The sequence below is a fragment of the Pelecanus crispus genome, chromosome 11, assembly GCF_030463565.1.
Source record: "Pelecanus crispus isolate bPelCri1 chromosome 11, bPelCri1.pri, whole genome shotgun sequence".
NCBI lineage: Eukaryota > Metazoa > Chordata > Aves > Pelecaniformes > Pelecanidae > Pelecanus > Pelecanus crispus.
The window spans coordinates 28,859,018-29,435,733 of record NC_134653.1 but is presented as its reverse complement, the minus strand read 5'-3'; the positions used below and the strand labels follow the sequence as shown (position 1 = coordinate 29,435,733).

Below are 576,716 nucleotides of genomic sequence, written 5' to 3'. Positions count from 1 at the left end.
GCTCCTGAAACAGGAAGACATTGTAAAATTAAAATCTGGTCCCCCACTTTGCCTTCTCCAAAACTAACGGATGATATTCTAAGTATTACCCTTTACGATGGAAAAAACAGGCATTAAGATGGCAAGTGATGGACAGGCAGCCTATGCATTGCAGAGTGTAATGGCACACAGCAACGCTGCTGCACAGATAAGCCATTTAGGTGAGTCACTGCGGACTTTTGTATGCAATTTCCTTAGATGAACATGCAGCTTTTAGCTGTATGCTTCCCACATTCTTCCCAGATAAGTTTCCTCTGCACTCTTTGGACCTCCTTATCAGCCACATGATCCGCCAGGTCTTACTTGCAGGATGTGAGCCAGACTGCCTGCTGATTCCCTTCTCGGAGAAGGCATGACCCTGCCTGAGGGACGCAAAGCAGAGCGGTCAGCCACACATGGTGGGAGCGCACCAAATCTGCTCCAAGGGTGGCAGCTCTGAAGGTGCATTTCCATAGCTTGCATTTCCATAGTGTCACGCTGGCAAAGAAAGGCGAGCGCTGGGGAAAGACTGGCTCGGCAAGGTTGAGAAGAAGGCTCTCCTCCACCAGCCTTTCAGCTACAGAGGTCGCGGGCTTGCAAGGGTCAGCAACCCCTCTTAATATTCACCAAAGTAGCAACAACAAAGGCAAGCTGGGGAAAGGGAAGCGTTCCTGTGGAGTCCCATCTTCACTCTGGATACCACTCTACAATGAAGTTATTTCAAACCGCCCATAGGTTAAGCTACAGCTTTCATCCCAATAGCAAAGTTCCCGCTGAGCTCTGCCTGCAAAGGCACATCAAGCAGAGACACTCAGATGACATCTAACCTCACCCAGCTCACTACAGCAGCCACCTTTCTCAGCCAGGCTGGTACTTTAGATAACAGAAGAGAGTGTGTCAAATGTGTAACATTTAATAAGACCAGAAGAAGGTCAGCAGCCCTGTCTGAGCAGCGCTTTAAAAGCTGCTATCTGATATAAATGTTATCTTGGATATCAGCAGTGCTTGGTAAATAAAAAGACAAGTTCCACCTTCCAAAGCAAATTACATGAATGATGCTTGGCTTTGATGATGATTCCTAGGAGGCAACTCTCTATTATTTCCCCTTCATACACCTGGGCATTAACCAGAAAGCCCAGGTCACTTATTGCTTTCTCATTCAAACAATCTGGATTATGTCTCCCTGAAATCATTACCACATTGTGACAGCAGCTGGGAAGCCCAGTGAAAGCGCTTCTCTCTGCTGTTGTACAGCTGCCAGGAGCACGCCTGCAAGCCGAGTAACAGAGCTGCCCGGCCACAGCCACAAGCAGCGCGTTAGGACGCAGTGGCAAACACAGTGCCTGACTATCCCAGCAAAATGATCGAATTCTCTCTCTCGGATTTGTTATTTGTGTGATGTCTGAAACTATTCCAGGTCTTGACACCATGTAACACCTGCACTTTAAAGCCTGGGTGTGAACAAACCTATAGAGAACTGGCACCCAAGAGTATTCCCTTCCCAAACCATGTTTCTCTAGAACCAAAGATGTGGCTGTCACTACAACAGGTCACCTACCTGTTTTCTTCCCTTGGGTTTCCATCGTGCATCGAGCACTGGCGAGAAGGACTTGGCCAGCCCTCCACAGCCCCAGTCCATGCCAGAACTGACGGAGGGTGGCGGAGGGGGCAGTGTTCCTGCCCCCGCATCCTCTGCTCCACCGTGCCTCACGTCACCCACGTGAGCACTGCGTTAGCAGCAAGGTCTGGTCAGCAGCAAGCGTTTCGTATCACCCTCGTGCCTTGCTGAGGCAGGCAGAGCTGTGAGAGCACATCAGGAGTTAAGCTTTTTCTTACAAAATGTGTAAAGATGTGGTCTGCACACTTGGTGAGCTGCAGCATTTGTGGGCCAATACATTTTGCTGCATATTTCTGAAATTATTTGTCAGAAAAGAACGTCAATGACATAGAAAATGAGTTGCAGATGTAACCTTTTCAAGCATCAATAATAACTTAAGACATTTGAAACTAAATCTTAACTCACAAGTGACTACATCATACAGGGTAGTTTCTGAGGCAAGGGCTAGCAGATCAGATGCAGAACTGTAACAGATCCCAGCAATGGTGCCCCCCTCCAGCTCTCCCACTTAGCAAAGAACAATTAGATTCTTGCATTTGCCAAAGCTGCTTCCCTTCCTGGGACCTTTATTCCTGATTCCCAGGCTGCTCCTGGACCCAGTAGGCACTCTCGGGTGGGGAAAGAGGCTTCCAGACCAGGTCCAATAGCCAAGTTCCACAATGTGCTGAAATTAGGATGGCCAGAGTGCTTTCTCTGAGGTCCAACATAAAGGCAAAGGCCCTTTGCAAGAAAGACGTTTTAACACTTCCTCATTCATCCCCCCCAGCTGCCACAGCGGCCAGTCCACACCCCAAACTCCTTGGGCTATGCAAGTATTGCTTCTTCAGGCACACGAAGGATGAGGACCCCCCACTAGAATGCACAGATGTGCACGCTTGCAGCAGTGCTACAGGCAGCAAAGGACATCAGTGTGTTTCAGTGTGTGTGGCAGCGTCCTCAGGTCTGTGCACTCGTGGCATGGGCACATCCGCAGCCTGCAGGAGCTTTCCTGCTGGCTCAAAGTCCGATGGAACCATCACCACTATGGGTCTCCTGACATGGCCAGATAGCCAGTGCTGCCACCACACTGGTATTTCTGTAATGAATATCACCACTGTGTTCTCAGAGGCACATGCTTAAGGAATTTAACTACTTTAATACAATGGGCTCAAATTGCCAAAGAATGTTTGTGCATCAGTGTGAAATCAGAAATTCGGGGAGGGGGTGCTTTATCAGTCAAAGGCCAACATCAGGGGGCTGACAGAGCAGACAGTGGGAAGCTGGATTGCATTTGATACGCATCAGCCCATCAAACACAAACAGCCTTTAAAGTGCTGAAAGGCCGAGCCAGCCCCGTTACGGGCTGTAACGGCCCTGCCGGGGTCCGACCGGGAACGCTCCCTCTGAGTTGTGCTGGACTTGCGTGGGTCTCCTGGCCTGATCTTCGCACCATAAATCACAGAAAAAGGGATACTTCTTAACAGCTCAAATTAAGATAAAATGCCTTCCTTGTCAGGCCGGCAGCTACCTGTGCCGTCCCCTGGCCACGTGTGACTTCCAAGCTGCCAGGCCCCGGCCGTGGAGGGCGCGGGATGCCCTCCCCGGGGATGCGCCGGCCACGCGGATGGCAGACCTGCTGCAGCCACGTGTGGATGGACCGGCGAGCTGGGAAGCAGCGCCCGGGCGGACCACCCACCCAGCCAGGCCAGCAAGTGGGCCAGTTACCATCAGTTAATGACTGCTCAACAACAGCCTGCTCAGGATGGAGAACAACACCCCAGTCCATGCCACGGGCTGCCAGCACCAGCACACACTGCCGGTCCACGAGGGAGGCCAACCCAAAACTGAGATCCTGCTGAGATGAGCAGACATCAGCCAGGCGTGGTCGGGGCTGGGGGTCCATGCAGCTGTCCCCATCACGAGCGTCGGGCTCGGCGGGGCTCGGCAGTCCCGGGGCTGGCTGGGGAGCGGCAAGCACGGTCCCGCTGCCTCACAACCACCCCTCTGCAGTCCTGCTGGAGGGTTACCAGTGTCTGAAAAGAGCTGAACTTAAATTATTCCGGGGGAAAATAAAACGCTTGCCTTCAGATTAATCCCCAGACCTCCACCCTGAAAAGACCCTTTCTGCAGCCCCCCGCTGCCGAGCCCAGCCCCGGCACCTGGGCCCTGTCCCTCCAGCACAGGCTGCCCTCGGGGCTTTTCTAAGGGGCTCTGCAGCCCTCTGCGGAGCATGAACACAGCCAAAGGGAATGAATAACATAGCCCCAACATGTAAAAAATAGGCTTTACTTACAAAGCAAAGTCTCAAATAATAAGTGAGGGAAAAGGAAGGGGGCAAAGATGCCTGAGTGACCCCTCCAAACCATCTCCAGCGCAGCACAGCGTCACTCAGCTGAGCAGGGTGCACGGCAAATAATACCCACTCTGCCGTCACCCCCGCCCCGGCACCAAGACCCCACGCACCAGGGAATGCAGGGGAACAGATGGATTTTCCATGGGAAGGAGCTGCGACTGCTCCTTCCAGTCAAACATGTCAGCCCCGCAGAGCCATGTGTGCAAAACATTAAACCCCCTCCCTTTGCTAGGACAGCAGTGCCACCGGGAGAGGGCTTTTGGGGATATTCAGAAGGAAATGCCCCTTAGCTTGGCACAAGGCAAACAGGCAGTGATTCACAGGTACCCAGAGCCGGAGCCTGAGCCCACCATTTCTACATACCCAAACCACCATTTTTTTTCCTCTTCCAGGTGCTTCTTGTCAATGAGATGGAGCAATGGTAAAATATTAAATTGCATTGAAGCAGCAGTAATCTCTCAACACAATGGGCTGCCTGCACTAGGGCTTGTAAGCAAGAGCCTTGATAAGGTGTATTAAGCTTACAAGGCAAACACGTTTAGGAGGTTATTCACACACAGCGCAAGCCACTGGGGTTATTTCAGGCCGAAACCCATGCAGAGCGTTGTGCTAGACGCAGGGAGATCTCAGAGCTGAGGGTATCAGCCGTTAATTAGGGAAACTGGCAATTCCTAATCTTACCACATAAAGAATAAGGAACCTTGAGGGTCCATGAATTGAGATTGTTTGATTTAATTACAAATATAACACAGATCTCTCTACCTTTATTAACCTTGGAAATTTAAGCAGTTTAAAACAGACTGAAAAGCAGCCGCTGCCGCATTTGCTCACAGTGCTGCTGGGAGAGGAGGCCACAGCAGACATGGTATTTGCCATTAAGGGATTTCAGGCTTAAATTGTCGACCATTTCCCCAGTATCGCCACAGAGCTGCAGGCAGAGCAGATGAGGAGCACAGCACAAAGCCTGAGGGTCTACCAGGCACATGCAGGGGCACGGGCACTGCCGCAAGCCAAATCCAGTGTCTCCCAGCCCTGCCATGACACAGGGGGAGCCAAGATCTCCCTGACCCAAAATGCTCACACCACCCACACAGCCTTGCCACCCTGCTGGTCCTCCCCACAATTAGGCTGGCTTCTCTGGAGCTGCAGGAATGGCTCTCGTATGCCCATGAGCAGGGCAGGGAGCTTGCAGGAAAGGATGGCTCATTCCTCGCTCTTTTCCCTAGGAAGGTTCAACCATGTACGTGCATGGTGTTTCCTTGCAGTTACAAGAGGAGATGCCATGCCGATGGGGCCAGGAGCACAGTCAGGTCTGGACCACCTTCAGTTCATCTAGAAGAGAGGAATTATTTTCCATGGAAATCATAGAATCATAGAATCATAGATTAACAGAATGCTTTTGTTAGCAGCAACGGGAAATACTTTGAAATTGTATCTCATATGTAAATGAAATTGCACACCAAAAAGCAGCATTAGAAGAAGGCTATGTCTGCAAAGTCAGAAGGCAGGAGTTGCCAGCACTGATGCTGCCTCCAGCCTTCAGCGCCGCAGAGCCCTCGTGCCGCAGTGCTGTCTCCAGCAGCTGGCAGGACCTGCGAGCGGCCGTCGCCCGCAGGAGGGGTGCGCAACAAAGCGCGGCTGGTTCGGTGTGCAGGTATGCCAGGGTCCCATGCAGAATACCTTGGTTTATTCCCAAAGGACAGGATTCACTTCACCTGGGCATGAGGTGCTCTGTGAGAGGCTTGGAGTGTACCACCAGGCACGTGGGAGCTGGGCAGTCTTGTGCAACAGCAGCCTGAGAAAGGCACAGCATTATTACTGGCAGGCAGCAGGAACCTGAGACAAACTCATGATTTTTCTGGGTTTCATCCCAAAACACATTTCTTTGGGCTGAGTGATACTCTGAGTTGCTGGGCAGACTGAGACTTGGGAGCACAAGCCACAGAATTCAGACCATTTAGAAATGCAAATATTCTAATCAACAACCCAGAAGACCTTCCTAGTAGGGGAGGGAGGCATTTTTGGGGATAGGTCTCCACAAAAGCAAAATATATCCCTAGTAGGCGAAAGCCTACTAGCCTTTCCTCAGAAAGGAAAAGAACAAATAAGATTTCAAAGCTTAAAACATTGCAAGAGGTGCAACATGCACCGCAGACATAGTGCATTGCGTCCCAGCCCCTCTCTCCAACACCGGTGTGCTGCAGCGTGGTGCAGCTGGCCGGGATGCTGGCCGTAGCCAGGTGGCCACTCTCAGGGTGCCTTTGAGGCACAGCAGGTGCCAAGAGGGGTGCTGGGGGCACAGGGGTGCAGGGCTGGCCTGTGTGTGGGGGCGAACAGCCCAGCTCACCTCGTGCCCCACAGCGACAGCCATGAAGGGACACAGCTCTTCCGTACAAATGCATTGGATAGATGCATGCCAGGAAGAGCAGTTACTCAAGCAAAAGGGTACTCCCGGTGCAGGAACAAATGGACATGAGCTTGCCCAAGCACTCCTAGGCGGGGAGCAGGATTGCCGGCAGCAGCAAGGAGGGGACCTGAGCGTCCTCCAGCAGGAGCAGGGACACCAGCCTGGCTCACCGCGTTGCGCTTGCGGGCGACACCAAAGCCTGCGCGGGCAGGGTGCAGCGCAGGGACCGGCGAGCCCCGCCAGCCCTCCGCCACGCGGACACGCAGCGTTGGCCCTGCACCCTCACAACTCGGAGTCTGCTGGAGGTTAAATGGCCTGTTGCAAATGAATGAAGGAAGGAACGAATGGACTCCGCTTTGCGGCCCAGAGCGGCGCGTGGATGCTAAGCGGCACAAAAGGGACGTGTCGGCGCTGTGGCAGCCCTGGCCGGCGGTGCCGGGCCGCGCGCCTGGTGCCGTGCACAGGTTATCACAGAAGTCCCACACGTGTTCACGCCTCTAAGCGTCCCCGCACGCCACATAATAACCACGCCGAGCATGTCCAGCGTTGTTGTTTTAGCCATACTGTAGAGGCGCCTATTTACTTGGGAATCATATGTTTTCTGCCCTGGTCCTCACTGTATTCAGAACAGTTACTTAGCCTCAATAAGCCCCTTGTTAAAGCCTTTTCCCTTCTGTAATCTCATCAAACTAACCAAAAGGAGTTTGTTCTGAAATAGAGTCCCATTTTGTAACCTGGCTTCCTATAGGAGATCTCCCCATGCGCACTCGGCCCCTCCGCCACAAAAGGGGTCTGCTTGTCCTAGCGCGCTAACAAAACACTGCCGTCTGTTTGGGTTAGCCAGCAGGGGGTTAATGAAAAGCCCGGCCCTGGGGACTCCCACCTTATCTGCAATCATGAATTTATTGAAGAATGTGTTAATGTGCTGGATTTTATTCATCAGGGGTCAGGGCTTTTCAAATTCTTCCTCCCAGCTCCCCCTCTTTCCATCCCTCCCCAGCCAGCTCACAATGCTGTTTAAACAAAGGACTCCCAACACAAAGAGCAAATTTACACAGTAAAGTTTTCTTGCAAGCCCAGAGCAGAGTCTGGAAGAATTCCAGCTTTATAAAGAGAAAGGGGGGGGGGGGGGGGGGGGGGGGGGGAGGGGGAAGGGAGAGAGGGGCATTTTGAAGAGGATAAAAGGAAATTGAGAAAAGTTCCCACCTCCTGAAGCTCAGCACTGAATATTCTCTGCCAGTTAACCCTGATGCATTACAAACCCTTGAGGATGTTTCACCAGGACATGAGCCCTCGTTAACACCAAACTTTTCAGCCTCCTTCGAGAAGGAGGCTGAAATTAATGTTTTAACATCAAATTTAGGGTGACATTTCAACAGCTTCTTTGTCTGTGGATTAATAACATTAGACCCTAAAAGGCCACAGCGAACATTAACCAGGGCTCACAGTTCTGCTATGTGCCACTTTCACAGGTGGTGATATAAGCAAGATATAACAGGAAATAATGAGGCTAAGCGATGGCTTACCGGCCTTGCAGTGACTACGCGTCCGAGGCCAAGTGAGAACGTGAAGGAGCCTCTGTTCCCACATCCCGCATCCCACCCATGCGCCACGCACCGTCCCAGGACCGGAGGCCACCGGGTCCTGCGGGGAGCTGCCCTGCACGCCCACCCGCCGGGGCTCTGCAGATGCACAAACCCACCTCTGTCTGCAAGGGCTGGAAGAAAGGTGGTATCATTCCAAGGCAGCCCGTACGGCCGGCGGGCTCTTTTCCCCTTCCGTCACTTCGAACATTATCCCCACGCTACAGCTGGGGAGAAAGGGTTGTTTGGTTGGTTGTTTTTATTTTTTTTAACTGAAAGGTTAAGACCCTCCCCACTGTTCTGTCAATTTTAGCTGTGCTGGTCAGAGCTCTGGGAATTAGAGAACAGGGAGCAGTCCTGCACTAATTAACCAAAGATGACCTAACTGATTTTCCTCAGGTCTTGTCACCTCCGCTTTCTGCACTATCATTAATAAGCTCTGGCAACATCTCAGAAAGACAGACAGCTCAGAGCGGACGTCACCTCTATCTCCACCTCTGCCCAGCAGGCACAATGTTACAGAGTTTACCCAAGGAAAGCGTTTTCAGACACCGAGTAACTAGGGCAATAAAAGGAGCAGCGCTGCGTTACGCAGGCTGGGGGGCAGGTTCTGGGGAGCTGCCCCACAGCAGCCGCTCTCGCTGCCCAGCACCGAGGGGGCTCCAGCTACGGCCACTCTGCAGGAAGCTCCATCCCTTCCAGACAAGCTCCAGAGCCACAGGTGACAAGAGGAGAAGGAGAAATGCTGCAACGGAGAGGGCACACCGAGGCGAGCAGGACAGCCCAGAGAATCCCAAGACAGTGTTTGGGCAAAGTGGCCGAGACTGAAGCTGCACCGAACGTCTCAAATACCCAGCAGCTGAGAGGGTCCTAATGGTCTCAACGCACGGGGTCACCATCCTGCAAGCATCTCTGGGGATGGGCTGGAGAGGGGTCGGGAGCCGTCAGTGGGAATGAGGAACACCAGAAGCTCCCTGCTACCAAACCGGGCACCGGTCCCACGGGGGAGCTGGAGGCTGCACGGGGAGAGGGGATGGTCTCATCTTCTGTGGGTTTCCACTGCAAAGAAGGAACTGCACAGCTGCCAGGAACGCTGCTTGTATTTCTCTCTCAGGATCAAAAAGAAGTCCAAACTCAAAAAAACACCAGTGCTGAAAAAGTAATTTCAATAATTTCAATGGTTTTGAGCTGAAAGTTGGGGAAAAACATGCACGCTACTTACACAGCACGGAGAAAAAAGCTGTGAGAATAGAAGATTTACTTCTCAGAAGGGTTGCATACAGAAAAAAAGTAAGCAAATTATTTATTTTTAAAGCTCGAGTTACAAAGTATCTAACATATAATTACCAGATTCAATGAGAAAGAAGGTTTCAAAACAAAACAGCTTTTTATAGCCAAAGTTAACAAATTTCCGTCTGCTACCTCTATACCTAGCCAACATAAGGAGAAGTGAGCTTACATCTTTAAAGCAGATTACACCTGCATACATTGTTTTGTCCCTTCAAGAATATTAGAAGCATGGTTTGAAAATTAAGCAAAGCCTTCTCCCTCAACTGACTTGAAACAGCTCTCAAAACAGTTTCATTTTTCCATTTGTGCTTTAAAAACATAGAGGGATCGGATGGAATATAATGCCTTGGTACTTTATGTTTTGACGCATTACATATGAGTTACTAGCTACCTAATTCAGCATACAGAAATGCTGCTGCGGTGCGGGCACAGCTCGCTGGCTGTGCGGGAGACGCGGGGGCTCACCCGCTTACGTTGCACACCAGAAAGCGCAGCGCAGCGCTGCGCTGCAAGCGCTCTACGGCCTCCTGCACCTCAGCGCATGCTGAACAAATGGGAGAAAACAGGTGAGGCTGAGCACTGCTTCTGTGTTTCCTGCGAGTATGAAAGATATAGAAGGTTGTTTCTTCAGTTCAAAGACGACATGTTTGAACATTGCCTGGGCTATTGCGCATTACTTTTTTTGCTTTGGAAAATACCATACGACACTTCTCCTGAAGGACTGCTTGGAAAACTCGCAGGAATGTGAAAGGATTAAGAGTTTGAAATTTGAATAACAGAGATTAAGGGACTTATAAGAATCTTGGTAAGAGCTCTAGCCTGTTTACTTTTTACTCACAGAATCCAGCTCAAAATCTTGCAAGAAGAAGTGCTGTGGAAGATCCAGCACTCCGGCTTACAGTAAGGCCAGGAGGAACCTCCTCTTGTACCAGGGATCCGCCGAACCTGGGGAGGAGCCCCCTCAAAATTCAGCTGCTGCTCCTGGGGAGGTTTCTCTTTCCTCATTGAGCCCTGTTTACTAGACGGTGTAGCTTGGCAAACCTCATGGATTTGCTGTCTGTGATACCAGAGGAGAAATGACTTTTGTAGCTAAAAAGACGTTTCTGATTGCTCCAGTTAGCTCCAACCTTCGTGATCTCCGTGTCCGTCACCGTCTGAACCAGGAGCGAGGGGCTGGATCTGGCTGCGGGGCCGCACCGCGAGCTCCCGGGGACCTGCGGCGCCAGGCTGCCGGAGCAGAGGGTCACCTTACTGCAGGCAGAGAGGAGTCTGCGCAGCCCGGGAGTGCCGGACCAAACTGCATCCCCACACCTTCCTGTAGTCCTCCGGCTCTGCGCGACAGCCCTATCAGCGAGGGAAGGCAGCTGTTAGTGAGGATTTCCCCAGATCACGGGCAAAATTTGTACCGATCATCGCAAGGCCCAGGGTTTACCTGTATGTGAATAGTATCGTGTCACTTCTCCACATCTTAGGGGAACAAGGACTTACTACAAAAATTAACAAACATGGTATGAAATATACAATAGCCACCATTAACATCATATTTATTGTTATTTAGTTGCTCAGTAAAACATATACAGATATGTACAATATGCATGAATACAGAAGACTGCACTTTACATATTTAAAAAAAAGAAAGAAAAATAACACTCAATTTCATGAGCTATTGTCACAGTCTTCCAACCAAGCATTTAAGAAATGAATTTAACAAGAATAAAAAAAAAAAAAAGAAAGAAAAAAGATTACAGGATTGCCTAACACACAGCAGAGTCAAGTTTTCATATTTTACATGTGCAATAACATTTTTCAGAAGAGTTTGCTATGCAGTACGGATTACCAGTGTTTGGAGGTTTTTTTTTTTTCTCTTTTCCATGAACCAAATTTAGTACAAAGAAATAACATCCTTTTGCTTAAGGCTGTTTTAAAGCTGTAATATTCTTGGGTAGTGAATAGTGATAAAGTTATAACTGCCGGAAATCACAGCCTGCAGTTTCATCAGTCAGAATCTATGAGCGGATGGACTCAAACCAACAATTTTAATAGAGAATTTCTAAGACAAAATTAGACTATTTCCTCCATTAGCCTTAAGCAATAAAGGAGAAACAATTCTATAAAAATGGGTTATGCTCTTACACACCATCCATTGAACAGCTGTGAATCTAGTAGTTGAGAAAACCTTACACTGCAGCTTAACAAAAATAATCAAAATTTACCAGGTTTGTCTCTGTCCGCGTTTCCCCACCCCCCCCCCCCACCTCCTCCCGCCCTCCCGCGTTTCGCTGACCTGTGCTCACCGTACCCCTTCCCTCCGCACGAAAGGCGTGAACGTTTTGCCTTACTGTTGGTGCCTGGAAGCCTCACAGCGATTCCTGGTTTGGGAAGGCCAGCCAGCCTCAGAATGACCACGTAGACATACAGTATCTGAAACAGTTCCCTAGATGACCCAGATGACATAGTTCTGATGTTCGTTCCCTTCCACCCTAACCACATAATGAAATCCTTACCTAATTTGATGAAAGTCACCATAACTAAATAAAAATGAGTTCTAAACCCTCTCTCACCGATGCTCTAACAACCAAGCTAGAATAGCAGAGAACTAGTAACCCTAGGAAAAAGTGATCCGGAGAAAGTTCGCAAGAGTATTTAATGAATAAGGCCTATTCTTTCCTTTTTTTTGGCACAGAGATATTTTATCACTCCTCCCAGTTTAAATGCAAGAGGGATTTTGCTCAGTTCGCTACTACATTTTAACTTGAAGACTAAGCGCAGAGTTTCTTTTAACAAATACCACAGGAGTCAGCGAGCTGGGTCAGGAGGTCAGTGACGTCCAGGCTCCCCGCTACCCAGCACCTGGGGCACGGCGCTGCGTGGGAGAACCGAAAACGCCCGGCAAGGCAGGGAGAAGTCTCCGAAACAAATGCAAAGCCGCATTTTAGCTGTTCTTCACAATACAAAGCAAAGATTGTGCACATCTTACTGGCATGTTTACCACAGGTCTTTGACTTCTTGGTACAACGTCCCCCCTGTCTGGAAGACCTGCAGGACAAGCAGCTGTGAGTTTACATTATTCTGGCTTTATCCAGTCATTTGGGGAACACGTAGCTCATAAAATTTCACCCTCTGTTGCACCGGCTCATCCTCCGAAGGAAGCGAGCCTCGAGCCGTACGGCTCAGCAAGGAGGGCTGCGAGCAGAGGAGGTCAGACCTCAGGTACAGCTCGGCTCCGTCACTGATGTGCCTTTGACCCAGCTCGGGTTGACGCTGTCTGTGCCTCAGTTTCCCTCTCCACAAAAGAGTGCAACTTACCTCTTGCACAACAGGCTTTTGCCTATAGCTCTCAAATATGCTTCAGTCAGAAGTACTGTTATTCAGAAAATTAAATCATTTCAATTCTTACCATGTAGGGCTATGCTGATATTTTGTATACGTTAGAAAAAATAATCAGTGCATTCAGTGTCAAATTAATGGAGAAAATGAGTACAATGAAAATTACTGCAGGCAACACAAGCTTTGTGACAAAGCTCTAGCCTTCTGCATGTGCTGTCAGTACCAAATACACCAGGGTATGAGCATGAAGTGATGCCTGTCCTGGTCAGTCATATGTACCATTTCTGTTCTGATCTTTGGCAAAAAGCAAAGAAACCATAAAAGCACAGGTCAGTCCTGGCGTTGCCAACAGCTGCCCCGGGTAGAGCTCGCAACGTCTCCTTTTGCTCAGCTGATAACGTCACTTAAATTAAGCAAGATCGAATGGATAGGAGGTTAGCAAAACGATTGCACATGACCGTATTATTCAGCGAAACTGGACAATAAGGCCCAGAAGAGAGTCAACCACTGTTTTTAACTCCTCACTATCTAAAAAAACCCATCCTCCCACTGCATCCACCTCACGGGCCCAGCAGTGCCAGCCATGCGGGAGCAGAGCCAGCAGCGGCCGCGTGCCACAGCTCCTGCACTTCCACGCTGTACAGCTCGGCAGCTGAAGGCACGTCCCCTGGCTTCACTATAGCCTGTCCTCCTCCTTTCACAGGATTTAAAACCATTGGGTTTTAAGGAATTGCTTCCACTTTGTATTTCTATGAGCAAGTGAAAAAGTAAGTCCCAAGTGGATGAGAACAGCTTCCAGGAAAGAAGCACAAGCTGCAGAGAGCAAACCAGAAGAAAAGGGTGGGTGAGACCAACTGAGTCACTGAATTTCTACTTAAAGGAGGATTTCTCTTTAAAAGCCATCTGAAATGTTTGATGCAGCGTTCACTGAAAGGTCTCTTCCTGGTAGCACAGGGTGTGCATCCCTGACCTCAGGAAGCCTGAAAAACCTGTTCTCTTGAATGCAGCAGGAAAAACTAAAAACAAAGAAGTAAGCCATCAGGGCTGCACTGCACTCTGGTACAGGAATGCCACCAGACCATGAACTCTTCCTAAATTTTCAGCTGTAAGCGCTGACACGTGGTATCATATGTCTAGGCATGTGTTTCGCTGGGGTTACTCCAAGACCCACCCAGCTGGAAGGGGTAGGGGCTGCCAGGACAGGGTGGGAGCTGCGGACCGAACCCACCACGGCAGCGCTCGCCCTCGCTCCGCTCCGGCAGGCACCGAACCCCCCTCAGCTCAGCAGACCCCAAGCGCTTTGCTAGACAGGATTTAAAGTTCAACACTTCTTTGGGTGAACTGGGACTTAAGAAATCACAGGCAAAGAGGCATCTTCCAGAGTGGGGGCTGACAATTATTATTATTCTACCAGGAGATATTTTACTGGGGATGGTGATATTTTATTGCAGGTACAGGGGAGAGCTCTGAGCTTTCGGTGGCACACACACCTACAGAAGGTACTGAACATCCCAGCCTTTTGTTCCAAACCAAGCGGGCGTTGAGGCAGCTCCACAGCCAATTGCTCCAGGATGGGCAAAAATCCTCATCCTCGTGGCAGCTCCAGCTTCAATAAGAAGTAAAATAATATTGAAAATCAAGGTTCAAAACTATCCAAATTTATCCAAAGTCAAGTCACTGACCAGACCCATAAGAGGAAATCAATCCATGCATGGTTAATAAGAGCACATTCAAGTAACATTTCCAAACACTGTGAGTCTCTCTGAAGCCACATATGACCGAGAGTGAGGATTTTAGACCACCCCGTGCCACCGGCATTTTAGGCAGAATTTCCTCTCCATTGCTGTCTACTGAGAACATTACTTCAAAATAATTAAAGGCCCAGCACAATCATCGAAGATAAAATACAAAGCAGTCTTCAAACTCCATCCCTTGAGGAGGAACACATTTTGTGAATTCTTGACAGAAGTAATAAATAACCCTAGAGAGGCCGACCTTTATTTCACAGCTAAAAACTAAATCTCCAGTGATGTTATTAAGCTTCAGGGAGCAGAGGAAAGCGAGCTGGCCTGAGCAGGGTGGGACGGCTCACACTCCTGTGCTCGGAGAACACACAAATAATGGACAGCGTTACGTAAAACCACGGGAGCGTCAGATCAGCGCGTCGGTCGTGTTTTTATCTGGTTTGCTTCCAACTTTCTTCTCGAATGAGTATTATCTATCACGAGCAGGAAAGTATGGTTTTCCTTTTATTGTGTGCGTCCAGTAACACTGTTCTTCAACGCGTGGCAAAAACGGGGCCTCGACTGAGCTCGGTGGGGGGGCCTAACGCGGGGTCTCCCTGCCCTGGCAGATTAGGAAACGCTGACCTTGGGCATACAGCCTCCCGCATCCCCCCGCTTGGGCCGCCCCCCGACCGCTGCCACCGCACGGGGACGGCCGCGGCGGGAGCCGGGGTGCCCCGCAGACAAGCGCACGGGACGCTGGACCCTGCTTCCCATCGACAGCGTCTTTCTCCAGCTAAAAATGGGTGAAAAATGGGCAGGGTGCGGCAGTGCTGCCTGGCAGAGCTTTGGGGACAGCGGCCGCAGCTGGCGATGGAGCCAGCCCCAGCCGCGCCGGGGGCCCCGGCTCCTGCGCCGGGACGGCGTGCCGTGGCACAGGCCGCGCAGGAGGCACGCGGTGGCGCGGGGGGATTTTCGTCTCCAGCGGTTCTAAAGTGGGAACTGTGGGAGCATCACCAGGACCAGGAGGCTGCGGCCACGCTGGGGAGCACCCCCCGCTCCTCCTCGCAAGCGGAGAGGGAGCCTGGGCGCTCGGTGGAGGAGATAATGGCTCTGAATTATTAAGCAAACTTCCTGTTAGACTTATTTAGAAAAACGCCTCTATACCTTCCCCGGCTGTGTCTGAACCGGCCCGTTCATGACAGAGCTCCGTCTCTGGGCTTCACCAAGGCAAATACAGGAACGAGTGTCCTCGCCTCGCAGGGGGAGGCGGAGAGCAAACAAGGCTGAACGTTATTAATAACAGAACATAATTTTCTCAGGAAAGGACAGGCTCGTTGCCCGAATTTTCAACAGAGCATTAACTGTTTGGTTTGTATGTGACTAGCAAAAGCTGGGTGTCAATATAATATATAATATAATGATGACCATTTCACTTTAACCGGCGTTTATTCCTGAACTGCTGTTCTTCAGGATCACCATTGTAATAAGCACTGAACAAAGCAAAACAAAAAAAGAAAAACAAAGCAAATGAGGAAGAAGAGGAGGAGGAGGAGGAGGATCTTTGTCTTATTATGACATATGTGACTTGGACATACGCTGAGATGAAAAAGGAAAAGGCCTCATCTATAAATGTATGCCAAGGTTACAGAATAATGGGAAAAAGTGGTCTAGCAGGAAAATCTTAAGCAAAAGTGTGCTAACTGCAGAAGGGTTAACACTGGTAACATACTGTGGCAGAAGATTAAAAAAAAGTTGAGGTTTACTTTAAATTAACCCTTTCCAGTCCATATGCCACTAAGCAGGTACCAACCTAGAAAAATAGTCCACCTAGCAGTAGCGGCCCTTTGAAATTAAAAAGAGAAAAAAAATAATTTCTTTTGTTCAAGTCAGGGCGGCCACAAAAGTCCCAAATCTGTTGGAGATGTCCGAGTGCAGGGACCTCCACGTCGGCACCGCAGTCCGGCCCTTCGCCTCGCCCACGTCGTCCGTGCAGTGAACCGAGAGGCACTGCAGGTGGCTGCCGGTCTGCGCCGTGGCCGAGGTCTTGCTCGGGGGAAGGTCGTGGGCTGGAAAGGGTTCACAGAGAGAGCGTTAGGAGAACCGCGCAATGCAACCCCATCAACTCACACAACCGGCAGCACGCGGCGAGCGTCTCCGCACCCGCCTCTGCCCTGCCGGTCCACGCCCCGGCTCCTGCACCCATGGCATCCCCCGGCTCGGGGACGCGGCGTCACCGCCGCTGGCACAGCTCCCTCTTCCCACCCCGCAGCAAGCTTCTCCAGCGGATTTTTCACCGTGCCAGAGAAACACCAAAAATATTCTTTCACATGCACTTGTTTTAAAGTAAGCCATCAATACGTCTGAATGTTGGGGATGTATGCACGACTGATGACGTGTCTCCTGGACTGTAGCACAACTGGGAGTTTTCACACCCTGTGCACCCTCCGCTATTTGAAATCGATACTGAAACTTCCCCAAGCAGGAAACCAGCCCCGAACCCTCCGTGTCCTCCAGGTCATTCCCATCATCGGTCTCTTAAGGGCACAGGTCTCCCTGTTCACCTCTTTTCATGGAGCACCACGATAACATTTTTCTTATAATTTCTTCATTTTAGGACTTTGTATGATCTTTAGCCACCCTTAGTTTCCATTAACCATAGAAATTCAAGAGTTTAACTGAAACATCCTAAACGATGTCCTGGGCCTTTTTCCTCTGGATTTCACAGTTAATACGAAGAGTAGCTAGAATCGTTCCTTCCAAAGTATGTACTTTGTACTCGTGACTCTTTCCCACTGTCACTCCATTATTTTTCCCTGCTTCCATTCTTAATAGTTTCAAGTAATCTTCTCTGTTGCAAATCTATTTTTCTCATCCTCAAAATTTGCCTTGGTGCACATGCCCTCTCCCTGCCCGGCACAGCCAGGGACATTGTTCTTTCATCACTTTCTTCCTCCTGGAAATCACTCACTGCTTTAGTTCTTCTCCACTGCTCATAGTCAAATCACCAAAAAAAGCCCAAAGACAAACCCTCCCGAACTTCAGCCCTTCACATCATCTTTCTCATGTTCCACAAAGCCGAGAAGTCCGGGTTTACCACACTTCATGGGGCAAGTTCTATTTCTTTCATTTAACCAGCTGCTACACCACATAAAAAAACCAGGAACTGAACAGCTTGTTACACGATCACAGTGATATTAAAAAATAATCTTAAACTAGTCTGGAAGTCCCTGGTTTAAACTGGAAAATGCTTTTAATCCTTGATTATAGCATGTCAGAGATGCTCATATTCAAAACAGTATCATAACACCATACAGAAAAACTAATTAGAACCTGGGGACACGATGCTATAAACGATGGGAGAAGGAACACAGCTCCGGAGCAGTGCTGCTGCCTGCTCAGCCACGCGCTGCATTAGTGCAACCATGTGCAAAATCAACACAAAGCTCTGTTACACACCTCAGCCTAGCCCAGCTGCGCTCTGGATTTGCATTTCTGCAGGATACCATCACTCACTGCTCGAATAAAGAATCCAACATCAGCAGGTCAAAGATGCTCACATTCTCTAAACTCCAAAGTGGATTACAGTCCCCTGTAGTTGGCGTTGCGTCTTTTTGTCAGTTTTGATAAATAAGCAGTACCGAGGAGCAGAGCTCAAGCACAGAGCAGAGTTCGCCGCACAATACCCAAATGCAGCGTTTTAGCAGGCAGAGACGGCATTAGCACAGCCTGCCTTTGCTCCAACACAGGGAATCTTTACTCTTCTTTCCTGCCACCCCTGAGCCCCATCACACCGCAGACGCTCTCCCTCCCCTGCACAGTCTGCGCCTGCTTCTGAAGAGTAACAAGTATTTTTATCTCCTTGGGGGAGTGTTTCCACCTCAGCCCTTAGCACGAGGGGCACATCTGTGCTGCGGAGCTGGTCCGCTGGCAGCACTCTGCGGGCACGGCAGCCCTGCGCGGGGCAGGGAACAGCACGGGCTGCGCCACCGACACACGGCCAGCAGCTGCGGTAGCGCGGGCCACTGAATCCCAAGCTGACATTACGGTGCCACGTCGGGAAAATCGCAGGGGGAAAAAAAAAGACTCTCTAAACAAACGCTGTTTGATGAAGTGTTCAATTTAAGCTTACTATCCTGAATGTAAATATACCTGAATAACTTTTTATTTATCAAATGTTTAAAACTCAAATGGGATTGTGCAGAGAATTGAGAAAGGGAAACATTTTTCTTATTTATATTTGTTCATGTCCCTTACAATGCGCACAGTACCCAATATTTTTTATTCTTAGGTCTCCCTGAACGTACAGGACATGCTGGTCTCGGTACAGGAAAAGCCAGCGCCTTGAGATTAGTCTTTGTGACAGCAGCTTTCTTCCTCTGCCGCAGAGAAAGAGGAAAGAGTCCCACTGCTGAACTGCTGTCACGAGGGGCCCAGGGATCTCGGCAGTGTTTCTGCAAGGAGCATTTACTGCAGGGCTCCAGGAGACCGGCCTCTCGGCTGAGGACACAGACAGAAGAGGCAGAGACAGCACGTTCCCAGAGCAGAACCCAGCACCCGGCTGCGCGTGCCCGGGCGCCAGCCGGGATCAGAGCCGGAGCTCCGCTGCGCCGGCACAGGCAGAGACGCCTGCATCGGCCACGCAGACACCACCGACACCCAGAACGGATCAGGTCCTCAGCGAACAATTAACTGAGGAAGTTCATATGCCACGAGCATCTAAAGAATAAAAAATTATTTGGTTGTAAATCAGCAAATTATTTCTAAAATGTTTGCTGTGGATAAAATTTATAAGCAAACTACTAATAAAGGAATCAATGCAAAATCTATGCCACAGTGATGAACAGGATTCGTTGGCCTCAGAGGAAAACCCAAGTTAATGAGGTGAGCAGGACCTGATCCTAAGTTTGCGAAGTTAACGCTGATTACCACTGTCCACATGATGCCTAACTCAACACCACTGTGTGAGAGCTCAAGCTCTCTTGGTCTCTTGATGAAGAGCACAGAAAATGACGCATTCAAATCCAAACCAAAACCAGGATGAGAGCTTGCAGTAAGGCTTGCATTGGCAAAAGCGTTCTCAAAGCCAAACTGGAAGGAAATATTCAAGGCAATTTACTTTTTTCCAATATTTCTGTCTTGACAAAGCTATGATGCTTTTCTGAAAAAAAACTTTGTATTAAAAAATTAAAGTTGTGCTGAACCACCTGATAAGAATTATTTTCTTAAGCACAAGATACTGCCTGATGCTTGTCCAAAACAGTAATACTCTCCCAGCAGACCCGTTTCACCAGCCTTCCTCGCTGTCTCTCTGCCTCCTTCAAACCAGCAGTGCCCCAGCACCTGCCTTCTGAGTGCACACGGTCCTGAGGGGTACTGTTAGTAGAGACGGATGGGACTCAGCAGGTTAAAATTAGTCAGGTAATGCAAGATGGTGTCATCATGTCATTGCCTCGCAGTTGCCAAGTTTCAGATAAATCACTGTCAGTCATGAAGTACACCTAATTGAAAGCAAGGAATTTTCAAACAAATTATCTTTAAACTGCACAGCTGCCTCTATTAGCAACTACTGCAAGAAATTTGTGTTATTAATAAAAGCAATACCCTTCTAATAAGAGCCATCCTCCATACCCAAGGTCTCAAGATGGTCTGGGTGGAGACTTCCTCTGCAAACCAAAGGACGTGACACAACAGAACCTGGGACAGACGCAAGTAAAACCACCCGGTTTGCAGGATAGCGCATGCCGCTTGAAAACAGCAAACACTGAAGTAGAGATAAGAGATAAAACATCATACGTAAGCACATGACGTGTTCACATGGAAGGCATGAAACTTAAAGCAATGAAGTGACCAAAGACCAAAAGGAGTCTGGAAACGGCTCAACCATAATGGTGTCCTCACTCCAAAGAGCTGCGATTAGTGCACGTCCTGGCCGTGGCAGCCTCCGCGACTCCTGTATGCGATGGCGGGTGTTTAGCCAGGGAGGACAGTCACCTACAGAGCAAAAGCCACCAAGCTGCCTGTGACCGCAGCAGGGTTCCTCCAGCCGGCGCACCCAGCACCCGCCCCTCGGCGGCAGCACCGTCTCACGCACCGCAACCGGGTGAGGTCGTGGTGGGCGCAAAAGCCAGTTACTGCACGGATCAAGCTTAAATTTCTAGCACTGGAAACTATTTCTTCCTTTTACTTTGATTATAATGGCCCATCCTACCATTATCCTGTCCAGAGCAGCAACCCATGCTCTGTATTTCAGAGGAAGATAAAGACGAGGAAAACCCACCACTGTGTATCCCAGCCAACTGTGCAAAATGGCTCACAGCAGAGAAAATTCCTGCAATAATCGCTGAATGCCCTGGAAGTTAACGTGAGGTTTGATTAATATTATTAGCTCAGCTTGCACAGAGGCACTTCCAAGAGCCAGCCATAACATCTGGAAGAGCTGGGTGGCTATGGCAAAGAAATATTTGCAAGCATTCATTGGAACATGAAAGTGAATTAAGTTCGGCCATTTTCACAGCCCTTACATGCTTGCGTTCAACCAATATTCCAGCAAGTTTGCTTATTGCAGTTCAAACTGTACGTTTTAGGTCAATACTTCAAAGTATTCTCTGAAGAGTTCGCTAACATTCACCAGTTACAACAACATACAAAAGCAATGGTAAGAGTTGTATCAAGCAGTTGGGACAGAAACGCCAGGCTGCTCCCCTTTACAGAGGCAGATGGATACACAGCCAGCTTCATATTCCCAAAAGACTAAAAAAGCTTTTTTTTTTTTTTTTTTTGAATGACATTAAAGTTTGCTTTTAGGTAAAAGCTATATATTAAGCTTTTGAATAGGCTTTACCCACACGAACACATTGCAATCCTTAAGTCCCAAACAAACAAGCTAACAGAAAAGCACAGCTCGTGAAAGACTCACCCAGCCTTTCTCCCATGCCCGGAACCGTATCCTCTGCTCTGACCTTGCGCATTTAGGAAGCTGCTCTTTCGTTCTGCTCTACTTTGCAAAGGCATGCATGCCTTCAGAAAATAAAAGGTTGCTGTTTGTTTGTTTACACAGCATTAATGGCAGCATGGTAACATAGGAGCCTCACCACCGTTGGTAGCCCGCAGCTGGGACACAGGGTGAAGACAAGGAGTTCTGCTCCACCAAAAAATTCAATACACACACCACAGACTGCTTTTTCACCTCAGCCCAGGAAAAACACATTTCTCTCCAGTGAGATTAGATTCTGACACTCTCCTCACTCCTGGAGACACCATGTATGCACACTTTCATTCTCTCCAGCTTCCTTCTCACTCCCTTTTTCCTTAGCCCATGTTAAGCTTCTATGTAAAGCCTCTTCCCTCACGTAGCATCTTCATATGCATTCTTTAAAAATAAACATGTTCTCTTAACTGTGATGACCCCACCAAACACTACCCAAACCCAGACGTGTCCCAATTTTTAGGTAAGCTAATCCCATTAAAAATGAGTTCACCTGCAATGCTAGAACACATTACATGTATCGTCTTGTGAGAGAGGAGATTAATTGAGGGAGGGATGGTGTGTAGTCAAGGCAACAGTGGATGCTACACAGAAGCACCAGGAGTTTATGCTGCTCTTCAGGTGCTGCTCGTGTCATTCCTCTCATTTTTGCCAAAACCAACAACAACAACAAAAGGAACAGGAGGCAGAGACAAGCAGGAGCAAGAGCGCAGTCACAGTCTGGTTGGGGTCTGGTTGGGAATGGGCTCCACTCCACATTTCAGTGTTCCTGTGAGATTGAAGTGACAAACAGGAGGTGAAGATCCCTGGAACGGCTCCTTGCCCCAGGGCTCGTCCCTTACACTTCCTCACCGGCTCTGACAAAGCCTCAGCCGCCCGCGCTGCCCAGGGTCCGGCCGCCCGGCACAGCACGGCCCCGCTGCCGCCCTCGATGGCCAGCCGAGCGTGAAGCCCCTGGATTGCTACTGATCTTGTTAAGGCTAAATCAGAGGATTTGGCCAAAAACACTGTATTCCCTGATCAGAGATCGGTTTCCCCTCTACCATCTGATAACCACTCTTAAAGGATGCATTAATAGGCTTCTGTTCACTCTGCGCCCGTTAAGCAGAGGCCGAGCTACCGTAAGAGGAAATAGATTTGAGTAATGATCTCTTATGAGGCAGCAAACCTACATATAGTGTTTAAAATTATTCCCTTAGGACAAGATGTTTTTCACCAAATCTCCCACATGACAGTTTGACATATTGGTTCAGGCACATAGCTCTCCATTTGTACACAGTACAGAATCATCTTTTTCAGTTTTCAAGACAATTAAGGTCTGAAAACATCTCATGTTTCCCTGCACACTGTACCTAGTCTCCACAGATTAATTTACTCCTAAAATTGTATTTTTAAACACAACTAGTTCATTTGTGTTGATAAACAAATGAACCATCTCCTCCCTCACTGCTGTAGCACTGACAAAATCCTGGACAGAGGCATCTTCTTGACCCGGGAGTACAAGTGAGCATGTTTTGCATTCGCTTATAAACACAAACGTGGCACCTGCCACCTGCTTTACTCCGTAAACTTCCACCACTTTCAGTTTTCTTCACCTCTGGCAACCTGTACCCCGCTTTGGACTGGATCCGTCTCTTCTATTTGAAATGCCTTGGGGTAAAGGCTGTCTCTGGCTTTGGACTCTGCAGCACCAAGCACTCTGCTGGCGCTCAATAAGAAGCCCCATCTGCTCCATTACTGAAACCTTCCTCTTAGTCTGATTTTGCTCCTTCGTTTATTTGGTGTAACCTGTGCAATTTTTAAAGCCCATAAGATGCTTGAAGGTGCTACCCTCCCCAGTATGAACAAAATTAAAGGAAGTCACCAGTGTTTGTGGTTAAGATGAACAGCTGCTGCCAAGGACTCGTAACGACCTGCACAGTCAAAACGGGGACCAGGTGATTCCCCTCTTTGCTGACCAGGAGCGCTATGCAGAGATACCCCAACTCAGGGTACGGCCACATCTCACTCATTAACATTTCAAGAAGTCATTTGGCTTGATCAGTCCATAGATTTATTGCCAAGACCCATCCAGCTGAGCTGCACTGTGAAAGCCTTTCTCACAAAGAAGGGAAGGCTCTTTAGTCAAAAACACATGTACAGCGCTGAGCACTGTCCCACACCACTAATATATCCCACAAACCAGGATTACATCATTCGACTTTGCTGCATACAGACAAGACACCGCTCACCTGAAGGCAAGGCAAGGCAAGGCACGGCCGTGCCCACTCGCTCGGGCTGGGAACACAGCCCATTTACCCTTAACATTGAGTGGTGCCCACCCCTCCATCAGCCCATCAGGTCTGGCAACATCCTCTGATCCTCAGAGCCTCTTCCTCCACAGACAGCTTGATTAATTGGAGGTGCTTGCGACTCTAAAGGGAGCATGTATCAGCCCATGCTGAAAAGATGTTTATTTTGCTTTCAGTGGTCTCAGAGCTGGCATGGAGCTCCATCAGTGCTTGCCGCTTGCACAGAATTTAGATAACAGGAGACACAGAGTGCTTGCTGTGAATACATATTTTTCTTTTTTCTCCCTTGGCCTCTTTTCATGCTCCTGTTTTCACCAGGAGCAACAGAAGGATGCATGTACCACGACAGGGAGGGTGCCCAAACCCACGGCAGCATTAAGGGTTTGTTGTTACGGCTGTAGGGTTACAGTCAGACTGCAGTGTCCTACCCTACAGCTCCAGCACCAAGCCAGGGCGGATGTCACTTGAGGACAAACTCAGCCTGTTAGACACATGCCAGTGTCTGAAGAAACTGGTGAAAACACCGTTAAGTAGGAAAAATGCTAACCCTATCAGTGGAAAAGGTGGCAGTCATCTTACACGTAGCGTGACCTTGAAGACACAGAATGAACAATGTGTGGATAAGGAGAACGATATTGCTGTTTGAAAAAACGTGTTCACCCTGCCAGGAGGAGACAACAAAGGGGGAACACACAGTTCCCCACTTTGCTGCCGACTGCCCAGCAGGAGAACAACGCGTGTCTATGGCTTTACAGGAAAGCGTGAAACTGCCTACACCTATTTAGTTCTCTGGAAGCTACTGTTAAATTACTGCTTTCCAACTCTACGACTCCTGAGAAGAAACGTAAGCCCTGTGTCCAAGGGGGAAGCCAGAAGCTCCATACCTTGCAGCAGCACCAGCTCCTGTGCCCTGCTAGACGGCCAAGGGGAAAACGGACTGTTTTTAACTCATATCCTTCCTCTCTTTTGGCTACCTCCAGTTCCTCTTTTTGGTTTAACACATCAACTCTCAGGCTGCCTTTACTAAAATACACAAACCACAGAGGGAAGTTCTGCCTACCCCCCTTGCGAAGAGGCTGATGTCAGGGTTTTGGTTCTCACATAATAAAAGACCATTCTTGCAAACCAGGTCCCATCACAATTACAGCACTGCAGTGCTGCTTTCTGCTAGCCTGGTCCTGCCTTCCCCCGCACAGTCAAACCATGGCTTGTGTGTAACAGCCACTGAAAGCTGAGCTACTGATGGCCAAACTTTCAACCATGGTCTAAGCCAACCCAACCCAACTGCACGGCTCTGAACCACTGGTTGGGCTACCCAATGCCAACACCAACACTGTGCTCTCCTAAGCTCTGCACAGTATGAGAAGCTACAACCCTGCCCAAGTGAGGAAAACTGGCTTTAAAAATCAAACCAAACCAACTGCCACCAACAGTCAAACCATTTCTGGATGCTTCCAAGAGAAAACAAATGGGAGTCCACCAACTGCAACCCATGCCAGCACAGCCAACTCAATGCTCCCAACATTCACACGCTGCCATCCAGGACCAGTGAATCCTCTGGGAGGTCTGAGTTATTTTTCAGGGCCTGTCCTCCCTCTGCAAAAAACCGAGCACTTCTGCTCATCTCAGAAAGGAGTTAACTGCCTAAATGCAGCCTGCTGGCTCCATGAGGTTTACACTCGGAACTGGCATTGGGACAAATGGCTTCTCCTAACCCTCCCTCCAAGGGACTGCAGCTGCCTCAACCACGTCCCTACCTCTGCATCCAGCACGTAGCATGAAAAGGAGAACTCCACAGTAGGAGTGAATATTGGCTGACTGATTCCATGTTTTCTCTGCTGTTGGCGTACATCGCTCACTTGTACTAACTAAATGCTTTGAGCGTATTTTCACCAAGGGTAACAACCCACACATCCGTGATGAGTAAGGAAATGCTGTTTTTTGCACCCAATACTTTCAAATTTATTTCATATGCACGCAGCTTTACGCACAACTCCAACCCATGTGAAATCCATCTCTCGACAGCCAGAATGCACAAGCAAATAAAAGGTTTTTCCTAAAATCCAAAGTGGAATTTTCTGCCTGCACAGAAGTCATATGAAATTGTTCAATATGCCCTCATTTAACTAAAACCAGGTCCTGGACGCTGTCTAGTATTATTTCAGGACAGGCCAAAATTGAAAAAAGACGCTACTTAAATGTTCTGCATTAAATTGCCACCTTGACATTTAACAAGGAGCTAAGCCGATTAACGGTGACTAATGCCTGCCATTTCCCTGCGCGGGATCACCTCACAGACCTGCCCTCTCCCATGGGCACCACACAAGTGGCTACCACTGGTCCACGCTCCCGAGAGCTCGCTGTCAGCCTCCAACAGTGTCAGCCTGCCTTTAGACAGTGTCCTGGGCTACCAGGTTTTACCGATCCCCAAGTTGTTTCTTCCCATTATGACAGAACCTTTTAATGCGTGTTAAATACTGAAAAATGGCTCGAGCTGGCCTGAGCTTTGCTCTGCCGCTGCACCATCACCACCAGCTTGACTCTTCACCAGGGGATGGTGCCCAAAAGAGCAATATTTACTTGAGCCGTTGATTCAATCTATAACCTATCATATCATCTTAGGAAGTTTTGCTGCCACTCATTCTTCTTGAGGACACACAGGTCAAAAGTACCAGTATCACCTTCAACCTAATGTGAGTTTCAATGCGCAGAGCAAGCCGCCAAAAATAGCACAAAAATGCCCACTCACACTGGCAAGGGAAGTGGGCGTATTAATGGAGTTTGTAAAGGCAATGAATAGATGGTGATTATGCACAGAGCGCAACAAGAGGAGGAAACATGTAAATTCCAGCTTTCTCTCATCAGATTTGTGCAAGAGCTTCTACATAATTGCTGGGGAAAAAATAGAAGCGACAACAATAAGTAGGATATTTAAGCTCTGCATATTATACATGGAAATCTCTATTTTCCTTAAATGAAGTGAAAACAGAATGAAAGAAGAAGATTCCCTTCAAAGAACTTTGTTTGTGGTTGCTTAGTTTCAGGAATGAGTACTTGTTAGCCAAGTGTGAAAAAGGGAATTTGTCTCTGAAATATTATCAGCCTCTTGTGAGGCGACGGCTTGGATACAGCTGGCCAAAGACTTTTATGTGTTTAGTTGCCTTGTTCCCAAAGAAATCAAGAGGAGCTATACCCTCATGTCCCAAAGACAGATCTGCATCCAGCTTGACTGCCAGGGCCAGGGCATCCTCTGGCTGCCCATCCCTCAGTCCCTCCCATCTCCTCCCCAGTTCTGCCTGCAGCTCCTGGAGGTGCCTCTGCCCGATCTATAACTCACAATTACGAGAGACCATAATACAAAACTGCCACAGGCAAAGTCAATCTCTCCCAGGGGCCTCACACATCTGAGGCTCTTGCACACCAAGAAATGGTGGTCGTGTACATTAATGCTCTGGGTTAAACCACAAGAGTTCAAGGATATTCGTGAAAATACAACTGGAGTTTACCAAAGGCTATCAGTAAGTGAGAAGAAACAGCAGCCAGGATCTTTAGCTCTTTTATCTCATTCATTTATTTATAGCACTACTTTGAAATACATCCCATTCCTCTTTAGGATACCTCCGACTGAAGTTTGGTGTCTCCGAAGTAGCGGCTGATATGAGCAGACCTTGGGAAACAGCCTCCCTAAAATCAAAAGGAGCTCAAACAATTTCACCACTCACAGAGTAAGAGAAAAGCAAGAGCAGAGACCCCAGAACAAAGCTGGGTCTCACCAAGGCATCTGCAGAGATGCGGTTCAGAGGTGGACACTCCTCGGCCCACTCTGTGCTGAGGAACACAAGAAGGCAGAGGTGTGACACTCCAGAAACAATGGTTTTCAAATCACGGTTTGCAAATTCCTAGTAATTCATGGACAATTTCTAAAGAGTCAACAAAAAGTAATGTAAAAAAGCAGAATTGTTCAGGAAGCCTGAGTTTGTTAAAGAAGGGTCAAAATCTCTGCTGGAAAACATTTAAGTGTTTGCAAATCAGACTGGTATCTGATGCTATCAACCCAAAATGCACTTTCTGGGTAAATTCTTGCTAGGCCTTTTCTGCTATAGAAAAATCCCAAATTCTGGTATACCCAAAATTTTACCTTGGCTACAAAAAGAGATGGAAAAGTTGTTGTCATATAATGGATTTGGCGCATTCAGAAACATCCCGTAAAGCAGCAGAAAGGTGTGGTGATTCAGCTGGGGGTCATAAATCTAATGAAGGACCAACGTTTGCTTGAACAGCATGTTTTAAAATTAAATCCATCTGAAGGAAAAGCAAAATAATCATCAGATAGAAGAAATACACAACCATGTAAAGGAGAAATGGCAGCAAAGGAATTTCACCTTACAAAATAAAAAAAAAAAAACCACACAAAGAAACCTGGCTTTCTTCGGTATGTCTGTAAGTGCCACTATTAGGATGAGAAAAATATAAGCTCATCTTTTTCTTCCAATTGTCACATCACTGTGGAGAGTCTTCACGAAATTCTCAGAATAGCAACGAATCAGGAGCAAACAGCTGTTCAAGCAAGAAAGTCACGGGTAGACAGACTTGCACGGCTTCAACAAAAAATTAACTCTAAAGTTTCACAGGCCAGTAAATCAACAAAATGGGCCAGCACAACACAGGATGGACAGTCTCATTTTCAAACCCAAAGCTGAAATATGGGCCCATGTTCCCTTTCCAGCCATATGCTCACGTGATTTATGACCCACAACAATTTCAATATCCCTGGAAAATGAAAAAATGGCAGACAATTAGCCCACCCCGCTACGCTGGCAGTTGCGTGGGCTCTGCCCTGCGGCACTCGGGGAGGGGACGCCCAGGAGCGCCAGCAGGGAGAGGGCACGGGGCTGAGCACCGAAGGACCGAAGTGCCGGCACACGGGAGCACAGCGCGTCCCTGGGGATCTCACTGCAGTGGGAACTCTGCACGGAGCCGCCCACAGGAGACGGGAGATCATTCCTGTCCCATATGCAACTACAGCTGTTTATGACAACTGCTATTAACCTGGTTTAGATTCGGTCAGTGCAGAAGCACAGACCATCCTACTAGAAGGGGAGGTCCCTTTGATCGCCCAGCTCCTAGGAGAAAGGTCTCCAGAGGCGGCGATGCTCTCCCCTGCCGCACCAATTTCCGTGAGCCAAGCTAATAGGGAGTGGTGGAGGAAGGTAAGTTTAAAGCAAATACTGCACGTATGCAGCGCTAAGCAAGAGGAGCACAGAGCGCACAGAGCAAGCAGGGAGTTCCTCGCCTCCCCCGGAGCCCTGGCCCCGCGGGGCGCAGCACGAGGCAGTGAACTCGTCCCCTGGCCCCGACGGGCTCTCGATGTGGTGGCAGGGCACAAACGGCCTCATCCTTTCGGACACAGACAACACTGTTCCTTAACTCACATAATTTACAACAGAGAAACGTGCTGTGGTACACTCATCACGCCTATGCAAAGCGGTTATATAGCACAGAATAGTGTTGTGGGGATGAGCTGGTTAGGCAACAGCTAACTAACCTTCCCATGCTTGTGGTCTGCAAGACCTTTAAAGCTTACGGATGCGTCCATAAAATCAGAAACAAAGCAGCGAGACTGAGACCCCTCTGTGAAAGGACTTTGCAAACACAACCCTGACACTCATGGGGGTGACTGCCACCTTGCACCCCCCACCCATCCTGCCCCTGCAGAGAGGCCCATTAGCTCAATGCCTGCAAGTTCCACACAAACACCTCGCTACCGAAATAAAGCCAAATACGAAGAAAGTACTACACGACAGCGTAAGGACTGTCTTGTAATCTCCACCTGCAACTGTCCCAAGCAGGGCACTGTTTGATCTTTGAGCTCTGTCAAACCAGGCAAGGCTTGGCTCTTCAGCACCCGCTCCACTACCGTAACACAAATGCGAAGAAGGCACCACACGAACAAAATCCTCCACCCTACCACTGAGTCACACATTTCATTTGCACAGGCGGGGCGAGATGCAGGTAGTACAGCTTGAGTCGTACAACCAAAACACGCACTGAACCCCAGCTCTCACTTTGCCATGAGCCAGGGCTGCTGCACATGTAAACCACCGCACTACACATCGTAAAGCCTGTGAGATACCGAGTCAATTGGCCCAACATCAAAACTGGTTATTCTGAAGGCAAGGGCATTCAGACTGGTCTTCAAGTATCTTCTGAGTGGCAAACCCCAAGTCATGCTTCTACTCAAAAGCATGCCTCCAAACAGCAGCATCGTGCCCTTCGCGGATGAATGCTGTGTTTACTGGAAAACATGCGGAGGAATACAGGTATCCACAATAGCATTGCAACAAATTATGCTGTCCTCCGTCCTTCTCAGAGGTTTGGATCCACGCATCCTCATCATCCAGCTGCCCAGCTGCCAAGGCAGATGAAATGTTGGGCCTGCTGGGCTTAGATAAGAGGGCAAGCGAAATGACAGCAGGAGCACCCCTCACCAATGGGACTGCAAGGATATATGCATGAACCTCTGAACTACTGAACTCGGTGTCTTAACGTACCCACCTTGCCTCCAGTCCTCCAGGTCGTCTCGTGCAGAAGGCAGCTGTGCTGAAAGAGTTAATCTCGCCTGGAACAAACGTATCTCCAGTTTCTCAGAAAGTCAAAGGCTGCAGGAGCTGGGCTGCCTGCTCCCTGCCTGCAGTCTGACCCCTGACATTTCCACTCTGCTTCTCCCTGGCATGGAAAACTTAACCGTACACAAACAAACAGGTTGGGAGGACAGATAAATGGAAGACGGAGGAGAAAGGGAAGATTTCTCAGATTTCTTGTAATAGCCCTGATTGAATAATAGCAGCCACCACCAGACGTGGGTGAGGGGCTGGCGTTTATCCGTAAACCCTGAAGTCTACAGCAAGACATCTCTGTTTAATTAATCCTGAAAGGGTCCCTTCCCCCTTCTACATCCCAGGGAGGTTTTGAGGATCCGCAAGTTTAAAGACACAGCGAGTCCTTTTTAGCTCTTTTCCTTACAAATCACAAGGGCAGAAAGTGCATGTTTAAAACCACAGCCAGGATTTACAAACTGTACAGCAAAGACTTCCATCACGTGAAACCACACCAGCAAACCCAAATGAGAGGGTATCTTTGATTCGGTTGTACTTAACCCTCTGAAGCAATATAACCATCAAGTAATGAGTTTTTACAACAACCTGCTGGAAGCGTGCACACACGTAATCATAACCAGATACAGGTCTGCAGATTTTACCTGGGCTTGGGGTCTGCTGCCATTCTTACAGAATATCTATTTTCCAAGGGATACATCTGCTCAGTGCTTGACACAGTTCTACCATCCCCCATTTTCATCCAGTTTTCCCATTACCCTGGTGGCATTGACATCACTCAGTGATGGAAGAGATTGCACATACACACGGAGCAAGACAATTGCAAACATTCTTGCCCCTCGGCTTTCACTTCGCTCAGGGAGGCCTGGGAGGACCTTCCAAGGCACCTTCCATTTCTGAAGGCCCCCTGCCCTCTGATCCAAGGTGAACATTGTACTAGTGCAGAGCACCACAATTTAAGCCATCAGCCATGAATTGCCACAATGCTGGCATGTCCCTCCACACCTCAGCAGCAGTGGGAGAGGAGCTCTGCTTCCAGGGCGCCTTCATCCCATCGCTGCACTGAGAGCCACAACGTGCCAAGGAGCACCCATCACTTCAGAGAGGTGGTGGAGTCACCATCCCTGGAAGTGTTCAAAAAATGGGTAGATGTGGCACTCTGGAACATGGTTTAGAGGGCACAGTGGTGTTGGGTTGATGGTTGGACTGATGATCTTAGAGGTCCTTTCCAACCTTAATGATTCCTAGTTTTTACTTTCATTAAAAAATAATCCATCCAACAAGCCAGCAAACAGGAAACTATTACTCTTCCCTTAATTGGTTTAGTGGTGGACTTGGCAGTGTTAGGTTAATGGTTGGACTGGATGATCTTAAAGGTTCCTTCCAACCTAAACGATTCTATGATTCTATCACAGCAGCAATGGAAACTCTTGTCCCTGTGTAGTGGACACACCACTGGTACAGGTCATATAAACCAGAAAACAGTTTCTGATGGGAGTGGCCTTGGTGAGTGCTTGCCAAGGGTTTGAACGAGTCCTTAACAGACAGCAGGGTAGGGAGGGTCTGGCAGCAGAACGCTCGGTCGCCAAGGTCAGACAGCCACCTTAAAAACCAGCACCCAACCAAACGCCCCACCTTCACCCAGCAAGGAGGGCGTGCTGGCAGCCGTGCCTCCTCCGCTCCCACACAGCCAGCTCCTCACCCAGGAGCTGGCCGGGAGCAGGGATGCTGAGCAGCGGAGCCGGCCGACGGAACGGCATCACTAGCACAGCACCAGCCTACTCTTTGTTCCACGTGGGTTTTAATTTTCACATGTATTTTTTAAAAGTTGGCCATGAGAGTTCCTCCTTTCCTCTCTTCCTTTTCCTCAGTAACCATAAAAATGAGTGTTAATGCTTATTTAATCACTTATCTCCCCCCATTTTCTTTTCCAACATTACTTTTCTAAAGCCTTCCCAGCTTCAGAGAATAGCGACACGCAAAATGGAAAAATCAAGTTTTCCACATTCTTTTTTTGGTAAAAGAATAAGCATTATTTAATTTTCCAAACTCCCTTTTCCATTCTCTTTTTTTTTTTTTTTTCAAAAACTTGTCTAAAGCTGAATAAACTGGCGGTAGAATTACAGAGGTTTATTCTTTTTGTGTGGTGTAAGTTGCAAAAACAGCAAATGAAAAAGTGGAAGAAAATCTCTGAAATACCATTTCTGGTGCAATCAAAAACAAAAAGGAGAGGGCGGGAAAAGGGAAATTTTGAAAGTCTTAAGTTCAAATTGTAAGAGAAAGCTCTATTTGACATCAGATTTATAAAATTCCGAGGAAAATAAAAAGTCAAACCCAGTTATTTTCTTGAAGATCTATATTCTTAAATACCTGTTTTCAACAGTCTCTTTTTTAAAGAAGTACTGGGATGGGGGATCAACTGCGATGAACTGAAAAATGTCTCTATCTACCCAAAAAAAAATCATTATGCAATGACAAGAGACAATCCAGTATATAATCAAAGACAGAATCCTGACATGTTCAAAGAGAAAATTATTGTAACAGCAGTGACTTTGAAGATGAGAAGGGTTTTTTTTTGATGGAAACAATGGCCTTCAAGATTCTTCTGTAGCAGCCAATGCTTAAATGCACAACTGAGTATGCAGTGTGCCTGCCAGGTACACTTAGCACCAACAGAAAAAAAAAAAAAAAAATTAAAAGATAATAGTGACGTGTAAGAAATTCATACCTAGAGTGGAATCAAGCAGCACCCTTTGAATGGTTAACCATTCACACAGGGTAGCAAACACTTCTAATGACAGGCACTCCGGTCCTAGCACATGAAACAGCCAACATAGAAGTCTGAGAACCGCCCACAGTTTGGCTAGTTGTATTGCATCTTCCTTCTCAGACACCAACTTTTCAATTTCCTAACAATAAAACGTCTGCACGAGACCTAGGCACCCAGGTTTAGTAGCACCTTTTCGCCAGAAGAGCAAGGGAAGAGCCAGTTCTGCACGGCGATGTGTCCTGCCTGGCAGGTGACAGTCAAGACCTCTGTATCTGCCTGCGGTTTTGCCCTGCAGGGGCCTCAGCGTTCATCAGGATTGCAGAGCGCTTCTGAGGAGTAACAAAATATAGCACTCAGTGTAACGCTATACACTACACTGCACATTTTTAAGTACCACAACTGAGAAAGCAGACTGTAACTATTCAGAAATGTTTGCCTTCCAGAGCTACTTTGAGCAATCATTTTTCTGGGCCTTTTTTTTTTTTATTATTATTTCATTTTACACAAAAACTCAAGAGCCAATGTCCCATTAATACAAAACTTGCAAGTTACAAAGAACTACACTGAAATATTTACATTTTCAACATTTGCTTGCAGGGAATTGCACATTTGGCTGTAAAAGTCATGATTTGCAATCTTCGCTGAGCTACTGTGATTCACAAAAAGTGAATCACAAAAGGGAAATTTTGTGACTGAATAAATAGCTATTATGTAACCCATCTAATGAGGAGTATAGTATTTTTCTGTCCTTTGACTGGAAGACTATCAGAAGAAGACTGTAAGTAGTCAAAGCCTCACTGACTATAAATACCCCTTTCAAAAACAGAATTTGGATTAAGCTCAGTGTTAGTTCAGAGTAAGAGTGAGAAAGAAAACAAACGGATGCCAAGTCTCTTAAGGAAGGTATCAACCCAAATGGAGAGTCACAAATGTATACGAAGCGGTAACTATTTGCTGAGGGAGCTCGAGAACACATTTTGACTAATGAATCGGCAGGACTTTGTGATCCATTTCCCTGGAATCTGCAAATAGGTGGGAGGGGGAATCCACTGAAGCCGTTTGTTTCCTTGCAAACGCTGTGCAGGAAACAGCGACGGGGCAGCGACGTGCCCAGCGCGTGCCCATCCTCCAGCGGCACCGAGCCGGCAGCCGCGGACAGCAGGCTGCCGGCACCTGCCGAGCACTGTCCCTGCCCGCAGCACACACGCAGCTCCTGCCTAGCGAGTCTGAAAAAGTCGCGTGGTTTCGAACGGGTCGCTGCTGTCCTCCCAAAAGGAAAAAGTCTGTCAGAACACGAGCTGCCTCCGCCCCGGCCCGAACCTCCCTGCCCTGCCTGCGCCACGCGCGCGCCTTCTGGTTGTCCGGGCACTAAATCACCCGGGTGACAAGTGTGTAAGGTGACTTTCAAGAGTGTTTACTTGGCAGTTCTTCCCCTACTTTCCAAACAAACACACCTGGACTACCACAAACACCGTCTCCTCCCGCATTTGAGCGTGCTCACACAATTCAAGGCAGCAGCAATGCGTTCACTGACTGCAGTTCGGCCGTCGTGCAGGAGCTGACCCTTCAAACACAGGCAGGGAAGCAACATCTGGGTAAAAAAAGCCATTAAAACCACCATGCAGGACGCCTGCAACAGCCCCGCTGGATTTTGGTTTCAACTAAGGTGTCCAAAAAATACATTGTCAGACAGTATTACAGAGAAGAGCTCCAGAGTGCTTTTACAGGCATCAGAACTGCTCTGAGAAAATAAGGCCTTACATTTTTCCCGTGTTTCATATTTTGGGGGATATCCCAAGCACAGAGTCCCTTGAAGAGTAATTTGTCACAAAAATGATGCAAAAAGTTGCTCAGTGTTACTGCCAAAGTAATTTTTATTTTGAACGTGGAGACTTTGAGTTGTGTCAACTCCTCTCCGTGTCTCCATCGTTACAACTACTGCTGTTATGTGGGAACCATTTTAGTAACACTATGAAACACCAAACCATTTATTTAATAAAAGCATTTTCCCCACTGCAACTCAGCAGTGAATAGCTGCTTAAAGCAGGAATCTTTCTATTAGGCCTATTCCTACGGCACAGTTTTGTTCTCATTGTTATATTAAACCCCTTTTATTAAAATGAAACCGTTAAAAAGCATGAATATGTGCTTTGGTTTTCTGCTGCCTGAGACTGGTTGTTTATGAGCACGGCACGCAGGCTGGAAAGGCTGCGATAACCCCAGTACGCTCGCCTGACTCCCGAATGCCTGCGCCCCGGGAAGGACCGGCATCGCTCACTGCTACCGGAGCCGCTCCTGCTCATCGGGGAGAGGCTGCCAGGAGGAAGCAAAAACACCTCTGCTCCCACATGCACGAGGTGACGATGCGTGGCTGCATGGAGCCAGCGCCAGCCACGCACCAGGACCTGTTGGAGATACGATTGCTCCAAAAGGAAAACAGCAAGGAGGCACCAACACTGCAGACGGACAGAAGTCACGTCACCAAAGTTAGGTCCAGCTGTGCACTGTGTCCCACGGCGACTAAGCACCCCAGGGACACGCGGCTCTCGTCCCCAGTCCCACACCACCAGCCAAAAGCACCACGGGACATGTCCCGCTGCTTGGCTTGGTGCCCGGGCGGCGGCAGCGCTCCTCCCGGTGCCACGGGCAGCGCTCCTCCCGGTGCCGCCGGCAGCGTTCCTCCCGGTGCCGCCGGCAGCGTTCCCCCCGGTGCCGCCGGCAGCGCTCGTCCCGGTGCCACGGGCCGTGCCGCGCACCGGAGAGCCGCCCCGAGCGGGTCCTCCACGGCGTCCCCTACAAACCAAGTCTTCCAGGGGGCTCCTCCGCTTCGGTTTCACCGCCACCACAGAGGATGCCTTCTTCGTTTTTTAATTAGGCATTTATTCACCTTCTAGAGAAAAGGGACATATTAAAAATAACGTCTGTGTGTTTTCGCAAGCAGCTGTGTGGTGCTGCCAGGTCTCGCCACGTTCAGGCTCACCACCGCTGCTCCCGGTGCGCAACAACGAACCCGCGCCGGGCTGACGCAGGCAGAAGCCATGACGTGGCTGCATAACCCTGGGCTTGGCTGTTCTCCCTTTTGCAGTATTTCTGGCAAAAATGCCCTGCTAAGCGACATATTTGTGCCTCCGTTGCGTGGCGGCCGCAGGCCGAGTAGCAGAGCCAGTAAGAGCACAGCTGGCGCGCGCACCATGTTACCACCCCATCAGGAAGCACAAATCCAGATGTGAAACCAGACGGGTAAGAAGTGCCCCGTGACGTACACCCTGCGAAGGGACGGAGAGTCAAACTGTGACACTGACCTTTGAACCCAACACCTATTTTCCATAAAGTGCCCAGATAGCCCACAGTAGTCGTGCCAGTGAGATTTAACTAAAGTGGGGGGAAGCACTGAGGATAAAGACAGATCGATTTTGCTCTAAAATTTTAAATGAAACACTCCTGTTTTGGAAAGAATTTCATTAAGGTGAAAATATAATATAGAAGTAACCATTTAGGAAGAATGTGCTATTAATTCTTAGCAGTGTATGTGGAAGGGAAAATTGCATTTTTATCTAAATGGTTTTTTCTGCATAACCCATTTACAGTATTCTTTTACAGCTCAGTAATGGGAACTTTTCACATTTCTATTTGGGCCCGACCACTGTGGAAGGCAAGAGCAGCCTTCAGGAACGTTTCAAATGTAACCCCTTAAAAGAGATTCCAAGAGAAGCTCCACAAAAAGGAGGAGAAAGGCAAGTACAGCACATCTTAAAAGATGGTAGGAAAAGGAAAGGAAAAAACCCTCCATCTTAAAAGACGTAAGCCAAATTTTTGAGGGGGGAGAGGAAAAAGGATGCCGTTTAGGTTTTTTTTTTTTTTCCCCTAAGGGACAAGAAATGGTTTGGTCTTCCCCCTCTTCTTCCTCGCATGAAGCAGAAACAGCTCCTCTTCAACGTAGTACCAAGTCCGAAATGCATACAAAGAGCAAAATGGTGCCGTGTTACCACTTTGAAAAACTGCAGAGGGATATTCTGAGCTGCAACAGTTACTATTACATACAGTGAAAAAAAATGTAGGCTATGAAAAACTATTTTTATCATCATAAACAAATGCTCATTTCTCACTACAGATAGTTTCATACCATTTGAAACTGAATATAATCTAAACAATAATTTCAAACAATTGACACTATGATCCAAGTTTGCCTGATATATTGCCATCAGGCAATAAGAATAAAGTCAACTACAAGCAAAAGCAGGCTCGGAACTGACTGAACCGTGTCTTACCAGGTTTGCTTAATCTAGGACAAATAAAGGCAAACATACAATTCAAAGCTTTTAAAATTCCAAATTTTACCATCAAATATCTCAAACTCAAGTAAACACAAACCAAAATAGTATACTGGCCTTGTGTTTAATAAACAAATCAACTGATTCTCCAAATAACGCAGCAGGGCTCACAGAAGAAGTTAAAGTAGTGTATTTTCTAAGCATTGCTCATTTGACATTCTTCACCTCTTTTTTTTTTTTCCTGTGTTGGCTTTTATTAGCTTACTTCTGAAAATTAGTATAACAAAAAATTTTATCTTTCACAACAGATGTTCAAAAGTGCAGCAGTTATGGAAATACAATTGGACAATGAATAGTTTTTATTCCCCTTACCTAGCCATACTCCTCACTGCAAAGCAGTAATTACAGGAATCTACTTCTGTTTTAAGCTTTACAGTAAGCTCTTTCCAAATTTAAGGCCAGCAACCAACCCTTCATTATGCTTAATAGGTAGACATAAAAACGTAATTGTATCACAGTCTCTCCAACTGCATGTTTCTCCAGCTCCTGAAGCTCACACTTGTCTGATGCAAGGAAGAGATTTTTTAATCTATTCTTATCTGTAACTGAAATATTTCAGCGTCATTGGCATAAACCACTCTAAAAAGAGCTACACAAAATACAGGAGCATTTGGGAAATTATCTGGAGTAAAACTTCATTGCTTTGTTAAAAACCCCACATTTCCAAAGCGGCATTTGTCAGCCCGTAGCAGCCAGGCTCCCAGGCCACACCAGCAGCCAGGCGTTCGGCCGCGCCTCCGGGAGCCCTGGCAGAGCCCGGACCACGGCAACCTCCCCTGGGAAGCCAGAGCCCCCAGGAGCCCTACGGCTCCAAGCAGCAAATTCGTTTCTGCAACTCCCATGAGCACCTCAGCTAAAGCAAGTAAAATCAGGACGCAGTATACTAAGCTGATTCATCTACAGGACAAATCACTTTATCATGTAATACATAATACGACTTTGCACACACGAAGTTTAAAAGTGAAGATAAGTAAATAACCGAAGCTACCCCCAACCTCCCCGTAGCTTTTCCTGCGACAACTGCCCCGGTACCCCAGCGCAGTTTCAGAGCCATCTCAATTCATACCCATTTTGCAGGCAGTACAACCAATTAACAGATGATGGTATGAAACTTCCCATTGATGGCGAATAATAATAATAAAAAAGAACCAGAATGAAGAAATCTTTTGCTGTTCTCTCTTTTTTTGGTGATCTGCCTATCTCAAAATAGCTAGTATGAGATTTTAATTATCCTTGAAACAGTCCTATTTTTGCCTCTGCCTCTAGAAAGGCGGCGTGGTAGAAAGAGCACAGGGAGCTGGGATGCTAGCTGTTTCTCCCAGCATAAAAAGAACAGCATGTGACTATATTTAGAGGTAGAGAAGGGAACTACAGCACCCAAAAAAAAAAAAAAAAAACCCCAAACTGATTTTATCTTCACAAAAGCACTTGTGTTTTTGGTTTGTTTAAATCAAGAATGTGTTGCAAGTGTTTGACCCTATATCCAGCAACAATAAAATCTGTTCCATCATAAAATGCCAGCTGCTTTGCACTTTGAATAATACTATTTTTAAAGTGTTTCAGAATTATTGTCTCATAGATTGTGGTAATTTTTATTACGATTTCTGGGGAATTCCTTCTCTTTTTTTTTTGTAGAATACAAACAATAGGCACATTCATTTTTTTCTTCCTTATAAAACTGTATTTGGGCTGAAATTTGGGCTACTCTTCAGACCAGGCAAAAAAACTTTTTCAGCCTAACATTTTGGCACTAGTAAAAATGAAGAAAATAAGTGAGTCAGATCAAAAATACCTGTAACATTAGATGCAAAAATTTACCTGACTGCCTTACATGCCTAAGGGATACCCTGTTCCTAGCAATATTACATCAGTACTGTTCTCGGTTTCAGTCATACCGGAGTGCTGTGATGTACCGGAGAGCTCGAACCTCGAGGTCAGGTCCTGGTGGGGGAGGATCCTCCTCTCCCCTCGCCCGGAGCAGAGGAGAAGCCCACCCGTGGTGATGCTCCCATCCCCAGGCGGCCGGAGGAGGTGAAAACCCACCTCGCATCAAACTACTTCCACATCATTTTGGCTTCTTTTCCTGTTGCTCCGACTGAGAAATTAATTTAGGAATTCACTTGCACACTGGATCAGAAGTGCCGTAACTGGGGTTTTTTTTGTTTTTCCAGGAGAGGAGAAACGCTGCACTGGGGAGGGCAGTACGGCTGCACTATCCCCACCAAACGCACTGGAGGAAAAAGTAATCGATGCAGAAATGAGATTACCGAGCGGGACAAGATGCTCTCAGCTCTTCCTTCACCCCTTCCATGCACTGCCTACATATACTCCCTAACCACCGCAGCCAGACCCCCGTCGCACCATGCACCCTCCCACCGTTTGGTCCCGGCGTGCCAGCCTTCTTTGGGCACCCAAGTGCCCAGATTCATCGCCAGGGTCCCTCCGGCTCTGCCAGCACGGGACCCCACGTGTGCCCCACCAGCATCCTCTGCCACGTGCAGCACTACAGTTGTTCGGCCACGCGGCTGCCGGTTTACCGGGGACTAGCGAGAGCCCCCTGCTCCGGAAGGTCGCCAGTCCCCGGTAAACCAGCAGCTGCGTGGCCAAACGACGTCCGGTTTGTCTCATTTGGACTGTAAATCTTTAGCAGTGGGAACATCTTCCAGGTTTCTAAAGCACCGTGTCTCTTCATGGTGCAATAAATATGATCTTAAAAAATGAAAATAATAATAGAGTAGGATCTGGATATGGACTCCACTGTGATCTAAATCAAACATAAACCCAAGTATCCATAAGTGCAATGGTAATGACTTGACCGACTGTGCCATCTAGCCAGGAGACAGGAACACTCAGGCAGATGCTCCCTCTCCGCCTGTTTTCACCCGACAGACAATCGGAACATCACCCCCAGCACTGGATGGGAGGGAACGCTCAGTCCCGGTCCCCGGGGACCCAGCCCTGCTTGCAATGCATTTGCATCTGTGTCTCTTAGACATCCTTCAACTACAGCATCCCCTGCTTCCCATGACTTCTCTTACCCACGACCAAAAGGCTTTAAAATGTCATTATAGAGGAATATTATACCCACCCACCCCCCCCCCAAAAAAAATTAGTAGAAGATTTTTCTAGGAAAGAGATCCTAAAATTCTGACCGGGTAATAACCCCAGTCCAGCCTTCATTTCCTATGTTAATAGATCAATTTACATCTTTCTAGCAAAATGGTTTCAGGCTACATTTAAAAAAAAAAAAAAAAAAAAAAAGTCATGCCTTTCTTAAACTGCATTTTGGGAGAGGATTAAGAGGAGGAAGGAAGGATATGACTGTTTCCAGGGGTTTTTTAGTGTATTTGCTTCACACGACGAATTAATATTCTCAATTTTAAATCAGAAGTATATTCTTAATTAGGGTATGAAATGTTTTAAAATTTTCTTCACTTTACAAACGGGTGCTTTTTCAATTAACTGTGCTTCCTCAGCCTCAGGATGATCTTTCTATTAGCAATACAAATGCTTTCTAATATTTTGTGAATACTAATTCATAAAATTAATTAAATGCAGACTTAACTCTGAAAACGTGTATTTTACCACAAAAAAATGCTGTCTCCCAACTACTGACTGATTACAGGCTTTTCTGTGATCAAGAGTATCAAGTCCTAAAGGCCCAGCGGTAAGAATTGAAGGTACGAGAGTTAAAGAAAAAAAAGCAGCAACTCAGTTTCCCCATCTCGTTTTTTCTAAACGCTCCAAGCAGAGGGGAAAAGGAAAAAAGAAAAGATGAATATCCAAAAGTCCAAGCAAACTGGCCATTAGAGCGAGGCTGCAGTGCCATCCCTAACACAACACTCCAGTAGAGAACTAGTGTAGCCCTTCAGAGTGCACACATATGTTGTTTGTGTTTAAACTCAAAAAATCTGTATTTATTTTAACGTAAAAAAAAATCTATCAAAGCAGCACTTAAATGTAACCAGATTTCCGCTTACCAAACCAAAAAAAGCTTCTTTAGACAAATCTTAAAAGCTAGTAAAAATTTAGATGGCGCAGTGTCATGCACTGCGTTTTTACGTTAAAATACTAAACAGACACAAATAGATTTCCTAGAATTGAAAACAAACAGACATAAATCGAACAACTAAAGATGCCCAGCAAAGTTAAAACATGCAGACGAGAAACAGCTCATGCTCAGGAGCTTCCCGTGACTGATACATACGTGCATTTTGGGGAGTGAAATCATAAGATGCAATAAAACAGTTATTGTCTAACAGGAGCAAGACAAAACTTGGAAAAACTTTATTTTAAACAATTGCCAGCATGGATCAGTCCTGATCCTATGGGAAAGGGATGCACTCCAGGTTTGAGTCAGGTGTCTCGAAAGGGCACAAGCCCAGAACACACGGCTGCTGAACACTAATGCTCTCATGACAACGCCTGTACCGCTACAAAAAATAACTCAAGTACGGAGGAGAAGACTAGTAGAAAAAACAGTAACCACAATATTTTTTGCATCAGTATATCGATAAAAAGTGCAACACTAACAGAGTACATTTCTGGATCATCAAGTCTTACAACTTATCACATCAACCAAGGAAAATGCATTCCCTGCATACACAGGCTTTTGTCATTTGCCAGGAGATGAGCAGAACATGAAGACTTAGAAGAGAGGGTGTTGGGGGGGAGATGAGGAGAAGGGGTGCTGAGGAGAAGAGTAGCGAAGCACTATCATCTAAGATGTTCTCTTTGAAGTATTAAGAAAGTCAGCTTGTAAAAATTAATGGATTAGACCTCCAGCTGTTCAATTCTCAGCTTTAAATTTAAAAGGTATTTCACTTTGGAGCATTGGCACATAATCCATAAAATATATTTAAATTTGTAAAAAAAAAAAATCTTTGTATTAAAAAGGTCACTAATAATCCGTAATATTTAACTGCACCAATACAAAAGTGTTTTGCAAAGGAAAAGCAGCTAACTACAAAGAATATCAGTATTTTTACATGTTAGTCATATTATCACTATGTGCAAACTGGGTCTATCTACACAATATCAAAAATCCAGATTCACATTTTAAAAGTTGAGAAATCTAACCAAGATCAGGAAGTGAGGGCGGACCGTGAATTTCCTAGAAGATTCCACAGCTTCACCTATTTAATTTCCATAGGGTTCCCTGCCCTGCGTCCCTTACCCAAGAACGATGCTGAGGAAACGCTCAAGTAAGCCATGTTCCAAATACACCTCATTAACGGAAGCGCTCTCTTTTAAAAACGCCTCTCAAATAAATTGAACAAGAATAAGTCTGTATTTAAAAAAAGCCCCAACACATCAATCTGAAAAATCTCCTGCAAACTAGAAGCATGTATTTACAGGTGCAAACTTTGTTCTTTTCAAGGGCTTAGATTTTTCAATGGAAAAACCAGAACAGTTTGTCAGAAAGCCGGCTGCTGGCTGGAGCCGCGGCCACAATGGACGGGCAGGTACCCGGCGCCTGATGCACGTTATCCATGCTGCCTGCATACGAAGCACTCCAGCCCGAAACGCATTGAAGACGATGTATTTTACACTAGTGACAAAACAGGGAAGGATCCCTCTAACCGCAATTTGACGGGTCTCTTTCGATATTCTCAGTGTGCTCTAGGAATTACATAATTAAACTGTTTATGATATTTCAGTAAATTCAGCATTAAAAAAGTATGCGTTAGGCCACCTGAAGATGCATTTTAGAGCCGGCTTTACACTTTCTATGGATACTCTACTCGTATTTAATAGAAATACACAAGAAACCACAGACTAAAAAATGTACAGTAATTTGTCTAGTACTAAAATTTTATATGCCCACATAAAGACATTTTGCTGTACCAAAACCTCTCCCTGGTACAGAACATTGCAGAAGCTGGGAGTCAGCTGTTACAAATAAAAGCAGCCTATACACTTTAAGGTTAGACTTTTGTTTAATGCCTTATCCTTTGCTCTATACAAGTACCAACAACCTGTATCTGTAGGTACTGCCAATTAGTAACTTTTTTTAGCAAAAAATTATTTGCAGTTTTATGGCAGAGCATTCCACTAGGTCATGGGTAAAAAAACCAGGTATTGCACATTAAAAATTAAGAGCAGACATGGTGTAATACATCACAGAACAGAATAAATCTATGCTCTCATCTAAGCTCATATATAAATCTTAAGTCTAATTCATTTCCTTTTACATCATATGTAAAGATCTGAAGCACATTCACACACCAATTTCAAGAAATATATCCCCCAAAGTCTGTCTCATGCACTTTCCCACACTAACCACGAAGAAAACAACCCAGTTAAAACCAACCTCACAACTAAACATGCCGTTATAAAATAACAGACTTTGGTAAAAGAAAGCATCATGACGCAAACCAAGTTTGTGATCTGCAATAATTCAAATACAGCTAGACCGTCCACTAAAATCAGCAGAACAGGTAAATGTGAAGACCAAAAATTAATAGACAGAGAGGTGGATGGATGTAAAGGCAAACAGAGTGGTTACGGTAGTTACTGAAATGACAATGAATTCACACACTTTCTGCATTAAATAACTTAGTGCATTACAGCAGCAATAGCAAATAATACTGAAAACTCTGACCCTTGCCTTCTCTAATATTTGCCATAAAGGTCTACAAGCACACTGCTGCAGAATGTTTATAAAACAAAGGAAAACATTTCTAAACAGGACCATTTTCTAGTAGAAAATATTAAAAATGATAGTCGGTCCAAGTAAACAAATGACTATTACTGTCATTCAGATGAAGCCAAGCCAAGCAGGGGCAACCTCTCAGGTTTTTTTTTTTTAACAGGTCAGAAGAGTTTAAAAGATCATATTAACCCCAAATCTAATGCACACTGAACTCTCTCCTGCGATATGCAATGGGAGTATTCTTTCCTCATAAATCTGCATGCTAATCCAGATCATTCATTAAAGATGTGTATTCCATATCTGCGGAGTATATCACGTAACTTCTTGGCAAAGGTAATAGTATTTTCTCCCCAACTGTTAAAATTCCTTGTGTAAGTTTAAATAGCCCTTTCAAGCAAACAAAGCAGCATCGTGAATCACAGATCCATCGCTGCGAAGTGCGCTGAGCTTCGTCAGTGAACTCATTTCCAACAACCCTTACCACAGTGCAAGCCCGTTCCAAATCACATATTGCTTTCGACGATATTTAAGTGTTAGAAATACCTCACAAGAGGTCTGACAAACCCAGTCTCAGTAAACAAACCCAGTCCCTTGGTAAAGCCTCTCAATGAATTTAGCAGTATTTAAAATAAAAGCACGCAGCAGAACACACCAGGAAGAGAAAGGAACAAAGGCTCCTAGCCGCACCTGGACCAAATTTGACCTTTGTTAATGTATTTGGTGTTAATTTACCAACATTACATACTGCTTTGAGAGTTTTGGCCTGCTGGCTCGTTCAAACGATAGGTTCGGTGTTACAATGAAATATTAACAAAAACTCAAAGATGAAAACTAATGGTGCTGCACTGCACGTGCCCGTCAGCTCGGACAGACGAGCCCAACGGCCACCAAGGAACTGAATATATTCTCATTTTTTCCAATCAACACCTGCATGGTTCTAGGTTACGTATTGATGTCTTCACCTGACATCTGCAGTATGGGACCTTCACAATTTCAATTAAAAACTAAAAACGAAAGCCCACCAGAACTTAATTACTGGGTTTCTGGAAAACACTAATCAACATGTCACCGAAGGGGAAATTGTTCTGGTTCAGTCAAACCAGGCAAAGCAAAACCCCATTAAACTGGCCCCGGGATTTTAAGTGCATTTGATGTGGTTATTCTTTGTTAGCTAGAGCTGCAGCGTTGCAAGTCAACACGACCCCTCTAGACTCAGTATTATTATATCTCACTCCCAGCTCTAGCTGCATGGCAGAGGAAAACATGAAATTCTAGAAAGCATTTTGGGGGGAAAAACGCAAACTATCACCCACTTCACGTAAAACATGCTAGTACAAGAACTGACGCATCAGAGACAACTCCTTACGGAAAATCACATTTCAGCGAAGAGAGATGTGCTGCCAGCATTAGTAATGTTAAATTCAGAAACAAAATGTGAACTCATGCACAGAACTCGCTAAAGGCTATCACTACATGATGTAGGTGTGTACATGGTACACGGGCACCTACAGCACAGGTGTCTGAAATAACGTTATCTGCTCCCATCTCCCTTTAAAACTCACAGCTCACACAGATTGCTAGATATGAGCAAATCATTTTAATGCCATTATGAGAAAAAAGAGAAGAGCTATAAGGAACCTGACCAGCCTTTAAAACAACTCAAACAAGTTGTTTCCCCCAGTAATGCAGGCATGAACGGAGTATTTGAACAGTTCCCAATTCTGCTGCGTTGCGGGGAGCCCGTCCGTTCCAAAGCTGCCCCTCCACGGCCGGCAGCGAAGCCGGAGCCTGGCACGCTCGCTCCGCACCGTGGGAGGAGAGCAGCAGGAAGGCGGACACCAAAACCAGTGCTCCACAGAGGGGGAACGTGCCCACCGACACCCGCCGTCCCTTCCTCCGCCCTGCCCGGAGCCGGCGGAGCAGCCGGTGCAGATTGCGGCCGTGCCACAATAGGAATAAATCACCGAACGCTTTCCCTCCCATCACGGCAGGTGTAATTGAGAAGCCCACCAACAATGCCTGTGTGTCGGTGAGGGAACTTGGGTCTAACGACTAATCTCACCCTTAATAATATTCCCCATTACTACGAAATGGTGAACGCTCCCCCAGCGCAGTATGGAGCACGTTTAGGAACTGCTTGAAATTTGGAGGAGCGCTGCCTGAAGACTGCGCATTCACCCTGCACGCACACACTGGGGAACTGCTGGAACAAATACCACGGACGCAAATCCCAGTCGACTAAAAAAGGTTTAAAATGTCCATCGCTAGATAAATAAAGCCTTTTCTTAAACACAGTTTCAAACACTCGGGGGTATGGCAATGTAAAGTTAAATTATTTCTATTAGCCGAGGAGAACCGTCTGTTTTGTCTCACCTATTGTATCTTTATCACTTCCAACAACAGTTAAAGTAAATTCTCCGTCTACATGAATTTCCTCCTCCGAAGCAGCAGCTCGTTCAAATCCTTCAAGTGACTGAAGTGTGAAACAAAATGAGTGCCTCTATGCATTGTTGTAAAACTGGTTTGCTATTTTACGCGAAGCCTCTGAAATACTAAAACATATCCTTATACAGGAACACTGATTAAATGGTTTTCCTTCCAAGTGATGAACTGTTTTAACACCAACACTGTGGTTATCGCGACCGGAAAGCAATTACTTATTTCACTAGATGTTACTAAGAACAGCGGTGATCAAAGTGAACGTAGGAGTGCTGTTAAAGACGTTAAAGAAAGCATCGCTCCGTATGACACACATACACGAAACACACGTAATTTTAAGCCAAATTACACTTTTAATAAATGAGCTGTTCAGGATTAAATCACTGCTCAGGATTTCTTTTTTAATCCATGAAATTAAGATCTATGGAATAAGTTACTCTTCTAAAATCTATTTCTAAATACAGCATGGTGTGTACATCTGCATATCTGTATGCATGTCTGCGTGTGAGTGCACACACAACGGGCGGGTGCGTGTGTGTGTTGTGAGAGAACGTATATATGTGTTCGAGTCTGCCAAGGTAGAAGTGACAGGAACTGTGATTTGTGCTAACTAGCTATTGATCCAGTCAGATCTAGATGTTGTGTACAAGAAACAATAAAAGAGAAGGGGCCAGGAAGGATGCTGTGTGCAACTCCATTTAAAAATGGAAAAGAAGGGCCCCAAACAAACCAATTTATGTCCTTGCCTGGGTGAAGCATGGAGAATGCTGATGGGCTTCCTAGAGTCTGCTGTGCATGCTAAACACTCCCGCTTGAAATGAGAGTCTCCTGCGCTGGGCATTAAACATGAACAAAGAGACAAACCGTGGGGGCTAGGATTCACGCTTCAGAAAGCCAAAGCTGGAAAGCCAACCAGAACTGGGGGTAGGAAATTGCCCAGTTTTCAAACCAGCTCCCTTTTGATTTTTCCAACACCTTTCTTAGCGAAATTACTCAACGCAGAGGACTGTAAAAAGTCAGTCTGTACAACCAGATGTAATGAAAACAATTTCGAACTACACTAGCAGTACCAAAACATCAACTTTCCTAGGCACACAAATAATGAGTTTATATTGCATAAATTACGCACGTGTACTTACAGCACATCAAAAAATTGCCTGCGTGCATTCATAGAGCAGGTACATGCACGTGCATCTATTGTAATATTCACACACACAGTCAGGCGGCTTGGAAAATACGGCTTTGATAAGATAAAATAGAAACCAATTGAATCTATAATCATCTTTAACTTAAACAGCTTTTATAATAGAGGGCTTTCCATTAAAATATTTTTTTCCTGAGCCTGGGGAATTATGATGCCCTCTGGACATGGGGAAAGATCAAAAATGACAACTAATGTCGAAATTAAACATCTGTCAACTAAGCAAGTTTTATACCAGCAGAGCCAGAGCCTTATTTTAAATTGCCTTTCTATTAAAGGGGAAAAAAAAAAATGTTAAGAGCCTTTCAGTTCAGTATCGCGCTGCTAGTAGGCTCTTAATCCAAGCAGGGAAATACCTGGAATCGGAGGGGCAGCACCACTAACAAATTCCTATTTTCACGGTTTAGGAGGATCTCTGTAACAGTTTGGGGGAAACGGCTGGAAGGCTCAGCCAGCACGGGGCTCTGCGGGAGCCCCCTCCTCAGCACCCCACGCCCGGCAGGGCTCTGGGGGGAGCCCCCTCCTCGGCACCCCACGCCTGCAGCCCCCCTCCACGGCACCCCAGGCCCCGGAGCACGGCTGGGGCTCTGCCGGGAGCCCCTCTGCTGCTAACCCCCGGGAGCCCCGCGCCAGCCCAGGCTGCCCCAGCCCTCGGCCGCCGCTCCCCAGGAGGTACCATGGGGATGGGGGAGGTACCATGGGGATGGGGCTGGTGGCCGTCACCCGCGGCCGGCCGGGCAGCGGGTGCTTCGTCCCTGACGCTGGCCACCCCAGCAGAGCCACCTCGCACCCCGCAGCCCCAGCCCGGAGCGGGAAGGCAGCCGGCACCCACCGCGGTCCCCACCAAGGGTGGAGCGGGTCTGGGGCTAACGTGCGCCCGCTGTTCCGGGGCCGGAGCTCTGCCACCTCCCCTTCCCCGAGCAGCCCCCCGTCCCCCCGTGGGCCGGCACCCGCGCGGGACAACCGATACCTTCTTTGCTGGGATTCGTGGGCTTGGGCTTCTCCCAGGGCGCCATGGGTTTGTCCTCCTCCTGCCCCTCCATCAGGGCCTTCTCACCGGGCAGGTACCAGGTGGAGTTGTGCTCCGCCATCAGGGAGTCCAGGTCGATGGTGCTCATGGCGCCCTTGACGCCCTCTGAGCAGCAGCTGCCCAGGTCGCTGTCCCCGTTCTGCCCCGCGCACTCCCCCTTCTTGCTCTTCAGCCCCAAGGGTTGGTCTTCCGAGATGCTGAACTGCTGCCGCTGGAGCTGGATCTGCGCCTGCAGGATCTCCAGGGGGTGGATCTCGTCCTGGGCCGAGGTGCTCGTGGGGGTCCGCACTTGCTCCATGCCCGGCGTGCCGGGGTGGGCACCTGCTGTGGTGCTGAGCCCGTAGCTGTCGGGGGTCGAGGTAGACGTGCTGAGGAGGCCTAGGGCCAGGGGCTTTTGTCCATTGAGAAGTGCGTGCTCCCCGCGGGGCAGCTTGGGCGAGCCGCCCAGCAGCGGGCTGCGGGTGGGCTTGGAAGCGGCATTGTCGGAGCTGGAGGAAACCTCGTCCTCGTTGCCGTAGCTGGTGCTGACCTCGTCGGGGAAGTCCACGTGCGGGGAGCTGCTGTCCGACTTGGTGACGCTCTGGATGCCGCTGTCCAGGGAGGACATCAGGTCAGGCTGCTCCCCCAGCAGCAGCTCGCCACCCTTGCCCCAGGAGGGCGAGGTCAGGGGCTTGTCGTGGGGGGTACCCCCGCCGCGCTCCGTGCCCGCAGCCCCCGGCGGGCCCCCTGCCGCCGCCGGCACCGCCGGCTGCCCCGGGCTGACACCAGCCCCGCTGCCCTCCGCGGCCGAGAACTTCTCGAAGAAGGTGCCGGGGCTGACGTGCCCGCTGTCCCGTTTCCGGCGGCCCCGCCCCCGCCCGCCGCCCGCCTTCCCCTCACCGCCGGCCGCCGGCTCCAGCGCGTAGCCGGGCGAGAGGCTGCTCTCGGCGGGCAGCAGCGGGGCAGTGCCCGCCGCCTTGCCCGCGCCGCCCCCGCCCGCCGGCGGCCCCGCCGGGAAGTAGTCTGGGGCGGCCGGCGGCGGCGGGTCAGGCTCCGCCTGGCTGAGCTTGCGCTTGGCCTCCGCCGGGCTCTTCTTGTTGAAGGTGACGTTGAGGTTGGGGGCGCCCAGGCTGGCGATCATGTTCTGGCAGGCGGTGGAGAGGGCGGCCAGGCAGCTCTGCCCGAAGACGTTGTCCTTGCTGGCCGGCTTGCTGAAGGAGCCCAGCGAGAGGGCGCCCAGCTTGCTGGCGGCGGGCCGCGGCGGCGGCGGCGGGGGGAACTCGGGCGGGGGCGGCGGGTAGGCTCCCGGCGAGGCGCTGAGGGCAGGTGCGGCCCCGTGGGCCGCCGGCTGCCGCGCCGCCGCCGCGAAGGGGAAGCCGGGCTGGGCGGCGAAGTCGGCGGGGCCGCGGCGCTCAGCAGGGGCGCTGGGCAGCGCCACGCCGCCGCCCGGCGACTGCAGCTGCGAGAGGCCGCCCATGGCGGGCGCGAAGGGCGGGTGGACGCCGGGCGAGGGCAGGGCCTGCGCCGGCCCCTCGCCCGCCATCCGCAGCGGCTCCTGCAGCCCCAGCCCGCCGGCGCCCGGCCGGAAGAGCACGGCGGCACCGCCCGGCTGCAGGCCCAGCTCATGGGGGGCCGCCTCGGCCGGCAGCCCCGGTGCCGCCATGCGCCGCGGCAGCAGCTCCCCGGGCGGCGGCGGCCCCGCGAACCAGGCGCCGTCGGGGGCCAGGTGCGGCGCCGGGGCGTCAAAGCCACGGCCGCCGCTGCCGGCCTCCCGCTCGAAGGCGGGTGGCGGCAGGCCGCCGGGCGGGCCCACCTCGCCGTGGTGCCCCAGCTGCTGCAGGCTGGGCGGCCGCAGGCGCTGCTGGCTGCGGGAGGCCATCTGCTTCATCACCAGGGCCGCGTTCTGGCGCTGCGCCAGCGCCGGGTGCTCGGGGCCGCCATGCGGCAGCGGCCCCCCAAAGGCCTCGGGCGCCGGCGGGGTGAACTCGCCCGGCAGGCCGGGGTAGGCCGTCGGGGAGAGGTGGCTCTCCATGGCGGGGCCGTGCATGCCGCTGCCCCAGGAGGCGCAGCGCTCGACGCCGGGGTTGCCGGGGAAGTCGAACCGCGGCCTCTTGGCGACGCTCACGTAGGGGGCATCGAAGTGCTGCAGTCTTTGATTTGGTGGCTGTTGCGGAGGAGGGTGCTGCATATTAAACACGGGGTCGGTGTAGGGATGCATATTCCTGTTCTCCAGTCTGTGAATAGGGTATTCAAACTGTGCATGCTGGTTCTGCATTATGGGCCCATTGTCCTGCAGGTTGGGGTTGGGAGCGTTGGCTTCTGTTTGCTGTTGCCTAGGGATGGCTGGCGGGCAGGAGTTCTGTCTGGCCAGCAAGCCCGGCGGCTGCTGCGGCGGCTGCGGCGGCTGCTGCTGCTGCATCAGCGGGTGCCTGGCGCTGGCCCCCGGCTCCAGGCTGGCGGGCATCTTCCGCGCCCCCCCGAAGCGCTCGAAGAAGACGCCGTGCTGCTGCGGCGGGTGCGCCTTGGCCACGGCCATGCCCGGCGCCCGGGGCAGGGCGGGCGCCCCCGCGAAGCTGCCGCCCGCCGGCACCTGCCGCCCGCCGCCGTAGTGCGGCAGCTGCCCCTCGGGCTCCGACGGGGAGAAGACGGGCAGCTCGAAGTGGCCGGCGGGGCCGTCGCCGGGGTAATTGTATTCCAGCGAGTCCACGCCGCCCTGCGCGGGGAGCCGCCGCTGCTCCAGGCCGTGGGGCTCGGAGGAGCCGGCCGCCGGCAGCCCGTGGAAGGAGGCGGCGCGGTTGGGGGACTGGTCGAGGGGCAGGCAGGGCGCCGGCACGGCGTGGCTGGAGGCGCCGGCGCTGTGGTGCTGGAAGTCGGGCAGGTTCCCGGGGCGCTGCTGTCCGAAGCCCTCGCCGCCCTGGCTCTCGGCCATGTGCTCGTAGCCGTCGGCGAACGCCGTCTGCCCGCCCAGCGCGCCGCTGTAGCCCAGGAGCCGGCCGCCGTGCACGCAGGAGGCGCCGGGGTCGGGCCCGAAGTTGCCGCCGAAGTGCGGGGGGTGCTGGTGGGGGTGGTGGGCGCCGCCGTGGCCGCCGTGCGGCTGCTGCCCGCCGAAGAAGCCGTGCACCGGCGGCTGCATGCCGCCGCCGTGCAGCTCGGCGGGGCCGCGGCCCGGGAAGCCGTAGGCGTCCCCGGCCAGGCTCATGTTCATGCCCAGGAGGGGCGGCTCGCCCAGCGCGCCCAGGGCCGGGTCCACCGCCGCCGCCGCCGGGCCGCCGCCGGGGAAGGCCGGCGCCTTGAAGTGCGCGCTCATGCTCAGTCCGGGCTGGCCGAAGCCCCGCTCCGCCTGCCCGCCGCTCCGGCTGCTGCTCTGCGGCTCGAACTGCTCCAGCCCGAACATCCTGCGCGGCTCCTCAGAAGGGCATGGCCGCTCCGCGCCGCGCCGCTCCGCTGTCCCGCTCCCCGCCGCGCCGGCCGCCGCTCGGCCGCCCCGCTCACATCCTGCCGCGCCGCCGCGCCGCTGGCACCGGCCGCCCGCCCGCGCTCACCCCGGCGGCGGCTCGCCGCTCGCTGCCGCCCGGCGCCGGCCGCGCTGCGCTGCCCGAGAGCCGACGGGGCGGCGCGCCGCCGCTCATAGGCTCCGGCGCCCGGGAGCTGCGCGCCGCATCGCCGGCCCGCCGTGCGCTGCCCGCGGCTCGCAGGGCTCCGGCGGCGGCGGCGGCGGCGGCGGGGCCGGGGCGGGCGCTGCGTGCGGGCGCTGGGAGGGCTGCGCCGCGCTCCCCTGCGCGCTCCCTCGCTCTCACCCGGCGCTGGCGGAGCAGCAACAAGTTTTGCATTTCAGCGATGAATTTCAGCCATCGGGGCTGCGCCAATGAGCGCCGCGCGGCCCGGGGCGGGGCTCGCCGTTAAGGTGGCTCCGCCGCGCCGCCCGGCCCCGCGCCCCGCCCGCCCCGCGGCGCGGCTCGGCTGGGCTCGGCTCGGCTGGGCTCGGTTCGCCCCGGCCCGCTGCCCGCCGCTCCCCGTGGCCGGCGGCGCCGCTGCTCCCGCGGAGCGCGGGCGGCCGAGGAGCCGCGCGGAGCCCCGAGGTGCGGGCGGCGGCGTCCCGGAGCGGGGCGGGCACCGGGGCTGGAGCCGAGCGGCGGGACCTGGGGCCGCGCCGCCCGCCGGGCACGGCCAGCGCCGCGCTCGCAGCCCCCCGGGACTGCCCGCCCGGGCGAAACCCGCCCGGCGCTCGCGGGCTGGCAGAAGGCTCCCGGCGGCCCCGGCAGCGCCCGCGGACCCGGAGCCGGTGGGCGAGCGGCGCGCCCCGTCGGGGCCGGCGGCCGGAGGCGCGCAGGGGAGCGGGCGGCCCAGAGCCCCGCTGGCGCCCGGGCGTTAGCGGGAGCGGCGGTGTCGGAGCCCGGCCTCCCCGCAGGGACACGCATCCATCGGGCCCGGGGGGTTAAAAGCAGCCGGCAGGGTAAGGCGCTTCAGGTGTTCACGGCTCGCACATGTCGATAGTTTAAAAAAAAAAAAAAAAAAAAAAAAGAAAATTACTCCCACCAAAAAAAAAAAAAAAAGAGATCTATAAATAAGCGGCCGAGAAGTATTTGTATATGGCAGGAGAGTTTTAAGGGGATTTTTTTCTGCAGGATCAGGATGCTGCGCTGTGATTAAATATTGATTTTGTGTAATTAGTTTTCATGTGAACTATCCTCCTTGCTGATGGCTTGGAGATTTCAGAACTAGAGAAGAAATGGAATTGGACATGGAAATTATTACTTAGCAAAGTGACAAGGGGGGGGGGGGGGGCGCAGGGCCCGGGGCAGAAAACGAAGCGCGCGCGGCCCGACAGCGGCACAAAGCGATGAAGGGAAAAGGCTCCCTCGCTCCGGGAGCGCCGGCCGCGGAGGGAGGGAGGCAGGGAGCCGCCGGGCCCTGCGCCCGTGTCCCCGCAGAGCGGCAGCGGCCCGGCCCCGCGGCCCCGCAACCCGCCCGCGGCTGCGGGGCAGGGACGGCCCCGGGGCTCCCGCCGCCGCGCGCCCCCTCTGCGCCTGCGTGCGCGCCGTCGGAGCCGGCTCTTCCGAACGGGCACAGCGCCCCCTGGCGCCCCTCCCGCCCGCCCCGCCTCAGCGCGGCCCGGCCGCACCCCCGGGCCGCCCCGACGGCGGGCAGCCGCGCCCAGCCCCCGCCGCGGAAGGACGGGGCCGGCTCCCGGAGGCCGGCGGGCTCCGCGGAGGCGCCGGGACCGGCTGCTCGGTGCCGTCCCGGGGCACCGGCGCCGCGGCTCCCCGCCGCGGTGACCCTCCCCGGTCCCTCCTGCCGCGTTCAGGCGGCCTCGGGCGAGCGGCCCACCGCCCCGGGGTACCGCCCCGTCCTCCGGCCGGCCCGCCCTTCGCCCGGGGCGGCTCTGGGGGAGCCGGGGCTGCCGGGTCAGCCCCGCCGCGCGGAACCGCCCCAGCTCGGGACAGCCCCCTCGGGGCCCCCGTCCCCTCCGGGCGCTGCCTCAGCGGGCGCAGGACGGCTCCAGACCCCGGGGCAAGCGCCTCGCCCTCGGGGCTGCGCCCATCTGGGCGGGACAGCGGTTCACGTGATTAACACCTCGAGGGGTCCCTGCTTCGGCAGCGGGGCTCGGCCCCTGTCACCCCAGAGCCACCGCAGGCTCGCTGGAGAGGGAAACCCTGATGGTTCCCCTGCCCATGGCCTGTCCCGGCTCCCCCAGAACTGCTCTTTCCACACTCAAAACAACTTCTGTTGACTTTCACGGGAGCCAGACCGCATCCCAACGGAGAAACCGGTTCCTGAACTGCACGTGGTCCGGGACACACGCCTGGCATTTCCTGCAGGCCAACCCTGCTAACGCCGGGTTGGGCGAGGGGCTGCTCGCAGCGCAGAAAGCGTGGTGTATCCGCGCCCCACGCTGGCCCCGGCGTGCGGGCTCCGCGGGCAGCCAGGTGGGCACGTGCTGGACACAAATCTCACACCATTTCCTGAACATGGGAAGAGGAGGATGCTTTCGTCAAGGAGACTCATCTATTAGTATTAGCATGGGAGCAATTTCTCTGTCACCTAACGGAATTTTTTGAAGTTTGTACCCATAGGAGTGGCATTAACATGCTTTGGCTTTTGCTCCCAAGGACATGTTTTAAAAACAGTAAGAGCAGCAGGTCTGCCGAGTGCCGGGTTGTGGCTACCAAGGGCAAGGCTGCAGGGACATGAAGGTGCTGCACGGAGAGGTGGTACCCCGGCTCGAACGCACGTGCAGGTGTGGCACGCACTCAGCTCTTCACTTTAACTTGTTATTGCCTTGAAATGGTAATGACGGGTTGTGTAAACTAGCATTCACTTATTATCCAGTATTTTTCTGTCCAAGATAGTATCCAATTTAAAAACTGGATTATTTAAAAAAAAAAAAAAAAAGAAAAAAGCTGGATTAATTTTAAGAGTGCAAATCAAAACAGTAAGTGCGACAGAACAAGTAAGAGCATTGTAAACCAAAACAGTATTGGCATTTTAATGCCAGTCCTGCGAGCACAGAATCGCACAATAGGGCTGAGGCTCTCTGGCTGGTGAGTCTTTAACATGGGCAAGGAACATGGTCAGTCTTGCTGGGACAGATCCACGAGTGAAGCATCCACCCCGGAGAATTAACACCGCTTTCATCTCAGCTAGAATCCATTTACTGTTGGTGTGTCCACTCTAGGGTGGCATAAAAAGATACTTCCCATGTAAGATACCACATGCCAGCTGGACAATATATCTGTCAGGACTATTATTGGAGATAATTACTTACTGTTGTAATCATGGTGGGTTTCATTTGTAGTTGACCCATTTTATCACGGCTTTATTGTTGTGTTTATAGACAGGTACTTCTCTGGGGAAATGGCCTGTTCCCTCTGCACCACAGATACGATGAAAGTTGTATCAAATGTGGCGTTGAAGAAAGTTACTTGCTCCTGTAAGGTGGTTGGATTTCTGCTATGAAGAATTACTTTTGCTGTTGTGAAAGGACCTCAGACCTCTCTGAAATTGCATCTCTTTTCTGAAGCAGGGAGTTGTGCCTTTCACAGATACCTCCTGTAATGTTGGCTTCCACAGAAGAGACCAAATGCTTCAGAAAAGACAGATTTTTACTGATTTAGAAGATTCACCTTGCATTTCCTGGAAGATTCAGAATCCATTTGTTCCTCCAGCAGAGCAAGCACTGTCTCTCTGGAAAAGCAGAACGATGCTGGGAGGGAGAATATAAGTAGAGGGATGGAGACTTCCTTGGTCTGTGGGCTGACCATCTCAAATGCTTCTGGGCAAGCGTTAATCCTCCTCTCCCCTCTTTCTGGTCTGTGCCCACCAGCAGGAGCTGCAGGTGTCCCTGCCAGGGCCAGTGCCAAGGCTTGCCGCTGTATTCTGCAAGCAGCAGCTAACCGCTCGCTCCTTCCCCGGACTGCTTCACCAGGCGGCTTTTCTGCTCTTCCACTGCTGGCCTAGGCATCACTGTCTTCCAGGAACAAATTTTAAGACTGAAAGTTTCAGCACGGTAACTTGCTGGCAGCACTGCACAGATCCAGCTGCAGCTTGGGAGTAGTATATAACTGGCCGATGGCAAATATGGAAATAATATCAGCCTAAATATTTTGACAGTAAAGACAGGGAGTTGATTGAAATGGTAAGGTCCTATACTAGCTGCAGCATTCTACAGGCTCGTGGTATAAACATTCAGTATTTGTTAAATGTCAAAAGGCAGCTTAACCCTGTTTCTAACTTGGAATGTGTTCTGGGCTAAACATGCCTGGGGCTGCCAACCTGCCGTGCCCCTCCCGGCTTTCCGGTGTGGTGCTGGGGTGCGTTAGTGGGAGGGTGCCACTGGACTGTGACCAGCGCAGTCGGGAGCACCTTGGTCACAAAAGGTCCCAGTCGCCCTGCCAAGTAGAAGGAAGCCTCTCTCAAATTGTACTGAGTAGTGAAAAGTATATTTTACAAAACATATTTTTACTTTCAGTCTTTGGGGTTTGGTCATCTTGGGGGAAGCAGGGAAAGGCATTATTTAAATAGTTGTAGCTGCAGGGGATTATTTTCTAAATTAACAATAGTAATTGCTCCTGCCAAATCTAAAGTTGAGGGGATTCATTTATTTCGACTCTCAAGACAATAGCACAATTTTGGGTTTCATATTGCAAGCTCTGAAAACCAAATGGTGGGGCTGATATTTAAAAAAAAAAAATAATTCAAACAACATCAATTCATCAGACTTGAATTCAGCTCTTTCCACTGTGCCCGTTTAACTTGCACTGAGAAAAGTTGCTGCTCAGCAAAAAAAAAAATTCCTTTTTAACAAAATGAATGCATCATACATAAAACATCACGAACCATACAATTAGTAAGCAAATGTAAGAGTTCAGCTCAGTTCATAATTATTCAGCAAACCTATTCAAGAATGATTTTTTTCTCCCTGCAGCAATCAACTGTGTGGGCTCATTACCACTGAGAATCTAATGAAGAAACCACCACATAAACTGTACAAAACAAGCCCATATGCTAGAAAAACTTTAGCCCAGCTAGCCATTAGCAAGAAGTCTTTTAAACCCTTCCATCGAGCAAAACCACATCTTACTTTTCTGTGGTGTTTATACCCCCAGCTCTATAAAGATGCCATTTCATTAATATGTCAGGCTTCAGGTATATAAATTTTAGCTACTAAATAACCTCTACAGTGTTTGGTAGTGCAGCCATCTGGAACAATACAAAAAAGCATTTGGTTGCCACTACACGTCGCGTACCAGCCAAAGTGATGAGTCCTGTCTTTAGAGCACGGGCTCCCGACAGTTACTTTGCAAAAAAGCTGATAGGTTTTTCTTGGCAGTGATTTCTGCTCCTAGCAGGGATATTCAATGAAAGGAATTTGAATATTTTGAAGGACAGGTCTCTAAGTCCGGTGGCTGACATTATCGGGAAGGTTTTCAACATTTCTGCCTGGAACAGTTTGGGAAACTATTGCATCTTCTCCCTCTGAAAATTATAGTGAACACGGCAACTGGACCGACTCAGAAGGCAAATATGTGAAATCATTAGATGAGCTTGACAGTGCAGCGAATGCAGGGCAGGATCACAAGGGAAGGTATTCCTCCAGAGGAGACGATGTTTATTTGTGTGTACCTGCTTTAGTTCCCGAGAACGGTAAGGCATTTTGGGTACAGAAGTACTCTTTCCCTGCAAGAGCGCAGATCCCTGGGCCCCACGTGGCATGGGCTGTGCCCACAGCGGCCCGACCAGCTGTGGGCAGAGCGCTGCATCGCACAGGGGTCTGGCGGGCTCCTGGGGGTTTGCTCCAGGGACGATCACACCGCTGGCCTCCCCAGCCAGGCGGCACTGAGGATCGCGCTGAAAGGTGGCATGGGCATGTAAAGATGTCCAGGGATCCAACCTTCTTTGTCGCTTCTTGTCCTTCCCTACTTGAATGTCTGGAGGCGACTATTCCATAATTGAGATTAAAGACAATTTCATCTGTAAAACCTGATTTGCATTCAGCATCTGAAAAGTTCACCTTACCAGTGTAAATATTTCGTGCTTAGTTTTGCCAACAATGTTGTTTTCTGAAAAGTTTGAACCAAATTCCTTCAGACACTTGACTGCTTCCCATTTTAAAAACATGCATAACTGAATAATAAGATTTAAGGGACTAAAACTGTTCCAGTCATTGCCCGCAGAGATCGGCAGCGATTTCAGAACTCAGCCTTTCACAAGGATCTTCCAGTTTGTTTCTTCTGCAAGGTTGGTTGGCTGGTTTAGTTTCTTTACATCTCTGCAAACTTAAGCTGTATATTTTTCCTGTTTGGTTTTTCAGGTACCTCAGTATGGATCATCATATTTTCACAATATTGGTATGTTTTTCCATTGCTACAAACAGCTTTTTTGCCTCAATTAAGTGTATCGGGTCCCATTTATGTCAGTTAGGTGAAAGCCTGTAGAGCATATGGGGCACATGTTGAGCACATTTAAATTTTTCTAATTTAGATCCCTAAAAAACAGGATAGTGCTAAAATAATATAACATTGAGATTGTACAGTTAGTAAAAACACTAGGAAATGCTAAAGCAAAATTTTCCCATCTGTGATAATTGTACTCTGGTATACCTCTTGGGCTTCCCCCCCCACACACTTCAAATTCACATCTCACACACCATGGGGTTACACATTTGAGGGGTGGGGGGGGTGAGGGGGGAGAAAAAAGAAATTAGTTCATATATACAGCACAAAAGAATTAGTTTGGCTGCAGGAACAGTAAAAGTTTTGTATTTCCTAAAATAACTCAGTGAAATATAAATAAAAAAATAGTACCTCTCTATATGGATAATCAGTATTTAACTCTCCTCGGTATTTTATGATGGAGTTTGTATGTTTGACTTTGTTCCATTGTTTTCTTAAACTTGAACCAGGTGGGTATTTATGTAAGCTTGGTGGAGCAGGAACAATCTTTGAGCATCTGGAAAGTCTAACTCACTGTGGGTGATGCCCAAACCACCAGCAAACTACTAAAGTTAATTAATTTTTCATCATCTTATAAATTGAACTGTTGTGAAAGGAGAGAAGCAGAGGCTATTTTGTAAAGTCCTGATGGCTTAATTTTCCCTAAGCGTTAGCTTCACGAGAGTGTTCACCTTAGTGCTTCCTTTTTACATCCTGAAAGCCATGGCATTTCATACACTGCGTTTGCAAGTCCTTCCCTTCTGTCACTTGCAAGACAGTGTCCTTTTGCCCAGGCAGAGCCGGACTGCGCTGGGGGAGCTGCGGGGGATGCTGGTTTAGATGTTGCTGCTTTGCAGGAACTCACCCAGCGTGGACCAGATTGGGCTCTCCTGGAGAACCTTCCTCAGGGCCATGTGTCTGAGCATCCCCCGCTTTTCACTGTCATCTCATGCTCGCTGAACGCTGCCGGTACATTCCCACTGCCAGCCCTCTGGGGTCTTTGGTAACACTCTTGTTCCTAGTGCTCCCTGCGTAAGGGTCCTGACCTCCCGGTCGCAGCTGAAGAGCAAGCTGCACATCCTGCGGGCGAGAGGAACACTTGAGAACGCGGTGCCCAGAATTTAAAGCTACCAGGCAAATAAAGATACTCCTGTATTTATTATTTATCATATTACTTCACAAGATTTTACAGAACGGCTCACATTTCTCAGCCATTGGCGAACTTTGGCTCATAGTCCTGATTCGTCCAGTTTAAAATAAAAGTGCCTCTGCGCACACGAACTGGTGAAGAGCCACCCCAAAGGCAGCGAGCGCTTGGTCCAGAGCGGAGGGGATCCGGTGCTGCCGGGAGGAGCCCATGCACCCCCAGCCAGGGATCCCAGCTCCACCTGGGCCTTCACACGGAGCTGGATTTCATCCGCGCTACGTAAGGCGTTATTTGCTTTTTCGACAGGAATCACTCAGGCACACTAACGACTGGTACACGCAGCAGCCCTGGCTACCCCTGCAAACACTCGCAGCAGCAAAACCCCCCCTGGCTCCCTGCCACAGGCACAAAGGGTTAAAAATCTCCTGCCATCCATAACCATCGCTTCTCCCAGATCACATGGCCCCTCAGCATCTCGGTACAAAAGGCCTGATTTAATCCCAGTTGCAGACGACTCACATTGTACTCGCAGACTTCTAGCGATGTCAGGCTATCGGGTTTCCAACTAATATCCAAGGCGCAGCCCAAGCATAGGGCAGGAACAAAGACTTCTTTGTTACTGAAAAAAAAAAAAAATCCCCTGAAGATATTAGCAGTGCAGTAGAGTTCAAACTGTTAAATGATTCAAATATTATTTAATGAATACATTTGAAATGAGGTCTCACAACCCAGAACACTTTTTAGATCATCATTTACAAAGAGCCCGCCTCTTCGTTTACTTCTTTATGAAGTCGTTGCTTTCAGGTTTTAATTATAGCCATTTTGCTTCCAGGCTTTTTCAGGGACTTCACTTGTCGGCGCAGCTCGGTTCTTTTTATGATACGGTTTAGCTGGTGACTACTGGATCTTTCAGAAGTCCTTATAATCACGTTCCCTTAATTTACTTGGACCACATTTCTGTGGCCGTGAAAAACAAGGGAGACGGAGAGCCCATTGCAGAAGCAGCAACAGCATTAGGTACTGTTCTAGAAGGTGCTAAAACCAAGCTTTTTAAATTAGGAAATTTGTTAAACTAGTGTATCAAGATTTTAACTGGGATTGGAGAAGCACTGCAAAGTTCAAATTCAACAAATACTTTGAATTTCTTGTTCAAGTCTTGGATATGCAATTCTAAAACAAAAAGCCATACAATTTTAGAGAGAAAACTTAAAGAAACAAGGTAGATGGGGTTCTAGAAAGAAACATGTCTCCAACCCGAGGAAATAAAGTTTTAAAACTAAATTTGAGTTTCCTGTGCTTATAGCAATGAGAAATCCACGTCTGGTCTGAAGCATGGAAGGCAGCTATCTGACCTAAACGGTAACACTAGTACATCTAGGACTGTGCAGGTGCATGCTGAGATTTGCATTTTGAAAAAATACAGCATATCTAGGAAAAATGGCGGAAAAGAGCAACAAAGCAGAATAAGTACAAGAACAAATGTCAAGACAAGTAGAAGAACAAGTACCAGAAAATAAGGTATAGGGCAATAGCTAAACTACTTGCAGATTCTGTCAGCAGAGTGCATTGCAAAGCAAAATGCAAAACACATACCCTTACACCAGCAAACCATTCTTGTCTCTATTGCCTGGGGGGGTTGTATGCATTAAAATAGCCACTTCGGGTGCATCTCTATGGAGGAAAGGGGAGGAACATCAGAACCATAACCCACTATTCAAACACAGGCAGCGTAAGTGATACAAGACCCTGCGTGTACTTGAACTATCAGAATTTCACTCAAGTCAAATTAAGAGTCCAGCCTGCCCTCATGTCGGCAATGCCTCGGGTGGAAGTAATTGAAAATATGCCCTCCAAAAGCTGGTTTTGACATATTGTTATTTTAAATTACTGCAAGTGCCAGAACTTTGTTCTCAATATGGTTTGCACATTGAATTCTGCCCGCAGCAGGTAACAAGAAGGAGAGGAGGCTATCAGGGGTAACAGTGGATAAAATATCCCCAGGGGCTAAATGTCCCGGTGACAGGCATGGCAGTCATTGTCCTCTGGATAATCTCTGTTCCATTTCCCACTCTCCTCAGAGCTTAGAGACACCCTCTTTTCCTCATGTAAAGGGACGCTTTCCTTACTTTGGCAAGTTCCTTTAAAATTGTTCATTTCCAGCCTAAGTGTGAATAAGGATGAGTCAAACCTTGCAGGGCAACACTATGGTCTTGACAATTAGTTGCTGTTGATTAAAATTCATGTTCCATACAAATTCAAGCCAGTAGAAAGTCTTTCATAAAAAGAGTTACAAAACTACAAAGAGAATGTTTTTCTGATGTCTCTATTGAGACATAATTCAATAGAGAAGATTCTATTGAATTGCATGTACTGAATAAAAAAAAAAAAAAAAAAATCACAGCTACAGCCCCAAGTTTCAGACTTTCCCATAAAATCACAACCCTCACTTGCCCAGCAGCACTAAGCCTGGGCTGTCTTTGCAGAAAGCCATTCATTTTCTCCAGCCACCATGATCTCCGAACAACCCTAATTGAAGAATCTTAAAAAAAAAAAAAACCAACTATGTCAGATTGATGTAAAAATGCTAATAGCAGCCACTGAAATTTTTGCAGTGATCAACAAAAGGGTAGCCACCCCTACCACTATGTTTTATCGTTGTTTATTGAAAAACTTTGTGAAAATAAAAATGTGAAAATGGAAGAAGTCTTTCAAGTACTACTAGTATAGTTCCTAAGAAAAAAGACCCTTGGGAAAAACATTACTGCTACAAAATGTGACCATATAGAAAGTGAGAGATTTCTACATCAGAAGAAACAAAGATAAGCCATAAAATTATCCATAGCCTCTCCATAGATCATTTTATCCCAGCCACCAAATCAATAGGTTCTTCCCCCCACCCCGCCACGTGAGTCATCCATAACTAAGCGGTGCATCTTGGTAGGCATCCCGGTACCCGCTGGGAGGCTGTAAAGACAGAACCAGGCTCTTCCCAGCGGTGCCGGCGGGCACAGGCTGCAGCAAGGGAGATCCAGACGGGCACAAGGGCAGAGCCCTCACCAGGAAGGCTGTCAGCCACGGGACGGCACCTGGCAGAGCCACGGGATCCCTGGCCTCAGGGAGACGTCCTCCATCCACAGTGGGACACGGCGCTGGACGACCTGATCCCACTTGGAAGCTGGTCCTGCTTGGAGCAGGGCTGGACTCCTCGGCTGCCGCCTGAAGCATTCAGTGTGTCTGTAAAAGCTTCATAAGCTGCCAAAATATTGGCTCCTCTTTCAACTGAGAAAATAACGACTTGGTTGAGCTGGGGTTGTTTGTCTGTGTGGCCACCGGCATTTCAAAACCATCAAAACATCCAAATTTGTCCGATAGCTGTTTGCTGCTGCGCAGCTGAAAATGGGATGATCCTTTATTCACTTGACACTCCATGCAAAGACGACCCCAGGATGTCAGGGCTGGCATACGAATACTGTAAAAAGGAACAGGATGGCTTGAACTTCTGCAATGCATCATCGTTTGCTAAAGCTAATGTTAACTTTGGGAGACACCATTATCTACAAATTAATGGAAAGTGAAAATAAATGTCTGCTTTAGCTAATTGCCCAACACAAATACTGCATAATAGAGCAAAAGGCGCTATAGATAAGGCTTTATTTGAATTTGAAGACTGCATAACAAACGCTCAGTTATTTTTCCTCATCTAGCAGAAGTTGCAGAATTACAGCCCATATTTCATTTTGTCAGCCCTGACTATTTGGAAATGCTGGAGTCTCTCCCCACGAGATACTTGTTCCTAAAACCTACATCTGAAAGGGTTTTTAAATGTTTTCTAGCAATTAGAAATGTATTATGTGCAGTGAGCTAGTATTTCCTGGTTACAATTTAAATGCTTTCGAGATAAGAAGATGCTCTAATTGACTGAATACTATTTATATTTCTTTCTATTGTGCTAAAAGTTTATGATGCAGTCTCAAAATTGGAACAGCCTGACTTCTGCACGCTCTGACTTCTGATACAAACACACGCAGAGAGGGAAGGTTAGGACAAAAAAACTAATGACAGATGCTGTATTCATAAATGTAACTTAGCTAAAAACACATGAAGGCAAGTCAGAAAAATGGCGAGTACCTTCACTGAGTGGGATGTGTGCATATACACCCCCCCCCCTTATTTTCATAATTCTGTATCAGCAAACACATTTCACCCAATTTTACCATTTTCTTAAAAAAAAAAAAAAAAAGGCAAGTTTACTTTTTCAGAAAAGAATGTTAATGCCAATGCAAATTTGGAAAAAACAGATAATGCTTGTTTATTTGTATGAAATATACTGAATCCTGAGACACTCAAAAGTATCTGTCATATATGAGCATTTCAGCAGTCATATTAGGAAATTTTCTAATGCTTACCTTTAAATCTTACTTCTTTCAGTTGCTGGAAACTCATGTTCATTCCTACCTCAAATGGAGCAACACAAACAATATTTTTTACATAAACAGAATAGCATAAATTGCAAAAAATATTGTAAATATTGATTCTGCTACAAAGAGCTTCAAATTAAAGACTATTTACTGGTATAAGGTTTCAGGAATCAAATTTTCAAAAAGAAAGGATGTATTGGGAAGGGTGCATTGAAATGCAGTGACAAAATGAATACATGCTGTAAAAGCTCCTGGGAGTGACCCAGTACCCAAGGTGCTTCAGCTGGGGCTCTGGCTTTTCTTTTACTTCCTCGGGTATATCTGTATTTATTTTAACACACAAGCAATTAGCAAACATTCCACCCTAATTAATGTTGGCTACAGATCCTTTTCAAGGAAGCTGGCAAATTATCTGATGTGAGGAAAAGGCTTTACTGATGGGTTTATAGTGATCTGGGGGTGTTCTGATTTTCTTCTACCCCCTATTCCAGCTGTAATCTGTTAGTAATTTGTAATAGGGGCTGGGGAGGGGGATATTTACTGCAGCAACCATGGGACCAAGATTGAAGTTTAAATTGTGTGTATGGGTGATATAAAATAAACATTTTTTTCCTTTTAACGTGTTGTTCTACTAAAGGCTGATTGAGATTATGTTGACTCTGTGAGTATTTCGCATTGTAGAGATTCTGACTCTTGCAGCAAATGTAGCAAGAACAAAATACCCCTGTCACCACTAACATCTGAGGTATTTCTCTTTCACTGTAGCAAGTTTTACCAGATAGCAAAGGAAATGGCAAACTGGCGTGGCTCTGCAGCTGTAGCACTGCCGTTAGTGGTGTGGTTACAAAATCAAGAAGCGAGTGGACCTCAGTGGTCTTCTGCTCCACGAGGAAGACAGAAAGGGGGTGTTGCATCTGCAAAATAGAGAACACGTTAGAACTTTTTTAAAAGGAAATACTTTTGAAAAGCTTGTGAACATTGCGAACTAAGTTTATAAAATATATTACTGTGTAGCCTTTTTCTTAAGGAGCTTTGTCCTAACGAAAATACAGAGGGGTGGTGACACCGAACAGTGGCGAAGGGCAAACAAGCCCGAAAGCAACAGGCTTCACTCTCCAATGCTGCGCCTGAACCCAACAGGGCACAGGCAGCCGGTGGCTGCTGCGGAACTGCCCGTGAGCACTTTTGGCAGCCTCTGTCCAAGCTTTTTTCTCCTCCAAGCAGTCACTGTAGGAAGGAGGCACTCGCAGTTTTCCAGCTCCCAGCTTAGCCTTTGCTCGGGGCAGTTACCGACGCGCTTCCTAACCCCGTCACCCGTGCCCGCTTAAGGAGCTCTGCGCATCGTAACCTAGAAAACAGCTAAACCCTCCGTATTTCAGTGAAATGCATTAATATTCATACACCACAGATTTGACAGGGAAGAGCAAATAAAAGCCATTAGGACCTTGCCCACCAATACGCAATTGAAAAAACCCACAGGTTTAACACCACCAGGCTCTTCCACGTATGTCCCGGGTCCAAATCCTCCCACGCCTTTGCAGAGGTGAACAGCAGCCACACACAGAGAGGTGCTTTTCACCAGCGTAACCGACATGGGCATTTAATGTTTAGTGTTCAATCAGTTCCGACCAAGCAATTATGATTTAGAGATACAAAGAAATGTCAACTGCTTTAACCACAAATAAGCCACATGTTCTTCCTCTCCGCCAAAAATACAATGAGAGCAGCTGAGCGCAGGAGGTGCAGGAGGGAAAGCCTCACGGGGCTGGCAGCGGCACCCACGCACACCTGCATCTGCCTCCAGGCAGGGCAGAGCCGCGGGGACCTGGGCCCAGGGCTCCAGCCACATGCAACATTTCCAACCTGCTGCAAACCTGCGGGCTCTGCACTGCGCACCCCTGCCCGCCCCAGCCTCCCCCGCAGCCCAGGGGCTCTGCAGAGCCTCTGCGCCTGTGGTGGCCAGGACATGCAAAATGATATTTTTACAGTCTGGTCAGAAGGGAAGCAAAAAAGAGAGAGAGAGAGAGAGAGGCTCCTCCCAAAAAAGAGAGAGAGAGAGAGAGAGGCTCCTCCAGAGCGCGCTGAGGGCTCAGGAAAGCACAGATGTCTGTAAGAAACACAGGTCCCTGCGCAGCAGAGGCGACCCTGCAGCGCGGAAGGGCCGCACAGGATCTCAGCAGCGCTCATTCGTTCAGCAGGCTGGAACAGAAGCAAGGTACTGAAATCAGTTAAACAGTGATGGCAAACAAAAGGAACTGAGGCCGGAGGAGCTTGGCATCAGCTAAGGAGCCATTCCGGCTGTTGGTGGTGCAATGGAGCCTGGCTGGTAGCCACGGGCACCACACACCCACCTGGTGCTGAGACCTCTCCCCAAGCACACCTACGCCAACACCAGCCTTTCTTCTAACATCACAACTGTCAAGTAAGGATGACAGTATCAAAATTTAACACACGGTGGTCAGTGTCACTTAAGACTGGTTTGGATTGTACCTGCATCCTTCGGGCACAGGTGGCTGCAACTCGTCCCGCGCGTGCCTTCAGCCCGCGATGCCGGTTCACGTGGCAGATGATGGAGCTCTCTGCACGCTTCCTGACACACGCAAGGCTTTATTCCCACGGATCCTCTGTAGCAGCTCATTCTGCAGGAACCCATCCACCCGCCGACACGCCCAGCGCAGCACCTCTGGGGCTGCAGCCCCCCAAGGGCACTAAACCGCCAAGGGGCCTCCCACTCTGCTCCGTGGTGCCAGCTCAGCCCTGCGTGCCTGTTCCCCGGCAGGGTGGACCTGCAGACCTCAGGCTTTAGTCAGCACCCGGTATCCTGCCTCGATTAACCCTGAGCAAAATCCACTCCTCCTTTAACGCCTTCTCGCCCCAGGAGAGCGCGGAGAGCTGGTGTGCTGTGTCACAGCCAACACCTGCAGAGCTAGGCGCCGCGGCAAACAGGTTGCAAGCTTCTTGTAAGTTACAAAGCCATTTTATTCTTCCTGACAAGCCTAATCATACTATTTCAATATTTAAAGTGAAGCACTTACTTAGTCCAGCTCTTTGAGGACAGGTCACGATGTTAAAATCCATCTGTCAGGCACGGTTAAAAACAAAGCAGGAATAAGGCCTTAAGGCAATGCTGCTCAGCAGCTCTGGGGTTCAAAGGATGCAAAGCAAAGAGGTGGAAGCTGTCATACATCACCACCAGATCCAAATTGGTTTATCTGCCCCTTCAAGACGCTGTGACCATCCCGAGGCGCGTCGGTGCCAGCCTGCTGCCGGTCACAAGTTCAGGTGCTGCAAACACGAAGGTTTTGAATGACAGGAGCAATATTAATCCTCTGCTTTTGCTGGTGGATGGTGGCAGGTAATAGCAGTGCGCCGAGGTGTTAAAAACTACAAATCCAGCAACAACATAGAAAGCAGAAGTTGCACGTGGCGAGGTAATGTTTTAGACCGGTATCACCCACAGCTGCAGGAGCAGCCCCGAGTCAGGAACAGGGCTGGCTGTGCTGCTGGCAGAACTTTCACCTCCGCCTGCGAACAGCCCATCACCTTCTCTGACCATCATCCCTGTCGTTTACTGAATACAGACAAGTTTTTAAATATCTCAGTCCCAAGCCGTTGATCGCAAGTGCCGACCCCGGACCCACACCGCCACCACATCAAAGCTGACAGCTAACAGCTCGTTATTTTCTGCCGGAAAGCTCGTTTGCTGAAGCTACCAACATGGGACACAAATGGTTTTAGCACAGTTCACCAATATTTCAGGCAACCACACAAACCTCTCTTGGGAAGCTGTTCCAGTCCCATTTGGGGGGACAGGGGCAGGATTTGGTCTTTCAGTCTTGCAAAACTGTTCTGGAGCAGGATTTTGCCCTGTAAGCACAACAGGAACCGAATTCATTTCAATTTTTAGAAGTGCTATGGAAATGCAACACAAAATCCTTTACAGCTATTTTTTTCCCCTCATACTGAGTGTTTCACATGGCCTGTGAGTCCAGCCAGAACAACTACATTTCGGCAGGTGGTTAAATAATCCTCCTTAAATCAGCGGAGAGGTTTCTACCATCGCAGCAAACTGTAACAGCCGGGCCAGGTCCCTCTGCAGTTCCAGCATTCCCTGCGCTCGTGCTCCCACACCGGCCCATGCCCACACGCAGAAACCTCCTCCCGTCTCCCTTGTCTATTGTGTATCTCTCAGATGTGTTTATTTATACACTTTTGTGTGGTCTGGTGTCCTAAGAGAAACAAACGTGTTGCACTGCTATAAATAGATGCCTTGTTAAGTTATATTTAGTCCTTTTAGGATGTTTCCATGTTTTTCCTTGTAGCCAAAATTAACACAAAGTGAAGGGACAGTTTTAAAAACATTTACAGTTGCTCAAAGACTCTGTTGCTGGTTCAGGAGACTGAAGAAAGGTGCTCTAACACAAACAGGTAGGGAGACAAAGAAACAAGAGCTCTAATACCTGCCCTCAGCTCTCAGGGGTTTTGCTACATCAAAAAAAAAAAATCAGGGGGTTGCATCCTCCAGAGGATTTCCTTGCCTCGTACAGGAAAATCTTTGGGTTTTCCTCTGAAACACAAATTCACAGTACCTGGGAGAAAGCTTTATAAAATAAATTTTAAAGGGGGACTCACTGACACAGCAACCTGGCAGTTGTCACCCGCTGCTGGCACACCTCCCGAGGGCTCGCAGGCCCTCTCCCCTCTGCAGCCTCTAAGCAGCAGAAGCCTCCTTCGCCATGGACAAAGCGGCCAGTCTCCCCGTACAGCCTAAATGCTCTGCCTGGGTTCAGCCACGAAGGCCCTAGGAAGGCCCTGGGAAGGCACCAGTCCTGGTGCTGGTGCCCAGGGCTCGGCTCGCGCCCGGTTCCCGGCGGCGGTTCCCAAGGGGCCGAGCAGGCAGGTACGATTTTCTCCGTGTAAATACGCTTTCTGCGCTACCCCTCGATTCCTCAGGCAAACGCAGGCTCAAACGTCTGCGCTGCCCTGTGATTGTGGGCTGAACTGTCCCACGCGGACGGGCCCCGAGAGGGCAGGGGACAAGCGGGGCTGCACGAAGTGCCAGCGTGCTGCTAGGTGCGGGATTCGGGAAGGGGCAGCCGGGTCTGGCTCCCCTGGGACCCCGCAGGCAGGTGCAGTCGGAAGGCGGCGGCTCATTTGGAGCTATTTTCTCCTCAAGTTTAATTAAACGTTGGGGGGTTTTCTTTCTTGCTTAGAATTCATCAGCTTGCTGTTTCACACCCGCATCCCTGTCCCTCCCGTGTCTGTTTTTCAGCGCAGTGCCAGGTCAGGGTCAAGGCCCAGAGCTGTAAGCAAAGATAGTGTGTAGCTAGTGGTTTTGCAAGGGCACATTAAAAATAACATCAGCCATTTCTGCCAGAGCACTTGTTTACACTGAGGACTGGCCTCGCCTCGCTGAAGTGACGTTCACAGGGGCTCAGTGTTCACTTTGAGTAAGAATTGGATGAGAACATTAACTCGGTTCCCTTGCTCTACAGTTGCTTTAGTAGTTATTGCAGGCAGGAAGCATCAGCATCGGACCAAAAGGAACAGGCTGCCCAGAGAGGTGGTGGAGTCACCATCCCTGGAAGTGTTCAAAAAACGGGCAGATGTGGCACTTCGGGACATGGTTTAGTCTAGTCTACCCTTGATTGGTTTAGTGTGGACTTGGTAGTGTAGGTTAATGGTTGGACTGGATGATCTTAAAGGTCTTTTCCAACCTAAACAATTCTATGATTCTATGAAAAGCATCTACCACCATCCGCGCAAGAGCTGGATGCCAGTGGCTCCCCCTGTGCAAACTGTGCCTGACCTCGGATCCTGCCGAGTAAATGTGGTGGCCGAAGGAAGAGACGGCGTCACCTCATTTCACTGCAGGAGACACAGCAGCTGCCAGCAAGAGCAAGGGTGTCACCTGCCTTTCTGCCTTGTGTTTGGGTTTTTTGGTTTGTTTTTTGTTTGTTTGTTGTTGGCTGGTTTTCATTTTTGGTTGTTTTTTTTTTTTTAAAAAAAAAGAAGCTAAAACCAGGAAGAAATGACACTGCTCCCAAGTAACCTGGCACTAAGCCCCACTGGTCTTCACAGAGACCAGAGCAGACTCAGTCCCGTAGAGAGATCACCTCTGCGCCCCCGGCACCTCCGTACGAAAGGGAAGCAGGCTGTGAAGCCTGCCCCATTTATTCACAGAAATGGCAGAAGAGTCGTTCCACAGAGTGAAGAGGAAGAACAACTATACTTTACGCACGGGTGCTCACCTCTGGAAATGCAGATTTAGCAGTGATGGACACGGTGAAAGGGCTGATGCCAGAGGCAGGAATCCCGGAACAGTGGGAACGGCTGAGGACCCGACCGTGCTCGTCCTGGCCAGCGGTGTGCGACACAGAGGAGCAAGAGCACTTCCCAGTACATGATGTAGCTCCCAAATATGGCTGAATCAACTGAGTGTTGGGAAATTCGTAGTAAGTTGTCTTATCAGAGACATTTCCAGACTGCTCAGAGAGCACTTAGAGAGGCGTTAGGGTGGAAAAACCCAACACACATGAAATCCCCAAACACATATCTCAGCAGATTTTTTCCTGACATTTCCCAGTCCACACATTAAAGCAAAAGACAGAAAACATTCCCCTTTCTTTTCAACGATTAAAAAAATCCTCCAGGAAGAAAACAAATTCCTTACAAGTCCCTTTTAGACCACACTTATGTGCAGCCAAGTGATAGATTTAAAAGGTTACTGCTAGAATATGGTTCACAGCAGTCTATTGCAGTGAATAAATATCACGTTTACATATCCATTATAACAAAACTATGTTGCTCTTCCATTATTTCATGTTGGTTTGCCATCTGGAAGCTGAACAAGCTGTGTAGTAAAAAAAAGAATTCAATTTTGCATTTACCAAAAGGAGCCATACAAGTTTCGATTTATAGCGGGCGATTACACAACCTTAGCAGGCAGAAATCTGCCCGCAGAGAGTCAGAGCTGTGCCCACACGGGAGGGCAGTTAACACAGCTACGAGGGCTCAGCTGCGCCAAACAGCCTCTTGGAGAAGCGATTTCACACAGTAGCATCGGTCCCGAGACCAGCCTGAAAACACGTTTGTGGGAAACTTCTCGCTTACCCTAAGAGGGCTGCACGCAGAGCCAAATACAGACCAGTGGCACTGCTCAGTTTGTATCGCGTCAGGCGTTGTATCGTACGTTCAGAAACACCCTGAGGAAGCAGCGTTTCCTTGCTCCATGCCTTCCACCAAGAAAACACCTGTGCAGACAATGCTGCCCATCGCCATGTGTCTCCCCCCCAAAAAAAAGGCACCCTGGAGGCAGCGGTCGGGGCGTCACCAAGCCCAGACCAGGCAGGGCCTTCCAGGCTGGGGCTCGGTGCCAAACCCGCTCTCCGAGAGCGGGGCAGCCCCGCACGCAGCCACCCTCCCTCTGCCCCCTCAGCAGAAGGCAGCCCCCCACCGGTGGGGCCACTGCCCAGGCCTCCCTCCCGCTCCCCCCGCCGCCCTCGGTACCGCCACCAACACCCCCCTTTCCAGGTTCCTGCTCCCCGGATGCTGAGTAGCGGCTGTGAATTGCCCAGGTGCCCAGATCGAGGGGTTCCCCACGCGCCCTCTCCTGCCTCGGCACCACCCTCAGGGAGCTTTAGCTAGTGCCGGCTGCGGGTTTCCAACGCCAGACCGGGCACGGAGGGGCGTGCATCTTCCTATTTGATATGCAGCCCTTTGACTTTTGTTCAGGTAAAATGAGCATCTTTCCTGCTGACAGACTCACTCTGCTGAAAGCAGAAAAAATAGTCGGTCTGAACTGTTTTCTTGCTGTAGCTGCTGCTCTTCCCCAGAGCCAGCCTCCAGCTGCTGAGGTGCCAGCCTGCTTCCCGCACGGACCGAGCCTTAGCGCGAGACCCTCTGCCCCTCACGCCCACTGCTGCGGAGAAATGCTGTGTCTCTGTGGTACCTCCCTGGACTAAAGCATCGCTGGAAATCACTTCCAGCACCCCAGAACATATGCCGACTGTGCATCCCAGCGCTCAGGGGCGACAGCAGCTCCTGCTCCAGCTGCCCCTGCTGTGCTCTGCACCCCTCGGCCGTTCTCCAGCCACGCAGCAGCCTCTGCGGTCAGGGGCAAACCCTGAGCGTACCCGGTCAGCAGGGACAGGCAGCGAACCCGGTGCCAGCTACCGCGTCAGCAACAGCCCGTGTGTGACAAGGGCTAAGAAGAGGGGAAAAAAATACAGGAGTAAAGCCTTGTGGCAGACAATTCCAAGCAGTAATGCAGACACCCGTTTGTTAAGCCTTCATCAGGAAATGCTGAACACTGGGACCTGAGAGGAAAAACTGCGAAGATGCCTTGCAATAAGCAGCCATTACTCTCAAAGTCTTTCTGTAATTTATAAGAATATTTTTCCTGCCACAATTCTGATCACCTCTTCCTCGCTCCAGCAGTTAGGTTATTTTCAAATACCCGAAATAAAGACTGGGTCGTTACTGCGATGCTCCATTATAGGAAAACTGAAGCCAGGGAGGGGAGGCCAGCCCCAGCTTCCAACGAGGCACTGAAAGGCAAGCTTTTGTCCAGTATGTACCAAGCACAAAGTCTCTTCGTGTTCCACTCACAGCAGCTCTTGCAGCACTTACTGGGGCCTGACTGGGGAGCAGAGGACCCCACGCTACCTAACAAGGACCATGTATTTTAAAAAACTTTTAAAAATCACAAATGCTTTCTGAAATCCAGCAGCTTCAGCAGCCCATGGTCCATTTCTAGATTTCTCATCCCCATAGGACAATGGTTTTAATCAGCATTAGTGAGCTCCTGCTCCTCATCTTGATGCCAGCTAACTTACCAGGAGACACATCTGATGAGTGACACAGCCAGGAAAGGGCAGCGCTGCTGGGCAGAAACACAAACTCCTCCACAAGCCCCTCTTGAGTCCAGCAGCTGCCTCTGCCGCCTCCGCTGCCCTCCCCACACAGGCCTGGAAGCCACCGGTCTGCGAAGCAAAGGCAGCTGCCAACCCCTTCGCAGTGCTGGCCAGGCAGGGGGGAGCAACGAGGACAGAGGATGGGACCAGCTGGGGAGGGAAGCCACCGCCCTCATCAGCACCCCCGGCACCGCACGCTGCTCGCGAGACACCCACCTTCCGCAACCTCCTTCTCCTGTCCAGACTCCACCTCTGGTGCTCCGAGCGGCTTCACCTCTCCCAGTCTAGTACATCTCTCTATTCTTCTGGGGACCACCGCAAGTGCTCCGCTACTTGAAAGGAGCCATGCTTTTGGAAATCAGCCTCTGCACTGGGCAAGGTGACTTCTGCACCTCCGTTCCCTAACGCCAACTCGGCAGCGCTGCAGCCTCCTCCTCCACCAGCCCGTCCTCTCTGCGCAGCATGGTGACCCTTGCCTTGCATAGGCAAGATACAGAATTAGTAGCAGCTGTAAAACGTCAAGACAGCCACAGACCAGAGAGCCAATGTAGACCAAGGGCATCAAATGCAAGTATCTGCAAAATTGTCAGCCTGCCACGTTAAGGTAGGCAGTCATAATACACAAGAAAAGCAAAACATCTTCTCCCTACTCTAGATAGCGCCAAGGTTCCAGCTAAGTATGTGTTGCTCAGCTTGAAGTCCTAAAACAAAACAAAAATCCAAACAAGCCCTGCCCTCCCCCCGATCGCTACTAACATTCAAACACAGGTTTGAGCTCACCACCACTGGGGTGCATCCTTAGAGGACTTCCAACCTTCTCGTACAGCTCAATAAAACTAAATGCCAGCTCATTAGCAAACTGCAAACACTAACACCTAAGACAAGAGACAGAGCATTTTATGATCAAATTTATTTAATTAAATTTCATTGACTGTTTTACTGTAGGTCACACCAGAGACTGCCAAAGAAAACTAAACATTGTACATTCACTACAAGATTCTCTCAAATTTTCACAACTAGTCCAAAAACATGAAAGTTGTAGGGTCCCTTTCCCTCAGTTTGCGTTATGACTCACATTAATGACAGTGGGACTTGTATTCCAGCACTGAAGAGAGAACTGAGCCCTTGGGTTCCCAGGTGTGCAGCAGCCCTTCTGGCTGTAAACGCTTTTAAAATCATGTATATGTGTGTGTGTGTGTGTGCATGTCTCTACGTATATTTACAAAACCAACCTCCTGATGGTACAGAGGGCAAGTAACCGCTTAACTGCTAATTCAGAAAGGAAAAAAAAAAAAAGAAGTTTGCAGCACAGAGGGTAGGAGGGTGCATATACACAGGAGAGAGATACAAATGCCCACGGCCGGCAGACGCGTCAGTGCCTGGCACTCACAGCAGACAGGCACCCTGGCAGGGCAAGTCGTACGGCAGACCTGGCCCACCCTGGAAGTTTAGGAAATTTTTGTCACTGCCTGTAATGGAAATCAGATCACTCCTTTCGTTAGCAAAGTAGGTCCAAAATTATTCCAAAATACTTGGATGTATGTGAGATTATGAAGATGGAAGCTTAAGCAAGGCTTGCCCCACCGAGGTTTCTGGGGATGCTGGGAGGAAACCAGGCATTAATAGAACTTTATCTAACTAGTGTTTTTAAAATAATTTGTTTCTGATCTAGCAAGAATTTTGATAATATATATCTATGATATGCTCTGAATATTTCCTTAAAAAATGCTGAAGACATTTTCCCTATTTGAGAGTTATCTACAGAAGGTCTTTATTATACTGTCTTTTCTTTTCCATGTCTACTCCTAACAAGTATCAGAGAAATATGGCAGATGCTACAATTTAAACTTTCATCATATCTGAAAGTATACATCTTTTTTAAAGTGTATTTTCAACATGAAAAGAGCTAAAATCACAATTATATTCCATTGCGTAATGTGTGTGAAATCAAGACCATTTGCATAGCTTCCAAAGTGAAACTCTGGAAAACAGCGATTTCATTAACAGGAAGTATTACTTCAGGGAAGGGCTATCATCCCCCTTCACTTTCACTGCAGGGCCTAAAATATATTTGAAATATCCTACAAGTATTGTCAGTATCTTTGTCTAAAAAGCCAGCTTCTGGAAAATTTCAAGTTGCAATTATTTTATAAATCACAAGCCATTTTTCCTTAATCTTGCCAATTTTAATGAAGAAAAAACATTAGCATTTCAATGTACAAAAGTCCAATAAAACATGATTTTTTTTCTTTTAAGTCAGTGAATGGGTAAAGTTTGGGTCAAACTTATTCAACAGTAAAATTCTCCCAATTTCCACTAATAAAAATTTTTTTCTGATTTGACTATAGGATAATGACAATGCAGAAATAAATAGCTATAAATACATTCATTGTTCCTATTCCAAAAATAATCACATAGGGAAGACACAAAACTGAAATTAACTTATTTGAATCCGTTTCTTTACAATGAGATATGGGCAAGTTATAGCAGAGTGACTCAAGACAGGAGGAAAAAAAGAAAAAAACAAAACCACAAGTAGGGAATAAATTGGTCCAGTATTGACATTCATGAAACATACCAGTTAGCATAATTCTGCAGTTAATTCGTCCTTTAAATGACACTACTCAATTGATTTTTATTTGCTTCAGGTATACGTAATGAAAGCAGTTTCCTTTGAATCTTTGCTGAGGACAGGTCTAGTACCTTGGAGACACTGTAACAACCCTCTTCAGTATGCATGTGCGTATATATAATTATATACAAATAATCATGCATCCACACACACATTTGTATATCAACACTGCATGTGACGGTTAAATCCATCATCATTCATCATTGGCAGCACTTGTTCCTCTGACTTGGCCTTGATTACGTAACTGTGGAGAAAGAAAATATACAATTAAGCATTGATAGTTTCCTCAAACTGTAAGTTCCAAATAAGCAGTTCTATTAATCTCCAAGAAAAATAGGGCCGGGCAGTCAAAACATCACCAGGACTGAGCAAATCATACCACAGCAATGCAAGACTTGTTAGGGAATCTCAATTTGGATGCTGTCCTCACTGGTGGACAGCAGCTCCCATCTCTGAGGAGCCTCACACTAATCAGCGGGATTCTAAAACTGCTTTGGCCAGGGATCCCATCTGCAGTATTAAAACAGTCACAGCGGGAAACACCAGCATTGAAGTACTGGACACAAATACTCAAACGCTTGCAACTCTTGGACAACCTGTTTCCCACAGTAACAGTTTTAACACAATTTAGTATTTGTAAATATCTGCATGGAATTGCATTTCAAGAACTTAACATGCTTTGAAGATGACAGTCCACAGTTTCCCTAAGTTATGCGGACTAAGTCCACTTACCACTTTGCTACCGAGCGTGTAGCAAAATGATGCTCATTGACTTTTCTGATTTGTGCCCAAAAGACTACTTGCAGGCTTCAGTGCTCAGTGCCAGCACAGTGATGACAACAGGTCACACACTTTGGGTTCTCTACTAGGCAAGCACAAAGAACCAGGTTATGTGGCCAACGCCTCAGGCATTCTGCCACCAGACCGAGCACCTGCCCAGCCTATTACCGTGCCCGTCTGTGGAGGTCTCTTATGTACCCTGGACACCAAGGGTCATCTCCAACTGTTGATCACCACAAGGTTATCAAACAGGAGGGAGGTAAGGCCCAAAAATGTTATCTGGATATACGTCCATTTAGATGATTACTGCCAGCAATTCCCATCCATCAGAACATTAACCACTTTTCTCCTTTTCCATCCAGCAGTTGACTTACACAGCTTGATTTGCCTCAGAACCTACAGAGAATTCCTCTAGACGTCAGCAGCCAAAGTGCCTCGAACGGAACCCTTCTTACGCATCTAAATGTAAAATAAAACTGTGAGCTACCACACAAAGAACCTATCGCGCTGTTGGTTAGTAAGAGAGAAGTAATGATCTACATGACGAGGACTACTTTTCCCTGGCCTGGACCAGAACCAGCCTCAGCTACAGCTGCGGTTTTTTGGAGAGGGGGTGTACAGAGTTTTGGTGGGGAAGCCTGGGAACTGTACAGCAGCTGTAAATGATGCTTCAGCATGGAGCCACACTCGAAATACCCAATGTGGCATTTCTACCCTCGCAAAGACATCAGGTAGGTCGGTCACAGTGCTTTGGCAGGGTCAGATGCTTTTCTATTATGCACTGATTAGCTGATGCATATTTAATGAAGCACAGGTGCTCCTCATCTCCAGGAGTCAGATACATAAACCACTAAGTGAAAGAAAGAAAAACAGTGAGAAAAGGATGGGCTGGGATAGAGCAGCTCTGGAGGGACATTGATGAGGATTCAAGAGAGTAACAAAAAAGTAACAAAAGCAGAGATCCTGACTATAAAAGTTGACTTAAGATGAGGAACAGGACCAACAAAAGAACTGATACGTGCACAGAATCCGAAGAGAAAGATTAGCTCAAACCAGGATGAAGAAAGGGTGTTAATGAGAAAGGGAATAACAACAGAAAGCAACGTATGTAAGCAAATGTAATGCTGCCAATATTATTAGGCTTGCTTTCTGCAGTTGTTTGTTTTTAAGCATCACAGAACTGCATAGTGCAACACTGTCAAAAAAGCCGACTACTTTTGTGCAGGGATGGAAGCATGAAGATATTCTTGTCATATTAAGCACCTTATCACTAAGCACTCACTTCCCAGTGGTCCTGGCCATAAACAAATGTTTTGTGGTATACTTGGGATTTAATGAAAGTTACTGTTTAGCACAATGGATGAAGGAGTTGAATATGAAACATAAAACCAATTATTTGGGATAAAATTAGCATTTATATGTTATTTGGCAGCGACATTTTTGCCTTTAGGTTATTCTCCAGTAATGCACTTCACCACAAAAACCTTGAAATTGCATCATTTACAGATGTTTGTAGATATCCCTATTAGAACAGTTAAGGAAGAAAAAAATATTTAACAGTAGGTCCCTGCTCCTCTCACTGACTTTTTCAACAAGTGATACAAGTTCCTGATGCTAATGTCTTGCACAACAAACTATTTGAAATGAACTATTTGCTTTCCTTTGCAAAACAAGAAAATAGTAAATAAATATGTTTGATATTTAAGAACAAGGATAAATGTTACACCCAGAAACACATGATCTGTTTTTTGCTTAAGGTAAGAACTAAAAAGTAGCAAATATTTTGCAAAAAGTATTTTTAAAAAGTTACTTACCAGTGAGAAATGTGAAACAGAACTTTCTCTACAAGACAAACATCCACAGTCCACAGAGACACAAAAGGGAAATTTTCTCATGCACACAGATGTGTCAAGTGCTGCTTACTCTCTCCAACACATGCCTTGCATGCACTCCTCACACTGCCACTATCCTTTCTCAGAGAAACTTGATGAAGTCCGTTTCATTCCAAATAAAGAACTATGGGTGTGCAAAAGAGAACCCTTCTGACAAAAATCAGTTACAGAGAGGAAAGCGGTTACTCTTCCTCCTTCACAGACACCTAGGAATAAGTGGCTCTAGGAATAGGTTCTGGCATAAAGTAGAATTTAAGAAGAAATCCACGTGATTTGAGAGAACATCTACCATAATCAAAAATACCCAAATGCCAATGAGAGAGCACAATGTTTGCAAAAGTGAATGAACATCATTCTCTTCCAAAGCATATGCAGGGAACTGCCAAAGCAGACAATCCCTTCAGCGTATCTGAAAAGGAAGTTTGGGTTTACCAGCTCAGCACATCTACCTATTAACACACAGAACAGTGAAGAAACACTTCTTCCAAATTCAGAAAACATCTCTACACAATGCAAGATGGCTCCACACAGTTCATGAAGTCCAAACATGGAGAGCATAACAAGTAGGGATGGAGGAGTTGCAGCTAGTTTTGACACTAAAAGACGTGTTGGGCACAAACCACAAAACGCACTTCAGAACCACTGTCAACAGTAGGTCTAAAGCACCAGGCAATCTGTTTAAAGATGTCTGGCAGCTGAAATGAGTTAAATCATGCAAAAAAGCAAGTTATAACTGAAGACGCATTGTGTCTTGAAAGAACCAAGACAATGGAAAGAAAGTGACAAGCTGAATGGGTTTGGGGCATAAAGCAATTGACAAAACTGGAAGGAAGTAGAACTGCAAATCCAAAGACTGGAAGAATTTAAAAAACCAGCAGGAGTTAAAATGGGAAAGGTTCATGCCAAAAGTCATGCTCTGAAAAGACACTACACAAGAAGGCTTCCTGCCTAGCCTGTGATGTTCCTCTACCTCTTAAAAGAGCAGAGAAAGTGCCCTATGGATGAGTTTCCTCCTAGACATCAGTTCAAAGACAGATCAGGCTGTATGTATTTGGTCCTCACAGCTACTAAAGCATGAAAATTGACACCACCTCAAGCCTGTTAATTTTACTGACTTCCTTTTTGCAAGTAAAATTCTCAGTTTTGGTGTGCTAATCAGGATGAGTGGAACAGCTGTCATGTGACATATTCAAGCTTGCTTGAAGACATGTTTGAAGAGAAAAAGTAATCAGACCTAATGAAGATCAGAAACGAAACAAAGCAAGACACATGACGGCAAAGCAAGATGACAGCTCTGAATTCTAACTGACAAGTGGTAAAAAGGCACTGATGGGACTTTGTGCAATGGGTATGGTACCATAAATAAAGAGGTGGTCAGGGCAGACATTCTGGATTTCATGACATCAGAAATATTTACCTCACAGCCACTTCCTGCTTGACACAACACAGTATGCAGAAGCTTGAAGTGCATGGGTCTGCACAGGAGAATCACTAAAGGGGCTGTAATGTTCATCACCGATTGCCCAAACACACACGAGGGGATGGACACAACGTAACTTGCGTCAATTCCCAAACAGATAAGTAGTATAGCTACAGGTCGACAGCACACAAACATCAACCTTAAAAGCATCCTTACCGCTTCCAGCTCCTTTTGGGTTTCATCCTCCATTCTCCTAATGTCTTCCATAGTCAGATCAATCCACTTGTCAATCCAACAGAACAACTGGCGATGAAAGTTGGTAAATATCCTTTTTTCTTGCTTTAAGAAGATAAACAAACATTAGGTAATAGGCCTACATTTTGCCAAAGACTGGTGAAGTGATTGCAGCTGTTCAATATGAAAAGCTATAATTCTTTAGGTGTATGCCATTTCACATTGCTACAAGTTCAGCTCCCTCACATTCCTTGATCCAATTTAAAGTCATCTCATTTCTTACATGCTTTAACATGGAAAAAATTAACAAATTTCACTATCAAAAAAAGTTTCAATAAAGTTCAGCAATTCACGTTACTTGAAAATGCTGAAGAATCCTTTTAAAATCTGTTCTAACTCCAAGATAGCACTAGACAGAACAAATGTAGCATCACAACAGCTAGAATATTTAGCATGAACTGTGTAAAAATCTACGACAGAACTGTCACAGGTTCTGTGCTCACTATTAAAAACCAAGACTGACCAATTCCTAAAGCCAGAATGAAGCAAAAAGGGAAGTACTTCTGACTCCAAAGATGGCATGCTTGCAATTTGTACCAAATCAGCATCCCAGTAATATCTGATGTACAAACACCTTGAGGGTATAAATATTCAAGCTAAGGATTCCACTGCTCTTTCATTCAAGTACACATATCTGTGTTCTGAATCGATCACAGTAAGAATATTTTCACTGTACCTCTTCTACTTAAATTGGTAGGTTTCACATTTCAAAATACCTTTCAGCCCCAAAACCCCACTGTGTTATGCTGAAGAACTGCAACTTGCCAGCTCAAGTCCATCTCTAGCACCGTGGAATCTCAACTTTTATGATGGCGACTTGGATGATGAAAGATGCATCATATAAACCGTTCAATTTCCAAAATTACCAGTGTTGCTTCCGACTGCTCTGATAAAAGTAGTCATGTATATACAACGCAGAAATCTGTTTTACTACTAAAACTCAGACTTCTGCATGTATTCAGTTACCCAGGCTGCCACCTAAAGTTCACGACTTGTTCATCTGCTCCCAGGTTCTGCATGGCTCAGGCTGCTGACCGTCCTCAAAAACAATGCTGATCAAATCTAACATAACGTTTTTGACAACTAGCAGACAAAGATAACTTCCTCTAAAGAATCAGCTTCAGGTAAAGCATGGGTAAAAAAAAAAGTCGTCCCATCTTCAAATACTCCTCATTAGACCACAGAATCAGTCTTGGCTCTTCTGCTCAGCTTACTCCCTAACAGTGTTCAGTTTGAAATGTGTGATGGGCAACTCCTTCCCAAAACCACCACCACACTAAAGACAGTCTCCAATGTCTCCTTACCCTTACTTTGTACTGTGGCCATCACAAACTACCTCTCCATCTCATTTTCAATTACTATTGTTTGAAGCTTTTCTCTTTTGCTATCATATTTATTGAAATTCATAACCATTGAATGCAGTTAGCTGTGTGGTCCACTCAGAGCTAAGAGGCCTGGTTACCACAAGGAAAAAAGTCTGCTGTTGGTTGTCTGTGAGGAAGCACCATGCCCAATTGCTACTGGAATATCATGTTTTGGTTAACTCACTGATACAGCACATTTTTTCTGGATTAGAGAAAACTGGCACGATGGTCTAGATTAAACACTTTGCCTACACATAAGTTTACATTCTAAATATTTAGTCATACTTTTAAAAATATTTTACAATTCATATTCCGAAGATACAGCAGTAACGAAATAAGATGGAAACATAATTTGACAAAACACCACAACTGCCAACTAAATCCTAGTGCACTGGATTCTACCTGTGTCATACCTGGTTTTGCAAGCATTCAATAATAAGAAATAAACAGAAATTGTTTGGCTGTAAGCAAAGGGAAACTTCATCACTGTTTCTCCTCAAAAAATCCCATGTCAACACAGAACCACCCTCCCTACCTACCTGCCCACCTCCAACCCCACCTCCCCAGCAGCATCCCAGCAAGGGAGAAGCACTTACCTTTTGTATAAAGTTTTCAACTTTGTTCTGCAGTCCCCACCATTTAAATTTGATAGTCACCAACTTGTAAGCACACATTTTAGGACACTCTTCATCAGTTGCTACCTCTTTCTGTTTATGGATAATGGGAAGGAATTTTTAATTTTTTAAAAATTTACTTCAGTCTAATTAATTTAATATAATCATTAGAAAGCATAATTCTAAGTATTAGAGTATAATTATAAATTGTATTACTAATTTATAGTAAATTATTTTAAAATATTTTATTATAATTAGATATAATTCCAAATATTAAGATTTAAATAATAATACTTAGAATTCTAAGTATTAGTAAATACTTAGCACTGTACTCTGAACATAGGGTAACAGGAATTAACAATCAGGTTAAATCTGTACGAATTCCATCCATGCTGCAAACATATACTATAAATCTTAGTCTTAACATGGATTTAATTTTCATGATTTCCACTGTAATATACTTTCTGACATTTTGAAAGGACAATGAAGCTTGATTACAATAGCTAGCACCAAATTATTTTTTACTTTTGGGTCTATTGCGCAAAGGCAATTATAATCGGAGTTGCTCAGTACAATGGTGGAGAACGCATGCAACTAGAAACGATTCAGATAAAAAAAAGCACATCACCACCCCTCAAGTTTGCTTCTCACAAAAGCATAAAACTTAAGCTTACTGCAGTTCTGCTCTGCCTATACAGACACTGGCATGCTCTCCCCCCTTCCTCACATCCCCCTCCTGCAGACAATGCCAGAAGGGTACGTCCTTACCCAGGTGTAGAGGTAGTTTCTAGTTGTGTGGCATAATTTACACAGTCATTTTCACATAATGAATTGCAGACTACCTGACTGCTACTACGAGAAAAATAGGGAGAGAACTTCTTTATCATCAATGGCAACAGGTGGCTGTAAGACCAACTAGAGCTCCACTTCAAAGACTGCTTGGAAGCAGCTCTAGCTCAAGGACTTCGTGCAAAAGAAGGATCCCCAGAAGAATTAACTGAGGGAAATTCCCGACACACCCACCACCGTTTCCTATAATTCCTAGGTCTCTGTTATAGTTCCTACATCCAAACAATTTTGAAGTACCTGTAACATCACACACAGTGATTTTCCTACAACTCATGCAGTCAGATTTATGTAATACAAGAGACCACATCATGTTTTTAGTTTAAGAAAGCATGTTAGGTTACTCCAAGCCTTGTAAAAGAGGAAGAAAGAAAAAAAAAAAAAAAACCAAACCAAAAAAGGAAGCTGATAGTCTCTTAAAAAAACCAAGACAAAACAAAAAAACACCTCTGTGTGCTTGGTTTGAATAACAAGCAATTACTATAAGAAGTCCAAAGAGTTTGTCACAGACATAAAGAATAAAAATCTGAAGTAAAAATACTTTAAGCTACATTTCTTTTAACCATGAAATGGACAACTCCTGTTGGTCATGCACACAGTAAAAAGACTTACTGCGAGATATATCTAACATATAAAAATTTTGGTGAATAATCACATTTATTTAACTGAATTTTTATCACAAATACTCGTCAGAGAGCACTTAAATGAAAACCAATTATCCTCAGAAGACTGGTGTTCTATTCAGGAGCAAAAAACAAAGTGCTGCTGTTGTTTGGTGTTCCCAAACAGCACAAGTCTATGTCCAGGCATTAGTAAAAGGATAGAACTAAATGGAACATACAAATTCAGTGCTGCCAGTTCCAGGCATTCAAAGTTCTCCTCCTCATTTTATAGCTGTTTTTTAAAAACAAACCCATAACTCCCCACTTTCTTTGGGTCACACAGGCCCGAACAGGCCATTCCTACATCAGCCTCCTGCTTCCTTCCTGAGGAGGAAAGAACAACAAAAGTCTAAGGCAGGACGCACATTTTCAGCACAGTTTACAAAAATAATCCCTGCGACAATTTTACCCTGCTAGCAAGAACACTTAGCCCAGGTAGAAAGAGTATTACAATAATGCAAATTTGAATACATGCCTCCCCTCATCATCATCTCCAAACACACAATATACTAATTTTTCCATGAGAACAGTTCACCAGTGGCTGAACATGAGCCAGCAGTGTGCCCAGGTGGCCAAGAAGGCCAACAGCATCCCGGCCTGTATCAGGAATAGTGTGGCCAGCAGGAGCAGGGAGGTGATTGTTCCCCTGTACTCAGTGCTGGTGAGGCCGGTTTTGGGCCCCTCAATACAAGAAAGACATTGAGGTGCTGGAGCGTGTTCAGAGAAGGGCAACAAGGCTGGTGAAGGGTCTGGAGCACAGGCCTTATGAGGAGCGGCTGAGGGAACTGGGGTTGTTTAGCCTGGAGAAGAGGAGGCTGAGGGGAGACCTTATCGCTCTCTACAACTACCTGAAAGGAGGTTGTAGTGAGGTGGGTGTTGGTCTCTTCTCCCATGTAGTTAGCGATAGGACGAGAGGAAATGGGCTCAAGCTGAGCCAGGGGAGGTTTAGGCTGGAAATTAGGAGAAATTTCTTCACGGAAAGGGTAGTCAAGCATTGGACCAGGCTGCCCAGAGAGGTGGTGGAGTCACCATCCCTGGAAGTGTTCAAAAAGTGGGTAGATGTGGCACTTTGGGACATGGTTTAGTCTAGTCTACCCTTGATTGGTTTAGTGTGGATTTGGTAGTGTAGGTTAATGGTTGGACTGGATGATCTTAAAGGTCTTTTCCAACCTAAACGATTCTATTCTATGATTCTATTCCAGCTACTGCTTGGGCCCAGGACAAACCTGCAAATCAGACCAAAGGTCTACCTGGCTCAGTATTTTGACAGCCACCAATGGCAGAAACCTATGTAAAAATATAAAACCCAAGGAAGAAAATATTGATAATTCACTTAGCAACTCTACCCATCTGCACCCACTTATAAGCTCAGAAACTTTCTGAAGCAGAACTTATTTTCTGTCTTTGGACACAAAAAGAGAAGCATTAAGGCTGTGTAGATATGTAGATTGCAAAATCACAGCACTGCTGAGGTCGGAAGGAACCTTCTCTGATGACCGGGTTGCAGGAGTCCTGCTCAAGAAGGGTCACCTACAGCAGGTTACCAGGACTGTGTCCAGTCAGGTTTTGAGTATCTCCATTGGAGGGAGACTCCACAGCCTCTCCGGGCAACCTGCTCCATCGTTTGACCACCCTCTCAGTAAAATGGAATTCCACGTTATTTTTGTGTCTGTACAATTGGACTGTCGCAGGATGAACTTTCATCATGTTGAAAAGACAACATTAGGAACAGCTATGGCAGCCCCAAGTAGGCCAGTGGTATACATCGACTGCACCCTCAGCTCTCACTAAGACAAACTGAAGTATGTCGAGCACCCAAGAGGTAGCTTCGCAAGCTTTTCTTCCAGCTTAATAGCAGTGAAGTGTCAGCTTCAGTAGCCCACTGAAGGTCTAGTGAAACTTTCAATGGTCCTGTTATGGCTCCCTGTGTTGCTATATTGTTTCCCATCCTTCCACAAAAAAACTGGTTCCCTATTTTTCTCCCCTAGGTTAACTGCCACGCAGCATTAAAACCACTGTACCAGCACGTACAGAAGTAAAAGAGTGAATGGTCAGTGCTGCATCCTCATTCCACAGTGGGACAAGAGATACCTTAAGTCCTCGAATTCAGGCTGCTTCAATTTATGATCTCAGGCCAGCTGAGAATGAGTGTGGTACTATGTAGTGGGAAATGGGGACACTGCTTTGTCAGACATGGTGGTCAGTTACTTAAGACACAGGTCAAGCTTCTGATAGCAGAAGGGTGGTGTATCTTCTGCCTACTTTCTGCTTGCACAATCACGTTTTAGGATAGGAAATTAGAGACCAAGAGCTTGCTGGTCCAATGCATCCTACTCTAATATCTGAGGCTTACCTTGCCGCTTTGCAAAAACTAGTGGTAAAATAACAATGGTGACATCTAAACTAATGAACTAGAAGAAAATTGACACCTCTCAGAGCAAGTCTTTCACACTGTATTTGGGCAGAAACATTCATGCTGTATTTAGAACATTTTTGGGTAATGAAAGACTGAATGCTTTTGTAAGAAAATTTAAGAAACTGGGGCATGATTTGCAATATATTTAAAAAACCCTCAGCATTTACTTAAGCATAATTCATCACAGCACACACTAAACATAAGAAGTAAAATTATGCTACTGTCAATGAAACAGTTCATTCACAGCAATGACAAAAGTGAAAAACTATATTCTAATTGGTAACTAGGGGCCTATTCCTGACAAATTGCCTGTATATTCATTCTAGTATACAGCAGTTAGCTTCTCAGTTTCTGTGAGGATATCTGGTGTAGCAGCTATAGCATATTTCCTTCTGGGATGGGCATATATACATGAAATTTGATGGCTGTCTGCGGAAGGACGTGCATTGTGACTGGGGCAGGGATGTGTTGACAAGTTTTGCGTTGCTGTTCAGGTTCATTTCTGAATTTGAGTCAAGCAAGGTTCTAGAGGAAATGGAAGAGGACCTCAGGCAACAGACTGTATGAAACGTTTCAAGAAAGGATCATCTTTATGTATGCAGCAACTGTTTAGGCTAAATTGTTAAGAAAAGTATACAGGCATTACAAAGGTATATATGGGTGACATACATATTCTGACACTGACATATTTTGCACCAGTACTTATGCTGCCTACTAAGGAGTCAGTTCTCAAGCACAAATTTCCTGTAGTTGAATATGTAAGCAGAGCAAATTCATTCTGGATGTGACTAAGTGCTCAGCTTTCACACTGCAGTCATATTGACAGCCACATCAGAGTAACTCAATAAAGTGTTCATGCAGAAAGGTAACACTAATATTGAAGAGCTTTCACAGAATGTAATGTCTCACACTAAAACGGACTTATCCAGAAAGGACATCATGGAAGTCTAGCACACTAAATTTTGGTCAGATTTGAGGGTTGAGGAGGAGATGATGTCAAGCAAGCAGTCTGCATAATGAACTTCAAACAAAATTTCCAGTACACAGGCTTGAGTAACTGCAGACCTGGTAAAAGGTCAGATGGCTTTACCTTGAAATAAAGGTTTGGTCAAGTCATCTTCCTGGGGTTACACAACGACTGTACTTATGAGAAAATTGGTAAATGACCAAAGAACGTGGAGAATTGATTTCCCAAACCAACTCAGATTGCATACGCCAGACTGAAAATTTCAAGAGCATGGTAGATGCATCTGTGCACGCATGCACACACACATGCACAAATGCAAACAGGGTGTATTATGTCACTGAGGGAAGATATTTAGGATGAAATACTGGAGGTTTTCGTGTGCATTTTGTATACACTCCACACAAGTGAAAAATACCTAGATATTCAATATGGCAAGGTGAAGACAGGCTTAGGTTTAGTTGCTACTATCTTCTGCTAGCTTTTTGGTAATTCTAAATAAAACATACACATGTACTATCTTTTACCTTGGTCCAAGAAACACACAGTTATAACCATTCAAACATAAGGAAGTTTCCAACTAATTTTTTGCATTTTAAGTCACCTCCAGTGGCTACCATGGCAGGCTGATGACTTCCATGGAATTCATCATAGTGTACATTCAGATGTCAATCTTGAGCAAGGATAATGTTCATCCAACTTAATTTGCATAGCTTTGCTTTTAGTAGTGATATTAAACAAGTAGCAGACAGTACCTTTGCTTACTGACACATTTGGAATTTTAACTGAATACAAAAATGGAAAATAGTATTGAATTTCTGCCCTCTGTTTTAAGACTAACATTGCTAGTGCTAGTCTCTAAGGAAGTATGAACTATTTTTTTCTGCTGGTAAAGACTTCAAAAGGTTGCAACTTCAGTTCTTAGTACCTTCCAATTTGGCCCCAAAGGTCCTCTCTTCGTCTTAACCGACTGGAATAACGCAGGGTCTTCATCAGCTTTGTAGTCCTATAATATAAAAAAAAAAAACCCCGAGAGTCAGAAAAAAACCCACCAGATTCAGTATCCCACTGTATTAAGCTTCTGTTCAAGACTACCAAATTGATTCTCCTGAGTGGTCTGGAGCAGGATGGGTGGAGTTAGTCTGACTTAACTTTGTGTTGAATACTCCATCATACCCGCTCATTCACTGCATATCAACAAGTGGTGCTCATTATCTGTTTATACTACAATAGCACACCAGGGCTGCCTTCTAGGTCAGAATTTTCTTGTGCTACGCACTATGTGACATAAGCACTATCCTATTGGTTTTGTAAACTTCTGAGGGGAAGAGAAAGCAATAATATAGAAACTAGTGTGCTAACATCATCCAAGCTGCAACATATATCCACTCCTGAGAATGCAGAACAGAAAGGGAAGAAGGCAAAAGTGAACTAACTTGCAAAATTAGAAACTGCATAATCTCAATCTGTGACACACATCATCAGGCTAAGCAGAGAGGGCACAAGGCAGCAGTCTGAGTGGCACTGCTTTACAACAGACATGACTGGTGACAAAGTCATATACAGTGGGGGGAAAAAGCAAATATCAATAGAGTTGAAAGATGGCAAATGCTTCCACCATATGGATTTACTTAATTTTATAGATGAGGGGTATGAAAATGGTTATTAGATGAAGATGCTACTTTGGAAATTAGGAAAGGGTTAAAAACTCTGACCTCAGTAACTGAGAACATGTAAGGTTTACACAATGTATGAAAAACATCAGCCTAAGAATACCATTACACCCATGGGGCCAAGGACAACTGTAAAAGTTTAAGTTACTTTAAAGCAGAACAAATGCTTGGTGGGTGCTACAGAAAAGCCCAAGAAAGTTTAGCAGAGTTTAAGGTCTCATTTTTAAAACCAGATTTTAATAAGGACAAAATTTGCAGAACACAGAGTGAAAGAAATACCACCAAAAAGCAGCTTACCGACATTCCCCCCGCCCCCACTCCTGCATCAGGGAGCTGTCACAAGGGATCGCATTTGTAAACTGCTTCTAAGAGAAATTAAAACTAAGCCTTCGCTTTTCTAATGCATCCCCCTATATTCAAAATTAAATACTAGCAGCAGCAAGATACACGTACATTTAAAAACTGCCTCTCTGAATATTAAAACTGAAATATTGATGTTTCTTCTGAGGCATACTGAAATCATCTAACTACATCGCCGCTGCATAAGCGGTACGTTTTGGAGAACTGGTTTCCCTAGACAACTGAGTTACAAAGTTTTTGTAGACAAAGGCATGAACACAAGCACATGTAAAATAAACCCGAACACTACAACATTATAGAGCAGGAATTGTCACATGGAGTTACACAGGAGACCACTCTAGTCTAATATTCTGTCTTAGTGGCCAGTAACAGACGCTTCATGGAAGGATGCAAATAACCCAAGACAGAGCTGTCAATCCAAGCAGCGAACAGTCTGGCCTTCCCTATTCTGTGGGGTTTTCTTCTGGAAAGGATATAAACTCTTCCATTATAGAGAATCATATAACTGGGTATTCCTCTCCACTTTTATTCTTGGCCTCAGTTGCACCCTGTGGTAATTAGCGACTAATGAATTATGAACTGTGCAAAAGTATTTCCCTCTCCCGTTGTTCTGAAGGGATTTCATATTTATTCTCCATATTTATTCACTAGGAAAATCCCAAACGAACCTGGGAAAAACAATCCACATGAAAGAATTCCAGCCAACTTTCCTCAGCCCTCCCCAAACAGCTCCATATCCCTATTTTTCATGTTTAACTCGTGTAACTTGAATTCAACAGATGGTACTCGCGCATATACAACTGAGGAGCTGTTACATGAATTCATGGTTTCACCTGCAGAAGTACTGAGCATCATGTGTAACATGCCAGTTTTCAAATCTAGATTCTTCCATTAGCATGGAGGAACAAAGGCTACTTCTAGACTGAAATTCCAAATCCACAGAGCAAGCCTATACAAATTAGTTATTAATGCTTTCATAAGAATTTTGACATTTACAATGCACTTTTTGCAAGCCAGATGGAACTGCAAAACCCAGGAGGTCCTCTCAGAGGAATATGACTTCACCTACAGAAAATCAGCTGTTATTCTCTGATACTTTCTTCTCCCCAATTTTTTCACATTGTTCCCAGCTCTTTTAATGTACCTACCTATACTATGTATTAAAACAGGCCGAAGAAACCTTTTAATAGATATTTTTCCCCAGCCATTCTATAATTAATGTATCTAGAAAGCATTAATAGGTATTCAGATAAACTTCCATATTACGCATTCAATATATATACTTAAGAATTGAGCAACTATTTCCTAGAAACATTTAAGTGAGTTAAAAGACATTCAATCACGTTGCTCATCAATATGCTTTACAACTTCCACGAAATAGTATTTTCCTCTCTTTCTCCCTCTAAACTGAAACAATATGTTTATTTAAAGAACCCAAATAATAGCTAGCTAACTTTAGCAGGGTGCTCCAACAGGTGCTAAAATAATATTGTATCTACCTCATGGGGACAATTTGAGGAATCAGCATAAGCACTGTACATTAACATTTAAATTCAGCAAAGCTTAAATGTAAGTCCACTCAAATTATTATAATTGCAGAAAGACTAACAGCAATATTTGTCATCCGAATTTTAGTAAAAAAACACTTATGATTTTACTGGAATAAGGCACATGTCTTTTTTACAGACATCAAGAGCAGCAAATATATGCCTTCATGTATGATAGCTTCAGCATACAGTCAGTATACAGCCCCAACTCTCAATTACTGCTGCCTGTGAGCAATGGCACTGAGCAAGACAGCCTGCTGGCTTTGTTCGCAGTCTGTTTCCTCCAGGAAACCAATGGGGGAGGCGAGCAGAGGGCACACAATTTACAGTGCTTGCCACCAGCTGTAGACTTCTCATCTCGTTAGTTATTTCCAAATACCATGGGCGAAGACAGCTGCAACCTACTCAAATCCTCAGGTCCTGCATATTCTGGAGGCTGAATGCGATACACATTTCCCACCCCCCCGCCAATCCTTTACAAGTAAATCACCTTTAAGAAATATACGTGAATACTACAGAAGAATATTTTTATAGAAATATACTTAATGTTTTAAATTACTGATTATGACTGCCTTTTAACAATTTCACTCAAACACTGGATGGAAGACACTGAGAAAAGGATCAAGCTATAGGAATGGATAGACAATTTTCCAATCAATGTTTTGTTCTAGATAACTAATTCCTGGCACAAGTATTGCTGCCATTTTTGGGTAGCAATGTGTGAAACAGAATCACAAAATACAAGGGCTTCCATATTTTAGTGCCAGTTTTGTAAATAAAACCAGGTACTGCATTAGAGACAGCCCTGAATTGCTTAGTTTGATTGTCTGAATATCCTACCAAGGTAGAGCTCACATGCTCATACTGTAGTGGTGTAGGGCATATGGATATCCATACCATATACTTCATTTGCACTAGCGATACCCAGAGGATGCTGCCTGGCCTGCTGTCCCAGCTGTACGCACAGTCTCGCAGCATTGTATGACAACATCGTATTTAGGATGTTCTCATAGTTAAAGTGTATCTCTGTGCTTTCTTTAGAGGGAAAAAGAAGAAAGTGCAGTAATTATCATGAGACTGTTGTCATGCTTCTGTGGATCGCTACAGAGTGCAACAGACCAAACCTAAAAGCAGCAGGACAATATCAAGATGAGCCCAACATATGTAATATACTGGGATATTAGGAAACTAGGAGAGAACATAACACAAAATATCTTATGACACTAAAATTCTGTGGTACATCTGTATTTTGAATATTACATTAATTTTTGGTACTCTTTTCTCTAGAATACATGAAAAGTGGAAGAGATACAGAAGACAGCAAGAATGATTAATTATGGAATCAATTCCATTCAAGTAACAAAGTAGACCATGAATCTTCATCCTAGAAAAGACGTGACTGAGAGGGATAAAATACAGAAATCTGTAAAACCAGAGAGGGAATACGTGTAGCTACGGGCTGGAGCTAGTAGAAGCTGAAAACAACAGCCAGATAAAATTGTCAGCAATCCAAAACAAAAATCTGAAATGACTTTCAAAACAAATACAGGCAGAATACTGCCAACTCCATCAGTGGTCAATAATGATCAAGAAAGAAAGAAGATACGGGCATCTTTTAGATGGGAGTGATTTTCTGAAAATCTTTTGCTGAAGGAAAACTAATTCCCTTATGAAAAGCAGTGCTTATGTGTTTGTGCTGCAACAGTGACATGCTTCTAGGCAGTAAAACTTTTTTTCCAAACTGTTCACTAGAAGGACAAATAAGATGCAGTTCTGACTCCTTACTAGAGCTACAGTAGTGCATCCTCACAAGAGTAGGATGTAATTTGTTTCTTTACAATGGCACACTCTGCAGAGATTTCACTACATAACTGTCAAAGAGAAAGATTACAGCAGACCACACAGCTTATCAGCACTGGATTTACCATGGAAAGCCCCAATATAGAGAATGCAGCGAACCACTTCATTTCAACGACAACCATCTCAAATTAAGTGCAACCTGTATCATTAAAACAGAAAAATAAAACACAATTTATTAGTCAATGCTGTATTTTCAGAAAGGCAGTACAGGGAATTAGACTATTGTGAACAATCTGGGCTGCAATAACATGTGGAGGCACCAAAATGCATAAAAAGATAAAAAGCAGAACACCTCTTCCCTAAGTGGAAAGATAATAATAATAATAATAATAATTGCAGAAATGGTGAATTTGTAATATTATTTATGGTTATACTGTTTATATTTCATTATTTAGATACTTATTATTTTACATGATATATTTATTATTGAGATATTGTAATTGTAATGTTTCTATTATTTGTCATGCCTTCTCATTCCAATTAGACAACACTGCCTACCTAGCCCTTCCTACACCTGTTGCACTTGGGAAGCAGGCGGAGTAAGCAGCAGAGTGGAGGTCTTCACCTTCCTCAACATCCAGTGTTGATCACTACTGGAAAAAGCACACTGTCCTGGCCCAATCTGAAAAGGCCAATGCCAGTCAGAAAAATCCACAGAAGACTGGATGAATCACTCTGCATAAGATTATGAAGTGCACGTATTTTGACTAGGTGACGTTACTTGTAACTAGACTGTACCTTTGTACTAGCTTATAAGAGCCAGGACAAAATCAGGTTCAAAGAACAAAACCCCTTCACCCTGAACTTGTTCTCAAAGCAGCTGCCATCACTCTTTACAGTCCTGTAGTATCCAGTAAATGGCACAGACAGGAAGAATCAACATACTCTGAGAAGCTTACACAGGACTAATACATGCCTCACAGCAACAGCAAGATAGCCAGGGTTAAACACACACCAAAGATTAAAAGCCTCAACTCACTACAAGTTGCCATAAGGCACTGCCAAAAATCTGCCAAAAAACAGTTCCAAGCATGCATATAAATATAGAAATTTAACTGATCTACTTCCCTTTGTAAGCACTACAATGTGAAATCTACATGAAATATTGATTAAAGAACCCCAAAACTTAAGAAGTCAGCATCCTTGCTTGAAGAAAGCTAAACAAACTTCAGAAAACAAGGCCTCTTCTCCACCAGAAAGATAGCTTTCACATTCAATATAATACAGAAATATAAATGGTCTTGCCACATGATTAAAGTGAAATATACTTGGCGATTTCTACATTTGCATTGCAACCTCCTTCCTGAAAAAATAAAATAAAAAAAGAAACAAAGCAAAAATATCAACAAATGTGACTATTTCCAAGTAAACAGATGCTTCATCCAAAATCCTCCAAAACTTTAATATTAAAAATCGCATTCACTAACAAAACTTGTGGTATCTCATACCATTAAGTACTTCATACTTATATATTATGGTATATACCATACAAGCTTATAGAAACACACTGTAGGATGCAAATTTTCAAATACACAACAATCAGAAAACTTGCTAAGGTAAGAACTTTGCTTACATGTGCAATCCTTGTTTTGGCATTTTGGCATTTAAACTCACCTACCTATGCAACTTTCATTTGCCTATTTTATGTTGTGGAATTATTTGACTGGATACCATAAGGACACCCAAGTCCATATGATACGATGTTATGTGCCATCCTATCTCTCCCTGCACAAGGACATAGGTAAAAAGCAACTGTGCTCTTGCATATAGGACCACATATAAGCACAGCTGGAAACACTGGGAAAAAAATGTTATCTACAAGTAAAATGTAGGAGGGAAAACAAAAATTCAAAGAAAATAGATGAGTCATGGTAAAGTTTTCTATGCTAGAGACCACATACAGAAGCTTTGAACCAACACCTTTCAGGACTCAGTTAACCTAAATCCTGTTAAGGACAGAAAAAAAACCCTGTCTCGATTAAAGTCTAGATGGACAAGAGAGCATTGTAGGAACTCTTCTCAATACACAAACCCTACCAGCATGCATGGAAGAAGACTGGACTAGAGCCAAAGTACAAATAAACAACAGTTCTTTGCACAGTTTAAGGAAAATATCTCTGCAGCAAGAGCTTAACTCCTGACAGCAACAAGTCCTTCTTAGGAAGAAAAACAGGCGGCTGTTGGAACAAATATTACAGCTAAAAAACCCCGAAGCCCTCTTGAAAGCTTGACAGGCAAAACATCGTTATGCAGCAGTGTAACGATATAGAGGAGCTAAAAACCATTTCAAAGAAATACACAAATATCATTTCACAGGCAGTTTCTGCTCAAAATCTCAATATAATATGCATGAATGCAACGCACTATTATAAAAAAATTATTTAGAGAGACTGTGAACCACATACAATAAAGTAATAATGGCAACAAACCCAGAATCCAGGTGCCTCTCTACAATTCTCATTCTCATTTACAAGACCAGCTAAAAGTAATAACAGTACTGCTGATAGCTCATAGTTCACTCTACGAAGTAGTATAAAACTTGAAAGCATATATACAGGACAGAATGATTTTAAGAAAACTTTCAGAACCTAACATAAAAATGATACAAGTCTGACAACTTATCTGCAAATTCATGAAAAAAGCTTCCTGAACACAGAGTGGCATAAGACTAACTAGGCAGGGTGGACACAATTTCTGGCTTTTCAACTCAATATTGCATTACTTTTTTTAAACAGGAGAACATACATACTATCAGTGTTATCTAGCAGAAAATGCACATAAAGTTGACTGTGTAAGGAGATGTATAATAGCACTTTTCTCCAATATAATCCATAGCTCTGTGAATACTCGTTCACAGCACAATAAAAGATTAAAATCAGGTTGATCAAAGTATGTCATATTCCCAACTCACTGCATGATTTCCAAGTCTCATAACTGAAACAATCACCAGCACTACTGTACACTTAACTGATATGCAAGAAAAGCATTCGCGTATTTTGGGTAGGTTTAGCTAAATGGCTTTTAGTAACAAGTGTCTTGCAGTCATTCCGAACTCCTGAAGAGTCCTGTAACTACAGGGCAGCTATCAAGTGAACTATTCCCTGAAATCACCTTTGAAAGAATGCCAAGGTTCAAACGAAAAAAAATTAGCCTTGTTAAATTAGCACAGATGTACACTGCAGTGTTGTGCTATGTACTAGAAGTTAAAGGTCTCGTAAGACAGTCTGGAAGATACGAACATTTATAAGCACCCAGGACAGTACTGAAAAAACCTTAGGGGAGAGAAAACAGAAAGAGGGGAGGAAAACACTAGTAAGCTACAAATAAGTCCTATTTATACATACATAGGTTGTTCCATGGGATGTGCAGTTTAAGATGCATACTTAAAACAGCAAGCCACGGGCACTACTGAAGGAATTAAGCAAAATTCAAAGTGTGTACAAGATATTCTACTTTCTAAACCAGTAAATAACATCCCAATATGAAGAAAGGCTGTTTCTGTAAGCAGGCTGAAGTTTGGGAGAAAGTAACAGGGCCATCTAACAATCACCTGGGCAAACACTTAATTCTTTGCATCTTTATTCTAAAGAAGTACTGATGGAGGTTGAATAGTTTATCTATTCAAACTCAGTAATTCAGACAAGCCTTTTTCTATAAATAAAAACATCCAAGGCAAAGCAGAAAACACACTTTGGGACAAAAAGTCAGGTCTGTAGCTGTGAGTCTGTTTTCCGCATATCTCTGGATACTGGCACCTCAAAGAGCCCTGGTCACCAGGGACATATCCATAGGGTCACTTTCAGGGGGTGCTCTGAGCACCAGACACTGTCATTTTTGATGCCTGAATCCTGATCACTAATGTATTTTTAAACAAGTCAAGGACGTTACAGGATCCACAATCCCCTGGATCTCTTAAGTACTGTAAGTCACTGGGCTTTCCTCGGCAGCCTAATAAAAAGACTGACTACTCCATACCCATAGTCACTGTAGCATTCTTCAATACCCAGTAATTTTGCAGGCCAGACTATAAACACCTAAGGCAATTTGACAGCGGAGCTTCACAAGACTTGAGGAAAAAACTGCTGAATAAAGATATGACCACATGATCCAAAGTCATCTAGTTATCATCCACCAGCTGAGCACCAGTAGCGGTCCACACACCCACACACCTGCCTCACCTGGGCACCAAAATGAAACAGTTCCACTGAAGTGCAACAAAAAAAAACAGTTTAAGTCAATAGGGCTTTCTCATGCTTCTTCAAAAAGAAGTGTTCTTGATTTTTTTAAAGACACTAAGAGGTATATTCTGATCCTTTTGCTAATACACAGAATCAACTTTATGACCTAGATAAGACGTTCCAAGACTGTTACCAATAAAATGTATGATGATACTAAGCTTCTGGACTAATAATATGGACCTTTTAATTTACCATGTGATGGGCATCTAAGTCCAAAATGGGAGAGAACCACCTATCAGAAGAACAGCTCTTTCATTCAAGAATTTTTTAACACACTTTTACAGGCCACAAAAAAAAAAAAAAAAGCATTTCCTATATTCCATTCTATTTCTTCAAACTGTAGAACAAGGGATAGTACTTACTGCATAGCACACAGAAATCCTGTATCTCTAGTACTTAATGCATGTGTTAAGTAATTTGACTGATCAGTATAAAATAGTATTTTTAGAGCTTTGTTTCAAGTAATATAATGAAGATTCACTATGATCTAGAACAAGACTTAATTTCTTCATTGTACAAAAATAGCTATAAACCTGATTTCAATTTCTTTGTTTGCACTCCACTCTACTTTCTTACAAATTGTTTCCAAAAATGTAGCCTCTTCTGATGTTAATTGAATGTTCACTTCTGCTTACTCTTTAAAAAGTTTTACTCTCCTGGGAAGTGATTTTTATATACAAATCATATAAAGCTACATAGATTGTATGCTGGAGATGATTAAGAGAGGGCAGGGTTAAATTTATATCTAAAGAAAACCACAGATGTTGGTCAAATTATTTCTATACATACTTAAATGAGCATGAGTTAGCATATGCATGCCATTAGTATCTTAAAGAAATTTACTGGTTTTATATTTATGCTGATTGTAGTTCTGAAACTAAAGTAACTGCCACACTACAATAGGTTGGACAAAGTTCATTCACTGAACACAAGAATAGATCTTGAATATATGAAAACTTTAATCAAATTTGCTGGATCTTATAAATGTAGTTCCATTCTTTCAGCCATACTGTTATCCAAGATAGTACATTTGGGTTGCTTATCCAGACAAAACTATGACTGAGAAAATAAATGTACAAATAAAACTTTTCCTTCAGCAACACTGACTATTCTTTTCCCTAAAAAAATTAGCCAAATTAGCCAAAACCAAAAAGCCTACCCAGCCACTTAGAACGGTAATTCCCAAACAAGCAGTATTGTAACATTAAAAAAAAAAGCCATACAATGCACACGATTTCAGAAACTACCCGACAGAGCGCACCAGTAACTGCTCTAATACCACTGAACAAAGACGAAGAAACTGTAGGACAAGAACCTCTGGACAAATTGAATACATGGAAAACAGCTAATGCTTTCATAGGGGACATTTACTTTCCAAAACCAGCAGCTTTCTCTGGAAGCATAAAGGAAGCATGCAGATCAAAGGCAATTTAGTAACTATGATGTAGCTGAACTTTGAAAAAAAATTTCCTCAAGTTCTATTCCCTAAACTTCATAAAGATATTAGCATAAGTGGAAAATCTTTCTCATGGAGTCATAAGCAGTAAAGAGAGAGAGAGAAAACAAAGGCCAGAAACTGCAAATTTTCCTAACAGGAAAGACTACAAGTATGGATCCCAGAGAATTTGTGCTAAGTAATCCTTAACTGTCTAGGAAACAGGGCAAACAAGTGGAGTGGAAAGGGTGTCAGCCTACAGATAACTCAGAGTTACCAAAGTTTGCATAAAAGTTTGAGTACAAAGTCAGTCTTTGTTTAATAAAGTCAGGACTTTGCAAAACTCAATTTCTGGGAGATGAAATGGAAATGAAAATTTGAATCACACGGTGAAAATTAGTCCCAGGTATTCCTACACAATGACGGGCTATACTGTGAGTTTGAATTTGAAAATATTTGTTCAAAATATTTGCTAAAAAAAGTAAATGGTTTTAGAAGTTACTAAAAAAAGGAAGAGAATGCAGAAACATCAGAAGAGACTTAAGACTTTGGATTAAACCACTCTGCACTCAGTTTTGATACTCTGTAGGTCAAATACACAAAAGAAAAAAGAAAAAGAATAGAAAAGGAAAAAAAAAGAATATAATGTACTGAAAATAATTCCCGGGACTTCCACATATGAAATGGCTTCTACACGAAGATGGACTTAAAGGACCCTCAGCTTGCAAAGATATGCTGAAGAGGAGGTGGGGGGGGGGGGGGGGGGGGGGGGGAGAAAAAGAAAATATGATCAGAATATGTAAGATAAATTGTGCAGAAAATATAAATAGGGACACACCCCCCCCATTAATTATCAGTCTGGCAAAAGGAAGTATTTTTTCTCCATACCATCTAACACTCTACAGAATTCATGATGCCATAAAGGTCAAAAGCATAAATGGGTTAAAAAATGGATTAGATGTGCACATGGGCATGTAAGTGGCTAATAAACGCAACAGGCCAGATATAACCACTGGCTCTGGAAGTCCTTTAAATACAGATTGATCTTTCAGAGATATGCATCTCCCAGCTTCCAGTATTCTATACTTTCCCAAGTTTCTCAGCCTTCCACAAGTATCTGCTACTGGCCACTAACAGGATACTGGGTTACATAGATTTTTGTCCTGAGCCAAAATATAACTTCTCTTAGCGTACCACCATCTGTCAGTCTTCAGTACAAAGGAAAGTGGCAATATCAAAGGCAGGCCATGTAATCTAATAGTGCAAGAGGGCATACAGCATAAGCAGTGCTGTTCACTAAGAGTACTTCAAACAGAATAACTACTTAAGTTCAACACACAGTAATAAGCACAACCCTTTGTTTACACATACTGTGATCAAGCAAGCTGACAGATGACAGCATTGTAGTTGTCTGCCACAATTCCAGGCATGGAATAGAAAATGCACAACACACATTTACCTGCCAGTTCAGCTCTAAGGTCATATGGAACGTCTGAAAGAACAAGGGGCAGCAAAATGATTCCTTGCTGCATTAAAATAGGCAAGACACATTTAATTTGTTTACAGGGAGGTTCTCCAAACAATGTATTTTCACACATGTAAATCTACAGATCATCTGTTAAGCATCAGCTAAGCAACAGTGCAGGTTATACACCTATGTTGGTAATGCAAACGGAAATTTCTGAAGCAGAAACCTTTCCCCTTCGCACATCACAGCGTTTCCCCTCCTTCCTCTACTTCCCTGCAAAGAAGTCCTCTCCCCACAACACAGGATATCCACGTATTTATTTTCAGAAAATAACAATTAAATAGTATAAAGAACATCAACTTGCACAAAACCAAGACAACCAGATTTACTGCGTAAACACAAATGGGTAAGTGTCGATATTAGTGCATACCATTTGCCTATTATCCAAAAATAAATGATTAGACATACACATACACAGTCCAGCTGTTACAACTGAACAAACTAGGCAACAATCCCAGTAGATAAAGATGTGTAGAAAGCAACAGCAGTAATAACAAGGAAGTAAGATAGGCACATAAATAAGTATGGTGAAGCTGCCCTCTAAAGTTGCGTAAACCAGCATCTAAAATCAACATATCATACCTTCTTCTTCAGATCAATCATAACTGATATGAAAAATTGGACATGAGCTAGCAACATACACTCGCAGCTCAGAAAGCCAATTGCATCCTGGGTGACATCAAAAGAAGCATGGCCAGCAGGTCAAGGGAGGTGATTCTCTTCCTCTGCTCTGGTGAGACCCCACCTGGAGCACTGCATCCAGCCCTGGGGTCCCCAGCACAAGAGAGACAAGGACCTGTTAGAGAGGGTCCAGAGGACAGCCATGAAAGTGATCTGAGGGCTAGAACACCTCTGCTGTGCACAAAGGCTGAGAGACTTGAGTTGTTCAGCCTGGAGACGTGAGGGCTCTGGGGAGACCTCAGTGCAGCCTTTCAATATTTACAGAAAGCTTACAGGAAAGACGGAGAAAGACTTTTTACCAGGGCCTGTAGGGACAGGACAAGAGGTGACAGTTTTAAACTGACAGAAGGTAGATTTAGATTAGATATAAGGAAGAAATTTTTTACAATGAGGGTGGTGAGGCACTGGAACAGGTTGCCCAGAGAAGGGGTGGATGTCCCCTCCCTGGAAGTGTTCCAGGTCAGGTTGGACGGGGCTTTGAGCAATCTGGTCTAGTGAAATATGTCCCTGCCCATGGCAGGGGGGATGGACTAGATGATCTTTGAAGGTCCCTTCCAATCCACACATACGACTGCGAGCTGGTTAACAAAAAATTGACAATAGATGGGAAAAGAACGGTAACGACAACAAATATTAAGCGTTGTCCTGTCAGCAAAATCTCGACATGGCATATAAAGCTTAACTAGAAATCCCTTCATGTATTTATTTCATACAACCACATTCAGGCTACCGCTGTCTTTTCTGCGCAAAGTGCTATTGAAAAGGCAAGTTGAAAGTGTGCATGCCCAGCACTAAACTTTGCCACACTCACTTCTTCATCTAGCCGCCTACTTCCATCGCATGTGTAAGCAAGCTAACACAGACTTCACACAATCCTGGTAAAGACACTCCTTCCAAATTTATACCTATGCTCTGCATACAAATTCACTGAGTAACTAACTATGTGGTCTTAATAATAAATTCTGTCCTTCTAAATTTTTGCTTCTTATATCAAGATATTAAGCTTCAAATTCTTGGGGAAAAGACCACAGGCTCCTATGGATAGACTTCTGGGTATATACAGGACATTTACGGTTGCCGAAGCAATCACTAAAGATGAAACTGAAAAAGTAATCGCACAGTTTTCAGAAGAGATGAGCAGTTCATGTCTTGAGAACTACTCTAATGAACAAAGTTTAAAAACAAGAAAAAGCAGGTCTAGATTTCAATGGCAAAACCTGATTGACCCGCTTGAGATTGCCCAGAATGAAGGATGTGTGGAGGGACAGAACTTAATTTAAAGAATTTGTAACCAAAAAGTAGCAGCAGAAGCACAGGAGTAGCTTGGTGGAGACACTGTGCTCTGTCATGCAGGACAGCTGGGACGGATTCTTGCACTTGGGCTCACACACAAATGCTTGCTTGACTGAATCAATTACTTTATTTACAGTTAAAAGCAAAAACCACACCTGTGCCAAAAGTCTGTTGCCCTTCATGTCTTAGTTGTGCAATTAGAAGTCAAATTCAGTAGACTGAAGTTGTCAATGCATTTACTAAGCGTGGAACTTTGGAATGAATGATTCTATTCAAGACAATTTTCATTTATCTGTTGGGTAAAATCCATACTATTTTAGTTTATTCACAATTAACACAAAGCATCAATGGAATTAGCTGCATGCTACATCCATATGCCAATAGCAGAGCATTTACTTACTCCTGGTTCTACTTGAGTTCTATCTGCAATGTCAATATGGACAACTTCAACACTCTTCCATGTGTTTGGATCTAAATTGTGCACCTGCAAAAAGAGAAAAAGGAATGATTTCCAGGCTGTCACCTTGCACAGTGGTGCACCTTATGCAGTACATATGCGTGCCCTGGGCTTTTTTCTGGGCTTCATACAGGCAGTGTTCTCAAAACCTATCCTTTCTTCCTCTGCCTTTCTAAAAGGGAATAATCTTCACAGGTACAGTTTAATTCACTCACTAACCAATTTTAAACCAGCACAAAGCCTTCACTTCTTGTGCATTCAGGAAACCTGGATTTAAGATTAAGCTGTATTCTTCTGTCACATTCGTTAGCGCTAATGAAATCAAGCTCTAATTACAAACATTACCCATTCAGTAATCTGCATGAGCTTTTTGATCTAGAAAGAAGCTGCACAAATTCTAAGTGCAAATTTGGCAGGTTTCAATAACCTGACTAAATCTAGTAGGTTCCCAAAATCATAGGGTTGCCTTTAATATGGACCAGATGAAGTGTGTGTGGTATGAAGGTATATAAAGGTCTGAAGATGTAATCAGCTCCACACCTGTAGTCTGTTAGGCATACCTAAACTTACAATTATAGCAAGCACAGCTGTCCAAAAAATACTATTCTTCTCTGTAGCTCATCCAAGCACTGAAAACATACTGACAACTATTCCTTTGTGGATGGTTTATAAGTATGTTTGTCACTACAGATTAAAAAAAATCTCCAGAAGGGACCTGTGAACTGAATCAGCTGTTCTAGGGAGGGAAACGAGTATTGCCAGCCTGGAAAATTTACAGAAGCAGCTTCAATACATAACTCTACAGAAGTGTACACAGGTAAAGGCCAATAGCCTTGTGAAACCTGTTTTCAAACAAACTTGTCAGCCTAAGTAGCACTAGCATGTCTAAGGTAAAAGAACATGAAATTAAGAGAACTTACTGAAAACCTATTTAAATATTTGGGTGAGAATCAAGCATCTGCACTGACCTCAACATAAAAAATAAAACCCTTTTCTTGTTCTTGCATCTTGTTAGGTCAGACAGCTTGGCCACCTTAGAAGGATTTCAGTAATGTTTTTCTTGTTTTACGTTAATCACTGGTAGGGCTTTGACTTTATGCAGTAATTATCCACCAAGTATAGAATACTTCATCTGGATGACTATGTGTTGAAAATATTGCTAATGCTTGGTATCCAAATCCCAACTCACGTTCTCTGATGTCCCCAAATCTGGTTTATGCCAGGTCTCAATTTTTATGAAGAAGTCATCTTTCATGTATTCATTCTGTAAGAATTAAAATCAAAAAGCATGAGTCTGATTATAGTTCTCTGCTTAAATTTTAGATAAATGGTATTTACATATAAGTTACTACTAAGCCTTGACTAGCAACACATTCTATTTAAATTATAAAAGAAACAGCCCCCTTACCTACACACAGAAATAGGCACAATGAGATAACTAGTATCTAAATCTTAAGTATCAGCTACAGCAGTAAGTACTAAATTAAAACCAGCCATGTTTGAGAAATCCAACTCTAACTTTGTGCATACAAATAGAAATAATATTGTCATTTACCATCTTTCTTCCTCAACCCTAAAATTCTTTACCTCTATGTTCAAGTAATTTTCAAATTATTAATACTGCAGCTAAGACAAAACAACTAAAATACATTTGCATGAAATTTTTGAAAAGTGAGACTATTCTGATAGGCAGGGGTAATAGCCAATAAACATTAGATGTTCCTGTATAGCACAATTATGACCATAAAGGTCCACCTACCACTAAATTGGATGTCTAAAGACTATCACAGAATACTTCTCATTTCAGAAGTAAGAAAGCATACACCAGAGCGCACACATATCATGATGAGTCAAGCTAAACAGTTCACAAATTCATTTGTTACTCCTTATGTCGCATCCTCCTAGTGACAATCTAACTCAAGTTTGCAAGTGAGCAGATAAAGCAATTAACATTAAACTTGTAAGTTTCCTGAAACAGGTCACCAAAATATATACATGGGGCAATAGAGTCTTAATGATCTTTCCCACACATCTTAAAATAAAAACCAAAAACCCCCAAGCCCCCAGCTATGGTGATCCACTTAGATTCCCAGTTAACCCATTTTAACTGAGGCAGGATTTCACTTTACAGAAACAGGATTTCAGACACTTAGAGATGGATTTTATTTCATTGCTCTTCCTGCATTCAAGAGTGTAGAAACCTCTGATTTGGCTTCTTTTTTTTTTCCTTCTTTTTTAGCATTGTCTTACCAGGACAGATATTATGCAGCTGTCATGGTAAGTAGAGGCATAAAAGAAGATTTAAAAAATGAAAGCATTTCTCTGACAAATTACAGTTCTTCCTAACTATAGCCAAGTGCAGACAAATAAAGTAACAAGGAACTCTATGCCAGGAACCCTGGCAAGGCATATATAAAAGGCTGGAGCTAGCCTGTAGTCAGAATCAATTGTAGCAGTAATAACAGATAAAATATATTTTAAAAAAATGCAACATAGGACTGATAGTAATTCAAGTACTCACTGTCACAACTGGTCATTGGAAACACATGGAATGAAAAGGAAACAGAAAGCGTTATTAGATACAATCGTTTCTGAAAAGTCTCATATATAATGATTGCTTCACAGTATAGAAAATATTCAAAATTAGTCTAACAGCATTTGTGTACATCAAGTCAGCAGAGTTCAGCAGACTTTGACTTGTTAGCCTTAACCTTAAAAGTTCATTGTAAGATACTTCAAACTATTCCAACAGAAACAGAAAAGAAATAGAGCCTACTCTTAGAACTTAAGCAATTAAAAGTATTAAAATAAAGCAGTCACCTTGTTCTAACAGACTATAAAGAATTAAATTCTTTTCAAACAGGCTCTGCTCCAGACCTTAAGAGAATTACCTCTTCAGTCTTATTCTAGGGACACTGGATGCTAAGACTGTAGGAACCAGTAAACTCATCCACTGAGTTTGCTCTTCAGAAGCAGCTCTCTTTTTCAGAAGAGATCTCACAAACACAACATTAAAATTTGAAATATATTTTCCACTTGATGGCACCCTCTTTTCTCCTAAACCATTTAAGACCATCCGTTTACTGAACACCGACAGCAAAACACACAGCAGAAAACCTACTTGTTCTACAGTAGGGATACGCGTTCCAAGCCTTCTCGTGGAACACTAGGGAGCCTTCTGGAGCAATCATCCTTACAAACCCAGGAACTTTACTGTGAAAAACAAACATTGACACCATTTTTAAAATTTTTGCCAGCTGAAATTCCTCATCGATTTCTTCCACTAATAAGAACGGCACATTCTACCTAAACACTTTAAAGGTTATGACGTACAAGTTATCTACAGATAAATATGCAGGAACTCCAACAATGTTACTGATCACAAAATAATTATGAAAAAAAATGGGGAAGGTAATAATAAGATAATTGAGAGTGAGCTAGAAATAATTTTGGAAGCGCTATGATCACGATGAAAGCTGTACTTTCTTTTCTCTTCAAGAACAGCAAAGACAACTGTTCAGGGAGGGCACTGCCCAAGAGATCTCACTTCCAAACTCTCTAGGAAAGCGGCAGGTTCATCAGTAAGCAAGCCTGTAACGTGGCTGGCCTGCAGCTTGGATGGAAGGTCATTCAACTATTTCAACCATGCCTGAAGAGGAAAACTGCAACCAACTGCAAATGTATTCAGTTCTTCAACTTTTAAGATCTTTTTTCCCCAATTATAAACATTTGCAATACTAATCCTCTCGACAACATATTACAAATTCTAACAACATGTCTGCCTTTATGGTGTTGCAGCCCTCTGGAGTAACATCAACTGTTAATCCCTAGAGGTTCAGACCACATTTGGGTCAGTTTTCCAAATAATCCAGGTTTTACCCACTCTGTAATGCATGTAACTTCTGAAAATATTCTTTACCTTACTCATTCTCTCTCAGAGCGGCATTACCCTACCACACCACAAGACTTGTGTGATGTCTTTTAGAGTGTTTTTTAAAGAGCATTCAGGCAGTAAGAACTCCTTCTTAAATACCAGATCATATAAAAACATTCTTCCTTTATAATGCAATAACCATTCTCCTTTTCTCTGTCCTTCTATATCAAAATTCCTGTCCTTTGGGCTATCCTACAAAGCATCTGTGATACCAACCCATCGTTTTGGCTATATACCAAGAATTCAAATTACTTCTACTTAAAGATGCATTTGCCTATTCACAGATCGGACATTTTGCACAGTTCTCCATTACTCTATTCCACATATGTAAAATCCACTGTATTTCACAAGTTTTCCCACCACCAAAGCATTCATGCACAATTCAGTAAATTAAAGAGTGGTAGAAAAACACAAGTACCCCAGAACAGTAAACAATGGAAGGCTGCCCTCACTTTTAAACATTTCCCACCCGACACCAAGTGACCATAATATGCATCAATGCTTTCCTCACCTCTTTAAATGATAGATTTTGTGAGTATATTGTCCCTTCTCGCCATCTTTTTCATAAGGCTCATTTTTTAAGACTTGAATTCCTTCACCACCTCCTGTTTCATTTTTGCTAGCTTCTGCCACAGAATAAAGTTGCCCAACTTGATACTGAAAAGTTAAGTAAAATTTCAATATTAAAGTTAGCCAAAACTTTTAACACATAAAACATTTAGCTGTTTCCAATGAAAATTTGGTAGTAAAAACAAAAATATCAGGAAAGTAAAATACACCATATAAAAAATATTTAGTAAAATATGACAATCTGCTGGCAAAATTTATCTGTAGTTCACAAGCACCAGCTCTATACTCAGCCTGTTTCACATTAATGCAACACTTTGCTATAGCATACCCAATACGTTATTCTTCAATTTTCTCATCCCAAAAGCAAAATATATATGTTGTTCTTAATTGTGTAAAAGAAATACAGTTTTTAGTTTACCAGATTTTGAAATGACTGATTTCCAGCCCTGAGCCTCCCAAATTCATACTTCTAACCAACTAGATACTGCCCTCACAGGACCCATAAAATGCAAACTGGAGAAGAAAGCAAGCGTAACATTTTCCCTCAGAAGTACGTTTAGCCATCCCATTGTGACTTTCATCTAAATGTATCTCAGTGCCATTTAAATTGCTGGCTTCAACTCTTGGAACAGGATTCCTACCTTTGCCTTCAGGAAAAGGCTTGGAGTCAATGCCTTGATCAGCAGGAAAATTCTGCTGCAGTGCAGAATTGCACAACTTTCTTTTCTTGCCTGTAAGCCATGGAGTGGCTTCAACCAAAGGTTCTTTGCCTGCAGGCATTTGCCTCCTTTGAAATTCACTGATATGCAAGAGGTTAACTCTGCTCGACTGGTGGCTTACACCGGTGGTAACTTACCTGTGGCAGACTGGTGGGCACACAGCACAGGAAACATTTGGATCCAGATTAGTGAGATTTAAAAAAGACACTAACATCTTCCCACCCATCACCCCAAAACAAAAGCAGGTAGGATGAGGACATACCTCTTGCACTGAGCAAGGTAAAACCACTCGGCTGAAAGAGGAAAAGAGCAAATTCAACAAAATGAATAATTAGGCTTCATCTGCAGATAACAGATATAAACTGTAACAAAGACATTGAAGAAGGAAGCGTCAAAATGAGTTAATTCAAGTTTTCCTTTGCTCTGTGACAGTAAGGCTGCATAGATATAATGCACCAATCCCAAGTAAAATTCAATGACAGATATGTTACAAAAGGGAAAAAAAAAAGAGTTAAGAACATTAGAAGCTGCAGAGAAGAGCCAGGAAATCTAGGATCTACTTCCAGCTCTGCCATAACTTTGTACTGTGCTGAATTTGTTTAAACTTTGAGGCGTGAGCTTTTTCCATGCGTTACACAATAAGCAGTCCTGTCTTTACAATTTAAAAGGAGGACAAACACGCAGGCCCTCAGAGCCTACAAATGAATTTTGGCAATTACAGCAGTTATGAATCATTTAAAAGCAACCACAACTCATCCCATTTACGTGGCAGGAGCAAGCGCGTTTTAGGCAAACAGTTTAGTTCTAACACAAGAATACACTGTACAGTTAACAGCAACGTCAGGGGATGCAGAAGTTGATTTTTCACAGCAACAGTACACTGCACAGTCTTTTTCAGCTTCACCTTACATAATAAAATGGACAAAGAGGATGCAAATCATTATCATCGCAAAACAACATCATAGAACAACTGCATTGTTCCTAGGGCTTTTAAGCGATGTTACCTCCTTTACTGAAAATGTTATGACCATTAAGATTCAATGCAACACAATCCTCCTGAAAGCGTGAATATAAATTAAACCTGTCCACTGTTCTGGAGAGGAAGAAAGTTATAGTTAGTTGATTCAACTCTTGCTACTCCCTGCTGCATCCACGCTTTGTGAACAGTGAGTTTGATATGGTTTTGCTTAGGTACTACTACGAAAATCACTTCAACAGCTTGAGCACCCTGCACGGCAGAAAATGCAGCAACCTTCAGAAGACAAAAATGATCATCCCCATGGATCAAATTCAGTCTTGCGATTTCCATGCAACTTCTTCTTTATCCCTTACTAGATAAAGATATTTTCTGTTTTAGTTTAGTATGTGCCTGACTGAAATAGTTTTATTTAGACTGTGAAACCTTCTGAGAGAAACTGAGAAAAACATAATCAGCCTCAAATGTTGACTAAGCGTCAGGCTGAAAGCAGAGCTTGCCACACAGAATGGCCAAATGGCAGTCAAAATAAAATTCCCATAAGGAGCCCTATTACATCTCATTTTACCTGATAAAAAAATCCTTGTTTTTAAAGCTGGCTAGCAAGACCAATAGAGACAGAAGACACCTGTCTTCGCATTAGCAGATGCTGACTCAGTGCTTAAGGAGGACACATTTGTGGCTTGCAAGGCAGTATAGGAGATTTTTGGACAGCTTCAGCTTTAGTCTTTAACAGGATAATAAGTAAAACAGGAGTATAATCAGGAAAACACGGCAAACATACAGGTACAACGAAAGGTGAGGAATTAAAGAAAGCAACTGTAAGGAACAGGTTTTTTGAACTTAAGAATGGTGGCAGACAAACAATGCAATAATTCTAAAGAGCTGAGTAGCAAAGAAACCCAATGAGAACTTATAAATAAGTACACAACCTGCCATTATCTTGCAGGAAATGCAAGAAAGACAGACAGCTTCTGTAGGAGAAGGTGCAAACTCTCGCTAAAATGCAAGAGCAGGACACTTGGTTCTGCATGCCTTGCTGCGGGATATAGCACTGGTACCTCAGTCCTGTCCATTTGCACCTACTGTCTGAAGTTTAGGTAAATCTTTGAAGTATCCTTGGGAACCTGTTTGGAACCTAACAAACATGTTTGCTACTATCTATTGTTTTGAACCTACACATCACCTTCACTACCACAGCAGAAGCTACATACTACTAGACTTCAAGATAATTTAAAGCCAAAGGTGGGCGGGGAGAACAAACCAGCTGGTGGTTTGCTGGCATAAGATCTTAGAGGAAAGATGTACCCAACAACATGGAGTTCCTGGCACCACCAGAAAAGGTAACTGCAGAGCAATGAAGGACACTGACACTGCTCCAGGACTGTTACCGCTGCTGCTTGAGCTCCTTTTTAAGCAGAATGGGGTCCCGATTCAAAAGCACCCAAGATACAGCACTCCCTGCAACATCTGCCAGCTTTGCAGGGACACATGGACATCACCGCCCTGGTGAAACATTAGCCCCAAGGGAATGAGTTTGAGAAACTCATTGTGCGGGGACACAACTCGCTTCCTGCAGGGCAGGGATTACCGGTCAGGATCACCCCGACTGCAAACACACACTTGGGCGTGTGTGAAGTCGATGGTATATTAGCTTGTGTCAAGCAGTCACTTAATGCTAAAAGCACAGGACGCGGAAGCGGTGGAAAGGGCAGAGAAGCACACAGCAGACCCGCGCTTCGGGCCGGCACCGCTCCAGGCCCCGGGCCGAGCCGCTCCGTAAGCCCCGCGGCAGGAAGGCGGCGGCAGCGTCCCGGCCCGGATGGGTGCGGCGTCCCGGGGCGCGCCCGGCGCCCCCGCTCGGCCGCCAGACACCGCACTCGCTTGAGGCCCCGCGCCGGGGCCCACCCGCAAGAAGGAAACGGCCGAGGCCCCGCGACTGGGCCGAGGCGGCGGACCGGGCGCTACCGGCGCCCCACGCAGCGGAGCCGAAGGAGGCCCAGCGAGGCGCGGGCCGGAGCGGGCCCTGCCCCACCCGGCGGCGCCCGCGCGACCGGGCCCGGCAGGGAGGGGCGCGGGAGGCGCCCGCTGTGCTAAGCCGAGCCGGGCCGAGGCCCGGAGCCGCCGCCGCCAGCACTCGCCCCCCGCCACTGCCACCGCCGCCGACTCACAATTCCTTGATCAGCACCATCTTCCCCTCACAGGCCCGCACTGCGCACGCGCGACCGGCACCGCCTGCCCATGCTGCACTGCGCGCTTCCGGGGGAGGTCACGCCCCCACCGGCCGGCGCGCCCAATCCCGCCGTGCCGTGCGTCCCCGCGCCCGCTCCTGACCCGAGAGCACCCTGGCCCGCTGTGCAGCGCGCCTGCGCCGGCCGCCACCAATCCGAGGGCGCACAGCTCCCGCGAGCGTCCCATCTCACCCGCAGGCAGCCAATCAGGGCACGCCGCCAGCCCTGCTCCGTTGCCGGTACCACCCTCTCCGAGCGGGGCGGGGCCGGTGACCCCCCGCGCAGCCCCGCCGCGGCAGGGGCGCCCCGACCGGGCCGGTGTCCGCGGCGGCGCGGCCGGCGGGAGGGGCCCCTCGCTCGGAGGAGCGGGGCCGCGGCACCTGCCGGGCGCCCCCTCCCTGAGGGAGCCGAGGAGCGGAGCTGTGCCGGCTGGGCGCTGCCGGGCCGCCGGTGTACGGGTTGGAGCGGCTTAACGAGGTGCCAGGCCGCTGGGAACGCTCTTCGGCCTCCCGCGGCCCAGACACAAATGAAGCTGGTTACTGAGTCCCGGTTTGGTCATGCTTAACAAACTTGGCCTCTCGCACCAGCCAGAGGAAGCCGTTACACACGGCTCCAGCAAACCTTAAAAATGGCTCGCTGTGGCAAAAAACCATTGCAAGGAATTTGGAAAGCAAGTGAGCGTCATTGCGTTTGCTGTTTTGCCCAAGTAGAATCTAACTGAAGGAAACTGCTGTTCCAGTGAAATTACTCCTAGCAAAGCAGTCCAGCATATGGGAAATGAGAATTTGAAGTGTTTAGTCATTTAATTTCTTTTCCCCAGTGGAAACACTGCCAAACAGTGAGAGCAGAGGACAGCTACACATACCATACGTGCTGCCCAGCCCCTGTACGTCCCTGTTCACATACACAGCGCTGTGTGCATCTCTTCCATTTTTAACACCATTGCTGACCCGATGACACCACGGGCTACACTTACACTGCCAGCGCTCTCGTTCTTTGGTTGCCTGGCACCTCCTCTGCCAATAATGCTCCCAGATTTTTTTTTCTTTTTTTTGGGGGGAGGAAGCTAGAATTTCCTTACACAATGCGTTTCAGGCAAAATCCTTTTCTTGTGGATTGCTGTTACAATTGCTGTTACCTCTGGACTGTCCCTGTGTCACCACACAAATGAAAACAATAAATCAGTAACAGAATTGCTAGTGCCTTCACGAAGGGAAGGACACTTTCACTGTTTCATTAAAGGGTGTAACACAAGGAGCCATGATTACTGTGTCCAATGCTGCCCTCTTGTGAGAAAATTTCTTTTATCCTTCATCACTTTCACAGGTAACAAGGACACCAGAAATTAATCAAAGAACTGACATACGTACAATGAAGAACAAGACTCGGCCGTTACTGGGCTCAGACCCACCTGCACCCTCTGGTCCCACAGACCTGCTGGTGACATTAGACCATCAGCTTTCATTAAAAACAAATGAAAAGAGCCTACAAGTTTTAGACCTCAGAGGCACTGAAAGAAGGCTGAAATCAGCCCCAAGAGCAGAATACCCAGTGAAGCTCCTCAAGCCTGTAAAGAACCCGAAACAGTAGTCCTTGAGGAGAGCTATTGCCTTCGTATGTCGGGGGGGTGCTGGTGCCAAGTCCCTCTACATTGGGCAGCTGACACTACTCAACTTACGACAGTGTGTGTCAGGAGATGAGTTTTACTGAGGTACCTGGCTGGGGGGCAGAAGGGTGGGACACACTTTCACTATAGGGTGAAAGAGCATCAAATCTCCCAGCTCCCTTTTTATCCGACACATTTTTGTTAATACAACAATCAAACAGCAGAGTGAGGGCAAGAGAAAAAATGGGGGGGGGGGGGGGGGGCGGTGGTGGGGAGAGAGCTAACTAAACCTTTACTCTAGGCATTTAATCCAAAAAGGGAAATATGCAGAGCTTCCATGAGTTCAAATAGGGATTTCTCTAGTAGCAACAAGTCTTTATGTAGGAGTCTCTCGGGTACTACGGAGACATGCAGGACTGAATTCCAGAGTGAAAACAGGAAAATGAAGGAGACAGAGGACAACACAGGTGCCAGTGAGTGATGAAGATAAACCAGCTGGAAGTTTTTATAAATATACATGAATGGTGAAGCTTAGAGACCTGGAATGAGGAGCAAATGATAAAAACTGGTTATAGCTTTGCTGTTCAGAGCTGGACCACAGCAGAATTTAAGAGAACCCAGGACTATGTCTTGCAGAGAGCCCTTATCTCTGGAATGAGAACCCAGCCCTGCTTACTCTCCAAGCCATTGCTAAACCACTGGGATATAGCTGGCTCTTCAACACAGGGCATAGAAAGGACAACATGGGTCAAGTTTCCCCACGTTCCTTCTGTATGTTGTATCTGGCTTTATCGTTGTTTCCATAGTGATTGAAGCTTATCCTGTGGCAAAACGATGCCCTAAGAACAAAGCAGCTGGGTAAAAGTATTTCCATTTCAGGGTGCTCAAAAATCATAATTCAGGTAAAACTACAGGATTTATTTAAAATAATGCATTCTAAATAGATTTATTTGCTTTCTAGTTTCTGAGCATTAGCTGTCTTTTTTTTTCAGACTTTTCTTCATAGCTATGCAGACTAGGTACTTTTGCTTTACAGCTGTTTGAAATGCTCACACAAATGTAAGACTAGGTAAACTGGAAAGAAAAAAAAAAAAAACCACACCAACAAAACCACCTAAACCAAAAACCAACCCACAACTTTTCAAGATCTGACAAAGGGGAGGGTGAAACTTTGCAGTTTGGCACTGCGGAAGCAAAATTATTCCTCCTCAAAAAATGGACATGTGTCTGGCTGTGGAACAGTTCATTGTGTTTACACTTGCAGAGATTTTCACTGTTAATAATGCTGCCCTATTGCTCACAAGAGAAAGGTGTCATTTTAAATGGACATTTGTGTCAGCTCCCAACCCATAGGAAGCTTAAATGCACAATTTTAATTTATGGGTAGCTACTGCATTTTAATTCTTCTGGCGGGTAATTGTTGGTGTCCAAAACTGGCTAAGGCAGATTTTTGCACCTTGTTGAACTGTGGTCTCCTGTGAGCATCAGTCTCAGCGCAATGCCCATGTTCCCACATTTCTGAATTGCATCCTTTTCCCCAGAAGTGACTCTGACCCTACCTCCAGGCTTACCCTTGCCTACCCTTTCCCTTGAGAAGCCATCTTCCCCAAGTTCCACTTGCCAGTAGCTAGAACTAATGATGATTTACACATCAAGTCCACGAGAATAAAGGAGAGCAGAAATTCAGATAGGAAAATTAAATGTTGCCAAACGACCCTCCCACAGATAAATGGCTTTAAAGAAAATCCTCAGTAGGCTCTGCCTAGGAAAACATATTTTCATTCAAGTCTCTGGCAATGTGAAAGACGGATGCTATGGAAACTGCCGCCCAGACTTATGCCTGCACTGGCTTAGTCTACAAGGCAAAGAAATCATAAAGGGCTGTGCCAGGGCACAGTGGTGGGGTTTTAAGTGTCTGCTTCCCGAAGTTCTCAAGCATTCAGTATTTTCCTTTATTTGGTTTTTCAAAATCCTGGCTGAGTGCAGTCCCCTGCTGCTGCTCTTTCCCCATATGGACAACATTTGCCTTTTGTTTACTCAGCCAGCTGCAATGTGTGCTCTCCCCAAAACCCTTATTCTCTTTGTTTATATCTAGATTATACCACACACGATACTATCATCTGAGTAGCTGCATCCTGCTGATTCCAGACCCCGCATACAGACAAACTGCTTCAGACCAGCCATACAGTTTCACCATGGTCTCTGCTCGTGGAGGGGATGCTGCCCCAGGAAGCTGTTCTTCATGGGAGTCATAGAATCATAGAATGCTTTGGGTTGGAAGGGACCTTTAGTGATCATCTAGCCCAACCCCCCTGCAGTGAGCAGGGACAGCTTTAACCAGATCCGGTTGCTCAGAGCCCCATCCACCCTGACCTTGAATGTTGCTAGGGATGGGGCCTCCACTACCTCTCTGGGCAACCTGTTCCAGTGCTTCACCACCCTCATTGTAAAAAATTTCTTTCTTATGTCCAGTCTAAATCTACCCTCCTTTAGTTTAAAACCATTACTCCTTGTCCTGTCACAACAGGCCTTGCTAAAAAGATTGTCCCCATCCTTCCTATAGGCCCCCTTTAAGTACTGGCAGGCCGCAATAAGGTCTCACTGCAGCCTTCTCTTCTCCAGGCTGAACAAGCCCAACTCTCTCAGCCTGTCCTCGTAGGAGAGGTGCTCCAGCCCTCGGATCATTTTGGTGGCCCTCCTCTGGACCCGCTCCAACAGTTCCACATCCTTCTTGTGCGGAGTCCTCCAGCCTATGTTTGCCCTGCATAGGGAACTAACATAGTTGCACACTGGTGGCTCCTGGCTTTTGTCAGAGGTTGAGCCTGCCGAGATGTCCTGCTGCCTGAACACAGGTTTGCGTGCATGTGAAGTGGGATGGTGGCATCAAAACACGAGTGCACTCTTTCAGGAACTCTGCAAAGGGACCTGCTGGAGGCATACTGGGCCACGGTCCATCACACCATGAGCTGGGTCCCTGGGCAGGTCTGTGCTATCCCTAACTTCGTGTCTGTGTAGAGTTGTTAGGAGACTGCTCTAGGTCTGTGCGTGACTTTAAGGGACCTCGGGAACATGCCTGCTTCTGAAGTTCCTTTGACCCTCTTCTGGTCTCCAGCACTGTACCATAGTGCAGGCTTTGCTCTTGCTCTGGCACCTTCCCACCGATGGCAGCAGAACAATTAGCTGCATGCGGCTGGCGGGGTGAGAAGGCAGAAGCTGCAGCACTGTACTGCCAATGCAGGAGATGTCACTGGTTCTCCAAAACAAAACTTCTCCCTTCCTTCGAGTTCCCAGGCCCTATTCCTCCTTCTGTGACAGAAGAGGGATTTGTAACCACAGCAAACATTTCCATATAATGAACTGAAAATGAGAACAGGTTTTAATATTTAAACACTCTTTTATGCTCAAAGTTGTGTACTTTAGCACACAGGCTGTATTGCCGTGTGATTGAAGAACAGCGTAGGTGAGGTCAGTATAACCCAGCTCTTAACACTTCCAAGTAACTGGAGTTCTCCCATCTGATCTGCCAGCTCCTGTGCAGAGTGGGTGCCCACAGGCCTAACCCTAAGAGCTGGCCTTTTTCCCCTTGCACCTCAGGGTATCTTTTAGGTATACCTGCATGTTCTGGCCACATGCAGGAGTAGCAATGCATATGCTCTGCCACCAGCTCTCTCTCAGCCACAAAGCACTGGAAGTCTGAGGACTATCCAAGAGAAGAAAAGATGTTTGTGATAGATACTTCTTAAAGATTGCTGCCAGCCATTGGAAAACAAATGTCCCTCTCCAAGGGCTTCTCAGAGGAGGATGTGGGAGACACTTGCTGAGGAGAATGCAATCCTTTGTATACCTTCTGGTTTGTAAAAGTGGCAATTGCTGCAGTTCCCTGTGGAATGGCTTTCTTGGAGTCCACTGAAATACCAGCCACAGTCATTTACCAATAAAACCCCATGCAAATGATGTCATCATGTAATAGAAGAAGGGCTGGTACTCTTTCTGACAGGAATAAAAAAGTAAGTTCTTCTCTTTCGAGAGTACATAAAAAAATAATGAGAAAGCAAGGCCATCTGGGGAAAGTAACAGGACAGAACTAGAGCTGGAGTGTTTGCAGAAGTCCACGACTCAGTGAGAAGCAAAGGCTGCCTCCAGCCGGGAGCTGAGATCAGCAGGGCTGCATGGCGCACTCTGTGCATCTGGCACAAGGATGACGAAAGGGCATATGCAGGTATACGCTACTGGTAGTGTACGTCAATCCATGGTATAAATGTGTGTATCACTCACAAAATGCTCCAGCCTGTACTTGACATATATTTTCATATTAAGTATTCAATACAAAAATGTTCAAGGTCAGGCTTTAAGACAATTCCTCTCTTGTTTTTGCAGTGCTGAACTGATTTCTTCCCACACTTGCTGTTCTAGAAGTATGTCTCTGAAAGGAACAGGGCTTTCTTGCATCTCTGCGAGACAGTGGCAGTATCTTAGTAACAATGACAGGAGAAGCTAAGGCATCCACACCAGCTGCCTACTGATTTACACTGGATGTATCACCAGGTTGTAGGTAATCATAGGAGCATGACTAAGCTGAGGCAGCCACCTATAAAACCTTTGGTGGGGGGCTGCACCATCCATGCCTTCTAATACAGCTACTTTAGATGCATGCTAGGAAAGGTCCCTTACAAAAGAGCTAACGCCAGGAAGACTGCAGTGATTTACGTGGTTCAGATCACCTCATTCTCAGCAGATCAAAGATTTGGAGGGTAGAGACTGTAGGCCAGTAAGAGCCTGCTGTGTCATGACTGAGGATATGGTTTGCGTGCTCTGTCAACATGGCCAGAGGCTGCATTTACACAACTGGGAGACAGGCGTCAATGGAAACTTCCAAGACCATAAAAAAAGCCAAATTCTGTTTAGTTTCATCTGGTCACCAACACCTCCCCTAAGTACAAGGGCACCTTTCACATGGCGGCAGAAGGAAGACTTAAGTCGGCAAGTTCCAACTGGCATCGGTATGGGGAAAATACATCATACCTTCAGCACTTGGTTCTTCCACAGTGGAGGGATAGGACCGGGCGATCCTTGAAGCTCCTTCCAACCCTATGTGTCCTTTTGCTGCCAACTATGCCAAGACAGACAGTGAGCAAATACTGATGCTCCCACCACCTGCTAGGAAAGGGAAAAGCAATTTCCAATCATCATTTGCAACAGGAACACTACATTCTGCCACAAAAAGAGAGGAAGTTCTCAATGACCCCTCACTTCCACAGGGGAAGCCGAGGACAGCTGCCGCACGTTAGTCATACTTCGCCACAGAACGCAGATTTATGCTTGACTTCTTTGCTTCTCGGAAGCAGGCTAGAGGAACAGACTAGCAACCAGCTGGGTGTCAGGACAGAGAGCAGTGTGCTAACAAATTCTTTCCCAACATCATCCTAGACCAAGAGACTGAAGTACTGAGAGAACTCATGCTTTAATAGACACTGAAATCACAAAGAAGGAAGGCCAAATGCCTTAGCAATTTCAATAAAAATATGAAAATCTTTTTACATGGTAAATTTCATAATATAAAAAGTTTAATGCTGTCTGGAAACAGAGTTTTAATTTACAAAGGAAGTTCATATAGGCCAAACATGGCTAACACTGCATACAAGGAGAGCAAGTGCTAAAGGCTGCTGCTTGGAAGAGTCTTTGCTGACAGTCCTCTCTGAGTTACGATCTTCAATGCTCTTTTGAAGGAGTTCTGCAACCGAGGGGCCAAGTTTTCCACACACATGTGCAGCCTTTCTGGACAGCGTGGCAATGCAATGAACCCGAAACTGCTCAAATCCATTATTACCATCTAGCCTGAAACGACCAGTGTTTCTTAACAGATTCACAGGTATTTCTGTGCACCTGGATCTATTCTGCAACTTGAAAGAGATGTTCACAGAATGAGTTTGACCTAATGAAAAGAAATATGGCCTAGAGTGATATACGTGGGTGTAGGACCCCTTCAATGTTTTTTCCTTGTTTAAGTAAGGTATGATTAAAGAGAAGGAAAATCAGTACCAGGCCAGAGTACAGGCTAACCAACAAAATCAAATTAAACTGGATTTTGATCAGAGACATTGTTTACTGTTCCCATTTAGTTGGAACTAAAGACAGTCAATAAAAGATCTGTAATCTCACACAGTAAAATGTACTGGGCAAAACCAAACTAAAATACATTCTATGGCCTTGGGGAATGGTTGCATGTGGCAGGTTTAATGTGAAAGTGGATAATACCTAATTCTTATTGCTCACTGTATTAAGCAGTGTTGTCACTTGTACCATGCACAAATACAACAACGACAAATGCATTTAAACTCCACAGAAGGAATTCTAATATCAAACGGAGAACATGTTATTTTCATTTCCTGAATTTCTCCACTTACTGGGCAAACCTGATAAAACTCTTTTTTCCTCACAAAGGGGTTGTTTCTCATTCAGGGAGTGGAGGAGTGAGGCACAAGGTGTGTGAAGTGTCTCCCAGCCATGAGCAAGCATGCATCTTCACGGCTCTCATTAAGCCAATGGAAGTGCCCTGTGTCAAGTCAATGGAAACACATTTCCCAAAGGACTTCTTGTAGTGACACTTACCTTCCATATTTATACAACACCAATTTCCCAAATACTGAACTTCCTCTACATCTGAACCCTTCCCTGTTTCTAATGCTCCCCCCGCCCCTTAAAAAAACAACAGAAGAACCACCCCCCCGCCCCGATTTAGCTCTTTCTGAAAACTTCAAGCCAGTATGAAACCTACTGGCAGCATGAAAATGGGTTGTACCAAAATGGCAATATATAATTTCTACAGATTAAAAGATCCTTTAGTTATGGAAGTAAACTACAAGTAAAGAGGCTTATTTCTGGCATGTTATGCAGCACTACAGGGAGTATTTGCTGTTGCTATAAACAAAAAGCTGCCCACTTCCATCCTGGATGTTCCTGGGATGTCGTTTTAAAACAGTTATGCTGGTTAGAAACAGATTAGGTCACAGGAAGTCTCTCAGCAGTCTTGTGACCACATGCATGATCAGCAACATAACCGTCTACATGTTGGGTAGACGCTGTACTGACTCATTTTGGCCCACTATTCTGATTTTTCCTGCCAAATGACAAGAAGATGATATCTAGCACCAAACCATCACAGAAAGATGTAATATACAGACAAATAACCTGCATCACATAAGTTGAACAGATTTACTCAACTGCTTTGCTACATTGCATAATATGAGTAGATGAGTAACTACTTTTTTTGTCTTTCTGCACTGAAACTTTTGTGATCATCCATACCTTGTTAGCTGACTGTAACACAGCCCTATATTCTTTGCCTTTAGTGCTTGTGTTAATTTCTTGCGATGCAGAAAGGAAAACATTCTCCCGAAACCAGCAGATTCTAGACTATACTCAAAGCAGGCATTTGATATATGCACCATGAGTAAGCTGTGCCTAAGTAATTTTATATTCTGGTATCAGAATTGAATCCTCTGTCCTGCTATCATGCTTTTCCTCCAAGATCCCTAAGAAAATCACAAATGATCAGATCCATATTTTCAAGAAGAGCATCCAGACCTGATAAGTGCAACAATTATCTGCATCAGCAATATGCCCCTAATACGTTTACAGAGCTGACTGCACTCACCATTCAGGTAGTCAGTTGCAAGACTGGAAGTTGACTTAAGATCCAGCTAAAACTCAGAGCCTAATTAATTAAGCCTCACAACACCTCTGTGAGGTAGGTAGGTAAGTATTACTATCCCCATTTAGATAGAAAGGGAAGACGAGGCACAGAGAGGTGAAGTGATTAGCCTTCAGTCACTCAGCAAATTTTGGGAGTGCAGAATAGAAACCAAAAGCCTCGATGATCCAGTGCTCCGACTTCATAGCACACGGCCTGTGAAATACTTTGCTTGGATCTAAGTGTGCAGTGTGGCTGAGTTAATGCTACCACATGCCCACAGTTTTCAGTGCATGTAAATTATCATTTTGATTCTGATTACATCACTGCATTCAATAGCCGCTTAAAAGAAATAATCTCCAACTTGATCCATAACACCTAAATACCATCTAGCCTAGGAAAGCTTACTTTACACATCACCCCTGGGGTGCTCTTGGTTCTCTTTTCTCCGCAGATCAGAGGGCGCACAGGTTCTGCGTATAGCCACTCTGCTTGCTGCCTCATGCACATACTCTGTTGCACTGACATCTACTTAGGCTGGTATACTTGCTCCAAAAGAAACTTTCTTCCACAGCAGGGGAAAGCTTTGCAGACCTGCCCGTGATGAGCTATATGGAATGATTCAGCAGGATCAGTGAAGGATTTATCTGGTCAAGTGATTTCTAAATCACATAAACTGATGTCACATTCCTGCCTACTGTGGAACTGTAAAATAATGTTCTGAGCTTCAGTGTCTGTAACCCTCTTCTGTGCACACTTAGCAAACAGAAGACATCTGTGCTGCGCAAATACTTGCCAAGATGAAAATTTCACCATCGTAATGCTGTGTGCCAGAAAGATCAGAGCATTCCATAAAACCAGATCTTGTCTCTCTGACACACACTCACTACCTCATGCTGAGGCTCACCTTGCTCGTTATACCCCAAACATTCTTTTTGAGCAGACCACCTAGCAGAATATCACCTGAAAGGTTTCCCTCCAGAAAAGAGTTACCCGAGACGCAGGTTTTAGAATGGGGCACCTCTGTCCTCTTGTCTTTGTTTCACCAGCCTCTAAATGATGCGAGAGAACTGCCAGTACCATGCTGCTACAGAGTTTTATTGCCAGCAATTTCTTGTGTTTGGCTAACTTGGCAGAGATATCTAGAGGTATGTTATCTTGTCCTCTCTGTCAGCCTTTGAAAGCAAGCAAATAAATGGCTTGTACTTCTCCAGGCAGAAACTTGTGCATGCTTTCTTTGTGGTATACATAAAAGTTCTGCCTCCTCTCACTTCCCTCTCCAATCCCTGATATGTATAATTTCTGTATAAAAAGCCAGCTGTAAAACCTCCTGTTAGATTAAGAAATACAAGTAGGTGCCTTAGAAGCTAGTATTTTATGAACAGTCAACTAGATTCATTGGACCTGTTGCTGCAAATACTGAACACTACATAGAACCTGTTATCAAGTGAGTCTGGCCAAGGTCCTGATAAGGGAAACTAAAACCCATCTGTGTAAGGCCCGTGTTTCTACGCAGCGACAGACAGGGCCAATCTGTCACATTCCTGTGCATTGCCAACTGTGGGTATGACCACGGCTTCTTAGATAATGGTTCTGTATTGATAAAGGCAAGTGGGCAGAAGCAAATACTTTTACAAGTTTGGAAATCATCAGCTGGTACTCAAGACATTTCAACATTTGGAGGAAGGAAAAAATCTTCCTGGTGACAAAAATTTATAACCGTTCCCAGATGGCAGCCTCAAGGGGCGTGCGGTTCCTGGAGTGCTGCTGGAAGGTGGAGAATGAGTTGATGTCACTGCATTTGTAGTTTCAGGGCGCCTATGTCCATTTGGAGGGTTCTTTTGTGGAGAAGCAAGGTGTTGTTCAATAGACAGGTCCTTTAGTTCCAGCTTATCTGCACTTTCTTCTTTGTTGTGCCGTGGAGATAAATTGAGCAAGCTGAGGACATCTTTCTTAGAAGTCATTGTTCCAGGAGCTCCTCGGAGAATCTTTATTGGGCCAGTGGAGTGATGGGGAGTGCTTTGCCAGAACATCTTTAAGTTGTGAATTGCTTGCACTTTTTCATCAATGGCAGCCATTTTTAATTTGTCTATGTCTGGGGCATCAGCTGGACTTGAGCGAGCAGAACCAGCTGAGGAGTAAGAAAGAGCAGGAGATGGAGTGCTGCCACCAGGAGACTGATGCCCTGAGCTTGGAGAGATATTTCTGGGTGATTTAGAAATATGAGCACTGTAGGGAGAGCTGGGGTACTTGAGTTTAAAGTGAGGCTGCTCAGTTAAGGACCCATGTGAATCACAACTTGGAGATGGCTGCCCACTGTACTGGCCGGTGCCTTCTTTGTTTGACATCTCTGATGTCGTAGGGCTATTATAGCCAGAACTCACTTTCTGAAGGGATGAACTCCTTGTTGGAGGCTTTGGTTTAATTGCAAGAGGTGAAGACTGATTCTTCTGACTAGAGCTGATTGGCCGGCTGAATGCACTAGTCTCTGAAGATCTGAATGCAGACACACCTGCTGGGGTAGAAGCCCCATCATCTGAATTGTTGCTCTTGCTAATTTGGCTGCTGCTTCTCTGAAGACGTTCAACAGCAATGAGGTGACTCTGAGTTTCCTCCAGAATTTTTTGGGCCAACTCTTGTGGATCAAGCTTTGGATTACTGTCCTCCTGGGATTTGACAGTGCTGTCCGTCTCAGTGCTAGACTGGTCAGATTCCCCAGTATCAGAACTTGCAAGTTTCCCAACTTTCTGGAAAGGTGAATTTGGACTGGGAATAAGAGTCATTTTAACAGGAGAATTTGGGGTACTTACGCTCCCTTTGGAGTTGACAGACTCTTTAATGCCTCCACTCTGACCAGTTTTGAGCTGTTTGTGATCAGGGGAAAATCTTGGTTTTATGTTTTCCTGGTAACTGGCCAAAGGCTCATTGCTGATTATAGAAAAACCTTCATACTCTTCCTCATCTTTGCTGGCTACAGTGCTGGTTTGTGGTGACAACTGGCTCTGTACTGCAGACCTATGCGGATAGATGTTCTTAGGCCTCTCGTAGTCCTGGCGTCCTCTGTGTCCCAAACCATCTGGCATGCTCTCTGGCTTGGAAACAAAACTCATGGAAGAAGCAATGGAGCTCAGGCTATACACAGAAATGGCATCTGATGCGATGCTGTCCGGACAAGTAGGAGAGAATGGAGGGTTTTGATACTGGGGTACAGGGTTGGAAATAGACTGAGCAGAAGCCAGTGACTCTAGTGATGAGGAACTGTCCAGGCTAAGGCGCTTAGGCAGCTCTGTAGAATCTAAAAAAGAAAAGAGAAAAAAAAAAAAGTGCAAACATGCCCCTAGATAAACAGTAAAATCAAGTAAAACCAAGTAATGTTCCTAGAATTAAGAGAAAAGGCTACAAAACATGCATTCAGACTCTATGCTACTTCAAAAAAACCCAACTACTACTAAGGTGAGAAAAAAAATTGTGCAAGGCCCAGGAAACGCACAGGCAAGAACCTCAGTCCAGGAATCCCAGATGAAACTTGTCAATTCATTATCATTTTATATCTCAAAACCAAGGGTGAGTTATACATCCGCCAGTTGTTGGACTCTATTCCCAACTTTTGCCTCAGCCCAGTGCTTGTTTCCCATATAAAAATAACATATGTTGCACCTGTTGTATGATGTGTGGTCTCTATTACACATGTGTGATGATGTATGTATGAACTCTGCAAAAGGTAAGAGCGTGAGAGATTTCAACAGAAGCCATTCTGATCAAATCATCAGATGATACAGGAGCAAAAACTACTGTAAGTAGCTTTACCAAAAAGTGCCAGCAAGGATTGCAGAGCAAAGTGCATGGTCCTCCTATTAGCTTGTTTCCCAGTTTTCAGAATCACCTCCTCTTGGCCGACTTCACAAAGGTCAAAACCTGTAGCAGAATATGGAGCAGAAAATCACACCTCATAGAAAGATCCAATGTCTTAAACAAGTGTGATCTCATTTAGAACACAAACAGAACAAAAAGATAGGAGATCCTGCAGTGTCCTGGAATGGTGACTCTTCACCTACAATGTACAGTTTGTTGGTTTGTTTTTACCACTATTTAGCACGTCTTCTCCAGCAGGTGTTGGGAGCTTTATGGAGTATGAACACATACACATAGACAAATCACTCCTGTCCAAACTGACAGACAAAATGCACTAGTCAGTACTTTTTTAGTTGTGAATTATTTGGAATTGTCAGGGAATGATGCACCGAACACATCTGAGGGGACAGTGTCCCACATGCCCCTACCATTCATCATTAATCCAAAGTTTTCTCACAGAAATGGGTCTGAAGAAGAGCACAGACCTTGGAATTTAGCAAATGAGGGCTGGGCTGCAGGAGGCATGAATGTGTGTGAGAAACGATGCCTGCCTTTTACCAGCTCCTCAAGCAGTCGTCTTGGATGTTTCTTTTTGCAGTGTTGCCTCTTCCCTGCAATGCTCTTTTACTAACTCTAAGCAAGGCCCAAGCCGTAACAAGATCTAGTCTGATACAGTTCTCATCTGTCTTTTCTGCAGGATGTAGACCCTGCAACATACTACATGTCCTAACCTTGCCCAGTGCACAGGTTTCCCTGCCAAAGGAATGATTGCTTCGCTTCAGGTAGAAGGCCAGAAGCAAACTCAAAAGTATGTACTATGAACAAGAGGAGAACAGGATCCTGAAATAAAAACTGGGATTAAACCAACCTGACAGCACCAAACTCCTGTCCACCCTGAAATCCATGTTCTGCCAACTCAGGAGATGTTTTGGTGTGTGAGAGAAAAATGCACCTTACCACCGGCCAAACAGCGAGCAAAACAGCTCTGTCCATGTGAACTGGCAGAGACATACTGAGCAGTCAGGGATCACCTCCAGAGATGCAAAGACCAAACACCACCCAGACAGACAAATCTAAAGGTGTGAGTCTTGTCACTACTTCAAGCCACCATATGAGACACTAGCAGTAGTTTTAGGAAGACAATGGAAAGAAGCATTTTCCTACCTAGAGCTGCCAGAAACTCATGACAGCCAGGTAGCCTCCAGAGTTGGACACTGATGGAAACCTGGATTGGTGCAGAGGAGAAATCTTGCTCCTTCTCGCCTGCCTGAAGTTGAACCAGGACTTGATGCAGCTGAAGATAACAATACAAACATTAGCCATTGCTTACAACTCACATCGCTGCTTTTCCGACAGTCACAGCTAAGGAAATGCACTGCAAACATCCCCTTCCCTGTACACCTGTATATTCAGCTGCTGCTCCTGAACAGAACAGTGAGATGAAAAGGTCTGGACCGTCCAGGGACAGCAACAATGGACAAACTTGAACAGCAAGGACAGGTAGGGACAGAACAGGGGTGAGGGTTGGGAGTTGTGGCCAGTGAAAATTGAGCAAGAAGGAAGCACAGCAGGAAAATCTGTGAAGTGAAAGAAAAGGAAAGAGATACTTTGGGGCTGCTCACAGAAATACACTAAAGCCCATTCCATGACTGAGCCATACTTCTTATGCAAATCCCAAGAAACTCATTCTCAGCATTTAACTGGGCAGAAGAAGTCATATGAAACCATGGAAGACTTTCCTAATACCTCCATGGCCTCCAGGAAAGAAGTTTCTCAACTGTGCCCAAGGGACAGGAGTAGAAAAGTAGAGAAAAGTGTATTTATGAAGATCTGACACAAATTAAGGTGCCAGGATCCCATGTAATTCAAAAACATACCCAGGGCAGGAAGGATGGAAAGTCATTTACCAGGGTCCAGATAACCTCAGGACCACCCATCTCTTACAACCCACAAAAGCTTACACAGTCTTTTTTCCACAGTAGCACTATGGAGCAAATTCCAGGCCTGAAAGTGGCTTGAAGACACTACTCTGCAGCGCAGGGAAATGGGTCTGCAGTGACCAAGGCATTTTATCCTGCACAGCAGCATCATTCCCCAGTGCATGTAATACTCACCATTCCCACCATATTTTTAACAGCCTTCGGGCAGCAGATAACAAGAAAGGAAAAGAGAGGAGAAAAGAAAGAAAGAACACAGGTTATTCTGTGCTACAAAACGCCTGTGATAGGGAACCCTGCAGTGACACATCCACATGCAAACCAGCAGCCTGACTGGAAGATGCTCTATCCAGAGAAAGAAGGGAGCAATGGAAATGGCTTGAGCTGTGGACCAGGAGTCCAAGAGCGTGGGAACAGGCAGCTGCAATCTGGGAGTGCCCAGCTCATTACAATCAACTCAGACACTTAGCAGGCAGATACTCAAGCCAATCCACATTCTGGCAGAAGGCTGAACATAGAACAAGCCCTTCTCTTGTTTTCCCTGGGATACATTATTGGCACTTAATGCAGTCAACAATCCCTAACTTTTCCTTGCACATGTGGTACTACTGAAGTTCTCTCTTTTGTGGTTCCTGCCTTCTGTTTTGCACTAAAAATAAGCATTTACTATCCAGAGCAAAAGATCAGGCTCCCTGTCTTGCTGCTTCACTAACGCCAAGAGCACCTGCTCCCTTATGATGCCTGTCACCCATACGGTAAAGACAGTAAGCAACACCCACTGCCTCAACTCTCAGTCATTACGCTCAAGTTTTGAACAAAGTCTTCTCTCCTTTGGGACAGGCAGAGCCTTAGCTGCTCACCAACTGGACCGCTGAGAGGAAGGAGGGGAAAAAAGCAAGTAACCACAGAGGAAGGGAGAGCTAAGCCGAAAAACCCTAACTTGTAACTGGATAGACTCTTGTGCAAAAGGAAATTCTGCCTGGGGTTTGGGCTATAGAAGAACATTTGCAAAAACAATGCAACACCCCTGCCAATATTTATTGCATGGCGCAGCTGAGGAAACGGCGAGTGCATCTTTTGTTAGCTGTGTACAACCATATGAATATTTTTCCCTGGGTGATTTAATTATCTGAGGCAAAAAGACAATTGTGAAGTAATCTCATGGACACTGTTAACACATTCCGATCTATGGGAATGTTGTCTCCCACTCATCACATCCCTTCTACTCTGGGCCTCCCTCTGGTGGCAATGAGGAAAAAATAACCCTGCTATTCAACCACAGAAGTCTCAGGCACTGACAAAAGAGCCAAGGCAAGAAAGCAAAATGCCATAAAGGACAAGCCATTAGGAATATCTCATGTGCTACTGTAGATCATAACAAGAAACCCTTTCCTTGAAGTGGACTCAGTCTAATGGATAGACAAAGCAGGCTTCTTAGTGGGTAACACCAAAGCTGGGGCTGTTATTTTGCATTTTGTGCAGTGAGACTCAACATGACAGAATGAAGGGGAGCCCTATGAAGCTACGCAAAGATAATCCCAGCTACCCACCATGGTACTTTCCTAGAACACTTTTGCATGGGGAAAGGGGAAAAGAAAGTGAGCTATAAGCCCATTCACTATGTGCAGTGTGTTCATTTACTAAAGCAGGCAAATGATCAAGATAAACCTCATTAGAGGAGCAATCAGGACAGTAAGAAACGTGTAAGGGGAAGCCAGCTGGGCTGGTGGCACAGAGAAAGGTCAGGTTAGGCTAGGCATGCTAGAAAGACTGGGGAGAGAGGAATGTGAAGGAGATTGGGGGGAGCAGGGAGGAGTCCCATAGCCACTGCCTTTTTGTTAAAGACCGTGAATCCTTTCAGCAGAGCTATGAGCACGCACACCAGAAGCATAGGCTCAGTAAGTTTTCCAACAGACCTTGCATTGTCCAAAGTCAACTATACTTTGGGACTTTGGTAATTACAGTAGACAAAGACCAGCCAACAGGGGCCCTAGACAGGATGGCCAAATAGCAACTAGTGGTTCTGCCACTCATCTCCCCTATTTTGCTTCCCCCTCACTGCAGTAGGTATCATGTTTTCACTTCTGTCACTGAATGGGGAGACCCAAGGCCATGCAGCCTAGTGACATACCTGCATTTTTCTCTTCTGGACACACACTTTCATTCACACAAACAGGCAAGTTTACAATTTCAACCCTGAAGTCTCCCTAGCAAGCTCTGGGTTGATAAACCAGGGCATAAACCATTCTGTGGATTTCTGAATTTACTAACCTGAGAAGAACCTTTTAGAAACTGGTACTGGAGGAAAACCTCCCAACTCACCCTGTTGATAAGCTGTTCTCCTGTTTCTGAAGCTGTGATAAGTTTACAAAGTGCCTGAAGTGCAGGGTTAGGCAAACCTGAAAAACATCAGCAGAAATAGGGATTGTTCAGTATCTGTTTCTTGACTAGAAATGCAACAACCTGAAGAGAACACAAACTCAGCTAATTCCTAAAACCTCTCTCCTACATCACTGAACAGTTCTGGAAGCAGCAGCAATTTCCAGAAAGCAAAAGGTTTTCCCACTTTGCATCTGATTATACATTTTCTGACTGAGAACTGGGAGAAAGAAATAGTCACATCATGCTTCTCAGATACTGGACCCAGTAGTAAATGATTCCCATCTATGACAAAATTTTCATAAACATTTACTTCTAGAACCTCTACCCTGTTAAACACTTTTATTTCATTGATGTAAAACATCATCATTTTATGAGCTTGCATCAAAGAAAGGCAGGGAAAGGTCGAGCTATGCTCAGACAGATGAGGACAGAGCCCGTAGCTGGCCTGCTTGTTACCTAGGAGGGACTGTATGGTGGTGCTGCACTGCTGTAGCCGGTCACCAGGGTCAGAGGTTGGGAAGAACACTGCTGCCGGGAGGCCACTGGCTGGAGGGTCCAACCGAAATCCTACCGCAGTGAGTAGTGCCTGCCAGCCTGGAATGCCACCAACTTTATTCTCCACGCTTTGTTGGGAGGTATACATGGAGTTGTGCTGCCCATTCTGGATTCGCTGCAGTGATTTCTCCACCTTTGGGGAAAATACAGCATTAGTTTATTTTGTAAGAGATTTTTACTAACCACCTCTTCTTACACAGTGAAGAGGCAGGAACAGCACGTTGAGAGACAGCAGACCCAGCGTTGAACCTGGCTTGTCTTACACAGAAGGAAGTTAGTGCCCTTGAAAACAGAGGCTCCAGAAACTCAGCACTCACAACTGTAAAATCACTGTGATGTCAATATTCTCCAGGATGCTGGGTAAAGTAATGCCACAGGAAACTAAGTACCAGTTTGACTGTGATAGTTTCCTATAAGCTTGGCAGCTGCATTTCTCCCCAAAAGATGACTCACATTCAGGTTCCAGTCTCTTGCGTACACTGCTTATTACCAGGCAAGAGTCTGCAGCTATATGGTAAACAGTAAAGAGAGATGTGCGTCCACAAAACCCATCAGCTGGGATGACTAGCAATATTCACAGGTTTCCATCATCCTATGGATACTCCACATTCCTGTGGGACCACAGAAGACACACTGGAAAGAAAAGCATTAGAAGTCATGAGAGATTATTCTAGCCATCTGGCAGTTTGGCTTTAGTCCTGCTGCTCCTCACAACAGGCTACTGGCACATATGGGGACAAAAGTGTCTCTTATCTTCCAAGTATGCAAAGAGACAGCAGTCACTGTGCTCTGCATCTCCATGACTGCAATGTTCATAGCTCTTTTCTTGTAGAAACAATTAACTCCAATAATTATCTCATTTTTAAAGCAGAGACCCAATTCAACAGCTAAGGGAGGATTTTGTCACAATACAATGTAAGAGTTTGCTTACTTTGCCTCTTTTTGCTCCGGACACTCCATCAGGTGTCTCAGTCTTTTCACACGGACCCAGAGATTTCACAAGAGACTACCTTATGGTAAGGGAGAAGGGTTGAAGGCATATATTCAAGTGTGAGTGGCTACACATCAGGGTGTTTCTCTTCCCATTCATCATTTACAGATGCATACCATAGGTGACATCATCTCACAACTACATGGGCTGCAATGACTCTCCCTGTGCCTGCTGGGTGTGGTAGCGTTTCCCTTCTCTTACCAGATGTAGCAGGACACGCAGAGCATCTCGTGCCCTTTCAGGGTGCTGTAGAATCTCAGTCAGGGCCTGTCCTACTAGTGAAGAAGGGCTGTTCAGCTTCATATCACTCCCAATAAGCATGAAGCCTGCAGGATTCAGAGTAAGAGACGCTCAATCTCCTTTCGTTATAGAAAATGTTCAAAACAGAAGCAGATATTCTCTGCCCTCTCAGACTACTGGAATGATGGTTTACTGCACCCTGCAGGGTGACATTCTTTTCCCAGAGCAGCTCCCCACTCCCATAGACTGAACTTCCAGAAAGCTTCTAGATGCTTCTTACTGCCCTTCTCTAATAAATCAACAGTGTTTTCCTGTTCAAGCAAGTGGAAAAACACTGTATTGCAGCTAAACTTGTCCTAGCATGCTCCATCTGTCCTTTACAGCAGTGGAAATCAATAGATGCTAAACAGTGCTCACAGAAACAGAACTGAGATAACTGAAAGCTTTCCCTGTCATGGTCAGAAACTGTCTTGGCTTATGCACCATCTAAATGCTAGATTCTCCAAATGTCAGGACAAGGACCTCTGCCTGCTCCTTCTCATCCATTGCAGCCTGTTATGTAGCTCCCCATCCTTGCTCTGGTGCTCCATCCGAGACACCATTAAGAGTTAAAGGTGAAAGTCAGGGATTGCATGTAATGAACTTGCTTACATACCACGGGAGGGGCAGTACTAAGACAGCCTGAGTAGCTGGAAGCCTCTACTTGGTGGTGATGCCAAGTACCCATGTCCACGCTCATTCTTTTTTGCCTAGGAAGAGGTCACTTTTTTTTTTTAAAGCTCTTTCCTTTGAGACAGAAAAATCTTGGAAGAAAAATAAAATACAAACTGAACTGAGGACTGTAACGTACACTCAGCTCCATCTGGTATTGTCTGAATCACGTCCTAACACTGGACTCAACAAGCCTGAAATCACTCTGTCAGACTAACTCCAAGTGCTCATTTTAACAAGCTCTAGTGAGTTTCCCACTTCTCCAGTTACACACAGTTTACAACAGAGCCATACTCACAACAGCTTCCTGATCTACAAAATATGGTACTGCTGCCTGTGCAAAAAATTCCATTTGGGGAATGCCTGCAGCTTTCAAAAACCAGGACTTGTGCCGTGAAAAAAAATGCAGGTTATTTGTACAGACCCCTGTAACAACACTGTTGAACTCCACGACTTTGTCTTTCTGAATCTCAACTCACTCATCTAATTGAGAGGGAGCAAGCACCAGCACTCCACCCTGGAGCTTACACTGCTGAGAAATTCCCAGTGGAAGCAAGAGAAATCTTTCTCCTAAAAGGACTAAAGGAGTAAGCCCTACAAGGTTTATGTCACAGAAATCACAGCTACTGGTTGCTACTGCAACTTCCAGAAGTACTACTCTTGCCTCCTTGTTAGAGTCTCACTCAATTCTCAGTAAGAGGGTTCTGTAAGTTTGCTCCAGCTAACTCCATCCCAAGTACACAGGAAACTTGACCCTATAGATTTAAAACATAGGGAATGAGTTATTGTATTGCACATTATTTCTTTCCAGTCACGAAACCATTACGAGGAAACACAGTTCGCCTCACAATTGCTTTAAATTATATGAAATTCATAACCCACTTACTATACACAGTGAAATACTGATGTTTTCCATGACACTGACATTCAACCACACTCAGCTGAATCACGGTCTGAAACACAGGGGCTGAATTCTGTGAGAGAGCAGGGCACATGCTACTCCCAACTACCTGCTAGCACCACTCCTTGCTTAATCAGTTTGGCATAAGAGCACTTCCTAGAAACCCTGTCTCGTTTGTCAAAAAGCAGATTCTTCCTACCTGCCCAGTTGGACGGATGGGAGAACTGCTTGCTGCTCTGTACAGTTTTCATCGCTTCTCCAAGGGCTGCACTGGCTTTCATCCCATTTAAGAGGGAGGAATAGAGGGCATGCACAAACATTTTGGAAGCAGCTACAGGAACAGGCCAGAGTGACACTAGGACACACTGAGCCCCAGCAGCCAGGAATGCTCTTGTCAGGCCAATTACTCCATCAGCAGTGACTTTGCTGCTGGATTCTTGGTAAGAGCCAAGAACCACTAATTTGACAGGAAGCCGCAGATCCAGGACATCAGCTGCTGTAAGCAGAAACTCCTGAAGAGGAGGACAGTCTGAGATGCTCTCCACATCGCTGGCATCATCCTGCATCCGAAGGGATTCTGGGATTGTGTACGGGTTCCCAAAAGAACTCTTGCTGCTGGCTGGATTGCTGTCAGTGTTGGGTGTCAGGACCAAAGCAGCCAGTTTCCAGGAGACATGGGTTGCAAAATGGACACATTCTGCCTGAGTGAGGGCACTCATGACCCTCTCTTTTGTTGCTGCACTGCCAACTAAGGGCTGGCAGCCAAGTAACTCAGATACCATATATGCTTCCTCTTCTGCCGAGGGCATAGGTCCCCACAGCCACCTGTCCATAACTGCTGAAGGGAGCTTGGGATTTCCTATGACAGCTGCCATTGAGGTAGAACTGGAGTACGCAGGAGTATTCTTCCTTGCATGGGACTAGAGAGAAAGAGAAAACTGAGTTCAAAGATGTGTTTGTTATGGTGCTGGTAATAAAATATCCTGTCTCTTTGCCTCTAAACAGAAGTCTGGTTGTCATAACTACAAAAGAACTTTGCGTTTCTTTAGTTTCTTCCATTTAACTATTCCAAGAACACCTCCACTTGAGTCCAGTCAGGATTTCTATCCCCACACCTTGGGTGAACAGACAGATAAGAAAAGAAAGCAACAGACTTAGCCCAGGTCCCTTTGAGGGCTGTACCAGAGCTAAAAGCATGAAGATCCCAGCTTCCCACCTTATGGGAAGACTACTTGTAATCACTCACTAACTGGTTTCTCACACCTGTATTTCAAGGATCAGTATCACCGCTGGCAGCGGCATGGTGCTGCATGCAACCAATTACTGGGCCTGATACTGAACAGAAACGCCTCCTCCCCACATTGGTAATGCTGACAAGGTTCAGACCCTTTTGCTGTTCCAGTGGCTGTGTTTAACCTGGTGCAAGCCAAGACACACAGCAGAACACTGCTCAGCAAGAGCAGATGTGACTTAGGGTGTTCTTCCTGAAGACCTGGGCCTTAGAAATGCTGATGCCAAACATCAGCATGAAGACACTTCTGCAGGATTTGCCTGTGGTATTCACTTTGCCTTATAGCTTCAGTGTGATGAGACATTAGTGGTCTTCTCCACACAGAAAGCTAAAATGTAGGTAAACATACCAGCAACATGATAGGACAGTCAGCTTGCCAAGGAAGCTCAGTATTGATCACAAACACCTACAGTTCCGCATTCTGCCATGTAGTTCTACACCACAGGACATGCTATCCTTTAGATGAGGATATCCATATAATCCATTCCCCTTGTCCTTCCTGGCATACCTGGGGCTGTGATTCTGTGCTGCAGGAACTACATCAGAATCTACTTCAGAGCTGTGGTGCTCAACATGCTCATCAGAACTGGGAGTGCCTCAGGAAGGTGGTACATTTGCAGTTTCTATTCTTGCGCCTGGCATAGCAGGACAGAGCTGCTGCTATTCTAGCATGTATAGGAACCTGCACCCCACAGGAGAGGTTCTGTGAGACAGAGGTTTTATAAGGCAATGTCAGACCTTGGAGCTGGGATTCAGCGACTGGATGGATGGCACTGCAATGAGGCTGAAGCGCTCATAGAGGTACTCATTGGAGGAACTGCCCTTCAGAAGAGCAAAAGGAATGAGGTACAGTTCTCCTTCCAGAACCAGTATCAGCTGGCGGTGGCGGCCAACAGGCCCACTGGAATGCATCAAACCCTGAAAAGGAAAGAGAGAGAATCAGTTCAGCCCTTTCACTCCATCAGTGCCCCAGCCTGCACTTTCCAAGCATCAGGCTCTACTCTCACCCCACGTCAGGTCTGGAAATATCCACATCAGCATTATGCTCCGTGTGAACACAGATGTGGTGACAGGTGAACGCACATTGGCATTGGACAGATCTATGCAGCTGGACCGTTGCTCACCTGTGCACAAACAATCCCATTGGGATGAACGAGCCTTGAGTGCACTGACACGCTGTACAGATCTCGGTCGTCACACCCAGCCTCGGCAAGCACGCTGGGGCCCAGCCTCACCATAGTACAGTGACTCCTTCTGCTCCAGCGTAAAATCTTTGTTAACCCCAACCACCTATGTCTTGTCAATATTACTATCACGCTATCCTTTGAAAGAGAATATTCTTTCTCATATTGAATTTCAAAATAGGAATTTCCTATATAAAAGCAAATGATCTACAGACAGATTGTGTGTATGGCCTATGCTTCAAGACACTTGACACTGTAATCAACCCAGAGTCACAAACAGGTTTAAACAGAAAGTATTTATGGATGGAGAACTGAGGCAGAGAGATCAATAAATAGGGAACACGCAGCTGGACACAAAAAGTGGCAACTGCTCCTGGTCCCATGTAACTATGGGAATCTGACTCTTATTTATCTAGTGTATCATAAAAATAATTAGTTATCATGCCAGGAAAGAGTAACTTCAAAGCACTGAAATTTGCTCCAGCTTAAACACTTGCAGCACACAAAAAGAAGTCTAAAGGACTCTCATGCAAAACAGCAGTAAATTTCTAAGCAATTCTACACCTTTAAGCTGGAATAGCGGCCATAGCTTGGCCTAGCAAATAAAGCATTCATTTGAAGATGAAACTTTTAGCACAAGCTTGGATGAGACCAAGTCCTTAACTTGACATAGTTTTGGAGATAACCGGTTCAACTAGTGTTGTTCTACTTCTGTCAAGACTGGCTGATGTTCCCAAAGGCAAGCTAACTTTGCAGTATTCACTGCAGGATGGAGACAAGGATCTGGTATGCAGGACTAGACCCTTGTCTCCAGATTCTCAATTCTTTCGAGAATTTTCATTTTAAGCCATTTTAATTGCCATCAGATGTAGCAAACATCTGTTTTGACAGGAGAAAAACAACCACTCGGGCTGTTCAGCAAATGAAGACAAAACTGCCTGACTCACTCCAAGTGGATTTCTGAACTAGCTTCCAATGCCTCCAAACATTACCTCTTCTTGATGCAAATTCTGGGGCTTCAACAGAACAGCAGTAAAGGAAGTGTATTTTTCAAACACATAGCTTACGTTTCATAAATAATAACCACCAAAACCTCAGAGGTGCTAGCTAGATACATTCTTCTTGGAAGAAATAACACCCATGTTCTACTTCTTTTCTATTATTTATCAAACATTACTCCCTTTAACATCCCTGCTTTAGAGCATGCTTATTTCAGTTGAGTCTCCATTTAACAGGGGAGAAAAGAATCTTCCTTCTTTCACTGCCAACAGTGAACTACTACTGTGAATGTCTAAAGGAAATGCAGACTTTTGAAACAAGAGGGGTGCAGAAGTAATGTCAGAAAATCCTGAAGCGTGGGCATGTCGGATAATGAGACAGTGCAACAGAAAAGAAAGGGATATTGTGCATTTTGAGGTTGAATATTATTACTGCTTGTGTGAAGTTTTATATATACAGCTCAGACAAGTGCACCCTGGTCCTAACACACAATCTTCCTCTTCACCTTGCTCAGGGTCCATCTGGATCAGACTTCCAGGCTGCACTGTGATGCACTGATAGCTGATGATTAATTTGAGATACACTGACCCCATCTCACTAGCAAAGAATAACAAGAATTTGCACTCAGTCTCAAGCTTGAGTTCTCAGGCAGCAACAAAGATGAATGAACATTACTAAAGAAACAGAAAAATCAGTCTGGCGGTCTCCTCCAAAGAAAGTCTGAAGCGAGTCAGAAATACCAAAAAACAGGTCAACTATGAGGGAGAATGTCAAACAGTAGAAAGTTGAAGAGAGACAGCGAGGTGCTTTTAAAGGCTTCTTGCCATTTGAAGGGGGAAAAAACTGCTGAAGGATAAGAAAATTTTCATTTAAAAGGAGTTAAAAATAGTTGCTGACCTCTTGCTGTTTCTCCTGTCCTTGTTACAGCTCTGGAGCTCACCCTGCCCTGCAGACTGGAGATGGAGATGCAGGGCAGCTGCTGACGCACAGCAGCCTTGGGAGCCTTCCTGCAAGCCAACCTCCGCTCTGTCCTGACACACTGTTCACAACCCCAGCAGCCCTGAGGGAAGCCTCCCTGGCGCTCACTGCCTGGGGTGAACCAGCACGCGTGCTCTGCAGCTAAATTTACCAGCCTCCATTCAGCTGTGCCTCTTTCTGCAGAGCCTGAGTTGACAAGCAGCAGCTTCCCACTAGGGCAGTTGTTGCTTTCCAGAAATGCTTTTGGTTTGGTTTTGTTTGTTTGTCTGGTTTTTTAATACATATTCCATTTTACTTACTGCTCCAGGAGCTTTAGCTGTCAGCAACACAATCAGAACATCTGAGCCATAGTGACATGTGCCTAGCAGAATTTTTAATTTGTATGTAAAACCCCTAGAGTTTAATATTTTTTTTCTCATGATGGCTGTATGTGCATTACAGAAACAGAAATAAATCTGTGAGGATCATTTGCATTTCATATGTCTCCAAGAATTAATTTTAGGCTGAGTTCTAACAAAAAAGAATCTCTTCAGTGAGAAAAAGGAGAAAAGCATGAACTGCCAAGCGCAGGAATGAGCGCTCTACTTCACAGCAACGATACCGGCTACACTGGTGATTTGTCACGAAGGTGGAAAAGTCTCTGGTCTGTCACTTGCGTGGAGCATGGCTGTGCAGGGTTAGGCCGGCAGACAGCTGCTGGCGTGAATGGGTCCCACACTTGCAGCTAGTGTCACTGTAATTGGAAGTTTCTGTAATAATGGGACTGCCAAACCACACACAAGACCTGAACTACATCTTCTTACAAAGTGGCTAGTAAGGACCCTGTATCTGCTAATCCTGTGCTCTCTGAAAGCCCTGCTGAGCCCTACAGTACCTTACTGGAGCCAGCTTTGGACCTCAGACACCGAAACATGCCAAGCAGTGGCCCAACCATAGTGAGTCCTCACTGGGAAGGAGAAGCAGGCTCCTGGGGTTCCCCATGAGGGCTGTCTTATCTGTTTACACTAGGTGTAGGCAGGCGTTAAAAACTCCCAGGTGAAGCTTTCTCAAGAACATTGTAGAAGATGACAGAGAAAACCCATAAGCAGGGCTGACCTCCTCGCCCTGCAAAGAAGACGTACGTGCCGCCTCTGGAGCAGAAGGCCCTGCTCTCCAAGATTCACGGCGTGACCGCAGGATGGCAGGCTGACAGAGCTAACAAAGGTTCAGGCTCACAAAGGCTACGCCTCCACAACAGAGATGACTTCTGCAGACAAGATTAAAGCGTCCAAGCAGCCTTTAAAGTAAAACAAGGTAGAGCTGTTTCTCCTTCTCACATGACAGAATTGTGACGTTTTGATCTGTCCGTTCAGCTGGATACAAATTGAGAAAAGACTAATTCTTGACTGAGTGACTTTACCTCTTCTAGCTAGAGATGCCGCGTGACAGAGATAGAACTTTTTAATTATCCTGCCATTGCTCCGTAAGACTGGAACCAGGGGCTGCGCTGCCGCTCGTGGCCTCCCGCATGGGCCAGCCAGGGTTGCTGCAGGACACCGCCCCACACAGCTTCCCTTTGCTTCTGCATTCACCCAGTGATCCACCAGCGCGGGACGACACCGGGGCCTGCGCCCTCCACCCCTGTGCTGGCAGGCCCACCCCGGTGCAGCATCACCATGTGCAGAGCAGGGCCCTGAATGGGCTGAGTGCTGGGACACCAGCAGTGAACCAAGCGGGCTGCCGAGCGCCTAACCAGCCCCAGCAGCAGCTCCCACCCGCTGCTGCTGGCACCTGCCAGAAGCACGTCCTTGCAAAAGCACCAACCCCTGGGATGGAGAGAGAGCAAGGCCCAGCTTGTCCGGCTGCAGCTGGCTGCCAGTGCAGCACCACGTGGCAGCAGGACATGCAGGTGGGCTTGTGGTGCTGCCAGGCTCCAGTACAGCTTTTTCCATCTCCCTGACCTATTTGTCCCTACATAGAGCTGCTGAGTTTGCCAATTAGTTTATTAAGGATATATTTCCTGCTTAGGTTCATCAAAAGCGTTATACTTCGGCAGCTGACTGGAAGTGGCATCAACAGCAACATCCCTTGTTTCCACCTCCCAACACACCCAGTCTCACCATCTAGGAAGACCAAGTGAAAACCACCATGCTTCAGGTACAATTCCCAAGCTGCCTATTCTTGCTTTCCCACATTGACAGGGGATTTTGGTAAGTGAATCTCTACATTTGTCAGCACCAAAGGCTTACTCCTTCCATAGGTCCTATCAATAAGTCGTAGAGTGCACGGAGTGGGGGTTTGGTGAAGGAAGTCTGCCTCCTTGGAAGAGATGATGTTCCATCCTTAACAGGAGACACGGTACTGCTGAACAGACTGGTCATGCTCTGACAGCTCCTGTGGGCAAAAGGCAAGTGAGAGGTTAATTGCAGAAATCTGAGGTCCACTACAGGTTGCCCCAACTTCGTAAGACTGACAATGAGCTAGTCCCTGTCCATCCAGAGGACTCTGTTTCATAAGATGCTTCATGACGGGGCTTTATTCTCCCATTCAGCTTCACTCCACAATGAACAATGACATTAATGGCAGGGTGAACCAGTTGCAGACAGCATATTACATCGCTATGGAGTTTCTCTACAAACTCAAGTGCCTGCAGTGCTGTTCACAGGTTTTACTGCATAACTATGTATAGTGGTTGTGTGCAGACAAACGTGAGACCCATTAACAATTGACTACAATCACAGGAAGATCTGCACTTGGGTTTTGCACCAACTAATCTAGCATGATACCAAAAGGAAATACGACAACAGGCAAACAACAAGACCTGAAGATTACGCCTGCACTTGCTGCCACTCCTCTGAACGGCTCCACGAAGTCAGATGCAAGAGCTGACCTGGAGCCCATTTCTGACATCCCCGCAGACAGAGCTCTGCACGTGCTCTCCTGGCACCACCAGCCACCAAACACTGTCACTCTGAGGAGACTGAGACGGAATGGCTACAAAAAGTTATTGCCCCATTGAGGAAGTGATGTTGCCCCATTGTGGTCCCACTACTCCAGCAGCCGTGCTCCCCAGAAAGGTTATCCTTGGCTTGGTGCCATGAACAACCATTTTATTTGAAAAGGATAACTTTCCAGAAAGTTTTAACAGGTGGGCCTTAAAGAAAAGGCAGGGAGGGAAATAAGACATTGAACAGCAATGGTAGTGCAAGGTCTGAAGTGTAACCAGAGTCACCACTGGGGCTGTCCAGTAACAAACACAACAATCTCAAGCATAAAAGGCCACCCATGAGGCAAAACATGCCCCATTGTCCTCAAGGTGCCAAATGCATTCAATGGAGGGTTCCATGAAATCACTGTCCATACTCTGATGCTGCTGTGCAGAGAAAGCCTGCCTCCATTCTTGGTCTCTGTGAAGCACAGCGCTGTTTTGCCTCTCAGGACACCTTCCAATGCTATGTGGCTTTGCCAATTTACACAACAGGAAAGCAGCTGTAGTTTCCTGATTCGTGACCGAACTCACACGCTTTCTCAGGACACTAGTCTGCAATGTTCCTTTTTTAAGAATGTTTACTCAGAAGAAATACCTTGTCTCTGTTCCTTATTTTTATCTCTTGCCTGGATCAATTCTTGGCTATCAACACAGAAAAGAAATAAAATCAGAAGATATTTCCACAACCAGGAAATCAAAAGAAAATTCAGCATGCAACAGATATGTTAATCAATGAGATGTATTAATAGTCGATTGCATATTTGCTCTAGGCATATGTATTCGTATGTATGCATATACATATATGTGTATAGCAGATATAGATACACACACATACAGGCACAGTGTCTCTTCAAACTACCAGATTAAGCCAACATGCAGGAAAAGACAAGGAGAGCAAAACCATTGCACTCAAGTGCACTCCTTCTACCACTGAGAAACCACAGGCCTCAGACATACCCCCTGACCTTTTCTGACACATACCAATGACAGATTCAGAAAATTTCTTTCTCCCCCCTTCGTTCTCTCCTCAGTTGCTGCAACCAGTCTCCAGATCCAGCTCACATCATGTCTGAAACCTACTCTCTAAAGAAAAAACAATGCTACCATCCATGCTCCCCACTAACAAGGAATTTACATCTTAGGGGCCAACAAGAGTAATTTAAGAATGCACATGGAAGCCTGGTGTCCAACTGCCCATGCTCTCCAATGCAGAGATTCTGGTGAAAGTACGAGTACGCTGCTGCTACTCAGAGCTGCTGAAAACTTGACTAGGTGCAATACCAAGTTCACTGCAGGATCAGCATGGACACAGCACTGTCTGCTCCCCACTGGACGACTCTGCCTAGCTTCACTGCAGCAGCTGACTGAGCCAAGCACACTTTGCAGTGCTCAGTTGTTTCCATACTGTATGTAGCACAGACTGTAAAATCAGATCAGGAAATAAAAACTGTGCTTTCCCAATCTCACACATTTCTAGTGCCCTGAACTTTGTGCTCAGAGCACATCCCTCTAGTATATCCCGCCTGATATACCAGCCTAGAAGGGCAGGGATACCCCACTGCTTCCCTAGGAAGCAGTGAGCACACTGAGCTTTAGTCCAAGCACAACAGCCCTGATCTTCCCAGGACGCAGCTACTTGCCAGCAGGTGGCACTCGCCAGCCTCACCGTCTGCATTAAGCGATTTTAACACACTAATTTATTGCAGGGAATAGGGGCTTGATTACTCTAATCAGCAGAGCCTCCTTCATCTTGGTTTCACAGCCAAGCAGCTCTAGATTTATTCCTTCACCACTCGGATTGCTTTTTATTAGAGCAAAACCAAGGGAGTATCATAAATCTTTCACATCTCTTGCCTGTGTGTTTGTGTACACAAAGAGTGAGAAAATCCGTAGGGGGAGGATGGACGGAGATCTTTTGTAGCAGGCAGAGCAAACCTGGAGCCCTGGCCAGCCCACCCTCTTTCCTCCCAAACCAGTGCGAACAAACAATTCTCCAGGTGGCTTGTCAGGCATCTGAGTCCAGGTGATTTCAGTATGACCAGAGGGAGACTTTTGAATCTTTTGGCCAAATGCCTCTTTTCTACAGAGCACCAGTGCTGGCTTCTGGGATGCTGCACTGATCATTTCTATCTTGCTCTTGCAAGACAGAGGGGTCCCCTGATTTCTGGAATAGTAAAATCTCTCATTTGGAAGCCTCTGCAAAGACTCTGCAGTGCTGCTTATTTATAACCCTTTGTATAAAGGCAGCCTGACGTGCAGCAAGCAGAGGAAACGGCACAAACTGGGACTCAGGACTGCCTGCATATATCAGCATTAACTCTGCTTCCGCCCTTTGTCTTGGAGATGCAAGAACAAACCAATGATCCCATGACAGCGTCAGAGAAAGGGGGAGAAAGCCCATGTCATGCAAGCCTTGAGCTCAGACTGATTTGGCCTACCACCAGCCTCGCAGGGCCTGGCTCTGCTTGCAGAGGATCAACGTGGCTGGGCCTGGGCAGGAAGGAGGGGTTCATACCGCAATCAGCACAGAGCTGCTTTTGCCTTGGCACTGGTTAGGACTCTGGATGAGTCAAATACTATTCATGACCAAGCACAGCCATTCTGGAGGGCTGGTAGTCAGGCTTACTGCTGCAGTGGTCTGATAGCCTCAGGACAATGGATATCCATCAGGCCTGTCATTCTGCAAGCCCTCCTCAAAAAGACCCCTCCCAGAGATGCAGCCCTGAATCCACATTCAGGGCCTTGACACACTCACAATACCAAGCTGTGGGAAGCTCCAGAAAACATTCAGATATGAGCTCCCTGTGGATGCTTTCAAGGATCTGCAATTATCTCCAGAACCCACCAGTGGTTGCACAAAACCCACAGACCACCCAGCACTCTCTGCTTGTGCGGTCTGTACTTGGGCAGCTACAGCACTGCACCCCAGATGGTAGAGAACCAGACAGATAAGAGACTCTCCAGCCACTACTTTCCTATCTGCCTTCCAAAGACCTCGCTTCATCCTGGGCCAGCCAGCACCCCTGATACACCCCCATCCCTCTGCTCTGGAGGGGTTCAGCTGCTTGGTTCTCCAGGGCAAGCTGTCAGGCCCCTGAGGGCATTAATAGGCTTTAATGACCCTGACCAGCCTGAACTGGGGCCTTCACCCACGTGCCCTGCCCACAGGCCCAGGAGCTCCATTTAAGCTGGGCCCTGGGCCTTCAGTCTCTGCTTCAGCTATGCTGCGGGTATGCTTGTCTCCAGCTCCATCACAGCCCTCCCTGCCTGTGCCTACCCATGAACCCTGCTGACTACCATCCCCTCAGACCTGCCCCCTCCCAATGGACCTGCACAGCTATCCGTGGGCTGTGCCTGACCCCAGTTACCACCACCAGACCTGATCCTGACTTGTACACTTGCACGCCTGGCTTGACCTCAGACCTGCCTTAGCACCAGGCACCTGCCCGAAGATTTGGACTCTTGGCTGACTCTGGCTGCCATCTCCAGGTTTGCTCTGCTCACTTCACTGGGTACTGTGGGATGGAGTCTGGCTGGTGTGGTCCCTGCTCTGCTGCTGCACCTGGCTCCCCATCCATTAGGGAGCAGCTGGTCCTCGCTGTGCGACAACATAAGCACAGCCAACAGGGCCAAAATCAACACAAAAGCAGGGTCCCATACCAAGAGGAGAGGGGAGACATCATGCTCAGACATCACATGATGGTCACCAGGATGAAATCCTGAGCAAAAAGAGATGAAACAGTATCTTGGCAATAGCCACGTTTTTACTGCTACTGAGGCTCCATGTGAATTGTAACCACCTTCTGCTAGATTCCCCTGGCTAGATTCATAAGAGACTTTACTCTTACTGGGGCACTGAGCTCGCGCTGGAAATCTCCAACTATGCTTGTGGGACTGGATATGGACCCTGAGCATGCTGACTCTGCTGGAAAAAAAAATAAGCTCTTTGCAGTCATAAGAGGAGCTGGAAGATAGCAACGGCCTTGGCAGAATTGAATTCACATCTCAAGTTATATTGCTCCGTATCTCCCAATTTGCTTTTTACAAATTCTCACCATGCTGCATTGCAATAATTGCCCTCAAGGAAGTACATTTTTACCCTTTGAGCAGCATCAGGGTTGATTCTCATGTTTTCTGCAGGTACATGGAAAGAGGACAAACTGTATCCTCATGATGGTGGAGAGGCCAAATTAAAGGTGGGAGTGCTATACTAAGATACAGGCAGTGATCTAGTCCCTTGCTGGAGCAGAAGACAACTACCAGGGAGGAAATCGGATTTTAATCTGGAAACCCAACAAAAGTCTAAGAGCCCTAAGGAACAGAGAAAACAGAGTAAGACATGAACACGCATAAGACATGAACAACTGGGATTATCTTGGGGCTGTATCAGTGGCATCCACAGCTTAGACAGGTATTGCCCAGTACTGGTATCACTGCAGTGTCCCTTCAGTGCTTCTTTCTCCTCCAAAGTCCATTTCTTCTTGTAAGTTCCTTAAGTTAACTGGCAAACCCCCACATTTTTGCTTTTCTAAGCAGAACTGCCAAAAAATCATACTATTCTCTGCTTAAAAGCCAGGTCACCTGATGACAGCAGCCAGAGGGCAACCATCCCAAAACAAGGGCTTCCCTTCAGTCACCCGCTTGTTGCCAGACATGGAGACTGGATGGCTCCAAACAGTCCCAGCATCTCCAGGGCCTCATTTTCTAACGGGGGACCTTAACAGCATGTGTAATTCCTGTGCGTGAGGGAACTTGCACTGGCCCCAAGCCACACAAACTCCCTTGAGGATCTCCAACATTCAAGCACAAGATGTGAACATGCATTCAGGCCCCACATGAGGAATGCAGGGCCTGCCTTGGCAGTAGGGAAGACAAGCTCTTATTCTTAGCTCCAAGCAGGCCCTACTCCTCTTTGTTCCCCACAGCGCAGAAGCCAAAGCAAACAGACACCATACCTTCAATCACTGCTTGTGAGCCACAATTCTACTATCCTCTGAAGCACTACAGCAGCAACAATCCACTCAGCATTGACCTACAGCTACATGAACTCACTCCAGTACTAGCTGGCAGAAAAGCCATTGCACAGAGGAGGTGAGCTGGAGTCTGGAGCTGCAAGATCAAAGCTTGTGCTCTTGCTAACCATTCAATTCTGTTGCTTAACCAAAGTCTAACAGCTCACAGTTCCTTGTTAGAGCTCTAGGCCAGTGCACAGAAATGCTGCCTGCTCCCATTTTAGTTCTTAATCTGCTCTCTTCCATGCAGATTTTCATCTGCTTCCTTCCTGAAGCTTCGGGGCTCTTGCAAGGCTGTTGTCTTGTTGTCCCAAGCTCACTGTGCTGCATGCTGTGAGCCACACCACTCTCTACACAGCTTAAAGAACCACACAGTACAGCAAGAGGCCATCTAATGCTTTCTACAGTGCCCTTCTAGACTCTGTAGCCTCCAGGTTGATATCTATGGGTTTAAGTACAGAAGGTATTCAAAGGCTTGGGCAGGACCACAGCATCTACTCTGAATTCAGCGCCTAGCAAGCCAGGTGCAAAACAGACATGGCAGTGTTAGCTCTGCCACTAGAGCCCGCTGGTATGCCCCCATCTGCCGGCAAAAGGTGGGCAGGCAGGCCATACAGCAGTGTCTTCTCTTCATCTCAGTGCTCATGGTGAGAATGTTGAAGACATGGCTGCTTCTAGTGCTCCTCCTGATGCTCTTGTGAGGGTGCTTTTAATTAAGTGCCCAAGTTGACCCATCCCTGAGCTTCTCCTAAAAGCTGCAAACTAGTTACCTGACAAGGCACCTGAGGTAAGCTCCTGGATGTGGGTTCAAAGTAATGCACGTGGCTCCTATGGAGCACAAAGACACAGATGGTGCATGGCTGGCCTCTGCAGTGTTCCTGAGGATTAGCAGCCCTGGAGCAGAATCGGATTGTATTTTTCCCCTGCAGTCAGAGGGGCATTCTCCTGTCCTTCTAAGCCTGATGAACTAACAAAACATCTCAGCAATGCTGGGGATCTGCCTGTTTGATCCTAAACTAGGTAGTACTCATAGTTCATCATCAATGCAGCAGCTTGAACAGATACGCATGTGGATTCTGGAAAGAAAAACAGGCCAGTTGTTGGTGCCACAGGCAGCTCCCAGTTTCATGGGGATGCTGTTACAACTCACAAGCTCCAGTGATGGTTCACAACACTGCAGGCTGATGGCATTTTCTTTTCCAGCTGAGAAAGGCCTGGGGTATCCTGTGCTCACAATCCATGCTGGAGCACTCATCTAGCCAGCAACCCTCAGTTGCGTCATGCAGGCCCTCTCCACTGGCAGACTATTAACACTGGAAAATTCTGTCTTCAATTTTCATTTCAAATGCTTGCCCTAATCAGCATAGTAATGAGAAAGACTGAGACCTGATCAAGTTGTAAGAGGCAGAAAATGAGTGGAGACTGTGCTGCTAGGGCACAGTCCTGTAAGTCTGGAAATGCAGCATATTCCCAGCTAATTAGTACAACAGCTAAGATCAACAGAAACAAGTATTTCCATAGTAAGTGCATAGCAGAGAGCTCCAAGCTCCACCCTTCACAGACAGCAGGGACAAAACAGAGTTCCCCTGCAATTGTTCAGATAGCCAAAACCAGCACTTGGCCAGAAGAGCAAATTTGAAATGGCTGCCCCTCAGGACAGTTATCAGTTAACAATTGCTGATGAGTCCTTGCTGGCTATCACCTTAAGCTATCAAATTCACCTAGAAACGTAATGAAGATGCCATCCCCTGCATCTCCCAAACCAAGCTACTGAGTTCCTAAGTGAAATATATAGTCCTATCTAGGTCTCTGCCTGAGCCTGAGGTCCTCCCTCCCACAAGAGGTACAATGATGCTTTCAGTCCTTGTCCTGCCTCCTTCCTACTGAAAATTTCTGTTTCTAAAGAAGGAAGCAATAGGACCCCATGCCCTTCCAGGACGCGGCAGGGCTTCTTTGTCCCTTGCATCCAACACTTGAGTCTGCAGAACAAAACCAATGCCCAACAGGCCAGCTATCTGTGGAAGGCCGCCAGCCACTTGAAGCTCCCAAGCTGGATGCACATGCAATACTAGGTGGTAATGGATTCTCAATCCCATCAGGAGCAAGATGCAGAGCTCTCCTGAGGGAGGGAGAAATTCTCACTGCACCACATGAACACAAAAGAAAAGGACAGAAGGGAAATGCCTATGGCGCCTCTGCTCAGAATGGGAGAGTGCTGCACAGTACTAACATATGGACCTTATTCCTAAGAGAGATGCTTAATGTTCCCTGTGCATCCATGCTGTGAAGAATGGACGGTTACTGCAACTGCAAAGGACAGTATCAGTTTGCTGCTCTGTGCCCCCACAACTTGGGGCAATAGGGAGACCACGAGCAATAGCATCAGCTGCACCCTAAACTTGCAATTTAGACAGAAGCCCATCACCAAGAGGTCTCATTCTGCTTGCTGATACAGTGCAGTGCTGTATTCTCACCTGTTCAAGAGGTTGTTCCTGCTGACCATCCTCAGGAAGCCAGTTGGATCAGTCATTGAGTTCAGCTTGTTGTTCATCTCCTCAAACTGTTGGTCCATGATATCCCCAGCTTCGCTCTCAGTCTCGCTACTGGCACAGGCTCTGCAGGAGGAACAGGAGGGTGAAGGAGTCATTGATGCAAGACAGAGCAACAGCTTTGTGACAAATGCTCAGTCACTTTGAGAGAAAATGTTTTTCAGACACAACCTCAATCAAATGCTAAAGTCAAATTTTCCCTGGATTGCATCACCTCCTCCAGTTAGGCATACAAGAAAGTAACAACCCCATCCCCTCGTCTTCTCCTAGGCATTCTTCAAAGTTCAAAGAGTGGCACACACTGATGGAAATACAGGATGCAAATTCCCATGTACTGCAGGTATGGACTTTTGAAGCTGTAGCACAACACAGAAAAGCTGAGGTCTGCAGGAAACACAAACTCAGCCTTTGATTTGCCTAAGAACATGTGTTAGTGCATCCTTTACAGATTTCCACAATAATAACTCCAAGCTCTGTATGCTTCCTTCACTGGCAAAGTGCAACATAAAAAAGGGAGCTGTGTTGCTGCTCCTGTTATACAAATAGGGAAAGCACAGAGAAAAAAAAATTACTCTATCAATGCCACTAGGACAGCAGCAATACAGAGAGAAATAGAGCCCAAAATTTCTAAATTTTCCATCTTCTGACATTAATATCTAAATTATCATCTCAGTGTAGATTTTCTGTCAAATTGCCATTAGTATTTTCCCTTCTTTCTAAAGGCAGAAGGCGAACACAACTATTGTATGTGCATTTTTAACAACCCCTCCGTTTAATCTAATAAATAATTTGCATATTATATGGCACATCACAAACCTTGTAATTTGTACATTTAAGCTAAACCTGCTATGCTACCTGCTGAAGCCAACTTAGATCTCATTTCTGTTTCCTTTTGGGTTCCTGACAACTTGGAGCCTTTTCTCAAGGCCACATTGGCCAATGAAGAGCACATGAGTTAAATTAACACATGACACGTACTGGTGCAGCTACCTAGAGCTGTCCCTATGTTGCTGTATGGACCACAGGATATCTTGTAAGCACACTTACAGGTCAGTATAATTTAATAACCTGAAACAGTAAGTCCTGACAAAAGCCAATCGCTTCATGAACACTGAAATGGGGCTAGCTGAACAACAGCTCAGGGCCGGGGGTGGAGCAGGGAAAGGAAAATAAAAGGTTGACAACAGCTGACTCCTACAGGTTTTTCCTCCAGCTGCAGGCATGCTCACTTTTGACTCCTGGCTCAGTTTTGAATACATTTACAATGAGTATTGGGAGCTCCTTAAAGAGGTGGAAATCTTGAGTTCATGAACCCAAGAGAGCAGGCCACATGCTCTCCCTAAAGAGAAAGGAGTATGTCCCAACACAAGTTCAAACAGACTTTAAAGTCTCTCACACTTTATTTTTTTGCAAGTATGTGTTATTTGTATGCTTAATTAGACCAGCTGAAAGGAACCATTTCTAGCAGAAAGCGAAGGCTGCAGTGTGGAACTGAACACCACCACAGCAAAATCCTGATGACACATCCCATGACAGCATCCTTTCCTCTCCAGAAGCAGAAAATGGGAAGATGTGCTGCTCTGGAGACACAACAGTACCTATAAACACACTTACAGCATTATGGAACACAATAGCACTTAAATTTGACACAAAAGCACACAACTACAGTGCACTTAAGCAAGCTATGAACTGAGAAGTCAGAGTCAAACAAAAGTTTTCGTATGTGTGCTATACATATTTAAATCCCTGTGTTCTTTGCAGAGAACAGGTTCCAGGGACTGCAGATGACAGCTTCTCCTGGGGTCTGGTGTGCTGGAGCATGGTGGCAGTCAGCAATGCTGTAGGGAAGCACTTGATCCATGTGGGGAAAGAGTTTCAAAGCAGAACATGACGTTCACCCACATGGAACAGACAAGATTTGTTTGTTTAGTTCCCTGCATGTAATTTTGAAGTGGGGAAGGAGCTTCTGCCTGTGATCATACCACACCAGCCCAGTGATCTCAGAGACAAGCATTAAACCCAGAATCCTTAACTGAAAACATACCACTACCATCACCACAAAGACAGGAGGAAGCTGACACTACAGTAAATTAAAAACTCATCCCAGAACCTAAAGACTGAAGGACTCACTTTGCCAGGAGGAGAATCTGTGGTGACAAATGGTTACTGGAACTGAAAACAGTATCTGCAAATCTGTTGCACGAGGCACAACTGCAGATTTTGGTCGTGTATATGCATATCTAGGGGGTAAGATTCAACCATCAGCTTGTGGAGATAGATGTAACCTTCTGAATCACGCAAACCTGATGCTTTAAGAGAAGAGTAGGTAAAACCAATTCAGCCTGTGGTTTTTTCCCCTCTTGTCCTTCCTGTCAGTATTCACACCTCAGAAGGAGCGACTCTATTCTCCCAGAAAGAACAGAGAGTTCATGGTCCACATGCACGTACAAGACAGAACTGGATGAAGCATCAACATTCGGAACACATCTGCAAAACCCAGGAAACATAAAGGCTGGAGGGAGTAACTTCTGACATTTCCTTTAATGGGAATCACACAACTCATTTTCAAGCAAGCATTGAAACACATAACTTGGAAGGTGTGACTGAAGCTAACAGAAGCAGAAGTCTCTGTACAGATTTTATGTAAGAACCCAAAAACCCTAGACACCACCACCACCAAAAATAGGCCATTTCTTAAATGTGCCATTTACATGTTAGGAATAATTTCATGATTATGATCATTTGGATAGCAGTGCTTACGTGCTTGTAGCTTCTCAGGGCTTTAATCTGAAGGAAGCTACTCCCCCGTGTATGTCCGTTCACTTATATTTCGAGTACTCAGTTGGCTGAAAGACCCTTTGCTCTTTCTCAGAGTACTTAATAAAAACCCTAGACTAACAAGCAGTTTTTTACTGCTCACAGTGAAATGAATAATCCAATTTGCTCTAAAAAATATGCTTCCCTTCAGAAAGCCACCTTGACAATCATAAAAGGTTGTGCACCTTTTCAGAAAGTACAAACCCAAAATGCATTCAAATGAGACACAACTGTAAATCCAATACACACAGATGTGGGCATCACTGGAGATGAGCTGGCTGTCACTACTTCTTCTGGTTTCCAACTGTCTCAACATTATGAGTTAAGCACATACCACCTCAGCAGCACATGTTTACAGCACTCAGTGGACGCAATCCTGCTAATGCCCTTGTGAGATTGGTGGGTAATTTCACAAAATGGCAAGCTCAGATTGAGTTCAGGACAAACGACGAGTCCTAATCTAAGTCCAACCTGATTGCTGACCACAGGCTCACTGTGCTACATCTACCATCTTGACTACCAATAGCAGCAACTCACCTGTTCATGCTCAAAATCTGTTATAGATACTGCCAGTATTTCAGTAACATTTACAAGGTCTGCATTAGCCAGACTGCATAACCAAATCCCTCATTTCACTGGATGACTAAAGCTCGTCCTCCCCCAATGGCAACACTAAATGCTCAGTGACCCTCCAAAGGAACTTCCAGACTCCACTGTTGTGCTCAGATAAACAGGATCAAACACCATGTTCACCAGAAGTTTTCAGAATAGTAGTATAGATTTTTTCAAATCGTTTTGTATCTTGTATCATCACTTACAGATAATTGGTGTTGTGGTTACACAAATGTTTATCGATAGCAGTAGAACAACCAGAAAGGAAAAGAAAATCGTTGTGCAGCTACCCCAAGGGAACAAAAACCCTCAGGAGAGAAATTTAACATCAGACCCCATGCCTTTATCTATCTCCTAGCTGCAAAACCACACAGATCACTCTGACATCGCTTTCCTCCTTGGAGACTAGGGCAGTGAAGCAGAGAAGTTTTCTTCTAGATACACATTGTCCATCTCAACACAGACATCTCTTTCGCCTCTTTCTTATTAACATTATTCTCTTGTCTGGGAGACGAATGCATGGCTCATTTCAGGTTTTTGTGGTTTGGGGAGAGTTTTACTTTCCTCCTTCTTTGCAACCTGGTCAGGTCAAATATGGCACAAATCTGCTTTTATTCTGCTGTCCACACCTCTTAAGAAAATGCCGTGGGTTACAGACTGTGAGGTTTTAGTGCTCTGAAGCAGTGCCTCAGAGATTTTGATCTGTCTTCAGTTTGTCACCGCACGAAGACTCTGGGACTGTATAACTTGTTTAGCTCTTACAAGAAGATCTTACAGCATGGCTTCACCAAGGGCAAATCCTGCCTGACTAACCTAGTGGCTTTCTATGAAGGAGTGACTGCATCAGTGGACAACGGAAAAGCAACCGATGTCATCTATTTGGACTTCTGTAAAGCCTTCGACAGTCCCCCGCAACATCCTTCTCCCTATATTGAGGAGATACGGATTTGATGGGTGGACTATTTGGTGGATAAGGAATTGGCTGGATGGTCACATCCAGAGGGTAGCAGTCAATGGCTCGATGTCCACATGGAGACCAGTGACAAGTGGGGTCCCTCAGGGGTCTGTACTGGGACCAGTGCTATTTAATACCTTCATCAATGACACAGACAGTGGGATCGAGTGCACCCTCAGCAAGTTTGCAGACGACGCCAAGCTGAGTGGTGCCGTTGACACACCAGGAGGACGAGATGTCATCCAGAGGGACCTGGACAAGCTGGAGAGGTGGGCCTGTGTGAACCTCATGAGGTTCAACAAGGCCAAGTGCAAGGTCCTGCACCTGGGATGGGGCAACCCCTGATATCAATACAGGCTGGGGAATGAAGGGATTGAGAGCAGCCCTGCAGAGAAGGACTTGGGGGTACTGGGGGATGAAAAGCTGGACATGAGCCAGCAATGTGCGCTTGCAGCCCAGAAGGCCAACCGTACCCTGGGCTGCATCAAAATAAGCATGGCCAGCAGGTCGAGGGAGGGGATTCTGCCCCTCTACTCTGCTCTGCTCTGGTGAGACCTCACCTGGAGCACTGCGTCCAGCTCTGGAGCACTGCGTCCAGCTCTGGAGCCCTCAGCACAAGAAGGACATGGACCCGTTGGAGCAGGTCCAGAGGAGGGCCACCAAAATGATCCAAGGGCTGGAGCACCTCTCCTATGAGGCCAAGGTGAGAGACTTGGGCTTGTTCAGCCTGGAGAAGAGAAGGCTGCAGTGAGACCTTATTGCGGCCTGCCAGTACTTAAAGGGGGCCTATAGGAAGGATGGGGACAATCTTTTTAGCAAGGCCTGTTGTGACAGGACAAGAAGTAATGGTTTTAAACTAAAGGAGGATAGATTTAGACTGGATATAAGGAAGAAAATTTTTACAGTGAGGGTGGTGAGGCACTGGAACAGGTTGCCCAGAGAGGTGGTGGAGGCCCCATCCCTAGAAACATTCCAGGTCAGGTTGGACGGGGCTCTGAGCAACCGGATCTGGTTAAAGCTGTCCCTGCTCACTGCAGGGGGGTTGGGCCAGATGATCTCTAAAGGTCCCTTCCAACCCAAAACATTCTATGATTCTATGATAAGATCAATTTAATTTTAACAATAACAGGGGTGTCTAAAACAATCTCAAGGGATTGCAGAAACCCACAAGTAATTTATGTAGCGCATGACTGGCAGTTTTGGGGGCAGATTTCCACTAAGAGGTGGGAAAAAAAGCATCTTGTGCTCTTTAGGAGACTGACACAACAGCCATTCTGTTAAAACAAAACCCAAAAAATCCAACCACCCCAAAACACAGTAAAAAGTCCCGAGATCTCTTCTCAAGCTGGCAGTGTTATGGACAAGCTCTTTTCTGTAGTGCAGGTGAGAAACTTGTCATTGAAGTTGGATATAATGCCAGTAATAGTGCTCAGGTCTGAAGGCATTATGCAAATATAGACAATTATTGGGAAATGAATTCCATTCATAAGTTGCATATAAACGTTTAGCCAGCTGCCAAGAATCTTCCAAGCAGCACACCAATATACAGATCCTTGATTTTTTTGGTCTTTTTTTTTTATTTTAATGAGCTTTCTTGGCCAATGACTCTGAGCTGAAATCATGCTAGGCCCAGCCAGCGTCATTCAGGAATAGTGTGGCCAGCAGGAGCAGAGACAACAACTATTTGTCCCCTGTACTCAGAACTGGCGAGGCTGCACCTGGAATACTGTGTCCAGTTTTGGGCCCCTCACTACAGGAAGGACATTGAGGTGCTGGAGCGTGTCCAGAGAAGGACAACGAAGCTGGTGAAGGGTCTGGAGCACAAGTCTTATGAGGAGCGGCTGAGGGAACTGGGGTTGTTTAGCCTGGAGAAGAGGAGGCCGAGGGGAGACCTTATCGCTCTCTACAACTACCTGAAAGGAGGTTGTAGTGAGGTGGGTGTTGGTCTCTTCTCCCATGTAGTTAGTGATAGGACAAGAGGAAATGAGCTTAAGCTGAGCCAGGGGAGGTTTAGGCTGGAAATTAGGAGAAATTTCTTCACAGAAAGGGTAGTCAAGCATTGGACCAGGCTGCCCAGAGAGGTGGTGGAGTCACCATCCCTGGAAGTGTTCAAAAACTGGGCAGATGTGGCACTTTAGGACATGGTTTAGTGGGCATGGTAGTGTTGGGTTGATGGTTGGACTGATGATCTTAGAGATCCTTTCCAACCTTAATGATTCCTAGTTTTTACTTTCATTAAAAAATAATCCAGCCACCAAGCCAGGAAACATGAAATCATTACTCTACCCTTAATTGGTTTAGTGGTGGACTTGGCAGTGTTAGGTTAATGACTGGACTGGATGATCTTAAAGGTCTTTTCCAACCTAAACGATTCTATGATTCTGCAGATTTTTTTCTTGACAGTTTTAAAAGTGTCATGATTCTTTCATCTCAGACGTGTCATGGTTTAACCCCAGCTGGCAACTAAGCACCACACAACTGCTTGCTCACCCATCACTTGCAGTGGGATGGGGGAGAGAATCAGAAGAGGAAAAGTAAGAAAACTTGTGGGTTGAGATAAGAACAGTTTAATAATTGAAATATAATAATAATAATAATAATTATTATTATTATTGGTGAAAAGGAAAACAACAAGAAGAGGAACAAAACCCAGGGAAAACAAGTGATGCAACCGCTCACCACCTGCCGACCAATGCCCAGCCCATCCCTGAGCAGCAATCGCTACCCCTGGCCAGCTCCCCCCAGTTTATATACTGAGTGTGACGTCATATGGTATGGAATATCCCCTTGGCCAGTTTGGATCAACTATCTTGGCTGTGCCCCCTCCCAGTTTCTTGTGTGCCTGGCAGAGCATGGGAAGCTGGAGAAGTCCTTGAGTAGTGTCAGTACTACTTAGCAACAACTAAAACATCAGTGTGTTATCAACATTATTCTCATACTAAATCCAAACAGAGCAGTATGCCAGCTACTAGGAAGAAAATTAACTCTATCCCAGCCAAAACCAGGACAGATGTTCCTGGACAAGCAGGAATAATGGCTGCTTTTCAGCATTTTGTACACTTGAATGGGAACATGTTATTTCTTTTCAAACTTTCTGCTATTTAAGCCCTTGCACAGCCTAGCCTGGAAACACCGGACATGTTCCCTTAAGTGCAGCCTGCAGATACCCAACGCTCCCCTTACAACACATCTCAGACTCTTCCCCGAGGAACCACAGAAAAGGTGTATACAAGCACTCAGCCATTTGCCGCTCCATGTTGTGGCAATACCAGTCCTATCCCTGGACCCAAACCAGAGAGGCCCCAAAGCCTTCACAGGCCTGCCAGAGAAGCAGGTTATCACAGAAGGGAAACGCTTCCAGCCCAAGAGCAGAGTGGACAGCCCCATGCCAGAGGGCTGAAGCAGTCCTCCTGACAGAGGGTAAGCCAGAGAGGCAACGCCATTTCATTCCTGTGATTGTCCCAGCTCACATCTCTCACAGCGGCCTAAAGGTGGGAGAGTCTCTGTCTCTCTTGGAGAAGCTGGACAACAGCAGCAAGGCTTGGCCAGGCCTCAGAGGTCACACACGAAGTGCATAGCACCGATTCCTGACTCACTACCCAGTGCTCGTACTAAGCAGCTTGACAGTGGCTCTTTGAAACAATTCTTCAAGCTGGCCCCAGCCCAGATTCAGGCTCCAGGAGCAGGAGGCCGGGCTGGGGAGCCCAGTGCATGTATTCCCTGGACTAGCAATGCCAGAGCGCCAAGAAGCAAAGATAAGCCTGGCACTGTGCATCCTCAATTTATTCGACAGGGACACCTTTTCCCAAACCTTCACAAATCCCCTATTTTTTCTGGTACGGGCGGCGGGGTGGAAGGAATTCTCTTCAGTTCCCTGAAGAAAGGTAAAACCAGGAAAATGTGTCACCGCAATCTGAACCCATCCTGCCTTGCAAACCTTTCAGGACACACCCAGCATCCCAGCACAGACACACATTCTTTAATTTACTTTTAAATCAGTGCAAATCACAAAAGCAATCTATGAAGCCTGAGTCCAGAACCTCTGATGGCTTCCAGCTCCCTTCCAGAATCTGATGCTCCCATGAAGGAAAAAGCATGGAGGGACTCGCATCCATGCTGAGCACATGTGTCCGCAGCCCTCTCAGAGCTTCAAACCCAGCAAGCTGACTGCAGCCAATTCCGTTACTGGTACTGGGGGACGTAACACAACCAAGTGTCATGTTCTCCGTACCCCAAGGGGAGAATTAATTTGTGTGTGAGTGACTGGAGCAAGCCCTGGGGAAAGCAATCAGGAAATCTGGTCCCATTCTGCATAGTTAAAACACCTAACTTCAGGCCTGGGGTTATGTTCTTATTTTGATCCGATGGAAAATTCCCATCTTGTCAGATTAAGGTGTGAGCATCAAGGGCAGGAAGCTGAGGACATTGCTGGTGAGCGGACTACAAAGCACAGCTTGGTTTTACTGCTGCCTTCTGCACAACAATGCTCTAACTCACGCCACTGCAGTATCAGCTATGCAGCTGCATTCGCTGCCTTCGGTAGCTATTATAAAAGATGAGCAAGGATTAATTAGGAGAGCTAAACAGCTTCCCGCTTGCCCACAGAACCCTAAGCACAAATCAATTCGAGGATCAATGCCACCATTTCCTCTTTCTTGGCCAACATCATTACCTGGAACACCAGGTTCGGGTGTGCACTGCCCCTGCAGACCACGAGTCGCGCAGAGAGAGCAATCTGCAGGGTGGTAGCCTCTAACACGGGCTGCTAATGCTCGTGAGGGCCGGGGCAGCACCGTTAGTGCTTTTACTGTCAAAGCTGGGCAAGGAAAAGGACATTTGTCCACAGCTTCGGGGACTCAAGAGTGTTTCACTCACAAATCTTGGTGCTGCAGAAAAAAGCAAAATGTTTAAAAACCAGACTAAAACATGGTATAACCTAAGAGTCAGTGCCTCCACTCACACCAGTTTTGGGGGCTGGTTAACAATCAGCCAACATATACACTTAGGTCCCTTTGCACTAGTAGTAAACTAGACCTGCAAACTGCCGGTGTGTTACTAACCCACCCAAAGTAAAGCAATTTATGACTATGTAGCAAGCTTCAATTATAACACCAAGCTAAACTGTCACTGCATCACCTACCCTGTATGCTTCATTCGCAAAGAATATATGAGCACAGGGACATCCCCAACTCTGCTTTTCAGACAGAAGCATTCGGACAAAAACTACTTGTAAATATCAGCATAGAAACTATATTCGTACCCATCTAATCAATAAATCAAACCAAATACCACAAGAGATCATGAGACTGAGTATAAATAAGCAAAAAAGACTGACTTGTGATAAATCCATAGGATAGAAAAAATGAGGAAACATAGCTGTGGGACCCGAGTAAGGGATTGGAGTAAAGTTCCTCCCTCTTTGCTGAAATTCGTCAGATGGATTAATTCACTGTAAATTATTTACTCAGCTATAGCCACAAGGGAACGTATTTGGAGGGGGGGTAGAATTCTTGTGGCATTTGCAGTTTTTCGTAAGTAAATCTTTGAAAGGGAATTAATTACACTGGAAACTGTAAGTAGGATGGAATCTGCCCATATACAGTCTGACACGGCATCCGCCTCCTCATCCAATCTACAGATTCATTACCCAGCCTATGGGTTCAAACCTTATTTGCATGTGCATATAGAGTTACTTGGCAGAGAAACAGCCATGAATACAAAAATAAAGCAATTTTCTTGTTGCTGCAATGAGAATTTGCCCCTACTCTGACTCTCAGTTCTCAGACCTCTCGGCCAATTAGCTCATCCATGACTTATAAATTGCTTTCCGTTGGGAAAGCGGGACCCAGGATGTCAGGACCCCCCCCTCCCCAGCTTACCGGGTATAGTAGGAATCCACACCCAGAGCCTCCCGCACACTTGAGATGTACTGTTCCAGCACGGAGTTCGTCATCGTTTGCAGGGTCACACTGTTGGCTTCATGGAATTCCCCAGCATTTTCTGTCAGGCTGTCACCCAGATAATACTCATGAAATTTCAGAATTCCTGCAAGGCACCAGAATCACGAGGTTATTTCTGCAGGGCAGGAAGAGTGCTGCCAGCAACAGTCTAGGAAGGTGGCACAGCCCCTAGCATTTGGCATTTCCAGTACCACTGGGGCAAAGCATTCCATGCCACGTCTCTACAGGGCTTTTCCAGCATTCTGTATTACAGCCTTGCTTTTAGAATCTGGTTTTGTACTTTGCAGATGATGGCTCAAAGGTACGAAAGCAGAGCAGTGCTTTTATGAGATGCCCAGAATGCATTTGCTATTGCAGCAGTCTCATCTAAAATATAAAACAGATCTTTCATACAAGCACCTACCAGAGTAATTCGCATTTCAATAGATGCACATGAAAAATACCTATTAATAGCCTCTGATCACATAAATTGAACACACAAGGCTCAAATGCTGAACAAAAGTGTTATTACTACAGCAGAACCTCCTCGCATCACACAAAGATTTTTCATTTCACTCATATGCATGAAAATACATTATATACAAAGAAAGAAAAAGATAGATTAATGCATAGTAAAATATTAAGACAGCGTTTCACAATGGGTAAAACAGATAAAGGACACTCACTGTTTTGTTAAGAATTCTACTATTACTGCAGATAAAAGCTTCCTCCACTCACAGTGGCATATCCTTCCTGATATAATTAATTCTACAGCCTGCGATCAAAGGCTGCTCCGGATGCCCTGTTTGCCTTGACAGCATAAATTATTAAACCAGTTAAGAGTGGAGTAATAAAGAATACAGCAACTCCTTCTGCAGCAACAGCAGCAAAAAGAGAATCAGCGAAGAGGCTAACGGTACCATCTCAGTGGAATAATGAGGATCCTGGGCTGCCACTGAAGCTACTCTCCCTGCTAGCACTAACGAAACAAGAAGAGGTCACTGTGGCTGGGTTGGAGTCACTCCTATAGAGCTTCCCAGCAAAGCTGCTCAAGTGGAAGCACCACAGTCCCTCTCCTTCCCAACACCTGACAGTGCCTTCAAGTACAAACCCATGTACTGGAAGGGTGCACCTGCTTTTCTATAAGACCCAGTTTGGGCAAGGAGGAGACTGGTCATGAAGCCTAGTGGCAAACCCTACACTTCTGGTCCATGTAATTTTAGTAAGCTCATCTTGGTATTAATACTATAGAATTACTGGCATTTTACTGTGCAAACTACAGGCCTGAAGAGTGAATTAGTGACTGGATGCATAGCAGGACACCACCATCTTACACTTATACATGCAACATTGCAAAACGCCCCCAAAAAGCATATCTTCCAATCACTGTCATCCCATCTGAAGTCAGGCATGTGTGAATGTTTGCTTCCCTTCCCAGAGCATTTCTGCTGCAATCTGAATAGTGCTTTTTATCTCTTTAGCTTTGTCATGGTGAAGGGCTGCAATTATTAAATTATATCCAGAAAGAACTCATGAAAATTTACAGTCATCACTTTATTAGATAATGAACAGCAGCTGTCTGCAAAAAGCAATCCTCTTCAAATTAATCCTCCTTGCTCCTCTGTGATAAGTGTTTCCACATTCATATGAAGAGAATTCAGAGGATCAGGCAGCTCAATGGCATATCAGGAAGTGGGGACGCCCTTCTGTTTTCTGCAATCCACTTCAGTGGATAAATGTCAAAAGCTTTTGGAAGGATAAAGCACAGAAATATAATTAAAGTAGGGATTCTTATGCATAGAAGATTCTCACAGAGCCAACATACTTGGAATCTCATTACTGCTCTGCCCTGTGGGAAATAGATACAGATTGGAGGTTGAAAAATGGAAATATTAAACATGTGAAACATTACCATCTCCAGGTGAACATCAAAGTCCCGAATAAGCACTTCTACATCATTATTGCTGTGGCTATGCCACAGTTTTCAGCCTATTCAGCTCTAAGGTACTAGATGGAAAGGATCCCCTCATACGTTCACTCTGGTCCCAGATTCATTCCTAGCTGCAAATGGCCCAATTCTCCCTTTGTAAGGCTTGTTGACAGGCTCTCATCTCCAAAAACAACCTCACCTGCCCCAGGAGCCAGCAGCCAGCTGTACAGATAACCTGCAGCCAGTGAGTAGTAGAGAACAAGTCCCCTCTGGCCATTCACTGTCTCCAGGACCTGGTCAATGGTCACTGGAGAATAGGGATCAGAGTCCTGCTGCCCAGTCTGGCGTTCCACGAGCAGGTCAGCAAATGCTCTCGTTCGTCCTCTCTCTGCTACTGCCAAAGCTTCATCGTGGTGACCTGAAAAGACAAAGCCATCTCTCAGACCTGACACCAATGTGGTCTGTAGCGCAATGTGCAGGAACAGAGACAGCTGCTATCCCAACCCGAACTAAAACCTGGGGAAGCAGAGTCACAGCACTCATTTCTGGAAAGAGTAGTCTGCGCTGGAATACAGTCCACAGATTATCTTGGCTGCGGGCAATAACATGACGTATGGGAAAATGAGCCACAGAAAGGCAAATGAATGGAGGAAGCAAGAAAGAAGATCCAAAGGTGCCTGAAAACCAAGGCAGGAGGCCCTTATTTCTGTCCTGGCAAAGAAACGCTGTGTTGCATCGGACTGATGAGTGAAAGATGTATCATGAACTGCCTCCCCGCAACTTCAGCTGAACTCTGGGCATGAGCTTGGAGTTCAGACTCAGCATAAGATGGCATCTCTTACCAAGACTGACAAGTACTCGCTGCAGGGCCTGATAGGAGGATGTCTGCAGGTCGAACAGTGACAGCTTGTAATCTGTGCTCAGCTGCACTTCATGTCGGATGGTTTCAAACAGTGCCGAGGCCCGGTACAGCTGGGGGGGAAAATAGCCATGGTGACTTCCTTACAGACGCAGGACAAAGCACTGGCTGGGAGAGCAGGAGGACCCAGGGCCAACATACCCTCAGGCAGGGGAGGTCTGCCTCAGACAGCCCCTCAGGATGGCAGCATCCCTGGCAGAGGGGAGGTGACTTAGGATGGAGCAGGAAGGCACAGGGGCCGAGTCGGCTCAGTGCATTACACACCCTCCCCAGGATGCACCAGACGCTTCCTCCCCCGAGGACAGGAATGACCCAAAGGGCTCAGAGGACACAAGCCCACCAGCACAGGGCAGCCCACGGTATACCTGGTGCTGAGACTCTTCCAGGTTCCCACTCGCCCAGAGGGAGAGGCCGAGGCCGTGGCGGATTTTGGCTTCATCTTCTCTGCGTCCCAGCTGCTCTGCCAGCCTCAGTCCTGAAAAGCAGTCAGAGTGAGAGAGGGCCAAAGGGGAGAAGGGGCTTCGGCAGCCGGGTTGAGCACTTCTGCCTCAGCAGCCCGGGGCTGTCACCTCGGGGGGCCCGGGGCCTCCAGGGCTCCTGTGGCAGGCAGAGACAGACACGGAGCTGCCGAGTGTGGGACGCTGAGCAGAGCAGCGACGGGCAGCTGCTGCTGACCAGGGTGAGAGGTGCCTCAGCAAGAGACATTGCCATGGACCAAGACCTCCCTAAGTGAGGTTAAGGTGCAGTCCCCCTGAGACACACTCAGTAAACCCCTATCAAGAAGTTTGACTTTTAAACCTTAAAAGCCACACAGACAAACAAAATCACACTGAGCTGCCAAATGCTGCCAGAAAAAGACACCTCTTGCCACATTACTGGCTTGTTTCCCACCAGCTCTCCCCAGCCTTCTGGCAGGCTCCGCATGGTTTATGTACTGAAGCAGAGCAGAGGGCAGGGTCCTGGCATGAACGGCCTGGAGCTCGTTTCACTTCCAGCAGCACCTTCTGTGCCATTCCCCCTTCCACCATGCTCCAAACCTCTCACCTCCGTGGTCCTGCTGACAACAGGGATACCTCCTCTTAGGCACCTCAGATTTCCCACAGACGGGGGAGTGGGGGCCCTGGCCACAACCATGCAGCTCAGCAGCAGCTAGCATCTGCAGGCTTTTCAGAAATCCTGCGTCACACCAGGAGAAGAAGCTGTATTTAATTGCTCCCCCTCCAACTTAATTGAATTCCCTCAGCATACTGGAATTCTGCGAAGGTCAGTTTCAGGAAAACCAGACTAACTGAAGTAATTAATCCTTTGGCTTCCAGCTTCATACACTCCAGCTACGCTGCTCATCTCCTCCATCAGAGAGCCACCACCTTGAACAGATGCTGCTTGCATGCTGGAATCCCTTGCAGCAACACAACTCACAAGCCAGTGCTGGCCCCGGCACTCAGCAGCAGTGGATGGCTTCCAGACACCGAGGGCTGAACCTCTCTCACCTCCCTATAAAACACAACTTGTTTTCACTCAGCTCAGAGGACACTCGCCCACCTGGTCTCAATCCCCCTTGAATGCAGAAGGAAAGGCCAGGTGGCTATCAGCAAGGCACCTATCAGTCTGAGACCTGCTCTGAGGATCAGAGATATCCATTACAACCTGATGTGGTTTTCCCAGAGCCAGTTTCTGGTATGCAATGCTATTTATAGCAAAGGTTTACACCATCTAGGCTCAGGCGCAAACGAGCTTTATAAGGAGACTCTGACAGGTATGGTCTGGATTCAAGCTCAGAGCTAGCTGAGCCTCCCCCAGGAAGGCACAGACCATGCTTTGCAATGCTTTCTCTGCAGGACACCAGGAAGGCTCCGACTGACATGGCGTGCTGACCGTAACAGCCCACTTGGACAGCTACTCACACGGATGGCCAACATTAGCTATGAATGTCTCCAAGAGCTCTTGCATCAAAGGCCACTGTTAAACACATCCTCTTAGTGCCACGCTCACAGTACCACATTCTCTCCATTCTCTTCGGGCCTCCCTCCTCTCCCCCTGCACCTACCACTACATGCTCTGTTGCATAATTCAGCCTCTTACCTTCCTGCAGGTACATCACAGCCTGAGAGTAGTTCTGCAAGGCGTGATGAGTCCTCCCCAGACTGCTGTAAGACACAGTTTTGGCTACAAGGTCGTTCATTTGCGCTGCAATGCTGAGGTGCTGCTCCTGATAAACTACCGCCCTCTCGTAGGTGCCCAAGGACTCGTAGGTCAGGCCCAGGTTCCCGTAAGCCCGGCCTTGGCAAGTGGGGTTGTTGGTCTCCTCTGCAATCTGCAGGTCTAGCTGGTGATACTGCAGGGCTGTGTCGTACTCTCCCATCTGCTGGTAGACCCCACCAAGGCCGCAGGCAGCATCGCTCTCCAGAGCTCGGTCCTTCATCTCTCGAGCAATGTTCAGCTGGCGCTCCAGGCAAGAAATGGCTTGCTCATAGTTCCCCAGCTGGCTGTGCAAGCTCCCCAGCTCGCCATAGGCCTGGGCTTTGTTAAATGCCTCCCCCAGCTCATGTGCCACCACAAGCCTCTTCTCAAAGCACACCAAAGCCTGCTGCAAACTTCCCATAGCCCTACAAGCGAAGAAAACACAGCATTTATTTTGCCAGTATTATCTTGAAAGAAGATTTGTCATTTCCTCTAGAGGCCAGCTCAAACCTCTCAAGCAGAGACAAATGCTCCCCCCAGGAGACATCCCCGGCACCTTTGAATCAACCTCCTCCTTCTGCCACGCTATAAACTTTTCCTCTCAGGCCAGAGCAACATCAGCTTCATTATTTGAGCCAGTAGCACAGTCCTCAGCACCCAGAGGACTCTGTTACTCGCTCCCATGCCGCATCCCCGTGCATGTGTACAATGGCCACACAAACACACCCCAGTAGTAACACAATGCATCCATTTCTACTTGTACTTCACTGTCTGTCATTAGAATACATATGCAGTGCTCCTTACCTGTGCCCATTGCCCAAGCCCCGGTAGGCCTTTGCCTGATCTTGCATACGGTTCAAGCTCTGAGCCACAGACAGGTACTGTTCATAATACTTTATAGCTTCCTCAAAATCTCCCAGAGCCTCATAACAATCTCCCAGGTTCCCATACGCTCGGCCCCGATCTAATACAGATTCATTTCCACTGAGCTGCTGCAGCATGGCCAGCTGCTGTTCAAAGTAGCCAATAGCTTCCTCCATGACATTCATGTTCATCTTGGTAATGCCCATGTTACCATAGACTTGGGCTTCTATGCTGGGGTCCTTCAACTTCTGCCCAAGCTCCAGCTGTTCTTCGTAACACTTGAAGGCCATGGTGTACTTCCCAAGTGACATATACACTGCAGCAAGGTGACCGTGTGCTCTGCATTCACCCGGCACATCTCCCAGCTCCTGATACACTTCCAGCTCCTGCGTGTGGTAACCTAAAGCCTTGTCACACTTCTGTATCATTCTGTATGCAGAGCCCAAGGCTGCATAGGCACTGGCTTCCAGTCTCCTGTCTTTAACATGATGGGCTAAGCTCAACTGCTGCTCATAAAATTTTATTGCACCATTTACGTCTTTTTTACAGACAAAAATATCCCCTAAGTTACCCAGAGCTCGGAATTTGGCCTGGGAATTGTTCAGAGACTGGGCCAGGGACAACAGGTACTTTTGACACTCCTCTGCTTTGCTGAAGTCCATCAAGGCTTTGAAGGCCAGGCCCAGGTTGCAATAGGCTTTCGCTTGGCTCAGCTTGTCATGAAGATCCTTTGCTAAGGCAAGATCCTGCTCGTAGTACTTAACAGCTTCCTCGTAGTTCCCAAGGCAGTAATGGGCATAGCCAAGGTTATGGCAAACCTTCCCCTCCCCTTCCATGTCCTGCAGCTCTGGGGACAAGCGCAGGTACTGCTCGTAGTAAGGGGCTGCCTGCACATACTCTCCTCGTGAGCAGTGGAAGTTGCCCAAATTGCTGAGGGCCCGTGCTTCACTCTGGATGTCTCGCAGCTCCCGGGCAATGTTGAGATGATTTTGGTAGTGCTGCAGAGCACGGTCATGGGCACCCAACGCTTGATAGGCAACTGCTAAGTTCCCATGTGTAGATGCCTGAGAGGCACGGTCATTTACTTCCATAGAAATCTGCAGCTCCTGCCGGTGGTACTTGACAGCCTGGTCATACATGCCGAGAGCGTTGTAAGCATTGCCCATGTTGCCATAGGCCCGGCCCTGGGCCGCGTAATCGCTTAGCTCCTGAGCTATGGACAGATGTGTCTTATGCAGCCGCAGTGCAGTGTCATAGTCACCTTTCATCTGGTGAATGATTCCTGAAAAATAACAGAAGCGGGCTCAACAAAAACATTCCTCTGTGCTAACCCTTCTGCAATACCTTGCCATGCCAGGTCTTCCGGCAGCCCGGCCCTCGGCAGCTCATGGCCTGGCCCTTTCCCCAGGCAACCCCATCCCTTCCCCGCAGCCCCCTGATGTGTCCCCGGCACAGCTGACGTGGCGCAGCCCTTCTCAAGTGGACTGCTTCCTCGCTCCTAACAGGCAAATCCCGGAGAAGGTTTTTTATTACACATGAAGCATGCATTCACCACAACAACTGGACAGTGTGGCCTTATAAAATGCCCATTTTCTTTTTTAATTATGCTACCTTTTTTTTTTTCATCAGTGATACCTGGTGACTCCAGAGCTCATACTCAGCACACTGAGTGAGAAAGCATTTGCATTTGCTTTTCAATTGCAGTCAAATCATCTTGTACTTGTTATGAGACAGGGGAACAGGAGCTCTGAATCTGCTAGTGTTACAACTTACGCTTCAGTTAAACTCTGTGCTAATACTACATGTGGCTCCTTTGCAAACACTCATGAACAGGCTTGGAGATCCAGGAGCCACTGAAGGAGGCCCTGCAAACACAGTTACCTGATTCTGCAGATTTGTCACAGTTACTTGACACCTGAAGACAACTTTAGGTCTTTCCCTGCCCCTAAAAGAAAACAGCTTCCAAATTCCACCTCCGTATCACACCCAACGTGTTGAGGGAAAAGAGATGTGGAGGGTCAGGAGGCAGCTGCCTTCCCCAGTCACCGGCAAGGGCAGCATGCTGTGACCAGGCCCTGTGCATCAGCCTCCTCTTGGTTTGTACTTTCAAAGAGAAATTTGAAGACAGAGGCTTTCCAAGTGAGCCCGGAACACAAGGGCTGGAATTTGCTTTCCCGAGGCAATCTGGACCTCGCAGATTCATTTTTTAAACTCATGTAGGACTGAAACCCCAAGTTCCATTATGTCAGCATGAGGCATGCTGGCTGGATTACCTGTATTCTATCAAAGCAAGTCATTCAGAAATTCTGCTCACTTTCCTACTAACATGAGGCTTCAGGAGAAGGCAATTTAGAAAACATCGGCAGAACAAAACAGGATCAAAACAGCAAACGCTTGTCTGCTGATGACAGTTCTTTTCTCTCGCCCCACACTGCAATCGTGATCAAAGCTAGAGCTCAGGGCAGGAGGGACTGGCTCCCTGGTGTCTTAGTCCAGCTCCTGGCCAAATCCTTCCACAGCTCCAACGAGCCTGCAGCTCTAATTGATCAGCATTAGCTATTGCATCTCTGGCTGATGCATTCCCTCCAGTATGACGAGGGAAGGTGGTGGCAGGAAGGACAGGATGAACTAAGCTAAGTGACCCCACGTGAGTATTTTGGCCCCCCATCCCCTATCTGGAGATACAGCCAGTGCTGGGGTCGGTGGACAGCTGCACTGCTGCACACAGCAGAGCACTCACAGGAAAGACCACCGATTTCCGCAGAAAAAACACAAAGTAATTACAAGGGGTGGTACTGGATTGGACACAAAGCTAAGTAACTTTGAAACTGCAAAAAACAGTCACTGTGAAAGCATCCCATTGCTTCGGAAACTAGAAAAGATGGAATTAGGTAGATCTCTCCCCTGGAAACAGCAAGAGGTGTCTGAGCTGGAAGCTGACAGAACGAGCACTGCCCAAGGAGCCCGCACTCCCAGCCCTGTCTCCCGAATGCTGTGTCCCTCCCAGCCAGCACCTCGGGGTGCCTCGGCTCCAGTGCGGGCAGCCAGGCCCTGCCCAGCGAGATACAACACAGCGGGCCCCACCTGTGAGAAAGCTAAACACACAGCTCATTGAAAACCACCTCTGAAAACCCAGGGTTTTCAGAATAAGGGAATGAGCAAGCTTTTCCTAATCTCTTACTGCTAAATGGACAGACTCCTCAAGGAGACAAGACATGCCGTTGCTCTCCACCAGCACCATTCTCCACTTCCTCTGAGGAATCAGGTGTGGGAAAGCACTCAGCTTGAAGTGACCGTAAAAGGGAGAGAGAGGACAGAAAACAGGTTAAAAGCAAATGCGAGTTCAGCTGACTGCCTAGATGACTTGTTCTTTAATGAGGTTCCTCTTAATTAAGAGTCAGAAAACAGAAAAAAGGACAAACCTTATTCAAAATTTTTAGCGGTGACTTTGGCACAAAGGAAGCAAGTACTACTCAAGACGCGCCGATGAAACCCAGTTAAGAAGCACTGCTGACACACAGAAGGATGGGATGACTATGGAGGAAGGACTGGACAACCTTGCGTGCCACAGCAACAAGAATGGGGTGGTGAAAATCAGCAGTAAACTATGCAAAGACACACACTTCAAGACTACAAGGGCAGGGCATCATCATCTGGAAACGAGAAGGAGCTATCCAGTGAATTGATGCATTTCCAGCAGACAGACAAATGTGATTCCTGTTGGATGCAGAAGAGTTAATCAATTTACAGACCAATGCTGGTGTAACCACAGAGGGGCATCAACCCTAGAAATTATTTTCACCATCAGAGTGCCACAGCTCCAGAACAGCCCCACAGTAGGATAGTGAAGCAAACAAAACATTACTGTTAAAATGGCACATGGTTAGTTTATGAATCATGGTATTAGCGTTACAAGGCATGTGCAGTAACAGGAGACTGGATTCAATGCCTCAGGAGGCATCTTCCACTTCTCTTAGTCTAATCATAGATTCCCCTGGTAACTCTGAGCTTCTGCAGCTTTTCTGGTAGGGTATGAGGCCAGCAACAACCACTCATGGGCCAACGAATTACACTGGGAACATGGACATCCCATATTGTTGGAGCACACACCGCCTCAAAAACACACTGCCTCCATGAGTTGCGTTGCCATGGTGCTGCACAGCACAGGGACCATTTGCTCTTAGGCCACCCTCCCAAAAAGTCTTACACCACCAAGTCATTACATTGCCAATAATATCCCAGGCAGAAGTGGCTGCTGCAGGACGTGAATGAACTCATCAGCAAGACTCTCTATAAAAGCACATTCATAGATCATTTCCTTATGCTTCATTAATCCCAAGTGTGTCATGCTGAGAAATAAAACATAGCCCTTACTTCTCAAGGAACAGAGTAGGAAAAATGTCACCAGGACACTGCCAGGAGCTACCAGCCGCAACTCGCTGAGGTTTGCAGATGCAAACAGGCTGAAATACAGAGTAACAGGACAGGCAGAAGGAGGACTGGCTGGAAGGTTGGACACCTTGAAGAACTCAGAATAGCATGCAGATCTTTCCCGCCGCATGACTGGAAACACCCAGCCGCCCAGATCTTACAGAGACTCCAGGGACACAGTCTGCCAGAGATGCACGGGCTCCACAGACTGGCTGTTAGCATCTACTGAGCCTTGCTGCCCTAGCGCCTGGAAACAAGAGCAATCACCTAGTTCACTCCCCTGCTATGTTGTCGCTACTCCATAGGTTCCCATCATCCTTTCTGTACAAGCTGCCATCCCTGCCCTACTTTCCAAGCATCCTGGCTCCATCTCCCTCCCATCAAATGGCAACAGTGTTTTCCCATCCTCAGTCTATCCTCAGCTATACACTTAAACAAAATTCTTGTCAAAGCTAGAGACAACCCTGACCCTGGACTGCAGACTTGCGGCTCGCTCTGAGGGGATGCTGACTCTACACCTTGCTAATAGTTCCACGTATATTTTATCTGCAAGCCATGTCAAGCGTGGGCTGTTTCACATTCTTTCCCATGTCCTGCAGGATGCAAGGTCCTTAGCTGCAATCTTTGGCAACAAAACAACTGCAAGAAACAGACCAGATGCCTCTTAGGAAAGAGAGAAGCTCATCTTGGTCTGCAAGGGATTCTGCTCATCTGGAAGATGCAATAATTACTTTATTTATCCATCTCCCCAAATCTAGATCAGTTTCCAAGTTGGTATCTTAGAAACCAAGATGACACCCAAGCAAGTCTGGCCTGTGATTTGGTGCTTCTGTTGTCCACATGGCACTGAGATGGGAAAATTTAAGCTGAAGAAGCCATCTGCAAAGCTGCCTGCCCGCTAGAGGTGCTGGAGCAGCGTGGAATGCAAGTTCCTGCTTTTAGCACCTAGTACATTAAAAAAAAAAAATAAGAAGAGGTAATATGAGGAGCTTGGTGTGAAATCCATACTTCAGCCTACAATTTCTCTTGTACCAAAAAAATCCTTCTAAATAGCTCTTGTACTAGTGTATCCATTCGCCATTACAGTCATCAGGCCACACCACTGCTGTGTGCAGAGTACAAGACGCTTGATCAGGTGGAGGTTCCTCTGGCCACCCATGGATCACCAGCCTTAAGATGTGAATCCTACTCTGGTCACAAAGTTCCTCTCTGTATTCTTCCATCTCAGCCTTCTTACCCTCCTTGGATCAACATCTCTGGTAGCACTGGAGATTACTTTGGCAAAGACTCAGCTGACTTGACAGAGAAGGAAAAATCTTTGGTATCCCAAGATCATTTAGGAGGCCCTAGCGAGCAGACAGGATGCCACAGCTCAGCCCCAAAGCTTAAGCACCCGGAAGAGACTCCACTTCACTGTGAGGAATAAGAAAAGTCAGTGCACAGTGGTCACCATTAAAATGCCATTGACAACTCAGGAGCTGTGTCCACAGGAGCAGCGGATGAAAGACAAGGATGCTAGTGAGGAGTCCTATGCTCACTGTAATTACCTCTCTCCCTCAATACAGAGGAACTCACAATGGAGGAAGAGCACTGGGGATGCTGACGCAACCCAGACTCTCTCCCACTGCCACTTCATGCTATACTTGAGGACAGATGAGAAAAGGAGTATCTGGGGCTGGAGATAACAGGAATTCCTGCCCCAGAACACCGGCCTCTCCTGTTGGGCATTGAAGAGAAGGGAAGTGGGAGAGGAAGATGGAAAGTCAGACACAGAGCATGGCTTTGAAAGGCAAATGGCAGCCAGAGAAGTAAAATTCACACTAGAGGTTAGGGCAACAGGTTACTGAAACTGCCAGTGCTGCCCCTCTCTGCAGAGACTACAGATGGAGTTTCACCCTGGATACTATGTTCACCAAAAAGGCTGCTCTTTGTCACAATCCCTGCTCAAGCAAATTCCCAGAATTTTGTCTAAAAAATTAAGGTTGCTCTTGGGAAAAGAGGAACCTGGCAAGAGACCCCACACAGCACCTCCTGGTACGTTTCCATCATTTGCCAGGGGTAATTACAAAGGACGGCCCAGGAAGGAAAGGTTCTGACTCAGACTCCAAAATCATCACCTACCAAATATATTCTCTCTTTGTGCATTCCTCAACAGACAAAAATGAGGTTCGTAGATGGATGGGAGATGAAGCCTTCACAGTTCTAAATGTTTTAGTCAGCCTCTTTACTGCCAAGAAAGGAGAAAAACAGTGAGCAAATGTTTACCAGAAGATACCCAGGACAAAACCAAGTAGCATAACAGAGAACAAAGCTGTGCTCTCCTCACCCATGGAGCCTGCTATCACATTAGTTTGCTTGAGCTGTCACCCATCTGTTGTGGCCACTTAAGGAAGAAGGATCCAGAAACACACTGTCACTTCAAAACATCAGCATTCTGACTCATTCTTACAGCTATAATCATTGACTCCAAAGTAAAAGACAGCCTTCTGGTCAGGCAACTAGACTACATTCTGGAACAGCACATGAAGGATACAGCAGACCAGACCCAAGATGAGAACCCAGCAGACACAAGGGGAAATGGTCAGAGATAGCCTTTACTGCCTTATATAGTGTAAAGCACCCAAAATTGCACAAATTACATTAATTCACAAGCTTTCTTTCCTTAATGACGAATACATTTAGAACTGGGTAGAGACCTGTATAACATCAGCAAAATCATCATAAAAGTTACGTTCTACCTACGCAAATCACCAACTTTTTCCAATTCAGGCAACAAATTGGTAAAGTGAGAGGTAAAGCGTCAGACTAACTTTGGGACAGTCTTTGCAGCGCCTGAGCTGGAGCCCGGCAGGCAGTTAGAGCAGAAGTCAAAGGGACCTCCAGTCTCCCACTAGCATTAGCCAGTGCAGAATAAACCTCTGCGTTGTGATAGGGTCACAGCTGCACCATGGCTTCCAGCTTAGACTGAGGCAACATCACTGTTGACTGAACCTGGTCTTTCAGAATGACATACAAACACGCTGAAAGTTGAAACAGAGCAGAAGTGGTTCTGAAGCTCACCCGTGTGGTGGGAGAACCACGTCCCAGTCCCCTTCTCGGTGCGGACTGGAGAGCCTACCAGCATCCACCGTCTGACGCATGCTCTGCTGCAGTGCAGCCGGCTGGCTGAGCGCGCCTGTGAGCGGTCAGAGATGAGGGAAAGGGGTCTTGGGTGAGTTAGCTCATCCTTCAGCAATTGGGGAAGAGATGGCCAAATGTAACTAACCACCATTTTTTGACCCTAATCTCAAAAATGCTTCAAGAGAAAATATCTGGCACCTCCGGACAACACACCAAGCACATGAAGATAGGCACAGAAGTTCTCTTGTAACTGCAAAGAGATGCTAAGCACCGAGGGACGGACTTTATACAGTTTTATGAATAATCTGAAGTGTCCTCTCTCCATCGCAGTGGGAACCCTTAAGAGCTGTAGAGGCTGAAAAGCCAGCTCTCTACATGCAGCCTTGGCATTTGGGAATGTCATCTGCTTTGCAAAGGTTGACAGTCTGAGACTTCTGGTTAAACTCCACATCTCCTTGTTGTGAAGCGCTTGATAACTTGTGACTTGCCCTCAGTCCATTACCTTCTGCTTACCGAGTTGCAGAGCGCATTGTATCTCCCTGCAGAGCACTACAGCAGCTGGGCTATGTTATATTGTGTCTGTCTTGCTCAGTGTTAGATAGTACACTTAAAGAGAGCTTTCCATCTAAATCAGTGAAATGCAAACAGAAAATTTCTGTTGCTTCAGCAAAGAGGCCAACTCTAACATTCTGGCTTGGAAACACACATTTAGATACATTTTTTTTGCCTGTCAGCATGGTTATTTTGATGAGGTTTTGTTTTGCATGTGGATTAGATGAAAGAGACAATTAAGACTTGACTTTTTAATTGGTACTGGATGCATTTCAAACAACAGTAATACACTTTCTCAACAAGAACTGCATGTTCTCTTTCTCCACTATAACTTAACTCTGACAGAGAAGACATAAAAATATAGCCAAATAACAGCTGAAACGTGAGATCCTGCACTCAGAAGCTAGGAAAACTACTCTAATACAGAGTGTAGAGTGACTGAGTCAGCATACCAACTGAAAGTTATATTTAGGCTTAAATCCAACACAAGAAAAGAATTCTCTGCTGCACCAAAACTCTTTCCTTTTTTTATTTTTAAACAAAAATTTCTGGAATTACATGCTGAAAGCATCATTAAATCCAATGTTGTAAGATTGATAATGATATTAAGATTAATTTTCGAGTCCCAACTGATTTTGAGCCAGCAAAATGGTGAGACAATTTAAACCGCAAGTGAGTACCAGGAAAGGCTGAGGAACAAGAGCAAGTTGCTTCCTTTTGCAGCAGCGCTTGTTTCATTCTGGGATGGGGCAAAGCAACTACAGCAAGTATCAGCACTTGCAGCGAATTGCTAAGCCCATCTTGTCTCAACACTTCTGTACCAGTTTGTTGGGGTTTTTTTATGATGCTGAGTAGCACAGAGACAGACTACATTGAACACAGAGGCAGTTAGAACAAATGCTACAGAACTTTAATTAAGCTCTTTCTTCTAGCAAAAGAGCTGTGGTCTACCCAATGGCAGAGGCCTCACAAAAACAGCAGGAGACAATACGGAAAACCAAAGACGGCTCATCACCACACTGATGTAGGGGAAAAAACCAAAACCAAGTGACAGCTTCCATTTCCCCAGACTGCATTTCCTGGATTTGCTCAGGAAGAATTGGGGCAATTCTCCAGAAAGCAGCAAGTGCTTCAGAAGGGAGGCAAATGAAAGTGGTTCTGATCTCTGGAGGTTTGCCAGCGCTGTTCAGAGCATGTCCACCCCCTTTTTGTAAGCGCTCGTGGCTGAACACAGCTTTGCCATCTCCCAGTAGCTACATCAGCAAAACAGCCTGCACACCCTCTGGTCAGCTTCCACTGGAAACAAAACACATTAAGTTAAGCTTCACAGCAAGAGGAACTTTCCCTCAGTCCTGACCATGAGCTGAGAAGCCAGTGCATTCCCCAAGCATAGCCAAGGACGATGTCAACATCTCCATCTCCCCCACCAAGGACCCAGAGTTTACACCTCCCCCTTCTCCCTGTGTGGAGAATCCCAGGTCCTGTTCCTCCAGGCGGGCCCCTCTGTCCCTGTCACAGACCAGTGGATCCCTCACATCTCTGCATCTCCCCAAGACCCGCCCCACACTGGCAGCAGAGATGGGGGATGTCGTTTGTGCTTTGCTAGATGCACCTGCTGTTGTTCTCTGCAAAAGCCCTTACATAAATATTAGAGGAAGCCAGATGCAAGGCTTCATCCTCCCACCCCTCTTGCCCACTGGGTGCTCTGTCACGCTAACAGAAGTGTTATCAATGCTCACTGCTCTGTAATGCAAAGCACGCCACAGGCACTTTCGCCTCACAAACCTATTCTGCCTCACACATTTGCCCTAATTTGTGTAAAGGAGGAGATTCGCAACGCTAATTAGAAAGCTAGGACTGTTTTGTTTTCTCCAGTTCACCTTATCTTCTTCATTCAGCTTCTGAAGACTCAGCTATTAAGAAAAATTAAGTAATTCATCAAGCCCTTTTCAATTACCTGCTGTTGATAACATCAGACTACAATTAGCATCTACAAATGAACCAGGTGCCAACTGCCAAGCAGAAACAGAAGCTAATTTACAGCATGGGGCAGCCTGCAAGAGCTGAGATTCAGGGGCTGCCAGCAAACACATATTTTGTTATACCAGCAACAGCCCTGTTCTGCCACTCCCAGGCAGCTGAGAACACATCCTTAATGACAGCTGGAACATCAGCAGCACAAATGCCGCATCCCACGGTGGAGACGGAAACACATCTTTGGTCGCTTCCACATCTGGTGCTGTGAAGAAGCAGGAACGGACTTCACTTTGATGTAATACAGTCCTTCCCAGCCTGCCAGCAGGATGCCAATGTCTTTCCTCAGAAGAACATGAGACTCCTACACTCCATTATTTTAATGTGTACATTCTGAAAACAAACTTAGTTAGGATTTGATCCATGTGTCTCCCAACTTACAAGGCAGCAATATATTGACATACCCAGCTGACAAGCTCCCAAAGAAATGGCCAGGTAATAAACCACATCACTTCTCGCCTTAGTGCAAGACTTACTTTTATTTCTGACACCTGAATGGCTCTTCAAATACACTTTAGCTTTTCATCTCCCTTCTGCCATGAGCTTTCTGGTGCCTTTTTGAGCAGGTTAATAATTCAGCATGGGATACATTACATCGGCACACCATCTGCCAAGTGCCTGTTTAATCTATGAAGACAGTCTGGTGAAACTGGGATAACTAAGAAGATAGCACACAGCAAACCTCCTGCATCCTGGCAGCAGCTCTGATAGTGACTGCATTCCCTGACAAATTCTGGTCCGTGTCAGGGCCTTACCTAGATTGGAGGAGGCCCTGCCTTCAGCAGCTCGGTCCTGCAGGCTCTCAGCGATGTGCAATTGTTCTTCATGGTACTGCTTAGCCCTCTCCAGGTCCTGCATACATCTAGCTGCGTGGCCCAAGCCAGCATAAGCTCGCATCTCAATGGCCTTCTCAGCCAGCTCCTGGGCCAACTCCAACACATAGTTGTGGTAGGACATGGCTTTGTCGAAGTTTCTCCGGTAGTGGTAAGCACTGCCTAGGTTGCTGTAGGCTCGAGCTTCCTCCCGCTTGTTCCCCAGCTCCTTGGCGATCTTAAGATGTTGTTCATGGCACTGCACCGCATTTTCAAAATCCCCCATTGCAATGTACACTGCTCCCATGTTGCCCAGCTCCCGTGCCTCAGAGAGCTCATCTTTGGACTGCTTTGCAAGGAGGACACACTGCTTGTGGCTAGCCAGTGCATTTGGGTAGTCCCCAATGGCTGTGTACACATGGCCCAGACTGCTCAGTGCTGAGGACGCTGCCTGCAGGGATAAGAGGAAAAAAAGTAAGTACAAGTACTTGTGGAAACAAGTCAGATGGCCCCAGTCCTAGAAATCAAAGCCACAAAAGGACATTCTGGAGAAAGAATGTGACTAGCAGCTAGAAAACCTGCTCTCTGCAGTTCTTCTACACCCCTCAGGGCAGCTCAGGCAGAGGCAGCAGGAATGGGGTTGACTTGGGAAAACAGGGCTAAGACTACCTAGGATTACTTTCTCTGAAGTGTACAGTGTGTCTGTAGAGGGGAAGGTAGAGGGGAGCGTACCTGGTAGAGGGGAAGGACGGCACTGCAAAGATGCAGAGACCACTGAGGAATCACTGCAGAAAACTGCACTCCAGGACCAGCCTGAGCTGTCTCACAGAGCAGCGCTTCCCCATAGGCAGCCACACCTCAGGTCACCTCTCATGACTACTTTAACATCTACATCAAGTCCTGCTAACACAGCAAACAATCCTGTGTACAGCAGCTCTTAAGAAAGCAGACAAATAATGATATTCACCTGCAGAGAACATTGCAAACAAATGCTTGCCCTGTTCCACCCTCCACCCAGTAAGCTCACGTCAAAGCAACAGGCTCCTGAGATCCTGCAGGCTGATGCAACAGAACACGTAACTTGACATAACCATGCTCTGGTTATGGACCTGCAGGGACTCTGCAGACTCTTCCTTCCAGGCTAAACAGCCGTTGAATACCTGCTGCTGGAAAAATTACACGCTTGCAGCCAGCACTCAGCTGGGAGAAGGGAGATGCCTCTGCTGCTTATCTTGCAATACCAGTAGGCCAGTGTGCAGTCACCAACACCTTCACGTACTTCTGCTGGGCCAATCGCACCCCGCTCTGAAGAGCGCAGTTCTTACTGTGCAGCAACAGGGTCCTTCTAGCACAACATCATTTGTTATTGAGACCCAAACAACCTTGGGACTGCAGCACAGACAACAGTATTTCAGCAGCTGGAGCCTCTGTTCCTCGGGGACATCTTAAATAAATATAGCTATTTGAAAACCTGAGTTCTTGCCACTGAGAAACAGCTGTATTTAACAAGACAAATTATCTGAGAATCAGATTCTTTTGCCCACTGCATCTACCAGGATGCAGGCCTTCCTTCCACCTGGCAGAGCCAGAGCGTACGCAGCTGGACAGCAGGGCAAGGAGCCAAGAGCAGGGATGTATTCCTTCTGTCTAATGCATATCTGCTGCCTCAGCATGGCTGTTCTCTCCAAAGCCCTGACCCTGAGTCCTCCACGGTCCCTGCATGTGCATTTCCTTGGCTATTCAGCTGCTGCTGCAACCCAATTCCACAACAGCCATCTTTTCCAAACCTCCAGAAAGGAGGGGTGAGTGACTGCACAGAGATCAGTCTCGCCCCTCCCTAGCACTCTAGCTCAGGAAAGATCCAGTCCACCCTTCCACCCCAGGTGGTGACACAGCATCTCAGGACACTTGTCTTTGCTGTTTGAAATGGCGTAACTCCATGCTACCAACGAAGAGGCGGCCTCACCCTTTTCTGATCCTCGGCTGAGCGCACCCAGTGCATCCTTAGGCTGGCGTCCCTGTTCATGCAGCGGATTCCGAGCTCCCCAGTCACCTGTTCAAATTTCCTATTTCCTAACAGGCAAGATCTTTGCACTGAGTGGTGTGACGGGGGGAAGAGCAGCTCAACCGTACCACCAGGCTGCAAGCAGGTGGGGCCCCTTCAGCTGTTCCAGTGTTGGGAAGAAAGGCATGCTGCCTCTGGTCTTGCTTTCTGAGCTCAACCACTGGAGCAACCTGTGCAGCATACTTCCATTTTATTTTGCTACTCTCCTCTTGCTATGACTTGGATGGCCCTCCAACATAGCTGATACTGGTGCTGTTTGTTTAAGGAGCGAGCACACTTTACTTTTCTTGGTGTAATATCATTAGGCACAACACCAAAAGCTCTCCCATGAAATGGGATTCCATATGGTAAGTGTAACAGGTACAACTGAAAGCACCTCACAGGTCATGCCAACCAGCTATCTCCAATTTGAACACCACGGAGCTGGAGAAAGGCTTCAGTGTGATACCACTGATAAATACACCAGCCCAACCCCCAGGGGAATGCAAGACAAGCTGTAAAAAGTGAGTTTCTTGCTCTGCACGCATGAGATGTGACTCAGACCACAACTCCGCAGCAAGGTTCAGGCAAGCAAGAGGACCTCCAGGGTTAAACTCACCTACAACTTTGTAGATTCAAGCCCACCTCTTTTAACTGTTTTAAGCAGCTGCCTCTTCTGCGCTACAAGCACACAGAAACGCACGCTGGCATCAAGGTTGAAAGGAAAACACTTACATTAAGCAGCTCGAATAACTAAGCAATGGTGGTGGCTCCCCATCAGTGCCCAGAGTGGCCACGGTGAACCTCTCCAACCCATGCAGCACCAGACCAGGAAGTCCTGCCACGTTTTCCCTGCAAAGACATACATCTGCCCCCAGGGGCTACACGAAATAGAGAGCTTTCCCTCACCCTGGGCATTCCCTCTGGACACTGGCCTTGCCTTGCTAAACTGGTATGTTCCTGCTTGGCTCCCACCTGCAGATTAGCTATGCCCCACAGATGCAGGATTTTAATTCCTTTCTCCAAGGCAAATGATTAACTTCTTCCTGGCCATGCTATCTAGAGATCAGATATAAAAAGAAAGTGGATCAGCAAATCTCTTCTACCGCAGGAGAGCTGGCTCAGCACCTCTCAACTAGAACCACATTTTACTATTGAAATTGCATCCCTGAAGAAATGAGCCCTTCATGACTTTCAAAAACAGTGGCACAAGAAACCTTCCTAAAGATTATTTTTACTAAAATTACATGAAGATTGGAAGAGTAATGCTAAATCGGGAAGATCTGCGGGCCAGAGCAGGAGGCAGAGAGCACAGGTGATAAATTATTTTTGTGATCAGCAGCATTAACAGGAGTAGTATTTCCACACTGAAGAACTGTAAACACGCTGTGCTGATTCAAATTAATAGGGAAACCATCTTTTCTGATACAAGAACCTGAGGTGGCAGATTAGCTATTAAACACAATTTATAGGTCATAAGATAGAGAAGTTATAAGGAAGCTCTCCCTTAGCCAGCTCCGTAAATAGCCAAGCTGCATTTGCTCTCCCTGAGGCATCCTTTCAAGCAGCTTAATTATAATGGAAGAACTATCAGAATTCAAGACGTCTTAAAACTTTTTCACTTAGTGCTGCAGACGAACTTCATTCGACGCAAGGGACAATGCAAGAACAGCAGTGGCAGAGCCGGTAGGAAGCCCTGCAGCATCCCTGCAAGGCCATAGTGCCACTCCACACGACAGCAGGACAGGAAAGCCTTGAGCTCAGTCTCACAGATGGCAAGAGAAGCGCTGATTTCATCTTGCCAATACATGCTATAATGAACTAGAAGTAAGTCGTTTTTGCTGCTGTAATTACCACAGACTGGAGAGGGGAGCAGCTAGCAGGAACTCTTCAGTGACGTACAGCCTAGTGACAGGCTGGGGATACAGCTACTGAACACGCTGCCACATGGTCAAATGGTTTCTTGGGCTTGGGAGGTGTTTCTCCAACAGCAAGCACCACAGGTGGTGTGAAAACCAGCTAAACCCTCCAGAAATAAATGATTGACATTTCTGCAGAAGCACAGGCACTCATGAAAGGAGAAATCGCCCCTGTTGGGATGAGGAAGCCAACACTAGTTCATGCTGGTAGCACCAGAGACGCAGGGTCTCAGGCTAGACAGACACGCTTCCTGCAGGATGGCAAGGTGGAAAGGACAGGCGCTTCATGCACAGGCACTTAGCTCAGAACATCAGGGACCAAAGCTATATTCACTCCAAAAATTACCTCTGCAGGACACCCTGCAGAGCACTGGTGCCTTCACTTCACTCCTATCTCCTGCAACTCCTCCTCCCGCAGGAAAACACGTCACCTGCTAGACCTGGAGGAAAGGCTCTTATCTAAAAGAGGGTCTAAGGGGGCCTGTTTTGAGGCCGCTACAAAACCAACATGAAATTTTTTGCTCTGAATTTTAATCCATTTTTACACAAATCTTCATGAAGATTAATATATACATAGTATTGAGTCATTTGCAATCTCACTAGGAGAAAAAAAAACAAGAGACACATGCAGACATCTTGCACAAGCCCAGACCAAAACACTGTGTGGGGCCCGTTACAGGCTTCAAGGCGCATTGGAGATGCACTGTTGCATGGAACAAACCAGTAGGCCATTTTGGGCAAAGTTAAAACCCGGCAACCGCAATCAGAACTGATTCAGCAACCCAAATTCATTCTGGAAGACAGGCCACTACCACTAGCAGCACTTCTGACATAACCAGGAAGAGAATGGAAACATCTTACTGGAAAACAAGGAGTCAGTGAAAACTGGTGTCTCCTGGGGCTGCTAAAAAAAACCAAAAAACAAAAAAACCCAAACCAAAAACGTGGACATTTATGCATGCAGATTGCTGAATAAGATGAGCTATGGCAAAGAGCCATCTAGACAGACACTCAGATGATGTTAATGGGCTATGGCTAGGGAACAGAGGCATAAACGGAAAGCAGCAGATCTCAGACTTTCTGTGCACAAGAGAAACTTGCCAGATGCAGAAACTGCTCATACTGTACATGGGAAGAAATCTTCAGGAGGTCTCCTAGACTGGGAAGCGGATCACAGGAAGTGAAATTTCTGTAGCTGGAAATGTTTATTCTCAGGGCTCCTAATCCCTTTGCCCAACAGCATTTCCAGGCTCACAGTTAAAGACCTAGAATGAAGGGTACAAGCTTGGCAACCATTCTCAGGGCATGCAAAAAGACTTGGCTTACACAACTGAGTGCCCAGGGCTGGATCGCCCAAACCAGGATGTGGGAAGAGGGTAAGAGAAGCCGAAAAGAAAAATAAGTAGGAGGAGACAAAAAGAGAAATGGAAAATGAAGGGTAAAGTGCTGACAAGAAATAGCCCAACTTGATTAGAAAGATGAGGCTGTTTCCAGAGGCTGGGCTGTTGCTCACACAGACAGCTAGGCAAAGGCCACGTCTACCCTCTGACACGACCTTCACACCAACGCTCCCCATGTGTTTTTTTTCTGCAGCAGCTTCTACTGTTAACTGATCTGAGTGCTCTGAGAGAAGCACTTCTCTGCCACCCTGGAGTCTGCATGAGCAGAGCCTATGGCTCTTCTGGCTTCCCCAGGGCTGCTTGCCTGCAGCATCTCTCCTCCAACAAGATAAGTATCAGTACTCTTTATGTGCTCCTGGGGGCAATCAGTGGAAAGACTGTGAAGCTTGACATCAAAGCAGTGTTTAGGAACAATTTGGTGATTACATCTGCTGGGGGACACCAATGACTCACTTCAGGGGGTTAGTAATAGGATTCCAGAAGATAAATTCATCACTGTATACTTAATAAAATCCTCCGCATAATAGGATCCATTGGGAACTCTAAGTGGCTCACACATTGGGCCAACAGGGTAGGGATATTCCCATACGCACCAGCATAAGAGTCAAAACGTTGCAGTGAGAGTACAAGGTTGACGCTAGCTGTGCATCCAAAATAGACTCCAGCTGTTCTAGCACAAACCTCTGCTTGATGGCAGGGTGACGGGAGACTACAGCTTCATACCAGTCAGGTTTTGCATCAACAAACAAAGAAAATCAATGCTTCATATATCTGACAAAGACAAATTTTACAGTAGGGATTGCTTACACCTCCAATTATGCAATTTATCACTTTAATAGAAAGCAGATTCTTCTGCCACTGAGCTGAGGCACAAAAGGGAGTTCTGAAAAAGGTTTCTAATTGCTGTCTTTTTCTTGGGAGCAACAGCGAGCTTAGGCTTTTCAGCTGAATAAGGTAAAGAGTCTGATGTTAAGCAGATGTGCACCACAGAATGACAACTAATAGGGAACTGGTGACTTGGAGAGATGTGTTTCTTAGATATTTCACCCTTGCCAGAGAATGGTCATTTCCCAATTATGTTACATTTAAACAATTCTTAAATGATTGCACAGCCTCCTTAAATGAAAACACTGTACAATAATTCTAAAACGGGCAAGGTGAAAATGCTCTGCCTGGTATCTCATTATAAGGTAGCCTTAATCCCCAAACACAGACACCAGTTAGGACTGATCAGAGATTGAGCTTTCACAGCCAAGGTGGGGAAATAACTGGCAAGGACTAAGCATTTGTGAAATTCAAAGCCTGACTGCAGCATGCTTTTGCATGCTGCTTCTCTCCACTTCCATTCTCCCCCTGGGCGTGGGGCAACAGTACTGCCTGATCCTACACGATGCAGTGGAGCTGTATCCAAAAGATCAGTCATGCATACTCATAACATCTGTACTCAGGACAGTCAGCAGTATGCTGTTTTAGAGAACCAGCATACCTCCTCATATGCATGCTCTTGCTCCTGAATGCAAGCAAAGGTTTTCATTGAGTGTATTTTGGGGGTGGTGAGGGGAAGGCAGTGTCAACAGATTGTTTCTTCGCACACACACAGAGAAATACTTAAATCTGAAAGCACTAACAGGATGAGTTCTGCTGGCTTCACCATAAAGAGTGAAGTCTCACCATATCTTACATCAGTGTAACTTTTCTGTGTAGGAAGCAGAGAGGTTAGCTTACAGTAATGCAACACCATGTAAGCATTTAAGCTCTTTCTGTATGTAAGCTCTATTTGTTTTATAGGTATGGACTATGTAACTGCTGTGCACACAGGCAGGACAGTAGCATAACAGGGGATGAGTACTTTCAGGACCTACCAAAATGATCCAGTGGCTGTAAACTGCACTTTATCTCCACTTCTATTAAGCCCCTTTATCATTTCCTCAGAATCCACCAGTATTCCACAACTAGCCTTGGAGATCTACTGATTTATGTATTAATGCAAGTTTCACACCCAAATACAGTAGGTGCCCCATCAACACTCAAAGTTGCCCTTCCCTCCTCCCTCAGAGGCGAGGCTGATGTGCCAGTACCACATCCAGCTTTATCCTTTGTGTGGCATGCTTTTGAAAATAAGAAAGGAAGCAGGAGGCAATATTCTTCACCTGTACATTATCTGTACACAGAAAGAAGGAACATACTGCTTTTAGGTAATTATTTCTTGAGAAAAATAAAGAACAAAATAAAACACTGGAATCAATATCCCTGTTAAATCCAATTTATTTGTAGAAGGTCTCAGTCTTTTACATAGAAACTACCAAAAAACTAAACCCCAAAGAAGCCAAAGCCATGGAACAGAAGCGCTAGTATCTGAATATCTGGAAGGAACTTTGTAACTACTGCTAACTGAAAGGGAATAACCAGGAATTGACACAATAGAAAAACTCAAAATATACAGCAGGAAGACAGAGCTCCAGTCCCCTCTTCATTAATGGATTAAATCCATAGTTCCACACGTGTCAAGGACTTGCTGCTCATGACAGAGGCTGCCATGGGTTGTCCTTACAATCCACTCCCAGCCCTCTATTTCCTTACTTGTTCAGGGAAATGACAATGTTCTAGAGGACTAATCATTCTTCCTGTTTCATGGTAAAAGAATCATGCAAATTATGCGAATCTGGGCAAATCTGAACAGCACCATGGCTCAATCATCAGGTTATGCGTAGTTGGTTATCTTCCTGAAACCAAAGGCTTCAAAGGGAACACTGACTTCCAGCTGCTCATTTGGAGGTCAAAATAACACTGCTCCAGTAGAAAATCCATTTACTCGATCTCCTCCATTATCATGTAGGAGCTAGGTGTCCAGTTCTGCCTAGGAAACTTGTAAAACCAAACCTGAGTTACAGCCTGAACAGAACTGCAAACATTCTTGACCAAGTTAGCAGGGTTTTGCTGGAAAGCAAAAGCAGCGACTAGTCCACACTGATACCCATTTCTTAAGAGTAAAACTGCTTGTCACTCATACTGAAAAGGCTGTTCAGGTTCACTGCACAAGCTGGTGCAACACCACTCACTGTGTGAAGGCTGGGTACCCAGGAGGAACATGCTGCTTTCCTGGGGTGGGCTCTGCCGCACTGAATTCCCATTCCACAAAGAAAAGGAAGTCACACAAAACACACCAGCCCAGGAATGCTACAAAGTAGACCTCAGCTCAAGTCTAAGCATCACCTGGGGCTCACATATCTTTATCCCCAAGGAGCCAAAATTTGGTAGCTTTCTGGACATAGTCTAAAAGGCTCCTGTGTGAAATCACTTTAGGAAGAATGGCTGACTTGACATTTTTAGTGATGATGTAAGAAAAGCAGCTCTCATTTAAAACCACAAGCTTCTCTGAGATGGTGACACTGAGGACTGATTCATGCCCTGGTCAAAGTCTGGAAGAATAAGCCAGCACATTACAAACTTGGATCTCACAGAACCCAGAGAAGCTCTTTGTGCAGGCAAAGAAATCTCTAACTCCTACAGAGGTGTGCTGACCTGTGCCAATCCTAACACTACTCTTACTCATAAAGCTGGATACCACTTCACTGGAATCTCAAGACGTGAAAGCCTTGGCTGAGGCGGCCCTTCCAAAAAACCAAAGAGTGCTGCTCCCTGAGTTGCAGCTCTTACACAAGTTTTCTGCTTCATTTCTTTTACTGCAATCGGGTACAGGCCTCAGTAGAGTGCTAGGTTTTGCAGATACTGTGAGAGGTAAGTAAAACCAGAAGACTGCATTTCTTTCAGTTAAAATCTGTGCGCTGTGGAGGTCAAGTGGGGACATTTAAAGGAGATCCTCAGGAAGTATTACATTTCCCTTTTGAGTCGCAAGTCCAAACAAAACAAAGCATATGGCTTTTTAGCACATTCCCAAATTTCCTGCACTGGTCAGATTTCCCTTTGTTCTGCTTAATCCTATCACATTTGAACTGGACAAACCTATATGAATCCAGTCAAGCTGACTTTCTCTAAAAAGAGCTGCTAAAGACAGAAAGAGAAAGGCAAATAATTTATGCCGTCTTATACAAATCCAACTACTTGATGCTCAAGCGCTATGGTTGGTCACATCACTGAACTCATTCTCTCACCCGCGCAGGTAACTCAGTCTAAGATGTAATGCAGCGCTAGTGCCCTAGAAGACCCAGAATCCTCAAATGAACTCATATGGCAAGTGTTTTCCTAGCAGCTGGTACTCGACCTTCCTCCAAGAAAGCAAGCCTTCCTCCAGGGTATGAAGGAGTTTGCCCCAGGTCCCTAATAAAGCAAGGCTACCGACTGCAGCGAGAGGCTGAAATCAATGAGGCAAAGGATAGCACTGCACTTTTTAATGAAGGTTTCAATGTGTACCTACATCACAGGTCAGATTTTTGAGTCCCAGTGGTTAATCAGAGGCCCCTCAAAGATCAGCTGTTTGAAGTCTAAGTACACATGGGAACAATATGAATTGGAACGTGTATGTCTGTAACTTTGTATGCCCAGGGCCAAACATCTGGGCCAGAAAAAGACTGAACTTAAGTGAATTGAACAATGCTGCAAAAAGGGTCCAGGAAGACATTCTGCAGACTGAGTCAAATCTCTCACAAGTTCTCATTAAGCTGAAATCACAACAGCTGAAGAACTTAAGACTTCAAGGGCAGTAGGGGTAAAAATAAAGCTTCTGTCCTATTAGGAGATCTGGAAAACCAATCTGCCCTACTCTAAACTAACTCTGTACTGGCTGCTTCACACCCCTTCCTCAGCAGCCCTCCGCAGAGGGATTCAAGCACACCTGTGCTACCCTGATCTGCTCAGCCAGGTCCTCCTAGCAAGTGGCCAGTACTGAAGTTTCAGTTCTACAAATCAGATCACCTTCAAGTCTAGTACAAAATCAGCAATGATTCTGGAAGACATGGACCAGGATCTGCAAACACCTCCTCAAAAAGCTGGGAAAGTATTAGCAACAGTCTCCTGGTAAAGCAAGCAAACTCTTTGGTCCTGAAGATGACAACAACTGCTGTTGGTGTAAAGGGCATATGTCTTAAAAAACCCACTCAAACCACAGTTAGTCTGAACACAGCAACGATCAGGCACACGTGCTGGGCTGCCCTGCAGAGCCCCATCCTCCTTCGGCTCAGCCTCCTGGCTGATCCCTGTAAATCTTGCTGGGCCCCTCCACCACTTCAGCTGCCAGTCAGGAAACTTCTACCAATCCAGCCAACGGTGCATCTGGACCTTACCCACTTCTGACAGCACAGTACTGGGGGACTGAGGGCTGAAGCTGCACACTAGGCAGTGAGTGACTCTTGGCAGCTTCCCCCTCAGTAATAATGAAAATACATATTAAAACCAGCTTGAGATCAGCAAGAAGGCTCTGTGATGCTAGGCTTCGTGCAAGGGCTCAGACTAGACAACTTTCAGAGGAAAAGCGACCTTTTCTTTCTGCAAGTATCCAGTCCATGAGCTGCAAGGGCCTGAGCTTTTTACCGGTTTCTGCAGGTAATTTTCCACCGAGTTCCTAGGAACTGACACTGGTCTTTCAACTCTTTGGAGAGCAGGGATTGGGAGCAGTCTTTTGCTTGAGTGGTTAGCGGCCTGATCAACCATTCTGTTGTTTGTAAATCCTGTGTAAAGTGTCATGGGATTTGTAAAGCTGTTTCTCACGCAGAGGCTGAATCAAAACCCAGCTTGTTTCAAGTTCTTGAAAGTACCTCCAGGACTCAAAAGATCCCCTAAAAGAACCCCAGAGAAAAACAGAAGGCATAATGGAGAAACAAGAGTGAAGAGGTAATCCCATGCACTAAAAATGTTTATGAATATAGATGTGCCACAGTCACCCATTTATCTTCTCGACGCTTGATCTTTTTGATAAGATACTGGGGGCTTTTTGACACAAGAATAGGAGGACACTCCTGCGAAATTACCATCTCTGCAATACATATGCACAGCGCTTATGCAATGGGCTGTAGTCTCTTGATGTTCTTGTGGTAACAGTAACAAAGAGACACTAATTTCTTAACAAAAGCTCTCATGTCATTTCCAATCTCTTCTCTTGAAAAAGCTCAAGAAGTGAAAGCTATTTTCTGTTTAACAGACTAGCAGTGGTCACACCCTGAACTTGCCATTCATGCACTGCTATTAGCAGTGGCTGCATTAACCACTAATATAGATTATCAATTAGCAAAGCCCTCCTCGGCCTGTTCCTTACTTGTGGAACTCCAGTCAGATGTGATAAAGCTGTAAGGAATAAGGTATATTCTCCTCTTAGTCTTTCCTGTTCATGTCGCTAGAAGCAGCAGATAATCCACCTCCAGCAGACAACTACGATATAAATTATTTTGAAGCAGTGGCTTCACCACAGAAGAGGACAAGGGACAGAAAAGCAGAGAAACACACACCTTCTCCACTCATTTTCTGGAGAGCTCTGTCACTTACTGCAGCAAGTACTACTTTCCTACTTTTGCTTCCACAGCCTGTTTCTGACATCTTAGTGTTTTCATGCATAACAAATTGCTTTAGCCTGAAGACACTTTCCAGTTCTCATTTGCGAGGTATTTATATCCTGTCCTCATTTTCCAGACTGTTTGCAAACATAACAAGATAACTGCAGTCACAAGATCTTCAGATTTTTCCTTTCTGAAAAATTTGGCAGCCCCAGGGACAGGCCACCTCTTCATATGGTTGAGTCCCACGCAAATGCCACAGGCAGAGAAACTGCGGTGGGCTCCCTCAAGCTGCAGTTAATGAATTAATTTGATTCTTAGCACTCCATCTGAGACTGATGATAATGAAGCACAAACAGGGAAGCAAGTGACTAGGTGATGATCACTTCAGGATTTTCAGTGAGAAAGAGACAAAGTTGGCCCTGTGAGAAACTACATTTTAAAACACCTGAAAGCTACTTGAATGCAATGGAAAAGATCACTGCTATGAACGATAACCCATGCAAAGCTAAATTCTGCACAGGATAGGAGCAGCATTCAGCCCACTGCTGTGCACCCAAGTAACTAATGATATATGAGCAGAAGCGTAAACAGAAGGGGGTTCTTGGCAGCAGTTAAGATACCGCTCAGGAAGAACAGGCAGATACAAAAAGAGCTTGTTTCACTATGCAGTATGAAAGGTCTGGGTGTGCCTTCTGTTTTCCCAAAGATGTGCTACAGAAATCAGAGCCTAATAGAAATGCGGTTTTGCAAGCACATGTTAGCTAACCAGAAGAGTCTTTACCTCACTGCATACCTTTCTCAAATTCTCTTAAGAACTATCAACAATTGTAAGAAAAATCACACACATGTGCAAAGGTTCATTCACATTAACCTTGGGCTGTGACTGAGAGGTGGAACGGGGTGGTAACAGACCAGCCCATCCCACAAGGCATGTGAGACAGGCAGGCTACGGGACTCTAGCCAGCCTTCAACGAGCTGGTATCTCATGAAGTCTTCCATGATGGCATGAACCATGCCAAGCCAAGAGAAGGTACAGCATGGTGTACTGCCACGCAATAGAAGCCAGACGGCTCGGATGTGACTGCAGGGACTAAATCAGTAATGAACAGCCTTCCACCACCTTCTACGCAACATCTCTCTAGCCTGTACAGGTAAGGGACAGGGAGGTTCACCACCCTCTCTGGAAGCAAGGGGCCAATGTTTCTGGCTGCTTTATTGTCCCCACAGCCCCTTTTTAGTGGATTATGCTCTTTTCCAGTTGTTCTCCTGGCCTTCTCTACACAAATACAGGATGTGGCATGTGTACCAAGACACTTTTGTCAACAGTTCACTACATCACATAGCCATAGAGACAGAAGTGCCACGTAACTCATCAGCAGAGTCTGAATCAGCCCCAACCCACACTTACGAGCAGCATCACAAAACTGAACATTTATATCAAAAATGCACTGGACTGATCACAAGCAATATGGACACTGAAGAACAACAAATTAATTGAGAAAACGTTCCATACCACAGAAATACCATTCTTTGCTTCCTGAACGTACAGAGCAGTACAGAGATGAGTGCACTTCTGTTTGCTATATGCTAGCTAGTCCAGGCTTTTGGTACAGGCATGGAAGCTGTTACCAGTATCAACTCAGAAAAATACTTTTTCCAGAACCTCATCACACAGTCTGAACAGTTCCTGCTCACACGTACACTTAGCAGCCACAGATGTCTCCCGGGGCCTGGCATATACCAGGATGCCAGCTGTGCCCGCCCTGAAGGGAAAAGACAGACCCCTGCATGCTCCAAAAATGCAACGCACAAGCTCCTCTCTCTCAGGGACCAAGCAGCTGCAATGGGACCAAGGAAGCTGTTCACAGCTGGAAGAGCAACTCTCTGTGAAGCTACTTGGCTTGCTCCAGGGTGAACTGCAGTGACAGAGTCGGGCAACAGCAGAGCAGCACCACTGACTCTGCAAGGATGCGGCACAGCGAAGCCACGTGCCAGACGTGCAGGCTGCTTGCATCCCGGCTGCGAGGTCAGGCACTGGCACTGTGATGAGGCAAAGCTTGTGCTCGCTATTGAGCATGAGCTCTACTCCAGCTTCATCTGAGTGACAGGCTGCAGCAGTGCGAACCTGGGGGAAGTCTACACAGCTGTGGAAGGACTCTGGATGCCTGACAAGGTAACCAGGAGAGGAACCTGGCCCACAGCTAATCAGCTGCACATGTTCTGATGAGCTCACTCCACACTGACATGCCCTATGATGGTTTCTCCAGAGAGGAAGGATTGCACGGATTCATGCTTCCAGCCAAATCTGCAGCACAACTACAAGCACAGGGACCCTTGCATTTGAAGCACAAACAGTTGTAATTTCATCTCTGGCAGGAGCCCTGTGGCTGACAGCACAGTCCAAATGCAGAAATCATTCTGGGCCAGGAAGGGATGCAGGCAGGCAGCCAGGGAGGTACTCCACGTTTCAGACAAGCTCTCATGCCATTCATTCAGAAAGAAGTTCAGCTAGGGGCACACACACCTTGCTCAAGCATGAGCCAGACCTGACGCCACCCCAACACGTTTGCTCGGAGCCGTTCAGCTTGCAGTGCCACGGGTGACTGGTTTATGGCATCAGTAGCACCCTGGCCTTTGCACATCCATCCCAGAGCAGGGCAGCTCAGAGCACCGCAGGCGAGGTTCAGAGCACACCGAAGGGCCCCACAGGTCCTATTTTAGGAAGAATGAAGACAGAGTCGCTCCTGAAGGACAGCTGTGCCACTTCTAACTCAGACTGTGTTCCAGTCTTTTTCCTTATCTAACTCAGCAGAATAGATATTTCTAAAATGATTGGCAAGGAACATGAAAAAAAAAAATTTCTTTTGCCCTGTACCATAATGCACAAAAGGACTTCAGGCAAAAGGCTAAATACTTACAGCTTTGCTATTTACTGAAGATGTGGCTTGTACAGACAAAGCACGGCAGGAAGGACACCTGGAAAGCATTTCCCCTTCCCTTCAGGAAGGGGCAGAAAACCTTGGCTTTACAGAATTTACAGATTTCAGTAGAAAGGAATGATCTATCTTGCCTTCTGCATCTCCTTCTGGAAATAAGAAAGTGAAATTTGATCTTTAACTTGCACAGCCTGACAGTAAGTAGCTGTAGTTTACAAAATGTAGGAGCTTTATGCTGTGTTTCATTGCTGGCTCAGGCATGCTTTAAAAGGGACTGGGAAAAACTACCAGAATTGCAAACCTAAATAACCACCAGCGGCTGAGCTGCACACCAAGTATGTTCAGACAGTTGCAGAATCTGCAAATTACCAGCTGAATCCAGACACTGATTATGTCTGTCACAGCAATCATATTTCACTAACGCTCCTCCTCCAGAGATGCACAGCAGCCCCTTATCCCTGACAGCCTTCCATCGTGACAGTCCTCTGATGCCAGCAAAGGCCTGTCATCGCAGTCAGCTCCATGGCAATGCTCTCTCTGCTGTAGAAAGTGTAGCACCTAACCAGCTTCTTGAGTCTCCTGGGCTTCAAGCCCATGGCTTCTCTTTACAATGGGAATTCCTGCATTCTGATGTTTCCCCTACCACACAAGAACGTTCACAGATATGCAAGACCAAGGTGACACAGAAAACCCATGAAAGGCTGCTTAATAAGCACCTTTCTTCTATGCCACCTAACCACCCAGTTCTAATTATCATCTTCATCATCCCCTTTTCCTGCAGTCAACCTTTATGAAAAAAAATCTGCTGAAACTGCACCAAACATGAACTCTGCCTTACACTTGCAATCATTTTAAAAAAACATCTTGAGACAGTAAAATCTAGTTCATCAGTCTGGTTACTGAGCACATCCACCTGCTGCAGATGATTCTCAGAGCCACATATGGTCGTGGAGATATCCAAGTGCAGCAGCCAGTGGCCATAGAAAAAAGTGGACAGTAACAAGAGGGCATTGAGCCCTAGCCAGTTCTGCATCTTTTCCTTCCAGAAATAGCTGCTTCTAGAGGGGAGGTAGGGGGAAATCCCTTCCAAACTGGGCCAAGAATGACTGCTGCAAGCTGTCGAGCATCCCGAGTCAACACAGGGGTAAACTGGCACTGACAAAGTCCATCAGTCCATCCTCTGCTGTCCTCCAGGCCCCACCGCCCTTCCCGCAGTCACGCTCCCTGAGAAAAGGGGCAGCAGGAAACAGACTTCAGCTGCATCTTCATCCCAGCCCCAGGGAGAGTTCAGGGGCTCAAACAATCATCTTCCTCACCCGATGCCTTCTGTTCAGTCCCGCCTAGCCAAGAGGGATGCTGCATCTTTAATGACAGGCCCAGTTCAGCTCCAAACGTGCCGGCCGGCCAGCCAACGCGCAGGAGCTGCCAGCACCCAGTGGCTTTCTGGCAACATCATCCTTCCCAAAGGATCAGCGCTGGCAATGCACTTTCACACAAGCATTAATTTTATTATGGTTAGTTTATGATTTTGCCTTACTGCCCTGCTATTTTTGAACGTGGGGCTGTAATAGAAGGCGTCTGACAGCCCAGGAGAGAGGGGAGCTATTACATTGCAGAGTCCCTGCGGTATCAGTGGCCTCTGCAAGACAGGATTCAAGCACAGCCTATATGAGGATTTGGACACTGAACCCGAGGAGGGGCTCCACAGCTTTCCTTTCTCTTTCCATTTCTGCTTGTCCGTCCTCACAGTTTCAAAACACTCCCTCAAGTAGTACTTTTCTAAATGAAATGCTTCAGAAGGAACACAGGTCCTTCCAAATGGTCATCAAAAAGGGCCACTCCAACCCGTCCTGAGAGATCGCCCACCATTAGCTCTACCTTGGCACTCTGGCCTTACAGAATCTGTAATACAAGACAGTTCTGCACACCTGCAGAGCAGCTAGAAACAAAGAGAAACAGGGACACAGGAGAGCAGCGGTACAGGCATTGAAAGCTTTCACATTTACTTTTTGACACCAATCTTTCCTCTGACCCTGGCATAGCTCCTCAGTTACATTACCCTTGTCTAAACCATAGCTCGTGATGTGGCATCACCACGCACTACATGCGTTACCCAACGGCTTTCAGAAGATCAGGTTACCTGGTGTTAAAAATGAAGTAATTACTTCAAAAATAGAGTACTGGCATAGCATTCTGCATGTCTGTTATTAAAAATTGATAGATTTGCACTACAAGACAACTAACATGCACTTTCTTATAAACCCCAGCAGAGGCAAGACACAAACTGCTTTTCCCCTGAGGCAGTGAACTCCTAGTCTTCCTTCTGCCTTTGCAGTGGCACAGACAGACCCGTATGAGCCAAAACTCTGTGTAAGAGCCAACACCTGACCCTATCCTCAGTATCACCTGGCCAGTTTCTTGCAGTAAAGACAGGGTCAGACCGAGTATTTAGCTGTCACACCTTGAAGCCTATTCATTAAGGAACCAGGTCAACGAATTTGAAAAAGGAACTTGTAACTTCTGCAATTTATGATTTGAAGGGCACAGCTTCTCTGGCATCCTTAGGTTCTTGAAAGACAAATGACCTTGCACTACTACTCCTAAGATTTAATAATGTCTTGCATTGACCAGGTAACAGGCAGTCTAGGAGATGAAAATCACCACCTATTTTTTCTGGGAGGTGACCACAGGACACAGATTTTAAGTTCAGTGTCAAGTTCAACTCAGCGAGTTACACCAAACGTTAACTTGATCCTTTTAGTGAAACTTTGTCTTGCAACCCTGGTCCATTCTACTCACATGTACAAAGTCTTTTGTATGAAGACATAGGAATTCATTAGATTTTATCATCTATCTGGACCTTAAATAATTACTGAATCCAATCTTCTGCCCCAACATCTCTCTCTACAAAGCATCAGTTTGATTTATTCTCTGTTTTGAGTGGAGATACCTTTAGTCATTAGTACTTAGCCATGTTGTCACAGGTGAGCCCTGTCCTCTATATTTAAACTTGAGTGGTTTTTGACTTGGCAGAGGTGACCTCCCTATGGTAACTTCGTTGGCTGGCATAAAAACAACTCGTCTATCAGAAATCCTGTACTAAAATAACTGCAGGCCTTAGTCCTCTGAGGAAAAGCTCACAGATGGCAAGCTTCTGATGCTCATCAGAGCCAGCTTCTGTGACAGGCAAAAGACGATGAGCTGAAGTAATGTAACCCAAGTCTTCCCTCTTAACACAATCTGTCACTCTTCCTTCTGCACATCACGCGTACCTTGGCTGCTGGTTTAGGGAACCTCTCTTGGTAAAACTCCCAGACCTTTCCTGGGCACTATGTAAAAACTGGAAAAAAAGAGCAGCAGCCCAAGCTACCAGTGTGTATTTTCCTCAGCACATTAACCAAAAAGACAACATGCACTGACATTTTAGTAACAGAAAGCATGGAATACGTCACAAGAACGTGAGGCTACTGCTGGTGTAGGACGGGGTTGTAACTGTTTATCTGTGCATCTTCAAGCAGCAAGGAAACAAAATCAACACTTCACCGTAGCTAGGTTGCCTTGGAGAGCAGATCCTCTCATCCCTGTTCAGAAGCACTAACCCCCACGCTGGGCAGGACAGGAGTGATTAAACTCTAGCAGCCTGCAGCTGGCTCTGAACAAGAAAGTAAAAGACAAGCCTGTACCTAGGGGCCCCACCAGCCCAAGAGTGTTTTATTTGAACCTCTGTGCACAAATTAAGGGGGTCTTAGTTGGAGCTAGTGCTAATGGAGCTGCACAAAGATGAGCTCCCTAACACGCACACACTCACAGAGCTACGGTCCTGCCAGCCACCAGTCCTTGTGGTCTCTCCATGTTCAGACGAGCTGCACAGCACCCCACTCACTTCAGAAGGTATGGTCAAACTTTGTGCTGTCTACCTAGGGGCCGTAAAGACACAGTTCAGTGACACCCACACTGCCACCAGTGGCATGGCTGAAGCATGGATAGGTATACCCACATCAGCTTCACTTCAGTACAGAAGACATTGTTGTAAGAGCAGCAGCATAGACTTCATCGGGATTCTCAACTTGAGTACATTCACAGGGTCTGCAGCAGGCCAAGACAGCCCACGCTGAAATCTGCTCTGCTTCATCTTCACAGAGAAATGACAGACTACCAAGCTGCGCTGCTATTTCCTCTTTAACTGCATCTAAACAATCTCAGAGCTGAACTCCCACACTCACCTCCATCAGAAGAGAGGCAACTGTCCTTCTAGATGGTCCTGCCCACCTTCTCCTCTTCTACTGCACCTCCCTTCTGTTGTCATCCTTTTTAGGATGGTGTCCTACTGACCACAGTGACCATCTGCAAAGCTCCACAGGAACCAAAGAATGCACAGAAAGACAGACCTGAGTCCCTTATGATTTCTAGTTTCCTGAATCAACTGTACTTTTAAGTCTGCTAATTCTTTCAGAAACAATCTCACAGAATTAGCTCATCTGGATTTCTTGACCAGACACTGCAGCTGGTCAGAAAATCCAACCCATCACTTAACTGTGATGGAAAGCATTGAAATGACACTGGAGATGGCTACTTCATGGTGCCCATTACAGCACCTTGCTAAGAACCAGTCTTCTTACTCGTCTGCATAGATCAAACACACACGTATGTTCAATACCCTGAGGCCTCTCTTGGAGACGCTAGAGGTATGCCAAATCCCAGCTACTTCTGCTCCATTCTTTCTCTGGGCACAAGTATCACAAAACAGCCTGAACTCTTCCCCACGTTGTGACTGCAAAGAGCGGATGACCTATCTGGACATACGGACTGTGCTCAGTACGGTATGGTGCTTGTAACAGGAGCTGCACAGACTCCCCGTGCCAGGGAGAGAAAAACGTTCAAAGTCTTCAGTCTATCTGAGCAGCTTATATGATTCCCCACTCATCTGACAAAGTTGCTCTTCTCAAGGCTTGCGTGGGGGAGGACAGATCTGAATGCTACAGCCAGACCCTCTGCAACTTCCTCCTGGGTTTATGGGCGACGCAATCCAGCAGAAGTCCCTGGTACAAACGTTTGCTTCGGCAGCCTCAGAACCCAATGCTCCCTCCGAGGGTAGCAGTCTCCCATACAAAGGAGCACTTTTTACCTTCTAAGCCAATTCTCTGTACAGTTGGAGGTAAAACAATTACCTCATTACAGTCGCACACCCAATTCCCTTCTGGTGGAATTCACATCAGCACTACTGCAACTTTATAACATTTGCATTATAAAAATGTCTGCAAAGGAGGCCAAGAAAAACAGCTTTTTGTTCAGAGGAAGCTCTGTGGTCAAGATGATGTCATCAGAAAGCGCCAAATTAATTTCCTGTGGTTACATCCTACAGGAAATCCAAGCAGCTCAGCTTTCTTGCTAAACCAAGTAGTCATTTGTTGTCAATAACTGTTAATTATGTGCCCAGATGTGTCATGAACTAAGAGCTATCACGATTAGCCTTCATTCCTCCCAGACCGACCGTTGGGATCTGTTTAGATCAGCGGCCTGAAGTCAGTGAAATGCACCAGCACTCGCTTCCCCGGGCCAGCCCAGGGGCTCTAGGGCGCACAGACTGCTGCGCTCGCGCCACATGCCAACACAGCGAGTTTCCTGCGATTTCCTTCAGCCCCCTTCCCACAATGGCGGGACCTGCTGCTTAGAGAAACACCACAGAGGAGGAGCAGCTACGTAGATTAGACTCTTAGCAGGAACAGGGACCCCTAATCAAGAAAACTATAAAAACAACGAGTAACAGCTTTTCTGCTCTGCATGAACAGAAACAAGGAAATCGGGAGTGATTCAGGAGGTTTTCCAGCTGGTAAAATAACCATGAAAACGTCTAGCAGGTCCCTCCCCCAGTCACAGTCCTTCCACAACCTACAGAAAGACGCATCTCTCCAAGGCTTACTTGATATTTAAATTATAAAATAACACTTCACTAAGCACTTAGCTAATTCAAATGGATCTTTTCAACGACTTCTCAGTGAGAAACTGATCTCCCCCAGTTTTCAGATCTCCCCAAAACCACTTGCATTTACATGAATTCACACCTGCCCTGCTGCCTCTAGCCACTCCCTTCACCTGCCATGCAACCCACAAGCCCTCCATTTTCCAATTCACAGCAGAGGGGAATCCACTGGAGGGGGGTGGGAATAGCTTTTGTATCTGTAGCTTGCACTAAAATTATAATTCTGTCCTTACAGTGAACTTTCAGTAGAAATCTCCTGGGACAGACTCTTCAGTCCATGCAGCATGCTTCCCTGGCCTGGCAGGGAGCCCAGCATAACACCTCGAGAGCTGAATAGTAAATGGTCAAGGCAAATCAGATCCAGTCCAAGCAATCCCTACACTTTACAGAACATTGCATTTTCAGGTTTGCATGGATTCTTTTTCTTTTCAGTATTTCTTAAACAAAGCATATTTTATGTGAACGTTCAGGATGTTAGCTCATTACTTGTCTGGAAAAGGCACAACATAGGATGCACCCTAATAGAGTTGGAATTGGCAGCATCTGTATCACAGGGAAAACAAGAGCTGATGACAGCCAGGGCTCAACTGCAGAGATGTTGTATTGACACCTACTCAGCAATAGCTTCTACCCTCAGACCCTAGAGCCTATGCACTGGGGGCAACATGGATGGGAAGGGAGAGGGAGACAGAACGACTTACTCAGAGCCACATGGAGACTAGAGGCAGGGAGAGGCAAAAGGACAAACCAGCATCCTGCCACCCTTGCTTACATACTGTATCTGCTAGTACAAACAATTTCCTTAACAAAAGGCAAGTGAACGGCTGGGAAGAGAAATCACGTAGCTTCCAAATTCTCAGAATAACGGGGCAGACGGACAAGGCTTCTTGGCATGTTCGTTTCTTTCTAGAAAACCACACAGTGCTGACTCGCAATTCGGTCTATTTAATAAGCTTCCTACCTCTCTGTCCTTGAGTTTCATGGCGAGCACCAGCTGATGTCTGTGGTTAGTAAGGGCCTCCCGGTAATTTCCTTTGGAGAAGAATGCGGAGCCCAGATTTCCATGAGCTCGGCATTCTCCCGTCTGGTCACCTGAGTCAAATGCAAACAAAACAAAGGTTAGCTAACAAAGGCGATGCTGGAAGCGTCCAACAGAAAGACTGGAACGTGCTGTACAAGTGATGCTGCAGTGTAAGAACCAGCATCAGAACAAACTCATCCTTATGTTTAATACACAGCCAAAATTCTCCTCTTTGCTGGTCTTCAGAAACTTCTACAAGAGCCATCAACCTTATTTTTAGAATTGTTTTGATTTCTTCTTTGGCCTAACACTTGGCAATTTCCCATTCTTCCATGTTTATTCCTTGCTTGACATTAGCAATTTATTTGTGAAAGTAAGTCAATGGCCCAGGCTTAAAACAAGCAAAGAGCATACCAGCTTTCTCCAGAAAGCAATTCTGCAGCACAGCTCAGCTCAGACACAAAGCACATCCACTGCTGTCTTCAAGACAGTAGTCCCTATACTTTCAGCAAACTCTCCTAGCTAGAGCCCTCAGTCACTATCTTCTCCACCTCTGCAAGGTTATGTCTTTCTGTCTCACATACTGTCTCCTCTCCTACAGCACCCTGAAAGCTTGAAAGCTCTCAGTGTTGTGCAGGACATAATGTACACAAGAGGCATTTTCCGATTTGTTAATTTTTTAAACTCTCTTGTTTATCCATTGTCTCACTCCTGATTTGTTCCTTCCCTGGCAACTGCCTCAGAAGCTCAGAGTACCTTATTCCATCTAATTCTTGAAACAATAGATTGCTTCATTTAAGACTCATTGAAGATTTTAAGCCCAAGACTACACAGGGGATAAGACCAGTTCCCACATACATGACACCAGAAAATTAGAGGACCCTGTAAAACCTCAGCACGTTCACTGATCATCTGCCCCCTCACATGCATAGGTAACAGGGCTGCACAAGCCTATAGTTTGCACGTTTCAGAAATTTCAGATTTGATTTCGCAGCTTGTGAAATCCCACAGAAACCTGAGCATTACAGAGAGTTACTGACCATTAACACAGCTATTACTTTGTTCCATCTGTACCAATCAAGCAAGTGAAATGAGAACTGTTACCTAAAGTCTTGGCTACGTCCAAGTCCTGCTGCATGTATCCAGTGCTTTTCTCCGTATTCCCAAGGGACCAGTACGCACTGCTCAGTGCAGAGAACACTGATCCCCGCAGCTTTAGGCTGCAAGTGCCAATCTTCAGGGCAGCCTCTAGCACCACCACAGAGGCCCCGTGGTGACCCGCAGTCAGAAGTTCCTGGCCGATCACAGACACCACAACAAAGGGGCTCTTGTCCAACTTCATCTTCTGCAGTTGTTGATAGGTGGGCTCCAGGGACTCTGAAATACAAAGACGAAGGCAGAGTTACTCAACAAACCAAGTTATTTGCATCTAGAAATCACCTTCACAACTCATCTTCATTTTCTGGTAATCAAATGACAGGCGAGTTAAGGGCCAGACTACCCAAATCAAACCAAGATTTATTATGGGAACTCAGGGCTCAAATGCATCATCTAATACCTAGTACATCAATACAGATCAACAAGCAGGCCGATGTTTTCCTTGCAGAAAGCACTTCAGGAAGACAGCACAAGCATGCAGAGCCTTCTCATACTGAGCTCTGAAGACTGGCCTAATGGCAGAAGGAATACAGAAGACACCTGTAGAGTTTTGCAGGAAACTGGAAATGGGCCACCAGCAGTGTGTAAGAGCGCTGCAGTTTCTACTCCTTCAGCACAAACTTTCAGCTGAACGTCTGCAAAAATCTGTGCCTGTCCAGATACCAGAGCACACAACATGCGCCAAGAGAGGTGAAAAAAACTGCAGAAAGAAGCTGCTCCTCCTTCTGCAGAATGACAGCACTGGACCTGCCAGACTACTTATAATTGGTCTAATTGGTTCCATCATTCAGATGATAAAACATCTTGGATGCATGTTTCAATAAGGACGTCAATATAACAGGACTCCTGAATCTGATGACCAAGTGGCATTTCTTGATTAGATGATCTCACCTGAATCAACACTACCACAACAACCTCAGAAAGCCACTTGCTCCCTATTTTCATCATTTCTGCCTTTCCACAATCACCAAGTGCATAAACAACAACAAAAGAGGATTTTAACGCTTCCCTGAAGACGCAAACAGTGTGAACACAATGCCAGTTACCGACATCCAATTAGATCCTGAGATTAAATGCAGATGTAAGAGGACAGAAATAGTCGCTGTAACATGCCACCACTTATCATGCTTATACCTGCAAGAGCAGGTACGAACTCAGTTCCTGTTTTAAGGAGCTTACTTGCGATCCTAGCCAGGTAATCCAAGCAAACATAGGGAGAGAGAGGGGTACAGACAAGGAGAAAGGAAAAAACAAGAAAAACACAAGGGAAGTCCTCCTGGTAACTGTAAAATCCAGTAGGAAAGGGAGAACTAGCATGGTAATAGAAGGGCAGACATAGAGTTCATTACTGCTCTTGTACAGCAGCAAACAGTAAGGGAAGAGACACAGCCACAACCAGGTGAAAGATGCAGCAACAGCGATTCGGTTACCGGGGAAGGGAATTTCACCTTCATCTCTATGTACTGCAGACCCATGCTCCCTGAATCCTTCAGTGTCTGCATGTAACAATCTTTAGCACACCACTGACACTTACAGCCCTTTTGCCTTTCCAGTTGCTCCTCTTCTTTCTCTGCATGCAAGCACCCTGGAAGCTATCACTCACATCAGTCTATCCATGGCTTCAAACAATCTATTATCCTAGTGGAATCAAGTTACAAGGGACTGACCCAGAGAGATCTTCTATGTCTCTCCTAGACAGTGAGCTCTTGGAAAGGGGACCAGAACAATACATAACAACTACTTAAGTGTTTGCAAAGTGCCTAGCACAGTGGGATGGAGACCCTGACTATTCATTACAGTAGTACAGTATATACAAACTCTCAAAGTAAAACTAGTACTTAAGCGAGGCTAATCTAAAATCTGCCAAACCAGTCAGTGGAAGGATAACAATTGGAAAGCAGCAAGGCTGAGAAGCACAGCAGGGAGCAGCAGTATAAATATACAGCTGCAGTGCAATAGGACAGCGAGATCATCTGGCCAAGTTTGGGGATGCTTACATAGAAATACCACATCACCTGCATTCTAAGCAGCAGCCACAGCACCTTTGGCTACCAAATGAAATTAGCTTCACACAGTAACTGCTATATAGGACAGAAACTTCCAGATGAATTCATTTTAGAGGATGGAGAAAAACACTGTAAAAAAGGAAACACCAATGGGGATGTTTTTTCATTTCAGCACTTCTTGGCCCACAAGCCCTGGGGTTCCCAGCAGCATCTGCTGAGGATGAGAACTGCCATGTTCCCTCCTGGGAAATACCATTAGGACATTGCAACACAAAGCTTGCAAGAGAAACAGATCAACAGAGAAACAGAGCAAAGAGGAGACTACCTCCTTCCTCTAGAGAGGAAAATCCTGGAAATGGGGACATTATGAAAGAGAGGCAAAATTCTGTACAGCTAATATGGCTTCAAGGTCCATTTGATTTCAACACTCTTCCTGAATATAACTGAATTAACAGAGCAGCCTTTTGCCTTCTGGAACACTGTGTTTTGAGAGACATTAGTACCGTGGAAAAGCTGCTGATATGCCATTTTGGGCAAACACTGGCCTGGAGCATTTAAGACTCCCTGTTCCCAATGGCCAAGCACCAGAGCACTGTGGGAAGTTGTTTCAAGTAATAATAAAGCCAGGGCCACAGTAGCGCACACCTCGTTTTCTGCACTGATACTGGACAAAAGGCAAATGAGCAAGGACTTCATTTGAACTGCTGCACAGCACCAGTCTGATTCATCCCCAGTGCCTCTTGAGCCAGGTATCACCATCTCACTGTCTCACTGAATCAGAAGAGTATTTTTTTGTTCCTCCTCCTGCTTTGGGCTCCTTTGTCAGCACCTGCTGACTCAGCAGAGAAGTCAAAGCCTGAAATCTTTCCCTTCAGGCCTCCAGGTTTTCCCCCCTCAGATGCTGGCAGTCACCCATGGACTGAAACTACCGCCTTTAAGTACCTCAGCAGCAGATCACCATCCTTGAGAAAAATCTCCTGATGCTTACCTCGCATGGGAGATTTCATGGCGGCCTCGACCATGCCAACCAGAAGCTGAAGACTCTTGGGATCTTGAGCCAGTCCCGACGCAAATGCTGCCAGTGCATCTGCATGACGTCCAAGATACTGAAGGGCCACACCCTGTCGGAAGTATGCCTGAAAAGTCAAAGGGAAGAACAAGAAATGCCAATTACTTAATTGGTAGAAATCACAAATAACAAATCTACCCATGACCTTGTGCTGGTGGATGCTGGGCAACACAATCACATCCTGGCTTCTTCAGTCATGCTGGCTATAATCAGAAAAATCCAACACCACAGTTTGGTTTCTGACTGCCACCCAGTCACTTATCCCCATGGTGCAATGACTTTCTCAACCTTTGCAAGGCCTCTGAACTGTTCTGGAGACCAAGGATGGTAATTACTATTAAGGCAAAGCTTTCCCCTTGGACTTGGCCAATTACTTATTCTTATCTGCTTATATCCAAATGCTCATTCTCAAGACCTCCATTTCTGTTCACTTGACTCACACAGCATACAAATAACTTGCTTCCTTTCTCATTTTTTTTAATTTAAACATCTAGCACTAGCAGAGACCAAAATGTACTGAAAGCTCAAGCTGCAATGAAACACGATACAAAGATCCAGACAGGAGCTGTATATATATCATAGAATACAAAATCATTTAGGTTGGAAGAGACCTTTAAGATCAAGTCATATGCACTACTTATATTGAGGCAAGACGCTCATAATTTTGAACATGTTTACAAGAGCATTTTTCCTTGTTTCTTCCTTTCCAGGGAAACCATTCATGGGAACATGCAATACCTTCAAAGCAACTTAAATCTCTTGTCACCATGCATTTCCATTTCTACATCAGCAACCACATCACTATGCAGCTGCAAAGCATTTCCAAACAGAGCTTACACATCTCCCTAAATTTGGGTACCACGAACCTACACACAAAGCAAGAACTGCAGAAACATGTTCTACTTGCACATAAAGCAATGGCAAAGCCCCAGCTCAAAGGGTATCCAGAACTTCCTTGAGAGCTACTGGGTAAGAGATCACAGAAAGCACAATCCAATATTTATTCAAAGTACTCAGGTATATTTGTAGCACATACATCTGGACACTATGCTACAAAAAGGTCTTGAATCGTTGGGCACCTTTGATGCCCACTATCCAGGTTTTATCTTCATGCCCAGCTAATAACTTTCTGATGCAAACTTTTCTGCACTTTTGGTTCATTCAAAGCTATTTCAAAAGCACAAATAAAGCTACCAGAACAGAAAATAAAACATTATTTGTATTTGTTTAAAAGTGCTTTAAGAACATGATATGGCTCCTTGACATTGGCTCCTAGTATTGCTTTCATGGATAAGACCTCATCGCTTTTTCTCTCCATCTGTAATAGAAACCTGCACTCAAGATACATTAAGTATACTTCTGTGGAAGTCTTTATACATAAATGGGATAAATCTCCAATTAATATCCAAACTGGTATTTCATTAGAGCTTTCAGACACTTTTGGAATCCAATGCAGAGAGGCAGAGATTAAGGAAAATCAGAAGTGACATAAGAAATTTATAGACATGAATATTTAATCTCTTTTCCATTAGTAAGCCTTGATTGTAGAACCACTTTTAATGAATTCAATGAAAGCAAAATTCTTTTCATTAACCTTTAGTATAAATGTGTTCTTATTGAACCAAACAACCTACTGTACCAGAAACCCAATTCAATGTTAATTAGATTACTAGCATGAAGCTTTAAATCAAAGAAAATACAAAGACCTAACAACACGCAGCGGCCATCAGGCACGAGTCCTCCCAGCAGTGAGCGAGCTGTCACCTAAATCACGGCGTACAGTTAAGTCCTTTTTTCCCCCCAGAATTATCATTTAATTACTTACTTTACCACCTGATGACAGAGGCAGTTTGACACAGCACGTTGCTGATGGAGACCTTTCCAGCCAACAAGGTTATCAGTTATCAAGGCTGAGGGCACAAATACGCAGCAGCCAGCAAGGGAACTTCGTATTGTGTGTAGGCGTCTCCAACATCTCATGCTTTACAGGAAGGTGGGAGCCTGCCATCTCCTCTCTCAGAACGCGTACTACCCGGACAGATGGCACATCAGGGAACACGCAGCTTCCTCACCACTGCACACAGTCAGCTAAGCCCAGAACCCCAAAATTCACTTGTATACAGGGTTTCAAGGAAATGGCAGGAGGGAGACGGATGCTACGGCACTGCAGACAAGCCTCCCACAGCCTACAGAAGACAGGAATACTACGGCTTGTTTCCAAGGTTCAGAAGGGACCATGTAGTGCAATCCTCTCTCACATCCCATCCTATACACACAAAGGCTGTAGGACAAGAAGTAACATATGCTTCAATTATATGTACAGCAACAACTAGCTTTCATGTGTCCCATGAAGGAAAATGGCCCCTGTGAGGAAAATGGAGAAAAAGCAAGCAAAACAAAACACGGGTGAAGCCTTTGCCCTACTTCCAGTTCTCATACAGAAATCCAAAATCCAAGTGAACAACAGTTCCCAGCTGGAGAAAACAAACCACAGGTGCAACATCACAAAACGGGGGGGGCAGGGGGAAGGAAAAAAAAAGAAAGCCTGGCCATGAGTCTCGGAGCACTTTGCAGAGGAGTAACAGTCCTGGTTTGCTCACCATTGCCTGCCCAAGAACTCTACCACCCTCACTGCAAGAGAGGGGCCCTGCCTAACTGGGATGCACCAGTGGCTGCAGCAAGGACACTGGTTTCTAGCACCTGCCCGTCCGACCCTGTCACTTTTGTGGAGCACTGAGCACATCTCAAACACTGAGAAAACGGAGTCCTCATCCTCTGAGCTCTGCATACAGAGGAGACACCACAGGCTCCAGATGACAGAAGAAAACAAGACAGGGATGAGATTCACAAACAGCATGCAATTCAGCACCATGCATTTCCAGCATCCTTTCTGGAAAGTTTTTTTTATCCCCTCTTCACATCTATTCCTGGAAATCCCCCCTGGAAGCCACTTAATTTGAATACAAACACAGCATTCAGAGCCCAAAAGAAAAAACTATTAATCGTAACTGAAAGAAAGATTTTTGGCCAATTTTTCTCCTGCAAAACCCCCTTCCTTCCTTCCTCCTCCAGTTTCCAGTGTATACAGAACGCTCTCCGCACATTGTGTTCCCCAGAGACCTTTAACAAATAAATAAAAAGCATTCACATCACCTATTTCCTCCCCAAGAGGCATTCACAGGTTAGTTTAGCATTGGAATGAAGACACCGTATCAAGGGAAAAAATCTGCAATGAGGAAATGGTGAGAATCACCCTTTGGAAGAGGAGAGGAAAAGGAAAGGCAGGGAGCCAGCAGCTGCAGCTGAAGAAATGAGACAAGGAGCTGCTTTCCAGGCCCAACACAGACAGAGTCTTCCCACGCTTCAGCGAACTTTACATTTTTAATCACACTATGTGAAGACAGAAGAGTACTCACTCTACAGTAAAAGTTACATTAATTTTCCAGTGATCCCAGGTATGAAAAAAAAATAGATTCCTTTTAAGAAGATTAAAGCAACAAGAGAATGATGTTTTGCTAAAGACAGGACAAGTGAACAGCAGGTGCTTTCTAACCTGTGGCTTTTTGCATCCTCAATGTAATACAAAGAGCTGGAACAATCTTTTTCACTTTTTCAATCTCTGCATCATACTTTCCAGGAACAAGGCATTGTGCAAAAAGAAAAGTCTTACTCTCAGCTGAAATTTGGCACTAGATGCACCTCCCTCAGTGGGAACTATTTTCTCCTCTCCTTGTGTTCGCACGAATGAGCACATGCTCTGCTGGTCCCATCTCCAGATTCACTCGCGTGCCACAGGTTAATGGCAGCTGCACCCAACCCTCCAGCCAGAGCCAACCTGGGTTCTGCACAGCGCATCTACTGATGTCTCCACTGCCAGCCCCTGGAGTAAGAACAGGGAGAGCGGGGATACGGCACTACCAGCAGGAGCCTTTTGGGAAGGGAAGAGGATTAAAAGCTAGAAGGCATCCCTACCAAACAGCGGATCTTATCAAGTCACTGATACTGAATTAGAGAGGTTGTTAGCGAGTAATCCCACACACCTATGGACCTTTAGTTCTGGGAAACCAGACCATACTGCAGTCTTATACCGTCAGTTTTTAGTCCACTGGACAACTAGCCTCCCTTCAGCCAGTTTAAAGATTTCATATAGCCACGTGGAGATGGCCTGGGAAGGAGGACAGGGAACAATTAGTGGTTTTTATCCATAATACCACTGAAAGCACTGTTGACATTCTGGAAGCAAAAAATAAATTAGTCTAATTAATTAACTTGCAAAATATATTTGGCACTTGAGACTTCAAAGCCATGCAGAAAATTGGCCCTGTAACAGAGGCTTGTCATATAGCAAGTCCAAGTACGGAACACCAGCAATCTGAAGTTGCATTGCACAGGATCCATCCAAAAGGTAACTGGTCTTCCCACCTCATTCACATTTTGCGCCCCCATTTTTTCAGACTTGCCTTTTTGCCCCATGCTTTTCAGGACATGCCATGTTTTCATGGCAAGAATATAATTTTTAATGCTTTCCTCTACCCCCAGCTTAATTTTAGAAAAATTGTATGAACAAGAGAATGCAAAAGACTTTCCTAATCGGACAATCCAATTTTACAGAGGCAGCTGATGGCTGGGCTGCAGCAGAGTCAAAGTCTGCCTAACCAGGCATAATCTCTCTCTACAATTCTAAGCACGAGTGCTATTTGTTCTGCTCAATTTATTGACCAGTGTAGTTTCCATGAAGGCTAGTATTTTTCATCTGTGTTTATTACAGCCTGTTTAACGCACAAGAAGAACTTCTATCCATCCTACTAGGAGTTGCCACTGGACGGACTGCTGCAGTGTCCAGGCAATGCAAATACAAACATGCTTATTACGTTTTTTGAGATCATCTGAGATCCCATCTAGATAACTGTCTAGACGCTGAATATTAGATTTTCACGTGCAATCTGAAACAGGGTTAGAATGTAAATGCCATCATTGAAATTGCTGATATTAAGAGGGGTTCTGACATTTTTATTAACTGTTCTAATATCAACACACAAAAACTGTTTTAGGCAGAGCAATAGTACTTGGTTTATAATTAATACAAAACACGCAATGAAGATAAAAATATAGCACAAAGAAACAGCATTTATGAATATGAATGGGACCCTACGTTTCTCAGGATTCTGCTAAATAAAAACAAGCCCAGTAAAGGAAGCCCAAGACAACTCAATGCTTTTCTTACTGCGTAAGCATCAAAATACACTTTAATTTTTTGGACCAGGGACATAGGCAAATAGTCATGCTGTACTGGCACCTGTAGCAGGCTCTGGTACAACTCTTTGGGCTCATACCATTTTTCCCTGTAAAATCCATGGCAATAAATCGTTCAGATCCTTAGCGCATCTCATATGCAACGCTTGCAAGAGTTAGAGGGAAGCAGCAGCCACAGGAGTTCAGTCCTGTCTTACCACGGTCTCTTGTAAGCCCATGTTTCTGGAATATGATTTAGTACCAGTGTACAAGCATTTTTCTAACAGTAGTCCATATTATACTCTTTATTGGGCAGGAGGGTATACTGTTTATAAATATTTTAAAACAGCTAGAACTAGGGAATAAGTGGCATGTAGGAGCCCTGTGAGAGCATGCTGTCGCCCGGCTGCCTTAGGACACATCGAGATAGCCAGGCAGAAAACCAGGAGCCCTACCTTTCTCTCTGAAGCAGGGTAACCCTCAGTAGTTTTACGCACAGCGGACGGCACGTGCACAGCGGATCCCCTCCAAGCACTCCTGCAGAGATCCTGCTGGCCGCAGGCTGCCCACAAGGAACGCAGTGACAAAGACCATCCTGGCTTCGGGATCTCCATCTGCCGAGGGTCAGGCACCCCCCACCTCCCCGGACACCCGGGGGGCTCCTGCGCCTCCACCTGCGCCTCCTCCCTTCTCTGCACAACCCCCGTGCTGCAGGTGGTCCCTCTGCCATTGCACGCACCAACACCGCGGGCCCTTCTGTGCCCACGCCGCCTTCCCAGGGCTCATCTGATAATTTTGTCCTAAAACTTCATGCTCAGAGACTCATTTACATAATGAATTGCTGGCCGATTTCTAACTGCATAATGGAGACAGAATAACGAAACTGGAACAGCATGAGAAGAACTTGGAGCGGAGAATTACTATCAAACAAACGTGGAAAACTTGAAAAAAATGCCTCAGCCTTAGACAAAGACTCCCATTGTACACAGGGGAGGAAATTCAAAACACCTTTATATTCACGTCTGCTTCGGACCCTGGACAACCAGCTATCTGGACAGGAAAGGCAAACACACAGAAAACGCTTTTCCCACAATGCTCCCTTGATTTGCCAGATCAGGAGACGATGCCAAAAATAGCATGAATAATCTATGATGCATTTAATCAGCCTGTCCTGAGTCTGCAGAACACCTCCCGGACAGATGGACCCAGTGCCCCGCACGGGACTGCGCGGCGTCCACCAGCCAGCTCCCTCACTGCCGCCCACGCGAGCCAGGCCAGAGGCGGACGAATACGACACGTGTGACGAACAAAAAGGAGGAAAATGTGGGAATGGCTTCTTGGGGCCAAGCACCAGGTCGAATCTTTCCTCTCCCCTTGTAACTGCTTTACAGCCAAATTTTAGAGAAAAATACAGGACAAGTCTCTGCTGTGGGATTTCAGGAATGTGAGGAGAGGGAAGAATGCGCTTTAATTCAGAACACATGCAGCACATGCATAAATACTGCTTGCCATCCACATGAATTGCACTCCCGCTTTCACAAATTTAAGGCTGCACCCTAGATAACAATTTTCCTTCACAGTCCATACGCTCGGCTGGCACCTGAACCGCTACCATTAGCCTACCCTAAAGAACAAGCAGAGATCTGACAAATGTATTGTCTCTGCAGCACAGCTGCTTTATCTTCTACTCATTTCCAAGGTGTCTCTTGTTACAGGAACTACACTACTTGGAAGGAAATTTCCTCTAAGCCCCAGTGAGCCTGTAGAGGAAAAACAGGATGGAGGGGTGTAAAGTATCATGCCTTGTTTTATCCAAAGAGCATTTAATTATTCTTATTAATTGTGCTTCCACTATCTCCAGTGGGTGACTGGGCACAGATCACTTGCCCACCTGAATTAAATGTAACCATCGGTAGTAGAGACTCAAATCCTTGCTGAGTTATACTGGTTAGCACAGAAGTTAACAGCCCAGCTTTTCATATAGCTCACTTTTTACTCCATTCTTGCCCACTCTGGGCTCACTTTAGGAACTGCAGCTACCATTTAGATCCTCTCTTCAGAGGGCGTCCCCCACCTTTCGTAACAGCACGTCGTAACAGCCAATATTCCTATCCTTGTCAGCTACAACTCTCAAGCCTTATTTAATAGCAAGAACCTGCCATGAGCAGAGAGAAGTGCTCTAGACAAGTTAACACCCAATCTGTTGATGCCCAAATACAGCACAGGGAAAGCACAACCAGCCGCTTGTGTTTAAGGCTGACAGGCGCAGATGCAAGTACAGCATCTTCTAGAATTCCTCCACAAGTCAACAAGGACAAAATTTGGCCCAATTTCTGGCTGAACAACTTGTTTTAGACATTGCAGAAGACAAGATAAGCCACTTTTAACCCTGCTCAGAAGTAACACTAACATCCGTAAGATATTACTGGAGATTTAACAGATACGGAATTACACAAAACTTAAAATAAATGGTTTAGATGACACCTGTAGGCTGCTTCTCAGTGATATTTGAGGCAGTGGCAGGACTGTTTTTAACACCATATTACCTAGTGCTTTGTTTAGTTTCAGCACTGTGCCATGATTTAAATTGCATTAACGTTTGATATTTAACTGCCTGTGTACATCTGCACACAATTCTCCCAATTCTAACATGCTGAAAAAGTGTTGAGAACCTTTGCAGAGCTCAAGAATATACAAACATATGCTACTATTTGTTCTTATACCCTTAAAAGCAAAAACAAATGAAAAAGCAGTACAAAGGGAAAAGAGGGAATAATAAAAATCATGTCCTAAACTGGAAGACATCCACTACGAGAACTCTCTTTGCTATTCAGCTTGAGCGTTCCAGCACAGACTTTCATTGTCTCACTTCGAATTACTCATCTGAGCAGCAGCTCAAATGACTGCCCCCCCTCCTTCAGCATTTCTCCATTTTGCACGCTGGCAGGCTGTACAAGTTTAGGTGGATCACACTGAAAACCCACAATAAAATCCAGAAATGAGACATTAAAGCATCTGGTCAGCCCACAGTCATGAGGCTTGGCACTCACAACAAATGCAGCGGGGGATATTTCAAAGACCCACGTTAGCTAATGCAGTACTTGTGGACCGGACAGACAGTCCCGACATAGGTGATCTGGATTCACAGTTAGGACAATAGGTCTTTCCCCAGCTGCGCAGCTGCTGATTAAAGTAACATTGTGCAATGATTTGTAATTGCCATCTTGCAGTGAGACTACTGAAGATGACCAAAATCCTGGCATGTGGACATAAGAATAAATAACATGACGGTTGCTGTTGTCAGCATTACCCTGTTCTTTCTAGGCCAGCAACTCCAGCAGACAACATTAACAGCACATCTGCACATCCAGCCGAGGTGCAGCACAGAGTCACCAGCTAGCGCTCCGGCCAAAGAAGCGCTCGGCTCCAGCAGCGCAGAAGCCACAGGACACCACGCTCGAGTGTCACGCTCATGGGAAAATACTGGCAAGTACCTGACTCAAAGCCTCCTTTCAGTCTCACAGGATGCAGACACCCGGCACCCTGCAGGTGAGTGTTTCCTATGCAATGGTACCTAAATTACCACAAGAGAGACAAATGTATTACAATCCCTGTCACCCCTAGGTGAGGGTGCTCAGGCTGCCTAGATGGAAGGCATCAACAGACCATCTTACGCAAAAACACAGCCAGCTGCTTTGCCACCCGCCTCCTTCTGCGTCCCCGCTCCCCAACAGGACATGTCCTGCTACCCCCGGCTCCTCTTCCGCACAGCAGGCGGGTCCTGGCAGTTCAGTCTCTCAGAACTACCACCACACTTTTGGTTTTCTCCAAATCCAGGTACTCCTCAGCCCGGAAGACTGGACCCTCTTGGCTTCACTCTGTCTGTAAAATCCCTCCGTGCCTTGCACTTCTCTATTATCTGTGGTACATCGGCCTGTTTTCAGCTGCTGTTTAATTGCTGCCATTCTGAAAACCATTTAGGGTTGTTTTGGAAATGCATGCACTTGTCCTCACTGAAGTAAACTGAGGTAAAATGGGATGCGCCAAAATCAAGACAACTGGAAGGCAGAGATGGTGACTTGCACACCAGCAATTTGGAGCTAGAAAGTGCCATCTCCAATTTTGAGTCCAATAACCAAGAAAACATTTTCTTTCTGTCAGTCTTCTCCTGCTTCATGATTTCAGCTGTCATCTCTGAACCCGAGTGTCCTTACATCTAACAGCTGTAATAGCTGGCCATTCCAAAAAGAATGGAAAGCGAAGGTTTCCTCGGGTACACATTGCTTAGTCACATCAGCAGGTATTTGAGGACTTTGCCCATTTACAGAGGCACTTAACCAAGCTGAGTACTGAATCGTGCCAGATTTCAGGTGGCTAAAATCTGGTAATTGCGAAGGGAAAGTACTGAAGTCATTGCAAAGACTAGCTAGTCTGGTAAGATTCAGCTGTGATAAAAAGACAAGTGACTTTGTTCTTAGCTATAAAGAAAATCTTAGAGAGAGAAGCTCCAGTTACAGCAAAATTTCTTTCTATCTCCTTTTCAGCATTACAGCAGAGGTAACTAAAGTCCCTTTAAAAGCCACAGCTGCTCACCTGGACTGGTTTTAGTAACAAATACTTCTGACAAAAACACCACACACATGTTTAATGCAATTGCTCCTTAGAAATCTTATGCTGGCCATAAAGCCGATGACGTAGATAGTCTTCCACTCCATTTAATGGCAATTAAAAGCCATAGGCAGGGAAGACAGTTGCTTGATTTTTTTTTTTTTTAAAATGTTTCTCACAGACCCTTGGCTTTTCTCCAAATCTCAAACTTAGAATCTGAGGACTCTTGTTTCTCTTGCTGAGTCACTCTGATACGAGATATCTGAACCCTGAATGAAGATGTGTGACAGTTATTAGTGAATTTGGGTGGCAACTCCAAGTGGTTAGCTCCAGCTAGAGCACACAGAAGTTTCATCTCTCCAGGAGAAAGAGAGTGGGAGATACAGATTCTTGCAGGAAATGTCCAGGAACAGCCAAGTCTCAGAATAGTATGTTTTACTTATATTTCAGTTATCATTAATGATGAGGTTAGGAAGAGGATAAGCACAATCTTAAGACAATGCCTATTTGCCTTAACTCAGGGAGAATAAGATCTGATTCTGCCCTTGTTTGTTTTAATGTCTGCAGTCAGATCTAAACTATTTAGCAGGTGAAAATTAGGAGAAACAAGTACTAGAAACAATCACAAGACACAGCAGAGAAAGTCCCCTGGGAATATACCTTTCAAAGGCAGATCAGTCAAGTGTTCCTCACCTTCTTTCTTAGATGCTCTATCATCTAGATTCAAGCCCAACCACAAAGTAATTTCAGAGATTTTGATTTCAACTCGAAGAAAGAACAAGCAACTTTTGGCCAGAGGAAACGACACAGCCAGACTGCACAAAGCGAACAAGCACCACTGCAGAAAGGACCCAGGAGTCTGGACTCAGCAACGGGCAGTTCTTAAAAGCCTATGAGCAAAACAAGAAAAATTTGGTTCCAAAAAAGCCTTCATTTTATTGACTCCATCAAGCACTATTGAAAATAATCACTTCTGAGTGACAAGAGAGTTAGTGACTCAACTAACACCACCTGCTCAAGAACACAACCAGCGTAGGTGTGCACCTGGATCCACGAAACAGTCATGGTTCGTTTCTTAGGCAACAGTGGAAGTTACTGTTACCCACTGAACGTGTATGGTGCTGAATCAGGTTAAGGTGATGAGCACATGGAAACAGCGCGGTTACGTGCTCAGGAGGCAGGAAGGCTGCGGAGGTGAGCTACAGGCCATGCACAGCTTCAGCTCTGCTGGGTCTCTCTGGAGCACTCAAAAGGACTCCTAACGGAGGTCATTTCTGCACAGAGCTCCTATCTCCAGGTGTCTCTTCCAGCAACAGAGCTGGTCAAGATCACAAGGTTTTGTTTCCACATAAGTGATGAAATCACTGTAACTTCGTGAAAGTACCTTTAGACTATAAGAGCAGACTTTCCAGAAGCACTATAGTACCATGTTCAGCAAAAGTCAGCCAATGAGACAGATATAAACAATAGGAAGTAGATTAAAAATGTCAGTAAGACACTTTGGTATGTATGGTTATACCAGCGTGTTACAAAACAGAAGACTGAGCAGATGGGCTATGGAAAAGTAGCATAACGGGTCTCCACAGCTTTGTAGTTCTCCTTTGTCTATGGCAAAAGGATAGGGCTCAAAATTAGTTCAGGATACTGAACCACCTGCACAAGCTAACACAGCAGCAGCTCAGCCCTCCTTCCTTTCAACTGCATGACTGAGTCTGGCTACATGACCTAACAAATGGTTATCTGTCAGCCATCTTACGAACTTAACTCAGACACATAAAAGACGATCTGTTCAAAGTAGGCTAATACAAAAATTAAGATTACTAATTACATATGCTGCCATCAGCTTATGGTTTCAACACCACAACTTTGTGGCTTAAATGAACACTGGGAAATCAAATGTCATCTTCCTGAAGCATCCATCTAGAAATCTGAATTGGATGCAAAGGAGGGGTGACAGTTCAGCATTTCCATGAAGTACGCGTTCACTGACATCCCCGAAGCATCTTATGCAGACTCCTTCCAACCTCCTGCCACGTTAGTCTCCAAGCAATCGCTGCAGGAGCATGGGGGACTTCTGGGGTCATCCAGCAAGTTCGCTCCTCATTTTCACCTGGCAGTATTTCCTTCAGGATTGTTAAGAGAGAGGTGGATGGATATAAGGTGTAGCAGTCAACAGTAGAATGAAAAGATCCAGTAGAAGCCCTCTGAGATTTCATTAAAGCTGCCACCAGTTCCAAGTTTGTATACAAAGGGGGGAAGGGGGCGGTTTAGAGAATTGGGTCTCTCATCTTACCAATGTATTTTATCCAACTGACTCAAAACCTCCGTAACAGCTGAAAGTCAGATAAACTTTGATCAGCATCAAATGTAAATAGCAATTTGTATGTCAAAAGACCTAGTGCACTGTAGTATTTTAAACAGGAATTTCAGGATTTTAACACAGACCGTCTTCCCAACATATGAGACACATTCACTGAAACAACAGTGCTGCATACAACCAAACAGCCACAGAGGTGAAAGCATGCTGGAACACACCCTGAGAGCCTCCAGAATTATGCTGGGCTTTGCTGTAAATAGGCCCTGAAGCCATTCCCCTAGCATACACCTCCAAGGGTCCATTCTAAAGACTACCCTGATCTTGAGCTACATCCCTACCTCAGAACAGAAACAAGTGAAGAAGAAAAATAATTAAAAAAAAAAAAAAAATCAGAACAGTACAATCTCCAAGAGCCGTCAAAGCAGAAGACAAAAGATAAAATACATAGTAGTAAAGGCGCAGGATAACAGTGACTTGTAACGTATTCACACCCAGGTGGCTGCAGTGTACCCTGCAGGGGAGAGCTGGTCCACACCCCTTAGAGAAGTACCTCGTGCTCTGGAGGGCTGTGGCAGAGAAGCCCAGCACGCATCCATTGCGGACACGAGCTCCTGCCTCTTGGCTGACAGTCCTCCGTCCCGTCCCACCCCCGCATCTGCGCTCAGACAGCACTGCCTGCCAAGAAGGACAAAGCTGATGATTGGGGAAAGGGGAAAAATCAAATTTGCAAAAGGACTAAATATATAAATCTCTTTGGCCAAGGTGAACGTGGGAAAAATTCTTCAGGAGGGGCGTCACATTTAGCAAGTTTTGCCAGATCATTACTCTTGTAATGCAAAGGGGAAACAGCAACACCATGTTTCCTTATAATGACTCACCTCCTTTATCACAGATCTCTGAAGAACCAAGTAATTTAGTAGTTGCTATGGAAACTGCTAGTTTTATTGAACAGCCCTGAAAGGGTCAAGAGGTACCATCAAACTGGCCAATTGTAAATTATTTCCCTGCTAAACATCTGCTTCGTTTTAGTTGCCCTACCACTTCTCTGTTTTGTTGTTAGAACAGTATTTGGAGTGACTCCAGAATAGGTGTCATTCTTCAGTAGGGCTGCAACAGGCAAGTCCAAAAATAGCAATTTTCATGCTCCAATACACTGTAAAATCCTTCATACAGAGGAGCCATACTGAGGGCAGAATGGCTAAGGGGCTGTGGGCTATTCCTTCTCCCACACATCAGCACTGACCTGAGACAGCGGGAACTAGCATGAAGAGTTAGTTTTCACTGTGATCCCCCGAGATTTCACATTGCTGCTTACAACAGCCATGAAATGAATAACCTACCAGACTGATCCACTTCTGCCTTCGGAGAAGGGATGAAACAAAGCAGTAGGAGGGCCCATCCCAGTGCTCAGCTTCGTAACCCTGAGACAGGACCATCTCCCTTGCTAGCATGGGTCTGTGGTCTAGGAACACAAAACATCACCTTGCCTGCACTGGACTACCAGAAAACAACGTAATCTACCTTCCCTTAGTCGTCATACAGAAATTAACACCTGAAATTACAAACACCATTTAGCAGCATCTATTCCTACAGGCAAGGAGAACAGCAAGAGTACTGGCTGCATTTCCAACTTTGCTATTGAACTCACTAGATTTGCTTCAGTGCCTTGCTTCCCAAATTCCTTATTATCCCCATTTCTTGAATGTGTGTCTATTGTAAACCCAAAAGCATCAGCAAAAGGTAGCAAGAGTGTAGGAGTTAACGTTTCTTTTGCGGAGGATGCAAACAGCCTTTCAGCGCAGAGGCACTCCCTGCTTCTTTCCCCTGGACAGAAAGCTGCCCTAGGCAGCATCACCTGGAAATCCTTATTCCAACATCTTGTACCTTCAAGCTACAACTGCACTTAATTCAAATAACTGGGGTAGGCAGGAGAGAACATTTTATTACAGAACATACCTGAATTTAAGAGGCTGCATGCTCTCTAATGACAACCATGCCCAAGCTCTTCGCCCAGGGCAAGCCAGTAAAGGGCAGGCTCTGTCCTTTCCCCCACACATTCTCTCCATTCTTCATTTGGCTGAAAATATCCAAGTGATGACAAAGAAAGCAAAAGCTACATCTGTGTAGACAAGTTCTGGTCTTTCTCACATATCCTGGGAACTCTGTTACTTCTGTAAAGTCCTGGCTCGGAAGAACATATTCTAAACTCATAAGGCATTCAGCATGCCTTGGTAAGGAGACTCCAGCCCTTATTCAGACTTTCCATCCCAAGGAACCCCAGGAGAAATAAAGATATTTCTCTGTACAACCACAGGAAAAATTTCCCCTTTGTCAGGTGGCGAGTTCGTAATATCAATTTGGTTCTCTTTTCTAAAATTATCCACCTCGCACTAAAACTTCCACACACAAGACAGCACAACCTTAGCATTGCTCTGTTGGGACACACTCTGAGATAGAAGAGCTGGAATGAGCTCTTTGCAATGGCTGCTGCCACAGCCTCAAGCAGGGCTGGTGAGGACTAACGCCTCTCACAACGCTGGGACTTTCTTGCTTGCAAAGCGTAAGTCTGGACTCCTGAGAAAATTATCAGTGCATGGGTCCATTCAGATCAGGCCCCTAATCCCCAGTGCGCACACTCAAATTCTTGTGTTATCATACTCTTATTTAAGACTTGCAATCACAGTCTGGAGTCTCTTCGGAAACAGATCCCCCAGTAACTTGTGTGACATTCTTTAGAAAACCTCTCTACCCAGTGAAGACTAACAATTTCAGCCTTAACAGGAGTCTCACAACTGCTCTGTCCCTTGAAGACAGTAAGTTGCCTGCAACAGCTCAAGGGCATGAGGTGTGCCCTATGCACGTGTTTTCTCTTCTGCGATTGGCACCGTGTCACTTCCAGTCTGCAACAAACATCATCAGCTAACCCCTGAAACATGCAACAACGCAAGGGACGGGCTCAAGTACAGGATGCATGGCTGGAATTTTCTTAGAGAGAAGGAAAAAAGTGCATGCTTGGTTCTTTCTATTAACAAACAGGCTCTTCCCAGAACAAGGGGCCTCACGGCAGGCGGAGGAAGGAGCAAAACTTAGGTCAAGTGAGAGAAGTTCAAAAGGTGCAGAGGATGAAGGAAGGGACTGTCTTAGAATCATAGAATCGTTTAGGTTGGAAAAGACCTTTAATATCATCCTGTCCAACCATTAACCTACACTACCAAGTCCACACTAAACCAATCAAGGGTAGACTAGACTAAACCACGTCCCGAAGTGCCACATCTACCCGGTTTTTGAACACTTCCAGGGATGGTGACTCCACCACCTCTCTGGGCAGCCTGTTCCAATGCTTGACCACCCTTTCCGTAAAGAAATTTTTCCTAATTTCCAACCTAAACCTCCCCTGGCGCAGCTTGAGCCCATTCTTCTCATAGTTGCCCATAATGCTAGGACTGTACAGAACCTGCAAATCACGCAAATACAGCTACAAATACACCAAAACCATTCCTGTGTCCCAGTTACTTCCAGCTAACAGGAATTCATTACATTTAGACTCTAGATGCAAGCAGGTGCCAGGAGGTAGAAAAGCTTCCCCTATGTGCGAATACGGCAGGATGTGCCTGGCAAAGAGAGGCACGGACTCAGGAATGCCAAAGGCGAAAGCCAAGCGCCGCCTTCCCCAGGGCCAAAGCTGGGCCACAGGACAGTATAAGTCCCAGTTCACTGAAGCTGCTCAATAGCAGAATGATCTCAAGTGTTAATTCTCTCCTGGCTAACAGACACAGCAACTGCCCCTACAAAACCAACAGCGTGAGGTTTTCGGTACCAAGGACCCATTTGGCATTCAGCAACTAAACACCTCACGGTAATGGCCACTGCACAACCGGCTCTTGCTTCAACCAGGCGTCCCTCAAGACAGGCAGAAACCAAGCAGGCCCTCAAGTGCAAGGCACACACCACCTGCAGAGACCCCCATCAGCAGCGCTCCAGAGGATAACCCTTCATTGACTACTTCTTGCAACTTCCTCTTCCACTGGCCTCTATTTTGGCATTTCCACAGGAGATTTTCTGAGAAACAGTATGTTGCTGTTTCACTGCAGCATTCTTGCAGGATAAATGCAGCCATGGTGAAAACTAAAACGTCCTCTAGGGAAGGAAAAAGTTAATAATAATTACAGTTTGGTGAGGAAATCTCCAGACAATGGGGATGGCTGTGGCCTCTTCACTTTATGCGAACTATAAAAATTTGAATAACCTTGGGCAAGAGGTTTAAGACAGTAAGCAACAGGAAAATTGCCTTCACAAGGTACCAAGAAAAAGCCACGAGAACAAAGAGCAGAAAGCACTGCCTGCTGCTTGCCACCAGCCTGCAACTCCATCAGGGTGCCAGGAGGTGAACAAGCAGGCTTAGTGAATAATTGAAGACACAATAATGAAACCTCAGAATGTCAGAAACATAATATAGTTTTGCAGGTTTCATCATGAAGCCTTTGAATTCGCAAATAAGACACACTGAATAATTTATCCCTGTGTCAATACTGGGTCAGCAGCTGTTCACTCATCACTAACGATGGTCCAACACGCTTCAAGACACTTGAACGGGTCTGAACAGATTAATGAGCAGGGTCCAGAGGGAAAAGGTGATGAAAACTCAACCCATTCACCCATCCAAACACTACGCTCAGATAAAAACATGCAGACCCAACAGTCACGCCGTGTGCATGAGGCCCCACAGGTTCTGAATCTGCTTTAGTGTCACCCAACACCGCCTCATCCCGGTGCTGCTCCCCAGCAGCTAGAGAGCAGGAAGCTAACACAGGCTGGGCTGGCTCCAGGCTGGCATTTACCACCCCATCACCCAGGCCCGTGCTCATCTAATTCGAACCCAGAGGCTCACCCTAGTTTATGGCACCCTACCAGCTGCAGCAGTCAGAGCACAGCGGGGGGGGAAATCAAGCCAAAGGAGCCAGCCCCATCCTTCTGCTCTAAAACACTCTCCCTCGTACAGCTAACACACGCTCATCCCAGGCACCTGACTTAATGGCCTTGTTAAATAGGAAGGTAAGTATATTTGGGGAAAAATAAACATGAGTGGCAATATGAACTACGAATCTGCTTTATTTAATTTGGAATACTCCTCGCAGGCTGCTGGCTTCACAGAGCAGTGTCTGCTGTCCTGTATCTGAGCCCATGCTTCAGCTGCGCACTGACACGAGCCGTCTCTCCAGAACTGCTCCACGAGGCAATGGAACAAACCTTTCACAGACCCACTGCGTTCACACACCAAGCGCTGCCAAACAGAAATGCTGCAAATGGTGTTGCGGCCCGATGGACAAAAAATTGTGAGAACAAACTCATGTGTGCAGTTTTATTAGAATTCCACATCAGCTTCCCAGTTCTGCTGCAACTGCCTGAAGTACAGCGTTTGCAGCTCTGGCATAGAGGCCCACTTTATTTAATCACGCATGTTCTTCCCAGCATCCAAAAATAAACAATAGCAGAAAAACTGTTACTGTCTGTAGTACCTAGAAGTCCCCAATCATAGTTCTATGATATTAAATACTACTCACTCAGCAGAATAGGCAGTGCCCAGCACAGCAGAACTCAGTGCATAATTGTATGTGAAAAAACAGATAATACACCAACTCAAGAAGAAAGTGTGAATGAGGACAAGGACCCCACTGAAATACTAATTCTAGTATGACGAGCACTGCACAGCCTCTGGTCTAGCCATCATCTGGAACTTGCCAGGTATTTATGTACACTCAGATTTTATTTTACTGGTTTAGCTTTAATTCAGGTTTTTAGCATTCACTGATGGGCAGGCACATGAGCAGCAATCCACAGCCGGTCTGTTTAACCAATAACTGTATGGCAGCAGGTACAAATCCCTGTATTTCCAAGGGAAATCCCACAATTACCACACCCAACCACCCATGATAGAATCAAAGCGCACAGCTCAATCTGCCCTGGAAATCTGCTTTCCTAGAAATCTGCTTTAGATAATATGAATACACAGGCGCCTAACACACACAACAAAGCTTGCAGGATTTAAGTCAATTCTCAACCGCCAAGGACTTATCCACATATAACAGTCCTGAAGCAGCCCCCATCAATACTACCTGACCTGGTGGCATAAGTAATTACCTCCTAGTTCATCCTTTAAATGACAGAAGAATTCTTCTCAGCTGAGCTATTCCCCTGAGCACCTCTCTGGGAGGAAAGAGCAGCATATCAGAAGCAGAGCTGTGTGCTTGTAGCTTTCCCTACAGAAAAGGCAAGCGCTCACTAATGAATTCCCCTTTCCACCTATGCTTACATTAGTTTTGTAAAGTATCAGATTATTTGAGGGAAAAATAAAATGTAATACAACTACACTGTGCACACGTTCTTTTGGTTTTGATGATAATAAATGCTTTTTATTGTTTCTCTTAAAAATCTCTTTATCATTTAAATGAAAAAATCTAGATATTGGCAGTAAATTTTGTGAGGTATTATTAGTTATGTCCATCCATTTGTAAGATACAACCAATTCTTCCATACGCGATCTCTTGGTCTGCTATGCTAACTGATAATCACTGATTCTGCACCATCTTTTAGCAGAAGCTCCTTTTCTTTCTCAAAACTTGACACATTCAGAATGTTTTCGCAGACCTCGCATACAGCCCAGCTCTGCTATCTGCTACTAAACACAAAGCAATTGAACGTGGCTGCACCGCAGAACACAGTCACACTGCAAAGGATTCCAATTCATATCTAGGAGTAATTCTTGGCAGCTTCAATTCAATAAGATGAGTTAGAAACCAGGTTCTGTACTCATCACTGCTTTATGATCTGGCTCCCAGTTACCATATGAGGTCTGTAAGCTGCATGCAGGATCTGACCAACACCACTCAACAATTGTGTTATTTATGATCATCAAGATAGTTACAATAATGCTGAGGAAAGCATCAAGTGCCCAAACACCTACAGCTGGAAAGTAACCAGAATTCACTGTCTGTGAAGAGAAGCCAAAACCCTTGCTGTACATGGGGAATGTCCACATGCACTCTGAAGGGTCCTGACCCACAGCCTGGACCACTCAGTTCAAAGGTTCCTAGATGCCATCACTGATAAACTGGGACTGTGCCCGGTGATCTTCAGTAACTCAATACAAAGAAGATTCAAACAATGCCTGGGAGCTAAAAAGGGAGATGAACTGTTCTGGAAAGATTCGGTCATTCAAATGACAATGTCAGACAAAAGCAAAAGACAAGGAATGAAGAAATCAAATTCACTTAAGTGTGCACGTTTGTGTGCTCATGCATATGTAACAGAAAAAGACATCCAGCTGCAGATCAATCATGCTAACATCATATTAACATCAGAAAACTCAGCTTTGTATTAGCGTGTGCACACCAGTATAGAAACAGAGGCGTAAGGTAAGGTGTAATTGCCACAACTGCCCCAGGGTCACTATCCCTGTACTGTCCTGCAGCAGCTTTTTCAGCAGATCAGTTAAGCAGTCTTCCACTTAATTCTTGCATAATTAAATGAAAAACAGTAACATCATTCTTTAGGTCTTTGTTAAATACTTCAGTAAATAATTCCAAGCTTTTCACTCTTCATATGGCAATCTTTCAAGGCATCTATTCTTTCTCATCACACATCTTCAAACGTAATTCTAATCAGGGTGCCACATGTCAACAAGGAAATCGCTATGCAAGATCACAACCGCCATACTCGGTCTGACAAAAGGTCCATCCAGACCTGTCTGTGCTTCGGGCAGCAGCCAGCAGTGGACACCATGGGGGGAACAGGGCAAGCATGCTGTGACTGTCCTCAAAGCACTTCGCCACACTATTTGTGACTCGGTACAACCTGGAAATGAGAACATGCACTGTATTATTTCTTTCTTTTATTTTTAACTCTTTTTGAAGTTTTAATGCTGTATGTTTCTTCTGTGGCACAGCTGTCCACACCTGTATGCTGTATGTTGATTAAAGGTGTACCAATGATGCCCAGGAACTCAAGGGAGGTTGAAAGCCAAGAGTTTCTCCGAGACAAAAGTTGCTTTTAACAGAGGCATAGCAAGACCCTACCTCAGTAACTGGAGACATCTCTCTGTCACATTAGGCAACCAGATTTCACAACCAGGGACTCAGACAACCAAGCAAGTGTTGAGCACAGGAAATACCACGTGATTTGCTTACCAGACCGTAGTGGCTCACAGACTACTGGCTTGATGTGATCTTTGCCAAGTCACTTCTCTGTATTGCAGCTGAGCAGATCTGCAGAAGAATACCTACCATTCTTTGCAAATAATGCAAGACCCATGTGTAAGGAAATGCTTTAAGCGCTGTTAAGCAGGATAGAGGATTCTCATCATGGCTCGTGGCATTAGGTAGGAGAGTTCTGCAGAGATACATTCTTCCATTTAACCAGACAATAAATATGTGAAAGCTAAAAACTCTTCTCTTAATTTAAAAATGAAACAATTAGGAAATGCCTTTTTCTGGGAACATGCTGCTTCCACTGCAGCATGACAGAGGTTATTTTGAACTTATTACTTTGACTGGATTCATCTGTAAGTAATTCAATTTAGTCATAGAAGTCTGATCTATAAATGGAACCTACAAAAGCAATTACCATAGCTTCCATTAGATCAGTAAGCAATGGCAGCTCTGTTTGATGTAAACCAAAAGGAACATTATTTATACTGCACGAGAAATCACAGTAACTCAGTCCCCTTGCACAGATTTGCTTTGAAAATTACAGTTTTCAGTGAAGAGAGTCACAGGTTATAAATTTCAGCCATGCTCTGCTCCTTCCAGTTTAACAGCCTCATGAGCAAAAAAGACAACTGTATCATACAATTCAAAGGGACTATTTTGGCTCCCGTTCTGTACTCTGAAACCAGACAAAGGAAAACCTAAATTAAACATGCAAGAGATGGGGTGACTAAGCATGAAGATTTTTTTAAAAAATTTATTTTTATACGTGCTTTTGCTCCTGTTAGAATCTGGACTATGCAGAAGCTGATGGACCTGTGAGCTAGTTGGTACCTCTTAGCCCAGATCCTGAGCATACACATACACATTTCTCTTCTCAAACTGCCACCGTAGAAGTCAACTAGAAACAGCAATTTTGGAATGGAAATGAAACAAACACCCCAAAGAAACCAAACTACCAGCTAGGATACTGGGAAGCACAGCCTTCTGCTCCCACCTGAGGGTACCAGGAAGAACATGAAAGTAAAAATTAGTATCTGACAAAAACACCTACCCCAAACACACCAGCAAGTTAGACATGCAAAACTATGTGTCGAAGCCAGAGCAGACAGCATATGCTAGAGTTAACAAAACTACCTGACATTTTCCATTACATAATCCCCATTTTCTGCCACTTACAAAATGCTGCCAAACTGATACAGCTGAAATTTCCCATACTGGTTACCCACATGAAACTAATTACCTAAAAAGAGTGCTGAACAGTACAGACATCTCTCTGAGCAGGACTGTGGGGATTTTTTTTCCTTTGAGTTTAAAAAAAATTTAAAAAACAAAACCAAAAAACCCACAGCTATTTATTTTCCCTCTGCCTCCTCCAAAATTTGGAACCAGAATCTGAAAATAAACAAGGGTGTCAGAAATAAATTTGGCCAACCTGCAGATTTTATACTCAGGAGAGTCTTGGTACAGTTCAGCAGTTACCTAACCATTCAAGTCCCTTATGGGCATTTTTTCACCTCAATGCTGCAAGATGTAGAACTTCCCCTACGCTGACTCCTTCTGCACAGAGGCACCAAGACACTTGGCACAAGCAGAGTAACCAAGGAGGATCTGTACTGCTCCGCTATCAGCCAAGAGCCACGGAACATCCTCCCAAGACACCTGCCTTTGTCCCTCCTGCTGCCAACCCAGAGCACAATAAAATAGAAGCTGCAGCCAACAACTACTCCTTCAGCCCACGTGCTATGGACCTCAGAATTGCTAATATTTCTGAAAAACCATGCTTCCACAAAACATGGTTGGGGTGGGGGGTAGGATTTGGTTTTGGGTGGATTTTGCCTTTTTTTTTTTTTTTAAACACATCTTTTGTGTTACACTAATAAAGTAAATTGAAACTAAAATCTAATTGAAAGTGTAAAAATGGCAAAAATGAAGGTGTACAGGCAACCAGAATTCAGGCCTTCCGTGTATACATTGTCTCTTTCCCTACTAATATCAACACATCCCCTTTCCGCAGCCAACTGTAAAATAAATAAAAAAAAGAAAACCCAAACCAAACACAACAACAACAACAACAACAAACCCACACCACCCAAACAGTCCAACAACCCACTATAAAGAAACTCTGGCATTTACTATTATACAAAGCATATATTATTTGACCCAGCAGCCTTCAGGTTTTACACACTCCTCAATTCCCTTCTATTGATCCCACTTGTCTGTCTTTTACTCTTTAGAGTCAGATTTTAGGCATATCACACTCCACATCTCATCCAGCATTGACTATGCAACCAGAATTGAACAAGTAACAAAACAGGATGCACCTCTAGCATAATAAATGCAGACTTTTCTTGCTGCCTCCTCCCTTTTGTGTTCAAAAAACGGGTAGATGTGGCACTCTGGGACATGGTTTAGTCTAGTCTACCCTTGACTGGCTTAGAGTAGACTTGGTAGTGTAGGTTAATGGTTGGACTGGATGGATCTTAAAGGTCTTTTCCAACCTAAACGATTCTATGATTCTATGATTCTCACAGGGCAAACTCCAGGCTTCAGTGTCCATTACACACACACCACACAGATGAACAAAAAACAGAGGGAGAGAAACAGTAGCAGTGTCCCACTCTCAGGAAGATGTCAGGACCCTATCTTTGCATGACCACTCACCCACGAGCTGTATACTCACGAGTGTGTTTATACTGCATGCTGCAGATAGCAGCATGTTCTTTCTGGTCTGTAAGCTAGAAAAAAACCTAAACAACCACAATTGCAAAGCACTGAGACCAAACTAACAGAGTCCGTATTTCTGCTAGGCTTATTTCCAGCAGAGACGGCAGGCAGGACGAGCTGTGCCTGCCTGCAGGACCTACCAGCGCACCGGTGCCACCAGAGAGCACAGCGAACAGCGCTTCACAGCCTGCACGCTGCAGCACGGAAAGCCAGTTCTAGACACTGCAGTCTGCCTGCGACATCTCCTTTTCCCCTCCATTTTCTACCTTTCTGCACAGGCAAAGGCAGGTACTGAAGTGCAGCACAGACTCGTGCAGGAGAAACAGCTTAAACATGCTCCCTCTTGTCAAGAAGATGAAGAGCCCGTGTGTTGCTGGAAGTCAGATCTGCCACGCGCTCATCAAATTTGAATCCCCAGCTGAAATTGCAATCCAGGGACCGAGGTAGCAGAAGGTCATCGCAGTAAACTCCTCTGTGCTTAGATACTAGCATCGCCGTCAATATTACAGTGCTCACCTTCATGGTACTGGCAAGGATAACAACCTACTCTTCTTTATCACACTTCCTTTTACTTCAGAGAAGCAAGCAGAAACAATAGTTTGTTAGCAAGTACCACATAATTAACCGAGTAATAAAGACCAGAACCGCTGCATGTTGTAAAATCTTTGCTTGGATTTAAAGGAGTTCTTTGACTATTAACTGCAATGAGGTCTGCAGCAGCATGGCAGCATTAGAAATGATTCACTGCCACAAGATACTTCTCAACCGATATATTCAGGAATGCACAATTCTGCAAGCTTTTCCTGATCAATCTCTGTGCATAAAAATACTGGGAAGGCACAGAATCTGTGAGGAATGAACACAGATCTCCACAGACTGAAAATAATACAGAGTTGCTATAAATATCTTACAGGGCATTCACTATCAGATGTTCTAACTTTATATGTAACACAAAAATTATAATTATCATTTGATAAGAAATGTGCTAGAGCCATTCCTCAATGGGACTGAATACACAGATTCTGCACATGTTTATGCTACTGTGGAAAAACTGCAAGTGCACAGCCAATCTCTGGCAAGTGGGCCATATGACAGTTTTCACACAAGACAGTCTGCAATCAGAAAATCAGTCAAAGGTACATTAGTAGATCAGGAAATGCTGTAACAATCTTTTCAGGACAACTACTTTGAACCTGGAGCCTCTTAACCTGACTAGGACAACATTATTTTGAGGATTACCTTGGTATTTGCATTCTGACATGTTAGAAGTCACTCCATTAAAAAACCAAACCAAAACAAAAAGCTCCCAAACCCCCACCACACCACCCAAAAACTTTGAACAGAAAACCTGAAAAATTTACTGTCCGGAAAAACCTGCTCACCATGCAAAGACTGTCTTCTTGCTAGCCAAGCACTGACTGCTGTCCTACATCAATACCAGCAAATAACAATTGAGTTACTAGGCAGACTTCTCACACAACAGATCTTCCTCTGGGGAGATGGAAAGCTTAGAAAAGTGGCATATCAAACAATGATGTTGACATGTAATTTTGTGACTGTGCGTTTCATGAACAACTGGGAGATTTGGTATAGTAATCCAGTGGAAAAGCGGCCAACAGCCACCACATCCTCAACAAGAACATCTGCTCTATACACAGGAACACAGCAGTCTCCCAACAGCAGGCATTTTCATGCCATACACAGCATTTTAACCCTGCAACCTCTCATCACTAATCTATCCTAGATGGGGATGCAGCAGTTAAATAGAGATTTGGGTAGCTCTAAATGTTTGTTTCTTCAGTAGTACAGTCTCATTAAAAAAAATGAAAAACTAATTCGGCAGGGTCTGAAGGTTTAAATTTTAATCATCTCCCCTTTGCCCTTTCACACAACTGTTCCCAAAGGAAATTCTGCTTCAAAGCATCACTATTTCAGGCACCTGAATCAATAAGCCTCTGCTGTGAAATGCACAATAGCAAGGGAATACACTACCCCCATTGCTTTTAAATACACATGTCCCTATCCTACACATACACATTGATCCCCTCTTTTACACACGCAAGCACCACTTACATAGCCTGCTATGGGCTCCCTTCACATCAGAAGCACGCGTGACTTGCCTCATCATTCCCAAGCTCCTCCCGGCTACCGCCGGACTGCGTACGAGCGGAGCGCAGGCTGCTGAGGGCGGGTGATGGAGCAGACCCAACTGCGGCTGTCGGTCAGCCTGCGGAGGCCACAGGGTATCCGGGCAAGGCAGGTGAGGATGACCGCTGGGAAGATGGAGGCATTGGCTGGGTGAGAAGTTAGGAGGCCCAGAGGTGAAAGCGACCTGCGCTGTTCTCAGTGTCCAGAAGTCCAGAGGATTACACAACACAAGGACTGGACAAGTTCATGGAGGAGCAATACCATGGGCATGTCAGCAACAAGCCTGGGGCCCTCTCCACACAGGCAGGCAGCAAAAACACTTCTAAAGCAACTCCGGGATTTCAGAACTTGAAGTAACAGCAAAGTGGAGTCGTTTACAAGCCAAGTTTTCTGGCTCCATCTGTTACACCCCGTCTTGCAGCACTGGCAGTGTGGTTCAACCCCAGCGGGCAGCTCAGCCCACCCAGCCGCTCGCTCACTCCCCTCAGTGATTTGCCTACTTCTGCAAACAGAAGTAAGCATTAGTACTTGACAAGGCACTGATACGTTGCACTGGTCTGAACACACATATATGTGGGCTCACACACCTGTAACTGCAGTTTGATAATAATCAGCTCACTGTTTCACCAAACTTCTCAGAGGTTTAATCCTGTTTTATCGGTCACATGAAACATACTGGTCCAGAGCAGTCGCAATCTCCTCAAACTGGAGATTTATTATTCCCAGCTAGACAGGAAAAATCAGAGTGCTAGGACAGTTTATACTGACAAACATATGCTAGAGTAACATAAAAGATTTGCTTTAAATGAACAATCGGATAGAAAATGCAGAGTTAGTGATGGCACACAACCCTGCTCCCAGGCTTTGGTACTATAACCAGCTGGGAAAGAAAACTTTCAAGCCAGCCCAAAAGACCCCATACAGCCTCCACTTCAGTTAAAATAGGTTTTAGCTTGAAGGTGAAGATTCATCTGGAATTTAAGTCTGGAATTTCCAAATGTGTTTTGATTTATTAAGATATTATTAACACCAGTAGAAAAGATAGACAATCAGCTCATACAGAAGCCCAGACTCATTTAAAGGTTGTTAACAAAGTGATTCAGCAGGAGAGATATGGATGTAACTGCCAGGAGATGCAAAAGCACGGGATGCTTAGCAAAAGGCATACTTCTAAAGCAGCATCCTGGAAACATCATCTAAAATATCACTAATTCCTGCAATTGCTAATTCTGGAAGTAAAGTCCTAGATCCCACTTTAATATCTAGGCTGTAGTCCAAACTTCTGAATCAAAGCGACACAACTACTGACCCTGTGCAGTACTTATCTTTTGAAATCCCAGATGACTGCAGAAGGATGAACAGTACTGACAGGTGACCTCCATCAGCCTGATTATGTTAATCCTGATGAAAAAGCCAGGAAAAGCCTGTTTCTCACAGTGTCCTACCTGCTGCTCTGTTCAGCAAGTTCCACCTAAATCAGATGCTAGACCTTGTAGACGCGGCCAAGGCCAAAGATACATACAACCGCAGAATCATTTTTGCACCAATCTTGGCTGTATACTTCTACCTCTACCTGGAACATTTTATGTGTGTTCATCAGTAAATTAAAAAGCAGTAGCTTAAGTCATTGGATTTATAGCAAGAGACAATTAAATGCCCTAACTTATCTTATTATTGGGAAATTTCCCTATTCTAACAGCTGTTTCCCCCTTGCTAATGCAATCCCATTCCCCCCACCATCCCACCCTAAATAATCTCTCCCGACCCTTCCCTGTTTATACACGTTCAATAATCACAGACTTTCATGTTCCCCGTTCACTGTCAGTTATCCAAATGATACAAATTTAGCCCCTTTGATCTTTCCTCACACACCAGTCCCTCCAGGCCCCTAATCACTCTTTTCACTCTTCTCTGAACTCCCTCCAGTAATGATGTGATTCTAATCCTCTGAAAGGAGAGGCTTCTGGCTTCAGTTCTTCGCACAGATGTGAGCAAACTAATTCAGAGAGACTTCACAAGCTCTGCGCATAGTACTGTCACCAGCCGCCAAGCATTAAACCACGACACTGAAACAAAGATGGAATTGTCTCATGAACACTAGAGATGCCAGAAGCTGGAAGAAAACACAGTGAAAATTAAAACGATGAACTGATCAGCACTTTATACAGCCATCAGGACTTTGGGTGAGTAAAAGCCATGCTTAGGAGACAGGCACGGTTGTCTGCTGGATGCTTTGAAGAAGCGAGGGTGACAGTCCCAGGATCTTGCAACACTGCAGTTCACGTAGCAGCTTCATGATAAATACAGTAGGTAAATTGTGTACAGAGTAAGCACTGGGGTTTTGCCCACAGCACCTGAGAGTTGTTTAACAATTACCACGTGCCATCTTGCAGCGGCTGCGTTTCAGTGGCAAGTGATATGAATCTTGCTCATACGGATAATGTGCCTGGCAGCCCACCAAAGAAGATACTATTAACACCTCCACCAAAGACCTCAGCACAAGGGCCTCCAGAGGCTAGGCATGACCTATCGGTGCCATAATTCAAGTCCAGTTTTGAAGAGTTTCCAAATGTACAGATTTGTTGTTAACTGAGCTAAAGCCACACTAAAAAAGAATACATATCTATGTATATATTTACAAATAGAGTAGCTGACAAAAAACATGTATTAGCATATACTAGCTGGTACAGCAGCTAAGAAGGATGCCTACTGTTTCCTCGCTAAAGACACCTCTTGTATATTGATCTAGACAGAACACAAGGCACAACATAACCACGAAGAAAAGAAACTAGAGATGCTATACACACAACTTGGTAAAGTCAGTTCAATAAATTCTAATAGACAGTTAAGTAACAAGCTCTAACTTCACCTGTTACAGTTTAGAAACCGCCCTCAAGTTGGAAAAAAAATGTAAATAAATCTTTCCCCAAAAACAGAGCAACCTAATTTTTAAAATTTATTTTCCCAATGCCTATTTCTCACTTTAAAGTTTAAAAAAAAAAGAAAGAAAAAAGATAGCTTTTAAAACACAAAACACTGTTAAAATAATTTACGTTCCATATGCTGCTTTCATGCACTTTCACTATAACCACACTGCAGCCAGCTCCTGCCTTTTCTCTCAACCCGAGGCAGACAAAAGCAGGGACACAAGCTTCCCAGCTGCCCCAGCCAACCTTGCGTTTTGTTACAATCCCCCCTCAGCTTTAGCAGGCAGGTTGCAAAGGACGTGGAGGAATAACATCAAACACACTGCACAGCCAAATTTGGGATGCGGAGGAAAAGGAATGAAATGCATTAAACAACAGGACCAGATGAAGCCGTGGCTCCTTTTGTCTCTCTTCAGCACAACTCATCTCGAGAGCAGAACAAAGCAGCAGGATATAAGCACTGACTGCTGCAAAGAGGTGATTGTACTAGTTCCAGCACCCAAGAGACCTAAGACTACTAATCAGAAGTTAATCCTGATGCAGGGAATCTCATGGTAAGGAAAGACCTTATTTAGAAACCGGCAGGTATATTAGGGACACCACATAGTGTAGTCAGGCTACAAAGACATTTGAGCCCACATGAGGGGCAGAAGGGCATGAAGCTTCCCTCCTTTCAGTGCCAGGCTGCCTAGGTCAATACTCACAGCAGAGACGGGAACAATTTCCCATAGCCAAATTCAAATGTACAAATGACTAACGAATTGAGAGGCATTAGAGCATTTTTCCAGGTAATGCAAGGCACACTTTAATGTAATGAAGAGTTCAACAGCAAGGTGTTCCTGCTCTCCTGCCTTATGGCGAACTGATCCAGGTCACACGAACACAAATACACACAAGCACATGCACAAAATCTGTGTCTGGTTCACTGACTCCATCAACAGTACAGCGCCACAAACATCTGTGCTGGCCCTTCTGGCACGGAAACCATCCCTGAGAAATGAATACCCTACAAGAGCGCTAGCAGAATACACTTGCTTACTCTGAAAGCATAGTCTGCAAGGAAGCCAGCATTTTCAGAGCACACTCCATGGCTTTATTTAAATACTGACCGGGGGCAGACTATTCCAAACACGCTGCGCATCATGACAGGTATCTGACCACCGAACAAGTCTCCGTATTGCACAAGAGCACCAAAGCCTGTTCACTACATGCCAGTACAAGGCACAAGACAACTCTAAGCCATCAAATTAATTACTCTAACTTTGCTCAGTCTTTCTGCTTTGACTTAAGGATTCTTCCAACTATTCTACATAAATCTCTCCCTAATTAGAAATCTATCAGCACTGATGCCAGGTCCATTTGAAGTACAGCAAAATCTGAGTTCTCCCTATTCTTATCATTACCAGATAATTCACCACTAAACTATTCTAACCCTCTCAGTATATCTCACGTCTGCCTGGAAGTGTGTTCAGTTGGTGCGCAAGCATTTCAGTGTCCTCAAATATCAGACTTGCAAATTAGTTCAATTGTCTCATCACAGTCATGCTAAATATAGCTTACCTGCAGCCTTCAGAAATCCCTCACAATCAGTGCCTGGCAAGGCAATACTGGAGACTGTGGACTGGGCACCCAAAGGCATTGCAGATAAAATCATGTATGGCATCACTACCAAGATTTCAGAACTAGACCGTGATAGCTTTGAGACTCCATCTGCTTCATCCAAAAGGACACAATGAACCATCCACGCTTCATGCAGCCCAGCCAATAACCAGCTAGTGGTTAGGTAACCAGTGGCTGGTTAACTAACACAGCCTAATCACAGGCCCTGCACACTATAAGTCTGACCAAAAGAAAGCAAACTAAGTCCTGAAACTCTCTGGTCACTGAAGAACAAAACCAACTTAATAAAACTTTATGAATTTCCAACAGAACAGCCTCTCTCGGTGATATTTTCCATGTTCATAGTTGACTATTCATGAGGCTCAGAGGATCACAATCCTCTCCTAGCTTTTACACAAGTCAAACTATTTATACAACCCCTCTGCCACTCCCTCTAATTCCTTGTATACTCTTTGCTATGCTGCAGCAGTCCTCAATATTTTAGACAATTTCCCTTAGTGCATTTTCTAGTGAGCACATAAATAAACGACAACAAATTGACTCTAATTTGACAACCAGTAAGTAAATACCCTTTAAATTCTTTCCACAGATGTGCTGCCTGATTAGCGCATTCTTCACTACAGCTAAGAGAATAAATTTCTGACAAAGGAAGGTATCTTTATCAGAATCCACAGAACTCCGCCTGTTGCAGAAAACTTCCCATTTTATGCACAGAATTACACCGGGTCCCTAATCATACTGGAATTACATGTACTCCAATCTGACCGGTTACCCTCTCACAGCTGGATCCCATGTGTACACCACCACCACTTCTCCTCTGGGTAGGATGCAGATCTCCTGCCTTCTCGCACATCGTGTGAAAGCCAGGAGAAGCCTTACGCAAAAAAAAGATTGCAGAAACAGCTCAAAATGCTGCATTTCAATGATTAAAAGGTATGAAAGTAAGAGAGAGTCAGCTTCTGTTGGGCCACAAAGCGTTACATCCAACAGCTACATGGCTGGAAGGGCACAGGGTACTGTGCTACGAGTACAGAGGAGACGGGATTCATCAAAGCAGGATTCAAACCAGAAAAATGCTGACGGAAGCACGACGATAGGAATTGCAGCAGCAGGAGCCGCCATCTCAGCGCCAGTTTAATGGCCACTGGTGACATGTCTCCATGGCAGCAAAGGCTGCACTGAAGCTGCTGCCTGAGAAAGGATGGGGCTGATCATGGGAGGACTGGGAGACTAAACAACAAATGCTCCAGCTGCAGCAGTCTGGCTCTCTCCCTTCTGTGTTTCTAAATGAGAGACTTGAGATAAATAGAAATGAAAACCCTTCTGGAACTTGGTCCATAACAAAGCCAGTTCGTGAGTGTCAGCACCTCAGACCTTTCCCTTCAGGTGAAAGCACAATAGAGAAAAACTAGGTGCAGGGCTGTATCATAAAAACCCTAGGATAAGAGCCCCTTAAACAGGTTCAGGTGATTCAAGGACAAGTGATTTTAACACAGCTTTAAGTGCTCTTTTGCACAAGTCAAGAGCTTCAGTGCTGTCTGCATCCAAAACTGCCTAACAAGTCTGGGTTGAACACCTCAAAGGATTCTGTGCTGTTCAAACGAGAACATTATTTTCCAATGAAAATAAGTATCAGGCAAGGAAATGCTTGGGTTCCACCAGAACCCGCATTTGTCAAATGGATTCAACTGGACATGGTGAGTCAAACAGCAGCAAATACAGAGGTGAGTGGGGACATCTCCTTGTATACCTTCACTGATTACCAAAGACTCAGACAGACCTGGCATACAGCTTGACATTAAGATAATTATCATTTTGACACTTGGTACAAATGGCACTAGACATATTGTGGCTCCAAAGGGATGAACTAGTACATCTGTGTACACGGCATAGATTATCTTGGGGTGGGATCCAGGTTTTCCAGAATTTACTACGGAAGCCCCAGATTTTGCAAAAAGTGGACAGGTCAACCACCAGCAGGACCACAAAGATTCTAATAACCTTGCTAATAATGGCCCTAGAGATACCTGCAAGATCTGGGGTCACCTATGCTCCAGTGAAACACAAGTCTACAAAGAGGGTACAGGTTAATGTAGCCAACATGAACATCTATAATGGGGTGAAGCCTAGTTTTAGCTGCTTATTAGAACAAAAACATTAATCAGTCAACGCTGAGATGATTAATGGGATAAGATTAAGGTTAAAACTAGAAAATCTATTAACCTACTTAAGAAATAAATGCTGTACCTGGCAGGTCATCAGTCTTTTAAGCCTCAAGGGTTTAGATGCTCTAAGCAAACAGGAGACCGACTCATGCAGACAAAGATTCTGCATGAAGACTAACTGACCTGTAGATGTCTTGCCACATCAGAAGCCACATACTTTCCCCCTAAACTAAGCAGGCTGTGCCACAGACCAACACTTTAGCTTCAGCTGCAACAGACACGACGTACCACAACCACTGTGTGGGATGGGACTTGGGAGGAAAGTCAGAGCTATTAAGAGGTTGCTACATGCCACAGGAAGCAGGGAAGAAAAAAAAAAAATCAGCATCTGGAATGGGAGATTCAACTTCATGTCTATATTGTAACAACAATGAATTCAGCTCATAACAAAAGTTTTAGTCAGAAAACTAAATTCAACCAGTCTGCCTGTTCTAGTCTGCGTACATGCTTGTCATTCAATTGTCACACTTACCCATTTGCTGTGTGTTGTGACAATAATTGGAAAGAATTTTAATTATGCCTCAGAAGACATACCTTCTCAAGGAGACAGAGACACATGGTCCACCTGCATCTCTCAGTCTAATTTCCCTTAGGAGAATTTCCCTCTAATGCATTATTTCACATCAGACAACCTACTACGCAGAGTGACTCTCCAGACTGCACTAATTGTTAAAGTTTGGTGTTTATCACTTCCTGCTTTTTAAAGCCATATATAGAGCCAGTCAGGATTGTGAGAGCCCAAAGACGGCCTATTCAGAGGGATGCGGAACCACAGAAATAACAAAAGAAATGCTGAAGATGTCAGGGGTCCGGTACTTTCAGGACACAGATTTAGGAATATCAGGAACTTTGGCACCTTGACAAAGAACACTGCTCAATGCACAACCCATACATGAAATTCTGTAATAATCCATACCCTGGCATGGATGAGAATGCTCAGTGATGAGATTATAATGTAAAAATACGGTTGGATAACTGAAATCAAATAGTAATATAGTGCCTTGGACTTTTCACAAGCAACTAGAGGTTGTTATGCCTGCTGGGATGGGGGGGAGGGGGGTGGGGTGGTGGTGGTGGTGTCCAAAAGGCTCAGCTTTAAGTATTTACTTCAAGACTTATCACAGATGGTTTTCCTCAACAGCAGAACTAGAATATGAAGAAATAACAGGAAAGCAAGCTAAAGAGCTGCCAGTCCTGACAAGGTAGCCCCTGCAACAGATTCTGCACCTACTTTTCAGTAGGACTGCCAAGCAGCTTATAGACAGCACCATCCAGAAGATACAACAGTTGCCAATGCTTTTGTCGTTTGGACTCTGGAAAAATGGAGAATAAAATTACAATGATTCAACCTGTATCCAGGAGTCTCGAACTGAAGCATGATTGTAACAAGCCAGTTACAATCACAACAGCATCAAGACCTTTTCTCAGGTGAAACTGAACATACACATTTTTGCTGCCAAAACCCTTGTTCTGCAACAATGGGAACCAAAAAGCATTCCTATTTTCCCAAGACTTCTCCTGTGCATTGAAAAAACCTAGGGAAAAGCTAAAGTAATTTCTGGGGAAATCAGTAGTAGAAAAAGCATTGGACTGCTCTTTAGCAGAACTGTAAACCATTTGCCCTGCCTTCCTTCTTTACTTAAGTATCACATACTAGATTCTCTTCTTACAAAAACTGCTTATTAGTCACCAGACTAATGAAGCACATGGCTGTCCTCGGTAACGTGCTTCCCCACACCAGCTGGCTCCTCTACCCATGTCAGCTTGATGCAGCTGCCATCATTAACTTCCCAGGGAGAGCTCTTCCACTTTGCTGGAGACCAGATGACAGTCTGGTTCACGTTCATTCCTGGGGTGCCAATCACAGTAACATCTGTCAGCCTTTCAGACAGCCCTGAAAGGTTGACACCAAAGCTCCAGTGAATTTCAGCTCCTGAGCCTGAAGGGCTGGTTACAGCATCTAGCCCAAACCCCATGCAAGGCAGGCCAGGACCACCTGCCAAAGCACCGTGACACTTTGCTCACCTCCCATGCTCTTTCTAGAAACATACTCTTGATGCAAAGCCACCAAGTGTGGATGAACAAGCCACATACCTACAGAACTTGTTCAAATACTTCTTTATGGCTAAAACCACACATTTTTCTATTTGAAATGAAACTTGCAGTCATGTTCTGCCTTGTCTCAGGAAAACACCTTTAGGTAGCAAGTGACTTCACAACACAAACTCTTCAGCACCCAAGCATATGGCAGGACTTTGGCATCTGGAGCCTTTTTTGTGGAGTCTGCAGAAGTGCCAAACACCGAGATGGGAGTTGTAAGCACAAACATGGCACTGCCTTCAGCCCAAAACAGCTTCTGTTCACAAGGTAATTCCATATAATCCTGTCAGCTCTGCCCAGCTGTAGGTCAAGAATCATGCACGATGCTATAGTCTGACACTGCAACCAAAACATCCTAGTAGGCGAGACCCCTGCTAGTGAAAAAATGCTCCAACAAGGATCACGCCTTGGAATCCAAACTGTCAATTCTCACTTGTTTGATCGTGTCATGGCAGGAGAAGACATGAATGGAAAGAAGGGAGTAACTCCCTGCTTATGACAAGCTGTATTGCACTGGGCATCTGTCCTGGTTTCAGCTGGGATAGAGTTAATTTTCTTCCTAGTAGCAGGCATAGTGCTGTGTTTTGGATTTAGTAGGAGAAGAATGTTGATAACACGCTGATGTTTTAGTTGTTGCTAAGTACTGCTTATGCTAGTCAAGGACTTTTTCAGCTTCCCATGCTCTGCCAGGCGCACAAGAAACTGGGAGGGGGCACAGCCAGAATAGTTGATCCAAACTGCCCAAAGGGCTATTCCATACCATATGGTGTCATGCTCAGTATAGAAACTGGGGGGGGGAGTTGGCCGGGGAGCAGCGATTGCTGCTCGGGAACTGTCTGGGTATCGGTCAGCGGGTGGTGAGCAATTGCATTGTGCATCACTTGCTTGGTATATTATTATTACTATTATTTTTATATTGTTATTATTATCATTACTATTTTACTTTATTTCAATGATTAAACTGTTCTTATCTCAACCCAGGAGTGTTTCTCACTCTTACTCCTCCAATTCTCTCCCCCATCCCACCGGGGCAGGGGGAGTGAGTGAGCGGCTGCGTGGTGCTGAGTTGCTGGCTGGGGCTAAACCACAACAGCATCTGAGGAACCTGCAAAGACTATGCACTACCCGTGTTCCCTGAGAAACCACTGACAACCTGCAGCAGGTTGACCGTGGCCAGCAGCTAAGTACAATACAGACACTCACCCATTCGCCCCACGAGTGGGACAGGAGAGAGAAGAGCAAAGGCAAAAGACTCATAGGTCAAGATAAAAATAGTTTAATAAGCAAAAGAAAGAGAAAGAAGGGGGGGAGGGGGGGGAAAACCCACACAAATGAAAAAAAAACCCCACAAGTGATGCAAAGGCAATCACCACCTCCCACAAGTAGACTGGTGCCCAGCCAGTCTCGGAGCAATGGCTACCTTCCCAAAAAAGCCCTCCCCTCAGTTTCCATTGCCGAGCTCAACATCACATAGCATGGAACATCCCTTCAGTCAATTTGGGTCAGCTGTGTCCCCTCCCAGCCCCCAGTCCACCCCAGGGGCAAAGTGAGAAACAGAGAAGGCCTTGATGCTGCACAAGCACTGTTCAGCAATAGCAAAAACATTGGCGTGTTATCAACACTGATCACAAATCCAAAATAGCACCATATTCCATCTGAGCCAAACCCAGCACACAGTCTTACGTCAAACCGACACAACCACAGTACCTATCCTCCTCAGTACATAGCTCACCTGTCAACCACAGCATGAACGCTGGTTTTTTCATGACATATATCAAAAAACAAACAAAAAACCCAGACACCCAGTTAGTTTACTTGTGCCAACTATGAATGAATCTGATATGATGTCTTAACTGCAAATCATTTAGCATGTGAATGGCTTTACTATCAGCCTTATTACTTGGTATTTGTGCAGTTAAGTACAGTCAAACATGGGCAGCGAACTTAGATGCTACTAAGTGGATCAGATCATGAAGCGTAAGCTTCAAAGGCCACCCCTTTGGGATGCAACAAAAGTCCAGGAACAACTGTGGCTTTGGGGAACTTTATGTCTTTGTCACTGAGTGCCTGTGCAAAATATTAAGTCTTTCCCTACATTTCTTTACCTGACAAAACATAGGTCTATTCATTCTAACCACTCCACACATCCACGTCCAAAACAACAGACCTCCCAACTTTGGGGAGAGAGGACTTCATAAGAAAAAGGCTGCAGAAGACAGTAACTGTGCCACTGCAGCACCTCCTTACTAATTATCCCAGAGCGCCCATTTGCTGTGTAACCAAGGAAGAAAGCATGTCAGACTTTAGCAAAGCTGTCTTCAGCAGCTTATGGAACATTTCTCTAAGCCATGATGCAATTAACTGCCAAGAAAGTGCTGAGGCAGGCAGAATTAGGAAGCTATAACAAATCAAGTATATAATCCTACACCATTTACATTTAAAACAGCTGAACTGCTTATAACTCAAAGTGCTGTAACATGTTTACAATTTTATTTCATAAGATCTAGATGTCTTCTCCCCCGAGCAGGACAAATGAAACAACTCTGCTTCAAAGCCAAATGGGAAAAGACTCAAAAAAAGACACAGCTCTCCAGAGCTTCCTGGCCTAGGTGGTAATACTGGCCATCCTGAACCCCCAGCACACCCCCAAAGTCACTGTGGAAATTCAGAGCCACTAAAGAATCACGATTACCCCAGAAGTTCTTGATTAGCTCATAGGAAATTTGAGTAATGTACAATATGGAGATCACCGGGTTCAGAAAACCCTTTCGCATAAAAACAAGGGTGCAAGAACTTCAACATTCTTGATGCAATATCCAGTCAACTGGCAGAGAGAGAAAAGCAACTCTTGTTAAATTGTTAAAAAAGCCTTGAAATCTTGTCCATTTCCTCAGCATTGAAACAGATACAAACAGTACACAACAATCAAAACAGTAACTATCCTTGACATTAATTTACAGTACAGTCTATCCCTTCTTGCCTTAACTCTCTAAATTATATTTGTCAGAATGTTATCTTCCCCAAGTTTGCGTGTTATGCCATAACAGAACATCAAGTAAGCTCTTTTGAATCACTGAACTGTGCAAATTTCCATTATCCTAAAAGTCTCACAAGGCACTAGCTTTTTATAAAGCAATAGGGGTGAGGGAAAATGGACATTTCTATAGACTCTGAAGACTTCTATAGGAGTCTATAAAAAAAACCAAAACAAACACCAAAAAAACCTGCTTCTTTCTTAAAAGACAGTAAAGGCAAGGTATGACAAGGTCCTAAGCTTAAGCTACAGTGTCAGAAAAAGTACATATACTACTCAACACTAATATATTCAGCAGTCGTGGCATAAAAATGGTAGGGCAGACACAAATCCAACAGCTATCGAAGATGACGGCAATTTCTCTGCTAACTCAGATGAATTTTAGATTGGATTGCTGGGCTGAAACTGCTGCTACTAATTGCCCAAAAGATAATGCCAGTTAGCAAGGAAAGCAACAACACACAGACCCCACAAAATCCTTTTAATTTCTGCCAGCAACACAAAGTACAGAATAAATGTTTAAGAAAAACATTTAAAAGTGACATCTGTACTCAAAAAAGTCATCATCATACAACCAGCTGCATTAAGATGTGTGACACACTGACCTAACGCTGAAAGATTTTGCTAATTCTAATAGCTGCCCTTACCAAACTTCACTATGACAGAAAAATGCACGATACAAAGGGAGTGCTGGACTTCCTCCCCGACACCGCGGAGCAGGTCACACTGGTTTTAACAGTGGGAACACTGCAGATTTCAAAGTATCAGGTACTCGTTCAGAGTCATCGGAGCTGAAGCATAGCTGGGGCTTATGCCCATACGGCAAATTTCTCTCTTGAATGCAACTTTGATACCGAGATGTGTTAAATCTTTGATTTTATTGGCAGATGCTGACTTTACTTGCCTAACCTCTGAAGCCTGCTGATTGACAGTGTTAATGTACTTTTTAATGGATGAAAAGGGAAATGACAGCTTTTGGCTCACTTTCAAGCACATTTCTTCACTGCAAAATACCCTATAGCTCAATTTGCTTTTCATACAACCTAAGAAATCTATTCTTTATTGTATTACTAATAACTCATGGCATACTGAAGAAAACAGGAGCTGGATAGGGATATTTACTGAGGGAGCTACTTTACTTCCTGAAAGGAAGATGTTTTCTTCCTTTCTTTAATTTGAGCTGCACTGATCTAACCTCAGAAAATCCCAGACGAAAGTTAAACATTACTTCAAAATAATTTCTCAGCTCTTTCTACATCAAACAAAGTTTACCCCCAGACTTCTCAAGAGCAGCAGCTATGCTAACAAGAAGCTAGTGGTCCAAGTGTCAGAGGTAATTTGCATGGAGTGCTGTCCAAAATAATACCTCCGAGGGCACAGGGACTGCATTCTTAGACACAAAGGAAACTGTTCTTTGTTTAAATGCAACAGCAACAACACCCCACAGCTGATGAGCCTCACCCTCGCAATGGAGATTCAGCTGAAGGGAGAATGACTGTGACTTCTCCAATACAACTCCTGCTGCACACCCTTCAGCTGCTTTGTGCCCCGCTAGTTTATTAATACTGCAATACTGCACAAGGCCCAACAAAAAACAGGGCCCTGTTACTCCTGGCACTGAACATACACATAAAGCAGTAGCAGACATACATCACTTTTGGCTTAAGGAGAGAAAACAGGCATGACAGGGAAGAACAGAATATAGAAGCAGAACTAGTCTGTACTGGGACCAGTGCTATTTAATACCTTCATCAATGACACAGACAGTGGGATCGAGTGCACCCTCAGCAAGTTTGCAGACGACGCCAAGCTGAGTGGTGCCGTTGACACACCAGGAGGACGAGATGTCATCCAGAGGGACCTGGACAAGCTGGAGAGGTGGGCCTGTGTCAACCTCATGAGGTTCAACAAGGCCAAGTGCAAGGTCCTGCACCTGGGATGGGGCAACCCCTGATATCAATACAGGCTGGGGAATGAAGGGATTGAGAGCAGCCCTGCAGAGAAGGACTTGGGGGTACTGGGGGATGAAAAGCTGGACATGAGCCAGCAATGTGCGCTTGCAGCCCAGAAGGCCAACCGTACCCTGGGCTGCATCAACAGAAGCGTGGCCAGCAGGTCGAGGGAGGGGATTCTGCCCCTCTACTCTGCTCTGCTCTGGTGAGACCTCACCTGGAGCACTGCGTCCAGCTCTGGGGCCCTCAGCACAAGAAGGACATGGACCCGTTGGAGCAGGTCCAGAGGAGGGCCACCAAAATGATCCAAGGGCTGGAGCACCTCTCCTACGAGGACAGGCTGAGAGACTTGGGCTTGTTCAGCCTGGAGAAGAGAAGGCTGCAGTGAGACCTTATTGCGGCCTGCCAGTACTTAAAGGGGGCCTATAGGAAGGATGGGGACAACCTTTTTAGCAAGGCTTGTTGTGACAGGACAAGGAGTAATGGGTTTTAAACTAAAGGAGGATAGATTTAGACTGGATATAAGGAAGAAAATTTTTACAATGAGGGTGGTGAAGCACTGGAACAGGTTGCCCAGGAGGTAGTGGAGGCCCCATCCCTAGAAACATTCCAGGTCAGGTTGGATGGGGCTCTGAGCAACCTGATCTGGTTAAAGCTGTCCCTGCTCACTGCAGGGGGGTTGGGCCAGATGATCTCTAAAGGTCCCTTCCAACCCAAAACATTCTACGATTCCATGATCAGTGTCGTGGTCAAGAACTGCATCCCAGTAAGACCTTCTTCAGCAGCAGGAAATGAATTGGCATTACATAAAAATGTATCAGTTAAAACAGATGAAAAGTAGAGAGGAAAAGTCTGTACAACCTCTGCTTTGCTCACCCCTTTCCCAGGCGGGCTAGAGGTTGTGTGACCCCATCTACCAAGTGTCTGTGAGATTAGGCTGCCGCGTAGGGTCCACAGAACATACAAGGCCAACTGGACAACACTGGGCAACATGGCAAGAGACCACAGCACAAATCTGCCTTAGGCAGTCTACTACAATTGAAGTATAAAGCAGGGACTACAGATGGTCCACCCTGCCCAGCACAGCTTTCAGAACTAGGCCTGTTCAATGCAGGTGTAGACACCACAACCTGCCTGTGCATCCCAACCACATACCTCCTCTGGAAATTTCCAAGTCACCTTCTCCATCTGGGTGCCTTTCTATTTCATAAAACTGTAGGTCTCTTCCAACCTGAGTTGTTCTAATGAGGTCATTTAATTCACTTCCCCTTTGCCTGTCTGTTAGCCTCAAGCTACTTATTTCTTCATCCATGTACTCAGGTTCAGGTGAGACACATCCATGGTGCAATGCTGAAATGATTGGGGGGGGGGGGGGGGGGGGGCAGGAAGAGAGGCATAAGAACAAAATAAACCACTTGAAAATGCAGAAAGTTCTGCAAACAACCTAGGAGCCTACTGTAGCTGTATATGCAGCTATCTCTGCTACAAGCAGTGTGATTATCACATCTTACAGCACTTACAAAAAATGCCAAGATGCAGTATACGTCCAGACTGCTCAAGCTACCCTCAATTTCCAGTGGATATAAATCTATAAGCAAACAAAACTGTTCAAAAATCCAGCCAGATTTCTTTAGTACCCAGGCAAATTGGGACAGAACAATCTTAAAGCCTCCCTAGGAGAGTAAGGAATTTCTCTGGCAACGTAATTTGCTACGGACATCCACAGCAGACTGGGACTCATCTCTTTTTGGAGACAGCAAGGAATTTCCTATAACACATTTAAGTGATTCCATTAAAGAAATAGGTTAAACTTTAACAGATTCTCATAAAATTAGAAGTGTGGTACAGAAGATTCTCCCTCCTCTTCTACTGGCTGATATGTGAAGCTCCATCAACCCCACGTGGGCTGAGCTTTGTTGTTAGTCTCTGCTGCAGTCACAGAGCATGCTCTCATTATTAAGACTCTCAAGATAGGGAAGAAGGCACTGAACCTTCTTGTTAACGTGTCTGGAAGCCTACCAGTTGTCCCTTACCCATCCTTAAGTCTACACAAAGCTACTTGCTCTTTTGTGTCCCTGAAACAGTCCTGGGATCTGAGCCTAATTATGAATCTCATTTTACTCTATGAATGTCAACTGTGATGGCAACTGTTGTCTACAGAATCCATTTTATAGCAAGAGCCTGACACCTTATGCAGGCCTAGAAGCCCATGACAGGGCCAAGAAGATCATTAGCAGAAAAAGAGCCTAATCAATTCAACAATAGCTGGCTGTAACAGTGGCCATTTATTTTGCAAAACTTCCTATCTAGAAGATAATAGCAAGAACAGAGGTAGTTTTAAAACAAAACTGCTTTTCTAAACATAGAACTGATTCGGTTATGAGAGGTCCAGCTGGCTGTCCACAGTACTCTGAGCAACCAAAGCTCACCGGTGTGATAAGATCATCACAATGGAAGCTGCGTTCCAAAGTCTGTTGCTTTCCAAAGTCCTATAACTCCAGTGTCTTCTATGGTAACAGGACTTGTGGCTAAGAAAGGCCCCACTACACCAAAACTCATGGCTTTACAGCCCCTTGGTATTTCACAGGTGTAATTAGGAAACCAGAACTCCCACTGCCAGGAAGGCACCAGGGACATGCCAAGAAACGAGCAAGTCTGGGGAGAGAAAACACTGTGGTATGCGTTCCGTGTTGTGGCAGAGTAGCAATGAGGTTTCTCTGCCCAGGTATGTCAGGATGGGTCTGCATCTGAGCAAGAGCTAAGATTCAGAACCCAGAAATTCACAAAAGGGCTCTCCAGCCATAACAGATTAACATTTCTATGGAAAATGGGATGGTGCCAAGTCGTAACAGTCTCTGTAAAGTTCTAGTTAACATGAATAACACAGCTGGGTATTTTATGTATCAGCCTAAGTCCCTCCTTCCTGCCACTTAAGAGTAAAAATAGTAGAATGTTTTATGGAGGTTAATTCATGGCTGCTTAGGTGGGATTCCACATTAAGAGAAGGCAAAACTGCTAGCCCCTTGCAGTCATCCATATGGGAGGCGTACGGATAGCCTGCCTTAGCGGTGTTTGCTGAAGGAAGTTACAAAACAGCAGGTTTGTCAGGGAAATGTGGATACTTAACAGAATATCACTGGAATTACTTTTCTTTCCATTCCAGACTTGAGTTTCAAGGTAGATGAGCTGGTATCATCACCTGGCAGGTTACAAGATAATCATAATGGAAAAGAAAATAATAATGACAAGGTAAAAAGACAGACATGTAAAATTCTGAAAGAAAACCAGCATAGTTTATCATGAGATCAGACAGTTGTTTTATCACTCTCATGGCAGTTTAGTTCAGAATGTATTTTGGCATGCTTCTTTACAAATACATAGCATCTGAATTAATTTGAGGAGGCAGCAGCTCCCAGAACTGCACAATTTTATTTGGGTCCTGACCCACAGAGCTCTCTGAGAGAAGGGCCTCAACCGACAAGCCCCACACAGCCAGGTTACCCCCAAGGGCTGCTCAGCCACTTTTACACCACAGAATCCAGGCTGAAGAGCCTGCCTCCTCCAAGCTAGACGTGTGCCCAGGGGTCTGACAGATACGGACCTCGACCCAAGGCGGACCGGCATTCAGCCACGCCGAGTATCTCTGCGCTTGAGCCTCCCCCGCAGCAGCGCAGCAAAGGCTCTTCCTCTGCCTGCTGGGAGCCAGCCTAAGTCTGCACTGGCCAGTACGGAGCCAAACACAAGCTGGTTTGCGTCCGGGTGTCTCTGCATTAACATCTTCAACTTACAGGGCGGATGTAAACAGCCCGTCTGCACACAACACTGCAACCCAAGTACCCAGCCTCCCCAGACCACAGCGAGACACGCATCCAGCTCTTCAGGCACCAGCTCCAGTTCAGCCAGACTCACTAGCGTAATACCCAACTGCTCTGTCGTGCCAATGGCAGGCCAAACGACGGTTGGTGTCCAGGAAAGATTCAATCAATTTGTACACTAACTGCAAGAAGTGTTTTTACAAACTATTTTCCATTAGAAGGACAGAAATTATTTGCAACTAAAGCCACAAAACTTAATTCTGACTCCAGAGTTTCAGACTAGGCTATCCTATAAACATTCCCATCTCAGCTGTATAATTTTGTTCCAACGTAGTGTACATCAGGCAAGAAACTAAACAAGCCTAGATCTGGGTTATTAAAATAGTTGAAGTCACTGAATCGTTCACGCTCCCAGGAAAGGCACGTAAACACAGTCTGCAATAAGATGTCACTAGGTTCATCTCCTAATCCTCATTTACTCCATTAAATGTAGCAAGCTAGTAAATAATAAGAATAAAAGAAACAATAAGCAACTTTGATAGGAAGAGTCGTATTTCCATATAATGGGGGGAAAAAAAACCCACAAAACTTTTTTTGAAAACATGACTTACTACTCATTGTCAAAAAAAAAAAACCAAACCCCCACAACACACCAAAACCAAAAAACCAAACCAAAAATCACAACAGTAACACCAAGGTTTGGGTGTTCTCTTCTCCTGCGGGCTGGGCCAGGGCAGCACCGCTCTGCTCCCCCCTGGGAGCATGGTGAGCTGCCAAGGGAGCCAAGCCCCCTGCACCCAAACACGCTCTCCGGGGGTTTGCTCCCAGGCAGCCCAGCCACCGGATCAGCCGGCTGCGCAGCGGCGTGAGCACCACTGCCAGCCCTGGAGCACCAGTGCTGGCCCCGGGGCGAGAGGTGCTGCGCAGCCCGGGCGGGCAGGACGACGGCAGCGCTGGGCTAGATCAGCTCAAGCCATGCAGCCTTGCTTGTGGGGGAATGAATCTGAGCTATGCTGACGGCACAGGGCATACAGCTTTAATAAATATTCCAGGACGAATGCTGCCACCATTTTTAACTGTGGCTAACCAAAGAGTAACGGTCTCGGAGATGATTCCAATTAAACTGATGACACACTCAGGTATTTTATTATTTATAAAGTCCTGGTTTTCTCAGCACAGGAGAAAACAATCTGAGAACATTTCCCTATTCGTCACTCCAAACCTTTTTAAGCCAGCATCCCAGTAAAAAAACCCCGCCATCCTAGGCTTGTGCTGTTATCCTGCACTAGGCACTTCTCTAGCCTAGTTTTGGACCACCTTGTTCACCTCGCCGCAGGAATCCTTTCCCACTCCCAGCTGTTCTTGTCAAACCAATATTCCAAGCTTCCGGTTAAATATACTCAGCAATACAAGCTGCTGCTGTTCTTACAAATTGACCCAGGAATGTCTATTACGAGAGTCCATTAACCAGAGCAGGGGATAAACTTCTGCTTAAATAAAGTAGCACAGAGAAGAATATTACAAATATGCTAAAAAGCACTAATTTCATTTGACAGCCAAGGACTCCGTTTTTTTCCACGTAACATTGCGACGTGACATGCAAACTTGTCAGAAAGACTCCAAATCATTAAATTCTTTTTCCAGTGTTCAATTCAAATACAGAAATCCGATAAACATATAAAATACAGCAAGATAATAAACCACGCAGAACAGTGTCTACAAAGCCAGTGTGACACAAGTTTGGCGCTCTGCGAAAGACAGAGACGTCGGCCTTTACGTAAATGGTAGCCCTGTAACACACTGCCAAGCAAGGATGCAAGCCTTGCCAAGAGGCAGGTTGCACGTATTTGAGCATGGCACCACGCTCATTACATCTGAATGCTGATTTTGCATGCAGGCAGAGCGGGTTCACGTCTTTTCCAAGTAGGGGAAGAACATGCTGCGCTGACCTAGAAAAGACTGTCTAGTCGTATCCATTTCCTTGCCCCATTTGTTTACTTTGTTATGATCTTCTCCGGTTTGCCCTGCACTGAACAGGCTTCGTCCCCACAGCACACAAACTAGACTTGAAGTTTCGCTTTTACTTGGCATCCATGATAACCAGAACACACATGTACAATGTGCACGTCTCACACCTTTGCTCTAAGGAATAAGTTCTTACTTTTGCTGATGTGATCATCCTCTTCTTTCACCCTCACCCCCATCTAACTTTCTTCTTGTGCTTCTGTATGCTCATTTTTAACCTCTTTTGTCACCTCTTGAAATAACAGACCTAGTTTAAAGAGAAGCTTTGTGCATGTTATTAATTTTTCTTCTAAACCAAACTAAGTTTTAGTAGAAATTCAAATGGATGAGCAGGATTAAAAGGGTGATTTTAGATACACCAGAAGGTTACAAAGCCCATTCACAGCAATGAAGGAAGACTGCATTAATCTCCTAAAAGTATTCAAATGCTGCAACTAGAGCAATTCCATTTCTTAACAGGAACAAATTAAGACAATTTCCCTTGCAGAAATTTCCATAATTACAAGTAATTATCTTCTACTCTGAAATTCTCCAGTACAGCGCTTACTGCAGAGTATTCCTATCAAATGCTCTATTTAGGAAATATAGGAGGAATTGTTTCATGGTGAATTGTATGTTGTCATAACACTGATTAACCCACAGTTCTGCTCTGCCAGAATATGCATCTATCTTTCACAATAACAACATGAATCACCAATCCCTATCTGATGACCCTATCATTAGGTTATTATGAAAGCCCAAAAGATACAGACTTTTAAAAGTGCATGCAGAGAAGAGGAAGAATAAACCACATCCACAGATTAAGTCAAAGGAAGATCAAGTTATAATACCACATTGTCCAATCAAGTTCTTTTCTGCTGAGTAAATCAAAGGCTCCAAGGCAGAATTTTGATGCGCATTCTTTTCGGGCAGTAAGGCCAAGTATGGCAACAGCTGCTGCAGTATTTGTAAAAACTGTATAAACTCAAGCAAAATACCAGAGGTTACAAGAAACTAAGCTTTGCATTTGTTGTTCTTGTGCATAAGGAAAACGTATGTCAGGAAAATGTAATGTCAGTTATTTGCTATTTTTCATGAGCAAACACCAATCCAGCAGATCTTGTCACCAACCATGGGAACAGAGTCTGCTGGACTGCTGCTGCCTCTACATATCTCTGTTGCCATAGAATATCCCCATTTATACTTTACGCCTAATCCTATGCTGCTAGGGCACAGACCAGGGTTCCAGCAGTACAGCAAAATGGAGCCTGCTCTAAGTCCATGACAAGAGGTAGCACAGCGTTCACTAAACTTCTGCAGTACCTGAAAAATCAGTGACGGGCCGAGCTTGCTCATAGCGTAGCATCTTCCCAGAATTTTAGAATGTTGGTTTTCAGACGAAGCTTATTAGAGCTCATGCTCTACCCAACAGCTGAACAGTATTATCAAAGGGCTAATCTTTACCACGTTGCAAGACCCTAAATATTGACAGGTGGAAGTCAGTAATCCATACAGCAGAAGACCCTGAAACACACGCACTAGAGATGACAAAAGGCAACAGCAATCTGACAGCAAAGGATAAAATGATAATGTTTTGGGGGTCTGTCCCCTCAAAAATTGCTGGGTCTTTACTGCGTTCACAGTACGCAAAATGTAAATTTAAGTGGCCGTAACTTTGCTAGTGATGTGCTGGTTAGATATAACCTTGTTCCAGTATTTGAAGACCTTCATGGTAAAACATTTTCTCCTTGTACCTAGTCAGAATTTCCTATATTCAGAGTTTTATCCATTGCCTCTCATCTGCCCATGCACCTCCAAGAAGAATCTCTCAATTTCCTCTACGCCCTCTCATCAGGTGCCTCCTTCTGCTCATACAGCAGCAAGATCTCCTCTTCGCCTTTTCTTCTAAAGGCTTTCTCCTTCTATACCGCAAACAAACAAAACAGCAACCAAACAAACAAAAAAAACCCCACCACAAGGCCACAACCTTCAGAAATCTGCAGACCTCCTGCATAGAACATAGAATCATTAAGGTTGGAAAAGACCTCTAAGATCATCTAGTCAGACGCAGTCACCGCTTGTAAAGGTTTGGAGGTAACATCTACCTTCAGAAGTCCAAAAAGCAAAGCCCTGTGACTGGCAGCTAGTTCAGCCGCAGTGCCTACATCTTCTTAGACCTGACGGCTTTGGAAGAAGCCTCTTCGTTTCAGGTTGCTGTTAGAGGAAAGGACAGAGCTCTATCACTCTGCAGAAAGACGGATTACCAGCTCAGATTGCTATAAATTCAGGCATAATATCATTCCAGAGCCAAGTACTGTATGGCCTTAAATGGAAAAGATCTACAATATTTAACAGGTCAGGAATACTATCCATTTTTGTTTATTTAAGCATATAAGAGGGAAGATTTAGATTTTAAAAGTCTCTTAAGAAATATGAGATAGGAAAGCTTACTGTGAATGCTTTAAGTGCTCTCTGATAAATGCCAGTTATAAAACTGGGCGGAAGAAGCAGGGGTGGGGAAGGAGCTGGTGGTGGTGGGGAAATCAATCTGCTTATTTTCACCTAGTATGGGCAGAATTCTGCAGAACAGGTGATCCCACTACTGCCCTTGACCTACTAATCTGTAGAGAAAGGAAACTAAGGGTCAACTAAGCTCATGCTCCTTCACAGAAATTATCATTGTCTTTCAAGTATTTTGCAGTCCTTCTGTTCTGTAGCACAACTCGTTTCACCACGCAATACAGAGGGAAAAGGTCACTTTTACACAAGCAGCCTGCCCAGGAATCATCCCACTCCATTCCCTATGGAAAAGAACTCTACAACCTGTGACATTTTACAAGCGATAGAATATAGACTGCATTCACCATATTTCCCCAGCAGTGCTTCTGCATAATAGGCCACGCAAGCACCATTACTGACAAGAATAAGGTCACAAAAAGATATTCCACTGCTTCCAATGAACTTAATGGAGACTGTCTCATGAACCCAAACACCTTCTGTTTAGACTCTACTTCAAGTCTAAATTGGACAAGAGTAAACGGTTCCTCTCCATCCACGCAGAAGGGGGTATTTATGCCCAGATTATGTAGCTGCATGGATAGATGAAGCCATGAATTGTGGTGCACAGCTACAAGCTAAAAGGAAACCTTTAAAAAAGGCAGTCTGAGCTTTTGGATCCTACTATCATGCTTTTTAAAAACAACAGTGGCCAAAATGAAACGCACTATTACATTCTTAAGCACATATTCAAAATCCTAATGGAGCACTTAAACATATCATAATACTATAGATTCAGACTTCAAAGACACAATACAGAGCTCAAAGAGAGTAAGTTATGGCAGAAATATAACAAGATTTCCATTAATTTATTAAGAGCATATTTTTTTCTGTACTGCAGGAAAACTGAAAAAACTGTTTGTTTATAGAGGAGTTAGTACATATGAATGAATACTCTTAGTGAAATGCTCTTGGTAAATATACATAACTTTTGCATGTCCATAACAAAGGGATTTTGCAGGTCATCACTGTGGTGTTATGAATTATTTACTGAATCCTTCACGAAACCTGCACCTGACACAGTCAGTGATTTCAGGTTTAGTCCAGAATTTAGTCATCAAAACTGAGTAGCAAATTACTCCTATATGCAATTTTTTTTAGTATCTAAACCAGTTTGTTATCAGGCTTTTTAAGGATGCACAATTTGCCACATTGCTCCTGCATAACAAACAAGTTACATTCAATAAATTTCAACCGCCCCTTTCTTCAACTTGCTGGCTTTAGTAATTTTGAAAGCAGTGCTCACACCTGAACTCCAGTATCCCTTTATGCGACCACAAGATAATGGCTTTTTTTTCATTAGTAGTATTATTCACAGATAAAAGAATCTGCATTAGTAAACAAGAACACACCACCATCCAAGCCATTCTCTTCTTCCCTCAGCCAAGAGGCTGACGACAGGTTGGAGCAGCCCAAGGCAAGTCCGGGGGGATGAGATCCAGCAAAAGGCACCACAGCACAGACTGTTTCATTCACCAGAGAGCCGACTGAGCTGGCATCCCCAGGATGGTACACATGGCACACTCATCTTTCCAGCAAACCGTACCCTGAAGCCAAAGGAAGCTTCAAAAAGAAGTTGTGATAAGGGACAGGCTGGAAAGAAAGATGTAATTCCGGCAGCCTGAGCCACTCAACATATTAACATGGCTAATTTTATGGTTCTCAAAGGATATAATCAATATAACACATCAGCCATATCTGTATCCAGATCATGTATAATTTAATTACTAGCCTCCTGAGAGTTTGTCAGTGCAGTTGTGCTCACCCTAAGACACTGGACATCTTACGCTTGAATTTTAGCCTGGCTTCCCAAGGAAACAGGCTTACACAATGCACTGGCAGTCCACCTGTCCGCCACCCCAGCTCGGACGGCTTTTGGGCCCGCTGACCGCTTGCCAGAGAAACATATGCCAGCGGCAGTGGCTGCCCAGGCCACCAGCGTGATCCTTGCTCTGAACCAGCCGCCTGCCAGACAGAGATGCAGAGGGAACCTGAAGGGAGATGGAGTCAGAGGCAAGTCAGGGAAGTCCACAGGAAGAGAGTCTTTATTAGTTCTGGTGCTCATGGAAAAATGTAGTCATTTTCTAAACTTAGAAAAATATACCTGGTTTACGACAGAAAAAAAATATTTCAGTCATATGCAAACTCTTTTTTTCATCAGCTGAAAGCAAGATAATGCCTTATGCACTGCAGGCGATAGCTGGATCTTAGCATCACCAAACAAAGGACCTTACTCCAGGTTTACACACAGGACTAATAACCTGCACAGCACAGGATCACATGCAGTTTAAGAATTGTAAAAGCAAAAATCCCTCAATGAACAAAACACCTTAAACATTTATTAATAATAGTAAAAAAAAAGGGTAAAGCAAAAGAATACGAGTACAAATCTAATAAATCAAACAAGACTCCTAATTCAGTACAGCAGCGCACACGTTGAGCTTTTGTACTGACAGAGCTCGTACTTTAACAGGGAAGAGGCAGGCAAATCACTTCTCAGAAGTCACTCTCAGAAATGACCAACAGCTATAAACGACCAAGGGCTACCGGAGGGCTAGCTACTATACTGTCTTTCTCATTTTGTGTCCTATTAAGAAATGGAGCAGCAGTGCCTTCTCAAGCGGTTTGCATGAGTCATTTTCTTGAAACTGCTCTTTAAAAGCACATGACTGCAACACTACAAAGGCATTCAGGCCAGGCCAGCAGAAATCCTGGCTATGCTCACGTGAGTATGCTGGCAACACCAACAAAATAACCTCTGCTGAGATTTTACTGGTACTACAGCTGAAAACAGAACCTATTCCAACATGAACATAGTTTCCATCACATCATAGCAAGAGCAGGAATTATTTTTTGCTCAGACTAGTAAAATGCTTGACAGTTCAGACCAATTCAGCTATCTTCTGTACCCTCTACACAATCAAATTTGGTTGCCCAAAATCAACTCAATTTGGGCACAGACGATAATGCAGAGAAAAAAAAAATCTGACATCATGATTTAAGCATAAGCGGGCGAGCCAATACGGCAGAGTGAATCCTGACACTCGAAACGGAATCTTCCAGAGCTGAGGAGTCCAGGCAGCAGCCAAGAATAATATTTCAGTGGTTCAGTCGATACTGCTGTAACCATGGCCTGGAGGGGTTTCCATAGCCATAACCACAGGAGTGACTGCACATTCAGTTGAAAATAGTAAAAACAGACATTTAAAAATCTATAGCTTGTAGACATCTTAAAACCAGTTTGAAAGAAGGCACAGAGGGGCTTGAAAAATGCACAGACGCTCCCATTGAGCTTGCCCCTCATCTATTTATCCTGCTGAAGACGCAAAGATTTGAAATAAGAACTCCGCTCGCAAGAAGCAATTGCCTGCTTGAAAAAACTAGAGGAACAGCTTCAGAACAGCTGAAAAGAGATGAGGTACCAGTGACACAAAGCCTGACGGATTACCCAGAGATGCAGCGACAATACGCACTCCAATCAGGACGTTCTGAAGCACCATTTATTTCAGCGTCTAGCACTCAAAGCGAGAGACGCTCTCATGCATTTCACATATGATTTCTATTTCTTCCCTGATGTAAAACACAGTATCACACATCATGCTACAAAGAAAGAAGGAGCCCTGCTGGTTCAAGCAGGTTTTTCCAAAAGGGGAAAGAAAAAAAAAAAGAAAAAAAGAAAATAAAAAGTATAATAGTCCACAGCTGCCAGGAGCAAGGGGTCACTGCTGAGGAGGGGCGGCACAGCACATTCAGTTTGCTAGATTTTCCCTTGAAAGAATGTCAATAAAAAGCACTGCCAAGCGTGTTGGAAGAAGAACCCCCTGCCCGGCGTCGAGCCGCTGGAGGCACCGCACGGCCACCGCGCCCCGCAGCAGCGCGCCCCGGGCCCGGCCGCGCCGGCCAGCCGGGGACCCCGCCGCACGCAGGCGGGGGGCGGCCGCTCCGCCCCGGGCACGCCGCGCCCCGCACCGCCGCTGACCGGGCTCGGCAGCCGCTGCTCCAGCCGAGCAGCCATATTAGGAAGCGGCCCGAAAAGCAAGACCGCCTGCCTGCCCGCCTGCCCGCCGCCGCCCGGGCCCCGCGAGGGGCGCCGGGGCCGAGCGGGGGGGACGGCGGCTCCGCGGCCCCGCTCCGGCCCCTCGGCGGAGCCAGCCCGCCCCGCGCCCCGACGGCGGCCGCTGCCCCTCGGCGTCCCGGGCGCGGCGGGGCGGGGCGGGGCGCGGCGACCGCCGGAGGGAAAAGAAAAGTTCGCGACGCCTCCCGCGACGGCCGGGGCGGCCCCGGGAGCGAGGGCGGGGGGGGAAGGGGGAGCGCGGCCCGGCCGGCCCCGGGACGGGAACCGGGACCGCGACGGGGTCCGAGGCGCCGCTCCGCCCGCGGCCGGCGGGGCAGCCCGCCCCGGGGGAGCCGGCCGCGGGCCCTGCCCCGCCTCGTCACCCACCTTCTTCCGGGGCTGCCATTTCATCATATTTGTAGAGCGGGGACGCGGAGCATCAAGGTCGCGCTTGGGAGCCGGCGGGGAGCGCAGCGGGGCGGCAGCCCGCGGTCATGCTGCCCGGCCCCGCCGCCAGGCCCGCGCCGCGCCCCGCCGCGCCCGCGGGAGAGGAGCCGGCCCCGCCGCGCGGGCCATAGGAGCGGGGCTCTCCTCAGCCGGCGGCGGCCAGCTCCACCGCTGCGCTGCGCTCCGCCGCGCCCCGCCAGCGCCAGCACCGCCTCACGCCCGCGGCCCGCAGGGAGCCGCGGCTCCCGGGCGCATCGTGCGCGGCCGCCCCGCGGCCGAGTGTGCGGCGAGACCGAGCCCTCCGGCCCCGGCCCGGCGCCGCCCGCCGCTCCGCCGCGCACGGAGGCAGAGAGGGGCGCGGGCGCCGGCAGAGCCCCGCCGCGCCGCCCGGAGCCCCCGGGTCCTGCCGCGGCCGCCGCCCCGCCCCTCGCCCCGCCCCGGGTGCCGAGGCCGCCGCAGGCCGAGCCGTGCGCGGGCCTCCGGGCCAGCAGGCGGCCGCGGAGCGCAGCGGCGGCGCTGCCGCCCCCGGCCCCGTCCGGCGCCCGCGGGGCCCGGCCGCCAGGCAAGGCCGCTCCCCGCCGCGCTGGCCGGCAGCTCCGCGGCCCGGCCGGGGGGCTGCCGGTGCCTGCGTGTCGCGGCGCCTCCCCGCCGCGGCTGCCAGCCGGCCCGGGGGGGGTGCCGGGGCCGCGGAGGTGCGAAGGGGAAGAGTTCAGAGAAACAGACGCGCGGGTACGGAGGGGTCGGTGCCACCTTGCTCCGAGGCGGCCAGCTGCAGAGGGGCAGAGAAGGCCGCAGTCCGCGCTGGCAGCCACAGGCTTGGTAGCGGGGGCTCACGTACGCCTTGGCGCTCTGCAGAAGAGTTAAAATGCAGGATGTCGGACCAGTCGGCAAAGCCAGCGGGCTTCTACTCTTCCGATTGCTTTGCCACAAATACAAATTGCAAACACACCCTAGCTCAAGAGATTTAGCTTCTCCCGCTAGCGGCACCCGTGTGATGTCAAACCCCTCTGCATCCCAGTCTCATACAGGGAAAAGAAGCAAAATAACACTGTTCTCCCTCACAGGTACATTTTTTGCCCCAGAGTAGACTCCAAGACGGTGGTTCAAAGCAGTCCAGAATGTGGTTTCCTCATGATGGTCCAAAGTGCAAAAGCTCAGGGTTCACCAGAGGGAAGGGTGTTTTGGCTCCTGCAAATATGTTGAGGCAATACTCGAAAGGCTGAGATCATCGACAGAAAAGTTAGAAAGCCCACCAGGTATTAAAGCTGAACAGACAAAGCAATCACAACACCAAAGTCACCCTGTGTTGCAATGTTTGCAACACAGTATAAAACACAATCTACAGAGCGGACAGCAGAGGCTATTTTGGGGAGAACAGCCCGTTCTGTTCTTGGAGCTCACGTCCGGGGGAAAAGAATCAACAAACTAGGATGAAACTGGATTTTCCCATGTAATTTCCTATTTAATGCATCCATTTCTTCCACTCACCCTGGATTGTCTCGCATGCATTGAGGGAAATCACAACTGTCCATGTCACTGAAGCATTTTGATTGTTATAGTAGAAGAAAACCAAAGGACACATACCGATCCCAGCACCTGTGCAGAATTCACTGGGGCCTGAAGCAAAATTCTTAATACATCTTTTATAGCCATCAAACTGAGAAATTTGGAACTAAGGTTCTTGAACTGTCATATACTCGTGTTACGGTATACTGCTGTTGTACAGGACCTGTAAGACTTGTTAGATTGAAAACAATCCAGGCAATTTCTCAATACTGAGCTTTGTTTTATCTAGATCAAAAAGATGCAGGATTCAAAATGCAGTCCATAAAGTGCATTCCTACCAACATCCTGTTGTAGGAGGCAAGATCTCATTTGATTCTAAGGAGCTCTGGCTTTTCTCCCTGGGAATAGCATTATTTATTTTACTGAAATGTAAATTTTTCCCTAGTCAAAGAGAAATCTGCTCTTTTCTTTCCCCAGTAAATGAAGCAGAATAAACTTCTTGTAGAAATTACTATTAAAGTGTAATCACAAAAAAAAAAAAAAAAATCCCACTTGCTGAAATCTGCAACCTAGTGTTTTACTCTCTCATTGGTATTCTTCCAAGAAAGTGGCCAAGACCTACAAAAAAAGGGAGCTATTTGTTCCTGGGAGAGGATTACAGAGAAGGTCCATGACACCATCCCATTCATTTGCTCACTAGGTCAAGCGTGACTTGTCTCTGATTTAACAGGCTGACCCTCCTCCAGGTTCTCAGTCAACCAGTGCCTCCAGCTGACCTGGGACAGAGGCCACAGGTGAAATGCAGTAAGTGCCCACAGTGCTCCTCGTGAAGGACAGAAGACACAAGGCAGAACCCAGAGAGATGCAGCATCTTATCTCTCATTTGCCTGTTCAAGAAATTTAACCAGAAGTTTATTACTGGAATATCTGTACCGTCTCAACTTTATATTGTGGCTGGAGTACTTGTTTCACTGTGCTTTCTTCACTGATAACAACGCTGCAGATAGAAGGTAAAGCTGGGCAGCGTAAGCATTCTGGCCATCTCCGAGAAGCAGGTTATGCTAAAATTGCAAAGCTTTAGCCTGAGCTCTTGGTACTGTTCTGAGACAATTCTCTAAAAAATGAACAGAGTCTCAGGAGAGTTAGAAATCCTTAATACATGAGCACAACACAATTTAACTAGGTTTTATATTATTGAAGTGGTGCAGAGTTGTAGTTGTCATTGCTGCGATGAATGACCAACAGTGCAGCATCTCAGAGGTAAACAATAAATTTAATGGCAAAACATAGATCAACAAATATTCACCGCTAGGTCCCTTGACAGCTTCTTTTCATTGCAGTTCCTCAGTCCTGAAGGATGGTGTGCCTCCGATCACATGGAGGCAAGAGCAGCTAACTCACGGGGTGTTTCAACTCAGAGCCTCTGTGGTCAGAGGTCGCATCCCTTCCACAATGACTGCATGTATTCTGGAACAAAGACAAAGCTCAGGCAACGGTTCCAGAACGCATTAGCCTTGGTCGCAAAGCCACCTGAAGTAGTTCCCATCTTGTCCCGTGCTGCCCTCAAACACCTGCTCTCAGTTCGTTGTTTCTGTTCACACACCTTCATCGGGATTACTGACAGTACTCGTGGCAGCATGCTATAAATTAAATCGCCAAGAAGATGCAAGTGAAAAATAAAGCTTTGAAAAGCAGTAGGGACAGAAAAGAACAGGTGCAGAAAAGGTGCAGTGCAGAAAAGGAACTCCAACCGGTTTTACTCATCAGAGCAAGCATATCATGGAGCTGTGCCCTTCTATTATACTAAGAGTAGAGCCAGTGTGCCCTGAAACTCATTCATTTCCATAAATTTCAAAACTAGCATTGACAATTCTGAAGAGTTCTGTAAATGGCAGAGTCGATACTCGAGTAAAGAAAATAAACGCTCAGAATCAGACAATGCCATTTACCATGATGCTGTCAGAAAGAAGCTTAATTTAATTCACGGACAGATTGCAAAATGTGTTGTTTTGACATGATCAACAGGACATTTTTGAAATTCTTCCTGAGTAAAGATAATTAACAGGAAGCAAAGCAGGAGCTGTACATATACACCTGTCACAAAAGGGAGTGAGCTGGTTCACTCCTAATCTTAATTCTTACTCCAGTGATTGGCATTTCTGCTATATTTAAACTTCTTTTCTTTCTGCTGTTGAAAAAAGAAATAATGCTGGCACTATTTTCAAAGCCACAGGAAATATCCAGAATAAAGGCAGTACAAATGCCTGGCATCTGAAGGAAATGGCAAACATTACTCACTCTTTCAAAAAGTCAGAAAGTTATCTGAATTATTTAAGATTAAAGAAAATGCAGTATGATTTTTGGTTTTGTTTTTAAGGTCCCAGTTTCTCTTCCCAGGTTGGAAGCCACTCGGTATGTAGTGATTCAATTGCCAAAAAATGCTGAAACCGTCCCCTTATGCTGGCAGCTTCCATCTCCTCCATCATGAGAAGGGAATCCTCATGTCCATTTCAAAGCGAACTGATTCATTTTCTCAATCAGTAAAGCCAAGAAAATCCAAGTGCTAGTGCTTTGTAAAGTTCAGTCTGAATCAGTAGACAAGTTGTGTAATAATACGAATACAAAAGTAGAAGATAATGTTGGTCCATCGAAGTGAAATTCCTCTCAGTTCATTAAAGGTGAAATGGCTGAAAAGTGACGATCAGCTCCCCTCCCCAGCATCCCTGGCTCAAAATACTGCTTGTGTCCGGAGGACCGTGTGCCATCATTTCCCATACAGGATTATGCCCCATTTATAGAGCCTGTCACAGGTGACTGACATCTCCGTAAGAAACGGTAGTACAAATCCATTCTGAGTGAGTGGTCCAGACTTCTGGACACTGTGACAGGAGCTCCCAAGGAACAGAGTTTTCTCTTCCAAACATACATCAATAAGGAATAAACACATTTTATTCCTTCCAGTATTTATGAGTCAATAATGGTCAGCATTTTGGCTGTTGGCACAAAGCCATCCAGCAAAATGACCGGTTACACCAATACCTATTTTTTTTCCACCCCTTTCCCTGATTTACTGGTATTTTTAAAATTCAGACTGTGGATCTGACAGTCCAGTATATTGTGCCACATACCTGTTCCTTTTCTTCTACAGATGTTGACTAACATAGAAGAAAACTGTGTGATATTAAGACATATCTGATATTAGATCTCAATCTTACAACTCAATGAAAAAAAATTTTTTAAAGTGTCTTTTTCAAATTAATCTTTGGCAAGAACCTACAACTATTTGATGTACTATCTCCTTTCTTGCATAACCCTTCATTTTTAATAACTTTTAAGTTCTAATACCTTTGTTACACCTTGAAATTCCCTCCACTCAACCGAAGTGCATCACCTAGAAGCAATCACATACACTGGAAGTAGAAAAAAGTCCTGTTGGAGATTGCTTGGTAAGCAGACTGCAAGTTAGGCTATCCAAAGTATATGAGAATTCAGTTTATTGTGTCATTCTACAGTTTAGCAAGCAGCTAAATTGGACAGTATTCAGCAGGTACATAAAGATTTAGAGTAACAGCTTGATCTTAAGATGTGTGCTTTCCTGTGAACTCATTGGACTGATAGTCTGAAAGATGCTGGCATTTTAACAGTTAACAATACACCAACACAGCAAGAGGGATGTAGATCAAGCTCCTAATAGCCAGGTCCCTTGCCAAATTCATGAAGCATAATAAAATCAAACCCTTTTATTTCTGAATTTATTAAAGCAGCTTTCAATTCATTACAATGATTCTGTGTCTACCGCTTTGTCTGCCTCAAACTAGCACACTGAACACAAATACAGCATCTTGCAGTTCTTTAAAGATCAGATACAGCACACTTGATCTGAGCTACTGCAGCTGCTAAGCAAGTGTGGACTACAAAAGGGAGAAAGTATTTCAGAAAATTCTCCTAGTCTGGGAGAAGGGAACTCATTTGAAGTCTAGTGATTGGTGTACTGGAGTTCTGAAAAGAATCTCACTTCTCTGGATTACCAGAGATCAGCAAATGCTAACTGATCTCTAGATATTAATTTATGGCACGTTCTCATGCAACTTAGATTCAAAATTTACTACCAACCTCCACACTAAAGGTGCTTTGGGCACACGATCTACCATTCCTTTCTTATATAGGAAGAGAGAAGTACAAAGTTCAACTAAAGGTGCTGGGGTCACTTATGCAAGTTTTTGCATATTATACTGGTCTTCTGGTCCATCAAGCTTTTGTTCCTGTCGCATTTTGCTACTGGACTACAACATTTGGCCCTGTTCTCTTGATAATAAAGATTGATTGTTCTATGCTGTATAGCAGTAGCATGGATTATTTTCATTATTAGGTTACCTGGGGTTCACATCTCAGCAGCTGACTCTTCAAATGACTGAAAATCACTTCAGAAAATACTTTGTTTAGTCAAGCAGAAAAAGCTCTTTTCATAGGGGTATAATCCAGGCTGAAAAACCAGGGAGAGGGCTTTGAAAAATGAGGATATACTTATCTGGAAAATACCACTTCTGACAAGAGAAGCAGCTGAGAAAAACTGGTTGCTTAACACTAATTGGAGACTTGTAGCACGATTTAGTTCAAAGAGATGCAGAACTGAAATGAACTGAAGATAAGGAAAAAGCCTACAGCATTTATTACTGGCAACTGGATTCATGAAGCTGGAGGGGCAAGGGAGGGAGGTGGTCACACAGGCCGAATTATCTGAGGGCTGTAGGTGCCTGTTACTAATTACAAGTTATTCAGTGGTACCGTGAAATGATCAAATAGGTTGATACAAGATTAGGGCTAATCTTGTTGTGATAGAGAGTCCCCTCTCAAGTACTGATAACAGCTAGGACTCAGGGAATGGACTCTTGCACAGATCTCTCTTCCATGCTGGTCACAGGGAACGCAGGACACTGCATTGCACGTTTTTCTCCTTGTGATTTATCACCCTGGCTTCCAGGCACTCATCTGTAAATACTTTCTTCAGAAAGCAAATCTAGCTTGGAATGGTATTTGCCTAATACTAGGGGGGTTGACTAGATGACCTTCAGAGGTCTCTTCCAACCCAAACCATTCTATGATTCTATAGTTCTGTAACACATATCATTGACAAGCAGAAACATAGGAGGCAGCAAGTATTCCCACCAAAGATTTGCCTGCGGTGCAGAGATGGGTAAGCCAGGAATGTGTATGGAAAATAAACCCACTAAAACACACTCACCTTTGGAGGGCAAATGCATGTCCATATTTTCTACCTCATTTGGGGCTTTTGCCCTAAAATTAGGCAGTTCTCTTTTAATTAATGGACCAAGTCTTGTGATAAAACTCTGTCCATTTTACACCCTTTGGGAAACAGACAGCGAAACACTGCATTGTTCTTTATGCCACCCTTTGGTGTTCCAAATGAGAGCTGTACTCCATGCCTTGTAGAAGGAAAAAAAAAAAAACCCAAACCAGCATACTGCCCCATTTAATCATCTTTCCTTTCACAGCATAGCGAGAGAGTCTCTGTTGGCACTTTGATTGTGTCTGTAAGTATTTATGCATGCACATCTAAGTACTACTATTCTATTCTATCTATACACATTAGACAGAAAAGATGCAAGGAAACAAACACTATCACAGAGTGAGAAACAGAGAAGGCCCTGATGCTGTGTAGCCACAGTTCAGCAATAGCTAAAACATTTTGCGTGTTATCAACGCTGTTTTGGTCACAAATTTAAAACAAAGCACCGTACGGTCTGCTACAAAGAAAATCAACTCCATCCCAGCCAAACCCAGTACATTCCATGTCCAATGCTTCAACATGATGCATGTAGAACACATAATTAATTTCCAGGTCTCCACATGAGGAACTAGAAAGAATTCTCTCCACACAAGGGTGAGTCTAATATTAACAGAATAACCATTAAAACTCATCTGCAGCAGGGACAAACAGCAACAAAACATGGGGAAGAAGTAATTAAACTCACATGGAGATAGCACTCTGATCCTTCATGGGCACACACTTAAGTTGATATTCTAAAATATTCAGAAATCAATATGGGGGGGCCAAATCCTTCTTTATTTGCAAGGGAAAAGCTAATTATATACTGCACCCTGTAAGACAGAGATGGGGAACTTCCAGATCAAGAAGCCTAAGGATGAAAGTTTCAGTCATAAATAGAAATGTTATGGCTAGTGACTGTATTCCTCAAGAGAAGCATTATTTAAATGTAATGCTATGCCTGTGAAATATTTATGTGATAGTCTTAGGGCAAAATGTGTATTTCTGTAATTTACTGGATAGGAAATATATCCTAAATTTTAAGTATATCTTACCAAGGAAGGCGTTTGCTTTCGAACTGTTGATTGTGACTGTTACTGGTTAAGAAGCTTCAGCTCTTTCATTACATGATTCTGAGCAGAAAACATCGTGTTTGGGACCTGCTTCTTATTATGACCTCCCCCTCCCTTTTTCCGTAGGAAGCACAATTACTGCTGCTATGGAGACAAGTGTAATTCAGTCAAGATGTGGGTCAAAGTAATACTTGGGAGGCAAAGATTTACCAAAAAATATCCTTTTTGCTATCTGAGAAGGGTCTTCTCCCAGTCTTCCCTTGCTGACTTGCATCACCATCTGCTGTCTCAAGTAAGAAATTCAGAGCGCCAAATAAATCCCCTGTAACTACCTAACGCATGCGTCACACCAGGACAATCAGGCAACTGATGTGCGCCCTCGCAAGGCTGGTGGCAGTGGGGGATCTGCACATGCCACAGTGGAGCCACATGTTGCACGCAGCAGGACCGGCATCCTCCGAAGGACAGGTTCAGTCACCTCCTCTGCAAGACTATTTCTGCAGATTCTAAGGGAATGTAGCTTGAGGTTGAGGCGGGAAATGTCCTTCTACCTCAGAGCACTGAGCCTGTGCCTTATTTTTCAGGGCATGTTATTTATTGTTTATAAGTGCAAACTAACTGTGCAACAGGCACCTTCCAAATCTTTAAGAATAGTACTTTTCCCAAAGAATCCACAATATTACACAGAGAGCCAAGAAGAGACATTAAAGGAAGGAAAGTAGTATTACCTGGGCATACTGGAAATGAATTGATTATACCTAGGACAGGATGGCCCTATGCATGCCCATAACAGAAGCGGAGTGACAGTAAGTCATTGCTGTAATTCCAGCCAAGCAGTTAATATCAAAGGAGAAAATTTCATGACCAAAGTTGTAGTATGTAGATTCTTTCTATGCAAGGAGAAAATCCAGCCAGCCCAGACCGTACATTCATCCCAGCAGGATCATCTCACTCCATCTTTTTCCTCGCCCATCTTTATCCTGAGAATATAAACTGATGGACATGTCTGACACTATTCACTGTAGTAAAAACAACTGGTTTTCCATGACCCTTTGGACTTTCTCACCTCATGTCATTATTTATTAGGATGCCCTGAAACTTGTAATCAGTTTAGGTTCTTCTTCCCCACATTTCCTGAGTGCACATTTTCTAATGCTATGGATACATGGGTAATCTGATCAAATTGCAGGTGAAAAGTGCTACCCAGCTTTAAGAGCTTTTGTCTTTCTGCCCTTAAAACTGAGATTCTTGTATACCTGTTGCTGACTTCAGTTTTCTTTTTTTTCCCTAACACCCAGAAGTTACATAGGTCTACTTCTAGCTGGTTGTGCTAAAAGGACTGGCAAGTGGCTTTTAGCACAGAAAAGAATACATAAACGCCTGAGAGGAGGAGACTGGTAGTAAGAACCAGCTGCCAAGGAAATTAGTTGTTTCTTTAGTGACACTGCTAATTTGATCAAAACACTTGACAAATACAACTTGCCCTCACACACAGATGAGGCTTCTGGTTGAATGTGCATTGCTATTCCAAAGCAGACACAGGCAGCAGGGGCTTTCCCTCGCTGGAAGAGGCAGAAGTGTCCTGTCCCTACGCAGTTCAGTTCCATGGGATCTTTCCTACTGTACAAGTTTAAGGAACTCAATAAAAACCTCAAAGGAAGCAGGTTCAACTCACAGGCTAGTTCTCTTGCTTCTCCTGCCAGAAACCAAGGGGCTGCAGGGCAGGGGGGCAGGAGGAGGAAGAGTAAAGAGCGGGAGAGAAAAAGCACACACAGGAAAGGGAGCAACACGTCGGAGAGGGAGAGAAAAGAGGACGTGTGTGGGCGTGTGTGTTTGCGTGTGTGTCTGTGTGTGCTCATGTACGTGTGGGTATCTGTTCTGGCACCCGGGTTTCATGGCTCTCTGCAACACCTCGTCCACCCAATTAAACAGCAATGCTGATTGGACTCCAAAGAACTGGCAGCAATGCTGTGGAGCCATGAACAAGGACTAGACCGAGGAATACACAGGGAGTACTGTCAGTCAGAGAGGGGAAGAGGACCTCATGAATGGGGAATTTAGAAATAAGTATTTTTGACTGCAAGTAGCAGAATTCAAAGGCAACCACAATTTCACTCCATGTTCCGATATTCACAATATTCCCTCACGTCCCCAAGAAATGTTCCCAAATGCTGTAGGTCTTTGAGGAAACCCTCCCATTTCACATGCCAGCAATTTCAGAGGGGATGCTGTTGTTCATTCAGAAGCCGCTCTTTCTTCCTCGCCTCCCTCTCTGCTCCTGCTCGTTGCCTAGCAACTCCAGCCATTCTGCCCAACCTGCCTCTTAACCACCAGCAGCTTAAACCATCACCCTTTACTGAAAAATACAAATTTAAGAATGAAAACAGACATGGCTAAAACAGAAAAGCATACTTGCCTTTAGCACTTGGATCATTTTGTGGGAACCTTGGAGGTTGCACTGTGTCTGTAGGCAACAAACCACAGAATCCCAGGACGGTTGAGGTGGGAAGGGACCTCTGGAGGTCACCTTGCCCAACCCCCTGCTCAAGCAGGGCCACCCCGAGCTGGCTGCCAGGACCGTGTCCAGGTGGCTTTTGACTGTGTCCAGGGAGGGAGACTCCACCACCTCCCTGGGCAACCCGTGCCATTGCTCAGTCACACTGCACAGTGAAAAAGTCTTTCCTGAAGTTCAGAGGGAGCCTCCTGTGTTTCAGTGTATGCCCACTGCCTCTGGTCCTGTCCCTGGGCACCACTGAAAAGAGCCTGGCTCCACCCTCTTTGCACCCTCCCTTCAGGTATTTATATACTACCAAAACTAACAGCAAGTGTTAAGAGCACTTAAAAAAAATTTGCAAGAAAGTTTTTTTAACGTGCTAGAAAACCTCAGTAGGTCACCCCTGCTACTTCTAATGAAACATAAAATTAACAAACAGCAGCACCCAGTAATAAAATGCACCTTAAAAATAACAAGAATGTGTCTGCTTCAGGCACTGCTGCAGGTGGCAGAAGAGCCATACACCACTAGCGGCACCAATAATGAACACACAGAGGAAACCTGTTATTCAAAAGAATGTCAGCTGATCCGTTACTTCTTGTCCAGAAAACACTGTGAATGCATTTGCAGATTGGGTCTGCATTCTATTATCTGGATAAACCACATTTTCTTGATCACTTTAAGCACTGATATTTCCAATAAACTCACAAACAAGATCAGTAAGATGTGCTTTGCACTGGTGCCTTTTCTAAGATGTCAGCAAGACCACTCAAAGAACACACAGTTTTTGAAATCCAGCTTAGTCTGTGTTGTATTTCTCTGATACACACAACCTAACCTTTCTTCTCTTGTAGCAGGCTTTATAAGGTGTTCACAACACAATTGAACCAGGTAGCTAAAACCATGCTCTTAGCACTTTAGTAATAAAATAGTGACCAGGTACCATACTAAGCACACATGACCCGTAAGACAAACAGTATTGCTAACTATATAGGCAGTATGTAAATGCTACATAGTTATCTATAATTTTTTTTAATACCACAAGGAATAAACAGAAACATTGCTGAATTTGATGACTGCCACAAAGGATTCAAAAGGTTTAGAAATAGCCTGTTTATTGTTTCCATGACTGTTGCACAGAAATGGATGGTACCCACTAGATCACAGACCATCAACAAAAGGGACGTGCTTCTGTAATGTGTCAGAAAGCGATAGCCATTCGGACTTTTGGGGCTTTCAGTCTTGGTTTTGGGGGCCTTGCGGGGAGGGGAGTTGTTTAAACCTTAGGGTCTCTTGTCCTACCCTAGAGGTGTCTAACCCTCAAGAAAAGCTGGATTAGACCTGATTTTGGGCACAAACCTTTGTCACTGCTGCCTATTTATTCCAGAGTACTGCAGGCACCTAATTGTTCTGAATCTACCTCTATTCAACTCAGCAAGAGAATCCCTGTGCAATGCATAGGAATTTTACAGAACATGGTGATCTTCCAATCACTGGAAAAAGAAACCAGGTTTATGGCTTGTTAAATTTAACAGGATAGCACTATTGCTATAGAACAAACTCAATGCACCTGTACAAAACATGTTCACATGAAATGTGTTGTTCCAAGCACAGGCTTATATTGCTTATATTTGGATCATCTGAGTTGCAGTTCTATTTAAATTACACTGCTCAAAATAGCATTCAGGCAACTGTTTGTAAGAAACATGCTGGCAGCACTTTATTATGTGCAGGCCTGCAGAGCTCCTGTGGTGCTCCACTTACCTGGCCCACAGGGTCTCAAAATCTACGGAAAGAATCATTGCAGCAGAGTGATATTTCTAAAAGTGCTCTGCATTTTTATTAAAATACCCAGAGAACGTTAAACAAATTTATTAAACTTCCAGGCCTTCTGCTCAGAGCATTCTCAATGCCTGAAAGTAATCAGGTTGTTTTCCAGGATGAAGCACTGCCTTTTTTTTTTTTAAAATATGTGTGTGTACATACATATTAATATGTCTTGTTATCCCACAGTGCTCTGATTATTATTCAGGAGCCAGCATGGAATCTCCAGTGGGCATGGCAGTCTCAAAGAACCTCTTACTATCCCAAAATGGGAGACTTTCACTACTTTAGCAGAGAAGGCTGTATAAATTAAAACTTTTTCTAGATACACTTACTATGTTATCAGGTTCCTGCCAATTCATAAACACCAAAATACTGCTTTTATTCCCCAAGATCCAGATGAGCCCCCTTTGCCTGCTCCTTGTAGTACACCTTAAACATACTTGTATGAATTCTTTCCAAGGAATCCAGTTGTGATTTAAATTTTCTTATACACAGACAGTAGTGAGACTGAAAGCAATCTTATTCTTCCCAGTAGGATGTTGCTTCAAATAATCATTTGCTGGAAGAGGCAATGATTTAGAAGAAAGGTTTGTGCTGAAATGAAGGAATTCTGTGTCTGAGTATGAAATAACAGCAAGCAGGAAAGTAGACAGCTGTGGTACCTTTAAAGAAACACCAGCACTGTGGAAACAGATCCATCAATGTACTGGAAGAATCGGAACAACTTCACAAGTCCTAGCAGCATTCTAAATGTGAAAACTTTCAATTACAATTTGAAATCCCATTCTCACACAGATGCTGCTCCCTAAGAGGTGCACTCCAGACACAACTGGAAATGACATGAAAACAAAATAAATTACATGAGGCAAACTGCCAGCTTATAATCCCAAATATTGAATTGTGGCATGTTACTAAGCAAGACACAGGTAATTACACAAAAAGAAGCAGCACTACAAAACAGAAAAATATTGTGTTCACTTATCAGTGTTTCAGAACAGACGAAGCTTTAAAAAAGTTTATGAAGTAAGAAAAGCTAAGAAGGACACTAAAGGGATAATTTAAAAAGACTACTCACAAAAACAGAGGTGGGGGAGAAAGACAAACTGTGTTAATTAATTACAGGTAAGAAATGCAACTAGCTGCATAGTGATGTGTCGTCTCATTTGTCAAGAGCCCCAAGAATCATAGAATCATTTAGGTTGGAAAAGACCTTTAAGATCATCCAGTCCAACCATTAACCTAACACTACCAAGTCCACCACTAAACCAATTAAGGGTAGAGTACCAATTTCATGTTTCCTGGCTTGGTGGCTGGATTATTTTTTAATGAAAGTAAAAACTAGGAATCATTAAGGTTGGAAAGGATCTCTAAGATCATCAGTCCAACCATCAACCCAACACCACCATGCCCATTAAACCATGTCCCAAAGTGCCACATCTACATGTTTTTTGAACACTTCCAGGGATGGTTACCCCACCACCTCTCTGGGCAGCCTGGTCCAATGCTTGACTACGCTTTCCGTGAAGAAATTCTTCCTAATACCCAATCTAGACCTCCCCTGATGCAGCTTGAGCCCATTTCCTCTTGCCCTATCGCTAGCTACTTGGGAGAAGAGACCAGCACCCACCTCACTACAACCTCCTTTCAGGTAGTTGTAGAGAGCGATAAGGTCTCCCCTCAGCCTCCTCTTCTCCAGGCTAAACAATCCCACTTCCCTGAGCCGCTCCTCATAAGACTTGTGCTCCAGACCCTTCACCAGCTTCGTTGTCCTTCTCTGAACATGCTCCAGCACCTCAATGTCCTTCCTGTAGTGAGGGGCCCAAAACTGGACACAGTATTCAAGGTGCAGCCTCACCAGTGCTGAGTACAGGGGGACAATCACTTCCCTGCTCCTGCTGGCCACACTATTCCTGATACAGGCCAGGATGCTGTTGACCTTCTTGGCCACCTGGGCACACTGCTGGCTCATGTTCAGCTGGCTGTCAACCAGCACCCACAGGTCCTTTTCTGCCAGGCAGCTTTCCAGCCACTCTTCCCCAAGCCTGTAGCGTTGCATGGGGTTGTTGTGACTGAAGTGCAGGACCCGGCACTTAGCCTTGTTGAACCTCATACAGCTGGCCTCGGCCCATCAGTCCAGCCTGTCCAGGTCCCTCTGCAGGGCCTTCCTACCCTCGAGCAGATCGACACTCCCACCCAGTTTGGTGTCATCTACAAACTTACTGAGGGCGCACTCAATCCCCTCATCCAGATCATCGATAAAGATATTAAACAAGACTGGCCCCAAAACTGAGCCCTGGGGAACACTGCTTGTGACCGGTCACCAACTGGATTTAACTCCATTCACCACAACTCTCTGGGCTCAGCCACCTAGCCAGTATTTTACCCAGTGAAGAGTACACCTGCCTGGGCCATGAGCTGCCAGCTTCCTTAGGAGAATGCTATGGGAGGCGGTGTCAAAGGCTTTGCTGAAGTCCAGGTAGATGACGTCCACAACGTTCATCCACCAGGCGAGTCACCAGGTCATAGAAGGAGATCAGGTTGGTCAAGCAGGACCTGCCTTTCATGAACCCATGCTGGCTGTGCCCGATCCCCCAGTTGACCTGCACATGCCTGTTGAGCGCACTCAAGATGAACCGCTCCATAATCTTTCCTGGCACCGAGGTCAGGCTGACAGGCCTGTAGTTCTCTGGGTCCTCTTTCCAGCCCTTCTTGTAAATGGGCATCACACTGGCAAGTCATCAGGGACCTCCCCTGTTAACCAGGACTGCTGATAGATGATGGAAAGTGGCTTGGCGAGCTCCTCTGCCAGCTCCCTCAATACTCTTGGGTGGATCCCATCCAGTCCCATAGACTTGTGAGCATCCAGGTGGCATAGCAGGTTAAGTGCTTCCTCATGGACTACGAGGGCTCCATTCTGCTCCCCGTCCCTGTCTTCCAGCTCAGGGGGCTGAATACCCTGGGGATAACTGGTCTGGCTATTAAAGACAAAGGCAAAGAAGGCATTAAGTACCTCAGCCTTTTCCTCATCCTTAGTGACAATGTTTTCCCCCACATCCAGCAAAGGATGGAGATTCTCCTTGGCTCTCCTTTTATTGTTGAGGTACTTATAAAAACATATTTTATTATCTTTTACAACAGTGGCCCGACTGAGTTCCAGCTGGGTTTTTGCTTTTCTAATTTCCTCCCTGCGTGACCTAACAAGATCCCTGTACTCTTCCTGAGTTGCCCGCCCCTTCTTCCAAAGGTGGTAAACTCTCCTTTTTTCCCTGAGTCCCAGCAAAAGCTGCCTGTTCAGCCAGGCCGGTCATCTTCCTCGCCAGCTGGTCTTACGGCACACGGGGACAGCCCGTTCGTGCACCCTTAAGACTTCCTTCTTGAAGAAGGCCCAGCTTTCCTGGACCCCTTTGCCCTTCAGGACTGCCTCCCAAGGGACTTTCCCAACCAGCATCCTGAACAGGCCAAAGTCTGCCCTCCGAAGTCCATGGTGACAGTTTTGCTGTCCCTCCTCTTTACATCGCCAAGAATCGAGAACTCTATCATATCGTGGTTGCTAAGCCCAAGACGGCCTCCGACCACGACATCTCCCACGAGTCCTTCTCTGTTTGTAAACAGCAGGTCAAGTGAGGCACCTCCCCTGGTAGGCTCATTTACCAGCTGCATCAGGAAGTTATCCTCCACACACTCTAGGAACTTCCTAGACTGTTTCCTCTCTGCTGTGTTGTATTTCCAGCAGACGTCCAGCAAGTTGAAGCCCCCCACGAGAACAAGGGCTAGCGATTGCGAGACTTCTGCCAGCCGCTTGTAGAACGCTTCATCTATCTCTACATCCTGGTTGGGTGGTCTATAGCAGACTCCCAACAGGACATCTGCCTTATTGGCCTTCCCCCTCATCCTTACCCAAAGCACTCAACCTCATCATCACCACTGTCGAGCTCTATACAGTCAAAATACTCCTTAACATACAGAGCCATGTCACCGCCTCTTCTTCCATGCCTATCCCTTCTGAAGAGCTTATAGCCATCCAGTGCAGCACTCCAGTCATGAGAGTCATCCCACCATGTTTCTGTGATGGCGACTATGTCATAGCTATCCTGCTGCACAAGGGCTTCCAGCTCCTCCTGTTTGTTGCCCATGCTACATGCATCGGTGTAGACGCACTTGAGATGGGCTATCAATTTCACCCCCAACGTTGCCATACCGCCCCTGGGCTCCTCTCTAGCAAGTCTGAAGAAGCAAAGTGGTGCTAAGTAGTGGTGATTCTTCCTTAAGAGAGTCTGTCTATCAGAAATCTACAGTACTTATCAAAAAACAAAAACACAAACTGCTTTAAACAATACCTTTTCTGGAGCTCACAGGTTTCTTTGGAAAAGGAAACGGGGGGGGGGGGGGGGGGGGGAGGTAGTTAACAGAGTTTTGTGACATACTCCGCATGTTAAATTTGTCCTGCTTTTCAGAACACACTTTCTAAATTTAAAGAAATGCAAGGTTTAATTTAAAATTCTTTTTTAGTTTCCTCTGAAAGGGCTACACAATAAAACTGTTGTATTGTAAAAGATCTGTTTTGTCTATTCAAAATTTGTCTTCCACACAGTGGAAATGTAGGTATGTTACACCAGCTATCCTACTCCTGAGCCCTGAGATACTCAACAAAAGATCCTCTAACAGTCAGAAACAGCACTTAAAATTCTCTAAGGAGTCTTTTCTTATTGATTTACAATGATAGACAGTTCTACTGCTGAACTTTCTTGTAAAACGTGGAACAGGAATTTCGTTTGTGTCTGTTCACATATTCAGTTGGGACTGTATGAATAAGAGATGTGACACAATTCATCCATATGCAGTATCATCTTTTCCCCAAACCCCAGTATGCTGAAGCTATACAGCAGCCCTTTTCACTGTTACAGCATTATGAGAACGGAAGAAAGGAATAAACTGAACTTCTGTACAATGACAAAGTGTCTACAGATACACAGCCAACGAGCTCTCAAAAAATCAGATAAATCTTCTTCAGAAAGATATTCAAAGAGCAGTTTTTTCTTTAGGCTGCAGTTAATGTGAAGAGTAACTTGTCATTGCCATGTCAGAGAGAACCATTTTAAAAGTGGGAAACAACCTTGAGCTGCTGTAAACTATACAGCATCCCTGAAATCATTGGAGCAGGGACAAATTGGACTCTGAGGAGCTACATCTAAGATTCTTAGAATAGACCAGTTCCAGTTGGAAGGGACCTACAACAATCATCTAGTCCAACATGCTGTTGGAGAAGCATATCCAGATGGAGGTTTAACTTATATTGTCCTCATTACTGACACTACTTGCAGCCCAGATCTTTCCCCAATCTGCCCACAGTGAGCAGACACGCCCAACCTTATGGGCTGCAGCACACCCTCAACTCTCATAGAGCCTATTCTTTCAAAAAGGGGGTATCTCTATCAGATGAGTAGACGTAGATGTACTCTAGTACACTTCACCACCATGATGAAGTTTCTGATACAGTTTTATTTAGCTTCCCTACTTTAGTAAAGGAGAGCTCATCAAAATAAGAACTTAAGAACCTGACAGTGACCAGGGCAAGTCTCAGTCAGCTGTTCTACAATGGAGGCAATGGAGAGACCAGCACACTACTACATCACAAAACACTTATTCAGAACCTGACTTGCAATGACATTTTTCAGCATAAAGTTGCAAGAGTAAGAATAACTAGGACAGCTGTTGGCTCCAGCCTAAAAATACAGAAGAACATAGCTGCTTCATTTAACTTTGTGTGTTCAAGCATCCAACACTGAAAGAATATAAGGCTTAGAGAGGTACTAAAATTTTTCTACATGGAGAAACAGAAGGAGCCAACCATGCAGCAATTTCCATCCAGGCCTGACAGGAAAGGTGAGGGGTGAGCTATTTGCAAGAATCAAAAATACGAAAATATTCAATGTGCATTTATGTTAAGTGGTTACTGATGATAAAAGATTAATTTTAAAGACTTTTTAAAGAAAAAAAAATAAACCATCCAATTAAAAGGTTATGTAAACAGACGTTTACTACAGAATCTATTTTGGCAATTAGCCTCTTCTCTTAGTCAGTTTATTACAAGGGGTGATCCCACGGCAGACCCAAAAGCACAAACTCAGTCTTGAAGTCACCTGCACTCATTTTAGCTTCCTTTTTCTCCAGGACAGGTTTTGCCATTTAAAAAAGTGAGATTATCAGTGGATACCCCTGAAACAGAGGCTCTTTGCACATGCACAGAGCAGACAGAAAAGAATGAGTAACATTATATGCTTCCCCATAACATCCTTGCTGACATATCTAAAATCCTCAGAATAAGGACTACTACTTGCATCCACAGCAGAATTCAATGCCCAGGCTCCACAAGCCATTTCATGTTTGACCTCTGCTTTGACTATCAGCCAGCTGGGGACTATCAGCCAGAACTGCTTAATGCCAATTAAAGATGCAGTTTATCTTATGCAAATGCTATCTGAACAGACCAGCACCTCCATTCCACCAAGAAACTAGCAATTTTTCACAAACTTACACTGTTTCAAACCAGTGACCTGTGAGTCTAAATCTGCATAATACATTACCAGTCCCCTCAGACATCCAACCAACCTGAAACTTCTTTTTTTTTTAATCTTTATGTTAAAACAAATCACACTGAGCTTGTACCGTGATAATATAGAGCACATTGTAATGTAGATCAGTAGTTGGAAGTGGTCTTTTCAAACCATGCCATTACAAGTAAAGCTCAGTCATTAGACTTGAACGGATCAATAATTTGTTATATTTGCTAAGTTTACAGACTGACCTTTAAAATAAGTCTAGCCATTAAAAAAAGATCTGGCTTATGGTCCTGGATTTTATAAAACTACGACTAACTCAAGGCAAAGAATTTTTTTTTCCTTTTGAAGACAGCGTATCAGTGGGGGAAAACATGGCTGTATTTCCTTTCCAGAGTCAGCTTTGAGCAAGCATATTAATGGTAAAATTCCCTATACTGTTTCCTTTCTTTAATTCACATAATCATACAGTTAGACAGAAGTAACTGTTTTAATGACTGGCAGTTCCAAGCACATATGACTTCAGCATTAGTATGCACACAAACCAAGGCTTTATCCAGTTCCAACAATCGCTGAACACAGTCAGTATCAGCAAATGAAAAAAGAATAAAGGAATAAAAATGGAAATAATATAATGACCTTCTTAGTCACTTCTGAAAAAAATTCTTCTCTGGCTATGTGTAAATCAGTTCATCAGCAGTTTAGCATCAAAAATTCTCCTAATGCAAACCAATTAAACCTTGATACTCAATAGCAGAACCAACTGCAGAGCAACTGGGAACCGAGAGAGAGGTAAGAATTATAAACGAAAGTTAACAAATCCTGTGTATGAATGCAGTATGGCTACAAAACAAACCATTTTAGTCTTTCACTACATAGATTCTATCATGGATAGGATGATCATGATAACATGTTATTCCGGTTGTAAGGCAGCTTCACTATTCCCCTCCCATTGCACTCATTTCCGAGCACTTCACCAGCAAGTTATTGATAATCCAGAAGCAGCACAGAGAACGCAATTAGAACTGAAAATGTAATGAACGAATTATATATGGAAAAAAGATTGTGGCAAGTATCTTTAACCCGATACGCAATAGCTCTGACAGCAGGTATTGAATGTGTGTCAGAAATATTAAAGGAGCAAGTGGATGAAAAAAGCCCTATAGATCTTGAATTTCACTATTACATATGATGCCTTCTTTACGTGCTGCATATACAAGCGATGACAGACAAAAGAGAGACAAATTAGTTTGATAGCTTCTCTCTGCCTGGTCACAGACTTTTACTTTGTTCTACATGATAAAGTAGCAGGCTTTCAGGAATGGAGTGACTGTCAGTTTTCCACATTGCTACCCAATTGCCATTCTGTAAGTATCATAATTTAGGTAAAGTACTGCCAATAAGCTCATATTTACACTTAAGAGAAGCTTACTATTATCCTCCTGGTTAAAAATCTCTTCTAATTAACCTCTGTAAAGGCTTAGGCCTAACAAGCATAACTTCAAATTCCCAAAACTAAAAGAGTTTTACAATGGTTTATTCCAAATCATTGCAGCCTCAATTAAAAGAAGAAAGGAAAAAAAAAAAAAAAAAAAAAAAGAAAAGGAGTTCTTGTTGCTGGACTGACCTGAGCTGCTGCAGGAACCACATACCAGATTAGACAAGTTGTTCCCTAAATCTGATAGGCTGACCTATTAAATCAGTCATTTAGTTAGCTTGGTCTTGATCCTTCTGACATAACAAACAAAATCAGTCCCATCGGTCTGGAAACATACCTCTTGGAGATCTTCCTTCTACAGAATGAAGAATATAGTAAATCATGTATCTTGTATATGAGGAAGAAAACTCCTTTTTGATGGCACCTGTTAAAAGTTTATGCCTTGGAGTCTGAAGTCTGGGAGCATTTATCATTTCTATCCAAGCACAGCAATATTTACAGGACTGTGCTCTTATTAAAATAGCACAGAACATAATTTGCCTCCTCGGTTATCAAGCTCGAGAAGCAGCAATGCATACGGCTGACATGGTCTCTCTGTCTGCGGCTAGTTATCATTTGCATGGCAGAAAAGCTCAGGCATCCCAAACAGAAGGAAGCGGATCCCTTTTGTGGTGCACGATCTCAAAACTCTGCAGAAGAACTTCTACTCAACGAGCATAAAGTATGAATCTCCCAGCAAGTCACAGATTTCACATTCCTTTGAGGCAATGATCAGTGTACATCTTAAACAGACCTTTCAAAAATGGCACAGTTCCAAAGATTCCAGAGTGGCAATTTATCTGTGTAACTATTACAGGAGACTTGTTTGTAGTCTTGTATACAGACCAGCAAGATTACAATACCACTAGTTTAGCAATAATCCTTTTAGCAGGAAAAATCATCAGTAAACATAAAAAATAGCACAAATACACAAAACAGAAAATATCTCTCCAGCTTGAAATGCTGTCCCATTTGGATTAGGAATTCCTGACTTTCTGTAGGCGTTCTCCTGTTGCTGCCTTCCAGCAGCTCCCCTCCTCCCTTCAATCTCTCAGAGCCTGTGCAAAAGGAAGGAGAAGCAAAGCTAAATTTAACTCTCTGTATACCAATGACCAGGTAACATACACTGTACTGAATACAAATATTCTTAGTTGACCTCAAAATTTAGAACAAAATTTCACCCTGAAGTACAGAAAAACATAAACCCACCTTTGGTTTTATTGCATGTGAAGCACTGTTGAGTAAGAGATTCAAATAATCCCTGGAAGCACGTTAAGCATAGAGCGAGCTGTGAATCAGTAAAGAGAACGCTGGCTGGCACCAGAAGCCTCTGCTGTAATGATGGTGTGACCATTCATAATAGGAAGTAAAAGAAAAGTGGAAACTGGAGTGAATGGATTCCTTTGATTCTCATCTGCTGCAAATAATTTGCACTAAGAAGCTTTAGATATGTTTTCTGGATAAAATAGGAGCTTCTCAGAGGTCATCTCTGAACGACAGAAAAATGTTGAATAAGGCCTTCTGTATGGGCTGCTCCTGAGAGCAGAAACCTGGGGTTTAGGAGTGAGAAACCCCACAGAGCATATTTGTACTCAGCAGATACTGTGGCTGAGACCAGGCTCAGCACAGGACATTCTTATATCATTTCTTAGTATCTTTATAAAGATGTTTTTTCCATTTCTCAAAGTGCATTCCAGCACATACATCTGGCAGCGCACTGCAGTGTGAACAGCATTTACTAGCTCTCCGTGCATATGTTATGCATCCAATGACATCATGCACTCTTCAGCTTGCCAAAGCTCAGTCTCTACTGTACAGACCACCAAAACAGAGCCTCAGAAACCCCACGGGGAAAAAGGGCCAACTTCCAACCCAAAAGGTTTTCCCCTTGCAAAACCTTATTTAATGCTTCATCTGTTGTGCTGTGTTCTCTCCTACTCACACCCATTCTACTTCCCATCTACTTGAAAGCAGTTTTCAAATCATTCCTAAATTGCTTATATTTTATCCTGCCTGTAAGCATTTTCTCTTTGCACAAGGCTGTAACTTCTCTGAACAGAACATGCCTTTTTCGTTTTATTCACAGTGGGTTTTTAACTCTTTAATGACCTGAAAACTGGAAAAATCTGTATTTCCCAAAAAAATCTATATTTGTTTTTCTTTGCTATGGGTAGTAGTAGGCGATGCAGTACAGATTCATTGTTCTCTGGAAATGAGATCGATGCCTCATCTTGTGTGATACTCATTACTTATCATTGTCTCAGCAGCAAGGAAGCTCTCTAGCACACTTAAGAAAATAGGTTTTACCTTGTAGGGCAAATCAGAAGAAAAATAATTCTATTCTCTGAAAAAGGTTTGTGTTCAATCATAACTAAATCTTTCAAAACCTTTTAAAGAAAGGCAGACATATGCCAAGATCAAAGGCCCATGACTTACATACTCACCTGTGATGTGGAAAGCCCTGAACTCAAGAACCGCTGCAGGGTTAGACTGAAGTCTATCGATCTCAGTTGCTTATCTCTGATAGTGGTGACTTGAAGATGCCTACGAATAAAGGCAAGTATAAAGCAACCCTTTGCAACACACTCATCCAGCTCCTGGCAACCTTGTATTTTTGAGACTTCATAAGACACATTTGAACAATTATGTATCATGCTCTTCAATAGCCTTCTCATCTATGAATTTATCTAATTAACAGCAGAACACAAATACTTCTGCAGGCCTCTACAACATCCTATGTTAGCATATTCCACCATGCAATTAAGTTGTGTGTGGAAAAAACACCATATTTTCCACACATGCAACCTGAAAGCTCATTACAGCACTGAGATTCAGCCATTACATCATTTATCATATGTGGGTAACTGACAGAGACCTTTTCTTTCATTTGCTACTTAAGCTACTCTGACTTTGAACCCTCATTGCCTGCTTCCTCTCACTAGCTGTCCTCCAGTCTCTGACTTTGAATAGGTTATCAGAAAAATACCTAGAATGCTATGATAAATTAGATTTAATTTGTTCTAACCTATTGCTTAATAATTTCATTAGGTGCCCTATTCTTCTTGTATTATGAAAAACTCTAAATAATTATTTCATACTTTTATTCTCTACACATTGATGAGTTTATAGACCTTTTTCAGATTATCCCAGTTACCTTTTTTCTGAGCTGAACAGTCCAAGTCTATTTAGCACCTCCCTACATGAAAGCCTTCCTACACCCCTGATACACTTTCCACTGTATTGCTTCTAGCTCTAATATCTCTTTTTTTTAAATGGACAGATACAGCATTCAAAGCATTCAAGAAGACAGAAATACCACAGTTTTGTCCTCTCTTTTTTCTCAGTTATTCCTGAGATTCTACCTGGGGGCAGGGAGGTTAGGAGGGCAGGGAAATGGGATAACCGCTGGTCAGGCATCAGCTGGATTTTCAGGGAACTATCCATATGGACTTCAAGCATATCTCCCACCTGAGGGACATGTGGTGACAGCCAACTTAAAAGCCTGTCATAATGTTTGTACAGTCAGGGTTGTGTTTTTTCCCCATGAGCATTACTTTGCATTTACGAGCATTCAATATCCTAAAATTTTACCACCCAGTCATTCATTAAATTGTCTGTCCACAAGCCTTCTTGTTTTGATGTTGTTTACTTCTTCTAAGTTCACCATTACAGTGATCAAAGGATGCTGAATTCCATTACTATTACAGAGTACCTTTTTAGTAGTCACATCTTGAATATAGTCCTGTGCACGGTTCAAGATTTTGTTCTTTTAACCCTTGAAATAGATGGATAATAGAGCCAGTCAAAAGCGTTTTTCATTGAAGTCATTATACGTTGAAAACACTGCCTTATGAAATTTAGTGCTTCATGGGAATTGCTGTTTCAATGCAAAATTAATAAAGGAATTTTGTCACATCCAGGAGGATGAAAGAGACAAGAAGGTACCAAGAGATCTGATAACCCAATGTTTAAAGAATTCACCTAGAAGACTGGGAAAAGAAATGAGAAGTAATTTGAAAAATGCATCTCCAACATCTCTGGTGAAGGTCTTAATCAGAAGGCTATAAGATTCAGTCTATCCCTCAATAAATACATATTCATAATCAGTGGTGTGTACCCTAACTGCTACTGGTCTTTAGAGTCAGTCTTTCTCAAGTTTCCTTCTTAGGTCTCTTTTTTTATTTCCCCTCTTAGCAAAGTGTCAGATGGAGTCACCACCTCAAATCTGCACAAGTTCCAAGGAGGATCCAATTCAGGGTCACAGAAACTTACGCTGACTACTGCCCACTCTTCTTCTTATCTTGTAGCTCACAAGAATAAAGGCAGCAGCCAAAAGATTTGAGAAACTTGAGCAATCTTCAAATTTGCTGCTTTACCTCAAAAAGTGACAATTCCTTCCTCTTATTCCATACTCTGCACCAAACCCCTTGCCCCTCCAAATTCTACCCCAAGACATTTTAAGATCTCTGGCTGAGCTTTTGCATTTTTTTTTGTTTGGGGTACTTGGGAAAGATGGGCAAGAGACACTGAATGCAAACAAATATTTATTTCTGCCTTTTAATCTGACACCGTCAGCAAGTACAGTACAGAAACTAAAGCAAACTAATTGTCATTTATTCCTTCTTTATTTTTAAGCTACAACATAATACAAGGATTGACTGAGTTTAAAGGACTGAAACAGCTTCAGGTTTAGAAAAGAGTCTACCACAGCCAAAAGCAGAGGCAAATGGTAATTACTTTGCTAGAAGAAGATGTTAGCAACACCTTACATTGGAAGATACCTGTTTCTTCCTTTAGCATTTCCATTGCATATTGTTCCCTGAACAATAATATATCCTAAGGACCTGCAGCACAAGTTAGCACATCACTTACTCTCTGAAGTGTACATATTCTACTATAAACTGTGTGCAGTGTATTATCTGGGAAGTTTGCGCTTATTATCCATGAGATCAAGATCACTTGAAGGACTTCTAAAGCCAGTAATTCATAGCTATTTATCACTTACATTTCCTCTGTTTTACTTCATATCATTTTTGCACATATCGAGGAATACCACATATACACATATGTATTCTCACACACACAGACACACAAACACAGGCATTTTTTTGAAGCTATTCCAATCTCATTGCAAAAGAAAGAGGAAAAGCACATACCAAAAGACAGTTTTATTTATCATGACATTTTATAAAGCTGCCTGAAAACTTTAAGTAAGAGTGCATATGTCACTAGCATAAGTCATCTGGATGCTGCCTTCTTAAGGTGTTCATTTCCTATAGCAGAAATACACCATGCATGAGCCTTGACCTCAGTCAAACGAGAAGCAGGATAAATCCCATCACTAGACTCAAGAAAGTTTGGTCTTTCAAATCTGCTAGAGCTCTCAGACTGACAGAGAGATGTCAATACTCATCATAGTCTAGACTGTCACGAAATGAAGATAGCAGCTCTAGGTAATTGAGGAAAGTTTGATATGAGACAGAAATTTTTGAAAAGACCAGTCAGCATTCTAGTATCACCATCTGAGCAAAGCTAAGACAAATTTGAGACCAAGGACAAGAAGAAGCTGGAAACCACTTGCTTGAATGACAAGCTCTCAAGTGCTGTAAATCATCGAATCATAGAGTCATTTAGGTTGGAAAAGACCTTTAAGATCATCTCAGTCCAACCATTAACCTAACACTACCAAGTCCACCACTAAACCAATTAAGGGTAGAGTACCAATTTCATGTTTCCTGGCTTGGTGGCTGGATTATTTTTTAATGAAAGTAAAACTAGGAATCATTAAGGTTGGAAAGGATCTCTAAGATCATCAGTCCAACCATCAACCCAACACCACCATGCCCATTAAACCATGTCCCAAAGTGCCACATCTACATGTTTTTTGAACACTTCCAGGGATGGTTACCCCACCACCTCTCTGGGCAGCCTGGTCCAATGCTTGATTACCCTTTCCGTGAAGAAATTCTTCCTAATACCCAATCTAGACCTCCCCTGATGCAGCTTGAGCCCATTTCCTCTTGCCCTATCGCTAGCTACTTGGGAGAAGAGACCAACACCCACCTCACTACAACCTCCTTTCAGGTAGTTGTAGAGAGCGATAAGGTCTCCCCTCAGCCTCCTCTTCTCCAGGCTAAACAACCCCAGTTCCCTCAGCCGCTCCTCATAAGACTTGTGCTCCAGACCCTTCACCAGCTTCGTTGTCCTTCTCTGGACACGCTCCAGCACCTCAATGTCCTTCTTGTAAAAACAACAGTATTCGAGGTGCGGCCTTACCAGTGCCGAGTACAGGGGGACAATCACTTCCCTGCTCCTGCTGGCCACACTATTCCTGATACAGGCCAGGATGCTGTTGACCTTCTTGGCCACCTGGGCACACTGCTGGCTCATGTTCAGCTGGCTGTCAACCAGCACCCACAGGTCCTTTTCTGCCAGGCAGCTTTCCAGCCACTCTTCCCCAAGCCTGTAGCGTTGCATGGGGTTGTTGTGACTGAAGTGCAGGACCCGGCACTTAGCCTTGTTGAACCTCATACAGCTGGCCTCGGCCCATCAGTCCAGCCTGTCCAGGTCCCTCTGCAGGGCCTTCCTACCCTCGAGCAGATCGACACTCCCACCCAGTTTGGTGTCGTCTACAAACTTACTGAGGGCGCACTCAATCCCCTCATCCAGATCATCGATAAAGATATTAAACAAGACTGGCCCCAAAACTGAGCCCTGGGGAACACTGCTTGTGACCGGTCACCAACTGGATTTAACTCCATTCACCACAACTCTCTGGGCTCAGCCACCTAGCCAGTATTTTACCCAGTGAAGAGTACACCTGCCTGGGCCATGAGCTGCCAGCTTCCTTAGGAGAATGCTATGGGAGGCGGTGTCAAAGGCTTTGCTGAAGTCCAGGTAGATGACATCCACAACGTTCATCCACCAGGCGAGTCACCAGGTCATAGAAGGAGATCAGGTTGGTCAAGCAGGACCTGCATTTCATGAACCCATGCTGGCTGTGCCCGATCCCCCGGTTGACCTGCACATGCCTGTTGAGTGCACTCAAGATGAACCGCTCCGTAATCTTTCCTGGCTCTGAGGTCAGGCTGACAGGCCTGTAGTTCCCTGGGTCCTCTTTCCAGCCCTTCTTGTAGATGGGCATCACATTGGCAAGCCTCCAGTCACCTGGGACCTCCCAGGTGACATTGTGCAGGTTTCAATGCTCAGGTATGGGATGCCACTCTGATCTTCTTGTTTTCCTCTCAGGTAAGTGGAAGAAACTAGCAGGGACTTAAACACTGCTTGTGGGACACTAAGTTGCCAGAATAGCAAGGGAGGCACTACGAACCACCTCTAACTGTTTTACTAGCTGTCTCTTTCACATTAATACTTTTTAGCAATTAAGAACTGATACCAGTTTCAGATCCTGAATGATCTATGTTTGTCTCTATCTGTATACACATACTATGTCCCACTACCACAGAAATCCTGGAATTTACCAAAACTGGCTCTCTGCTTCATTTCCTTTTATCAATCCCAAGTCAGTCAGTCAGAAGGAAATACATATACAGATACTACAACTGGTAACAAAATAATGATGAGAGATAAGCAAGGTTTTAAGATTTCCCTGCAATAATTTCTCTAACAGAGGTGAAAAACACAGTTTCCAGGTCTGATTCCACTCAAATAAGCTTAATTGTCAACTCTAAAGCAGTTCAAAAGGTGGAAAAAAAGTGCAACAGATCGATGTTTCAAAATGAAAAAATTCAGTTTCCCTCTCATGCAAAATAGTTTCATGTGCAACAGAGCCAACTCGCTCATCAGTCAAGGGTCACTCAGAGGTTACCCACAGAAATATGACAAAAGCTAGAAGCTAGATCTATCACAAATTAACAAGCATGTTGGCTTAAGGCAACAGCAGCCCATAAATCCATTTTTCCCAAGATACTACTTGCATTTCTAGATATAGTGATTCTGTTGAAATCTCCTTTGCTTGCCACCAAAGTGTTTCCAGATATCAGTCTAATGTTCCAGAACAAAAAAATGAGGGCATTTGCATGATCTCAAGTCACCCCACTTCTGTATGAAAAAGCAATTTTTTCCTATTTCCTACACTAACTACAAGGCTTCCAAGTTTCAACTGCTGTATTTGGCAGCAGTCAATTGTACTTCTTAATTGTAGCTACTGACGGTTGCCTCAGACTACTCTTTAAAAGGTCAACTAGAGACACAGTTAATGCCAACAATTAGTTGGGCCTGATGAAATCCAAGTTAGCAATGTAGAGAGAACAGACAAGCAGCCTAAGAGCAATCTGCAGATAGCTTTAAGTATTCCTGAAAGACAGTGGGATTAACATTAATTCCTGGAAAAACACTGGAACAAGAAGTCTTACAAATTGTTTGTAAGGACATGAAAAACACCATGACAAGCTTAACTAATAGCCAACAAGTGTTTGGGTTTTTTAATCCAGAACAACTCTCAATCGAACCTAATTTCTTCCTTTAACATGGTAACTGCATTGTGGATAAGAAAACTACAGTAGGTGTTGCACTTTCACTGTAGTAGGGCTTTTTGACAATACTGTCAATGCATCAAAAGTAAGAGAAACATGGTCAAGCACAGCACAATGCCAAGAAGCTTGGTAAACTGCAGGCAGATAGTTATCCGAAAACAGTTCACTATCAAACTGGAAGTAATTCAAACTTTTTCAACTGGAAGAATTCAACTTCACATTGAGAAGTGAAGAGGTTTACACTTGATCAGTAATTAATGAATACATACTCAAACAGCTTACATGATAAAGTGGAAGGTATTTTTATTAATTTGTAAATTATGGCAAGCAGGTGAAACTAAAAGCACTACCAGAGACAAGGTCAGAATAGAGGATATTTTTAATAAAATTATAAATTGCTATTAAAAACAATCAACAAAATTTAATAAAATATAAAATATTACATTTCCATGAAGAAAAAAGATGTAAAGAAAAATAAAACAAACAACTGACTATGCAGCAGTACTAATTGAAAATTTAAAAGAAAATATAGCAGATTATTAGCAATGTGATATTATAGCAAAAAAGGGCAAATCTCTTCATTATGCATTTGCTTAAGCATAAATTTAAGACAGAGTAATTATTCCATTCCACCAAGCAGTGGAGACCCTACTGGCTACAGTAGTCAATCATTTTTTGTACAATTAAAATAAAGCTGAGAGAAGATAAAAAATACATCATTTTAAGAAACATAACATCAAAAGATTGTCAATTAGAATAAAGGACAGGTAGAAAAAATAATAGAAAAATATTTCTGCTGTTGATTTCAAGAGGCCATCTATCTAATCCTGTTGTACAAATGTACGATCACCAAGGCCTGAACTGTATTTAACAGAATTTTGTTCAACCTCTTCTTAAACACCTTGCTTGGTTGGTGTTTAAGACATTAAAAATTGGAAGAAGCAATAATTTCTGCTTCTCCCGAAATTTCTTTTTTATTGGAAAACATACCATGCACAAGCTCTTTTACCAACTGCTGCCCTCTGCATAGGATATCCCTAGGCACCAAATCATGCCATGTACTGATGAATATCCACAGTAACATTATGAAAGAGTAAATGGTTTCTTTGGCTTGTTTGGAAAATGACAAAACATTCAGATGAAACAGATTTACATGCACTCATAATAACTACTTCAAACAGATCCACTATCAGCTGATCAGCTTATAATTTATTCTGACCATACTGATTCACCTTGCAAAGTTCCTTTTCACCCAGTATTATGCCACATAATGGATGATTATTTTAGTATTTTTTCCAGTGATCACCAGTGTTTAAACTAAATAATTTGCTTTATATTCATAAAGATTAAGAAATGCTACTTATTTATAACTATGTAGTTCCTTCCACATTGAAATATTGATGTTTTGTTTATACTACCTCTCAATCAGAAAAATCTCAGATTAATTAAATTGTCACATATGATACTCCAGCAATTATGTATTTTCTGTTTCACTTCTGGTGGGGAAACAAACACATTATACAAAGAGAATCCCATTTGCAGATAAAGTCAAAGACCTTAGAAATACCAGATTCAAAATACACTGAAACAAGGAAGAGATCCTAATGGTCAGCCTTGCACTCCTAGACTTACTATTACAAGGTTGGTTTGTTTTAACAACACTTCGGGGAGTTCTGAGTATTTCTGGTCCTTCCTCACTTGCACCAGCAATTCAAGGAAAAAAGTAGTACGTGTCAGAGGAACGGAATTTGTCTTCCTGAACTGCAGTTCTGTATCTGTTTTTATGGCAAGTTACTCCTAACAGAGTCGTTATAGAAGGTTTAAAGAAAAGTTATCCTGCGATCTTAGAGTTGGAGCACTAATTTGTTTAATTAGAATGCAATGCAGCAACATAGCCCAACATGATTAATTTCCCTGTTGGAATGGCTACAGCAAAATAGAGGGGGCTAACAAGGCCATCATTTAATAGCTGTGTCCACCCACTTTTCTCCACATGCCTGAAGAGGTATTCTTCACCATATGCTTGACTATCGCTGTGACAGCTGTGGACCATGTAGGTACCAGCTCAATAGAAGTTAATCTTAATTCATCATCTTCTCTATTAGCAATTACCCTTGTTCATTTCAAAATCAAGGTCAGTTTTATTTAGCATACTTATCTCTCACAGTAGTGTCAATGTTCTGAGTACTACTGGTTATTCAGCATCAACTACTATTTAGTTACATAAAAACTGGAATCTTCACAGGATTCTTACTTCCCAGCTAAGTTTATAATCATGTCCAATCAAACTAATTCACATATTAAACCTTTGAAATGCATCAGCCAGTTCCCTCAGTTCACTCACAGTTATAACAATAACAAAAATCTAGAGTTGAAAATGTATGTCCTTGATTTTTACTTTTCAGAACATCTTGAAGAGATATTTGACAATAAAAGATATCTGAAGCATATTTGGAAAGCAGACTGCAGGTTAACCTACAGCTGCCTGAAGTTTATTGGCAGTGTCTTGAAAGCTGTCACTTTCTGTAGTTTTAAGATGCCCCTAACGAGGGTTTAGCCATGAAACATTAGGCACCAGAATGCACCACCCATATGCTCCTCAATCATTACAGCCAGCAAATTGCATACTGAATGCATAGGTCTCGGCCCTCTTCCCAGTCAGGCACTGAAATGAAAAATTTTCAGTTATAAAACCTCCTCCATATCTTAGGCAGACTAGCTTGTTCCAAAAATTGTACACCTCATGCAGATGCAAAGCATCTACACTACACATTTGCTTTTGGTAGTATACGTTTGGGCGAGACAGTCTTTAAAGGTCCCTTCCAACCCAAACCATTCTATGATTCTGTGACTCTACGTTACAATAAGCATGGAACATAGACTTGAAGTTCGCAGAGGACTGAGTTTTGTATTGGTGTGAACAACAGAAATTTTGTATCACTCTTCCAGTGGTCTTCAGTATTTACCATGCCTGCAACATGTGGTAGAGGCCTCCTTGCTGGCTATTAAACTTGCTAGGCGTGCAGTATAGGCATTGTTGGAATGTAAATAGTTCTCACATGGTTATGTTAGTTCTGATATAGGCCTGTCTATACCACTTATTATTATTGAAAAGTACTACTAAACTCTACTTATGCCTCTCAGCATCTGCCAAAAAGCTGCAAGCCACACCAGCTCCATTTCAGCTCTTCCATTTGTAACACATCTAATGAGCAGATGGTTAATTTTTGTGAGGGGGGAATAAAAAACAAAACAACTTTTGTTGGTGCAAGTGATTGGGGGTGCTTTAGTTTTTAAAAGCCAGTTGTTTTGGACATCTGCTCAAATTCTTGACTGCAGATTTAGCTTTCTCTACATTACTAGAGAAATATTCATATCCTGTATTTGTTTGCAAGTAAAATAAAAACCTGGTGGATATTGTTCCAATGTTTTTAGATATTTAGCAGTAGGGAAATATTCCAAGACCAACAAAATTTTCTTGTGCCTGGTTCCTGTGTATTACCAGCAATAAAGTCCTTGTACCTCTTGATCACAAAGGGTATGTGTTTTTCCATCTTTATTATTGCCACCTCATTAAAAGACAGTAGATGAAGTTCCCGTACACCTCTAAGTACCTCATCTTCCGAGCAAGTTTCTCAAATACAGTTGTAGACTGAACCCAAAGGCTACACAATATTTGTGAATATTTGAACAATGCTGCTGTTCGCTTCTGTAGTTTCTTCTGAAAAAAGAAATTAGACCTAACAAGTACACTGGTTCCCAATTATAATTCTTCTCGATTCAGCTAAAGAGGCTAGGGTTTCATTCAGACATTGAGGGAGTGCAGTGTTCACCAAAGTAAGGGACATAATTAGGTAACACATTTTCTGTATGTTGTACTGTTAGGATTTTGGGGGGTTGTAGCAATATGTAGACAGTCTCAGAGGCACCTAAAGCAAAACATAAACACCACCTTCTTTATCTTTACTGTGATAACATGCAAAAAATTAAACTAAATTAACATAAAAGCCCCTTCGGAGGCCTCAGTATTTGAAAGACCAGCTAGCTCACCACACTTACCTTACTGGAAAAACTGTCTTCATTTCTAAGATTAATAGAGCAAAGATTTATAGATCTGCTACATTCAAGTTGCTTGGACTGTTCTACAGTGTGATTTTATAAAACATGAATTCACAGAAGCTATAGTAAATTTTTAATTAGTGAAATAAAGATGGTTATTTTCATACAAATTTTAAATTTCCCTATTTTATTAAGCACCAAAACCAACGCAATGCACAACTTATTTACAAATGCATAAAAATATTTATAGCTCCAGAAATTATTTATCACTGTACTTAATAGTACTGAGCACTCCAAATTACCAACAATAAAAATTACTGTTCAGTCATTTTTTTGGTCTCATTTAAGCACAATTTTGTGTGGGGAGACAGGAAGGGGGAAGAAAAAAAAAAAAAGCAGAAGCATTTAGGAGGAGAAATTGTGTGGGAGCATAAGAGACAATGGATGTTTCTCAGGCAGAACTGAGTTGCTGTTTTGGATCATTAACTAATAGCTCCAGTGCTTACTACTCCTCTCTATATAGACTTCAGAATCAGTATCATTCTTCAATGTAGCCCAAGTGTGAGACAAAGCAGAACAAACGTGGGAGGGCATGAAATCGTACAGGCAACTGATTTCTTTTTCACTCTCTGGAACATTAATTTAGGCTCTTTAAAAAGCTATGGTTACTATACACACTCCTCTTATTCACATTCCTTTTCTGCTGCATTCCCTATTCTGTTACAGCTTTCCAAAGCCTTAATGATTGTACATTGCAATACCAAACATTTCCCTCTACAGTTAAGTGCACATATTTTCTGCTTTTAAACCTAGGAGGGTTCAGTGCTATAGCTGTCCTTTCCCAAACAGTCATAGAATCCATTGTTTCTAGGCACACTTTTATAGTGCAACCAAATCCAAGAAGCTGACATTTTTTATTTAGTACCCGTGGGCTATAATCATGAAAAATTTACTCCTTGAAATACAGTTACATGCATTTCATATCCACCATACTCAGGATAAAAAGTAATTTCCTTGAACACACTGGTAACAATGGTAACTTAACAAAATGTATCGACATAAAATAAACATGAGCGTGTAGCACATCTGAATTCTCCAGAGTAAAACTACTATTCCATGTTCCTAGCAAAGATTTAAATGAATAAGAGGCCTTGAAGCTTGACACAAATCTCTAAAGGCATAGGAGAGGATTCAGGGAAACTGTCATTAAAAATAAATTGCTATTAGTGACTACAAACCTCTAGTAACACTATGGCTCACTGCAGGAGAACTATCAGAGGCAAAAACAAGATGCCCAAGCAATGAAAAACAAAAGATAATCAAGAAGCTTACATGTATTCCTGCGTGATAACTGAGGGAGGCTAAAGGTTACATTTACAATAGAATCTAGTATTAGATTCTTTTCCAGTTCCTACCCATCTGGTAAAAGAAAAGCAGAGGAGGACCATTATTTTTTTATTTTGGACCAATAAAGGCTGAATTATGATCCAAGAAACAATAACAAGAAAATAAAAATAAGAGAATCTGTCCAGAATTCCTGTCCTGGATTATTCCAAAAGTCCAACTGAGTACCACAGGCAGGACCCATTGATACTCTGCCCAATTCACAGGGGAGCTGTCCAGCAAAACACAACCTGAAAGTTACCATGATAACAGAAATAAAACCACATTTTATTAGTTTTTTCACACAACACTTAGAAAAAGTATGAAACTAAATTCTACTAAGTGTTATGGTTCTATAGGACAAATGAGCTCAGAAATTATTAAGTTATTGAGGAGAAGTCCATCGCTGATAGCAAAAATACAACAGCTCAGATGCAACCTCTAGGTCAGAAAGCCCCTGAATCTCTTTGCAACTATCAGGTAGAAATGTTTGCTAGGAAAACGTTCACCCCACATATCCTGTTTCCTTAAACATCTCATAACCACCAGTGTTTAAACTCCCATTATGTGGGCCTTCAGTCTGGTCCCACATGACAGTTCTTACGGAAGAAGAGTTGATATTCACTATCTATTAGCTGAAGGGAACAGAGCATTCAAAGAGAAAAAAAGGTGGCTTTTTCCACTCTTATTTGAGTACCCTATACTGTAAATGTCGTTCATATTATTAACATTATTTGTTCTTTTTTAAACAGAACAAAAATTGAAGGTGACAAAACAAGTCCTATAAAAAGGAGCTTAGACTGAACGGATGACAATATTGACAGTCATGCTTCCTGTGTTCTCAGCAGGATGTTAAACATACCTCTCTACTAGATGTGCCTAGTCTTGCTATGATCATACAAAGGCCTGCTGTCTTGCAGTCAGAATAATCATGAAGGACTGCTTTTGAAACAGACATGCCCTGTGTGTGCTATAAAAGTAAATTGTCCTGTTTGTCTTCTACTTTGTTTTATGAGCCTCGTTCTGGATCTGTCTCTAGCACCTGAAAGACATAGCATAACTTCAGCTAAACATCAAACAGCAGCATAAGCAAGGTCAACAAAGAAGTTCATTGAATACCAGGTTGGAAGGAACCTCAAGGATCATCTGGTCCAACCTTTCTTGGCAAAAGCATGGTCTAGACAAGTTAAGAATATTCAGTAAGCTTAGACGGGCATTTCACACTATGCGACGATTTTACATGGCCATAACCATTCATTGCAGAGGTTCATAACAAAGATATTAAGATTAGCAGGAATTTGACATGAATAAAAAATGCACATACACAAAAGCTTTGGAAGAAACAGCAGAACAAGAGGTAAAAGAATAGCATAGACTAATAAGAAAGAACACCATTTTCTGTTACTTCTCCTAGCCGTAACATTGAGGAATGTGGTGTATTATGTTATGACCACAAGGTCTATACTCTAACCAGACCAGAGCACAGGTGACTTATCAGCCCAAGACCCTGTACTTTAACAACATAAGCATAATAACAAATTTGCAGCCCATCACGTATGCCATTCCTTCTCTTATTAGCCCACCAGGAAGTCAGACATATATTTCTAACAAACATGGAAAGCAGACAATGAAAAGAAATTTTGCCTAGGATTTATGGAAAATGAAGCAAGTAAGAGTTTGAAGCAAAGTTCAGAGAAGGGCAACAAGGCTGGTGAAGGGTCTGGAGCACAGGCCTTATGAGGAGCGGCTGAGGGAACTGGGGGTGTTTAGCCTGGAGAAGAGGAGGCTGAGGGGAGACCTTATCGCTCTCTACAACTGCCTGAAAGGAGGTTGTAGTGAGGTGGGTGTTGGTCTCTTCTCCCATGTAGTTAGCGATAGGACGAGAGGAAATGGGCTCAAGCTGCGTCAGGGGAGGTTTAGATTGGATATTAGGAAGAATTTCTTTACGGAAAGGGTAATCAAGCATTGGAACAGGCTGCCCAGAGAGGTGGTGGAGTCACCATCCCTGGAAGTGTTCAAAAAGTGGGTAGATGTGGCACTTTGGGACATGGTTTAGTCTAGTCTACCCTTGATTGGTTTAGTGTGGATTTGGTTGTGTAGGTTAATGGTTGGACTGGATGATCTTAAAGGTCTTTTCCAACCTAAACGATTCTATGATTGTATGATCTTAAAGGTCTTTTCCAACCTAAACGATTCTATGATTCTATAACTACTGAATTCTAAGGCATATAAAAGATCTGTCCAAAGACTTGTTCATTGCTGCCGATTGAGAGGGACCCAAGAGACATAGTAAGGACTAGATAGCCAGCGTCCTTCGTCCTCCCTGTTGCACAAAAGTGATGCTGGACAGACTACTTGGATACATGTGTTTTAGCGCTTATGAATATGTGGGTTTATAAAATCATCTTGCTTGAATATTTTGTATAATAAGTTACATTCCCCTTTCCGCTAGATCTTGCGGTGGTGTTTGTGTTTTGTTTCTAAAGGACAAAAGCTTGCAAGCAGATAGCCACAGTGAGTTAAATACAAGCTACATAACCTGTGGCAAAAGTTAAACCTCCTTTCTCACTCTGAAAAAGGAGAGAAAATTATGCCCACAGTATGTATTTAATGCAGTGTTTCAAGAAGGTTTCTTTCCACTTCACGTATGAGATGAGGTTCTATTAACAAAGGTTTCATCAAAGTACATTCTCTCTCTGTTAGCATCCAGAATAACTAGGGCTTGGTATACATTTTGAAGGCGGCCATTAAAAATGCATCATAAACCCATAAATTTAACATTTGTCCAAATAAAAAATAGGTTCTCCACTAGCGGAAGTGAGCAGAGGTCTGTCTAACACATGACTGTACTGTATTAGTTCTAACACAAGAAAAACTAAAGTAATAGTTTTCAGTTACAGGCCTGTCAAACACATTGAACAGGACTCTTACCAATGCCCAATGCAAGACTAAGGAAATCCATCAGACACACAGTTTGGGGGAATATTCTCAAATACTGGAACGCTAACAGAAAGGATGCCATTATTACACTTTTGTATATACATCAATATTCGTATGATCTATTATTTCTATGAGCTGGCTCCTCAACAGCTTCAGAATGAAAAAAAAGCAATACAGGAATTTGCATACCACTGCCAACTTCTGGAAAAGTCATCAGAAATTATAAAAATAACTGTACTGAAGAGCGTACAAACCTTATATTTCATGTTTGGGATCTCATGATAGACTTCCAATAACTTCTAGAGAAATTCAGTTACTTGACTTCCAGGAGGCAAACTTGACATTCCAAAGTGAAGGGAAGAAGGAAAGAGTTCAATATTAACTTAAATCCTGAAAATAAAATAAAAACTAGAGTGTCTATTCACTATATGACAGAAACGACAGTATTGTTCAACTTTTTTTTTTTTTTAAACTTCAGGGGTAAATTCTCTATTAGTGGACAATAGCCAAACTATTAGTAATTTATTTCTGTTGTTCCATGTAACAGAAGGGGTTTTATAATCTGCCCTTTGGAGCAAAGGAGAAATCATGTACAAAAACACTTATGGCAAAAGGGATATTGTCACCTGCTTTGTCTAAAAGTTCAGATGAGGGGCTGAGACCTTAGCACTCTCAGAGAGCAGTGACTTTGAGAGAACAATGGATTTCCAGAAATCAAAAGAATTCCTACAGATTTCTTCCCTGTTTTCATTAGTTTGAACTGTCATCATGCTTTTGACTCAGGAAATGTCTATGCTTAGCACAGCAGTTATCCCTGTGCTGCATTTCCTACCTTTACATTATCACGTTCACTTCACATCCTACTTGGCTACAGGAAAGTGAGATGGCAGGAATAATGTTACCTGAATAAACCCCTGGTGCGTGCTGAAAGGCCAGTAAGGCAAAACTCTTAGGCCATGCACATTCCTTCAGTTGTTATGCAGTTCTTGGCAAGCCCCCCTGCTAATTATTTGGGTTTTCTTGATCTTGGCACAGTGCAGTATACTGTGTAAATGGTATACTTAAGTGTTTGCTACTAACTTGTTAGTCAAGGTGATTTTCTGCTTTCTCCATTTTTAGTATGTTCTCTTGTCTACTTGTTCTCCCAAACTCTCCATTTCATTTAATTTCCTCAGAGACTGGTTGAGGTTGCAGGTCTGTGATGAGGGTCCAATGACATCCAGATATGCCATGATGTATCAGACTGTACACCCAAACAAGAAATGCAGGTTTCCAAGGACATTCTTGTCTATTACAAAAGAATCCAGGTCCAGCATCCTAGAATCCCCTCCTGTTCTTTATTGCCATACAGCCACCTATTGGTAGCTCTCAAAAAATAGGAAGTTTCACTTCCTGTATTTTAATCTACAATGTCTAAGACACTCTCCCTTGTGCTGCTCAAATTCTAATCCTTGGGCAGCCAGAACTACATCACAAATTCAGACAGTCGGTACAAATCCAGGATGCTAACCACCTAACAAAAATAGGACTATTTGCTGCAGAACAAAACCAAAAAAATCTGAGGCACAGTTGTTTATGATTTGATTAATCAAAGCAGCAAGTAACATAAAGGTAGCAAAAGGAACAATAAATGGGAATAAGGGGCTTACAGACACTATTTTAACAAAAAATAGAGCTAACAATAAAAATGCAAAGAAAAAGAAATGTGTATATATAAGTAAGCTTTAAAGCAAACCATTCTAGAAAGCACGTATAAGACATAGCTGCTCTCCTTCCACTGCTCTGCATCAGTGACACACATACAATCTCAGGGAGCCTGATTTATTAGCACTGGCTTGCCAGCCATATCCAGTTTGATGTCAAAGAAAAAGAAAAGGCAGTATGAACAGTGTGAACTTTTAAAAAAAAAATTAAATACCTCTTCAAAATATCTAAAGAAAATGGGAATATCTCTATACAACTTCGATTAGATCCTAGTCACTACTTCTGAAATATCTAAGCACAGAGCGCCCTCTCATGTGTGCTTTGTTCATTGTAATTCTTCACAATTCCTCAACTTCAGACTGAGAGTCACAATTATGATAATACTACGAAATTAATCTCCAAGATGAGGAAACTCAATCCTTGTATGCTGAGAAAAAATGAGGAATAAATATCTCATTTTTAAGAATAAGCAAACGGAAAAAGAAATAATTGAAGAGCTGAAAGCTGATCAGAAAAGTCATCTGGCAACTAACTCCTCAGGGTTTGGGGAGGTGAGAAAAAGAGGTAACACCACATGCTAAGGTTTTAGTCTAAAAACTATTGGGCACAAAATCCAGTATTGGGTAAGTAGATGAACACAATCCTAATTTCTTAAAATGAAATCCAGTGGCTATGTGCTTGACTCTCAATGAGCAGGTAACAAGATACTTTTTCTTAACTACCACCCTTGCAGATCAAGCTTCATTTCTGAAATTCAGAATTTTTCTCATGGCTGATCCCTGTAAAAAAAATCTGCATTTATGCATTGGATATTCAGATATGAGAGGAATAAAAAGCACTATACTATTCCTACACAGTAGTATAACTAGTTCCAGTAGGAAGAAAACTGTGAAGTCAGAAACTGTCACCCTCCAGAAGAGGAATTTACATCACAGCATTTAGCCTAAGTAGAAAAATTGCAGTTCAATTCCATAAAACAAAATTAAAATTTTGTTGTTTTCTTCCATATACACATGGGTTCCAGAAAATGCAGAAAGGAATAATGAAATGCTACAGCAAACGCTTGGAAATTTTGTGTTGATTTGTTGCATGCTGAGACTCAAGTACCTCTGTAAGGTTTTCATGTTCTAAGACAGTAAGCTGATTTCTTAGAAAGGAGCAGTTTTTCCGGTGTATTTGTCGCAGAAGGACAACCATTACATGTGAAAAGATGGGTTTTCTTAGGATGGCATAACTATAGTGTCATCCATCCATGTCCCTCCCCTCCTCCCCACTCCCATGCTGTACTGCTGCTACTTTACGATTTTAAGAATTTAGGGAAAGAAACACCTATACAGCTTATCTGCACAACAGCTTTCTTCTAGCAATACCATAACCACCACTCTGGTGCAGAGAAGGAATACTTTTCCAGTGAACTTCAGTATTCGGAAAAACATTCACCCCATAAAGCTGTCAAAATACTACATGATGCTCATTATTTAAATATCTAATTAGAAAAACACCTGACAGAGAAAAGGATGATCCTGTGACTAGGACCTGGGTTAAACTTTGTGTTTCACAGACTCTCTGCCTGACCTTTTAAAAATTGCTTAAAGTGTGTCCAGCTATCCTAGGTCCAGAACCAAGAGCAATATAGCCATGTCAATGTGATGTAATGCTCGAGGCCAGATATATTAGCTCAGGTTACAGCACTGCAGTCACGCAGCTGTGCTGCTTTCAGATCCACGCTAGCAAGACCATGTTACATGGATGCAACAACATGGCTTGGAACTAACACAAGTTATCACTAAACAACAGAACAAATACTCTCCCTGTCTCTATTCCCAACTGGTAAAATGAGAACAGAACTACCCCACCCACTTTACAGACAGTAAGAATGTGTTATATGAAATGCAGGGGAAAATTATGTACACATCCTACTATAAAGGGTACACAAACTTGCCATTACATTCAAGACTACTTTCAGAAAGCAGCACTAAGAAAGAGTGACAGTGCAGGAAGTTGAGACAACTGCAGTCCCTTAATCACAATAAACAACACACTCCTAATTTGGAGATCCACCCCAATATGGACCAAAAAGAAGGGAGGGGAAAAAAAAGTAAGTAAAAGTGTCTTAATATAAGTAAATAGACAAAGATACAGAGCATTCTTCCACCAGTTTGGTACATGGTCCAGCTTGAGTCTACCGGGGGGCGGGGGCGGAAATTACTTGAAGAGGAGAAAAGGGAAGGGATGGGAAGAAGGCACTGAAAACAGCAGCAACAAAAACCCCTAACAAATAAATCTATATATAATGAGAATATAAGATAAAAAAAATATCTGGAGTGCTCTGACCAGTTCTGGGCTCCCCAATACAAGAGAGGGAGGGACAGACTGGACCCAGTCAAGGAAAAGGTCACAAAGATGATTAAGGTATTGGAGCATCACTCATACGAGCAAAGGCTGAGTCACCTTCAGTTGCTTAACCTGGAGAAGGGAAGGTTTCAGTGGGGTGGGGTCTTACTAGTGTGTATGAATGCCTTGTGGGGGACAATAAAAGAACAGAACCAGGCTCTTCTCAGTGGTATCCAGTGAATGGACAAGAGGCAACGGGCACAAATTGCAATACAAGAAATTCCCTTGAAACATAAGAAAAAACTTTTTGGTGAGGGCAGTCAAACACTGGAAGAGGCTGCCCAACGAGGTCATGGAGTCTGCATCCTTGGAGATATTCAGAACACAGCTAGACAATGTCCTGGACAATCTGCTCTAGCTGACCATGCTTTCAGCACGGGGGGCTGCACTACACGATCTCCAGAAGTCCCATCCAACTTCAACTAGGCTGTGATTCTGTGAGATGAAAAGATAGAAACAAATGCACGAATCTCAGGATAACGTAACACAGCAAGCTCTAGCAAAGCCAAAAAAATCCGTTAAACGGTTTTATGCCTGAAAAACTGGAATGCATCTTTCTGCAAATTAAAGACAGATTGTAAGCCGGAGGACAGGACTGGAAAGTTCCTTGCTCATCAAATTAAAAACAAGAGGCCTATTCATGAAAAAAATTACGTGGTCAAGTCACATTCTTCACTCAAAAGTTTTACATGCAACTGAGGGTGGGCACTCTACTTGCAATTCATTGAGAAACTTTTAGGTTGTTATGGATTGCTACAGCACATGAGGGTACATTTATGAAGATATGCAAGCAGTCAGTAGCAGTAGAAGAGGATGAGCAAAAGTCCCTTTTCCTTTTGAAAGGACTGGTCATATGACTAACAGCTGGAGTCACTTAACAAAATACCAGTGCAAGCTATTTTGTTGAATTCCCCTACAGTTACATGACAACATCTAAAACCCTCCTGCATTTCAAATACCCAAAGGCCTCATGGCTCAAAATCCCCCCTTCTTGCTGTTCTTTCAGATTTCTTCTCCATCTACATATACAAAGACACATTTTTAAATGGAGGACATAGACAAAGATCATAAGAGAAATCTGCACCTGATGAAAAGTGGTAGTAATTCATCCCAGTTACTTTTAGATTACATATGCACAGGGCATTCCTTTTGCATCAACTATATTCTCCAGACTATTCACCTTTTCTCCAAGAGGTGTTGCAGCCCAAAACCAGTTTGATATGAAAAAGTGTCCCTGTTTTATGAAATAACATTTTAACCTGCTCTGCATCTTAAACAGCTGCACATAATCTCAGACCATTGCTGAACCCTGGTCATCAAATCTGTTAGCCAACTTGGCTCCCTCGCATTCAGTAACCTATTGGGCTCTTCAGGGAACACTGCTACTCAAACACCAGTACCTGGGGCTTCAAATAGCATAGCGTTACTGAATTGTTCAGTCAGCATTCTTCTACTCACATAGAACAAAGAAATAAAATAAAATCAAGGTACTCCTCAGAGTGCTGAAAACATTAATCTTTATGGTTCTTGCTTCCATGTTAGACCTTGGTTGTGAATGTCCTATTAGCCAAATGCATTGAAGTCTGACAAAGTCGTTTCATCTCCTGTGAATGAACAACTTTTCTGTCGTGAGAGTAAGACCATAAATCAATGCCAAAACCCAGTTAATTATTCTCCCCAAAATACTGCCTGCTCTTTCCCAAAGACTAAATCTTAGATTAAAAGAGGTTACTTAGTTCTTAAATAGAATTCCACTAGGCATAGTCCACATTTACATTCATACTTGTGGATTATCACTCACAGTATCTGAGGGTGGGCTGGGAAGCACTCAGTATATTTGAGCTCAGGCAGTACAAAATGTTTGCCAAACACCTGAGAGCAGTATAAAAGTTAACCATGCATAAGTAACAAGACAAACACAGCCACTACAAGCTACATAAAGAAGCAAAATGGCACGGTTCCTTATTAGAATTAAGGAAATCCAACACATTTCTTATTTTGGTCAAGGTTTGATTAACTCCTGTTTTTTGCACAACGCTCAGAAAGAATTGGGGGGGGGGGGGGGGTGCTTTGGTTTTGTTTATTTGTTTGTTTTGTATGGCTTGTTTGGTTTTTTTAAATCACCAGACCTCTTGTCAAGGGCCTGGTCAAACTGTTCCCATTTGTGAAGGGGCCTGTTTTGCCATGCAATCAAAACTATTATCTAGTTACTGCTAAATGAGTTACCTTGCTATGAAAGTATTTGAAATTGAATGTGATAGAGCTTTTTCAGATCACATTTGGCTTTCCTTTTGTATGTAAAAAGATCTTATATTAACCAGAAGAGGCTGCTTAGTATCTGCATCACCTGCTTTATTTCGCTATGCGATCTCTCAGGTAAACTTAAAATAAATTCAACATCACCTGTTTAACAGAAATTCTGATTTTACAAGCTCCACAATAAGGGATTTCTAATTGACTTGTATACAGACTACACTTAAAACCCTACAAAATAAATACGTCGGTGTACCATTTATAGCTGTCTGACAACCTACTTCCATTAGAGTACTAAAATACTAAAACAACCTCCAATTAGAAGAATAGGAATTAAAAAAACGACCTTGTTTTAAAACAGAGCTTGATCAATTCATGAAAGGGACTGTCTGACAACTGTCTAAATGGGACTGGATTAAATTATTTGATGTGCTCCTTTTCAGTCCCATACCACCTTTGTCACTCAGTATTCAGAAACCAAGCTCTAAAACCAGTTCTTCAGTTATGACAGCTACCTTTTTGGTGGCTTCTCTTTCTTTGGGCTAACCAGAATAATCCACGTTTCTAAAGAAAAAACCCACAAACACAAAGTTAAAAGCTCAGTGTCTTTCACACGTCAAAACAGAATCATTACTAAAAATGTTCCCTCAATCTCCATTTCTGTACCAGGACCCAGTGAACCAAATCAGCCTACTCATCTCTCACAAACAGTGATTTGTTGCTAATCCAGAAATAATGTGCCCTCTGTACCAGTAGAGTCTTTCATCTGTTCAACTGCACAGACACATTTCAAGAGAGTTTTTAAAACTTGGCAGGATTTTATAGCAACTAGCATGAGAATGTCTCTTGACAAACAGCAGAAAAGTGTTCTATCACTGGGATTTTCTTTCTGACTCAAGGAGAGACAGCAGGCTGAAAAGAAAATTCCAATCAAAAGAGCAGTGAAAGTACAGTATCCAAAAGATAATCAGGTATCTTTTTTAATTCTGCTGTATAAGTTCACAAATTATCCTTGTATAACTGTACTGATGACCCAAAACCAGTAAACAATATCCATGTTCTTGCTACATTTAGGTTATAATTTCTATCAGGTAACAGTTTTATGATTTGCCTCAATTTACTTTTTGTATCAGCTGTAGCCTTAATTCTTTCCTCTCTTTCTTTCCTCTTTATTCCAAGTAGTTCAAAGTGCTGATTTGGAAAACTGAAATCAATAAAGACTTCAGGGTGACAGAGTCGGCACTGCCGAAGATGTAATAGTAGCAGCTGGAACAGGAGAAAAATAAATTCAGAGAATATTGCATGTTTGAAGATTACATACTCAAGAAAAAAAAAACCCAAACCTAAAAAACCCCTAAAGACACATTGCAAGAGGATGGATGGAAACACCTCTGACATTACATACCTAAGAACTGCCATGAAATACAAATATGAGTTTCTACATCATATACATTTCACAACTAACAACCACACACGGCTGGACACAGCCCTTCAGTATCTACCTATGAATCACTTTGCAAAATACTACTTCTCAAAGGTTCTTATGAAGTAGCTAGCATTCCTCAAGTAAAATAAGTCTAACAATCAAATTTAGTCAGAATTATTTCTTATTAAACAGATTAAGTTGCTTAAAGGCTTTGAGCTTCCCCTGTAAGAAAGACTACAAAAAGGAGCTTTCATGCAAGCTCCAGTAAATGGCACACATTTGGTGGCAGGGCTCATGCTCCGATTTATGCTAGTAGAAAAGCAATGAAAGGCAGTATAGCAACAGAAACCAAGCCTAGTACTTGGAAACCCTGTGTATCCACTGACACTAGCAGAGCTAGCTGAAGATCTAGAGCAAGAGAAGGAACAGCATGGGAAGTAATGTCTTGACTTCTGGCAAGCTGTCTGCCCAATATTGTTACTACTAACTATTCTGCAGAAACTTGACCAGAGAGTCCAAGAACAAGTCTTCATACCTCCTGGTGAAAGCTATAAAGAAAAAACACATCAGTAAGTCATATCAGATATCTCTTGTCTCTCCGGCCTCATGAAGAGGAAAGAGCCTGCAAAGCTGGGGCAACATCCTAATGTACAAAACCAAATATGCTGTGCTGGCCTGTGCCAACAGGAAGCAGCAGTGATAAACCTGTGCATGTCAAAAAAATACAGATAGGCAACAGCTGTTTCATAAAATTATAAATGGCCACCTGTGGCATCTTGTAACCAAAACAAGGTTTATAGTTATTTTTGTAATTAGTCAAAATTATTTTTCCCCAGAAATAAAACAAACAAGAAAATAAATTATGCTAATAAATTCAATTATTAATTACTCAAGTTTGTCAGCACTAAAAAGTTCACACATTAACACGGTAAAGATAGCTTAAGTATCTTGAATTACTTTTTTGCCCTGTGTAAAGTGTTGGAAACTTAAGACTTTTCTGTGCTTCTGAAGAACTTGAAGTCACAAAGGCAAATCAATTGGTAGCAGAAGTTAGGAGCGTAGGCTTTCCCCAGCATTACGTGCAATGTTATCATTAAAACCTCCTTCTGTTTGCCCCAATTAGGTATAAAGACACATGCGAATTTATTCTTGTTCTGCCACATGTTCGTAATTTTTTCCAGTAGCCTGAGAACTGGAATGATGCAAATGCTCAGACATGTATTTTAAATAAAGCCAGCTTCTTTCCCTGTTAGGCACTTTGAAAACCAAAGGAAAAAAGCCTCTCACCACTATGTTGCATCACCTCCTGTGCTGACACCTGGACACAGGTTATCTTAATCAAATCCCCACATATGCCTCCAAGGCTGCTGCTTTCCCATTACAGAAAGGTTTTTTGAACATCTCCTTTCCCAGCTGGTCAAAGGCAGAAAACACTTCTGCAGTTAGAAAATTCCACAATACTTAGACAATGCTACGATAGCATTAACTATTAAACTCTGTGCATGCCATAGTTTTGTTGCTGTTGATGCTTTTGTTTTAAACTTATTTTACAGAATGATTCTGTTGGTATTAATACCTTCTAGACTGTGTACATCTGGAGGCTTGAAAAGTGCATACTAGACAAAAAATTTTGCCTGGTTTATTTGGTAATTTGGCTTAATGTTGCCAACAAAAAAAAAAAAAAAGCAGAAAGTTAAACATGACAAATTCTAAACACAAAACCATCCCTGACAATTTCTGTGTGATTCAGACTGTGGAAATCAAGCACTGCCCAAGTAGAGGGTCAGAAAATCCGTGTATTGATTGCTACAGCCGCAGTCACGGTACTTAAACTTGCAGCAAATTTTTGAGTTATTATATTAAAGTTGTATCAGACACGGTCTCAAAATGCAGAGCAAAACTCCCGACCGCACAGACGGGTGCAGCGCAGCCACCCACGACCAGAGCCATGGGGCTGGGTGGCTGGAGCGGGCACCCCAGGGCGTGAGGCCGCTGTGCCCTGGACGGGCAGACCCCCCAGGATGCGAGGCGAGAGCCGACCACTCCGTGGGCTCCGGAGGTACTCGGTCTCAGCTTCCTTCCGCACATTTGGCCAATGTAATAGCAAACCATCTAGCCACTCGTCAAGAAGATCAAATTCAGATTTCAGCACAAAAGAATAAAAGACAAGCTTTTTTTTTTTTTTTTTTTTTTTTTAAAAAAAAAGTACAACACCCAAAACCCTGGTTCTTACAAGCCTGAGGAAATGTCTATGTGATTTGGACAAAGTGCATCTCAGCCACCACATCTTAATATAACAAATGAAGCGTTTGCTCCTCACCTTACAAATATTTAATGTTTTCATCCTAGCACAGACTGAAACACACAATTAGGAACTCAAGTCACGGGTACGACCAGCGCTCCACCCAGGCTAGTCCCTGCCAATACCTGTCTGCAACAGATGCTTCCGAGGATGACACGGGAAAGAGAAATCTGAAGATACAAGTTAGCCTTCTCCATCCACCTCCAGAAATTTTGCACTCAGCAATGCTGTGATTGTGTAACACTAGAAAGTTTTTTTCTCTAAGACATTGTCATTCCCCATCCCCCAAAGAAACTCTGAACTCAGAAAACGCTTCATAAAATCTCAGAGAATGTGAAGATTGGAACCAGCCTCCCACAGGGGTTATTAGAAACAGCAGCTAGGGAAAGGAAGATTTGGGGGGGTTTAATGAAAAATTCCTTTTTCCCTTTTTTTTTTTTTTTTAAATACGAAGACATAAACATCAAAATGTTGCTCTACCAAAAAGGGTAGTATTTAATATATCTATTTTATATTATAAAGATTCAAGTAAAAATATCTGAGAAGTACAGTAGAACACACTGCACAGGACTGCATCTTTAATTTAAACAGAGACCACAGATATGATAAACGCTATTTTATGTAGCTGGGTCTAGCTAGCAGAGCAAAACCAATGAACACAGGACACTGGTTAAGTATGCACACTTTGAAGTACTTTGTATACTTGGACTGACGCAGTCAAGCCCAGTCAGTAAAATAAAACAAACATACCCAAGCAACTGCTGGATCTGAAGAATTTTGGACAGGTGCAGACCCAGACATCTGGAGTGTAACTGAACTGAAGAGGATTTCCAAAACTTTATGTCCATTTGATGGCCAGAACACAGATCTTTGCCTTTTTACCATGCAGAATATTGCCACTCTGAACATCAGAAAAAAATTTGTCATTCAAGCTTTTCTTTGAATATTTTGGAAAAAACATTTTATGTGTTACCTTCGCATGTGCCCCATGTTTCTTCAACATTTTTAGAAGATTCAAAACAGCACTGTTCTAAGCAGAGTGATACTTTCAAAGAGGCATGCTGGATCACTCAAGCCACGCATCGTGTGTTTTGAGAGGCACATTCAGGCTGCTGAAAGAAATGTTTCTGACAATTTCACTACCACAAAAGGTTATCGAAGGCCAAGATCTGCATGCCATCTTTAGCCAAGCTTCCCACCAACTTCAGTTTAGTTTGACAACAAACATGAAAACCGCAGGTGGATGTTCCGATGCCAGTTGCACAGAAGCCAGGTGGGAGATAACTGCAAAACGTTAGCTAAATCTGTAACGATCAATCGGCCAATAAGTAACTGTGTGACACAAAGGAGGTTGAGACTTCTGGGGGAAAACAAAAGAGTGAAGAGAGAAAGAGAGATTTAACCATCTGCATGCGTGTGTGCGTGTCAGGGATTTCAGGAGCAAGGTAGTGAGAACAGCGGCATGAGAACAAGGGGAAATACTGCCCCAGAGGCTCTGGAAAACTCCCACCACAGAGCGGGGCTTCTCTCTGTAAGAAAAAAAGAGCTATCACCAACCAGAATTAATGAGAAAAGAGAGGGTATGCTAATATACTTTCAGTTATTTCTTTGGTTTTAGCTGGTCTTGCTGAGAAATGCAGAACAGCCACCATTTCTGACTCCTATGGCTGGCCGCCCTCATTTCTTCACTCTGCCTTTCTTTCTCTGGAGCAACTCACAGTTCTTCATATGCAATTTGCCCAGTTTTTCCAGCCCATCTATTTAAAATAATAAAAATCAGTGATAAAAACACTGATGGCAAATAAAGATTTGTCGTTAGATTGTGAAATTAATGGGTTTGCTATGTTTGAAAGGAAGTCTCCCCAGCTAAATCTAGGGCTACCCAGATCAGGAAAGGCTACGCAGGTTCAAGAAAACAAAATACTTCCATTTATAGTTGTGTTACACTTGGAACAATTTGGCATATAAGTATAAACAGTTTTAAATAAGTGTCATGCAGAATCTAAATAAAATCATCCCAAAAATACAAAAATTATCATGTTGCGCTTTTCAACATGCCTGTTTGTCTATAGCATCCATTAGTAACAAGTAGTCAAAATCCAACAATAGCCTGATGAGGCACAGGGCAAACAATAAGCATGCCGCAAGTCTTAAGAGACTCTCCAAAGCTAATGCTACAGCGTGCAGTGGAATGGTTTTATTTGGGATTAGTGAAAAAACATATGTATTTTTCTTTTCTTACCAGCAGTAAGCCTTTCGTACCTTTGTGTTAGCTATCATAGCACTGAGACCAGCTCTCTCTAGCCTCTACTAAGGCCCGAATTAGTATGCATCTGCAACTGTTGGCGAAAACTATATTTTAGCACAGAATTAGGCCTAAATTTAAACCATTTAAGCCCCAGCATATTTTTTCTATAATGTGAGGATTAAAAAAAAAACGTATCTCAAAATCACCAGGAACTGAAAAGAGACTGTTCAGGTGTCAGAGTCACAGAATATATATCCCTCCATTTTCATTTACCATGCCTAGGATACTCAGGCTGCACAGCTGTGAAGTGAAGCTGAATAAAAAATTTCTAGAGCCTGATCAAGAGCAAAACAAAGAAAACTGGTGGGAAATCAAAGAACAAAATGAACCTGGTCCAATTTGCCTCTAGGGTATTCCCAAAATGCAATTTAATTCCTGAAATATTCTGTTATCTTTGCATTTCTCAGTGATATGTACATGAAATATTTTTAAAATAGCGGGACTTACAAGCCAACCCTCTCAGACAAACACTACAAACAGGTTTACATATTGTTGTAATAAACACGCTAGTCACACAACACAACACCCACAGTAAGTTATTCTGATCTGCAACACATGAGAACATTTCTTGCTTCAGTCACTTTCTCATTGCTCATGTTTGGTTTAAGTTGCAGTAGATAAGCAGATATATTTGTATAAATATACTTGCTTATTGCTCAATATGAATTAATGCTTTAAAGACAGATTTTGGGGTGAGGAGAGGAGACATGTTAAGAGGGCGGCTTTCAGCCACAGATTTTCATAATCTAGCTTTTTTTTTTTTTTTTTTTTTAAATTAAGTTCACAGGAGGATAACTGCAGTGGGAGCACACACCTCTTAGAGGAGCTCATTTGGGGGTATAGTATACTAGTAATGCCCCAGTGCAGAAAGAAAGGAAACAAAGTTATGTTACATTAAAAGAAGATTGCTCAGATTTTGCAGTATTCAAAAGAAGTAAAAAAATAAAAAAAATTTAAAAAAGAAGAAAAAAGTATCTTGGGAGAACAGGGCTGGAGGGATGAGAGATTGGAACTTAAATTAAGTCAAGACCCTAACTGGAAATATAAGCTGTATGAAAATTAATATAAGATGTATGAAAATATAAGCTGTATGAAAATTCAAAGTGATAGACAATTGTGTCTGAAAGCAAGAACAACCACTTTCTCACTTTCTACACTGCCTCATTTCACAGCTTTATTTCACAATATTTTTTAGTTTTGTTTGCCATTCTCTGAAGAAAGGATCAGCTTAATGCATTGGCCTGGTCAGAGAGTGAAAATACATTTATTTCAAACACATGTAAGATTGTGATATTCCCCATTAGCACTGTAAATGCTGATGATACAAAAAGAAGTTAAAATTAACAAATTGCATACCCAAGATAAAGGTGGAAAAGAAAGAAGTAAATTTACATTTAGTAGTTTAAATCTCAGAAAACTTGGATTCGAATTACTTTTTCAACTTCCTAAGTAAAAGGAAACTGGGTTCTGTATTTAAAACTCAGCCCTTTCAAACAAAATACCGGCTATACCTGTTAAGCTCCCTCTTCTGGCTAATTAATAAAATTGCTTAGATTTTTTATGCATAAGTTTCAATTTTCCCAGTTATGTTCTATCACTAAAAATCAAATAATAATTTTAAAAAAAAAAATCTATAAAGCAGCTTTGATATCGAAATATACAACTTAAGTGTTCAACTTCAGACAGTGCCCTCCTGTTGTCTCACAGTGACAAGTTGCATGCACACACAACAAATATAATCCATGTACTATGTAGGGATAGCACTGCAAACTGAGCTTGACTAACAACCAACCATCTAGACCTGTAATAAGTTTAAAAATACAACTGCATATTTTCTGATATCAGATATGCAATCCAACCTGAAATTTTTGTGTTCAAAACATATCAGACTAGTTAATTAGTCCCCAAAGTACACCTTTTCTTGTTCTAGCTAAAATTAGAATTAAGTGTGTAATAAAAATACAAATAAACATTTCAGAAAATGTAAACATTGAAAGTGAGGAAAACATACCACACAAACTTAAGCTGCCTCCGTTCCAGGATTTCCCATCTCTGCTGTGATTTCCAAAGCATTTCTGTTGGATAAGCACTGCTCCCAGTAATCAGAAACAGTTGAGGTGCACACTAATGCTACCTAGCATTCCCGTTGTTACCACCCAAACACAGGACTGACATTTCACAAGGTAATCACGGGGGTGGGTAATCACCCTATTTATCTGTCAGTAAAATGGGAATCGGGACAAAAAAAATACCCAGTAGCCAGGACAGCGTCTTAACTTCGCCTCTGCCTCATCTGACCAAAAGTTGTTTTCCAGTTCAGTCAGAAGACACATCTATATTTGTGGCCTTCCACTAAATAAAAAAGAAACAAAGACTTCTCTGTGCTTTTTCCATAAAGGAAGGAGAGTAACCCAAGAGCTCCAGCTACTGCAAGCACCAAAATCCCTCTGCTGCACTGCCATTTTCTGTCATGGAAATGACAAAAAAATTTGTAAAATACAGTTCAGTCTAGAGAGATGCAGAACTTATCATCTGCTACCAGCAGATAAATAGCCATCTCATTGTGGTAAAGTAATTACAAGTAATTAGCATTTATCATATGCACTGACTTACATTAATCACACTAGGACAGTTACTATAGCTGGTATGTTGAAAGCAGAAAGAATTTCACTGTGTCTCTGTTAACAGCTCCAAAAACTAGTAGAGCTGAGCTAATAGGTGTGGCTTTCGAAGTTAATAGGCTAGCACTTTTAACTGGACATTCAAATAAGCCTTCTAGATACTGCTTCCTTTCTTTGCCCTTGCTGATATTTTATGGAAACAGAATTAACATGAATTATTTTTAAACAGGAAAATATCACCAACAGACTTCAGTATTTCAGTTCCCTTCATCCTAGCTAATATTTTAACTGAAATTGTCAATTTAGTTACACTGTTAAATAATTGCAAATGTGGAGATAGAGTTTATTCTAGCAGTAAACTCTTGTTCTGTCACTGACAGGAATTTTAAGCCTGTTCATCTAGCTTCTTATCACTGAAGTAGTTCTCATCAGCACAGCTGTACAATGATGTCCTCTTACAAAACATGCTGCTGAAAAGTATCATGGCATTTTCAGGAATAAAACATAAACTTTCTAATGATATTCAGGATAAAAACCATACCAAAAAAAACCTTAAAAAAAAAAAATTAAATTCCAATTCTATCTTAAGACAGAAACTTTCACTAACTTGGGTTCCCAGTATGCCCTTGCTCATCTTAGATATATGAAAGAAAGGAAATATTATTTAGGTGTCTAAGAAAAAAGCTGATTTAGTAAATAAATTTTTCGGAGAATCGGGGAAACCGGGAAAAAATGGACGCTCACCAAGAACAAGAAAGTGCATGTGAAGAGAAATTAACACATCTTCAATGGAGGAAACAAGACAGAGAGGGCTGAAGGCTTGAAAAGGAACATTTAACGGAGAACAACTCCTGGGATGAGACTTGCACAGTCAGATTCAGCAACTAAAGCATCTAGTCCTCACCAAACTAACACAAATTCCTGAGACAGAATGAAGATATAGTGGCAGCTACTGGCCTCAATTTGTAGATACAGATGTCTTAAGCCACAGTCACCCTCATTGTGGAGCAGCCAAATTAATGACAAACAGAACTTGGCAAAATTTTTCATTTTCTTCTAAAACCTAAGTCATTGCAGATGATTTCTGTGGAAACAACAATTCAAAGTAAGAGGGAAGTACTATGCAGAAGAGTGTGAAAATCACAGTTCCAGATGGAAACAACACACAGAGGATAAAAAAAATAATTCATTCAGCTGTGGGTTTTCATTATCTCAGTTAGTGTAGTAGCATGATGGCTCCTTTCTAAAAGCCAAGATGCACTCCCTGCCAAGCCATTTTTATGAGACTTCATCATAGTAAATGAGGGCAGACAGTGCAATGAAACTCTAACCTCTACAAATCATTTCCTGTTCAACACCTTATTGACCTTCAATCCAGCTAATGAAAGGCCTTGAAGGGACATTCATTTCATGTTTATGCCATTACTGTACCTTTGGCCCAAGTGAAATCAAAAATCTATTTCTACGCAGAAAAGCTTAAAAAGAACCATGACAATAAAAGATCAGATCTCACTGCAGATCAGACTTGAAATATACCTACTGTCACAGACAACATGACTGAGACGCGGCCTCTACAGTAAAATGGTGCAGGATGATCTGATGATTCACATTAAATCTCTGTGCTGGGTTGACCCTGGCTGGATGCCAAGTGCCCACCAAAGCCACTCTATCACTCCCCTTCTCAACTGCACAGGGGAGAAAATGTAACGAACAGGTCAAGATAAGGACAGGGAGAGATCATTCAGCAATTACCATCACGGGCAAAACAGACTCGACTTGGGGAAATTAGTTCAATTTATTACCAGTCAAACCAGAGTAGGATAATGAGAAATAAAACCTAAATCTTAGAACACCTTCCCCCCATCCCTCCCTTCTTTCCAGGCTCAACTTCACTCCCAATTTTCTCCATCTCCTCCCCCAAAGCAGCACAGGAGGAGGGGGAATGGGGGTTGCAGTCCATTCATCCCACATCATCTCTGCTGCTCCTTCCTCCTCAGAGGAGGACTCCTCACACTCTTCTCCTGCTCCAGCGAGGGGTCCCATCCAGGGGAGACAGTCCTCCATGAAATTCTCTAATGTGGGTCCTTCCCACAGGCTACAGTTCTTCACAGACTGCTCCAGCGTGGGTCCCTTCCATGGGGTGCAGCCCTTCAGGAGCAGACTGCTCCAGCATGGGTCCCCCATGGGGTCACAAGTCCTGCCAGCAAACCTGCTCCAGCGTGGGCTCCTCATTCTCCACGGGTCCTGCCAGGAGCCTGCTCCAGTGTGGGCTTCCCACAGGGTCACAGCCTTATTCGGGCACATCCCCCTGCTCCGGTGTGGGGTCCTGCCCGGGTGCAGGTGGATCTCTGCTCCCGCGTGGGCCTCCATGGGCTGCAGGGGCACAGCTGCCTCACCAGGGGCTGCACCAGGGGCTGCAGGGGAATCTCTGCTCCAGCACCTGCAGCACCTCCTCCCCTCCTTCTCCACTGACCTCAGTGTCTGCAGAGTCATTCCTCTCGCGTATTCTCACGTATTCTCACTCCCTCTCCAGCTGCAGATATGCAGGGTTTTTTTTTCCCCCTGTTCTTAAATATGTTATCACAGAGGCGCTACCACCATCACTGATTGGCTTGGCCTTGACCAGCGGCAGGTCCGTCTTGGAGCCAGCTGGCATTGGCTCTATCAGACATAGGGGAAGCTTCTAGCAGCTTCTCACAGAAGCCAGCCCTGTAGCCCACCTGCTCCCAAAACCTTGCCACGCAAACCCAATACAATCTCATTACCTTCTCTTAAAGTTAGACTAGCTGTTTCTCTCATGTACGTGACTACATAATCCTTGCAAAACTCATTGGCCTTAAACCAAACAATTCTAAATACTTGTATTCATATGATTTATTCTTCAACTCTTCTAACAGCTTGGCTTCAAAGCCATGAACTGGGGCCTCCAAGATGGAAGGCGACTCGCTGGTGCTGCAGTGTGGGAATGCTCGCATTCCAATGCTCAGGTGGCAGGAGGCGAATCCGTTTCACAGCTCTGTCATGAGGGACAGACCCAGTTTCAAATTCAGCTGGGAGTGGACCTGTGGGTCATTTATGGGCCGATGGCCATGGAAAAGGCTAAACAGATACAATTGGCCAACTTCAGGCTGGAACAGAAGGAAGAAGTGGTGGAATCAATACACAAGTCACTAACAAACTGCCTCAGGACCAGCATGGATTGTGAAACAATTCTATACTATTTTACAGCACAAGTTTATAACAACAGCAGTTATTATAAATAATGTTTTTCACTTCAGGTCAAATAGATGCCAGAAAGACATGGTTTAACATTTGGAATTTTTTAGAAAATATCCAAAATTCAGGGTTTGGTGGTTTTTTTGGTGGTGGTACTGGGGTGGAGGGAGAAGCATGTTTTTCCTTGAATATCAGTTGCGGACATACAGTACTTCTGCTGCAAGACAGCAGCTCTGATTCATCTACATATTCTCTGATTAGGGTGCCATTCAAGGACATATAAATAGGAATGTTCTAAAGGAGCTCAATTTTGGCTTTGTTTCTCATGTCAATTAACTATATTTTTATAAAAGCAGATGTACCACATATAGCCAAAGAAAAACAAAACCTCTTTTTTGGGGGGGTACTCACTTATTTTAAAAATTATATATTGTAGGAGCAAATCTAGAATAACAAAAAAACACTGAGTCATTAAAATTGAAAACCAGAAGGTAGGGTTCCAAATGGGATTCTGGTGGTTTGGGAGAAAAGAGGAGAGTGTGTGAAGCACTGAAAATCTGACAAACTAAAGATACCACTGTGAAAAGATAAAAGGAAAGATACAATACAGGGATTGAAAATGAGCTTTATACAGGACAGAAAGCCTGCAAAAGCTACTTTGACTCTTCTATTTCTAACTGATAGTAACTAAGTATATAAATATTTTGTATCAAGGAGCAAGATATCCTTTACACATTGATCCAATAAAGCGAGAACAGATGCTATGTCAAATAACATTGTTCAGGTCTTCCACTACTTTTTCCACCAATAAGACTCAAAATGTTCTGTAAAAGTGACTCCTCACCGTTTTGTAGAAAAAGAATAAACAAAGAAATAAAGTTTGCTCAAGGTCAGGGGGATATTTAATAGCAGAACTAGAATCAAAACAGAATTATTGCACATTTTTAACTCAACAATACAGTCTACCTGAAAAAGTCTCATTTTTTCATTACTAAATTTTTTTTTAACTATTCCACCTTAGTACTGCATCAATACATAGTCTATTATTTCTGTGTTTATCAGACTGATAAAAATGCCTTCATTTAACATAGCTAGCCTTTTAGCTAGTAAATGTTCTATTCATCTTACTTTCTATTTTGATCCACAAATCTATTCCAATGATTCATTTCAAAGGTCTTGTTATACTTCTATCTGTGACTGGCATTTTGAAAGTATTCTTTTATGAAGTCCTTTCATAACTTTTCATTCAAGTGAGCCCTATAGTAAATCACTACCAGACTTCTTAGAAACAGGATACAAAACTAAGCAAAAGCACCCTTGCTTTTATAATCTTTAACTCCCTGCATTCAGACAACTGACCTGGAAATCTGTGGTTTAATGACAGTAATGCAATTTTCTTTTTTTAAATACAGTCCTTCATACAAATCTATGCAAAATCTTTTATGGCATTCAGTAATACAAGACAGAAGTTAATGACCAAAAAAGGAAAAAAATTTAAAAAAAACTCCAAACAAACAAAAACTTGCAATTATAAATCATCCCCCTGCCAAAGCATGAGTTTCTTTCTAACGTGAGCTGATATAAACAGTAAATTACAGACAGGCTTAGTAAAAATAACAGGGACAGAGCATTAAAGCTCTTTAAGAAAGATTAAACAGCAGTATAAAAGTGAAAAGAAAGTACGAAAGTTAAGTGTGAAAATAAAATATGAGAGAAAAACACTAATTAAAGTGCTGCAATTCAAGATGGCAACACCAAAAAAATAGGATCAACAAAAGGGAAGGCTCTCCCCTGGCCCATGGTCTTCCATTTGTGATTATGAGTGGGCAGAGCTTTAAGAAAACACTTTCAATAACATCTTTCTAAAGCAGTTTTCTGGTCTCACTAAAGAGAGAAACTTAGAGTGAGAAAGTCTGTGTAAAATTGCACTTTCTCAACTCCATAAATTCCAGAGTTAAGATACCAAATTTGCAGGGAGGGGGGGAGCAGGCGGTACGGATGGATGGGAAGTCAGGCTCTTCGCCTTCAGAAAATTGCATCAAATTAAAATACCTGCAGGATGCTCTCTCTCCTGGTGAGAGAAGGGGAGAATTACCAAAGCAAGACATGCCTAGCAGTCCAGTAGACAAGCTGTCACAGCTTGCACAATTCAAGGCCGAGACAAAAGTGACATTGTGCACACAGATTGTACTGATGAAAAGATAGCACCAGTCTTTTGCCTTCAAACATACTCAGATGTTGCAATCCTTGTCATTCCTTCTGAGGTGGAATGAGCAGACACACGCCTCAGTTAGCAAGATGATGTCTCAGGAGCTGCAGAAACAGCAGAAGCTTTCACAGCACTGAATCCTCAAACCATATACATGTATATATCTAGGAAAAACATCCCGTGTTTTGAGTGGAAAGAACACTGTTTTACATATATTTTTTACACAACAGCTTCCACTTTCCATATGGAAATATACTATGCAGGCATGAAAAAACAGTGCATCTACTTACAGCAGCAGAGCAAGCAATGGGGAGTTTGGAAATGTAATTGCTAAGCAGCTGGCCACTAGACTAATACTCATGTTTTTAGTGAACAGACTACTAAATATCCAGACAAGATACAGGCAATGACCGATGAGAAAAGGGAGAGCAGGCAATGTTGATTTAAAGGTATACAACACAATCTCAGCACATGGAGCTGATAATGAGTAGAGTTTGGATTTGTGCTTAGAGTATGGGTAAAGTAATTAACAAAGTCTTAAAGAAGCATATGATAAGGCTTGGCTAGAAGCTAATAAACAACTGAAAAACAGAATACAAGACTTATAGTGATCTGCTTTGAAATAAAAGGAAACTTAACTTCAATAGTTTGGAGAGGATTATGCTTGCTACCTGCTATAATTTCTGCGGAGAGGAACCTGGGTGATGAATCCGCTCTTAAATTGCATCTTTAGCTAAAGTGGCTAGTAAGACCGTGTGAGGGATTGACAGGAGAAATGGAATCTGGAGCAGATCCTATTAAAATTGATTAGCATGTAAGGGGCCGGCCCTGGGCTAGCCACGGGTGAGTCAGTTACCGAAGCAATCAATTGCAGCTAGAGGGAAGGAACCCCAGAAGGAACAGGCAACCGACACCATTTACTCTTTACAAAGTACTTCCTTGCATAGTCAGATCTTACTAAGAATGCTAAGATACACATATCCAAAATATACTACACATACACACTCTTTGAACACTATTTTGAAAGGCCTTATTGCTCCGTTACTAATAAGAATCTCCATGCTACCTCTCTAGAAGGTTTGCAGCAAAATGTTCCTGGATGCTACTGAATGCTGACTATATTTAACATTAAAAGAGATGCCTGGTCTTCACAACCCAGAAACCATGCTGGTTTAAAATAGTATGATACCCCCACTGGGGAAAAGTATGTTTACACAGCAAACAGTTTAATATCCAACAGGAAATTCAAGTCAAACAACTTTTAAACACAAAAGATATTATTATCTGGAGCTTTTAGCAAAAACAGACTTCAGTACAGAAATATATACACTAGTTTACATTAGGTGTTATGTATGTGAACAGTAATGCCAAAGGAGTTACTCCTTTCCTAGAAGTCAAATACACTTTCTTACCTTTGGCCATTTGGGATTTAGAAGTCGTGCTTTGATTGCATCATCCAGGGCCTTGTCATACTGTTGGATTTTCATGTAGGCTGCCGAACGATTACTGTAGAGAATGCAGTTCTGAGGATCAACTCCCAGAGCCTCATTGTACAACACGATTGCTGTATGAAAATCGCCATCATGGCAAGCCTGGTTGCTCTGGCGAACTTTCTCAACAAATTCAGCTTTGCTCAACATGGGACTGTCAGGGCTTCTTCTTCCAAAAGATTTTGATCCAAAGAAAGAAATCTGGGGGGGGGGAGGAGGAAATTATGTGTTAGTGTTAAGAAATGCTACTCAAAAAAATCAAAATATTAAAAACTGTATAGCAGAAATTAAAGCCACCAGCATTACTGCAGAACAAATTATGAATTCAGAATCAGATTCTTAAAAAAGTAAATTGTTTATCTATTGACTTTTCGGGGGGTACAGAAGTAACAGAAAAGAGCCTTATAAAACAGATCATTCCCTATGAAGGATGTCTTCTAGAAGACATTTTGCCTTCTTCAGGCATAAGACTAGCTGTAGTCTATTTTAGTATGCTGGACTCCACATATTCACAAGTTTTTCCTCCTCGGCCATACTATCTGAAGCACAGTCACCAGGTAAGGAAGTTTATCCTAATAGGTGGCAGGTGTGAATGTGAAGATGATGCCGGTATATCCGAAGTTTGATACGTAGATCACACATAAGCACAGGCATACACAGACAATGGAATAACGTATAAACTCTCTTCAGACCACAGAAGTTGCACTGGTACATCTGCTCACAAACCTCTATAGCTAGCTACCTGCAGGCTGCAAGTTGCTCATAAATAGGAAGGGAAGGATGAGTCTTTGGAACTGGGTATACTCACAGAAATTAGTGGGGCACACGATTTATTTTAGCAACAGAACAGTCATCATTGGCAGAGCCACGTTCCCAGATTGGCAACTTCAGGCAATACAAAATAACAAAGAAAAACAGATTTAAGCCTTTTAATTATAAAGATTACTATTTAAAGTGAGCTGTAGAAAGTCCCAGTTCCATGGATTCTGGTAAACTCTTTCTCCTCACGTAACTTTCTACATTCCTTATTTTCCTCAGCCAGTCATTTGTAGTCAGTAACTGTTTTTGTCATGGATACCTTACTCTCTCCCCAGGACCCTCAAAAACTCAACAAGAATATCTTTGTACAACTCTGATTACAAGATAGTTGTTAATTCTGCAGTAATTGTATTTGGTGACAGGCAACATGTACATACAGTAACACACAAAGTACTTGGAAATATTCATTAAAGGTTTAGACTAGTGTAATTGAGGTTGGTGTCAGACATTTTTAGTCCTGCAGACCAAAAAGGTTAAGAATATCACATATTGTTACCACAACACAACAACTGCAGGGCTTAAATACATTACCAGAGCAAGCTGAGGCATATTTTTAGGTGGAAAGGGAAGCAAGCCGCAAATTGACATCCTGTCTCAAGCATCAAACTGGTCTATAGACTTCTCTTATTTTTTTCTCCTCAAGTCAAACAACAACAATAGAAAAGCAGCAAATTAGAAACTATTGATCTCTTCTTTTCCTTATGATCATACCCTATTTTTTCTGACAGGTGTTTGTCCAAACTGTTTCTAAACTTCTCTGCTGAAGGAGACTCCATGTTTTACACAGGCAATCTCATTACACTGCTTCATGATTTTCATCATTAAAGTATTTTTCCTAATACGCACCCCAAATCTCCTCTGTATCAGTAAATGTACTGTTTCTTGTCCTGTCTACAGTAGACCAAACCAAAAAACCTTGTTCCTTTCATCTGTGTAGTTGCCCTTTATATAGTACTCCTGCTAATATAAGCTAATATGTAGCTTGACTTATTAACAGAACTAAGAAAGCAAATTTCTGCATCCTTGAAAATTCATTCCATATGCAGTACATCTTTAAATGCACTGGCTTACTTCTTCACTACTTCAATAAGGTTTACAAATAGCAACATCATATATTCTCAAGTACTGGCAGGAAAATTGCTCTACTTTGAGCAACAGCCCAAATGTTAGAGCTGAACACGTTGGTTTATGCCAAGCTGTGCAATAACAGAGACATGAGTGTATTTGACCATAAACTTCATCATCTGGTCAGTTTGCTGTGACCTGAGAAGTTGCAAGAACAGAATATGAAGACTTAGCAGCTATTACATGAGTAGATGTTCAAACACAAAGATCGGGAAGCCCCGAGAAAGCTAATTAGTCACTGGAAGGCCATAGATGGCTGGAGGTACTGTAGGCAAATGGGGCTGGCAAGTACCCAGGTGCCAGGGACAGCACCCCAGAGATACCATGATTCACATGTAGAGTTGATTCGCTGGAGGAAAATAAAAGAAGCCAAAGAAAATACCATTCTTCGCATTTCCCTTCATCTTCACCTACTTTTTTCCTCTGTAGTTTCAGCAGCTTCTTTAATTCCAAGAACTTACATTTCTGCCTACTCCTGACACCTGCTGAAGTTAAACACACTGCCATTGTGCAAGATTCTTCTCAGTAGGCAAACCTAAAAACTACTGTGTAATTTTTCCAACCATTAAAATCAGAGAAACTAATGAATTTTCACACTGTTTTTTATTTCCACACTAGCCTTTGTTCCTGGAAATTACCAGAAGAGTGGAAAACTTGATTTTATACAACTTAGAACCAACACTTCAGAATCACTACAGGCAAGAAAATCCAATAAGGTCTTACAGAAATGCTCACTGTATATAAGGAGTGTGGAATATTTTAACCTGAGCAATATTCTGCTCAAAAAAAGGTATAACCTCTACCTGGGGCCTAAAAGGAGTTCAAACATGCCAAAAATTTCCAAAATCAGCTGAACTTTCATGCAATGCTCAAGGAAATGCAGGGGTAACAGTCTAAAGAACTCTCATACATCATTTTTCAGAAGGACCTAAGGAAAGAACAGTCATAAATTAAGAAAAGTATTAGAGGACAAACACAGGGTGAACATCAGAGGGTGAACCACAGACCCAGTGCAAGGACTCCAGTGGTGTTCTGTTTATGATGTCAGAGATCATCCTGACTCATGATCCTTGGAAATTGTGTTAACAAACAAACAACCCCACAAACACACACTCACCCACACACAATTTAAAATGCCACCCTTTTCAAAGCTGTCAGCTATAATAGCAACAGACGTTGCTTTAATGTATATACATTTACGGGAACTTTTTGGAATCCTACTATGTTCTTAGCATCAGTAGCTTCCTGCTACAATTCTGACAAAACCTGAGATTTTCATGATCAAAATAAACTTCTGTAGTGCAAGTTCAACTTATTTAAGTACAAGTAGGTCAGGCAGCACAATTCAAATTTCTGGCACAGCTAATATGGAAAATATTTGTATGATGCACTTAACTGATCACAAGGACCAAGTCAGCCTATCAGAAGCAATAGAACATCACACTAAGAAAAAAATACAGGTATCTTCTCTTTTGACATCTTCCACAGAACCGAAGCAAGATTCTCTCTCTGGTTTCTAAACTACATGATATTTTGTTTGCACCACAGTTACAGAACCAAAAAAAGTATTTGTTTTTGTTCTCCTGTCTGGTCATGAGACCTACATTGTCACTGCGACTTCCTCACAGGTGGCCATACCATATAGCATTCATTTATAAGTACATTGGTCATGAAAAAATGTTTTTTCAGTCATCATAGAAATTTTTGTCAACTCTAAACATGAAAGGGATCCACTGATAATATCTGAACTCCATAAGAACTGGTATTAAGACAGATAGGTGATATCATCGTGGCAGAGAACAACATGTCTCAAATTCTTAAAAACTATAAAGCTACCTTAATTTAAATAATCAACTGCAACTATAATTTCCTTTAACAAAACTGGCTGCATTGACCACTAAGTGACTTCATTCATTGTGATGTGTTAAATACAGCCAATTGCCATCAACATTAAGAGTGAAAGAAGCAGGGCACAGACTGGAATAAATTAATCTGATCAGTTAGTCACAAACATAACCAGATTAGAAAATATGAATCTCTCAGCAGAAAGCCCAAATATTTTCTTCAGGTTCCTCCTTTATTACAGAGTCTAGTGCAGACTGCAAAGGAAACAATTTTGCTTCCAAAACTTACTGTTTTCAACTGTTGAGCTCAACCTATCAGTAACAGTACGCAACAGATTCAGCCAAGGTGATCTCTAGTTTAAACACTACTCATGTTGTTTTACAACGAAACAGTTCTTTCGTTAAACAACGCCAAGTTTAAGGGTACAACGTATCAAATAAACTACTCCAGTTTCTCAGATGTATTTTTAAAGGTGTCCTCTGTCTCTCTCTCATTGTATTTCCTGGCAATTGGCTTGCATCAGGGACAGTGAAAAATACCAAATGTTATGTAGTTTCCATTCTTTTACCATATTCAGAGCAAACGACTGCAGCTTCCAGATACAGGAGTACCAGAACTAGTCATGAACTTGTGTTATTTAGAAGATAAATACTTCAAGAAATAGATTCCTTAACAGCTACAGCTATAACTGCCTCCAGCTGGAGACTCAGCCTGGCAGCAAAAGCACAAGCAGTGTCACACTGAAGAACCCACCTCTGGCTCAGTGGTGGGTGGCATCTTTCCCATCACCTCCACCTGACCACAGGGACCGATGCTGCTACAACCACAGAAGCTACTTGCTTGGAAGCAGCCTTCACAAGCTCACCAAGAGCCACCGAGCACTAGGTAGAGGCCTCTGCAAGGGCATGTCCCATCAGGCACAATCTCAAGGAGCACTAACAAGACTAAAGAATGCACGAGTGGAACAATAGCTGTCTCTTCTGTCTGTTTATTGGGCATGAACAAATGCAAATGCAAAGCTGTTAATGATCTTCCTAGAATCATACTGTGAGTCTGTAACAATGAGGAGAATCCATGAGGAGCCATCCTCTCAGTCCAAGTAAAGTGGTTTCTGCCTCTAATATCCTGTGAAGCTAAATAATCTCATGAAAAAAAATTAAATTAAAGGAAACTATGATGATCATTTCTGGAATAGGTTATTACCTAATTCCTGCTATCATGAGAACTATGTAAAGCAGTAAAACATCATTAGGTAAGAGAAAGAACCACAGAACAAAACTGAGTCACTCTGGCACCCAAACCACAAATAAAAGAAGATTATTATGATGGTACCAACACGCAAAAAGCACTCATTAAAAAGCCATCCCCACTTTCCAGTCATGACTGCTCTTCTCTTACTAATATAGTGCAAGGTGATGGCAATGCACATATTTAGGCTGCCTAAGACTTTGCTATAGAAGGTACTCGTATGTACTAAACCAATACTAAAGAAGAAGCAGAAGTTCCTTAGTGCGGTGGAACAAAAAAGGTTCTAATGAAGTGCAGAAGAGGATCTAGCAGAGACAATTTAAGGCAGGAGCTCATGTATTTCTAACAAAGAAAAAGATGGCACAAGCTTCGCAGCATCACTTCTCCAAACCAGCATAGGGCACCAGAAACCAGCTCCTACTACAGAGGTCACATTCGACAGAAGCTCCCACAATATTTGCTTCACATTTGACTCGGCAATTAACTGCCTTCACTGGTGAAAAAGCCTCCTCCTCCTCTTGCAGAAGGTGCTCAAGATTCAACCTTACTGACCATTCAAGGCGAGTGTTAAACACAACCACAATTTTCTTCGGTCTTTTTCTTTTCAAGAACAAATGAACTCCCAACCCCCAAAGCAAACAGTAAGTTGAACACATAGAAAAACCTGCATTAAGAGAATGTTTATCTTCCAAGATCAAGCTTGCTAAACTTAGTCCTCTATAGAGACAGAACATTTAGCAAATAAAATAAGTAAGCGCCCATACACGCTGAAAGATCTGACTGTCTGAACAGCACATCACTATCCAGAAACTGGTAGGGAGTAGATTCCCATTGAGTTCCAATAAGATGAGTGAGAAGAGATAACAGCAAATCCAAATTCTGCTCCAAGACGACAAGGGAAAACAACGTGGTACAACAGCATGAAGAGAATGCTTGATCAAAGAACAACAAATCTTACACCTCAGAGCTTCTTAGTTTGTATCTTATCCATTTTATTTAATGCTACACAATTCAAATAACTATGCCTTATAGAGATGATGTCTTGGGTGGCAAGTCCATAATTAAGACAACTTTTTAAAAAAATCCTTTATAACTTTCAAAAAAAAACTTTAAGTGCGATATGTAGCATTTTTATATTTTAATATATCTAAATACCTCAAGATATTCAATGAAGCATCAGAAAGAGGAAAAAATAAAAAGAAAGAGGCAAGCAGAAAAATTGGCATTCCAAATGGATTCTGAAACAAAGTGACAGTTACTTATTCTAAATACGGGTTTCTAAAAATCAGCTTAAATCTGTAACTGAGCTTCCCTTTCTGTGAAAACATCTATACACCATCTTGTATTTTAATCTATAAAATGGCTTTATGTTTTTTTCAGTCCATATTCTGGGGTATTATTGTTTTTCTGTAATAGAAACTGTCTTTGACAAGAGTCTGAGAACAGATAAAGAATATGCAGTTTCTCCCCGTAACCTCCACGCTCCTAGCAGCTAGCACTTCAGCTAGTCTGTACAACGCTTCTGAATAGACATGAACCCTTGCCAAGCCACAGGCAACCTTCACCCAATCGGAACAGAATTTTAACAGAAATAGTGTGGAAAGAAATGAAAGGCCACTGAAACTGAAAGTTTAAGCCACGGCAGGATGTGCACAACAGCTATCCAGGCAACTGGATTTTTTTTAAGCTGGATTTTGTCTTCACAAATTGTTATGAAGTGTTACTGGGAGTACGTCTTCACAGATATAAGAAAACATTTCCTGAAATCTCCGCAACAGAATATATACACCCCATAAGCAGGACATCAGTAAACTGGGCAATGGCTCAGACTATTCCCCCCCTTAAACCTGCAGGCAAGCGGGAGAAACGCTGCTCGACGGTCAGTTAGAGAACGGTCCCTGGAAACACCCACTCACGCTGTGGACTGCTGGCTAAAATACGCCTGTGCAATTTTGATGCCTCAATGAAAAAAAAAACCCAGTGCCACCACCCAACAGACACACTGCTAAAGTTACCTTCCATCTAGCAGAAGCAACAGGAAAGAAATCCTACAAACTTGTGTTGCTTCTGTCATTTTCAACATCCTGCAGTTTTTAAAGTCTAGCATTTACTCTGTGTTAATTATCAAGGTATCTAGCCTGTCATCTACTTTAGTTTAAAGTACTCCTACAAGTGTCCATAAATATTCTTCTGACAGATAGGGTTTTAATTCCCTCTGGTAAATCTACATTATAGGGGAAAAACCCCACCAAGTTAGATTCTCACAAAGCAATAGAAGTCAAACTTTCAAATTTTTAAATAAAATTCTAGAAGGGATTTTTAGATGTTCGTGGAAATCTATTTTCATACCATAAAAAAGTTAACACTTATCTAAAAGCATAAATAAATCAAAAGGAATAAATACCTTGAACATAAAACTATAACTTACAGCCCTGTTCTGTAAGCCCCCCCCACACACACATTTTAGTAAATTTCCTAATGGAATATACGTCTAGGCTTCTGGAGCATACCCTTTTGAAAATACTTTACTCCTTCGGTTTTTCATTGTAATTGGAGACAAAAATATTTTAAATACGAATTTATCAACAGGAAGGAAAATGATTTTTTTTTTTTTTAACTGGAGCTTATACAAAATTTTCAAAAGAAAAAGTTGTCTTTTCTAAAGAATTTCCTAAAAATGAGAAGCAACTGTGACCTTCCAGTACTGAACTTGGAGAGATCTGCAATTGTAACATCAGTTAGATCCACTCTAATTTGAGCTATGCTACATGTTGCTAAAAATTGTAACAAGAACTATGCAATCTGTGGCTAAATTTAAACAGTACTTTTTGGTTCATACATAATTCTAAAAACTAAAGGTTACGCAGACCGAACTATGCCCTCACTTACACTTTTGCAAAATACTTCAGTTAAGAAACAAAATTCTACTTTCAAGAAAATACTCCAAAACCAAGACAGAACTAAATTGTACAGATGTTATTTTTAAATACTATTGAGAAACTAATCGGATTCCACTGCAAACACACTGCAAAATACTATTTGGATCATGTATGTAATGCAATCTTTTCATATATCTAGTGCCAAATGTAATTATTTACAATAATTGAAAAGCTAAGAGAAATACGCATCAAGTTATTGCAAATTCTTTACTCCCACTTCCCTCAAATCGGTGACCTCGAAGCTCTTCTCGGTCTTTCCTTAAGAAGTGTCTCAAGTAATGATATTACAACAAGTAGTGATGATTAAGGAGACAGCCAAAAGAGACCATGACATTCTTTCTATACATAACTTCCTATAAAAGCTCTTCAGTCATGCATAAGTCAGCCTGGTTATTGTTGTTCTCCCTCTTGGTTTTGTGATTATTGTACCTATTGGCTACACTGCGGCTCAAATCAAAGTGGAGGCTCACTGAGACGAGGTGACTCCTCCTTGGAGCACCTGGGTCCACGAGCTCCTTGATCCTTCTGGACCACATTGTACTAAGAGCTAATAAAAACTATGGTCCTGTTTATAAGGTTAAGCAGTCTCTCAACACAGGATTATTTTATTTTCTGTTATATATACTATTTATTATATATAATTAAACCCTTCTTTCATGAATTTCCGAGAAAACTGGAAGCAGGCTAATACTTCAAAGCTTCAGTCCGTTACATGTAGGGCTTATTAAGATGGATTTTCCCCAACACACAACTGGTCAGGCATGTTCAGGCTAAAGGACCAGTTTTACCTTATTCTAAAGGATTAACTACCAAATAGCTAGAGACAATTTATCTAAACTCTAAAACAGTATCATGCAGCCTCTTTCTCAGGTGTCTGCTGGTGTTTCTTGATCGCAGTCACATCAATCATCAGACTAGGAAATGTATCCAAAGTTACATTGGCAAGTTACATTAGCAAGAGAGAAGACAGGGGACTGCGTAAGTGTGGGCGTCACTCACAAACTTCTGCGCAAATTTGCCTAATGAATTCAAAATACTGGCAACACATTTGGTTTTCTTTCTGACTGTGGCATACAACTTTCTGGGCTTCTCAGAGATCTAACCTAAACTGCTTTGGGCAGTACACAGGTGAGCTACTGAAAGCGTACACTGATGAAGCAAAGTGATAGTCAAAGGTAAAACTAACTGCCCAGAGCACAGAACAATCTTCAGTATATACTGGGGAAAAAATAGCAGATGCCACTCAATGTCAGTAAATGCAAAGTGATTGGGGGGGCGGGGGGTGGAAATCCTTAGCTGTTATCACAATAACTGGCCCCAACCATACCCTTACCCCTCACAAAAGGCATTTTAGAGTCCTTGGAGAAATTCTCCTGGAAACATTGTCTCCATGCTAATGAACAGTCAAAGAGACAAGTAAAAGAATGAGAATCTTTGGGAAAGGAGAAACAAGAAACAATTATGCTATTCTAAAAATCTACAATAGGAAGTGCATTTTAAATACCATGTTCAGTTTTGTTACCACCACCACCACCACACAAGCACATAAAGATACTTAAGTAGAAAAGGTAAGAGATGGGTAACAGATAACCAGATATGGATCAATCTCTATATCCAAAGAGAGACTAAGATAGACTAGGAAAGTTAGAAAATAATTGAAGGTAGTAAGTCAAAGGTCAATAAAAATCGAGAAAAGCACAGCAAAGATAAAGGGAACAATTATTCACTATTTCACAGAAAGAGAGAGGTGTCAAACAGGCAGAAGATAAAGGAAAACCAGCTGAGGTAACGTTACACATGCAGTATAGTTAAAATGCAGAATTATTCCAGTTGTTACAAACGACAATAGTAATAATGGATTCAAAGAAGTCATTAAAAACATGAAAGAAATTCACAGAAGTCTATTGAACATTAAATTGAAATTACACATACATCTTGAGCGTTCAGTTCTAACTGAATTCTCAAGTACTGTAAAGAACACTTAAATTTTTTAAAAAACTCACTTGGAAATAAAGAACAGTGTTTTTATCATAATTTAACAGCAAATGAAAGCAAACATAAAATACTCCTCAATTCTTAAAGTTTTCATTTTTAAATAAAGACAGAGACAAGATTCTGTCTAAAAGTTATGTGTGTACCATAGATGGCTAGATCCACAGTAGCAGAGGCATTACGGATGCCTAAAACAGACCAATCCTCATACATCACTGACAGTCAGTTGGAATTTAGAAGAAATGTATGTAATATGTATATTGTACAATGTATTTTTAATACTTATCTAATATAAATAGATTATTTCATTTTGTGTATTCAGAATGCTTCCACTGTAAGAGCAGCTGGAAGTCAGCATGCACTTACTGAAAGTTTAGCACAATGATGTCAAACATACAGGCCACAGGCCACGTATGCCTTGCATGATGCATTTATGTAGCCTACAAAACAGACTCAAAACTGAACGGGGGACACTTACCTTTTCCCTTTTCTCAGAAGAACAAAAATCTAGCTTCACTGGTCTCAGAGATAGCCTTCCAAAGTAAATTAATGAACGCAAATTCAAGTTTGTGGCTGAGCATGCTGAAAGCCTAAAACAAACTCAAAAGTTCAAATTTTCCAAGTCCTTGCTAATCTCATTAGAGAGTGCCCTTATAGATCAGGAACAGTCCCTCAACATCAATATACAGTATGTTACTGTCAATCATTTGGAAGAATATGAAAGAGTGGAAATTGTTAAAGAACGGGAGAAACAGAGTGAAAACACGGTAGAGAAGTGGAAGGTAATGCAAAAATTGAGATGAAGAAGAACAAGAAATTAAAGCAGAAAGGCGCTCATTTTCTCATTAAGAGATAGTCAGTATGACACTAAGACACAGAAAAGAAATAAAAGTTGACCTCCTAAGTCTAAAGAGTCATTTGCTCCCACTGCCATCCAACAGATCTATCGTTAATGTAAAAGAAAGATCTAGTATAAGCTAAAAATCTTGCATTTAGTTATTGTGAATAATAATGAAATTACAAACTATCAACAAGGAATTTGACCTTCTCCTTTGAACCATCTGTTAGCCACAGGCAGACAGACACAATAATGATGGACTGATGAAGCAGTAATACAGCAAAAGCCAGGTCTGAACGGGAAAGTCACTTAAAGAAGACTTGTTAGGGCAGCAGGCGTATACGCTCCCTGGATGTTGTTGTCTGTGACAAACCATTCAATTGTTGTAGTACAACCGTTGTCTTGTCTGAAGGGACATATGCCATCTAGGAGCACAGGTCTGTCAGCACCTGGCAATAACAGCCTTTGCTGACACACAGGTAGGTAGGTACTTCACCTGCATTCTCTCACTGCAACATTCCCATCTCAAGTGGCCTGCCCAGTAGGAATGGGAGTAACTGGTATCCAGGCAAGAAGGAAAGGATACGCACCAGACAAGGAAGAGGTTTTCAACTTCAGTCAAGAGGGGGATAATATGATACAGTGAAGCAACCAGAAAATAAGACTTGATCAATATCCAGCATAAGTTTATACACAGACTGATGCTGTTGCAGCAGTAGATTTTACCTCTTGAAAATTAAGATTTAGATAGTACAGAGCATCAGTAATAATAATCATTAATGATGTTATCACCAGTAATAATCAGTAGTCTTATACACTAGTATGACCTAGGACTTCAAAAAAACACGATTGTGTGTTTGTATCACACAAACCCCTCACAAAAAAGGGGAAGATTTCCAACCCTACTGCTGACAAAAATACTCAATTCAATGTTTCACTCATCCGTTTATCAGAAAACTCTTTTCAAAGAACCTATAAAGTATTTCATTAGCATCTGAGGAGCTCTTGTTCAACACCAGAAGAAAAGCACAAGAGGGAAGACATTGTCTAAGTTTGTGCAAACCTCCAAAAAAAAAGGAAAGACATCCAAAAATAAACATGAACAGCTCCAAGAGGAAGGACAAGGTAGCATAGAAACCCAGCTATTTCAACTCTCCATTTACCGGGGACAACCAGGGACATCCTTATGGCTGCAACATCAAACCAGGCGCATGGGCTGCTGACAGGGATAATGCACCTATCTCATCCTTAATCGCCAATCTGTATCCCAGTGAACAAACAGAACCGCATTAGGGACATTTGCTGTCATCCAAGATGCACTGACTGAATCCAGTCTCCAGATTCCAAATTCTGTCAGTAACAAAGCTCTTATAATCAAGTTACTGGCAACTTTTCCAATGGCCAGCGTGCCCCGTTGAGGTACAGTCTGCTTGAGAATGTGCGTCTGCACCGTTACTTCCAACAGACTAATAAACTCTGCAGTGCTACAAAGTACATCTGACACACTCACCAAGAAAGTTTCGAGCTTTTAACACGATAAACTTAGTTTTTGCTTCTCCGGGAGCCCAGAGAGAAGGTAATTTTCACGCTGATGCCCGTGCTCTCTCTCGCGTAAGGGTGCCCGCTCCAGCGAACCGCAGGCTAAAGCACGTACATGGAAATACTCGTCCACAGGGACAAGAGGGCCCGGCAGCTCCCCCACAGCCGCGGTCACGCCTTCCCCCACGCCGCTGGACCCCGCAGGACGGCCGAGCGCCGGCACTCGGGCAGGACCGGCGGCGCCGAGCCCCCCGCCCGCAGCGCTGCGCTGCGCTGCGCTCCGCCGGCCGAGGCTCCCGGGATGGCGGCGCCCTCTCAGCCCGTCGACAAGCCCAGGGCGAAGGCAGCCGAGCGCTCGGCCAGGAGACCGCGGCTGCACCCGAGGCCTGGCGGCCCCCGAGCCCGGCCGGGCACCCGCCGACCGCCGCCGCTTCCCCCGGCCCGCTGGGGGAGCTGCCCCGCCGCCGCCCTGCCCCTCACCTCGCCTCGCCTCGCCTCGCCGCCGGCCGGGCTCCAGCCCGCCGCCGGGCCTGCGCCCTCCCCGCGCCCCGCGGGCTCCCCCTCCGGGCCAGGACCGCGGCCCGCCCGCGCCCCGCAACTTCCCTCCGCCGCCCGCGGGCGGGGATCGCGCCCGGCCCGGCCCGGCCCGGCCCGGCGGCTCCTTCCCGCCTCCTCGGCCGCCTGGCGGCGGGCCGGGCCGGGCCGGGGGGCCGCTCCCGCCGCCGCTCCCGCACGCCGCCCGTCCGGCGTCAACTCACCCGGGGAGGCTCCGCGTCCCGCTCCCGCCGCCGCCGAGCCCGGCCCCCCGCTACGGCCCCCGGCGGGGCGGGCGGCGGCGCCTGTTGCTCCATTGCGCTCCGGCTCCTCCTCCTCCTCCTCAGGGGGCCGCCGCCACCGCCCCCCGCCGGGCCGATCCCGCTCCGGCCGCCCGCCCCACGGCGCCACGTTCGGGGCCCGGCTCTGAGGGAACCGCACTGCCCCCGGCCCGGCCCCGCCCCCGGGGCTGGGCTCCGGTCGGACCCCGGACGCCCCCCGCCTGACGGCGCCAGGCCCGCTCCGGCGCGGCCCTGCGCCGGACGTCCTGCGCCTGGAGGCCGGCCCCCCCGAGCCGGCGGTGGCCCCCGCCCGAGGCGGCTCGTCCTGCTGTGCCCCGCTCCCGCCGGGGCGGCCGCGCCTCTCCTGCGCCGCAGGTCCGGGCACTCGGTGGCCTGGCGGGGCCGGGGGCGAGCCCGGCCTCCGCTCGGGCCGCAGGCAAAAAAGAAAGCAGCCTGCCTCTTCAGCTGAGTCGCCGGGAACACTTCCAAGCCCCATCTTCACGGAGAATCCGGCTCCAAAGCCGTTGTGTTGCCGTACGGGTGGAAGAGCATCTCCCAAAGGCGGCAGCGGCAGCGGCCTTAGCGACAGCTGCTGGAGGGTAAGTGGGGTTCCACGCCGCACCGCTGCAGGTTTCAGGCACTGGCGCTGGCCACCGACGGCACCGCTCCCACCAGCCACAGCCAGGCTCATCCTTTGCCTTCTCGGCACGTTTGTACAACCGGCATCCAAACTGAAGCCTCCCAAATGCTGTAGACCCATGCCTGTTGAAACGAACAGGCAAGCAGATGATGCTGAAGACTCTCGTGTTATGAATAATACGTAATAAAAAAATAATTTCTTGACTAAGTGAAAATTGGGTGCCACTTTACCCTAGTGGAATTTAATAACACCCCCCCAAACTTTTCACGGGAAAAATGTAAGAGTGAAACTTCAGAAAGCTTTCTGCAATACAGTGATGAACACACGGCCAGCAGCTCAAAGGTTTGACTCCAAATGAGTGAGATCAAAATTAAGATTTCATTAGAAAGCGGATCTTAGTCAGGACCCAGGGAAAGGATCCAAGCAAAGCAGTTAAAAAAAGAAATAATCTAACAATAGTGGGATGTAAAAAAGACAGAGGAATAAATTCTAGAAGTTTTCTATTTCTCTCTAAAGACCAATTACCGTTAGTTTGCAGAATTACATTAATTATCTTCTCATCTGTAATGATGCAGGTCTTTTTAAAATCACCGGTAACCAAATCCCAAATGTATTGGCTTCTGCAGTACACCAGGTCACAAACTTAGCCCAAACACCCTGAGTCCTCTGTGATTTTTGTAATGTAGCAAATGGCAGCTGAGTATTCCCTTTCACTTCAGATGAGCCACAGTAAGTACCAGAACTGTTTGAGGATGTGCCAATCAATCGCACGTATGCACCAGAAAGGGAATGTCATTAAAGGATGGACATGAATTTCTTCTGTTTTGTCACCCCTGTGTATCTGGAGTGGTTTTGAACCAGTGGTACTTTTTTCATCCAGATGCCCATAGATGTTCCTCCATCCGGTTCATTAAGAAAAACAAGAATGTGCAAGAATTGCTATTTCATCATTAACAATGGTTAATATCAAATATCTCAAAACACGCAGGATATCTGCAATAGCCACATATGGGAAAACCTGATTCAGGAATGTCTTATCTTAATTCCTACTTGACATTTGTTTATTTCTGAATGCATTAGGCTTTATTCTTTCCAAATCAATTTACAATAAATGCCTTTAACCAGAAGATGCATGTTTTAGAACAAAGTTACTGAATTGCTCCCTCTTAGTCAATAATTAAATTAATATCCTTTTCTAAGAGGCACACAGTCCAAAACTTTCACTTAACAGACAAGCAAATTAAACATGGTTTACCTCTCAGTTCAATTCCTAGTTCGTCTTTGGCAGGAACTTATACATCTTCCTTACATCACTTGTTATCATGTTTCCTTTTACTCAGTCCATCCTAAGGAAAATAAACATAGTACCTGCTTTTCAAGGAGACTGGTTAGAAACTACACACAGGGGGTAACTTTTTCTTGGAAAGCCTGTCAACCACTTCACAGATCACAACACTGTTGAGTTTGCCAGCCCGGTATTTAGCTTTATCTGAAGTGCAGAGCACCTCAAGCTCCATCAGTAGTTTTACATCAAAATTGAATATTACAAGTATCACCATGTTCCAGTGTTTAAAGGGTGGCTACAAAGAAGATGGCGACTCCCTTTTTACAAGGAGTCACATGGAAAAGATGAGGGGTAATGTAAAATTTACTCCTGGGGAGATTCTAACTGGACACAAGGGGAAAATTTTTCACAATAAGAACAATCAGCCATTGGAATAACCTCCCCAGAGAAGTGGTGGATTCCCCAACATTGGACACTTCTAAGACTCAGCTGGACAGGGTGCTAGACTGTGCTTTTGCCAAGAAAGGTTGGACCAGGTGATCCTTGAGGTCCCTTCCAACCTGATATTCTATGATTCTATGAAGTGTCCTCATGTATTGGGTTTGTGTGGCAAGGTTTTGGTAGCGGGGGGGGGGGCTACAGGGGTGGCTTCAGGGGTGGCTTCTGTGAGAAGCTGCTAGAAGCTTCCCCTATGCCCGATAGAGCCAATGCCAGCCAGCTCCAAGATGGACCTGCCGCTGGCCAATGTCAAGCCCATCAGCAACAGTGGTAGCACCTCTGGGAAAAGATTTAAGAAGGGAACACCCCCCCACGCCCCAAAACACCAGGACACAAACTGCAGCTGGAGTGAGGAGTGAGAACGTGTTGAGAGGAATGACTCTGCAGACACCAAGGTCAGTGCAGAAGGAGGGGAGGAGGTGCTGCAGGCGCCGGAGCGGAGATTCCCCTGCAGCCCCTGGTGCAGCCCCTGGTGAGGCAGCTGTGCCCCTGCAGCCCATGGAGGCCCACGCGGGAGCAGAGATCCACCTGCACCCGGGGAGGAGCCCACGCCGGAGCAGGGGGATGTGCCCGAATAAGGCTGTGACCCTGTGGGAAGCCCACACTGGAGCAGGCTCCTGGCAGGACCCGTGGAGAATGAGGAGCCCACACTGGAGCAGGTTTGCTGGCAGGAGTTGTGACCCCATGGGGGACCCACGCTGGAGCAGTCTGCTCCTGAAGGGCTGCACCCCATGGAAGGGACCCACGCTGGAGCAGTTTGTGAAGAACTGTAGCCTGTGGGAAGGACCCACGTTGGAGAATTTTGTCTCCCGTGGGTGGGACCCCACGCTGGAGCAGGGGAAGAGTGTGAGGAGTCCTCCTCTGAGGAGGAAGGAGCAGCAGAGACGATGTGTGATGAACTGACCACAACCTCCATTCCCCATCCCCCTGCGCTGAGGTAGAGAAAAGTGGGAGTAAGGGAAGAAGGGAGGGATGGGGGGAAGGTGTTTTAAGATTTGGTTTTATTTTTCATTACCCTACACATTCTCACTCCTCTCTCCTACTCAGTTTTGATTGGTAATAAATTAAACTGATTTTCCCCAAGTTGAGTCTGTTTTGCCCGTGATGGTAATTGGTGAGTGATCTCCCTGTCCTTATCTCAACCCACGACCTCTTTCATTGTATTTTCTCTCCCCTGTCCAGTTGAGGAGGGGAGTGATAGAGCAGCTTCGTTGGGCACCTGGCATCCAGCCAGGGCCAAACCACCACACCTCAGAAGTCTGTGGGCAGAACTTTGTGTCAGGCAATAGCTCAACAAATTCAGTATTCCTTTTTCATCTGCAAGGACAAAGCATCATTTCCATGCCTAACCTAGAAACTGGAACAGAAGAAACAAAGAGTGTAGGTGGTGATGAAGATAGCCTAAAAATTTTTAGTAACTCAGTTCATGAGTTTTTCTGATACTCTCCTTGAGTCAGACAGCTGGATGAAACGGAACATGACTATTTGTGTAGATTCTCATGCATACACAGCAGTCACTTCAGTCTTACAAAGTTTTTTATTTAGCAATTGCATCTTCAATGGTTATTCCATTATTAAGATTTTTCTTAAATAAAAATTCTGCTTTCCATAAAAAAGCTATAATTAACAAAAGTCACTTTCTCTTTTTTTTCACCTCATTTTCTGAAATGATGTAGAAGGAACAGCACGCTTAGAAGAGCCAGATTCTTCCTCATTTTCATGGAGACGCTTTCTTGTTGTGGTTGGCTAAAAGAAATATACAGCAGGATGGCTACATGAAATCAGGTAAGACAGAGCCTAACTGTACAGAGTTACAGATGTTGGATAAAGTCTCCTTTCTGTGACCAAAAAAGCACCATGACTAACAAATGTTTCTCTACCAAGATCTAATTATATTTGATCCTTCTCATATAAGACACTGCCCCCAGCTTCATCTTCCACTACTGTTTAAATTCTCCTCATTAGCATCTGGTAATAAATGTCACAATACCATTCTAAACTTTCACGAACATAAGAATTTTTCCTCTAATACTAAACATTCGTGACTTGAATCCACCAAAACATACATGTTCAACAACTTAAATACATGAATAATCCTTTAAAGCCTAGGAGACTGTTTCTATACATTTAAACAAAGTGTCTTGCCAAAGCACAAAAATCCATTGCTTCTGTTCAAAAAGCAGAGGTAATTAGCAGACTGCTACATGCAGCCAAAATGCACATTTCTCTAAGCTCTCAAAATTAATTGATTTTCTTATTATGGATTACTTCAAAATCTAGTTTCTCTATGCATCAAATATTAATCTTCAAATAATCCGTTACACATACCATTTTTGATGTTTGTGGTGGATTCATATTGGCACGTGTCTGAGCAAGTAGCTGTTGAAATGTACTCTTCATATCCTCATCCTGTGAAAAAAAAAGCAATACCTAAGTACTATATGGAATATTTAAGGGAAAAGCCTAGATTTTGGCTAATGAAAGGGATCAGCAATTAAAGAATGAATGAATAAAGGAGAAAAGGAGGTTTCCCCACTTCCCCCCTCAAATAAACACCTTCCTAATATGGCTTCACCAAGGGCAAGTTCCTGCTCAACCTAGTGGACCTCCTACAATGGAGTGACTACATCAGCGGAAAAGGGAAGAGCTATGGATGTCATCTATCTGGACTTTGACACGGTCCCCCACAACATCCTTCTCTCTAAATTGGAGAGATATGGGTTTGATGGATGGACTATGCGATGGATAAGGAATTGTCTGGATGGTTGCATCCAGAGGGTAGTGGTCAACGGCTCAATGTCTGGATGGAGATCAGTGATGTCCTCAGGGGTCTGAATTGGGACCAGTACTGTTTACTATCTTCATCAACAACATAGGCAGCGGGATTGAGTGCACCCTCAGCAAGTTTGCAGATTGACACCAAGCTGAGTGGTGCAGTTGACATACCTGAGGGATGGGATGCCATCCAGAGAGACATGGACAAGCTTGAGAAGCGGGCCCTTGTGAACCTCATGAGGTTCAACAAGGCCAAGTACAAGGTCCTGCACCTGGGATGGGGCAACCCCTGGCATCAATACAGGCTGTGGGATGAAAGGATTGGGAGCAGCCCTGCGGAGAAGGACTTGGGGGTACTGGGGGATGGAAAACCGGACACAAGCCAACAATGTGCACTCGCAGCCCAGAAAGGCAACCATATCCTTGGCTGCATCAAAAGAAGGGTGGCCAGCAGGTTGAGGGAGGTGATTCTGTCCTTCTACTCTGCTCTAGTGAGAGCAATAGGACAAGGGGTAATTGTTTTAAACTAAAAGAGGGCAGATTCAGACTAGATATAAGGAAGAAATTTTTTTAGCATGAGGGTGGTGAGACACTGGAACAGGTTGCCCAGAGAGGTGGTAGATGCCCCATCCCTGGAAGTGTTTAAGGTCAGGCTGGACAGGACTCTTAAGCAACCTGATCTAGTGAAAGATGTTCCTACTCATTGCAGGGGGTTTGGACTAGATAACCTTTAAAGGTCCCTTCCAACCCAAACCATTCTATGATTCTGATATGCCCCACAACAGAATTTTGAGCAGGTGGTTTATATACAGTGCTGGTAAGAAACAATAGTTCTATTTCATTCTACAAAGAAACGGTTTCCCCTCAGTAACTACTTAACTAATACTAGTCCAGCTAAAACTGAACTTGCAGTACCATTCAACCAAGTATAACAACACTGAAAGAACAGAACATACAGGCTAGAAGTTTGTGCAGGTAATTCATTAGTCAGCCTTATCAGAAGAGGCCTCATCAGGACTTGGGGCCTGCTTTCACCAAAACAGAGTTAATCACTCTTGAAAAACAAGTATTTTCCTTATAGTCTTACATTTTATTCTCATAATGGCTTCCCTTTTTAACAACACATTTTCATTTCCACTACCTCAGCTTCATCAGCATCCCAAATTTGGGTAGTTTTCATTACCAGCCCCCCGCAAAAGCAAACCTGTTGTACACAGTAGGTAAAAGACCAGCTAAAACACCCCTACCGTAACAAAAAAAAAACCCTACCCACAAAAAAAACCACAACAACCCCCCCCAAGAAACCCCACTCCCCAAACCTTCAAACAAAACATTATCTTGAAAAGTATCCCACAGTCCATAGAATGTATTAAAGGTTGTAAATTGAAACATTTGGAAAGCAAATATTCAGAATTTGGGCAAGCATTTCACTGAAGTTTCCCTTTTGAAAACGCAAATTATTATCAACAAATATTATATTATTAATAGAGCGTTCATATCTCTACAGAAGTTCACTGGATAGTACAGTTCATGCTCTGTTTACCCACAGTGGTAAGCCAGAAGCTGCCATTAGTGGAAGGAAAGTGTCTGGGAAAGATGCACTGCAAAAGAAGTGGACTTCTCAATTGTGCATAAACAGGCCTGGCTGCAGAAGCATTAAGAGGGAAGGACAGCACAGGGGAGGGAAGGGCAGCAGAGATCTTTTGTTAAGAGAAGCTAGTTTAGCATAAAGTCAGGCATGTTTCAAGAGAAAAAGCTAGCATGTAACCGCATTCTAGTTCACCTGCCAGTGACCAGGGTGCTCTTGGTATATGCTGGGCAACCTCAGGGAACAGGAAATCAGTGTGAACAAAACATTTAGTTGATATAGTATACTCCCTGTTTTAAAAAGAAAACCTCATTCTCCAGTTTCAGCAATTTCTCCTGCAGGAATTTTATTAGCACTGGTTGCTATGGATTACCTGCAAACCCTAAATCAGACTTCCAAACCTGAAATCAGGTCTTTAAACCTTTCCCAGGACTAAATGAAGTATGCTGCTCATGGTGATTTAATACAGATTGTTTCCTTTGGCTGAGCTTTGAACAGTGACTGTGTTCACCAACTGAACAACAGATCTGGAACCAGACATTTATTCTAAATAACTGACTGAAGCTAACGGGTTGTATAATTTTGTTCCATTATCACAGCAAAGATTGGGAAATTCAAGTAGTGAATGGGACATTCACTGCTAGAGACAATTAGAAATAAGGATCATTGAGCTCCTAAAGATTTCAAATGTTTTAACTGGGTTTTTTGGTTGAAGGCAGAGGAGGGAGTTCTTTTTCTAAGCTATGGAGTATTGCAGTATATCTCCATTTTTTGGTTTAAATATGTTCTTAAGCACTACTAGAAGGCTTTGATGTGAACATCCAGTTTATTTTATATAGAACTGGGACTTGTCTTTCTTTTCCAGTGTCACCTGTTTTGTCTGTGGCTACATTTGAATTGATGGGTAAGATAAGTATTTTTCCATTTATATAACAAACACCTGAGTTCTTCTTCAGCATGCAACCAAACTAATTTTGTCCCATTCAAAAATCCCAGTGAAGTTTTCAGAGGCAGAAACAGCAATTAATTGTTTATATACCTTTGAAAAATGTTATATTAAGTACCTGGTATATACAGGTAAGACATTTCCACTGAGCAGTACTTAGGTTTAAGCAGCCCACTAAGTTTTAAAGTTTTAGGTTTAAGCAAAGAATGAGGTAAACAGCACAGGTATTTAAAACACTAATTTGAAAGCACTGCTAGTTTAAATAAAGCTGTAGAAATTAAGTTTTGTTTGGAGAACATGCTTACTTTTAGTATCTGAAAAATTCTCTAGTGGACCCAAAATCATTAGAGATGGCTAACAGGCATTAGCCATATGCATAAAGTATGCGTCTGGTTTTTCCATGCTAACTTTTAAAGACAATACTTACAGAGAACACAAGAGGGAGTAGGGAGCCAGTAACTCCTTCTCACTACTCACAGTAACAGGACTCAAGGAGCTCTTTTGGTGGTAGTATTCAGCGTGTGTGATATCTAGAACTGAACATACTGGATGTTGGCCTTCCAAGCAGGCAGTGTACATCACCTATAAACAACTGATACTCTTAGTAACAGCCCGTGAAGGGAAACAGTTTAAAGAATGGCATCCAAATGCTAGATGCCATTTGGATTTGTGGGTATGTTTTCTGAAACTTTTTGTCCTGTCTTCAAAATTAAACATAACAGTAAGAGGTGTCCCTAAATGGAATATATAATCAAGATGCTAACAGCTTGAGTTTACATACTGAAATATCTCAAATTCTTAGCTTATCTAAATCACTGTCATATATTTCCCCTTTTCCATTACACATACCAGTAATTCTTAAAATCAGTGTAGCATGGTTTATCAATAACATGCCCTGCTCAGAATTACAATCTAAATGTAAGAATCTACATCTGATTAATTCACTGTAGAAGTTACACACAAAACTACAGTAGTAAAAGCCAGGAAGAATTTTCTGATGCCCAGCAGTATAATTAGGACAAGTTAATGACTTAGAAACCGTTATCCAAATGCATTTTCTGTCTCAGGAAGCTGCCAGTTGTTGAGCACTGAGTGATACTTCCTTGGTTCCACCCTGTTTCTTATGTTCTTTACCTAAGCATCTGAAACCAAGCACTGTTCCCAGTGCAGGAATATGAATAGCATTATGCTCAGCATGAGTAAGTAGAACCCTGTGTGCGGCTCAGAGGTAGCCTGGGTGACTTTCTTCAACCTCCTCAAGCAAAAATATCCAGGAAAGCTCATAGGCCCAGTGGTCACCTCTAGAGTGCCAAAATTAATAAAAGACTACCTAAAGACGACCTCTTACAAACCTAACTAGACTGTAACAGGAGGCAGGGAAACCATCACCTCCTACTCGGAGAGTTCCCAAACCAGTGACACTTATTCATACTCATCATAGTAAGAACATAGTAGTCTTGGACACTGGCCAGAAACAAACTGCAGGATTCAGCACTGCCTGCCCACACAAACAAGATGAGGAAGTGGGACTCTGTTACAATGCTCAAAGGAGGAGGTCCATCCTATCAGAACCACAATCAGACTTGGTCTCTATAAAAGACATCTTGATTCTCAGAGGTTAGAGAGTTCTGAGAAGAGGTGTCTCAGAAAGGATGCAGAAGGTGCTAGTTGCATTGAAAGAAGGTATTCAGCAGAATACTCCGTGGTTTTTTTTGCAGTCCTCTCTGCAGGGACTGAAAACTTGAAAGCACAGACCAGCTACAGATACAGACTGGGCTTTATTTTCTAAGAAAAAATTCCAGAGACCCAGGATTTTCCATTAAGTTCAGAGCAGATCATGGAGGCATACAAAGGGTGTTGAAGCAGGACCAGAGTATGGAGAGGAGCAGCTTAATACCAGTATCCTTGAACAAAAATAAAGACAGAGAGGTCTGTCAACTTCTGCTGTTGAGCTGGCACCACACCTTCCAACAGAAGCCAGCTGGCTGGTAGGAGGGAATTAGTGACACAAAAGCTGGTATTAAATAGAGCAACAGACTTGCAACTTGCTGGATGGCATGGCACAGAAGTAGAAAGAACTGTACCTATCACCTGTGCTCAACCGCTAATCTACAGTGTTGACCCAGGCAGATATTCACAAGCTCTACCTATTCCTAGTCTTTCCGAACAGACACCATGAGGAGCTCATTGTTGGTATTTACCATTAGGACCACTGAGTTCTGATTCTCTTAACACCAAAATCAGTTTCATCTTCCTCTCACAAAGAAAACACAGCTGTTTTGACGGAAAGGCCAGAGATGACAGGACTGCAGGAGTCCTGACACACTACTTAGCTAAAGGTGATAGGCTGGAACAGGACCTAGTTTAGCTTGACAGCACTCTTCAGTACTCTACAATACCTATAAAACATGATCCAGAGTCAAACATCTGTGGGATAACCACAGAATAGTGAACATGTAAACTGTGAAACGCCTTGACAGGTGGAAAAATTATAGAATCTGAGTCCTTCTCCCTTACCTGAATACATGACTGAAGATGCATCAGCCATGAGATATCGCAGATTTAGTCTGAGAGAATTACATTACTTGACAAGGACCCAAGCTGCTTTGAACCACCTTTATTATATGACGATGTAATAAAGATCCTGAGACCAAGAGAACAAAAAGCTCTCCTATACAAGTTCTTATGGCTGTTGTCAAGGGTCCCGACACAGTTAGCATTAAGACACATTCTAGCACGGGTCAGGCTGCATCAGAAGGTAATCAAATTGGTCAAGGCCGAGAAATGCCCTCAGCCTGTGCAGAGAGGGTATACAAAGTCATGTGAGCTGCAGTGCTGTTAGACAGTTAAGCCACAAAGATGATGCATTATGCAGATAATAAAGAGAAAAGGCAACAGACATAAAACTAAGGATAGTGCGGCCACTTTGGAGAAGAGAAGAAATAGTTCCCAATTCGTTTTTCTCGCTGGCAGAAGAGTATGTCATGTGGCAAGGTAAAACCTACATATGGAGACCTCATGACAAAGTGGAGGGCAAAGGAGAAGTCAAATTAAAAGAGAAATCAAGCAAAGATGTGTTTAGGGTGGGAAAAGGCATTGAACAGTGTCAGGCAAGGCTAGAAGACTACAAATAGCAGCAACAACAGCTGAAAAGGACCATGGAAATGAAGGACCGAGAAAGCATACGATGCTATAAAAGCAGCAATAGAAAGGGGCAAGAACTGATGAGGGCTTTGCCAGGGACAGGGGCCAAGAAAATAAACACATTGAAAACCAGCAGGGGGTCTAGTTGCCATTGCAAGAGGAAAAGACAAGGGGAACAGGAAATGAAGAAAATCTGTGTGCTGCAGAGACAGCATTTGCTTGTTGGGAGAGCGAAGAAGCAACTCTGTTCTGTACACTGCAAGAAAGAAGGCTCCATCCCACAAAGGCTCTGACACACAACAAGGTGCTGCAAGATCATCTTGCTTCCAACAGAGAGACATGGAAGCAGTCTGTTCAAGATGCTCACTCTGTTTGGTTTACAGATGTCCAACAGGAAAGTGGTGGCTACAGTATCTGGGATAATGTCATCCTACAGGCTGGGATCTGATGGCTCCTCTTCCTACATGTCACTGACAATGCCAGTAAACCAAATAAATAATTCCTAAACACAGGGCCTTTTCTTTCTCTCTTCTCTTTCTGTAAGTAGGCAGCAGGATCTCTCCAGTCTTACAGCAGCCAGCAGAAATTGTATAGCCAGCTGGCAGGCAGGCAGCAGTGCTTGCCCATGAGAAGCACCACATGACAGTTGCTCTTCTGCTGGCTACTATCAGAGACAACCTACGGACAGGCAGACTTAAGCTCTGACTTAAGGTAACAGTTGTTATTCCCATGAAGCTAAACAATTGAAGCTCTCATTGCCCATCATTGGATCCCTTTTATGGTATTCTCCACAGAAGCAGGATCAGCCACACATTACACCTCTGGTGACCAGAGTAGTCAGCGTTCCCCTGCTTCCTTGCAGAAGCAAATTACACTGTATCAACAAAACCTCATAATTCAGGCTATTGAACTGCCTTTGAATTTACATCAAAAGAAGTTATCCCCAGAACAACCCATCTTTGCTGTACTTCATTTAAGACTCAATTCCTACCTGAAGCCAAGGATGTTCTAAGGCTTCCTCTATTGTAAGGCGTTCTCTTGGATCCACTACTAACAGCTTCTTCACAAGATCCAGAGCTAAGATAATAAAAAGGAGTTGGTTGGCACATGATCAATAAATTAATTACCTGAAAATAAGTTCTGCAATATGCATACACCAAAGCTATGTGCAACAATGTGTCTTATAACACTTCAGAACAATGCCCAAAAATACTGGCTGGGCAGATCACTTTTCTTTTTTCTATGCACAGGGAGGGCTGCAGACTGTAACCATTTTTCCTTCGCATGCACATGATTCAACACTTTTCAGTATACCAAAATTACCAGTAGATATACTGAGCATGTCCACAGTTTATGTCCTGAGCATGCACAGGAAGTTTAGCACTTTCCTAAAAGCTTCAGTGTTATAGTGGACAAGCAAAGACAGCTTAATTTAGTTTCCTGGTTTACAGAGTTTTAGAAAGCAGATTATCCATCTGGGAAGATGGGAAAGAAGAGACAAGACATACACACGTATGCTCAACATAATCGCATAAACTTTCTTTTCTTAGGAAACTGCTTAATAGATGCTGTGGAAAAATATGGCATTTATGTCATATTTTATGACTCCAAATCTTCCATAAAGGAGTTTTTATAAGACTTACTTTTCATTGTATCTGATTATTCTGTTACACATACCATTAGGACTATGTACAACCTTAATATAATTTGCATTCTCATATATGTCTGACCTATTATTGAACAAGCTTCAAATAATTCAGGAAGGAATTACATTTGGTAAGTTTATTAGAAAAAGCATGATCACATCATTTATTAGAAACTCCTTTGCACATACAAAGGAGTATCCAAGGCAAATACCACAATTATTTTGTGCATATAGAATGTCCTGAAGAAGAAAAGCATGCAGACAGTAACTATCATTTTAGTTTGCTATGCAAAAAAAATCAATTAGTTTTGCAGTCTACTACTTAGCTTAGAGTGGGCCAAACTTAATAGTTGATTCCACAAATGTGGCTGATATTTTAACCTCAAAGACTAGAACCATGAAATTACTCTTAATATTTCTCTCTTGGAATTCTAACTCATATCCCTCAAATTCCTGGCATTTTTGGTTCAACAACTTGAAGAATCTTAGAGCAAGGCAAAGTTTGTAGACCAGCTTGATAAAGTCAGAAGAAAAAGTGAAAAGAGGAAAAAGACGTATATGCCCACAAACTCTACACTTCAGTAGTTAATAAAGCTAAATATTACTAAGAAATCTCTTAAATGAAAATGTATCTACTCTTTCTAATGCTTCAACTTTGAACTTAAAAAAAAAAAAACCAAAAACATTTTTAAGAGACTACTTTAAAAAATTAATATATCAACATGTGATGTACCATACAGCTGAAAGGAAGTTAAAGGAAAACAAAAACTACAAGAAAAGAGCTAGATATTCTGCTTCCCACTGTAATGGAGTCATACCCATGTCCGACACAGTCTTCCATTCTCTTGAAATGAACCTGTATTCTCCACGAGTGATTTGCTCGTTCAGAGATAGTTGAGTATTTTGCTCGTTAAATGGTGGATATCCACACAAGCTATATAGAGGAAGAAAGCAAGTTAAATAACATGGATTTTGTCACAGCAACTGAAACACTAAAATGACACATTTTAAAGTATCTGCTATCATAGCATCTTTTATACATATACAGTTTTAAACACGCTTTCACTTCCTAATAAAGATACTGAAGTTGCCAAGCCTCGAGCCATGTATGTCAATGACTGCCCAATGAAGGTAGCATCTACACAATATCTTACCATACAAAAAGAATAACTCCTAAACTCCAGCAATCCACAGCTCGGCTGTATCCAGCAGTCCCAACTGAATTTAGAACCTCAGGAGCAAGATATGTGGGAGTACCACATAATGTTTTCATAAGAGAAGTTTCTCCAAGAATCTTGGATTGTCCAAAATCTGTAATCTTGTATTTAAAAATGGTAACACCATATTATATATTAGGATTGATTTTACTAGAACATATCATATTGTCAACATACATCAGGAGGCAACATTAAGTTTCTTCTTACAAGTCAGTTCCAGTACATGACTATGAACAAAATTTACCCCAAACATTATTAACTATTCAGTAAACAACAACTGAGAACGGGAGAGGAGGAGGAGGAGGGAGAAATATGACAGAGGATCACACTTTACACTAGTAAAAAGTACTGTCAGATTTGGATGTAAATGGACAACCACAGAATAAAGGAATTGTAGCTTATTAGAAAAGATTACTTGAAAAACAAGCAGTTTAGCATGCAAATTTATTCAATGCTTTATCTGGGGCAGGGGGGACCCACCCACAAAAAACACCCACAAAAAGCCCCCAAACCTAATGCCCTCCAAAAAAACCCCAAAACAACAAAAAAAGCCCTGTTACCATACAGCCTGGATATTTCTGGAAATGTTGTCTGTAATTCAGTAACTTAGGTTTCATTAAAAAAAAAGAAATTATTGACATTTGAAGTATAGCACTTAATTCAGTACACAACAAGCACAACATTTCTCAGTTGTTCTTAGATAAGTGTATGGGTTAAAATATCCACAAAAGTAAAATTAAAATTCTTTTAAAAAACCTCAAGGTTTTAAGTTACTTCATAGTTTGTATTACTAATGCCATCATTTTTTTTCTTGCTATGTTTAACTAAATATTGAGAAGAATGGGAAGGAATACTCCCAAATTTCTAAATGAACAAGAAGAAAGGTAAGTTTCCTTACCTTTATAAGACATGTCTCGTCAGAAGATGAAAGTAGCACATTCTCTGGCTTTAGATCTCGGTGTATAATTCCATTGTCATGAAGATACTAGATATATACAGATACACAATTAAAGAAAAACAGACTATTAACTTTTTTAAAATATAAGCTTTCCAATTTTTCACATAACAATGGCAGAATAACTGAAGTGGTTCTGTAAGAGGCATGCGTGTATTTAAAGCTACACAGCTTATGACTTGCTCCTCTCAAAAAAAAAAAAAGACCAAACCAAAACCCAAAAAAACCCCAACAACCAGAAAAACCAACCCCCCCAAAACAAACAAACAACCCCCGAAAAAACAAACAAAAAAAAAACAAAAACAAAAACCCACCCCCCCCAAAAAAAACACCTTAGAAACCATTACGCTTCCAATATCAAATCTCAATGCAAGCACAGTATGTAGACCTGGCAAGGTGTTCCATTCTTCCCATTCACTGGAAAGCTATAAGTCTTTCTTCATCTCAGTAAAAGCAACAGAACTGAGGAAGACCAAAGTTATATGTTGCCTTTGTAGGAATTCTGAGTTTCCATCTCTCTCTCTCCTTTCTTTTAGTCATTATTATTGTACAGTCATACCCTCTTGAATACAAGTCCACATTTCAGTTTGCAAAGACAGTTAAGTTCACCATGCCACAACAGTCCTCACACTGGTGAGTAATAGTAGACAGATTTAAAAAACACCTCAGTCGTCAAAGAGCTGGAGGCTGAAAAAGGATTCCACAACTGGTGATATAACTAGGAAAACTGAGTAAGGAGGAAATATAAGATCAACATCAGGTTAAATATGCAAAGGATTTTGAAAAAAGTTACATCCTTGAGGCAAGTGTAGAATTGTTTCCTCATCTGTAGTTCTGAAGTCTACATGGAAGTCTACTATCCAGTTTTCTACTGGCTCCAAATCTGAGAATAGACTTCTAGCTTCATTAGGAGAACGTTTGACAGCAATCAAAGTTCAGTCATAAATGACTGATATATTAAGATACAATGAAGTCTGTGTTAAAACTAGGAACATGTCTTCACGTTTACACTGAGGGGAAGCTTTTCTTTATTATATATGAAGACATAGTATCATTATGAAGTAGAAGGTAATGACACCACTTTTATTATATGAGCGGCTGTCCCAAAAACGAGACTTGGGGAAAAATACAGTAGTTTTCTCACTAATGAGGAAAATAATTCTAGATTTATTAATACCTACTACAGAATAACTATTAAGTTTCTGGTTTTGGCAGTTGTAAGATATTAAGATTGAGTCAAAAGAAAAAAGGAAAAGAACTGATCTGAAAGCATATTCAGATCCAGACAATTAAGTTTGATACAGAAAACAATCTTGCAGAAGTTAGTAATGAAATATGCTTACCATTTCATGAATTTAGAAGAGATTAATCTAAGGACTCAATATTCAGTATTTAAGATCTATTAAAGTAGTCAATCTGTTGTCTGCTGACCTGAAACGCTTATTCAGGAGTGCATCAGTAAAGCATCTGATCGCTAATTTTTCTGAAGGCTCCTACACTGATGAGTCTTTGCACACACATTACTAAACGTCTCACATGATAATCCTGCCATCAATGAACACAGGCTGTATTAAAAACACGGACTAAAGCAATAATAAGTAAGAGCGTTTGAATGTTCTTTGGCTGCACTGAGGTAAAGAATCTTGTTAAACCAACTTAAGAGTGCTGTGCTGATTGCTTGCACAGGTTTCAGAAGTGACAAATCACAAGAAAAATTAATCTGACATTCATACGCATAACCATATTTTTCTTGGTAGAATTCATGATTATGTACCTTTACAGCCAGCAGCATCTGATAAAAATACAACTTGCAGGTAGCTTCTTTCATCTTGACTGGCCTTGACACTCTGTCATACAATTCTCCTCCTTCCATCCTAGAACAAAGGCAGGTACCAAGTCAATATTACTTCCAAAAGATTCATCTCATTAGACAAGACTGAGACCAAAATATTTGGCTATTTTGGCTACAGAGAAGGAATAAATTTCTGAAAATGAGCGAGCAACGTCCTAAACACAGCACATGCACTGCTGAATTAGGCCTGATCTTCTGAGTCTTCACTGGCAGTTGTTAGAAGATTTTTGATCAGCCTCCTCTTATGAGCTCAAAATCAAAAAAGTAGCAGCAATCCACAACAGCAGCACAGTGGGCAACTATCCTGGCACTAAGTGCCTTCAAAGTATAGAAGGATTACTCTCCTGGTTATCCTAGTTCCTAATTTTACAGATGTTTCAGAGAACAGTAGAGGCCAGCAAAAGAAAAACAAAACAAAACACAACAAACAAAAAATCCCAGAGTTCAGAACTATACACATTCTTTGTGGCTATGAAAAACATTTCATTTTATGCATTTACTTTCAAACAAGTTACTTACAGTTCCAAAACAATGTAGTAATCCTCTGCTTCAAAGAAGTTTTTGATCTTGATTAAACAAGGCTAATAAAAAAGGGAACACAAATGGACACACACAAAAAAGTAGAATCATTTGTAAAAACTAACATTATCAACAGTTTATCCTCCTAAAGTTCCTATTTTGGTATGATTTCAGCCATGCCAGTTAAACTAACATTTAACACAACTGACTAGCACCCCAGGCTTTGGCAAACACTTAATATTCAAGTCTGTTGTCTTCTCCCCCATACCTCCACACACAAAAATATTCAACACTTGTGGTGTCTACAGCTGAACAAGCAACCTTTTTTTTTTTTGCCAGTTGTGAGTTACCATACCCTCGATATTTTCTTTATATGCAATAGTACTTTGGGAAGCAAGGGAAAGTTCATTAAGCTATGCAAACTTTCTACTTAACAAAAGTAAAAGAAATGCCTTTTGTGGGGCAGCAGGGGTGGGGAGGGATGCAGGGGAAAGAGGGGATACAAATTCAAAAAACTGCCAGTGGAATCTAATCTTTGTATTTGGTTATCTGGCATTATTTATAAAAACATGCATCAAGGAAAGATTTCTACAACAGTGGTTCAGGTTGAAACTTCTCCTGTGAAGTTTCTTCTCAAATTTAGATTGCAGATATTCAAGGTTTTAAAACCTCAAATCTGTAAAGACATAGTATACTTAAAAGAAGAAAAACGAAGTGTTCAGTAGACTTATTTATAATAAAAATTATATGCATCCTTTAAGATATTTTCTAAACAAATACAAATTGATCTTTAGTTACTACAGTGTCAGTGAAGTACAGAAGTACAATAGGCAGCAAAAAGGAATAAAAATGTACAGTAACACTCACATGATCTATTTTCTTCAAAATTTCAATTTCTGTATTGATATTAAATGCTGGGTTCTATTAAAAGAATCAAATATCATATTGGGTAAGACACTGCTGTTCTGGAATAAGACACATCAGAAATAAGAGACAGTACCAGAAAAGCCATCATTTCATGTCCCTTGCTACTTTATGAAAAAAGATTACGTGTTATGGTTACTTAAACTGATCAGGTGCTGTTAGTGAATTTAATGAACAGTCTGCTCTAACTATCTGTGGCAAAATATTGCTCCAGACATATAATTTCACTGAAGGTTAGAAACCTCCACCTAATTTTGAAACTACCAAAAAAAAAAAAAAATCTTGGCAAGTATATATTGGTATTGTCCTTTAAACAGCTTTCCTCCCTCCAAGATGCTTTCCATATGGGCTAGCAGTAAAATTAAATGCTACTCTCTCCTAGCCTTTATTTTGCAAGCTAACATAAACAGATTCTTTTAATCTGTGGCTTAGGCTCAACTCATGAAATCAACCCAGAAGGTTTTTTTGCTCTTCTTCCAATGCATATCAATCATCTTCGAACACACATGACCAAATCAGTATACAACATTCCAGATGCAGTCTGTTTTGTACAATGGCATTTCTTAATAATTATAATTCATAACAGCATTTCTTAAGCTTTATTAGAAATGTTCCAAAGTTGCATTTTGCAATTTTCAATCACATTGGTGTCACATATTCATCTGCAAATAACTGTATCTGCCTCCTCCTCTGAACTAGGAAAGGTGTAGATTATAGCAGAAATTGTCGCTGATCTTGAAGTATACGATCTTGCGCTATTAAACTTTATCTAACTTCTATTACTCCAGCATACAAAAGTATTGGTTCTTCATACATGATACTGCAATCTTCCTTTCCCATCAACAGAGACTTTGGGTCAGTGCCAAAGAGCTGAATTAGTATATTCCCACTTTTTGTGCCATGATCTCTAAATGTAATAGTACAGAAGACTAATCTCAAGACAATTCTCAAAACTTCCACTAGTGATCAATTCCACTCCCACTGAAGCCTCCTGGCATCCTTTCCTCAGCCAGCTACCTTTCCACCTTAAAATTTTTGTCTTTACAAAAATATTTTCCAGATCAAGTAGTAGTTTCCTATACAGTACCTGAAGAAATACTTTGTCAGTTTGAACAGATTCTGTATATTACATCTGTGCTCTGAAGTCCATTTTCTCATCAACGAAATAAATAAGGTTAATCCAACTTGATTTAACTTTAGTAAGTCCACAGCAGCACAACTTACATAACTCCTTCTTCCATGCACTTTTGCCTCTAACTCTTTTTTAAGTTTTTCCTTAGAGTAATAGATGTGAAGTTACTTGGATCTCTTCCTCACATTGGAGTAAAGCCGCTTGGCTTGTTCTTCTTTAAATTCAGGCTTCTGCTACAAGACTAGACACATGAAAAGCCCTCCCAAAAGGCTTCATATGATTTTATTAAAAAGTAGTATGATGGAGAATACAACAAAATTAGCAGAGTTTATAAATTTTTGGTCAGACTCTGCTGGTTATGATGTGCCTATCTGATGCATTTTAGGAGATAAACCCCACAAGACTCCCCACCACCCTTTGTATATACCACATTAACAAACAGTCCTAAATTATGAACATAATGAAATGTGGTCAAAGAATAAAAGCAAGCATTTTCTAGAGAATTCTATAGCTTCTGTAAGATCAAAAGGCATTTTGAAATTACATACAGAAGACATTAAGTAAGAAAATCCTCTTTAGTTGAAGAGAGCTGGGGAGTCAGAGAGGTTACCAAATATGCCAGGACCACTGCAAGATGGCCAAAAGACAGACAAACAAAAATACTTACTGCCTCTCTAATATCACTTGCCATAAACTTCCGTTTATTGATTATCTTTACTGCAACTTTGTTACAAGTGCTCTTCTCAAATGCCAGTTTGACTTCTCCACAGGCACCACTAACATGAAAGCACAGCTATGTTAATGCTTACAAATACTTTTCAAATTCTACATAAGAAGTATAGACAAATTAAATAACAGCAGTGGATTACACACAATTTGAGGCTACTGCTTTCTAACTTGCTGAATATGGCATGTTGTCAAAACTTTCTCAGAAAGCATTCAATAGTTAGGAAGTCTGTTTAAATAGCAAGTGATGTCAAGGGCCACCCATTCAAAAATGCAGGAGTAAATATGTAGAGCGACTAATCTCTTTGTACAAAGGGTAGCAGCGAATATCAAGGACAAGCTCTGTCACAGTATTTCCATCACACAAATGCATTTAAGAGAAGACAACCTAGTGAAGAGTTCTCTCCACACCAGACTGCGCAAATCTGAAGAACAGGTATGAAAATACTTTTATTTTTATTAAGTATCAATTGTAGTACAGACAGAAATCGTTGTGTTTTGCACTCAGATTTGTTTCCACTTAACCGTTCCCCTCCAAATTCTTCATTGACCATCTTTTTCCAAAAGATAAAAAAATAGCCTCTCTCCCTTTTCCTGAAAACAATTCTTTCCCCTTCCGTCTGAAGGCCTCAACAGTGATGGGGTAGAAAGCTATATTCTGACATAAAGCTCTTCCTTCTATTTCTAATAACTGAGTAAATTAATATATAAAATTTAAAAACTTGTTAAGAATCTACAGACTTTATTCTCTTCTACAGAAAAAAAAAGGGGGTTCACAATTAACGGTAGGTTATATAACCCAAGCCAGTTACAGTAATAAAGCCAAAATTCCTGTTTAAGCCGTTGTAAAGAATGGATTTACTCAGCTGTCACCATTAATTTTTTTTTCCTGTTTTTTAAACAGCAGCTCAGTTGACACTGGTAATAATTCCAGCACAAGGTACTGAAAACAGTAACAAAATTAACGCTTAGTACTGTGGAAAGAAGGATGCTTACCTTCCCAAAGTCCTTGACATGATATATTTCTCTCTGAATTCTCTAGGAAACACCAACTGATCATCCACCGTAAGATCAGAAAATACAAACACTAGGAAGATGAGTGGAGATCATTTTCCTGTTATTAACTTTAAAATTTTGTTATAACGAACAACTATGCTTCCTGAGCTTTTATAGTCAACAACATTAACTAAGAAAATGCTGCCTGCTAGGAGAAAAACATGAATATATAAAAAAGTTAATTGATGCTATAAATGACATCAGCTATGGGTTAGCAAGGTGATCTTATTACTGAAAACTGTCATTTTTAGTATTAACTTCACAACAGTGCTTAATCAATTAACACTACATTTAAGGACAAAATAGGCAAGCATTTCAATGTCAGAGAAGGGATAAAAGAGAAGTGACAATCAGGAAGACAGCATCTTCCTGGAAAAGCAAAGACAAAAAAACAAACCCCCAACCCTGATAATTCTTAAGAGGATTTTTTAATCATTATGGAGCATCTGGTTAGTACCTGGGTTTTTTTCAACTTCCCTTGAATAGTCTGTTTCCCCTGCTCCCACCACCACGTACACAGCTACTGCAGCACAAAAGCATTTCAAAAATAGGAAAACAACTATAAAAGTTCAGTAAGTAAGGTGGTTCCTGATGCAGCGTCTTTTAAATTTTCTTTTTTCAGTTTTTCTTTCTAGGGTTGAGGTGGATACGGATAATTTTTTGATAGTACTAAAACATCAATTCATAGCCGTATTTTAACAGCACTCATGAAGAAGCTCAGCTTGCAAGAAACATATTCAAATCACTACAGAAACGACCTCTTGGTCAACATATGAACAACCTACTTATGTCATAGTACATTTTACCCTTATTAGTCTGTATAGACAGTGCAATTTCAGAGTTGTGAGTCAGTGGAAGCCTCTTCCCTTTTCCAATGACCTGTCTATTAACAAAAGTTCCATTTGCACTGTGGTCTTCAATGTAGGCAACGTAGGAGTTTTTTGGACCCATTTCCTGAAAGAGAAAAAAAATGGGAAAGATAACAGTAGGGAAAAAATTACTGTAAAGACATGACAGACTATAGAAATTTACTATAGTTGGCTCAGGAAATCAGACTACTGAGGTTATTTCATAAGCCAGGTTAAAGGAGCACTACCAAGAGTCTTGTTAAAGGAGTCAACACCGAAGGTACTTAAACCTTGATTTGTCTAGGATCCGCCCCCAGTAAAGTCAACCTTTTTCAATTATGCCAAGATAAAAAAAGACAGTTAACCTTTTTAGCACCTACCCTGAAAATTCGGAAATGCTTTTTGCTATAGTTTTGGTAGAAGCCAGTCTCAGACAATCCTAGCTTAGAAAAACTATAATCACAGCTTTTGTCTCTTCCAAACCAGTATTCATCATTCACGCAGTCTGTAGAGGAGGGGGAAGTAAAGCAGAGAAAGAACAAAAAATTGTTGGAGGTTATTAACTGTGGCACTACAGAATGATGCCAAATGGTACTGAGTAGGATAACAAAGACAAGATTCTTCCTAGACAGCCAAGTTTATTTGTCTTAATTCAGACAAAGCCCCACACACTGTCAACACCTTGTACAACATTTTAGTAATTTTACCCTCTTTAGTAATAGTAGAGTTTTCATTTCATCTTCAGCAATACAGAGACTCCTATGATACATAAACAAAATAAATTATGAAATGGAAAAATGATGCAAGTAACAAAGAACATGAATACCCCAGAATTCCTCTAAGTCTACGGAAGCTGTGTATCTGGATACTCAGTATAAACACTGGGATGTAGTACAGAATAGAACATTATTGCAAAAGTTGCAAGCTTGTACTTAAATTTGCTTGTACTTAATTTGAAAATGGAAAGACACAGCTCTCTACCAAGCTGCTCAAAACTTTTCTGAGGTACTGCAAATGAACCAAGAGGCTTATAACAGTGTACACGTACCACAATTGCTGAAACCTTTTCCAAGTGCAAAGAGACGACCCCAAGGCTGAGGAGCAAGCTCTTCAGATTCCTGGTCCTCAGGGATTGACGGAAGCTCCTGAGTGGGAACAGTGTCCAAAGAACTGAGGGTCCCAGAACTTGAGGAAGACTGACTAGTACTCTGTGACCCACTGGAAGAGGAACTGGTACCACTCTGTGACTGTTGGGCACCTTGAGACTGCTGCGCTTCACTTCCAGTCTCTCGAGACATGTTGGCTTCAAAGAGAATGTTTAAAAAAACCCAGTTACTACAGCAAAGTAAAATTGACAAACATTCACACACCATACTATTAACATCCAAGTCTATTCTCATAAGTAAATAATAAGTAAAACTTTCAACCAAAGCGTCCATGTGTGAACTATATGTAAATCCCCAAGAATTTTGCAAACCGTGATGTTTTTCCTTTTAAAAAAAAGAATGTGGTGCTCCCTCTACTGGTTCTAAAACAACAGTTAAAATCTTATTCCCAGATTGTCACTTGAGCTCTTCAGGGCTCACACTTTATTTCATGAACGCACGTATGGCACTCTCTGACAAAGCATCCCCACAACAAAGCAGTAACCGTCGCAGCTCCCCAAACACAAAGGGAAAAACTGAAAAAGGAAAAATAAGAACTATAAAATGAAGTATGTTTTCTTGACACTGAGAGCACCCAACAGATTTATCACACAGCAAGCCAATTTGGAGTTTTGGCTGAATAGTCCTTTAATATATGTTATAACTCATGAATTTTCACATATCTCTTCCACACAGGCTCTATCCAGCAATTTTATTTACAAAATAGCCAGACCTATACATAGTTAACGTACAAAACCCTGCCAGACTCGAAGATACACGCCGCACCCCTAGCAGCTGCTATCGAAGACAGCAAGAAAAGGCAACAAACGGCATCCACCTGCCCTGTTAAGACAGGGAAGTTTACAGCGGTATCGGGCTTTCCTCCCCACTTAAGAAAGAACAACGGACCAGCCAACTCCTCTTTAGCTGTCTGTCCGCAAGAGCATCTGCGCGCACCGTGCCAAGGGGCTGCTGTAACGCCCGGGAGCCTCCCCAGGCCCCCGCCGTGCGCTGGCATCACCTGCACTTACCCGTCGCCATGCTGCCCCGGTTTGCCGGGCTATCTCGGTTAAGCTGGTTGCCATCCAGCTCAATGCATACACCGGGCTAATTTAAGTCTCTTTACCAGTTCGCTACATTTCGCCATTGCCCACAAAACCACAGCAGCGCCCCAGTTACTTTCTGCGTCGCTTTTCTTAGAGGGGCGCGCAGGAAGGCCGGCACGGCGCGCAGGCTCCGGCAGCGCAGCCCCGGCAGCGCGGCGTCCCTCACGGCAGCCGCCTCGCAAAAAGCAGCGCCCGTCTCGGCGGGACCGGCGCCCGGCGCGGCCCGCCGCCCACCTGGCCGCCCCGCCGGCAGCGGGAAGGCGCTGAGCCGCCCTGCGGGCCGGCCCCGGGACGCTCAGGCGGCGGCGGCCCGGCCGACGGCGGACGCTCCGCATCTGCGGGGAGCGGTGCGGCCCAGGGGGGAGCGGAGCCGAGCACCGGCAGCACCCCGCCGCGGCGGGGAGTCCCGGGGCGCGGAACTGCCGGGAGCCCTTTCTTTGTGTCAGCGCCCTCCCCGCCGCACCGGTACCAGGGCAGGGGCGCAGCAACCGACCGGGGGCCCGACGGAGCCCGGGGCGAGGGGGGCGAGGGCCGCCCTGCCCTGCCCTGCCCTGCCCTGCCCTGCCCTGCCCTGCCCTGCCCTGCCCTGCCCTGCCCTCGCCTCGCCCCGCCCCGCCGCCCCGCTCCGCCCCCGCCGCCCGCAGCGCCCCCTGTCGCCAGGCAGGGCTGGCACTGCCCCCCCCCCGCAGCGCCCCCTGCCGCCCCGCCCGAGCACCGCGGTCCCGTCCCCAGCGGCGCCGCGCGGCCGAGCGGGCTGCACGACCCTGCCAGGAAAAGCAGCGGAGGCCGGCCCGTGGTGGCCGGCACCCGCGGGGCGGGGCGGGGGCGCCCGAGAGCCGGGGCGGGCCGGTCCCGGCAGCCGGGGTACGTGTGGAATCCGAACTCACGAGTGCTGGAGCCCACGCCGCTCGCCGCGTAGACCCGATGCCGCGTTACTCAGTGCGCACGCGCCCCGCCTCTCCTCGGTACGAACGGAGCCAATCAGGGCCCGCCCGGCCGCGCGGGGGCCGCTGGGGGCCGTAGTCCGGAAGATGCAGGCGGCGCTGCGGCACTGCCTCGGCAGGGCGCGATGGGCGCTCCGCGCTTCCGAGGCGGCCCCGCGGCCTCGCTGCGTCGGGCCGGGCTCTCCCCCGGCCCTGCGGTGCTGGAGCTGTGGCAGCCCCCTCCCCGGCGCCGAGGGGCCGCCTCACTTCTGCCCCGGCTGCCGGGCCTTGCAGCCGCCGGGGCCTCGGCCTGACCTCTTCCGCCTGATGGACTGGTGAGTGCTGGCGGGGCGGCCGCGGGCTCGGCCGGCCGCGGGCCTCACGCCGCCTTCTGTCGCCCGCAGTGACCGCTCCTTCCGCATCGACACGCAGCAGCTGCAGCGGCGGTTCCGGAGCCTGCAGCGCGCCGTTCACCCCGATCGCTTCGGCCGGAGGCCGCCGGTGAGCGCCTGGGCGGGCGGGGGCGCCCGGTCTCCCCCCGACGCGGTTTGCGCGGTTTCCCGGGCGGGGCGGACGGGCCTCGCCGGCTCCCCCGTCCCAGCGCCCCAGCCCGCGGCGCCGAGGCCGGGCGGCGGGGCTCGCAGGGCTCCCGGCGGGGAGCAGCCGCCTTTCGCCTCAGGCTGTGCCGGCCGTGGCGGGGCCCGGCGGCGGCCCCGCGAACCAGAGCGCCGGGTCCCCGCCGCCCTCCCCTTTTGGGATGACAGGGGCGCTCCGGTTTTTGTTTCTCGGTGCTTAGAAGAGGCTTCTACTCACAGATTCGGGCGGAGGATGACGATAAGGGGCTGCTGCGGTTGTTGAGATCTTAGCTGTGTGAGATGGCACAGTCTGCCAGTCCAGATAGCCCTCTCGCTGTGCTTTGTATCTCTGTTAAAAATCAGCTTTCAGTTGTAGACGCGTGTATTGTTGTGGGAACACTACTGCTCTGCAGGTGACGAGGTCTAATGTATTTTGCCACTTGTTACTAACTTGTTACTATTATTTACTGTCCATTCGCAGAAAGAACAGTACTACTCTGAGCAACACTCTTCGTTGATTAACAAGGCCTACCAAACCCTCCTGAACCCTTTGAGCCGTGGCCTCTATCTAGTAAGGCGTCCATTATGTACTTTATCAGTACTCCTGCAACTAATCATAGGTGGCTGGGACTGCTGGTGGTAATGTAATGAATCAGACCTTTAACTCCATCGTTAATGTGATAATTTGTGTTCCTCTGAAGAAGAGCATTACCAGGGGTTGAAGGGAGACCGAAAACAAGCTTGTCTGAAAATTAATCGTCTTTTCCATTATCTTCTTTAACATTTTACTGATAATTACCACCTCATTTGCTGTTACACTAATTTGTTTGCTGCATCACACAGTGTGTTTGGCCATGGGTGTTCCTTTGAAATTTCAGCCTGGCTGAAATTTGCTTTGGTTAACTGCTGATTTTTGTGGGCTACCTATAGAGTTAATTTTAAGACTGACTCTGTTTACGCATGTTTCATGGAATAAACCGGAAGTTTATCAGATATGAATCTGAGTGAGCCCTAGTAGAAGGCTTAATATTCAAGAAAATAATTCACATTGAAATAGATGTAAGCATGCGTATTTCCAAATTCCCGTTTTCTTCACCAGCTGGAGCTGAATGGAGTAGAGCCGGCACAAGAGACAGACTGTGATGCAGACTCGGAGTTTCTCACAGAAATCATGGAAATTAATGAGAAATTAGCAGAGCCTAAAAATGAGGATATCCTTGAAGAAATTGAAACTGTAATTAAAGGTAGGTTATGATTTGAGGCTTTTGTACAGAACTAATTTACTGTATCTTGTATAACACGAGAGTCTCTCTGAATGCTTTTTCAGTGTATTTCTTTTAGTATCTTTAACTTTCATTAGTCTTCAATTGACTCGCTGCAAGACCTTCCCCCCCCAAAAAACAATGTTGTCTTTACCAATTTATGCCACTTAAACATCCAGTCTGGCTTGAGAAAATCTGTATAACAGTACCTATTCTGATGGCAAAATAGGTATATGCATTGAATATAAAAAGGAACTGCTTATTCAGCCTTCAGCAGATCAGGGCAAGCAGACTGTCCTAAAAGGAAGAACCACTCAAAATGAAGTTTAATAAAATGCTTGACTGACCACATTAAATAATTTATTCATTTATACAGTAGTTGTATTTCTTTCACCTTCTTCAACTTAGCAACCATTATATTAAGTGGTTATTATCCTTATACAAGCAACTTTCTAGTTTATATGGTTGGTGATACCCAAAACATTGAGTTTATTGGTATATTTAATTCTTTGCAATAACAGTTGTGTGCCAAAAGCAATTAGAATAACTAGAATAAAAACTAAGTAGAACAGAAGAAAATTAAGTGTAGCAGGGTAAACTGATACACCAAAAGTAAGTTAGATTTCTGGAAAGTTAGTGACCATTGATGTGCATTGGAATTGCTGTCTGTAAACCTGTTTAAACAAAGAAATACATCTGTTTGAAATTATAATATAAAAAAAAATTGACAGCAATATTATGGAAAGCTCTCTTGGCTTCCAAAAGACTGTGAGACTAGTAATTATGTTTCCCACCACAGACAATCAGAATGCAGTGGCATTAAATATACTAAGTACGTAACAAAATGTGAATAAAACAATTTCTTTTACAGTTAAACAAGAAGAACTGACCAAAGAGGTGACTGCAGCTTTTGAAAGAGGTAGCTATTTCTATGAAGTATTCAGCTGCCATACATATCAGTTATAAATGCTTAAAAAATACACATTCTCTTATTGGCATACATTTCCTGAACTACAGAACAGAAATACTGCATAAACAAGTGTTCTTTGTTGGGTATTTAGAATAAATACTTCTAAGTTGACCTTTCTGCTGATTCAGGAAATGCAGGACCTCACATTAAATTTTAAAAAAAAAAAAATCCAATACAAAATTTCCAGTTAATTCAATTTGCATCGAAATGATCACTTCAAGTGAGAATGCAGATGCTAAGAATTTTTTGTTTGTTTGTTTCCCAGAATACTGGGAAGGACAGACTCTTTTCTTAATCAAACTTACCACCTAGTCTGAGGTTTCAAACTTGAATTTGGGTGATCCTGCTCTGCAGACTTGAAGCTGTCAGCAGAGTAGCAGGTGCTGTTCTTTGCACCAAATGTCAAGACAGGAACAATTCTGCTGCTTACCACTGAAGCTGTACAGCAAGAAAAGACCCGATGCCCCATTTAGCCTCAGGTTTTAGGGACTTCCTGTGTAATAATCAACATAACGTTATTCCACAACCAGTTGATAGGCAGGAGCTTGAACCATTCCAGTCTACCTGCTTACTCTGGAAAGAAACCTTTACATTTCTCTCCTGGGTCTTGGAATGCTTTTATTGTTGGCTTTATGTAGTAGCATGTTGTAACTGTAAAACATCAAACACAAAGTAGTGCTGGCTAGGCCTGCATGTGAAGAATTATAACCTTAGAATCTGTCACTCTTTGTACTACGAGAGTTAAGGATTGTGTTGCTCTGTCCCTGTCAGTAGGTGATAAACCACCTTTCCCCTCCGATTATTTAATTAAGGAGAAACTGTTTCAACTTAAATTTTGGAACTGACACTATCCGTACCAGAGTCCTACAAATGTTTTGCATTTTTCAGTGATGGCAGTTGGTCTAATTATATACGTGTTTAAGAAAAAGCTTGTCTTGTCTGTATGCTTACAAGTCCCCAGTGGCTACATGAATACTATATCCGCTTCACAGAAAAGTCATTAAAGGGTATTCATGTCACATTTCTTTTTCTAAATTGTACACTTTTACATGTTTTGTGGAACACCTCAGTTGAGGTGTTCCAAAACCATCCACAATGAAAATAATAGGTAACATAGTTTTAACAGTGTATGGGTCCTTACAACTTGCAGTTCTTAGTACTGAAACGGGTGCTGTCATTGAAATCTTGAGATTCATTTTGAAAATGAAAATCCAGCCCTCTCTCTGTGAACTAGTAATGTTTTATTTCATTTCAGATGATCTTCAAGAAGCTAAGAAGCTTCTAGCCAAAATGAAATATTTTGCAAACTTAGAGGATAAACTAAAGAACAAGAAGATCCCTTCCTGATACTGCCTCCTTTACTGTTAAGAGTTAATGTTATTTTCAATTAAACAGCTGATTTAGTTACCTAAATCAGAAAAATGGTGTTTGCTTCCTACATTTTCATTAAAAGCTTTAATTCTGAAAGAAGGAAGATAAACGTAAAAGAAATCCAGTGCTTACTGTAGCCCTTAATAACATGGAATCGGGAAATGCTTACAACAAGGACAAGATGTAATAGGTAAGGTAGGACTACTGGCCTAGCAGTTGCAGGTATGGAAAGGAGTATCAAGAGAGGCACACAAACACCGTATGTAATTAAGATTTCTCACTTTATGCCTACCAAAATGTGAAGAATTTAAGTTGAGAAAGAGTTCTGGACGAAATGGTGGAGATTAAGCAGAAAGCTCATTCAATAGGTCCTTCAAGTCCTCTGTAGTCTCCTTGTGTGTGTTCTATCAGACCATCTTGAAAAATCTTTAAAGGTGAAATGTATTTAATTCCTATCATCAAAAGCACTACTTAGTACTTTTTGTGATGTTGATCTCAGTCTACCAGGAACTGACCTTCAAAACTAGAAGAGGTTTTACCCCATTGCACGGTTTAAAATGTTAAGAAGCCGGGTTAGGGAAAAAAAATAAACCCAAACTCAAACCCCAGAAACTGTTTTATTAGTACTCTTTTAGGAAACAAGTCTTTCTAATAAACTTTATTACAAATAACAGTGATTCAGACAGGTGCTGTACTGTCTTTGTACAGTTACAGTTGTAGGACTAGATGAGGAATGTCCTTAAATCTTTCAAAGAAGTTATTTAAGTAAAAAAGGGCAACTAAATACCCCTATTTATATATGGACTAGAATATTTCAAATATCCATTTCTCAGTAAAGCAATAACATATGCTTGATTACCTGAATCCAAAGAAGGGGCTTAGAAATAAGAGCCACTGAATTATCTGAAGAAATCTGCCAGGGGGGAGGAATTCATTGAACACCCTCTCCTGGCATTTCTGCGTCCCTACAACATCAAGTTGTATCTAAACATCAAATCTTCTATATATAATATAATATATATAATATAATACGTTTTTAATAGCATTTCAGCAACATATGTTTTAACAGCATTTCAGAAAGATTAACTTGCCTTTAATTAAACTTCCTCTAAATATACAGGAGGATTTAATAAGCTGCTTGTTCATGGTATTACACTGCTAATTTAGAAGCTGCTATTCATAATTCTCATTAAAGCTCTGTTACAGCTGTGAAATTACACAGAATTTTTTTAAAATTCATCATGGAATTGTCGTCTTTCATAAAGCTCTGTTTCCTTTTTTTGGGTATTTCTTCCAAAATTAAGCCTGTGAAATTCCTTTTTGATTTCCAGAAAAGATTTGTTTTTTGTCTCGGGAATTACGAAGAAGATGAAAGCAGCAACTAAGGAGCACTCCAGTAAGAACACCAGAAAACAATACTGCTTCAGTCCATTCTGAAAATAAAATGTATTTGATTGCACCATATTTCAAGTATAACAGTGGGTTTGGGAAAATAAAAAGCTTTTTGTTTCCATTCACACCTAACATTGCTGCTCTGATATTTTTAATAAAAAGACATTCAACCTATCCTTACTTTACATATTACTTTAAAAAAATTTTATTTTTTTAGATAAAAGATTACCAAGTGCTGTGCAATATACTTGGTAATCTTTTATTTAAAAAAAAAAACCCACATTTAAACACACACTAAACAATACACAATGTAATGACAAGTCAGCAATCATTTTAAGATTATATGATTTCTTTTTCTGAATGTTTATTAATATTTTTCAGTGCTATACATTAAAAAAACCCTGTCTTATTGATAAGCAGTTTAACCAAGAAGAAAGGACTGTCAAAATCAAGATACCTTGCTGCGTGCTGTTCCTGCATGTTTTGCTCTCAAGAATAAGTGCTAAAACTGAAAATACAAAGCTAGAAACGAAAGCCGATACTGTTTTTCTAATCATCTTCCTGATCACAGAACCCTCTGTATGCAAGTTTAGTGAGTGCTCAGAGAAGGTGTGAACCGCTAGCCCCAGGAACTATTTCTGCTTTACTTTGACATAAAAGCACAGGGCACTATTGAGAAATGTGTAATCTGAATCTCCGTATCTGATTAAGTTTTTCTGGTTTTGATACATTCTCCATTTTTTTTTAATCTGAACATGAAAATTACTCCCATGCATTCCTTTTAATTTTTAATTTTCATTTATCATGTTTTATTCTGTTTTGTTGACATCTAAGAAACAAAACAGAGGGACTGAATCTAGTTATACTCAGTTGAGGTGTAGCGTGCATCCTGTGTTTAAGTGTTACTGTGTAAGAACAAGCAATTTGATGAAACCTGAGAGAAGATGAAATAGGAGGTGAGGCAATTAGGAAACTGTGTTATGCATGCTTACCACCATGAAGGGAAAGAGCATTCCAATTGTGAAGAAACTAATCCAACTAACAGTCCCTCCTATCATGTAAGCAGCAGGACGTGAAGACTGTATAAATAATTCAGCTGTCAGGGTATTTGTTATGCCACCTGGGGGAATGAGTTTCAGAAAGAGAGTAGGTTATTATGCTAAATGTCCATTTGCGGTATTTCCAATGCCAGAAAAATTGAGTTGCACAGTTTCAGGCTATGGGAGACTAAACTGTTCTGATGAGACAGGCTCGCTTGCGTTCCTCAGCCAGAGCATCAGCAGCCTTACAGTAACTATTTCCTGCCTGGCTTACACGGCAGAGCTGCTGACATCCCCCCCCGGCCCCAGACACACGTTTCACCACTTTAAAACATTTATTGCTGTATAATACCTGGTCCCAACCCAAAGCTCAAGATGAAGGCAAATAGAGATGTCATGCTCACATAAGGCACCCATGAGTACAGTTCCTGGAACAGAAGAGAACAGGAAGGTTCAGTTTGGATTTTGATAATCCAGTTTTAAAGTTTGGCTTAACAGTTACATTTCCTTTTGCTATGTTACTGCAACTAAGACCAACAGTCTTTCATGGCCGTTTACAGCTCATTTACTTAACAGTCCTGCTTCAGAGAAATTAAATGTTGTTCATTTAATAATTTTTACTAAATGGAGTCCAGTACTTCTGTCGAGATTTATAATTAGTCCTACGAGGCTAAAAATTCACACCAATATTGAATATAACAGTTATGTGTTCTTACTAGTTTAACATTTTGTCAGTGTTTATTTTGGTATTTTGTACTGATCCCGTGAGTTAGTTGTCATTAAGCACTTTCATAGCATGAACAGACTTCTTATCACATTATTTATGTATACATAAATTTCAATAGTTCAGGAAGAAACAGGTGGATTACTATATACATATGAAACTAGGTGCATTAGAGAGACCAAACCTAAGCTTGAAATCCCATTAGTCAAAAGCAAACCAAGAAATTTGCAAAAGTTACAATAAAATAATTAAACCTAGGCCTCTGCCTAATGGCTGGCTCATTTAGCTTTTTGCCTGGCCTAGCAGCTCACTTTAGTCCAACCACACTGAAATTACTTAGGTGCCTCTTCTGTGGCCTGCTTGCCAGTCTGAGCAGCCCCTAACCCTACTGTCCCTCCAGACATCTGACCTGCACCGTGACGGCACGTGATCCACCTGTCCAATGTGGACAGGGAAAGAATTGCAGCTCTTTAATCCTGCCTTTGTCAGATAAGGATTTATCGGGCAACCAAATACTGACTAAATAGAGTTGCTCACTGTTGGAGCTACACCTACATCATCTTGCTTGGATTACCCAAAGGTAACAATAAATATTTAGTATGGTACAGTCTGCAAATGTAGAGATAGATTTCCTCTAAATGTTCATTTCAGGAGGTTTGTGGGGCTGCCTTATTTGAGCTGATACGGTATACAGAACAATTTCCAATCTCTTTATACTACATCAAAAAGCGAGGCGGGGTGTTGTCTTCACATGATAAATTTAAGGCACCGTGAATATCTCTAGTGAGTTTCCAATGGTTTTTGTGAATTTGCACATTAATCTCATACTAAATCCAAAACACAGCACTACACCAGCTACTAGGAAGAAAACTGACTATCCCAGCCGAAACCAGGACACGGACTTAAGTGTCTTTTTAATTTCAGCATCTTTACAATTATTTTTTGATTGTTTGCTTTACAATTAAAGTGACTGAAGTGGACCCTGATGCTTAATATCATCACTATGTAGTATTTCAGCCTAAAACTACTTTAAAAGCTAGAATAAATGCTGTTTTGTCATCACTTAGTTTTGTCAGCATTAAATGCAGCTGCAGCTTTAAGACAAATACATGATCAAATCTTAGCTGAGAGCACTTGCTTATTTTAGGGAAATATGGCTGCAGAACTGATCAAATCTTTCAGCTGCTGTCCTTTTTTATGCTGCTGTTTATGCAGCTCTTATCTTCCAGCTTCTGTTAGTGGAAGTGGGAGTGCCACACATTTTCACTCACTATAGTCCTATAATGTAATATAAATGAGTCCTTCTTTACACCTGGTAAGTCAGAGAGAACGTTAAAACAATGCTCCAAAGGGTCATAAGGAGATAACCCCCAATGATGAGATATCTTCTTCCGATGTGGTCTATCAGTAAACCCTGTGGACAAGACATGATTTTCTGTTACTATATTGATCTCGTATTTACCAATGTTGTTCTTCAAGAAGAATCGCTACTCCTTATGCTGTGAGGTAGAATAAATTGTTACTTACACAGGTGAGGGCTGTGAAGCATTCACAAGCTCCAGTGCCGAGTGTCACATATGGGATTTTTTCTGCTGAGATCCCAGCTTGTTCAAAAATGTAAGTTGCATAGAAATAAATCTACAACAGAAAAAAAAAAAATAATGGGGCATTCCCGGTAGTTAAATCGTCAGCTGGAAATAAAGTCAAGTTCATACTAAACACACAGCTCAATGTATTTTATATTGCGAGTTATTAATTTGATGTAAACAGCAAGAATAATATGTTAAATTCATGTCCAGGTAAATACATTGCTATCATAAAAACAAATATAATTATTCAATTTACCGAATATAATACTTCACATTCTTAAACCAGACACAATGGGAAAAGCTGATCCACCTTTATTTACTTTTTCAGAAGACGTAAACCCGAGTATTAAGTCATTCTTTAAAGAAATTTGCATACCAGAAACACAGAAACAAGAAAAAAATTGAAAAAAGAAAAACACAGAAATAATACAAAGATATTCTTTCCCACTTATCCCATTTCTCTGAGCTTCTATATGTGGATCCTTTGTGTTAATAAAAGGTTGAAGAACAGCTGGAAATCAAATAATTATTTAAGCTGTTCATATGTATGAAATCTTACAGCATTTATCCCACTGAACTGTTGGCCCATAGCCATCACAATCACAGTAATGAGCTGCCATCTCACACCACGATCAGTGAATAATTGCCAGGGCTTCTTGGGTTTCTCCCCATCTAAGGCAAAACATTCCCGCTGTATGTCTTCCATCTCCCTTCGATACTCTGAAGAACCATGAAATCGCTTCAAAGCTAAAAAAAGAAAAAAAGTAATTCTCTTATGTTTACCTATATTGACCGCAACTTCTGGAAAATCTCTTTCCATAATGACCTGGCTTTTGCTAGGATATGAAAACTTTCTGCTTTAGGAAGCTGGAAAAGAAGTCATTTGCTTTGTGACTTGTTTTTTCCTTGCTGGTTTTCCAACATTTTTTGCTGTGGTGGATTTGGAGATTTCAGTGGCATTACTTCGGTTTTTTTAGAGGAATAGCTGACTTTGAAATATTTACCAAGCAAAATATTTTGAAGTGGTTTATATCTGAACCACAGACCTCCAAACAGCCTTGTCATTAAAGGACATTCTAACCAGCCTGAAGTCTTTTGCCTAAATTCTAGGCAGATACCAAGTCTTCTGTTATGTCCCTGTCTTTAATTTTGCCAGTGGAATGCATTTAGTGAACTGGAGTAAAGTTGGGAAGTAATTCTTCTAAGGCAAGTATCAGCATGAGTCATTTGGATGCAAGACTGAAATTTTTACTAATGGTCCTAAAACCTAAGAGTACCTAACATCAGTTCCTCTAAAATCTTCAAGATTAAATATATTGTGACAATCTGTCTACTTAAGGGCAACAGTAGAAATTCTGATGATCCTGAGAGCAAACTTTCCAATGCTATTGTTATCACTAACAGCATAACCAGCTTGAAGCTCTAGCCACTCTTCAGTATCAGTTCAGGAGCAACCACAATTCTTGGAAAAAACACTCCATGATTATGTTATTTAAAAAAAAAAAAAAAAAAAAAAAAAAAAAAGAGAGAGGGAAAGACCTGAATGGGATATGGAGATTGCAAGCTTCACTTACATTTAAAAAATTACATTTAATGAAGCCCAAACGAGATCATAATCCAGACATTATGGTCATCTTGTCCATGGCTTCTAAATCAGACAGAATTAACTCTATACGTCATTTGTAGTTACTATGCTTTTGCAGTTGTGATGGTCTACGAGTATTTTGGGGCAAGGCAAGCACAGAGACAGCAGCTGACAGACTTGGGCGGGGGGGAGAAGGAGACAAACCTGCAGGCACAGATGGCTTTATTTTTAATTACCCAGTATAATACAAGATTTTACCTCTCTCTGTGAACACTGCCTCTTTTGTATTTCCTAACAAATTTTACCTTGGCCTAAAGGCTTACATGAATTAAGCCTCTTTAACTTCCTTTGTTGAAGACCTTTCCACGAGATACACTGCTTTATCTATGAATGCCTTTTCTAGACAGGTAAAAATTCATATGCTCATCAACAGCACTTCGAAAGAATTAACAGAAGAAAAGCAAAAGAAGAAATGTTTTTCCTTTATTTATGCATACAAGGAAAATTGAATTAAATACAACCCTATCCAATGCTAACAAGGGAAACTTCCTTTGTTAGTTTCTCTCATTTATTTGGCATTTTAAATGTAAGATCCCGGGATCACAAGTGTCATTTTATGTCGCTGTGAACTACATGAGAATTATCATACCAGGCAGAAGTAGACACACTGAACACATTTCTGAAAGATATGTGATTATTTTATTGTCCGGATTTGTACCCTGGGATCTCTTTTAAGTTTTTCTGTCCTCTCAATTTTATTAGTTAGTTATTATTTTAGAGAGGATCTTTTCATATTTATTTAGCAGACCTTCAAACCGAATTAATTAATCAGACCTGCTTACTTACAGTGACTAATACTTTACTCTTTGGAGGAGTATTCCACCGGGTTTCTCTGGGAAGTAAAACACTATCCATGGTATGTGAGGATACAAGTGACTACCTCAGTGCCTCCTTTTGGCATTCTATTGTGAAAAAAAATCTCTTGTGATATTTATTTTCTTCTTGCAGTATAAAGAGAACTGTGTAATTCCAGGATAAAGAAAATCACAACTAATCTGAATTTTTGCCTTTCAAATTCTTCTTGTAGTGTGTGAGCTTCACTTGCTCATTTACGCAGTACTGCACAGCTATCACATTAGTTATTTCTTAAGTGGGGTTTGAATAAAAGGAGAACAATCATAGATCTCTCAAAGATAAAGTGAAAAGTTTAAGCTGTCATAGTTTTCCCACATGATATAACGGGGAAAAAAAGTATTTAAAAGATAACTAAATATTTAGAAAATGATGGGTAAGGAGCTTTCCGCTCAAATAGCCAATGAATCGCTTTTTCAACATCACCTCTTTTTCAGTAAAAATCTGTCTAATTTTTCAGCTACTTATGCTGTCTCCTTTTTCTTATATTATTTTTGATTATTTCTTACAGAAGTATAACAGTATCATGGAATGGAAGAAAATATCTGATGTAACTGATACGTCTCTGTGGCGTGACCTGAGAAATGAACAATCCAGTGAAAGGTTAAGTAGAGGTTAAGATGTTACTTCATCCAAGAGAAAAATTATTAAACCTCTAGAGATTTCATTAGAGAGTAATAAAACACGAGCATATATTTGAAATGAAATAATGAAGTTTTGTTCACAATCCATTATAGGCTCCCGAGTTCCACAATCCCTTTTTCCATGTAAGCTCACTAGATGAAAAACTTGGGACAAAAAGCACGAGGTGATGTAACTGCGCTGTGTTGACAAAGAGAAAAGGAGAATATGGAACCCAGTATACTCATTGTACCCTTCTGCACACACAGAGAAAGTATTAACGCTGTAAGTTACCTTTGACACAGCTCAGCTCATCACCTCTGTCAATAAGAAGATATCTGGGACTTTCAGGAAACCACGGCAGGAATAAAAGTTGGGCAAATGCTGGGAAACAGCTGCTGGATAGCAACAGAGGCCAATATGTTTCTCCACCTAATAATTCCCTGGGAGAGGTGTGGAAAAAGAAGGAAAAAAACTCCACGTAATTAGGTATTGCTGACTATTCAGAAGACTTTTAGGAGCAAGATGTTTGTCCTTTGAGAGAAGTTCCCTTGTAACCAGTTACCTACGTCTTGGAAACCTCAGCAGAAAGAGGTTGGGAAAATATTTTCCAGCCACTCGGAAATCAGGTTTCACTCAGGAAGAGATGAGCAACACAACTTTACTGCTGCTTATTGCTGTATTGGCCCTAACCATTATTTTCAGGTTTGCCAAAGCAGCATTTTCTAGCAATGTGGGAAAGTAATAGCATATGGACTTCACCTTAAGGTCTGCAGCAGCATTTTCATCTGCTTTTGAGAATCATACAATAATTTAGGATAGAAAGGAACTCAGAAGTCATCTGATCCCACCTCCCACTCAAAGTCCATCTAATGAGAAGAAGGTGTATTACACAGAAAGAAATCATTAAAATTGGTACAGTTAGAATCAGCAGGATGATGTGTTGTGGGCAACGTAAACTTGTTAAAATAGAAAGTTTATTGCATTTTAAATACTGACCCTAGATTATGCAGTCTGAAGTTTATATTCTACTTTTTTTTGTAGCACTTCACACCTGAAGTATCTAGCAAAATCAGCTAATTCAGAAGCTAGTAATAAGGAGAAAGAAAGAGAAGTCTAAGCGCTTTTGGTAGAGGGACAGAGAAAAAAACAGATAATGTACTGTTACTCAGGGTACTAGCAGTTGCTCTTAGGGCAGTGGAAAGCTTCTAGCAGACTTCATGAAAGAAGCTTTTCATCTTAAGGCTGTGCAGTCTCTGTTCTTGGAACTTTTTAAGATCCAACTGGATAAAGTCCCTTGCAACTTCATCTGATCTCACAAGGGACAAAACCAGCAGTAGTGCTACAATACAGAAATTACGAGTCCTTTGCTCTCAAGTCCTGTCTTATGAACGTCCACTGTCTCCAGCAAGAAACTGGCAGAAAATATGATCTCAGCATAAATGTACCTGTTCTACTGATGCTGTTCTGGCTGACCCATCTAAACTGAGAATACTATTCTGGGGAGATAATACAGATGGTTTGCAGTTGTAGGAATAAGGTGACAAAAGCAGGGCTTTCTTCTTACAGGTAGACCTTCTGTGTGAAGTTGATTCACTAATGCTACAATGGCCACAATGAGTGTTTTGCAGGGAATTGGAATTCTTTACATGCAAGTAACACAAGGCAAGGAAAAAAAGCTTTTCTAACCTCAGACCAATTATTTGTCCAGTGAGAATCCCCCCAGTCAGAAAGATGGAAGTCCCCATGGCCATGCCGCCTCTAAGATGTTTTGGGGCAACCTCCCCAATATACAGAGGCTGCACACAGATCCCAATACCTGCAAGTAAATGGAAAACATTTTCCTATTAATAGATTTTGCTTTGAAAAGAGTTACTGAACCAAAACATCCAGGAATTCGGACTTAGTTAATTTCTCTATTAATTTAGCTGCCTTTGGATTCCAAGTTAGACTACAGAATGTTTTTGTCATCGTATCTACAAAGCAGTGTGCAAACACATATCGAAATACCTAAAGAATCAGCAGTAACAATCATTTATCATTCACCATAGCTTGTTGAAAGTAGGAATAGGAAATCATTCACCTGAATTTATGCCAATCAAAAACCTTCCAGCAATCAGTAACTCAAACAATCCTGTAGGAAAACTGATCCCCATTAAAATGGAGGCCAGTATTGCTATAATATTATTCATCAAAAGAGCTCCTTTCCTAAAGAGGAGGGAAAAAAATGTTAAGGAAATCTGCAATAACATGTTTTTTAAAAAGTTTTCCTTTCTGGTAATACGGAAAAAATGGGTTTCATACTGAAGAAATGTGCTATTCACTGGAAATCCAGGTATCTGGTACAACTATTTACCCATATTTAAAAAAAAAAAAAAAAGTCTAAACATAAGGATAATGCATAAATATGACAGAAATGCCTGACAAGGTAGGAGTAGGGGTTTGTTCATTTATGCTCTATCTATACAGAACATGCATGAAATGTTACAGATTGCGCACCATGTCCTTACTGGCATGAAGGCTGCAAACGTGTATGGGAGACCTGTGGTTCCTACCATACAGTATGTGCATACTCCTACTTAGATTTCAATAAATGTAATGGAAAGACTACACTGGAAGATAATTCAGGGCTCATCTTTTAAGTTCACACTGGAACAAACTGTAAAAATCTGCTAGAAAACTCTGCTTTGAAGTGAAAAACATTTATAGTCACCTAAGGTACATTTTCTCCCACACTTTTCCATTTATTTACTTTATGATCCAGTGAGAAAGTAGGAAAGGAAAACATGCTATTTGCCTGCTGCTATAACTCACCTGCCTAGCCGAATCGCCATGCTGCCCCCAATAAGGGCTCCACACAGGCCTCCAAGTGAAAATATAGAAGCAATGACAGACCAAAGAAAAGTCAGCAAATCTGGATTTAGTTCCTTGCGGTAACGACTGTTCCAGGTTTCATTTAAGAACTTGTGTATATGCTGCAGTAGAAGAGAACGATGAATGTGTATCATTATGTATAGCCCTACAGTGTAGCACTATAAATAACTTGCACCTCAATCCTGAAAACCAGTTCTGGGAGCTAACAAAAGATATCATCTTAGTTGTATTATATTAAAACCACCAATGACTAGCAGAATCTTCCTTGACCACAGTACTATTTCCTACTCTCCATACATCTCAAAGACTGCCGAGCCGCTTTGCTTTCGTACCCTGCCTCAGGAGAGGCTGTATTCCACTAGAGGAGAATCATAACCTTTCCATATACTTCAACAAAAGAGCTTTGAGGTCCTTCTGAGTGAAGGGGGGACAGGGTGGATGGGTAGGCACAGAGGTCTCACATAACCTAACAAATTTTACTGTCGGAAGACTCATTCTGACACTTGGTTTAAAACTCCCTACCTTGGTGTAATCCAACAATTCATAGTAAAATCCCTTTCTGCAACTCTACTATTCCTCTGCCTTTCTTTCAGTATCCACGTGTCAGAACTTCTAACTGTTATTCTACATGCGTGGTTTCCTAATCTTTAGAAACTCTTGAACTGACATGCATCTGTAGTCAGTGGTTCCTGTCCTTAGCCAGCAAAAAAAGACTTAACAGAAGAAACAAACTTCCTAGACTGTTTCCAGCATATTACATGTTCTTTCACAAACGACTTATTTTAACCTTTGTAAAAAGCATATGATGTTGTAGCAAATTCAGTCTTCACAGTTTCACAATAGATAAGCTGACAGCAGAAAATGATACCCGTAATTTTCACAAGACCATTTGCTCAGATCCTCGAGTCAGCCACAAAATATGCAGAATCCACCAGGCCATGAAATGGATGCAAAAGTAACAACTAGCTGAAAATACCTGTGAGGTACTCAGACACTACACATGCAACTTTCTGGCTCCCTAGTAAGCTGCCTTGTGATGGACAAATGTAACTATCCTTTCTCCCTGTTACCCAGTGATAGGGCGTGTGGGAATGGTTCAAAGCTGCATCAGGGGAGGTTTAAACTTCATGTTAGGAGAAATGGTGGTGACATTTTACAGAAAGGGTGGTCAAACACTGGAGCAGGCTTCCTAGAGAGGTGTTCAATGCCCCAAGCCTGTCACTGCTTAAGAGGCATTTAGACAATGCCCTTAATAACATGCTTTAACTTTTGGTCAGCCCTGAAGTGGTCAGGCAGTTGGACTAGATGATCGTTGTAGGTCCCTTCCAACTGAAAATGCTCTGTTCTATTTTATTCCTAATGTTCTGGGCTATTTTAGCCAAAAGTGTAACTGGAAGATGTTACTTATTCATTCAGTTAATCCTTCTAAAGCAGACTTTAACAGAGATATTTATGTGGCACATGTGGCACTTTTATCTGACACAGAATATCTCTGATGGGAGGTACTCACAAACAAATCCACATGAAACCATTTTGGAAATCAACACGAATCCTTCACACAAGAGGAAGCCTGCCTTGGCTCCCGCTGCAATCGCAGTAAAAGTGCATTTGGCCTCTTGGCCAGTTAGACACAATACCTCCATTACTGTAAAACAACCCTGTGAACAAGAGATGGTATTTTACCTGGGTGGGTGCATTGATAATGGAAACATTATACCCATACTGAAAGGTCCCTCCAATTCCAACAGCACAAACAGCCAGAAACAAGGTCCAGGTGGGGAACTAGAGAACAGAAGAGAGTAACGGGCATGAAAAGAGATAGGGCCTTGAACCCACATGCATGTAATATCTAAGAGAAAACCATGGTGAAATATATAATGTATTTAGTTTTGAACAGTGCAAGTATTTGATTACAAAACTACATAAACTCTCAGAACACCTGCAGCAGAAGAAACATTTCACACTGACTTTGGCCATGATCACTAACGTCTTTCAGAGATGTAACAACTACAAGTATCCAGATTAAGTGTAGGTAACACAGCCATTGCATTGCTGACAGCGTATTTACTGAACTGTGTTAAATGCTTCGTGCATGAACCACGCTGCTCACGGTGTCTGTTTTGCATGAAAGAATGTTAGGACTGTTTAAGTTTGGTGATAGAGGCACAATTACTCGGTGTAAGAATTAACCAAATCCCAATTTCTATGACTCACATTTCATCTGATGTGAGAAATAACATTTTATTTCCCTCAGCAAGTCCCTAAGTTGATTACTGGATGTCTGCAAGATAGCAAGTGCTAAACCTTAGTATCTTAAATCACAACATATTGTTCACTGATAATAGTATTAAATCTAAAGTTTATTAGCATCTATTTTTTAATTTTTCAGTATTGATTACCTAGTTACATTCCTAAATCAGTATTTAGGAACTAAAATTAATAGATTCACAGACTTACAGGTTTTAAGGTCAATAGAAACCACTATTATGATACATTCTAATCTCAAGAGAGTCTAATTGGTCATAAAACGTTATACTTTGGATGAGGCCTCTGGGTCCGAGAAGATCTGTAGAGGTTTATACAACGTCTGGCTTTCTGATGTGATGCTTCTTAACTGTACTTTTTAATTGAATATGACAGTACTAAAACCAACATCCAGTTCAAAAGTTTAACAACCCTTTCATTAAAAATTAGGTCCTAATTTCATCTCATAGTATCTTTTTGTCCAACTGCAGCTGGACACAACAATGTCTCTTATATTAAAGCCAATTCTGTCATCAAATTTCCTCTTCCTTCATAGGTAAAGACTGTACATAAATTTTTTTCTATAAGCTTGTACTCCCTGAATCTCTCATTGTCAGGTATGTAGACTAATTCTTCATCATTCTCATTCTTGGTCCAGTTCCCAGAAGTGTTGAGTGATTCCAGATACTATACTGTATTCTGAAAGAGCCGTGTCTTTCCTGAAGATAATTAATCAAAACTTCCTCCATTCAGGACTGAAATTCAGAAGAAGTTGAAATTGATTTTATTGAAGTAAAATCCAATTAGTATTTCCTTACAGTCTCCCAAGAATAAAAAGTGTTTCTCTGAATGACAACAAAAGCAATGAATTAGGAGTAGTAAGCAAGGGCTGCAGCGAGTATGGTAGAAAAAAATAAAACTAGAGGTGGTAAATATAGGCACTGCATACTCAGACCTTCCTATTAACCAACTACTGTCAAGGTATTTTGTGTGTCTCATGGGTACAACCTGGAATCTAGAAAAGACGGAAAACAAAAACTAACAAAAAACCTGCCAGAATTGCTAACATACATCACATAACTTACGTTTTCCTCTGACAGCTCCATTCTTCTTCCTGCCCAAATCAGTCTGCTCATTACACAAACATGGTGTTAAATTGGAGTTTAGGCCCTGATTTCTTCGAGCACAGACAACAGCCTTATCTGTTCCGTAAGCTACTTAACTCCTGACAGTTTATAAGCACTTTTGCCTCATTTCAGAAACATGCCACAAACATGCTTTTACAGCTTCCATTTTATAACACAGCTGGGTGTCTAAGGAAAATACAAAACTTTACAAGCCTCATCATCTAATGTATTTTTATTTAAAAGTAAACATGAAACAATCAGAGAATTTCACATCTGTGCATCATTGTTAAAGCTCCAAACTCTCTGCAGGACCCATCTTCAGCGGCCAGGACAGTTCTGCTTACCTTGCTGTGCGTGCTAGGCCCTCTCAGCAGGGGCTGGTTCTCCATTCTTAGCACGGGCTGAATTTGATTTCCTTTGCAAAATTTAGTAAACTACACTACAGGAATAAAAGGTGCCAAAGAAATGAAGTTATTATTGTGTTACAACGCAGATTTTTTGCCTTCCATCACTAGCCATTGGGATTCTTCTCAATGGTTCACGACTTTGTGACAGACCCGTCCAACTTCCCTAACGCCTCACAGCAGCCAGAGAGAGCTTTCCCACGTTTCCTACCACAGCACATGCACTTTCTGCGCTTAAGCCAGAGCAGAAGCCATGCCCGTCAGTCACCCGCCAGCTGTAGCTCTACAGGGCGACAGGGCGCTTACCTTGCGCGGCGGCGCCATGCCTCCCGACAGCTCACGACTGCGGCACTCGCTCGCTGCTTCCCCGCGGCCACAGCCCACAGAACGGGGCAGAGCTGCGGGCTGAGCTCCTCATCTGACTGGGATTTGGCTGCTCCGCGGCCGGCCCGCCCCAGCCCGGCGGTTCTGGCTGCCGGCCGCGGAGATTACGCCAGGCCGCAGACAAAAGCGGGTCTGTCTCGACGCTGCCTCGGGAACCGGGGCTTTGCCGCTGCCGGGGAGGGCAGGGGCCCCCCGCTCCCGGCGGGGACAGCCGCGCCCTGCCCTGCCCTGCCCCGGGGCTCCGTGCTGCCCCACGGCCGCCACGACACCATCGCGGCGCCGGCGAAGACTTCACACCCGCGGGCCGCCTCCGCCGCCGCCCGGACTACAGCTCCCGCCGCGCCCCGCGGGCCGCCTCCGCCGCCGCCCGGGACTACAGCTCCCGCCGCGCCCCGCGGGCCGCCTCCGCCGCCGCCCGGGACTACAGCTCCCGCCGCGCCCCGCGGGCCGCCGCCCGGGACTACAACACCCATAGTGCCCGCGCCCGCCTTCTCCAAGCGCGGCGAAAGGCCTGGAAAGGACCTGGGCTCTGGCGGTGTCGTCCAGCTCCGGGCCCGGCCCGGCCCGGCCCGGCGGTGAGCGCTCCGCGGCGCGGGCGGGGGGGCGAGCGGTGTCGGGCAGCCGGTGTCGGGCAGCCGGTGTCTGCTGCTGCTGCTGCTGCTGCGGCGGCGGCGGGGCGGCCGGCGGTGCCGCTGGGCCGGCTCACCTGCGCCGCTGCTCAGCGCGGGTCGCCAGCGGCGGGAGGGCGGCCTCGGGCCGGGGCCGCGGGCCTCCTCCCGTAGCACGGCGGGAGCCGGCGTCGGCCCCGGGCCCCTACCCTGAGGGGGCCGCCCCGCTCGGTGGTGCGGACGGGCCGCGTTGATGTCCTCTTTCTCCCCGGCAGCAGGAAATGGCAGCCCTGGGCAGATCCTGTCAGGGCATCCCTGCGGGTCCTGCCGTGGAGTTCCCCCAGGCTCCGGCCGCTGCCCCTGACCGCCACGGCCCGCCGGCAGCGGCGCGGGACGAGCCGCAGCCCGGAGCCGCCGGCCACCACCGCCTGCAGCCCCCCATGATGGTGATGGCAGGGGACGGACGCGAGGGCGCCGATGGCGGCGGTTCCTCCGGCCTGTATCTGCCGAGCAGCTTCGACGTCGCCTCCCTGGCTGCGCTGGGGAGTTACAACGAGGGCTCGCCGGTCGCCCCGGTGGGCTCCTTCACGAGCGCGGCATACCCGCAGGGCCTGCACCAGCAGCAGCCTCACAGCCAGTAAGTGCAGAACCGGTTCCCGCTGGAGCGGGGGAGGCACGGATTTGTTTCTCAGCGGCGTTGTCCGTGTGAGATAAGCCTTCTTTTCAAGACGGGTTATAATTTGTTTTCTTCTAGTCGTGTTTCGCTTGTGCAGTGTTAGGATTGTATTGCGCTCGTCTTACGGCCTTGAAGTTTGGCGGTGGGGGGTGAAGGAGCCTTCTAAAAGGACAGAGATGTGATCAAGTTTACCAACCTCTTGACACGCTTTTAAGCTCGAGTACTTTTTTCTATCATTGGGCTTTTTTAACTTGCTCTCTCTCATACATGAGCACAAAAAACTTAAATTATTTTCTAAAATGTTGTTGTTTGATCGTATTTAATTTGAATATGCCACTGTGAGACAATGTATTAAGAGACTGAAGTTGGATCACGTGTTGCTTCTTGAAGCATTTGAATTTTAGCAAAAATTGGTCTTGCCCCTTGTGGAAAAAATAAATAGAGGAGGAGAAATTAGCATGGAATTCTGCTCAGAGAACTGAGTAATTACAGCCACCTTTGACTTTCCTTGGAACAAAGTGGTCATTTATTGTCCAAAACTTTTACGCTCCCTTCACAGCTGGTGACATACTGCGACTGTTGCTCTTAGCTGCAAGTGAAATTTTAAAAAGGAGGGAAATATTGTTTGAAAATCTCAGTGTCACTGGAAGATAGAATTAGAAGCTAAATAACTGTTTCTTTTTCTTTTGCAGTGTCTCTATTCGCTGTGGAAAGAAGCATAAGCTAGAAGAAGAGGCGGAAGGGTAAATTAAATTTGTCTTTTACAGCCTGAAAAATCTGAATTTGTGTTTTGTTTTGTTTAAAGATTTGAGCATATCTCGCCTACAACATATGCAGGAAGGGAAATTCTATCACTGCTTCCATTTGGAATTCTTCCCCTGAATTCCACATAAGCCGAAACCCATTTAAGTTACCTAACTAATTGTGTAGTGCTGATTTTCTTGCATGGGTACCCACATTTTAATAAGAGCAATGTGGATTTATTTTCTTTGTGGAGGTTGTGTTTCCATAGTATGTCAAATCTGTTGAAATGCACATGACATTCTATAACATTTTTTCCTGTAGAATGCCACGTTTCTCTTTTGACAATTGTAAACTTATTTTGTTTCCTAGTTGTCCTGTGAGGAAGAAGAGATTGACAGGAGCCAAAAATTGCCCTTTGAATCCCAACACTGAAGAATGGATTCTCTGTGCAGGTCAGCAGGCAGCTGGGGAGGTAGCAAGTCAGTATGGTGGCAGCGGTCCTGAACCTGCCATGTTAGAAATTCCCTGTGAAGAAATGGATCAGACAATGGGGGAACAGCAATGCGAGGTTGCTCGCAGGAAGCTTCAGGAAATTGAGGACAGGTAAATGCAGGGATTAAGTAGACTGGCTTTGCTGAGCTTTCCCTTTTTTGGTGGGCATTAAGGGTTAAATCTAGCGCTTAGCAGTGTAATAACATTACTGTAAGTCTGAGATGAACCTTCTGTTCAAGTGATTTCTTTTTAGGCTACCTGTGGTCCTATGAGTCTTGGGGCTGATACCGTGATCTGAAATTGAGAGCAAGAAATGCTGAATAAATAACCACCTTTTCACAATCATTATGCAGCATCAGTATACCATAGTGGGGTTTTATGCTCTTTTGTGAGTATGCAGAGCTCAAATTTTAACTGATGGTATCTGGTCAGACTTGAGCTCGGCTTTTTTCAGCCCATTGCAGCATGTTCTGTGATTAGTACGTCTAAATGCTCGAGATAGCTGTGAACTTGTGGGTGTAGAGAGTAGCATGAACCAGAGAGATCTCTCTGCGCATATGCAATAAGACTGAGGTTCATCTTGCTGTTAAATACCAGATGGCTTGGTACTGGGGTAATGGGGTGGTTATGGGCAGTCTATTGCAATCGTTTAATGAATGTACTGTGGATTCTTGCCTTTGAAAGATTTCTGGGAATGTCGCGTGTATATATCAGTTGACTGCAGTTTGAGCTAGTATTCTGAATTACCTGAAATGACCACTGCAGACAGTTATTAGAAAAGCCAAAAGTTACATAAATTATAAAACAAGATTTTTTTTTAGATGATTACTCCATAGATGATGCGTGAAGGGAAGCAAGGTACTGTTAGATTATTTTATTTTTTCATGGGTAAATCAGAGTAGTGCTATATGTCTTTATTATCTGGCTATATCTGCATCACAGAGTCCACTTTGGGCCTCTCAGAGGATTGTTCCCCATCCTTCCCAGCTACTCTGCTAAATTTTCTTTAAAAGGTTTACCAAAACCAAAGGAGATACCTCCAGTTTGTTCTAAATGCTTCAACTTTTTGTACCATTTTAATCTCTGAGAAATTGGTGCAATGTCCTTGAAGGCTAAGAACTTTATTCAGTAGCTTTTCAATAATTCTCAAAGTTAAGATATGGGGAATTGAGCAGGCGAAGCTACTGCATAACTGAGACTCACTCTTGGCATGTGACTGAGTCATACACTTTCCCCTGAAGTGAATTTATTTATTTTCTCTTAGTGTATGTCTGCATTGTGCACTGCTGGACGATGCAGGGATAACAAAGCTAGCTCAGGTACCAGAAGTGGCATAACTGCTCAGGTGGCTTCTATGGTAACAGTCATTCTTAGGGTATATTGGCCCAAGAGAGACTCATGTTAACATGGCCCCGCTGCTTCTGGTACCCAGCCTAGGTCAGATACCTACACTGTACAATGCAGTGCACGTAGATATAACTGTAGTTTGCAGTGCATGTGCCTGTTAACAGTATGCTCAATAGTGTTTATCTCCCTCTTCCCCCTCCATTCCTAGGATAATTGATGAAGATGAGGAAGTTCATGCTGATGGAAATGTTAGCAATCTGCCCACTCTTATCCTGTCAGATACCCTTAAAAAAGGGATGAAGAGGGATTTTGGTGAAGTCCTGACAAAGAAAATAATAGAGTCTATGTAAGTTCTGGAGGAAATCATGGTGCTATGTAGCTAACACATGCAAATGGAAAGAGAGACCCAGTCTCATGTTTGTGGAGATGTCCTTAATTACTGCATGATGCAGCCAACGTTGTATAACAGACCATTTATCTGGTCAAAAATAGGAAAAACTATCCTAATGTAAAAGAGAAGTAAGTGTAACTGTAGTGGTCATCAAGCTGTCTGGTTTGTACTCCTCATTTGTACAGAGTGAAATTTCTTGAATAAACCGTTATATCTTGATTTTTATGTATGTGAGTTTCCAAAAGAAGGTCCTGAAGTGTGACCGACAGTGGTCATCAATTTTGGTGCAAAAGAAAAGAAAGAAAATACAGTGTTAGAACTGGAAGTAATGGAACTGGTTAAGGGAGAAGAAATTTAATAGGGGGAAAAAAAAAAGGTATATGGATTCTGGAATACAGTTTCAGGCTAGCACAAAGGATGAAGATACTCACTGGTCTTCTGCATTTAATAGTTGTGATCGAAGAACTTAAATTTAACTGAGACTCCATCCCTTCTAGGAGCCGTCCTTCTATGGAGCTGGTGCTTTGGAAACCTCTTCCTGAATTTCTCACAGATAAACTGAAGTCTGTTTCTGTTAAGAACTTCAAGCAGCAGAGTACAGAAGGGTGTCAAGCTAAGCAGTCAACACCAACAGCTGCTTTTGACCCACAGACTGAAACATTCCCTGAATCACAACAGACTGCCATGTCTTCAGATCCGTATGCTAGTTTGGGAATCTCTGGGTGTGCAGAAGAAGAAATGGAGTTGTAGATTCCAGATTTTAGACTGGAAGTGGTGAGCTTCTGATGTTTTTTGTTGCTGTTTTTTGATTCCCTCTTTCTTTCTGGTTTGGTGTGTGAATCTGAAGTTTTATTATTTGTTTTTGTTTTTCCTACTAACAATTATAAGAAGGTGGATTGGCCAGACACAACTTAAGGAAACTGAAAAACCCCCAAGATTTCTGTACTCTGGTCTGTTAAATATTCTTGTTTTTACTGAGAGGGTAATCTAGAGGCCTTTGGAACAAGGAAGTAGCTTTCCGTCTTGCTTAATGGTGAAATATCCTCTTAATTGTCCTTGGTAAAGTATAAAATCCAAATATTGAATGTAACTGTGGCTTAAGCCACATCTTTCACTTACTGAGCCGTTAAGACTTTGGTGCACATACTATGCTTGGTCAGTTAGTTTAATTTGAATTACAAAAAGGCATGGAAAGGAAGAAATACTTTTGAGTCTAGACACAGATAGAAAAGTAATCCCTATGGAAGTACAGCTTTTCACACTATTTCATCTGTGGCAGGCTTGTACTTGATGTAAACTCAAATGTAGAAATTCTGCATTCTGCAGTGTGGTAGGGAAGGAGTGTTATAGCTGAGCATAAGCCTCTTGCTTTGTGGAAAGTAAAACCAGCTAGTAACTTGCAAGATACCTACTAACATTAGTCATCTTTGGTTCATTGGCTCCTAAATTGTGTTTGTGGGCTTTTGATGCCCCCCCCGCCCCCCAAATGATGCAAACTCTGGAGAAAAGCGTTTCTCGGCCAATTGATTCACATTTACATTATGCTGTGATTCTTTGTGTGCATCGAGTTGGAAAGTCAGTTGAAGAGAGTGTAACTTTCAACTAAATAAATGGCATCCTTTAATTTTGGTAAACATGGTAAGTAAATCGGATAACAGGGAGCTGACTTTTCTGGTGTGAAGAGGGTCAAACGCTGATTATCTCCTGTAACCAAGTCCCAAACTTTGAGACTGCTGGCATTGATGGTGGAGTAAAAAAAATGCTTGTCTTCTTCCTGAGGGAGTCTAGGCTGAGAATTTAAGCCAGAACATGTGCCATTAACATAACGTTATATAGCTTATACAGATGTACGCCAAAAGAATTCTGTATCCTGCTTAGGGTGTTAAGAAAAGGAATCTTCAATGAGTTACTGCTTGTACGTTTCCTCAATGCACAGCAGTTCCATTATGCTTAAAACCCTTAAACAAGGCAGAGAATCTTATCTTCTGTTCTTAAGTCCTGGAGCTTTCTCAGAGATACCTGAATTGAGGCTTTTTGTAAGAAATTCCTTTCCAAGGAATAGGTTCTGTTCAGAGTCTTAGCATCCCAGTCTGTTTTGGACATCTTGCTAACATAAAGGAGCAAGTCCACAGTAATGCAGCTGTTTGCATAAGAAAATCTACTCTTCCTTTGCACAGCTAATTGATAATCTTTGTGATGATATTTTTCACTGTTGAATAACCCATAGTCGATAGTTTAAAATCAAGCTTCTCTTTTTGCAGTTATCCTTTCTTATCTTTTGGCTGACAGCAGAAGCTTTGTTCAAAAGATACCCCTATTTGTTAAGTCCTGTCTATCTTGCTGCTCTTGTTGAAGGTTGCGTGAAATTTGCTGTGTCTTGCTAAAACATTTCAGAGCTTCACTAAAAACACTCCAACATTTGAATAGGTATTACTCTGGAAACTGGTGTATAACTTTACCATTCTGGAACTTTCATTAAATTGGAGAATGTGTGCAGCTTTGTCTTGCTATTATGCCTAATTTAATTTCAGGGTCTGCTATAAATCTCTTGCATGTACTGTGTAAAGTTTCTCATCTATTATTAAGCTGCTGAATGTGCTTAAAATCTACAGCCTTTGACATGCTGCATTGCTTGAGTATAAAGTAAAGCAATGCAGTTTGGAGAAGGCTGTAGTCACTGCAGGTAGAAAATGTGGTGCCTTTAAATAGTTACCTGTTTTTAAGCTTGCAGGATTATAGTGAAAGTTCAAGGTTGGGACTGTTTTAGCTGATAGCTCTGAATCCTAAATAAACTGAAAAGAAAGCATAAACTATTCAAAAATTTGATGAAACCATCTCAGCAACTCTAAAATTGCAACAGAGGATGTCGAAAACTGTGGGAGGCCTAAATACATCAAATCTAGATGCAGTTTTTTCCTCTTAAAAATGACAAATAGCATACCAGATTTGCAGAAGAAGAAATTTTTGTAGATGGCTTTTAAGCATACTTTTTTCCTGTTATGTTTGTACCAAAGGTTGACTTTCAGAGGTGTGTTTCCTGCTAATTGTTTGATGCTAATACAGCATCACTGACCCCTGTTATTCCGCCATCTGAAACAAGAATATAGTGGTGGACTATTGACAAAGACCATGAGCTGGGAGAAAACTGTGTCCAAGAATTCTGCTTTGGTAAAAACCATTTATTTTAATTTTTTCATAATTAATTTCTGCCCTTGTGATAGGAGAGAACAGGGTTGAGTCGCTTAAATTGATGGGGGAGAAGAGTAGGCTAGGGCAGGAATCAAGTATCTAGGAGGACTGAGCAAGATTCTTGCTATGGCGATCGTTTGGAGAGGGTAAGGGAGAACAAGCTACTGGGTGTTTTCAAACTTCTGTATTTGTAACAGTTTCATTTGTTGTTGGCTTCCTTAAAAGACTTTTATGAATCCTGTTTACAAGCGGGATGGCAAATGTGATGCAGTATTAGGAAAAACTTTATTTTGAAAGATCGAAGATCTGATTCTGGTCTGTCTTCTCTTGGGACCAAATCACCCTTTGTATGTCAGTTTTCAATAAATTTTCTAAAATATTTTTTAGATGGTTGTGTTTCATTCCTAATAAAAGTGAAAATCTTGAAAGTGTATGTCCTATCCTTCAACTGTAGGGTAAAATACTCGTCTGGCCTGAGATGATTTTTAATTTAACTGCATAGTCCCAAGGGCATGTCACTTCTTTCCTCCGCAGTGTTAAACAGGATGGGCGACAACAGCAGGGCAGAACAAACCTGAAGGTGCCAGAAAGGAGGAGTTGCTGGAAATCTGTCATGACCCAAAGGCCTCTAACAAAGCAAAGGTGTACCAAAAGGTCTTGCTATAGCTTGTGTTTTCAGATCTTATATTTTACTTCAGACTAAAATTAAGAATGCTTAGCTTGCTTAGTTCTGTATAAAGTCAAGAAATGTTTGAGCAGAGTTTTAAAACAAATTCAAATTTTAATAATTATTTTATTGGAATGTAACACTTTGCTCTTTTTTTTAACATCTTTGGTTCAAGAGTTTTTCAAGCAGCTGAAGGATAAAGATGGGTGTGCTAGACCAGTATTACCTTTGTTTTCAAAATGAGAGAAAAGATTGATATTAAAAAATAATTTAAAAAACCCCTGAGGTTTCTAGGCTGTGTCAAACATTGATTCGCTTAAGTTGTACTGTGGGTGTAGACAAGACTTAAATACTTCTACAGTGCGGGGTCGGAGAGAGGAAAAGAGCAGTGTAAAACCCAACCATTTAGGATTGCGTAAGGCTCTCTTGGCTGGCTGAGAGTCTCCTTGTGGCTGTGCCTGGGAGATTGTAGAGATGGGAGGAGTTACAGAGCCAACCCTGCGGAGACGGACAGAATTTATTTTGGCATGGACTTGGAACTGGACTTGTAATTGTTCCAGAGCCTGTGTCTTGTATCAGTTACTAGAGCAGATGTGTGGCTTCCATCACAGATGACTTATTTAATCAAATGCAGATGTAACACACATGAACCACTGGCTCTGGATCCATGCTTGTTGTGAGGCGAGTAGGACTCCAAAACAGAAGTTAGAGCAATCAGAAAGCAGTCATCTTACAGAAGCATTCTGCAAAGGTGAAATCTGCTGCTCTGTGCATGTGTTACTCTTCCCTCTGCTGCCCCAGCTTTGCCTGGGTTTAGTTTAACTTAGCGTCTCTTATCTACAGGAAGATCTCAGATAAAGATCCTCTGCTGACAGTTTAAATTCTCACACTTTAAGTTGTGGATGTTGATATACTATATAAATATATATTTAACATTCCCCCCCCCATCCTGCCTTGGTATCACCTAGGTGGACTTGATTCAAGTAAAAAATATTAGCGCTAATAGAAATTCTGAATGCTATTAGGCTTCCCAATGCCCAGCAAGAACTATTTGCGTGCTTTTAGTGGAAGAGATCTCAATAAATATTAGCAGCTTGTCTTGGAACCTAATGCTGCCAGTAAATCAGGATAAAGCATGCCAGGAAATACCTGTAGCTGTAAAGTTGAAAAAGGGAAGCAAAATCGTGTAAATACTACTTCATTGAATTTTTTTTGTCTACTGTGCTTAACAAGGTTTGGGTGTGAAGCTATTAAACAGAGTCCATTTCCAAATATGATGGAAAGGTGACCGTAACAAAATTTTCCTTGAATTTTTGTAGATGTTAAAAATCTGTTGCTCATCAAAATACAAAATATCTTAAGCTATGCGGCCAGTTAAGCCACGCACTATCGAAAGCAGGCAGCATTTGCTCGCACCCACCAAGCAGGCAGCGCTGTGCAAGGTCAGGGGGTGGCGGTGTTGCCAGCATTTGCATTGGTAACTCGCACCTGGGTGATTACTCGTACTCAGCAGTCACAGGTTGGAAGCGATTTTTCAATAGGCAGCGTTGAGGGTTATCTAGTTCACTTCCTCGCCTTCCTCTTCACTTCCTTGTGCCAGCCTTCACAATTCATCCAATACACGTTCACAAACGGTGCTGCAACGGCCGAACAGCACAGTTCTAGCCCTCCAGAGACACAGGGCTGGGTGGTGGCTACGGGCACCCATATGAGCTCCTTGGGTACAAGAGCCGTGTCATGCAGGCAGCTTCGCAGGAGGGCAGAGGGGCAGCAAAATGACAGGTCTTCCAGCCTTTCAGTGCAGGCTGTTGCAGGAGAGAAGAGAGGGGCAGAGATGCAGCACCAGTGAAGCGCTTCAGTCCCCACCTCGAGGTGTTGTACGCCACAGAACATAGGAAGAGCTTTTCCTGCCTGCTAGGGCAGCAGCAGGCCACGCTGCAGCGGAGTTACTCCTCAAGCAGAAGACAGTAGCTTTCTGCTCCATACTACTCGCCCTGTCCACTCTTACCCTTTTGCCCCTATCTGTGGTAGCAGAAGGATAATTCTGAGAATTGCAGTGCTCTTCTTCAAAGCGGTAACTGGCAGCTGCTGCAATTACGGTGGAGAAAAGGGGATCTACGCCACCACTGCTTCCTCCCTCTGCTGCTGTAGCAGCCTTTGCTTCAAAGCACTTTGCTGCTCTAGGGCAGGCTCTTAAGTTGAATTTGGTTTACAGGAGACCCAGAAAGCTTACATGTGCAGCTATCAAACTATACTTTACTCAAGATCCTGGTTGAAACCACCACTAACTACTTTAATGAATCAAAGCAATTTAAAATCCCAAAGTTGTGAGCACTGATCTTTCTTATACCACTGGGTCAGAATAATTACTGGAGCAGAAGCTTGCCCAGCAGCTGAGAACTGCAGTTTGGCTGGCTTAAGAACAAAGGAAAGTAACATGCAGTAGAGGTGTAGGTTTTTTTATTCTGAATGTTGTCTGAAGCAGTCCTTTACAATCTTGGGTTTTCTGGTGGTTGCCTTGCTTAAGGCTTACGCACAGGCAAGGCCAGTAATTGGTACAGGATTTTTTGCTTAGGATGGCCACTCTTGCATGTATTCCTATTTCTTCCAGGGTACCATTCATGTACAGCTGCTGGATTTCAACATCTGTCAGATGGTCAGTGTCATGTCAGTGGTAGCAGGTCCTTCAGTTTTTCCACCAACTTTTTTCTTAAAGAAAAATGCAACAGCTTAGAGATTTGCCTACAGCCATTTCCTGCCTATACAGCTTTTCCAGTTGGTTTGGTTCTGTTTGCTTTTGGTGTTTTTTTTTTTTTTAAGGCAGCCATGTTTTTCTGTGCCCCTCTATGATTTGGTAAAAGATTGCCCTACTTTGGTCTTTCTTTGAGCTGAATTACTCTTGTGGAGTCTTTGGATTGAGTTATGACATGTGCATCATGCTGGGCAGTGCCTTCTTAATGGTGCATCAAAAACTGAATGCAAGAATTGTAAGCTTCCCTCTTGAAAACAAAGGTCACACTTTCCCCAAGAAATCTGTTGCAGCCAGTTTAAGGAGTTTCTCTCTTAAGCAGTTTCCCAAAAGAGTTCATATTAACTCCTCACCTCTACTCTTCCTCATCCTGTCAGTTAATGCTTGTGTCAACCTGAGCTAGCATAAAAAAAAAAAACCCTGCCTCAAGCATTGCTGGGGGCCAGGGGAAGCACACAACTGTGCAGGTATCAGGTGTCAGTCTGTGAGCTTTAAGCTACTCTTTACTTCCTTTGATTTTGGCCTTCTTTTTCCCCTCAGATTTCTGAAGGAAATGACACAGAATTTCTACACCTTTAAACATAAAGGCTGGAGACATTCTCTGGTGAAGACAGCCTGAAGAGAAACCAGGAAGGGTTGCCAGGGGCAGGGGGGGAGCTGCAGGCAGGGGCAAACAGACACAGATGGACTTTATGGTTTTCAAGGCAGGTTCTTGAAGACTCCATGAAGCCTTTTTGCTGTGCCACCATTTCTTGCTGCATTAGTTAAGCTAAAACATGACTAACCCAAACCAACAGAAAGACTTGCCCTTACAGTATTTTTAAAAGTAGAAACCGCATTTAAATCAACCCATAATATATGGCAAGCCTTCTTACCTCTGTTCACACTCTTCCCAAATACCTTAATGAGGGAAGAAAGATTAAAAAAAAATGTTCAGGGAGCAAAAGTATTAACTTTATATAGTTGATTTCATTAATTAGTTGATTTTAATTTCTTTTGGCAAAGGCTCTACTTTCAGTAGCTATTAAAATGGTTGGTTATCAGTTACGCTTAAAAAGTGCTGGGTTTAGTCACAGTAGCTTGCCTAGGTGCACAGAAAATGCAATTCTAATGCTCAACACAAATAGAACTGGACTGGGAAACATCCTTGATAGCCTGAGATAGTGTGTATCACCAAAAATTCCACTTTATCTACAATTGGTATCAACTCTTCAAGCAGCAAAAATAAGCAAGAGCCTCATACAGGAACAGGCTACATCTACAGTGACTCAGTCTCAAATACCAAATTCACAAGAACATACACATTGCCTGTAAGTACTGCAGCACTGAACAGAGACACAGTTCCATCAATTATTATGTTTAGTCTTCTGTTGCACTACCTTTTTGAGACCAGGTGTTGTCTGTGTGAGAACAGGAAAAACGGCCAGAAGAGCAGTGGGATGGGCTGCACATCTTTGGTGCGCTGGTCTCAACCTTCCTAGAGCCCTGAGGAAAGCATGCAAAGTATCAGCCCTCCTACAGGTGCTACTTTCAACTGCTGCTTATCCCTGTGAACTATGTCTTTGACTTCTAGACTAGAAGATGTACAGCTGAGTTTTAAAGAAATGAAACTTCTTCCTCACATTATTTCTGCTGTACTTAATTTTTTTAATTTCCTACGAAGTTCTAATAGTACTGGCAAAAGTAATGCAAAACTATGGATCAAATTCTCACTTTCTGTGAGAACGTACATTTGCTTTTTGGACTCACAACAACATGTGTTAGGTACTTTATAAAGGTCCTCTTGCAGTCATCACTATTTTCCAGCTTGAAAGGAAAGCAACTTATTCTCAGACTACTTAAAGTCATCTTTTTTTTTTAATCTAAGTTTCTGCTATATTGCACAGCTGTAGTTTTTACTGCTATCCAATATTCAGACAGAACACTATTACAGGAAGCTAGGTTACTCAAGCTTGTAATCCAAAGCAGTCCTGTCACCTTGAATGTTAGTGACCAATACCCTCCTGTCCCATCCCCCATTTCCTTCCCTCCCCCGCCTCAAGTTATTTTTGTCAGAATTTAATGCAAGACATGAAATAGCACTTAAACCAAGAATAGTTGTGCAAACACCTGGAACAGCTCTCACACTTTCAGTATAAAATTTCAGTTTCATTCTCTATCACTCCAATTCAAGTGTTCTTAATACTGTGATGTTGGAACAAACGGATGAGAACAGAGAGTCCTACTGTGGTACCTGAAATTAGCTCCTACAAAGTTAATTTTATGCTTCAGGAATTCCTGTGGTAACACAGAATCTGCACCTTTTTCACACTGTGTCTTGCACCACTTCATGAACACTAGACACGCCACTTAAATGCACTCACCTTCACTCAGACTGAGCATTCTGAATGGCATTACTTGCCAACAGGAAGATACTACAGTAATTTTATTCAGACATCAAGCTACTGCCACCTGCATTCCCTATTCAGGCTGCAAATTTTGCTCTAGCAGCTCTGACCAGCATACAAACACATCTACCTTGAAGAGTTCGTGACACCAAGCGCTCCCAGAAATAAGCTGCTAAAGCATCCAGCTATGTTCATCACAGAAGTGCTGCTGGATTGGTGCATTAAGGTGGGATCAGGATGAGACGCTGAGAGACCTAATCTCAAAATTTCTGTAGTTTCAAATTCTGCAAGGCCTGGATATTCTCCCCTCCCCACTGAGATCCAAGGCATAAGAGGGTCAGTAAGCTGCACTGCACTTTAATTGCACCAATACAGTTAAATATTAAATGGAGAAAGCAACTCTACATAGCAAATGGAAAACAAGCATTTACATAGTAAATCTGTAAAATGTACAGACTATTTAGTTTTAACGCAGTTGTCTATACATGAATATCCCACTGCTGTTTTTGGTGTTAAAATTACTTTAAATGGAAAACAAAATGAACATTGTTTCAGGTTCACATCAAATTGGCAAGTTACTCAGAAACCCAGCCAACACTGATAGGGTGGCAGAGGGCAGCAGGACAGGACACCCTAGGCTTTTTCATACCAGGAGAAATGCATTCGCCATCACTCCATCTACTAGCATGGGTAGAAATGAGCAACGCTTTTCTGAATACATTTGATTCCTCCCCAACCCAAAAGGGGCATATCCTGTTATCCTGCCAGGATAGTTATCCAAGGGGAGCTAACACTACCAAGTTAGACACTGATCAGTTGGGGAAAGAGTTCATTGGCAAAGCTATCCTCCCAAGCATGGTCAGTGTCAAGTGGAGAGGACATGTCACTGAAGGGCGACAAGGATCCTTCATATCCAGAGTCACTACAGGCATCCAACAGAGAGCTTGAGGCTGCAAGGCTATGATGAGAGGAAAGCAGATGAGAGATGCCCAGTTCAGGCATGAAGCTGTCTACAGGTTCCTCTTTCACAGAGACTGGGACCTCAGGGATAACTTTATCTTCAGATGGAGAGAGAGATACTTCCTCAATTTTCACTAGCATATTTGTTTGATTGCCCATCTTAACAGGAATCTCCAGTATTAGGGGCTTTGTGTACACATGGTCAAACCTTATCAGTTCATTAATGGCCTCCAGCTTAGCTGATGGGGACCCCAAAGAGGGAGAGGGGGAGGTTGGTACGGAATTTGTTTCTCCACAGATCTCTTCCTCCAGCTTTTCCAGGCACGTTGACTCTGAATCAGCGTATTTGAGAAACATCTCTGGGTCCAGACTGTCCAGAAAGCCCAACAGGAGATCAGACTGCAGAATGAAATACTGTTTTAGAAAGACAGCCTACTACTGTTAGAGCAAAACATCAGTTGTGGCATCTATTAACCCTCATCTGGAAGTTAAAATATGCTAATGTGATCATAGAACTAGGAGTTTTACCAAGAACACCACTATCAGAACAGATAGTTAAGGCAAGCACTTATCTTTCAGAAATTGTTTGTCCATTAACTTTTTTGTAAGGGTACTGGCAATCCCCATAGAATTTTACATGCATTTGACATTCACAGCTTCTGTTAGAAACTCCTCAAGATCTTGGACCCATCAGGTACAAACACCACACTACCTGCTGGCTCCACAGAGCAAGTACCAGAACCTGGCTTAGGCAGACCAGCCCATGAACAAAGTTGGGGTTTTTTTGGTTTGGGTTTGTTTTGAGGGTTTTTTTTGTTTGGGGCTTTTTTTCAAGGTGAAAGATGCCTGTCCTTACATTTCTGGGAGTCATTCATAAAGGACAGCTTTAAGTTCAAACACCTTTGCCAAGGGCCAGCACATCAGCAAAACGATCAAGACTGTTTTCAACAACAGTAAAAGCACAGCATGCTTTTGTTATTTGTACACTTTTGCTCTAAGACCTAAAAGACTGTTTCAGGCAATATCCCTAAGATTTTATAGAAACTGGACTTGTTCAAGTTGCATGAACTCCTGTACTCACTGGATACAGCCTAACACAGCTGCTCTAAGCCACAGGTATGGCCTTCCAAGACTTCAAAAACAAGCCAACTATAGAAAGACAACAAGTGACTTTACATCAAGAAGTTAGGACACTAGTCTTAAATCCACAGTGGTTCTGAATTTTATGGATATTTTGGATAGGAGTGGATGCTCACCTCTGAGTCTGAAGAGTCACTGCCATCAGAATCCATGTGGAAGTTATCAGAAATGGTGACAGCTGGGCCTGCACCTGCTGCAGAGGAACACGTAGTCTGAGTGCTGCGGACTCAGCGGACCCGGTCACCAATCTAATCTCATCCACCTGCGATTCCTTCACAACCTGTGCCAAGGAAAAAAGTCCAGTCAGTCACCACAAATGTTCTGGCAGATAGTACAATACATAATCCTGAAGATCATGCTCTTCCTGCAAAGGCTTCCAACATTAGATTCACCACTTGCTTGTGCAGCAGGAACCTGAAGGTAAGACCACTTCCAAAGTTGGCTCAAACCTCCGCACATTTGCATTACCTTGTTCGCCACTTTTAAATGAGAGCCTGACCCCCTCCACTATAGCCCTTGTTCTTTTGAGACAGGCATACACAACTGCCACGGTTACAATCTTAAAACAGCTTGGAACTAATCACCTCACTATCTCCCACACTACCAGTGGCACCCGCTTCGAACTCGGTGCGCGTTCAGTCTGCGGGAGAGCCTCCATTTGGAGGGCAGGAGTGTTTCTGGCACACGAGGCACCCCTCCCCGCACGGCACGGCGGTTTCGGAGCTCGCAGCGCGGGGGTTCCTCCTCCCCGCCCACCGCCACGCCGTCACCGCTCCGAGCACGGCGGCTCTGGGCCGCTCCTGCCGAGGAAGAGGGAGGCGGGCACCAGCGCGGCGAAGGCTCACCTCGGCCTCGCTCTCCTCCTCCGTCTTCAGAGCATCTAGACCCAGGCGGCAGCGAAGCTCCTGGTTCTCCAGGGCAAGGTTACACGTCTTCTCCCGCAGGAGCTGGTTTTCCAGCAGCAGCTTCTGGTTCTGCAGAGAGCCGTGAAGCAGGCAGGCCGCAGCGCCGGCCGCGGCCGCCCCCCGCCCCGCCGGCCCCCCCGGCCCCTTACCTCCTCCTCCAGCTCCACCACCTGCTGCTCCAGCTCCGTCATCCGCGCCTTCTTCCTGTCCCGGGCGCTCTGGGCCGCCACGCGGTTCTTCAGCTTCCTGCGGGGCAGGGCGGCCGTCAGCGCGGCGGCGCCCCCGCGGCCGGCCCCCCGCGGCCAGCCCCCCCACTCACCTGCGCAGCGCCTTCTCCTCCGGGCTCAGATGCGTGAGCCGCTGCCGCTTGCGGGCCGGCTGCGGGGGCTCCAGGCCCGGCGGGCTGGCGGCGGCTCCTGCCGGCAGGACAACGGAAAGCTGGCGGCCGGCCGCGGGGCCGGGGGGCTCGGCCGCTTTGCCGGGGATGAGGAGCAGCCGCGGGGCTGCGGCACCGGGCAGCGCTGCCATGGCCGGCGGGGACGGAGCGGGGGGCGACGCGCTGCCCGGCGCCACGACTGAGGGCCGACTGCGCGGCCCGCGGCCCCGCCCGGATTTCTACGATCGTGGCTCTTCCTCATTGGCCGGGACGGCATGACGATGCGCCCAGACTAGCTCGTGATTGGCCCGCGGCTGAAAGCAAGGGGGGAAATGAATTGCATCAGACGAGGGGGTTGGGGCTGGGGCTGGGGGATGTCAGTGCGTGGTGGAGGGGCGGGGCCACCGGAGCTCGCGGGGCGCCTGGGAGCGCGGGCCCCTCGGCCCGGCTCGGCGTGGCCTGGCTCGGCTCGGCCCGGCCCGGCTCGGCCTGGCCTGGCTTGGCCCGGTCTGGCTCGGCTCGGCGTGGCCTGGCTCGGCTCGGCCCGGCCTGGCTCGGCCCGGCCTGGCTTGGCCCGGCCTGGCTCGGCTCGGCGTGGCCTGGCTCGGCGTGGCCTGGCTCGGCTCGGCCTGGCCCGGCTCGGCCCGGCCTGGCTTGGCCCGGCCTGGCTCGGCTCGGCGTGGCCTGGCTCGGCTCGGCCTGGCTCGGCTCGGCCTGGCCCGGCTTGGCCCGGCCTGGCTTGGCCCGGCCTGGCTCGGCCCGGCCTGGCTCGGCTCGGCTCGGCTCGGCCTGCTCGGCTCGGCTTGGCCCGGCCCGGTCCGGCCCGGTTCCGGGGTTGTGCCTGCCCGGGCCTCGCCGTGCAGCTGCAGCGCGGTGGCAGTGCTGGGGCGAGGGGAAGTCTCCAGTCGAGGGGTGTCCCGAGGAGGGACCAAGCACGGTGAGAGGTGGCGATGCAGTGAAAGCTTTTCTGCGGCCACCTTCCCAGGGGCGGTCTGTCCCGAAGCAGTCACGGGTGGAATCCGAGGGAAAGGCAGAACTTTCATGGGAACACAAGTGCCAAGAATGGAGCTGTAACAGATGCCATGAGAATGGGCTAAGAATGGGCCAAAAAGAACAAAAAAGCAGAGGAGAGGTTAGCGATTGATGAGCAGAAGTTGCAAGAGGGCATGCAGAAATACCCGGGGGGTTGTCCTTCGAATCCAGCCTGTTTCCTCAAAGCAGCAGGACTGTGTGCTAAGTGAAACGTGCGCTTCCCGTGTGGTGTGACAAAGGACGCTACTGTACCGTGATGGGTTTGTGTCACATCTGAGATACCTTGGGCCCAGGCAAGTAAAAGTTTTGTAGGTGGAAAGCCTTGAAATACTGTGCACATGGGAATGCAGCTGTTCAGCGCCGTGCAAGCCGTGATACACGACCGCCTAGGGCACTGGGTTTGTTTTGAAATGTCAGCCTTAGCTCGGTGCCCAAAGCTTTCCGTATTTTCCTCGTGGCAGTTGCCCACGACCTGAGTAGTTACGAAATGTTGAAACGTCGGCTACTTAACGTTTATTTCTGAAATCCATTCGTACGTTGAATTCAAAATTAGTTAAGATGTTAAACAGTGAAGGAAAAACAGGAGCTTTGAAAGTTTAAAGGCAGTGGCGTGCTGGTTTGGCATTACTCCAGTACTGGAGTTCTGCCAGGCTTTCATGATACAAAGAACAAACTCTGCATTTATAAGCTTGTGTTTGTTCTTTCCCTACTCACTGCAGCATGACATTTAGTTAAGGCTGAGAGTTCACCTTTCTACTTTGACACCTTTGTGAAAAATATGGCGACTTTTCGATAAGCCTTTTAATCTGAGTGCAGAAAAGTTGTTTGTTCTGGTTTTGCTAAGCCCTTCAGATACCCGTCATTGAAAACTCTCTGCTTCTCCTTTGTATGGCTCTTCTGGGTTTGGACTCATGTTTCTTCTATAATGCTAATTCCCAATTAAAAAAATTAACTGTTTTCTAACACAGTGCAGGTCCAGTATTAATATCTTTTTCTGATTTCAGACATTCATTTCAAGGAAGTCGCCCTCTTTTACAACAAACAAAAATGTGGAGCATGCTGCCCCTGCTTGCGCTGCTTTGTGGTATTTATAGCTATACTGCTGAAACTAGCCATGATGTGATTTATCACATAGATACCCAGATTTCTTAGCATTATGGCTGAAGCAAAATCCTAACTTTCTGTCTGTATGTGATTTAATTTTCCTATTTAATTTTATATGGAACCAGAGCAAAAGCATCTTTTTCCTTTTGCAGCAAACAGTTGTGATCATGAGTAAACTTTGGAAGTGCAAAGACATACGTACTAGTAGTGGTACCTGAGCCACTTCACAGTGATATGTGAGCAGGCACAAAACCAGAAGCTGCCCTTGGCACTGGTGGCATCCAGTCTTACTGCATATAATAATGGCTTCCATTAACATGTCTAGTGTTGGCAGCAACAGCTGGCAAAAGAAGGGCATGACGCCCTGCAATCTAGTCCTGTTGACTGATTTTAGTAGCATTGCTAAAACTAGCTGTGATGTAGTTACTGAGAATACATTTAGGCTCACAAATACTATGTTACTACCATTACGATATATGAAGTCTTTTATTAAATATATGGTTAAGTCACTGGGTAAAAGAGTGGCAAAGAAAAGTTCAGTAAAGCTGGTCTTGCACCAAGACACCCTTTCAGAAAGCTTTAATTAAAAGACTTCAAGTTTAATTCTGATTTCCACTTCTTCTTTTTTCCCAAACTCACTGTTTACACATTCCAGGTTTTGTATTTTTCTTTTTTTCAGTCATTGGATTCAAGCCTGTGATCCACATGACAGTGCTCTAGTTACTCAAGAATGCTTCTCACCCTGCCTTCTAGTTCAGCACCACCATCTGTCTAAAGGATGTGCCAATGAGGATACTGTTGGCTGTCCTGCCAGAAACAACATTAGTTCCTGCTAACAGAGCTTTACGTTGTATGTTCCAAGTGGCCAACCCACCAAAGGAAGTAGTTTTGTTTAACAAAGGTGGAGAGGCTTTGCCCTTGTGTAATATCAGATACAGAGAAAGAAATATGAGTTGAATGTTATCTACGTATGAAGAAAGGGGGGATAGAGGAGGGAAAGAAAATGGAAGAATAGGGTGTAGAGAAAATGTAGTTTAACTAACAAGCATAGTCTGAGAAAGAGCTTGTTTGCCCAATGTGCGTCTGAAAATGCTTGGGAAGTGGCCCAGGGCCCCAACCTTGTGTGAACAGCTGGAGTATTCCCAATCTGTATCAACAGGTGATAACATGAGAAAGGGAACTGTTCTGCAGCCTAAAATGAGGTTATTCCAAACCTTTAATGTTTGTAATGAACTTTGTATTCATTTTACTTATTCTTAAATTTCATCATTATGCCTTGGGATTCAAGAATGCACCTCTCAAAATTCTAGTGCTTTCAGTCTTAAGGTGGAAAGTAACCATTACCTTTCTATAAGAAACTCTACTAACCTAGTTGCTGAGTTTATCGTCAGCTGGAGCAGGGGAAGAGTTTCACTTCAGCCACATTATTCAGTTGTCTGGGGTACTGGCAAGACTTCCTTCTCGTCTTAACAGTTCAGGCTTTTTGGAAACATTCATGGGGTTCATGCTGCTCCTCTTGCTCTGAGTGGAAGGGTTGCTCTTGATTTTTGTAGTGGGTGGGGACAATTTACAGGCAACATGGTAATAAAGGCTATAGCACTTTTCAGCAGTCTGGCAAGCCTAGTAGGAACAATGACACACCTTTTCTTCAGCAAAAAGGTGATACTCCTATAGTATGAGGAATTATGCAGAATCTGTATCCTTTGCCTACCGCATGGAGGTGCTAACCTATCCACATGCTGTAGGAAGTGACATTGGCTTTGCCTTCTCTTAACACTACTGCAAGCAAGTCCTGCAGAAAGGTGATTTTTTGCTCAGCTATCATCCCTTCTCCATTAATACTTATTACTGAGACTCTGCTTCATTGGCCTCTATGATTGTTTTCAGTATACCACCAGAAAAGCATGGAAAAGAGCCAGTGAGTCCAACTTTAAACCCTAACTCTCCTGCAATCATCTTTCAAACATATACCTTGCATTCCAGTTCCTTGTCCTCATCTTCCACCCACATACATTACTGGTACCTGTTACTACCCAGAATTACAAGGAAGAGCAGGTAGGTCTGCCTCAGTTCCATCTTAGATCTGTGTACTGGGCCACAGGTGTACGCTGGAGAGTCTTACTTTGAGCATCTTTATGGCTCAGTCCTCTGACCTAGCCGCTGTTGTGGTGAGGGAGAGATGCCATCACACTTGTACCTTGAGTGCCTCCTGTTACAACTCTTCTTCCAATGCCTTTAGAACTTCATGCTGGAATTCTGTCTGTATTTTCCCCACAGCACACCACTAGCCACTACAGGCAGCATCAGTTGACTCAGGAGCACGTATCTTGTGACAGAGATCACATGCCCTCACAGTAGGCTTCTCTGTCTCCCCATCCCAATAGAATTAGTTCTCCCATCACCGTAGTCAATGAAGCCTTGCTTCTGATTCACAAGAGAAGTCTGAGTTAACTCAGACAATGCTGTTAGTTTTCTGGAACAAAGATATTCTGAAAGTTGGCTAGAGGTTGGGCCTTTTCAGGGCCTTTTTTTTTCAGGAAAAGAGGGTCTCCCTTCACTGCCTTTGGAGCTCCCAGCACCCACAGGCATTGAATCTCACCTTGGAGCTCCTCTGGGCAGTTTAGTAGCAGTGCTGATATTCAAAGAGGTTGTGCCCTGTTCCAGGTTTAGTGGTAGCTTAGTAGCACTAACTTTCATGCAGTACCTCATAAAAAAGGCAGGTGGGAAGCACACTTCCCAAGGAACAGTTGTAGTTGCATGTATAGCAACTGATTAATTTTTAAAAAAATATGAACCTCCATTGTTGCCCTCTCCTGTAGTAACCTTTATGCATCACAGATTTTTTGGCAGCAAAATCATCTCATGCTTCATGGCTTCTAACATTTTGTGTGTGTGATCCCTTTTTTTAATGTTAACAAAATACAAGATGGCAGATTTTTCTTAACAAGGTCTAATGATATATCATCTCTTTTTGGAGTGGTAACAGTAAATTTAAGATCAAGCAACCTATATAAAGAGCTCAGAATGTTCCTTGCATCTACATAGTATCTTCTTTTCCCTGAATTTCACTTGCATTGTAATGCCCATTTGCTTCATTTTGTTAGACTCCTCTGAAACTCGAGAATTCTCTGGTCTGAGGCAAGACCAGGAATTAACTAACCTATATAATTTTGTAGCAGTTGCAATTTTTTGCCAATTTACTACTTTTTCCAGAAAGCTGACATGCTTAGCAAACAGCAGAGGTCTCAGTGTAGAGGCAGCCTGCTAATCCCCCTTATCATCTGAAAGTTGATCTCCCCCTCCTGCTGTCAGGGAGCGCTGACTCTAAAGGGAAAGCCTACCTGTTTACAAGGACATTCCAGTATTTTGAGATAAAGATCTCTTGATTTGATTTGTTCTGTCAGACTGAGAACCATATTTCTCTTGCACATTCAGGGAATGGAACACACCACTCATGGGAATTTAAAAGAAGACAAGATATCCACAGCACAGTAAATGGAAAGGCTTGCTTCCCCACAACCCTGTGCTACTAGTTCTGTAAAAATGAAACATTACTGGAAAGCTTTGCAAACATTGGTCATGTAAACAGATCTTTATACATAGTGACTAGATGCCCTTGGGAGGATTTCTGTCATCTGCCAGTCCCTGAGAAACTCCACCTGGGAATCAAACAGCATTGGATCAGCTGGCCAGGAAAGCAGGCTCAGGTCAGGGAATCTGTTTGGTGGGCGCCCCAGCTAGCTGATACGTGAAGGAATCCCACAGGTCAAGGGGAGGTTGTGGTTGTTCAGTGCCTTACTTTGGGGCTTTGCTTTGTTGTTCTGGCTTCTGTTTCCAACCAACTTGCTTAATGTTGAGCCCATCCCCTTCCCACACAATTCTTCTATCCTTGACTGTACTCCACTGCATTGATTCCTTTTCCCTTTAAAAGGTCTAGCTGTTGGCATCTCTAGTGCTTAGCTGTGGTTTATCTGACTGTAATGCCTATTTCCATCCTGTAGTCCTACTTCAGTAGCTCTTTGGCTATTTTCTTTCTAGCTTGGTCCCAAGCACACTGTTCCCCTGCACAGTTCGCTTTATAGTGCCAGTGGGAAAATGTGGACCAGCGAGTTGTGCAGATTATGCAGGATTTGGAGGTTCTGGAAGATGCCACGTTTTAACATAATTTCCAAATGTGATTAAGGTCTTGGCTAAACTAGAGGATAGAGTTGTGCACTGTGAGTTCTGTCTTCAGATGTGATGTTACTTGAGAGGTGTTGTTACCCACCTTTGTACATTGACGCATGGCAGGCAATACATTGTTGGTGGTAGTCACAAGTGAAAGAAAAAAGGTGAAGGTGCTACACTTAGTTGAGATGATGCAGCGAGTGCATCATTGGGGGTGATGTTGCAGAATGTGCTTGGGCAATACAAGAGGGACTGAGCTTGCTGTTGTGCTGTCCCAGTGAACTGACAGCCTTTGTTCTGGATTCTGTGTATTTAACGTGTTGAGCAAGCTCTCTAAGGAAAACAGCCAACTGTTGAAATCCCACATGCCTAAAAGCTCCTGTTCCAGTAAGTGTTTCTGTTTGCACATCCTGGTTCAGAACTGGAACCTCTTCTTGGAAAATACTCTGGGAGGTAAACAACTGTGCTTAGGAAAACTCGATGACTACTTTCTATTGGCAGAAGCTAGCTCTTCTTTGGAGCAGTGCCAGCTTTTGAAAGGAAATACCTTCTCTTATTTCTTAATCATTCCCTAGGCTTTGAAATTCCTTTAGAAGTTCAGAGCCCCTGAGAGTCCTGGCAACTTTCTTGTTTTGTAATTTTGAAATGATTTCCTTATATTCTTCTGTTTGGGTGCCTTCACCTAGTTCTGCATTTTGTATGCAGAAGCCTACCTCCAGCTGTCCTAAGAGACCCGGTGTGAAAAGAAGCAGAGGGAAGTTATCAGGAAATGTCAGGTTGGAATCAGTTCTGCCTCGACACAGGTTCAGCATGACCCAAAATGGGAGGGGTATTGTCAGAATCGTCTGTGTCCTGCCTCATACATTTTTGATTTGCCGAATGCTCTGAGGGTGCAGGGTAACAGCTGGTATTCACAGAGGGACAAGTCTATTATGCTTCCTTTCTGGTAGCCTCATTTATTTGCTTTGTTAGCACTTGACTTTAATGATAACTCTTATGTAAATAGTCAGGGACAGTTGAAGCCCTTTATATACTAATTAAATAGATCATATGCTAGTACTTGAATGTGGAAAATGTAGTGCTTTAAGGTGATTAATTAAAAGTGCCAGTCAGATCTTGTAACTTAGGTGAGTCTTTATAGATAACCTAAGATGAAATAAATAGTTGCTTAACTCTATTAACTCACACACCTTCGCATGAATGAATCAGTTGTCAATGTAGTAATTCCTTCATTTTAGCCCATCACATTTTAAGAATATTTTTTGCTTTTGGTAGTCAGAAGTGGTGAAATCTGTTTGTTGGCTTTAATCTTAGGAGTACTTCATATTGCAGGGTTTATCCGTTGCAATTAGTATTAGTAGCTGATATACACTTCAATCATGTGCTTCAAATATATTTTGTGTTGTTTCCATGTTGTTCACTTTAGATAGTGTATTGCTTGAAGTAGGGCTGCATGAACAGCAACTTGTACCGCATATTTACTCCAGAAACACTAATAACAATGTTGAATTAAATACAGAAGTGTCAATATTTAGGTTTTATGTAAATATGATTTCCAGAAATATGCAGGGTATGTTATTTACATGTTATTTACATTGGAAGCTTCTCCACTATTATGAGCGAAGAAACTGCTAAGTGCTGACATAATGAACACATAACAGTAATGTAGAATTTAGTGGGGTTGTAACTGGAAGTGAGTAGAAATGATATAGAGCAATGTCGGGGGGTAAGAGCACAGTGAAAGATGTTTGTATGGATGCATTTGAGGGTACTTCTTGCAGAATGAATGGATATTGAGAATCTTGGAAAATACGGCTCCAAATTTCTTCCAAATTCACTCTGTTCCCATCTGTCCTTGCAGAGGGGATGTTCAAATGCAACAATTTTCTAAGGTTATTTTGTAGCATTCTTTCTTCTTTCTTTGGTAACATGATCTGCTGTGCCTGCATGCTTGGTGAGGACCCCGAAGGAATGCGTCGTTCATGTCTGTACTGTGTTGCAACTCTCATGTAAACTTGTACTGTATATTAGACAATAGTTTGCGAAAAGAAAAGGCTGAAGTTATCTAAATAAGGGTATTTTTAGTGCAACTGAACATATTTCAGTTTTACAGGCCTGATTCATTATTATCTTTCCCCTTCAGTAGACAATTACGTGTACAGAGAGAGCGAAGAGTTCCCAAATCAGAGTGTTTCCCCTTCATACAGATTTAAAAGAGTACACGTTAAGACATTGGAAACCTTAACTTTTCAAACATTAACAGGGAATTTTGTTCACAAATAATTTTTATAATTAAAGTTGTCATGGCTAGTCTGTTGGTTAATTTGGATTGCTTCAATGCTGGTTTACTTGGATAAATTGTGTTTCCACACTTTAAATAGCAAGAGGCAAAGCCACAGCTGCATGGCACTTTTTCTTAACATAAATCTCCACTGATTTTTCTTTTTTTGTCTTTAATTGAGTTGACAATTTACAATAGTTTGTTACTTTAATGTGGAATAATTGATGAAAATGATGAAAACATGGTTTTCATAAATATAAAAACATTTTGTCCAAGACAGTTGGCTTTCTCTTCCAAACTGCGATAGTAAAGTTCGACTGCATGAAAATGAAAGGCTATGGGAGACATCTTTAATTCGAACTAATGTTTCTGGAGGTATTTTGGAATGTTTTACCCATACTTGGTGTGTTTCGCCAACGGACAAAGGATCTCGCCTGGCTTTTTGAGTCTAGGAGGTCACCTACTGGTTGCTCTGCCTCAGTGCATCCGGACATCTCTTCTTGAAGCATCAGAAATGACCTAAGGAGCGCTGGACATGTACCTCCACGTATGAAAAGATGAAACTGTTGATGCTGCTTCAGGAATGGAAACTCATCAAGCACTCAGATATGTCTGAGTAAAGCTTTCAGTCAGTCCTGAGCCTTTGTTTGTGCTGTGCAATCATGTCTCCAGAGGGGTAGAATAACAACTTTACTTGGTGATGAAAAAGGGCAGGCACGTACATGGCCATGAATTTACTGGAAAAAGGGCGTCTCTTGATTCTATTGCTTATTAGGAGGTACAGCAATTTCATTTGCTTATGAAATAAGCTGTAGTAGTACTGGCCTCTGCAGAGCACGATGTTAAAACATGTAAGGAACGTGGACTGTAGTCAGAGTTACCAGTTACTGAAATCATCTGGAAAGGCAGATGTGGGAGCGTGAATGAGACAAACAGCTCTCCTTATCCTTCCTATGGACACTTGGTCTGCTATGAGAACTTCTCAGATAGAGTTTGCTGTGAAAAGAAGGATCTCAAGTTTGGTTTGCGAAATGCTTTAATGAAAATCTCTCTGTTCATCAAAACCTCCTTCTCATTGTGCAGAACTCTCTGGTATGAGGTTGCTTCTGATACCCATTTAAAATTAGCGTAGATGTTACCACACTGCACTGTGCAATGAAGGTATGTCCTGAATTCCTCTGTGGTGTTCTTTAATCTACACAAGGGGACCTCTGACACACCACCTGCTTCTTAAACTTGAGTGTCGTAACAACCCAGAATTCCAAGGTAAATGCTAAATAAATATCTGTAATGTAGGGGGAAGATGCTGAGTCAGGTAGTTTACAGTTATACAAGGGGACCCTTTTTCCTTCACTTCAGTTTACCAGTTTGATTGGAGCAAAAGGCAGACACTTCTTCCTTTAGGTGCAATTCTGCAAAGTAAGTCTTTTTATTGTTGAATTGAATATTGTGACAAGTGTGATGATTAGATTTCATGAGATTTGCATTTCTGAACATGTTGATTTTCATGCAGTATTGACTAACACTATAATATCATGGATTAGATTACTTAGTAATAAGTCAAGACTAAAGTAGTTCCTGGCATGAATCAAAAGCCTGGATTTTTTTTTAGGGTTTTTTTTTTATTTACGCTGCCACTACACCGACTTTTTTCAGATTGCACCTTGTGTTCCTTGGTGTGACTGAGGGAATAATTGATCTTATTGACTTGACAGAATATGTGGGCACTACATAAAAATTGCATCAAGAAGAAATTTTCTTAAATCATGAAACCATTTATTTATCAAACATAGTCGATTTCCATTGTTCAGAGTTGGGTCCAAATACCACCTCACTCCAGCCCACTGTCCTGGAAAAACTTCAAGTCCTCTATTTTGGAATCACTGAATTTCCTTACAGAAGTGCATCTCTCCTGTATCATCCCAGCATTGCCATGGAAACTAATAATATGCCCCAGCTTTCAGGAAATGCTCTCAACACCATACGATTAACTGTTGTTTTAAATGAGATAACTGGGCTGCCTTTGCAAGTTGTTTACTTTGTCATAGTTATAGCAGCATCCTGGAACCCCGATTATTGTCTAACTTAACTTGAAGATATAGCCACTTGTATATAATCCTTTTTATATTCATTAGGTTGGTGCTCAGCTCTTTCAGCATCTTATTTAGTACCATTGGTGGCTCAACACTTTAGCTGGAATTCCCTTGGTGACTTGTCACTTGGTGTGACAACTTTGTGTCGGGTGATAGTCCTGCCAGGACATTATCCCTGTTCACCTGCCTACCATCCGTACTGGGTACAATCATAACCTTTCTACTGCATATAAAAGTCTGATGATGCTTTTGTGACTATCAGCAATGAGAGGAAGATATGAGGTGTTCTGTAGTCATCACCGATTCTTCAATTGCCTTTATAGAATAAATAGGTAGGAGGATGAGAAGCAATTGTGTATCATCTGAATTAATCTGTGAAGTATTGGAGGGATAAACTGCTGTCCTTTCCATCAGCACTTCTACAGTGATGAGAATTGATGGAAACCATTTTTCCAGGAATAAAATTTCTGTTCATCGGTTGTCATTGTCAAGAAAAGAAGGAAATGAGGACCAGGTTGTTCTACTGAAATATAATCCATTTTTTCACATAGAGCTTATTCTCAGCCACAGTTCCCATTTACCACTGTATGTTCAGAACGCTTGTATTAATTGGAGACAGCAGTGGTGGCTTGGTGGGGGTTTTTTTGTGTTTTGGGTTTTTTGTTTTGGGTTTTGGGGGTTTTATTTTTGTTTGGGTTTTTAAGTGGCAGTTAGTGAAACGGACATTGAATACCTGGTACTTAAAGGGGAAAATAAGCTCAGTACACTCTCTGTGTAGGTACAGTATTACCTGCAAATACTCCCAGCCTAAATACGAAAAGGTCATTGCTCACCAGCGGGGGGAGTCACTCACTGGGCTCTGCTCAACAAGGTGCCCTCACCCTTGGCAATGGGGTTTCCATTGAAATGCAGCCACGCTGGGTTATCTAGTGTTATCGGATCGCTTCTTATGATAAATCTTAGGAGTAAGAAACACCTTTTCTTACTATTTAACACATCTGAGCAGACCCTTTTAAGAGATTTTCTTTCTTCTTTACAAAGTGGATGAGAGATGAACTATGCTCCAAACAAGGTCTGGCTGATGCTGGAGACAATCTCAATCAAATGGAATTCAACTGAAATACTTTTAATCCATGCTCATTGCTTAGTTTCTTTATTTCTTTGAGAAAGGGTCATCTTTTCCTTTGTTATGCTAGAATCTAAGACAATGTAGGAGGAAAAAAGTTTCTTTGAAAACTCACATTATTACTGGCTGGAAGTTTGGTAAGTCTTTTGAGTTCTGATACTGCCGTACTTACTGCAAACTGGATCATCAGAGACTAACAACATTGCAGATTGTCAGGAAGCTGGGTTTTGTTAATGTGTCTTAAGAAAACAATCAAAAATGTCATCCGCTCTTCGCTATACTAATAACTGATACTAGGTTTCGGGGAGGGTCCCTCAATACTGGAGGACAAAAAAGTGAGTGCCAGAATGTTCTTAATATCTCTGGGCCCCTGCCCTTATCACCTCCCGTCAATAACCTGAGTTCTTCTTCCCTTCCTTTTGCATTCCTTAAGCATCCTCATCAAGCAAAAGACAACACATGCTGTGACTAATCTGCTGCTGTGCACATACGTTTTTTCTGGCTACTGCCATGCAGAATGTGTAACAGCTGAACTCCACCAACCTCTGCCCCCCGCCCACTGAGAGACACTATTCTGTACCAAACATTTACATGCACGCACATTTACTTTATGTCTTTTCCTAGTGGTAACCCCTTAAAATGCAAATATAGTTACAAAAGCTTCATGTTAATTAAATGGGATACAATTAGAACAGATGAACAGATTCTTTTGTTTAAAAAATGTAAAATCAACAACAGACTGTTCTTTGGACAGTAGAATTGAAAAAGCTCAGTTTCTTCGATGTTTTCCTGCTGCTCAACTTCCCCCACGTCTTTTTTGGATACTGCTGCAGTACCCAGAGTCCAGAGCCTCTGATTTTCACAAAATTCACAAGAATGTGCTATCTTAAGACCTCGGTTCTGCCCTTAAGCTTGGTTAAAATTAGCTAATAGGTTCAGAAGAGCGACAAGGCTGACAGGCAGATAGCATATGTTTAATTTCATTATGAAATGAGGCTAGAAGAGGCTCTGGAAGGGATTCTCCAGTGTGCTGTATTTGTGGCTGACTGCACAGATGTAACAGCAGCTTTCAGGCACCTTCAGCCAAATGTATTTTCAGTTATAGGGATGGCAGGACCAGGGAAACTGGATTCCTGCCTCATTTAATGGTGAGAATGGCTGGTAGATGTTGCGAGTGGCTACTCAGTGTTGTTTTCTTTGTGTCCGATGTGCAGAGCTATACTTCCTGAGCAATATTCCAGCTCTGCTTTCAGCACAAATTAATTAATTTTGGTTTGGGCTTTTTCTAGAACATTCATCACAGTAGTATGTGGGTACTTCACTAACATTGTTTTCTCTCAAGAGCAGTGTGGGGGTAGAAGGGTTCTATAATATCCATTTCTTTGCAAGGGAAATGAGATGTAGTAAGTTTTGTGTCAAAAGCATCCTCCAGTGTTGATTGCCCTCTTCTGAGATGCCTAGGGCATGCCTTCTCAGACCATTTGGCATTATACATAATTTCATTATGTTCAAATTACAGCTCTTACTGTCCTCAGTTGCAGTTACAAATGCTTGAGACTTCTGTATTTCAGACCCTGGGCCTCAGTTTGTTATGCAGGGGAAAAAAAAGAAAACATGTCTGAAGTATTATGGCATAACTGAATTGTGAACTGTATGCTGCCAGCTGGGAAGGAAGCCAGTTAGAAATATTTGATTGTTTTAATGATAGACAGTCCATTCTCTTCTTGCAACCTCCTGCTTGGATTTCTGCCCAAGTAGAGGGAACTTGGTGACCTGAGACCTAGTGCCTCATGTCACTCCTCAGCATTCAACTACGAGGCTACTGCAAAGGCAATTTTGCTGTGTCTGTAGTCCAATGGTACGGATAGTTTAGTGGGGTGGATCAGATCTTCCGCAACTTTTATTTCAGGGGTAGCATGCTGTCCACTTGTTATATAGAGCCCCATTCCCATATTTTTCACTAGTTATTTTCCAGATGTATTTGGCCTGCCATTTCTGCATTCCTAACTCTCAACCTAGCCTGGAGAGGCCCTACTTCTAGGCCATGTCCTAGGAAATATCCAAAAAGTACTGATGATTCTATTTCATTCACAACAGAGGCAGAGGTCTTACCTATAACATTTTTTCACTGTACTTCATTGATTTTTACCAACAGTGGAATTCTCCTATGAAGCGAGACCCTGTGGGAAAAATGTACCCATGTCACAGAAGAATTTCACAGTACATGTGGACAGGGGACAAGATTACTGTTGAATTGTCTAATCTGGATAATCCCAATTTTCTTGGTTTTTGACTTTGAAATCTAATATCTCAGGGTATGATGTTTATGTAATTTCTGAAGATTAAACAGAAAAAAAGAGGAAAAAATAAATACATAGTGTTCACAGATGTCTTGTGAGGGTCATTTAAGTTTGATGCAATGAATCTTAGACAGTTGCCTGACACGTGAGCCCCTCCACTGCTGAAGTAAATTGACATCTACTTTGTTGACCAGCAGGGAAGGACACAGCATTCTTGACTTTTCTGTTTCACAGCTAAGAATCGAGAATCTCAGGTTCTTTCCAGTTTTTGTAGGACTAAAACTGCATGTTCCACACATGCTGAGCTCTTGTCGTGGTCTCTTAGAACTCCTAGATTTCCAGTTCCCATCTCCACTCCTAAAGCTACTCTTCCCAATACTATTTTAGCTTGCTGATGATTCAGTTTAAAAATAACCTTCTCCACTCTGTCCCTGCCCGCCCCCCTGCCCCACCAGGCTGCCTTTAGCCCTGGTCTCTTCCCTGATCCAGATTGCCACAGAGCTCCACAAAAGTTATATTGGCATGATTATGGAAAAATCATAGAAGTGAAACAAGTGGCAAGGGAAGAGCTGTTTAGAATAAATACTTCTCCCAAAACAGGCAAACTTCTGCCAAATACGGCAAGTCATACTCAGCAAAAAACTCATCAATTGGCACATCCAGTGCTGTGGCTGTCCTTGGGCTCTGACTGTGCCAGGGACAGAGGGGGGACAAATGCTGGGCGGTTCCTCCAAGCTGCGCAGCAGTGGCCTCCGGGAAGACGTTCTGTAAGGGGCACCATTACACCGTTTCGTGTAACAACCTGTGCACATCCCATTGTCCTCTGACACTGAAATTCCAACTCTGCTTACTGCCAATAACCTGGTGACATACCCATTAAGTGTAGGGCAGTTGGGAGGCCTTGACCTACAACAACTTATGACATAAGCTGTTTACTAATAGAACATTGAAAAAACTTGATTACAGTGGCATAAGGACCTTTGCAAGAAGCAAAATACTCAGGTGAAAAAAGACATCCTGAATCTGATATGCAGGGCATAAAAACCTGCCAATGACTGGAAATGACTTGCTGTTGCCTCTTCTGGAAGGGATGAGAAGGCAGCAGGTTAAAAAGTCTGGATATCATTTGCCTAAGCCACTGAAGTTAGTGAAGAAAGAGAATGAGCTGAATGTCAAGAGACTTTCTCCTGACACATGCACAGTCCAGGTTAACAGCGACCCTCTCATCATCGTAACAGCAACCGCTGCATACATCTCTGCTTTTGCTACAGATTGTGAAATAATTTAGCTGACTCAGCAGGAAGAAAACCTCCTAGAGTTCTCAGTGTTTAACCTGTTCCTATGTTGATTATGATGTAGGAAACCCTGTGTTGTCTCAGCATCAGCCATTTGCCTCACAGGTGAAGGAAAACCAAGTAGAGGTAGTCTGCACTAAGGGTTTACAATGCTTCTGTTTAGTACTCTAGATGTTATGCATTTCTGAAATCCTACTGAAACACATGTATAATCTAAAATTTGCACGTGTTGACCACATCTAAGTTGGCATAGTGCACTCTCTGTTGCTGCCAGGCTAGAGCACCCCAGCAACGCCCCTTCCAGCTCCCTTTCTATGCATGCCGTAGTTTTGCAGCCTTTGGTCCATTGTACCAAAGCCTTAGGTTTGTGTGGGTATTTTGTGGCTTGTGGTTGAGGCCCAGAGTGTACATTCCGGTGATCCCTTCTTGACCCTTCTTCACTGAAGAAATCTTCAACGATTTGTTAAGCTAATGTTGCTCACTGCGTCACGCTAAGGATGCCACTATCTTGTCTTCAGTTGTAACAAAGTCTATTTAGGGAAAGAGCTGGCGATTTGTAGACCATGGTATTATTCCTTCTGCCAGCGGGTCAGGGACTCGCCCTAGAGCTGGAGTTTGCTTCCAGACATTGTGCTTCATGACCCACAAGGGATCTCGCATCAGTTTGTCTGATCCCCCTTTGTAACGGATTTATACTTTTAGGCCCTGTAACATCTCGTGTTAATGAGTTCCACAATTTAGTTGTACGTACTTTTAAAGGAAAACTGTATCATTGGCTGCCATCCAGGTCTTGTAGTGCGAGACTGAAGTAAAGATCGTTACGCTGTTCCACATCATTTACGGAGGTTTCACAGGCCGGCGTTAACAGAGAAGCCGAAGAGCCCGGGTTACCTGCTCTCCTCTAACAGGCAAGCCAAAGAGCCCGGGTTACCTGCTCTCCTCTAACAGGCAAGCCAAAGAGCCCGGGGTACCTGCTCTCCTCTAACAGAGAAGCCGAAGAGCCCGGGTTACCTGCTCTCCTCTAACAGAGAAGCCGAAGAGCCCGGGTTACCTGCTCTCCTCTAACAGACAGGCCACAGAGCCCGGGTTACCTGCTCTCCTCTAACAGACAGGCCACAGAGCCCGGGGTACCTGCTCTCCTCTAACAGAGAAGCCGAAGAGCCCGGGGTACCTGCTCTCCTCTAACAGAGAAGCCACAGAGCCCGGGTTACCTGCTCTCCTCTAACAGAGAAGCCACAGAGCCCGGGTTACCTGCTCTCCTCTAACAGAGAAGCCACAGAGCCCGGGTTACCTGCTCTCCTCTAACAGAGAAGCCACAGAGCCCGGGTTACCTGCTCTCCTCTAACAGAGAAGCCGAAGAGCCCGGGTTACCTGCTCTCCTCTAACAGAGAAGCCGAAGAGCCCGGGTTACCTGCTCTCCTCTAACAGACAGGCCACAGAGCCCGGGTTACCTGCTCTCCTCTAACAGACAGGCCACAGAGCCCGGGTTACCTGCTCTCCTCTAACAGAAGCGGTTGCCGAGCACTGAGTTCAAGGAGCCGGCTCAGCCGCTCCTGCCCTACAGGCAGGCGAGGAGCCCGCTGGCCGCCGGCAGTCTGCTGGACACGGCAAGCCTTAGCGGAGCGCCGTGCGCAGGCCAGAGCGGAGCAGCGTCTCTCCGGAGGGCGCCGGTGCCGCGGGCACGTTTGGTTACCGAGGCGCCGCTCCTGCCCGCTCGGGGCGCGTCCGTCCGGGGGCGTGTGCCGCCGGCGGGGCTGCGGCCGTGGCAGCGCTCACGCCCCGGGGCTTCGCGCCTAACGCGCTCGGGCAGCTCATTCCCCGGCGGCGGGGCGAGGGGCGGCTGGGGGCTGCGAGCCGCCGCAGCGCCGGGAGGCGGCCCCGGCCGGCCCGCTCCAGCCCCCCCCCCGGCCCGCCGCTCCGCGACGGCAGCCAGGCCGCGGGCCGGGCAGGCCGACAGCCCCGCCACCGGCGGGCCGGGCCCCGACGGACGCGGGCCCGGGCGTGCGCCGCAGGCCGCCGGGGCCGCCGCTCGCGTCGCGTCGCGTCCCGTCGCGTCCCGTCCCTGCAGGCCCGGCCGCGTGGGAGGCCGCCTCCCGGCGGGGCCTTCCCCAGCGCCGCGCCGCGCGGGTCTCCCCCGCCCGCTCCCGGCGCTCCGGCGGCGCTCGGGCCCCGCGCAGAGCCGGGGAGGGCCGGCGGCGGCCGCTGCGCCGGGCGCCGCTCCGCTCGGCCGGGCTCGGCGGGGCCGCGGGCCGTGTGTGCGCCGAGGGAGGGACGGAGCGGGTCAGAGCCGCGCGGAGGGCGGGGATAACCCCGCGGTGGCCGTCACGTGGAGCAGATGAAAGGGAAGCGGCTTGGCAGGGCGGAGAGGAGCCGGGGCGAGGGACGGGGAGCGCGGGGCAGGCGGCGGCGAGGAGCGGGGCGCGGCGCGGCGGGAGGGCTGCTGCCATGGGGCGCTGACCCGCCCGGGACCCCGGCCCCGGAGCTGGAGCCGCTCGGGAGCGATGCGCGGCGGCGGGGCGCCGCTCCCCCCCGCCGCGCGATGAGGGGCTGCGGGGCCGGCGCGGGGCCGGCCGTGCCGCCGCCGCTGCTGCTCGGGCTGCTGCTGGCCGCGGCGCCGGGCGCGGCGCTGGGCAAGGAGACGGCGTTCGTGGAGGTGGTGCTCTTCGAGTCCAGCCCCAGCGGCGACTACACCACCTACACCACGGGGCTGCAGGGCCGCTTCTCCCGCGCGGGGGCCACGCTGAGCGCCGAGGGCGAGATCGTGCAGGTGAGCGCCGGCCGGGGGGGCGCCGCCTGCCCCAAGATGGCTCCGCGGCGCCCGGCCGCCCCGTCACCTGGCGGCACAAAGCCCGCGCCGCGCCGGGCCGGGCCCGCCGCCCCACGTGCGCCGCGCGGCCTGGGGGCGCGGGGCGCCGCGGCCGCGGTGACAGATGCGCGCCCGCGCACAAAGGCCCCGCCGCGCCCCGCGCCGCCGCCGCCGCCGAGCCCCGGGCCCTCACCTTGCCCGGCCGGCGCCGGCGCGGAGCCCCCGCGGACCGCGGCGCCGCGCCGAGCCCCGTTTGACAGCCGGCCGCCCTCCGCGGCGGGAGCGGGCCGAGGCGCGGAGCGGCGCGGGGCCGAGGGCCGCCTGCCGCGCGCGCGGCGGGCCCCGGCGGCCTCCGCGCCGCTCCGCGCGCGCCCTCGCACCTCCGGCGGCCGTGGGCGCGGGGCGGGGGGGGGGGCGGCTGGCGTGCGGAGCCTGCGCGGAGCCGGCGGGGCGGCGGCGGGGGCGGGCAGCCTGCCCGCCGCGGCGCGGGGCGGCGCGGTGCGGCGCGCGGGGCTGCGCGGGGGCGGCCCCTCGCCATCCCGGCGCTGCCGGGGGCCGGCGGAGCTGCCGCGCGCTGCCCGGTTGGCCGCGGGCCCTGCCCCGCGCCCCGGGAGAGCCGCCGCGCGCGCCCGCCCGCCGGGCAGCCCCGCGCGGGAGCCCCGCGGAAGCGTTGGGCCGCGCGAGGCGCGGGGGCGGCTGCTGCCGGCCCCGGGTTTCCATCCCGCGCCGCTCTGCGCACCGGGCGCGCCGCCCCGTACCTGTTCGTCCTGCGCTCGGAGCTCGCCGTAAGCGGCTCCTTCGCGGCGTGGCGTTCCTACGGCCCTGCTCCTGACTTTCGCACCGGAGAAATAATTTTTGTATTTATCTGAACGCAGCTATTCTTTACTCTGTTTGAAAGTCTTGAAGCGCTTATCTAATTCCTTTGTAGTCGCTCGTAATTGTTGACTTTATTTTTTTTTTTTCCCCTTTGGCTAAGTAAAGAAAAATGACTTAAATGGTGTTTTAATAAGTTTGACTGTTAAGCAATTGCCAATAGCGATCCTTATTTCTCATTAACAGCTGCGGAGTTTGTTTGCTTGAGCTCCATTTATGTACACATACGTACATAAATGTATATATAAAATTTGAAAAAGCTAACTGGTGGCGAGTAAGCTTTAAAAACAACTGGTAAAGCTCTGCAAGCTCTACAAGCACAAATGTGTTACGATCAAAATAACTTTTTTTTTTTTCTTCTTTTAAAGTGAAGAACACTGCTTTTGAGTGCTTGTTATTTCAAAACAGTTTCAGCTGGGAGGATTTCTTTTAAAAGTTCTCTCGCAGGCAGGAGTGTTGTGAGGACAAGCTGCTGATGTAAGGGGTTTTATGTGTCCTTCCAGAGGAAAGAGGGATGGACCAATGAATTTCTATTTCTGACATTTTTTAAAAAGGTAGTGCTGGTAGGGGCTGAAACAGACTCTGACGTCGGTGGGTTACCAAGCAATACGTGCAAGACTTAACACTGGGTCTTTGGGGATAACGAGAGACTCTAAAGTTTCTTTTTGTGTCAGGTGTTAGTGTTAAGAACAGAACAGAGGCCATTTGCTGAGGTCACACTTTCCTTGAGATTGTAAGTGGAAGTGGAGAAAAACCATACTGTTTTGTTAAGACTCAGATTTGCATAACTTGAAACAAATGCATTAAATGGACTTTTGTAGGCCTTATTATGTATAGCATCAACTGTCTGTTGCTTCTTAATGCCTAAATAGACAGCCCCCCAAACAGGAAAGCCAAATTATGTGGCAAGCCTTTTACAGTCATTTATCACTCAAAAACTGTTTTGCTTATTCATCTGTACGTATACTAGATAACATACATCATGAACAGGCTATATTTTTTTCCCAAGCCACCGTGTGTGCTATTTTTATTTTTCCAGAGAAGAGAATATGGCAGACATTGCTCCAGAGCAGCTAGACTGAGTGCTATCGGTCATATTTTCGCTGTTGAGATTTTAGATTACATATAGCATCTCTAGCCAGCGTCATGCTTCCGTCATCTCCTCCCGAAAACGAGTTTTTCAGAGCCAAAATTTACAAAGATTTTCACAGCATTGTCTTGCTGCCCTTTTTCAGCTAGGCTGTATGTTTATGGAACTACATGAATCTGCTCTTCAGGATCATCATTTAAAGCTCACTGAGATTTAGAAAAGGATCATGAGGCTAATGCCATTAAGAACCCATTCAACAGTAGCTAGTGGTACATCAGTCAGCGAAGCAAGCTCTTCTTGGCCCCAACCACTTTGTCAGTGCACACAGTTCTTTCAAGATTAAGACGCATTTTTGTTTAAAATGAAATATTAGAAATTCTTGAAAATCAGGCACACATTAAAAGAATGGATCAAAGGAATTGTGGTTTTGGGACTACACAAAGACTTACTTTTGTTTATGTTAATAGCACCAATTACTCATTGGTCTTGAAAGTCTGAACGAAAAAAAAAAACCGTTAAGAAACAATGCACTTTCAGCTTTTGATAGGTCATACATTCGCTCCTAAACTGGTTATTGGTCAGATTCCTATCCAGCAGTGGTATGCTGTTATATTGTTTCTCGTGTTATTGTGAACAAGTCTTATTAGGGTCAAGTGTCTACCAGAATAACTCTTCAGAGAGATGAAATGTTCATATGTCTTCTTTCATGTGGCCACAGTTTGTATTCAGCAAACTCATCCTTAGGTTGCTGTGTCAGCTGGTCCTTAAACTGCTCGAAGGTCTAACCATCTCAGTGGTACCTGGCATACTGGAATATTATGTGTTTCTTGGGGCAATATCCTGGCCATTAGTATGGTTGAGACTGGAAAGGGAAAACGTCTGATTAGGGAGCGATTGTGAAAACAAGACTTTGTTGAAACCTCTAAAATGATATTTTGCTTTAAAACAAATTATGCCTGGTGGACTCCTTATGGTTGAAACTCCTTGCTTGTAGCATGCAGACCAAAAACTCAGATGTAGTTCTGTGTCAGACTAGATGCTACATGGCCACAGACTTACAGCGCTAGGACCGTAAGCATCAGTGATTTGACTAGCGGTCAAATCTGAGCTTTTTGACTGAGCTTTTTTGCTCAGATTGGGATGACGTATCTTAATTCTTCTTGCACTTGGCAAGATTCTGTTCCAGTTGCTTATTCTGCTTGATAGCTAAGGCGTGGAACATCGAATGCTGTGTTTCTTACAGAGCTGTGGTGGTGATGGTACGGCTCAGGTGAGGTGCTGGGAAAAGAGGATCGAATTTAACATTTGTTTTAAATTGCATTAAAAACTCTGACATGTCAAAAACTTTAAATGATAGACATTGTTAATTCTTTCTCTTAGGGTTTCTTTTTGCTACTCCTGTCTTAGGTGCACTGCTGAATACAGTAATGTAGGTGGGTTAACAATATATACAATTTTGAAGAGAAGCAGCATGGAGGAGAGATTTAGGAATATTATGGCTGTTTTTTCTTGTGCGATAAACGTTTGGGCTTTGGTTGGTTTGTTTCTGCTTGGAAGCCTCAGCAGGGGAATAATGAACTTTATGTAGCTGTTGAACTGGAGCGATGCATAGGTTACAGAATAATCTCCAGTTGCATATGGTTTTTGTGCTCAAAAGGTAACAGTTTGGGAAGAACAAGCATAACTTGGTGCTTTAAGCTCCAGGAAGAAAACGGAAGTGGGACACTTCCCAACTTCGTGCACAGCAGTTCCTTGTAGCGATGCTATTGCCCATCTTCTTTCTCCTGCAGTAGGTGGGGGAGGCTTAGAACTGGAGCGCAAGACCGCATGCCTGTGTTCCTTCCTTCTGTCTCCCTCCCACCCCTTACTTGCTTCAATAGCTTTGAACCTTTCCTCTGTTTTCTCACAATGCAAAAGTTGCTAAAGACTGTAAACTTCCGTCAGGTAGGCTTTGCACTCTGAAGCATTGGCAGAGTTTTTAACAGCATTGAAAGCAGTGAATTGAAACAACTGTGCAGATATATAGAGGTCTGGCAGTGATCAGAGGTGGCTGAGTTAAGAGAATGTTCGCGTCCTTTGAGAATGGAAAACAAAAATGTGTATTTTCGGGGGTTTTTTGTTGTTTTGTGAACAGGCGGGTTAAGTTTCTTCTTGCTTGAGCTGAGTGCCTGAAGGCCATTCAAATTGAGGAAGTGGAATTATTTGTGGCTTTGAGTCACTGTCTTGTTGGATGTTTTCTTTGCTAGTTATCCTCTTAGAATATGAAGACACCTGCGATTGGGTTTGTGTTAGTTTCCACACCTTAACTATAAAGCTGTGGCTTACAGTAATGATCCTGAGGACATCAGGGATAACACATTTCTCTGGTAAAACTGAGTTTCTAGTACCAGTTTTGGGGGCTTCAGGTTTGCTTTGTCGCTGTGTCCTTGGAGTGAGGTATCCTGCAGTTGAGCTGCCATTGGAACATGGCACTTTCATTCTGAGGGAAAACAAAGAGCTCACACCCTGTGGATGCTAAGGATGGGATGAGGAGAGGGGCTGTTCAGCATTTACTATGCTTCTCTGTTTTGGTACAAAGACAGGAGACCCGGAACGTATCTGTTCTGTCTTGTATGAGAAGTGGGACTAGGTTATAGATTTTGTCTTCTCTGATCTTCAGTCTTTGATGTTATGAACAGATGCTCACAACTGGCAAATGTGGTGAGGCAAGTGGGAATAGTCATCTTTGAGATGTCCATCTTCAGCTCTTCAGTCTCAGCCCTGTCCTGCTTGAGCCTCTCATCTGAACTTGGGTCAGACAGAACAGTGAGTCCCATCACCATTTTGAAGGCCTGCCAAAAGTTAAGGTGTTTGTGTTAAACAGATAACAAGGCTGAATCACGAATGGAACAGACTTAATTGCTGCTGTCTTAAAAAAAAAAAAAAAAAATCCTGAGCTTTCATAGTGCTTATTTCCTGTTTTATTTTTATTTATTTATTTATTTTAATAGCGGTAAGTCACTGATGGCTCCTTTTTGGTTATAACAGCATCAGGTGTGTGTCTGTTGTTACGTAGTCAGAACAGTGAGTAATTTCTACGCTTGCTTTGCTGCTTTGTGGACCAGAAACCTTGTCTAATCTAAGCTTCAGGTTTTCTTTTGTTTTCGGGTTATCATTGTATTAAGACTTAACTATCCAGCTGGTAGGAACAAGACTCTTCTATACTACAGCCTTGATATGTGCATGGAATAGCAAAATGTTTTACAAGTTTTGGTTGTGCATTTTCTGAAACCTCAGTTCTTTAAAGCATATGTGCAGGTTTTGAAACCTGAACTGGAGGTTTCAACTTTTTCTGTGAGTCGGGGTTTGTCAGTCCTCTCTGTTATGGGAGAGAGTTGATAGGTGAAAGAAAGATGAAAAATGCAGGTTTAGTCCTTGTGGCAGGACAGCAGGCTCCTCTTCTATAGTTTCTGCAGTGTGCTGTGCCTGATCTGAGCTCGATGGGTGCTCGTTCTTCAGGAGTTTCTGACAGAATAATGAAGACTGCCCATGGCCAGAGTTGCCTGGCTTCTTTCAGGGATCCCCTACTGTATTGCTACTGGTTGAGCTTTCCGTGCTGTGAAAGGAAGGTGTTTTTCATGGGAGTGCAACAGGTGACTGCAGGTCTGGGTCCTCTACAGGAAGAGGCCAAGATGATAAAGGAAGTGTAATTCACATTTAAAATAAGAGATCGTTAAGGTAAGCACAGTTATTGTACTGGGACAGCCTTTGTAGAGTGTGTAATGCATAAGCAGCTTGCTTGCAGCAGAGGTATTGTCCTGGGCTTGATCTCAGATTAAATTAATCTAGCTGTTTCCCAGTTTCTATCCCTCCCTCTGTTCCTCCCCTCCTTTTTTTTTAAGTTTCAGTCATGCTTTAGTCCATCGTGTACTGTGGTGTGTGTGGGGTAGTACCCCAGGAGAGTTGAAGACAGCCCATCAAAGCATTTGGTGTAGGTCATTCATCCTCTTCTACTGTTTTGTCTTGACACTGGGCACTGTCTTCACAGTGAACTCCAGCCCAGTTCATCATTACTGCTTTTGTTCACAAGAAGTTGCCTGTTCTCATTGGCTTCCGAATGCAGTATCGTAAATAAGGATCCTTATTTTTTATTAGTTCTTCAATATTGCAATATCCAAGACGTCTCTTAGAATGGTGGTGAAACGACTTGGTAACTCCTTCTGTGCTAGCTGCCGGCTGTTGTGTGATGTCTACTTGCAGCTGTAGTGCTCTGCTTTAAGAATCCTGTACTTGTGCCATCCTGTTAAGGTACACTGCCACACTGTAAGAGAATTTAAGAGGAGGGGGTCAGAGATCATGGTGAGAAGGGGCACTTGGCTGCTTAAACCTTCTGCAAGAACATCCTTCTCTCTCCTTCCTCTGGACAGTTTCACGTCTTCTTTCATATCATCTGGAAGAAGAAGCACCTTACGAAAATAGTTAATATGAACCCAAAATTATCATGGAATTTTAAGGGCTAGTAAATCATATTTACCTAGTTAGAAACTCTGGACTTTCAAGCTTTAGACTGTTACAATAGATTATAATGTATTAATGGAGAGTTAAGGGCACCTGTGCAAACTGTTTCTGAATGAGTCTAAGGCAATAATTTCTAGGCATTACTATGGGGGAGAGGGCTGTTCAAAAGATAAGGTACCAAATTCAATGATGAGTTACTGGTTTTGGAGGAAGCTCCAGTGTCTGTGGTATTTGCACACAGTTGCGGCAATACCAGAATCCTTCTACCAGAGCCTTGTCAGCACGCAAGACTGAGACGGTCTCTTGAGGAGAAGGTGGGAGGCACAGGATAAGAAAATGAGGTAAAAGATATGTAAGTATGGAGGAGAAGGTACAATGGAAAGAGCAAAATCCGCTATTGTGACCTATTTAGAAGAATAATAATGAAGTAGGTTAAGAAAGTAAGTAGAAGCAGAAAGCTTACAGCACTGGGTCTTGTACTCAGGCCATCCAGTGTAATTTCTGTTCACTTCCAAATGAAGGTGGGGAATCGAGTGGGGAGAAAATAGTTTGTGGGGGTTCAGGTAACTTTTCTGCGTAGTCCATAAGTTTAGTTAAACCTCCGCACAGACGTTTAAGGTCTGTAGTGTTGAAAACCTTGCCCTTGCTGGCAGGATGCTGACCACTTCCTTTTCTGTGTACTCCTATTGCTTCTTCGGGAGGTGGAACCAGGAAAAAATCCCAGAGAGGAGTGGCACTCAAAAATTGTTAAACATGGAGCCATTTGGAGAACTTTTTTTAATTTATATATATTTATGTTGAGACTGGATCTATGTGACTATAATGGTTTAGATATAATTACAGCCTGCTTCATAGTGTTACCAGCACTTGTGGCCAGCCGTGCCCCATGGATAGAATTGGCACTTGCTCTCCCTGCGCACTCCACTGGTGGATGTGATTATGGGACAGGGTAACTTAGTTTTAATTGCTTTGCCTAGTGAAGGGCTTCTGAAATGACTCCAGGTGAAGCATGCAGAGGTCATGATTTGGTGTGGCATAACTTGGTGAGAAAGAAACGGAGGCAGCTTTGCTGCAAGCAGATCTTATAGGAAAGTCTTGAGTAGTTGTATAAAACCATTGATTAGCATACATAGTAATTTTCTTCCAGTTTATACCATCTTGTGGTGGAGCGTGTATTTAAAAATGCTCCCTGTTTTTTTATTACAGTCTTCTAGTCCTTGTTTTGGGATTTCAAAGTGAGGCCCTTCTGGACCAAAATAACTTTCATAAACATAGTTTTTCAAAGTGTGAATGCTTTCAAGAGGCCAGCATCTTACTGGTTAAGGAAAGGTAAGATCTGGAGGCAGTAATCTGCTGTATGTTCTACCCAGTTATGTAAGTGGTACATGTATTTGCATTAATACACTTAATACATTAGAAGTGCTCAATTTAGGAAGTGTTAAATATTAACTTGTATATACTATGTCTTCTTTTGGGCATCTGCACTTCAGTATTCAAATGCGGTCAGACCAGAGCTTGTGGTGCCTACATATGAAAAGAGAATGAATGCAAGTTGAATGCTTGGCCTTATTTCTCATGTTTCCTGGCTTGAAGGGAGAGCCCTTCACATTAAAGGAGATTGGCAAAGGAAAAAGAGATTGTTTTTAAACAAAGACATGTTTGGAAATTGTTACAACAGCAACAGAAGATTCATGTTAAAAAAAAAAAAAAAAATCTGCTTTTTTCTTGACTGCTTGACACTCTAACCAGAGGTGACCAGGGGAGCGTGATCTTAAACATACCCGGTAGAGACTACCAAAAATTGCACTTCACTGCACTTATCCCATTGGTGGAGCTATGCTTATGTTAGGATTGAGTAGTAGTGCTCAGGAAAATAGGGTTCTGGTGGCTTAGGGTGTCCTCTTCACAGTGACGAATTGCTTTCATTCATTTTTTTTAATTTCCTTTTCATGCTGCTTTAAAAGACTTTTGTTGTTGCACTTGGCTTTAAGATGAAAAGCCAGTTTACAAAGGTTGATTAGGTGCCTGTTATGTTCCAGACACAAGTACACCCTTAAATATGTAGCTTAATATATGCAGACTCTTTAGACTTCCCAGACCCATGTTATTCTGTGCATTAATGTAAGGATTTTAGTTGGTTTCTAAAGCTGCTGGCCAGCTTAAGCTTTCTGTTGGTTTTCTTGAGCTGAAGCTGTTTTATTATTTTGCATCATTTTCAGAAGTAAAGCAAACTGAAGAATCAGTGAGGAGGTGACTGGCCTGACAAAAAACTGAGGGGCATATTTTAGAGTCTGCAGTCATGTTTTGAGGACAACTGTTTAATTAGCTGTACAGGCATGCATGTTGCAAGTACGTGCCTCCTACTGTGAATTTATTGCATGTGCTTGGTAAGCAACTTTCAAATGCTTCTGATTGTAGTGTTTGAAAAATTGCTTTTAATTCAGGAAAGACCCTAGTTTGTGCCAAGATCTGTTTTGCTACTTTGAGGCTTTTGATTCTTGCCTGCTTTAAAAAAAAAAAAAACCAACAATAAAAAGTGTATTAAGTGTGGGTGGGAAAAATCCTTCTCCTCTATTTCTCTCTTTATCCATCCCCCCGCAAGCAGAAGAGACTCTAACCAAACTTTCCATTGAGTTCACCTTTGGAACTAAAAGTTCCCAGCCTTAAACAGTCCACTTTGATGACAGATTAAGAAAAGTGGATTTGGAGGAGTGATTTGGAATTGTAGAAGGTATTCTGTTCGGTTTTATACACTGATGGGTCAGTTCTGAAACTCTGTAGTTCATGGAGAAGAACCTCTTTTAAAGGCTGTGATTTTTTTTTTTTTTTTTTTTTTTTCTCCCCTGCAGAGACTGCCCTTGAAGATTTATAGACTTCTTGTTTGGGCCTGGCTAAATGGTGGCACTCACAATTGAGCCTTGATAGGTTTTACCTTAGTAACAACAACAACAACAATAATATCTGTATCTCATAGATAAACAATCAATATTATATAGAGAGAGTGCCAGTTGTGCACGCTAACGCTGTCTGTTCTTGCTGCACTGAAGTTTTACCTGTCCTTGCTGGCTTTGGAGATGAGGATAGAGGTTAGGATATGTAGTGTAGCCATTGCTGCCCTTTTCTTGGGCAGATGGGGATTTCTTCTAAGGCAGTCTCTAAAGGGTGCATATGCTATAACAGGAAAATGTATTTGTTCCCATTGCAGTGTTGTATTTTGCAAGGGTCCAGCACACTTTCTCAAACCTGTTTTGTATTTATTTAGAAGCCCTTTAGAGTAGATACTGTCTCGCATGCTGTGAGGATAAAGGGGAGATGAATGCTTTATGGTCTGGATGCCAAGCTGGCAGATGTCCTGAATGATGTGTAGCAAGGCTGGGAGCGAGAAATGAGCCCATGAAACAGAGCCAGGAGATGCTACTGAGTTCAGTACTTAATAGGAGCCAAGGGCTGGAGACTTCTTTTTGCTCAGAGGCAAGGTATCCCCAATCTGCTAGCTGGCAGTGTTTTGCCTGTTTAAAAGATGCTATCTTTTGCATCCCAAAACTGTGTCTGAGGAAAAGACATTGCGGAGTAGTTAATGCAAAAGAGCTCTCAAGGTGTGATCTTATTTGGGTTTTTCGCTCTTCTACTTGAGAAAGCCCTCCTGCCAGAGTTCCTCCTCCCCCACCACATCTGTAACTTTCAGTGATAATCTCTGTAGGTTTTGATACTGGGAATTTACAGAGATTTTTCTGTAGTGAAATAACAGGGTTGCAGTTGCAGACTGGGATAAATTTCTCAACCATGCGTATCTTGTTTATATTCAGTTGCCACCGGGAGCTGAACCTCCTCAAATAACAGAAGTTAAGCAAGTGATCTGGTCTCCTTTTGTCTACCCCTCTTGTTATCTTCAGGCAACTATGGGAAGATGAAGACGATTTGAAATCTCTCGGGACAGCTTTAGTATTAAACCTAGATCCCTGATGTGGAATAGTCAGCCAAAATGTACGCAACACGTGTGTGTGTATGTGTGATATATGCAGTATGGTTAAATTAAAGTTACACCAAGACGAAACCAGCAAAATCTCTGTTTCTGAAGACTGCATAAGCATTTGTTTCAGGGGCTTGGATAGGAACGTTCCTGGAGCCTGAAGACATCCCAGCTGTGGAAGTAGTATGGGAAGAAACTACCGTCCTTGTCAGTAAAAGGGCTGAAGTGTCCTGAAAGAGTTAAGCTCTAATTAGCTCACTCGTAAGGTATTTAATATCCTTATTAAACTCTCAACTGCGGGTTTGCTTTTTTTTTTTTCCCTTATGGTGAATAAAATTTCTTGAAGAGCTCAGCCTCTGCCTCTCAGATCAGAGGCTCACATGTTGAAGCTGGCAGTGCTAGAGGCTAGTTCCTATCTGTGTGACAGCATTTTTAATTTAACAGGACCGGCTTTGATGTTCTCGAATATTTATAGGCAGCTTCAGATCACTCCAGTATGTATTCTTTTTAACTGGAGCAGAAGTTCCTCCTCACACAACAAAATTGCTTTCCCTCTGTTTACTCTTGGGTGCCTTTTGGATTTGCAGTCATCAGAGTGGTTTTATGTTGCAAAAATACTGCTTAAATACTTACTTGCGGGAGGAACCACTCGGTTTCCTTTCTAGTTTCTGCAGCTTGGGGGTAGTCCAGTTACTGCATCTTAGCTCCTTGTTTGAGCCTCGCTACAGACACCTTGTAGAAGAGACAGATGCGCTGAAATAGAATTTGAGCAAAATGCAGTTATCGTGAAGCCCTCTCCCGCTGTCTCTGGGAGCTCAGGGGCGCCCGCGGAGGGTCAGACCTGAGGTCCCCTTAGGTGGGAGCTGTCACGGGCCCCCTCAGAAGGCACAGAAGTGTCTCTCAGACACCCTAGAGGAAGAGCAGGTTGTAGTCATGGTTTGTGGTTTAAAGAAGAACTGAAAACTTGAGGTTAGGCTCTCAGTGGGAGCTGATCAGAAATTATGGAAGAAAGTTTTAGGTGCAATTTGCCAATTTATTAAAACGAATTGTTCCACTCAGATGGTTTGACTTGCATGAAACCCTGACCAAACTCAGGCAGGAATCTTAAAAGATAGGTGATGGTTCGGCTGTCAGCTAAGTTTTTAACCTGGTCTCAGCTTTCTGTGCCTCGGCAGCTTACCGGGCACACCGTCGCTGACTCCAGGCCTTCTAGGGCGCCTGCAGCCCGGGAGGTGGGCTGTCGCAGCTCCACTGCATGTCCTCTCACAGACAGATGTGGGATTTTTTGCCGCTTCAGATTCACTGGTTTTGGTGGCTTAGAAAGGCCTGGTTGTGGTTTCAACCTTTGCGTTAATTGTGCCGCAGGAGGAAGTGTGTGTGTTGTATTAAAGTGTTTCCTCAGACCAGCTTTTGCGGTCGACTTCTCTTTTCCTCCTTTCTCTGCTTTGTTTCTCTTCTGCTTTATCCTCTCAGCAATCTGTTGTGGATCTTGCGTGGACTGCCTTATTGCTGATGTTCCATCCCAGAGAAACCTTGTCATGGCCGACTGGGACAGCAATGCTCTGGGTTTTTTTGGTAGAGCTTTTCCGTGTGGATGCCGATAGTTCAGGCAGATTTCTGTATTCTGCTCTGCTGTGCTTAGTTTTTGTTGTGCAGTTCTGTACGCTTCACGTTACATGATGATCTCGTAACCAGAATTCTCTTCTCGTACGCTTATTTGGAACTCCGTTATTGAAGTAGCAGATTTTTCGTGTATTAATTCGAATGTTTTCACTTTGTAAAAAATTCTGTCTTTCAGTGACGATAATTTGTTTTAATGCATGGCCTACAGTGGAAAAGGTTTGTGGGTTTAGACATTCCTGCTATAGATGCACTTCTTTGTTGGTACAGCCTTTTCTAGTTCAGCGAGTGAAATCAATTATGTCACTGCCCACATAGCTAAATAGTGCCGGGAAGCAACCACAGGAGGAAAGTGCTTGATTGTCTATTTGATGTAAATAGTTTGCTCAAAGAGCAAGGCTTCTCTTGCTACAGAAATTCAGCAGGGAAATAGAGATCTGTCACATACTAATGTAGCAGTGAGAGTTTCTAAAATACGCCAGTGAACAGAACTTTACTAACATACAAAAGTAGGGAAAGATTTTGATACTGCTTCTTCCAGAAGGAAAAAAAAAAAAAAAAAAAATCTACCTGTGGCATCTAAACATCACTTTTTCACAGTTAATTTTAAGGGAAGACCTGTTCAGAAAGTGAAGCAGCTGTGTGGTATCTTCAGGAATTTGGTGTTTGTATGCATTCTGCTAATGCTGATGTGAAGTCGTTGTCTGAGCTGTGTGGCTGCTGGAGTGCGATTTCAGTGCTTGCACTTGATGGGTGGATGTGATTGTGACTTCATTTTTCTTTAGCTCCCTCCTCCAAATTGTTAACAAAGGTAGTTTTCCTTCTCTGTACATATTATGGAATATCCTTGTGAGACAGGAAAATTTATGAAGCATGGAAATAACTCAATGCTTCTGTCTCTGAGAAGGATTTATCCAACAATCACAGCTTAGCTTTTGTTTGGTTTTGGTAGAGTTGTAGCAGAAGGTTGGTCCTAATGATCTAAGGCGGTGCTTTACTAAATTTCCCTCTGTCCCACCTCTGAAATGTGGTACTATTGCTAGTCCAAAAGAGTTACAGAAACCAAAAGAAACACAATACAAGCAGCGGTGGTAGATGCATGAGATTTTTAACCAGCGCTGCAACCTTTTCTGGGGCGGCGGGGGGAGAAATTCCCCCAAGTGTTTGGGGTTTTTTGAGGCTTTACTGTTCATGTAGAATTCACATGTTGCTTTGAGTTTAGATTCAGTAACTTCTGGAAACTTTTTGGGATGTTTGCACAACCTAGATAGAAAGTGTATCAGGAAAACCCCTTATTAAGATTAAAGAACCAGCTCTACACTTGACACTTAGGAGTGAGCGGTAAGTAGTACCAAGGTTGTGGCTCAAACAGGAACGTCATCGCAATCTGAAGTTTAACTTTCGAATATCTCGGTCAACAGACAGTGTATTGTAGTTTGAAAACTGGTACACCTCTTCAAGGCTGTGAGTAGAGCTTCCTTTGAAAGAAAGTCCTTGAGAAGTTTTGAAGTATGCCCCTTCCCATTCCAAGTTACCCAGTACTGAAATTTCAGTTAAAAATATAGTAGACAGAAAGGAGAGGGTCATTTTGCTCCTTATCACTGCTTAACATCAAAGTTAATAACAATCAGTGTCTAATACAAAGATGAAACTGCAAGTCAAATTAAGAAAAAAAAAAACCAACTTACTGCTTTTTTGGCTTTGTAAAGCAAGGTTTTTAATTTCTATAATTTCTTTACTGTTGCTGGTTTAAGATCAGTTTTACAGGCCTGGTGGCTGCTGTTGACATGTCCCTGCACTTCACAGCTGCTTCTACTTTGCAGGCTTTCCCACGGATAAACTGTTGCATTACGACCACCTAAATGAAAGAGTGTGAGCTACCATGCACTAAGTTGCCATCCATGATCTGGGAAATTAGCATGTCACGTGTTCATGCTTCCCCAGCTGCAAAGTAAAATGTCATCTTGAAGCCACTGTGGTTTTTTTCCTCGTATTTACTTGGTTACTTGAACTCGCATCTCTGGAAAGGGCTTTGGGAGTGTAAAATGTGGTTTTGTGGCAGTGACTCTGATTGCATTGACACCTCTTTTGCAAACGAGTGAGCCTGTTCTCATAGAGGTGGCTTCCTCCTGCTTGTGGTCATGTGTCACAGCAGCATCATCGTTAATGCTCCGTAACTGAGACGGATGTCTCCTCATCCTTGTTCAGGTGCATGCTGGTCCCTCCTTGCTGCTGAGCAACCTCGCCTGAAGTCATCAAAAACAAAGGGAAAGTTGCTTAAAAGGGCCCAAGTGCTCTTTAGGGCTTCTGGCAGGTGATATCCCACAATACAATGGAGGGGAGAAGGAATGGGTTTCTGTGTGTAGAAAACCTGTTTTTCCTTGCTCCTTTCCTGCCCTTTTCGAAAGTGGTTTGAAAAGTGTTCGAGGGTTGGACGGGCTTAAATGAACTCATGTACTTACAGGATGTTCTGTAGAGGAGTGTTGTGATTGTGCCCATATTGTCTCAAGGTGCAGCTTTCATTGTCCAGAGCCATGTGGGGGAGGAATCATTTTTGTGCTAGTAGCAGAGACCTTGGTCCATAGTTACTGGCACAAAGGAGAACTTTGCCGTTTAATTGTCCTTACAGTATATTTGTATTTATTACAGAATATATTTTTCAGTGACATTGAGTGGTCTGAAGTCATTGATAAACACATATGCAAGCGGTAGCTGGAGCCATTGTGGTTGAGTCTACAGCTTTGTAGCCTTCTTCCTCTCAGGTTACTCACATGGTTGTACCCTTTAAGTGAACTGAACGGCGTGCGCTGTGCTTGATGAATGTTGTTCTGCCTTATGTTTAGAGAAAGAATGGACTTTAGAAAATTATTCTACTTTGGAAGGAGTTACTTCCATCTGATGAAGGCTACGGAGCATCTCCTATGATTAGAGAAAAGTTAGTTTGGAAAGTGTAACATTTAGATATGTAAAGGATTTTTTTGATTTTTTTTTTTTTTTTCTGGGCTTTAAACTTATTAACCTTTAGACTATTTTAAAGTATGATTGTATGGGGCTTTTGACTTATGTGATAGAATTGTGTGTTTTCTGACCCAATGCATTTGGTCAGCTCTGCTTAGACTATTCTCTTCATATTTGGTGTGATTTCATTTTCAGGTAACGCTCTCTCCTTCCACCTTTTTCCCTGCTGTGTCATTGCCATGCATAGGTCAAAAGGCTAACAAACACTTGCTGCCTTGGCGTTTTCTAACTTGTTACCTTAGATTAGAGATTTAAAATGTTTTTGGTTTTTTGGTTTTGGTTTTTTTTTTTAATTTACAGACTCCCTAACATTTTTTCCAGTGAGGGTGTGGGCTCCAGTGTGTCAATCTTAAGCTTATTTACAATATGCCTCCTTTTATTAATTACTTTTTATATGTCCTTTTTAAGTAATACACAAGCTGCAGGTTCACACCTTCCCTTGAGGATGTTCTGTGCCACCTGTGTGAGGTGGGACAACACTGATGCCTTTTCCTGGGTCTGGCTAGGATTTTAGAAATGCTTATGGCAGCACTGATGTGTGTTGTTGTGGCCCTGTGGGGACCCAAAACTAGAATATTTTGAGATGTTGTGGGTCAGGACTGAAGGCGTAGATCCTAGTATTCTCAAACACTTTTACGTAGGCTCTGCAAACACTATTTCCGTCTCTCACTGTGCTTTTGTGTTAGGAGAAAGTAGCAGACGGTAGCAGACATCTAATTCGGTCCTATTGCAATGAGAATTTTTGCAAATTAAATACAAATTATTTTCAGTCCTTCAATCCTTGCAGTTGGCGTCTTTGAATTGGAATTGGTGAAGCTAGGAAAGTATTTGCTCCCTGTGTAAGCAATAACACCATACTGTTGCTGATCAGGATTTTGCTAGCGAATAACCTCCTAGAGAGAGATCTTTGTCAGACTAGGTTGCACCGCCTAGGAAGCTGAATTATATTTTTTAGCAGTTGTACTATCCAAGTGCTGCTGAATTTTGAAACCTCACTTTATAAACATACTCCAGATAAAATGGACACTGCAGTCTTCAAAACAGAATACACAAACTGATGCATCTGCTCTGGAGATTAATGCCAAACATATTCTTAAGGCGGCAGAATTCTGACCTAGGTTAGGACTAATTCAGTTAGGAAAGGCTGAGAAAAGTAGTAGGAGTCCTGAAGAGCTGTCAAGGGAAGGTTGCGGGACAGGGAGCTTCACTTTTTTTATAGGATTCTTGCCAGAAAGAAAATAATGAAAGATGCTCAGAAGAATAGAGAGAAATTGAACAAGCCTTAGAAGAGAGCCATCCTAAAGCAGTCACTGGGCGTATAACAGACTGTAAAAACTGAACAGCTGGAGAAAACCCTTTAGCACTTTTTCTGCCTTCAGAGGCATGGTAGTTATGGCTACCCCACTTTAAGGAATGGTTCATGAACTGTATGATAGGGGAATTTAATCTTTGTATCAGTACAATAATGTGGCATTTCCATGCCCAACTGTAGTGCTCCGTTTCTCAGCACAGAATAGCATTTCTTAGCCTGGAAGAGAAGCTGCAAGCAAATTCACAGATTTTTGCTGTTCGTGTTATATGGAATTAACACCACAAACTGTGCCTTTAGGAGGAGGGGTTGGTTTTATTTATCCTTTCAAACTGAGGCTGCTGCTAGAAGAATATAGTAACTTTTCTTTTTTAAAAGCTCCTTAGAAATAAAATAAATTACATTTGCATTAAAAGTATAGTTATTTTTCAGAACAATTGCAGGCAGTTTCACTGCTTCTCCTTCAGCTTCTTACTTCTTAAGAATACAGAATACCTTTATAAACGTATAGTCATTCTGAAAGCAATTAAGAATGTGCCGGTTGACTGGGACTTTATGGGTACCTGTGGTTTTATTTTGGTTTTGGTTTTTTTTACTGTCCATTTAGAAACCTGTCAGTGAAGTGTCCTTGCAGATGCCAAGGGATAACTGTTAACAGTGAACGAGGTGAATTATTGGAAGGATGAACAAAATGGGTTAGAACAAAACACATGCTCTGCTTTGCTGCAGGTGAGCATATGCTGCCTATCTGAAGTGCTAGAAAGGATAGCTTCTAAATCATGCATGTTTTAGGAAAATATTTATACTATGTCTTCTGATGTTGGCCTGTTCCTGTCTCTCATTAGCTGGTAGGGAATTGCATCTCTGATGTTAAGACTCTAGGATCGTATTTCTATTACTGAGGCAGGTAGTGAGTGAATAAACTTCATTCACGCTGTTTAAAACTTGGCAGCTAATCCTGGCAAAGCAGCAGTGCTCCCCTGCTGTCCTCCAGAGATCCAGATTGCTTTTCCAAGCCCACGTTCCTGCTCTCCGGGGTGGAAGTGGCTGGCACTGCCTGGGGAGGGGGAGGGGGGAGTGGGGAGCGGGGAGCAGCTTTCGGAAGAGGGGCTCCGTTGCTGATTATAGGCTGGGATGCCTTGTTTCCAGGGCTGGCAGCATGGCTACGGGAGCCCTGATGGATAAGGAGTAAATGATGTTAAATGAGGATGGGTGAGCAAGGGATAAAAAAATCTAGGCTTGACCTCTGATTTCTTTCCTGGTGTCTTTTTCTTGCTTTTGATTTCTCACTTTCTGATTCCTTCTCAGTCCTGTGTGAATTCTGCGTGCATTACCATGGGCACACGCTACTGTCTTTGAACTCCAGGGTGAGACTGATTTGCAAAGTAATTAAAAGTTCATGATCCTAACATTTCGACCCCACACTTCTATAATACAGATTGCTATTCTGCCTTTGCATCAGTCTCAGTTGAATAACTAACGAAGCAAAGACACCAAGAGCCAAGACTGCCCTTACAAGGCATGTGGTGAAGGGGAGGAGGATAAGCAACAGTGTATAGGATGGGCTCTGCCGCAGCATGACTCCTAGAGTTTTTCATCCTGTGTCTGATTTGGACATTGCTGAAGAACTAAGAATAAATATCAAAAGCTCTTCAGCCATGTAAGTTAAGGAGTGAAAATTGGCACCATTGTGCAGTGAAAATGGGCTGAGAAACCCAGTAGTTCTTACACTAAATGAGGATCTTTTCTTGCTGTCCAGAAAGGTTGGTGATACTGAATGTGGAACAATGGAGAATGGTTGAGGAACAAAGAAGGAGGTATGAGTGTCTGTATCTGAGGTGAAAGTATTAAGACCAAAGTTTTCTCTGAGCTTACATGTTGGAAAGGGTTACAAGACTGACTCTGACATGGCAACTGCTGTCAGTAGACCACTGGGTATGAGGAAGAGTGTTACCTTAGCTGAAGATGTGGGGTAAGTACAAGAATTGTGCCCTGAGTTACCTTCTTTCAGCCACGGTTCTTGTAACATGCATGAGGTAGATACCCTGGCAAGGATGAGCCTTAAGGTGATAACGTGACTTAATGGGTCCTTGGGCTGTGTTCTGTGAACTATACATGTATGATTAGCAGCTTGAAGGGAACTGGGGAAAAATACAGAATACTGGGAAACTGACGGATGATGAGAAATGAACAGAAGGACTCTAGGATTTGAAGGCTGGGTAGGATGTGAAGAAAGGTTTGTTGAGCTTTTCTAAAGCTCCTCTAGCTTTAATCTGAGGCAGTAATCTTGCATCTTGCAGATTTTACACGTAGAGAGAGACCAGCAAGAGATTATATGGTGACATGTTTGCTTGGAGAGGACTGGAGCATAGAGAAAAGCTGGAGGAAAGGTTGAGGCAAGCTTTACTGGTAAGCAGTGCTTTGAAGTATTTGGCAGGGAGTGCAGTGCTGGGATTGTTGGGCTGGAACAAAGGTTTTTTGAAGAGATGCTGAAGGTTGAGAGGGCAAATGATGCTCTCTGCTGTGGAGTCCTAGAGCTGCAGGTGCCATCAAGAGATGATGGTGGACTTTTAGGAGAAGGGATGGGCATGGAGTGGGAAAGGTCCACATAAAGACTTGCCTTCTGTGCTTCTGGTAGTGGAATGGGCCTGTAGTGAAAGTTAGCAGGGTGGACTTGAAATAGATGAGATTCAAAAGGGATGTGACAGAGCATGGAACAAAGCAGTGAGTGGGTATGCAGCACAAAGTTGACGAGAGGTGAGAGAGGTTTGAAAAGAAAGGAAAACGGATAAAACTGAAAATTGTACAGGATGCTAAGAAAAGGCAGATGGGAAGCTTGTAACAGTGATTAGTATATGGTAAAGAAGTGAGAGTGATGTGGTCTTCCGTACTAGAACTATGCCGTGGTTTGTCTGAGCCATGTTTGGTCCTCTGTGAGTCATGCTCAGATAAGAGATGGGACTGTCGCTGCTCTTGAAAAGCTATCTAAACTTGCATGCACTGTTTCTGAAGCAGCGTTTCCACAGTACAGCAAATGCTGTTGGTATGTCCTCAAACCTGCCTTAATTTTTCCCCTTTTCAAGAGGTTGTTAGAGTGTGTCTAAGTGAAAAACAGCAAGCTTGGTATGACACCAGTATGCAGAACTAAGTCCTGTCATACGAATGAAGAACATAACTTCCTAAATAAAGCTTCTGCTCATATGTACGTGGTGCGTTGTTTGTTTAGACTGTGGGAGTACTCTAACCTTAGGCTTCTTGTGATTCTGACATGGTGTGAAAATAAAGCTTATATTAATAAATCAAAACAAAACCCTTCCAAATGATTTGTCTTAACCATCTGCACTGGTGTGGAAAGCTGGAGAAGATGAAAACTTTCAAGCAATCTGCTTCTAAAAATACACTTTAGAATGGACTATACAAAGGAGAAAGCCTATGTCAGAGGTCTTTCTTGAACAGGTCCGAGGTGAAGGTCTTTGCCCTAATTAAAGAGGACTCTATGGTTTCAGTGTCTGTCATGCAGTAATGATTACAGATAGTAGGTGCTGTGGTATGTAGGGGAACGTTCTGAAGCAATGGTCTGGTGCCCAGCTTTCCAGGGGGTGAATAAGTACTGGGTGTCTGTCTTTTGTCTTCCCTTGGAGCCATAGCACTGAAATAGTGCATCAAATTTTTGCCGAAGATCTGAGGTAAGATTTGTTCCTGATGTCAGATGACAGTTTTTATATGCTTCACCTGTGTGAGAGAGTAAGCAGGCAGCATAAATGTCTTATTTTGTCAGTGTTGACAATCTTCCATATACTTGTGGATGGATATTTTTACATAAAAGGTTCTGTTTACTTGAAAGAATCTAAGCTGTAAATCACTTAAATTCTTGATACAAAGTTGTATTAGAGCAGGCAATAGTTCTAGAGCAAGGAAGAGTATTGAGGAGTCAGATACCTAATACTCTTCATTTAAATTTGTGGTTCTGTAGAATAATATTTGCAAGTGTTTCCCGTGAACAGTGGAGTAGAAGACGGGAAAAAATGATAATAACCTCTAACTAATTCAGAGTTAATCTACGTGTAGTTGAATTTCTCTTCCCCTTTGTTTTTGAGGGTAGAGAAGGAAGCTTCGGTTTGTTTTGAAATGTGATGCTTTTAGTCCTATGCAGCCGGAGGTACCTGATAAAAGCTAGTTGCCTTTGTTATATCTAGGCACAGATGTGCACTGAAAGGGAATTAAGGAGAGAGAGAATTTCTTATATGTGATGTTCCTTAAGTGGCATTTGTAGTATAATGTCTTATCTCTTGTCTTTTGACAGGGACCAGGACTAAAAGGACATTGAAGGGAAATGCCAGGGTGTTGTAGAATCTTGGCATTCTCAGCCCAGCCCTGCGGGGCCTGTTAGAATAACCACTGGTGCCTGAGTCATGGCTGTCCTTCACAGTGATTTTATAGGTGGGACTATTTCTGTCACATTTCGGTATTTCACGATGAAGTTACGTCCAGATGGGTTGCAGGCAGAGAAACTAGGGTTGGTATTTCTCATCTCAAGAGACCTTACCCTTCTTGATTAAAGCTAATTAGTACTGCTTTGGAAATCAGTTCTGTGCCCTTCATAAAGTCAAAATTAGGGATTTGACAGAGAGAATTAAAGTTCAAATAAAGCAGATCCAGAAGTTAGCTACTTGGGCATGCGTGTCTCAAAAGTTACAGCAGGATTTACTTTTTTGCTCTAGTATTGCACAAAGGAGGGATATTATGCATAAATAGTTGCATCAGTATGTTAGTCTGTTAGGTTAACATACTACTTTTGTAGTCCATAGCACAGAATCCTGTGCTGAAATTTTGTCATCAACTTTCATTTTATTGGAAATTTTGTAACATGAAGCATTTGCCTGCTCCCTTTCCCCAGCCTATTTGCCCAAACCAAGTTTCTGAAATTGTAGTATGAGATTTTAAGCTGCTGCTTGGATTGAAGATGTTTCTAGAATGAAGTTGACAAAGCCAGAGCTTCATTTTCCTACAATTAAATATTAAAACAATCTTTTTACTTTCAAAATATGACTTAATGGCTTTTTTGAGCCTGACTCATCCCCTTGCTTCAGTCACCCATGCAAAACTGTTAATCTGTATTGCTTTTTTTTTTTTTTTTTTTGGCACCTGTGATAATTATTCTGTTCATAAAGACTGCCTGTGTAAACTTAATACTGCTTCCAGGTAATGGTGATCTCCTGTTATTTATCAAATATTTTGGATTCTGTCCTGTCTGCCAGTTCATCACTGGTAAGGCTTGGAGCATGAGAATCTGTCTTCAGCACCATATTGGACATTCAGCTACAGGCGTTATTGCACAACATCCAGATTCCCTATGGCTTTGTCTTGTAGCTCTCAGTCCTAGCACCAAAAAGTTTTGCAAACAGCCACACTGTGTTTTCATGGTACGGCTCAGCTGAGTTGTCTCTGGTTTATCTGTACAGGAAACCTGCTGTAGTGATATGCCCAAAGCTGTTCCGGTAGTCTTTGGAAGAAAGAAGTAAAATTTTAGGAATTTTTGGAAGAAAGAAGTAAAATTTTAGCATAAACTCAACTAACTGTTGAGTTTGTGCTGGCTGTTCAGACTTTGCCAGTGAGTGAGTGGTGCAGCTGTTGCAAATTTTAGCCAGTAGTTGTGAAGTAATCCAGCACCTTGAACATTGAATATTTTGAGTTGGGATTCAAAAACCCAAACAAAGTAGAACTGGCTGTTATCTCTGTATGTTCTGGTGTGAATTGCTTGCCCACCTTTTGTAGAGAAGATCGATGAAGGAGCTATTTAGACAGCCATGTGGTTCAAATATATTAGGGATACTCTTTAGCCAGTTTCAGGTTTGCATAGAATTGTTTGACACGTAACTTCCCAACTTGCAGTCAGATGAGGAGTTCTTACAGGTAGAAACCTCTGTAAATTTGTAACCCTTATTTCTTTTGTCTATCCATCTTGTGTACTGAGATAGGTCTTGAAGAAAAATATTATAATGAAATTAATGACTATTACATTAAACGTTCACAGAGGGTCAGAATTTTACAGGTTGTCTTCAGTTCTGACTGTTCTTAACTTTGAAACCATGGGTTTTTTCCTTAGAGTAAAATCCATTTTGATATGGATCTAGCAACTATCCTCTCATGAAGTCTTTTGCGTCTCAGTAGGCTCTGTGCTAAATGTATGGACAACTAGAAGACAAAAAAAAAAAAAAACCCCAAACAAAAATGCCCCTTTTACTACTGATTCCTGTGATTCCTGAACAAGCTTTTTACACTGCCTAGTTCATCTGTTCAGTTGTAAATTACTGAGTTTGAGAGCTGTCAGTGCTCAACATTCTGCTTGGGAAGCAGGAGAGATGGGGATGTTGCTCAGAGTCCAGTGCTCCCCAGCAAGTATTGCTGCTTGTACCTCTGGAGTGTGGGAAAGAGAGTGATAACCCACAGGGAGAGGAGTGTAAAGACATCCTCTGAGCTCGACACAGGGACCCCCACAGCGAACAGTGCCGGAACATCAGTCTCCCTACAGCAACTGCCTGAACTAGCTACTGAAGTGGTGTTGATTAACTCCATACCCAGAGACATCAGAAGAGGCAGCTCATAGACTGAATGGTAAAGATTCTCACCATTTTAGGAGCAGAACTCCAGACTGTGCCTCCATTCAGCAAACGCAGGTCTGGGGCAAAAGCACTCGGCTATACTTCATTCCTTAGCACACCCAAAGTATGTGCATTTAACATGCACACACCCCTTGTTGTTTTATTGCTTGTGCTTTCCACACGTGCACCCCTGACTTCCCTAATGATCATTCTGTCCTGCTCTTCGAGCTCTGGGACTAGACTCCCAAGTAGGTGAGGGTGCTGAAAAGGAGGGGGAGGAAAGGAGAAATTGTAATGCCACCAGACAGAAGGCAATGTGGGAAGCTAACTGGCATGCAGTTATTTACCATGGCAAATTCTGAATCCTTATTGTTAAAACTATTCATAATACATTCTGAATAAACAGCATTCGGTCTGGAGGATTGTAAGAAATGAATGCTGTGCTCTAACCACTTACCCATCCCTTCCCTGGCAGTGGTGCAGCCACGGCGATGCACCACCAGGGCCTGTGCTGCAGCCCATGGTGTTCATTTTATCCTTTGGAGGAAGGGACTTACCTGCTTTATGGACCTGCAGCACTCTCCAAGTGAAGCCCTTTGCCATGCTGCAGATATGGGGGAACAACTGACAAAGCAAAGAGGAACTAAATGTATCTGGGCTCTAATTCTATGTGGTGTTAACAGAGATGCAGTTACTTGAAGTATCAGCTGGGTGTGTGAGAGAAAAACCTGATTTCAGAGGTAAAACGTCCAAACTAAAAATGCAGAGATATCCTACACTGTGTTGTAATCTGGATGAAGGCTTTGACAGCATATCTACCCAGGTTTTGAGTGTTTTGAGTACAGATGTGCCTAAGGAAAGAAGATGCTGTTTTAGTTTGAGTGTAACAGTACAAATACAGAAGTCAAACAAGCTCCAGTACAAAAAATAAAATGTAGAATAAAAGCATAACTGGAAAAATGGCATGGACAGCCTCACTGCAAGCAAGAGTTTTGTGTGTAAGTAATAGACAACCTCTGTTTAATAACCAAGCAAAAAGAAGCTTGGATCCAGTAAATCCTAATGGGTTTTGCAGATTCTGTAACTGAAATACCTGAGTGTATATGCTGATGTCAGACAAAATGAAGTCGCTTGTTTGACATCAAAGTTTACCCGTCACCAGTTAACATAAAGATGAGTGCCTTTCCCTGGGTCTCTGTGTGTTGATGGAAGGCTAGTTATAAGTGTTTGTACACAATTGGCTGTGAACCATCTTGGCCTGAAACAAAATTGAAAACGAAGGGGACACAAGAAATGGTGGGCAGTGGTCCACTTGTGTGTGCCAAGTGGTGGCGAAATAACTGTGGAGCGTAGGAACTCAAACTTCAGGAGGAACCCCAGCAGAAAAGACATTTTATTGATCCCATTTTCCAGTAAGAGCATCATTTAGTGTCTTCCTCTACCTTTCCAGTTGTCTCCCAGCATAAAGACATCCAGGTCATTTTAGTATTTTCTGCAAAGAGTTACTTGAGGTTTCTCGTGTGAGGAAGCCTGTCCTCCAGCTTGTCACTACTCTGACAATGAGTGGGAAGCCAAGGGGGGCAGTTAATTTACTGAAGCTTGCAGCACAATGCTGAATTTGTGGGATCCTTTGAGGGTCCAGCTTGAGACGGTATTTAGATATTTATAGCTGACTCGACATTATTGAGAGAAATGGGGTCTTCTAGCCATTCAAGCAAAATTCTGATGTGTTATGGAAAGTATCTGTGTGACTCTCATAAATGTGTGTTAGAAGTTCTAGTTTCTCTACTCTCTTCCTCCCCTCCAAAAAAAAAGAGGGAGGGGGAAATGGGAAGATGACTATTGGTATGTCACTTTTCAGTTAAGTCATTAACACAACAAACTTAATTTTTAGGCTCCTAGTGAATTTTTTTTTTCTTTACACACACATCCCCTGCCGAGGGCATAGCATATTGGGTACTTAAGGGTTAAATCATCTTGCTTTAGAAGCAGCTGGGCAGTTTACACTCCTTGCTGGGCTGTACAAAAATACTTTTCCTTTGAAGTACTGGGAGGAGCGGCTAAGGGTAAAACCTGGAATGGGGTTGCAGCTAACAGTTTGTAGTGGGCTTAGCTCGGAACAGGCAGCTGCCTGCAACTGCAGTGTGAGATGGCAGAGAAGGTCAGGGTTTCTTTCACTCTCGCCTTCGCTGTCTCAGCGTGAAGGCTTTCTTTTTTAAATTCTTCAAATGCTATTTAGTTCTTGGAAAATTCTTGGATTGGGACAGGTTGCAAGAAATACAGATTAAAAATATCCTTTCCCATAAAGGCAGGCCAAATATAGGGGTCCTATTGGAAGTTCCTTGGCTGCTTCTGGTCTGATCTGGGAGTGAAGTGCATGCTGCTGCTGTCTGGGATGAGAAAGATTCACCTCCACTGAGTGGTGGGAAGGAGGTCAAACTCTTTTAAACAACGTATGATCTAGAAAGAGCTTTCAGAAGTCCTTTTGTTCCCAATTTGCTAGACCCTGTGAAATCTCAGACCTGATGCCATACCTTAGACGTGTTGAACTGTCAGTTTAGCAATAGAAGAGCTGATGGGAGGATGGCAGTTCTGGCACTTGCCCTGGATGGCTGAAACCAAATTGGAAGACATCGTGTTTGTAAGAAAGGCCACTAGGTTTATAGCGCTCTACAGCAGGAAGCCGCCTTCTCCATTGTATACAGCATGCTACATAACTATGAATGACCTTGCTTGATACGGCTTCCTAAAAGCAAGTCTTCTCATAGACGAAACCTGATGCAAGCTGGGCTCCAAATGCACTTGCTGTTTCCTGCCACTGCCAGCAGTGGAACTAGACTAACTGAAGTTGCTCTCTGGTTTTCTAGGGTAATACTTTGCTTCTTGGTAATACTTTCTTGACAATATTCATATGCATTTTTTTGGGAAGGTCTGTATCCGAGAGATACTGTTGTTGCCATTATATGAAACTGAGGAAAAGAAATTTCTTTTTCGCAGTCGGTGCCACTGAAGGAACAATCAAAAGCAGTTTACCCACTAGCTAATGAAGGGTAACATTAAAATGCCTGGCTGTATCTGTTGAATAGATGATAGTGCTGTATGTCAGATCTCCAAATTTCAAGTTAAATTTGACTTCACTGCCCTTAATAATCCTATCCCTTCATCTTTACTCATTTAAGGATCCGAAGCTTAGCTGTTGGTAGGATCTCCAGGTTTATTCCTCTGCTGCTCTGCCAGTCACTCTTTAGCTTTTTACCTCTGCCTTTTTTCTGAACACAAAAAGTGTCAAGAATTTAGTTGCTTAAAAAAGCCAAGATTTTCCTCTGGGGTTTCTGCTGTTGTATGAGTTTTATAGAGGGTTCTGTCCATGAAGTGTTTGCTTATTAATACCTGAAGTACCTTGCTTTCCCATTTAACAATTCAAGTGCCAGGGAAAATGTATAGTAATATAGGCCCAAGAATCTCAGAAAAGATGATCTGCTTTCATCTCAGAGCTATTGCTGAAAATCTTCACTTAAAATCTATACCCAACACATTCATTTTCTAGAAAGTGAGGGTTACTGCCATGGTAGAAGTGAAAGTTAAAGGCCCCAGAACAGGTTTTTTGGGATATTGTATTTTGGTTTATTTTATTTTTTCAAGAAGCTGCTATCTGTGTTAGATCTCTGGTTGCAAAAGGGAGTTGCCTGGCCCCTTGTTGGCTGTGCAGGTCTTTTTGCATGGCTTTGCAAGTGCAGGAGTTAAAGAAAACCTCCAGTCCATTTGCTGTGTTGGATGATTTGTGATAATTGACACACTTCAGTTTGATGCCAAGGATGTTTCCCACTTCTGTGTTACAAGAGGCAAAAGCTGATCGGCCTTCATATCTTTATTATTAAATACCCTTAACAAAATGGAGTCTAGAGAAACAAGAATGCAGAACTCTTGAGTGTCTATGTTATGTGGCTGGCATACAGTGACTTTGCTTTGCATAGCTGAAAGACCAACAGTAAGTTATCACACTCAACTACTTTTTAACAGGAGGAAAAATGTAGTCTGTCCAAATGTTGTTATAGTGGCGTATGTGCATTGACTGTGTGTTTTTATGTGTCTGCCTCTCTGGGGTCACAGGGGCGCACATGCTGTTGCAGTGTGTTAACAAAGCTGCTCTTGGACAGGAATGGGTGCTACTGCCTTTCCCAAAACTGTGCAGGCAAAGCAGATATTATCAGCGCTGGCCCTGGGGCATAAAATAGAAAGATCAAAGCACATGGCAGCAGCACACAGAGGCTCTTCAAAGCCTGAGTAAGGCAGGATTGATAGAGAAAAGGAGAATGCTCTTGCTGGTGTAATCACAGCCTGTGAGACAGGTTGGTTTTTTTTTTTTTTTTCTTTTTCTTAATTTAAACAAAGACACAAAGACAGTCCTTGTTTGTTTAGAGAGGTGAAGCTTGTGCCACAGAGATAGAGCAGGGATGCCTGAGTATGTAGAAGCTCCATAGCATGGAGCTCAAGCATTTTGAAGTAACTGCAAACTTGCAGTTTTCCTTATTTTACTTTGCACAACTTCCGCATGTGGTATTCTCTCACTTGTGGTGTCCATGTGGGATGGAGTAGGAAAATGGCAAAGGAAGGAATGCTTGTTTTCAGGCTGCCTTCCTTATTAAAATGGAAACTATTTTGTTTTCTCTTGAGAACTCCAGTTAAAAATTTCTGGGATTTTCATGAAAAGAAGTTGAGCACAGACAAGGTGGAGTTAGAAGGGAAGTGATAAGCCTTATCCATTGTCAAGAAGTGCTTGTTCAGGCACAAACTGTGAATGGGAAAGACACAGTTGTTCTCCCCCTTTGTGTGTGTGGAAAGGAGGAAGCAGAGGTGTGACTTTTCAGGAACAGATGTGCAGGGATGGAAGGAGTTTCCAATCTTCTCCTTTACAAACCTCACTTCTCTTTATATGCTGCAGCTGCAGAAGTGTGTTTCTGAACCTCCATTTTGATTATAAAGGTGAGGGATAGAAAACAGCTTTTCAAAGGGAACCTTGTGAAATTGTGAGCTCGAGCACGGTAGTGCAGCTTTTCCACCCAAAGGTGTATCTGTACAGTGTATTGCAGATGACCTGAGCTGGTACAGTCTGATAACCAAAAGCTGTGTGACCTTGTGGGCATGACACAAAGCCTGAATGACTAAGTATTACCAGAGAGGCAGCATATATTAGTTAATGTAGTTGCATTGATTTTGTACATGTTTGGAGCTCTGGCAGAACAAGCTCTTCTGCTTGGATGGTGCGCAAAGCCTGCATGCATCTGCTCTTCATACAGACTTAGCGTATGTCTGTGTGACAGAGGGCCTGAACCAGTCCCTGCGGGAGGGAGAGCTGCGCCCACTCGGCTCTGGGAAGCTGTTAACTCCAAAACTGAAAAACGACTTCACCATCCTGCATTGTTTCACTTACTGATTGTTTTAGAAGAAAGATCTAATGGGATTATCTCAGTCCGAAAATGTATTCCAGGATGCCAGAAACCACAGTGGTTATTTCTATCTGGCAAAATCTCCAGCTTTCCTTCCCCCATAGCCATGAGACTATTTGCAGCGCAGTTCAGATTAATACCCAAAATTGTGGCACTCTGAAGTCTGAAAATCTATCATGAGAGAAAGGTGACTGCGTATATTGTTGACTTTCATGCTTCATTCTGGGGTCAAAGCTACGTTTATAGCCTGCTACATCAGTTTATTACCTTAATAAGAGGTCCCTGCTCAAAAAGGATGCATCGTCTTTATTGTGGAGCATGTGGGATGCTACCGGCATTCCTGTGTTGTCTCATGTGGAAATCCCTCCATTTTGCTGGTCGGCATCAAAACTTCTTCCCTCCACCCCCCTGAATCTCTCTTCTGCCATGCTGCTTCCACAGATGTGTCTGATTTGATACTTGACACCAGTAGAAAGAGCTTCAATACACTTGAAATACTCCAATTTTGGTTTCTAGTTACCAAACCTTCAGGCACCAGGAAATTTGCACATCTTACAGAGCTCTGAGATGGGCTCTGACATGTACTTTTGTTACTGCTGCAGGCACTTTCCCCTCATGATACGGAGAGGCTAGAGAAAAATTCTGGGATGGGAATCCTAGCAGTTACCATGACTTTCTGGGAACTTATGCATCTGCTTTAAAACATTTCCTTTTTGGGAATCCCACCCAGATATGTGCGGGACAGGCTGTTCCAGTCTGTTGTAGTAGACAGCAGTGAATAAAACAGAGGTTTCTCTACCCATAGAAGAAGATGAATTGGAGGGTTCTGCCATCAGCATGGCATTCCCATGCTTTTGCTTCTAGTGAGCAATAGAATGAAAAAAGAGATTTTAACCGATTTCCTGTATGCTCTACTGAATTTGTGCGGCCACTTCTGTCGGTGGTATCCATGGCCTTTTGATTCATGCAACCAAGTGAATTAACACAACTGCCATGCCAAGTTAACCAAAAAATTCCTCTGCTCCAGTGAGTCTCTCCGGCAGAAGGCAGTAGCAGATACTTGTGAAGGAATGTAAGATTAGAGCAAGCACATGGTGAGAATTCTGCAGTGTGTGCTTCCAGGCTCTACCAGCTTGTGGCTTAGGACTTCCTATTAGCATCAACTAATACATGAGCGCCTTTGATGGCTTTTTCTTCCACATTTTTTTCCAGTCCATTACTTCGCCTGTAGCTTGCTTGTCTGAATTTGAGAGCGCACAGGGAAGATCTGTTTTGGTTTTGAGGGCCTTGTGAGGGTTGCTGCATACTGTGACATTGTACTTAACCTTATTTTTGGATAGCAAAGGAGTGTGGTTTGGTGTGTGTAGTGCAGGAGGTCTAGAACAACAGTTTCATTGGCGTGCCTGGTAGGTACCTAGTTGAATTGCTCACTAGCAGGAATGGGGGGAAGATGACTGAATCTCCAGAATTTTTCTCATTCTCTTACTGTTCAGCATAAGTTCTGTAGAATTTTTTTTGAGCTGCAGGGGAAAAAACGTTGCCAGGAAGTAATTGTTCTTTCTGTCTCTTTCTAATTCTGTGCAGCAGCTGCCTGGTCTTTAGCTGCTATTAATGTTCAGAGCTCTTTGAACAAAGGAGCATTAGGCTGATGTAACTTCTTCCTCTGTCAGACATTCCCTCTGAAGCCATCTTTTGTCTCGATGGCTCTATTGTAACCATTCATATACTGATGAATGAACAGGAAGCTGATGATGATAGTGAGCAGATGAGTTTGATCTTGAACAGGTTTTACTCAGACTCCAGCTTGAGGGAGTTTATGTAGGAACTGAGCTGTACCACTGTCAACTACAATGTCTGATTTGTTCATTCAAATGTTCTTTTGTTTAAGGAAACTGGAAAAGAATATTAATCTAGGAGAAAATGTGCTAACTTTTTTTTATTGGACAACAATATTGCAGATACAAATCCAGGAATTCTGTCTGTCACCTCTTCATGCAAAGAGAAGTTTACTTGAATGGCTGTATTTTTATTTTATGGATCGTGAGTTCTGTCACGTTTGATTAGAGGTGATGGTCTCTCATTTGTTGTCCTGTTTGTGACAAACCACATTCAAATGTGTCCTAAAGATGCCAGGGAAGATAATTTATGGCGCCTCAGGTGACAGTGATCGGTGGGGAGGAAGAGAAGGGAGAACTTCTTCCCCGCAGCTCTTCCTCCACACACATGTTTTAAAGCATACTACTTTAGGCTAATGACAAAATGTGTCCTTGAAGCCCAATGTGAACAGCATTAGATGTGGTGGACGTCTTGGCCTTTTTCTTCTGGACTGGGAGAAGACAGCAAGAGGAGCTTATCAACTGAAGTACCAGCAAACGTGTCCACAGCGCACAGTATTAATTTCCAGCATAGCAAACTAGCTTTATACAGTTAGTTACCAAAAGGGGATGTGATCTTGCATAGAAAACTTTTGTTAATCTGGGTGAATGTATTAAACAGGGAGTTGAATGCTAGTACTGGGCTGACATCCCTCCAAGAAGAAGGGTGGGCGTAAGGGGCTGACTCTGTAATGTCAAGAAGACTTTACTCACTTGAGGCTCTTGGGCCTGAAATTACTCCCTGTTCTGGCAGTAAGAGGCAGATTTGAAGACAGTAACACATTATTTTAGTACTATAGTAGCTATGATGGTTTGAGGCACTCTGGGAAACAAAAAAAAAAGGCAATGCTATCTTGTGATATTAGCTACTAGAAAGAAGCCAAAATCTGGTAGAGGATGTTTGAGCCAGATTGTCTGTCTGAAGACTGATGACAAGTACTGTCGTCTACTATTAGCTACCTGAGAGAGGCCATACACGGTATGACAGTCACCAAAGCATCCTAACCACAGCTCTTCTAGCACAGCTGTTTTTCTCATGTGGCCTTTGGTGCTTACAATACATACTAGCTTTCTATAGATACATAACTAATCTATTTTCAAAATGCCTGATGAAATGAAGGGACTCTTATCTTAAAAATAAGTACCAACAGTTGTTTAAATATTACAGACAAAATTAGCAGTTCCCTAGCAGAGGGGTACAGAGATGTGTTTGGGAGTGTGGTTGTTCTTTTCACAATGTCTAGCCTTTTCTGTTTATTTTTGTGATGGGCCACAGATTCCATTGACCTCATTTTTATTTTTGCATATGTCACATTTTCTGCAGACTGCTCAGTGTTTATCTCTGGCTGAATGTGCCATGTAAGGACCTTGGTTGAAGGGATTCTGTCCAACAAGTCACAGCTGTATATAGAGCGGGTTATGTACCAGTGCTGATCTTGGGAAGGATCTTGGTGAATTGTAATGCAAACTGAAGGCATGCACCAGGAAGAGCAAAAAGGGATCATAAAAGGCTTCTCAAAGTTGTGGCTAAGATTTCTTTTCCTTCTTAAGAATAAAGTGTATTCTGAAAACCCTACCATGGTAGAAGTAACGCTGAAAATTTCATGAGAGTGTTGCAATAACTAGCAAAGGACCATAGAGCAAAGCAGAACCTCGTGGGCACCATAGGGATCCGAGAGCTTGAATGCTGTACGCAGTTCAAGTCAGTGCATTGTAAAACTGGAAAAGGAGACTAGGTAAAGGAACAGGTAGCTCGCAAGCTGGGGATCAGCCTCATCATGTAGTGGAGTGACACTCACTGAAAAAGACTGAATTTTATCAGCTTGGAAAAGAGGCTGTTGATAAGAGACTTTGAGTAAAGTTTGATGTAGAGACAGTGGCTAAGGAACAATTATTGGCTATTCCTTGAAATACAAGGACTGTCAGAGCATACTCAGTGAAATTCACATAACAGCTTTAAAGTTAGCAAAAGAATGTATGTTTTTAAAACAGTAAGTTGTGTTACTTGCTGTAGGATGGTGTAAAAGCCAAAAGTATGGGTGTCATCCAAAAGGGATTAGGCAAAACCATGGAACATAGATGCATTACTTACTATTAAACACAATGTTCTGGGTAAAGTCTCGGCTCTGGAAGTCTTTTAATTACCGACAGCCTTAATTAAGAGGCAGTATCGAAAGAAGAATCATTCTGTATCTGTTCTGCTTTTCCTATTCTCCAAACTTCTGCAGTTGGCCACTGTTGGAGATAGGATACTGTGCTGGTTGGATTTTTGGTCACACCCTGTATGGCTGTTTTTATGACTTGCCCAACATTGCGTAGGAACTCTGTGGCAGAAGCAGCAATCCAGTCTCTTGGGAAGCATTCAGCTGCTTTAACCACAACGCTATATTTTCTTTTCTCATAGTATCTTACCTCATTCACTGCACTGTCCAACTTAGTTCTAACATGTGAGGGAAATGTCCTGCAGACAGCACTCATTCGCCCCACACTGCTGCATTCTTTGAGTATAGTTTACACCATTAATTTCCCAATCAGTGAGGCATACCTCAGCGGTGAGGTGCGCCAACAGTAGATACACAGCACTAAACCCAAGCCAATAAGCTTTGCTGGACTTATTAGCATGGGCTGTGTGCCAGTGCTACAGGAGTTGGTTTAAAAAAGAAAAAAAAAGGAAAAAAGGGGGGTGGGGGTGGAAGAGAAGTAGTGAAGGGGTAGTCTGGAAGAGAAGAGAGACGAGGCAATAGGATAGTGGCCATAGGAAGGAGGAATCCAGAAAGAGATGGGGACAGAAGGAGGGAAAACGGTTGTTGTATCCTGAAATACAGCACAAGTATCTAAAATTAAGGCTGAATTGGGTTACCTTAAATCTCGCACTTAAAATATGAAACGCGTGCTACTCCGACCTGAGCATTCCTATACAATTTAGATAAAAATGAACACGTAGAACAGCAATGTCAGAGAAAATTATTTGGATAAAAAAGCTTAGGTACATTTTAAATTTTAGAAACTACTGGTACCTTGGGTTTTTTTTTTCCCCCCATATATAGGGCGCTGTAGTATGATAAGCATGTACATTAATACTGTGTCAGAGAAGAAGCTGAGGAAAGCTGTTTTGTTTTACAGTTTGTAAAAGAGTTCGTTTTTTCAGTTCTGTATTCAAAGCGAAGTTGAATTTTGCTCTTAGATCGGGGAATTAACCTGTTTGTAATGAAAGGGGAGTGCATCAGGTCTCCAGAATTTCAGAAACTTTCATTATTGTTAGTTTGACTTTAAATAATATAAAATGAATCCTTCAGGCACCAAGTGCTAAGTTTCTACAAAACTTAGAAAAGAAAACGAAGGACTTGGAAAAGAACGAAGGACTGGTAATTTGAGTGCAGAATAGCGTTCTGGTTGAAGATGTCAAAGCATAGACTGTGAGCAGTGAGTGAAACTGTACATCAGTCAGCCTTGTATGCTGACAAAAGTGTTTTGAATAGTGCACTGGACTGAGATGTGGAGACCAGTTTGCATCTAAGTTGGTTATTTGCTGTGCAAAATAAAACAAATTGAGGCTGAAAGAGCGAAGAAGAATTTCACAGTGTGTGAAATGGGAATATTTGCAGTGACTGCTTCAGCAATGGGCTACATTAGAATTAATAATAGCTTTTTATTTTGAAGTCATTCTCCCTACTACAGAACATTCTTCAGTGGTGACTCAGAGTAGAGCTAATCTCACTCAAAATGGTTGCCAGTTGCCACTTGGAACAATAGGACTGAAGCCACAGGCTGCCATCAGGTGGCTGTTTTTAAGAAGGGCATTTTTTCCCCAGTGGATTTGAGTGTTTCTTCCCATCTGATAATGTAGAAGGTCTCAATATTCACTGAATTCTTGTAATAGAAGACTTTGAAAACAGTGCAGTTACTCATTACTTTATCTGAAATGGAGAACCCAGTGCATCAGATTATTTTCTTTTATGGAAAAACAACCCATTAAACCGTAATCTGTTTTCAGGAACAACTCTTTGCACTTGATTTATATACCATAATACTGGCCACTACTTTTCTTTTAAAAGTGCTCAATTCCTCTCTGGGCAGGGGCATCTTTTCCCTATACTGTGAATGAGGAAGTTAAGCAGAGGGAGAAAGGAATGATTTCCATACAGTTGTAAAGGGAAATGGCTTTGCTGGAACAGAAATCCAGCCACCTCCGTCTTCCATTAGGGTGAGATCCAGTGAGCAGGCTGGTCTGTTCTCTCCACCACGGCGTAATGCAGCGATGCAACACAAGTCTGCCTGTGCGTTCCTGGGTGCAAAGGGGCCCAGGAGCCATCAAGTGAGGGGACTGGCCGTAACAGGGGATGGCCGGTGTCTCCCTAAGAGCCGTGTTGCTTACACCGGGGGCTCAGAAGTGGAGTGAGTGGCCTTGAGAGAATCCTGGACCTGTGGGGCTGGGGCGGGATGGCAGAGGAAATGGGAGAATGCATCCAATTCCTGCTGTGAGACAAGCTGAAGTATGATGAGAAAGTCACCTAGCCTTCCAATAAAGGAGATCACGTTCCTTTGCCTACAGCCTGTTCTAGAGCCTCGTCTCTTGTAGTTGCAGCAGAGGCCTTGGCCTCGCCTCTATTTCCATTTTAAATAGGTTGGAGAGATTGTGCTGGTATCTGTTACGATGCTGGACCTGAGAAAAGAAGTGTATGTAAAACTAGATGGGACGTTTGGACTTCGCCCAGTGAATGTGAGTGCAAAGCAGGGGCAGAGCATGAAGGAGGCTGTGAAGGTAATTTCTTGAGAACTAGATGTTGAAGGAAGAGGAGATAGTCTAGAAACAAACAGGAGGCTGTACTTGTTCGGAGATCTGTGCTTTCAGAATCAGTTGGCTCCTTTCCCTCTAAAATTTCCATAACGCCTTAAAATGTTTTCACATGGGCAGAAGTCATAAATTGGAAACAAATCCATTGAAGTATACTAGGTTGTCAAACTGAAAAAGAGGTCAAGTGATAGGTCTTGGAGAGGGGAGTTAAGGAAAATTGGGAGCACAAAGTGGTGAAACTGGGATGTGAGAAGGCATGTGGCAGCTGGAGTTTGATACAGAACTTCTGTAAACTTTACCTGTTTGTGTATTGCTCCAGGATGCCTTATAAAACATAAACACAAATCTGACCAAAAGGAAAACTTTGAAAAAAGATTTAAGATGGAACTATCTTCAGATTGTAAAAACTCCCAGGTATTTTCTTGAGCATTTTTTTTTCCACTGCTGCAATATAAGCTAAAGTTAAATGTAGAGAGAGGGAGAGAGCTTTGTAATGTGTGATAAAATTCGATACAAGGATATGATAGTTATCATAGGTGACTTGAGAGTCACCTATTTATAAATGTAGGAAACTTAAAGGTTAAGCTTCAGGGAAATGCATGCAAAGGTAAGAAGTAAGGGGAAGTGTCCAAAATAGTCTAACTCTGTAGCAGCGTAACAAAGGAAATTGTGTAGTTAAGACCTGTAATACCCATAGCTGACTTCAATATTTGTCTTCCTCTCATGTCATAAGAGAGATGCGTGAAGCGCTTTGCAGTAGACTGGGTCTGAACAGGGCGCTAGGGAGTGATCTGTGGCAGAGGAGTGAGGAAAGACTGGACCGCGTATGCAGCGCAGGTAGCTTCATATCGAAACAGAGGAATAAATAAGATTCCTCAGAAATAATGCTGTGTAGGGGGAGCAGCTGAGAGAGAATGTGGAGGAGAAGACTGGGTGCTGGGAAGTCTAGCCTGGGAGGTGAGAGGAGCAGATGCAAGAATCTGACCCCTGTTAGGCCTGTGCTTCAGGGACGTGCTACTTGCTCTGGGAACTGAGAAATCATTACTCCCACCACCGAGCGGAGAGCGTATCTCCGAAGCACAGTCTCAAAGAGACGGTGATATTTTTTTTTTTTTCCAGAGAGTAAGCCATGCTAGGAATGTTCACAGAAGGAAACAAAGCTGGTATACAGTGCTTCAGTTGTCAAGGAAATTCTTCTCTGGGGTACTCAGTATGTTGAAGACGTGGTGACAAATACCCAGGTAAGCACCACAACTCCACGTTTGGTCGTCATGTTGCGTGGGATAGGCGGAGGTCAGTTGTGCTGTGTGTGCACACGCAAACTCCTTACTCTCTGCTCTGCTCTTAGAGATATAAAACTCTGAATAACGTCCAGTATGTAGGTTTTTCAACATGTCCTTGGTTTCAGTCTCTTAAAACCCTCTGGTGGTGATACAGGCACTGATGCACTACATTTAAGTCTGCTGACAACCGGCTTTCTTTTTTCATCAACTTTAGCGCGTCACTTTGAAAGACGCAAAATAAGTATTCTGTTTTAGGCTGTTTAATGTGCCTTGCCATAGTGGAGGGCATCGGCATTTTCACCATATTCAAAAATTTTCAGGAGCATCCTGTGAGGCACAGGCTGAAGGAACTTCTGTGAGCCGGAGATTGTATCTTTTACAGAATCTTGAAAGAGTCTTTAGGTAAATATTCAAAGATTAGTTCTCATGCTGACCTAGGAAATAGGGTACGTCTTTAGGGTATGAACTGTTATGTTTCAGCCTTGAAAAACGTTTTTCGTGCTGACTAACAGGAGTGCAGGCCTAATACTGTATCACTGATGTGTCTTTTGCTTCCTTGGTGGTGCTTCCAGACTGGCTTTCAGTCAAGGTGGTAATCAAGAACTTTCTAAACACTAAAACCTTCCTTCCTGTCGACCTTTCTACTGCAGCCCAGAGGATTTGTTCAGACCATGTAACTCTGCCATTTGAATTTTCACTCAAGCTACCGTTGCCTGCTTCATGCTCCAAAATGCGTGCTAAAGAAGTGTGTCTGTTCATCCTTAGCAAGTGCCAGCGGCTTCCTTTCTTTGTGTGTTTTGGGGAACATTCTAGGCATGAGGTGGGAGGTAAATATAATTAAATTATTTCTATCCTACCATTATCTGATAATTCAACAACTGTATTTTGAAGTTCTGTTGGCTAATTAAGCCATTTGTCTCAGGGGAGGTTGACAATAATTTTTGTAAAACAAACTAGGCCCTAGCTTCTGGGAACTATGAAAGTCAGAATTTTAATTTTTAATTTTTTGTTCATAATAGAGCAATTTCAATTCCTCTTTCCTTTCTGATTTTACTTAATCTGTTAGATTTCACTGCTTGCATTTGCAGCTTCTTTTCCTGTATTTGAGGACTAGGAGTTTAATTTTTATGTGATCATTATATGTTCATGTAATACAAAGAGCTAAAGTTCTGAGAATTCCGAGAACCAGAATCTGTGGTTGTTCATATGTTGGCTTCTAATTTTTTTATGCAAATGTTGCAGGTAGCTAGGAGTCTGTGTTATTATCTCATACTTTCTCCAAGAAAAATGATACGTGCTTTGTTGGGTAATATTTGTGGGCAGTTTTTATTGTGGGACAGTCTCCCAGGCTCCAACTGTGAAGATGTATTTTCTGTGAGAAGTAACGAAACCACAGCTGGCTGTGCATTATCTGCTGTACCTTTTCCATCTCTGTTCTGCGTGTAGTCACTGAGCCAATATTTTAATTTTGAACTGAGCAGAAAGTTGATCCTTGGTGCTGCCTTCTGCCTGCTGCTGCAGTGATTCTACAGGATGTATCTTGATGAGTTTAAACAGTAGTTCAAATATCTGAAGTGCAAAAATGGATGGTGAGAAGGATTAAAATATCATAACCCTTCTCCCTTGTGCTATCCCTGTTGCCAAGCGCGAAGCTACCCATTTTATATTGCTGGCTAGAGCAGCTCCAGCACTATCCTCCATCTCTGAATTTCATTGCAGCCCCAGGGGAAGCTGCACCTCTGTGGCTCTCTCACAGCTGCTGGACTTTGATGGGGACATGCCTGCGCTCTTTCCACTGGCCTCCCTTGGCAACCAGCCCTTTGAAGATGACCTCTTGCTGTTTGCCTGTTGTCTCTCTTGTGTTGGATTATAGATGAGAGGTTGGCATGAGGCGAGGGGGATGGGATGAAGTGTTGTGCGTTTTAAGCCTCATTTCTTTCTGCATTCTCAACTTTTTTTTTCTCTGTGTCTTTTACCTCTCTATGTGGATAAAATGTCTTGCATATGGAAAATGGTTTCTGGCAGAAATGGACAGTTTCTGCTTGGCATTTGTATATAGGACAAAGGAAGTTTGATTAGTTTTGTGGTGAGGACATTGCATTCTTCCTGTAACAATCTACTCACATTAGTTCCCTTCCCCCATCCCTCTTTTTAAGGACAATATTGTTCTTAGTTATAGGGCAGCCTTTCTCTGTGTGCATGTTCTGTGTTCTTCTTCCCTCCCTCTGGCCCCAGTGAACGCACCCTCTCAGAGACAGCACAAAATATATCACCTTGTTAATGAAGGCTGTGGTGTGAAATGGAAAGGGACGCACTAGAGCCCTGTGGCTGGGTTGCATTTTGCGGGGACATGGACTACTTTTGGAAATCTGACAACCAGGCTTTACTAAATACTGACAAAATCCTTCATGAGAGTCTTATAGTGGAACAATAAGGGTAAGAAGTAAGGTATTATCAGGGATCAAACAAAGCATAGGAATAAATGTCCAATTTTCACTACAGTGAAAGGTGAACAGGTGAGGTGTTTTGGTACAGAGCATTGTAACTAACAGTGTTTACACACTTTTACAAATTTTACCATCTCCTTTCTCACTTTTTTCCTCAATGATGAAATCACTTTAATCTACCTGTGTCAGCACTCAATCTGTCTGAGGTTTCTTCAGGCTTTATTAAACTCTGGGTGTGGAGAGCAGAATGGCAGTTGACATTGCTGTTGAATATTGATGAATAAAGTCAGGAGTTACACGTTAAGGGGTATTTACCAGCAGACATGAAGAAAATAACTTGGATGTGCCTGTGTATGCAGTTGGAACGCCTCAGTGCAGCATACCACCCAAAATGAGAAGAAAAGGATGTGGGAGGTATCTGTGATCTCTGCATGCAACTATCCTTATCTGGAATATTGCTTTTTAATTGGATCTCCTAATATTATCTTCTCTTCAGAAAACAACTAGCAAACCCAGCCTTTCTCCTTTCACCCTAGCTAGAAACAGTAAACAAAGACGTAAGCTAGTAAAAGTAATAGATTATTCCCTTGGAAATAAGAGACTTGATGGGACAAGGGCAGGGATAAGTTTGTGTTCCCTGTCCTGCTTCAAAGGAAATCCAACACTGATGTGCCCTTTCAGTACCAACCTTCTTCATGTAATTTGTTTATTCTTACACAACCTGAGCAAAAGTAGGCCATGCAGATTATAACTCTGTGCTTTGTATTCTAGGAGCTACTAATGTGGGTGGTGTAGTCTAATCCATTTTGGCAATTGCTGTATACCTAAGTTTCCCTCTGAAATAGAAGTATGATATTTACTGGACTTCTTTTTGTAGTCTTCCTTCAGCCTGTGTGAGAACATTTCCCTCCCCCTTCCTCCATTTCCTAGTATAACTTGTCTATTTTAAGTGAGCTGATTTTTGTCTAGGCATAGAATCATAATTGGTTTGGGTTGGAAGGGACCTTAAAGATCATCTCGTTCCAATTCCCCTGCCATGGGCAGGGACACCTTCCACTAGATCAGGTTGCTCAAAGCCCCGTCCAACCTGGCCTTGAACACTTCCAGGGAAGGGGCATCCACCACCTGTTCCAGTGTCTCACCACCTTCACGGTAAAAAATTTCTAATCTAAATCTACTCTCTTTCAGTTTAAAGCTGTTACCCCTCGTCCTGTCAGTACACTGCCTGATAAAGAGTCCCTCCCAATCTTTCCTGTGGGCCCCCTTTAATTACTGGAAGGCTGCTATAAGGTGTCACTGGAGCCTTCTCTTCTCCAAGCTGAACAATCCCAACTCTCAGCCTGCCCTCATAGGGGAGGGGCTGCAGTGCCCTGGTGATGTTTGTGGCCCTCCTCTGGACCCGCTCGCATGGGTCCATGTCCTTCTTATGCTGGGGATCCCAGAGCCGAACGCAGTACTCCAGGTGTGGTCTCATGAGGGCAGAGTAGAGTGGGAGAATCCCCCCCCTCAACCTGCTGGCCACGCTTCTTCTGATGCAGCCCAGGATGCGATTGGCTTTCTGGGCTGCGAGCACACATCGCTGGCTCATATTCAGTTTTTCATCCAGCGGTACCCCCAAGTCCTCCTCCGCAGGGCTGTTCTCAATCCACTCATCGCCCAGCCTGTATCCGTGTTTGGGTTTGCCCCGACCCAGGTGCAGGACCTTGCACTTGGCCTCGTTGAACCTCAAGAGGTTTGCACAGCCCCACCTCTCCAGCCTGCCAAGGTCGCTCTGGTGGCATCGCTTCCCTCCAGAGTATCAACCACCCCACTGAGCGTGGTGTCATCTGGAAACTTGCTGAGGATGCACTCAGTGCCACTGATCGTGTCCCTGACAAAGGTGTTCAACACTGCTGGTCCCAGTACGGACCCCTGAGGGACACCACTCGTCAGTGGTCTCTACCCGGACATGGAGCCGTTGACTGGAACTGCTGGATTGCGACCATCCAGCCAATTCCTTATCCACCGGGTGGTCCACCCATCAAATCCACGTGTCTCCATTTTAGAGACAAGGATGTTGTGCGGGACAGTATGAAATGCTTTGCACAAGTCCAGGCAGATGATGTCAGTCGCGTGTAGTAGTTCTGCAAGTCCTGTTGTATGCATGTTGTTTTGACGTATGGCATCTGTTGAGGTTACTTTGTTTCTTTCTTTAAAACTTAAAGGATGCCTCGGAAATAACTCATCTTTCTCTTATATTCTTCTTCCCTAGCCTTCTCTGTTCATCTAGCACAGTTCCCCAGAACTCTGAATGCCAGCAAATCAGCTATGCTTGTTAGCTTACTGCAAAATACAATAATATCTTCCTTTGTCAGGGGTCCTAGAGGACTCTGGAGAAGCAAGTCATCTCTTAAACTCCATGTAACATCAAGAACTTCCTAGAAAGCCAGGGTCTAGACCAGAGTATGTGTCAGAAAAATCAGCTATACTGAGTTTGGAAATCAGTCGCAAATCACTCTACACCTATAAAGAACGGTCTGGAGACTTATAGTACTGTGAAATTTTGGGTCAGCATGAGATCTGTCAATCTGCTTGCTAAACTTTCTTGCTAAAATGCAATCTGCAAATGAGTAGCTCAGAGATTTTTCACAGAGCTGTGTACTTTTATAAAATAAAATACTACCTTCTCTGGTGCATGCACATGTGCATGTTGTCTTTTAATTCCCTCCTAACACTCTTGGAATTTTCAACCCAGCCAAATTAATTCCTTTTCTAAGTGTGCATCGTGTGTGCTTTTGGCAAGGGAATGCAAATGGAAATTTCTTTTAGGGTTCCTTATATGAACAGTTTCAATCAACTGGGGTTTTTTTGGCTGTTGAATAGTTACATTCATTCTTTCTGGGCCCCAAACACTCCCTGGGGTTGAACAAATAGACCCCATTGTGTTGTACAATTTTGTCAGGGTCTCTTCATACTTCCTACTCCATTTTCTGCTAGAAAATTTACTCGTAAAGTATTTGTAACTCCGTATGAGGCCTTTAACTTAGGAGATTATATGGCACTGACCTGATACTTCCAGTTTTAAGTCCCCACTTGAGTGCTATGGGACAAATGTAGTTGTTCATGAGATGTAAGGTAATCCTATTTTTCCCAGCCAGTTATGACTATGTCTAAAGTTCTGGCCATTAGTGCATTTTTGGGATCTGTCTTGTTCTATATGGGGCCAGAACTCTTGTTTTACTATATAGCTACTGGCAGCCGCCTTCTGCCAAAGTAATCTATGAAGGTATCATTTTACTCCTCATTTTCCCTCCAGTTTCCCCCGTCCTTAGTGGCATTGTGCCGGCATCTTGTGCCAGCATCTTTCCACCCATTTAAAGAGGAAAAAAACACAACTATAAACATGACTTTGTTCCCCTTTCTCCATCAATACTGTGGTAGGAGAATTCAGTGTAGTCAAAGCACTTAAATTCTTGAGAGAAAAAATCTGCCCTCAAATTATCTTGGGTATGCACATCTTTTCATGGAGTTTTGCAGTTGAGACCTTTTCAAAGAAGGAGAGGCCAGATTTCTGTTTGAATGGGTTGGGAGCTTCCCTTGTGAAGTGTTTGGAATAATTAGTGTCCAGCTGCTTTGTTGCAGTAGATTGCTCAGCTGCATAGCGTGGGCAGTACACTTGATCTCTGTGCAGTAAATCTGATGCAGATGTGTTGAAGTTACAGTTTTGTACACATCTGTTACTGTGCATGTGCTGTGGGTATCTTTAGCGTCTCTCCGACTTGGGGCAATCCTAGCAGGAGGATGTCCGAGAGCACACTGCTACTGCCAGATATGTCTTTCAGCTGGCAGTTTTCTTTCTCTCCTGAGGGATTTGAAGCTCGGCCATGGCACAGGTGAATTGCTCACAAGCACTTCACGTACTCTGTGAGTCACAGGTTGGATAACCCTGTGTCAAAGGAGTAAAGGAATGATGCTGCTTCTTGCTTCAGGTGATGAGTGTGCTGATCAACTAGATCAATGCCAAGGTCTGGTTTCCTAGTTAACAAAACCTACTCTGGCTGCTCTTCAAAGTTTACCGCTCCTTTTCACAGGATGTGGTGGACTGTGTATGGTACTGGCCTGTCTGTGTTGTAGAATTTTACTGGCCTTTTCTGCATGGTGGATGTATGTGTTCGACTGCATATCTCTGTTTTTACATTTAATTACAGCATAGACTGGATTTCTCATCATTCCTTTTGGCATACTTCCTGGAGTAAAGTAGACTGTGAGAGGATTTCAGGAATGCTCGATGCTCTTGCTATAGAGAAAGTTCGGTGGAAGCCGCTTGTGGGTTCGATGTTAACCGCTGGGTCGAACCGCACGGTCACAACTGATAGCCAAGGAAAGCACACTGCTGAAATGCTCAGGTCCTGTAATGTTACATTTTGTGGTGATTTGGTTTTTGGCAGGATGTTCTTCTTCAAAACAGAAAAAAAAAAAAGTCTGAAAGCAAAAAGAAACTGTGTTTTAATGGAGTTTTGTACTTGCGTTGGAGGCCGAACGTTCCTGTCTGCACAGCAAAAGCTGCAGGGTCTAGAGGAGCACAGGGTGATGAGGAAATCCTTCCGGCTTTCACCTTTTTTAAAAAGGCTGCTATATGTTCCAGCTGCAGTCAGCATAAAAACCTCCTGTTTTATCAGGCTGCGGAGACAATAGCAACTCCTAACTTTTTTTAAAAAAAACTACACTTTAGTTCTTGAAAGATTCCCCCCCCGCCATTTGTATGGTTTTGGATTGCTCATCTGTAATGGCACAGTCTACTGATGCCTTTTTCAAAAAGCACTGATACAGAGAAGCTGCAGCCTGAGCCTTTTCTTGCTGGTGGGGTCTTAGTAATGCTGGGTTGGAATCTTGCAGTCAAGAACCTTAAATCACTTTTTTGGCAACATGTTGCTCTGCTGATACAGAAGAGTAAATGGTGATGGAAAAGCTAAGTTCTTCATTCCACTGTATTTGTAAGTAGTAGGAACAAATTGTGGTGATGCAGTTGTATTGGTAGCTGAATTATGTTGAAGATCAAAATCACAGCAGTGGCAGCAATCAGTGGGAAATCTGTCATCTGAGATGGCTCAAGTCTATCCTGGAGAATGAATGCAAAGTAATTTTTTTCGTCCTTAAGAAGCAGTTTCTCTTTTAATAGGTAAGAACATAAAATTTCAGAGGAAATGCATGTCATGGTTTAACCCCAGTCGGCGGCTAAGCACTACACAGCTGCTTGCTCACCCTCCCCCCGCCCCAGTGGGATGGGGGAGAGAATCGGGGAAAAAAAGTAAAAACTGTGGGCTGAGATAAAGGCAGTTTAATAGGACAGCAGAGGAAGAGAAAGTAATAATAATAATAATAATAATAATGATAAAAGAACATACAAAGCAAGCGATGCACAATGCAGTAGCTCACCACCCGCCAAACCAGCCAGTTCCTGAGCAGCGATCGCTGCCCCCCGGCCAACCCCCCCAGTTTCTATACTGAGCATGACGCCATATGGTATGGAATGGCCCTTTGGGCAGTTTGGGTCAGCTGTCCTGGCTGTGCCCCCTCCCAGCTTCTTGTGCACCTGGCAGAGCATGGGAAGCTGAAAGATCCTTGAGTAGCATAAGCAGTACTTAGCAACAACTAAACCATCAGTGTGTTATCAACATTATTCTTGTACTAAATCCAAACCACAGCACTATACCAGCTACTAGGAAGAAAATTAACTCTATCCCAGCTGAAACCAGGACAATGCAAAAACAGAGTGTTGCTAACACTAGCTTGACTGTTTTGCAGCCTTCTGGGTCTCATACTGATTATTTTAATATATAAGCTCTACTGGAATACTTTATACAATTAGTCCAGTCACTGTTCTCACTAGAGAGTGTTAGCCAGGTGTCTTGCCTTTGCTCTAAAAAGGCTTACTTGCTGCCCTGATGAAAACCTCTCTAGATTACTACATTTCTCCTCTCTACCCAGTGCCACTTTTTGGCCCTGTGCTCTGTTCCTTGTCACAGTTGAATTTCTTCTCACATCAATAAAGTGGAGACCTTTATAAAGTAATGACAATATGTAGCAAAGGCTCACTTAGGTTTGATCTTGTCACGGAAGCAGATTGAAGACAGAAGCAGTTCTGCTAGTGAGCTCTAGATTTTGTTGCTTTAGGTGCTCATCTTACGTGATTTGGGCTCCATTAGGTAAATTCCAAATTCCTACATTCTTTCTGTGTTCTGATGCTGGTGGAAAGTAGGCTTGAGAGATGACAGACAAGTTAGGTGTTTTTCAGTGGAGTTAATGAATATGTGAGTAATTGTTCCATGTCAAAATCTGTAGTTTCTACTGGGACAAAGCACAGACTTTATTGCACAGGACTGGGCTGGTTTCTAGGCTGTCTTGGTGCAATGCAATGTATGTGATGAGCTGATCTCTCATCATTGCTCTGACAGGAATTTTCCATGTTTCTCACTGAATATGAGCTAGTACTCTCTGTTTTGCTTTGCTTTTTTTTCCCTGCTTTGGTTAGTTGTCACTTATGAGTGGAAGAATCAATAGCTTTGTTCTGACCCGTACCACTATAGTGAAAATACATCTCACTTAACATCCTTCACTTGTTTTCTAATGTTTTTTGAGTGGGAAACTGGTACCTTGCCAGAAGTTCTTACTTCATTTCTTACTTCAAGCATCACTACATGCGTGATATCCCACAGATTCATCATCTGAGGGCACCGAAAGATTCAGATTAAAGCCAAGTACTAAACAAAAAACGTTATGTAAAACCAAGTAATTTGGGGCAACCTGACTGGGAAGAAAGGTCGTCTTCAGAAAAGGTCTAGTTTTGTAGGGATAGGAACAAGGACAAAGTGAATGCATTGTCGTAACTTCGTTTGCTCAGGCAGTTGTTTTGCACACACATAAAGTCTGCGGTTTTGGCAAGTCAGTATTCCAGAGTGTGTATAGATTTGCCGTTACTGATGTGTCTCGTTCTGTTAGGGTTAGACCTTGCTATTGGGCTATCAGAAACATTTTTGATGCTGATGAATAACTACTGGCAATCTTAAACACACATCTTGTACATCCAAGACCATAGATGAGGAAAATTAGAGGGAGACATTAGCTGTTCTGTTAGGTGTAGAAAGAAGCTGTCTTAGCAGTACTATACCCAATACAGTAATTTGCTGTTGATGCTAAGAAAAGATTATCACTTCAGTGAAAGATAAAATCTAGAGTGGAATCTTCCAAGGAAACTTGAAATCCATCACTTTCGTTCCAGCGTTCTTGTATGTGTCCTGTGGAAGTAAGCTTTGCAGATAACTTTCCAAATCCGGGTGTATGTTATTTCAGTTCATTGTGACAGCTGTATCAATAGTGTGAATGAACCAACCCTATTGTTCTCCCACCCCCCACCTGCAAAACATGCGAACAGCTGTACAGAATTGGACAATTGGTTCGCAGTCCAGTATGTGGTCTGAAATTGGCTAGCACCAGCCAGCTTGGAGGAAGGTGCAGACACCAGAGAGTGGCAATTCTGTTCTTCGAGATTTTCTTTTCCATGCCTTTAAAATTTGATTATCGTTGAAGCTGAATTTAATATTTAAAGCTTTCTTACTCAGTCTTACTCCTGCCCCTGTCACTTTTATGATTCTTTATTTACTCCTTCCCATTGACAGTGAATGAGGATTGAAGCTTTGCAGAGAACTGGAAATTTTTACCCTACTGTGTTTTCCTTCTACATGTTGTTTAGTCTGGTAGTCCAACAAGTCTAACTTTAATACAATAACATTTTATTTAATGGGATGCTTATTCATAAAACAGTTGCACGTCTAATGGGATATGTGTACTGAACCATTTTAGGTACCCAACAATGGGTTGCTGAAGTTGCAGCATGGCAAGTCTGTAGCTTTTGCAAATTATTTTTACCTTGATTTGGAGGATGGAACTTAGAATTAAAGGACAATGGAAAAGTCTAGACTCCAGGGGATTTCTGGAGATCATCTGATCCAGCTTTCCATTGAAAGCACACCCTTAGCATCCTTGTTATCCATGGCCTTGTCAAACTGAATCTTGAATATTTCCAGTGGGGGATGTTCCACCACTTCTCAGGGCAACCTGTTCCACTGTTTAATTGTTCTCACAGTGAAGAATTGTTTCCATATATCCAAACAGAATTTTCCCTGAAGTATCCTTGTGCCTGTTGCCTCTTGTCTGGTCATCATGTGCCCTCATGAAAAGGCTACCTCTGTCTTCTCTATAGCTACCTGTAAGACTGATTAGATCTCCCCAAGCGTTCACTTCTCTAGGCTGAATGGAATTCTTTCAACCTTTTTCATGTGTCAAGTTCTCCAACCCTTTTATCATCTTGGTGGCCTTTTGCTGGACCTTCTCCAACCAAAACTGGACACATTATTCCAGGTGTGGTCTAACAAGTGCCAAGTACAGTGGAATAATCACATTCCTTGATCTGCTGGCTATACATGTGCTCCAGGTGCAGCCTCAGCTGTTGACTCACATTCAGTTTGCTGTCCATCAGAAGCCCCATGTCTTTTTCAAGCAGAGCTACTCTGCAGTCAGTCAGACCATATGCAGCCTGTACTGCTGCTCAGTATTACTCTATCCCACATGTAGGACTTCAAATTTATCTTCATTAAACCTAATTCTTGGTGGCCCAGTCTTCCAGCCTGCCACAGTGACTGTGTCTTGTGGCCCTTCCTCCTGGTATATCTACCACTCCTCCCAGTTTGTTGTCATCTGCAGACTTCATTGAGAGTGCATTCGGTCCTCTCATCTGGGTTGTTTATAATGATACTGAATAGTATCAGACCTAGTATCGACTCCAGAGGAACTCCAGTTGTGACCAGCTGCCACTTGAACTTTGAGCCATTAACCACCACTCTTTGCAATAACTGCAGACTTTGAGCCAGTTTAGCCAGTTTTCCACCATCTTGTGGTCCAGCTGTCTAGTCCATATCTTAGCAGCTAGCCAGCAAGGATGTTGAAAGAGACCAATGTCAAACGCTTTGCTAAAATCAAGGTAGATGACATCTGTAGCTCTCCTCTCATCCACAGAGCAAGTTGCTTCATCAGAAAAGGTATTGAGATTGGTCAAGCATGATTTATCCTTGGTAAAACTGGCTTTTTCAGTCACCATCTTGTTCTTCATGTACCTGGAAGTAGCTTCCATAAGGATCTGTTCCATAATTTTCTCAGGCACTGAAGTGGGGCTGACTGCTCTGGGGTTTCCCAGATCTGTCTTTTTGCCTTTTTGCAGATGAGTGTAGTATTTGCCCTTTTCCAGTCATCAGGGGCCTTCCCATGATCGCCATGACCTTTGAAAGATAATAGAGAATGGCTCTGCAATTATGACAGCCAACTTTCATAGGACACCTGGATGCATCCTCTCAGATGCCATAGACACCTATATGTCTGGTTTGCATTGATGATCCCTAACTCAACCCTCCTTTACTATCAGCTGTTTGTTGCTTGCTTTGTTACTGTTTTCTGTCAACCACAGTCAGTAGCAGACATATATTGCTTGTAATTCTTCTTGCTGTTAATATACTTATTAGTCTTGACATCTGTTGCCAGTTTGAGCTCCAGCTGAACTTAATGCTTTCCTAACTAAACGTCTGCATTTCTGAGCAATATTTCTATATTTGTCTTTGGGAATGTGTCCCTTTTTCCATCTCTCCTTTCCATCCAACTTCTGGAGATTCTAGCAACAAAATACTGGACTGTCTCTGAATCAGACACTGCAATCTGTAGTACTTTAATGGTGAACAAAGAAGTTGTTTGTTTGAAATATGTTTGGTGACTTATTTTTATTGCATTTTGAAGAAAACATGTACACTCAGTCCACTTTGTGTTTAATACGACTGGTTTGACAGGGGAGATACTTACTACAGAAGTCCCAGCAGAAGTGTGCTGATGTTTTCTTTCCTCACTGTAGAACACTTACGTTGTTTGGTTGCCTTATTTCACATGAACCACGATACACTCTAGACTTTGGATCAGTCCCTTAGAAGGAGCTTCCATGGGGGATGGAGTTGGAGGAAGGAAATGAGACCTAGAGCTTGGAAGTGGTGGCCGGACACCAAGGGCCTGGGTAACTAAAAGTATCTGAAGTCTGCACTGAGTTACCTGGCTCTGCTTCCATACACCTGGGGGAAGCTAGGAAGGGAGCTCGCTTCTCTGCAGTTACCAGATGCTGCTTCCACATACACCTGGTTTGGGGGAGAGCTTTGAGAAGAAACTGCATTTCCCTGATGATAGACTTCCCGTTCAGGTTGGTTTGTTTTTTGGCTTTGGTTTTTTTTTTTTTTAACATTGCAAAACCTCATAAATTTTATTTCAAAAGCCTGTCTAGTGAAGGAATGTGAATTCATGTGGAGGGAGATGAATCCACACCGAGTGCATTCTGTGTGGGAAAGCTATATGGTGTATCTGTTGTTTCAAGGCCCTAGAGCAGTAAGGAATTCAAGTCTTTGCAAAACGATTCAATAGTTCTGCTCCGTTTTAGAGGCTTGTGCAGTGTAGTTTTTTGAATTTGCTTTTTACTGCAACTATTTGAAACTACTGATAATTTTCCCCCTCATAGAAGATAATTAGTTTTATTGTTGCCTTTGTAGTTTGTCCATGATGTCTCTTGTTTAGTGTGTCTAAAGTGAAACATGTTTGTGATACAGAAACATCCTGGATCCTCCCTGGGCCCGAATTTTTGTCTAGGTATTTTCATTCGGCCTTACACTTTCGTGTCCTGTGATCCACTTCAGCTTTAAAGTGGAAAGAGGCCTTAACCTGCGTCACATCCTGGCCCCCATGCCCCAGACCTGTGGCTTTCTCTTCTAAAGGGCAAAGCAAGGTATCTGCAGCCGAGGTGCTTCAGCAAAGACATGTGTGGGGCTCAGTATGAATGTAGGATGGAGAGGTACTTACCCAGCTTTTTTGAAAAAATCAGTGTACCTTCGCTTGGTTTGTCTTCCAAAACAGAAAACGAAGTTGGTGCCTTTTCTTTCAACTTTGTAGTGCCTCCAGCAAGCAGCTGCTGCAGGAGTTGAGAGAAGGCGCTGTTCCCTTCCTGCGTAGCAATTTCTCCCTTGATGAGAAGTAGCATGTTGCCTGTGTTGCCATGCTGTCCCTATCTGTCACACCATAGCCACCTATGGATGGTGCAGGGGAGGGGATTGTCTGACCTTTTGTGAGTGAGGGAACAGGGAAGCGTTTAAACTGGAAGGGAGAGATTTTTAATAATTTCTTACAGCAGGATTGACACTTGGAACTGGCTAAGCATGTGCAGAGCTCGACTTCCCAACTGGAGCTCAACTTTACTAGTGAGCTTGGCAAAGCTTGACTTTTCAAGCGAGCTAACCAAGGAAGTAGGCTATTGGCAAGATAGCGGTCCTTATAACCTTTTTAAGTCTCCTGGGATATGGAAAGGCCCCCTGGGAAATGACTCTCTATTCAGCTTCTTCCTAATCTTTTATTAAAGTAAAATGTTGATCTCCATAGAATGTCTTTGGCTTTAAAACAGAATAAGCAAACGGATTGTGTGTGTAGGTTGGTAAGGATGAAAGTGGGCTTTGATAGTTGAATGATGTTGGTAGAGGAGGGGTCAGAGCTGCTGTCTCTATTTGAAAATTGTAGCTTTTGACTCGTACCTTGGGTACATGTTTCAGGGAGTGCTTAAGTATAGCCCATACAGACCCTTGAGCAAGGTCTCAATTTCCTCTTTTCCTAGCACACTAATGCACTGCATGTGTCTTCTGCCTACTGGAGAACCTGCTACAGAATTGTGTCCAATATTTAAGGTCCAGTTAAGTGATAGAGCTGTATTTTTTTTCATGTTAAACCAAACAAAACCACCACTTTCTATCAAGCTGAAAAAGTCCATTCGAACATTAAAATTCCACACTGTTATTCCAGTTTTAGATGTTTTCAGGAAGTTCATGCAGGAAAAAAATCCTTAATATTTCAGCATGGGTTTTATTTTTGATTTTCTGTTCATTTCAGTGGCCTAAGTCCTCATGCCACAGTACCATCTTCCTTTCTAACACTTTTCTAGCCATGCAGTGAAGTCTGGTCAGACAGCTGATCCTATTTGTGTTTATTATGCAAACATCTCCCCAAGGTGGAGAGTAAGAAAACCATTGCTTTGTCTGAGAATCAGGGTTAATTCACTTGTAAACCAGAGATGAGAACGTGACAGGCACTTGCACTGCATGAGTCCTGTTGTAAGCGCCATCTGCCCCAGTGGGTGGTGTTTTGCTGCATCTAGGCACCTAATCAGTAGAAGTAACACCAGTGTTCTAGGCTTGAATTCTTAAGTTCACTAGCTCATGTTGCACTTTTACTTGATATCTGTGTTTCGGAAAGTTGCAATATATTCTGTCTGTCATGATCTACTGAAACTACTACAGTGTAAGCCTGTGGAATCCAAGCAGAATCCACCAACTACCTCTGGCTTGATGTGGTGGAGTGCCTTTGTGGACAGAAAGTTTTCTGTCGATGCAGCCCATGTCTTACTGGCCTTGGTGTTGACTCTCTGAATTTTTCTGTGTCTTAAATACATGTTTTTCAGAACTGTGCTACTGGGTTGACACTTTTGGTATGCACCTTAAACATAACATTGTTTTGTATTTGAGAACACAGACAAAAACCTGCCATGCCTGCCTTCTCATCCTCTCTTTTATGGTCTTTAGCACAGGGGTAGGTCCCCAGAGCCCTTCTATGTTATTTTGTGGTCTTAGGTGGTCTAGAATTTGTACTAACTTTGCCACTACAAAAGTGTATTTCACTCCTCTCTGCTCCCAGCATGGATCTGTGAGCCATTTTTAAATCTCTCTTTTGTTACTTTTGCACTTTCTTCTCCTGCCTGGTAAATTTTCACTTCTGTGAGTAAATCGGTTCTGTATGCTTGGAGGGATGGTAGTTGCCCAGAGGGTGGGACATGGGTGCTCAGGGTAATGTCAGTCCCTCACCCAGTCCCTGCCCCTGCAGCAGCGTCATTTCTGGTTACTGTTGCAGAACCATGAGATTTTTGTTATACCTGGGTTATCCAAATCTTTCTGTCAAATGCATAACTAAACAAAGGGGAAAATACTTCAATTTTGTATTTCAAAATGTGCTGGTATGTCAGAGGTGAGACAGAACCTTAAAAGAATAGAGGTGCTTACTAGGGTGGGATGTAACTTTACTTTGGACAGGCAATATCAAGTCTGGTTCTATTAGCATATACTTCAGAATTTTACAGCATATACTCCTTTATGGTCATGAGGAAGTCATACTTCAGTTTTTTGGGAAAGGATGCCTTGGTACCCTGGCCTTTGTTTCATGAACTGGGAACTATATATGTAATACTTCTCTGCACATTAGTCCTCTGCCACAGAAAATATGAAAGTGCTTATGGCAGTGTTACCAACTGAAGTTCCAGATCGATGCAGAGAGTTACTTAGAGCCCTCTGACATATATGTAAATCTTTACCTGGCTTCACAGAGGTATGTTTATTTATTATATGCTGAATTACCAATAAAAATCAGTCACATATTCTGGTGGTGCACACTGCATCTGAGTAGATACGATTGCTTTTTGTGATACGCTCAATGGAGCAATGAGAATAAGCAAAAGGTGAATAGGTATCTAGGAGACTTAGTAAATCTGAGAGATGCTTTGGTTTTTTTAAAAAAAAACCCCATCAACCTCAAATACAGGGTTAAACCCCCAAAATGAATGAAAAATATCTACACCTTGTATCTCTTCCCTTATTATTTGTTAGGGGATAAAACACCTGATTAGTTATAGGGGATTAAGCACAGAGGGAGGGAGACATTGGCAGCTTGATTGGGAGGAAGACTAAAATTTAACTAAGAAAAGAATGGGAGGAATAAATAGGTAATTTTAGTGAAGAGGTTCTTGTTTAATTTTATTGTTACTGATCTCCTGTTCCTGTGACCAGAGCACACGTTCTAAACTTTGTATGTGCCTTGCTATGTTTCCATACTGCCATATCGCAGGAAGCCTTCAAGAGGGGAGCAGAAGTCATGCCACTAAAGCTACACAGCTGCTCAGCGAAGGCATGCATGTAACATGGGCAATCTTTTAGCTGTTTTTTGCCCAAAGGGTGGAAGAGAAAGAACGATGCTTTGTGGCTTGTGGGATTTAAAGAATTGAATTTATAATGAGGAATTCAACCAGAAGAAAGTTTGGGAAGGTATTGCTGAGTCTCAGAGGCATGTTATTGAAGTTTTTAAGACTGTCCAGGTCTCGTTATCCAAACCTGGCTTGTAAATTAGAACTGATGTCTTTGCAGAAAAGGGGAAAGAGTTGGGATCTGTTAGGGTTATGTTGGGCTGTTTTCAGTGGAACTGAAATTAGGGAATCTGTTTACAGTGTTGACAGGCTCTGTCTCTCCACAAACTACTGGAACTACATAAGACACAGAAATGCCAGCCTGGTTTTATCCAAGCTAGCACAGGCCCCAAAGTAATGTAATGGATCACCCTGATGTGTGCGGACATGACTTTCTTGCTTCCACACCCAAGCCAATAAATATTTGGTGGCATGATATGCCATGTGGATTTAATGGCTTGAAGGTTGAAGCTCACTTGTGATCTTCACATGGTGTGAATGTACCCTTTGTCTTTTGTTTGTTTGTTTGTTTTTTGGGTTTTTTTTGTTTAGACCATTTGGGATCTTTCATTGTAGTGTGAATTGGGGGGGGGGGGGGAACCCAACCCTATGAATGGACCACTGAAGCTGGCTTTGCTGTTGGCTATTGGAGTCTCAATATGAAGTGCAAATAAAATACTGTTGGCTGGGATGCGAAGCCAGAGAGAAATGTACGCAGAGAAGAGACTTGTCTAATGGTGCTGGTCAGAAAGGTTACTATAGGCCTCGGTGCATTCAGGGAGAAGAAAGTTGCAGTAGGTAAGATGGAAATTGATGAGTTGATGTATAAAGAAGAGATGTGCATTCCCTGCAGAAATAAGCACAATAAGGGATTTTTGGAAGTGGTGTAAAAATGCTATGGAAAAACCCAAATGTTTTTTTGAGGTGGGGGAATTGAAAGTCTTCTCTTAGCAGGAGGGATAGGGACAGAATTTTGAGGAAGGTGATCAGATTGCCATTGGTAATTTATCCATGAGGCATGAGATTAGGACGAGGTTGATGGAGAAGCTGGTTTGAGTGGAGGTTTAAATAATCTGCATTGAAAACCTGAAATTTGAACAATGTGAACAGATGAGAGCACCCAGAGAAAAGATGAGAAGAGTACTGTCACAGAAATCCATGAGGAGCCCAGAGGAGGAGCTGCTGGAGGGTGGGGACAGAGGTCATGCTCCCAAGTTCTGGTCATGATAAGATTAGTAAATCGGTAGACTGTACAACCTGTCATTGACTTCATAATGCTATTTCATTAAAAGAGCTGACACTGGGTACTTGAATTTGAGTTCCCTCGATGTGTTAATGGTTGCACAGAGCTCATGACTAATGTGTCTGACATACCTTAACTGAGTATTTGTGTTGATCCTGTAGATCTTCAGATTCACTGGAACAAATAGTCTAGGAACAGTTGAGCTTTGCAGTGCACATGTTTTTAATTGAACAGTGCAATGTTTTTGTCAATTGTCCCTTCCTGAAACATACAGACTTTGAGGGAGTACTGCTGGCATAATATAATTTGTTTTGTTAATTACTCTGGTGAGATTCCAGTGTGATGCAACAAAATCCTTGGGAGTTTGTAGCCTGCAGATGTACCTAGTAAGTTCTCTACATTTGCCAGCACAGAGCCTGCGGCACCCTATTAGTTTTGCTTACTGCTTACACTGGGTTTTGCATTCAGGTTTGAGGTTTCTCATGTGCAAGATCATTTTGCCATTGTGTGGTGGTTTAATAAATTTTGGTCTTCTCCCTGCTTCAGTATTCTATGCACTGGTAGGAAATGTAAGGTGGACATTCTGTGCCTGGGCCATTGGACTACAAAATGGAATACACTTGCTGTGGTCACATTTGTCCTTGCACAGCAATGGTAGTAGCCAGCATGGCTATGCTGGAGAATTCTTCTGTGACAGCTGTTTGGTTTTGTTTGCTAGCTAGAGCACAGCTTTCTTCTAGTAACTAGTTCATAGTAGAACCTTGCTATAGTTTGTGAGTAAAAGTGTGTGTTCTAAGTGGGTTCAGTTCATGGGTTTGGACAAGAATTTGAAAATTTCTTTCCCTCAGGATGAATACAGCTGTGTGAATGGCATGAGTCCTGTACTGAGTAGATGTCTGTACTGAGTAGATGTGTTCCTGCTTAATTTTTTTCCCTTTATTGACAAACTTGCCAGGGATTCCTTTTTTAGGTTCTTGCATCAGGATAGAGTTCAGAAGCTTCATAGGAAACTTAGTTCTTTGGACTAGGTTCAAGAAGCAGGGGCTGTTGGTTTTTGGAAAAGGAGTTTCAGAATGCTCTACAGTGGTCAGTAAATGCTGAGAAGTCGTCACCTCTTGCCAGAAAAATAATTGATATTTCTCAGATCTCATACAGTTCTTCATTCTTACCTGTTCTCCAGTCCAGTTTCATATTCCACGTTCAGTTTGAAGTCTCGTGCAGCTTTTCAGAGAGACAGCTCATTTAGTTACACATATTGGTCTTGGTTTTAGTGCGTGTTTCAAAATTCAGTCTCTGGATTTCAAACTTAGTGTCTGGTACCTACTGCATGATAGCAGCTAATATTGTCATGTGTATTTTGTCCAAGGCAGCTGTAAGCACATGATGCTCCTGAATCCTTCTTAATGTGTGCAGTTTCTCAGAGTCTTATTTCTTGGCTGATCTGGTAAAGTGAGATGAGAGGGTTTTCCTCTAGTCTTTGGACAACATATACCTCTGCTGGAAGGGAGAATGTAGTGGATATGCTGTGTGTTCCTACCTTCTTCTGACTGGGAGGTAGGAGCTCTGCAAAGCTACACTACAGGAGTGGCCATCCTTTATGATCTTGGAAGCTGTATATAAATTCTTTATACAACAGGAGACAGAGTCCTGCAGTTCTATCATGGAGAACCATAGGGACAATGAATGTGGTTAGTGGTTTGTCAGAAAGAGCTGAGTGCCTTTTTAGGGCTCTCATGATTCCATTTGGATTAAAGCTAGAGTCAAAATGATCTGGCAATTTCAGCCTCAGCAGCTTCTGCTGTCTTATATGGCATGCTGGAGGCAGGAATCAAATGATGTGGTAGTCTCCATTTCAGCAAAACTCTGCTGTTGGTGTATGATATGAACCTGGAATGAGACTTACAGGAGCAATACTCTGGTTGGTACCTTATTGTGTCCCTGATTGCTCCGTATTTTTGCTGCCATTCATAGAATCATAGAATGGTTTGGGTTGGAAGGGATCTTAAAGATCATCTCATTCCAACTCCCCTGCCATGGGCAGGGACACCTTCCACTAGATCAGGTTGCTCAAAGCCCCGTCCAACCTGGCCTTGAACACTTCCAGGGAAGGGGCATCCACCACCTGTTCCAGTGTCTCACCACCTTCACGGTAAAAAATTTCTAATCTAAATCTACTCTCTTTCAGTTTAAAGCTGTTACCCCTCGTCCTGTCAGTACACTGCCTGATAAAGAGTCCCTCCCAATCTTTCCTGTGGGCCCCCTTTAATTACTGGAAGGCTGCTATAAGGTGTCACTGGAGCCTTCTCTTCTCCAAGCTGAACAATCCCAACTCTCAGCCTGCCCTCATAGGGGAGGGGCTGCAGTGCCCTGGTGATGTTTGTGGCCCTCCTCTGGACCCGCTCGCATGGGTCCATGTCCTTCTTATGCTGGGGATCCCAGAGCCGAACGCAGTACTCCAGGTGTGGTCTCATGAGGGCAGAGTAGAGTGGGAGAATCCCCCCCCTCAACCTGCTGGCCACGCTTCTTCTGATGCAGCCCAGGATGCGATTGGCTTTCTGGGCTGCGAGCACACATCGCTGGCTCATATTCAGTTTTTCATCCAGCGGTACCCCCAAGTCCTCCTCCGCAGGGCTGTTCTCAATCCACTCATCGCCCAGCCTGTATCCGTGTTTGGGTTTGCCCCGACCCAGGTGCAGGACCTTGCACTTGGCCTCGTTGAACCTCAAGAGGTTTGCACAGCCCCACCTCTCCAGCCTGCCAAGGTCGCTCTGGTGGCATCGCTTCCCTCCAGAGTATCAACCACCCCACTGAGCGTGGTGTCATCTGGAAACTTGCTGAGGATGCACTCAGTGCCACTGATCGTGTCCCTGACAAAGGTGTTCAACACTGCTGGTCCCAGTACGGACCCCTGAGGGACACCACTCGTCAGTGGTCTCTACCCGGACATGGAGCCGTTGACTGGAACTGCTGGATTGCGACCATCCAGCCAATTCCTTATCCACCGGGTGGTCCACCCATCAAATCCACGTGTCTCCATTTTAGAGACAAGGATGTTGTGCGGGACAGTATGAAATGCTTTGCACAAGTCCAGGTAGATGATGTCAGTCACTCTTCCCTTATCCACCAATGCTGAAACCCATTCGTAGGCAGCTACTAAATTTGTCAGGCACGATTTTCCCTTAGTGAAGCCATGTTGGCTGTCACCAGTCACCTCTCTGTTTTCCATGTTTTATCATAGTTTCTAGTAGAATCTTTTCCACAATCTTGCCGGGCACAGAGGCGAGACTGACTGGCCTGTAGTTCCCCGGGTCTTCCTTTTTTCCCTTTTTAAAAATGGGGGTTATGTTTCCCCTATATTATGTTTCCCCATCTTCCTCTCTGACTAGTTGTCATGTTTGTTTCTTCTGGTCATGCCTCTTATTACAGGAAAGAGGACTTATTCTGGACAGTTACACTCTTTCCATGGTGAGTCTAACCACCAAGCTCACCTGAGCCCTATAAACATTAGTTTGCTGATAAGTGTTTTGGAGTGCTAAATCCTTTGCTTTGCCCTTCCCCTCCCAAAATGCATGAAGTTAATATTCGTATCATGGTTGATAAGCTTTTTTTTTTTTTCTATTTAGTAAAGTCTAAAATCATAAGGAATCGTTAGCTGTGGCACCCCAAAGGTCTAGCAAAGCTTTTTAAGTGATAACGTTGGTTCTTGATAGAAGTGTGGAGGTTATTTGACTTTTGAGGGCTCTGCTGCTTCCACGCCTACGATTTTTGTCTACTAAACTGTGCATAGATCCTTTTCCAGGCACCTAACTTTTTTAAGAAGACAGGAATGTTCAGAAATGCAACTTTGATTTTGCTAAATGCCTGGGAGCTCTGCGCCGCATAGAATATGTGCCCTGTGTATGAAGGTGAGATGCTTGAGCTAGGGTATGCCAAGTGCTTGACTGTTGCAAATTCCTGACTGTCTTGAAAACCCTATTCAGAGGCCTTTAATAGTCTACACTGCAAATATTTAAACGTCTTTAGAATTGTGTGTAATTTGCAGCTTTTTTGCCTCTAAATAGGAAGGCGATCTTCTCAGGTGTTTGGGGCATTGTTGTTGGAGACAGGGTGTTGGCCAGTATTGTCACTGAGAAGGGGACAAAATCACCAATTTCTTTTTAAAGATAAGGAAGCGCAGCCTTTGTAAGAGGACGAGAAGAGGCTTTTTCAGGTTTGGGCTTATCCTGATTTCCAGGGACATAACTGCAGAACGTGCTTGGTGACTATGATCTAAAGGGCTATTCACACTTGGAAGCTGTTACAGAATAACAGTATTCTGGAGGAAAGTGGCTGCGGAAAGAATTTTCTGTTCCTCTTGGCCTTCTTCCAAGGTGTTTTCTGGACTAAAGTGGGTAGAGACGGTATTTTTTGTATGGTTGGGAAAAAAAGACCAAGACTTTTCATCTCATGACAGTGTATAGAAAGATCCTGAGCCATTCATATGGTGGTTTGTAACACTATAATGCCTTATCCTGGCAGACAGAAAAGAAAGGACAAAGGGGTGGAAATTTTCTTTTAATCATCAGGACTTTTTTGAGGTGATAGAGTTACAGAGTAAAATGTTCCTCCTCTGTTGGTTTACTGTTTGTCTGCTCTGTAACACTAACCCACTTAAAATTTGTGCGGCTCTTTTTGAAGTTATTTTAAACACTCAGCAATGTATACAGATTTTGTAACCTTGGATAAAAGCACCTGAGTTGTGGTTTCAGTTTTGCCCTTTCAGGCATGTGGAAAGTGCCCCAGCACATTTCAAGGATTTTGAACTAGAAACTTCTTAGATATGGGTTATGGTTTCAAAGCTCAATTGATACCCTGTATGTCAAGGGAATTACATCAAGGGAATGGTTCTCTGTTTCTTTAGATATTTAATATAGATTAAAGCTTTGTGTTTGCTTAAAGGATCCCATGGACTCCTTTTGGGGTTAATTATGTTGGAATATATGCCCTGGCAATTTTGGAGAGAGCACTCTCTGCCTGACTCCCCTGGTTTTATGTCTGTGCTGAATAGTTCATCCATCAGATGCTGAGTTTAAGGAGTGGTTCATCTTCCAGTGATAGTACCTGTCCCAAGCTTTTAAACAGAGTAAGCTGAACTGCTCATCCATGTGAGACTGTAGACAGCTCAGCAGTGCGTAAAATAACTCATAACAAAAACAGAGGAAGTAGGAATTAAGAGTTGGGCAGAGGATTCTACTCCGTCTGCCCAGTATTGCAGTGGCCTGTTTTTTTCTCAAAATACAGGTGGATTGGTGAAGAATCTTGAAAAATAGTGAGTGGTAGGAAAACCTCCGTATTGTGTCAGATCACCATCATGTTTCCCATATGTCACACTAATCACTCAAGTTATTCAGAAAGTCAGGGCCCCACAAGATAATATAAATAGCTCTCCTTGTATTGAATCACTTGCAGAATGAAAGTCAAGGTACAAGACATGGGGGAAAAGGACAAAATGATAAGCTGGTGATGCAGAAGAGGTGGCAGGATTAGCGACCATTATATGGTGCTACTTTGCATGGATTAGTGAGAGAGATGTATATGTAAATTTCTGAGTAGTACAATCTTCTCCTATTATAATCAGCTACCAGAAAACAAAATTGTCAGTCGTAGTGTTGATACCAGTTCGTGGTTTTCTTTAGCTAGTTTGGCAAAGGTGAGATATAAGGAAAGGCATGAAGCTGGATAAAGTACAGACTTATTTTGCAAAGAACTTTTTCTCTATATATGCTAAAGCCTGGGCAACTCTTAGGCAAGGGTCTGTGAAAATTCTGAGGTTTTAGTTGAGAGAAAAAGAGAACAGAGAGAACATAGTAAATAGTGTAAGAAGCTAAATGTTTCACACTGTAGTTTATACGCAGAGATATCCTAATGAAGGACAGCAAACTTGGAAAAGACAAAGTTAAAGAAATCTGTGCATAGGAAGCTCCTTGCCATAATAAAATTAGAGTAACTACATAGTGTTGGAAGGAGGAGGAAGAGATTCAATGTCTGAAATTAAAGCAAATATGTGTTGTTGCCTTGTGTAAGAAACACAAATATCTAAAAGGAGACTGAAGTTTTAATACCTCCCCCTCATTTGGGTTCAGAAAAAAATGGAGACTGTTCCACAATAGTTAGGAAGTTCCTTGTACCTTACTTTGAACGACATGATAGGCATGTTCCAAAGGATGACAGACAGTTAATATTGTGCAAGTATTAAAAAAAGAAAAAGTAATAATGCCTCTCAAACATTGGTTCTGGATTTTATGATATGTAAAGTTTTTATGAGTGACTCTGCAAAACAGTTTGTATTATTTCCGTCAGTTTGCAAGGAAAGGTGGTTTGCAATACAAAGTGGAGCTTTGTATTTCATTATTTTCTATCTGCAAAAAGGACTTATAATCACATTTAATTGTGAGCCTTAAATTATTTTTCATAAGAAAGATGACAGCGAGCTCACATAACATTCCAAGATTTTGTACTCATTGCATGCTTCGGAAACTTACTGAATTCTTCATATATGCAGCCTTACGTTTCAGGTTTTTTGGTGTACCTTAATAAATGAATGTGTATTTGTTATAAACTAAGGTATTCAAAAGTAATCTGTATGTTTTTTTGAATTCTACTGATTGGCTAAAGGTTTCTTTCTGATTCTATTTCAGATGCATCCACTCGGACTGTGTAATAGCAATGATGAGGAAGACCTATATGAATATGGCTGGGTAGGAGTGGTGAAACTGGAACAGCCAGAGTTGGAGCCTAAGCCATGCCTCACTGTCTTAGGAAAGGTAAGGGGGTAGTCTGGGGTAAATGCCACATGTAACTGTTTCTTGGAAGGGTTAGTTCCTTTCTGAGAAAAATCAGCAAGAAATAAACCAAGAGAAAACTCCCTTTACTCTACAAAATAGTCCTGTTTTGCCTGTTTTCACACTAGATGCTTTAGGGAAAGATAATTCATAACAGTTGATAGAGATGGTGGTGGGGAGCTGAGCGCACACATTCCCTTTTTGAGCTCTGTAGGAACCTAACAAAGACTATTGCAAAAATGGCTGTTTAGCAGAAGCAGTATTGGAGTAAAACTAGGGTGAACTGCAAGTGTGATGCTAACTCCATCAAAGGAAGCCTCTTATCAAAAGCAGTCAAAATGAAAGCATTTCATTGGTTTTCCTTAGGTACAATTTTCTCGGAAGACAGATTAACTTCCTTTTTGGGGGGAAGAGGAGTCTTCAACCCTAGAAGAGATTTCTTTGCTTTAATTGCAGGCTAGATATCTGTAATAACAAGTGAATCTTATTGTATTGGTCAAAGAAATAAAAATTTTCATCTTGCTGGAATCTCCCTGTGGAATACGGCCTCTGGAATCTAAATTCCTTGCAAAACATTCCCCTTTGTTTTATGGGGTGAAGTCAGTAAGATATCATTACTGCTGCCAGATATGCTAAAAAGGAAAGCAGAAAAAAGCTGTCCTTTTTTGTTCTCAGCTTAGAATTTTTGAGGATTGAGGTTATTGTATGTTGACATTTGAAGTCTGGAGTAGTTGGAAGTGTGTTAAAGAGCATAGGCCACAAGTTCTACCAGTAACTGAGTAGCTGAAAACGCATAAAATCTCTGACATTCATCCTGAAATCCAGCTGGCTCAGGTTGCTGAGACTTTGGTAGGATAGTATGGTGACTTCAGGTGAGCAGTGGAAATGTAGTATATCAGGCAGAAAATGAAATCCTAGGTTGACATTTTGTAGGTAAAACTTGTCTCTGTATATTTATAAACAAAACTTCTAAAATCCCCACATTTCAAAGGAAATAGAAAACCATCTGCTTGTCTAAAATTTGCTGCAGGTTTAGCTTGTCGTACATGGTGAGAAACATCTTTCTAAGAAGTGACTGCCCTTTCTATTGAATACAATTTTTTTTCTGGCTTGGAATACTGTGTTTTGTTTCACAGAAATTCCAGCTGATCCTTCTTTGCTCTTAGGAGGATAAAATCTGAGGATAACGTCTTGTGAGGATAGGAATTAGAGAAGATTGGGTACTGAAAGATGCATAGTAATCCATAAGTAAACTCCAGGAGTAAGTTGAGTCTTGGGGAAAGCCATTTAAGGAAGGAATCTGTTCAGTCCCATCTGTCAGGCTCTTGAAAGTAGGTGTGTGAAATCGATGAAGAAAGTGGAAACCATAGATATCCTGCACAATGTTAGAAATATTTTCTGACATAGTGACATTGCTTGCCTGACCCACTGCTATGCACCCAAATCCCGCTATGTCCTCTATACTCCCCATGTCCCTGAAGCCACATTGATCTCTAGAATGAGTACACCTCAGTATCTGCTGATCCTAGCTTCCTGAAGCTTGGCCTGCTGAACAGCAGACCTTGGCTTTGCTTCAGGAGCTCTGAAGCATCTGCTTTGATGCATAATGATGGTGATGTGACTCCTGCATCCTGCATACGGTGTGTCCAGAGAGTTTGGGCACAATGTTTCCTGTGTATCAGTTGATGTGCAGTAATTTTAACAGGTGAAAAAAGACTGGCCAAGGTTCTAGGCCATACTTGCTTCTCAGTAACTGCAATGCAGCTCCTCGTTCTGTATTTTCATGTTGCCATTTCATGTTGCCTTCTCTTCCTGAAATATTTGTTCCCTATTTCATGCTTGCTGCTGTAGTTTCTCCTCTCCATCTTTTCTCTGCAACCCTTCTGCTCAGTCTTCCCTATGCTCAAGTTACGTCCTGATTTAGAAGGACTTCTCAGAATTCTTGAAATATTGTTGAGTGCAGATAGCAGCAGGAGCATCAGCCATGAGCTTCTTGCAGGTCTGTCAATTAAGTCAGCCTGGTTATCTTACCAGTGGGAACAAATTGCATTGCGATTGTCTGGGTCTCTGAAAAGTTCATTTTCCATGCAGTTTGGTGCAAATGGCTACATGAGTATTCTGTTTGGCCTGTAAACTGTTTTGCCTGGGTAAGTATCAAACCTGCTGCATGTGTATATGTGTCTTTTTCTGGTTGTTTTTAGGATTGGCAGCTGTTTGACTTAAAAGAAAACATGAAAGGGAAAGAGAAAGGGAGGGGGAGAGGGAGAGGAGAACAAGAGAGGAGAGAGGGGGAGGGAGGGGAGGGAAAAGGAGTGGAAAAATGGAATGAAAAGAAAAAAAAGTCAAGGCAAGGAAAGGAGAAGGGCAAGGAACGGAAAGGGGAAAGGAAAGGAGAGGGGAAAAGGAAAATGAAAAAGGAAAAGAAAATAAGATGGGGGAGGGGTGGCCTTGAACAGGGAAGGGAAATGGAACTTCTTCCATTTAGAGAAGAAGGAAGAAATCAAGGAGTGCAAGCCTACTGTTTGTTCCTCATTTAGTTTGATTTATCCTGCCGCCAAGGTGGCTTGTCCCTGCACTGTTTGATCTTCCAGGCAGATTCTGTGTTTGCCTTTCCGTAGAGTTGTGGTAAGCTCTTGCTTTTCCAAAATTCTGTACAGTAGGCCTGCCCAACTGCAACATCTATTGCGGAGATAGAATCATAGAATGCTTTGGGTTGGAAGGGACCTTTAGAGGTCATGTAGCCCGACCCCCCTGCAGTGAGCAGGGACAGCTTTAACCAGATCAGGTTGCTCAGAGCCCCATCCAACCTGACCTGGAATGTTTCTAGGGATGGGGCCTGCACCACTTCTCTGGGCAACCTGTTCCAGTGCTTGACCACCCTCATTGTAAAAAATTCTTTCTTATGTCTAGTCTAAATCTATTCTTCTTTAGTTTAAATCCATTACTCCTTGTCCTGTCACAACAGGCCTTGTTAAAAAGGTTGTCCCCATCCTTCCTATAGGCCCTCTTTAAGCACTGAAAGGCCGCAATAAGGTCTCCTCACAGCCTTCTCCAGGCTGAACAACCCCAACTCTCTCAGCCTGTCCTTGTAGGAGAGGTGCTCCAGCCCTCGGATCATTTTTGTGGCCCTTTAATGTGGATGTTACAAGATGCACGGCTGATGCAACATATCAGAAACATACTGGTCTCTTGGATATAGGAAGTGTTGCATTTCAGCTTTGGTGGTATTGCTGATACCCAGATATTATGCAAGTGAGATAAATGGCAAAGCAACCCCTTATTACACAGACATCTGCATGAATGACTCAGGTGGGTAATAGTAAGACTTCACTGAAAGTGAATATTCTTACCTCCTTAAAGGTGTAGTAGGGTGCATAAAATTTGGTATATAGGGCATTGGAACTTCTAGCCCACAGGAATTCTGCTTTGTCTCATGAAGTCTGACTGTGTGATCAATTACACCTCCTGCTGGAAGCATATATATCTCCCTTTTTCAGTTCCCATTTATTTCCTAATGCTGGAATTACCATTGGGATCTTCTAGTATCTATTCTTAGATCTTAATTCCATTAGAAGCCATTCTGTGAAATGAAAGCCAAATCTTGTATGTTGGGAAGGTGATGCGGTTCGATCGATTTGACCTATTGAGTTGGTAGTAGGAATAAAGTTGGTGCCAAGAAGGTGAGAGAAGTTAAGGACTTGCTTTCTTTTAAAACTGTCATGGGCATAATTGAAAGTCTGCCTCAACAATTTACAGCAAAATGAAGAGACTGTGCCAGGGCAGTTGTCTGTGTATGCACTTCCCTTTCCAGCTTATGGCACATGTGGGCACTTCTGTTTCATTTGGACACTTTTCACTGAGAAAGCTAGTTTGAGTATCCTTATCTCTGCTATGAACTAAGAGGATACACATGGAGAGTTATCCTGGCTCAGCTGACAATTACTTTGTCCATCTTTCTTACATACATAAGGAATGAATAACCTTGTCAGCTTAAGTCTATCATAAATGAATGTGTTTAAAAGCTCCGACTAACTCAAACCATGGAAGAATTTCTAAGTCCTGTTTTAAGGGAGCCAATTTAAACTTGTTTCACTAAAACTGGTGAACATTTGTGTTGAGTAATATAGTAGTAGAAGCGAAAAGATTGTTGCTTGTGTCTGTATGGTGGAATGCATGCATATATGAAGGAATAAATTGTGAGGGTTTGTTTAGTTTACTAGTAAAGGAAAAGAAAGAAAATAGAGATGATATTGTGGAAAGTTTGGAATATTGTGAAGTAGAATGTAGAGACTATTTAAAAGCTGTTTGTAGAGCTAAATTCCATGATGCACAATCTGGTACAAAGATGTATGGTGTTATTCTTATTGTTGTTTTTAGTTGTTGTGGTCTTTTTTGATTTGGGGTGTCTTGGGGTTTGGGGGTTTTTGTTTTGGTTTGGTTTGGGGTTTTTTGTTTTGGTTTTAGTAAACCCTTGGTCTGTGTTTTCAGAAGCTTCACTCCACTTGTTTATCCATGTGCTAAATGGGATTGGTAGCTGTACAGAATTTAATGTGTCCATTTCCATATAGATTTTTTAATTGCTCATCCTTCTTAGTCAGATTTATATGGTGTAATGGAAATGAAAGAGTTTAAAAAAATGTATCTCCTGTTAAGAGTGTCCGTGAAAACTGGACCCTGATTGGGAAAGGGGTGTGTGTGGCAGCTGTGATTTAACATCGCCTTTGATCACAGTGCAGCCCTGTTTGAGGCAATGCTGCATGCAGGCAAAGCAAAAGCCTGGGTTTTACTGATCTCATGAGCTCCTGAATAGGGCTAGAAGGGGAATGACAGAGGAAGAAGAAAGCTTTGGAAATGAAAAGGAAACCCCGTGAACCCGACCAGCATTATTGGCTGGATTTGCCTACCAGGGAGCCGCTCAGTTTCTGCCAGGCTAATTCTGCTCCAACTTCTCTCCCCCACACCCCCGACCCCACCTCCCCCTCTCTCTTTCCTTCTTTCAGACTTTTTTTGTTTTTGAGGCATGGCTGTAGTAACTTGGTTCTCAGGCTGGGAACCCACTGAGCTGTTGCCATGGTCACTGGGAAGCTCTTCGTGCCATGTGCTTCAAAGGGAACCTTTCCCCTCCTGGAATTCCTGCCTTCTCTGCATACAGCACAATGAGACTCCTTCTCCTCTGCCTGCCGGCGCACGTGCTGCAGCAGTGTAACTTTGCTCTGAAGGAAGGGAAAAGCAGTGTTGCCTGCAATACCTGTTGCATGCCTGCATCCATGGTATTGTGACGGCAGTACCTGCATGTGTCCTGCACATTCCAACATGCAGCCCCCCCTTGCTCTTCCCCCACCCCAGCCATTTTTGAAGCAAATGACATCTGTCAAGACAGTGAAATACAACCCAGCAATGCCATTGGATTTTTTAATTTCAGTACAGGATAGGTAGAAAATGCCAAAGACTTGCTTAAAAGTAGCACTTCTTCCACTTCTGCAGACTTGAAAGTGCACAGGGAAGGATTTTGTTCTTGTTTCTCTTCCAGAGACTGCTGAAGGGACTCTTCTGTATTAATAGGATGTGTGTATTTGAGGATGTGCATCTGAGTAGAACCTAACAAAGAGAGGATGTCCTAGTTACTACAGCTTCCCATTTTCTTCAGATCAAAAGAATCTGTAATACGAGGAAATTCCTAACGGTTCTTCCAGTATCCATTCACTTCTTTTCTCTCTTTTAAGAGTTTGTTTACAAAAATATTTACACAGATACTAACTAGAAGAAGCTCTTGTTTTGCCACATCGTCATTGTGATTATACTACTTAGGTTGGGGCCAAAATCATCACAACTTGAGTCTGCATTAAACAGTCTAACTGTGATTCCTAACCTTTTGTCTAACAATTTAGTTTAAATCTAAAGATTCTTATAAGGTAGTCAAACGAGAAATCATGGGGCTATGTTGGTAGTTAAGTTCCTGAATAAGGAGTGATCTGTTCTAAGACTTGAGGAACAAGAGGGCCTGTGGGTAGTCAATTTTAATCCTTTTCTTTTGGAGTTACTTTCAGTAATAAAAAAAGAAAGGCAAATTAAACAAAATCAACTTACACCTTTGTATTAACAGCCTAAGTTAAGCATGCAGTTATACGTACAAATTAGAACTGCAGTGACTATATAAGCATACCTTTTGTTTCTGTATAACATTAATAGTTTTATATACAGTTTGGATAATTTCCTGTAGAAATTGATTCAGTTCAGTTGTAGAAATGCATATGGAATTTAGGCAAACGCTCTTCCATGCTGAACTTTTTCAGAAATTAGGACTGAGGTATGCAGTAGATTAAGATCTAAAAATAATGAGACATGCCTAAAACCATTGATCAATGTTTCCAAAACCTTGCGTGTTCAGATACTCTCAACTGCTAGTGACAGCCTCAGTAACCCACCCTGTGATGGGTCCTGTGCTACATTCAGTAGAAGATACTGTCACTTTAGAACTTCTTACATCCATTGAAGTAGCTGACATTCCACTTGTGGTATCTGTTCCACAATTTGGGGACCTTTGTTGCCTTCTGTTTGTCAGCCCATGCTGCTTCTTTGTAAACAGCATCTAAAAAGCATTTGGAATTCATTTTGAGGCAGCAGTCTCAAAATTTACAGCCAAAATTAATTGGTCTGTCTGAAGAGTAATAGTATGGGTGACTTATAAGCTGGCTGGTTGGTTTGTTTGTTGGTTGGTTTGTTTATTTCACTTTGTGGCTACATGAAGGTTTGTGTTGGCAGGGTAGTGTCCAGTGGAGGTAGGAACAAGTAAGAGGAGGAGGGTAAAGGGACTGCTCTTTCTGATGGCAATGCTGACCTAAATGCATGTCAAACTACAGATTGAGAAAAGTTGTTCAGCAGTAGAAGTTAATATTGGTTGTTCTGAACTCCGAGACATTCTGTGTTAAGAAGGAAGTTGTTATGAAGCAGAAGAGAAGTTTCTTGAATGAGACTAGACTCCTTTGGCTGTGGATAGATCTACATTGCACATGCCAAACATGCCAAAACTCTGATCAAAACACAAAATACATTGTTTATCAATCCCATTGTTTTGTAATGAAAAAAGACTATGCATTTTGAGGGGGAAAAATAGCATCCTGGCTAGTGTTAAAGACTCTGAGCTTCTGAATCAGTCATGTTCTTTAATAGTCTCCATTAACTTTGCATTTAAATTTTTCATTTCCATGGTCTGTTGTCTTAGCGCTGCCTTTAGAGTTATTACAGTTAACTGTGAAAGAAGTAGTATATATAATTGTAATCCCTGCCATGCATGTGTTTTTCTTACCGTATTTGTTCTGAAGAATATATTGAGACACAGAGAGAGAATTACCATTTTCCTGAAGCACCAAAGAAGAACATAAGCGCTGTAATACAGTACTGGTTGTTTCTTGTTATTCCCCACTTCATTATCATTTATAAGGTCCAGGACACCTGAAATGTTAACGTCCATTTTAAACAACGATAAAACATCTTTAAAAAATTATATTTGAAGCGATGCTGTTACTTGTGCAAATATTTTTTATGTCATTTATCTTTTGACATTCTTGTTTCTTACTTCCCCAGTGCTAACAGTGTGATCAGACCTCTACAGCATATAGACATAATGATTTCTGGAGTTCTAACAACATTGCATAGATGAAGTCAGAAGAGGGGATAATAATGGCTTTTCAGGAAGAAGCTGGATTTTCATAATGACAGACAGAAATAGTCTTCATAATCTTCCTGATGTGTGTGTATTTTACACACAAGTGTGTATTTTTGAACAACAACAAAAAAAATCACATAAAGCGAAATGCTTTTGCCAAAAGCCCAGTGTATTTCTGCTTCCCATCTCCTTGCCTCTTCTTCCTACCCCCACAGACCATACTCTGACAACCAGCCTATTTTAACAGATTAAAAAAGGGATTTGAATGGGAAAGGAAAAGGAAGAAATATTGCATGTAAGAGTGTTTGGCTGCAGAGAACATGGGGACGTGACATGAAGCAGCAGTCTCATCACTATAGTTGAAGTCTTCAGTTCATATGTAGCTTTCTCATGTCTTTCCTCTTTAAATCCTCTCATTCCATGACTACTTTCCACCTTAATTTCAGCAGTCCCTTTGAGGAGAGAAGGGAAAGGTTGAGCACAGGTAAGAGAACTGACAAGCAAGCCAGTTAAATTCTGGAGACAGAGGAAAGGTTTATGTTGTGCATGGATCGTATGGTGAAAGATGTGAAAGAGATGGTTCAAAGCCAAAGGGGGGTAGTGCTCAAAGGACTGGACAAGCAAGGGCTGAATCAGGTTATGCAGTTCAGAAGAAGTAGATCTATCAGGTTTTAATTCATGGGTGGTGGTGGGCCCTTTCCGTTGGCAACTAGTGCCAGCAATCTGTTATTGTATTATTTTACTAACTTCCTTTTTGTGTTCGCTGGGCAATTATGAAAAGCAACAGCTATTCATGAAGAAAGGCTGTCTCTTATGTTTCTCCCTCTGGGCACTCCTTAGATTTGCTATTGTTGGATTGATTACTTTAAATAAATGTCCACTTTCAGAGCTGAGTCCTTAGCAGTCCCCACCACTATCTTCGCTCCTTTCCAACCAACTGTGGAACACAGCTGCTTCCCCCTTAAGCTAAAGGAGCAGCTGTTGTTGCACAACATGTGTTACTGGAGTCTTTGCTCAGTCAGAACTCCCAGTAAATTAATGGAAGTCCAGGCTGAGTAAAGACTAAGGAACAATTTCTTAAGATATGTCCCACATACAAATAATAATAATATGTAAATATATACATACACCGCATATGTAAATGTTTTATGTCTCTTAAGTTTTTGGACCCTCATGATTCTATGTGCCTTGTGAGCCTCTCAAACCTTGAGAGATATTTTTATTTTACATGCAGAATCTACCTATTTCTCTAACAGGAGAAATGCACAATGGCAGACATGTTGGAAGAACTACAGAAATGGAGTTTGAAGCAGAAAAGTGAGTGGGCAAGTAAGTGCAGCTATGTTGGAGTACAGAAATGAGCACAAAAGAAGGCTGGCAAGCAGAACCAGATAAATGGATCAGAAAGTGAAGAAAATAAGGAGCAGATATGGAGGCAGGGAATGGAATTATTTAGGACTTCACAGATGAGTGACACGCCTAATTTTGGTGCGCTAAGAGACAGAAGGCTTTGAAAGAAATTGGAGAACTGGGGAATGTAACCAGAGCTGCATCAGAGGGACTCCGATATTCAGAGTAAAAGATGGGCAGATACAATCAGTAGTGGTAGAAAATACTGGATCATAAGAAATTGCAGACATAAAGTGGGAATGTTTTGCAATTATTTTCACGGGATTGAAAGGAAGGAAAGAGAAAATATAACGCAAATTGTGCTTTGTATTATACTCCTTTGAGATAATTTGCCAGAAGCTGTTTTTCTGCTCTAAACATTTTGTCTTCATGATGGCCAGGTGGATATTATCTAGAGGTGCCTGTTTGGATGACATGATGATTTAATGTTTGTACTAAGTTCCAGGAATCAACTCCAAATGAGTCAAGTGATCATACTGTGAACTCAAAATTAGTATGAACTGGGATTTTTGGCCAATGTAGGGAGCACTGACCACATAATTTGCAATTCTAACAGGTTATTTCTTGAAGATTGGAGCTAGACATATTTGTGGTATGAATTCTCTAAACAGATTAGGTATATATTATCAATATTTGCATAGCTGTTGCCTTAGAATTGCTCAATATAGATATGAAACGCACACCAAAACTATTAAAAATATCAAAAGCATGTATGTATTCTAGTGCATTAATGTCTCAGTTGTTGGCCCATTGGCGTTTTGTTCAATTGGTAAGCCAAGAGAATATATCACAGACATTTAATTTTTCAAAATGCTCAAAGAACTTGGTCAGCTTTGGATAGGAAAAAAGATGGACCCTCAGCCCCAAGGATCCAAATAGTGAGCTTTTAAGAGGGGGGTGGGGAAGGCATTTGCGAAGAGTACAGAATGCATAGACTCTTGAGTCCATGAACAGTGTTGAAACTCCCAGAGGGTCCGTTCAGCTGACTCTAAGGGACTAATGAGCCAGCCTGGCTGTTTATGGGCTGTGGTTAACCTCTTGCAAGTTAGGATTTCCTGTCGCCAGCAATGAGCTGTGACCGCCAGCACCACAGTGTTAATGATGAGGTAGGGGCTGATGAATGGCCGGACTCCAGACAGCAGCCCTCACTGGCAAAGAATCAAGTGGCTAGAGGGGGAAAATCATTGATGTCTACAAGAGAAATAATGCAAGCTCCAGAACCTATAATTCCCATGTTTAAAAAAAGAAAGGGAGAAAGAAACTGGGGACAAATTCAAACCAAGTGAAGCTTTTATCTCTGCATTCTGAATAGAAGATTGTTCTTCAGCAAAACTGGCTGCAAAAGCCAGGCCAGTTAAAACAATATGCAGGCTGCTTGCCTCCAAGTAACCAGAAATTGTTGGCTCAGAGTAGCCTGCTCTGAGGAGCCAACCTGCTGGGAGACGTTATCCAAGCAACGGCCTGAATGTAATTCCTCCCGCTGTGGAATGGCTCTTTGGCAAATGAAGACCCTAATTAGAGATGGAAGGGTTTCTATTTTGTTTTTCTTTAATCCTTACCCTGAGGCCTGTGCAATACAGCCATGTCTCTGCTTGTGTGCAGAGAAGTTTCCAGTTTCCCTTTGTAACAAAAATCCTCCACCTTTTTTATTCTTTTTTTCCACTTCTTTCTCTCCCTCTTTCTCTCTTTCTTCCCCCCACCCCCCCGCCCCAAGAATCAACAAACTAACAACAAGGGCCCACCACAGTTTGGAACCTTGAAACTAATCTAATCCAAAACCAAGGATCACTGTCCATGTCATCTTATATTAGCCAGCCCATGGAAAGTTGCTAGCTAAACTGGAATACTGGCCCACCATGCATCTCTTTACTACTGAACTTACTACCCAAGCTTATTCTTCTAGGGGAGAGGGAGAGGGAGAGGGAGAAGGAGGATCTCACTGAATCAGCAGTATTCTACTGGATACCAAGGGAATTTTACATGCCTGTGTTGATTCAGGAAGATTGCAGTCCCTGATTGGGGGTTACATGCATATTCTGTAGTCTTGGATGCAGATGCTTATCCTTGACAGAGAGGACAGAATCTCCAGGGGAATGTGCTACAGTATTTTAACTCTAATATGTGTAGAAGTGGAAATATTTTTTCTGCTTGGCAACTCACCTTGGTATACATGATGTCCATCTGAACATACTCTCACATACTGCATGCATGCTCTTAATAACCTTGCGAAGAGCATTGCATTTTCTGTCACTGTTGAGACTTGGATATACTGTTTCATCACCTCAGATGATGATTGTGTGATGTGAAATGTCCTTGTTTACAGTAGATATCAACCTATGGATGAAGTCCAGTTGCTTGAGGATGAGACTAAGCTAAACAGATGATACTAAGCAGAAGACACAGTAAATTTTTATTCCTGTCACAGTTTCTTACATTTGAAAACAGGTATATACCCAAAATTGGCCCAAATCACTCCTTATTTTTCATGCTTAGTTATGCTTGCTTTCATTTCTTCTCAGCACTTTTGGTGGGCTGTGGTCATATTCATATCTTGTCTTACCTTCCAGATAGAGGATAGCAGTATGATATCAATGAGCACAAAGGTCTTCAGCCTTTCAAATAATTTTTGGTTAATTTAGATGTGTCAGTATATCTTGGATAGACTACTGTAAATGGCTCAGACCTGTTCTATACTCTTTACATAATTTCACACAGGCTGAATCTGTTTGAAGTTTCTCCTCTTCCTAAAATACTTAAATATTTACCTAAAGCTGTGGGTTGGGAACCATGGCTCAAAACTGTTGTTTTGTTGAAAAGAACTTTCTGCAATAAGGTGAAGCTTGTTTCTCAGGAGGATTGAACATCCCCATTGAATTGACTGAGATTGGATAGAATTCCTGCAGGACTTACAATTTTTGAAAGTTTTGCCATCTCCCATTCTAAATGCTAGACATAATTCTTGTAATTCTTTGTTTTCCTTTTTGATGTATATACATACCAATTTATAATTTCCAGGTAGTTTCCTATTAGAGCACATGCCTTGTGTATCTGAGATAGGAGGAACTTTGGTACATTCTATTTACACAGCTTGGGTACTATAGGGGTGGCTTCTTACAGTGGTGTCTGGGTTAATAGTTCCTTTAATTCACAACTCCTCCAACACCTTCCCATATCTGTTTTTAATGATTTCTCTCAGCACCACAGCATGCTTGTATGTATGTTTAGATAATTATCTTAGGTCTAGTTCACTGTTTCTAGTTCATCTACTTTCAGTACACCTTCAGTGCAAAGGTAAAGTTAAGAATTATCTGGGATGGCTGTAGTGGTATTTTATAGTATATGCTTCTTTAGTACATAATTTCCAAAATATACTCATCTTGTGACCATTATATTTTGGAGGTGACTGTATATAGGAATTCTGTTGCCCTGAAAAAGCTTGAAGTGTTATAAAATGTAGCAGCATTTCTGTGTAACACCATCAGTTGCCATGAATGCTTCCAGCTACTTCTTGCTGAGCGTGCTAGGTTCTCTGTTAATATGTTATCTAGGTCAAGACCTCAGTCCCCTCCTGTGCTGTCTTCCAGTGCTCACCCTTCTCGCTGTGACTGTGCCTTCTCATAGTGACAACACTGCTGGCCCACAGAATGGTGTGTGATAGCAGAGGGCAGGGTTTTGGGAATGGAATCCCATGACTCCGAAATGTGTCACGAGATTTGCAACCAGGAGGCTTTCCTGTGTTCAGGATGAAATAAATGGCTTTTTCATGTTGTTTTTACTTGGTCTAGACTCAGAACTGATCACAGTGTTTCTCCCTAACCCCAGAAAAGAGATACACTTGTTTTTTTGTTTTTTTCTTCCTCTTTTTAACTGAGAGCCTCTCAGTACTGAGTGGTATGGATCACATTGGTATATATTGTTGATGTGATTACATACTGCCTGAAGTGATATTTTTCTTAAACTAGAAGTACATAGTTTTTTAAGGTTGTAAATTTTTTTACAGAGAAGTACCTTGGTTTTTAATTGTGATTATATTTTTAAATTTAAAAATACTGCTTTGCACTTTCTATTGCTATACTTCTTAACTGATAAAGCAACTGTCATAATGCCATATAATGCAGTATGTATAGGGCACATGTATAAAACATATCCCAAAGTGCCAGAGAAGTTGAGTTGAGTATTCCAGTCAGGAACAGGTTTTATGCTGGTCTGATACTCAGGCATTTGACTATCTTGTTGTGATATTCTTTGATTTCAGACAGAAATCTGGAAGTTCCTTTTTTGTTACCTCAGAAAATGTTTGAAATGGCATCCTGCTTATGCTTGGCTTAACTTAAGTTTCTGGAATTACTGGGGAATTGTACATTAACAGGGCTGAGGCATCAGTTGGTTAATTTGTAACTTCTGCTGTTTGCAAAGTAGATGATGTCCTTTTCTCCTTCTTCCTCTCCCTGCAGAACTGGCCTGTGGCCTGGCTTTTTAGCTCCAGTGGTGGTTCAAGGGGCAAGGTATTTTTGGTGATTGACTGAGCCTGATAGCAGTGTAGGAGAGAGATAGAGGATGCCTGTATTGTTCAGATGTTGTTGTCTGTATTCTCTGCAGCTCTGAGAAGAAAAAGAGGTTTTGCAGTTTAACAGTTGTAATGAAAAGGTGTATTTGACATAATGCTGTGGGGTTTGTGCAAGATTCTCAGTGGTAAGCAGAGTGCAGCAAACTGTTTCACTGGAGTGTCTTTGCCTGTGGCTGATGTTCCATGCATTTGCAAGTACAATTGTGAGTCTGTGCTAGAAATGCGCAGCATTAGCATTATTCTGCTGATGAGATAACATTACATTTTCTTTTCCCCAACAGTACCTGCTACTAACTGAATATATTATGGATAGTCAAATGTCAATAGGAAACACGCATCCTTGCTTACTTTAGCAGATAGTGTTCCAGATGTATTTTCAAAATCATCTGACTAGTAATATCCACTGTAGCTGACATTTTAGCAGCCAACATAGTGGTGGTCTTAAACATACTGACAGATTTTGCTGAGCTGTTTTTTGGCTTTTTTTTTTTTCCTCCTCTTTAATGGGATGTCTCTTTTGTGCCCAATTATGGGGAGGAGCATCTAAAGTGTTCCAGTGAAGAGTACTTTCGTTTTTGCAGTAGTAAGTATAGTGCTGAAAGCCTGCTGTGCTGTGATAGGGAATCAAGGTGGAAAGAATTTTCTGAAATCTGTGTGTGTCTTGGTCCGGATCGGAGATTACACTTGGCTTGAAGAGAGAACCTTTATCCCAAGCAGAAGTCACAATCATATCAAAAAACAGGTTTGGATTTTATTGCCTAGCTTCATGTGATGCCATTTCTGACATACTGAAAATCTAATGCTGCCATCCATAGAATGGGGTTGCAGTTCATACCCACTGCTCAGTTTAACAGGGTAACTTCTGAAGAAGTTAAGGGCTTTGAGAGCATCGGGGTCAGAATGCCATTCAGCTGACTGAAATGGCAACATCTCCTTATCCAGACCTACAGATTCATCATGCATTTTATGTAGGAACCAGTGGTCTCTTTGTCATCTATAGAACCTCCTGGGTTTGTCCGTACTTAACTGAAGACTCCTTAAAACTCAAGAGGCTCTGCAGAAGTTAAACCCTGATAATGTAGGCTCCTGATGCTTATTTCAGCACCACAGTTGTCCTCTGCTAATAGAACAAAATCAAATGAGGACAAGTCTGCAGACGGCAACTAGAAAAGCCCATATTCTAGAACCTGGTACTGCATTTTCTGTATCATAGCTCTGGTAATATTGTCTACATCTTTGTGGTCTCACTTGATCTTGATATGGAGAAAACAGGTGCAAATCACTTGGTTTGTGAGCGCTAAAAATTATTGGAACAGGTTTTGCTACTTTGAGTCTGCTCAAGAGAAGACCATGACCACTGAATTGCTATATTTTTAGTGAAATATTGCAGATGGAAACCTCATCCCTTCAGCTCTGTTCCCTAGCAGTCAAGATTGTTGAAATTCTTGACCTGCCTTTCCACAGCAATAAAGCAAGACACTGGACCTTTTCATTGAAAATCATGTTCCTTGGAGTCATGGAGTATGCAAGTTGCTTGCTACTGAGTGTTGCTTATACGTTACCAATATGCTATGTGAGAGGCTGACCACTTATTTCAGAGGACCAAAGACAGCTGATGAAAGAATTATCTATAAAAAAGTCTCCACTCTGCTTGCATAATCCCACCCTTTTGGCAGGTTAATGACCACTAACTCCACAATGTGGGGAGTTCTGACATGGATTATTGGATCTGATGGGTTGCGTTAAACAGAAAATATGCCTCAAGTTCAATGATTTTTAGTTCATAGAGAAATTGAGGGGGAAAACCTCAAAAACTGACAGAGGGAATGCAAGTTTGGTGAGGCTGGCTCAGTTCTCAGCTGAATAAGGATGTATAAATCAATTTTCTTGACTAGTCTGTTCCACAATATCTGCACAGAGTTAGAGCAACCCAGTTACTGTATTTTCTGCCCCAAAAAGCATGAGATGCATTGAAAAAAAGAAAAAGGAGAAGGGAAGGGAAGAGGAAAAAGCCACAGTTATACCTATTGGAGCTGTGCTGTTTCCCTCAGTTCTGACTGAAAGCAGTATTTTGCTTTTGGGATCCACAGGACTGTCTTCTGCATACTGGATCCTTACTCTTCTGCTTCCTGTCTCGTTCATTTTGGAGGACCAGCTAATAGTACATGCTGGCACCTGATGGAAGAGAGTTGGGATAGTTTTCTAAAAGCAGTTTACTGGGAGCTGTACTGGTTACCACCTAAACCATTGCCCAATCTCCCCCTCTTTATAATTTTCTTAACCCAGAGAATAAATCAACTCCCTCATGTACCATATACCATAGTTATAATTAATATTGTTATTTACAGTGCACTAAGTTCCAAGAAGAGAATTCCTAGAGTTGGATGAAGAATCCAACCAATCCAGGAAGCTAATCCAGGAAGGCAGATACATAGTTCTTCGTGTAAGAGCATTTGTGAGAACATAGTGTTAGAACAGCAGGATATATCTGTGGGTTTACATTGGCAGCCAATACTTTTAAAGCATCTTTTTCTCCCTTTAGTCTGTCAGTTTTATCTAGGATGTTAACTTAAAAAAAAAAAAAAAAGAAGTATATTTATAAATAGTAATCTGACTCTACCAATAGCCATTTTCAACAGAAGGTATTGAGTTACTGTCTTAATAAATGTGTAATGCATTACTGTGTTGATGTAAATGGCAGAGCTAAAAGTGATTAATGAACTTTGATTTCCCCACTTATGGTTCCAAGCCTCAGTCCTTCTCTCATCTGTAATTTATTCACTCTCTGCTACCCATTAGATTAGTGTCATGTCCTCATATGTAAATACAGCTGTATATTGTGAGGGAATTCTAACTCTGGCAAAAGAAATAAATGTACTGAATAAAGGCTAATGTTGTTGGGATGATTTTTCTCTTTAACGGGGACCTTGTTAAGCAGCTTTTTTTCTTATGTTGGTTTCTCCACTGTTGCGTAACTGACATACTAATTGGAGTGAGGCCATACTAGAAAGCAGAGGAGGAGATGCTTGCAGCGTTTGTATCTGCAAGCATGTAAGGTGCTTCTAGATGTCAACAAGTGGCTGACCTTCTTACTGTTTTGGTTGTTGCTGTCCTACCTGGTTTGAATGAGTGAGAGGAAGCAGTGCACCTGTTTAATAATCATCTGGTCCCTCCAGTTGAAAGTTTGCCTCATCAAGGAAGTTGTTGCTTCCTGATTGTATTCATCTGGCCCGCGGGAAGGGAGTGCAGAGCTCTTCAAATCTTTCTGGTGTCCTTTGAGGTAATAACTAAAATTTCCTCAGGCCTGGAGATGTGAAGAGATACTTTCCTCACATTTCTGTCATATGCGTTTCCTCTCATCCTCTCTAGATTACAGGGTCTAGTAAATTCTTCCACATTTTAATCTGAGGCAATATTTGCTATACATCTTATTGGTAATGGTTATCAACAGTGAGTTCATAACAAGTAGGTGTCTAAAATGCACTCTAAAGTAACTTTTCATCAGGCTTCTCCATGAGCTATGACAATCTTTGTACAAATTAAAACACTACAGAAACATAGATGAAGCCAATATTATGTATTGCAATAAAAATCCTTTTAAAATATGTAATGAACACAATGTATCCTTCTGTTTACATTTTTCTTTGAGTATAAAGTAGCCAAATGTATTCTTCATCAGAGGGCTTCTGATAAAGTCCTAGGCTGGTGATGTTTAAGGAATTGAGGAAGGGCAAATTCAAAGGTGGGTTTTCTATCCCCGATCATTTTAGTTACTTTAGAGGTGCCTATGTCCAACATTCAACTAGAGAAGATAGTCAAATGTCTACCAGGTGTTTGAATGAAGTCTAGCAAATGGTGGATCTCTTTTTAATGCTCATTTACAAAGAAAAACTTAAGGTGTCATCTGAAAAGATTCCTGAAGTGGCTGAAACTCTTAACAATAGTGACAGTCAAGGTGCACGTTATCCATATTTTATGATACAGACAAGTACAAATATTTGCTGGTTATTTTAACAGCATTCTTCATGAGCTTGATTGCCTTCATCTGCTGTTGTCATCTTCTACCCTACTGACCAGATGATTTAATCCAAGTGATAATCTTAAATAATAAAGTTTACTGTAAAGGGTTAGCAAAATAAACAGTCCAAAAGAAACAGACCTTTTTGTGTTTTCTCTGCAGTCCCTTAGTCATGACTGGGGGACTACTAGACTCTCCCCAGGCACAACTTGCACATACCTAGGAAGGTGGGGGTATGTTTCAGGGTACATATTCCTTTCTCTCTGCACCAGGGATACCTTTTGTGCATCCTTTGATGGTACTATTTCATCCTAAGAGATTCAGTTCCATTTTACAGCCCTGGACTTGGTGCATTTAGGGCAGAATCATTCACTGCTTTCTTGCATTTTATTCTGGTCTGCGTGTTTTGATCAAATCTGTAGATTGAACAAGGACAGTGAGATTGACATAGCAATGATCTGTATTCTTCCGGTCATGCTGCAGTATGAGGTCTAATAGGTTTAAGTAGAGCCCCTAGACACTTGTCTGTCTTGTCCTTTTTATTTTCAGCCTACTCACACTAGCTATTATGTTTAGTTTTGTAGTATCGTTAATGCACAAGACAGTAGATTTTTGAAGCTTGGGGTTTTTTTGGCTTTCTAAGGGGAAACACTACTAACTTGCTTGATTGTTCCATGCCTGGGTTATGATTAACTGAAATGTCTTTGAACCACTTCTAAGCTGTTGTATACTATGTCAGAGACAAAGAAGAAAAAATCCAATAGAAACTGCTGTGAAGACTTGAAAATATTAATTTTAAATGGCACTAATATTAAAAAGAAAAAACTGGTAGTTACTATTAATTCTGTTACCAAGAAGAATAGGGATTTATCTGCAGTTCTGAGCTAAGCTGATTTTGCATGTACTTTCAGGGGGTAAAAAACCACAAGACTTGAAACCAATACACAAAAATGGTACTTCAAATGGAACCTGAATCTGTATACAAGTAAAACCAGTACACAAGAAAAGGTTAGAATGGATACTGGGATACAGCTTCTAGCATTTGCTGCTGCGGTAGTTGCAATATATTGCTGCAAAGTGTTCAGTGCAGTTATGGACTGAAATTCTCTGCACTTCATTTACTGCTTTTCTTACTCCAGATTGCTAGGATAAATTTTAAATACAAATATTATTCCTCATCAGGTGGTTTGCTCTGCCTATATCACCGGTCCATAATGTTATCATGCTGTAAATGAACCTCTTCCTGTTTTGTTGCTGTTTCAGCAGTTCTAAAGATTTATTCTTCCCCTCTAATTGTGCAGTATAGGCTACTTCTGCATGGCCAGTCTGTTATCTACATCCACTGAAAATGCTTGTTCTTGCTCTGTCTTCTCTTTGGCCCCTGTGCTTCTGGCAATATTATAGCTGCATTTATTGGGGCACTCTGAAACAGGCCTGTGAAAGGAATTTGCAAAAGTTACCGCTGCTCAGAAGATCTGAAAACCAGAACTGGAGATTTTTTTCCTCCTTCTGTAAGTGTCCAGACCTGTGAGGCCTTTCTCAGCGCACTGTCATCAGTATTGATGGGGCCTAAAGATGGGGCTAATACATGGAAAAGGAAACCTAACTTAATCAGAGTTATCTCTGAATTCATACAATGAGCAATATGAGATTCAGGCTGTGATTGTCTTAGTTTCCTCATCTGGGGAGCACACAGTCAGGGAGCTGGTTAGAGTTCATATAGGAAAAGAGGGCTGCCATGTGAACAGCATGAACCTTCTTCATATTGCAGGGATTACCACGTATGATGATGACAAGAGATTCATACAGGAGTCCTTGGTTTTGTAACAAATTTCCACATTTGGAACGTCATTCCTAAAAATGAAAGAAGAAACTGAGGAGATTGCTCTTTTTTTTTCAGCTGTATACTGCCAGATTTTTGTTAGGTCTCCCTTGCTGACCAGCTGTGTTCTACCAGAAATAGTTTGAGAGGGTTTTTTTTTAAGTAAGGCAGTTCCCAACCACAGCACTTAGACATGGTAGCATAGGTTGCAAGTGCAAACCATTGTTATTTTTACACCATCATTACATGTAACACAAGGAGGAAATGCCAGTAACAGTCAGTTGCCCCCTGTAAAAAAATGTATCTCCCTTCCACAAAAATTACAGTAATTTCACACAGTGAGTTAAGGTGCTTGTCAAATAAGATGCCAGGTGACTTGTCTCTATCCTATAAAGACCTATTTATATTTAACCTATATGTTTGCACTTAGGGACAAAAGAATTTTTGAATTGCCAATACAGGGCTTGTTGAAGATTGTTGCCGTTTCCAGCCCTGCTTCTAGGACCAAGGCATGCTTAGTGCTCTCTACATCAGTGTTTTTGCACAATTGAGCCCTATGTTTCTGCCTGTCAGGCATTTAGTTAGCTGCTGATCTACACGGAACATGTATAACTTCCCTGGAACTCCAGCTAGGATGTGGGAGCACTTTACAGAAAAAGTGAAAGTTACGATGGTGGTGCTTGCATGTAGCGGCCATGTAGAGTGAACAGGTCAGAGCCCATTGCTCTGCAGTAGCGTAGGCTTTCACACTCTGAATGCAAAGGACTGGGAGGTTGTTGTCACTGTGAACAGAGAGTGATCATTTGACTTACTAAAAGGGGGGTTACCAATTTTTTGTTTTGTTTTTTTTTATTACTCTTTACAAAAAAGGAAGAATACTGCTGTGTACTGATAGTCATTGATTTTAAACCACAGAAGACAAATAATCTCAGGAAGGGATATGCCTGGCACCTTTACTGCTTTCTGTCAATCGCATGGGAATTGAATGGAGGAGATGCCTGTTTGTTTGGCACGGGTATCATAAGGGTTAAAGCACGTACCAGTACAACTTGTTGTTTTCTCCCCTCTTCCCCCGCCCCCCCCCCCCATCCAATGCGTGTCTTTATTTTGAATTTAGGTTTTGGCCACTTTGCTCAGAAAAATTATTTAGGGGCAGTCTTTAAATGCTGAATAGCCCCACACGACAAAGTCACATGCCTATTATAGACTGGCATTATTTTAAGCGGGACTTACATTGCGGTGTTATTTCGAGCTGTCCCGATTACTGAGTGGTGGACAGGATATTTTCAAAGACGTTTTGGCTTTAACTATCCTACAGCTTTCTGGGGGGTGAGGGAGGAGGGGGCGGTGGCAGCCAGGCTTTCCAGGCGGCCCCCCCCCGAGCCGACCGGCCTTCCGAGGCGGGCAGCGGGGCCGCCAGCCCCAGGTGCGCTCGGGGCCCCCCGGCTGCCATCTTGAACCGAAGGGAAGGAGGTGAATGCCAGACGAAGAGCAAGCGGCTGCGCTCAGGCCCCAGCCTGCTCGCACTCGTTTGCTCCTCAACAAAGTGCAGTGGTTTTAAAAACGAGCTCGAGGAGGGGGGGAGGAAGGGGGAGCGGCAGGCTGTGGTGTGTTTGCGGCTGCTCTCTGATCTCTTGCCAGCGAAACCTGGAAGGTCAGGCGGGCTGCCGCCAAGCCGCGGAGCCGGAGCCCCGGCAGCGCCGGAGCGGGCTCCATGGAGCGCGCCGCCGCGGCACCCACCTTCCCCGCCGCTCCCCGCGGGCTGCCTGCCTGCTGCTGCCGCCGCGCAGGGTGCCCGGGGGCCGCCCCGGAACCGGCCTCCGCCGCCGGGGTCCCGTTGGGCGAAGCCCCCGTAGCCCCCCGCGCCTGCAGGGGCCGCGGCGAGAGCCTGGCGCGCGTTCCCACACAGCTCTTTCTTTGGGATCGGGATTTAAACCCTAGCGGGGGCGGGGGGGGAGGGGAAGGGGAATAAAAACTAAAAAATCCGTGTTTCCCAGTTCTCCCAACGGCTGCCGGGCGCCCCTCGCGCCCCGGGCGGGACGTCACTTCCGGGGCTGGGGCGGGGGCGGTTTGCGCTGGGCCGCGGCGGGGCCGCGGGGAGGGGGGCGGCGAGGCCGCGGCACGGCCACGAGCGGGGAGCGGGAGCGGGAGCCGCCGCCGCCGGTGGAGGACGGCCCGGTCCTTCCCTTGCTTGGGGCCTGGCGCACGCCGCTGGCGGCCGTCGGCCGGGGTTACACCAGCTCAGCAAGTTTGCAGGAGGGGGGAGGCGGCGGACGGTCCTGCCCGCTTGCCGTTCTCTTCTCCAGCAGGATTTTTGAACTCGGTGCTTTTCGTCTCTTAACACCTGGTTTTGCAATACAAAGTAAGGAGTGCAGGTGGCATCTTGGTGGTGGAAACTTAATGAATTGCTCACTCGGTGTGTTCACAAAATTCGGGTTTTTTTTCTGAACCAAGTTGCAAAATATCTTTAAAAATACCTTCAGAGATCAAAGTGCCTTGCTTGTTGACTGACCGTCCTGAAAGAACAGTCTAAATGGCCGGAAGAGTGCTACGGGCGCTGCATGTCTGCGAAAGGTGCCTGGGAAACCTGGGTGAGCTTTCACCTCGGGGCCACTGCAGTGGAGAACGTGTAGCAGATTCCTTTTAACTTTTCCTCCCCAAGAGCTATTAGTGATTAGCCAGCTGTGCTGACTTCAAAGGGGACAAATACCTGCTGGGCTGAGAAAGAGACCCCATTTGGGAGCTGGCTTCCCTCATGCACTGTCTGATGGGCTTGGTTGATGTAAAATAAAAACAAAATGTGAGAATAGAGCCAAGAAAGTGACCTGTGGGTGTTCAAACTACCATCTCTGCACTGGCCAACATTCTTGGAAAACACTAAGTGATATTTCATAATTTGTCACTTCAATATGTTTCTTTTATATCTCAATTTAAGTTCAGGTTCTGCTAGTCTCTATGAAGAGCTGGTGTCCTCTTGTTTGGTACTGTGATGGTGATAGCTGTCACCACTTGGAGAAATAGTTACTTGCATTCTGCATCCCACAAAGGCGGTCACAGCTTTGAAAAGTTACTGGGAATGTTTGCTCTGTGGAGCCATTGAACAGCATGTGAACAGAACATACAGAGGCACAGTGGCAGAAACTGGTAAAAATACCCTGGCTTAGCGTCGGTGGTTAAAGTACTGTTTTCTCTATCCCAGAGGATTTTAATACGTCCTAATATCTCCCTGTGCTGTTGGTAACTCCAGGTCTGGACTGTGTGTTTGATGAAAAGCTGTGCATATAAATAGGTCTGATATTATCTGTGTGCAAAGTGTTGTATGCAACAGTTCTGACCTCTAATGGTCAGAAAGAGCGGTATTCTCCGAGGCACTTTTTGCAAGGATTGCAAGAAGCTAGAGTTTGTCGTGACTGTGAGAATGATGCTGGAAAGGTGTAAAGAACCTGGTTCACCTTTATTTCCTACAGTAGTGAGCTTGTCTCTCCACCACAAATCATAGGGAAGATTGTTTTTAATGGCACTTCCAAGTAACATGGAGAAAAAGAACATAATTTAATTTTTAAAAATTCTTATATTTAAAGTCTTTAGAGGGTTTAAATCATATTTGAATTCCTTTAAAAGCTTGTTGAAGGAGGATTTTGAGAAGGAAGGGGCAGAGACATTGTAGAAGCTGTAGTGAAGATTAGTAACATTCCATGGTGGTTCAGGAACTCCTGTGTTTGTAATTACTCTGTCATTTGTTTTAACTACACAGAAACACAAAATGTTAAGTTTGCTATCTGGAGAGGGAGTCATTTTTGAGGTAAGAAGTCATCTTTTGGGGTGGGACTGAGGATGCTGTCTTTCTTATTGCAGGCAAAACGAGCAGTACAGCGAGGAGCCACAGCCGTCATCTTTGATGTTTCTGAAAACCCAGATGCCATTGATCAGGTATGAAGAAGGGAGCCTAGTTTTATTACAGCCTCTGTTGGGTTCTTTTAGGGCTGTTGAGGCAAGACTTAAGAGCATACAGGTCTCGGAGCACGCCTACTTTAAGACGTGCAGCTGCTGACCCTGGGTAACATGGTGCTGTGGTTTTCCTGCTCATCTGCTGGCAGGCAAGAAGCAATGGAGGTGTTGATAACGTGGGAGAAAGAGAAAAGTTTGGGGAGTTATGTTTTCCTTCTAGCCTTTGCTAGAATCCAGAATCCAGGTCTGGGATTGAGGTTTTGAGACAGGATGGAGGCAAATTTTTTGTGGCCCATTACTGAGTCAAGGAGGTTTTCTTTGCCCAGCTCTGTGTACAAAACACAGGGTGTTTGGCCCTACCCAGCTTGTGATCGATAGTATTGTTGAGCAGCTGCTATTTTTGAGGTTGCAAAATGGCTTTCAAACCTGGTTCTAAACAAGATTCTTATAAAACTTCCAAACATTTCTTTCTTCTTCACAGCTGATGATTTCTGGCCTATGTATTTTGTGGACATTTTGTGTTTTATTTTGGGTTTTTCTTTTTTGGGGGTCTCGGTACAACTTCCATCTTTTCATTTGAAGTGGGTGAGGTAATAGCTCTGTGAAATGCTTTGACAAGATCCTTCCAGCCAATTCCGAGTTATTTGAGTAGAGAGAAGAAACATAACAAGCACAAAAATAGTCCGTATTTGGTTTAGTTTTGTTTTGTCTTGAAACAAAATTGCTGTTTCTGCTACAGCAGAAACAAGTGAAGCTGAATGTTTTTAAATGCAGCCTGAATTTCTTGGGGAAAAGAGAGACCATCAGTGTTTACATTTAAAAAGCTGGCTTTAGTTCTGAAATGAGCATCTGTTGGACAAAGGAATGCAGACCCTGTGCAATGGATGCTTTGAGAACTGTGCTTTGCATGTGCATCAAGGCTACAGCCTTGAAGTTGCAAACATTCTCAGGGATGTTTTTTCCCCTTTTATACACAGAAAAATTATCTGCACAAAGATGTAATCTGTCTTTTTCCAGTTTTTTCTCTGTATTGCAGCTTCCAGTTACTTTCAGCCACCCCACTCTGAACTTGCGAAGCTGAGTTACTGCATCTTGTTCTCTTCCCTCTACCAGCAACAGCTGTCCTTCCTTGATTCTTGATAATAAACTGGGTGCAACTGTCCCCAATAGCTGGGAAACTAGCCTAGTGGATGATTTAATATTTTGGGTGTACCAGTAAAATGGAAGGAGGTTAGTGGCTTAGTGCAGGAGCTGACAAAGAAGGCTCTGTTAGAGGACAGAGCAGCAGTCTATGCAAACACTCATGAACAGGAGAGGAATGACTAGACCTAGCTTTCGTACTCTAAGCATAAGAGTTACTTGATGGGCTCCCTTCTCATGCTACTCTGGACACTTGTGTTTCATGCATTTTGATTCTCAGCCAAAGTCTTCAGAACCCTCGACATGAGGGGATACTAATTAATTTGTTTTTAAAATAAATACCATTTTGGCACTGTGGAATTGTGGAAAACAATGACAGATGGATAACAATGGAGGAAAAACTGACATCGGTTAACCTGGAGTATCTTTGATTCAAATGGAAGTATCCTAAGACACTGAGGGGAGCTGTTTAGGAGGCTTTCCCAGGTATGCTTGTTACCAAGCAATAGAACAACTCGGGGAGAGTGCTTTGAAAGGGAGGAATGGAGTATTATGAAAGGCGATCCTTCCTGCCAGTCAATGAACAGAAGTAGGAAGCAGGTCTGACGAGGAGAAGAATTGTCCTCGGAAAATTTGGTAGCAGAATTGCTACCAAATGAAAGGTCTTTACACACAGATTTTGTGGGGTTTTATTCCCATTGATCTGAGTGTCTTCTGCTGTAGACTAAGAATGAAACTTTTATTTTTAGAAATGCTCTGTGAAGTCTGATTTGTTTCTTAGTTTTACTTTTGTCTAGTTTGAAGAGGAGTAACAGCACCCAGAGCATCATGTTTAGCAAAAGTCTGGCAGTGTGCAAAAGCTACTGAGGAGCCAGGTGAATGCTTTCTTAGTCGAGGAAGCTCGAGAGAGAATGTATGTCTGGGAACTTAGGGACAGTGGATTTGGCCTTAGGCCAGCAAGCCTTGTGGACACATAGGATCCCTGGGTTGGATTCAAGTACTTCAGCTAGTTTTTAGCTCTTCAAAAGACATCTGTCTTAAAAATAGTTTGATCAGTGTTCTCAGAAGCCCAGTCAAATACTAGGAAGAATCTGTTTTAAAGTCTCAATGAAACCTGTCACCATCATCCGGATGGATGGAGTAGAGTACTTTGTAAGGAAAGTGATAGACCAGTCAGTCGGTAACTTCTACATGTTTTAGCCAGAAACAACAGGTAGAGATCAACAATGTAGATATGGTATCTCTGCCATATGCTACTCTTGTTCAATTTGCTCACACTCCTGTCACCTCATTCCTTTCCCCTGTACCATTTCCATCTGCTTGTCAGTGCCTTGCTGATTTTGTATCAACCAGCCTCTATACTAGGATTTTTCTTGTGGGTCGGAATAAGCTATATGAATTTATCATGTTGGTGACATTTTGTAACAGAACCATTCTCTTGTCTTGTTATTCCCCTCTCTGGTATATAGTTTAGCACGTTGTTTTTCTGGATTTGTTGGCCAGAGAAGTTATGCAGTCTCCACACTTGAAGGTTTTCAACATCTGACTGGATAAAGCCCTGAGCAGCCTGGTGTGATGTCATAGTTGACCCTGCCTTGACCAGGAGGTTGGACTCATGGGGTGCCTTCCACCCACATTGTTTTCTGATTGTATGATTTGGCCGTTCAAAAAAACTTAGCTGGACCTGGAAGGAAGTTTCAGGGTGAATTAAGCTATCTACCCTTGTGCTTTAGTCTTTGAGGCCCCCATCCTGCAATCAATAGCTCTGGTGGTTGCTAGAACCCAGGTAACTGTTTGAATGAGTTAAACAGCAGAAATTACAGACTTCAATAAATTGGCTAGGTACAAAGAGTCTGAAAGGCAGGACTCTGACATGAGATTGTTCAGAAAGCTGAAGAAATTTGTATGTGAATAATGTAACTACAAAGTTGAAATAACAAAATGTTCAGAAAATGTCGCAAGGCCAATTGTTTTGGAACGTGCAGATTTTTATTCCTCTTCATTATGAGGTTTAACTTATTACAGTATTAATATATGCACTGGCACATAATGTAGTTAAGTTAAAGCTGCTGTTCAGAAATAACATTTGCTTATCCTTCATCTTAGTTTTGGTCAGTAGAAAAAAGCAGCTTAAGTCAAAAATTTAATTCAGGTTTAACTCTGTGGAATACTTAAGTGAAGGTCTGTGCTAGAAGAGAACAATTGGTGCTTGAATCAATTCCATCCACATTCATATTCCTTTACTCTTCTCTCCATTGTCCAAAAGAGAGGTAGTTTTCCTGAAACATGCCTTTTGAGTAGATTTTTGTTGTTGTTGTTGTTCTAGCTGAACCAGGGCTCAGAGGACCCTCTGAAGAGACCAGTGGTGTATGTGAAGGGTGCTGATGCTGTCAAGCTAATGAACATAGTTAACAAGCAGAAAGTGGCACGAGCAAGGATTCAGCATCGCCCCCCACGGGTGAGACATTAAGAAACTTTTTCTAGGTATTACACTGCTGTTACTTCATGCAGTGCTTGCTAGCTGCACTGAGTGTGAAGATGTTTTGATGCTCCCCGTGAGCATTAATACATGTGAAATTCTGTTGACCTAAATAAATTGAGCAACTGCACTGTGGACAAGCAGCTACACTTGATGTAAGTATAGAATCCACAATGTGGCATCTGCTGTCTTTCATAAGGATTCTTTTGAATATATAAATGGCTAAAAATTTTATATAATAGAAGTTTTCCTTTTTCTTAATTAAATATCTTTATTATTGCACACTCATGGTAGTTCAGATTTCTAAGGTAGTCTGCCCTGTGTTAACTAATAATTCTGTGTGGTATTTTAAACATGGGTTAATTATGTGATATCCAATATTTGTAATTGTAATATAAAATAGTTTTTCTAGAGCTTTCTTTGAACAGTCTCTACATGTAGTTTACAGAAGAAGAACAAAGCTAGAGGTCATCCATGTCCCAGTTACCACTTTAGTTTTGTTGTATTTTTATGGAATTCTTCTGTTAAGAAATGTATTTGAGAAGTGGGCCATTCACTGAAAATTCAAATGTTGATTTTCACTTGCTTAAGCATACAAGCAAACCAATAAATCATGAAAATTTGTGTTAGTGTGATTCACTCAGTTAAAAAACCTGGGTTTTGTGGGATCAGTTCAGAGACACTGTAAATCTGCCATCTTGTGACTGGCATTCTGTGTATTTCATTCACTTGCAGTGACATATGAAATCCAGGTTTTGTCTCATAGAATCCTAGTTAATGAACAGAACAGTGTATACTCTGACTTTTGCCATTGTGACTGTGTACATTTGACAGTGACCACTGAGAAAGTAGAGAAGAGAAAAGAACAAGAGATTTGAGTATGATCTAAAGAAAGGAAAAATAATATTTTTGTTTTAATTTTTAAGCAACCCACTGAATACTTTGATATGGGAATTTTCCTGGCCTTCTTTGTGGTTGTGTCTCTTGTTTGCCTCATTCTTCTTGTCAAGATCAAACTGAAACAGCGACGTAGTCAGGTAAGAGCAGTAATGGGATATTCACTGAATGCTGAAAGTTAGCTTCTCTGACTTTGTCCAAGAACTTGCTCACTACTTTTGGAAATGCCAGACACTGACTTAGAATAGCCACCTTTGTGGAAAGTGAATCCTACATCCATGGATGTAGGCCTCTGGAAAAATTTGGAAGTGTCTTTAAAGGAGATCTACATTGACCTGTGATGTTCTTTCAGTTAAATCCTGAAATGAAAAGAGTATGGAAGCAGTCCATTTAGCCATTGGGAAGGAAGAACATTTCTGGTTGTTCAGAGGTTGATTATCAGTAGCACTGGTATACTTCTAAAGAAGTCCAAGCTCTTGTTGCTGTATTGTGGAGAGAATATCAGGACTGAAAATGCAACTTTCTTCAATAGAATAACATCTATTGATTCTTAATGGGACAGGTTTGCAAGGTAAAAAGTTTGGTTAGGAGAAATTCTAGGTGAGATACTTCAAGTTTGTCCTGTCAAATATGAAAGGGAAAGCAAATGGAAGCTAATGGACTCTGAAGTTTGTAGTTGTAAACTGTCCGGTATATTCATGTAAAAGGAATGCAGAGCATTGTAGATGCTTAGGACTCTTGCTTTAGACATACTGTGTAGGCATCTGAAGATGTTATGGGCCAACAGCAGTGTTAAAATACAGTGTTAAAAGGGGGGATGATAAGTTCTGTAGTAAAATGAAAACAACCCACTGCCTTCCTAAACTTCTACTATTGATTAAATTCAGGGGGAGTAGGAAATGATGCAGCTAATTCAGTAGCATTTCATTTTAATCCCTCTCTCAAGCATTGCGTCTGGTAATACGGTGGTAACAACATAATGGGGCATTACAGTCAATATTGACAGTTCAAAAAAAGTTCCTGACCAAGTCTTATATGTTGCCTTGAATAGTTGCTGCCTATTAATTGAGCAGTTGCAGCGTATCCCAATTGTCAGCACCTTCACCCTGTTTCAATTCAAAGTAGCTTATCATTCTCAGTACTGCACGTGGCATACATTCTTTTCATGAGGCTTCTGATCTGAATTCTAATTAGCCTCTCCGCTTAATTTATGGAATGGTACATTAGTCTGACGTGATTTGGTAAGATACATTAATTCGATATGGTGGTGTTTCTCTGCTACTACACTACAGTCCCTTATGCAGCAGCGTTGCCTTTTTTTTTCTTTTCTTTTTTTTTTTTCTTTCTTCTGTTGTAGAATTCCATGAACAGGCTTGCAGTGCAAGCACTGGAAAAAATGGAGACCAGGAAGTTTAAGTCCAAAAGTAAGGGACACCGGGAAGGTAGCTGTGGAGCACTGGACACACTCAGTAGCAGCTCCACCTCTGACTGTGCCATCTGCTTGGAGAAGTACATTGATGGGGAGGTAAAGGATAAATGGTTTCTTCAGCATGGGCTGAGAATGTAGCTGGTTTATTTTAGCACTGTGGTATGTGGCTGGCTGTTGGGTACGTTACGTACTGAGGTTGTGCCGCTTGCCAGGCTGATTGCATTGAGTAGCCAACTCAGCCTCAACTGCATTCTGCAGCTCCCAAAGAAATCTCAAGGGCTTTTCCCCAAACTACAAAGTGAGAGGTGAGGGATCTCATTCTGAAAGTTGCTGCCTCTATCAAGTTGCTTTTCTGAGGAAGAACTCATAAAGAAGGCAGGGTTACCTCAGCATTTAGTTCTCTGGGTATTTTTAACAAATTGTGTGCCAAGGTGATGATGCATGCAAGCTCTGTTGGACATAAGGGATACATTTCGTGTTCCACTTCTCAGGCTTTGATGGCACCTTGTCTTTAAAATGTCAGGTACACAGCACTGCTGGGAAACCAGAGGAGGAGAAGGAAGAGATGCCAAAAGGTTCAGGAACCATTTTTTGACTCCTCAGTTACCATCGCTGCATTGATGTTAGTTCTTGCCTTCTGTCACACAGTTCTACCCAGAGGAAACAATGAAAGGATGAAATAGGAAATAGGCTCCTTAGAATAGAGGCAGTCGATACAGCTTTGAAGTCCCATATAAAAAAATATTTGACGACATTTTATTTTGAAATTATTCATAAAAGATTCCTCATTTTTAAGGCACTAGAAAACACCAGCTGCAGTATTTGAGTGCTACAAGCTACAAACAAAGTTAATGAAGTTAGCTGATGGGAAGTTATTCAGAGTAGCAAGGATGAAGGCAGACAAGAACTTCAGAAGGGCTGTACAAAACTGACTGGACAGGAAATGCATGCATGAACTTCAGCATGAAGTGATATACACAGGGAAGAGCTTCACATGTATTAGTGATGGGTTGTGAGGTGAGCATTACTGTTCAGGAGCAAGATCTTGAAGCTGGTTTAGATAGCTTTGTGAAAGCAGATCGGTGCTTTGTGGCAGGCAAAAAGGCGAATCAGATATTAGAAATGAGAAGGGGGAATCTAGAGAAGTGATCAGAAAACATAATTACACCACTGTGTAAGTTCAGTCATGCTCTCACATTGAGTACTGTGTGTACTTCTGATTTCATTTCACAAAAAATATGTTGGAAATGAAGGTGATTTGGAAAAGGGCAATCGCAAAGTGATCAAAGATTTGGAATGCTTTCTGTACAAAAAAATGACTGAGTGGGCTAGGACTGTTTAGTCCTAGATGACTTGGGGGCAGAGGGAGTACAAAATCATGAATGGAGAGCACGAACAGGAATCAGACGTTCTTTTTTTTTCCAAGATTGGGTGCAATTAAAAGAAACTGCTAGGACCCAATCTGAATCAAAATGTGGTGTTTCTCCACCAGCAGGTGGTAGTCCTGTGAAACTTCTTGCCAAAGCATGTTACAAATTCAGAACCTGAGCCCATGGGGAGACTTGAGCGGTACTTGGAAGAAAGATCTGTTGCAGGTGTCTGAACTGGTAGATACCCAGCAGGCTCAGGAAATCCTGTAAACATAGAATCATAGAATCGTTTAGGTTGGAAAAGACCTTTAAGATCATCCAGTCCAACCATTAGCCTAACATTACCAAGTCCACCACTAAACCAATTAAAGGTAGAGTAGCAATTTCATGTTTCCTGGCTTGGTGGCTGGATTATTTATAATGAAAGTAAAAACTAGGAACCATGAAGACTGGAAAAGATCTCTAAGATCATCAGTCCAACTGTCAACCCAACAGCACCATGCCCAGTAAACCATGTCCCAAAGTGCCACGTCTACCCATTTTTTGAACACTTCCAGGGATGGTGACTCCACCACCTCTCTGGGCAGCCTGTTCCAATGCTTAACAGATAATAGCTGAAGGATGAGAGTGCTGGGAAAGGGAAAAAGTATCATATACACTGTTGGTTTTGTTTTTCCCTGGGTGTTTGCTATTGCTAGTAGTTGTAGGCAAGATGCATCATTAAATGGACTCTATTGATAATTTTTTTTAAAGTTCATTTAATACATTAAAGAAAACTTTAATGATGGTCTCCTTCAAGGTGTTACGTCATAGGGACACACAGCAAAAAGTGTCCTAAAGAAATGCAATATATCTGCATGGAGTTCTAACATGCCTGCAGACTATTCTTTTAGTGACAGCTGATCACTAGCTGTTGTGCTTTTGGCTGTGTTGGAACAGATGGCATTTTTTTCCTTATTACCACTTCGAGACTAGGAATTATCTGTTTAGTAGCCAGGTTGAAAAAACTACAAATAAGCTGTAAAAAATTCACTCATGAGGAAGGAGTACTTTTTAATGTTCCTTCATCTGTTCCTGTAGGAACTGCGTGTCATTCCCTGCACTCACCGATTTCATAAGAAATGTGTGGACCCTTGGCTACTGCAGCATCATACCTGCCCTCACTGCCGCCATAACATCATAGGTAAGTGCTACAGTACAGATGCTCTGTTGCGTCATCCATTTCAGACTTAGCAGCTTACAAGATGAAACAGAAATTGTGCCTGTTTGTAAATCTCCATAGAGCCCATAGTCTTTATTGTAACGCAACCCTAGAAATACAGTTAGGACTAAGTTCTTTGAAAATGACTGCATGCCCTGGAATAACAGGTCACATTTCTGGTTTTCCCTCATTCTGGGTGTGATGCCCAGAAGAGGGCAGCGTTGGTCAGCATCTGAATGCAAGGAGGACAAATGGGTATGTTTTCTTTTGGTAATTATAAAGAAAGGACAATGTATTGTTTTTTATTTTTCCATGTGTTGTAACTTGGAATGTGGTTTCCCTTACTTGCCTTCTCCCACTTCCACTTCCTCTGTTTTGAAAAAGTTTTCTATTAATACACATTTACGTAAAATAACGTGTAAAGTAAAAACTTGAGCAATGACTGCCAGCCTTGCTTTTAACCTGTAAGTCCAGGAATGCTGTGTAAGCAGAAGGTTTTGCATATATGAGAACAGTATCTGAAATCACTTGTTTTCCTTTTTAAAGAATATACAATTGAGTGTTTCAAAGGCTTCCAGGCAGATGCTCTTGGCTTACTTTGTTTGTTTTGTTATTTTTCCTTCTGTGTAAAAAGTTGGTGCTTTTTTTTAAAACTCTCTTATGTGCGTAATGTAACTAAATTCAGAACAAAATGTACTTATTTCTTGCATAAAGCGTATTCTTTTTTATTCCCTCCTACTTCTCCACTCTTACTTCTCTCATTCAGAACAGAAGAAGGGAAATGCAGGTCCAGTCTGTCTGGAATCCATCAACCCAGCACGGAGCCGGCAGCAGAGGGTGATTCTGCCTGTCCATTACCCAGGCCGAGTGCACAGAGCAAACCAGATAACAGCATATCCCACTCGGACAAGCATGGACCCTCATGGAAACCCTATCACAGTACTTACAGTTGAGCGACATGGTGAACAGAGCCTCTACCAAGCCCAGTCCCCAGCCTATATCCGAAGTTATCAGCCTATTCATTTGGACCATGCTTTAAACACGCATCACTGTAGCCTGGAACATAGGGCTTACTCTCCAGCTCACAACTTCCGAAGACCCAAGTTTGGTGGGCGCAACTTTTCCAAAGCAGCGTGCTTTTCCCAATATGAGACCATGTATCAGCACTACTACTTCCAAGGCCTTAGTTACCCTGAGCAAGATGGACAGCCTCCAGCTGGCATTTCCTCAAAGGGTCCTTCCCGTGCCTTTCAGCCTGGTAGCAGCATGCTTTTCCCCCCTGTGGTACATGTAGTGCCCTCATCCCGCTTGGAGAGTGGCAGTACCTCCAGCTTTAGCTGCTATCATGGTCATCGTTCAGTGTGCAGTGGATATTTGGCTGACTGCCCTGGGAGTGACAGCAGCAGCAGCAGTTCTGGTCAGTGCCACTGCTCCTCTAGTGATTCCATGGTTGACTGCACTGAGGTCAGCAACCAAGGGGTTTACGGGAGCTGCTCCACCTTTCGCAGCTCTTTGAGCAGTGACTATGACCCGTACGTTTACCGCAGTAAGAGCCCTTGCCGAGCGGGTGAGGTTGGTGGTGCAAACAGGGGTGCAATTGTTCTCTTGGAGGGCCCCCACCAGGACGAGCTTCCAGCTCATGGTCACAGTCTGGTGGGTGCTGACTGCAGGCCTGTGCCAGCTTCTTCCTCAGGGGACCAACTGTCTAATTGCAGCATGGATATGAACTATAGCAGTAATTCCTCACTAGAGCACAGGGATCCAAATGGCACTACCTCAGAGGGAGGACATGAGGCCACTGCTGGTGCTGCCTTGGATGTTAAAAGGAACTGGAAGAATCCAGAGACGGCAGAGCCGCTTATGGAGCAAGCATGCGCATGCTGCTTTGAACTCCAGCACTCTGTCCTGGAGCCTAGCAATGGGACAGCTGACTGTAGTGCACTCTTCCTTAGCTCTCCGCTGTGGGGGACGTGTGGCCCAGGAATAGAACCACAGTCAGGGAACACCCCGGGCTTGTACAGTATTAATTCAGACCACTTGCATAGGACAGATGGGGTAAAATATGAGGGGTTGCCCTGCTGCTTCTATGAAGAGAAGCAGGTAGCCTGTAGTAGCAACAGTGGCAGTGGAGGTGGTGGCTGCTATACAGAAGACTATGCAGTGAATGTGCAGTACACGCTTCCTGATGACACCTTGCCAAGCTGCTGTAAGGGTGTATGTGATCTGGGTCAACGCATTCCCATAATTCCTGAAGACAGAGACTGTGAGCTGATCCTACCTACAGAGTGCCAAGGGACCCACACAGGAGGCTGTAGTTCCTGGGATGGAACACCTGAGCTAGATACTTACCTGCACTGCCAAGGTATAGGAGAGGTACAGGACGAGAGGGAGGTGTGCTACGAGGCAACATCATTCCTGCGGCAGAACTACTCTCAGGAGGAGGAAGCCAGAATGCTCTTTCCCAGTCCCACTCTGAGCTCCCAGAAGCTGATGACGACCACAAAGGTCACAGGTAATATGTGTGCTTTTTTTGATTACTCGCTACCTTTCTGTGCTAGTGTATGAAATGCTGTTGGCTTCCTAGGTAGCTGCAGCCGTAAAGGTTTCTGCCATCCTTTGCATAAGAGCAGGTTATTGACTAATCCTTCACCCAAAAGTGTTATTCTCTTGTTATCTGCGCTCATTTGGTCATAGCTAGAGGAAGAGAAGATGGTAGTTTACTATCTAACCCTTAAAAGAGCTTTCATATTCATCCTTTGTGGGGAAGGGAAAAAGTGACTGCTAGTACCAGGCTGCCATTAGAGCTCCTGCAGCCAGGGACACTGGCAGTATGGCAGCCGTGGTGAGCTGCCTAGGTAGGCAAGGCCAGAGTGCTGGGAGGGGACAGACAAGCTGAAGGATAAAAAGAGTCAAAAAACTTGGAATTGCTGTAGAAGAATATGTGGGAAGTCTCTGCTGTGGACATAAACAAGGGGGGGAAAAAGAGCCACTCACAGAATGAAGGGGGTATTCCGTACCTGCCTCGCCAGGGCTGTGTTTAAGGGTGTTCATAGAATCATAGTGTACCCTAGATTGGAAGGGACCTCAGGCCGTCATCTAGGCCAAGCTCCTGCTCAAAGCAGGGCCAGCTCTGAGATCAGACCAAGTTACTCAGTTTGTCAGATTAGACCAAGTTTATCCAGTCAGGCCATGACAACCTCCAGGGACATGGACTGCACTCCTCTCTGGGCCCCTGTTCCCGTGCTTGACTGCCAGCATGGTGAAAAGATTTTCCTTATATCCAGTCTGAACACCTCATGTTTCAACTTAAGCGCCTTCCTCTTGTCCAAAATGCATCACTGTGAAGATCCTGGCGCCATCATTGTGGCAACCTCCATGTAGATATTGCAAAGCTGCTAGGGGTGCCTGCAAAGCCTTCTCTTCTGCAGGCTGAACAAGCCCCAGTCCCTCAGCCTCTTCTCCCAGGGTGAGTGCTCCAGCCCTCTGAGCATCTTGGCTCTCTGCTGAACTTGCTTCAGCCAATGTCTTGTTCTGGGGGCCCCAAAACTGATGCAATATTCTAGATGCAATGTTCCTTAGTTTTCTTTATCCTTCAGGTGCTGGATCTCATCCCTTGGAGAGAAGCCAAATCGGTGACTAGACCTATCCAGGTGATCCCGGATGGAGAAGCGGAGCTTATCAGAGACTCCAAATTCTCATGGACTTAATTTTTTTTAAGCTTTGACAAACACACAAAAGTGGTAATGTGGAGAAGTCCCTCCCCCGCTTCCTCTTCCTCTGTGTCCACATCAGCTTGATTGTCTCCTCTCTCCCTCTTGCCTGAAGCCTTCAGGCCTCCATTTGTGTGCAAAGCCCACATGGGACATGGTGTGGAGCATTTCTGAGCTCTAGTGCCATTTCTATATTAATGACAAAGTGTTATTTATATTTTCTTTTTAGAAGTGACCGTGTCAGCTCTTGCTGAGAGGTAACACGGTATGTTAAATAAGCCAGGCTATGTGTAGATGCTGTTATCTCCTACTTAAAGGAGTCCAGCCTTCGATAAGCTCAGGGCTACACCTGCCTTAGAAACCAGATAGCACCTTGAAATATAGTAGTCCAGAGGGATACAGCTGCTGAATGGATGCTCAGATACCGACTAATCCCAGTAGCAAATCCTAGTAGCCAGCAAGTTATATGAGCGATTTTGAGGGAGGTGAAGCATTGGACTGTCTCCTTTCTCCTCTCCCCTCCTCCCCTTTTCATGCTGCTCTGATGATTTGGCAGGGAAGGGTCTCCTGCCATTATGATTAGTTTTAACAGAGTGGGGGTAGGAAAACTGGTAGCTCAGAATGTTCTCACCCTCACTTCCTGCTAAACCATGGACCTCATTGTATCTTCTGACTGGTGAAGAATGCTGGGGACCCCTCCCTCAAACAGATGCTAGAAGAGAGTGCTTAGAAAGGGTAATACCTTTGTAGGTAGTGAACCTTGCCTTCCACAGGAAGTTTTTCAGGCACCTGTAGCCCCTGTTATGGCTGTGAGGAATGCTGGCATATGCAGGAAAACAGAGCTTGCAGGGTGCTTGCAGCTTGGCTGGCTCAGTTTGGAAGCAGGTCAGAAGGTGTCTTGTTTCCTTATAGACTGCAGGCATGCCTAAGGGAAGCAGTGCTTGTCACCTTTTGTGCATGTGGGAAAGTGAGGGACTTGGTTTAATCATTCTTTTCTTCTTTGCTGTGGTTGATGTAGCTTCCATAGATCGATCTGTTTTAAAGGTTTCTTGGGCCCAGCCAGTTGTGCTTCATTTTTGTCTTGTGTACAGAGTGCTCTCTGTACCCCATTAGCCTGGGCACATACTTTTGTTCTTGTTCTTGTACTAGTGGGGATGTTTGTTATCATGAGATAATATATGTCGTCACTTCTGATAGCAATTGTTTCCTGTGGAAACAGCGGCTTCTGAGTAAGAGGCTACCATAGCATGGTTTAAATTGCCTGTCATGCTGCATGTGCCTGAGGACACAGTGTCATCCTGTCTGGTGTATTCACAGCAGGAATTCTCCTAAAGGGAAACTAATTATTTAATGCCCACAGTGCCAGTCTTCTGAAAAGATTTGTCCAAAGTTCAGTACGCTTTGGAGATACTTAAAAGACGTGAAAGAGATGTACGCTTCATGTTATATTTTCTGCCAAAGTAATGTCCTTGACAGCACTGGGCTAATTGTGAGAACCAGCAAAATTAACTTGTTTGCTTTATAGTCCCAAATGAAATATTTTAAAAGAAGCAAAGATCTAAGAAACAACAAATACATTCATTTGTTTACTTTTACTTTCTGTACTCAATAAGTTAGGAAAAATAATTCTATTTAAAGGAATTCACATTAAATCTTTTTAAATGAACAAACACCAAGTTCCAGCTGTTCAGAGAATGAATCCAAGGCAATATCTGGGTATAAGATTAAAAGAAAAATTCCAATAAACACATTTTCTGTGTATAAAGCTTACTGAAAACTTACTCATTCTCTGAATGACTGAAGTGGTATGTGTTGGGAGAATAAACTCTAAAGGTTTGGGTTTTTTGTTTGGTTGGTTTTTTTAAGTCTTACCTTTCTCCTTCCTCCACTCAAAAGAAATGCATTGTAGAAGCTGTGGTATACTACCCTGGTTATTCTGCTTGGTGTTTCGTGAGGCACTGTCTAAAGCCACCTAAGACACATTGTACTCTATAACTACACAGCATGTTGTGGTAAAATGTGGTTATAAAAAAGAAATTTGAATATTCTGGCTCGTGGTGTTCCTGGATGTACTGGTCTCATTCACATGTTGTGGAAATCTCTGCCAGTACAACAGTCTTTGCAGGCCTTACCACAGAGGTACCCTACACTTGGTTTCTGTGTTCGGTTTTGTATTCAACATTTAGTTAATTCCCTGCTACCTGTATGTCCAAACAGACTTCCAGGCTAGCTGGCTGTGATAGATGGTTTTTATAACAAAATGCCTTTCTACTACTTACATGAACAGTTGTCATTGTGTTTGGCTCATGAGGCACTATTTAAAATGTTTTTAATTAAAGTTATAGCACTTAAAATTGTTTTGTATAAAATTTGCTGTAAAGATTTGTAATATGGTCAAAGGGCTCTTTCTCCTTCATTACCATTTTTTAAAATGTTTTAAAAGCTAGAAAACATCTTGTATATATTCTGTATATGTATAGCAGCACATTTCATTTATGGAAATATGTTCTCAGAATATTTATTTACTAATATATTTATCTTAAGCCATGTCTTATGTTGAGAGTGTGTGACATTATTGTAATAATCATTGAAAATCACTAACATGAGGCCCTGTAAATACATGATAATTGCACACAAAGATTTTACAGTACTTGCCGACCAAAAATGATTTAAGAAAAGTTGTAGTTACCTGCAGTTTTGTAAGAAAGTGTACAAATGTCTGTATTAAAAAAAAAAAAGGCAAAACCACACAAAAATACAGTTTTATTGCATATACATGTGGAAGTTGTCCTTCTTGTTTTGGGGGAAAGGACATGGATAGCTGTGTTCCTCAAAGGATAGTCCTAGATATACTGAGATGAACTGTAATAAACAACAATATTTTTTCCTTTTTTACATAATAGGTAGGTGGATATGTATATACATACACACACATACAGATCCTAACAACAATGATCATGATAAAAAGTTCAGCAGTGTTTTTTTCTGGAGGCAACCCATAATGTTCTGTCTCAGGACCGCTCAACTTTCAGCAAATTCCATGGTTAAATGTCTACCAGATACTGTGTTTTAGCTGGTATTGCGTGCAGTGTAAGTCCAGTACTTGGCAGTTTCGGCTGCCTCCCTCATGCCGTCCCCAGGTAGTCGCACCCGGTACCTGTGATACGCGAGGGCTGCCTGCTGCTTCCGCACCCCTGGTCGCACCTGGCTGACGTCGCTGTTGAGGAGGGGGGAAGCTAGATACCTTCATTGCGGGAAAACAAAGGTGATGTAGGAGGGAAGGCGAAGAAGATGTAGGGCGCGGAAGGAAAAGGGTTAGGCAAGTAGCGCACCAGAGTACGCTGTGGAAGAGATGGGGTGAAGAGCTCTGCCAGGGGAAACGGGGAAGGAAACGCAGCGAAGCTGAGATGGCAGCGTGGCAGTCCGTAGCTGACAGGGCAGCGCTGGGGCCTTTGGACAGTATGCAGGTTATCTGAGGGCGAGGGGGCTGTCTTACAGGCCCCTGAAGCCTCCTGTGCTGTACTGTGGGAAAGCCTGGTCCGTATGAAAAGACAGGCACAATTATGGAAGAGCAACAGGCAGGAGGGAGTTAAGCACGGGAGTATGCACCTGCTGGAAGGCATCCTCATCTATGCTTGAAACCTGCCTGTTCCTGGTAGCAGGGGAACCTAATTCTGGTTTAATTTCAGATCAAAATCATTTATTGTCCTGAAATAAAACTGTTTCGAGACCAGAGCCAGCGTGATGCAGGTGGACACAACTGGATAAATCGTAGCTTGAATAGTCAAGCTAGATGCAAGTCCTTACCCTGGATCATGAAATCACTGGTCCCACTGAAGTGAAAATCAGTGCTGTGCTGCTCTCTTAGTGTCGGCAGAGGGCATAATTTGACCCAAGGTGTTTCTGCAGACAGCAAAAGAGAGGGGCTTGGAGGTGTGTGGATAGCAACCTGCGTGTGTGTACGTGTGCATTTCTGTAATATACATTTCTATGTTATTGTGTAAACAGTTTGCCTCCATATGCTATTTATTTCCCATCCAGTGATACACACACACGCAAACAAAAAATCCTTTCCTTACCTCCTCCAGTTTCTGCCTTCTCCCAAAGATTTTCACCTGGTAGTCCCCTGGACTCCCCCCACCATCCATGTTCAAGTGCATGGTAATTCAGTCACCTCAGAGTTCAGCCAAGAAATGAGCCTTACTTAGCTCCACCCTCCTTTTTCGCATGTGAAAACTGTGTTTGGGATGACAGACTTGAACTGAAGGGTGTCATTCTGCATGGGACTCTTTCTAGCGTGAGGATCAGGTGCCATCGCAGGTACTGTGGGAAGGCCGGGTCTGTATGAGAAGACAGGCACAAGAGTGGAAGAGCAATGGGCAGGAGGGAGTTGAGCAGCACCAGCAAGTGCTTCCCATCAAAGTACGTGCCCTTTTTTTTCTTGGTGAACAGAATCTTGGCAATTGCCAGTGATTATAGATAGGCATTTTATTTGCAAATCGGTCTTAAAAATAGCACGAAACTTGCCGTGTGTGTTTAGCTGATACGCCTGTGTTGATGGGTCACACCTGAGCCTCCTTCCTCTTCCCTCCCTCCACCCCCACAGTCGGCTATCGCTGACTAGTGTTTTGTTTTCTCATTTCATGTTCTGAAGAAAACCGTGAGCTGATTGTGCTTTTAACAACAGGCCATACCTTTACCCTTGCTGTCCCACAAAATAATCAGTGAGCCCATACTCTTTCTCTTTGAGAAAGACAGATGTGGGCTGTTGACTGAACTTGAATGTGGTGCTTAGTTGGGGGCGGGGGGGGCATTCTGGCTCTTCTTTGTGTTCAAAAAACAGGCAGATGTGGCACTTCGGGACATGGTTTAGTCTAGTCTACCCTTGATTGGCTTAGAGTAGACTTGGTAGTGTAGATTAATGGTTGGACTGGATGATCTTAAAGGTCTTTTCCAACCTAAACAATTCTATGATTCTTTGCCGCTTTTTCTAAAATTACTAAAATGACTAAATGTAAACATTTTCTATCAAAAATGAATATTTTGATATTTGGCAAGGGGAGGTTCTTTTCACTGTTGAGGTTCAATATTTAAGGAACAAATTTGTGGCAAAATGAGAGTCTTGTGGGCACCATAAACCTGCATGGAACCTCCGTATGGTAAAATAAGAAAAGCGGGAGCAGGCGATTCTTAATGAGATTGTACATGATGGTAACACTTGGCGTTTCTGTAACACTATCTCAGTTTTGCTGTAGCAATATTGGGTGCATCTGTCAAATCCTATGACAGCTGCTAGGTAACGTTGGTTGTTACTTGTGTAGCGTGAAGAGAAAGTGTCCTTAAAAGGATGGCCGTGTTCATACCGTGTGGAGCCAGCCTGGCCTCAGCCTTTGGCCGAGGAGAAAACAGCATACCTGAAACCAGATAGTTTATTTTGCAATGGAAGCGCCGTGCCCCTGTGACTTAAACGCTTCACAGAAAAGTGTCTCTTTCAGAATAAAGAATACATTTCCCTCGTGGGGAATGAAACTGTTGCTTAGGAAACAATTAAAAAAAGGCAACAGTTCCCAGAATAAACCGAAGTGTAAGAGGAGTCTCATAACCTGAATGGCAAGAAAGGAGAGCAGAGTAACCTCCCCTGTGCAAGGGGAGGCCAGTCCCCTGTGACAGTAGTGTTTCTAAAAGAAAATGAGAGTTTGAGTCCTGACATGAAAAGCTGGAGACAGTTTTGGTATCTGACACTGATATTCAGATGTTTACATAAATGTAGCCGAAGATTTCCTTGAGAGAGTGTAGCATTATTTTGGTCAGAAGGAGGAATTCTTGAAAGAAAAGATGAATCTCACAAGAAAGTGGAAACAGCATTACATGTTGCTGCAATTTGTAGAGAAAACACTGGAAGAATTGTTATAGTTACTGCTAACGGTTTGAAAACATGTAAACTGAAAACTTCAATGTGCTGAAATTGCTTCTCGGAGCGATAACATATTTTCCAAATGTAATCATTTTCCGCATTTTCAGCTTAAATATTCTCTTCTGACCTCCACAGCAGACAATCGTGCCATAATCCGCTGGTGAACTGCAGCGGTTTCTGCCTCCTTTATTCAATGCTTGTCTACACTTTACTGATACTTACTGACTCCTCCTGCAGAAATTCACTGGATTTAGTTTTTTGTAATTATTACTTACAGCCGTTTGCTGAATGCAGGATGACCACGTATAAACACAGCACATATTTCAGTGGTGAGTCACTTCAAGTTTGATTTATTCTGTTTTCTTGTCAGTCTTATTTGGTTCATGTGATAGCCTTTGGATTTACAGTAAGTTGTCTTGAGACTGAAATTCAGGATGCCAAATTTCATCCCAAAGCACAGGTGCTCGGTAAAGTTGAGAAAGTATGAGCTGCGTGAAATGTATGTGTGTCGGGGGGGTGGTGTTGCAGAAACAATGGTGTGGTCTGAAGGCAGTTACATTTTTCAGTCTCAAGACCTCAAGGTAGCAGAATGATAAGGCTGTTCATAAATGCCTAGAATAATATTCAGGTGAAACTATCACTGGACTATATTTCATTGGACAATTGTGAAATAGCGTTGCTGCAAGGAATTAAGAACTAGTTGGACAAGTATTTGTCAGGAGTTGTTTTTGTAGTTCACCCTTCCTTTAGGCAAAGTGGTGCACTAGAAAAATCTGTTGGCAGTCCTTCCCACCGCCTGAGAAGGCTTATTAAGCAGAAGATGAAACTGGACTAGCTAGTCGTGCTCATTCAGTGGCAGCCAAGTGTCTGCTGACGTGTTTGGCCTGTAGTCACACAGGCTGCCGATTCAGTACAGTTTCCAGGCCTATCGCTAAAAATCTCCCATTTATACTATTGCCAGGGGAGCTTGGAATACAGAGACTGTAATTCTGCAATACGCCTGGCTTGTCTGCATGAGCAATGGGATAAACCTCCTCAACGTTGTACGGGCTGTAGAAAATCTGGCAGAAACAAGCCCTAAAAAAGACGACGTTAATGCTTGATTGAAAAAGCAGATGACGTGTTTGATGTTAAAATGGTCCTGAGAGTACAGGCACATGAATTTGCAGAATCTGATGAACAGCCTAATACAATTACAAGCTAGAAATGAGATTCAAAGGAGGAAAGCGCGTCTTAAAGCAATCGTTTCATCAGCGTCTCTTCTGCCACAAAACTGAGTCTGAGTTACCCTCTTCTCAGTGTTCTTCTATCATATATACCAATGAATTATCTTTGATTTTTTTCTACAGTTACAGTGTATAGAAAATTTATTTTTCTCAGAGTGGAAACTAACATCTTTTCTTCCTATAAAATGTTAGCAAGATACAAGCATAATATGCTGTATTAAATAATGCATTTCCTATACATATATAAATATATATATTACTATGATAACATATCACACATATTTTTAAATAACACAGTCTCTATTTCCCCCCAACATAACAATATTAAGACAAAAGTACATAGAAAATCATTTAGTCAACAAACTAAACTAGTTTTAAACGTAGATTTTTGAATTAGGGAGGCCACTTGTCCAGCTGGCTCCCTTCCACCTGAGGTCCACAGGTACTGTAGGCTACTGTAACTGGTGCTGCGTAAAGGAAGGAGGCCGTCTCACAAACCGCGGCGGCGGCAGTGCCAGCGTGAGGACGTACTGCCCCGGCTCCTGGGGCAGAGCGCTGTCTTTTTCCTACGGCTCCTTGTCCGCTTAGCCGTGTTAGCGCAACTCTCTGTGCAACCACCCCATAAGCAAGATCAGAGAACTCACCTCTGTTAGAAGTAACTCAGGGAAGAAAAAGCGATGGTAATTTTTAACCTGATCGGTTTATTGCACCGCCACACAGCCGGTCATACCAACACAAGAGAGTGAGGAGGGGGCAGAGCAGGGGCTGGAATGCGCGTGTATGAGGAGGCAGCTCCTCGTGATGGTTTTGTTGTCAGAACGGTTGCTTTTGAAATTGTGGCCAATGTCGCGTTCGCAGCCGGTCCAGCCTGTTGAGGGAACTGCTAGGTAGGAGGTCAGAAGGCCATTCAGATACAATTCCAAACAAATTATTCTTCTGCAGTTATTTTCAATTTGTTGAAGAAAATGCTGGAAACACTAACATCCCGAGGTGTCTGCCTTCCAGCTGTCAGCACTCAGCTGCTAGTGTCGTCGGGGCATTTCTGTGTGCTGAATCATGTGGGATTACAACAGTTGTGCATGTCAGACTTTTCTTCTTTCTCTCCCCAAACCCTTATAGCAAAGATCGTAAAGTGCGATGTTAATGGATGCCATATATGTTGGCCATATAGCACCATCCCACTGAAGTGTTTGTACTAGGAGTGCGAGTGACCATACCACATTTGGAAAAAATCCACAGCAGAGATCTACCTGCTCTTTATGGTCTCAGGCCTGTATAGTAAGAAGTGCTATTTAAGGGACCCTGTCTGTGCATTTCGATCTATTGCTCTGTTCCCTAGTATTAGAGGTATCTAGAATCAGACAGTCTGAAGGATTTGGGGGAAACATAACAATTTCCTCTACACATTTATCAATGTGTTTACCTGTGCACTGTCCAATACCTTATGCTTAGTCATGTTCATTGTTGCCACGGCCAGTTAATCTGCTATAACTGCTGGTTTTATGGGTCTTTTGTACAGAAATTGGATAAACTTTCCCTAAGAAAGGCCCATGAAATACAATTTTATTATTTAAAAAATAGTTGAGCAGCTAAGGGACCAATGCAAAAATCTCAGTTTCTGGATTCCCTAGATTTTGCATTAGTAGCATCAGTCTTTGTTGTTGTTGTTTGTAATGGGCTTTCTCTAATTTTATAGTGAAACCAAATTCTTTACTGAAGAAGAGAGGCTTAACAGTTCTGTATTTTTTCCTTCTGCAGTAGGTAGAAATCAGTCACGGGGTGCTCCTGATGTTTTTTCCAGTTTATTGGCATTAGCTAACTGCTTTATGAATGTCCCTTTGACTGTATATGTTTAACTCCTCAGGAACATTTGATAAAGCAAGCAAACAAAGCTTCATCACAATGTGCTCATAACTTAACTTTTAAGGATCTAGCTTTACACTCTGACTCCCTCCTCCTGAGTTTCCATTAGTGAACCATATTAAGCACGCTTAGGAAGCAAATGGATTCGTTTTGCTACAAATCTGTGAGGTAGACTCTTTCCCTACACAGCATGATGCAAAACCTGACTGTTAAAAAGGCAATTTAAAAAATTTTGTTGGGTCTGAAACAGATAATGGTTTTTGGTCCAACCTGATGACACGTAAGAGATAACCAGCGTATTTTACAACTCGTCCCATCTTGATTTTAGGCGATACTGTAATTATCTTTTCCTGTATTCTTTCCAGCAGCTCACGCAAGAAAGTACTAGATGTTCCCATGATATTCCATTTTTTATATAAACAATTCCATAATTGCTGGCTTAGTAAAGTCTTGTTTCTATTAAGCATTTATTGTGGTATTGTTCAGCTGTCTCTGGCAGTCATCTGTGGTACATAAATGGAGCTGGAATGAATTCAATTCAGGTAAAAGACTAGATCTACAATGGCAAGTAAGGCACACTATTTCATTGTTTAATTCTTAGATGCTCTATTTTTTCAAGGAAACCTATAGACCTCATGAAGGGGAGGGAGTTTTATGTTAAAAACAGAAGGGCAGATACTATAGTGAATTTAAACTCAGTGACAATTTTCTTACTTTTCTTAGTTATCTTTTGCAGATGCATTTAATAGTTGTTTTCTGACTGCAGGTCTGGTATACCACTGGTATATGTTTAAACTGATATTTATTCCTTTTGTCTTAACCAGAATTACTGTACTTTAATGGCTCTCACTGAATTTCCTCTAACTTAGTTTGAGGAGCTGCTCACTCAGTAAGCTTTTCCAGTCAATTTATCTGAGTTCTGTATTGTCAGTTTTTCCTAAATATCTTGCCAGTCTGGACTTGCTGAGGCTGAAAGACTCACTGTTGATCCCCGGTGGTGGGATGAGAAGTCTGAGCATTGTGGGTGGACAGACATTCTACCAAAGAGAAAAAATAGTTAATGCTGTCTGTTGCAATCAAAGGTAAATTATTTCACAGATCAGATCCCCACCAATGCTTTAGTTCTTTGACAATTAAGGGCATTAATCTTAAAAATGTAGTTTTAATTTTGCAGGCAAGGAGACACTTTTTCTTCTCACAGGTAAGTATCAAAGCAACTGCTACGTATGTGTTCAGATGCACGGCCTGGCATAGGTGAGTTGTTGATAGCAGGCTACAACTTTGTAAATAGTTTAGGCTGCTGAGATCAATATCTTTAACTGCAGAGTAAGAATTTGTGTTAGTCAGCCTCACTGTTTAAAATTTCAATGGATTTACAATTTCTCTGGACAATCCTTTAAGAAGCCCTAAGCTTACATCCACAATGAATGCAGGACTTCAGACTGGAGTACAACTTTAAAGGATCGCTGTGAATATGAACAAAGTTGTCATAATCATCGGTGAATGATGGGTCAGCCATAGTCATGTAAAAGACTTCATTTGTCATGCAGACCTTGACCTAGTGAGCATTACTCCATCAAAACTCACATTTGCAGCTGAAACTCCAGAGTGCTTGCCTCCTGAATTTGATTTGATTTTTATTTGTACATCTCTGCTTGCAGAAACAGAAAATGTAGAAAAAAGCAGAGCACTGGGCAACCAGGCTGATAGTTTCGCAAAGTCTTTGACTCCCATTTTACTGTATAGTACCATTTAGACATGGTTACATTAAGGCCAATAAGCTCTGGTTGCTGCGGCAGCCAAACAGGTTATCAATATCTACCTCTGTCTTCAGCCTTGAGAATAATGGGACTGAAGTAGCCTGATACAATACAGTGGTACAGGAGAGTAGGACACAAGAAGTCCTCAACCTGCAGATACTCATTCAATTACTTTGGTAGGGGAACAGGACATCTTGATTTTTACAGCTTTTTACATGTATTTTAAGTGCATTGGTTTAAAGGCAGTAATAACAGCACTACAGATTTGATGAGCACCAGATATTTCAAAACTATTGCCACAATTAAATCTGTTGTCATTAGTATACCAAGGAGAACAGCAGATAGGCACAGTCACTCAAAGGCCTTTGGAAACGGACTTTTTGGAAAACAAGTATGAGATTGGGAAGAAAAAAAAAAGGATTATTCCCAAGTCACCTGGATTTTCAGAAGATTGATTCCTGTAAAATAAAAGACACTTCAGTTTCCTACTAGTGGGTTGCAATCATCTTGTTGACTTCGAAGCTTCTTCTTGAAGATGGATATCGATGTGGATGGCTGGTAAAATATACTCCAGATCTCGCCAGCAGTAGTAACCTCACTGGAATCTTCTGTTTCAGTTGCAGATGGTATCTGATGGGATCTGGGAAACAAGTGTTAATTCACTCTAAGTGTTAAGGTGCTTGGGAAGCTGCTATTATTAGTATGTCTGCATTACTGCTACACTGGTAATGCTAGCAGCTTCCACTACATCTGTGACATCTTTTCTTTCTACCTGCTGCACAGTTATGTAGGTTTTTGGAGTGTTTGTTGGTTGTTTCTTGACCATATAAAAAGTTAGGCATTCTGCTGCTAGAATAGTTGCTACCCTAATGAAAGCAGTGACACTAAGCTAAGAAGTCTGTACATATTCTATTACTAATTGCTATTAATGTAAATTAATTTCCTTGTATATTTAAGCCTGTTTGTGGTATGTAAATACAATATTCAACATTTATGATTTGTTGATAACTCACCCATCATTTCATTCAATGAGTGTCCATCTAGAGGACACAAAAATTACTTGGTATAAGTGTAGAGAAATATAGTAATAAAATTATGTTAAGTGGTTAAGTGTCACACCATAATACAGATTTTCATTTTTGTCATTCTTTTGTGAACCATTTTCAATATTTCAGTAAAAGAAAGTAATTATTAACTAGCCTATATCTAACTTTTTTCCCCAGTTCCCCCATCTGGGATGAGGTTTTAATTTTTTTCCCACAAAATATTATCATAAATTGACCTCTTCCCCCCAAAGCTAGATGTCTGCTTACATTTTCCTCTTTGCTATATAACATCACTCGGTATGAGAAACCTTTTTATTCCTTAAAATACAAATCCTGTCAAAACAAGACCAAAAGAGAGATTCTAGCAGCAAATGCTATCCTTACAGACTGGAAAGTTTAAAAAAAGTGCTTATTTAGTATCTTTTATGAGGATACAAATATGTAATATATAACTTGGTTTTGAATATGACCAATCTGACAGTATCAGAAGGCAAAGAAATGAAGCGTACCAGGTTTAGTACAGAGCTTGTACCAAAGCCAGTTCTCCAAGGACAGTTTTGCTCCATACTCACCTCATGGTTATGTGGAGAAATATCTTTGCTATTATGGCTGTAACACTTAGGATGAGCAGTGCTGTGAGACTGTATATTGTCCACTCTGTAAAAAAGAAGAGGAGAGGAGCTTTCAGTACATTCATTTACTTACAATTTTTAAAGTACAAATATTGCACAAAAGAAACACATAGCCTTCTGATGCTTTGTTAAAAACTGTAATTTGAAGATGCCTTAAACCTTTAAGTATTTTCTGCAAAAAAATGGCAGATAATGTGTAACTCTCAGTTGGAACTGTTTTTTCCCATGCAGGACTGCTTCCTGTAAAATTGAAAGTTGGGAAAATCCAAAGCATATACCAGTAAAATTATCCTAACTAGTATCTAGGAAAGGAATCAAAACTCACTCAGAAGAGAATTTAAAAGCAGACTAAACAACATACTAGAATATATGCTACCAGTAGTAACTCTGTGTTTGCAAGGACATGGCCTAGTTTTATATCAGTAATTATGTAGGTAATCACTAAGTATGGGGTTTTTTTTCCTTTCTATAGTCTACTGAGACAGGTGATCCGTATTTGTGGTCTGCTATTTTATTACCTTACACTGAAGGCTCTTGGTCATTGTATTTTACATTTCAATTTAGTTCTGGTTGTACCAGCAAGTCAAGCAGAACTTAAAGAACAGCTTGATGCATTGTAACATTTGAACTATTAAGAGACTGGGGCTCGAGGAGACCTGATTTCTAAATTATTAGATCACCTTTTCATTTGGACTTTCATAATCTTGCCGTGGGAGGCTACAGCATGTTGAGGTGGGAAAAGGGATGGCACTGGAATGTAACTCTAACATATTTAGCACACTGAACAGCCTTGCAAGGACCTTGAATTATTAGAACAACTGAACAAAGGTTGTCAGCTTTGGAAGTCCTGAAGCTCAAAGAACGAAAAAAGGAAGCGTAAGTTCCCTCCCACTCAATGCCCCTTCCTCAAAGCATTGACTGTTCATGACTATTTTAATAGTATTTTCATAACTGCATAAAATCCAAGGGTGCAGTTTCATCTTAGGTCGGTATGCCCAAGCTAGTTTAACACTAGGCAGCTTAAATGTAGCTGTGGTAGCTCAGGCACTAGCCTGGGCCTAGTGCCAGAATATCTGCCCGGGATCTTGGGCACATTCTGCAGCCTGGTTAGTTTGGGTATATGCAGCTCATGTGCAGTCATGTCCTTACGCTTCACGTTTAGAATGCAGACAGCTTCAGGACTACAGAACTATTACAGTGTCCACAGTGCGATCAAGGCATGTGATGATTCAATGATATGTAAAAGCAGATGCCCAAGGTAGTTTAAAGATAGGAGAGACCAATAGTGCTGTCCACCAAGAGTGCATTTCCAGTCTTCAATTATTTACAACTCAACAGTTTCCTGAGTGGTGTCTTGAAGGTGAGTTCTAAACACGTGAGTTCTCGGTGGCACACCCCCTGCACCCATTAACTTGCTTCATCCTTGTCTAGCCCTCTCTGTATTATTGCTGTAGCTTTTGTGAATGGGGATAACTGGGATGCATCCAGCATTCCAACTCTTCCAGACTCTACAAAAGCTTGCTCTTTTTTCAGCACCTTTTGCCACCCCTATGGTACGCACTGGTCACTGAAGCTGATTCTAGTAAGGAGGCTGCTCTGACTCGCATCTTACTCTGATGTACTTTCATTCTCAAGGACTCGCCATCTTCACACTATATCTAACTGATTTATGCTGAGAAGTGAGTTTTGAAAAGTAATAAGAGCAGCACCGCTAGTGGTAATTAGACTAAATGAAAATTCATCTATTCGTAAGAGGCACAGTGGATCAGATTATGTGGAGGAGGACAAAGCAAAAGAAATAGTGACTCTAGATTGTGCCCTGGTAAAATGATTTTTCTGTTTCCACATTTTCTTGTAATATTACCAGGCATGGAGCTACTAGGATGACTTGGGCTGGTTGTGATGACATAAAGTATCTTTGATGACCGGGCTGCGTTGATGCTGAGATTTGCTTGTTCATTTATCTTCTCTGAAAGGGTCTGATTCATTGGAATCTTGTTTTGATGCACATTGTCCTTCACAGCTGAAAACACAAGAGTATGGTTACAATAACAATTTCTTAAGAGGTGTACTTGGACTTTATTTTGTGCTTGTAAACAGACACGTGCTGCTCTCTGGTTTACTTAGAGAATTCCAATAATCAAATAATGTCTGATGCCAGAAAAAGCCTGTACGTCACCACCTTGGGGTTCTCACAATTTTTCTGGAAGCTAATTGTTCATCATAACAGTAGGTACAACTCAAGGACTAAAATGTTTTCTCCTGATGACTTTCGATCTGAGTGGAATAGACTGTTGGAAAGAGCCAAGATGAACCAAGATGCAGATGGAGTACTGTTTTTTTGTTTTGTTTCAAGCTTTGTCATTTTCCAGTCTGTTTTGAAGAGCAGGTATGTATAGCGTTGAATTTTTGAAAATTTAAATTTTGCTATTTATGACATAGCTGACTGGGGTGTTCCAAATTGAGAGAAATCTTAGTGAAGCTTGTACCCACTGAGCAGTGGCAACAAGATAGATGAAACACCTGTAGACATGAGAGTTAAAATATTTGCTCTTTTTTTGCCACTTCAGAAATCTCCTGTGTGAATTAAATGCTTTAATGGCTCGTTGAAAAGTAGAAACAGCAAAGTTAGCCTCTTACCTCTATATCTGATAGCAAATCCCTGGGCTTGATTGATTTCATCTGAGAAAAAGTACAAAATGACAAAATCCAAAGAGATGTTAAAGGTGTGGGGAGGCCGGTTCTTGCCATTAAAACGAGCTAGAACATGATAGGTATAGCCATCCAGCAACTCCACCATATCTGCAGCATCTTTGATTTCGAAAAGGGCAAAGCTGAAGTGGATTCGAGATGCTCCTGGAACTTGTATGGTCCAGTAACAGACTTTGCCTGTGCCATATGTGTCGGGAAAATCTGGAGAGTAGATCACAGCTGTAGCAGAAGTGTAGTTCCCTCCACAGGCACCAATAAGGGCTGTGAAAGGAAGAGAAGGAGAAAAATGGAAAAAAAAAAAAAAAAAAAAAGAGGTTATACATTCATTATGCACAGCTCTAGCACTCTGTAGATTCTAATACTCAAATGTGACTTGAAGGTACAGACTTGCTACCCCAGCAGAACACACTGTCTCAGATTGGTATTTTGTACGTTCCACAGTACTGGGAGCACAGCTGTTATGTTGCATTTGCTTGGGATACACTCGTTCTGTCTCATTACTCTGAGACCTATGTATCAATCTTGAATACCGCAACTATCCTTTGTCCTTGTAACCATGTACCCTTTCCTGCATCCCTGCAGGAACAGGATGAAAGCTAAATCACTGATTCAAGGACTTCTACTCCATCCCTATCAGGCAGGCGGGTGGATTAGTGACTGTAACTCTCACTGTTGAATTATTGAAATCCTTCCACAGCCTTATCAAATTAAAAAAACAAATCTTCAAAGAATAGCTGAGGTTGGAAGGGACCACCGGATATTGTCTAGTCCAATCCCCCTGCTCAAAGCAGGAGACATTGTGTAGTTGTGTTTTGAGTCGCCACGGATGGAGACTCCTCAGCCTCTCTGGACAACCTGTTCCAGTGTCACCCTCACCATGAAAAAAGTTTTTCCTTATGTTTAAAGGGATTTTCCTGTAGTTCAATTTGTGCCTGTTGCCCCTTCCCTATTCACTAGATAACACTGAGGAGAGTCTGGCTTCATCTTTACACCTTCCCATCAGTAATTTATACAAATTGAAAAGATCCCCCCTGAGCCCTCTTTTCTCAAGGCTAAATGATCCAAGATCTCTCAGCTTCTCCTTGTATGAATGATGCTGCAATCCCTTAATCACCTCTAAGCACATTTATATGTGCTTTTTAAGCATCCCGTCTTTTGATCTTGTCTAATTGATGTTTGTCCTTCCCTTTACTAAGTAACTTGAAAAAGATCCTGTTATGAAGTCTAAAGAAAATCTTTTAGATTTGTTGCTACCTTTTATATTCAAAACAAGTACACACCCAGTAAATCTTTATATTCCGTGACAACTATCCAGATTCCTAGTGCAAACTTAATTACCAATGAATCCAGACAGAAACTCAAATGCCAGCCAACTGACTTGATGCATATCTATATATACACATATATACTTTTAAGAATGTATTGTATATAGTTATATATATGTATTTTTATATTTATCCCCTAAATACACAGTATTATATGTATTATATAATAAGGTATTTCATGACAAAACTGTTTGGATCAGAGTTATCACTCCCCCATATCATAGGCTGAAGGACTGAAGAATCAAAGTAGAATTACTTTCTCTGAAAGCTTAATTAAAGCCCTGTAATAGAGGCCCGTGAGAATGGAAATAAAGGAAGTGAAGTGTTTTGAAGTGTCTCAGTTTTCACAGGCCTCTGAGAAAGAGCTTTAATAAATACAAATTAAAAGGGAGCTGGGGGAACAAGAACAAGTAGTAGCATATGTCTGCCAGAAAAATCGTGTGAAAACATTTCTCTCTTTCTGGAGCAAGGCCTGATCATAGCCTGAGCAAACCTCACACTTCACTATGAAAGACCTTACAGAGGAACTGCAAGAATATAAAAGAGGAAGAATAGAAAGAATGTGAAAGACCCCACAGAGGTACTAAGCCCCATAGAGGAATTTGTGTTTGGCACTTACTCCATGCTAACAGAGCTGGTGATTTAATCGAATAGATAGAATTGTTTGAATAGATAGAATAGATTGAATTGATAGAATTGAACTTTGTCATTGAGATATCAAATTTCCTGTTTGCAAATGGCTTATAGGTATTGTTGTATTTGGCTGCGCTGTTTGTAATTACTGAATCACAAGATGTTCTTCAAACCAGCAACATTAAAAAGAATGCCAATGACTAGTGCTCCACAGATGCCTAACAAAGTACAGTGTTGCCCCATATGGAATGGAAATGCTTTCCCTCTCTCATTTCCTTCTAGAGCTGGCACAGTTCTGTGTTGTGGGTCTGAACGTTACAGCTTTAGGCCATGCTGGTAGCACATAAGGTAAGGTTAATGGGGTGGGTGGGGGGGTGTGTGCGTTTGTACAGGGAGCGGGGTGAAGGTTCTCAGGATGATATAATCTGGAAAAGAGGAATGAGGTGAGCAGGTGTTGCTCATCAGCAAAACAAAATAGGCGGCAGTTACTAGGCTGCCCTCTCTTACCTGGCCATAGCTCTCTCCCTTGCTGTTTACCAGGAGAACAGTGCAGGTCCTCAGGGTGACATCTTGCTGAGCCCTCGGTCATTCCAGAAAAAGAAAGCTACAGAGGAAGTCTTTACCCATTGAGGATTTGGGAGGCCAAGAGCCGAAGGAAACAGAGGAAACAGGATACTGCAGTGTGAAGCTACGTGCTGTCTCAACATTGAAAGGAACATGCAACTCTGGTGTTTCTTTTCATATCTTGGGGAGAATTGGAAGTGAGCAGAGTGACTAATTGCTGTCTCAACTGGAATGCCTTTCTGTCTCGCTAGCTGGGAACCAGAGTTTTAGAGTAAGGAGATGGGAAATTTGGTTGTGTGTTCAGAAGGTGGAAAATGAAGCTGCTTTTAATTCCAGAAAGTTTATAACTCAAAAGGTAGCTTCTACAACAGAGGCAGCTGAGATCTGAGAAGCAATGATATTTCTGTGCATACTGTGAACTTTTCCAATACCCCCGGCTGTACTGGGAGCCTGTACTGCAGCCAGACAACGGGGTACTCATACCGTCAACCTGTGAAGTTACACAGCTGGCACTGTATATGGAAAAGAGGAGTAGAAAGAAGGATTTCTATGTATAAGAAATTATGAAATCAGCGATGGTTGTAATAGCAACCTAACTTGGTTTTGCTTTTGCAGTACACTCCTTCCCTGTCCCAATTCTACCACACTGCTTTGTGTTGTGTTAACTGGGTTATAGCAAGTCTCCTCTGGTTTAATAAAAAAAACTAAGTTGGTGTAGTGAAATTTTATTTGAGGTGCCTCACTTAATCATATATCTGCTCGCTGGTAAGATCAGTTCTGAAGGAGTCTTTCCATGATGTGCTGTTTGTGATAGCTGAGTGAGTACCATTTGTGGGAAGTAAGAGACAATCTCTGGAGCATGAGTCAGGCATCATTTCTTGGAAGAGCTATTTCACATTATTAATGGATGTGAATTTTATGCAGAAATGGAAAGCACCTTTATTTTATACTGAATTTAGGTGTTTTTCTGTTTCATGTGCAACAGTTCTCATTGCATTTAAACCCTTTTCCCTAATTTGCTGAACATTTGAGGTCTTTCCTTTGGGAAAAACTGAGCCTGTTTCAATACTTACTGTCAAAAAGAATGACTCTGCCATCCCCACCGCAAGGCTGAGTATGGTCTCCAAAGCAAACACTGTTGCATTCTGTACTGGCTGCCTCCCCATATCTCCAGTAGTCAGGATTATTTCCACAGAAACAAGCATAACCTGATTCCATGCCTGCAAACTTTGACAACAAAGATGCATAAGGAAGGGAAGGATAATATTTAAAGGAGTGACAGCAGGAGGCTGTATGAGCAAGAAAGCTGGCAGCAGAATATGTGTGTTTTGAGAAGTATGATTAGTCAGAGGTCCCACCACAAACTGTTTTGTTTGAGCTGTCAGGATGCTACTTAAGACTAGCAAGAAAGACAGAATGGAGGGCAATTAGGGCACCCTATCACTCATAACTGCTGTAAGCAAGCATACTTTCTCCTGGCATCCTGGTGTTATTAATTGGTCCTTTGCCCAGATTCCTCTGGATGCAGAGAGGGCTAGGTCCCTGGAGTGGGAGTGAGACCTTAGACTGCCTAAGGCAAAAAAAAAAGGGAGGGGAAGGGAGAAATATGGTAGAGAGCCCTAGGCATATTGCTATCTTTTGTCTTTGAAAACATTTTGTAAATGTATGTCAAATAAATCACCTTAAATTGTTGACTTCGGCAGGAACTGATGCATGTTTGGATTGTAAGTTTATTGGAGGTCTCGCTGGTGCCAGTCAAAGGCGGTGGCTCTCCATGGTCCTTGTAACACCCTAGATTCCCCGGCACTGGCAAGAATAACAGACAACAGTCATTCTAAAAGTGTGCCTGGAAACACCCAAGACACAGACCGCTCTATGCACTACCTGGTTGCTAAGCAGCTCGCTCTATGTTCTTGTCTTGAAATGGTACTCTGCACTAGATCCTTGTCATATTTTCCAAGCATGCCCAGGGATAAATGACAAATGGTGAAATAGCATCGTATCTTCTGAGCAGTATACCTGCAATACTCTGTAGCTGGTTTCTTTAAGCTGCAGTAATATAGACAAGATAAATACCTGGTTCATTTCTCCTGATAGAGGGGGAAAAAAAAGGCATTAAGTCGGTCCAGAGGTTTTTGGGGGATTTTTTTTTTTTTTTTTTACTATGATCACGCATAGTCTAACAATGTAAATTAAACAATGTGATTTCTGTCTGATCTTCAAAACAATGAAGTTCTGGATGTTTTCTAGACAGGATATTTGAGGAAGGGAACCTAAACTGGTTTAGGATAGAGTTTGGCAAGTTTTATGGGAGGCACTATATACTTACATAGGGGAATTTCCTAATATTTAAAACTCAAATTCTGATACGAATTCGAAGTATCATATTTTATGGTATGTACAAGGAGATTCAAAGTGAACAATACTACTTTTTTAAAGAAACATCTATTTATACTCTATTAATACAACATGTCAAGGCTCCTTGGTCACTATGGGAGGTCAGAAAGAGTTTTCCCCCTTCACTGCACAATTTGTTCTCTGTTTTTGTTTTGGTTTTGCACTTTTCATCAAAGCACTGGAATTTAGCCATGACTACTAGAGAGAGGATGTGGGGTACAATATAGCGCTGTGCTAATGGCATAAAATTATCCCTTGCCTACTTGTCATATCTGCTCACATACTTGGAATTAAATCTATTACCAGCTCTGTGATCAGATAATTTTTATTCCTCTGCCAGATTGACAAAGATTACTTTTTGTCTACCTAACCTCCACAGCTCTGTATAACATGTGATGCAGTCACAGAACTGTATGACAGTTTTATTTATTCAGTCATTTGTTATTTCAGTACGCAGCAAACTGAACTCTCTTGCTAACATCTTGTGGCACAGCCCCATTTCATGTTTTTGACTTAGCAATAGGATTTTTTGGGGGGGAAATGCTGAGTTTGGGGTTTTGCAGCCTCTGATGCCTGACAGCATGTGGATTAGCTGTTTTGGCACTCCTTTTGAACTAGCCATCTCCTGTACAGGTGGCCCTTTCCTCTATCAGATAACCTGTGTGATAGTAAGAAGCTGCTGTATTATTGTAGTTTCACATAAATACAATAGGAGTGCAATGATGCTTTTTGTACTGAGCAGTCTTGTACAGTAAGTATCTCTTCATTGGATTCTGGAAGGCCCATTTCTGGGATTTCTTATACATGTCCATGTGCAGCAGCCACTGAAATAATGCCTTGAATTCAGAAATTGTATTTGTCTAATTCTAACAAAGATGGTCTTGTCTCTATTCTTTTGGAATATTATATACTGAGCTTGTGAATTTATGTCAGCTTACCATTAAAATCTGAATCATCCTGACATCTGGAACAGTCAGCAGGTCTGTCTGAGAACTTGCTCCCAGACTTAGGCTATGTTGCCTAAGGTCGCTTCCTTATTTTGAGGAAGAGGGTTAGCATATCTGTTAGTGACCAGCAAATATACTGGCGTGTATATGATTATACTCTTAAGGAGGCTGATTATAGTATTACAAAGAAGAATTCATGAAGTTGGGGAGAAAATTCAAGTATGTATATTTTTGAGTAATTAGATAATGTTGCTTCAAATATTGTTCATAAAAGAATTTTGTTTTCTAAGAATGATACAATTTCAATTATAAACGCTTGCATGGAGTTATGGCTTTGATATGCCCTGCAGCAACATGCGTATAAGTACTGAGACTTCAAGTTACAGCCTGATTTAACATACCTTTGGAAATCCCCATCTGCAGCCCCACCCCAGCTGCATACAGCTGGGCAGATAATGCTCAGAGAGCTCAGGTTTTTTTGTACAGTGCATGATTTCACCACCGTGAAAAAGCTTCCTATTTAACCAACTCATTTGCCTAGGAGACCTGGGGCTTCCTAAAAACACTTCTTCTTTTTTTTCTTTTTTTTTTTTTTTAAGTATCTTTATTGGTGAGGCTCTTCAACCTTATCTCCAGAGGATGAGTACTTCAATATGTTCCATGCTAAGAAACCAGACTGAGTAATTTGAAAACTTCTTACATTTTGTAACTAAATCAAATGTACCATTTGAGTACATCCTAAAGCTAAATAGTCTCCTTGGTGTCCCAGCAGTATTTTAACTTTCTCATATCTAGCAAACAAAATTTGTGTCATGTGATTTGGAATAAACAGGAGACGCATCAATCTAGCCCAACAGTGAACTATTTCCATGCCAGTGCCCAGCTCTTCAAATTACTTTGGTATCAAATCAACAAACTATATGAGCCCATTGATATATGCTCAGCTAAAAGCACTTTAGTAGTCCCACATCAAATACATGATTAAACACTCTTCTGAAATGGGACAACACACACAAAAAAAGACTCCTGTACATGCATAGATGATGGACTGGTCCTAAACCTGAGATACCACTGAGTTGCTACTGAAGGGTAATCAGAGCATACAGTATAAGCATAATAGTAGAGGGGAGATCATTTGTAATCTCAGTTGGAGAAGATCCAATTGGAAAACTGCTTTTACATCAGATCCACAGTGATGTGTGCTTGCAGCCCAGAAAGCCAACCATATCCTGGGCTGCGTCAAAAGAAGCGTGGCCAGCAGGTCGAGGGAGGGGATTCTCCCACTCTGCTCTGGTGAGACCTCACCTGGAGCACTGCGTCCAGCTCTGGAGCCCTCAGCACAGGAAGGACATGGACCTGTTGGAGCGGTCCAGAAGAGGGCCACCAAAATGATCTGAGGGCTGGAGCACCTCTCCTACGAGGACAGGCTGAGAGAGCTGGGGTTGTTCAGCCTGGAGAAGAGGAGGCTCTGGGGAGACCTTATAGCAGCCTTTCAGTAATTAAAGGGGGCCTACAAGAAAGCTGGAGAGGAGCTTTTTACAAGGGCATGTATTGATAGGGCAAGGGGTAATGGCTTTAAACTGAAAGACAGTAGGTTTAGATTAGATATAAGGAAGAAATTCTTCACTCTTGAGGGTGGTGAGGCAGTGGAACAGGTTGCGCAGAGAAGCTGTGGATGCCCCATCCCTGGAAGTGTTCAAGGCCAGGTTGGACGGGGCTTTGAGCAACCTGGTCTAGTGGAAGGTGTCCCTGCCCATGGCAGGGGAGTTGGAACAAGGTAATCTTTAAGGTCCCTTCCAACCCAAACCATTCTATGATTCTGTGATTCTATGATCACAAATTACTACTTTTTCAACAATATTTTTAGTATATTAGAATAATATGCTCCTCATTCATACTACGTTAAATTAATCAGGATGTATGCATAGAGAGCCATTCAAATCTAAAACAAGACAGTGCACATTTATGTATGTGGAGCAGCTCTGCAGAAAAGGCCCTGGAAGTCCTGATAGGCAGGGAGCTGAACATAAGCCAGGAGTATGCCGGGCAGCAAAGGGCCTGTACTAAGATGAGCACAGCCAGAAATCAAAGGAAGTGATTGTTCCTCTACTCAGCAGTTTTTAGGACCACATTGAGACTACTATGTCCAGTTTTGGGCCCACCAGTGCAAGAAAGACATTAATTGTCTGAAGCAAGTTCAGCAGAGAGCCAAGATGCTCAGAGGGCTGGAGCACTCACCCTGGGAGAAGAGGCTGAGGGACTGGGGCTTGTTCAGCCTGCAGAAGAGAAGGCTTTGCAGGCACCCCTAGCAGCTTTGCAATACCTACATGGAGGTTGCCACAATGATGGCGCCAGGATCTTCACAGTGATGCATTTTGGACAAGAGGAAGGCGCTTAAGTTGAAACATGAGGTGTTCAGACTGGATATAAGGAAAATCTTTTCACCATGCTGGCAGTCAAGCACGGGAACAGGGGCCCAGAGAGGGAGTGCAGTCCATGTCCCTGGAGGTTGTCATGGCCTGACTGGATAAACTTGGTCTAATCTGACAAACTGAGTAACTTGGTCTGATTTCAGAGCTGGCCCTGCTTTGAGCAGGAGCTTGGCCTAGATGACAGCCTGAGGTCCCTTCCAACCTAGGGTATCCAACAACCCTATGTGTATGTATAAAACTACATACATACATGTACACAGATATATAAAGCAATGAAGAATCAAAAGTATTTCTGAATAGATAGTGACTGTTTAGTTACTCTGACCTTTAAAAATTTCCAACATAATCTTTTGCCTTAATTTGCTCTTAATGTTTAGCCTACTAAAGAAGCTTGGCAAAAATGTTCTGCAATTACTGTTCATGCTGATCAGTGATGTTCTAATGTTACATGGTCTTCACTCGTTTGTATCTATTTGTTCTTTTGTGCTTAAAAGGTCACCTCTTTTGTGCAAGCATGCTATTTTTCTTTTAAGCTGCATGTGACATAATGAGGTCCTGGCAAAGGCCAGAGCTTCTGCATATTACATGTTAAGGCACATGTATTAAAACACAGAATGAAACCTTTTGAGCTCAAACCCATGTTCCAGCTATACTCATCTAGCTGTCTTTCAAGACCCTCCTAGCTTTTTGCAATGATAGTATGCACCAGTATACTGTCTCAAATTGTGCAAGCTACTCTCTTTGTTCTTGTGTCAAAATGTATACAGGTCAATCTTACAGAGCGATCACTACAGCCCTGTATAACTTACCCGGCTCTGCCATTTAACACCTCATCAATACTTCAGTAATAAATAAATTTATTACATGACATACATGCACACAGGAAATATGATTCCAGTAATGAAATCTGTTCATGGTAAGAGACTCATGCGGGCCATAAACATGGAGATGCAATTAAGTGCGACAGCAAGCTTTTCTTTCTTTTACCTTTTGGGAGTGTAAGTTGTTAGTTCCTTTGAATTTCAACCTAACCTCATTAACAAAGAGACCAAAAAAGTCAGGAATAGCTGCAACATTGCAAACAAGCTATCTAAAGCATTCAGTTCTGACTTCTCCATGTGAGATGCACATGTTCTCTCAGGACTCAGTGCTGCCTTCTTGCCTTTTATTTTGTTTATGTCCATTGCAGTCTGCTTAGCAGACAAGCCGTTAAGAAGAGAAGAGGAAGAAAAGGAAAGACTAAGCTCCTGCTGGGGTAACTACTACTGTCTTCTGTGATTATGCCCATCCAATCTCATCTAACATTGCTAAATTCTGTATAGTGTGTTTACACATGCAGAATGCCAGAACACATTTCTGAATGAAACATTTAGTGTTACGTATAAATGTTAGTGAACGAGACACGATATAATCATGTGAAATCATCATCATAATGAAAAATTCTCAACTGCAGATTCTTAATTATTGTTACAGTGAATCATTGCATGCAAATCTCTCTAGGCAATCAAGACACTTCATGTTGTTGGCATTGTAGTGGTATTATGTGGGTATAGTTTACAGGTAAATTACGCTCCTGATACTTGTCTTTTCTAGTAGTAAATATAATTATGGAAAAGCAGCTTATATAAGACAATTTTCTTACTTTAAAAATTTCAAATAGGGTTTCTTTACACAATTGCTCTCTTCCTCCATCACAAAACTCGGGCTTGTATTATGCACTTCACAAGTCAGTTTTGATGGTCCTATGATTTAGCATCACGCTTACTGAAAACAGAAAATCTGGTAAAGAAGAAGTTTTTTTTTACTTACACAGCTTCATAAACCATGAGGTTTGTATTAAGACTTGGATGGGCTTGCAATGTACAGTTTGTTCTAAATTGCTGCAATTCCTTTTTCTAGTATCCAGTTTCACTGCAATGCTTGAAGCAGCTGCTACTGGTCAAAAGGACATTTTGTAAATGTAAGTCTGGATTATCTGTGCAAGTAAGTGTCCAAGTTTAAATCCTCTGCTCCCCACCACAGAGAAAATGAGTGAGGCTGTTTTTAAAAGGATCCTTTGTGTAGAACAAATGGAGTGGAGAGAATTTGCCTTTCAGCTTTTTTACTGGTGCCATATCCAGAGAATTTGTTAACATCTGTGGTCTTTAAAGAAAATGCAAATTCTTTCATTTTAGACCAAGATAAATTTCTTAATTAGGAGGGTCATGTTTCCTAAACAGGACCTGGTATATTAGAAAAAATAAGAGTAAGATGTCCTCTGAACAATGAGTATCAGAGTGTTGAATGATTTTGTGTTATAAGACTCCTTAATCTGTATTTTAAGTCTAGGTAAAAGTCACCCATCTTACAGTCACACTTACGTATTTGTTTGCCTAGCTTGAAGATGTGAATCACTCACATTCATAAAAAAAAGAAAACTGTGGACAAAGTAAAAAATCACTTTAGATCCATTTTTTCTTTGTTTGGTTTTGTTTTCTTAACTTCAGGTAAGAAATGTACTTCTTCCAGTCAAAAGTATGCCTATGTAAAGACAACCGCTCTGATGCTTAACAGTATACACGTAAGTTATCCCTTAGAAATAGAGAGTACTTGCACAGAAGAAGTTCGGAAAGCAAGTAAAGGCATTAATGATTAGACTTAATAAAATGTGTAGTTATGGTTACTTGTTAATGTGCAAAACCAGAATATCTTTTTAATATTTAGGCATATTTTAAAGAACGTGATTCTTAAGAGTTTATCCTGGAGCATTCAGGAATGAAAATTTTGGAACATATTGACACGAATCATGACAAAACCTCCACATTTTGGACAAGGTAAATAATATAATACACTAAAAATACTAACTGCTGCAAGGAAGCTTCAGGTGAATAGCTTGTGAATTATCTGTTAAAAAAAACGAACAAAGGCTAGTTTGAGGTTTCACAGCAATGCTAACTATATGCACCTGCAAGGAATAGAATTCTAGCCCTGAGCTCCCATATACCTAACAAATAGCCAACTTTTCCCTATGTCCTCTCATACTGTCTTTATTTCTTCCAAGCAATTCTGTGTATCATGTTATACACATTAAACTAATGCCATCCATTTTACAAGCTAATTGTAAATGATGGACACATACGTACCTTTTAAAAAAATTAATTAACAATTTCCTATTCATTTTTGTCCTCTAGACTTTAATAAATGAATGACATATTTCTATGGATTCAAAAAACTAGCAGTACTTTGTAAGTTTTGAGTGATTCCCTGTCTGGTATTATTTGTAAATAATATAATCCAGTAATTCTGAGATGAGATGAAAAGGAGAGCAATGGAGCAACGATTCAGTAAGCTTGTCATTAACTCTAGAGACCCATTTAAAATATGGCTTAGTCTGCAAATGAAAATAAGCTGATTGGCCTTATCCTAGTTTCGGTTTGAAAATCACTACCCACTGCTGTATAACTGCCAATCTCTGTTCAACAGAGATGCAGGCCTAAAAAAATTGCATGGTGCTCTTACTTCGGCAGGATGGAATCTCACAGTATTTCCAGTATATTCCATCCTCATGCTCTGCAATGTAGCACCATGGGCTGACATCGCCATCAGGGTTCCTGAAAGAAAAATAACAAGAGTGAGTGAAAAGTCATCAAATATTTTAAAAAACCATACAAAAATAAATCTTATTAAGCTTCAGTGTCATCACTATTTTTGCTCTAATACCTATTGAATATTTAACCTGTTGGACTTATATACCAAGAAAAATGCAAAAGTGGACAGGAAGTTCAGATAACTTTGGTTATTATGGTACACAGCAAGCGTAAAATGCTAGTCATGTCTAAAACACAACTTCTTTTTTCTTTAAGTCTAAAAGGTGCAGAGCTATTTCTGGAAAGTACTGAGAGGAAGATATTCAGCCCCACATCCTGCATACAGGTTCCTTAGACTTCTAAACTTGATTTTTGCCTTGGTACAAAATAGTCCAGGCTCCAGCTTTCTCTGTGTATGATGACAAAAACATTTATCCAATAAAGTCTTCTGGGAAAGACTATGGTCTTTTCTTCCCCTTCAGTAAAGCTGAATAAATCTGTTCCAGTGATCTGATACATTGATGGATAATTCCTTATGTATCCAGGATTATTCTTTGCTGTTGTGTAGCATCATTTACAAATGCATACCTAATTAGTCTTTAGGCTATTTAAATTTTTTTCTATGTACGTTTTGAAAAACTATTGACATTGAAAAGATCAATTTAAGAGAATAAATTGTTATTTTGGACAGTCAGGTTGAAATATGACCTTTCCTTGTATCTAAGGCCAAATGCAATCTTTTTATTATGTACTTTAGCATGAATTCTATTAATAAAGACCCCCCCCCCTACACTGAAGTGTCAGTTCAGCTGCATGTTGTCATTTGGGCATATTAACAACCCTTTGTGGGAGATCCAATTTTAGAACTGCTGGGGATTTTCTTTTGGTCAAATAACAGAACGCTGAAGACAAATGGTGAGTTGAGTTCAATTTAGTTGCCTAAAATGCTGCTAGTTAGGCTTTCAAACAGACTAGTAAAAGTAGTGGACAAGGAAAGCCTAAGACTAGTGGGCTAGGAATTTAGGTGTAATGGCAGAGCTTCCAGTGGCTAAAGAAAATAGAAGACTAAAATCAAGGAAAGCTTGTACTCGAAATAACACAATTTTCCTTGTTTTCACAGTTACAGGAACTTTTGGGTTTACACCTGCATGACAGAAATCAGATGTCTGTAATTGAATCATGGTAATGGCACTCCACATATAAATGCCTTAAAATGCAAGGAAATCGCAGAGAAATGTTATGAATGTCTTTAGAAATCTTTGCCTTGAACCTCAAAAGTGCATACAGTTAGAAAACAATTGTCTTTCAAAATCTCCAAAACCTTTAGTCTGCATAATTTTGTTATGGCTAAAATGAGGTTTAGTGGAACATTGTGAGGCATTTCCATCTTAACAGGGTGTCTTGCAGTAAACAAAGTATTCCAAGTAAGGACCACCCATGGAGAGATAACATGCTTCTGATTAATGCTTTAAGTGTAAAATTAGATTACTCAAATATTGTCCCTAAAATTGAGCCTCAAAACAATGTATTATGCCTTAAAAAAGCCTTTTGAGATGTGTTGCCTCAGAGAAGGGAAGATCAACTTGTCCATTGTCACCAGGCAAATGAATGGCAGAGAAAGAACTAAAACAGCGGTATCTTCACTCACAAGGCCTCGACAAGATTTGCATGTTAAAGATATGCTCTGACACTCTTAAAACAGTGACTTTCCAGGCTTTTTTCCAACAGAATGTGAAGTGAAAAAGCATCCGTTAGTTAGGATCATAATTCCATACACCTGTGAGAATATTCCTGGGCCAAGTGATATAGCATAAGGAAGGAAACGGCTAACCTTCCCGTCAAACGGCATCTCAGAGAGGTGCATCTAACACCTAGCAGATTGAGGTTAAAAAGCTGTATTTGGTAATCAATTCATTTCTCAGGCTTACATACCAGATTATAGGCTTCTTGCTCCTTGTAACACCAAATTCTCATTTGCTAAGTAAAGTGAGATTCTAGTAAGGATTACTTGAATACCTGGATAAACGTTCAGTTTGTTATGCACATTTTTGCATAGCTTGTACATGTTTTGCTTTGTACTAACCTAAGTATTAGCCAGAGATGACTGCCAAAAGTAAGATCCTGTAGATACGGTCTATCTAGGATATTATCTAGGATAATAGCAACAACCAAAATTACATTCTTGATTCTGCTATTTGTATCAGAGATAATTCCATGGCTGCTAGCCTTTTTAGAGCTCCGTATTCGTATGCATACTGAGAGACACAGCTCTCTACATGTCATGAGAATCGTTATGCATTTGGTGGTGTTGGGCTGAGGGAGGCTGTGAAGTTGGTGTGAAATGTTTTTGATGGGAAGATAGTCCTTCCAGTGCTCACATGCTGATCTGATACTAGACAGCTTGATGGGTTTATTTGGTTTCCAGGCCATTTTCTAAAGAGAATGCCCAACTTCTACGGAGTTTCTCTTGTAGGTGGGTGTAATTGTCTTTTCTCCTGTAAGATGCTGAACTGATTCAAAAGAGAGTCAATTCAGAGCTTGGCAATAATGCTTTCTCCTTCTATGGCTGAAAACAAGAGTCCACTGGTGCAACACATTGAACAGTGTTATTTTGAAGCACTGCTGCAGCCACTGGAAAAGATCCTCACTAAGTCTTTTTCTTCCCTGTCCTTCACCAATGTTCTTCAATGAGAAATATCCTCCTGAGTCATCAAATACTCTGGAAATGCCACTGACTCCTTTCATCAACGTGCTCATCTGTCTGCTGCATGTCACAAGACCTCTTTTCTGTGCTTTCTTACTTACTCTCAATTAACTGACTGGCTCTGGCTCTGTCTTATTTTCTTGAATGTCTATTTCTGATTAAATATGGAAAAGTTCTTGGATTAAGAAGCAGGACCCTATGTTCATGACATAGCAATTGTGCTGAACTCCTGCATATTAATTTTGCCTTATCTACCCTGATTTATATTGCTTGCAGTGAAATGATTTCAACATGAAGGTGGCAAGTGTATAGGCTCTGCCCTAGAAAGCCTATAACCTGCTAAATAAAGGCATCTTCCAGGAGAATTGAGGTGTGGTTTGAACCTTCTCATGAAGGAGACATTAGAGCTTTTTTTGCTATGCCCGAGGTAACTCAATTCTTAATCTCTTGGTTTAAACATCTCTGTACCCATTACCCAGTGAGTAAGAGACACCACTCAACTTTATATGCATCCTAGATGAGCTGATGTTTATCACTGTTTAAGGAATGTATCCATCAGGTTATTCCCCACCTATTTCCATAGCACAACATCAGGAAGTTAAATGTTGCAGGCCGAAAAGAGCCTGCAGAGCCTAAACATCTCTGAACTTAGGTTCTTATTTGGCTCCTAAATTCTGAAGTTCTTACTAAGTTTCATTCTCAGTTCTATCCATAGTTATGGAGGACTTCTCTAGAAGACAGGGAAATGGAAGTAGATCTGCCATGGTTTGAGCTGGTATTGTAACCACTGACAGTTGAGCTTCTGAATTTGAATAACAACTCTAAGTCACTGAATAGCTTATGCTCACTGAGAATTTTTAGTGACTACATAACTTTCATTAGCACAAAACTCGGAAACATAGTGTATAACAGAACCAGGCTTGTGGGTGAGGATAAAAACCATCATGTTGCAGAGACTCCTACAGACATTCACTAGTGCTTCTGTACTTCTGACTTGGATCAATTTTTTTATTATCTCCACCTTTTCATTTAAGTAATCTCTAGTCTTTCTCCATCATGCCAAATCATAGATTGGATATATGCTAGGGACTTTGGGTGACAGCTGGGTTGAAAAAGTTGTTCTACTAATGGTGCTTGTAGATCCAGGGTACTGATTACAGGACAAAACAAAACCTGTTAGATACCCATGGTTCTGACATTCTTCACTGTATGACAGGAAGTTTCCTAATGTTGTGTCAACTGTTTAAAGTAACACGGGGTATACAGGCAATGTTAGTAGCAATGAGATATTTCTTACCTGCAGTAGTTATGCTCTCCAAGCCCTCCCTCCCCATTGGGATATTTCAAAGTATTATAAGGATGCTCAAAGGTCTCATTCCAAAAAAGACAAGGTTTCCCTGCATATTGGGAGGTCTGGTTCTGAGTGCCACGATAGTCAGCCCCATTTGCTGTATAACATTCTGGGAAGAAATGGAAATGGAAAAAGAGAAAGAATGTATGTAGATTTAGTGTTTGGTTGTTCCTCCCTCACCCTCCACCCCATCCCATCCCAAGAGACCATGTTTCCTTTCACTAACATGCTTCCTGCATTGTTTAAATGCTGTCTGGGGTTTAAGTTTTCTCTCAAACATCTATTGCAGACATTATGATTTCATTACTTTATTAAACAATGTATAATACATTTAGGTCTGAAGAGTGGTTAATACAATTAACATGCATTTTCTGAATAAGCATGCTACATTTTTTAGTGTTTTCCCCGTGTTTTACTCATTAGGATGAATCTGTAACTTGTTAATTTTCCAAAATGAAATTAGATGATGTTATCAGTCTGCCACTTACCAGCTTACTATCCAAAATCTCATGCCAGTTTAACTAAAGTTGTGAATATCTGTACTTTATAAAGTGAAAGATTTTGAAGGCATAGATCTTGCAAACATTTACATCCTGATTTAGAAAAATTCTTAGGCATTTTTTTCTCTGGCCTGAATTGCCTTAGAAAGGGACCTCCTTCAATAGAGTATAATCATGATACTGTGATTTGCTACTAAAGCATTTATGCTTTCAGATTAAAACTTACAGGTCAGCATTCTTCCGCCTTGCTCATATTTTCTCCCATTTTTATTTGTTTTCCTAGCTTCCTAATACTCAGCAAGTTAGAAATCAAAGCAGAGAATGATTTCTCTAGTCATTAAATACACTACCCCTTCTCAGCTGAACTACAAATCTCATGCTGCCTGGGTTTGCTGTGTCTTATTAGAATCATAGAATTGTTTAGGTTGGAAAAGACCTTTAAGATCATCAAGTCCAACTGCTAACGTAGCACTGCCAAGTCCACCACTAAACCATGTCCCTAAGTGCCACATCTACATGTCTTTTAAATACCTCCAGGGATGGTGACTGAACCGCTTCCCTGGGCAGCCTCTTCCAATGCTTGACAACCCTTTCGGTGAAGAAATTTTTCCTAATATCCATTCTAAACCTCCCCTGGCACAACTTCAGGCTGTTTCCTCTTGTCCTATCACTTGTTACTTGGGAGAAGAGACTGACACCCACCTCGCTACAACCTCCTTTCAGGCAGTTGTAGAGAGCAATACCTCCTTGTAGAGGCCATAGCCTCCTTTTCTCCAGGCTAAACAACCCCAGTTCCCTCAGCTGCTCCTCATGAGACATGCTCTAGACCCTTCACCAACTTTGTGCCCTTCTTTGAACATGCTCCAGCACCGCAATGTCTTTCTTGTACTGAGTGGCCCAAAACTGGACACAGCATTCGAGGTGCGGCCTCACCAGTGCCGAGTACAGGGGGACAATCTCTTCCCTGCTCCTGCTGGCCACACTGTTCCTGATACAAGCCAGGATGCTGTTGGCCTTCTTGGCCACCTGGGCACACTGCTGGCTCATGTTCAGCCGGCTGTCGACCAACACCCCCACGTCCTTTTCCACCGGGCAGCTTTCCAGCCACTCTTCCCCAAGCCTGTAGCATTACATGGGGTTGTTGTGACTGAAGTGCAGGACCCGGCACTGAGCCTTTTTGAAGCTCGTACAACTGGCCTCGGCCCATCGGTCCAGCCGGTCCAGGTCCCTCTGTAAAGCCTTCCTACCCTCAAGCAGGTCAACACTCCTGCCCAACTTGGTGTCATCTGCAAACTTACTGAGGGTGCACTTGATCCCTCATCCAGATCATTGATAAAGATATTAAACAGAACCAGCCCCAATACTGAGCCCTGGGAAACAGCACTTGTGACTGGCCGCTAACTGGATTTAACTCCATTCGCCACAATTCTTTGCACCAGGCCATCCAGCCAGTTTTTTACACAGTGAGGATGTTTCTCCAGGAGTATGCTGTTTCTCCAGGAGTATGCTGTGGGAAGCGGTGTCAAAGGCTTTACTAAAGCCTTTGGGAAGCAGTGTCAAAGGCTTTACTAAAGTCTTGCTGGACAACATCCACAGCCTTTCCCTCCTCCACTAAGCAGGTCACCTTGGCATAGAAGGAGATCAGGTTAGTCAAGCAGGACCTGCCTTTCATAAACCCAAGCTGACTGGGTACAGTCAGGTACTTGTCCTGTACGTGCCATGTGATGGTGCTAGGACAATCTGCTCCATAAAATTCCCTGGCACTGAGGTCAGACTGACAGGCCTGTAGCTCCCCGTATCTTCCTTCTGGAAGCCCTCTTGTAGATGGGCGTCACGTTTGCTAACCTCCAGTCAACTGGGACCTCCCCGGTTAGCCAGGACTACCAATAAATGATGGAAAGTGGCTTGGTGAGCACTTAGCCAGCTCCTTCAGTACCCTTGGGGGGATCCCATCTGGCCCCATGGACTTGTGTGTGTCTAAGTGGCATAGCAGGTCTCTAACCATTTCCCCTTGGATTATGGGGGCTCCATTCTGCTCCCTGTCCCTGTCTTCCAGCTCAGGGGGCTGGGTACCCCGAGAACAACTGGTCTTACTATTAAAGACTGAGGCAAAGAAGGCATTAAGTACCTCAGCCTTTTCTTCATCCTTTGTCACTGTTTCCCACCACATCCAATAAAGGATGGAGATTCTCCTTAGCCCTCCTCTTGTTGTTAATGTATTTGCATGTATTTTTTTATTGTCTTTTATGGCAGTAGCCAGATTAAGTTCAAGTTGGGCTTTGGCCCTTCTAATTCTTTCCCCGCATACCCTCACGACATCCTTGTAGTCCTCCTGAGTTGCCTGCCCCTTATTCCAAAGGTCATAAACTCTCCTTTTTTTTCCTGAGTTCCAGCCAAAGCTCTCTGTTCAGCCAGGCCATTAATGACATTTTCTGATCAAATAAATATTCATATGCATGAACAATTTTACCTTTACTAAAAATGCAAAACATTTTTGATTAAATTATGCACTGTGAGGGTGACAGAGCACGGGAACAGTTTGCCCAGAGAGGTTGTGGAATCTCCGTCCTTGGAGACACTCAAAACCCATCTGGACATGGTCCTGGGCAACCTGCTTTAGGTGACCGTGCTTGAGCAGAGGGGTTGAACAAGATGACCTCCAGAGGTCACCTCCAACCTCAACCATTCTGTGATTCTGTTATCATCTTCCAGAAATAGTCATTGTAATTAGTGTACCATAAATAAGTCCATCCTGTTTATAATTAATACTTGGTAATATTTATCATTCATGCATTTATTTAAAAATAGTATTAAAATACAATAGTCCACGACAGAATTAAAACTGCTTTGTTACACTGCTGTAAACATTTCTTTGTACTGAGTAGCATTACTGGGGAAAGTCACAAATGCTTCCTACTAACTGCAGGCTGCGCAGCTTTCTGTTTTATCTGATAGTATTCTCAGTAGAAACCATGTAACAGCTGCCCTGAGGGAAAGGGTGAGTGCTCTGAAGTGGAGTGTGCTGATCTCAGGTGTCCCTCATAACATGTGCTTTACAAAACAAGGCTAGAAAGACCTGCGTGGCTGCAGTTGGAAAAGGAAAAAAAACCCCACCCCCAGCTTAATCCTGATATTAACAGTACACCTTCTTTGTATTTAGAAATACTGTGGGAGAAGGGGAAAATGTATTATTAAAACCGTGCCTTTGAAATGAGTTTAGTCTGGGCCCACAAATATCAGAATGGTGCAATTATAATGATTATTTCACAGTTTTTATTACACAGCAGATGAAAGCTGATGTTTTTCTGCCTTCACTGTGCATTTTCATGCCTAGGCAAGTTAGGATTTCTATTAAATGGAATTTTGTTGCTGAAGGCGCACAGAAGACGTGTCTGCACAGCCATTAATGTATACTGCTATCATCCGTGTACAGAAAGCTATCTAATATAACAAAAACAAGCTTCAAGTCAGTACTCCTCCTTCTGTAATTTACCTGACTGCCTTAGCCATGCAGGTGAGCTACATACATTTACTTGAAAATGCAAATCTGAGTTTCCAGTATTCAGGCCACCACAGATATGTGCATAAACATACGAAAAAACTCCACTTTAAAGTCACCACAGTGTTGCACCTTTCTTCAATACCTCTCTTGCTTTGCAGTTAATGTAAAAGTTTTTCTATGTCATAGCTGAAAAATATAAGCTGATTAATTTGGCAGAAAAGAGAGGAAAACATAATCAAACTAGATAAACAAAATAACATACAGTATAAAGAAGCAGTTGTGAGAAGTGATAAACACATCCAGAAAAGATGTCTACTTCAGCTTAGTGCTATTACATTTTTGCTTCTCACTTCTAAATGAGAAGCAATATGCACTAACATCTACTCAGAAATGCAAGGAATGCTACAATACCTGAATGTAGTCTGGCACACAGACTAAACTGAAGTTAACTTCAGCCCGTTTTAGGATCTGCTAAGACTGGCCCATGCTCTAACTTGCAGTAGCAACTGCCTTTCATTTTCATGTCATTTTTTTTTTTGTTAATAGATTTTCTTCAAAATTCTTTGCACTAGCACTTTAAGGATATTGCAGAAAAGGAAGAGTCAGAGCTCTCTCCGTTGCTTTTAGCTGCAGTTTTTTGTTCCCAAGACAACAGGTAGCTGTAACAGTGCCTCCTGTGTTCTTCTGCGCTACCAAGAGATTTGGGAAAATGTGCCAGCTGAGTTGTAGCGAAGCTCCCCTGGCTTTGTTAGCATTTAGATGTGGAAGGGGGAGGCAGTGAGATACCATGTAAAATCATTGATTATCCCAGAAAAACTGAAATTAAAACTTTACCAAAGTTATGGAATTTAGCAGCTGTTATCAAATGAAATACATACCTTTTTGTGTTACAGGGAATTTGCTAGGAAATTTTCATTTTGTTAATGATTAATAATAGTTTTGCCATAGCATTGGAGTGCAATCTTTTCAAGTAAATATTGGCATTTAAAAATCAGGTCCTCAGTCCTACATTCTTTTACCTTGAACAATCAGCTTTGAGATCTGCTGAGATATATTTTGTAGTTTTCTATAAAATTCCTAGTAACATGGATACAGATCTCTCAGTATATTCAACAGCTTGGCAGTAAACAGCTGAATTCTTCTATTTATCACCCATAGTGATTTCGCCATATTTTGCTGCACAACAGCCAAGACACTACCTTAGCAATCTCACTATGAAATTAATATTCCCAATGTGTTGAAGGTCCAAAATAAATGTTTCACCTGCAGACAGACCACTTCATTCCAAATCCATAGGCTGCACTTTAAAGACAAAAGTCCTAAGAGATTCTGGAGAAGAGGAGGTTAGAATCTCCGTCCCTCTTTTCGTCTTGCACCACTGGTGCAATAATTCTGTGAAAAGATGAGCTTAAAAAAGGTCAGCCAGGTTTGTCTGTGCACAACTAGTTCAGAAGAGATCATCTAAATAAACCAGTCAGAAAAGAGTGGACCGAACACTACTGATAAAACTCTTGGGCTTACTCAAATTACCTGATTTCTCTTTGGTAGATTACAACCATGTAGAAGGGAGGGGAAAAAAATTAAAACAACCAACAACCACCTCTCCTTTCCTGTTCTGGCACCCACTGGATCCAACTGCCTTACGTTGGTTGATACTTCCATGTTGCTTTAGGCTATGAAGCCCTTTGCTTGGAATCTAACATCAGAACAGAGACCCAAGGAAATGAACACCAGTTCTATGAAATTCAGCAAGCCTTACTCCTTCAAGTTTTGTAAAACTATACATATAGACTATGTATACTATGACAGAACTTGCACCGTATCCAAGTCCTCTCTGGGTGGCAAAGACAGCAAGGGAAGAACAGGCACTGCGTGGAGGCTGAAGCTGACAGCTTCCTAGAAGGCATCAGAGTGCCACTGTGCTTGACAGATTGGTCACGTGCTTTCTCTTCACGCACCCAAGGCTCAGTTTAAACTATCCTGTCAACCATAAACCTGTATTAAATCACTACGCTTTTAGACAGGACACAGAGAAAGCTGTGACCATTCACATCCCGAAGTCTCCAACCTCCCCAAACTTCTAAGATCCTAGTCAGCTGGGTTTCAGACACAGTCTGAAGTAGAGGCTTGTGTCAAGTCCATGATTAAAAATCAATCTCTGTGATGATTTCACTCTATTAACCGCCTAGTGACCCTGCTGCTTCTACCGTTTTGTGACAATGTCTGCAAGCAGAATTAATCAGAGATAGAACCATTGCAGTGGTTCTAGTCATGAAAAGCTAGAAGGTTCCAAGAGGTCCTGTTCAGGATAATGCTTATGAGCCTTAGTGAGAAAACACGGACAGCAGTGTGTTGTCAGGGCTGTTTTGTTTTCAACACATCAGGTGCCTTGTTTGACAGAAAAATAACTCTTTTTTTTTTTTTTAAATGAATACTGAGACTAGATAAGTACATATTGAGTGGCAACTGCTAGAAAGAAAAAGCAGAAAATAAGCCTGGGGATGGTTGTCCACTATGAGTGAATGCTCAGTGTGTGATACAGGTTCACAATTAGTTTTATTAGAGCCAGATCAACATTTGGAAGATCAAACAGCAGCTGTAGTAGAAATTTTTTCCATCTGTCTCGGTTTCTTCTTCGATGTAGGGACCTTACAATGATCATTTATGCCTTTGTTACTTTGGGACTGTATGGCTGCCTGCACTCCACATGGGCGCCACTTTAGGATCATTTGAAAAATTAAGGTAGAGCAGAGTATAACAGACTGACTTTTTTACTGAATGAAGCACTGATGATAAAACACTGACACTTCAGAGTCTGCATTGGCTTCCAGTGATTTGCTAAGATGGACTTCCAAATATTGGTTTTAATCTCTGAAGTCCTTAATGGCAAGAGGCGCAGCTACCTGAGAAACTCTCACTTTGTGCTACATTACCACAGACAGAAATAATACAAACATTTGAATTTCATCTGCAGTCTTTTCAGTACAAATGAGATGAAAAGCGAACAGCTACCTACTCAAACACTCTTTCTTTTCTGGCTGACAAGTGGGAAATTTTATAAATCTTCTGAGCATTCTTCAAAGTCTGTATTTTCTCAAAGACATATATTTAGTGACATTACAAATTGCAGACTGAAGAGATGGAGGTTTCAGGATGGTTTAAATGACTTCTTAGAGTACTCTTCTAAGTTTGGGGCATGTATGTAACTTTTGAGACTGAAAATTCAGAATGACAAACTTGTTATTATTTCACCGAAAAAAATGAAGTTACTTGCTTTATTTGCTTGCTTTAAGTTCTGGAAGCTACTTGGCGTGCTGACTAGTGGCCGGAGAGATTAAAGGTTGGCAACAATTATCAACCAGAAACTAGCCTACCCAGGCCAGAAATTATCCTATCAAACAAGAAGCAAGGTTTTCTTTTAAAAATCTGCAGATTAATGGAAGGTAAATGAAAGTGGCTGCTATTTAATTCTTGGGTTTCATTACAGTGGTGTGATAGCCAGAACATTAAATGTTCCGTAAGGCTGGAGCAAGAAATAAAGGTTCCTTGAATTTACGTGCTGTAACTGCCTGCTCAGTTCTCACTTGTTTTTCTTACGGCCTTTCAGAAGAGTCAGAAAAATGCTTAAGCAGAATATAAGGAGACGGAACCAAAGGTGCCAGATCCGATAATGACTAGGTGTCAGTTGCTTGACGCATGTGCTCGCATCGTGTTCTGAGAAGAGTTTTAAGTCCTCTCCATTCTACCTAAACTGTTCTCCCAGTTCTTGCTAGAGATTGCAATTGAAGCACTCCTCCTTAAATGAAAGCACTGTATCTAGGTGCAGATGGCAACAGTTACAGGCACTAACCAGATGCTGCAGTCTCTAATTTGATTGAAAGGGTATAATTAGACAGCAGAAACACTTCAATGAGAGAGTAATGCACAGAGGAAAGGACAGAAACCACTTAACTGATGCCAAGATACCCCAGCAGTAACAGAGGCAGGGGCCCACGGATGGAAGGGGCAGAACACCAAATTACCTTCTTCAGATGAGAACGTTTTTGTTTCCCTATGGATGCGAATAGGGATTCTATTATCATAGGTTGCCACAGTTCTTCATGTGGGAACACTGATTAAAACCAGAAGAAGCTTCAGGAGATCAAAGAGACAAATATGGCTTCTGTGGTCATTATTAAAAATATTTTTAGCAGTGCAATGGTTTTCTTTGAAGACGCAGTTTTATCGATTGAACTAAAAGTGCATTTGCATACTGGTGTATGATTGGTCAGGAAAAAAATAATCTCATTCCATATTATGTTATGATGCAGAATAAATGCTCTGGGGAAGTATGAGGCTGGTTTAGACCTACCCAAGTGAAAACTTAGTGTACTATTTTTACATTTCAATACTTCACTCTTCCAATTAATACTAATATAACAAAAGCCCTTATCAAAACTATCAGGCTCGGGTGCCCATACGGTAACAGTAAAAAACCCCCCAACACAACAGTTGATACGAACTAAAGAAAAAAACTCAGGAAAGAACGACCTTTGTTTCAAATTGCAATTTTCAAAATTGCTAGAAAATAACTCCCCATTTCGTAAATCAGCCAGTTAAATTCTGATGTGATGCTATGAGGGCACTTGGTTAGCTGATCATTTCTCCTTTGCAGTGTAGGGGCACTCTGCATGTAGTTTAAAAATCATCGCGCTCGTGTTCTACATATCCACACAGACACACACACACGCAGACGTACATATGTAATTTTTTAAAGTCCTCAAATGCAATCATTTTTGCTGGTCAGAACTAGAGTGTTACTTAGTGCTGGTTCAAACCAGAGTCTTATTTAGCATAGTCACAGTGAATACTCACCTGACATTTGATCACACCTTGAATTAAGCATCTGTCTGTCCTGTAAGAACGTACATTCCTGGGAATGCACAGACATGTGGAGGGCTTTTTTTTTTTTTTTAAAAAAAAAAAAAAAGGTAAAAGCTATCTGACTGGCCATACCCTTTCTGGAATATGTTGGAAGCAGGCAAATCAGGATATGAGCATGAGAGGCAGTTACCATTATTTCTAATGCCTAAAAGTATGTATTTTGTACCTTTTTTCTTTTTATTCATACAATACAAACATACTATATTAGCCACAGCTTTGCAGCTGCTGGCTGGTCCTCAGCCGCAAGATGCAAACACACTTGCTTGTCTTGTGATTCTTTATCACTGGAAGTAAGAATGCATGATGTGGCCCCATAAGAATTTCTGTTCCTTAATACACCCATTTGTTTTCTTTCTTTGTGAAGTTTTAAAACTGTTGTTCCATTGTCAAGCGTGGCAGACTGAATCCCTTTGGAAATTTTATCAGGATGGGCCATAGCCACTGTGTGGATGGAGGGAGTGGTCAATTGCACAACCATGATGGTGTGATATGACAAAGAATGCAAATTTTGCAGCTGGCAGCGTGTAATCCCTGCCTCCCTCCCACTTCTTTGGCTCCATCCTGCCTAAATCCATTCACATAACTCTGGATTTTGAGTTATGCTCTATGCATGTACAAGCATGATATGCTGAAGGGTCTGACTATTTCATCTTCTGTCTGGTTAGAAATGCTTTTTCGAGTACTTCCAAGACGATTGCTTAAGGCGTATCAAGTAGAATTGCGTCTCTGAATCAGCAAGACATAGGCAGAAAAAGATGACAAGAGATACAAGGTTTGTGAGAGAAGGCTGAAACAGCAGCTCAAAGGAAAGACTCAGCCAGCAAGAAAACCAAGGACATGGTGACCCAGTACTGCTAAATGGAAAGAAAACAGAGAAAATAAAAAAAGACTGATAGTCATATACATTTCTGATGGGGAAATGAAATGAACACTATAAATACAGAAACTGGAAGTGAGAATTTATTGCACTGAGTATATAAAATAACATTTGTTCACTGCAACTAACATTTGCCAAAGGCATTTCCATCTCTTTGGCCTTGTAATACAAAACTCGCCAAATTTAGACAGTCCTTTAATGTTAGGCAATCTATTCACCCATCTCTTATTTCCGATTCACTTGAGAAATGTGGTATGACTGAAGTTTGAATGCTGCAAATGTCAGTGTTTGGATTAATAGAAACTGTTAGACACCACACAGTGAAGCAGAAATATTCTGTGAAAAGTAGCACAGTACTATGTGCAAAAACAATTGTTAACTCACTCTAATTTCTGGCAATTCATTTTTCATAAGGCAATTCCAGAAGTTAAAGTTTCTCTCCTATCTTAACAAATGATGGTGTGACACAGTCTGTGTTTTGACTGCATTTTACAATAAACTTATTAAGACATGCATTTGATAAAAAAGGATTAGGCATTAAAAACACACCATATGACAAACTGCCTTACAAAGGAAATATTAGTGTTTGTCATTTCAGAATTCTGCTAGCTTCAAGCACAACCTGACCCAGCTGGTCCCATTTCAGTCCTGTGGGATTAAGGGTCAAGAAGAAGATCCTGAGGTATGGTTTGTGCAGATTAGCGGCTCTGCAGATTTTGTACATGCCATACAAATTACCAGTCCTTGTGTAGATTTGCACTGTTTCCAGGTTCTTTAGCAGAAGACACGTAAGTGGCAGTGCTTTCTAGATCCATTCTCCTTTGCTTCCCCTCCACTCCGAGGCATTACATACATATTCTTCCCCCCTACCCCCGCCCCAGCTGCTCGTGCTCAGGCATCTCTGTCCCCTTTAGTGGCTGCCAGTGCAGGCAGTTAGAAGTTGGCTAGAGGATGGAAGTGCAGGTGCGTAAACAGATAGAATCCTCTCAATAGCCTATGAACCAAATATTCACACTGGGATATATCCTCCACTTGCTGTCATGGAGCCTGCTGTGAGGGACATGGTCACATATGGAGCGTTCCACCCGCAATTCTGCTCAGAAACCTTACAAGACGACGTTCTTCAACTTAAGCAAAGGAAGGAATACCTACTGTGTGCACCAAACACGTCCTAATGGTACTGGGAACAGACTGTTAGACATGGTCTAGGTATGTCCCTGTCTAGGCAGCTCCCTACACGCTTATCTGAAAATACTCTCATGTTTTACTCACTTCAGGTAACTTCTGAGGAGCTGTAAATTTTATCTTCTGAGTGTTCTTTCTGGTAAAAGGCTTCCCCCCCCCCCCCGCCCCGAGAAAGCCTACGTAAGTATTTTCCAAATCTAATTAAGTGCATCTACAAAAACTTGATGAGCAAGTATCTGTTCGTGGCAAAAGGAAGTAGAGCAAATTCTACGTTATAAAGTGTAACAACAATTAGAATACACAAAATGTACCCAGGAGGTCCACGCATCTGATTGCTGTGACACTGCGATCACCTAGAACAGCCACTTCAGATCTTGCGAAGCAGGGCCAGCGTTCATCAGAGAAACGCGGTACTTGAAATCATCGGTAACAACGGAGATGAAGACAAAAGGGCGCGGCGAAATTTTAAGTGAAAAATCACACTAACAGGTAGCGAGGCTTCAGGCTTCCCAGGTTCCTCACCTGAATGAGAACCTGAACGGTCAGAGGAGTCCGCGCTTGGCGGGGAGCTGGGGCAGCACGCTGCAGACGGGCGAGACGGCCGCCCTCCAAGCTCTGGTCCTGCAGCCCGCGCTCTGCCCGGCTGCCACCGGTTATTTCATTTCCCAGTAAGCGGACCCACGCCCCACACTCCCCTCTCCCTGCAGATGCCTCCGTTCTGCAGATCTAGCTCCCAAACCACTTCGATAGGTAAACGTGCGGCTCTTCTTCCTCTTACCTCGCGCTTCCATGCAGTTTTCCGAGCCCCCAGCCCTGCGGGCACAGGGAGATCCTCAAATACCCACACGCTGCAAACCGCCCACGGAAATCCCCCGCTGCGCGTTTGCGCCAGCAGCTTCGAGCCGTGCACCGGCCGGCCGGGCGAGCAGGAAGGGACGTCGTCGCGACCTCGAAGAGCTGCTGCCGGGCGGCAGAGCCCTTCCGCGGGAGGCTGCGGGCCAGCCGCAGCTCTGCGGAGCTCGGGGGGGAGGCTGCCCCGCTCCCTCGCCGCTCGGCCCCGCCAGCAGGTCGGGGAGCAGCCCCAAACGCGTCGCCGTCCCCCCCGGCTCCCCGCGACGCGTCACTCACCGGAGAGAAGGGGCTCCCGGCAGCAGCTCAGCGCCAGCCCCGAGAAGGCCAGGGCGGCGGCGAGGGCGGGGGGCTCCATGGGCAGCGGCCGCCGGGCCGCGCCGCGCCGCGCTCGCAGGCGGCGGCCGCCGCGCTCCGGGGGCAGGGGTGGTCGCGGGCGGCCGGGCGGAGCGCAAAGTGCGGGAAGCGGAGGCCCTACAGCATGTGTCCTGTAAGTGCGCCCCGGCGAGGTGCCGAGTGGCAGATGAGGGATCCTATTACCAGCCATGTGACAGGAAAGGATAGAGACCGACATCCCAACCTGCTGCAGCGCGGGACCGCAGCGCTGCTGCCTTTACGTTTGACACCGGCAGGTTTGGGCTGCCGGGGCTCGCTCCGCGGCCAGCACGGCGGCTCCGCGGAGCCCCCCTCGCCGGCAGGGCCGCCCCGCCGTCAGCGAGGCCGCGGCCCGGAGACCCCCGCCCCCCCCCCCCGCCCCCGGCAGCGGCCCGCGCCTCGCCCTCCCCGCTCCCCCTGCCCGCTCGCACCCGGGCCCCCGCTGCGGCCGCGGGAGAGGCCGGGCCGGAGCCCGTCAGGCCGGCGGCCTGGCCGTGGGCTCTGCCGGCGGCTCGCCCGGCCCCTCGCTCGCCCCCCGCCAGGCCGGGGTCCCACGGGGGTCGCCCGCCGGCAGATGGGAGCGCGCAGGTGCAGCACGCCTCTGCTCCCGTGGAGGGGGGGGGGGGCGGGGGGCACGGGGAAAGGGCGCTACGGGCTCCGCGCTGGCCCCGTGCGGCTCCCGCCCGCCCACAGCCGCTCGGGGGGCCGGGGGCGCGCCCCAGGGCTGCCCCCCTTCCTGAGGGCCGCGGCCGTGAGGGGCTCGGCGGGCGGGCGGATGGGTGCCAGCGCCGCGCGCCGCCATGGAGGGCGCCGTCCCACGGCCGTGAGGAGGCACCTCCGGCCCGGCAGGGACGGGCGGGCGGCGGAGCCGCGGCGGCGCGGCCTGTGCGCGGAGCGCGGCGGGGTCGGAGCGCGGCGGCCGGGCTGCAGGCACCGCCCGCGCCCCCCGCGGCCCGGAGGCAGCGGCACGGGCAGCCGGTCCCGCGGGGGGCGGGGGGGGCACGGGCGCCCACGCAGACGCAGAGGCACGAGGCGCGGGCAGGCGCGCGGGGACGGAAGGGCAGGCGGGGACAGAAGGGCAGGCGCGCGCGCACGTGCAGGCACGCGGAGGCACACGCGGGCGCGAGGCGAACGTGCAAAGAGCCGAGCGCGGAGAGCCGCAGCCGCTCACAGCGCGCGGAGCCGCAGGAGAAAGGGCGGGGCTGCTGGCGGAGCATGGCGGGCGCCCATGCAGGAAGATAGCTTGGGGATTTTTTTCCTTCTGCGTGCAGACAGCAAAAGACAAAAATGTCACGGTGGTGCATCATAAAGCTACCGCCTGAACTTCTGCACAGGCTCGTTAGCTGACCTGTGAGACGTCTTAGCGATGGCAGTGCATCTTTGCTAAAAAACAACGAACGGGAAAAAAAAAAACCACCCGCCAACAGCAAAAAACATACAGAAAGTCACACTTGCTTTGTGAGGAACAGGAGGGAAAATGTTCTTGTCCTTGTAGCACCTTTACGCCATTGCTATGTAATGGGGGGGCACCTTCAAACATCTAAAAGGGAGAGAGCAATTTTGCTGCTCTGAAAGGGGAAGCAACAAAATACAGTTTGTAGGCTTTAACTATTGTATCAATACGCACTGTGGCGCATCTCACTTCTAGCATGCAGAAACCTCCCATCGTACAAAGCTGTACAGTTGATTTTGAGGTGAAAAACATGCTTAAATTTCTTTTGGCCTTTGCGATATATATAAAAAGCAGAAAACAGATTACATGCTAGCATGGCTTTACACGTATATTTTAATATCATAGCATAATAATGTGCCACATTCTTATTTCTTTGAGCTGAATTCCTAGTGAATGTAGAATTTTTAAGCTGATGAAATGCTGAAAAATGGTGTTCTGTTAGCTTGGTGTTATTCCTTTTTTTTTTTTTTTCTTTAAACAGTAAATATTTAGTAAATAGAAATATTTAGTTCCTCCTGACACAGACAGTATAAAGATGTTCAGTTATTTGGCTCACAAATTCTGCTAAAGTTCCTGATCCTGAACTTTGTTGCACAAGAGCACTGCAAGCAGGCATGATTTTGTTGCCACTGAATATATGTGTGTGTGCATGTATATGTCTGTGCGTGCATGTATATGTGTGTGTGTGCACACACGTGTGTGTATAAATTAGGGAATTAGAGATCGCTGTGATGGGAGAGTTACCACGACCAACTAGAAGGAACAACTTGTGGTGGTGGTGGGTGTTTGTCTTTACCACTGCTTTGTTTATGGTGGGCTAAGCCGGATAATTCTGATTTGTAGAAATCGACTGTGTTCTCAGATTAACGTACATATTTTTCAGGAGGACCAGAGTTCTAGCTCTTTCCATATATTCTCTTCCCAGTCTGAACTACTGTGGTGGGTTGACCCTGGCTGGACACCAGGTGCCCACCAAAGCCACTCTATCACTCCCTGTCCTCAGCTGGACAGGGGAGAGAAAATACAACGAAAGGCTCATGGGTCAAGAGAAGGACAGGGAGAGATCACTCAGCAATTACCATCATGGGCAAAACATCGACTTGGGGAAAACCAGTTTAATTTATTACCAACCAAATCAGAGTAGGATAATGAGAAATAAACCCAAATCTTAAAAACACCTTCCCCCCTTCTTCCCTCCCTTCTTCCCTGGCTCAGCTGCTGTCCTCATTCTCTCTACCTCCTCACCCCAAGTGGTGCAGGGGGATGGGAATGGGGGTTGCAATCCGTTCATCCCACATCGTCTCTGCTGCTCCTTCCTCCTCAGGGGAGGACTCCTCACACTGTTCCCCTGCTCCAGCGTGGGGTCCCTCCTGCAGGAAACAGTCCTCCACAAACTTCTCGAACGTGAGTCCTTCCCATGGGCTACAGTTCTTCATGAACTGCTCCAGCGTGGGTCCCCCATGGGATTACAACTCCTGCCAGCAAATTTGCTCCAGCATGGGCTCCTCTCTCTCCACGGGTCCCCAGGTCCTGACAGGAGCCTGCTCCAGTGTGGGCTTCCCACAGGGTCACAGCCTCCTTCGGGCACATCCCCCTGCTCCGGCGTGGGCTCCTCCCCGGGTGCAGGTGGATCTCTGCTCCCGCGTGGGCCTCCATGGGCTGCAGGGGCACAGCTGCCTCGCCAGGGTCTGCACCAGGGGCTGCAGGGGAATCTCTGCTCCGGCGCCTGCAGCACCTCCTCCCCCTCCTTCTGCACTGACCTGGGTGTCTGCAGAGTTGTTCTTCTCACGTGTTCTCACTCCTCTCTCTGTCTGCAGTTGCGCACATTTTTTCCCCCTTCTTAAATATGTTATCACAGAGGTGCTACCACTGTCGCTGATGGGCTCGGCCTTGGCCAGCGGCGGGTCCATCTCGGAGCCGGCTGGCATTGGCTCCATCAGACATGGGGGAAGCTTCTAGCAGCTTCTCACAGAAGCCAGCCGTGTAGCCCCCACCACTACCAAAACCTTGCCACGCAAATGCAATACAGCTACAGACATCCAGTGCTGCTAGCATTCCGTTACAAGCCATTGTGTGTGCATGCAGCACTTCCTTGTGGTACATGCCGCCTAACAGCATGAGAGGCGTTACTACTTTGTGATTTAATGACCCACAAAATTCTCCTCTTCAAGGACTGGGACCCCACTGTGTTACCCGTTCACCCAGTTTCGATTCTGTTTTATCCGGCATTGTGTTCCTTAAGGACACTGGAACAGAGAAGGCTTACAAATTTTTAACACTGCATTGATAACAAAGTTCACAAAATCACCTTATATATCTCCAAAAAGACAGTTCAGTCTTTCAGCACTCCTAGGCAAAATCACCTTCATTCATTGCACTGCCCACTTTCTCCATTAGTCGCATGCACAGATGGTATGTGTGTATACATCAGTTGCACTTTTTTTTTTTTAAATCTGCAGCACACTGGCAATGGACAGTCAGTTTGTTGCTAATGATCATTCCCCAGTCTTCTTTCGAAGTTCTTTTTTTTACAAGATTTTTTCTTGCAGTTGTACAGAATTATTTGTATTTCAACTTACTGTATTCAAGATCACTCATTCTCATTTTGTAATTTTCTGCTTGTGGTTTGTGGTCTCTGTTTACAAACAACAATAGCAACAGCAAGGGCAGCTAATAAGTAACAAATAATTTTATCCTTCATAATACATGGTCTGAGGCATTTCTTTCAATTCGTCTTGTTCCCATTACAATGTAAAATCTGTACTGTTTCCCTCATTTAGTTTTCCTGTACATTTGGTACATAGTTTGTCCTTGTTTTTTGAAACCACCATGATTTTCCAGTAGTTTATGAATTAAAGACCTTAGAAAACCAGAGCAAATGACCTGCAAAAGTTAGTAATTCTTTCACTATTGAAGAGAGTTGCACAATACAGAACTGATTTCACAAACCCTTTGGGATGTAGGCAAAAGCAAATGGTGATTATTTTTGGTAAAAGGATTCTATACAAGGTAGTAGTTCGGAAATCACTTTTTAATTAAGATAATGAAACACGCTGTAATACAGCTAGAGATTAAAAAATGAAACAGTATTCATGTTGCAGTTATTCAAGGAAAACATTGCAAGTTTTGCAAATTGTTTCCACTGCAGGTAACGGATTTTTTTTCTTTTGAAGATGGACTCTGATTGGACAGTTGAATAAAGGTGGATTTAAAAACAAGCATTACAAGTTAACCTGGAAGGGAAGATTTCATTTTCTGAGTACTTCCCCTCCCTCACGCCCAATTGTATCCTTTTAAAATTAGGTCAGAACTGAAACAAAAATGCCACTTTGAGTCTGTGTTCAGAGACTTGCCAGAATGTAAGAATGCAGTGTTTAAATATCTTCGGTCTCTCTCCCTCCCTACTAAAAAAACTCCAACAATCTGCAAATTCAACCCAACTTGCCAGTAGTCCATCTGACTGTGCATCCACTGTCACATCTATCTAAATCAGCCTTACATGGCCCCAGAGAAAGCTAATGTTTCTCTGATAACGGCTAGCATAGCAGCCTAGGATTCTTTTCATTTTAACAGCTTTCAGGTAAAAGAAGAAAAATGCAGAGAAATCATGAACTATTTTGATTTTCTCAGAAGTCTGGTTCTGCTGGCAGCGATGTGACTGTTAGAAGAAACTAATGCCCGTAACTTTGAGACTGATGCTTTCAGAAACATTATCCTTTGCTCATGAAGGACTGTAGGCTGAGCCTGCCATGATATAATCCCAGGAAGCTGGTTAGCATTTCCCATACAATTCAACACTCATTATATTGAAAGCAGAAATCAAATGATAGCATACTATATAAAATCATTGTTTGTGTTTGGAAAGTCTTTCTTTGTTGCTGTGGACGATTTAATCCTCTGTTATGCTTTTTCTGTATTTCATTAAAAACTCCTCTGGAATTTCATTATTTCTTGTTCAGATACAACTGGAACCTCTGAAACAAGTTTCTGGTTGCCTTTGTGTCTTTGGAAGAAAAGACAAAGAGAAAGTTTAAAAAAAAAAAAAAAGCTAGGCATGACTGTTAAAGTAGTTACCATAATGTCATTGCTTAGATCAAGGTGAGAAGAATATTGGGTTAGGTGGAATAGTAATGTTGCACCAACTTTTAAGGTACCAGTTCTGTGTAATTCCAGTGCATACCTCCCCCAAGGAACAATATCTCTCCCCTGTCATACACTACTGAAGATTCAGAATATTTAAATTACCAAAAGTAGTGACCAAAGGATATGTAGCACTCCTTCTGTTTGAGCAGCATTTAATGAAATTAGAAAATACTGAAGGTTTGCTGTTATCCCTGTGCAACAATCGATTTCTGTTTTCTAGTATGATGGTCTAAATTATAGGAGCAAAAGGAGAGACTGGGCAAATGTTACTGGTTTGAAAACACTGATAATGAAGGGTCTTGAAAAAAAGCTGGGTTTTGAGCACAAAAAAGAGGAAAAAAGTCTGGCTGAGCAAGGAACTTGGGATTCAGTGGTAAATTCTGGACCTTACATTGGCTTTTTTTTTGCTAAGAGAAACATATCACCAAAATATTAATAGATACATTTGTGACTACCTAGTAACCCTCACAACTAACTGAGAGGGAAAAGCATAAACCAATTTACTGAGCAACTTGGTATTTTGATTTCCTGCAATTTGAAATCTAAATACTGTGATTCCACGCCCCTCCCTCCCAGTCTCTGCTCATAGAATCATGTGATTGTCTGAGAAACTTATCTTTCACCTTTAGGATAGCAAGGTGGCTGGGGAAAGCTTGACAGAAGAACGAGATGCCATCCAGAGGGACCTGGACAAGCTGGAGAGGTGGGCCTGTGTCAACCTCATGAGGTTCAACAAGGCCAAGTGCAAGGTCCTGCACCTGGGACGGGGCAACCCCCGATATCAATACAGGCTGGGGGGTGAAGGGATTGAGAGCAGCCCTGCAGAGAAGGACTTGGGGGTACTGGGGGATGAAAAGCTGGATGTGAGCCAGCAATGTGCGCTTGCAACCCAGAAAACCAACCGTATCCTGGGCTGCATCAACAGAAGCATGGCCAGCAGGTCGAGGGAGGGGATTCTGCCCCTCTACTCTGCTCTGCTCTGGTGAGACCTCACCTGGAGCACTGCGTCCAGCTCTGGAGCCCTCAGCACAGGAAGGACATGGACCTGTTGGAGCGGGCCCAGAAGAGGGCCACCAAAATGATCTGAGGGCTGGAGCACCTCTCCTATGAGGCCAGGCTGAGGGAGTTGGGGTTGTTCAGCCTGGAGAAGAGAAGGCTGCGAGGAGACCTTATTGCGGCCTTTCAGTACTTAAAGGGGGCCTATAGGAAGGATGGGGACAATCTTTTTAGCAAGGCCTGTTGTGACAGGACAAGGAGTAATGGTTTTAAACTAAAGGAGCAGAGATTTAGAAGATATAAGGAAGAAATTTTTTACAATGAGGGTGGTGAAGCACTGGAACAGGTTGCCCAGAGGGGTAGTGGAGGCCCCATCCCTGGAAACATTCCAGGTCAGGTTGGATGGGGCTCTGAGCAACCGGATCTGGTTAAAGCTGTCCCTGCTCACTGCAGGGGGGGTGGGCTAGGTGATCTCTAAAGGTCCCTTCCAACCCAAAGCATTTGTCCTGCTTTCAGCTGGGATAGAGTTAATTTTCTTCCTAGTAGCAGGCATAGTGCTGTGTTTTGGATTTAGTATGAGAATAATGTTGCTGAATGATGATGATGATGATGATAATGAATAATAACATGCTGATGTTTTAGTTGTTGCTAAGTACTGCTTATGCTAGTCAAGGACTTGTCAGCTTCCCATGCTCTGCCAGGTGCACAAGAAACTGGGAGGGGGCACAGCCAGGACAGCTGATCCAAACTGACCAAAGGGCTATTCCATACCATATGACGTCATGCTCAGTATACAAACTGGGGGGGTTGGCCGGGGAGCAGTGATCGCTGCTCGGGAACTGTCTGGGTATCAGTCGGCAGGTGGTGAGCAATTGCATTGTGCATCACTTGCTTTGTATATTATTATTGTTATTATCATTATTATATTGTTGTTATTATCATTACTATTTTACTTTATTTCAATTATTAAGCTGTTCTTATCTCAACCCAGGAGTGTTTCTCACTCTTACTCCTCTGATTCTCTCCCCCATCCCACCGGGGCAGGGGGAGTGAGTGAGCGGCTGCGTGGTGCTTAGTCGCTGGCTGGGCCTAAACCACGACAGCATTCTACGACTCTATGATTCTATGAAAATATAGCCCCTACTTGTTTTTCTGTTTGTTTGTTAAAGGAGAAAGAAATCTAAAGGCACATAGCATTCAGTGATTAGGATTTTTGTATATTTCTATTGGCCTTACTGCTTTTTAAGATACTTCACTCTATCTTACTGCCATGATCCCAACTGGGCTGCCCAGGGAGGATCGTGGCGGTTCTGTGATTCCCTTGGGCTAAATTAAGGTGAAAGGACACCAAACGATCAATTAAGTGCTTTATTGATGATAGAAACAACTTTAACTTGGCAAGCGTAACAGTAGGCAACCTGAACTAGCAAAGCATAGCAGTAGGCAATGTGAGTTCTAATTGAAATACTTATAAGAAGGAAGGAAAAAGAGGGAAAGGGAGGAGAGGAAAGGGGGGGGAGGGGGGGGCGGAGAGAGGTATTACCACCCTTGGATCCTGCAATGATGGTGATAGCTGACGTGATCCTCCGGTGGTGGGTGAGCACCTGGCTTTCTCAGAGTTGTGTCTTTTATAAGCCAGTCTCTGCCTCTCAATTGCATCAAGTCCATCCCCTCAACGACTTATATGGTTCTTGTTCCAGAAAGTTCTCAATCGTCTGCGCAGGTGTCATTGTGGGGGGCTGGTCGTGAAGGGTCTTCTGGGTGGTCGCGAGCCCCTTCCTCAAATGAACTCTGTATGACCTCTGGCCATACATGGTGAGGCGTGAGTCACATTAGAAATACAGAACTGCGCATCCTCCAACATGCCTCCCCGTGCTCTGTGCCAACCGACTTCCCACTTGTGGTTTGGTGTCACCATGCAGATCTTAACTTGTTTCACCACAATGTTTGAGGCATCAACCAACTGTCACAATGTTTGAGACATCAACCAACCACTACAATGTTTGAGACATCAACCAACCACCACAATATTTGACATCAACATACATTAACTCTTTCAGTCTCTCACACTTACTATCTAAGTGTGGTCCTAGCTGTGAACACTGAGAGCAGCTCCTTTTCTGGATGATTGTCAGTTGGGTGCAGAGGCAGAAGTTTTCAAAGACCTACAGTATGTAGGACTACTTCTTTCCCTTCTTATATAAAACATATGACTTCTCATAGAGTTATATTTACCCTGAGATCCAGAAGAGTATACAGTAGATGACAGATTTCATGATTCAATAATTGTCTAATAAACCTTCCCTAGTTAAAATTTATCTGATCAAAATTTGTTACTGCTATACAAAGGACTGCATCCTCTATTGCTATCCAAATATACAGCCGTGCTGAGTGATACGAATTTCATTAAACTCTCTCAAAATTTTTTTCATAAATGATAAGTTTTTGGTAGCATATGAAAATTACCTACAGATTTGCAAAATACGCAAGAGTTTAGAAGGGTTGATGGCTTCATTCTATTTTTTTAATTACTTTTTGATGTACAATGATGAGTTTAGAGTAGCAGTTCTGTAAGCTGCTCCCAAATGTGAGAAGCCTATGCAGCTGTAATAGTGTTTTAAACCAGTTGGTTTTATATGTGGGAATCTGGTGTGTGTAAAATTTGGCAAATATAGGAGGTGTCCTTTGTCTATGCATTTTTACGTATGCAAAAAACATTAATTGCTGCAGTTATCTACCCTGTGTTGAGGTTTGGGGCTTTTTTTTTTTTTTTTTTTTTTTTTTTTGTACAGGGAAGGAAGAAAAAGTGTGTTGGGTATGAGTGTTCTCTGTGAAGTGTAGAAAACAATGCTTATGGGATTCAAAGGGAAGGGGCAAAATTTAGCCATGTCTCTGGCCCTCTGATAGACACAGTTAATGGATGATTGAACCATTTTTTTAAGTATCTTGTTAGCACTGGCTAACAGGATGAATTATATACAGATTATATGAAATCATAACAATCTTTTAAAACAAAGGACTAAAACCTCAAAGAAGTAATTTACTAGCCACATAACATTTTGGAGAGATTTCTTTTAAAAATGTAATAGTTTTTATAGTGAGTTTATTTTTCTGTGATAGAAAGGTTCCAAGAATGAGCAGCAAACTGATACATCTTTAAAATTCTATTCACCTCTTTGGCACAAGAGACATATAAGCATTCTCTAGGCAAATTCATGCATGCCTGAAAGTGGGAATATGTTCAAAGATATGTGGAAAGTTACAGTTCCATGCAATGCATTCCTTAGATGATGCATCAGATTTACCTATTGGTATCATGAGCACACCTGTTCTGAAACAGAACACTTTTAATCAGCTAGCCTTATCACTCAACAAATACATTATTTTGACCAAAAAGTCCTGTTCCTTCTCAATCAATCAATCAATCAATCAATCACATGTTTGCGTGTCCTGATAACACAACTCCAACTTTGCTTCATAGTCTTCCAGCAGGACACAAGGACTATTCAGATTCAACGTTTTTCATAAAAGATAGTAGCAGGAAAATATCATGTTTGATTTCTTCGTCATTGAGAAAAATTATTAAAAAGGACATAACACTTGCTATTTCTTTAGCAGGTTCATTTGTTTTCAGTTCAGTTGAGTCCTACCTCTCTTTTCTGCATAAGAAAGCCAGACGTGCCAGCACTGCAAGACCAACTATTCCAAATACACAGCCAAGAAGAATTACTTGTTTGATATCTGAAAAACAGAGACCAACGACAAGAAAACAGGAAAACATTGATAAATTTCTTCATAACTGTTTGAATGTAGTCACATGACAATTTTTAAAATTGTACATATAGTGTTAATTTTACTGTTCTTTGTATTTATGGAACAAACTGGTGAAGAGTAGGAACTCACATAATTCCTACATTTGACAGTTAGGGCAGGTGGCTCCAAAAGCTGTTCTAACACAAAGAAAGGATGGCTAGTGCTTAATATGCAGTCAACATCATGAGTGTACAGTATTTATATAGAACTGCCACTCTAAACAACTGACAAGTTTTCAATCCTTTTTCCATATAGTTTGATTGCTTTAAAAATTGCCCCTATTTTGGCATTAGAATTTTGAAACTGCCTCTGTTGCTTAATGCTCTATGTAAAACAGCGCAAAAGTGACTGTTGTGATGTGGGTGTAGTGAACTACATCAGACAGTATGAACACGCTAAAAGTGTCAGTTTAATTCTGTGACTGCATAATGAGGACACATGAAAGATAGAAAGAAACCAGATATGAAACAAATTTTGAATAACAAATCTCCTCTTGTTTTCTTATTCTACTAAAGAGTTGCCCGTTACCAGTTCTGTCACTTTCCTACTGGTGTAGGACAGCACTAGCAGGGTGCTGTATGGCTGTGGGAGCAACAGAAACTAAAGATATCACACAGGTAAATTTTTCATTACATATAAGAGATTGGTAAAAGTTTAGGAGATGCAGCATCTGGAGCGAACTGGGAGAAACAATGCTTCCTGAATTTTGTATCCTTTAAGGAAAATACCTGCTGGAGTACCATCGCAGAAAAACTGCAAGTCCAAGTGTGAGCAATCTTTGTCCCAGGCTCAGTGTCAGAGTCAAACAGAAGTGTAGTTCCTTGGCTCCGAGATGCGGTGGTGTCCTAAGCTCAAAGCAGACTTAATGCTCTGCCCTTTTTCTGCACCTAGTAATAGCGCTATATGTGTGTATCAGGGAGCACACAGCCTATTTAGAGATAGGTGAGCAGTGGTGCATCTGAGCATTAATGCACCTGGGCTGATTTTTGCCAGCCCTTCCTTCCATAGCTTTGTCATGCCTGCAGGAAGAACTGCCCAAACTACAGCCTAGTGATGTACATGGTGATGGCAGAGTGATGTGACAGACACTTCCATGATGGTAGAATAGATAATTTGGTTTCTAATTTGGTTTATACTGAAGTTTAAGGAAAGAAGTGGGATACATAAACTGTTTCACAGGCATTGGTCCTTCATCCAGTAACTTCTGTAGAAGGCTCAAAAACTTCTGTTTGGCTTACACACACCTTACAGGCCGGTACCCTGTCTCTCCCAAGTGATGAGAACCCACCATTGGCCTCGGTAGTTTGGTCCAGTAGTGATTTGCCTCTATTGTGAAATCTTTGTATTTAATTTATAATCTCAGGTTATATTTATTGATTTTAATATATTTTGCAGCCAGTCTCCCGGAAACGATAGACAGACAACAATTCCATAATAAGACCTAATGTTTTTTGGCATCCTCATCTGAAAAAAAGCGCAGAAGACTAATGAGATTTCTGAGAAATTTCCAAAAAGAACTGTATTTACACAGAGCCTGAGCCTGGAAAATGAAACCTAAAAGTGAGAAGAGGAGGAAGGGGGCGGGGGGGGGGGGGGGGAACCAGACAGACAGACAAAAGCAGATTGTGCTTAGCACCACCAAATTATTGTCTGCCACAAACAGAGTAGATGTACATATATTTCTAAGTTTTTATAATTTTTAGCTGCATTTTACTTCTGATTTTACTAGGTTCTCCTTTTTGCTTTTGCTGGATGGTTTCTTTTTCTTCCTCTGTGATATTCTGTGAAGGGAGGTTGCTGTGGTACTGGCAAGACTTGCAGTGGGATTGTAATTAGAAGCATAGCAAAATAATTATTAGCAGAGGATTTCCATGGAAACTTTAATTCAACGAAGCAAAACTCAAAAGCAACAATATGCAGGCCCAACAGCATAATTTGTATTTGAAATTTCAAATACAGAAATGGATTTTGCAAAATAACTGGCGTTCAATTTTCTTGTTTCCGTCTGTCTTCCTATCCAGTTTTCATAGTCCTCATGCCTTTATTTTAACTGTTATAGCTTTTGAAAAACAGAAGCATATAGCAACTAAAAAACCTTGGTGATTAGCAATACAGAGCTTGAATATGATGTGCCACAAAACTGCAGCAAGTGTAATGGGCACAGCACTGTAAAGGAGTACCCCTGGAAGCTGAGAATAATAGAGGGCTGGACCCTGTGTTCTTGACCAGCATGAAAGAAATCATTTGAAAAAGTGTGTTTTAATAGTTCATGCTGGAAGTAGATATGTGACCACTAATCACAGTGGGTAAGTCAGTGGTCACCCATTCAGGCGCCCAGAAATTTGGAAGTGCTGTCCACTAATTTTGTCAGCATTTTCCTGGCATCAAGAAGGCCCTCTGTCACAGGGCTTGATAAAATGGATTTTGGTGAAACAGTAGCATGCTGCTGTGTAAAGCGGAAAACAGTGAAGAAAACTGATCTCAGTAACAACAGATTTTGAGAACATGAAGACCTTTTCTGTACCTATGCTGAATTCAGAATTAGTGCAAGGAAAACTGGCACTGGTCTTAGACCAGAGGCATAAATGTCTTTAGTGGAAAGCAAGTACTAGCTGTCCATGCTATAAAAATACTAGAAGTTTAGACAGAAGTGAGAGGAACTTTGGACTGTTTTGCCTATCTTCTCTGGAGAGACTTGGGCCTATCAATAAAATAACCTTCTCAGACAGAGACTGATATCCAGCAGCATATCTTATGATGCAAAAGAAGGAACAGAGCTAGATATGAATGCCATTATTAGGGCACAGCAGTAAAAAAAAATGAATTAAGAACTGTGTATGCAATTTGTATTTTATATTGTCTCGATCAGTTGTCAGTATTTTCAGTATCCCGCTGCTATGGGCAGCATTGCCATACTCCAGCTTCCTGAGGCTGATAAAAAAAATCATCATTTTTGGCTCACATTACAAATGAACTACAACCCCAAATACCAAACAGTAAGGAAGCTCTTTGTTACAATCAGATCAACAAAATTATTTCACACCTTGTTGTTCTTTGTCATCTTTCAGGAAACCATGTGCTGGAAAACATTGCGGTTTTTGTTTGGTTATCCATAAAGCTGCAGCACATCTCAATCATTCTGAATGCAGTTAATCTCTGTGTATCTTCCAACTCCTTCCCTCCAAATCTCTCAGGGCTGGCTTTTTGCCCCCCTTTCTCTAGTGTAAATGTCAGCATCCAGTTTGCTTATTGAGACTGACTGGCTCCTATCCAGTATGTATGTGGTTGATGGCAGCAATGGAAAAATGTTCTTAGCTTTCAGCTTGGCAAAATGTTTTGCCACTGACTTTTTAAGATCTGGCCTTACTTTGTAAAGATTTCATTCTTCTCAGACTTTTGACAGATGATCCATTATTACTGTGAACTATGAAGCATGCCAAATTATCTGCTAAACTTCTGAATCTCTCATATTTTCAACAGTTAACTGAAGTACTGCATATGCTCTGGCCTATCATATTAAACAGAAATGTTTTGAAATACCTCTAGTTTCACTCTTTCCAAAATAACATCACTACTGAGATTGGCCCCTGTGAACACGATCAGTTGTATATTGATTACTAACAATGGCTGGTCCAAGAAAGCATTCCATAAACGTTCACTCATCTATTTAAAATTAAGCAACATTCCCTGTTTTGTATATGCAAGTGTTCAATAATTATTTTTTATGCTAAAGTGCACAGTCTGCTGCCCAAAACTCACTGTGGTTCATCTCACAAATACCACTAACGTGCAGAACTGTGTTGGAAATGAACAAGCAATTGGTGCAGGCCTGCAGGGGCTGATGAAATGTGTCAGCTAGCCAAGAATTCATTGGTGATGCGTTGTGCACTTTCCACATTTCTTTGGAAGGTGCTCAGAATGGAGAATCTGTTGATACGAATTATTTGATGAGTACTTTTGGGAACAATTAACTCAGCGTTAAAAGTGCTTCAATGTGCCATGTAGCCTTGTATCACCCTGGTGCTTTGAAACATTGCCATCTTGAGGACATTTGGAGTGTGCGTGGTGTATGAATAAAACAAAGTTGAAACTTAGAAAATATTGGGCAGTTTCCTGTAAATCGTAGAGAGCACCTAACTGCTACTAGATCCAACAATCCCAGGCTAATTGATAATCTAATAGTAGTGACACAAGACGGGTAATAAATTTATGTTATTTATACAAAATACTATTACATCATTCACAATAATTTTACTGCTATAGAATAACACATTGTGTTTTGAGATAATGTAATTTGTTAGAACAAAAGAGTGGAAGCCTTCAGTAAGCGTGGGCTGTGTCTGCTCTCAAATCACAGAATCACAGAACAGTTGAAGTGCGAATGGACCTCTGGAGGTCATCTTGTCCAACTCCCCTGTTCAAGCAGGGCCACCCAGAGTCAGTTGCTCAGGACCATGTCCTGACGGCTTTTGAGTATCTCCAGGGAGGGAGACTCTATAACTTCTCTGGGCAACCTGTGCCAGTGCTCAATCGCTCTTTATTAAGTGTTTCCTGAAGTTCAGAGGGAACCTCCTGTGTTTCAGGGTGTGCCCATTGCCTCTTGGTCCTGTCCCTGGGCACCACTGGAAAGAGCCTGGGTCCGTCCTCTTTGCACCCTCCCTTCAGGTATTTGTACACATTGATAAGATCTTCTCCCATCCTGAGCCTTCTCTTCTCCAGGCTGAACAGCTCCCAGCTCTCTCAGCCTTTCCTCATACAAGAGACGCACCAGTCCCCTAATCATCTTTGTGGCCCTTTGTTGGACTCTCTCCAGCATGTCCACATCTCTCTCGTGCTGAGGGATGCAGCACTGGACACAGTACTGCAGGTGTGGCCTCACCAGTGCTGAGCAGAAGGGAAGGATCACCTCCCTCGACCCGCTGGCAATACTTTGCCTAATGCAGCCTGGGACACATGAACCTTCTTTGCCACGAGGGCACACTGCTAGCTCGTGTTCAACTAGGTGTCCACAGGGCCCCCAGGTCCTTTTCTGCAAAGTTTCTCTTAAGGCACTCATTTTATAATGTGTGACTTCATAACCCAGCCCTCAGGTGGCTCAGACTGGATATACATTTGCCCCAGTTAATTGCAAAGGAAATGAAAACTGTATTAGTGATGACAGAACAGAGGGTGACAATAAATGGTTGGGGGTTGTGCCATCATTTATACTTGAAAAAATAGCTCAAATTATGTGGATATGAAAGGGTTTTCAATAACCTCTAGTTCTCTATGTGTATGCATGTATGCATAGATTATATATTTATAAAGCTGCTAAAATAACCTTACATTTACATAAGAAAATTACATGAAAATAATGCTGTAAACAAGGGGGGTTTTGGTAGCCTTTATATTTTTGTGTTATGGAATAATTTTTAGCTAAATACTATGTTTTCCTGTTTTTCTAAGACTGAATTTGAAATTTATTTTAGGTCGTCCACTCAAGAAGCATGCCTACCAGTTCCTTTCAGCCAAACCTAGAGAAAGGGAAGCATGTAGCCCTAAACCCTTAGAAAGAGCAGATACATGAAATTAAAAAAAACCCCAAACATAAACCACCTGTTATTTAGATTTGAATATTAGTCTTTCTAGAAACCGAGGGATCTCATGTCCAATGTCTTCCCAAGTAAGAGAAGTTGCTTTTATCAAGGGCCATCATCATATACTGAGACTGCCATGTTCATGATAATGATTTTTTAATGTCAATTTGTAACTTTTAAAAGGAAACAGACCTGTTCTCAGGATGCAACTGGGTACGTCTCCAGACCAGGCCCCCGTCACTTGGCAAATTCTTTCCTTTGACCCAATGAGTTCATAGCCCTGATTGCAGATGAAACTGATGGTTGAGCCCAGCAGGTAGGTAGTTCCATTCTTTCTTCCGTTGGTTGGATGATCCAACCAGCCACAAGAGATCACTAGTAAAAGAGACATACCTGGTTAAAGTATTTTGAATTCGGACTAGCAAATATCCATCACAGTGGTTCAAATGGCATTTTAGTGGCAACTCATGGAAAGATTTTTAGGCTAACTGAAAGACAATACCTCTTGATTTTTTTTTTAACTTTTTACTTTTAAGTCTGAGGAAGTCAGGAAAAGGCATAGAAAATTAAGATAAGGGTTCTGCACAGTGGTGTAGTAGTGGAAGAAACGGAAAGAAATTGATTTTGTGTTTGTCTAAGTATCCCACCAGTGCAGAGTTTTCCTGGTACAAGGACAATCCTCCCGATAAGACTGTTTACAGGTGCGTGAACCTACAGTTGAACAAAGCCTCCCTGAACAGTGTTAACTGTTTAGATGCCCTGCAGAAAGAACTGTAGTGATGGATGCTTTGTGGAATGTTGTATCACCTGGCTCTAGACTTTCTACCAGCAGCTTGTGATTCCTATGAGAGAGTTTTGTGGAAATTCCCACTTGAAGGCTTCTTGTTGTCAGGACATCGAATCTGCAGAACGGGTCAGAGTCACAGAGAAAGACCATCTCTTTCACCAGGGGATCAGCAGGGTCTTCGTAAGGAAAGAACACGGGCAGAAAGGAAGCATTGTGCTTTTCCCCATAAAAGAAATTGTTCAGTAAGAACTCTGTGTCGTAAGTAAAGAGAGAAGTTCCATTTTCAACAGCCCCTTGGGAGACAGAGAAAGAGAGAGATTGATTCATATGTAACATTGCCTACAGACCTATACCACCTTCTGCTACTAATCCAAGTGCTTATTTACGTAAACGTAGCTAGAGCTGCAAGAGATCTATGGAGCCCTACAGCTTCCTTCCACTCAAGATTATTTTCCTTTTCATATGCAGCATCTTAACTTAGCACTAAAGTTAGTGTTTGGTTAACCTGGTGTTTGATCAATTACTTAAAATTAGATCCAAATAATTGTGTAGCTATGATATTTACATAAAGATGGTTTTAGATGCCTGCTGGCAAAATGGCGATAAAGAACCTCAGACAGAGCTAGCTAAGCCAAACATCACAAGCAACACAAATCCTGATCCTGTGTGTCCCTAAATTTATCATGTCTGCCGTGGTCCTGCTCTTTGCATTCACTCTGCTAAATCAGAAACTTCCTGAAGTAGGAGCAGTGAGACTTTTCAGTATGATCTGAATCCTGGAGTGCAGCTACACTGTGCTTGACACGGAGATCAGCTGGTAGCCAGAGGGTATTTTGCATCATGTTTCTGGCCCATGTCCTAACCTGATGTCAGGAGGAATGCTGACCAGTCTAATGCTGCAGCCTAGATGCAGCAGCCTAATCACTTTCATTAAATGACAGCAGCCATTCTTTTACACACACACACACACACACACCCCACCCCCCTCTTTTTTAAAGGGACAATTATTAAATTGTGATTTGATAAATGATTTTTTAAATTGTCAGCATGGTACTTGATGGAAACATTGCTAATATTCTGGAAAAAGATAGTTGACCCTGGCTATTGATGCACTTCTGTAACACTTTAGTCTGGTGATGCTGTGTTCAGCTGACCATAGTAGATGGAATTCTGAAAGTGTAAGCTGTGAAATATGAGCTCTGACTCTTGAAGGAACAATGTGCAGGATGCTCCATCGTGGTTCTGTCTTCAATCATTTGGCTAGGTACGTTACCCACTTAGGTAGCGGAGGGCATACTTCTCTTACTCCTTTCTCTTCCCCCATTATAGGTTGCTTAGCGCAGACTTCATTTGCTACTCTGTAAATCATAAGCTGTTTTGAATTTGTAAAGAAAATGTAATAATAGACCAGAGAAATGACTTACAGTTAGCTCCAAACTCAAACAACTGCTGGGGACTTGCATGAACTGGCATGGTGGTTTTATTCTTGAAGGTATACTCATCCTCTGTATTGCCATTCATTACCCCAAAGAGACCCTGTGTGTGATTCATAAACTTCTCTGGGAGCAGAACTGTCACAGTCAGAAATCCTCCACTTCCCTTTATTTCCACTCCAGACCCAGAAGAGAACATCACTGTGAAGTTCTGATCAGCTGTAGAATGGAGAAAGAGACCTATAACAACGAGAGGAAGAGGACAAAATAGTTAATCATCCATAGTGAACAGATTGTTGTGTCATCAGTTTTAACCATTTTTCATAAAGCTTTTCCTCCCTTCCATGCTGGGCTACATTCTGAGAAGCATTTAAAGGGAAGCCATGCCTTCATACCTACAACTGCGGTAAGATGACCACTACAGACTAGTAGCAAAAAAAGGCCCACAGTTGATATAAGCTGCACTGCCTTCTGCCATTGTCCCAGAGCAGAAGCTTTAAGATATGAGATGATTACATCAGAGAGTGGCTGTGAGCTGGAAGCACTGCTCTCAGTGGTCACATGTTTCCTCTTCTTCTTGATTGTCTTGTCAAGACCTCCCTAATACGGCTTCTTCTCCAAGCCCCATCACTTTCCTTCCTGCATGTCTCTGCTTCTGCAGCTCCTTGTCAATGTAGCCTTCCCTCTGCTCTTCTTCATATTTTCCAGCTATTTGAGGAATACTAATTGCTAGCTGCAGAAAACTTCCACTACTGAATAGGAGGCTTACTGTTAAAATTCTAGCAATGTTTAGAGTATTTGTCAAATTATTACAAAGACTAATCAAATTATCACACCCCTGGAGGAAAAAAAGTCAACTTTTCACAGTCTTTTTGGCAGAAGAATAGAGGAATAACATCTGACCAATCAAGAGAGCTCCTGAGAGGCGAATGTGAAATTCAGTTGTATTTTAGTATATTTTTTTGGTTATATTTTACTATACTTCATTTTGCTTGGTAGGTTTCGTTGCATTAGATGCAGTAAGCTCAAAGCAGAATATGGAGTAAGGAGGTTTTAATTCTGTTCACTCTCCACAGGCTGAGAAGGAAAACCATTGCTCTACAAGCCACTGAAAGGGGACATAGATGACATGGGCATTGAAGCCACCTGTTAAAACACTTCACTGTCATTACCAGGATTGCATGCCATCCCTTCATACTCCTTTCACATCCCAGAAAGTTCAGGCAAGCACCAGGTCTTGGTAAAGGTTGTCATTTATGTTATTTGGACATTCTGGGAGAGAAGGTGCCACAGTCCAGCCTACTGGTAAATCAGATGACTCTGCCTCTTCCTGGACATAGAATCATAGAATCATAGAATTGTTTAGGTTGGAAAAGACCTTTAAGATCATCCAGTCCAACCATTAACCTACACTACCAAGTCTACTCTAAGCCAATCAAGGGTAGACTAGACTAAACCATGTCCTGAAGTGCCACATCTACCCGTTTTTTGAACACTTCCAGGGATGGTGACTCCACCACCTCTCTGAGCATAGGTGCTTCCAGTTACAGCTAGGCTAACTGCCAGTATTGCTGATGAGAAGCAGGAAGGTTGCAGGTTCTGATGTGCTCACCTGAACCATGACTCCCTGCTACACCTCTCCATGGGAACATAGATAGCCACGGTGTGCTTCTCTGTAGCACAATTGGTCCGTGGCTATTTGGAAGGAGATGTGTAGCCCATAATTCCGGTGGCTATATTCCTGCCCATATTGTAGCTGTCATCAGTCTCAAAGGCCAGAGGAATTCATGCACTGGGCTAGTACAAAGAAAGGGCCAGGTAGGAAAATTGGATGGAAAGGGCATTCTCCCCTGTGCTCTCAATTTTATTTCTTTCACCAAGGCCCATGCCAGCTGTGCACTACCACTGATTCTGCCTCAGTCTGGCAGCAACTGAACTGCAGAAAGTCATGTAAAAATAAAATAAATTCTAATGAGCTGGGACATTGCCTGTCCTTTGTTTCACTCCTTACACAATTTTTTGAGTGACCTGCAGCCAGTTTTGCAAAAAGACACTGAAAAGAGAGTTGAAACACATTCATCTAGAGATATTTTTAACTGTACAGGGGCTCCATTGGAATACAATACCTTATAAGGCTGGTATTTGCAACTAACCTTTCAGGTCCAACCAACTTTGCTCAGAGAAGCTGATGACCTTCTGGTTCAACAGGACCTCCAGATTCAAATCCTTTGAGTAGCGTACTTCGATCACATCAGAGTTGTTCTCCTGCATGGCCACTGCAGACAAGCCTGTCACCTGAGCCCCGGTTCCTTCCAAATAAAAAAACAACCCCCAAAATACCCAACATGATATAAAGTAAATATGGAAGGTTATAATGATACAGGCAAAAAAACCTCCCCAGATATGTCCTAAAAATAATTAAATGTGATCATTTATATTTGAGGGAATTGCTAAGCATATAAGTCACATAAAACCCCACAGTATAAGTCTCCTACCACTATAATATATTGACAGAATGTTTAATGCTAAAAAAGTCTGGAAATCCTAAATTCTTCATCCCAATGGCAGTGGCTGAGCTATGTAAGAAGACCAGTTGATCTCCATCTTGCATTTTCAGTCCTGTGAGTAAGGCCTGGGAAAATCAAAGATAGTTTAGGGAGGGCATGACAGAAAAAGGAAACAGAGTGAAAAAAATTTAAGAGACTGATATTCAGAATGAACTGCCCAGTGACTCATGCCACTTCTACCACAAACACAGTAAAATCTATCAAGGATAAAATATTTCCTTGATAATCTCCATTCTATCCAATGTGATATTCAGTATAAACATTCATGTCTACATGGGTGCTGAAATGCACAGACAATTTTTAGTCCATCCTTATAATTCTACCAGAAGTACAAAATGCTTGAAGTGCATCCCTGAGGGCAGCTGGAAAATTCTTTCCTGAGGCAAGCCTGCTATTTTACGCACTGTAAAATAGCAGTAGATACAGGAAAAGCATAAACAAAAGTATCTGACACAGGGCTTTTCAGGTTGTCATGAGAAGCACGATCCCATTCTGCTGTTTCATACTCTATTTTCCCCTCATTTTAAAATGCAGGTATATGACAGTCTCCTCCTTTTGGGGTGGTTTGCAATCTGCCCATTCAAATGATGAAGGACACAGGTACCTCCAGAAAATTTCTTCTGCCCTAGGTTTTGTTTTACAAAAAGCTCTTTCTGGGACATTTTTGCTTGTCAACACATGCATGCATATACACCTAACGCAGAAAGAAAATAAGCCAGAGCATACACTTACTGGCTTTCTATTAATTTTCAGCTACAATACTATCACAATGCATCAGCTAGGAGCTACAGCTGTTGACTGATTCCTAGAACTGACCTTATGTTTCCTTATAGATGGGAATGGGCATGGAGAGAAATGAGAATTGTTTTCCTGAGCTCTTAAATACAACAGAAAAGCCTCACACTTCCATTGCTCATACCCAATAAAACTAGCAAATAATCTTTGATTAGGAAGTTATTTTTTCCTGAACATTTTGTCTGCCTTCTGATTAGCTTCAAAATGTTGACCTTTGACAAATAGCCAAAAAAGAAGACGACTAGAGAAGACAGGAGCAATGCTGTAAAGTGCAAATCAAGCAACCACAGAAGCTATTATTTGTCATCACTGCTTCCTCTCTTACCAACTTACCATTGGGAAAGTGTGCCTGCTGTGTCCTCCCTTGCACTCTTAGGGATGTGAGATCAGACTCTACCAACGTGTATTCTCCTTGGCCTTTGAAGGTGAAGTTCAGACCATCAAATGTGAGGAAGTGAGGATCCCCAAAAGCAGATGCTGTTTTTAAAAGCAAAAAGAGAAATAAGAACAAGCAAAAACCTGCTCCTCTTCTTAGGTTCATGAGAAAGAAAAATCTCATTGTGGTGATCCAAAGAATGGTATTTAAACAAAGGAAAAAATGTAAGGCTGATCCATGGTAAATGTGACATGAGGAACAGCCATGACAACCTTGAACTGCACTGTGGGAACAGTGAGAATTGTCATTCCAGTTACTCTCATCTTCATCGGCCAACATTTAGGGATGCACTTTAAAAGGCAGCAATGCTTACCTGGTAGACTCCCTACCAGAATGCTCGCTGTCAGGCTAGAAGCCTGATTCGCATACAATGTATGGGGAGATTTGGACACAAACACAGGGCTATTCCAGAAGCAGCTCACCAGGCAGCTTCCAAATGTATCTGGAAGTGACAGTCCAAGAAATAGGATGGGGCTTTGAAGACTCATCTGGCCTGAACAGAGAGAGATGGCAGTAATCCTTAGCCCCAAAGCCTCTCTGGAGTTCAGCAGATATCCTTGGGTTTGCCATTTAGATCAGTAAGAGGACAGAACCCCCTCCTCCCTCCAGCAAAAAATGTTGAAGTTCTGTCATCTTATCTGAGGTATGACTCTCAACAACTGAGGACACCCATGTGACAGATAGGTCCTTAATTGTTTCATTGTAAGTATTTGGGGATCACTGTCTTTCTCGATCTTTCCCTAGAGAAAGAGTCCCCTCCATAAATCAGGTTCATTAGACCAAAGGAAAGAAGGCCACTTTTTTTTTCTCCTCATTAGTTAGTGCGTTCACTTAGTATTTTCAGACCAAAATGCATGCAGCAAATGAACACTCACAACAGAAAATCACAGTAAAGAAGGCCTACCCGTGGGTGACAGGTTCAAATAATTTCTCCACATCGGGTAGATGAGGTGTTTAAGCCCAGCATTCCATGTTTCAGGAGAGTTCTGCAAGTACCAAGGTAGGTGACTTTTTTTGTTTGAGCTGATTTTGCACCACATCCATCTTTGGCTTTCTCTGAGAAGCTTTTAGCATTAAGATCTTTGCAGAGGGTTCTGTGGCGTTTGAGGGTTAGTTTTCTCAGATGCTTAGGCTTGCACAAAGTTAATGAACACTCTCCTGGCTGTGCAGTAACACAGGCGGTTTGGCATATACTTTCTAGGAGAAGGACAAGCATCTGCAGTGCTTAGTGAGAGCTGCGTGATGGATTTTTTTTATGTTTGAGAGGTGAATGTAATGGCATAAGTATGTTTGGGAACCTTTTTGCAAGACCTCATCAACAAGTCTTTGCTTAAGAGAGGCATGTTGTAGCCTTTCTTTCCTGTAGCAGAACTGTCAGGGCTATGTCATATGTGTACCTGTCTCCATGTCCAACACAGCCATGCCTGCGCCGGGCCATGAACCCCGCTGATCTGCACACAGACCTGCAGCTGACTTTCTGGCTTGTCCTTGGACATGCCTTGTCACTACAGACTTGCCTGACAGTTGCTAGACTGTGTCGCACCCTGGTTACCATCACTGGACCAGATCTTTGACCCTGTCCGGCAGACTGACTTCTCAGCTTTCCTTCGGACCTGCCTTGTCACCACAAACCCGTCTGGAGATCTGGACTCTCAGCTGACTGCTGCTGCTATCACCATGTCCACCCTGCTCACCTCGCTCTGGACTTGGCCATGGGCTGGCAAGGACCTTGTCCTTCCAACCTTATTATCACACTTGGCTCCCAGCTCCCTATTCCTTTGTTGCTTCCAGATAGGAAAATTTGGTAGGGAAGTCAGGAAAGGCTTTTACTCTCTGCTATTGCTAGTCCTGGGAGAGTCTCATGTTGTGCCACATCACATCCTAGCTACCTTCTCCAGTGCCCTCTGCAGGTTTCTCCTTTTTGCCTGAGGCAAACCACTGCCTCTTTGCACTTTCCTTCTTTACGGGAGGCCACAATCCTGCTGGACACCTCAGCACCCCAGCAGCATAGAAGAAGGCAAGACATGTGGCAGTAATAGAGATATGGCAAGACTTGAGGACTACTTAAAAGCAAGGGGCAGGAACAACAGACACACTGGTAAATGGTAAAACTTCCATATTTGATATGAGTAGCATTTTTCAGCATGACAGCTTTTCTAGCTACTGCCAAGTTGTCATTAATCATCCCTAACCATCTTCTTTCTGAGAAGGTGCCCACAGATGATAGGAAGTCATGGACATTGACTACTAAACTTTGGCTATTTAGGTTCCAGGGGTTAATGAGATACTCAACACCAGAAAATCTTGCAGGACAATTAAAAACCACATACAGATTTTGCCACTGATAGATCAATAGAAACCTCCCATGGAAATCTTCCACAAGAGATTGTGCCGTCACCATTGTTAACTGACATACATACATATATAAATATTCTAAAAGCCAACACTGTATCAAAAAGCTACACTCCATAATGGAATTCTGAAGCCCTTACCAGCTCGAGGCGGGCGATATGTCCTGCAGTCACTGGAGGGCCGCCTTTTCATATAGAAGTGACAATTATCAGACCACAGGCAGCAGTAATAGAAGCTGATGACATCATAAAGCCAATGGGAAAAGCCAGGTATCCGGGGAGGCTTCATGAAAGGTGGTGAACCCCAGTCATGGCCTCGATCAGGTGTGCTGCCTCCTGTGGAGTCATGTGTGAGGATTTGGGTCCCTGTGGAGTCATAGCAACACTGCTGTCCTGCTGCGTACTGGGGACTGGTTGAAAAAAGCAGCGAGAAGGAAGTCGTTGTTCAGCTCTGTGAAGTCCATTCGTATTTAGAGGTTACCTATTGCCTTTTTATGGATATAGCTAAATGTTCTGGTTGCCACGCTTTATATGATGTCCAGAGTTGATACCTCCCAGTTAGACTTCCCCCTCCACCTCCCCTCTGTTCTTATAAATTAGACCAGATTAGGGATAAGGAGGGAAGTGTTTTTAACCAAGGCAGTAAGGAAATTCTGTAGGCCTTATAGCTACACGAACACAGCACTCTTCAAAATTGTTCTGATAGAAAAAGTGTGAAGAATGACTTGTTGAACTTAAGTAGACAATACAGAAAAGGCTTAATGAGGCCTAATCCAATCTCTTTTAGACATTAGTGCTTGTTTAGGTATCCTAAGGTTTATCACAGTGCAATTAATTGTTTATTAAATCTAAGGCCTTAACTTCATCTCAGCAATGAGAGCCAATATGTGAATAAGAGGGAAACAATGGTTGCTATGAACCTGAGAGTTGAGAGCCCAGAGACCTTTGTGACTTCTGTGACACTGCTATCTGTGAGGTGGAACAAGTAATAAAAAAATGCAGTTTTAAAAAATTTTCTTTACCTGGCTTGAATGGCTCTTACACAATGCACAGCGCCAGGGTGATAAGTACACACACTCCCCTTTTCAATGTCACAGCCATAATCTGTCTGAAAAAGATCAATGCTCATGTTTAATGGGGTTCTTTCCCCATTGTCCTTTTTATTTTTACATCCTCTCCCCACCCTTTGTCTCCTATGTGTAAAGTCTAAATGAATTGGTTGTGGCTGTGTGTTGAGTAGCATGGAATGATAAGAAAAACAGTGAATTTAATACTGAAGTGACTGGAGCAACATTTTAGTCTAACTTGAGCATTTTGCAGTCTATTACAACAGACCTTTAAGAACAGGTGCAGCTAGATGGGGAATTCAACTATAAGTGCATAACGAACATGGATCACGCCAGACTAAACTTTTGTCCTATGTTCTTAGACAGAGGCAGTGCAGTAGATCTAATTTTTTTCTTCACGTGCTTTTAACTGTATAATTTAAAATACACATCATGTTTGGAGCTTCATAACCAGGAAAGGATAGTAACAAAATTACCTAACTTTTTTTTTTTTTTTAATATGCATAGACACACTGCCACCATTTGGTATCATAAATAGGAGAGGAAGTTACCCTATCTCATCCTCAGATCAGCACTGTAAGTGAAAGCATAGACTAAATGGCAATTATTTCTTAGCTTTTGTCAGCTCCTTGTTAACAGTGAAGGTGAGAAGGAGGAAGGAAGCAGGAGACAGGAAATAATGGATTATAGCTGTGGACTTGAGCTCTGAAGTACAAGGCGGAAGGGTTTGCAGCAAATTACGATATAGGAGGCAGAATTGTGGCCTGCTTCTTCCAGCATGGGATATTGCCTACAAACACAGACTGCCATCTTGTAGGATCTCAGAGAAGTTATCCCTGCTCCCAGCTCCACAGAGCTCACTGCCCTCCCTGACTCTTTTTCTGTCTACCACTGGAGCTACTGTCTTAATTCCCTGTTTGAAGGTGATTTCCATCTGCTGTCCTACAGGCACTTTTTTTATTCATACTACCTGGATAAGCTGTATCTGCCTCTGCCATTTGACATGATACTTGTGCAAATTTAAACATAATTTCATTTCCTTGTAATGACTTTTAGAGAGGGAACAGGGGTGTGTGGAGAATATGGCAATCCCTAAGCTTCTAGTTGGAACTGTAATAAGCCAAAGGGGTCAATTAATAACTTACATGGAACCTGCCAGTGTCAGCTCTTGCCTGTGCCAAGGTGCAAGGGCAATCTATAATTTCTTCCATGAAGTTTGGAAGCTTCTCCTCCTTTCTGTCCCATTCTATACATTTTGCAGTTGCCCATGCATTTGGGTCATTTCTGAAGTCTTTCCCAAGGTGCCAAGCCAATGCATGCTCTGAGCTCCAGACTGATGGAACATTGCTGGAAAAAAAAAAAGAGCCAAAAAATAGATCTGATAACTGAACAAGCACTATCTTGACAGTAACACTGTGTCTTAATCACTAACTATAATTATGAAGAACCTTTCAACTTGTGAGTTGTTATTTCATTACAAAGGCTACTGCTCTCTTTTTCCTGCAAGAAGTTACAGCAAATAAAAAATTTCCTAATTTAGAAGATGACATCTTAGAGGTCCTTTCCAACCTTAGTGATTCCTTCCTAGTTTTACTTTCATTAAAAAATTAATCCAGCCACCAAGCCATGGAACATGAAATTAATTATTACTCTGCCCTTAGTTGGTTTAGTGGTGGACTTAGTAGTGTTAAACTAATGGTTGCACTTGATGATCTTAAAGGTCTCTTCCAACCTAAACTGTTCTATGATGCTGTGATTCTATGACAGCATGCTGCAAGTATGCAATAATAGAATACATTTTAGCATTTGTGATTCTGACTTACATGGATCTTTTTAGAGACAGGTTTTCTATTCATGCCTTTTCACATCATAGTTCCATTTCGGCCAGAATGAAGAACGTCTGGATTCTCTAACAAAACCTAACCCTATGCCCTTGTAGTATCAGGCCTGATGGCAGTAGATGGCACTTGAAGTGTTCCAAGGCTACTCCGCTCTCCACCCATGAAAAAATATCACACAAAGTGTAATTAAAAAAAACCCTAGAAAGAGAAAAGGTTACCCTTCTGTGAGTAGCGACTCCTAAATGCCAAAAAAAGGTTCTGATATATTAGTAATATGTTCTAACACTGAAGAGGTCGCATTTATATATTCACAGGGGCTATACCATCTACATCAAAAACTGCAGACACATGGAAGAATTATGAAGGAACAGCCATCCAAGCTCAGAATATGTATGGAGCACTTACAGAGGTAAATCACCAAAAAACATGGGGAAATACACAATTAAATAAAAGGAAGTGGGCATAAAATTTGTACGAATGCAAAGGTCTGCATACAAAATAGAAAAAAAATAAATGCAGAGGAAGGCCTGTGGCTGCAGTGACAAAAGTTCCACAATTAGGGCCTCCTCCACAGTTGTGACAAAAGAAATCCACAGGTCCTAGTTTGCCAAGGATATTGGGTTTGGCTGGGGTGGAGTAATTGTCTTCATAGCAGCCCGTATGTGCCATGTTTTAGATTTGTGACCAGAAACAGTGCTGATAACACACCAACATTTCACTTATTGCCAAACAGTGCTTGCACAGTGTCAAGGCGTTCTCTGTTTCTCATGCTGGCCTGCAGGGAGTAGGATAGGGGTTGGCAAGAGGCTCAGAGGGAACACAGCCATGATGGCCAACCCAAATTGACCAAAGGTATATTCCATGCCATAGACCATCATGATGAGCAATAAAATTGCAGAGGAGTTTTTCCAAAGCAGCCCTTACTGGGTGACTGACTGGGCATCGGTCTGCTTGTGGGAGGTGGTGAACGATTGCCTTTGCATTACTTCCTCTGGACCCATGTCCCTCTTTACTGAGTAAACCGTCTTTATCTTGAGCCATGAGTTTTTCTCACTTTTGCCCTTTTTTCTCACTCTCCCCATTTTTTCATGTGAAATGGAGCCTGAGTCCCAGTTTTAAACATCAAAGGAGACAGCATCTTTAATACAGGAAGAAATAATAAGGTACCTATGACAAATGAATGTTGTGATGTACTTGCCTCTCCCCGTTAGAATAGTTGCTGGGTGTAATTCTCAAAATTCCAAAGTCCCATGTACTGTAATTTCCTTTAGCAGGTACAGGAATGAAAGAAAATTTCCCAGTATTGGGGATTTCTCTTGCCAAAGTATAAAGGTATTTCCATTCAGCCAACCAGTTTTCCGAGTAACTGTCACCTGTCACACAGAGGAAAAAAATAATTTCAGACACTGGAAAAGAACAGTTACCACAAGACTGAAATTAGATGTCTCCACCCATACGTAGATGAAGAGGAAAAGCTGACATTATTGTCATGAGTTAGTTTTACTTGCAGATCTCTTCTTGAGGCCTCAGGGAAAGCGACCGCATGCTGTGCAGAGCTCTGCACATAAGTTACATATGTGATGACTGCTTGTGTGCAGGTAGGAAAAGTGTCACTTTACCTGTTTCCTGGTATCCCCAGACTTCTATGTTGATGCGGGTTGCTGCAAGTGCCTGGTGTGTCCAGGTAAGAGTTAAGTTTCCATCAGTGTTGGGGGTGCCATAGTATTGCCATTTTGTCTCATTTACCAATGTGCATTTTTCTCCATCCGAAACTTTGCTGTGATGTACTGCATTACAGAACAGAAAAAAAGGATTAATGACATTTCTGCTTTGCATAGCTCTGAAAAGGTGCCACTATTATTTAAGATTTAGCAGTACTTCCCCTGTGTATGTTTTCTAACAGGATGCATGATATAAAAAGAGTAAGCTGAAGCTGAGAGAATGCAACCCTTACTGATGTCTGTAGTCCTTAGAGTACAACACCATGATGCAGTTATTTTCCAATAGAAGTAGCTACAAAAAGGGAACTGGTTTGGTCAGCCCCATTTTTAAGCAGGACTTTTTATGAATTAATGCTGCTGCTCCTGTATAGGAGCAGAACTCAATTGCTGTGAAAGTTCATCTCTCAAAGTATTAATTAACACGAGGGCAGCAAGAATGACTTTTCTGAGGTCAAACAGCCTGTTAGGGAAGAAGAAAAATAATCAAAAGGGAAAGGCTTATATAACCTTGCACCCATGGAGCAAGTATGCAGAAAGAAGAGGGATACTGTAGATTTAAGTAACCTGATAGCCAAGTTCCAGAGTATGGAAACGTCAGCCCACCATCTGTAGAAACTTCAAAAGGGATGAAACCAGTCTCATACAGCAATGGGGAGATGCAGTGGGCTTTTCCATCCTTAGCAACATAGCCATTGGTTTTGATTTTCTGCTTGAACCTGTTAATGTTGAAAACACTTTTCAGTGTCACTATTGAGAGAAGGAAAATTCTGAACGTCTTAGTTGTGTTTCATTAAGCAACCTTGTGTCATCTGTAGATCATTCCAAGTCCCATGGCTGTTTTGCTTGTAGCAGTGAATATAAACTGGAAAAATTTGTGTGTACTTTGTGCTTATTACACCAGTGCAGATTCTGCTGTACACTGCACAAATACACAGCAAACTGCAAGCCTTAGATTTACTATTTAATTACTGGGGGAGGGGGGCATGATAAATTAGCAACAAATAACAAAGGAACAGCAGGAAGACAAAGGTGATGTTATAGGATTAATAGGATTACAGGGTGGCTAACATGGACCATGATTTACAGGCATTGCAAATTTCTGGTTTTGTGGGGTGGTTTTTTGTTGTTGTTGGTAAATCCTGTGAATACAACAAAAGTAATTTCATGCTTCTCTAGAATTTCTGTTGCAAAGATTAACTCAGAACTCATTGCTCGGTATTTAACCATCATCTGCTTCTAGTTAGGGTTCTTGCCTAGTGTGCTAAAGTATAATCCCGCCCATGACTCTTCAGGATTGATGTACGGTGACTGCATAGCTACTCCAAGGGAGTGGGAGGGAGTTGGGGTGTGCCAGGAAATAGTACCTTTGCTTGTCTGCACTGAAGTTTGTATTGGCTATGATTGATAATGCAACTGTGCAGGTAATTCAAAGTACACAGTTGTGTTCTACAGAATGAATGCCTGGGTCAAAGGTTTTCCCAATGAAGAACTAAAAACCTTTCCAGGTGCTGCTATCCAGATGGGAAAGACTCCAAAATCTCACTCAGAACCTTCTGTAGAAAGAATGTCAGGACATCAGGGTCAGTAAAATCCTGTGTACCATATGTATTGCATGTGTGACACATGTACCTAGGTGTGATACAGGCTGACATGCTTAGGATCCACAGCTTTGTCTTACAGGAAAAAGATAAGGCGTCCTACCTACATTTCTTTCTCATTGCTTTCTCATTCAGATTAAGAAATGAATAATTAAGAATGAAATGATCCTGTGTAGAAATACAGACAACATGTATCCTTGAGGGTGAGGGTTAGCAGAACCTTTGTGTGTTTCAGGATTCTGAAACCTTACAAATTAAGTTTTCACTCCTGTATAGACAAGTCTTGTTTTGTGGTAATTACCTATTGTCAGAAAGTGAGATTAGAAAGGTTCACCTCCCTTTGGCAAAGGAGTATAAAATCATGGCCCACCTGCATATTAGCACAGAAGAGGCATTAAGAGCTGTATTTTCAATCAAAAAGTCTTTGCCTCCCATCAGAGATCCTGAGTATGGAGAAATTTGAAGACAAAATTCTTTATAATCAGGACAGCAAATCCCCAAGGACTGGCATGTCACCTGGCAAGAACAGGTACCAAGCAGCTCCCCACATTGGTGTGAGCAAGAGTCTTGAGCTCCTTTAAAAAGGAAGAAAAAAACATAGTCAGGAATGTTATCGAGCTCTTTTGGATGTTCTCTCAAACAGAAGTACCTCATCTAAAGGACTACTGTAAATAAATGAAGTGGGCTGGTTATGTTAGTTTAGGAATGTATTCAGGTGAAGGCTGTAATCACCTGCGTATTAAGGTTGCTCCATTTTGAATAGAAAAATACACTTATTTACCCCCCAGGCAGTACATAATTTCACCAACTCCATGGGTATTTTTATATCTAATAGAAAGATAAATCTCCAGCACAGCCCCTTGGTGAGTGTCACTAATTGTATATATTTCTGAGAGAAGGTCTTAAGCAAACCAAATGGGGTCCCGTCACTGTGAACCCTACCTGGGAATCAATGAGAAGAGAAGGTTAGCACTCTCAGATGAATGGAAAGCTAACATTAGTGACAAAGTGTGCTCCAATATGAGACTATGAAAAACTACTGAAATTTCTTTCTTTTGTGCATTTTATTTGAGTCTAACCTTAACAAGGTAGCTGTTAAGATGACTAGATACACAGACAGATGACTAGGCCCTTGGCTTAGATCTGGCTGAGGTCTAGCTGAACAGACCATGAGTAATTACTGGACATGACATGAAAAATTGCTTAACACAAATAAAACAGTGAGAAGTTGACAGATGTTACAGTAACACTGTGAGGACCAGTTGGATTTCACAACCATTTAAGGCAAAGTGAGATGGACAAGCTGCACAGACAAATGGGAGCACTGAGGACCTTTTGGGGAGTGGAATCTTGCAAGGGCAACACTGCTTGGGTAACTATATCAATAATACCATGCAATGCTGAGATGACCTAGGTAAGTATCAGAAATTCTAAATTTGAACATGGATGTAGCAAAATTGGAACCAATGATGAAAAAGTAATTAGGGGAGGGTTGCTTATCTGGGAGGACACAAGCAAAAAGAAAGGGAGGGGTCAAGGTGGATGGTGCAGAACCATGGGAAAATGGAGAGAAGGGAACACAAAAGGAGCCAGTCACACATAAACAAGCTGCTGGTCAGTACCTTTCTCTGACTGAGCCCTGCACCTGATCGCCACGTCCATTTTATGAAATCCTGCTGCTATTTTCTGTATCACCTCGCTCTCTTGCGTGTGCGTGCACGCACATGCACATGTTGTAATCGTAAGTGAACTTCAGGATGAACTAGTCAGCCAGTAGAAGGAGAGCCACATTTGGAAAGACCCAAGGTCTGAGCTGTTGACCATGTAAGGGAGTTGGGATCCGGGCTTAGCTAATAGGCAAATTTACAGCCTATGCTAGCATGCAAGGTATCTGTGAATGTGGTGGGTCTGTGAATCTGGAGAGAAAGGGTGTGTTTGTGTTTTTGCTAGTGACCTTCCACTGTGATCAGATGGAGAGGAGGAACAGAACTGGGTGGTGTGCAGGTTTATGGGAGTGCTGTCTGTGTTTATTTGGATGCCAGTAAAAGCACTGCTCTGTGTTAGCCTGTGTGGCTGGCTGGGTTAATGTGGTGGGCGTAGTATGTGTATCTGCCTCTTTGCAATAGAGGCTCAGCCCCCATACTGGCTGGACCTACAAACAGCAACAGCAGTATCGACATCTGAGGGACTGAGACAGGAGGAATTTCCTGAATCTGAGAGTACAGCAGATCTGACTAGCAGATTGGGAAGGAGAAATCTACTGCTTCCCAAAAGCTGCTGGATTCACCTGCTCCTCAAAGGTTGTTAATAATATATGAACAAGACTAGGAGAGGAAGAAAGAATTTACAGTCACCCCTCATGGGGCTGAAGAGCAATTGCTTGCATTTCCAGGTATATCAGCTTCTGTCGAAATGAGGAGAAAATGTCACTGAGTGTTGTTTTGTATATGGGGTGGGAGGGCAGGGAGGGCTGTTTGGTTTTTTTGGTAGGATGGAGAGATCAAGTAAAGGAAAAGGTAGTAAAATCTCTCTCTGTTTTTCACTCTCTGCTGGTCTTCCTCCATTATCCTGGGATAATATGTGGGTGTGTGGCAGGAAAGAACAGGAATGGTAGCGAGTCAGAAATAAAAGTCAGCTTTCATTCTATACCAGAAAACCTGCCTGTGATGGAGGTAAAAATACTTGTTCAATATAGGGAGCCAGAAAGTTGTTCTGTGCCTTTAAAAATATTTACTGCCTTCTCCAGATTGTCTGTTTACTTACAGAAAAGACCTACTGTCCTACTGGAAATTACAGAGGAAGGCGTTGAAAATGACACCATGCCAGTAAAAGCCAGCTTGTGTGCCTTTGCTTTAGCTTGTACAAATGGTATCAGTAATTTCTTACTGAGGTATGTATTCTGAAGTTCAGAAGTCAAAAAAGTTTGGAGTTAAAAGCAGCAAAATTTTTGAAAGACACTCACCTGCATTCCAAAGAGCAGTGAGGGCGAAGAGAATGAAGAAACATCCATCTATGCCGACGAGTTTCATATTTTGTCCAGATGATTCAGGATGGCTGATTGTGATTAGCCTTTGTGCCTGTCCAGAAAAAGCCTTTATAGAAACACGTGACCAGAAATAAACAAGATTCTCACTGTTCAAAGGTTTGCTGTAAATTACTGAAGCAAAACAAATCAATGCAGATGCTCCTTTTCAGAGGTCATCTTCGATTCAGGAAAAGATGTAGGGGGTGGAGGAGGTAGTCAGTAGAACTCCTACACATTATTTTAATAGTTACATTTTTCTGAAATGGAAGGAGAGGTGTGTTATTTTTAGAAGCATTTTTGCTCCAAAGTTCAAGACCACGGGGTCATTGGCAGAAGTTGTGTGTTTCAATTTTCTTGGAGGAACTAAAACCAGTTATCAGTAAGAAGAACAATAAAGAATAGATGCTGACAGTACAGTTTTGTTCAGGAGATAATGAGGCATTGAGAAAACATGTTTACTGCACAGTACGTGCCAGCATGAGGGTTGTAAATGAGAGGGGTAAAAAGATTCTGAGAAAGGTGTAACTCAAAATGGTGGCATGATGTCAGAGCAATGAAATTGACTACAGAAGCCTTCTGACAGAAGCTGAAGGATATTCTGGCAAGGAAGTAGGGCAGAGCTGATGCGGTAACAGCTACAGTGTAACTATCTGTTCCAATGGCAGAACAGGAACCTTATGATGGAGGGGTTTTAGGAGATAGTGAAAGAATGCAAGGCATATTCCATTGCTCTGGTATGTGCATGTCATCAAGTACCAGTGCATAAGATAAGAACCTCCTTGCACTTGATTATAGCTGGGTAGAAGAATCA

At 43.6% G+C, this 576,716-nt stretch overlaps 11 protein-coding genes across 18 annotated transcripts; 3 read left to right on the top strand and 8 right to left on the bottom strand.

The window, feature by feature from the left end:
* Positions 1-16,183: 16,183 nt before the first annotated feature.
* On the bottom strand, positions 16,184-51,991 carry MN1 (MN1 proto-oncogene, transcriptional regulator). Its single transcript, XM_075719111.1, has 2 exons — positions 48,559-51,991; positions 16,184-16,368 (listed from the first exon to the last, which is right to left on the bottom strand). The coding sequence occupies exons 1-2, from the start codon at positions 51,989-51,991 to the stop codon at positions 16,184-16,186; spliced, it is 3,618 nt and encodes a 1,205-aa protein (XP_075575226.1).
* Positions 51,992-73,948: 21,957 nt separating this feature from the next.
* Positions 73,949-110,382, bottom strand: PITPNB (phosphatidylinositol transfer protein beta). The gene is made up of 11 exons (XM_075718425.1): positions 110,336-110,382; positions 107,451-107,481; positions 106,411-106,556; positions 105,087-105,178; positions 104,487-104,494; positions 103,155-103,229; positions 101,909-101,992; positions 87,822-87,899; positions 81,988-82,098; positions 79,950-80,072; positions 73,949-75,885 (listed from the first exon to the last, which is right to left on the bottom strand). The coding sequence occupies exons 1-11, from the start codon at positions 110,353-110,355 to the stop codon at positions 75,835-75,837; spliced, it is 819 nt and encodes a 272-aa protein (XP_075574540.1). The 5' UTR covers positions 110,356-110,382; the 3' UTR covers positions 73,949-75,834.
* A 10,979-nt stretch (positions 110,383-121,361) lies between these two features.
* TTC28 (tetratricopeptide repeat domain 28) lies at positions 121,362-324,294 on the bottom strand. Its single transcript, XM_075718953.1, has 23 exons — positions 323,559-324,294; positions 310,297-310,580; positions 199,306-199,453; positions 196,258-196,530; positions 195,094-195,224; positions 173,351-173,858; positions 162,399-163,740; positions 161,496-162,019; positions 159,779-159,888; positions 159,337-159,466; positions 158,694-158,912; positions 156,505-156,670; positions 146,167-146,307; positions 137,941-138,085; positions 133,290-133,469; positions 131,460-132,180; positions 129,610-129,734; positions 128,319-128,550; positions 127,803-127,879; positions 125,658-125,681; positions 124,708-124,837; positions 123,499-123,606; positions 121,362-122,986 (listed from the first exon to the last, which is right to left on the bottom strand). The coding sequence occupies exons 1-23, from the start codon at positions 324,292-324,294 to the stop codon at positions 121,362-121,364; spliced, it is 8,079 nt and encodes a 2,692-aa protein (XP_075575068.1).
* A 3,201-nt stretch (positions 324,295-327,495) lies between these two features.
* On the bottom strand, positions 327,496-347,640 carry CHEK2 (checkpoint kinase 2). 4 transcript variants are annotated; one of them, XM_075718420.1, is made up of 15 exons: positions 347,461-347,640; positions 346,333-346,587; positions 345,665-345,789; positions 345,243-345,390; positions 344,377-344,467; positions 343,322-343,430; positions 341,466-341,519; positions 340,599-340,660; positions 340,002-340,101; positions 338,171-338,257; positions 337,210-337,373; positions 336,874-336,989; positions 335,402-335,487; positions 328,286-328,366; positions 327,496-327,703 (listed from the first exon to the last, which is right to left on the bottom strand). In XM_075718420.1, the coding sequence occupies exons 1-15, from the start codon at positions 347,468-347,470 to the stop codon at positions 327,608-327,610; spliced, it is 1,584 nt and encodes a 527-aa protein (XP_075574535.1). In that variant the 5' UTR covers positions 347,471-347,640; the 3' UTR covers positions 327,496-327,607. The 4 variants fall into 4 exon arrangements, 2 of the variants coding, with proteins under 2 accessions (XP_075574535.1, XP_075574536.1); XR_012831488.1 differs by lacking the exon at positions 327,496-327,703 and adding an exon at positions 331,694-331,802 and having other exon boundaries at positions 328,329-328,366; XR_012831489.1 differs by lacking the exon at positions 327,496-327,703 and adding an exon at positions 331,744-331,802 and having other exon boundaries at positions 328,334-328,366.
* Positions 347,641-348,566: 926 nt separating this feature from the next.
* On the top strand, positions 348,567-353,644 carry HSCB (HscB mitochondrial iron-sulfur cluster cochaperone). Its single transcript, XM_075719088.1, has 6 exons — positions 348,567-348,793; positions 348,863-348,959; positions 349,515-349,604; positions 350,133-350,277; positions 351,167-351,214; positions 352,521-353,644. Exons 1-6 carry the CDS (start codon positions 348,567-348,569, stop codon positions 352,610-352,612), a joined length of 699 nt encoding a protein of 232 aa, XP_075575203.1. The 3' UTR covers positions 352,613-353,644.
* Positions 353,645-353,656: 12 nt separating this feature from the next.
* On the bottom strand, positions 353,657-367,398 carry LOC104030305 (solute carrier family 2, facilitated glucose transporter member 11). 2 transcript variants are annotated; one of them, XM_075719086.1, is made up of 12 exons: positions 367,089-367,398; positions 365,057-365,155; positions 363,314-363,474; positions 362,583-362,707; positions 362,189-362,318; positions 360,794-360,942; positions 357,941-358,128; positions 357,320-357,430; positions 357,105-357,206; positions 355,421-355,496; positions 355,021-355,148; positions 353,657-354,069 (listed from the first exon to the last, which is right to left on the bottom strand). In XM_075719086.1, the coding sequence occupies exons 1-12, from the start codon at positions 367,131-367,133 to the stop codon at positions 353,866-353,868; spliced, it is 1,518 nt and encodes a 505-aa protein (XP_075575201.1). In that variant the 5' UTR covers positions 367,134-367,398; the 3' UTR covers positions 353,657-353,865. The 2 variants fall into 2 exon arrangements, with proteins under 2 accessions (XP_075575201.1, XP_075575202.1); XM_075719087.1 differs by lacking the exons at positions 357,105-357,206; positions 365,057-365,155; positions 367,089-367,398 and having other exon boundaries at positions 363,314-364,251.
* Positions 367,399-368,421: 1,023 nt separating this feature from the next.
* CCDC117 (coiled-coil domain containing 117) lies at positions 368,422-375,358 on the top strand. Of its 2 annotated transcripts, XM_075719363.1 has the most exons (6): positions 368,422-368,777; positions 369,509-369,559; positions 369,930-370,163; positions 371,608-371,745; positions 372,288-372,564; positions 374,805-375,358. In XM_075719363.1, the coding sequence occupies exons 1-5, from the start codon at positions 368,422-368,424 to the stop codon at positions 372,538-372,540; spliced, it is 1,032 nt and encodes a 343-aa protein (XP_075575478.1). In that variant the 3' UTR covers positions 372,541-372,564; positions 374,805-375,358. The 2 variants fall into 2 exon arrangements, with proteins under 2 accessions (XP_075575478.1, XP_009478574.2); XM_009480299.2 differs by having other exon boundaries at positions 372,288-375,358.
* Positions 375,359-381,402: 6,044 nt separating this feature from the next.
* On the bottom strand, positions 381,403-384,315 carry XBP1 (X-box binding protein 1). Of its 3 annotated transcripts, none has more exons than XM_075719360.1 (5): positions 384,107-384,315; positions 383,937-384,033; positions 383,718-383,856; positions 382,999-383,108; positions 381,403-382,141 (listed from the first exon to the last, which is right to left on the bottom strand). In XM_075719360.1, the coding sequence occupies exons 1-5, from the start codon at positions 384,313-384,315 to the stop codon at positions 381,584-381,586; spliced, it is 1,113 nt and encodes a 370-aa protein (XP_075575475.1). In that variant the 3' UTR covers positions 381,403-381,583. The 3 variants fall into 3 exon arrangements, with proteins under 3 accessions (XP_075575475.1, XP_075575476.1, XP_075575477.1); XM_075719361.1 differs by having other exon boundaries at positions 381,951-382,141; positions 382,999-383,162; positions 383,728-383,856; XM_075719362.1 differs by having other exon boundaries at positions 381,951-382,141; positions 382,999-383,144; positions 383,728-383,856.
* Positions 384,316-463,219: 78,904 nt separating this feature from the next.
* ZNRF3 (zinc and ring finger 3) lies at positions 463,220-498,950 on the top strand. The gene is made up of 8 exons (XM_075718989.1): positions 463,220-463,345; positions 486,702-486,776; positions 490,261-490,392; positions 491,340-491,450; positions 492,668-492,835; positions 495,190-495,292; positions 496,077-497,822; positions 498,907-498,950. The coding sequence occupies exons 1-8, from the start codon at positions 463,220-463,222 to the stop codon at positions 498,948-498,950; spliced, it is 2,505 nt and encodes an 834-aa protein (XP_075575104.1).
* An 11,310-nt stretch (positions 498,951-510,260) lies between these two features.
* KREMEN1 (kringle containing transmembrane protein 1) lies at positions 510,261-542,286 on the bottom strand. The gene is made up of 9 exons (XM_075718911.1): positions 542,208-542,286; positions 530,039-530,201; positions 525,970-526,061; positions 518,377-518,501; positions 517,769-517,922; positions 514,102-514,434; positions 513,326-513,484; positions 511,402-511,486; positions 510,261-510,423 (listed from the first exon to the last, which is right to left on the bottom strand). The coding sequence occupies exons 1-9, from the start codon at positions 542,284-542,286 to the stop codon at positions 510,261-510,263; spliced, it is 1,353 nt and encodes a 450-aa protein (XP_075575026.1).
* Positions 542,287-547,677: 5,391 nt separating this feature from the next.
* SUSD2 (sushi domain containing 2) lies at positions 547,678-575,909 on the bottom strand. Its single transcript, XM_009492537.2, has 15 exons — positions 575,843-575,909; positions 573,251-573,455; positions 571,847-571,998; positions 571,181-571,348; positions 570,760-570,934; positions 568,866-569,067; positions 567,676-567,761; positions 566,795-567,063; positions 564,200-564,343; positions 562,658-562,813; positions 560,496-560,744; positions 559,092-559,364; positions 558,477-558,659; positions 552,546-552,636; positions 547,678-547,759 (listed from the first exon to the last, which is right to left on the bottom strand). The coding sequence occupies exons 1-15, from the start codon at positions 575,907-575,909 to the stop codon at positions 547,678-547,680; spliced, it is 2,502 nt and encodes an 833-aa protein (XP_009490812.2).
* Between the last annotated feature and the right edge of the window lie 807 nt (positions 575,910-576,716).

Bases quoted from the DNA above. Each gene is read 5' to 3' on its own strand.
- MN1 (XM_075719111.1), bottom strand. From the start codon at position 51,991: ATGTTCGGGCTGGAGCAGTTCGAGCCGCAGAGCAGCAGCCGGAGCGGC. The intron at 16,369-48,558 runs GTATCGGTTGTC...AACCCTTTCCAG, and splicing joins CACGAATCCCAGCAAAGAAG to CCCACGACCTTCCCCCGAGC.
- PITPNB (XM_075718425.1), bottom strand. From the start codon at position 110,355: ATGGTGCTGATCAAGGAATT. The intron at 80,073-81,987 runs GTAAGTGCTTCT...ATCTTCTTAAAG, and splicing joins TTGAAAACTTTATACAAAAG to CAAGAAAAAAGGATATTTAC. The intron at 75,886-79,949 runs GTAAGGATGCTT...CTTTCTCCACAG, and splicing joins CCCAAAAGGAGCTGGAAGCG to TTACGTAATCAAGGCCAAGT.
- TTC28 (XM_075718953.1), bottom strand. From the start codon at position 324,294: ATGGGTCTACAGCATTTGGGAGGCTTCAGTTTGGATGCCGGTTGTACA. The intron at 310,581-323,558 runs GCGCCGCCGCCC...CTCCTCCCCCCC, and splicing joins GGAGCGCAATGGAGCAACAG to CCCAGATTTCTTTCTTTGGA. The intron at 195,225-196,257 runs GTAACAGTTCTC...CATTTGACTCAG, and splicing joins GGACGTAGCCAAGACTTTAG to GTGACCAGACGGGAGAATGC.
- CHEK2 (XM_075718420.1), bottom strand. The intron at 340,661-341,465 runs GTGAGTGTTACT...CTTTTTTATTAG, and splicing joins TTTTGAAGAAAATAGATCAT to CCTTGTTTAATCAAGATCAA. The intron at 335,488-336,873 runs GTATGACTCCAT...TTATTATCTTAG, and splicing joins GAAGACTGTGTCGGACATGG to CTCTGGATCTTGTGAAGAAG.
- HSCB (XM_075719088.1), top strand. From the start codon at position 348,567: ATGCAGGCGGCGCTGCGGCACTGCCTCGGCAGGGCGCGATGGGCGCTC. The intron at 348,794-348,862 runs GTGAGTGCTGGC...TGTCGCCCGCAG, and splicing joins CTCTTCCGCCTGATGGACTG to TGACCGCTCCTTCCGCATCG. The intron at 351,215-352,520 runs GTAGCTATTTCT...ATTTCATTTCAG, and splicing joins GACTGCAGCTTTTGAAAGAG to ATGATCTTCAAGAAGCTAAG.
- LOC104030305 (XM_075719086.1), bottom strand. From the start codon at position 367,133: ATGGAGAACCAGCCCCTGCTGAGAGGGCCTAGCACGCACAGCAAG. The intron at 362,319-362,582 runs GTGAATGATTTC...ATTTACTTGCAG, and splicing joins TTTGATTGGCATAAATTCAG to GTATTGGGATCTGTGTGCAG. The intron at 360,943-362,188 runs GTTAGAAAAGCT...CACCTCTCCCAG, and splicing joins GGACAAATAATTGGTCTGAG to GGAATTATTAGGTGGAGAAA.
- CCDC117 (XM_075719363.1), top strand. From the start codon at position 368,422: ATGGCAGCCCTGGGCAGATCCTGTCAGGGCATCCCTGCGGGTCCTGCC. The intron at 369,560-369,929 runs GTAAATTAAATT...TTTGTTTCCTAG, and splicing joins CTAGAAGAAGAGGCGGAAGG to TTGTCCTGTGAGGAAGAAGA. The intron at 371,746-372,287 runs GTAAGTTCTGGA...CATCCCTTCTAG, and splicing joins AAGAAAATAATAGAGTCTAT to GAGCCGTCCTTCTATGGAGC.
- XBP1 (XM_075719360.1), bottom strand. From the start codon at position 384,315: ATGGCAGCGCTGCCCGGTGCCGCAGCCCCGCGGCTGCTCCTCATCCCC. The intron at 384,034-384,106 runs GTGAGTGGGGGG...CCTGCCCCGCAG, and splicing joins GAGGAGAAGGCGCTGCGCAG to GAAGCTGAAGAACCGCGTGG. The intron at 383,109-383,717 runs GCCGCGCTGGTG...GGGTCCGCTGAG, and splicing joins CGAGGCCGAGGTGAGCCTTC to TCCGCAGCACTCAGACTACG.
- ZNRF3 (XM_075718989.1), top strand. From the start codon at position 463,220: ATGCATCCACTCGGACTGTGTAATAGCAATGATGAGGAAGACCTATAT. The intron at 486,777-490,260 runs GTATGAAGAAGG...TTGTTGTTCTAG, and splicing joins ACCCAGATGCCATTGATCAG to CTGAACCAGGGCTCAGAGGA. The intron at 492,836-495,189 runs GTAAAGGATAAA...CTGTTCCTGTAG, and splicing joins AGAAGTACATTGATGGGGAG to GAACTGCGTGTCATTCCCTG.
- KREMEN1 (XM_075718911.1), bottom strand. From the start codon at position 542,286: ATGGAGCCCCCCGCCCTCGCCGCCGCCCTGGCCTTCTCGGGGCTGGCG. The intron at 530,202-542,207 runs GTGAGTGACGCG...ATTTCTTCCCAG, and splicing joins CCGGGAGCCCCTTCTCTCCG to AATGTTATACAGCAAATGGG. The intron at 518,502-525,969 runs GTAAGAGCACCA...TATTCTTGCCAG, and splicing joins TGAGATTCCATCCTGCCGAA to TGCCGGGGAATCTAGGGTGT.
- SUSD2 (XM_009492537.2), bottom strand. From the start codon at position 575,909: ATGAAACTCGTCGGCATAGATGGATGTTTCTTCATTCTCTTCGCCCTC. The intron at 571,349-571,846 runs GTTACTTAAATC...TCTGTAATGCAG, and splicing joins CTCTGGAACTTGGCTATCAG to TACATCACAGCAAAGTTTCG. The intron at 562,814-564,199 runs GTAAGTTGGTAA...TTTATTTGGAAG, and splicing joins GCAGGCACACTTTCCCAATG to GAACCGGGGCTCAGGTGACA.